Below are 576716 nucleotides of genomic sequence, written 5' to 3'. Positions count from 1 at the left end.
TGATCATCTCTTCTGCCTTACTACTGGTTACAGCACCAAAATAACATGAATGAACATCAGTAGGAATGTTGAATGATACAGTACAGCTTACTGAAATCTGTATCATGTCTCATGTAATTGCTCAATCAGTGTTTCAACTGAAGAAAGACCTAACACAGATGCAATAAACAGCTTAATATCGTAACTCTAGAAAGGAGCATTTTGCTAAATATATGCGCATATTACAAACTCCTTATATTTTTACTTAACCTGTTCTTCAAAATGTCATGTACAAAGCCACAGCTTAAATGTTAATATTTCAGAAAACAAATTAAAGAAACATAATTATATCATTAAAAAGGTAAAGTTAAAGTATAAAGTTATTATGAAAACTACCTGTGCAATTTAAATGTTTTTTTTTTCTTTTAGAAAAATTGACGTACTGTACCTGATACCCTAATTAATCAATATTGAATCGAATTGAATTGAATCAAAATCTAATAGAATCTAATCGACTTAGCCTTACTCTCAGGGTCAGATATAGCATTGACTTTTACTCGACTTTTGACTTTTACTTTGAATCGAATTAGTTGACATTATATTGTTCTGTATCACTGTCATGGCAGTCAGTAGTGGACCAGCCAAGAAAAAATTTATTATTTTAAAAACTGCCATTAAATGTTTGTATACAAATCAGTTTTTAATTTTGAACTTTAATATTATAGTAATGTACCAGTTGTCAGTTCCTTATAGTTTATAGCATTAGTTCAGAGAGATTATATTTCATAAGAAAAAACGAAATGTAATGTAGGTGATACTGATAAAAAATCGACACTGAATGGAATCGAGATCAGAGTTGAATCAAATCATGAGCTTGTGAATTGAAATCGCATAGAATCGTGAAATTTGTGTCTGTACCCAGCCCTAAAGAATTGTGTGGTCAATATTTCTGCAACTGCAGAGACAAACCTCTCCAGTTGCAGAAATATTGACCACACTGATCATACACATCGACTGAAACAATGTATTGAGAAAAGAGCTATATAAATATATTTGACCCAGTTTCTTTGTTTACAGGGAATTCGTGTGTTCAGGCTGGTGCTCAGATCAGCTGCTGTAGTGGTTTGAGTTTCAGTCTCTGATGAAGCTGACAGTGATATGTTAACATTGACGGAGGTGTTGTGCTGTGGACAGTCTCACAGCTCATTCTGTGCTGCATTATGTTTGTGCAATGGTGTGAATGTCTTTAGTGATCTGTGTTGTTAAGTGAATGTGACTCTGTGTGAGAGAATACTGAACACACACACACGCACACACTCAAACGTTTGTTTTTGTGAATTGTGGGGACTTTCCATAGGCCGCAATGCATTTTATACTGTACAAACCGTACTTTCTATCCCCCTACCCTACCCCTAACCCTAAACCTAACCATCACAGGAAACGTCTCGGTTACGTATGTAACCCTCGTTCCCTGAAGGAGGGAACGGAGACGTACGTCAGTAGTGACCGACGAATTGGGATATCGCTTAGAGAGCCCTATCATCTTCGTGTAAACTAAAACAAGCCAATGGAATTGGCGTGCGATATTTGCATAATGCGCACCGCCCCCGACAGGTGTATATAAATAGGAAGCAGATGCAATCGCACTCTGTTTTTCGCTGAGGAGACAACTGGTGTCCGCACTACAGCGAGGGTACAGAAACTGTGGCGACGGGACGTACGTCTCCGTTCCCTCCTTCAGGGAACGAGGGTTACATACGTAACCGAGACGTTCCCTTTCAGTCGGTCACGTTCGACGTACGTCAGTAGTGACCAACGAATTGGGATCCCAACTAAAGCGCCACAGTTACGAAACCCCTTCCAGTGCCCAGCGCAAGCTCAGCCGCCCATAGCACCGGCTGGCGGTGAAGGGGGCGAGCTTACACCGAGAGAGTCTACTGCTGTCTAACCACTACCCACTAAGTAAACTAGACACACTGGGGAAGCGAACCCGTAAGGGACGCTGCGGAGACCACTACCTACCCAATGGGGGAGGAGTTTACGTGGGAATACACACATGGACTGGCCCGGGGGGCAGTACGCATATGGAGTCCCTGGGATGGCTCCACCTGGTAGGGGGAGACTCATCTGACAGGTGACAGCAGAGCTGGCTCTGCTAAGGGAAAGACACGGACTCGGCCCGTAGGGAGTTTTAAACCGTGGAAAATTACGGATGTAGGCCTGGCATCAGACACTCCGCAATGTCCGAGCCGAAGGGGGAGGCGGAGGAACTCGACAGGGTTCGCCAAGCGGGGAACACGACTGGAGTGAAAGTATGCACGTATCCGGCCAGAGGCGGGAATGGCATTGCAAGCTGACACTTAGAGTACCCACTCTACCGACTAGTGGATGCGAGTACACGTGAGGATACCGGCTCTACACGTAGGCTATAAAACCTAGCGAACGTGTTTGGTGTCGCCCAGCCCGCAGCTCTACAGATATCTGTCAGCGAGGCGCCATGAGCCAGCGCCCAGGAAGAGGCCACCCCTCTGGTGGAGTGGGCTCTCAACCCGAGCGGGCAAGGCATGCCCTGGGATTCATACGCCAAGGCGATGGCATCCACTATCCAGTGGGCCATCCTCTGCTTGGAGACAGCCTTTCCCTTCTGCTGGCCTCCGTAACAGATGAAGAGCTGATCTGAGGTCCTGAAGCTTCGCATTCTATCCACGTAAACGCGCAGAGCGCGGACGGGACAGAGCAAAGCTAGGGCTGGGTCTGCCTCCTCCGAGGGCAGCGCTTGCAGGTTCCCTACCTGATCTCTGAAGGGAGTGGTAGGAACCTTGGGCACGTATCCAGGCCGGGGTCTCAGGATGATGTGAGAATCACCGGGCCCGAATTCTAGGCACGTTTCGTCGACCGAAAATGCATGCAGATCCCCTACCCTCTTCAGGGAAGCCAATGCAACCAGAAGAACCGTCTTGAGAGACATTAATTTTAGGTCAACTGATCGCAAAGGCTCAAAGGAGAGCTGTGAGAACCAGGGTCAGATCCCAAGAGGGTACGGAGGAAGGGCGAGGAGGATTTAGTCTCCTCGCCCCCCTCAGGAATCTGACGATCAGATCGTGTTTCCCCAGGGACTTACCCTCAACTGTGTGGTGATGTGCAGCGATAGCAGCGACATACACCTTCAGGGTGGAGGGAGACAGCCTTCGCTCCAACCCTTCTTGCAGAAAGGAAAGCACGGATCCGACCGAACATGATCGGGGGTCCTCTCGGCGAGAGGCGCACCATTCGACGAACAGGTTCCACTTCAACGCATAGAGACTCCTAGTGGAAGGAGCTCTAGCGGAAGTGATGGTGTCTACAACCGCTTGCGGGAGATCACTCAGAACCTCCGCATCCCGTCCAGGGACCACACGTGGAGGTTCCATAGATCGGGACGCGGGTGCCACAGGATGCCCCGTCTCTGAGTCAGGGGGTCCTTCCTCAGAGGAATCGGCCAGGGAGGGGCTGTCGCGAGGAGAATGAGGTCTGAGAACCAGGTCCGAGTAGGCCAGTACGGAGCCACTAACAGAATCTGCTCCCCGTCCTCCCTGACCTTGCACATGAGTTGTGCAAGAAGGCTCACTGGGGGAAACACATATTTGCGCAGACCCGGGGGCCAGCTGTGTGCCAGGGCATCCGTGCCGAGCGTGCCGCCGGTCAGGGAATAAAACCACTGGCAGAGGGCAGTTTCCGGGGAGGCAAACAGGTCTACCTGGGCCTCGCCGAAATGCTGCCAAATCAGCTGGACTGCCTGGGGGTGGAGTCGCCACTCGCCCGCAAGTGGATACTGCCGTGACAGCTCGTCGGCTGCACGGTTGAGCACACCTGAGACACGAGTGGCCCGAAGGGACCTCAGATCCTTCTGACTCCACAACAAGAGATGGCGGGCGAGTTGCGACATGCGACGGAAGCGTAGACCACCTTGACGGTTGATGTACGCAACGGCCGCAGTGCTGTGTGAGCGGACTAGAACGTGCTTGCCTGACAACAGCTCTTTGAAGCGGGCCAGCGCAAGACGAACCGCTAGCAACTCGAGGCAATTGATATGCCAATGCAGCTGAGGCCCCGTCCAAAGACCTGTCACTGCATGCCCGTTGTACGTAGCCCCCCCATCCCGTGGCAGAGGCATCTGTGGAGACCACAGCGTGCCTGGACACTCGTTCGAGGGGTATTCCGGCCCACAGGAACGAAGGGTCCAACCACCGGACAAGGGTGCGACGGCAGCTAGGTGTCACGGGGACACGTAGCGTGTCGCACTGCCACGCCCATCTCGGGACCCGGCCGCGGAGCCAGTGTTGAAGCGGTCTCATATGAAGCAATCCGAGCGGCGTTAACGCGGCTGCAGATGCCATATGCCCCAGGAGCCTCTGAAAATCTTTCAGTGGAGCCGCTGTCCTGCACTTGAGCGAGCTCAGGCAGTTCAACACCGACTGGACGCGCGCCTCGGTGAGACGCGCAGTCCGTGCGACCGAGTCTAGCTCGAGACCGAGACAAGAGATCCTCTGCCCGGGGGCGAGTTTGCTCTTGTCCCAGTTGACCTGAAGACCCAACTGGCTGGTAGCTACAACCATGTCGGGTAGGACTTTGTACTGACATGCCCGACCTCGAACGCAGACCGGAGGAAGGGTCTGTGTCGAGGCAGAATCGAGACATGAAAGTACGCGTCCTTCAGGTCTATTGCTGCAAACCAATCCTGGGGACGGTCCAGGATTGGCCGTAGCCCACCGCCCTTTTTCGGTACAATGAAGTAGGGGCTGTAGAACCCCGACTTCATATCGGCTGGAGGGACCGGCTTGATTGTATCCTTCGCCAGGAGGACAGCAATCTCCACCCGGAGAACAGGTGCACTGTCCAACGACACCGGAGTGAAGTGGACAGCCCTGAAGACCGGGGGACGCCGGGCGAACTGAATCGCATAGCCGAGTCTGATAGTACGAATGAGCCAACTGGACAGGCTGGGGAGCGCTATCCACGCTTCCAGACACTGAGCCAGCGGGACCAAAGGCACCACAGACGCACCGGGGGTGGGGCAGCAAGGCAGAGAGGGACCCGACTCGGACGGCTTGGGAGCGGCCCGGAGTGGGGTCGGACTCTGCGAGGCAGCAGTGTGCATGGGAGACAGCGCACGGGACGTGGTCTGCGCCACCACACTGCCGCCTGCTGGCGAATGGGGAGGGAGCTGTCAGCGGCGAGGCGGAGCCTGGCACACTGGCAGACACCCCTTGTTGTGACCTGGAGTTTGAGGAAACTGCTCTTTTTGTGGCAAAGTGGGTACCGCTGGACTCCGGAGAGCCAGCGGCGGTAGATGGACAGCCGCCACAAAATCCCCCCGGCCCTCCTCCGGGGGTGGGAGAGCAGATGGAATACTCTCCCAAAGGGCAGGAACCTTCCGCTCCAGGTCGCCCGTCTCAGGGCCGAGTTTTCCCCGACCACGTCCGCGACCAGCACCCTGCTGTTTGGCTGGTGTAGGCTGCTGCTTTGCCGACTTAGCAGGGGCGGAGGAAGACGCAGGCGGGCGCCCTCGGCGACGAGCGGGCTGAGGCTGAGCCACGGGCGGCTGGGTGGAGGCAGCAGCGAACCGCCGTGGCATGACATGTCTGATAGCCTCAGCCTGCTTCTGTGCAGCGGAGAACTGTTGGGCACAGCTCTCCACCGCGTCGCCGAAAAGGCCGACCGGAGACACGGGGGAATCCAGGAACCGATGTTTGTCGGTCCCCCTCATGTCTGCCAAGGTCAGCCAGAGGTGGCGTTGCTGGACTACCAGAGTAGACATCGCCTGGCCAACAGAACGCGCTGTCACCTTCGTTGCCCGGAGGGCAAGGTCAGTGGCAGCGCGCAGCTCCCCAAGCAGCTGTTGGTCAGGACCTTCCTGGGGCATCTGCGACAGCGCTTTTGCCTGATAGACCTGCAAAAGGGCCATCGCGTGCAGGGCAGAGGCAGCCTGCCCACAGGCACTGTAAGCTTTCTCAGACCGGCTGAGAATTCACAGGCCTGGGACGGGAGACGTGGCTCACCGCGCCAGCCAGCGGCCGTTGGACACAACTGCATCGCAACAGACCGCTCGACTGGCGGGATCCCCACGTATCCCCTGGCTTCCCCGCCGTCCAAGGAGGTGAAGGCGGACGAGGGACCAGGCCCTGTACGAGCCCCATACGGAGCTTGCCAAGACCTGGTCACCTCATCGTGTACTTCCGGGAAGAAAGACATTGGGGTGGGACGCTGGATTTGACCAGCGCGACCCCCCCCCAAGTACCAATCGTCCAACCGAGATGGGCCGGGACAGGGTGGAGGGTTCCACTCGAGCCCGACGCACAAGGCGGCCCGGGAGAGCACAGCCGTCAACTCAGGATCCGACTCGGGCCACGCTACCGTCCCGGGCGGCAGCGCGTCCGGGTCTTCCCCCGGGGACTCTGGCTCACCTTCCGATGCTGTGATCGACATCCGATCCGCTGCCGGCGCATCAAAGGTAACGGCTGGACAGTCCGTAGAGGGCCCAGCGGAAACCAACGGTGGCACGATGGGTTGCGGTGCTGATGAGGCGGCAGGGGCCCGAGGAGCGTTTCTGCTCGGCGGGGGAGCCCTGACCGTTATCCTCAGGTCGCCCTCCCTATACAGCGCCGTACCGTCATTCCGGTTCCCGGGGCCGGAAAAAACGGTCGTACGCGGCATAGGAGAGGGGACTCGCGCTTCCTGAGACTTCAGGAAGGAGAGCCTCAACCTCAGCATTGTGATGGTCATGTTCCCGCAATGGGAACATGAACCATCCACAAAAGCTGCTTCAGCCCCATACGGAGCTTGCCAAGACCTGGTCACCTCATCGTGTACTTCCGGGAAGAAAGACATTGGGGTGGGACGCTGGATTTGACCAGCGCGACCCCCCCCCAAGTACCAATCGTCCAACCGAGATGGGCCGGGACAGGGTGGAGGGTTCCACTCGAGCCCGACGCACAAGGCGGCCCGGGAGAGCACAGCCGTCAACTCAGGATCCGACTCGGGCCACGCTACCGTCCCGGGCGGCAGCGCGTCCGGGTCTTCCCCCGAGGACTCTGGCTCACCTTCCGATGCTGTGATCGACATCCGATCCGCTGCCGGCGCATCAAAGGTAACGGCTGGACAGTCCGTAGAGGGCCCAGCGGAAACCAACGGTGGCACGATGGGTTGCGGTGCTGATGAGGCGGCAGGGGCCCGAGGAGCGTTTCTGCTCGGCGGGGGAGCCCTGACCGTTATCCTCAGGTCGCCCTCCCTATACAGCGCCGTACCGTCATTCCGGTTCCCGGGGCCGGAAAAAACGGTCGTACGCGGCATAGGAGAGGGGACTCGCGCTTCCTGAGACTTCAGGAAGGAGAGCCTCAACCTCAGCATTGTGATGGTCATGTTCCCGCAATGGGAACATGAACCATCCACAAAAGCTGCTTCAGCCCCATACGGAGCTTGCCAAGACCTGGTCACCTCATCGTGTACTTCCGGGAAGAAAGACATTGGGGTGGGACGCTGGATTTGACCAGCGCGACCCCCCCCCCAAGTACCAATCGTCCAACCGAGATGGGCCGGGACAGGGTGGAGGGTTCCACTCGAGCCCGACGCACAAGGCGGCCCGGGAGAGCACAGCCGTCAACTCAGGATCCGACTCGGGCCACGCTACCGTCCCGGGCGGCAGCGCGTCCGGGTCTTCCCCCGAGGACTCTGGCTCACCTTCCGATGCTGTGATCGACATCCGATCCGCTGCCGGCGCATCAAAGGTAACGGCTGGACAGTCCGTAGAGGGCCCAGCGGAAACCAACGGTGGCACGATGGGTTGCGGTGCTGATGAGGCGGCAGGGGCCCGAGGAGCGTTTCCGCTCGGCGGGGGAGCCCTGACCGTTATCCTCAGGTCGCCCTCCCTATACAGCGCCGTACCGTCATTCCGGTTCCCGGGGCCGGAAAAAACGGTCGTACGCGGCATAGGAGAGGGGACTCGCGCTTCCTGAGACTTCAGGAAGGAGAGCCTCAACCTCAGCATTGTGATGGTCATGTTCCCGCAATGGGAACATGAACCATCCACAAAAGCTGCTTCAGCCCCATACGGAGCTTGCCAAGACCTGGTCACCTCATCGTGTACTTCCGGGAAGAAAGACATTGGGGTGGGACGCTGGATTTGACCAGCGCGACCCCCCCCCCAAGTACCAATCGTCCAACCGAGATGGGCCGGGACAGGGTGGAGGGTTCCACTCGAGCCCGACGCACAAGGCGGCCCGGGAGAGCACAGCCGTCAACTCAGGATCCGACTCGGGCCACGCTACCGTCCCGGGCGGCAGCGCGTCCGGGTCTTCCCCCGAGGACTCTGGCTCACCTTCCGATGCTGTGATCGACATCCGATCCGCTGCCGGCGCATCAAAGGTAACGGCTGGACAGTCCGTAGAGGGCCCAGCGGAAACCAACGGTGGCACGATGGGTTGCGGTGCTGATGAGGCGGCAGGGGCCCGAGGAGCGTTTCCGCTCGGCGGGGGAGCCCTGACCGTTATCCTCAGGTCGCCCTCCCTATACAGCGCCGTACCGTCATTCCGGTTCCCGGGGCCGGAAAAAACGGTCGTACGCGGCATAGGAGAGGGGACTCGCGCTTCCTGAGACTTCAGGAAGGAGAGCCTCAACCTCAGCATTGTGATGGTCATGTTCCCGCAATGGGAACATGAACCATCCACAAAAGCTGCTTCAGTGTGCAGAATGCCCAAACACGAGATGCAGCGATTGTGCCCATCAGCAGGGACCAGGGAACGACCGCACCCAGTAACGCACAGACGAAATGACATACTGTCAGGGTTCATCTGTAAAGCTCTTTTAGAAGGGGAAGTCAACTCACTCGTGCTGAAGCACCCAGGGAGCGACGCGATGTGTCAGGTACACCACTCCCTGACACACCGAGGAACCGGCCCAAATCGCTACACACACACACTCTTTGTGTTGCTGTGAAAACAGCAGTTTTAGAGCTTATAGCTCAGCTCCTCGGACACTCGCGACCTCGCTGAACGTGCCCTCTTCACCAGCACTGAAAGCTCGCTGTAAATCCTCTTCTGAGGCAATGTTTTAGAATAAAACAAACGAAGAAAGGAGTCTTCTGAACAAGACACCAGTGAATGGCTCCGAAGCGAAAGACAGAGTGCGATTGCATCTGCTTCCTATTTATATACACCTGTCGGGGGCGGTGCGCATTATGCAAATATCGCACGCCAATTCCATTGGCTTGTTTTAGTTTACACGAAGATGATAGGGCTCTCTAAGCGATATCCCAATTCGTTGGTCACTACTGACGTACGTCGAACGTGACCGACTGAAAGGGAACTGTGCACACCTTTATTTTCTCACAAAAACATCATTTAGTATTTTTATTAATTAATTTACATTGTGGGGACCGGTGGCTGGTCCCCACGATGTAGGTGAACTCAGGTTTATATTACATCGTGGACACACACACACACACACACACACACACACACACACACACACACACACACACACACACACACACACACACACACACACAGTTTTATGCTTCCAGATATAGATTGCAAAGTTAGTTAAAGCAGTGCTCATCACCTAAACACATGGTTTAAACACTTTGTGAGTGTAGCTTTGTTTGTGATACCGTGACATGTTCAGTTCATGCATTGAAGTTTTTTCATTTGAGCAAATAAAAGGAATGTCTCTCGGACATTGAGTTTGTAATGGATGAGAAGCACAGAGGATGTTGAATAGAGTCAATGTGGACAACCTTCATGTTGAATTGGGTCACGCTTCACTAAAGCACTCTTTAAAATTTTGCCTGAAGAAACATTATGGAGGTTTCAATGAGGTCATGTGGAAGACATCATGAAGCACTGGTCTGACATGTAGAAGATAAAACACTGATATTTTCATGAGAAAGTCTGATTTGAACTTAAGCGGGGTGAATTAAGGTAATGTGGGACAACTAAGCTCGGATCACAATAAATTAAAAAAGTACAAATGTCTCAGACTACCCCCAGAATACTCTATAAATGGCACAGGGTAGCCACGTTCATGGAAATAGTAACAGTGATTTTTCCAGGCCTGTGGATGAATACAGTCTTAAAAGTTATAGTATACCGTAGCTTTCTGCTCTCAGAGCTGTGATGTATGAAGTACACAAGTCCTGTACTTTGTGGATCCCTGATAATACACCATCATATGCCTGACACAATGTGTATAAAAACAAGCTCAAATGTGACTTTTCATCAAGAAAAAGATCTTAGAAAAAGAGACGCCAGTGTTTTATTCTGAGTTTAACTTCTCAAATGACTAGCATCTCTTATTCTAAAATAATATCTTTCTTGTCTTTTTGACACGTTTGCCAAAGCCAATCATGCAACTCAGTCTGATTATGCATTCATATATCCAGAGGTGGACAGCTGTGTGATGCTTAAAATCAGGGAACGCATGAAAATCAGTCTCATCAGTGATAGTTTTCAGGTGTCAGACAGTGAATTTGGTTTTTGAACTGGATTTATAGCAGATTTGACACAAGGAATTTCAAACATGTGTAAACAGTGGAAGCTCACACAACTGGGCCCATCACTTCATCACATGTTCTTGTGTATATGCATTGGTTCAGTTGCAGTAGGTTGTGGGTTTTTTGAACAAAGTCATTTATGTGAGCACTAATACACAGTTGTTGGATTATGAACTTCCTGCTTCATATTTTCCTAATGCTGGAGTGGGAGGGCCGCTGGACTGCAGATGATGGTATAGTTGTCGTGTCTCAGTGTTTAATGATGGAACTGAAACTGTCAGTCAAATCATCATACAGGGTGATGTCTTTGAGCTGTGTGTTAGATTTGATTTAAAGTAGTTTATGATTGGCCACATTCAGGGTGCATTTTGTTGGTGGAGGTTGGGGAGATATCCCCCTGCTGGCCATTCATTTTTCATCCCTGGAAGGAATTTGTTATATTCGTGCTTCTGTTCAGATGGGATACATTACACATTTGTAACAGTGATGGTGATGTAAGTTTTCCTACCGGCATATTAAAACACATTACAGATTCTTCCAAGTGGAACATTAAAATTGGATTAATATTGTGCTATAATTTTAGGTGTAATCAATGTTAATAGTTTTAGTATCTATTGACATGAGGTGATATTATTTATAGCCACTAAAATGCACTGTTGCAATGCACTGACACTATGACTTATCCTGGACTAAGTCACAGTCAATGTGCGAGGACAACACATCCAATTTCAATTATAGGCCTATTACATACCCGATAAAGACTTTATTTCCAAATATCCATTAGGCACTTTATCTCCACTTTTCGAATATTTTCTTCATTTGTACTTAAAATAAATGCCTCTCCAAGCTGATATGCAATGGGAAAAAGGAAGAAGAATGAGTTCATAACTTTGAGAGAACATTGCCAGAATGTTCTGAGAATGTTTCCTGTTAGCTTGGATTAATAAACATTAGTCGGGATAGATGGCTAAAATGTTTGTCAGCTTATGTACCTCATGGGGCTTGAAATTGTATAAATACATTTATTGTGAGTAAATTATTTGTTAAAAATTTATTTAATTTAGTAATTTATTTTAATTTCAATTACAGTACACTTTATTTCTACATCTTCCAAATTGGTAACACTTTACAATAACAGTACATGAATAACCATGAACTAATACCTGAGTTAATAGTTACTTCAACATGAACTCATGATTAGTTAAGATATGAACTAATGAAGAGTGATCCTTAACTACGACAGGAGTCATAGGGATTCATGCATGAAAACAGAAGCCTTAACTATGCGTTAATACATGTTTGATAATTAATGCATTAATTAACATTTAGGGTAAACTAAATCAAACAGTCTCTATAAGAAGGAATAATACATATTTGGACTTTGAAATAAATTTAAAGAATTTATTATTGTCAGAATTTTAACTACTGACATCAGCAGCTTCATTATAAACATTACTGAAAGGCACAGGATTAGTTTGTAATTATTTTCACTGACCCTCCTTATCAAACATATAAAATACTAAATACACTATCAAACTAAACTACTGTGACTTACATCAGCTCCTGAGGAATCGGTTCCCAAAAAAATAACCAAACAGGAAACATGAACTAAGGTCAGGGAGCGTTTGCTGGGATCAGATTCAGAAGTTCACTCTCCATCCAGACGCAGGCCGTGATCATACTGAACCTCCATTCTCTGACTTTTTGAAAAGTCACACATCATCACTTAACTGGGCTGAGTACTTATATAGTTGTGTTAGTGCATGTGTGTTTGATAGTAAGTTAATGATAATCATGAGCTGAATTTGGTAAGTAGTTAACAGTGAATTAATTATGATTGTGCCCCTTCAAGTAAAGTCATGACATAAGTATACATTAACAAACCATTAGTTGATGTTAGTATATGCTCAGTTAATAATGAGTTAATTATGATTGTGCCCCCTCAAGTAAAGTCATGACATGATGCACATATCACACATCATTAACTAATATATGAATAACCACTAAGAGTGCCATCCTTATTCCTTTACACCCCGGTACAAAAAAAACTTAAATAAAAAGTATTTGTATTTTATTTATATAATTAAACATATATGGACTTGAAAGCAAGCCATAAACATACCTGTAAAGACACACATAAGGCACATTTACATGTAAAATAGCGCGCGCCCACAAGCTAATGCTAATCAAAGCATATACATTTAAACGACAAAAATACAAATACAGTTAATAACTGCACATAACCTCCTGAAAACCCCAATAAAACATACATGTAAACATGTCTTTAATTATTAATTTGGCTTACCAAAGCAGTCAACATTTATTAGTTTAAAATGCCAGCAACACAACAAACGCGCCAAGAGAGCACCTAACGTGCGCCACTAATGAGTGTCCCACCAGAAGCAAACCCTTCATACTTTAGTTCCGGGAATCAACTATGACTATTTAGCTATGACTAAATATAAATGAACTATAAAAATCAGAAAACAGTTTAGATCAAATTAAATTTATTAGTGGTAGTTAGTCTATTTTCCACATTTGATTAGTCAGATCTATGTAATTAATGGCTAAATAATCATGTGCCATTGCAATTATTTGTCACAAAGCTGCAGATGGCAGATTATGATATTACAGTGTAAATTATCACAGTATTAAATCACGTTTAATTCCAATTCAGAGTACTTCTTGTTTACTCTTATGGAGGCTGATTTATTTAGTTCACCCCTAAATGTTAATTAATGCATTAATTATCAAACATGTATTAACGCTGCTGTTTTCATGCATGAATCCTTATGACTCCTGTCGTAGTTAAGGATCACTCTTCATTAGTTCATATCTTAACTAATCATGAGTTCATGTTGAAGTAACTATTAATTTAGGTATTAGTTCATGGTTATTCATGTACTGTTATTGTAAAGTGTTACCTCTAAATTTTCAATGAAGACATTCTTGTTCAAATATCCAGAGGATGTGTTATTAGAAATACTTGACGTTTTGCTGTATATTGGTGTCATATATTGCATTAGCTTTAACATTTTATAAAATAGATGACTCCAGATTCTGACAGGATGAGTTGCATCTGATTGTAACAGACAAGCCTGTTACAAACCCTGCGTTCCATTCGGAAGGGCTCACCCCTATGCCCTAATCCCTTCAGAGGGTTTACCCTCCAGAGTGAGAGCTTCGAAGGGATGAAGGGTGTAGGGGTAAAAAAAACTGTTCTTTTGGAACGCACTTCAGCGTCATCTTAACGAGACAATCAAGGATGATAAATTGTGCAAGCTACGCCTTTTGTTTAACGTTATTATTTATTTATTTATTTATTTTAGGTTTACCGCATGTAGGCTATATTGTATCTATGTATTTGAAACATTTGAATGGACTGATAAATGAGCTGTAAAGTATATATTTTTTTTGAAGTACAATGTCATTTTGACCATAATAATGTACCAAATCTAACTCGTATAAATATTACAGTAGTACAGAAAAATATTATACATACCTTTATAGTTAAAATCGAACTCCTAACCTCCTGTACCCATTCTGTGACGTCAAACAACTTCCCTGTGCAAAGGATCATGGGGGCCCGAAGTGTCCATCAGTTGTTCCCTTCGAAATCCTTCATTCCGAAGGGCCCTTTGAAGTAGCCAGTTTTGAGCACTTTGGTTTGGAACGACCCTTCAATATGGCGGCCATGATTATTTTCACTCCGAAGTGCCCTTCGGAGGGCGATATATCCCGTTTGGAACGCACCTTAAGTCTTTTGTCTGCAGTTTTCTTCCTCACTGCTAGGGGTGCTATAGCACCTAATTGAGCTCCTTAAGTAAAGGTGAGGTTTTAGAGGAAGTGAGCAGAACAGCAGCAGTAGGAAGCATGGCTATACTGCATTTGTGCTATGTCTGTTTGAGAAATGTTCTATTTCAAGCTCAACTTAAAAAGGACCCTTTATCGGTGACTTTAACACCGCATGGTGAGAGCTCAATATGGACTTTAAGCCCAGATGGATGTAAGTTTGTGGTTTTTGGCTTACTTATGGCTGTACTTGATGGGGAAACGTCTGGAGCTTGAACTATTATTGGTTGAATCGAATTCATCGTCAATAATTGGATTAATCATCATCTAAGGGACAACTACTACTTTGGACATTGTTTGATGAACTTTATACCCTCAGTTAAGACTCTCTCTCTCACACACACACCACCATTTTCACATTACAAAACTGTGTAACCTATTGCCCAACTTCTGCAATGCACCTATCCATTATATTGTTTTGAATGTGATTTGTCTTTTTCTTGCATTTCCGCTTTGTGTGGTGACTATTTTTTATTTTCATGGTTGTATAAAAGAATGGTTGATTTATTTTGTGAGCATCTTTACCTTCTTAATCTGTGGTTAGGCAAACTGAATCCCCCCTTTATTAAGTGGTGTAACTAGTTTTATGTTAAAAACACATGAGACGGTTATAGTTTGGTGGCCCGTACGGGGACTTTTGCATTTATTGGCTGTTTAAGAAGGTTAGGATATGGCAAGCCAACACTCTGAGACAGGGGATGAGTATGAGCCCATTCAAGACTTCACCGGTGAACCATTTGTGGTTAGAAGAGAACCAATCAAAGAACTCATTAACACATTCCGTGAGTTATACATTGATTTTGAAGAGGAAAATGCAGCAGTTGATGATGCAGAGGATATTGATGATGTTGATCCTTTTCCACCACCACCTCCTGAAGTGGTAGACAGATATGAGCTCAAGTCAAGTCAAATTTATTTATATAGCGCTTTTACAATTGGTAATTGTTCAAAGCAGCTTTACATATTAGAAGCACAGAAAAAGAGAAGTGGTTAAAAATAAGCTGTACAACCAAGCGTGGTGATATGTAACATATACAAGATGGTGCTACATTAAGCCAATGTCGGCTGACTCCCAGGGGTGGAAAAAAACCCCTAGGAGAAAAACCCAGCGTGCTAGCACTGGGAAAAAAGTCCTAGGAGGGAAAAAACCCCTTGGAAGATATATATAATATATGTAAATGGATATGGAGATCAAAATCTGAATTATACATTTTTATTATAGAGATTAAAAATAGATTATATATAAATATATGTAAGCGGATACGGGGATTAAAAATCTGAATTATAGATGCAGCCAGAACTGGGTCTGTAGACCCATTGTCTCCTGGGCTACGTTGTAGTCAGGTCCAGACACAGGTTCTCCATCTGATCTGGATACGGCCTGCATCCAGCACCCGGCAAACCTCAGGATAAGCAGAGAGACAGATATTAGCGGAGATGCCATTCTTATTCTGATGTACAGGTATATCTAGTGTTATAGGAAATGTTCTCGGTTCCGGCCGACCTAAATATTGCAGCGTAACAATCCTTTAACGGATTTGAAAAATGTGTTATGTGTACGCAAGAGCAAAGAGATGTGTTTTTAGTAGATTTAAACTGACAGAGTGTGTCTGCTTCCCGAACAATGCTAGGAAGATTGTTCCAGAGTTTAGGTGCTAAATAGGAAAAGGATCTGCCGCCTTCAGTTGATTTTGATATTCTGGGTATTATCAACTGGCCTGAATTCTGATATCGCAATAAACGTGAAGGACTATAATGCACCAAGAGCTCACTTAGATACTGGGGAGCTAAACCATTTAGAGCTTTATAAGTAAGTAGCAAGATTTTAAAATCTATACGATGTTTAATAGGGAGCCTATGTAATGTTGACAGAACTGGGCTAATATGGTCATACTTTCTGGTTCTAGTAAGAACTCTAGCTGCCGCATTTTGGACCAACTGTAGTTTGTTTAAAAGCCGAGCAGAACAACCACCGAGTAGAGCGTTACAATAATCTAGTCTTGAGGTCATGAATGCATGAACCAACTGTTCCGCATTTGTCATTGAGAGCATATGCCGTAATTTAGATATATTTTTTAGATGGAAGAAGGCGGTTTTACAGATACTAGAAACATGACTTTCAAATGAAAGATTGGTATCAAAGAGCACACCCAGGTTCCTAACTGAGGACGAAGATTTAATGGAGCACCCGTCAAGTGTTAGAGAGTATTCAAGGTTTTTTCGTGAGGAAGTTTTTGGTCCAAAGATTAGGATATCAGTTTTTTCTGAATTTAATAATAAGAAATTTCTTGTCATCCAGTTTTTAATATCAGCTATGCATTCTGTTAGTTTTGTGAATTTGTAGGTTTCGTCAGGGCACGAGGAAATATAGAGCTGGGTATCATCAGCGTAACAATGAAAACTAACGCCATGCTTCCTAATGATATCTCCCAAGGGTAGCATGTACAGAGTGAAAAGCAACGGTCCTAGTACTGAGCCTTGTGGTACTCCATATTTAACCTGTGATCGATACGACATCTCTTCATTAACTACTACAGACTGATAACGGTCAGATAAGTACGATTTGAACCATGCCAAAGCAATTCCACTAATGCCAATATAGTTTTCAAGTCTTTTTAGAAGAATGTTGTGATCGATAGTGTCAAAAATAGCACTGAGATCTAATAACACTAATAGAGAAATACAGCCACGATCGGATGATAAGAGTAGATCGTTTGTAACTCTAACGAGAGCAGTCTCAGTACTATGGTTTGGTCTAAATCCTGACTGGAAATCCTCACAGATTCCATTTCTTTCTAAAAAGGAACACAGTTGTGTTGAAACTGCCTTTTCTAGTATCTTTGACAGAAAAGGTAGATTCGAGATTGGCCTGTAATTTACTAAATCTCTCGGATCTAGTTGAGGTTTTTTAATAAGAGGTTTAATAATAGCCTGCTTAAAGGTTTTTGGCACGTATCCTAGTGTTAAGGATGAATTAATTATATCAAGAAGTGGACCTACGACCTCTGGAAGCATTTCTTTCAGTAGTTTAGTCGGCATTGGGTCTAACATACATGTTGTTGATTTTGATGATTTGATAAGTTTAGATAATTCTTCCTCTCCTATAGCGGCGAATGATTCTAGTTTTACCTCAGGGACACTACAGTGCACTGTCTGAAGCGAAACTGTAGACGGTTGCATGTTTATAATTTTCTCTCTAATATTATCAATCTTGCAAGTAAAGAAGTTCTTAAAGTCATTACTGCTGTGCTCTATGGAAACGTCAGCAGTTGAATCTCTGTTTCTAGTTAATTTAGCCACTGTGTCAAATAAATACCTAGGATTATGTTTGTTTTCTATTAAGAGATTTGAAAAATAAGTAGATCTAGCATTTCTTATAGCCGTTCTGTACTCAATCATTTTTTCTTTCCACGAAAGGCGAAAAACTTCTAGTTTTGTTTTCTTCCAACTACGTTCAGCTTTTCTAACAGCTCGTTTTAGAGCCCGAGTGTGCTCATCATACCACAGCATTGGATTAGTTTCCTTAATCTTCTTTAGACGTAAAGGAGCGACTGCATCTAATGTGCTGGAAAAGAGAGAGCCAATAGTTTCTGTTGCAGCATCGAGTTCTTCTAAGTTGTCAGGTATACTAAGGCGATGAAACTGCACGAGGAGATTATTTATAAAGCAATCTTTAGTGGTAGACGTGATGGTTCTACAATATTTATGGCTGGGTGGTGGTTTTGCAGCCTTGGCTAATTGTATTATACACGAGACTAGATAATGATCTGATATATCATCGCTCTGCTGTAGAATTTCAACAGCATCAATATCAATTAAATGCGACAGTATTAGATCTAGGGTATGATTACGACAATGAGTGGGTGTTGTCTAAGTCCAATAGAGTTTAAAATGTCTGCAAATGCCAATCCAAATGCGTCTTTATTATTATCTACATGGATATTAAAATCACCAACAACAAGGACTTTATCCGCAGCCAGTACTAACTCTGATAGGAAATCAGCAAATTATTTGATAAAGTCAGTATGGTGCCCTGGTGGCCTGTATACAGTAGCCAGCACAAATGTCATCTTACATAATGTTACATAAAGCCCCATAACTTCAATGGAATTATATTTGAAATTCTTTTGAGTGATTCTGAATATATTACTATAAATTACAGCAACACCTCCCCCTTTCTCTTTCTGTCGAGGATTGTGTCGATAATCATAACCTTGAGGACTATATTCATTTAAAGTAATGTAATCGTCTGGTTTTAGCCAGGTTTCTGTCAAACACAGCAAGTCTAGTTTATTGTCTGTGATAATTTCATTTACAATAAGTGCTTTTGAAGAAATAGATCTAATATTCAGTAACCCAAGCTTTATCGTTTGTTTATCTGATTTATCTGTGATTTTCATTTTTTGAACATCAATTAAATTTTTACCCTTAAAAGGTTTCTGAAGTTTTTTGTATTTACTAGTTCGAGGTACAGACACAGTCTCTATGTGATAATATCTAGGTGAAAGAGTTTCTATGTGCTGTGAATTATTTGAGTTCTGTGACGTGAGGCGGCTAGCAGACGGTCGGTTTAGCCAGTTTGTCTGCGTCCTGATCTGGGCCCTGGTTTGTCATGTTTCAGCTCTAAGACTATTTGCCAAATTTCTAGATAGAAGAGCAGCACCATCCCGGGAGGGATGAATACCATCTCTTTTCAACAGATCAGGTCTGCCCCAAAAGCTTTTCCAATTGTCTATGAAACCTATATTATTCTGCGCACACCACTTAGACAGCCAGCCATTGAGTGATGATAACCTGCTAACTATCTCATCACTCCGACGAACAGGAAGATGGCCAGAACAAATTACTTTTGCTGACATTGAATTTGTGAGTTCACACACCTCTTTAATGTTAATTTTAGTGATCTCCGACTGGCGAAGTCAAACATCATTTGTGCCGACGTGGATAATGATTTTAGAATATTTACATTTAGCATTAGCCAGCACTTTTAAATTTGCTTTGATGTCAGGTGCTCTGGCCCCCGGCAAACATGTGACTATGGTGGCTGGTGTCTCTATTTTCACGTTCCGTGTAATAGAATCACCAATTACTAGGGCACTTTCAACAGGATTCTCAGTGGGTGCATCACTGAGTGGGGAGAACCTGTTTGATGTTCTAATCGGAACGGAAGAGTGGTGTTTGTTCTTGCCATTATGCCGCCTCACAGTCACCCAGTTAGCCTGCTGCGTGGCTTCTACAACCGGAACCGAATGTGCAGTGTTTACTAGGCTAGTCGCATCCAAAGCAGTATCTAAGGCCCTTTCATTCTCACTATCCTCAATTAAAGTTTGGATGCGTGTCTCTAATTCTGAGAATATTCATTCAGCCTGACAATATCCCTGCATTTATCACATGTGTAAGTCTCACTGCTGACAGAAAGAGCTAAGCTGTACATGTTGCATTTACTACACATGATAATCGTCAGACATGACTGACCGTGTGTTTGATGAACGCCGTCCGAAAAACTGCAACGCACACGGGACTCGCTGGCTGGATGTCTCGGTCGCTTGCCGGTGCCTGGGGCGAGGGTGATGTGCGGGACGCTGTACCTCGCGGTGGATCGATGAATGCCGGGCAGCAACGTCTCCACAGCTTCCCGATCTGGCGAGGACAGATCAGAATAACATACATCGGATAAATCCGCCATTCAATCGACAAGGAAGGTTGGTTTAAAGTAAAAAAGAAAGTAGACGGTAGCTAGCAGGCTAGCAGGCTATGGCTAACACTAGGTGATTACGCTGGTGGATTGCTAGTAATAAATCGTTCCGTTTAGTAATACTATGCAATAGGTTAAGTAATCTAGTGAAAATAAGAAAGTTATATTATGTGAATAGGAATAAAGAGAAGGATTTAGGATAAACTCCACGAAGCTCCGAGCGTAGGTCAGACAGCAGACAAGCAGCAGCGTTGAGCAGCGTTGAACCGGAAGTCTCGATTCACATTCTCGATGCTCACCCCAAACGCTTCCATTGCAGAACAATTGAGACAATTGATAGGCCAGGTCACAACCCTTGAGACACAAGTGGAAGACTGTGTTAAAAAGGTGAATAATAGTTTTTCTCAGTCTGAAATAGAATGTAAATGCAGGAAAGTGGAAGAAAAGCTGACTTACCGCATTGAAAGAGAGTGTGAAAGGATTCAACAAAAACTTGAATTTAGCATTAGAGATTTGGGGTAGTCAATGGTGGATTGTCTAAAGAGACGAGATATTCAAATTGACAGCAAATTCAAGTCCCTTATTCCTCCCATGTCTACTCCTATACAGCCATCTCCAAGCCCGTATGTTGCCCCACCAATTCATAAAGTCCAAAATCAAACCTATCAGTTGTTAGATGAGTTTGACTTTGTTGCACCTATCAGAAACAGCACGGCTATTAATTCCCAACCTCCATTGAAAATAGAGTTTCAGAGTTTTGGTAGCAGTGATGATCCAGTTGCATTTATAGAACAATGGGAAGAATACCTAGCTATTCGACCACTTTCAGATTATGAAAAGTTAGCTTCTCTCGACTCTGTCTTGAAGGACACTGCAAAGGACTGGTGGCTTGCTGAAAGAAGAAATGTTCACACATGGCAAGAATTTAAAGATGTTTTCCTATGTTCCTTCTTAAGTGAAGATTATGAAGATGAAACAGCAAGACGTCTGATAGAAAGGAAACAAGGGGTGCAAGAAAGTATAAGAGATTTTGCTTTCCATTACAGAGCCCTCTGTCTGAGATGGAAACGGGATATGCCTGAGTGAGAAATCTTGCAAGCTATCCTGAGAAATTGTAACCCTCGGTTGGCTAGCTTGCTACGAGGTTCAATACAGAATGTTGCAGAGTTAGTGAGAATTTGTACCCAAATTGAAAGAGACTTTGGAGAAGCTAGAAGGTATTGGAGTAATGTCAACACAGAGTCTCAAAAGAAGAAAGTCCAGCCTAATATGGATTCAGGTCCTAAGTCATCACTTGCTAACACTCGTGTTGTACAGTGTGTCCAACAACCGGTACAACCACAGTTCAAAATGATCACCTTACCAATATTGCTTCGTAACAGATTTTTCCAAGCCGTAGTAGATACAGGAAGTACGCTATCGTTAATTCAAGAGTCATGCTGGAAGCAGTTGCATCATAGAGAACAGTGGAAGTCCAATAAAGGTCAAACTTTTATGCTGGCAAATGGACAAATGCAGACTGCCATAGGAATGTCTGAGTGTGAATGTAATCTGCAGGGTAAACAACTCAAGCTGACATTGTATGTGATGAAAGATTCGGATTTTACTGTCCCGATTATCCTTGGGATGGATTTCTTGATTTCATCTGGAATTGTACTTGATTTCAAGAACGCACAGTACAGCTTGCCATTTAACGATGATGGGGATTCTGTTGAAGTATTTCCTCTTCTGTTTCCTGAATCATCTCCTTCACCTTCTGTGCAGTTTTATCTTGCCTTACCTAGTCCAAAAATATCTGAAGAACTTTCACAATCTGTTCAACAGCTAATCATGAACACTGATACCACAGTTCAATTTAAATCCCAGTTGGAGAATTTGATGAAGGATTGGCCATCTGTTTGCACCCATGAAGTTGGACATTCCAAGATTGTCAGTCATCGTATAATTACCACGGATGAGGTATCGGTCAGGAAAAGAGCCTACAGAGTGTCATTAGATAAGCAGCAGTTCATTAACAAAGAGATTCAAGAACTACTAGATAAAAACATCATCCGTCCTTCTGTGTCACCATGGGCTTCACCAGTGGTGGTTGTACCTAAAAAAAAGATGGAGGTTCACGACTCTGTGTGGATTACCGTGGGCTTAACACAAAGACACACTTAGATGGCTACCCCATGCCACAAATTCAAGAGATACTGGAATCATTGCATGGAGCCTCAATTTTCAGTACATTGGACTTAAAAAGTGGTTACTGGCAAGTTGAGATGGAACCTGAAAGCATTCCTAAAACTGCATTCGTTACTTCGGCTGGGCAATTTGAATTCTTACGTCTCCCTTTTGGATTTAAAAATGCCGCTGCCTCTTTCCAAAGATTAATGGAATATGTGATAAAAGACATTAAAGGACAATGTTGCTTTGTATGCATCAATGATATTGTTGTATATTCCAAAAATGAGCAGGCGCATTTACAGCATTTGAAGCAAGTCTTCAATTGTTTGCATCAAGCAGGACTGACTTTGAATCTCAAGAAATGCAACCTTGTTAAGACTGATCCTGCCAAAGTAGCAGCCATCTGTGGTTTTCCGGTACCACAAGCACTCAAGGAAGTACAAAGATTTTTGGGATTGGCAGGTTGGTATCACAGATTTATACCAAATTTTTCAGAAAAAGCTGCACCGCTTCATGCTCTAAAGAAGAAGCAATCCACTTGGACATGGACTAAGGCATGTCAAGAGGCTTTTGAAAGGATCAAAAGTGACTTAACTAAAGCTCCAGTTTTAACTCCTCCTGATTTTGACAAGTCTTTTAAGGTCCAAACAGATGCAAGTGATATTAGCCTTGGAGCTGTTTTGACACAGGAGTCAGATGGAGAGGAACATGTAATTGCTTACGGGTCTAGACTTCTTCATGGAGCAGAGTCCTCATATTCCGTGTCAGAAAAGGAATGTTTAGCTGTGGTGTGGGCCATTGAAAAATGGAGACCATATTTGGAGGGCAGACCATTTGAGGTGATTACAGATCACGCTGCATTGACCTGGGTTTTCCAACATCCCAAACCTTCATCAAGACTGACGCGATGGACCATTCGTCTACAAGGATATGAGTTCAGCGTCAGGTATAGAAAGGGACAGTGTAACGTGGTACCAGATACCTTGTCACGCAGCCTAGATACTACTCCACCTCATCTGTTAGCTATGGTCAAATCTACCAGCTCTTCTGTAACTCCATCCAACTTACCGGTAGACTGGTCTGATATTGCTACTGCACAGTCTGCTGATCCAGAAATTCAGGAGTTATGCAACAAGGCTGCTTGCCAGCCCAATCCTGATCCTTCCCGAATGCATTATGTCCTGGAAAATGGCTTCCTTTTTCGTAGTGTCCCAGACGGTCGGAAAGGATCAAAGCTCCAACTAGTAATACCTGCTTGTCTTCGAGGTGAGTTTCTCAAGTATGCCCATGATAATCCCTTAAGTGGGCACCTGGGTCGGCTTAAAACATTACTACGACTGATGGAAGTTGCTTACTGGCCAAGTTTAAGAGCTGACGTATGGAAATACTGTAAGGAATGTGAAACGTGTCAAAAGTATAAACCATCATTTTCCAAGCTGTCAGGTTACTTGCAATCAACACCAGTGGTAGAACCTGGGTACATGCTGGGTGTGGATTTGATGGGCCCCTTCCCTAAGAGCTCTAAACAACATGAGCATCTTTTAGTTTTAGTCAACTACTGTTCAAAGTGGGTGGAGCTTTTTCCATTGAGAGTGGCCAAAGCACCACAAATTGCCCGTATTTTAGTTGAGGAGATTTTTACAAGGTGGGGAACTCCTGTCTATTTGGTATCTGACCGAGGAGCACAGTTCACATCCCATTTGCTAAGTCTTGTCTGCAAACACTGGGGAGTTATCCAGAAATTAACTACAGCATACCACCCTCAAACTAATCTCACCGAACGGATTAACAGGACTTTGAAGACCATGATCGCTTCATATGTGGGAAATAACCATCGTCATTGGGATAAATGGTTACCCGAATTCAGGTATGCCATTAATACCGCCTGGCAGGAGAGCGCTGGCTACACACCTGCCAAAATTGCCCTGGGTCATAAGTTGAAAGGCCCTCTGGAGAGAGCCTTACCCAGACCACCCACTCCTGATAATCCTGTTTATGACATTGTGGAGAGACAAGAAGGCATAATCCGTCTAGTCAAGGAGAATGTGGAGAGGGCTCAGGCAAAGCAGAAACATTTCTATGATTTGCGAAGAAAACGGGCCGTCTTCCAAGAAGGGGAGGTTGTCTGGGCTCGTACTCACCCCTTGTCAAAAGCTGAAGATGCGGTCATGGCAAAACTGTCTCCTAGATGGAAAGGCCCTGCTAAAGTTCATAAACGTCTAGGTCCAGTTAATTATGCCATTTCATTCCTTGATAATCCGGACACTGTTGATTCTTATCATGTTCAAAATTTGAAACCTTTTTATGGATGTATTAAGTCTTCTAATGAGGAGGGGGATATGTAACAGACAAGCCTGTTACTAAGTCTTTTGTCTGCAGTTTTCTTCCTCACTGCTAGAGGTGCTATAGCACCTAATTGAGCTCCTTAAGTAAAGGTGAGGTTTTAGAGGAAGTGAGCAGAACAGCAGCAGTAGGAAGCATGGCTATACTGCATTTGTGCTATGTCCTGGTTGAGAAATGTTCTATTTCAAGCTCAACTTAAAATCAATCAATCAATCAACATTTATTTATACAGCCCTTTACAACACTCAAGGTGAACCAAAGTGCTTTCCAATAAAAACAAAACAATGTAAACAAAAATTAAAAAGCAACAAGAAAATGAATAAAAAATACACAAAATGCCAGCACAACTGCTAGATATTAAAAGCCAGTCTAAATAAATAAGTTTTAAGCTTAGCTTTAAAAAGGCCCAGGTCAGTGATAGTGCGCATATCGGCGGGGAGCTTATTCCAGAGTCTGGGCCCAGCAACAGAAAAAGCCAGGTCACCCCAGTGTTTGCACCGTGACCTTGGGACTTCCAGTAAAAGTTGGTTTGTTGACTTAAGAGCCCTGGTTGGCTGATACAGAGCCAGCATCTCAGTTACATAAAGAGGGGCAAGGCCATTGAGAGCTTTAAAAACAAACAAAAGTATCTTAAAAAACCCTTTATCAGTGACTTTAACACCGCATGGTGAGAGCTCAATATGGACTTTAAGCCCAGATGGATGTAAGCTTGTGGTTTTTGGCTTACTTATGGCTGTACTTGATGGGGAAATGTCTGGAGCTTGAACTATTATTGGTTGAATCGAATTCATTGTCAATAATTGGATTAATCATCATCTAAAGGACAACTACTACTTTGGACATTGTTTGATGAACTTTATACCCTCAGTTAAGACTCTCTCTCACACACACCACCATTTTCACATTACAAAACTGTGTAACCTATTGCCCAACTTCTGCAATGCACCTATCCATTATATTGTTTTAAATGTGATTTGTCTTTTTCTTGCATTTCCGCTTTGTGTGGTGACTATTTTTTGTTTTCATGGTTGTATAAAAGAATGGTTGATTTATTTTGCGAGCATCTTTACCTTCTTAATCTGTGGTTAGGCAAACTGAATCCCCCCTTAATTAAGTGGTGTAACTAGTTTTGTGTTAAAAACACATGAGACGGTTATATGATGAATGCATGTTTGTACACCAATGAGTTGCATTACTTGACAGATGAACAGCTTATTCCATCTATTAAAATGAATGCAATTACTGAACACTGATGTCTTGTTACATTGCTCAACTTGTCCTCCTTGCTTTACGCATTTATAGCTGCTTTACAGTGTAAATAGTGTTGTATCATGTGCTGAACTCACACAGAGACACTAAAGCAGCTCTGATGCAGCATTTCTTTCACACAAAACCAAAGACTAAAAGCTAAACTTAAGACATCAAAACTATGCTGCTGATGTTTCCTTTAGCTACTGCATGTATTACATATTATTGATAAAATCACAGTAAAACTCTGTCTCTCATGGCTGATCGCTTTATTTTTCACACTCTAGTTTTTTTTACTGTGTCAGAAGTGAAAAGCAGCTTTTTGTCTTTGCGCAGCATGTGATCGTGATCACTGGGGTCCGCACTGCAGAAGTCGCTGTCAGTGTAAGAACAAGGCACAGTGTAACCCCATCACCGGAGCATGCATCTGTGCACCTGGCTACCGCGGCTGGCGCTGTGAGGACCTATGTGAGCATTCCACCTATGGCAGCAACTGCCAACAGAAATGTCTGTGCCAGAACAACGCCGCATGCCATCACATCACAGGAGAGTGTGTGTGCAGCCCAGGATACACGGGAGCGTTGTAAGTTTACCTGCATGTTGCACATGCTCAGAAACAGCAATACAGTATGTGACAGTGTCACGGCTAAAGCCTTTGTTTGTATTCCTGTAGCTCAAACTGTTGATTGTGGTACTTGCAACACCAAGGTCATGAGTTAGATTCCCAGGGAATACATGAACTGAAAAATGTTGGATAAAATGTGTTTGGTGTCTGTGTGCAGCTGTGAGGACTTGTGCCCTCCAGGGAAACATGGGCGGCAGTGCGAGGAGCGCTGCCCCTGTCAGAACGGTGGCGTATGTCATCATGTGACTGGAGAATGTTCCTGCCCGGCTGGCTGGATGGTATGTCTGGGTTTTACTGCCCTGCCATGTAGCCCACAATTTGGAATATTAACTGAAAAAGAAAAATGAAATATAAATTTATAAAGATAAATATTCGTGATTCACCATGTTTGGACTTTGACCGTCTAGATGTACCTGAATTTGTTTTAAAACTTCCTGTCTACACTGATTGTTACACATTGTTTGTCTTGGCATCAAAGGGCTCACTGTGTTGACAGTAATGTGTCGATGTTGTTTTCAGGGAGCAGTGTGTGGACAGCCGTGTCCGGCGGGACGCTTTGGTAAGAACTGCTCGCAGGAGTGTCAGTGTCATAATGGAGGAAGCTGTGCTCCATCCACTGGACAGTGTGTGTGTAGCGCAGGCTACACAGGAGAGAGGTCAGTACATGCACCTCAAGACATCAGGCTTTACTGCCGTAAAGGATAACAACACAATGCTGAGCACATCAAGATGTTGAGCTAAATGTGAACATACAAGCACCGTAAAAGTAGCCAACAGACCTTAAATTATGGAATTCCACGAGGATGAAAACGAGGCTGAGAGGGATAAACTTAGAGCCTATACAAAGGCACTACTGCATCACATGCAATTTTCACAAAGTTTTGCTGAACATTTGGCATGTTGTTAAACAACAGTACAATCCACTGAACACACTATAATCCTATCCCTAACAGCCCCGATTTCATTCCTGTCAAAAATTAAATATGGTGTTACCCTGACTTAGGTCTGTATGACTTGTGCGCTATATTCAAGCCTTCTGAAGTCACATGATAGCTTTGAGTGAGGAACAGAGAAACTGAAACATGTATTCAGATGATGCAAAAAGGGCTGTCATTGAAGAACAATAACCAGACTCAGGTTATGAGGAAACTAAAGAGGTGAAACTACTGGAGTCTGATGGCATAGGTCCCAGAGTGTTGAGGCTTCAGTTTTGGAGACAGTCTCAGTGCTCTGGAAAACATCACGTCTGGTTGTTGACCAGTAGAACTGACCTCTCACATTATCAAGATCATGGAGAAGCTGGTTTCTGTAATCTGAGACCCATGATTTGGACTGTTTCTACACTTCGAATACAGCACAAAGTCATGCAGAAGTTCTCAGACAATTCTGCAGTTGTAGGTTGAATTGCTGATGTACAGGAGGTTGGCAGAACAGAAGAACAGAATACTTGAGAACAGAAGAGCGGCCAGTCTTGTTGTGACGCTGGGAATTAAAGGGGACCTATTATGCAAAATTCGCTTTTGCATGGTGTTGGCTATAAATGTGTGTGTACACAACCACCCTATAATGATAAAAATCCAACCACTCCTTTTTTTTAATCCCCATTGTAGCGATACTGCTCAAAGGGGAAATATTAATAATTATTCATAACTCATTATGATTATTATGATTAATTGTTAATATTTGAATCAGTTAATCAGATTAATTTGATGTAGCTACCTTAAAATTACAATGAATCAATCAGTTTCATTCTGTGAACATTCAGTATCGATCATTAATTAATTCTAAGAGAAGGGTATTTTTCATGGCCATAGAAAAATAATAATTATAATAATAATAATAATAATTTCAACACGGCAAAATTTCTCTATGGGGGCTTTTACGAATCTTTGTGTTTCTAGCAGGGAATCTGCATATGAAATTGGTTGAGTTGTTTTGAAGAAACTATTAAAGATTCTTGTCATCCTAATATGTTGCATAGGTATCAACATCTCATATACACAAGCATTTGAATCTCCACGATACGAACCCATAGGCACTAAACTTGGTATAGGTTTGTTTACTTTAACCATTGGTTCTTATCACAAAATACCATACAAAAGACACTGCACAAAACAGTTATAATAATGCACACAATGGCTGGGGTGCATGTCTTTGTAGTCTGACTCACAATGACTGAACTAACCAGAGGCCTGCATAGTTTCAGCTCGTAAAACCATGGCAACTAGTTTTATTAACTTAGGGGGTTCGGGCAGACACCCTGGTTTGCACGTGGTTTTAAGAATATTTGTTAAATATAACAAATATTTGTGTCTGATTTATGTCAGTCATTACACCATAAATCATAATCAGTGTCAGGGTTTTGGTGGGGGAAGGAGCGAGGACTCAAGAATGCAAGGAAGAGAGGGCTTTTATTTAATAATAAAAAAACAAAACAAAACAAAACACAACAAAAACTACCCTGTGGGGGAAAACAGACTTTGACTTTGACTTTGACAAAAACACGAAGGAATATACAACAACGAACCAGCACAGGACTGCAAACACAAGGAGAATAAATAGGAGAGCAAACAAGGCAGGTAATGAGGGAGGACAGGTGGGGCAAATGAACCAATAATGAGGTCACAAGATGGGCGGGGTCAAGACAATAGACATGAGAGCACATGGCACAAAGAAACACATAACAAGCCATGTGCTCACACCAAACATAAAAACACAAGCACATGGCAAATGAAGACAAATCACAAGCCATGTGCTTACACAAGATGAGACATGAACACGCAACTATGAGAACTCATAAGCTGCGTGTTCACACAAAACAAGACAACATGAGAGCACACTAAACAAAACATGAGACAAGAATGCACGGCAAGTGAAAGAACACTCAACAGTGTGCTCACAATAAAAGACAGGACTGGGAGTGCGAGTGTCCAAATCCTGACACGAAACCGAAACCAAACTAGACATGAGTGCCGGGATCCAAACGCTACGCTCCCAACATTAAACAAGACACGCAGACAGGAGAGCGCATGACTCGAGAACACCCGAGACCGTATGCTGACACAAAAACAGGACAAGAATGGGAGTGTCAGAGCTCTGTCACAAAACCAAGAAATAAACTAGACAGAAGTGACAGAACCCTGACAAGCAGTGTCTCAGAACAAGCCGTTTCCAGATCCCTGGCAGTGTGACATCACAATAGCCACAGGCCACGCCCACGAATGTTGACAGAATGTTTACACAGTCCACCATTGCTGCACAGATGAGAATGTCTCCCAAAAGTTTTAGGTGTTCTGTAGCTGGATGGATTAATCCACATAGCTCTCTCAATTTACTCCCTAAATCTGAGCCACTGAAGACGATGTGGATGAATTTTGTTTTCAAAGAAAATGCTTTGTGAACGAATGTCAATTCAAAAGAGACAATACAAAACAGAAGTTGTGCTAAAAATTTGTTACTCAAGGATAGATCAGTAAACAGTTCGTGATCCAGCTTACAGCCTCCAGAGTGATACTGGATATGGCAGTAATAAAGGTAAGAGAACTTTATTACAGTTCATCAGAGTTGATTTACGGATATAAAGTTTACCAGTTCATTAAGCACCGCTCGAAAAGGCATAAGGTCTTTATATATTTGTTTACTGTTAGTTGTAACGAGTGTTTCTGTGTAATTCGCTATGTATGTTGATGATTGTAACGAAACGGGACTCAGGCAGGGATCCATTTGCGAGCTTTATTAAAAGTGAGCGTGGTCGTACAGGCAGGGTCAAACAGGAACAAATGGGAACAGCAAGGGACAGGCAGAATTGTGGTCAGAATACTGGCAGTGGATCAGGACAGGCAGATATCACTCACAGAACAGAATACCAGGCAAGGGTCAAAGGCAGGCAGCAACGAGACGATAACGGGTAACAGGCAGGAACGGGAACAGACAGGCAGACAGGATAATAATGCTCAGAATTGTAACACGGGTTAAACAAGACTTCGCAATGAGGTGGTGTGTGAGTGAGTCTTAGATAATAAGCTACTGCTGTATGTGGCAAATGATGATTGGTGTGGAGGGTGCATGTGACTGGCAGGGAGGATTATGGGAAGTGTAGTCCAGGAACTGACAGGAATCGTGACAATGATAATGCAAGGAAGGGAGAGTTTATGGATAATATTTTAATGCACACTTGCACTGTGTTTTATTAAGTTCTTACAGAGATTTTCTAGAGTGAAAACGGACGCTTCATCTTTTGTGTGAAGTACAATAAACATAAAACTCATCATTCAGACGGGGTCCGGTACAACAGGCTTGTACTAATATAGTGGAAGAAGACAATATAAGTTATAACCATAATTGAACTAAACTATACCTGTTCTATCTCCATGCAGCATGTATTTGCAGTTTCTGACATTTATAGTGCGTCCTGACTGACTCCTGACACCAGAGAATCCGCTCTGCCCTCTTAGGCCGAGTGCAGCAGATAATTTGCATTTAAAGGGCACACACTGAAATGCCGTGTTTTTGCTTAACCCCAATTTTAACATGCTATAAAAAAATATCTGTGGGGTATTTAGAGCTAAAACTTCACATACAAACTCTGGAGACATCTGAGACTTATTTTACATCTTGTAAAATGGGGCATAATAGGTCTCCTTTAAAGCTGGAGAAGCCAACAGGCTGAACAAACTGTCATTGGGATTGGCCTGAACCCTATAGGTTGAGGTGGAAAGAAGAATGATGTCTAAACTACTGCCTGTCATGGACAACTCATTCAAAATTATGAAAATGTTCCTCATGCAAAGCTGCCATCATGTAACTTCAGAAGTTTGATAAGACATTGGGCCCTATTTTAACGATCTAAGAGCATGGACTAAAGCGCACGGCACAAGTGCACTTTTGCTAGTTTAACAACTGGAAAAATGGTCGGCACACCTGGCACATGTTCTTAAAGGGTTGAACCTGTTCTCTTAATGAATAATGGGGTTGTTTTGGGTGTAACATGCAATAAACCAATAACAGTATCATCTCCCATTCCCTTTAAAAGCCAATGGCACAGTCTATTTCAGTTGCCTCAAAATATCAACGCGCCAACAATGCGCCTGAACACACCTCGTTGCACACCTCGTTTTCAGACCAGCACACCCATTGGTGCACAAATGTGCGCAAATGCATTTGCTATTTAAACAATGTGGCACAAGATGTGAAAATGATAACTGCATCAGGCTGAAACTAGAAAAAACACCTGTGTCATGCCTGGTACCGGATTGCGCAGGTGTATGATAGGGCCCTAAGCACAAAGCTCCTTGACTCATGCTTTATTGGACTCAAATGATGCATCATATATACCAGAGGTCTTCAGTCCTAATCCTGGGGACCCATTGTGCTGCAGAGTTTAGCTCAAACCCTAATCAAACACACATGAAGCAGCTAAGATATGTATGAAAACACACATGCAGGTGTGCTGAAGCAGGTTGGAAGTGAGCTTTGCAGGACAGTGGATCCCCAGGAGCAGGGTTGAAGACACCAGGGATTATCAAATTGTTCCTGGATCCTCCCCAGCACTGCAAATTTTTGATGTTTTCATTATTATTATTATTATTATTATTATTATTATTATTATTATTATTATTATTATTATTATGGGGTAAATTGTGGGGAGGTGCTGAGTAGGGCCATATATCCTGGTGACAAGTGTCAATCAATAGAGATAAATGTATCCATGCAGTGCAGGACCGCTTGAAGTTATTGACAAGTTAGAGCAATATTGTGCTTGAATGGTCAAATGCGCACATTTATGTGTCAAAATGACTGTCTTGTTGAGTATTCATGTAAACAGTTGATTGAGAGGAAAATTAAACATTTATGTCAGTGTGTTGGATCTGTGCAGTGTCTTAAAGTAACAACAGCCTAATAAACCTGCTGCTGTCGGTCAATAATAATAAATAAAAAAGTGAATAACATTTGTAGCATATTCATACTATGAAGTCTATGCAGTTTTTTTATTTGTGTTTTTTTGTTCTATCAGTCCTATTGCTTGTAATTTACTTCTTCTTACTTTATTACAGATTGTTTCCTTGTTTACTCCAATAGTTACTTAGGAACATTTTACTTACTTAAAAAAAATTGTTTGCTGTGGTATGAAAATTCGGGGGTTCATCTTACTTCAGTGTTGTGATTATGCATTTTTAGAGATGAAAGCTCATGTGAGGGGTGAAAGATTACATTAGAATGGCATTTTTCACTGGACTATTAGTCACAGTGGACAAACATCATACGATGCATGCTGGAGAGAGTGACACAGGAGAGAGTGTTGATTTCCCTTATACAGTCACTGCAGTCAGTGTCAGAACAGCAGTTAATCATGTAGATGTAGAATAAGTCAGTGCAGCCATTTCTCCTGGAGTTTTGTCCAGTGGCAGCAGCAGAATGTACAGCTGTAATTACAGTCTGAGTGAGCATGCAGGATGTATTTAAACTGCAGAAATAGAAACGCAAGTGCATTTTTATGACTTAATAAGAGCTTTGGCTTCACCAGACGTCACTGTTACCTCCGGTTTACCCTGATTTCAACACACCCTACTGGTTGCAGAATAATTGCTTAACAGCCACAGGGAGGAGCCCACCAGTATGTGTGTGTGTCTGTTTACTAAGTGGTTAAGAGTCAAAGACAGTGCGAGTTTCTGTATGAAGAGGGTTATTTGTGGGATGCTCATGCTCTGCTCCTGGTACAGGCTGTTTTCAAATTCTGTGAACCCATCTGCTCTGTTAATGGTTGAGATAAGCGTGACATGAGATAAGAGATGACATGTTGAGTTTAATAGATTCTGCTCTATAGGGACTGATAGAAGCTTCATTATGAGCACAAGACCATACGATAAAGACAAACAACACATAACAGCTGTTACATTCTTTGCATAGTTTTAATATTACTTATGCAAAGATTAACTTCTCTAATGACATTTTAGTAGTGAAACACATTTGTTGACCACTAAATCTCTTTGGAAGTCCGTCAATTCCGACGAGGATGATGCATTGCTATTGATAGGTCTTAGAATTAACATGTAGATGACTCTGTAGACCAAACTCTGAGGTGCAAACTGGTGGTAGTGTGGCTGAACAAGGCAGCATCATCCGCACTCTGGAGTTCAAACACTGACGATGTAGTGACTTTTGACTCAAGACGGTAATTAAACTGGATACTGTAACTCCTGGAGATGCCGTCAGTAATGCCAGAGATGCCAGAAAAAGATTGAAGATGACGGGGGCCAGTACACACCCTTGTTTGACACAAACAAGGACTTCAAAGGGCTCTGACTCAAGACCATCAGTGATAACTCTGGCCGACATTCCATCATGAAATTCATGCAAAAATGACACAAAAAGAGGAGGGAAACCAAATTTTCCCATCACATCCCAGAGCAGTTCTCTATTGACTGGTCAAAGGACTTTGTTGGGTCAGTGAATGCCAGGTACAGCTCCTTATGCTGCTCTCTACATTTTTCTTGCAATAATTTTGCATCAAAGATCATGTCTAAAGTGCCAGGATTGCGCCTCAAGTCACATTGAGATTCTGGAAGAATGACGTCTGCTACGTTTAAAAGAAGGCGGCTAAGCTTTACACAAACAAGTACTTTACCAGCAGTGGTGAGAAGTGAGATACCTCTGCTATTGCTGCAGTCACCTTTGTAACCCTTGTGTTTTTTATATCATAATGATGTTAGCATCCTTCCACTGCTGTGGTATTGTCCAAGCACTAATAATAAAGTGGTGCAAGCGATGCAGCAGACGAGGGCCTCCATGCTTAAGGATTTCTGTAGGAATGCCGTCGAGGCCGCAAGCAGTGTTATTTTTTATTCCATTCACAGCATCACATATCTTGTGAAAAGATGGACAGGCATCGAGTTTAGTTTAGCTGCGGTAGATTGTCAAGTAGGGAGCAGTCAACAGGGTTGACGCAGCTGATGAAGTAGGGCTGCATTCACCTCATTTTTAGCTTGAAACAGTTTGCAAATGGAGCCATTATTCTCATCGAACTAATCACAATGTCTCCATGTTGTATAGCCTAGAGTCTCAACAGACGCCTCAATGATGACCTTGCTGAATTTCGACCACGTCTTCGCTTACATTTTCAGACAAAGCTCGATCAGGCATAGATTGCAGCTTGGTGGAAATTGACCACTAAATACTGTACACATTAAGTGACCGTATACACTGTGTCAGTCTTCAGGACCACTACGTTGAGCTACTGTGAATGAAGTGTGTGTGTGTTGGCAGGTGTCAGGATCAGTGCCCGGTTGGCACATATGGCATTGGTTGCAGCCAGACGTGTGGCTGTGTGAACGGCGCCCATTGCTATCACGTGAGTGGAGCCTGTCTGTGTGAGCCGGGATACACGGGTGAAAGCTGCGAGGAGCGCATCTGTCCGGATGGTCTGTACGGCCTCAAGTGTGACAGGAAGTGCCCTTGTCATGCCAATAACACACGCAGGTAAGACAAACTCTGCAAATGTATTTTACCTTCTCATTGATTACATGGCACAGGTCTGAATGTTCGCTGACAGGAATCAGAAAGTTTGTTTTCCTACTGAAAAATCCAGCAGAAACCAGCATGAATTTCTTGTTGGTTCAGGCTGGTTTATGCTGCTAGTTGGTGGACCAGCAATGTATGCTGTTCTCAAGCAAAACTTTTAGCAGGATGCGAGTGAGAAAACATGTATTAGCTGCTCCAGAAATAAACTCTGAATACCGCTATAAACCAATCCACCATCTTGAACCCAAAAAAACAAACTAAACTAAACTTACCAGGGTTGCCACTGGGTAGCCAATAAAACAGCCACCGTGGTTGGTGTGTGTTGTTATTTTTTGAAGTGGTTGTGTGTTTAGAGAGAGAGAGAGAGACACACACAGTTGCTCATTGTTTAGATCAGACAGACATGCACAGCTGACAAACCGCATGTGTCACATGTGACGGCAGCTGCTTATGCTAACTGACAAAACGGCTCTTTACAGCTGCTCTGTCCACAGGTAATGGACAATATAGTCTCATTACATCTGACACTTCATAGTCATTAATACCAGCCTCTGTTGATTGATTTTACCAATGGTGGTCAGCTTACAAGAATGACAAATCAACATCATTTCAAATATAAAGAAATCAGTGGCTGTCAATGGAACAATATGATATAATATTAATTTAGACAATGTACTTAAACCACAGTATAAGTGTGCAGTCACTTCACTTCCATTACGTTTTAACTGGCTTAATAGCTAAATGTAAGTAATTAGATGACGTAATAAGTTTATTGATCTTCAGCATGTGCATTGTTTCAATGCATTAAACTAAACACACTACATTTTCTCTAGAGGCAAATCCAGTCATGATTGCGAGTCAAAATAATCCTGAGGATAATTATGATGGACTTTTACTTTACCGACATACTACAGTGTACTCAGAATACTGTGCTGTATTGCTTCACATTCACGCAGATGTCTGGTTAAAGCCTTGAGCCTTCAATTTTACCAGAACCCATGAGAGGAGTTTGCTGTACTGAAATGTAGGCCTACTCCTCATATTCTGTGACCTTGGTGTCATTACCTTTGTACGGTACCCTGCATAGGCCAAAATTAAATTAAAGGATTAGTTCACTTTAAAATTAAAATTACCCCATGATTTACTTACCCTCAAGCCATCCTAGGTGTATTTAAAATTCTTCTTTCAGACGAATACAATTGGAGTTATAAAGCAAAACTTACATGACACCATGACATGTACTATGCAACGTCCTATGTTATACGTTTCACAAGTTACGTTTTAGACGTAAGTAGAATACGTATGGCCATTTGGTCAGAAGCTAGTTAATTTACTTTAATAAGTGTTCAATTTGGATATTTTTCCTACACCAATTCATCGCTTCACTTCAGAAGGCCTTTATTAACCCCCTGGAGCTGTGTGGAGTATGCTTATAATGGATGGATGCACTTTTTTGTGCTTCAAACTTGTGACCTTCGTTTGCTCCCATTATCAAGCTTGGAAGCATCAGGGTGTTTATTAATATAACTCTATTCGTCTGAATGAAGAAAGCAATCAATAGAAAGAAATCAATAATTAAATCATGAAAATGTAAAATTAAAATAAATGAATCGACCTTCACAATTTATCAAAATGAAATTGAAATAAAAGTATAGCTAAGTGCGATTATAAAATCACAAAATGTTGCGATGTAGTTTGACACACTGTGTGTTTCAGAATGAAGTGAAGCACTGTGTTCATTTACCCGTGAGCAGCTCATGTTTTGGAGCAGCTTGGTTCACAGTTAATGCTGTGATATTTTACATATATAATTCTTTACAATAATCTTAATTTTTTAATTATTTTGTTTGTTTGTTTTTACTCTGTTCAATTTGATCTTATAAAGATCTTGTGAAAATATGATTCTAGTAAAGATTGAACCCAAATGTAAACATCCATAAAAAGCAACTATAACTTTAGTGGCAGCAGAGTGTGGCCTCTTTGTTTCAGCAATATGAGATGTTTTTATATGAGATTAAATGCTTATGTCGCAGTTCAAACTGCAATTGCAATCATAGACTATATATTTTTTACTAAATTGTCCAGCCCTATACTGTAAATAAATTATTTTAAAATAAAAATTGTCAATATAAAACACTTACTAGAGGGGTCATGTGACCATTAACCAACATAAGTGAACATGTGAATGTGCCGTTAAATTACTGAAATATTAACTTAAGGTCTCAGGAGGTAATTATTTGATGTCAAAAGGGTTAGGCTGACAAAACAGTTTGGGAATCATTGCACTAGGATAAGACCACAGACCCAAAACTACTATTTGGGGGACACAAATAGATGGTTGTTGATGTGTTGTTACTTGATGTGACATCTCTCTCTCAGCTGCCACCCCATGTCGGGTGAATGTTCATGCCTGTCAGGCTGGTCTGGGTTGTACTGTAACGAGACGTGCACTCCTGGTTTCTATGGGGAGGCGTGTCAGGAGGTCTGTCACTGTCAGAATGGAGCTGACTGCCACAGCGTGAGCGGGGAATGTGTCTGTGCACCAGGATATAAGGTACATCATCATAAACAGAATGTGTCTTCTGTGTGTGTGTATGTGTGTGCTGGAGTCAAACACTGATGTGTTATCATGATTACAGGGCTCAGATTGCTCCACAGCCTGCCCCACGGGCACATACGGCATCAACTGCACCTCTCTGTGCTCATGTAAGAACGGAGCCATTTGCTCACCCATCGATGGATCCTGTTCCTGTCAAGCAGGTAATTCTCTAAAGAGCTCGTCAACTCTGGCCTTGGATATTCACTGTCCTGCAGAGTTTAGCTTGAAAACTGATCAAACTCACCTGCAACTTTCTAGTAATTATGAAGACCTTATTAAGCTTGTTCAGTTGTGAAGTTGCTTATCTACCCTGACAAGGTGTGTTGACACACAGAGTCACAATCTCAGGAATGCAGGTGTATTTTATTTAACACTGCATCTTCACAGCAAAATGGTATGAGTTTCAGAGCTGAGAAAGAATTTCAAATGTAACATTGCTATATTCAGTGCACGCATAAAGCTTGCTGCAACGCACTGGCAAAAGTAATGATAATGAATGTGTTGAAAAAAACACCACAGAGACTGTCTGATCATTTTAATAATTTATTAATAGACTAGTGTTTTCTGAGTCAGTGTCGACTGCAATGATGAAGCCAACGACACTGACTTGTCATCTCTGCAGTATAGTGGACATGCCTGTAGAAAGAAATGCATGTTAAGTTACTAATTTAGATTCCACTCTACATGAAGACTTGGATATGCGCCTAGTAATAACACACATTTATAGAGCGCTCATGTGATTCACTCATTATTGGCCAGCTCCTGCGTCAGCATCACACACATGCGTCCTGGTGTTCAAATATATAGCGTCGGCCAATACTGAGCCAGCATTCGGGCGCAAACACAGAAGCGCTGCACTGCACTCACTACGTCAACAGCGTAGGACTGACAGGGAAGAGAAAAAACTGTTGTTATTTTTGTGCACAAAAATTATTCTCGTTGCTTCATAACATTAAAGGATTAGTTCACTTTAAAATGAAAATTACCCCAAGCTTTACTCACCCTCAAGCCATCCTAAGTGTATATGACTTTCTTCTTTCTGATGAACACAATTGGAGTTATATTAATCCTGATGCATCCAAGCTTTACAATGAATGGGACCAATGAGTATGAAGCTGAAGAAAGTGCATCCATTCATCATAAACATACTCCACACGGCTCCAGGGGTTAATAAAGGCCTTCTGAAGCGAAGCGATGTGTTTGTGTAAGAAAAATATCCATATTTAACAAGTTATGAATTAAAATATCTAGCTTACGCCAGACCGCCTTCCACATTCAACTTACGAAAAAAGCATAACTGACACGACATCAGTTACACTTTTATTGTATGCTGAATACGGAAGGCATAGGACGTAGCATAAGCTTTTTGAACTGCGAGAGGCACTACACTTTCTTCCTAAGTAGAATGCTGACCACTTTTACTCAAGTGGTATTGGAATTGGTGACCTGTAATTTGTCATTTTCATCTTAAGGTGTCTGTGCTTTTAATCAAGTATGGTTTTCAGGTACTGTTTACACCTCTGTCACTGGCATTTGTAGCATATATGACCGCATTTTCAAATGTATTCTTCAAAGAAACACTGTAAAAGTATTCATTACCTGTTTGAAAATGTCTCAAGTATAATGGTGTAAATTAAAAAAAATTACCACATTACTTTACTCATTACTTTCAGGTAATCTGATGGTGACTCTTTACTCCCAACACTGTCATGTTTCAGCTCAGACTGTAAATAGTTTATGTGTGCATTTCATTAATTTGTCTTAGAGTGTTTTTAGTGCTTTTCAATATCTTCGTCATTGTCGCTGTTGTTTTAGGGTGGCATGGGGTGGACTGCTCAATTAACTGCCCCAGTGGCACCTGGGGTCTGGGCTGTAACCTGACGTGTGTGTGCAGTAATGGAGGTGCTTGCGACGCTCTGGATGGGAGGTGCACGTGTACTCCAGGCTGGAGAGGAGACAGATGTGATCAACACTGTCAGGTCAGTTCATCTGTAACATCATAAACATTGCAATTAGAGCTTCATTCACAAATACAGTATCAGATGAAGTAGAGTTCATTTACACATGTTCAAAGCCTGTTAATCCTTTTGTGTTACCTTATATTCTGCAAAGAGTATTATATATTACCTCTAATTATTTGACATACTTTTGGCTTTCACTCACAAATGCATCACTTCTTCAATCTGATGAACAACACAAACCAATAATGATAATGTATAATGATAAATTGCAAATTTTATAGTGCATTCTCAAGTACAATTCATTTAAATGTTCATTGTCAAATTCATGTGCAAAATCAATATTTTTGTTGAAAGAAGTGTACCTTTATGGAATGATGGTGTGTGCAGGACGGGACATATGGTTTGGACTGTCGTGAGCGCTGTGACTGCAGTCATGCGGATGGGTGTCACCCCTCAACCGGACACTGCCGCTGTCTGGCCGGCTGGACAGGTAAACAAAACCTAAAGCTGAATGTCTGCTGCCATTTGAGATGAGAGTTTCAGGATAGCTTGTATTTTTTTTTTTTTTTTACATTTTCTTTTTAAAAGGTTACTGCTTTAAAAAGTCATTCCCACCTCTGGCCCAAAGTCCCAGGGGCCGGATTCACAAGAAAGAAGTTAGGAAAGTTCTTAAGATAAATTCTAAGAAGCTAATAAGAATGTTCCTAAATGCAATTCTTTACAATCACATCTTAATTTTTTAAGTTCATCTTAATTTTTTCTTATGAAGAAAATGACAGGCTTCAATGATTGAAAGGCTGAAGACTGATGAACAAGCAGAGTTGAATGCACATGAAAAATACACTCTCTCCCACACATTCCTCTGGGTTGTGGTCGACACTGGCAGCATACTGATGCTATCAGCAGCGTTTCCTCGGGGTTGCTGTACTAGAATGATCTCCAGCATTCTCCCATCGCCTAGCAACACACACTCATTCTCAAAAGAGCTTTTGTCCATGTTTTGGCATGACACTCTCCCACAGAGCTACTTCACCCACTGTGCACCATACTGACTGAGCTACGGACACACAGGAAGAGATGTGTTTAATAATTTGTCTTTGACAGCAGAGCTTGTTAAACACAGCCTGACGGTCAGTGGGTTAAAGCCCGTTCACACCAAGAAAGATAACTACAACAATAACTATATTACCATCCACCCCAATGCACAATAACGTTATGTTTATTATAAGCACGCCCTGCAGTTATTTTGTCTGCTGTTTTAAATTCTTGAGTTCTTTAATGCAGGATGGATTCTGATTGGCTATTAATGTTTTTATCATTCATTAGGAAAAATTCAATTAAGTCATTCCAACAATATTATTCCTCTGTGTCATTATCATTATAGTTGTGATGTGGACTTCTCTACTTTCATAAATTAGAAATGATTATTAAAACTTTATAGTTGTCATCCTTGGTGTGAACGGGCCTTTAGACTGAAGTCATGTGACACTTCACAAACACTTCACAAACACGCAATGCTAGCTACACTGGTGACCAAAGAAAACCAAAATGGTGCAGTGACACTAAATGTTAAATAAAATATAAGCAGTAGTCATTGAGCCATGCCAGCGACAGCTTTTCTGGCATGCCTCCACCATCTCATCTCTTCCTCTATTCCAAGCTCCCTCTTTCTATCCAATCCCATAGTCTGGGAGCTTAATTTGCTCAGCGCTTGAGACCAGGGGTCTGTACCATGATGGTAGTTGAACAAACTCAGGGTTGTAGGATTAGTTTCGAGTTGACAAAACCAAACCACTCCAGTCCGGCTTTGTTGGTACCATGATGCTTATCATCAACTTTCTCTGTCAACTCAGGCTTTGATCCTGAGTTTGTGGAGCATGTGCACATGAATTTGTGACATCAGTGGTGAACAGCCAATCACATGCCTTGCAACAGAGAGAAACTATGATTAACTTCTCGTGAGAGAGCCAGCGTGATTCAAAACTCTTTTGCTGAATATTAAGAGTTTGAAGAAAATGAATGTAAACTAATTTACACTGACGAAAATAAAAGAAATGATCTTGCTCTATCAGTGCAAGTGAAACTTGTGAAGTTAGTTTATTTAGTTGATAATATATAGCGATAGAGACTCAAACATGTAAAGTCACGTGTAGTCATACTTAAAGTTTATTTACAGCTTATTTATATTACATATGATCTTTATATTATTAATATTCATTGAAACTAAATAATTAATAACTGTTAAACTAAAATCACTTGTGTTATGGATTAATAATAATATATATCATTGAATTATTATATAAATCATATATAAATCATAAAATAATTCTAAGTAATTCTCATTAAAGCCAGAGAATTTCATTGTTAATTTTTTTTTTTTACTATATAGTGACCTTTAATTTGGAGGACGAGAAACTGGGGGACTGACTTTATTGTGTGTCAGTTCACTTATCTTACATCCGATTGGCCCAGATTCGGTTTGAGATCTCTGAACCAGAACATAACCTGCCCCGGAGCAGGTTAGCCATGGAGTGTAAGTTACTATGGTGAACATCGCTAAAAGCCAAGTCACTTTCATGGTACCTAAAACCCAGGATTGGTGCAATCTAATCTGAAACTCCAAACTAATCCAGCTTCATGGTACAGGCCCCATGACAGCAAGCCAAATTTTTTAGTATCTTTTTTTTTTATTAAGACTGGATGGGCAGGTGAACTTGTGAACATCTAATAGTTCTTAGTACAAAATCATATAGGACATAATCCTTGAATGCTGTAAGGAGTGAAGTTTTCTGAATCAGTATATCAAAGAGATGGTCATCTGTGATTCTAACGTCCATGTGTGACATGTGTGTGAATGTCCATATGATTATGAACATATGTCAGTGTTTTGTGGGAATATCTAGTCAGCATGTGTGTGTGTGTTTTTCACAGGCATTCACTGTGACAGCATGTGTGCTGAGGGCCGCTGGGGGCCGAACTGCTCCCTGTCCTGTAACTGTAAGAATGGAGCGTCGTGCTCACCCGACGAGGGCGCGTGCGAGTGTGCGCCTGGATTCAGAGGAACCACCTGTCAGCGCAGTGAGTACTCAAACACACCACGTGTGTCTGTTTCATGTGTCTGTCCCTTGACAACATGTCGGTTTTCTCATCTGCTTTGTTCTCCTGATGTTTCCCCGTCACCCTCCCAGTCTGTTCTCCGGGTTTCTTTGGCCACCGCTGTAGCCAGGCGTGTCCACATTGTGTCCACAGCAGTGGCCCCTGTCACCATGTGACCGGCCAGTGTGACTGTCAGCCTGGTTTTAAAGGGGCGCTCTGCAACGAAGGCAAGAAAAGCCTCTCTCATTCACTACTACAGTACAGCAGTCCTCTAATAATTTGGGAAGTGTGTCTTCTGCAACGGCATTTATTCTTTCAGTTATTTTTGTTTTCCATTCCCATTTTCCAGTATCTGTATGTCTAGTTCTCTCACTAAGCCGTGGTATTGGTGTCCTGGTCTGTCTGTTTATCTGTCTGCAGTGTGTCCCAGTGGCAGGTTTGGCAAGAACTGTGCGTGGAGCTGCACCTGCACTAATAACGGCACATGTAAACCCTTTGACGGTTCATGTCAGTGTTACCCCGGCTGGATCGGCAGTGACTGCTCACAGCGTCAGTATTCTGTATTATCTCACTCAATGCTCTTTCAAATGTGATCAACTTATAAATGCTCTATCAGAAGTTTATGTCAGGCTCAATGTAGAATTTAGAGTCACTTCTTTAAGGTCGTGACACGCCAAAGAACTAGTGGCAACGAAAGCCAACTGTGTTGTCGCCTCGTGTTGAGTGCGTCTGAGCTAAAAATTTGCGCTTAAACACACTGTAAAGACTTAGAGCCAATGGCCAACTAGCACATACGGTCAGCGTCTGCTTGAGAGAAAATAACTCTCAATACCAGCAGGTGGCAATAATTCTATGTTCATCATTCAAAATGGGAAACCGGCACTATGACTGCTGATATACAACCTGGAACAATGCAAAAACTGAGCTGTCAGATGTTCAACGACAGCCCGATGTAGGCCGATGACCGACCGTCAGCTTGGTGTGTCTCACCCTTTATAGTTTTTGCTGTGTTCTCAGGAAATCTTCCAAAATACTGACCGACTAAACGTGGTTCTTCAGAGTTCAGCATAGTGATGCTGGTATGTGATGTGAGTGCTGGGCTATTTGATTCGCATCATTTTCAACAACTTTAGCTCAACTGATCAGGTTACAATACAATTTCTTTAAGTCACCTGATGATCAGAAATCTAATGTCGGCCTTTAATAAAAGGTGGTGTCTGAGGAGATTGTGGTTGTCTAGGCACTTTCTGTCATGTCAATAATAATAATAATAATAATAATACATTGTATTTGTATTGCGCCTTTCTTACTCTCAAGGCGCTAAGCGCACTTAACCACAGTTCTGCAGATGTCAGGCTTGAATCTCGGAGTCAGGTGGGTTTGGTAGGAAAGCCTGATGTCTGGATTGTTTTCCCTCTTCAAACAACTTAATTTGGGATTTGTAGCAGCTGTTGGATCTCCAACACTGATCTGATACATAGCTGATGTAGCTCTTTAATTTGCTTAGCTGATGTAGCTGAACATTTAACTCTCATCTCCTGTAGGTGGATCATCCATATAAAGACTGCTCAGTGACACTAGACACCAAGTTGCCCAATTTATCACTCAGGAGCATCAGAAACAAAAAAGGTTTTAAATGGGACTCTTTATGTCTTCTGTGCTTTGACCTCATTGAGGGTCTGTGGTCTCTTGCGCCCCCTGCTGATCATAAAGAGGAGCATTAATGAAATACACATGATCTGCTGATGTTACTGTATATACACACTACTGGTCAAAGGTTTAGACCAGGGATGGACAACTCTGGTCCTGGAGGGCCAGTGTCCTGCAGAGTTTATCTCCATCCCTGATTAAAAACTCACTTGCCTATAACTTTCTACTAATCCTAAAGACCTTGATTAGCTGGTTCAGGTGTGTTTGATTAGGGTTGGAGCTAAACTCTGCTGGATACTGGCCCTCCAGGACCGGAGTTGTCCATCCCTGGTTTAGACCATTTAAGATTTTTTAAATGTTCACCAAGGATACATTTATTTGATCAAAATACAGTGACTGTTTTCTATTTTAATGTATTTTAAAATGTAATTTGTTCTTGTGAATGAATTTTTAGCATCAAGTCTTCAGCATCACATGATGCTTCAGAGGTCATTCTAATATGCTGATTTACTGCTCATTTATAATCAATTATTAATGGTGCTCTATTATTAATTACTCTGAAAACAGCTGCTTACCATTTTTGTGGAAACCCTGATAAAAAAAATTCAGGATTCGTTGACAAGAAGTCAAGTCAAGTCAATTTATTTATATAGCGCTTTTTACAATTGGTAATTGTTTCAAAGCAGCTTTACATATTAGAAGGAAAAAAAAGAGAAGTGGTTAAAAATAAGCTGTACAAGCAAGCGTGGTAATGTGTAACATATATAAGATGATGCTACATTAAGCCAATGTTGGCTGACTCCCAAGGGTGGAAAAACCCCCCTAGGAGAAAAACCCAGCGTGCTAACACTGGGAAAAAAGTCCTAGGAGGGAAAAAATATAAGAAGATATATATAATATATGTAAATGGATATGGACATCAAAATCTGAATTATACATTTTTTATTATTGAGATTAAAAATAGATTATATATAAATATATGTAAGCGGATACGGGGATTAAAAATCTGAATTATAGATGCAGCCAGAACTGGATCTGTAGGCCCATTGTCTCCTGGGCTACGTTGTAGTCAGGTCCAGACACAGGTTCTCCATCTGATCTGGATACGGCCTGGATCCAGCACCCGGCAAACCTCAGGATAAGCAGAGAGACTGATATTAGCGTAGATGCCATTCTTATTCTGATGTACAGGTATATCTAGAGTTATAGGAAATGTTCTCTGTTCCGGCCGACCTAATTATTGCAGCGTAACAATCCTTTAACGGATTTGAAAAATGTTAATGTATTGATAATGTTATGTGTATGCAAGAGCAAAGAGATGTGTTTTTAGTCTAGATTTAAACTGACAGAGTGTGTCTGCTTCCCGAACAATGCTAGGAAGATTGAGTTTAGGTGCTAAATAGGAAAGGGATCTGCCGCCTTCAGTTGATTTTGATATTCTGGGCATTATCAACTGGCCTGAATTCTGAGATCGCAATAGACGTGAAGGACTATAATGCATTAAGAGCTCACTTAGGTACTGGGGAGCTAAACCATTTAGAGCTTTATAAGTAAGTAGCAAGATTTTAAAATCTATACGATGTTTAATAGGGAGCCAATGTAATGTTGACAGATCTGGGCTAATATGGTCATACTTTCTGGTTCTAGTAAGAACTCTAGCTGCCGCATTTTGGACCAACTGTAGTCTGTTTAAAAGCCGAGCAGAACAACCACCCAGTAGAGCGTTACAGTAATCTAGTCTTGAGGTCATGAATGCATGAACCAACTGTTCCGCATTTGTCATTGAGAGCATGTGTCGTAATTTAGATATGTTTTTTAGATGGAAGAAGGCGGTTTTACAGATACTAGAAACATGACTTTCAAATGAAAGATTGGTATCAAAGAGCACACCCAGGTTCCTAACTGAGGACGAAGATTTAATGGAGCACCCATCAAGTGTTAGAGAGTATTCAAGGTTTTTTCGTGAGGAAGTTTTTGGTCCAAAGATTAGGATATCAGTTTTTTCTGAATTTAATAATAAGAAATTTCTTGTCATCCAGTTTTTAATGTCAGCTATGCATTCTGTTAGTTTTGTGAATTTGTAGGTTTCGTCAGGGTCAAGCGGCAACCTCCCCCTTTCTCTCGTGAAGCCAATACGGAAGTAACTTAAACTGCGATTCATCCAAAAGAGAGCAGAATCTCATAGAGTCCATGTTAAATTGGCCAAGTTTATAGCAGAAAAAAAACGTTTACAAGTTGGTTCAAATTGTGGTTTTGGTCTATACTGCTATTTTTGCCCTTCATGACAACTCTGAGGGGGGTGAATTTTTTTATAACTTATCCGTTTAAATTATATTAAGCCTTAAAGTTCTGCATAATTAAGGGCGTGGTCACTTGAGTGACAGGTAGAGTGCGCTGCTGTCTGTGAGCCGTCATGTTACCTCAGCTGCCGCTGAATTTGGCATCTCAGCCGTTTTTGTGCTTTTTTTCTCGATTATTTTATACAATTATAAAATATGGCTTGCTGCATAATATTCGAGATGTGTGTCGTAGATGTGCATGCATGCGGAAGAGACACAGAACACACGTTGTTGGATCGTGGCATTGGCTGAAAGTTTTGGTTGTGAGATTTACAACAATGACAATACCAGGAGGATATACAACTCTTGACAGCACTGCTTGGATATTATAACTAAAACTGCTGCACTATTTTGAAAAAAATATACTTTGGACCAGTGGCGTAGCCAGAATTTTATTTTTTCTAAAAATGAGGGGGCCGCTATATATATATATATATATATATATATATATAATATGTATATAAATATATGAGACACTAATAATGACTACAATGACACTAATAATTCTTAATTTCTAAAAGAAATGCAAAATCAATCGGTAGTTATTAATAGAATAAGGAGACACAAACCTTACATTAAATCGCGCTTGGTCCCATTTATTTTTGATCACAGTGCATACTATATATACAAACTTTTACTCTCAAAGTGCGCACATTTGTAGAAATACACGTTTACCTCAGATTTCATTAGATATAATTTATAGAACATGTACGCAGAGTTTCATAATACCGAGGTCATAAAATGTTGTTTCCTAGGGGGGTACGGGGCGGGGGCATGCTCCCCCGAGAAAATTTTGATTTGTATATATGTGCATTTTTAAGACATTAAGACCAACAAATTGGTTAACAATAGCTTCAAAACCACGTCAACAAATACATGCATGCATGCACAGTTTTGAGGCAGCTTTAATCGCATGTTTGGCAATTTCATTTTCAAACGACGTTCATTGCTCGTAGTTTCTATTGCGCTTTATTTTAGCAATAATAAAGTAATTATGCAGCGCGCGCCGGCGCATTTGCGCATGCAATTCTTGAGTGCACGCCACGAGCACTGTATAATGACTGATTGGACAGTCGTATTATTTTTTTCTGAGTTTTACCGACATAGCCTGACAACATCTCATACACTGTTGTTCAACTGAAGCTCCCTCGTCATCTTTTCCGCGCTCGTTTGACTTGCGCCTGGCGCTGAGGCGAAGTCGGAATGCGCCTCTGAAAAGTGTCCCGTTTGTTGTGTCGTAACGAGACAGTTCTATATAAACGCAGCGTTTTACTTGGCAATGTTTTAAAAAAAATGATTTTTATTTTTGGTATTTTATATGCACCCGGGAGGGATATATATATTTTTTTATCCCCACCAGGGACAAAAATAATTCAGCAGAGGCAGGGATACATAGACCAGACCATAAACCATTTTGATTACACTCATGCTGATATTGTACTATTTGATGATCAGTAGTGGTTCGCTAAATATAATAATTCAATAAGCATTTAGGCTACAATAAGCACTTAACTTTTAATATATAACCTTAAAAATATATATTAAATAAATAATACAAATATCTAGATAGCTGGCTGACTAAAGTAGGCTAAGTTTGAAAATGATATAATTTGTACATGGAGTTATTATAAAAATATACTTAATTTCTTTACAATTTATAGGTGTTGTTTTAACAGTCAGTTATGTAAGTTTGATGGTTAATAGGTTCTAGCAACATTAAATCCAGGAGAAAAGACAATTCTAAAGAAAAAGCATGTTTGATTTACATATAACAAAGATTGAGCGCGCATAGCCGCGCACGCAATATCTGCGCGAGAGCGAAACGCCTCAAATTAACTATAATGACGAGAAGAAAGCTGTGTGCACTGCAGTAAGAGGTTCTTGATTCTCTAACGATTTTTTTATTGGTTAAAACGAATGTAGAGTTAGAAGCCCAAGCACCCACCGGATTTCACTGCATTGAGATGCGCGTCCTGGAAGCCTCGGGCGCCGCTTCACATTGTCACTCACCGCATAATAACGAACATTCACACGCAAAGATAATAACAGCAAAAGCTACGCGCAACACGTGAAATAATCTAACCAATAAGTCTAAAAACAGATGTTGCATTTTACCGCGCAGCATATGCATCAGTGTAACAAATCAACATAAAAAATAAAAAAAATCGCTCAGAAATCTGGGGGGGGCCTGCATAATAATGAGCTACGCCACTGCTTTGGACACAGGCTCATTTGTATACGATCGCTGCTCAAAAATTTTCTTTTCCTTAAAATTTCCTTTAAAATTTTCTGATGTTAAAACTTATCTTTATTAATAATTTAGATAGTATCTAGATAGATAGCTCCTTTGCTTGCTAACGTGGTCATGTCGAGCTAGGCGGGCGTGGTTTCAGCAACCAATCATATCAGCTCAAACCACCTCCCCGCCTCTGCCCATTTTCAGTTATCCGGGAGTGACGTGCGGTGACGCACAGCTAAGATGGCCGCGGCCTCATTTTCGCTTCAAAACTGCTGTTCAGAACTCTATGGGTGACGTCACGGACGCTACGTCCATATTTTTTTACAGTCTATGGTCAGGGCGCGAGGAAATATAGAGCTGAGTATCGTCAGCGTAGCAGTGAAAACTAACACCATGCTTCCTAATTATCTCTCCTAAGGGCAGCATGTACAGAGTGAAAAGCAACGGTCCTAGTACTGAGCCTTGTGGTACTCCATATTGAACTTGTGATCGATACGACATCTTTTCATTAACTACTACAGACTGATAACGGTCAGATAAGTACGATTTGAATCATGCCATCCTCACAGATTCCATTTCTTTCTAAAAAGGAGCACAGTTGTGTTGAAACTGCCTTTTCTAGTATCTTTGACAGAAAAGGTAGATTCGAGATTGGCCTGTAATTTACTAAATCTCTCGGATCTAGTTGAGGTTTTTTAATAAGAGGTTTAATAATAGCCTGCTTAATAGTTTTTGGCACGTATCCTAGTGTTAAGGATGAATTAATTATATCAAGAAGTGGACCTACGACCTCTGGAAGCATTTCTTTCAGTAGTTTAGTCGGCATTGGGTCTAACATACATGTTGTTGATTTTGATGATTTGATAAGTTTAGATAATTCTTCCTCTCCTATAGCGGTGAATGATTATAGTTTTACCTCAGGGACACTACAGTGCACTGTCTGAAGCGAAACTGTAGACATGCAAGTTTTTAATTTTCTCTCTAATATTGTAAATCTTGCAAGTAAAGAAGTTCATAAAGTCATTACTGCTGTGCTCTTTGGAAACGTCAGCAGTTGAATCTCTGTTTCTAGTTAATTTAGCCACTGTGTCAAATAAATACCTAGGATTATGTTTGTTTTCTATTAAGAGATTTGAAAAATAAGTAGATCTAGCATTTCTTATAGCCATTCTGTACTCAATCATTTTTTCTTTCCACGAAAGGCGTAAAACTTCTAGTTTTGTTTTCTTCCAACTACGTTCGGCTTTTCTCACAGCTCGTTTTAGAGCCCGAGTGTGCTCATCATACCACAGCGTTGGATTAGTTTCCTTAATCTTCTTTAGACGTAAAGGAGCAACTGCATCTAATGTGCTGGAAAAGAGAGAGCCAATAGTTTCTGTTGCAGCATCGAGTTCTTCTAAGTTGTCAGGTATACTAAGGCTGATCGGGGAGATTATTTATAAAGCAATCTTTAGTGGTAGAAGTGATGGTTCTACCATATTTATGGCTGGGTGGTGGTTTTGTAGCCTTGGCTAACTGTAGTATACACGATACTAAATAATGATCTGATATATCATCGATCTGCTGTAGAATTTCAACAGCATCAATATCAATTCCATGCGACAGTATTAGATCTAGGGTATGATTACGACAATGAATGGGTCCTGACACGTGTTGTCTAAGTCCAATAGAGTTTAAAATGTCTGCAAATGCCAATCCAAATGCATCTTTATTATTATCTACATGGATATTAAAATCACCAACAACAAGGACTTTATCTGCAGCCAGTACTAACTCTGATAGAAAATCAGCAAATTCTTTGATAAAGTCAGTATGGTGCCCTGGTGGCCTGTATACAGTAGCCAGCACAAATGTCAACTTACATAATGTTACATAAAGCACCATCACTTCAAAGGAATTATATTTGAAATTCTTTTGAATGATTCTGAATATATTACTATAAATTACAGCAACACCTCCCCCTTTGCCTTTCTGTCGAGGATTGTGTCGATAATCATAACCTTGAGGACTAGACTCATTTAAAGTAATGTAATCGTCCGGTTTTAGCAAGGTTTCTGTCAAACACAGCACATCTAGATTATTGTCTGTGATAATATCGTTTACAATAAGTGCTTTTGAAGAAAGTGATCTAATATTTAACAACCCAAGCTTTATCATTTGTTTATCATTATTATCTCTATTTTTTATTTGTTGAACATCAATTAAATTTTTACTATTAAATGGGTTTGGAAGTTTTTTGTTTTCATTAATTCGGGATAAAGACACAGTCTCTATGTGATAATATCTATGTGCGAGAGTTTCTATGTGTTGGGAATTATCTGACTTCTGTAACGTGAGGCAGCTAGCAGACAGTCGGTTTAGCCAGTCTGTCTGCTTCCTGTCCTGAGCCCCAGTTTGTCATGTTTTAGTTATAAGACTATGTGCCATATTACTAGAGAGAAGAGCAGCACCATCCTGGGACGGATGAATACCATCTCTTTTCAACAGGTCAGGTCTGCCCCAAAAGCTTTTCCAATTGTCTATGAAACCTATATTATTCTGTGGACACCACTTAGACAGCCAGCCATTGGGTGATGATAATCTGCTAACTATCTCATCACTCCGACGAACAGGAAGAGGGCCAGAACAAATTACTTCTCCTGACATTGTACTTGCGAGTTCACACACCTCTTTAATGTTAATTTTAGTGATCTCTGACGGGCGAAGTCGAACATCATTTGTGCCGACGTGAATAATAATTTTAGAGTATTTACGATTAGCATTAGCCAGCACTTTTAAATTTGTTTTGATGTCAGGTGCTCTGGCTCCCGGCAAACATGTCTATGGTGGCTGGTGTCACTATTTTCACGTTCCGTGTAATAGAATCGCCAATGACTAGGGCACTTTCAACAAGATTCTCAGTGGGTGCGTCACTGAGTGGGGAGAACCTGTTTGATGTTCTTACTGGAACGGAAGAGTGGTGTTTTCCACGGCTAGGTCGCCTCACCGTTACCCAAGTGCCCTGCTGCGCGGGCTCAACAGCCGGAACCGAACAATGTACAGAGTTCACTAAGCTAGTAGCATCCAAAACAGTATCTGAGGCCCCTACGTTCCTACTATCCTCGATTAAAGTTTGGATGAGTGTCTCTAATTCTGAGATTCTCTCTGTCAGCCTGACTATTTCCTTACATTTATGACATGTAAATCACTCGTCGCTGACAGAGAGAGCTACACTAAACATGTTACAGACTGTGCAAAAGATGACTGAGGGAGAGGATGACATGACTCACCGTGTTTGTAGACTGATCCGATCCGAGTTACCACAGCTGTTTGATGAACGCGTTAAAAAAGGAGCGCGCGAGACTGATAACAAGTTAACCAGCGAGATCCAACTGCGTTACAGCGATTTAGATTCAAAGATTACAAGCTAGCGACGTCAGATTAATGTGGTAGGCAATAGGCTTGTTTGAGATGAGCAAATTCTGCGCAGAACCGATCACCGGTGATCACCGCGAGATGCATGCCAGTTAGAAATGTGTCCGAGGGTGGTCCGCCTTGCTCTGATGTCATGCTGACGTGTGTCAAAAACCTCTCACGAGGGCGAGGCGGCCTCATCGGATTCTGCAGTCGAGCGCAGTTGCTCTCCACCGACTGCGCTGACCAAAAGCACGATGGGAAACGACTTGCTGACGACACAGCTTAAAGCTTATTGGTTTAAACAACCGTGATGTATAGATCTCTTTTAAAAAATTTTGATTTTAAAACACTAATGCCAGGATTTTACGCGTATAAATTATGTGTGAATATTCCAAAAGTCTCTGACAGTGTGATCTCTCTATGGGTTATGTGATTATCATATTTATAAAAATATATAAAAACATGTCTGTAATTAAAATAAAAATGATTGGTACACCCATCCTTCGAATGGAAATAAATAACAAGTACTTTGGGTGTATTGTTCATTATGTTTATTTTCATATAAAAGTAACAAAACGTAAATTACTTCCAGTTTAACAGCAACACAGCGCACAAGTGTGAATCCCGCGATATCCGCCTTTGATCTCGCAGGTGTGTGATGCACTACGAGAACGGAAAATTGTCCGTCTTGCCTGCACTTTTTTCCACTCCTCCCCTCACTGCAGCCGCCTACTCTCGGCTGAACTTCAGGCGAGGCTAGGCGCATCTCAAACATATGGGAAGCCAAACACACCAAAAGTGGTACGAGGCAGCGGGGTGTTACAAAGCTCGCGCGGCGCTGACATGTCATCTGCGCGGATCAATGGACCGAGCCGACCGACTCGTCAGCGCAGCGCGGACGTGTTTTCTAGCGCCACCCAATGGGCAGCGCGGCGCGAGCTAATCTCATCCAATAGTATCCAGCTGCAGACCCGCAGCACCAGTTTCAGAACCGCAGTTTCATGATGTCTACAGTATTTAACAACAATACTTTTAAATAAAGTCATTTTTTCTGTTCATATAGGCCTAATATGCATAAGATATCATGATGTACAAAGAGGAGTTTTAATTACCAAGTTAATCGATAATGCAAACTATGTTTTGTTGTTTGAAGGCATGAACTAATTTGTATAAACTGTGAACAAATACTTTTAACCATATAATTTTGAAAATATATTAATAAATGTGTAACCATATAGTAAAATGTCTCCCTTGACTGTATGTGATATTATTTCCTTATGTTCATGTTGTGAACTTCTGACAAATAGTTTAAAGACACAGAGGCATTAAAGGGCATTTAATGTCAAGATATAAGCCTAAATGTATTTAATCATTCCAAATCCTTGAACAAGTGAAACATGCATTTAAGCCAATGAGACATCAGAAGGTGTATATGGTGAGTGTATGATATTTCTGTCATGATGTGGTGAACGAATTTATATTTATATATTTATATTACTAAGTATTTGTATTACTAAGTGTCTGCTAGGCTATTGAATCATTTACATTTTATCATTAAAGATTTTTTTGCATTTGTCAAAGATATGTATCGTGTTAATATTAAATAAATATTAATAAAACTTATTCATTTTGTTTTCAGGGATGAAAAGACAGGGTTTTCTGCAGAAATGCCATGATATGGGCTTATAATCTTTAAGTGTTTTAAGATGATTTATTTGTTTTTTGCTTGTTTTTATTTTATTTTATGAGCAGTTTAAATATGTTTTAATCCTATTATTTTAGACATTTTTTATATCCTATTTGTTTTCAACACGTTTTACTTGTTCAAGGCTTTTTTTTAAATGGTTATTTTTTATTTGACATTAAATAGCCTACGTTACATAATGTAAGTATTATGTGTAACAATTTGAACATGAAGGAAATAATGCGATCAAATATACAGTCAAATGTTACACATGTATTAATATGTTTGAATTAATAAAAAAAAAAAATAAATAAATCTTCTCAAACTCTGTGTCATTGTATTAGCCTATTTAAAACGTGGAGAAAATAATTAAAAAATAAAAACGGCGTAGTTGTAGCCTATTCTTGCAGTAGCCTATACACGACTGTGTTTGTATCCATTCATTGACATTAAGCATATAGGCTTATTTAACATTTTGCTCTTTGTACATCATGATATATTATGCATATTAGGCCTATATGAACAGAAAAAAATGACTTTATTTAAAAGTATTGTTGTTAAATACTGTAGACATCATGAAACTGCGGTTCTGAAACTGGTGCTGCGGGTCTGCAGCTGGATACTATTGGATGAGACTAGGCTTGTTTGAGATGAGCAAATTCTGCGCAGAACCGATCACCGGTGATCACCGCGAGATGCATGCCGGTTAGAAATGTGTCCGAGGGTGGTCCGCCTTGCTCTGATGTCATGCTGACGTGTGTCAAAAATCTCTCGCGAGGGCGAGGCGGACGTGTCGGATTCTGCAGTCGAGCGCAGTTGCTCTCCACCGACTGCGCTGACCAAAAGCACGATGGGAAACGACTTGATGACGACACAGCTTAAAGCTTATTGGTTTAAACAACCGTGATGTATTGATCTCTTTTAAAATGTTTGATTTTGAAACACTAATACCATGATTTTATGCGTATACATTATGTGTGAATATTCCAAAAGTCTCTGACAGTGCGATCTCTCTGGGGGTTATGTGATTGTTATATTTATAAAAATATATAAAAACATGTCTGTAATTAAAATAAAAATGATTGATACACACATCCTTCGAATGGAAATAAATATCAAGTACTTTGGGTGTCTTGTTCATTATGTTTATTTTCATATAAAAGCAACAGAATGTAAATTACATCCAGTTTATCAGCAACACAGCGCACAAGTGTGAATCCCGCGATATCCGCCTTAATCTCGCAGGTGTCTGATGCACTACGAGAAAGGAGAATTGTCCGTCTTGCCTGCACTTTTTTCACTCCTCCCCTCACTGCAGCCGCCTACTCTCGGCTGAACTTCAGGCGAGGCCAGGCGCATCTCAAACAAGCCTATTAGCTCGCGCCGCGCTGCCCATTGGGTGGCGCTAGAAAACACGTCCGCGCTGCGCTGACGAGTTGGTCGCGCGGCTCGGTCCATTGATCCGCGCAGATATCAGGCTTGTTCGACTTGATGCAGCGCCGCACAGACCGATCGGCGGCTGACTTAAAGCAGTGCATGCCGGTTAGAAATTTTGTCCGACTTGAGACAGCGCCGACGCCATGTGACTGTGACGTATGGCTTCAAAGTACCGCGAGAGCGATTCGAGATCAGCCGCCTGAGGCAGCCAGCGCAGTTTCTCAAGAGGAGCTGCACGAGCGCTGATGACGACACAGCTGTTTCATGATTGGCCGGATTCACCGCATGACAACGATCACGTGTGTTTCGTGTTTATTGTCACGTCTTCAGCTCCACTAATGCTCAAAAATCTGTTTTTATAACAGTTAAAGCTCTTTTCATGTAGTCGCGATGTTGTATTGTGTCATGTTTATCAAAATAAAACGGATAAAAAACAAAGACCCCACTACATTGTTATTTAAATAACATATGCTTATGTTGAACTTATTCTTGTAAAAACAGACGCTGTAAGCAGTACATAAAGTTTTGAATGAAAAGGTCTCTGAAACATCAGTGAATTAGTCAAATATTGCATTTATTTCACTTCAGCTGTGATAAAGTATGCAAACGCAGCGTGAGCGTCATTACGAGAAGCAGAAAGTGTCCGACTTCACGTCTCCGTTTTCAGCTCCTCCCCGCCTGCACGCGGCTACTCTCGCCGATCGGTTGCATCCAGCCGCAGCCGATGTCGAACACACCTGACATGTCAGCGCGGCGCGAGCTTTGTAACACCCAAGCGGCAACCTCCCCCTTTCTGTCGTGAAGCCAATACGGAAGTAACTTAAACTGCGATTAATCGACTGGCCGCTAGGGACAGGCTCCAAAAGAGAGCAGAATCTCATAGAGTCCCATGTTAAATTGGCCAAGTTTATAGCAGAAAAAAACATGTTTACAAGTAGGTTCAAATTGTGGTTTTGGTCTATACTGCTATTTTTGCCCTTCATGACAACTCTGAGGGGGGTGAATTTTTTTTTATAACTTATCCATTTAAATTATATTAAGCCTTAAAGTTCTGCATAATTAAGGGCATGGTCACTTGAGTGACAGGTAGGCGTCATGTTACCTCAGCTGCCGCTGAATTTGGCATCTCAGCCGTTTTTGTGCATTTTTTCTCGATTATTTTATACAATTATAAAATATGGCTTGCTGCATAATATTCGAAACTGATGTGTGTCTGTGTGCGTGCATGGGGAAGAGACACACAACACACGTTGTTGGATCGTGGCATTGGCTGAAAGTTTTGATTGCGAGATTAACTACAATGACAATACCAGGAGGATATACAACTCTGACAGCACTGCTTGGATATTATAACTAAAACTGCTGCACTATTTTGAAAAAAATATACTATGGACACAGGCTCATTTGTTTGTTAGATACGATCGCTGCTCAGATTGCATCCTTTCTTGAAGAACGATGACAGAGAGCAGATCATTCAGAAGAAATGTGAAATGTTTTTTTTTTTTTTTTTTTTTTTTTTTTTTTGCAATGGACATTTATATAAGTGCCACAGATTGGATTCATCTCGCGATCTCTATTATAAAAGGTATGAAGTCCCATTTGATGTTCCATGTTGTTATTTGCACACCCAACACAAATTACTGGTGTTGGAGCATCTATATCTTAAAAAAACACCGTAAATTGACAGTAAACCTTTAGAACTTTCTGATGTTAAAACTTATCTTTATTAATAATTTAGTATCTAGATAGATAGCTCCTTTGCTTGCTAACGTGGTCACGTCGAGCTAGGCGGGCGTGGTTTCAGCAACCAATCACATCAGCTCAAACCACCTCCCCGCCTCTTTGCCCATTTTCAGTTATCCGGGAGTGACGCTCGATGACGCGCAGCTAAGATGGCCGCGGCCTCATTTTCGCTTCAAAACCAGTGCCCAAGGAAATAGACCGGAAGTTGAAGTCGGCCGCGTGCTGCCATCTTGTAGCAGAACTTCACTTGCGTTAGCATCCCCATTGACTCCCATTCATTTTGAAGTCACTTTGACAGTGAATAACTTTACATCTGAGGCGTTTAAAGACTCCATTTGTCCATTATTTATTTCCAAAGATACATGACAATGTATAAAGGGCTCCATTACCTTCTATGTTACATTATGGCCCCGTAGAAACAGTTTTTGTAAAAATAAGCTAACGATTGCGTCATAACCACTCGACTCTCTGTCGCATAGTAGAGAAATTACCGTACAGATAGGAGGAGAAGCTCGCAGACAGTCGGGGAGATTATCTTAATATGGCGTACTGGCGTTACATTTTAAAATACTATACAAAATAATTAATCAGAATACTTACTCCTGCTCACTCACGCCAAAGAACTCCCCGCTCAAGCTCGCCGTCTCTGCAAGATTAACGATGGCAGTTTGCACGCACAGCTACTAGAAGATTTACATCTATCAGACAGGTTGCGGACGTCATCAAGATTTAGTGTGAGTCTGCGCGTCAGAAACGGAAGTGCTAAAAATCGCTAAAAATGGGCTTCACTTTTACTGTTTATGTTCAAAACTGCTGTTCAGAACTCTATGGGTGACGTCACGGACGCTACGTCCATATTTTTTTTACAGTCTATGGTAACACCCCGCTGCCTCGTACCACTTTTGGTGTGTTTGGCTTCCCATACAAACAAGCCTAATAATAGAGTGCCCCAGGGATGACGCGTTTTTGTAGGCAAAACCCAGAAGCGAGTTAGCATTTTAGGACTTCCGGTTCCAACGCCGTAAAGTCTATGGGTTTTTTGAATGGGTTTTTGCTAAATCGCCTGAAATAAGGTCTGTGGTAAACAAAGCCTCTAAATACTTTCACGTTTTGATCTATGACATAAAACACACCAGTTATAACCCACTTGTGATTTTTTAAACTTTTACTGTGTCTTAAATTCGGCGGTTGCTAACAAATTGCTAAAAGGGACTACTTCCTTTGGCGGGGACTTTAGACGTCATCATGCCAAACAGGACATTTGGACAGCATTTCTCATGAAAAAGTGGATAAGTATTGATATTCGGCGCATATCTAATCAGTGAGCATGTTTTTAAATAGAGTTGTTTTCTAAATAAAGTTTGAGGATGCTTGGTGGTGACGACGTTGATCCGCGAACATGGTGTGCTGTAGTCCGTTTATAGCCTACTGTTAGCCTTTTATATCTGACGACTTTATTTAGGCTTCAAAATCTATAAATGTTGTGTTAACTTGTAAAGATTATCTTGATAGACAAAACATGTAACTGTCATAACCCTTTGTTAAACACAGAGCTTATTTTCTGCGATTTTCCAAAAGTCTATGGGAAAAATGAATAGGCTTTCAGTCGAGGAACCCGTGCGCTGCTAACTTCCGGGTTGGCCTACAAAAACGCGTCATCCCTGGGGCACTCTATAGACCCTTTTACAGCCCACATGATCAAATAGTTGCGCGCGCATTTTGGCAACGGAAGTGGTGTTGTTGCCTATTGGTTTTAACGTGTTAGCAACTCTGAAAGTTTTTCAGGGCTCTCAAGTGTAACGCACTGAGCGTGACAGTCTCTCATTTCGGTCTTTTGTCACGCACTCCCGCCACACATTGTATTTCTCACGCAGAAAAACTATTTTTCATAATTTAATATGCCGCTACGCCGGGCAGGAATCAAGCGCGTCTCCCCTGGAGTAGCCTGCCACTTATCAGCCAATCAAAAAAAGAAAGAGGCTACACAGTAGCCAATCAGAAAATAGCACTATTGTATCTAGGTAAGATTTAACGCAACAACCAATGAAAAAAAAAAAAAAAAACATATCCTGGTTTTTAATGATGACGTCTAATGTCCTCGCCAAAGTAAGTAGTCCCTTTTAACAATTTGTTAGCAACCGCCGATTTTAAGACACAGTAAAAGTTTAAAAAATCACAAGTGGGTTATAACTGGTGTGTTTTATTTCATAGATCAAAACGTGAAAGTATTTAGAGGCTTTGTTAACCACAGACCTTATTTCAGGTGATTTAGCAAAAACCCATTCAAAAAACCCATAGACTTTAAGGCGTTGGAACCGGAAGTCCTAAAATGCTAACTCGCTTCCGGGTTTTGCCTACAAAAACGCGTCATCCCTGGGGCACTCTATTGTTCACCATCATCCTCGTTCACCCACAGAGGAAAACACTGGAGCTCTGAGCATCACTTTGAGCACAGAATAAGTCATGATCTCCTATTTTAATGTTACAACAAATTCACAGCTTGTTTGACACAAACAATGACAACTTGACTGCTGTTAGAGAATGTTTCCCAGATAATCAGCATCAGTTTTTCATGAGTGTCTGAACTTAGTCAACAGTTTTACAGCCTGTTCACTTAAAACACCTGCTCAGTAGTCTAGACCTAGTTATATTTTCCCGGGTACGGCACGGGACCCAGGTTTTTTGGTAGCCCGTGATAGGAACAGTGGCACGCTCCTTCCCTCCGTAGTGCTAGGGTCTTCTCCTTGGGCAAGAGAGAACAACCCTTTAGCCCCCCTTACTAGGGTTACAGTTATTTTTAATTACAATTATATTCTTATATTCTTGTGTGCAACTATTACATCATCACACTGAAAGAATTTGGAAATAAACACATCATAAATATCCCAAATGGGACAACTCGTTTGCCGTGAGTTGCGACCCGTGTCGGGGGAGGAAGAGATCCTGGTCCCTGAGAAATGTGGTTTACTGAGGTTTCCATTATTTCAACACGGTACTTTGGCTCCTACTTCACCTAGACGGGAGGTTGGAATGGCTCGATCCAATCAATCGGCTGGTCAAGACATGCCCTGGGAAATACATTTTTTACAATATATATCCCCAGAAGGCGTTGGCTTAGGGTCAATCAAGCGATTTGAGCAAATGATAGCTTACTTTGCTTGAGTATACCATTTTTATATCCCTGATGCATAATCTGCTGGAGATCCGCGGCAATGTGCATCCCTTTTTTGGGCTCCGAGGTGGGTGGGGAGTAGAGATGATGAAACTTAAACATTTAAATATGGCTACAAAACACAACTCAAAAAAACGTTTTTTGGAACCTGATACGGATACCAGTGCAGCAAACAGAGGTTTTACTCTGTCGAGTAATGATGATTGGCCAAAGTTTATTACTATTGAATCTGTCTCTTCAGATCTCCCAATCACCAAGCTATCCCCTTTTGCCATACAAAAGGGTATTGCAGGAATAGCAGGAACTGTTAAAGAAGTGAAAAAATTACGTTCGGGACAAATTCTTGTTGAATGCTGTAAAAGGCAAATGCTGAAAACCTGTTACATGCTAATATGCTGGCAGGAGTTCGGATAAAGGCATCACCTCACCCAACTTTGAACTATAGTAAAGGGATAATTCGTACTAGAGAACTGGATGATGTAGATGAAGAAGAAATAACAGATGAACTTAAAACTCAAGGAGTAACAAATGTGAAACGAATAATAATCAAAAGAGAAGAAAGAATAATTAAAACTAATACATACATCATCACTTTTATTAAACCACTCCTTCCAGAAAGAATTCAGATTGGGTATCTGAGTGTCCCCGTAGACCTATATATACCTAATCCTCTGAGATGTTTCAATTGTCAAAAGTATGGACATGGATTTAATAGTTGCAAAAACAGACATATCTGTTGTAACTGTGGAGAAGGTCATGACAAGGGGAGTTGTGAGAAACCAACAAAATGTTGTAACTGCTCAGGTGATCATTCGGCTGCATCAAAACAGTGTCCCATTTGGATCAAAGAAAAGGAAATACAAAAAATCAGATGTACAAAGAAGATCAGTTATATCGAAGCAAAAAAACAAGTGACTACGATACCTATTTTTACTCTGAATAAAACCTTTGCTTCTGTTGCAAGTAAATCTGTGAGGTCAGTAGATTGCCAGACAGACATCACTTGGATGTACAAAGATAAACCTCATGACATGAACCTCAGTCAAATTTCAGAAACTGGAAATCAGAGGACAAGTAAAAGCAACAAGAAATCAAACTCTCAATCTAAAGCATCTCAAGAAGAAACATCAAAGACAAGACAAATAAAAGATGTGGAAATGAAAGAGAAGGAACATTATAGTAGAAGCCCATCTCCAAAAGGAAGAGTTAAGACAAATGTTCCTGTTCTTCCTAACAGGTAATGAAAGAATCTGTCATCCAATGGAATTGTCGTGGTATCAGAGCAAATTTCACAGAATTACAGCGTTTAACTACAACTTTTGACCCCCTTGCAATATGCCTTCAGGAAATACAACTCTCAACTGATTGTAAATTTTCTTTTAAAAATTTTACAATATTTGCCACCTTTGGTCCCAGTGACAAACGAGCTTCTAGTGGTACAGCAATATTAGTAAGAAATAATGTAATCCATAGTCCCATCAGTATTAATAGTAGATTACAAGTGACAGCAGTACGACTAACTCTGCAGAAAACCATTACAATATGCTCCATTTATATTCCTCCAGACTTAAATTTGACACACACAGACCTAGATGATCTTGTAAATCAACTTCCATCTCCTTTTATTCTCATGGGAGATTTTAATAGTCATAATATACTGTGGGGCAGTGATCATTGTAATACAAAAGGAAAGAAGATTGAAGACTTTATTAATAATAATACCTTATGTCTTTTAAATAATGGGTCAAATACTTATTTACATCCTGGGCATGGAACTTACTCTGCAATTGATCTAACAATATGCCAACCAGAAGTTTTTTTAGATTTATCATGGAAAGTATTGGATGACCTTTGCGGAAGTGACCATTTTCCAATAATAGTTACTATTAAAGGAAAAGAAGAAGAGGCAAAAACACAAAGATGGAAAATCAAAAAAGCTAACTGGTATCAATTTCAAACTTTATGTTATGGGAGATTTGCAAATTTTGTGGAGAACAGCCCAGACGCCTTGGAAAATTTTACAGAAACGCTAATGTCTATTGCAAATGATACAGTCCCAAAAACATCATTAAACAAAAAATCTAAACAACTCCCATGGTTTAATGATAAATGTAAAGAGGTTATCAAAGAAAGGAAAAAGGTTGAAAGATTTTTCTATAAACATCCATCAACTGAAAATCTTATTAAACTCAAGATTGCTAGAGCAAAAGCAAGAAGAACCATCAATGAAGTTAAGAAGGAAAGCTGGAGAAGTTTTGTTGCCAGTATATCACCTAGTACTCCATCAACCAAAATCTGGAATCTGATACGGAAAATGAAGGGTGAAACCATTGGTTCGCAAATACAGCACATCAAGCAACATGACTTACTCTTGACTTCAAAACAAGATATTGCAAATATTCTAGCAAGAACATTTGAAAAGAATTCATCTTTTGAGAACTGTTCTCCTGCTTTTAGAACATTCCAAATTCAAGAAGAGAAAGAGAAAATAAATTTTAGTTCAAATAATTTAGAGCCATACAATCAGGATTTTTCCATGGAAGAACTACAACGAGCAATTAGGAAATCCCATGATACAGCGGTTGGACCAGATAAAGTTCATTACCAATTTATAAAGAACTTGCCTCACCTCTTTATGAAGAAGCTTCTGGGAACTTTTAACTCTATTTGGATATCAGGAAATATCCCATCTTCTTGGCTTGAAGCTGAAATTATTCCTATCCCTAAACCAGGAAAAGACCATTGTGATCCTATAAATTATAGACCTATAGCTTTAACTAGTTGTTTATGTAAAACTATGGAGAGGATGGTAAATGATCGTTTAGTCTGGTTTCTGGAATCCAAACAACTTATAAGTAAGGCTCAATGTGGTTTTAGGAAAGGTCGAAGCACAACAGATCACCTTGTCATTCTTGAAAGCTATATCCGTGATGCTTTTATTAAAAAAGAACATGCTGTAGCTGTTTTTTTTGACTTGGAAAAAGCCTATGATACCACCTGGAAGCATGGAATCTTAAAGGATTTGTATCGACTAAATTTTAGAGGACGTCTGCCAATCTTTATTGGAAGATTTCTTTCGAATAGAATTTTTAGAGTTAAGGTAGACAATACTGTGTCCGACCCGCATAAACAAGAACTTGGAGTTCCTCAAGGAAGTATTCTATCAGTAACTCTTTTTAGTATTAAAATTGACAGTATTGCTCAAGTTATTGGTTCTGATGTTCTTTGTAGTTTATATGTAGATGATATCTGCATTTGTTATAAGAGCAAGCATATTAACATTATTGAACGAAAAATCCAACTAAAAATAAATAAAATGCTCTCATGGTCAGTACGAAATGGCTTTAAATTTTCACAAACAAAAACTGTCTGTATGCATTTTTGTAAACTTCGTTCATTACACAATGAACCAGAATTATTTTTGGATGGAACTCCCATTAAAGTCGAAAAGGAGACTAAATTCCTTGGCATAATTTTTGACAATAAGCTGTCCTTTATTCCACATATTAAAATGCTTAAAAAGAAGTGTTCTAAAGACATGAACATTTTAAAGGTTTTGTCCACAACTAAATGGGGAGCAGATATGACATCACTTATGAACTTGTATAGAACACTGATCCGATCAAAGTTGGACTATGGAAGTATTGTATATGGATCTGCCAGGAAATCATACATACAATCCTTGGATACTATACATCATCAAGGCATACGACTAGCTTTGGGAGCTTATAGAACATCACCAATTCAAAGTCTATATGTAGAAGCTAATGAACCTTCCTTGGAAAACAGACGATTAAAGTTGGCCTTACAATATGCAATTAAATTAAAAACAAATAAAGGAAACCCAGCACATCCAGCAGTTTTTTCAACCCAGTATTCAATAATGTATGAAAGAAAACCAAATCATATTCGTCCATTTGGTCTACAAATAAAACCTCATCTGGAAAATCTCAAATTAGATTTAAACATCCTGGAACAAACCCACTTTTGCAAAATTCCTCCTTGGGATATCAAAAAACCCTTTATTTTGTGGGATTTATCAAAGAATCAAAAATCTGAAACACACCCAAATGATTATCAGCTACAATTTTTAGAAATAAGAGCTATTTATCCCCAGTATACTCCAATATACACAGATGGATCCAAATCTGGAAACCAGGTAGCGGCAGCTTTTGCTACGAATGAAGTACATCAAGGAATACGTATTCCAGATCAAAGTTCAATCTTCACAGCAGAAGCAAACGCTTTATTGTTGGCATTAAAATTTATCTTCACAGAAGAAATTCTTAATAGTGACTGACTCAAAATCATGCCTGGATTCACTGGAAAATATGAAAACTGATCATCCAACAATAGTCAAGATCTTCATTACATTATCAATGCTGAAATCAAAGGCTTTTAACATCTACTTTTGCTGGGTACCTGGACACTCAGGAATTGCTGGAAATGAGAAAGCGGACAATGCAGCAAAAGAAGCACTATCCACAGAATCAATAAAGTGTTCTATACCTTTTACAGACTTAAAACAAACGATAAAAGAATACATCAAAAATAAATGGCAATCAGAATGGGATCAATGTCTAAATAATAAGTTGCGTGAAATAAATCCTGATGTGAGGAAAAAACATAATTCCTGTTTTGATGAACGATGGAATCAAGTTATATATACAAGATGTAGAATAGGACATTCAAAAATGACACACCAATTTTTACTCTCAGGAGAAAACCATCCAAAATGTTCATCTTGTCAAAATCCATTGTCCATTAAACATATCCTTTTAGACTGTATTACATTTACCCCTGTGAGAAACCGTTTTTACTCTGTTGATAGTTTTGAAAAGGTTTTTAATCAAGTGAGCCCAAGCATGGTTTTAAGATTTTTAGAGGAAATAAATTTGAAACATCTTTTTTAATCTTCCTTTGATTTAATTATACTTTATTCTCGCCATGAATATAGCCTTTGAAGCTGGTATGGCGTTAAAAAAGAAAGAAAGAAAGAAGTTATATTTTCGTTATCACACCATGACTGACATTTTGTCACATTAAACATCTCTCTCTCCAAATAGGCTTAATAAATTTATCAGCACTAAATAAATTATTGTGTATTACATCGTCGATGTTATTGGTCACTTTAAAAATCATGTCATGTTGTTGGATATTTGTTATTCTTGCCTGTCTTTAAAACTTGAGAGCCCTGGTTTATGTATATATATCTGGCTACTGTATTTGGCCATCTGCTAACGTCTTCTATCCACTCGACTACACAGATCTGATAGCCGGATACCATTTGATAAAGTCAACTTTTTAAAATAACTTTATCTGTCTGTGTTGCTTAATCCGCTCGCGAAGCTGTAGGTATATATATCACTTTCGGAGTTGCTAACACCTTACCTATGGGGAAAAACACCACTTCCGTTGCCAAAATGCGCGCGCATACGTTGCTACGTCATCATTGTGTACAAACCAACAGTAAAAGGGTCTATAGAGCTTGGCAAACTACGTCACTGCGCGTTGCATTCTGGGTAGTCGCCGCCATGTTTTATGTCACGCTCAGGAGCGTACAATGACAATAAATACAAATCACCAGATGAAAAAACGTCTTTGGTTACTGGCGTAACCTCGGTTCCCTGAAATGAGGGAACGAGACGTCGCGTCAGATGCTGACGCATTGGGGAAACACCTTTCTCCTAGAAATACTGAAGCCTGATTGAATCGCGCTATTGCACTGCAATAGCCAATGGCGTTCAAGCGTGCGAATGTGAGGGGACACTGCCCCTCTATATGATGCAGCGCTTGGCGCCATTTCGTCAGAATCTTTCAACTGAATAAGCAAGCGATGAAAAATCCTGAGTACAAGTAACACGGCATGATCGCGACGTCTCGTTCCCTCATTTCAGGGAACCGAGGTTACGCCAGTAACCAAAGACATTCCCTTTCAATATCGGTCTCTCGACGTCGCGTCAGATGCTGACGCATTGGGGAACGTGTCAAATCACGCCGTGTTACTATGAAGGACGTCCAGCATGGCAGAGCGGAAGTCATAAACATGTTTGCGAATACTGTATTATATGACTGAGTCATGGTAGTGAAGTCGCATAAGCATTAAGCCAATTGCGTAAAACACATAAGCCTAAGACCACCGGACCTAGTTGAACACCAGCCTCTCTGAGGTCAACCATTATGGATTGGTTAGGCGGCAGCGAAGCGCAATGCGGCGCTTATTGAATAATACTTGACTTGCTAAAAGCAGTGGTTAACCTTAGTGCAACCAAATAAGATGTATTATTATAGAAAACATGCCTGCCTGCAAGCTCTGTATTACAAGGCATCATCTCACTTGGTGTATAGCAGTATACAGCAAACTAAATAGGAACATATTAAACAAACCTAGCTCTCTTGTACAGACAGAATTCGAGAGGCTATCGAAGAAACATCCAGATTGTAGAATCTGGCAAAAGTGTTCGATGATGCCCATCCTGCTGCAGAACAAATGTCCTCAATGGATATACCGTTTGCCAATGCCCATGATGAAGCTATACTCCTTGTAGAATATGCTCGGAGACCTATGGGGCATTCTACATTCTGTGAAATGTAAGCTAGAGCTATTGCATCCACAATCCAATGGGAAAGCCTCTGTTTTGAGACGGGCAGTCCTCTAGTGCGGCCGCCAAAACAGACGAAGAGCTGCTCTGAAAGTCTTAGCTGTCTGGTGCGCTCAACATAGACGCGCAGAGCGCGGACAGGACAGAGTGGTTGCGAAGAGGGGGGTTCCCCCGTTGTAGGCTCACCAGAGACAAAAGCTGAGAGAGTTACAACCTGCGCTCTGAACGGCGTTGAGAGTACTTTAGGAACATAACCCTCTCTCAGTTTGAGAACGACCTTGCAGTCACCCGGGCCAAAATCCATGCAGGACTCGTTGACTGAAAGAGCGTGAATATCGCCTGAAGCAAGCTCTAGTAAAAGCAGCGTCTTATAGGAGAGCATTTTTAATGAAATCGACTGCAGTGGCTCGAATGGTGGGCTCGTCAGAGCTTTCAGCACTAAAGTTAAATCCCAAGTAGGAATAGTGGGTGGGCGAGAAGGATTCATTCGTCTCGTTCCACGTAAAAATTTTGTCACTAGATCGTTTCTGCCAATGGGTCGATTGTCGATTTCCTCATGGAAAGCTGAAATAGCAGCAACATACACTTTGAGCGTAGAAGGCGCGCGGCCACCGTCAAAACGCTCTTGCAAGAAAGATAGAATAACTGAAATTGGGCAGCTTACAGGGTCTTCCGTGTTTGAGGTACACCAGCTCTCAAAAACTTTCCATTTATGAGCGTAGAGACGCCTCGTAGAAGGGGCTCTTGCTTCAGCAATAGTATCTAGCACGCGTTGAGGGAGAGCTACTGGCTGGCTCCGCTGAGCGGCCAGACGTGCAGGTCCCACAGTTCCGGATTTGGGTGCCAGATCGAACCTCTCGCTTGAGATAATAGGTCCTTCCTTAGTGGGACTGTCCAGGGGGGTCCCGTTAACAGCTCTAGCAAGTCCGGGAACCAGGGCTGAGTGGGCCATTTCGGCGCAACTAACAGCTCCGTTAGGGAGTAAAATAGTGGGCAGTGAGAGTTCTCTGCTGACGCGAAGAGGTCCACCTCCGCTCGTCCGAATATGTCCCAAATCATACTCACTGTTTGAGGGTGTAATCTCCATTCTCCTTGGAGAACACCCTGTCTCGACAGCATGTCCGCTCCGCAGTTCAAACGGCCGGGGACATGGACAGCTCGAATTGATAAAAGGTGCTGGTCTGCCCATAACAGAAGATCCGTCGCGAGTTTCAAGAGGGGGCGCGAGCTGATGCCGCCTTGGTGATTTATGTACGCTACCACTGCCATGTTGTTCGAACGAATGAGAACATGATGGTTGTGGACTTGATCGTAAAATTGCTCCAGGGCTAGGTGAACTGCCTTCAGTTCTAGGCAATTTATGTGCCATGCTTTCTCTGTGTCTGTCCAAACACCGAAAGCTGGGCTGCCATCGCAAAGGGCACCCCAGCCCGTGCATGATGCATCCGTCGTGTCAGTTTTGCGTCTGCTTACCTGCCCCATTATCACGCCCCGTTCGTATAGCGTGTCGCTCATCCAAGGGGCTATCGCCTCTAGACAATTGCGAGTCACCAATACGCGCATTGAACCCGAATGCCAAGCGCGCGCCGGAACGCGGGCTTTCAGCCAAACCTGGAGCGGGCGCATGTGTAGCATACCCAAGCGACACACTGCTGAGGCTGCCGCCATCAGCCCAAGTGCTCTCTGAAAGCGTTTTAATGGTAACGATTTCCCTTCCCTGAACACTGCGAGCGAGTTCGTGACCGTTTGCGCGCGCTCCGGAGTCAGGCGGGCTTGCATAGAGAGAGAATCGAGGCTCACTCCTAGGAATGAAATACACTGTGTGGGTTGGAGTTTGCTTTTCTGAAAATTGATCGTAAGCCCCAAACACTGCAGGTGGTTGATGAGCGCATGTTTGTGACTGTCCAGTACATTCTCTGAATGAGCCATGAGCAGCCAATCGTCCAAATAGTTTAGAACGCGCACTCCGTTCAGACGCAGAGGGGAGAGAACAGCATTCATGCACTTTGTGAACGTGCGAGGAGCTAGGGATAGACCGAAGGGAAGGACGGTAAACTGATACGCGATTCCCTCGAACGCAAATCTCAGAAAGCGCCTGTGCTGAGGGACTATCTGGATATGGAAATATGCATCTTTTAGATCCACAGAAGCAAACCAATCCCCTGGTCGGACGAGCGAGAGGATTTGTTTTAATGTAATCATTCTGAATGAGCGCTTTGCCAGGGCTCGATTCAGTTGACGCAGGTCCAAAATAGGGCGCAGGCCGCCGTCTTTTTAGGGGACCAGAAAATAACGACTGTAAAACCCACTCTCACGCTCTTCGGGACGCACTACCTCTATTGCTTCCTTTGTCAACAGATTTTGAATTTCCGTCCTTAGAAACTGGGCGTTTAGATTGTGAATTGTAGACATTATCACGCCGTTGAAACGGGGTGGTCTGCGAGCAAATTGCAGAGTGTATCCCTTTTCTATGATATTTAAAACCCACCTTGACGCGCCTGGTAGTGCCCCCCATTTCTCTGCGTAGAGTGCGAGAGGTGTCATTGTGAAGTGACCTGACAGCTCGTTTGTGGGGGGCAGAGAGCCGTCCGCACAGTGAGCGTGATTGGCAACTGGAAGAGGAAAACAGCTCTTTTTGTGAAGTTGAACTTTTTTTATTGCACAACAAACAACAACAGAACATTTCACAACATTCCTGTCACCCGCAACGGGCGGGGGGACGAGGGAAACCGTCAGAGGATTTAAACGGGCGCATTTAGATTCCGGCTTGTCTCCAACGCTGAGCTGCAGGTTCCTCTTCCTTACCGGGCCGTCAGGAACGCGGCTGGGCTCTCGGGGCTGGGGTTCCTGAAGGGCGAGGACCCTGCCGTTTAGGGAAGGGGTAACGAGTAGCTCGTTGCTCCTTGTGTCTGCTAGGAAGCTCCGGCTCCTTCCGCGGCTTAAAAGCTTGGGCTGGCCACGGTCCATATGAAGAGTGTTGGGCTGAGGATGAGCGCGAGCGCGCAGGAGGAGCTCCGGCGCGCTTGGGCATGAAGTGCTTTATCGCCCTGGATTGCTTTTGAGCTTCGGTGAAGCGCTCTGAGAAGGATTCCACAGAGATGCCGAAGAGGCCAGAGGGGTTGACAGGGGAATTCAGAAGCACCGACTTCTCCGCGTCCTTCATATCCGTTAAAGTCAACCAAAGGTGACGATTCAGCACCACGAGACTCCCCATCGCGCGGCCGATGGATTGGGCCGTTGATTTCGTTGCTCGCAAGGCGAGGTCGGTGGCGCTGCGGAGCTCTCTGAATATTTCCTCTCTGAACGGGTCCTGGCCATGCTCATCCATCCGTTTCAGCATTTTCGCTTGGAAAACTTGCAGCACGGCCATCGTATGTAGGGCTGAGGCTGCTTGTCCAGCTGCAGAGTATGCTTTCCCGGCTATGTTTGCAGTGGCGCGGCACGCTTTTTTAGGGTGCACCACCGTAGACTTTTTTTTCAACGACTCCGGGCAAAGATGAGCAGCAATTGCTTCTTCCACAGGGGGCAGATGTGAATATCCCCGTGTGTCAGCGCCGTCAATCGTGTTCAGAAGTGCCGGCCCGGAGATGTGGGCACGAGCCGAATACGGGGCGTGCCACATCTTAGCTACCTCTGCGCGCACTTCAGGAAAAAAGGGGGCTGGCCTTTGGAAGCCCGCTCTGCGGTGACGGCCGGGTTGAAGGAACCACTCGTCCAACCTGGTATGTTCTGGTTCAGCGGGAGGAGCCCATTCCAACTCCAGCTCCTCCACTGCCACAGAGAGAATACGGAGAAGTTCCTCGTCTGCATAGGCGGTCTCACTTCGGTAAGAAGTGGAATCCTCCGTGGGGCTGGCGGCCCAATCAAATGAGTCGGACGCGGCCGTTGACATGGCGTCCTCACGTTCTTCATCGGGAGCCCCAAACGATACGAGGATGTCGGCGCCAGAAGGGGGACGAAAACCCGCTTCGGTGTACGTCATGGGGGGAGAGGGGGGGGTCAGAAGTGTGAGAAGCACGCGGGCGCACCGGCGTGGGTTCACTACTGGGCCCGCCAGTTTCCATCTCAGGGTAACGCTGCGCCCTCCTCCGAAATCAGAACTGACGCCTTCTATCGGACCACACACAGGACAAAAGAGATTTCTCTATTTCAGTTTTTAATAACTAAGTGGCACCGATATATCTGCCAGATAAAATAATAAACACAATATAGTTTGATCTCAGCCAGCATATCATCATATCGCCCTGATTTCTTCATGTTAAAGCATAAGGGATAACATAACAGCATGACCATCTGTAATGCAGCTCTGAAATTAATTACATTATATTGTGGAATCGCTACACCAAGTAAGTTTTACTGGACCTAAATGGAATAAATACATTATTTCTTACCGAGACAAGCTGAACAATGAATCAGAGGTGTTGCTTTATCAACACGGAGAGTGATCGCATAGGCCTATATCACAAATGACATTTCTAAACGCGTTTTCGTACATTATTCATGGCGTGAGCACGTACATATTCAAATGGATCAGAAGTTATTAATCTGTAATAAATACAAATGACAAAGCCAAATTTTGGTCAAAATTATTTTGAGTTTCACCATTGTGTTTCTAAGCCGGAAGGCAGAAAATGAGGGACATTATAACATGGTGTTTACTACAGAAAAGCAGACGAGCCCAGAATATGAACGCACATTTAACACAGACAGTGACAACGTGTAATAAGACGGGTTCTGTTCATATTCTAGGCTCATATCTGCTTTGCTGTAACTGTTACTTACAGTTTCTATGGGAGGAAAACGTTTAACGTGAAATTAAACGCGTTGCGTTCAAATTCTGGGCTATTAGTATGATGTTTACTTACATTACGCCACATTAAGCTTTTTAGAATGTCCCAAAAATGGGACAAAATGGCGCTCCATTTCACATTCGTTTTCCACGCTGGGTCAGTATGTTTTTAACTGTATAATATACATTTTAACATCTTCCTCCACTATTTCCCAGTCTCTACTGTACTGTCCGTGACCTAATGTCCCAGAATGCAATGCGCTGCTGACGTCACGTTCCCAGACTCTATAATATAATCAAAAATCAATAAAAGTAAGAGAAAACTAAGCTATACGGAGACGCAAACACCAGCTGTTTGATGAACGCGTTTAAAAAGGAGCACGCGGGACTGATAACAAGCGAGATGCAAACTCGCTGTAACAGCGATTTAGATTCAAAGATTACAAGCTAGCAACGTCAGATTAATGTGGTAGGCAATAATAATACAAGCAACAATGAATTTGTCACAGATCCCTTGTTCCCCTGGACTCCATTTCCCATGATCCTCCTGTTCTCCACACCTGCACTCACTTCCCTCGTCAGTTCCTCATCATCACGGATCACCTGCACCTGGACTCTATTATCTGCACTCCCTTTATATTGCACTCACTCCCTTCACTCCTCGTCCGTCTTAATGTTATGTTTACGTTGTATGTTTGGTTCCTCTTGCCTCTTGGATTAAAGTATTATGTATTGTGGAAATCCGTACCTGCCTCATCTCTTCAAACCAGTACAACTGTAACAGAAAGACGGACCAATATAGACTGGATTTTCACAAGAAGATGGAGACTTTGACCAGCTCCCTGGCTCCTGCGCCTCCAACGCCTCTCACCCTGTCACCCGGCGATCGCCTTATCGGGCTCTTCCAGATTGGACGTTCACTGGAGAGGTATGTGGAGGAGTTCGTAGAGCTAGCTTTTCTGACTAACTGGTCTGAGGCACGTTTAATCACCCTGTTTCTGGACGGACTGGACGAGAACACTATCCGTTTTTATGAACCTGAAGATTATTTTTCCCTGAACGAAACCATTAATCTAATTTTATATTTAAACGGATCTAGTTTCTATTGTGATGAGGTTCAGGATATGTGTTCATCTCGTCCAGTCTCTCCTGAAACACGGGTGGCCAGGCCAGTTGGTCAGCCTGCCTCTCCCTCCGCATATCCCTCCAGTGAACTGATTTCCTGGTCAACGCTGGACCCACACTCCTCAATTGGGTCCAGAAAGCAGCGGAGGAGGAAGCAGCCCGCTCCAGTCTCTCCAGAGCCCGCTCCAGTCTCTCCAGAGCCCGCTCCAGTCTCTCCAGAGCCCGCTCCAGTCTCTCCAGAGCCCGCTCCTGTATCTCCAGAGCCCGCTCCTGTATCTCCAGAGCCCGCTCCTGTATCTCCAGAGCCCGCTCCAGTATCTCCAGAGCCCGCTCCTGTATCTCCAGAGCCCGCTCCTGTATCTCCAGAGCCCGCTCCAACCCTGTGCGAGCCGCCAGATCTGGACTGGCTTAATGACTTATTTAACGAGCCCTCAGCTCCAGCCGCCGCCTACGAGCCCTCAGCTCCAGCCGCCGCCTACGAGCCCTCAGCTCCAGCCGCCGCCTACGAGCCCTCAGCTCCAGCCGCCGCCTACGAGCCCTCAGCTCCAGCCGCCGCCTACGAGCCCTCAGCTCCAGCCGCCGCCTACGAGCCCTCAGCTCCAGCCGCCGCCTACGAGCCCTCAGCTCCAGCCGCCGCCTACGAGCCCTCAGCTCCAGCCGCCGCCTACGAGCCCTCAGCTCCAGCCGCCGCCTACGAGCCCTCAGCTCCAGCCGCCGCCTACGAGCCCTCAGCTCCAGCCGCCGCCTACGAGCCCTCAGCTCCAGCCGCCGCCGCCGAGCCCGCAGCTCCAGCCGCCGCCGCCGCGCCCGCCGCTCCAGCCGCCCCCGACGAGCCCGCAGCCCCAGCCGCCGCCGCCGAGCCCGCCGCTCCAGCCGCCGCCGCCGAGCCCGCCGCTCCAGCCGCCGCCGCCGAGCCCGCCGCTCCAGCCGCCGCCGCCGAGCCCGCCGCTCCAGCCTCCGCCGCCGAGCCAAGTTCTCCAGTCTCCGCCGCCGAGCCAAGTTCTCCAGTCTCCGCCGCCGAGCCAAGTTCTCCAGTCTCCGCCGCCGAGCCAAGTTCTCCAGTCTCCGCCGCCGAGCCAAGTTCTCCAGTCTCCGCCGCCGAGCCAAGTTCTCCAGTCTCCGCCGCCGAGCCAAGTTCTCCAGTCTCCGCCGCCAAACCAGCTCCATGCTCCTCCACCCACACATTGACTTTATTCCTTGGACTCCTCTATATGATCCTTAACCTCTCCAAGTATTTTTTGGGGGGGGGGGGCCAAGTACCCGTGGGTGGGGGACATGTGGGCGCCACACATGTGGGTGGGCCTCTGACGTGGCCTGCCAAGGCTCCTGACCCGCCGTGGCCTGCCAAGGCTCCTGACCCGCCGTGGCCTGCCAAGGCTCCTGACCCGCCGTGGCCTGCCAAGGCTCCTGACCCGCCATGGCTCATGGATCCGCCCTGGAGACCTCCACTCCAGTCCACTCATCCCCCGGCACCTGCATGAGGTCTCCAGGGCGCCCGCCCCCCCCTCCCGGTTATTCTATTTACGGCGCGAGGACGCGCCTACCGGGAGGGGGAGGTACTGTCACAGATCCCTTGTTCCCCTGGACTCCATTTCCCATGATCCTCCTGTTCTCCACACCTGCACTCACTTCCCTCGTCAGTTCCTCATCATCACGGATCACCTGCACCTGGACTCTATTATCTGCACTCCCTTTATATTGCACTCACTCCCTTCACTCCTCGTCCGTCTTAATGTTATGTTTACGTTGTATGTTTGGTTCCTCTTGCCTCTTGGATTAAAGTATTATGTATTGTGGAAATCCGTACCTGCCTCATCTCTTCAAACCAGTACAACTGTAACAGAATTGAAGTATGAGATTCAATAAAAGTAAGAGAAAACAAGGCTATACTGAGACGCAAACACCAGCAGCGAGGCAGACAGGAGCAATCGAGCCGATTGTTTATTCAACTTCATTTATTTAAAATGGAAATCTTTTGTAACAATATAAATGTCTACTGTCACTTTTGATTAATGTGAAATTAATTTAGTGCACCACGGTTTCCACAAAAATATGAAGCAGCACAACTGTTTTCAACATTGATAATAATCAGAAATGCTTTCTTAAGCAGCAAATCAACATATTAGAATGATTTCTGAAGGATCATGTGACACTGAAGACTGGATTAATGATGCTGAAAATTCAGCTTTGATCACAGGAAAAAAATCTTAAACATCTCAACATATATTCACATAGAAAACAGTTATTTTACATTATAATAATATTTCACAATACTGCTGTTTTCATGTAATTTTGAATAAATGCAGCCAAACTTTTGACTGATAATGTGGAATCATGCTTATTTCCCCAAAATGGGGAGCGCAAGAAAATATTTATAATGGCAGAACGTTGCTCTTCATTTCATTTACATTCATGTCAATGTTTTCTTGACATCAAATGCAGTACTGATAACTGCTCCTCTCATCTCATGGTTTCATTTGTCAACAGGTAAAAAAAAAATCACTCACAAACACAATTCACAGTCATACTTTATATTAAGTGTCCTTACTATGTACTATTAACATAAAAAATAAGTACAATGTACTTATTCTGTTCATATTGTATTGCAAAACACTGCTGCTATTGAGGTGGGATACAGGTAAGGTTAGGGACAGGTTTACGGGGTAAGGGAAGCCTTAACATTGTAATTACAGATGTAATTGCTGAAATTAATTACAGCTGTAATTACATGCAGATATTTTTAAAAATATGAGTACAATGTAAACACATGTATGTTCACAATGAGTGCATAGTATCAATTGATTAATTAAACGTTAGTACATAGTAGTTAAAGACGCCTACAGTAATATAAAGTGGGACCCAATCCACCCAACCTGTCCTCCATTACTCTCAATTCTATAGATTTGAAGCATTCAGTCTCACTAAGATAATTGCTGTTAATTCTGATCTGATGAAACAGCTTAAGGAGAGTTGGATGTTTGGGCAGCACTGCTGATATTTTCGAAAATAATATAATATTTTAAACATGTTAATGACTTTTTGTTTCTTAATTTCAGAGAAGACATAAAACAATCAAATTCCACTAAAAATACCTTAAACATATATATATATATATATATATATATATATATATATATATATATATATATATATATATATATATATATATATATATATATATATATATATAGCTATGGAAAAAATTAAGAGACCACTCCAAGTTCAGAAATCAATGTTAAGTGGTCTCTTAATTTTTTCCATAGCTGTATATATATATATATATAGTCACGTTCCCAGGCATTCCCGTACTACATTTCCCACAATCCTCCCTGGCAATCACCTGCACTCACTCCACCAATCACCAATTGCCACATACTGCTACAGCACATTATCTGGACTATTTAAGCCACACACCCTCACACACTTTGTGAGGTCTTGTTAACCATTGTTGCAATTCTGAGCATTTCTATCTTGCTACTGCTACTGATCCCGTCTATTCCCCCTGTTACGATTCTTGCTGCCTGCCCTTTGGACCTTTTGGATTGTTTATTGTTTCCTGGTTTTGTGAATGCTTTCCGCCTGCCCTGATTCATTGCCTGTTCCTCAACTACGATTCTGCCTGCTCTCTGCCATACCTGTTTGCCACTGTTTGACCATTGCCTGTCTTACTACGAGCTCTGTTTAGTAAAAGCCTGCAGATGGATCTTACCCTGAGTCCCGCCTCGTTACATATATGTAACGAGGCGGGACTCCGGGTAAGATATTATATTGCTAGCAAATTATATATATATATATATATATATATATATATATATATATATATATATAATATTTGCCAGCAATATAAATAAATTAAAAGTGTATTCAAGACCTTTGTTAACATTGCTTTTATAGTACACAATAATATCCTTTAATGAAAAACAGTATTTAGTAGGGGTGTGACGAGATCTCTTGTCACGAGATCTCGCGAGATTAAAGTGTGACGAGATTTCTCGTCAAGGAGAAGAGTAGTTAGGATGATTAGGTAAGAATATGCCACCGCTACGTTTACATTATGCCTCCAATGTCCTTTTGCTTTGTGTTTAAATAAAAAAAAACATTTAATTAAGTTGGATAACGGACGCTGCCGCTCCATATTTAAAGAGTACGCGCGATCGCTGAAAGTGAAAGTAAACGCGCGCGCATTCAAACGTGATTTCAATACCCTGCATTTTGAAAGCGGCTCCCTGATGAATGCAAATATCTCTCAATATGAAAGCTATTTTAGGCTGGGCAGTGTAGTTGTAACCATCTCTTAGCTCTGTATCAAAGAAAAAGTTGGTCTTATTTGCACTTTGAATATTGAGAGGGTGCGATTATGGTTTCAACTTGCAAAGTGTTACCATAGAAATGAATAACAGTTTCTCTTAATCTCATTAAGCACAAACAGTAAGGTTTCATTTGTTAACATTAGTTAATGCACTATGAACTATCATGAACTAACAATGAATGACTATTTTTATCAACTAACATAAACAAATATGAATAAATACTGTAGCAAATATATTGCTCATTGTTAGTTGATGTTGGTTAATATGTTAATGTTAATAAATGAGACTTTATTGTAAAGTGTTACCATTTTTATTTATACTGTTTTTATTTTTATGATCAGTTTGTGGAAAGGAGTTCAGTTAGGAGGTCAAAAGTTTTATAAGCTCATAAATCATGTACAGTAAGGTCTGAAGAGACTGAAATACAGAAAAGAAGTCAGTCAGTTGAGTTAGTGGCAAAACCTTTTACAGTACTTGAGTATGGTTGTCTTTTACTGCATATGATAATTCATACTCAGAAAGTAGAACTGAATGACATTCATTACAAGATGATTAGTTAAAACATTTAAATACACATGCAGAATATTTTTTCTAGTCATGTATTTCACCCATGATTTCACCATTGAGGATTTCTTAAAAATAGTGTGTAAAAATCTTGTCTCGTCTCGTCACACCCCTAGTATTTAGCCTTTACTTAATTAAAAAATTAATTCTGCCAATTCCCTCCAAAACTTTGGGTAATTTTACAATCAAAAAACAAATGAGTCAACAACTCTTTCTCACTTTTACAAAAGGAGCATAGATCATCAATATCAGAGTATTTTGAAATCATTGATTTAACCGGGTAGATGGTATGCAACATTTTTAAAAGTATTTCTTTAGTTGTATTATTAATATAATATTTAAACGGGATTAACTAAGCAGTCTTCCAATTAATATATAAAGAATTTTCCTCTAGGTGCCATTTTATTTTGTTTTTGTAAAATAGTAGAAATTTTGTTTGTTTGTCATTGCATTTTTAATCAATCAGTTCCACACCGTTTAATATTAGTTTTTATTTTCATTATTGTAGTTATAGTGGATATGACTTTTAACAAGCTGGACAAGAGTAGGAGGCAGGGATGGGCAGTATTTATGATATATGTATTTCAAATACAAAATAGTATTTTGTAATTTGTATTTGATATAGTTTATGAAAATGGCTTTGTATTTTGTATCAAAATACTTTAGTGTTTTGTATTTTTGTAGTTTTAAAATACTGTAAAATACTTTGTAAGAAGTCTACACGATGACATCATAAAAATGCAACCTCCTGATGCTACTCAGTGGTTTGCCCAGACTTGTTGAGTTCAAAACAGAAGTTAAGTTTTGGTGTTTGTTTTAGTAGCCTAGGCTAAATAGTTTACCAATTTACATAATGTTCTTGAAAACTATTATACCAAGCAGCAGCCCCCTATATTTATGATTAACAATCAATTGATTAATTAGTTATAAACTAGTTGCTTTGAATACAGGAGCCATCAGTTGTCTTCTAATGAATGACTTGTTTGTCATTGAGTCAGTGTTACTGATGCAAAGTAGGCCCTTCGTTACCAAACATCAAGTAACTAAATTAGGATACAATTATAAGTAATTTGCAAACTATTAAAAATTAAACTGTTGGTTGGTTGCTTCATCTGTTAAATCCACAATATGTAAATTTTCGCTGCAAAAGTTCACTTATTCAGTCACTTATCCTTAATTTTGTGGAATCATGGGATGTGTTGTTTTCACGTCTGCAGACAGTGGAAAAGAATCAGGATGGGACTCGGGCAGAAATCATGTTCATGGATGAGATTATTAACATTACTGTAGTATGAAGCAGAGCAGGGCAAGTGATGTTGGAGCTGAACAAAACTGCTGGAGAGATTGCTAATGAGAGATGAGCGTGTCACACGTCTCGAGAGCAGCGGAACTTTTAATATGCCACAGTCGCCATTTACGCTTTTTTTGGTCTAGCGTATGTGGGGTAATGCAGCGCTGTTTATCATATTAGATACATTTGTGTGTTGACTACTATTAATCATGTTTATTCTATCAAAAGAGTAATGTAACTATGGCTATTTTGCAAGTTCTTTACCAACCTACACTTCACATTTGGGATAATGTAAGTACACAAGTCAACAAAATATATAACTGTCACGATCACCATCTGTTCCCGTCACGTTCCTGTTCACTCCGTACTCCATTTCCCATAATCCTCCCTTCCCTATCACATGCACTCACTCCACCAATCACCTGTTGCCACATACAGCCTAGCACACACTACACTGATCACCACACCCAGCTGCAGATCATTACCAGGACTATAAAGGATTTTCACACACACCTCACCACAAAGTCTTGTTTCCCCAGTGTACAATTCAGAGCGTTTATATCTTGTCTGCCTTTCTGTTGTTGATCTTGCCTGTTACCCGCTTACGATTCCTCTGCTGCCTACCCCTGACCTGTGCTTTGTTTACCGACCTGTGAGTGATATCTGCCAGTCCTGACCTCTGCCTGTATCTGGATTATGATTCTGTCTACCCTCTGCTGTACCTGTTTGCTCCTGATTTACCCTGCCTGTACGACCACGCTTACTTTTTAATAAAAGCTTGCATATGGGTCTTACCATGAGTCCCGCCTCGTTACAGAAGACTTCGCCGCCACCACGATCCAGCAGCTTGCCCGGAGAGCATTTGAACGGTATGGGCATTGCTCAATTGTTGTTGAGAAGTACGCAGGGTACACGATCTCTGGAGGATTACATCACAGAATATCTGAACCTAGCATATTATTCGGATCTGCCTGACTGCGCACTCATTGACTTTTTCTGTGATGGAGTTAACCAGCCACTCAAAGAACAAAAAGTTCTTGGGGAAATCAACGGAGTTCGGGTGGCTCCGACAGGGCAAGACGCTTGGGCGGCTCCGGCAGGGCAAGACGCTTGGGCGGCGCCGGCAGGGCAAGACGCTTGGGCGGCGCCGGCAGGGCAAGACGCTTGGGCGGCGCCGGCAGGGCAAGACGCTTGGGCGGCGCCGGCAGGGCGAAGAGCTTGGGCGGCGCCGGCAGGGCGAAGAGCTTGGGCGGCGCCGGCAGGGCGAAGAGCTTGGGCGGCGCCGGCAGGGCGAAGAGCTTGGGCGGCGCCGGCAGGGCGAAGAGCTTGGGCGGTGCCGGCAGGGCGAAGCAGCCATCTTGTCCATCGCGTCCAGGGTGCTTGAGTGCGTTGAAACCGATGAATTTGCGTGCGTTGCAACTGGTAAACTTAACTGCGTCGCGTCTGATGAGCTTGAGTGCGAAGCAGCTGGCGGAGGCTTAGGAATGCTAGCCGCTCGTGCTGAAGTCAGCGGTGGATCAGCCACACTGGAAAGCAACCCTCTCCGCTCCCAGACAGATCCAGAGATGTGACGTGATTCTGGACGATCAGCGGCGACGTGATGTGGCTCTGGGAGATCAGCGGTGACGTGACGTGGCTCTGGGAGATCAGCTGAGATGTGACTTGGTTCTGGGAGGACAATGAAGACATGATGTGACGTTGTAGTGGCCGCCATTTTGTGAGTGTTCTTTGATGCGGCAGCCATTACATGATTCACTGTGGTGTCGCCTTTCTCCGCAACACCCACAGTAAACGGAGAGCCAACAGTCAATAAAGCATAATCAATAAAGCTACTGAGTGTTGAACGCGGTCCTTCTAGACGTAGTTTGTTCTGGAGTGGCTGGTTAACGCCATCAAAAGTCTATTAATGCACAGTCAGGCAGATCAGAATAGTAAGCAATGTCCAGATATTCCATATATATTTCTCCAGAGAACGTGTACCCTGCGTACTTCTCAACAACAATTGAGCAATGTCCATACCGTTCAAATGCTCTCCGGGCAAGCTGCTAGATCGTGGTGGCGGCGAAGTCTTCTGTAACGAGGCGGGACTCATGGTAAGATCCATATGCAAGCTTTTATTACAAAAGTAAGCGTGGTCGTACAGGCAGGGTAAATCAGGAGCAAACAGGTACAGCAGAGGGTAGACAGAATCGTAATCCAGATACAGGCAGAGGTCAGGACTGGCAGATATCACTCACAGGTCGGTAAACAAAGCACAGGTCAGGGGTAGGCAGCAGAGGAATCGTAAGCGGGTAACAGGCAAGATCAACAACAGAAAGGCAGACAAGATATAAATGCGCGGAATTGTACACTGGGGAAACAAGACTTCGCGGTGAGGTGGTGTGTGTGAAAATCCTTTATAGTCCTGGTAATGATCTGCAGCTGGGTGTGGTGATCAGTGTAGTGTGCTAGGCTGTATGTGGCAACAGGTGATTGGTGGAGTGAGTGCATGTGATAGGCAAGGGAGGATTATGGGAAATGGAGTCCGGAGTGAACAGGAACGTGACGGGAACAGACGGTGATCGTGACAATAACATTGTTCTCTTAATCAACTGAGTCAGTGTAATGGTGATGTGATAGATCAAATAGGCCAATTGATGGAAGGTTTGCGAAGAAATTTCATGCTCCCTTGTAAAAGTATTTTTTAGTATTTTTAAAATACAAAAATACAGTAGTGTATTTTGATACATGGTGTGGCTGCTGTATTTTGTAGTTTATTTTGATACACTTAAAATTAAGGTATTTGTTTTTTTTATTTTAAAATACATTTTAATGTATTTTTGCCCAACCCTGAGTATCAGTATCGATAAAATGTAAATGATACCCATCTCTAGCTGCAGAGGTGTGATGTGTTTATGTGTGTTAACCCATAGCGTGTCCTCCGGGTCAGTGGGGTCCCGACTGCATCCACACTTGTAACTGCCACAACGGGGCATTCTGCAGCGCTTATGATGGCGAGTGTAAGTGTACGGCCGGCTGGACGGGGCTGTACTGCACACAACGTGAGTACAACTTTCTCTCTCCAAGTCTGATATGAAACTGAACCTACGCTTCTAGCAGTGCTGAGTGCTCACATGTCATGCTCAGTTCAGTAACGATTGGTCGTGACATTTCCTGTCATTGTGCTTTTGTGTCCTGCAGGCTGTCCCTTGGGCTTCTACGGTAAGGATTGTGTGATGTTGTGCCAGTGTGAGAACGGTGCAGACTGCGATCATATCTCCGGTCATTGCACGTGCCGCACTGGCTTCATGGGACGCCACTGTGAACAGAGTGAGTAAAGAGTGTTTCAAAGCAGGAAACAGTGGAGCTATTACTTTGATATTTTCAAGCACATGCATGAGACTACATCTGATCCAGCATTGCTCCATTCGCTTCCAGAATGTCCTGCGGGAACGTACGGATACGGCTGCCGGCAGGTGTGTGATTGTCTCAATAACTCCACCTGTGATCACATGACTGGCACCTGCTACTGTAATCCCGGCTGGAAAGGCACACGCTGTGACCAGGGTAAAGTTACATTAGCACTCACAAACACTGCTTGTTACACTGTGTCTGCACTTTAGAAAGTTAACTAGAAATCAGGAAATTTCATACTTTTTAGAATAGCAAAATAATTCCAGCATCAGTAATAGATAAAGATGCCTACAGAGTAGTTTCACAGCTACAATAAATTCTGGGAGACATCTGGTTCCATCACACATGATCACCCACACAATGAGGTGTCATCTGAACGCGTGAGATTCTCATGTGTTACACTTATGTTTCCTGTCTTTTTCAGCTGGCGTGATCATTGTAGGGAATCTCAACAGTTTGACGAGCGCCGCTGTGCCTGTGGACTCGTATCAGATTAGTGCTATTGCAGGAATCATCGTCCTGGTACTTCTTGTGCTCATCCTCCTCCTCCTCTTCATCATTTACCGCAAGAAACAGAAAGGCAAAGATTCCACAATGCCTGCGGTCACATACACACCCACCATGAGGGCCAACACCGATTACGCCATTGCAGGTCAGTGTCACAATGACTGTAATGATGCTTTTTCTGAATAAGTCTTACAGTTGTTACATCATATTATGAATAACTATCATAATTCTATTGGTAATCATTCTTAAGATTTATTGTATAATTCTTATCATGGTGACTAAACTATGGCAGAATGGCCTGCTTACACTGAACTTTGTGACACACTTCTTTCAAATATAGCTGGCTAGTTTTCAGTTATGTATATTTTTAAAGTGCTGTCGTCACCTAACTGACTAAACGCCACTTAAAATGAGTTTAAAAATCTGGACATATTCTAGGACAGGAAAAGAGATATTCTGATGATCACTGTGTACAGAATTTTCCAAACTCAAAAGACCATAAAGAATTAATCCAAGCCGATCTGAGAAAGCAGTGGCTAGTAATCATATGAAAAGATTTCCACACAGGGTGTCAGTGTGCTAAACTAGTCACCTGACGCAAAGCTGCAGTGTGTGCGAGATCATCAGAACTTACCTTTATTTATTTATATCAAACGTTTTAATCACTATTTTGTGTCGTTGTTCATTGACAATCATTTAACTGTATGCAATTTATATGGTTATGCCAAAATGCATAATTATCATTCAATGTAGTAGCTCTGTCAATGTGGTACTTTTTAAGATTAAATAAATATAGTTAACATTGTTACATTTCTTTAAGGGACCACATTCATTGACATTTTTAGAAGAGCACCAACACACAGAAGCAAATCCTGTTCAGTCAAATTCATTAATAAATGGTAAATATGAAGAGTAAGTGAAAAACACTGTTAATGAGATGAGCATTGGACTGCTGCAGGTTATAAGGCAATATATTTATTTATTATTCAGAAAGCACATTTGGAAAGGAAAATATATTTTTAGGAACGTTTCAGCAGGTTCAATATAATTCATGTTAACGCAGAGAACACCGGAAAAGCCTGAGCCATAGAAGGTAGAATGCAGAAGTAGCTTTGCAAGTAGTCCATTGACAGGGTGGTAACTATGTCTGTTTGTGATGTATTTCCTGTTTCTAGAGGCGCTCCCGCAGACTGATGTCCTTCCCAACAGTAACTATTTCTCCAACCCCAGCTACCACACGCTGACCCAGTGCAGCAGCCCGCCTCACATCAATAACCTCCCCTATGGAAAGGTCTTATTAAGAGTCTCATTGGTTTACTCTACTAACTGACTCTGTAATTGTTGAACAGCTCTTTAAATAAAAGACTAATATTTTGTGCTGCTTATACTGCTTATGCTTGTTTAAAACATAATGTTGCTAAATAGAGCTTTTTAGTTATGATGTCAATTTTTGGGCCATCCCAGAATGCTAATTCACCACAGATTCCCTTGCCTTTGTGTTGTTAGAAGCAGTTTTTGATTTATGAGTAAAATTAGGTGTGTATTTTTTGTACAAAATGTATAGGAAACATAAAAACTCTGTTTAAGGAATGTTGATCACAAGCAGAGATGGGCAGTATTTATGATACATGTATTTCAAAATAGTATTTTGTAATTTGTATTTGATAGGGTTTGTATTGGCTTTGTATTTTGTATCAAAATACTTTAGTGTTTTGTATTTTTGTAGTTTTAAAATACTGTAAAAAAACTTTGTAAGAAGTCTACATGATGACATCATAAAAATGCAGCCTCTGATGGTTTGCCCAGACTTGTTGAGTTCAGAACAGATATTATGTTTTGGTGTTTGTTTTAGTAGCCTAGGCTAAATAGTTTACCAATTTACATAATGTTCTTGAAAACTATTAAACCGAGCAGCAGCCCCCTATATTTATGATTAACAATCAATTGATTAATTAGTTATAAACTAGTTGCTTTGAATACAGGAGCCATCAGTTGTCTTCTAATGAATGACTTGTTTGTCATTGAGTCAGTATTGCTGATCCAAAGTAGGCCCTTCGTTACCAAACATCAAGTAACTAAATTAGGATACAATTATAAGTAATTCACAAACTGTTAAAAATTAAACTGTTGGTTGGTTGCTTCATCTGTTAAATCCACAATATGTAAATTTTCGCTGCAAGAGGTCGCTTATTCAGGTACTTATACTTGATTTTGTGGAATCATGGGATGTGTTGTTTTCACGTCTACAGACAGTGGAAAAGAATTGGGATGGGACTCGGGCAGAAATCATGTTCATGGATGAGATTATTAATGTTACTGTAGTATGAAGCAGAGCAGGGTGTGTGATGTTGGAGCTGAACAAAACAAGAGATTAGCAAGAGATTGCTAATGAGAGATTAGCTTTTTTTGGTCTAGCGTATGTGGGGTAAAGCAGCGCTGTTTATCATATTAGATACATTTGTGTGTTGAAAGTTGTTATGATACTCTGTGTGTTCGCTTGGCGGCTGCTATGAGACACTGCAGTAAGCTAGATCAGTGGTTCTCAAACCTGTCCTGGGGACCCCCCACCACTGCACATTTTACATGTCTCCCTCATCTAACACACAATTCAACTCTTGCAGTCTCTACTAATTAGCTGATGACTTGAATCAGGTGTGTTAGATGAGGGTGACATGCAAAATGTGCAGTGGTGGGGGGTCCCCAGGACAGGTTTAAGAACCACTGAGCTAGATCGATATTAGTCATGGTAAAACATGGTACACGCGGTAAATCAAGAAAACGAAATTTAAACAAGAAGCTATATAACATGAGAAATATAATGCGTCGTTGGTGTTCTATAATGGATTCTACAAAATAAAACGAAATCGAGGGTAACACGGGTATTATGTAATTGATAGGCAACGCACGGACACGCTCCGTGTGCTAGTTAAAATTGCATATTTCTCTGGATTTAAACATTCTTGGAAACATTTGGGATAATGTAAGTACACTAGTCAACAAAACATATAACATTGTTCTAGTGATTTTTGGATATTTTAATCCAGAAATCCTACTGTACATATTGTGCCTTTAACTGGTTGCATATGTTAGATTTATTGATTGACTCGGGCAAAGAAAAGCTGTTGCTATCAAACATTGTTTACTTAATCAACTGAGTCAGTGTAATGGTGAAGGGATAGATCAAATAGGCCAATTGATGGAAGGTTTGCGAAGAAATTTCATACTCCCTTGTAAAAGTATTTTTTAGTATTTTTCAAATACAAAAATACAGTAGTTTATTTTGATACATGGTGTGGCTGCTGTATTTTGTAGTTTATTTTGATACACTTAAAATTAAGGTATTTGGTATTTTATTTTAAAATTCATTTTAATGTATTTTTGCCCAACCCTGATCACAGGCACTTATTTTACTCATAAATCCAAAACCGCCTTTCTAAAAAAAAACATTGCAAATACCTGAGCTAACCTCTGGTTTTAAAGCACAAACTGACAAGCTGTAGATATTTAGGATTGAAGAATTATGTGGAACGTTGTAGAAAAGACACTTGCTATAATTGTTGATTTTCTTCTTTCTGACAGCCAAAGAACAACCAATTGTTTGTGAACCTGAAGAACGCTGAGCCAAGGAAACGGCTTTCCCTGCTTGATCACACAGGAACTCTGCCGGCCGACTGGAAGCAGGGCGGATCCTTCAATGAGCTTGGTGTGTTCTCCTAAAACAATCATCACAACTAACATAACAGCAAAACATCTGACATAATAATGTTTGGTAACCCAGCATATTAACTTACAGGTCTTTTTAATTTTCAAACTGCTTTGCAATGACTCGTCCAACATGAGTTTTCCTGACCACCACTGTGCAAACTCTAGCAGCTTTAATGTGTCATTTCACCGTCTTCTAACACACCACATCAGCTTCTTTAGCTCCATTTGTAGCTGCTGTGAGCTTTGTCAAAAAGAGGACTGCATCATTTTAACTTCTTCTGTCTTAACCTGATTCTCTCATTAGGAGCTTATGGAGTTGACAGGCGTTACATGGGAAAATCACTTCGAGGTAAGAGATCATTTAGCAAGCAAGGGATAAAAATTCTGCCATCATTTACACATCAGCATGTTGTTCCAAACCTGTATGCATTTCTTTCTTCTATAGCGCACAAAAGATGATATTTTAAAAAATGTCTTTTGGCTTTTTTTGGTCCATACAAGTCATACAGGTTTGGAATAACATGAGGGTGAGTAAATGATGACAGTATATTGATCGTACTTAAAGAGTATGATGATGTGAATGGATCTCTCTCTCTCTCTGTCTCTCTGTAGATCTTGTGAAAAGTGTGCCCTATCATGCCAGTTCCTGCTCTCTCAATAGTTCAGAGAACCCGTACGCCACCATCAAAGACCCTCCTCTGCTGCTGACCAAGAGCTCTGAGTGCGGTTATGTGGAGATGAAGTCACCTGCTCACAGAGATTCACCGTATGCTGAGATACACGCCTCCAGCCCTGCCAACAAAAATGTCTACGAAGTTGGTAAGAGAATAATAAATCCAGCAACACCAGAGACCTGCTCATTGTTTGTTATTCAGTGCTGACATAATCACTGTAATAGAAATTAACTTAACTACTATATCTTCTCAACTATGTTTCAATATTTAAAAGTTGTAGTCAACCATTTTTATTTGTTCTTGAAACAATGCTGCTCCATGGAAGAACAGTCTTTCTTCGACGGGACTACACATGGGAAACCGCTCTGTATGAACAATCTCAAGTAATTGTTCACAGGTGTAATGTATGTCCTGAAGGCATCACTTCCCCTGGCTAGCAGGAGTAATCATGACTCCTGTGCTTCTGCTGTGTTGAGTGAAACTTGTTCCACTTGAGAGCAGCTGTTGTGTTCATGTAATGCTGGCTGGAGAACGTGCACATACATTATAATCGGGGCTGTTGCGGCTGTCAACCCGCACCCTGGCCCATTTGTCAAAGGCTTTGCATTAACCTCACTGGAGATGAGGAAACCCATTTTCTAATGACACTTTCCAGCTGAAAGATTTGAGCAGAAGCACTGTTAGCTCATCATGGAAGAATCTGACTGACACAGATCTCTTAGGAAACCTTCTCACCACATTTAACTCAAAACACATCACTGAATGCTATACATCAGTCAGCACCAGTCTGACTACAGTCTCTCTCGGAACTCTCATCTTCCACTGACCGCTCGAGAAGCAGCTGAAGACACAAATCTTCCATCAGCACTTGAACCACAATTCTAAATACAGCACACTTTTGTTCTGCTTTCTTTCTTCTGCTCCAGCATCTGTACTAGCTTACTCTTCAAACATAGCATATTGGTACTACCAATGTTTTTGGCTGTTATATGATAAAATGCTTGTGAAGTCACTCTTTCAGTGTTAGACAAAAACAATGACACTAAAACAAAAACTGTAAAAACAAATTAAACAGTTTTGATTTTAAAAAAAACTATGACAACAATACAAGAAATCACTGTAAGATATTAATAAGATTTAAAAAAAAACTCTGTAAGATATTAACATTTTCAAAAAAGAAAAAATTGTTTAATGAATCTTCTTTTATGCTACTTTTTTAGGTTATTTGACTCAAACCACAGCATGAAGCTATTCACTATAGGATCTTAATGTTACACAAATGGCAAACTAAGTGCTAAAGACTAAAATACTTTTTACTATTTAGTTCTATTGTTACTGAATTTGTAACCTTAACTGTCATACATTTTTGGACCCATCATTGGCCTGGGCATGTTAAAGTCTTTAACTAATAAAACTGAATATATATCTCATCTACATTGTTATTTTCTATTTACATTAGTATTTTGTCTTGATGCAAAAAAAAAAAAAAAAAGAGCAGTGAATCCTGCCATGCACAAATATGTGCTAGCAAATGTGCCAGCAGTCTTAGGGCAATCCGTGGCACTTCTGCATATTCATCTTTTGCAGCAAACCAATAAGAAACATCCTATAATCAAGATATAGTATTCTAGTATTCTTCCATATGCCATCTGCATCTCTGGTGGCTCAGCACCTCTTATATTAAACTATATTAAATGTAACACTATTATATTATTGATTTATCATCTTTTCAACATTTTAATATTTTTTTTCATTACTGGTTTTTCTCATCGCTGTGTTGAAGTTACTGGTTTTCCCACTGTGGGACTAGACTTTCCTGTGGAATGGGAACTGTGGAGTTTTTGTCACAACTGATTCTTGGTATTTATAAATAAATAATTAGTGAGATAAAAATATATAACCTCAAGTACCATGCACACAAGACATGTGACTGCTTATTACTGCAAACAGTTTGAACCTGTATTCTTCCCTTTCCAGAGCCGACCATCAGTGCTGTTCACACGCTCTCTAACAACAGCTGTAATGGGCCGTTTTGTCAAGATCCATATGACCTACCAAAGAACAGCCACATCCCATGTCATTATGACCTACTGCCCACAAGAGACAGCAGCCCCTCGCCCCATGAAGACACAGACAGCAAATAAATGCTCACAGACTTCATTAACAGATCATCCACAGCACTCCATTAACAATTTTATTGCTGTTATTGTTGTCATTTATCATTATAAAAATTCTTAATTACTTCTGGCTTACAAATTTTGAATAGTTCTTGTCAAAACTATTTTTCAAAGTTGTCTTAGATGCACTTGTCCTGTGGAGAACAAGAGGGTGAGAGTTCCCAAACATTCCCAATATTCAGCTTGATTCATGTGAGCATAAATTACTCATTCCATTCATTAATAACCACATATCACACAAATACAAGACAATCCTTAATGTTTCTGAAAAGATATATGTGAGATTATTCACAATTACAGTTTTATGTTTCTTTCATTATGATATTTAGTATATCTAGTACTGTTTATTGAGACTAGACTGTTGGCTCAATGTTTCTGTTGGATTTAAAAAAAAAAAAAAATTTTCCGAAAATATTTCAGGTTTACCAAAGGTTGTCATGCCCTGTTAAAGCACTGACATTGTATTTATATTGACAGTTGCCCATATAGTTAAGTCACAAGTTTCAACGTTAACATCATTTTTTGGCTTGTGCCTTTTGATTTTAGTTCTATAAAACGTGATCACTGAAATGAAGGACAAATACTTTATAGTGTGTAGTACTTTATAGTTTTAAAGCTAAAGCTAAAGCTGGACTTTTGCGAAGAAAGACAAATCTTAAAGTTGATGTGATGGGGACAGTTTGATATAAATACATTTTTGGAGTGTTTAGGACATACATATTAATGTGTTATGAGTCTTAAAGCACTCTGAGCCTGAACTTTAATTGTAAAAAAAAAACTGTACATAGTACCATTTCTTCTTTTAATTGCATTTATTTGCTTTAAAAATGTAACATATTCCTAAATTCCTTTATAACTTGACCAATATTGTTTAGAACAGGACAAGCAGTGAAGACTCATCCTTTACTGACTGGACCTCGGTATACTGTTTTCCATACAATTTATTATTATTATTATTTTTTTCTTTTTCAATTTAGTTCACTAAATATGCCACACACACACACACACACACACACACACACACACACACACACACACACACACACAAAAAAGATTAATAATACTGATTCCAAAAACAACTGAGCGTGTATGAGTGTGTGCTGTATGTATCTTAAAACTGTATCTTTGTTTTGCTTTTCTCATGATTTTTTAAATAAATGCACAAAAGTTACACAATGTGTAATATTTCCCTTCCCAATAGAGCAGCACCAGAATATCTCCTCTCTGCTAACCTTTTCTTTCTACTTTGAATGCAGCCTAATATATTTTTAGCTGAAATATCATGTATATATGCAAATTAAAAATAAAATGACGAATTGCCAAGTTGATATATTTAGGCAAGCTTTAGTTAGAAGTAATTTCTTTGTTATTGATTTTATAATTTCTGTATCTTAGTAAGCATATTCTCAATTAATCACTGAAGAATGATTAAATAGCCTCATTTTACTAAACTAATGTCAATGTCTTTAGAGTAGATTAACAAGTGTTACTGATGCTGCCTCAGAATTATTGTAAATAATAGTTCCCTCTATGTAAAAAATTGCAAATGAACGCCCTCTCATGTCGAAACTTGGTGGATCCAAAATGGTCAATATTTATATTCATGCATTTTATTCATATTTCATGTTAATCAATTATGGCTTATGACTTATCAATATTACTTTTGATTTTATATATTCATGTACTTCTACTCCATATATTAATCCTCATATTTTCAAGTAGATTTACTCTTTAATGTACTCCTTTATGGTTATTCTTCTTTTATCTTTAAGAGTATGTATGCTTGTTATATTCAATTGTTCTTCAAGTGTTCCAAAGTGATGTTGAAGTGTCCCAGGTCATGTTGACACGTTTGTGGTTAGATATTGGATGCCTGCCAAGTACTGCAGAAGCGATGGTGTTTTCAGAATTAGTTGATCATTTGATCTTGTATATCAAAATATGTCTGTTTCCATTTCTTCAGACATGTGATAATGCAAGATCAGCAAAATTCCCTTAAGGGTGTCAAAACAACCCCTTTTGTATTTATTTTCATCTATTTTTGACATTTGACTAGTCTATGACATAATGGATAAGTCCATTTGACCTTTTCTTATTAGACCAAAACATAAGTTTGAGTGGGATGTAAGTTTTCCTATGTTTATGGTATAAAATGGACTGGGTCTTTGATAGTTTAGCTTTCCTTTGCTTTTCTTTGTCTTCTACTTCTGGCTGCTTCTGCTTTTCTTCTATCTCTCATTTCATTCTGCAAGTGTCTTAATTTTGTTCCTTCTTTCTGTATATTCTTCATCTGCATCTATACAATACTCTAGATTTTATTATTAACTATTAATTACTTAATTAATTTGTTTGTCTCTATAATTTTTAATTAATACATTTGTTATTCCTTATTCAAATTTGATCTCTGACATAATCTTTGCTGGATTGCCTGGATCTCATTTTCTCAAGTCATCAAAACTTGAATGCGATAAGGTCGTAATCACGAATTAAGAAGTGGGAATTATTACATTTCCTATAGCATGTGAAGGCAGCATTAGTGTATTTTCTCCCCGTCATCTTCTCAAGTCCGATTCTGATAAATGGTTTTATGTTGTATATTTTTACAGCATGTTTTACTGTATAAAACAGTATTTTAATCACACTAACCTTATCCCATTTGCAATGTGCAGTACAACATGCGTGAAACACAAACAATTAAGCGTACTGTGGCAAAAAGAATCGGTAACGAACCGAAAATATTCTTATGAAACGCCTTTGCTTATGTGCATGGTCGGCAACATCTTGAAACGAATGATTCAAGTGAGCCGATTCGCTAAACGAGTCACTCTTCGCAACGCTTGAACAATAACACATCGGTTCCGCGGTAATCGTTTTGGTTTTGATTTCCTTGTTATTATTTGTCTTGTGTATTTCTACAACTTCTAAATAACTTCAAAATTATTTGATGAAAAGTGACCAGCCTAAACTGTTTTGTTTAATCGCACGTCTCAGCTTCAGACGTGGCACTGTGCGACGTCATCAGCGCGCGGCCGTGTTCCACAGTGTTGTTTTCTCGCACTTCATCGGCTCCCATTTCAAAATTTACACTCCGTTTAATTGTTTAAGGTAAGAATTGTGATTCATGATTCATTCATCAGTGAATATTGTGTAAAAGCACAATTAAATAGCGCTGAAAAAGCTGTTAGCCTAAGGCAAAATTCACAGAGACAAGATATCAGTGCGAATCTCTATCAGATCTTTGATATTTCGTAATGAATGATAAATCAGTGACGTCATGACTGTTATCGAAATAAAACGTGAGGTGATTTGTGTAGTGTAATTTGCTCTCCGGGGGTGTGTGAGTGAATATGTGTGTTCACAGTAATAATCGATGTTGCTGTATGAATCAATCAGTGATCAGCTTTTCGTCACATCACATCCCATCACATAACTCCTGAGGATCAGTGTCATCGTACCGTTTGGTATTGGTACAAATTTTAAACGTGATATTACAAAGATTCACTCACAAAAGAACATTAAGCATACTAACGTACAAAACTACTAAAACGTACTAAAAAACACAATTTTATTAATAATATTATTAATATAATGGATGTTAACATTTCAGCATTGTTCATAATATTAATTAAAGTATGGTGGTCGCATGCCAAGGCATTTTGTTATGAAAGTACAGATCCGGATGTCCTCACAGGACTGCAGGAAACTCGTGTACATTGATAGAAGCAGGAATGAGTTGCAGTGCAGTGTTCGACTACTTCTGACTGACCTGTTACAAATGTGATGTGATATTCCATTGCTCATGTGGCTGTGTTGCTCACTGCAAAAAAAAAGTTTTGCTTAAAAAGCAAAATGAAAAGATATAAAGTATTGTTTTCTTAAAACAAGAAAAAATGTCTGCCAGTGGGGTCAGAAAAATAATCTTGTTTTCTCTTTTATTTTTTCTTATCCAGAACTGGTAGATTTTTTTCTTGTTTAATGCATGGACGCACCTCTTTTTGAAAAACAAGGCTTCTTAAGTAAATGTATCTTAATTTAAGAATGTTTCGATATTTTTACTAGTAAACCAGACAAAAATATTAAGAAAATCATTTTTTTGCAGTGCAGTCAGTCCAAATTATTCATGTTAATCAAATGATGGTTATAGCCTGTCAGCATGTATCTTATGCCATATATTTATTATGATCATTTTCTGCTTTTCATATTTACTAAAATCACATTAAGTCTAAGACTAAATAGCAAAGATTTTACAGCATGTAATTTGTTCTGTACAGGACAGAGTGAAGATGATGGAAGAGAGTGGCATAGAGAGCACACCGCCTGCCACGCCCCCACCCCCCTCTACAGTGGTCGCCAGCCCCCCACCACTCACCAGCGGTAACATCACTTAGATATGCAGACAGATGCGCACAGATCACTGTGTTGTCATTATCTTCCAATGCAGTGATTCATCTGTGGAGTACGGTGTTCATATTAGGACTTCCTCACACCTCAGTCATACACCGAAAAGGCGTCATGCCTCAGACTAAAAGGCTTCAATCATCGGACAAAACGGCATCGCGCCTCAGACTTAAAGGCTTCAGGTCTCAGGAAAAACGACGTCAGGTGTCAGGTCTCGTACAATTAGGCATCGAACTAAACAGCCTCAGACCAAAAGGCTTCAGACTAAAAGGCATCATTTTTTTTTTTTTTTTTTTTTTTTTTGTATAGCCTAACTTTCTGTTGGCTTTTATCCCATCATATGTCGTCCTTCAGTTGTCTTTTTCTTTACTGTTACTATTCCCAAATTAATTTAAGGTGTGTATGTGTGCATGTTAATTATGTAGAATCTATCTGTTGATGGTATTCATGTGAATAAGAAAAGAAAAGAACAGAAAAGAACATGCCGATTTTCACATTGGTCTGCAGAAAAACAGCAACGGGCTGAATGAAAATGTGACTCTTCCAAAGATAGTGGTATTCTGTTTTTATTGTAATCTTTTATGCATTCCATTTTTATTTTTATGTATTTGTTTCCTTTTTATGTAAATAAATATATTTTGTTATACTATAGTTTAAGGTATTTGTAGTAAAATTATTGTTATACAAATAGCCTATCAATCCAAAAAAAAAAAAAAAAAATCATAGTTAACACACTTTTAACCATGGTTAATTGTCATATGTGTTCGCAATGCAAGCTAGTTGCAATGTGTTATTTTGCTAACTTTTTATAGCCTACATGCAAATAAAACTAGTGAATAATACAAATTTACAAAATAATCTCAGTGGGATATGTTTTATACAACTCAGTGTAATATTTAACTGAAAACTGCGTGCACGTGACATCACATTGAGGCGGGGCAATTCGCTTCTTTCTAAGTCCGTTTCGTCTGATGCCTTTGAGTTTGATGCCTTTTAGTCTGAGGCCGTTTCGTCTGAAGCCTTTTGGTCTGAGGCTGTTTAGTTCGATGCCTAATTGTATGAGACCTGACACCTGACGTTGTTTTTCCTGAGACCTGAAGCCTTTCAGTCTGAGGCGCGATGCCGTTTTGTCCGATGACTGAAGCCTTTTAGTCTGAGGCATGACGCCTTTTCGTTGTATGACTGAGGCGTGAGGAAGTCCTAATATGAACACCGTAGTGGAGGCTTTCCTTGAAACAACAGGATATATTTATACCTGAGACAAATCCCAGAACTGTAGTTTGATGCCGTAGTGTGTCCTGGGCCTTTATCAGGGTTAATTTTTTTTGTGTGAATGAAAACAAGTCCAGGTACAATATGGGTTATAAATGTTGTTAACTTTGCTGTGGATCATTGAGCTGATGCAACATTAGTTACGTTTACATGCGACCAAATAATACATTTGTAATCTGATTGATGATTCAGGCTGAAAAGCCTTCATGTAAACGCCTCAATCTCTTCCGTTGTTTTTTTTTTGTTTTGTTTTGTTCAGAATAGTAATTTGCATGTAAACAAATGTGTGAAGCAGATTGCAACATTTAGGGTTCATATAAATAGAAATGTCAGAATCTGAAATCCGATTGGATTTATTGTGATTGACGAAAATTAGTGCATGTAAACATACCTATTGAAAATACGTCTTTCCAAAACAATTCTTGGTTACGCAAAACTAGCTTGACAGAAGACAGTACAACCCAAAAATGGACTGAACGAGTATCTTGGAAATTCGCAAAAAATATGCTGTGTACCCTGACTAAGGTGTATCATTCCACAATATTATGGCAGTTGACTCCAATCAGCATCCATGTTTGATATTCCCATGTACTGATACTGCTTTTAGTCATCTCTCAATGGTTCATGCATGCAATTGACCGTCGCTCTTCTTGTGTTTAGGTGTTTCCGGCCCTCTGACCATCCCAAGCCCCTCCAGCATCTCTGCATTTGCCCCAGGAGGTTTTTCCAGCCCTGTTCCTCCAGTGGCTTTGACCTCCACGCTGCAGCCTATCCAGTCATCTGTTCCATCTCTCTCTCTTGGCTCAGTATCGTCTCCTCTGGGTCTGAGCAGTCCGTATGGTGGCCCTAGCGATCCGTTCACCTCTCCGTCTGCTGGCCCTCCACTCAGCACTGCTGCCCCTCTGGGCCCCGTCCTCTCTGCCCCTCCCATGGGCCCGCCCACCACTGGCTTCTCTGTGAGTGCAGGATATGACATCACTCGTGGCCATGCTGGCCGCACCCCTCAGACGCCGCTGATGCCCAGTTTCTCCAGTGCTTCACCCATGCCAGGTATCACTCAACATCACTCAAACTCTATTTACACCTGCTGTTAGAGTCTCATGTGATCACATGTTCAGTGTGTCTCATTCGGTATCAGTGCGTACACATGAATTTGTATGTGAAGTTAAAAAAAAATCAGTATCAGTAACTTTTGTGGAACCACAAGTACACAAAAATTCACATAAATATAAGGGTGTCCTTATAAATGTGTTTTAAGGACGACACGCTTGGCATTGCTTGAGGATCTTGCTGTGCTTGCTATCATGCGAGAGCGTGTTTTTAGAGAGAGTTATATGTTTGATAAGAATAATGAATGGATGTAGAGGAAAGGTTGTGCAGAAAGCACTTATATTGAGATTTTAGGAGTTTTATGCAATTGACTAATCTCATGTATGTAGTCAGTCATTTAGAATACTTGAAATTTATTAACAATAAGTTACGAACAAATTCATGTGCATACTCATTTTGTTTGTAATTAGGTGGATTTTTTTTTTTTCTTGAGAAGTTGCTGTGCATATATAATCCACACAATTATTAGTTAATGAGACCCCATGATTGGCACAAAGCTGTGGAAAAAACAATTTCACTGACAACCGGTCAGACTGCATTTGAGTGATAAAAGGAAAATCCCCATCTTCTTGTTCACTTTTTACTATTCTAGTGGCTGTTTGTCATGTAGTCATGAGAAAAGAATAAACAAAAATGAGTGAGTGAGCGAATTTAGACCCTGAAATAGCACTCTCCGTTGCACAATATTTCATTTGACAGACCTTAACAGTGCATTATAGGTATTCTCGAGTTGTTGAGTGTACATGGTTTGTGGACTTCTTATTATGGTGCATTTTAGGATTCAATGAGTGCACTAGATAATTTCCACTATGGTTTCTACCATCACTACAAAATAGTGCACTAAATAAGGGGCTCATGGGAAATTTCGGACTCTGCTCTAGTCACTTTAGACATGACTGGGAATAAATATCATAATAAATATCAGATCATATAGTGTGATGTCATTGTATTTCTGTAGGGATTGTTACCAATCCCATGATGCAGCAGCCGGTGTCTGGAGGGTTAGATGTCAGCTCACCCATCACGTTTCCTGAGGATGCTGAAGATCCCAGAGTGACTCCGGATGGCAACTCACCTGGTGGAATATGGGGCTTCATCAAGGTACTAGACACACAATGAGGCCATAATGACTGTTAATGAGGCCATAATGACATAATGCTGTATGACATAATGAGGCCATAATGCTGTTTTATCTCTGTAAGTCCTGATGCAGTTTTATCATAATCTCAGGGTGTAGCTGGAAACCCGATGGTAAAGACTGTCCTGGATAAAACCAAACACTCTGTGGAGTCCATGATAACCACTTTAGACCCTGGGATGGCACCTTACATCAGTGAGTACTGTGTCCAGCAGTACAGAACAATACTTTGTATTTTTGTTTAGTTTTACTTCATTTCAGTTCTTTAAATGGACTATATGTAAGAATTTTCATGTATTAATTGCTTTTTGTATTGCCAATATGTGAACAGTTTGTAATGAAAAAAAGACACCTTCCTGACTTTCATAGGTTGTCTATGAAAACCAATATGACTGAGATTTATGTGAAGGACTCAGGACGTTTTCGCCAGGAAAATCAAAAGGATGTGACATTTTTCGTGTGCTCATGTGTGACTCTTTTTCGGTCTATGACACAAAAATTAATTTGTATACAATGTTCAGGATAATGTTGAAAGACCATTCTGTACTGTAATGTCATGCAAAGAAAAGGGATTAATTCAAACTATAGTCTCATAGCTTGATTATAAAGTAAATTGGAGACTATAGACTGTATAGATCTGTCTATCATAACACTGTAATTTTAATGACCTCATCTTGTCGACATGATGCCGGTGAATCGCAGACCTGGTGCAAACATATCCATGTAGATTTGATCGTATGCTTTCTTAACTGCTGTTTTCTCACCGCTGTCATTTTTGTTGTGTTTATTTTGTTATTGAAAGGAAATCGCGCAGCACATATTTACATATTTATCTAAACGTCACTCTCAGCAGAATGGACGGCATTGTTCGTAAACAGTATATTGCTGCTAAGGTATTTTCAACTTATTTTTACTTCTAAGCGAAGAACGAAAAAGAACTTCACCATTAGTATATGGGAGCCTTGAGTCACGTTCAGTCTCTTGTACGTTACGTGTGCACTAGTGTGAGCACTAGCAATAAGTTGCTGCTGCAGTTCACTTAACAGCCACCGGTGTCGCTAATATCAAGGGTGCCTGAGTTCTTCATGTCTTTAATGTGTAAGTACTTTTTTGTTTCAGAATAATTGACGATTTCAGTTCAGATCAGTGTTTTTATTTTATCCTCTTTACCCAAAATCATAACACAAAACCTAAAGTTTCATATTTCATATGTAATTTTAGATGTCAGTCATGTCACTTAAATTGTTCCATTACCACACTTAGCTAACTGTGCTGTGAAATGTATACCGAACTGCATTCTAATGGAAATCTTATTGTAACCATTACTTGGTGTACTCAGAACTGCTCGGACTGATTGTGGAAAAGCAATTCATGTGATTGTCATTGTTGAATGGTTTGTATGTGTGTTTCAGAGTCTGGAGGAGATGTGGACATCGTTGTGACATCAGATAAGGAAGTGAAGGTGGCAGCGGTGCGTGACGCATTTCAGGAGGTGTTTGGTTTGGCCATGGTGACGGGAGAGGCGGGTCAGTCCAACATCGCCCCGCAGCCAGTGGGATACGCCGCGGGGGTCAAGGTGAACACGCCTCTGCTTCATGTTTCCGCCAGCCTCTGAATGTGTCGAGTGTTAAAATCATGAAAATAGATGGTTTCACAGATCTTTGATTTTACAGGAAACAAAAAATCAGGTGACTTATGACTTCAAAGCATATGAATTCACCTGAAGGTTGTGTGTGTGTCTAGGGAGCTCAGGAGCGCATTGACAGTCTGCGTCGTGCAGCTGTCATTCATGAGAAGCAGCCCGTAGTCTCAGTGGAGAACTTCATAGCTGAACTCTTTCCAGACAAGTAAGAACAGTTCATCCTGTGAAGACAAAATTATGAAAACTCTCTATGTTGTCTTTTATGTCAAGTACTTACATTTAACCAAATACTTCAACCATAATAGTATAGGCTGTTACCAATAACATTTTATCAACATCAACAAAATTGCACGTAATATTCTGGCTATACTGACAAAACAAGCCTTAGAATCCTTTATGAATTGGAAAATCAAGAATTCACATTGGTTGCTTTGCAGCATGAAAAACAATTATTCAAAATGCGATTTAATTATATACAGAAAGCAAGCAAAGAACATTCCCCATCTCTACCGCAAGTTATGCAATATGCACTCTGGCAAAACCCCACATTATAATTGGTGTCTACACTGGAAATTAATCTCTTAGGGTGTGTTCACACTTAGCAGGTTTGGTTCCATTAAAATGAACTCTTTTCAGGGGGTCTCTGTTTGCTCCAAAACAAACTCTGGTGTGGTTCGATTGTTTGACTTTAATATGAACGCAACATGAACCAAAAACAGGATGTGATGTGATTTTGTGCCACGAGATCTCACAATATTAAAACATGACAATATCAGCATGACGGAGTTGAGTTTGTGGCAAAACCCTTTACAGTAGGGGTGGTTAATCTGTCTGATTTCCCGATTCGATTCGATTACGATTATTGAAGTCCCGATTCGATTACAGTCGATTTTCGATTATTAACGATTCTCGATTAGCGATTATTGATTTTCCATTTCACAACAGTAAACGAAAATACACTACAAAGTGATTGCAGTATTAAAAAAAAAAGTCAGCTACTGAATTACTTAACTCTTTCATTGAGTAACAACAACTCAAAGCACTTTCTGTGTCTTGTAGTTATAACTTCAGAATTATTTGTATGTAGCTTATGTTCTGTAGAACACAGAAATGAATACATCACATTGTGTTGTGACTCATCAAGTTGAACTAAACAATAACAAATAAATGAAAGGCTTATTTCCTTTAGGAAGTAGATCAGAACCAACATACTGTAGAAATTGGACAATTTTCTTCTAGAAAGACAATGTGTTCAGGTGGAGGAAGACTGCAGGTTGCAGTCGAAACATGTCAAGGTAAAGAAAAAGTTTCGGTGGTTTAAATCGGCGCTTGTGACTTAAAGTCGAGTGCTTTCCTTTTACTGTAATTTAGGCAGGCGCGCTCATAATAGAAGCGATTGAGAGCGCGGCTCATGGTTGCATAGCAACGACAGACGCCACTGGAGCGAAAGCGCATTGGAAAGGAGAATGCGGCGCGGACGCGATATGTGAATGCCCCTTAGAACGGCGACTTTTTCTTTGCATATCAGACAGGTAGCAACTAGAGAATAAGAATAAGAATAATTTAGCGGGCCGGATTATGTTTTATTTTTGAGATCAGTTGCGGGCCGGCAGTTTGAGATCACTGATCTAACGTCTTTGCTGCTTACTTGGCGGCCACGGCCAGTGCAGCTGGCATCCAACTTAAAGGTGCATTGCTGCCCCCTACAGTACTGGAGTGTGAAACAGATTAGTGGGGGAAAAAAACAGATGATGACTGCGTGCGTGGCGGTGGGTGGTGGGCCGGCCCGCCGGCCGTCCTGGAGTACCGGCTGTTCTGTGATTCTCCAGATCACACAGATGGCCAGTCCGCCCCTGGCTGGGTGGATCGGTTGGTTGCTCGTTCCTGGTTCTTCCATTTTACACACCTGCTCTGGCTGCCGTTACACGCGCTTGCTAACTGGAACTGGGCGCGTTCGTGACGTTCAACTCCCGGTATAACATTTTTTACAAAATAAAATAATGCAAAAAAATAAATAAATAAATAAAAAATCGATTTTTGAAAATTTAATAATCGATTCATACTCGTCCATAACATACTCGCGATTAATCAATAATCGATTTTTTTCACCACCCCTACTTTACAGTGCTTTCATTATGCATTGTTGTTTTTGTTAATTTTTCCTAAAAAGTCTATTTAATTGGCAGTCAATAGGATTTGTCATTCCTCAACAATTATAATGTAATCTGGATTTTTTTTTAAACAAAATTACCAATGATGACAATGGCATCTTTTTGCAAAATAACTTAAAATGCAATTTTCCAAATTATGCAAAACAGTATTTCAAAACACTTAATAGTTTCTAAAGGATTGAAAACAGAAATCTTTTGTCATTTTTTTGCAGTAGGAGGTTATTTTTCTCAAATCAAAGCTATTTCAATCAAAAAACATTTACAGATGAAGTTACATATTAACATAGGAGCCATTCTTTGATATCACCTTAACAACTCTCTCATCCATTGAACTTGTAAGTCTATGTATAGTTTCTGCTTGTATTTCTTTAGAGGATACCAGAATTGCCTCCCAGAGCTGCTGTTTAGAGGTAAACTGCCGTCCACCCTCATAAAGCTTCCTTTTTAAAGATGCTCCACAGGTTCTCAATAGGGTTGAGGTCAGGGGATGATGGTGGCCACACCATGATTTTTTTCTCCCTTTATGCCCATAGCAGCCGTGGCCTCACTGGTATTTTTTTGCAGCATGGGATGGTGCATTGTCTTGCATGAAAATGATTTCACTCCAGAAGGCACGGTTCTTCTTTTTATCCCATTGCAGGAAATGGGCAGTTAGGAACTCCACATATTTTGCTGATGTCATTTTGACACCTTCAGGCACCTTAAAGGGGCCTACCACCTCACTTCCTATGATTCCAGCCCAAAACATCACTCCACCACATGATGTTGCAGCCTTGTTGGGACATGGTGGCCATCCACCAACCATCCAGAACTCCATCCATCTGGACCATCCAATGTAGCACGGCATTCATCAGTGAATAAATCAGTTTAAAAATTAGTCTTCATATATTTCTGTGCCCAATGCAATCGTTTCTCCTTGTGGGTATTGGTTAAGGGTGGCCGAAATACAGCTTTACGCACCACAGCAATACTCTGGAGGATCCTGCATCGAGAAGTTCTTGGGACTCCAGAGGCACCAGCAGCTTCACATACCTGGTTGCTACTCATGAGTTGATTTTTCACAGCTGCTCTCTTAAAACAATGAATTTGCCTCACAGAAACTTTCCTTAATGCGCTTTTATCTGAACGAACCCGTCTGTGTTCTAAATCACACACAAATCTTTTCTCTTAATTTTTTGTGAAATATCCAGTGTTTTCATACCTTTTGCAAGATACTGCACTATTTCACGCTTTTCATCTGTAGAAAGATCTTTCTTTTTCCCCATATTGCATTAAACCTGTGACTTGCTTAAAGGTGCCCTTGAACGTTCTTTCACAAGATGAAATATACTTACAGATGTCCCCTGAATGTGTCTGTGAAGTTTCAGCTCAAAATACCCCATAGATTTTTTTAAATACATTTTTTTTTAACTGCCTATTTTGGGGCATCATTAACTATGCACAGATTCAGGCTGCGGCCCCTTTAAAATACCTGTAAAGTCAATTCTGAGAATTCTTTCTAAACACTTTATAAATTTTACAAATATATTGCTGAAACACATTACAAAGACTGAGAACTGTGTAATGCTTAATTGTGAAGTTAGAGCGTTAAACAGTTTTTAACCATGTCTCTGCTCAGGATATTTTGGGCGGAGCTAAAACAGGGGTCTGATGACGCATTTGTACCCCCAAGCATAGCCCCTCCCCTAACACTAACTGTCGATGACGCACCGAGCGTGGCGCCGCCTCTAACACTACAGTGGTTCACTCGGGTGTGTCTCATACGTCCTGAAAAGTGAAGCCGCGGGCTCTTTGATCGCCCCCTGGAGGCTGGATGCAGTTTCAACTTTCTGAAAGATGGTTTTGGTCATTTAAGGTAGTTGTTATCAGGCTGTTATATATTCAATTGTTCGTTTTTGTGATGATTTAGATTTTAGCTAGCAATTTGATGCTATAAAAACGGGGCGTGTCATCATGATTCGAAGTTGACTGACAGCTTGTCTGAGGACTGTCGGAGCTTCGAGGGGAGATTGAAGATGTATTAACTAACTATTAACTTTCGATTTATTTGTTATTTAACACCAACAAAATGAGTTGTTCAGCAGTAAACTGTACTAACCGACCTACAGGATCACTGAACCTTTTTCTGTAACATTAAATATGGGTGTTATAAGCTAATTAATAAATGTTATTAGTTAAGATAACACACCTAATGTTAACCATGTCGGGAAAAAGCAGGTGATCGTTATCTGGTAGTTACTTGTTATTTTTATGGGTATAAAATAATAATTAGCAGGACAAAACTAATGATAGCCTACTACAGCAATCGATCTCCTGTAACGTTAGTTGAACTTGATTTAAAATGGCAGGACCGTTTCTGACTATTTAGAGTTGTTCCTAGGCATATTATATTGATTTTATCTACTGAATTTGCTGTGTCAAAAATATTATTGCTCTAGAAACAGAATAGCCTATTATTTTATAGGTAGAATTTTAAATTGTATATAATTTTTATAGTCTATTTAAAATACATGAATGATGACGCAGTCGTCTGTGCGGAAGTTTGATACCGCGACTCCGCCTCTGGGCTCCACTGACGATTCCTTCGGCGCATGCCCAGGCTCCATATTGCGTAATGTGTCAGCGCCCATTCAACGGCCAATTTTGGCATAGACATATAATAAACACTATACGCCCTATTGGCCGCTTTGGACTGTTGCTGCGATACGTCAACGAGTCCGCCATATTCTTTTAATACTGTTTTGTCTATGGGCAAGACTGCGCTGTTAACAAACACAAGTAAACGGACGAGCTGCAGTTTTTCTGGATAAAAACAAAAATAACGTTTAGATTTATCAACCAATTTCAGTGGCTTATAATGTACGTGGTGTACAAAAAGTTCTAGTTACTTAAGATCTCTATAGTTAGACATATAAAATATTTATTTTAATTAAGAAATAGTCAAAGCTCAGGCTTGTCATGTATTTGACTCCTTTATTCTTGCATAAGAATTGTGATAACGCCCATACTAAGATATAATTTAATTTTCACATTAAATAAAATAAAGTTTTCTTATTGTAAAAAAGGGATTTTCTGTCTTTAACGCAATTTTAGCTTCTCTTGAGCTTAGAATTGACCACCATTGATAAAATTAAATAAATCATCAAATACAAATCACTCGGGCTGCTTTCTGTATTTTTATAGCACTAAAATGATACAGATATTTACAGAAAGATACTCATTATCGAAAAGTGATTCATCTGCGATAAGAACGCGATATTGCGTGGCTTGTCAGTGATCTACGGCTCTGTCTATTAAATGGCGCTCCATTTGAAAGCAGGTGATGGCGATTTAGCGGTAATCAGGGAACCGGCTTTACTGACAAAATGCGATATATCCCTCAGCCCTAGTGTTTATGCATTATACAGACTGCAAGTGTTTAAAAATGAAAATAGCGATGGCTCTGGTCTCCGTGAATACAGTAATAAACGATGGTAACTTTAACAACATTTAACAGTACATTAGCAACATGTTAACGAAACATTTAGAAAGACAATTTACAAATATAACTAAAAATATCATGTTATCATGGATCATGTCAGTTATTATTGCTCCATCTGCCATTTTTTTGCTGTTGTCCTTGCTTGCTTACCTAGTCTGATGATTCGGCTGTGCTGCTCCAGACGTTAATACTGGCTTGTGTAATGCCTTGAACATGGGCTGGCATATGCAAATATTGGGGGCGTACATATTAATGATCCTGACTGTTACGTAACAGTCGGTGTTATGTTGAGATTCACCTGTTTTTCAGAGGTCTTTTAAACAAAAGAGATTTACATACTAAGGAGGAAGCAATGGAGTTTGAAACTCAATGTATGTCTTTTCCGTGTACTGAACTCTTGTTATTCAACTATGCCAAGGTAAATTCAATTTTTGATTCTAGGGCACCTTCAATAATGTGAAGTAGTTTCACTTTAATTTGGCTCAACTTGCAAACTAATTACCAAACCTGTCTGAGATTGCTGTCACTGATGTAAACTGACAGGGGAAGCAGCACAATTGAAAATTTTAATTGAAAAAATAAAAATCAAATGTTTGTTTAATTAGGGACTGAGCACAGATGGTGTGAGGACCCTATTTTAATTGCTCAGTCAATTATTCTTCTCCGAAATTAATCGCATTTTTGAGGGCCTAAACATGCTCAAACTCATGAAAACTCATCAGAAGTGGTGAAAATTTACATCTGATATGGGTTTCAGAATTAGGTGTGGTAAAATGGCTTGATAGCGCCACCTACAAAATTTCAATTAAGCACCCTTCGCACTATGTTTCACATACAGGTATGAAATTCGGTAGACACATGTTACAGCCCAATACTTACAAAAATTTCCCTGTGTGCGAAATCTGAAAACCCAACAGGAAGTGAAATTTTGCTGAGAAAGTTCAAAATATCTTTGCAGTTTTTGTAATTTCTAGATGTTGTATTTTAACAAACTCCTCCTAGAGATTTATCAGATAAACATCATATTTGGTCAGTCAAATCTAAAGGCCTTTGTGATGTTAAATTGTGAAGATCTAGAGTTTTCGCTGAAGGGCGTGTCCGTGGCGGCCTGGCAAAATTCGATGTTTCGCCATGAAACAGGAAGTTGTTGTAACTCGGGTATACAATGTTGGATCTGCCCCAAACTTCACATGTTTGATAAGAGTCCTGGCCTGAAGACATCTAAATGGCAGTATTCAGTTAGTTATAGCACCATCTGTGGGCAGCAGGAAATGGCAAGCTTTACACTGTAATTCACTCCCAGAAACACATTTCAAGAAGCCACAAAGTACCAAATATACTAGAAACACGTTAAATCATGCAACACTTGGCTAAGTGCTAATGCTTGCGATTAACGCCACAAAATATACAGTTGTTGTAACCCAGGCATACAATGTCTGATCTGCCCCAAACTTTATATGTTTGATAATAGTCCTGGCCTGAAGACATCTACATGGCAATATTCAGTTACAGTCAAAGCACCACCTGTTGGCAGCAGGAAGTGTGGCACTTTGAAATTACTTTACCATAATTCTCCTGAATTTTCTCTGCTTCATGCATGTCACTGTTTTCCAAAGGCCAACGGGTAGCGGTGAGCCCGGGTGCAAGGGCCCTTTCATAGCTGCTTGCAGCCTTAATTGAAATTGTATTTGCATAATAATTTGGAACAAAGTGTATTGTTCTGTCTTTGACTGCATATGATAATTCAAACTCAGAAAGTAAAACTGAATTGACATTGATTACAAGATGATTGACAAGATGATATTGGTCCAGACCAGGGGTGTCAAACTCTAGTACTTCATTAGCTGGATCAAGTGCATTTAATTATGGTTGAAGCTAAACTCTACAGGGGCCCTTGAGGAGTTGAGTTTGACACCCCGGGTCCAGACCAAATAGCCTAGAGAACCAACCTATAAGTGTGAACACACCTTTACTTCGTATCTGCACTTTTTTAATGATAACAAAATTCCTTATGAATTCAGTCAGTGAGCGCCTTGACAGTAACTGCCTCATTGTGATGCCTTGTTTTGCTAATGAAGCATGTTGATTGGACCAGTTTTACTGACAGTTTTCCAAATGATTTCCAAATGTACCTGGAAAAGCTTCATGTTTAGCTCTGAAGACGCTCACATTACAGTTTTTCTTCCTTTTCATCTATCACATGTATCATGTCACTCTCCATTAGGTGGTTTGACATCGGCTGTCTGATCTTGGACGATCCAGGCAATGGGATTCACATTGAGACATTCACCCAGGCTACACCTGTGGCCCTGGAGTACGTACAACAGGTAAAACTATGTAATTTCTGCTGCCACTCCCTCACTTCCTTTGAAACTGTTCAGAGTGATGCATGTCACTGATTTCTGAGGGTGTTTTCACACCGGACTCATTTGGAGCGTTTGTTTTGGAGCTTGGCACGTTTTCTCCCTTAGTTTGGTTTGTTTAGCCATATATGAATAGAGCAATCATGCTTTGATCCGCATCAAAACAATTGGTCCTCACCTGAATGAGGTGGTCTTAGCCTGATTGAAAATGATCTTTGGAGCAGTTCATTTATATTGCAAAAGCAATGTAACCCAACCGACCAACGAACCAAGCTGTATCATAATTCATAAAAGAAAATGCTTTACATAAAAAGCAGCAGTTAAAAAAACCAAAGAGCCCCTGATAAACTTAAAATGTTGTCTGGTTGCTATTCTACGGTGCATTGTAGGAATTTTATGATGACAAAACCTCGATTCCTGCTCTAACTGATAAATTATATACATGGTAATGTATTTGGTCTTGACAGACTAGATCTGCTACGCACACTGCTGCTGCTGCAGAGCAATTATAAACTTGCTGCTGCCAATAGATAATCTGACCCGCTGCTATGAGCATCTAAGATGTGCTGCTGCTGCATGGATAGGCATACATAAATTCTATAGCAGATCTAGACAGGTGGAGCTTGGGGAGGTGGAGGGTTTCAGAGCACTACAGGACCAGTTTACAGCTAACACTGAACCAGACTGTTAAGACCCCTTAAGCCCGAAGTGCACTACCCGATGCAAAAAAAAAAAAATCATAGTAAAATTACTAAGCATCCACTGACAGGAATAACACAAAATAGGTATTTAAAGCTTAGAAACTCAGCTTTTTAATGCATCCAACCATTTTGTTCAACTCTTAATGAGTGCTGAGTCATCCTGCTAATCCGGAGTGTACCGCCGTTTTTGTAGCTACAAAAAAAAATTATCATATTTTTCAAAACTACTGCCTTGATCAACACAAAATACATGTAATTTGAAACCTTAGAGTCTGAACTTTACAATGAATGTAGCCAATTTGATTAACTCCTAAATAAAAAATAAAAAGGTTTTCATAATTTATTAAATTTTTTTGTATTATGTACCACAATGTGTCAAAAGGAACGATTTTAAAAATGCCTAGGCATCAAGGGCTAAACAAAAAGGCTGCCTTGGTTCCAAATGCTGTAACTTTTGATTACTTTATGCTATCACCACAACATTTGAATCAGATGCAGCTCACATATAGCAGAACATCACCAAAAAAGAATTATTCCCCTACATAATTTTCTTCATAAGATATTGCATGTCAAATTAGCAAGATATGTAAAATTTCCCTTGAATACACTTTTTTTTTTTGCCTTTTATTAGCAGTTTCTCAGCATGAAAATGTACAAATTTAATTTTTTTTAATAAAATTATTATTTTTTTTTTTTAAGTTTTCTTTCAAACGATACCAACCTTTTGACTCTCCTCGCTATAGTTTTGGAGTTAAGAGTCTTTTCTTTTTTTGTATGTCCCTCAGAAAAAACAACTCTGAAAATGCCTTCAGGGCTTAAGGGGTTTCAGTTCACCCCAAAATTAAATTTGTCATTTAATACTCACCCTCATGTCTATCCACACCCGTAAGACCTTCTTTCATCTTCGGAACACAAATTAAGATATTTTTGATGAAATCCGAGAGGTTTTTTATCCCCCATAGAAAGCATCAGAAGTACCACATTCAAGGTCCAGAAAAGTAGTAAAGACATCGTTAAAATAGTCAACATCAGGACTTCAGGACCTTGAATGTGGTAATTTTGTTGCTTTCTATGGGGGATAAAAAAAAAAAAATTTCATCAAAAATATCTTTTGTTATTTGTGTTCTGAAGATGAAAGAAGGTCTTGCGGGTGTGGAACGACATTAGGTTGAGTAATGACAGGAATTTCATTTTTGAGTGAACTAACCCTTTAATTGTTGAGCAAGCAATGTCATTGGCTGCAAAATCAGCAGATGCCAATCAGCTTGTGCTGTGTAGTAAATGATGCATTTGCTAACAGATTGAAGAACAAGCAGATTTCTTCAGCTGTGGATGAATATGGTCATCGTACTGCTCATAAAACATTCTCTACAAAGCTTAAAAGATATAACCAGTTTAGATGGAAAGGATCTCAAGCTGACAAGCTGAAGACATTACTGTAGCTATATCCATTAATAGATACAGTACATCCTTGAAAATAAATTTCAGCACAGAGCTACAACAACCATAATGAAATGAGCCTTCACAATAGATAAAGCCTTACAATCAACTCAGTTAGAGAGCTTCATATGGCAATTAATCTGCTCAATAAAATACCTTACTTGCCTGTTGAGTAATAAAAATGCCATCATCTCCACGTTGCTTTTACAATATTTCAAATCCCTCAGTTCTCGCAATCTCCTAAAGCCAAGCTAATGTTGATTCTGATTTTCTTACAAGCTCTGTCATGTTCTCATTTTGCCAGCGCACTCTCCTCTGTTTGGCTTTTGTTTAAAACGGGTGATTCCCTGGAGGTTGGAGACTTAGCTGCTCCATGTCAACCTTTCTCATGCGTTGTGACCACTAACCTATGCCACTCCCACACCAGACAAGCGTCAAAGCAGCCGGATTTTGTAGGTTTGTAAACACTCTTAGAGCTCCGTGTGTTTGTGTGTGTGCTGTTCTACTGCAGGCGCAGTCACTGACTCCTCCAGATTATAACCTGCGCTGGTCCGGTCTGCTAGTGACGGTTGGGGAAGTTCTGGAGAGAAATGTGCCCAACGTCAGCCGAACAGACTGGCACCTGGCCTTCACTGGGACATCCCGCCGACAGATGATATACTCTGCTGTCAAGGCTCTGGCTGGCATGTACAAAATGCGATTGCCTTCCAGGACAGTGTGAACATCATCATATGCCGTCACGTCATACGGACCACTGATTCCTGGAATAGCACAGGAATCCACATTCATCTGTAGGTGTCCTGTGTTTTTCAGTCATGTCCCATCACAAGGCTGAGCCGACTCAAAATACCAAAAGAAATAGAACCTTTTAGATCAGCTGCATTTCTGCCTCAGGTCTGAAATAAACCAGTTACAGGGCAGAATAACTAATATCTCACTTTTAAATTATTGATTGAATTGAATATCGTGCCCTTGATTATATTTGAGTTTGATTGATGTAAATAAATGGAGTCTGTATGATGGAAATAGAAGGAAATTAAAACACGTCATTTGTCATGAATGCATTTGTTGTCCTACAGAGGGACTGTCACTGCACAACTCTTTTAAAATGATTAAATCTCACCAAGGAAAAGATGATTCTGTCGACCAGATTCATAACGCTTGTTTACATTTACATTCAAATATTTTGACTTGGAGGTTTTTAAATTGAACCAATGAAATTCATATCCACATTGTGAATATATAATTTTGATGTTACGGTTTTGGATCTTATTTTATAGTGTTTCTTTTCATCCTAATCATCATCTTCAAACATTGCTATGATATTGTGTTTGTCGGCATGTTCGTTTCTTTCACAGCTTAGTTCATGTCAGTGTTTACTGTGGTTAGATGAAATCCGATCATTAGCTCTGCTGCATATATAAATAAACCAGTTACTATAGATGTTGTTACATAAAACAATCTTAAATCAATGTGCTTGAGTAACTGCAGTTACCTATGATATGCAGCCAGGATTGTTTCTTCAGAGCGACACAGGAAACAAACATACTGACCTGAGAATGACCTCTGAGTGACAGCTGATGTGTAGCACATGAAAACATACTGTGTGTTTGCCGTCAAAGCCAAAGCTGTCATGGACTGAGAGAGTTGATGGAAAATCTAGAACTGCCTTTAAAATTTCTTTATATGTTTGTAATATTTCTCCAGAACAACTGTGGATGATTTTGTTTGATGCCATTTTACAAACGTGCCTTTGACCAGCAGATGAGTAAAATCTTTTTGTAAAGCCTTATGTTCTGTTGTGTTTTTGGTGAATGTTCAGTGCCTATAGGAAATATCAATAGGGACCAAGCCCTAAGGGCCGGTTGTGGGGGGCTCTGTGGTGCACCCTTTTATATGTATGTATTTGAGGGGCTCTGTAGCACACCCCTTTTCACCTACAGTAACCAAACTTCATACAGTTGAAGATCTCATCTGACCAAACAACTTGGCTATTATGGGTTGTTTGAAAAACGCATGCTCTGGAATTTTATATACTTTTCCTAGGGGATTCATCCGTTCGCAACCAAGCTTAGTCAGGATGAAGTTAAGACATTGAAGATGCTAAATTGCGAGCAGATTTTTTTTTATCTCAAACGGTTTGGCCAGGGTGAGGAAACAAATTTTTGGTGATAAAAGGGAAACAGGAAGTGTGATAACTTCTTCATGCATTGACTGATTTTGATGAAACTTCAGCTGTGTGTTCATTGTAGGAGGCCGATCACATGGAAGTGACCTTTGTGAGTCAAAGTCATAGCACCACCAACTGGCAGCAGGAAGTGTGTCACTGTCAAAATGCTTTAAAATCACCCTCTTATTTCTACTTGACTTGCTTTAATCTTTATTAGAATAATGTCAAGTTACGACAGTTGTACACATGTGAAAGGATTCTTGATATCTTAAATACTGTTGTCATGGCAATATTTAATGGTGGTGTCAGGAAATATCGGACTGAGTGAGAGATGTGTTGAGCCCATAAGCAGGTATTTATTAACAATGTTGCAACAGGTAAGGATAAGGATCACATACCACAATTTGGACACAAAGAACAAAATATGAACTTGATAAGGGCCTTCATAAAGCAGACAACAAAGAGGATCACGAAGGAGACAAAAGGTAAACCAGAGGTAAGATTATCAAACAAACATATGAATCCTTGTTGACACCAGATGAAGACTGGTAGGTAGACTGGTGAGGTTATATTGAGTCCTTGACTGTGATGATTGGTGAGAGGTGTAGGTGATCAGTAGACAGGGGAGTGAGAGCGCTGTGTGTGTGTGTGTGTGTGTTCTTGTTTATATTACATCGTGGGGACCAAATGGCCCCACAATGTAATAATAACCTGAGATCACCTACATTGTGGGGTCCAGCCAGCGGTCCCCACGAGGGAAATGGATTAATAAACATACTAAAAGATGTTTTTTTGAAAATGTAAAAATGCAGAATGTTTCCTGTGATGGTTAGGTTTAGGGATAGGGGTAGGGTAGGGGGATAGGAAGTACGGTTTGTACAGTATAAAAACCATTACGCCTATGGAGAGACCCCACTAAGATAGGTGCGCCTGTTTGTTTGTGTTTGTTTGTGTGTGTGTGTGTGTGTGTGTGTGTGAGAGAGAGCAAGAGTCTTCCATATTGTGGATTTTATAGTGTTACCACTTCATTTCTGTGTATTTGTGTTCTGCGTTATTTGACACACTTTTTTTTTTTTTTTTCAAAAAAGTTTTGATTTATCATTTCCTTATTCATTTCAGTGTGGGGTTTGAGGAGACCCCGAACATCCTGAGTGCAACTTTTTTGTCACACTAACATACAACTAGATATGATTCAAATTTTTTATAAATTATTATTATTTTTATTTGTAGAGATCAAGTGTCAATAAAGTCATCAAGTCTGATTCCATTTAGATGAAGGGAACAGTTTTTTTTATTTTATTTTATTTATTTATTTTAGCAAAGGTCAGTTCGGGTCACCCCATAACCAACAGCACATAAGGGATAAAAAGTCATTAACAATCATTAATATGAAGGCTGGGGTTGCTATGAACCAATATACCTAATTTAATTAGAAATAAATATAAATTCTCATTGTTATTTCATGTTAGCTACTGCAGACCTTACTGATATTTTGAATGGCTTTAAAAAAAGGAAGATGCTCTTTGCATCACATGGTGCAGTTGCAAGCTTGTGGCTATGATAACAGCCAAACCTTGTGTTTACACTTTTTGAGGAACCTCTGAATGTGATCCAGACATGATGGAAAATGGTGATGTCAGAGTGGGCGAGATGTTCATGTTATAATTAATCTGTTTATTCTACCACATTGTTTTTTACTTAAAGATTTAAGATTCCGGCATCAATATTTGAACAATGTTTTACAATAAAAAAATGTTACAGTAATAGTAATGTATTAATTTATGTCAGGACAGGAGTGCACATCAATCATGCTAAATCAAACTGATACTTATAGTGACATAAAAAGAAAACACAGACCTATTCAGTTGTGCCTGCTTCCATTTATTTGCGATCACAAGAACGCAAAAAACAACTCCACTTAGGCTTTTAAATCCAAAGGCTTACATATTTAGAAATATATTAATAACATACCCTATGTTTATGTCACTTTTCTGAGCATTTCTATTTATTTTCCTCTAAATTATGCGATGATTGCTATCCGAGGTATGGAGGACCAAACCTGCAGAAATTAAAAATGAATAAATGAATAAATAAATGAATTAATAAATATATAGATGAATAAATAGATAAATAGGTAAATAAATGTGATAATAGGAAAATAAATTAATGAATAAGTGACAATAAAATAAATATAATTCATTTTTAATAAAATTCATTTTTTAAATTTTCCCCCCTTAATTTATTATTTTCTGCGTTTATACATTGTTACATTTTTAAAACTTTTTTTAAATTTATTTTTATATTTATATATTATTTTTACATTTATTTTTACATTTATTTATGTATGTATGCATTCATTTATTTTTAGATTTATTTATTCCCACATGTATTTATTTTTAGATTTATTTATTTAATGATTCATTTATTTTAACATGGAAATGAGGAAGGCGGTCCTTCTGTAGCTTCATTGCATTATTGGTTAAGAGCTCACGAACAGAATCGTCAGGCCAGCTAAACGATAGAGATCGGAGTTTGCAACGAAAATGGCGGCAGCCGTAGAGTTGTAAGTTATTTTCACCTACTGTTATTCGCGTTATTCCGAAATATGTAAACTATTTTCCAGAAATAAAAACACAAAGCTGAAGCTACTTATGTGATCCCCCACAGCATCATCGTCATCGAGTCTGGAACCGTCGACGTCAGACGCTAGGGTGAGTCAGACACTCAGTGGACGATTGGTTAGATTATTAATAGCTATAACTTTAGCAAAATGACAAATAACATTAATGCAGTAAATGTTTTAAATTGGGAGCACGGAGAAAACTTAATACGACGATCAGATGGTCTCATATCGACATTGTTAACGTGGATATAGACGATATGAAGAAGTGGCCAGAGGAAACCATGGGACTGTCAGGAGTTGATGGAGCAGCATGTAAAGGGTGTAGGTGAAGAAGACTGGAATTATTTTAAATCAGCTTTGTAAAACAAGAGATAACTTTGTGATTTGTTTTAGAAAATGTATCATTTAATACAAGTTGTATAAAATCAGTTGTAAGAGTGTTTGTTGTTATCAGGAAGCTAGAGAACTTTTACTGACCTTCATGTAATGTTTCACCATTTAATTTTCATATGCAATAAACCAAGATGGAATTTATTTGCAAACTTGACATGACTTATTCCATTTAAATCAGTAGACTTCATTCCTTCCAGTTTTAAGGGGAATCTACAGAGCTTACATTATATGGTTTTATAAGAAATTACTGACAGCTAACATCTGGCCACATTGTAAAGATTAAAACAAAACTTCACAAAAGCTAACATTATCATATTGTAAAGGTTTATAGAAACAGATAAGTAACATAGTAAAGGTTTATAAAAAAATAACTACATACACTATTTACACTGATTAGTTAAATCAAAACTACAGCACAGACAGAAGTGGAACGCACCTACAAATCAACACTTATTCCTCCTATACATCAGAAATTATGTTGCTTAGGTTACACAGGACAAATTCTCTAAATGATCAATTTTAGGGGTGAGTTTAATTGGAACTGTTTTAAGAAAGGATTTTGAAGTTTTTCAGTCATATGACCACTTGGCGATGGTGATTTCTTCGGAGAGTCTCTCTTGGTGAATGATGCTGGAATGACAAGTTTCACCTTCCTTTCATAGTGGAAATCGGTAATGGTGAAGCCTCTGTCTGCATTTACTTCAGCGCCTGGACAAAGGTATTCCAGGAACTCAAAATTTGCAGTTATGAATTTATCACAACACCAGGATTTGAAACACCAAACCTTTAAGCAAGATCACCCTGCAATAAATTAAGACACAGCTTCATCAGTAATCAGGAGCTGATCCCAAGTGTGTAGCTGGAAGCTGTTGGTGTATGTCTTGGTAAGGTGCTCGGCGACTGAATGAAACGCATCCGATGTCAACCCTGTGTGCTGACAAAGATGGTTGTTTCTCAGCAGGATTGTGTACAATGGCGCTGGCTCAACGCATTGCATTCTCATATCAGATGTAGGTGGCTTCAGGTTGAGATGCGATTTTGATGTGTAGATGTGGTCAGAGACAGATGGATCCTCCTATTGTGTTTCTGCATCACAGTTCAGGGCATGTGGATGTGAGCATCTTCACTGTTGTCTACATCACTGACGCTCATCGATGCATCTGTGGAAATAGTATAACCAAACACATTTTTACATTAGTAATAATACATCATGAGAATGAATATCCAATGCCACTCATACTTGAACAGAACAGTGTGAGAGAGAGATGCATTAAAAACGAGACAGTATATACACAATCTCTAACTCTAGTGTTGATACGTACATCAATATCAATTTGAGAGATGTTGCTAGATTGCCTGCTATCATCTGCAATCTCTGTAATTTACAGGAATAATGTAAGATACTGTAAGACTATTGTACCATAGTACTACAGTAAATGTACTATCGTATATGTGAAATATACAGGTGACAATGGTAATAGTGCAAGATTCATTGTGTTTTGTGAATATTACTGATCTCAAATTCATAGAATGGACTTCACAAATCTATGGTTAGGTTAACAAGCACATGGCTAGCTAAATTAGCTTACCTGAATCTGACAACCTGTTCAGCATCTGGCGTGACTTCTTTACGGGAACATCGTAGCCGAGACATTTCTCGGGTAAGGGTGTTCGTCAGTCAGCTTCCCGTCCATGAAATGTGGGCACTTCAAGTTTAGCGCCTTCAGCCATTGCCTCAGGTGCTCCTCCTCGTCTTAAGGCGGTGGGTGTTGAATTGTAAAGTGCAGCGCAACACTCCGACCGCTTAATATAATCTACCGTTACAGTTATAGGATTACGGCTAGAGACTAGCATTAGGTCCCTATCAACCATAAGTAAGATAACTAAACGAACGCAATGGTGTCACCCTTGTTGTCGTCAAAATAACGCGCGAGAGCTACAACCTGTCACTACACAGCCAGAGTAATCGAGCAAGCGCTTCAATCAATGATGAACCAATGGTAAGCAAGACCAACCCACCTAATTATCATACATGACAAAGAAATGTAAAAATAAATATGAAGATAAATTTAAAAAGTTGAAATAAATAAATGTTACAATAAATAAATCTGGAAATAAATACATATTGGAATAAATAAATATAAAAATAAATGAATGCATAAAATAAGTAAATATAAAATAAATGGAAAAAATAATAGAAATAATTAAAACATAAAAGCAGAAAATAATAAATTAAGGGGGGGAAATGAATTTTATTAAAAATGAATATTTATTTTATCATGTTGTTTATTCACTAATTTATTTTCCTATTATCACATTATTTATCTATTTATTAATTTATATATTCATTCATTTATTTATTCATTTATTCATTTTTAATTTCTGCAGGTTTGGTCCTCCATAACAGGGAAGAGACAGATTGATAAAACATTAAAGGTACAATATGTAAAATTTTTGCAGTAAAATATCCAAAAACCACTAGGCTAGTGTTATATAATTTGTCCAGCTGATTACAAACAATATCTCTAATGTTTTCAACTACTTGTAAATCATGAGAAAATTCCCATTCTAAACAGTGGCTGCGTCCGAAAACCTAGGTAGCTGTCTTGTTGCCTCGCTATCTTATAAGAGAATGACTTGTACGGCAGCATTTGTGCATGAAGGTACCTCACGAAACTGATTTCGGACAGACTTCTGAGGCAGCGTAACAGTTTAATGATCTACAGCAATATAGCGCGAGCTTTGGTGAGAACTAAACAAATATTTAATTATTACAGTAGTAATTTCTCGATAGAAATGATATCAAAATTGAAACATGTTGATCAAAATCGTACATTTATACACAAACTGAGCAGCAAACGCAACTTTCGGACGCCATCTTTATTTTTCTAGCTCAACTGTCACAGAATGGAAAGCACAGGATTGTGGGATATCAAAGGCAGCTAAGGATACATCTATGCTTCCTTCAAAAATCGATCTGAGGAAGGTATCTCATGAGAGAGGAAGTTAAGCTAACATTGGATTCGGACGTGCCTTGATGCCTTACTACCTTGAAATGTGTCCTCGGAAGGCAGCATTTTCCAGTTTTCGGACGCAGCCAGTGACACGGGGCAGTGCAGTCGCCTGTCAATGACGTCAGTTACCTTTGTTACCGCCTTTACTGACGTAGAAACCACATGACAACAGTGCCGTGGACAAATGCGGAAGTAGTGTCTAGCGTCCAGCAAACCACTAGCTTGCTTCAAGCAGTTCCTTATTTACTTCTTGCATGTTTTATGGTGGATTGTGTTACTTATTTATGGAACATAATTACTGTTTACCATCTGCCGCTGGTTCTGTCGACAAGGACAGCACATGTAAACTCATGACCGGAAAAGCGGAAGCGGCGCCGGTGACTGTGTCATTATAAAAGTCCCGCTGCTCGTGAGGCGTGTGTTGATCAATCACTCCAGCTCCTCGTTCAGCTCCCGCAACACTCGGTCCTGCTCTGCTTCATACTACAGTACATTTAATAATCACATCCACGAACATGAGTTCTTCCAGACTCCAATCCCTATTCTTTTGCACCGTCCGTTGAGATGGAGACCACATGTCCCAAGTTTCCGCTCTAAAACTTGGCGTCATCAAACTACGCCTTTGTTTTGAATAGGCTTCTAGCGACCTCTAGCGGAAAAAAAATATCACAAATTGTACCTTTAAACCAAATAAATACACAATTATAATCACATAAGAATTGACTTCGTTCCTCAAGCAGTCTCTGATATTTTCCATAAACGTGTGTATTTATTTTTGCAATGGTTAACATAAGTAGCCTTTAGCATCGCATATATGACAGTGGAAACGCGACTGGCTCTGGCAAGCATGACACATTAGAGGCAATAACATCATAAGGCTTTGGTGCATCAGTGACGGGTGAAGTACAGACAGCGGGTTGTTCATGTATTGCAGGGTCAGGATGCTCTAGTCATGCAGCAGCACTTTTGTGGAAGGTCAGTAAAGTAAAGAGCAATTAAGGGCACGAAAACTGTTTATTGTATTGTGATATTATTAACTAATAATAACTGAGATGTTGTCCCTGAGCACCGTAACGACATCTCTCATAAAGATTTGCAACTTAACAAAGTAAACAATGATCCAAAAAACACTTATGCTGCGTTCCAATTCGCCTACTTATACTATGCCCTAAAAGTATGTACTCTTTCTGTGAACAAAAAGTACTTACTTGTGTGTAGCAAAAGAGTATTTTTTTTTTTTATTCATAACAAATGAATGTACATACAGAATAGGTATTAAACGAACAATGTTAATAATTGACAATTCTCAAGGCAGACATAGTTGCAAATACAATACTTAACAGTGAAGTATTACATAAAATTTACGATCGTAAAGGAGAATGAAGAACAAAAAGTAAATAAATAAGTAAAAAAAAAAATAAAATAAAATAAAAAATAAATAAAGAATCTTACAAGGGGTAGCAAGGAGTTATAAGGCACTTAGTTCATTAAAGAAATTGGCAACTATAGTAGCTTTTTCATTTGAAAGGGCATCAGTAGAAGCAGCAAAAATTTTAAGTTCGTTAAGGAAGTGATGAAAGGATGGGGGGGGTTCAAAAATCTACATTTATGAATGAAGCATTTAGCCACTTCAAAAAGGTTGTTAATCAAGTAATGTTGTGAACAATCTTTCTTAAGCACACCAAACTTAATTTGTTTGTATTCAAGGGGATTTACACATGTAATTATACATGATATTTTTCTACACAATTGGGCCCAAAACAACTTTGAATAATTACAATAAAAAAAAAAAAAAAAATGTGTTCAGTGGTTTCAATATCAACTTCACAAAATTGACATGAGTTTTCTCCAATATCAAATTTTGATTTAAGGAATTGTTTAGATGGGTATTTCATTTATTATTTTAAAATGAAGTTCTTTCATTTTAGGGAGAATTGGAAAGGTAAGATAACTCATTCTCATTTCCTTCACTCTTTAGGGCTAAAATCTTTGAAAACGTAATATCGTTTAATTCTATTTGGATGAAGTTTATCAATAAAAACACTTCTCATGTGTTTGTTGTTATGTAGCAAAAGAGTAGACAAGCTTTGGGACATACTAACACGTCATACAATCGCGTCAATTCGCATCCTTTCACCGTAAACTGGCCTGTCAATCATCTTACATCCTCCACATTTCATTTAGTTAATTTCCTACCGTATCGGAGAGAAATACAGCACGTTGATCTGCAGTCGCAGGTCTTTCATGTGGAGAACTGTCCTCATATTAATGCATAATGATGCATTTAAAAGTTAATGGCCATTCGGATCTTTATAAAAGTCCACATTGGTATTTGCAGATGAAAAATAACACGGGTAACATTAAATATATATTTTCTATCAGGTTAAACTGATTATTAGTCACTCAAATCTCTCAGCGTCGATCGCGCGTATCCGCCATGTTTTGTATTTTTTTAACACTTTTTACTCGTGTTTGTAGTTCTGAACTGAATCCTCGTCCAATGTGCAATGGGTTGTGGGCAATATTAGCCTTTATAGTGTGCACGGATCTTACAGTCTATGGCACGGATCCACACTTCGAAAATCTACCGGAAATAGTAGACCATCCGGGGACTTTTGGCATAGCTACTCTTTTCAACATACTATGCTTTGGGACACACTTATTTTAATCTCACATACTATTTAGGATGGATAGTATGGACATTGGAACGCAGGGTTAGCCTCTTCGCTAATTAGCACACAAAATACCATTGATATGCTGTTAGGGATACCTGTGGTCATTGGATAATCTGTGTTTTTGAAATGGAGGAAAACTTTTTGATTTTAGGAAATATATATGGATTCAGTAGTCATAATCAAAACAGAACTCTAATTTATCAGGTTACAAGGGTAGTAAAACACTTATCTCAGAGGTATCCTACTGCAGACCTTATTTTTGGAGGGGATTTTAATATGGTGATAGACGAATGGCTTGATAGATGTCCTTCAAAATATCTGAGTCATCATTATAATCCCATTTTGCTTGAGTTTTGTAATGTGTTTAAAGTGATAGATGTATGGCGCACTAAAAACCCTAATACTCAAGGTTTTATTTGGTTTAGGCCAGATGGTTCATGCAAATCCAGAATAGATTTCTGGTTAGTCTCCGAGTTTAATTCTTGTCTGGAGTCAAGCTCAACAGTTTCTGCCGCACCTCTAACTGACCATTGCCTGATTAAACTTACTCTTAAACCCGTTGAATCATGTCAGAGGAGAAAAGGATACATAGCTACAATTAACAACATAATTGGTGATTCGACTCTTAAAACGTATAGAGAAAAATGGGAATATATAAAATACAAGGTACGTCAGATCTCCATATTTTATGGTAAATTATTAAGCAGGAATAGGGAAAAAAAAGAATTGGAAATAATTAAAGAAATAAATTATATTTGCATTACAAACCCTTTTAACAGCTGATGACAAACAAAGACTTCTTCTTCTACAGTCATCACTGGATAACATTTATGTTGATAAAGCCAAAGGAGCATATATAAGATCGAGGGCGAAGTGGATAGAGGAGGGCGAAAGGAGTTCAGCATATTTTTGTAGACTACAGAAAAAGAGACAGGAGCGTAATGGTGTTAAGGCTCTTTTAATCAATAATCAAGAATGTACTGATCCTAATAAGATTTCTAGGGAGATTTACTGTTTTTATAGTAAACTTTACTCCTCCTCTTATTCACACACAGATGCTGATGCTTTCTTTGATTATATTAAAGATTGGATCCCCAAAGTAGATGAGAGTTATAAAAATGTGTGTGATGCAGATATCACAGTGGATGAAGTGGAAAAAGCCATGAAATGTTTATCATTAGACAAATCGCCCGGTTCAGATGGATTAACAAGTAACTTTTATAGACATTTTTGGGAGTACATTAAAGACCCTATTTTTCGTATGTTAAAAGAAATATCTGTTTCTCATATTCTTCCACCTTCTATGAAGCAAGGAATTATCACTCTCATCCCCAAACCTGGGAAAAATCATAAATTAATAGACAATCTTAGACCTATAACCCTGCTTAATAATGACTATAAAATCTTAACTCATATTTACGCCAACAGACTTAAAACTGGTATTTCACAGATCGTTTCAGAGACACAATCAGGCTTTTTAAAGGGGCGCTCGATTCACAATAATATACGTCTTGTACTTGATTTACTGGATTATAATTCTTTGATTGAAGATGAAGGTTTTATTTTGTTTTTAGATTTCTTTAAAGCTTTTGACACAGTTGAACACAATTTTATGTTTCGTACATTACAGTTATTTGAATTAGGAGAAAACTTCATTAATATGGTTAAGTTAATTTATAAAGACACTAATAGCACTATTATTTTACCACAGGGTACAACATCAAGATTTTCAATTGATAAAGGAATTAAACAAGGTTGTCCTATCTCTCCTCTGCTTTTTATCGCTGCAGCGGAAATGCTTGCCATTCTTATTAAAATCTCTGATTTTGAAAAATTATCAGTTTTTGGCGAACAATTAGCCATCAGTCAGCTGGCTGATGACACAACCATTTTTATGAAAAACATTAACCAAATTCCTAAAATACTTCAAACTGTAGAGCTTTTCTCTAAGGCATCTGGCTTGAAATTAAATCTTAAAAAATGTGAATTATTACCAATTCATAATTCCCCTCAACTTTTTACAATATTCCTATAAAAGATACTGTTAAATACCTAGGGATACACATTACGAAGGATAACACCTCACTTAATAATCTTAACATTTGGAATAATCTAGAGAAGTGCAAATCCTATTTAAATTTGTGGTCTCAAAGAGATATTTCTATTATTGGCCGAATTTTTCTCACTAAAATGGAATGCATCTCTAGACTTATCTACCCTGCTTACTCAATTTCCTTTTCTAAAAATGTAATAAAAGCTATAAACCAAGCTAATTTTAATTTTATTTGGAAAGGAAAAACACACTACATTAGAAAAGGAACTTTGGTCAAAGATTATGAAGAAGGAGGCCTAAAAGACTCCCTGTTAAATTGTCATTGTTTCATCAACAGGTTTTACTTTATTGGAAATTGAACTACAAGCATAACTTTAGTCCCCATAATATCCCTTTGTGGAATTGTAGATATGTGATTTTTAGAAATAAGTCTTTATTTTACAAAAATTGGTGGCAGAAAGGAATATGGTCTGTGATGCATATATTAGATAATACTGGAATCATTTCTTTTGAGATATTTTGTTCAAGATTTAATTTAACTGACAGGAAACAATATAATACCATCATCAATGCAATTCCACAATCTATAATTCACTTGTCTCTCAATTTATCTCAATGTAATGTAACCCCTTCTCTTCCTAAGCTTTTGGTGAATGGAGTTTCTCTCACTAATATAAATTTACCTAATATCACAATTAGAAAAGCATTTGTTAAGGAATTATATCCCTTTTCTTCAAATAAACTTTCAATTTCTCAAAACTTTTCTAAAGCTGAAGTTAAGGTCTTAAGAACGAAATACCTTAAATACCTTACATCCAAAGCAAAGGAAGTACACTTTAAAATTATTAACGGTATATATCCTTCCAGAGAGTTGTTAAGATGTCGATTTGGTCTTGATGTTAACAACTGCTGTTTTTGTGATGATCAGATCGAAACAACAGAACATCTTTTCTATGACTGTAACTATGCCTGTGCCTTTTGGGAGGATATGCATTACTGGTTATATCCAAAGGTTGAAAATTTACCTGTATTAACAAAAAAAAAAAAAAAAAAATTATATTTGGTATATTTATGGAAGAATAAACATTTGACTTGGCAATTAACACATTTATTATTCTTGGAAAAATGTTCTTGCATAAAAACAGATTTTTGAAAACACTACCAAACTTTTTCATATTTCATAAGGAATTGTGTAATTTCTTCTTATCTTTGAAATTAATGAAGAAAAAGAATGCTGTAACCCTCTATAATTTGATAGAGGATCTTAATCTTGCAGAAAACCCTTAGTGTTTTTTTTTTTGTTTTTTTTATGTATATAATCATTTGTTCTTTGTCGGATGCTTGTCTGTTGTCTTAAGAAATTTCCTATTTTGTACCAGGCCATTTGTGGTTGTTAAATTATTTTTGTTCAATAAAGTTCAAAAAATTGCTTGTGGCAGAAGTTCAACACAGGCGTCAGCCAATCGGATCCTTATGGAAATACCCTAGCGCAGACGCTAGCCAATAGCATTTATGCAACACCAGAAAGTAAAGTGAGACGGTGTTATGAAATATTCGGTGACACTGGGCGGAGCTTATATGAATATTCAGGAGTTTCCTGTTTTGTATTAAAGCGCCACTGAAAATTTTAGTGGACTGTCCTTGTAACGCTGTAACGTGATTGTGTTTTCGCGTCGAATGAGTTTATGATTCTTTTTTATTAATAACTGTTTATGTATGCTCAATAGATTGTAGGTTACATTGTGTCGTGAGATATACTTTAGTAGTGATTACAGCCACTGGTGGTCTGTCGTTAGGAAATGAGTCAACATCGAGTTTGTTTGTTTTAGTAGGCTACAACTGTTTTGATTTTATTTTAGTTTGTTTGAGAAGATAACTTGTATAAATTTATATGTGGTTGCATAATAAAAGTTTCAGTTTTGATTGTGTCATTCCCTATTGCTTTCTCAGATACCCTGCATAACTTTAACCAGACATTATTATTTTTAAAACACATTGAGAGTTATATTCCGTTTATGTTTTTGACATGCATGAATTAATGTAAACCTTCATCCTTTTCTGCAAACACACACAATGTTCGCTATGAATAGAAACATGAGGCAGTGATATTAGCTTACCTGCAACACAGTACTTTCACAAGGTTTTATTTTAATGTGCTTTCCACAACAATTAAAATGTTAAAACTGAATTACAAGTGGTTAAATTGATCAGCTACAAAACTAAAAGTTACTAATGCAGGTTTTATTTAAAAATATTTATATGGAGAAGAAAATTGGCAAAAGTATGAGGAATATTATTGTTATGTGGATAATCAGACATATACTCACTGCTGTGATTGTTCTGTCATTTCTTAATTGCTCAGTTGGTAAATATTTTTTAAAGAGACTTTATTAAATCCTAAAGTTGTTTTATTTTCACAAAATGATGCATTTCATTGACTAAAAATGTTTAATGTGGAAAAAACATGAAGCACTGTTATGCTAAAATGCTAAGATGTTATGTTTTTCATTTGATGGTGATAGAAATATTCTGTTTATAATTGATTTAATTATAATGCCCGTTACTATATTCATAAAGTCAAATGGAATGAAAAAATGCCAAATTTTGAAGATTTTAAAATAAATATTAAAATATATTTAGAGACAATATCCAAAAGCAAAAACTTGAAAGCAATAAAAACTATACAGTTGTTTAATAGATACAATTTCATGTAAAATGCCTTTCTTTTTGTTTATTTTCCTTTCCTTTTTTTTTTTTTTTTTTATCTTTTCTGTTTTTTTGTATTACCCCTGACATGTATGGTTATATGTACTCTTGTTTGTAAACTACAATCTGTTCCTGTTAATGTTCAATAAAAACAAAAAACAAACAAAAAAAAACTTGGATGTACCTCATTGCTTATGTTGCATGAGTGCCCACTTCTGGCGGAAACTTTGCAATGGGTTTAACTGTTGAATTTTACTGTGCCTTTTGGGAGCTGATAGAAAATGCTTTATATGGCATGTATAAAGAGTGCTTAGAAAAAAAAAAAAAAGAAATGAGCACAACAATGAAACAAGGTGTTATTAGCCTAATTCTAAAACCTGATAAAGATCCCTTACTTATTGATAATTGGAGACCAATTACTTTATTAAATGTTGACTATAAAATTTTAGCTTTAGTATATGCAACCAGACTGAAAAGTGGCTTACAAAACATAATTAGTGAATTTCAAACAGGATTTATGGCTAAATGTCACATTAGTTCCAACATTAGGCTTGTATTAGACTTGTTAGATTATAATCACTTTGTTAATCCAGATGCACTCATTTTGTTTCTCGACTTTTATAAGGCGTTTGACACAATAGAGCACTAATTTTTATTGCAGGGTTTAAATGCTTTCGGCTTTGGTAGCAAATTCATTCAAATGGTTAAAATGTTTTATGGAGGCATTAATAGTTAAATTATTTTACAAACTAATACTTCTAGAAGATTTTTTATTAAGAGAGGGGTAAGACAGGGTTGCCCAATTTCCCCTCTTTTGTTTTTGATTGTAGTGGAGCTATTATCAATTATTATAGTTAAAAACTCAGGTTTTTGTGGTATAACATTATTTAATAAAGAAATAAGAATTTCACAATTAGCTGATGATACAACTTTATTTTTAAAAGATAAGAGTCAAATCAGTAAGGCAATTCAATTAGTTCAGACTTTTTCTGATGCCCCAGGTCTCTGTTTAAACCTCTCTAAATGTGAAATTCTTCCTGTACATGACTCATCTGAACAAGCAATGTTTAACATTCCAGTTAAGGATTGTGTAAGAAATTGTAGTCTGCCTCGACCCAGATTCCACTCCAAGGTATATTTTAGAATGAGCTCATCCCCAAAATGGTTTAATTATCATAGAGAAGAAGAAAGTCAACTGGTATTTTGTTTATGTACCATTTGGTTTATCAAATCCTGAGCAAATGTAATCAATTGTAGAATGGTAATGGGTGTGGGACAGAGAACCATCTCAGACAATGAGGTGTCACAACTTCAATAACATGCAGACCACAGCTGGTAAAACATGAGAAACTACATGTACATGAAGAGTGGTGAACTGTAAACAGGATAAAAGGTTTGAGATTTGGATGTTCTGGGTTCATTCCGACTCTGATGAACTCAAGGTGCTACGTGTACTTTGTCACTGCTATGCTGCAATAAACCTCTTCATCGAGATCTTCAACATCCTCATCATTTTTTCTTACATTGGCGAGCCAGCCAGGAAAAGTCTTTTTGTCAAGGAACCCCCTCGTTAAAAAAAATCTAGAAAGGAAATTTTAAGGACAGAAGAGAATTGTTTATTCAGTGTTAGCAGGAGGAGTTAAGCCTTAAGCCTATTCTGTGCAATTTTGTTTAAGATTCTAACGGAACTGAATCAGCCCAATGCAGTGTGTTGGCAGAGTTGTATTGGAATTGTTGTTTCTAAAGTAGTTGAAACAAAATGGTAAGTTTCTAACTTAACTGAAACTGAGTGTAGAGTTGTTATAATTCTGAAAAGATTCTAAAGTAACTGAATAGACCCAATGCAGTGTGGTCACAGAATTATTTATAACCGCTATTTGAAAAAATAACTGAAGTGCAGTGTCGGGAGTCTGACGCAAAGTGATTCTGGGAAATTTAAAACAATAACCCGAAGTAGTGTGGTTTTGCCCAACGTACTGAGGCATTGTTTTAAATTTGATAAACTTAAGCCCGAACTACTGTGGCTACGTATGTGGTTTTGTCCAATATACTGTGACAGTATTACATGTTTAACTATTTAGAGTAGTGAGATTTAAGGCCCTATGGAGTTCATTTTTGTCTGAATTAGACTAACAGTTATCTTAAAGCAACTAGATAATGTATAGTCATTGAAACAAGACATTGTGAATAGTTGTTGAATTATCACAGTTCAATAAGGTTTTGAAAATGGAAGAAATTATCATTAAATACATTGCTAGGCATGGTTCACCTGGAATGCTTGATGAGATAGAGAAGGCAGATGACCCATACAATTGGGCTATGGGTCAATTTAAAAATTCCCCCAAAATGCCTAAGAACAAAGAAGGAAAAATTGCTAATGCACTTCAAGCAGTTTTTGCTTCATACAAAGTAACTAGGAAGAAAGTTGATGAGTTAAAAGCTGAAAATGAACAACTCGCTGTAGGGGTAATTTCTACAAAAAATTACCTAGCTAGTGAAACGATATGGAAAGAAGAAAAGATCAAAATGCAGAATGAGATTGCATTTCTTAAAACTAACAATGACATGCTTAAATCATCTGTGGAAAAATTGGCCAGCAATTTGGTGGAAATGAAGATGAGTTTATGATCAAGAATGGCATAACTGAAAAAAACACCAGTAAGACATTGTTAGGTGTCACGTTGTGTGACCCAGTTCCAGAAATGCCAGATTTGCAGGAACATAGCTCTGAGGGTTGGGAAAGCGATTATCAGTCATTCAGTAGTCAAAACTCTGATTGTACAGTTAGATTTCCCATGGCACCAGTTCATATTACAACAACTATGCGTGCTATTGAAGGGAAGAGCAAATGACCACTACCATGGTCATTGGATTTAATCCAACTGAACTAGAAATTGTCATCAAGAATATTGGGAAATTTGATCCTGCCAGACAAGATCCATTAGATTTTCTGAAAAACTTGGAGGAATATGTAGAGATTTACCAATTTACAGATGGTGATGCATGTGTTTTGTTAAGAATGTGCTTGCCTGACACTTTGTCTGGAGCCTTAACTCAGAAAGTAAAAGACAGAACTGCAAATAAGTCAGAGAGGAAACAGGCACTGCTTGAAGTTTTAGGTGTGACGTCAGTTAATTGGGATAACATATCTGAGATGCACATGAGCAAAGGAGAGCACCCAGCAGTGTTTTCAGAACGATTATTGGAGGTGTTTAAAACTTTCAGTGGCAATTCTGATATTATTAAGAATGATGTCAGTTTCAAGTCTGCCTTGATTAACAAATGTGACCCACTCACTCGTTCTGCTGTGTCAATGTTTGTGACACTTCTCTCTGAGTATAATAACATTATTGATAAAATGACACAGTTTTACAACAATAATGAGAATGCAAATAATAAAATGAAAGATGCCAAATCTAGACATCCAGTTGCTGCCTTTGGCAGAAGAGAATGTTCTAGATTTTCTGACGATTTCCATCATAGAACAAGGAGAGTAAATTCAGAAGGTGTTATTCTTTGCTATGCATGTGGAAAAGCTGGTCAAATTGCTAGACATTGTCAAGACAATGAGAGACCTCATCAAAGCTTTGTCTGTCAAGCATGTGGAAAGCATGGTCACATTGCAAGGCATTGTTTGGAGAAAACGAGGGAAGATCAGGAGGTTGTTTGTTATGCGTGTGGAAAAGCTGGTCACATTGCTAGACATTGTCAAGACAATGAGAGATCTCTTCAAAGCTTTGTCTGTCATGCATGTGGAAGGGATGGTCACATTGCAAGGCACTGTTTGCAGAAAAGGAACGATCAGGAAGTTGTTTGTTTTGCATGTGGAAAGACAGGACACAAGGCAAGAGAGTGTCACTTTTCACATAAAAGAAAGGTGGGCTATCACGATTTGCTTAAGCAAATAGCAATTTAGAAACCCAGTTGGCACTGTTGAAAGGAAATAAAGAAGAAGACAATCACACTTTGCCAGACACATCACTGCATGAACCAAAGGCAAATGATGATGTTAATTAGAATTGTTTTATGATAGCACATTTTCAAAAGAATGTTTACTATAAAAAGGGGGGTGATTCTTTATAAGAAATGTTTTAAATGGCATTCATTTTAAAATTAAAGACATTAGTGATGTTTGATGTTTAGAGATGAAATGTCTGTGTAAATTGTGTAAAAAAAAAAAAAAAAAAAAAAAAGATTCTTGTGGGAGAAAGGGGGGCAACCTTTTCTTTTATTGTTTCAGATATAAGCATTGAGAAGTTTGTCTGAAATGTGTAAACTCCTGGAGAAAGATGATCTGGTCAGTTGAAGGACGAAAAGGCCAGTGGAACCAGTGTATGTCAGGGATCTGTGAGGGAGGACTCAAACGCAGGATGAGTTTTACAGGTTTATTGACAGACTTGGAATATAGAGGGTGAGGAGGTGAACAGTCCTAACGGTAGGAAGGGGGTGAGACACAAAGACGAGCACGCTGAGGGAACAGCCACTGAGAACAGCCCATGTAGTAAGCAGGCCAGTGAACATTGGCAGGTGCGCAGTATGAGGCCCAAAGCAGTAGTGGGAGCCGGACAGGATCAACCAGCATTAGTAGCTTGAACCATCAGATACGATCAGGCACTGAACCAGTCTGGCTGCTTGGCGGAGAGATATAGCATTTACATACATTTACATTTAGTCATTTAGCAGACGCTTTTATCCAAAGCGACTTACAAATGAGAGTAGTAGAATCAATTAAATCAACATGAGAACAACAGTATGTAAGTACTGAGTGAAGTCATATAGCAGCCACAGGGATCCTCAGTGTGTGTTGGACAGGACAGGGGGAGACCAGAGACACTACCAGGGCTAGACAAGACAGTTGGTTAGATGGTCTGAAACAAGAAAGACAACGATGACAAAATGGATACGAGAATCTTCGACACAAAACGCTTTGAGCTTAGGTGAACAAAAGACTAGATTACAGGCACAAAGTTTAACGAACTGGCAAAGACATGAGGGAAAGAGTGCACAATATAAAGGAGGCAAAGAACACGAGGAACAGGTGACAACACTTAGACTAACGAGGACTCAACAAGAAAGGGAGCAGGGAACAGGTGAGAACACTAATAACAAACAAGGACTAAACAAGGACTAGACCAAAGGGCGTGGTAACAAACAAGGAGGAGGGAACAGAGGAGCACATGGCAGACACAAACACAGACAAAGCCATGTGCTCAGACACAACATAAACATGGACACATTAAACAAAGACAAAACAGACAGGGCTGTCAGGGCAGAACCCTGACAGTGGATACAGGGGATTTTCTCAAGAAAACATTTTTTGAATGTGAAAAGATTCTTGTGGGGGAAAGGGGGGGCAACCTCTTCATTTTGATTCTTGTTACAGATATATGCATTGAGATGTTTGTCTGGAATGGGTAAGCTCCTGGAGAATGATGATCTGGTCGTTTGAGGAACGAGAAGGCGAGTTGAACCAGTGGAGCCATGGGATATTCTTAAGAAAAAGAACAGTGAACCATGATCCAGGAACCCAGAGATTTCCAGACCTGCAAGATCCAGAACCCCAGGCCTAATAGTTCTAGAAACCCTGAGAACCACCATGGGATGAATGGAACTGATGGAGTGACACAGGCTTGAACAACAACAGTGACTGCTTCTTCTAGAAGGACTTATGGTCCAGGTGGAAAAGAATGGACAATGAGAAGAGAAACAAGAGAAGATCAAACAGTTTCAGAGACTACGGACAGACGTCCTTCCATTATATTGTCTATTGATTTTTGATTAGAGTTAATCAAAACTAAACAATTTGCTATTATTACTGATGCAATGGAAAGATTGTGAAATCCCAATAAGGTTTCGAAGAAGGAAGAAGAAAAAAAAAAAAAAAGACAAGATTTTGGCAAAACAAATGAATGTCGGAGACTTAGCTATTGCCTATTCTGGTTTCATTTGGGATGTAACCTTTCAAACAGCTGTATGTGTATGTACCTTCCTTGTTATTATGTTTAAACATCAAATTACTTTAGAACACTCCCACTGGCTGTGATGGTCCTTGAATGTGTTTTCACCCAAAGCCAAGATGTTTGTATTTCATTTAGCCAAATTTTAGAAGAGTCTCTTTGATAATTCTGCCCAATTGGATGGAGCTATAACCAGTGTGCATGAGGTGATGACCCAATGACCGGTAAGATTCTCCTTTGGCCAGCGGAGGACAACCTAAGGCAGGGCTTCACCGCCACTGGGCACCTGCCCAATAGAGAATGGGAGGTGTAATCTGTGAAAATGGAGTGGTTGTGAAGCTTCTTTTAGGCCAAGAGCATCAGAGGGGGGACTGTAAGAAATTGTAGTCTGCCTCGACCCAGATTCCACTCCAAAGTATATTTTAGAATAAGCTCATCCCCAAAATGGTTTAATTATCATAGAGAAGAAGAAAGTCAACTGGTATTTTGTTTATGTACCATTTGGTTGATCAAATCCTGAACAAATGGTAATCAATTGTAGAATGGTAATGGGTGTGGGACACAGAGAACCATCTCAGACAATGAGGTGTCAAAACTTCATTAACATACAGACCACAGCTGGTAAAACATGAGAAAGTACATTTACATGAAGAGTGGTAAACTGTAAACAGGATAAAAGGTTGAGAATTGGATGAAAAACAAACTGAGATTTGGATGTTCTGGGTTCATTCCGACTCTGATGAACCCAAGGTGCTACGTTGCACTGTTCACTGCTACGCTGCAATAAACTTCTTCATCGAGATCTTCAACATCCTCATCATTTTTTTGTACAATTGTGTCAAGTATTTAGGTATTTATACATCTAAAAACTTGTCAGTTAGGCAGAGATTTGTCAACTTTAGGAAGAGTTCTGTTATCGAAGGTAGAAGGTTTGTCTAGGATAATTTTTCCTGGCCTTTCTTTATTCACTCAGGATTCTACCTGTAAAGAAATTAATAGGTTGCTGGTTAATTTTTGTTGGAAAAACAAACACCACCCTCTTAAAAAATCGATTTGGTAAAAAATTGTTTTGGTTTTGAAATGTTGGACTATGTGGATATAAATAATACTTTTAAGATCAATTGGATAAAAAAGTGTATTGGTGATCCTGATTCTGTTTCATTCCTCATAATGTTTTTAAGAAAGTGGGTGGTCTTCATTTTCTTGTATCCTGTAATTTTTCGCCTACCAAATTACCCATAAAATTGTCTAAATTTCATGAGCAAGCCCTCTTAGCATGGAAACTGTGTTTTGTACATAATTTTTCTCCTCACAAAATGAAAATTTGGAATAATGAGTTGATTACAATTAAAGGCAAGAGTATATATTTGGAAAAATGGTTGGATCATGGTTTAAATTACTTGAGTGATTTGTTTGATTCAACACAAAACATTTATTCTTATGATTCTTTTATGTGTAAGTACAATTTTCCTATAAAATATAAAGAATTTGTCACAGTAGTTAGAGCTATCCCTTCTGGACTTATTAATTTGATGACCAGCCATCTGTCTTATTATACTGTAGATAATAAAGACTGTAATTTTTTTTTATAAATGGCAAAAATGTATTTGATAAAAAATGCACTAACAAAGATATTAGACAAGTCTTTCATGAAAAAAAAGAAAATTACTCCAAGAGGAAAATTCTCTTTTTAGAGATGTTAATTGGAGAAAAGCATGGCTGTTACCTTACAAATTTTGTATTTCAAATAAAGTAAGAGAAATTCACCTTAAGATACTACATAAAATATATCCAACTAATATCTTACTCTCTAAGTTTACTGATGTTGGGAAAGAATGCTCTTTCTGTAATTGTACTGAGGAGTCTCTCAGCCATTTGTTTTTTGATTGTCACAGTATACAGACATTTTGGAAAGACTGTTTTCTCACTTTCTCTGCCAAAGTTAGATCAACGATAACTTTAAACCTGAGAGATATTATTTGTTATTATGAACATGAAGACAAAAATACTGACAATTTTGTAAACTTCATTATCCTGAATGGTAAATTCTTTATTCACAAATCTCGATTGTCCAAATCTCCTCCTTTATATAAGGTTTTCTGTAATGAACTAATTCTTTTAATGAAGTCTCTTAAACTTGTGAAAAATGTAAAAGGTAATTCTACTGTTACATATTTTGAGTCTGTATTTGGCGTCTTGTGAATGTTCTTTTTTTTTTTCTTTTTCCCTTCTTCCATTTATCTTTGGAGCTTTGTTGTTAGTGCCTGTTTTTTGTACTGTTTACAAGTTCTTAATAAAAAAAAAAAAAAAAAAAAAAACCTTTGCAATGGGCTGAACTGGAATGTCCTAAGCCCTTGATCACTTGGAATCCGCAATGGAGCTGACTTATTATTTATTTTTTCCCCTTACAAAATTGTTTAATACAGCATTCTATATGTATACATCATAATCGTGTTGCATTGTGGGTTATGGAGCTGCCTGAAGTGTACATGAAGTAGACATATGAAGGGTCTGTCCATATAAACTTCCCTCGTCCACTTCACGAAGTGGAACGCACTTAAAAATGGCGGCAGGGATTCCCCCGAGGGGAAGTGTTTAGGGAAGTTCACAAGTGTATGTCTAAAACTGGAGTGGAACGCAGCCTAGGAAAGTTCACCACTGCCTGTTACATGTACTGTGTTCTGTGACCTAGTTTTCCCCTGCCTGTTTCATTAGTTCATTTGATCCACCTGTGTCTTCCTCCATTCCTTGTCCATTCTTGTTTATGTAAGTGGTGTATCTTGTGTTTCTGTTATTAAACTCTACTCCTTACCCTTTTCCGTCATCATTGTGCCTTTGATCTATACACTTGTAACAGAAGAACGGACCGATACAGTTGTCTTCGCCACCAGTCCCACTCCACTGCCAGAAGCCAGTCAGCCACCACCAATGAACGCAACGGAGATGTTTCACGTGCCCACCACATACTGAGGAGGCCAGCCTGCCGCAATGGATGAGCCAGGACCGAGGAAAGGATCGGACGGTACCATCGCCCCAGAGCCAACCTCACAGCAAGGGTCTGACCAGGTGTGCGAGCCGGTTACATTATGTGATGTCGAGGGAGTGCTTGCGGAGCTCGAGGGCTGGGAGGAAAGCTCCGCCCACAACACCACCACGATGGTTAAAATGACTGACACTGGTAAATATTCTGAGGAACTGAAAGACCGGCTCAGCCTCCGCCCTCCGGATGCCCGCCTCCTCCTCAGACGCTCGTCACCATGGCTCCTCCTTGGTCTCCAGGACCATCAAAGGATAAGCACGTGGGCTCATCGGCTCATCAGTTACATCTTGGTCTCCAGCTGAATCTCCGTTGGTCAATGTCAATGTCAATGTCAATTTTATTTATATAGCACCATTTCCACAACACATGGTTGACCAATGTGCTTTACATAAAACACACACCACATTTGCACAGTAAAGATAAAAGTAAAAGTAAAAAAAAAAACTTATAAAAAGTACCACAACCATTTGAAATAATTTAAAAGAAATAAAAAGAAAAACTATAAATAAAATCATGGTAAAACACAGTGCTTCAGCCAGAAATAAAAGCTTTGTCAAACAGATAGGTTTTTAATCTTGACTTAAAAATGAACACAGAGGGAGCTAATCGAATAGAAGAGGGCAACTCATTCCAAAGTCTTGGGGCGATAGATGAAAACGCACGATCGCCCCTGGACTTCAGCCTCGTCTTTGGTGTAAACAATAGTCTCTGGTTTGATGACCGGAGAGATCTTGTTTCGCTGCGTTCAATTAAAAGTTCAGATATATACGAAGGGGCCATACCATGTAGTGACTTAAACACGATTAATACAATTTTAAAATCTACTCTATAGCGTACAGGCAGCCAATGTAAAGACTGTAAAACTGGAGTAATATGATCCCGCTTACGAGACCTGGTCAGAAATCTTGCTGCTGCGTTCTGGACCAGCTGTAAACGAGAAAGAGCTGTTTGATTAATCCCAGCGTACAGTGAGTTACAGTAATCTAATCTGGAAGTAATGAAAGCATGTATCACTTTTTCAAGGTTTTTAAAAGATAGGAAAGGTTTTACTTTAGCAAGAAGCCGCAGTTGGAAAAAGGAAGATTTAACTACAGTATTAATCTGTCTATCAAATTTCATTTGTTCATCAAATACAACACCCAAATTTTTTACATGTTGCTTGACATACGGTGATAACTCACCCAAATTAGGAATTGTAGAAGTCACAGACACAGAGGGTTTAAAAACAAACAATTCTGTTTTGCTCTCATTAAAATTTAAAAAGTTTAGAGACAACCATTTCTTTACATCACTCAAACAAAGCAATAGTGCATTCAGTCCATCCAGTGCATTCCGTTTTAGAGGCAGATAAACTTGTGTATCGTCCGCATAGCAATGGAACGATAGCCCATACTTTCTGAAAATAGAGCCAAGAGGGAGCATATAGAGAGAGAAAAGAAAGGGAGCTAAAATTGATCCTTGAGGAACTCCACTGGTTATCGCAGCTTTACTTGAGGTATGATCTCCTAACTTCACTGAAAATGTCCTATTTGTCAGATAGGATCTAAACCACTGTAGGGCACTGCCAGTAATACCGGCACTATATTCCAGTCGATCGAGAAGTACAGCGTGATCGACAGTATCAAATGCAGTGGTGAGATCTAAAAGGAGTAAAACCGCATAGTTACCTGAGTCACATGTTAACAGTATATCATTTGAAACTTTCAGCAGTGCAGTCTCAGTAGAGTGATGTTTTCTGAACCCAGATTGGAAAACCTCAAAGATCAAATTTTCAGCCATAAAAGATTGTAGTTGATCAAGAACTGCTTTCTCAATAATTTTCCTAAAATTTGTCAGAATAGTAGGATCCATACCCTGTTTTTTAAGCAGAGGGCGAACAGTTGCATGTTTAAGCGACTCTGGAAAAGTACCTGTTTGTAAACAGCGATTTATCAAAGACAGAAGATTTTGAACAACCACATCTATAACTTGCTTAAAGAAGAGAGGGGGCATTACATCAGTTAGGGAACCAGATGCTTTCAGGTGATCCACTATTTCTATTAGATGGTTATCTGTAACAGGAGAAAAACAACTAAAAACAGCAGTACATCTAGAGAGAGTTGAAGGGTCAGATGAAACTGGGTTTAGCCCCATTCTTAAGTCATGTGTCTTCTGTACAAAGAAACAAAGAAAGTCTTCACAGGAAACTAATGACAGTTCTATATCAAGACCAGTGAAGGGGTTGATGGTGGAATTTATAACATTAAACAGAGTTTTCGGTTTATGACAGTTCTTGTTTATAATGTCAGTGAAATAAATTGATCTTGCCGTTTTCACTGCTTTCTGATATTGAGTTAGTGAGTCTCTGAACATTTGCATTGAAACCTGAAGTCTGTCCTTCCTCCATTTTCGTTCAAATCTTCTGCAAATACGCCTAAGAGTGCGAGTTGTGTCATTAAGCCAAGGCTCAGATTTCGGTTTATGGAGATGAGTCTTTAAAGGTGCCACTTGGTCTAGAGCCTGAACACAGGTGGAGTTAAAACTTGAATCGGTGTTTAGAACGTCACTTTGTAGCAAACCTTCACTAAAGGCTGAGCGAAAAGCTTCTCTGGTAGCTGATGTGATAAGCCGAGACTGGCGAGCCGAATACATCGACGTAATAGTTTTGTTAAAAGATGGAAACGTAAACATAATAGTCTTGTGGTCAGAGAAACCATTTTCACACACCTCTAGTTTATTCAGAGAGCAGCCGTAAGTTAGCACTAAATCCAATGTATGGCCATGCTGATGAGTGGGTACATTGATCTGAAGCGTCAGATCAAATGCGTTTAGCAGATTGATAAATTCCTTTGCTAAGGAATCTGCTGCACAACAGACATGAACATTAAAGTCCCCAACAATCATTAGTTTGTCATATTTTGCAATGAAATCTCCCAGAAAGTCAGCAAAATCCTTCAGAAAATTCGAATTAGGTTTTGGGGGACGATAAATCAGTGCAAACAGAACAGGGTCGCATAGCTCCAGAGTAAACAACTGTAGCTCAAAGCTTTGGTATTCCTTTGAAACTATGGGACGGCAGGAAAAAATGTCTTTATAAATAGAGGCCAGACCACCACCTCGTCCCGTTGTACACGGTGAATTTAAAAACAAAGAATTTGACGGAACCATTTCAGAAAAGGCGCTGATATCCCCCGGAGTAATCCATGTTTCAGTCAAAAAGAGAAAGTCTAGGTGACGAGCAGAGAAAAAGTCATTTATAATGAAAGTCTTGTTTATTACCGACCTGGCGTTAATCAAAGCCATTCTGAGCAGCGCTGGAAGTTCAGGAGAGGCCGCAGGTTGTTTCGCCCGAGGCAGCGGCCGAAGATTCCCCGGACACACTCCTCAGGGCGAGGCGCGCGAAAAACCGGGAGCGGCTCCAGCGAGGTGGGAAACACGGGAACAATCCAACCATGCACTGGCTCCAGGGAACGCCAGCGCGGGTAGCATTTCCCGAAGTCCTTCATAAAGCTCCCCGGGGAAGAACGCGACTCCCGATGGAATCGCAGGTAGCATTTTAGCTTAACAGCTAAGCCACCCCGTCGTCCACGTCGTCTCTTTCGCTTTCTGCCCGGCAGGGAGCAAGGCCAACGGCGTATACAGTCCGGAATTGACTTCAGAAAGGGAGGTGGAACACCATGAAAACTGATGAGTTGTTTAAATGAAATTTCTTCCAACTTTAAAAGAGTACATCGGTCATATGTTAAAACTGGTGAAGCACACTGTGTTAAACACTTCATAAATGAGCTTAAAACAAACAAACTCAGGATGCCGAGCGATAGACGGCATGCCAACCACAACGGCGCCATCTTGTTTAGGGCCTGAACACCTAGCCACAACACCACATCCCCAGAGTGTCGTCTGCCCCCAAGTTGACTCCACCATGGCTCCTCCCACCTGCGACTCTACCCTGGGGCCTCGTCCTGGCTGGCTTCTGGGGTAACATCTGGCTCCTCCTGCTTCAGGCTTCCACTTGGCTCCTCCCACCCTCCACTCCCCCTTGGACTATTTGTTTTCTGTGGACTGTTTTTTTTTTATTCCTCTGCCCTTCGCCCTCCTCCAGAGCCCCCACCCTTCCCTCCTCTGTTAGACTCTATACAGCAAAAGAACATAGCCCTGACCTTGAGCTCTTTGAAGAGGTCTGGGCTAAATGCAGCACAGGTCATGGGTAGCTTGGAGGTCCTCGAACCGCCACCTGTGGCTCAACCTGAATGAGATGTAAGATATGGAGAAAGCTGTGTTCCTGGACACTCCAATCTCGCTTACTGGACTCTTCAATGACATCACTGAAGGTTTCGCAGAGCTTTTCATCATGGCACAGAAGCAGTAACAAGTGATGAACCACTTCCTACCCAAACACATAAGTTCTGCCTCTCACCCTGCTCTCACGCTTTCTTGAGCCAGCACCTGGCCAAACTTCCTTTCAACACTGTGTCACCTCAGCGAATCATGCTCTAATAGATGACTCCTCTGTGGGCAGACATGACCTAGTCATAAAATTTCTCAGGGGCGTTTAAACCTCCCTCGCCCATCCACTGTTCCAATTTGGCACTTGACCTTATTGTTTAACACCCTCATAGGACCTCAGTTTGAGACAGTACAGTCATCTGAATCAGGGATGGGCAAAAATACATCAAAATGTATTTTAAAATAAAATACCAAATACCTTAATTCTAAAAGTATCAAAAACTACAAAATACAGCAGTCACACCATGTATCAAAATAAAATACTGTATTTACAAAATACAAAATACAAAATACAAAATATTTTATAAGGGAGCATGAAATTTCTTTGCAAACCTTCCATCAATTGGTCCATTTGATCTGTCCCTCCACCATTACACTGACTTGATTAAGTAAACAATGTTTGATAGTAACAGCTTTTCTTTTCATACAATAAATCTGACTTATGCAACCAGTTAAAGGCACACATATAGGATTTTTATATTAAAATATTCAAAAAACACAATGTTATATTTTTTGTTGACTTGTGTACTTACATTATCCCAAATGTTTCCAAGAAATTCTAAATCCAGAGAATTAAGCAATTTTAACCAGAACACACACCATGTCCGTGTGTCACCTATCAATGACATCATTACTCTTGATTTCCCATTTTATTTTGTCGAAAAACCATGGAAACATCAAAGACACTTTAGTACTGTATATTATGAGTTTTATTACAGGGAATCAACTGTTTGGATACATTCATCGACAGAAAACTCATCATGTTATAAGGGCCAGATTTACTAAAGGGGCAAATTAGTGTGAGAGCGCAATTCCACAAGGGGATGGCAAGTTTTGCACGTGATCTGCTGACATGCAAATTAAAGAACGCAGACACGGTCAGATCATTTACATAATGACTAACACAATTTACTAAGAGCAGTGCAAATTAATTAGAGTTAGGTCGCAAATAAACAGAGCTGAATCCTGATGCTGATGTTCTCATCAGGTGCGGGTCGACACAGGCGCAACTTAAGAAGTAATCTGACAAACACATACACATATACTGTGTAATATTGTTTGCCAAGCTATGTTGGCCTATAGATATAGATATAGGCAAACGATATGTTCAGATAAGTTGGCATTTCAAAGAAATTAATAATCCTTCAATCCGCACTCTCTGTTCTCAGCGGTGTCTCCTCTTAACAGTAACAGTTGCAGCCATGTCACAAAATGGGTTCAGACATGCTTTTTTAGGGTGTTAAATAATTGTGTAAATACCAGTAAATTGGAAACATTTGGAATTTGAAGATCAAGATAAACTGTATTTAATTTGTCTTCCGGGAAACATGAAAGTTTGGACATTCTGGACCATCAGTGAATGTTTGAACCTTTCTTAATAGGTGTGTTTGAGTCCCTCAGTTGTCCTCAGTGTGAAAAGACGGATCTCAAAATCATTCAGTCACTGTTGTAAAGGGTTCAAATATGCAAAAGATGGTGGAAAACGTACTCGGTTACGTACGTAACCTCGGTTCCCAGAGATACGGGAACGAGAACTGCGTATGGGGGAAAAGCTCCTTTTTCCTCCTTGCTGAAGCCTTTTTCAATAGCGCAGTGTAACTGCACGTCTATTGGCTCAAAGGAATGAAACTCTGAACCAATGACGGCGCGGCATAGTCGCGCGAGCCTATGGCGAAACAGCCAGCCAAAGGGCGTGGCTTATGGCTATATAAGCCGCCGTTTCGCCATGGGATTCAGTTAAATTACATAAATGAGTATGTTCCCTTTCGATACTCTCACTCATACTGCGTATGGGGAACGAATACAATCACACCGTGCCACGACAGGGAACGACAGACATATCATAGGCGCGAGAGGGCCCAGAGGCGTGACGACGGGGCTCGAAGGGGCCGTCGTATCACACCGAGAGGACCCGAGCATGTAAGGTCGGGATGTCCAAGTTGTAAAACCTGACAAAAGTGGACGGCGAGGACCAGCCAGCCGCGTCACAGATGTCTTTGAGAGAAACACCACTAGACCATGCCCAAGATGAGGCCATGCCTCTAGTGGAATGGGCTCTTACTCTTATGGGGCAGTCCAGGCCCATAGAGGAGTAGCATAGAGCAATCGCGTCGACTATCCAATGCGAGAGGCGTTGCTTTGAGACCGGAGACCCCTTGGTGCGGCCTCCAAAGCAGACGAATAGCTGGTCCGATTGCCTGAAAGGTTCAGAACGCTCAATATAGACCCTCAATGCCCTAACGGGGCAGAGCAATTGCACCTCTCGCTCATCCAGAGAAGGAAGTAGTGCTGAGAGGGAAATGATCTGTGCTCTGAATAGGGGTCGAGAGCACCTTGGGGACATAGCCATGTCTGGGTTTCAGAATGACTTTAGAGTCGTTGGGCCCGAATTCAAGGCATGCAGGGCTCACAGAGAGGGCCTGCAGGTCGCCAACACGCTTAACCGATGCCAGTGCGAGTAGCAGAGCAGTTTTGAGCATTAAGGGCCGAAGATCAGCTGACCGCAGCGGCTCAAAGGGTGTACCCTTGAGGGCTGCGAGGACAGTGGAGAGGTCCCAAGAGGGAACGGTAAGTGGTCTAGGGGGGTTTACACGCCTAGCACCTCTTAGGAAACGGACAATGAGGCCGTTTCGTCCCGCCGTCTGGTCAGCGATAGGGCCGTGAAACGCTCCAATGGCTGCAATGTAGACCTTGAGCGTGGAAGAGATGAGACCTCTGTCCAGCCGCTTTTGGAGGAAAGACAATATCTGGGATATGTCACTCTCCACAGGGTCGACGCTGCGCGTTGAGCGTCTGGTAGACGGAGCTCTAGCTTGAGAAATGGTGTGCAGAATGTTCCCAGGGAGGTCTAACGGCTCCCATCGAGGGACCACAGGTGCAGAGCCCATAGCTCGGGCTGGGGGTGCCAGATCGTCCTCTTTGCCTGAGAGAGGAGGTCTCGTCTCAGGGGAATTCGTGGAGAGCCTGAACAGCTCCGAGGACCAGATTTGGGTCCTCCAGAGAGGGGCCACCAGGAGGACTCTGTGTTTGTCTTCCCCGATCCGTCTGATGACGCAAGGAATCATTACGATCGGGGGAAAGGCATATAGGAGGAGCCTGGGCCAGTCGTGGGCCAGCGCATCCTTTTCTTTTGAAAAGAAGATTGGGCAGTGAGAAGTGTCTTCCGAGGCAAAGAGGTCTACCTCTGCCTTCCCGAAGATTTCCCATATTTTCTGAACCGTCTGGGGATGGAGCATCTACTCGTCGGAGGGAGCATTGCTCCGTGACAGCATGTCTGTCCCCAAGTTCGATTTTCCAGGTATGTGGGTCACTCTAAGCGACCGTAGCCTGGGCGCTGCCCATTCGAGGAGGCGCTTGTCAGGGCACAAGGCGGCTGGACAATAGGCCCCCTTGGTGATTTATATACGACACGACCGTCATGCTGTCCGATTGGACCAAGACGTGGTGTCCTTTCAGGACCTTCTGGAACGCGACCAGGGCGCGTTCTACTGCAGGCATCTCAAGGCAGTTGATGTGCAGATGGCTCTGCTCGTGGGTCCACGAGCCGAAAGCCGGTCTGCCCTCGAAAACGGCTCCCCAACCCGTGTTGGAGGCGTCCGTCGAGAGCACCTATCTTCTTGACACCGCCTGAAGGGGAACTCCACGCTTGAACCAGCTGGGGTCTGTCCAAGGTCTCAGAGCTGTGACACAGGCCTGATTGACCCTGACTAAGAAGCGGCCAGAAGAACCCTGAGTTTCAGCCAGTATTGCAGAGGCCGAATTCGGAGGAGGCTGAGCTGCAGTACCGGGGAGGCGGAAGCCATCAGTCCCAGCATCCTCTGGAAGAACTTCAGAGGGTAACGGACATTGTTCCTGATCAATGCCGAGAGCTTCTGAATTGTCAGAGCGCGCTCTGGAGAGACTATAGCCCTCATATGGACTGAGTCTAAGACTGCGCCCAGGAACGTGATACATTGGCTGGGGAGCAGTGATCACTTGGCAAAATTGACCCTGAGTCCCAGGCATTGAAGGTGGCTGAGGAGCACGGATCTGTGATGCTCTCACTCGGTACGAGACTGGGCCAGTATGAGCCAGTCGTTGAGGTAATTCAAAACTCGGATCCCCATCTCTCTCAGAGGGAGAAGCGCCGAGTCCATGCACTTGGTAAACGTGCGGGGAGCTAGAGACAGCCCAAAGGGCAGGACCTTGTATTGGTAGGCCACACCCTCGAAGGCGAATCTTAAAAATCGCCTGTGGTGGGGGGCTATCTGAATGTGAAAGTATGCGTCTTTCAGGTCCAGTGAGAAGAACCCGTCCTCGGGGTGGATCTGCGTGAGGATCTGCTTCAATGTCAACAGTCTGAACATCCATTTCATGAGGGAGCGGTTCAGAAGTCTGAGATCTAAGATGGGTCTGAGACCGCCATCTTTCTTGGAGACAATGAAATAGCGGCTGTAGAAGCCCGAATCACTTTCTGCGGGGGGAACGATTTCTATGTCTCTCCCTTCTTTAACAGAGACATCACTTCTGCACGGAGGACATGCGCGTCGTCCGTTTTGATTGAAGTGGTTACCACGCCGCTGAAGCGCGGGGTTCTGCGGGCGAACCGGTAGCCGCGGGATATGGTCCCAATGGCCCACTGTGACACTCCAGGGATGGCTTGCCAGGCCTCGACCCATGTGACAAGGGGCTGGATAGCGTCTAGTGACAGACCGCTGTGTAAGAGTCTTTGCATTGACGTAAAAGGGCTTTGCGAGCGGTGTGCTCTACCTCAATGAACACGACTTGCGGGGCAGAGCCAGCAAGCAACGTGAGCATACGATAGTTTCGAGCGTTAGTGAGCACAGCTCACAGTTGAGCAACTAGAAGCCTGTATTAGACAAGAATGGGTCAACATTCCTATTCCTAAACTTGAGCAACTTGTCTCCTCAGTCCCCAGATGTTTGCAGACTGTTATAAAAAGAAGAGGGAATGCCACACAGTGGTAAACATGGCCTTGTCCAAACTTTTTTGAGATGTGTTGATGCCATGACATTTAAAATCAACTTATTTTTCCCTTAAAATGATACATTTTCTCAGTTTAAACATTTGATATGTCATCTATGTTGTATTCTGAATAAAATATTGAAATTTGAAACTCCCACATCATTGCATTCTGTTTTTATTCACAATTTGTACAGTGTCCCAACTTTTTTGGAATCGGGTTTGTATTTCATGCTGTCACAAAATAGCACAGTTGAGTACACTTAGATGGTCTTAAGATTATCTTAAGAAGTACTAAAGAAGAATTTGTAGTATATTAAGTGCAAAATTAGTGTGTGAAAATATAGCACTTTAAGTACATTATTGAAATGTACTTTTTTTCACCTGGGTGATCTCCATTTTCAAAGTCTGTCCCATTTCTCTCAGGTCTTAGGCAGGGAAACATGCTATCTACTGGGATGTTGTTGCAAATTACTGTATTCAAGCCTTCTTTCTGATCTTTTTTTTTATCTGATTTTGCTACTCTTCAAATTTAGTCTGGGTATTGGCTACTTCATTTCATTTTAGCAAATCAATTCTTTTGATCTGAAAAATAAAAGAGAGAGAGAGAGAATTGTAAACTTCCTTAACGAACACCAAAGGTGTTAAGTAACGAAGTGCAAATACTTTGTTACCTTACTTAAGTAGAAATTTTGGGTATCTATACTTTACTGGAGTAATTATTTTTCAGACGACTTTTTACTTCTACTGCTTACATTTTCACGCAATTATCTGTACTTTCTACTCCTTACATTTTAAAAATAGCCTCGTTACTCCTGTTTCATTTTGGTTTGTTTTCATTCCGGCTTGAAAAAACAAAACAAAAAAACAACTATCCAAATAAATTGCGCCATCTGGATAGAGTGAATTTGATTGTGGTTGGATGAAAATAAACATATACCATTCTGACACACTATAGAGTGCCTCAGGGATGACGCATTTTTGTAGGCAAAACCCGGAAGCGAGTTAGCATTTTAGGACTTCCGGTTCCAACGCCGTAAAGTCTATGGGACCTATTCAGTCCCTCCAGAAAAACGCGATTGCCTGATTTGATGCATAATCAGCCAAAGTCCACATATTTATGCGGGGGTCGCATTTTTTCCAAATACGCCGCACTTTCGCCACATAAATTGCAGATTTCAGCAAGCAAAATATGCGGGGCTAGCATGATTTCATAATCCCCGTATTTTCGTTGCAAAAAAGTCACATATATCTTAACAGAAAGTTGAAAAATGTTGCATTTACTTCACACAAGCGGCATTATTTCCCCCTATTGCCATGGGAACTTTATGAAGTGACGTAATTACGCGACGTGAACATCATCTGCAAACCCCGCGGTGAAGCCATGATGAAGCACGCAAATCATTCTCATTTACCAACAAAAATAAGCGCAAAAGACCGCGCGAGGCAGTTTCCTGGTGTGTTACATGACAGTGGGGGGCTGGGGGCAAATTATTTTGCACTCCGTGCAACTGCGTGTTGGACCACAGACGGAAGTTGAGCCATGTGTTAATTAAGGTCTGAAATAAAACAGATTGAGAACTTAAATATTCTGTGATTTAGTGTGCTTGCTTATCATAGGAAGTAGTAAGAAATTACTCTTTACATTAAGGTAGTAGCCTAGTGAAAACTGGGTGTTGGCGAAATTAACTTTTTTTTCTCTTTTTCATCAAACCACAGTTTTTGCAAGTTTCTGCAAAATTTTTATCGCATAAAATTGCAAAAATATCCCGCATATTCCATCGCATTTTTTAAGAAAACGTGTTGCATAATCAATGATTTTTGCCCGCAACAATCACAAAAAAAAAATGTGTTTTTCTGGAGGGACTGTCAATTACCTGAAATAAGGTCTGTGGTTAACAAAGCCTCATAATACTTTAACGTTTTGATCTATGACATAAAACACACCAGTTATAACCCACTTGTGATTTTTTAAACTTTTATTGTGTCTTAAAATCGGCGGTTGCTAACAAATTGCTAAAAGGGACTACTTCCTTTGGCGGGGACTTTAGACGTCATCATTAAAAACGGGACATCTGGACAGCATTTCTCATGAAAAAGTGGATAAGTTATTCATAACAGCACAGATCATAACCAGCAAGCATGTTTATAAATAAAGTTGTTTTCTAAATAAAGTTTGAGGAAGCTTGGTGGTGGTGACGTTGATCCGCGACCATGGTGTGCTGTAGTCCGTTTATAGCCTGCTGTTAGCCTTTTATATCTGATGACTTTATTAAGGCTTCAAAATCTATAAATGTTGTGTTAACTTGTAAAGATTATCTTGATAGACAAAACGTAGTGTCATAACCCTTTGTTAAACACAGAGCTTATTTTTTGCGATTTTCCAAAAGTCTATGGGAAAAATGCATAGGCTTTCAACTGAGGGAACCCGTGCGCCGCTAACTTCCGGGTTGGCCTACAAAAACGCGTCATCCCTGGGGCACTCTGTTGGTTTGTACCCGATCCAGCGCACATGCACGTCACAAATCACGTCACACTCCAGCAAGGACGACAGTGTTGGGGTCGTTACTCAAAAAAATTTTATTTCTTAAAAGTTATTATTTCTCTACTACTGGCTCATTTAGGCTATCAAACAGGTGCTTTCTCTTCGTCCTCCGCAAATTAAGCTAGGTAGCTCGGTAGAGAGACGTTTGAATAAATTAGCGTATACACCGTTTTTTTAACTTTTTTTAGTGCGACCCTTTTTATTTATGTGACCCATAGTCATATACAACCAGTTAGCTAAACAAGCCAAAACGAATTAATTTAAAACGAAACTGAAGATAAACCTATGTTGCTCTCATGGTGTTATACCTCACTTTCTGTGAAGTGAAGCAGTGCTCTTGCTGAATGGCACGGATTGCACTACGGACTATTGTACCTTTTATATGTTTTTTTTTTTTTTGATTGTTTTCACTCCGAAGTGCTCTTCAGAGGGCGATATATCCCGTTTGGAACGCACCGAGAGTTTGTTGTCGTTTGTTGTCGTTGGTTGGATGCTCAGACGACCAAACAAACGCCGATCAAACATGTTCAGTCTGGTACAAACAGACTCCGACCAACGCCAACAGGGTTATCACACCTATCCAACAAACTCCAACAGACGAGTGCGGTGTGAACTGAAACAGCTGAAAACTACCCGCATTTGGCAAGTTGGCGGGTGTTAATGTCAAGCCCTGATTGTTACTAAGCCTGCCCTGGGTACACCAAAACTACCCGCATTTTTCTTGTCCGTTGCCCTCACAGATTCCTGCATTTAAGTTTGGATGTACATTTACATTCCAATAAAGGTTACAGATGACATTTTGAGGAGGTGGAGTGCTCCCTGTGGCCACCCTGTGGCGTGGCCTAAGCTTTTGTCCTTAATAGCATTTTTTTCCTTACATTACGTTTATACTTTAAGTAGTTTTGAAACGTACTCGGTTACTAACGTAACCTCGGTTCCCTGATATATGGAGCGAGTACTGCGTATGGGGGAAAAGTCTCCCTTTTTCCCCGCTACTGAAGCCTTTTCAATAACGCAGTGTAACTGCACCGTCATTGGTTCACTCATAGACAAGTTGTTGAACCAATGGGAAGAGTGCGCGTGCACATTCCCGCCAAAAGGGGTGGGGTAATATGCTATATAAGCGAGCGAATCGCCATAGGCCATCAGGCCATATCGACTGAAGCGACGACCTAAGCCGCAGCCTCGTGGCACGGCAAGTAACGCAGTACTCATTCCATATCTCAGGGAACCAAGGTTACATTAGTAACCGAGTATGTTCCCTTTTGATATTTCACTCGTACTGCGTATGGAGGAACGAATTCAACCGCGGCGTGCCACGGCTGGGGAACGACAGAACTTGAGCAGGCACCAGAAGGGGCCGAGGACAAGTGAAGGCCGAAGCCGTCGTACCCTGTTACACTACGGAGGAGAGAACTCCTGAGTTTGTGATGTGCAAAAAGCGGAATATTAAGGGGCCGCAAATTTACACTGAAAGGACCCAAGCATGCAAGGTTGGAACGTCCAACTGGTAGAATCTGACGAAAGTGGACGGCGAGGACCAGCCGGCCGCCTCACAAATGTCTTTGATAGAGACTCCACTGGACCAGGCCCATGATGATGCCATGCCTCTAGTGGAATGGGCTCTAACTCCGATGGGGCAAGTAGCGCCTGCAGAGGAGTAAGAAAGGGCTATGGCGTCAACGATCCATCATGATAGACGCTGTTTTGAGACCGGAGACCCTTTGGTGCGGCCACCAAAACAAACAAATAGCTGATCAGATTGCCGGAAGGGCTGTGATTGCTCGATGTAGACGCGCAAAGCCCTAACGGGGCATAGTGATTCTAGCTCTGGCTCGTCCAATGAACGGGGGAGCGCAGAGAGTGAGATCACTTGTGCTCTGAACGGTGTAGAGAGCACCTTGGGAACGTAGCCAACCCTAGGTTTAAGCATGACCGTAGAGTCGTTGGGCCCGAATTCGAGGCATGCAGGGCTCACAGAGAGTGCCTGCAGATCGCCAACGCGTTTAACCGACGCCAGAGCGGTTTTAAACGTTAAGGGCTTGAGGCCTGCTAGACTTAATGGCTCGAAAGGAGGACCTTTAAGAGCCCTGAGGACCAAAGAGAGGTCCCAGGGGGGAACGGTGAGGGGACGAGGAGGATGCAATCGCCTAGAACCCCTCAGAAACTTAATAATCAAGTCGTTCCGCCCTACAGATTGTCCAGCAATGGGCGGGTGAAATGCCGCAATGGCTGCTACGTAAACCTTGAGCGTGGAAGGGGCTCGCCCAGAGATAGTATGGAAGGTTAGTATGGAAGATACTTCGCATTCCTCCGGGTCTATGCTGCGTGTAGAACACCAGCTAGCAAAGACCGACCACTTCTGGGCGTAGAGACGTCTCGTGGACGGAGCTCTTGCCTGTGAAATGGTATCTAGCACATTCCTGGGGAGGTCAGAGGACTCCCGTCGAGGATCCACAGATGTAGAGCCCAAAGCTCTGGCTGTGGGTGCCAGATTGTTCTGTTCACCTGAGAATGGAGATCCCGTCTCAGGGGGATTGGCCATGGGGCTTTCGTGGAAAGCCGAAACAGCTCTGAGGTCCAAATCTGGCTCCTCCAGAGTGGGGCCACCAACAGAACTTTGTGTCCGTCCTCTCTTATCCGTCTGACGACCTGAGGGATCAGGGCGATCGGAGGAAAGGCATAAAGAAGGGTATTGGGCCAGATGTGGGCCAATGCGTCGTCCTTCTTTGAAAAATAAGTTGGGCAATGAGAGTTGTCTCCTGAGGCAAAGAGGTCCACCTCTGCTTTCCCGAATAACTCCCATATGGTTTGAACAGTCTCGGGGTGGAGCATCCACCCGTCCGAGGGGATGTTGTTCCGAGACAGCATGTCTGCTCCCAGATTGCTTTTCCCAGGTATGTGAGTCGCTTTGAGCGAGCGAACTCTTGGGGAAGCCCATTCCAGAAGGCTCTTCGCCAGAGCGCATAAGCGGCTGGATGAAAGACCCCCCTAGCTATTTATATATGAGACCACTGTCATACTGTCCGATTGGACTAGGACGTGGCGATCCGTCAGACGAGAATGGAAGGCTTGGAATGCTCGTATCACTGCCAATAATTCGAGGCAGTTGATGTGAAGGTGGCTTTCCTCGTGTGTCCACGAGCCGAAAGCCAGGCTGCCCTCGCACAGGGCGCCCCAACCTGAGTTGGATGCATCTGTCGAGAGAACCGTCCTTCGTGTTACCGCCTGTAGGGGTACTCCTAGAGTGAACCAAGTAGGGTTCATCCAAGGTTTCAGAGCCATTAAACAGGCCTGATTGACCTTGAGGCGAAGGCGCCCGTGACGCCAAGCGTAAGGAGAGACCCGGGTTTTCAGCCAGTACTGCAGGGGCCGCATGCGAAGCAGGCCGAGCTGGAGCACTGGGGATTCGGAAGCCATGAGCCCTAGCAACCTCTGGAAGAGCTTCAGAGGGAGGTAGGCCTTGTTCTTGACGGAAGCCGCGAGCTGCTGAATGGCCAGAGTGTGCTCTGGTGAGACTACGGCTGTCACGCGGACCGAGGACACTGCACCCAGGAACGAAATTCGTTGACTGGGGAGTAGTGAGCTCTTGGCTAGGTTGACCCTGAGATCCAGGCACTGTAAGTGGCTGAGGAGCACGGATCTGTGGTGTTCTAGTTCCGAACGCGACCTGGCCAGGATGAGCCAGTCGTCAAGGTAATTCAAAACTCGTATTCCCATCTGTCTCAGAGGGGAAAGAGCCGCATTCATGCACTTCGTGAAAGTGCGGGGGGCCAGGGAGAGCCCGAAGGGGAGGACCGTGTACTGATAAGCCACACCCTCGAATGCGAATCTCAAGAATCGGGCTATCTGGATGTGAAAGTAAGCGTCTGGACCGGTGCTCGAAGCGGTGAAAACCGCTGGAAAGATGCTCGAGAGGGGTTACTGTAACCGCGGGAGGACGCTAGGAGGGCGCGCCAGATGGCGGCAGGAGACCCGCTGGGAAGTGGCCGGTAGCAGGAAGCGGGAGGCGGCGGCTCGTTGACGGCGCGAAGGCGGCAGTCAGCGAGGGCGCGGGTGCTGCGGGAATCCGGCGAGTCGGCTGGGTCCGCTGCAGGGCCTTGTCAACGGCGGCGGAGCATCTTCTCTGGCGGCGAGCTTCTTTCCCGGCGAGCAGGCTTCGGCGAGGATCAGCGAACAGAAGTTCAGTCGTCGCTGAAGGAGAAAGGACTGATGGCCTATGGCGATTCGCTCGCTTATATAGCACATTACCCCGCCCCTTTTGGCGGGAATGTGCGCGCACTCTCTTCCCATTGGTTCAACAACTTGTCTATGAGTGAACCAATGACGGTGCAGTAACACTGCGTTATTGAAAAGGCTTCAGTAGCGGGGAAAAAGGGAGACTTTTCCCCCATACGCAGTACGAGTGAAATATCGAAAGGGAACTAGTACTTTTACACTTTTACTAAGAGTAAAAAGCTTGAGTTGATACTTCAACTTCTACAGACGTATTTTTAAACCCTAGTATCTATACTTCTACTTGAGTATTGAATGTGAATACTTTTGACACCATTGACGAACACAATGTCCTGAGTCCGAGACAGATTGGCTTCCTTCCAAATCACAGAACTACTAACCACAGTTACACCCTACACACCCTAATCAATAAACACATAAAACAGACCAAAAACAGATTTGCATGCTTTGTCGATTTCAAAAAAGCATTTGATTCTATTTGGCACGGCGTATTATATTACAAACTTTTACAAAGCGGTATAGGGGGTAAAGTTTATGACATTATAAAATAAATGTATTTGAACAACAAATGTTCAATATGAATTGGCAACAAACATACAGAATTCTTCACCCAGAAGAGAGGTGTGCGGCAGGCCTGTAGCCTGAGTCCACCTCTGTTCAGCATTTACATTAAAGGTGCCCTAGATTCAAAAATTTAATTTATCTTGGCATAGTTAAATAACAAGAGTTCAGTACATGGAAAAGACATACAGTGACATACAGTCTCAAACCCCATTGTTTCCTCCTCCTTATATAAATCTCATTTTTTTAAACGACCTCCGAAGAACAGGCGAATCTCAACGTAACACCGACTGTTACGTAACAGTCGGGGTGTACGCCCCAATATTTGCATATGCCAGCCCATGATGTTCCCAACATTATGAAAGGCATTAGACAAGGGTAGCCAGTTAACGTCTGGAGCTGCACACAGCCGAATCATCAGACTAGGTAAGCAAGAACAACAGTGAAAAATGGCAGATGGAGCAATAATAACTGACATAATCCATGATAGCATGATATTTTTACTGATATTTGTAAATTGTCTTTCTAAATGTTTTGTTAGCATGTTGCTAATGTACTGTTAAATGTGGTTAAAGTTACCATCGGTTATTACTGTATTCACGGAGACAAAAGCCGTCGCTATTTAAATTTTTTAAACACTTGCAGTCTGTATAATGCATAAACACAACACATTCTTTATAAATCTCTCCAACTGTGTAGCATTAGCCACGGAGGACAGCCTCAAATTCACTCAGAATAAAACTTTAACATCCAAATAAATACTTTACTTTACATAATTCGAAGCATGCATGCAGCATGCATGACGAACATCTTGTAAAGATCCATTGGAGGGTGTTATTAGCTGTGTGAACTTTGTAAATGCCCTGTAATATAGTCGAGAGCTCATGTGGCAGGGAGCTGGCAATTAAAGGGGGCGGCGCCGAGTGTAAATCAGTGCATTGTTAATGATGCCCCAAAATAGGCAGTTAAAAAAATGAATTAAAAAAAATCTATGGGGTATTTTGAGCTGAAACTTCACAGACACATTCAGGAGACACCTTAGATTTATATTACATCTTGTGAAAAAGCATTCTTGGGCACATTTAATGAATTAGCAGTGCAGTTGAAAAAGTCTTCAGCCCCCGGACTCTACAAGACAAGAACATCAAGCTCTTGGTGCTGCTGTCACCCACTACACAGGTACTACAGCAGCACCTGGACCTGCTGGAGAACTACTGTCAGAACTGGGCCCTGGCAATAAACCTCAAGAAGACCAACATTATGGTCTTTCAGAAAAAGCCCAGATGTCAGGAACACAGATACCAATTCAGTCTAGGCAGCACTGCCCTATAGAACACATGATGCAGTACCTGCATCTACCTTGGCTTGATCATCACTGCATCGGGGATTTTCAGCATGGCAGTGAATGCTTCCAAAGATAAAGCTCGAAGAGCTCTATATGCCATTAAGAAAGCCCTACACACAGAATTCGGCAAACTCAAACTAAAACTACAAAGAAAGACACCCAATAATGCATGTAGGGCAGAATTAGGCCAATTCCCATTGATTATTAATATGCAAAAAAGATCCCTCAAATTTTGGATGCATCTAAAATCAAGTCCTACAGAATCGCTACATTTTAAATTATTACAAACCCAAAAACTGAACCCCGAAAAAGTCCCCTCAGTCAGCTGGTTCTGATACTTACTAACCTGACTAACTACTAACACTAACCAGTCTCACCAGCACTGCTTCTCATCCAAACATCAAAATAAACCAAAAAATCAAACAATCTAGAAATACATTTCTGGAACAGAAATGGGATCAGGAAATTAAAACAAAAAGTAAATTACAATTCTATCAAACTCTTAAATCAAATTATGAATTAGAAGTATATCTCTAGAGAGTCAGAGACACAAAGCAGAGACAGATCCTGACCAAGTACAGGCTCAGTGAGCACAGTCTAGCCATCGAGACCAGCAGACACTGAAAGAGCTGGTTACCCAGAGAGCAAAGGGTGTGTGTCCACTGTAGGACAGGAGAGATCGAGACAGCGATGCACTTCCTTCTTCACTGTCACAATTCAATCAGAGACCTCTACATAAACAAATTTAAAAACTCAAAAAAGAACTTTACAGCCATGACTGAAACAGAACAAATAAAGATAATCTTAGGAGAGGGACAGAGAACAGCACTGGCTGCAAGATACGTGTGGATGTGCCACAGCCTGAGAGACAGCAGGTGAATGTGTGTGTTGTGTCTGACCTCAGAGTGTTTCCCTATTGACCACCAGTGGCCTAGTATGTGTGTATATGTACAGGTCATCTCAATAAATTAGAATGTCATGAAAAAGTTCATTTATTTCAGCAATTCAAATCAAATTGTGGAACTGTATTAAATAAATTCAGTGCACACAGACTAAAGTACTTTAAGTCTTTGGTTCTTTTAATTGTGATGATTTTGGCTCACATTTAACAAAACCCCACCAATTAACTATCTCAATAAATTAGAATACTTCATAAGATCAATAAAAAAATTATATTTTAAACAGAAATGTCAGGCTTCTGAAAAGTATGTTCATTTCTATGCACTCAATACTTGGTTGGGCCTCCTTTTGCATGAATTACTGCATCAATGCGGCGTGGCATGGAGGCAATCAGCCTGTGACACCACTCAGGTGTAATGGAAGCCCAGGTTTCTTTGACAGTGGTCTTCAGGTCATCTGCATTGTTGGGTCTGGTAACTGCAACCAGCATCCCAAGTGTAGCTAGCACACAGGCACAGCTAGGTGTCCTGTTACAGTTATATGGTACTTTTATGATCCAGAATAATGCTGTAGAGACTAGTGACTCATTCTTCCTGAGAAGGACAAATAAACTCTCTTAATCCTATATATTCTCTATATAACCACTTGGGAAATGTATAAACATGTATCCAATTTTCCCATATCACGACTTTCCTTTTATAGGCTTTATTCTATGTATTAATTCTCTCTTTTGAACTATTTTGGTATTAATGTTCCATAGTTTCAAATGTATAGTTAACTGAGATCACATTGGCAGCATGCTTGGTATCTACGGACTCCAACTTTTATTTCCTATTTGGTAATTTATGTTACATGTTACTAACTCTGTGACATGTTAGTATTATAGGAATCTAGAAGGTTATTCTCTCATTCATCCAATCCAGTGTCTTATGCTAATATCATGCTACAGAACAAAGACTCGTAAAACTTCCCTCTGAAAGGGAAACTCCTTATTGGCTCAGACACCCCAAGAGGGTGTGACATCTTCACCCCTTTTATTCACTGTTCACAAGATCAAACCCTCTCTCTTCCTGCTCTTCCTCCTCTTCTTCTCTTTTACTGACAAATGCTGATGTCAAGATGACGCTGTAAGAAGCTAGAAGCTTCTAAGGAACCCCAAGCTTGTGCCAGGCCTCGGCCTAGACCTTCCATTCACCAAAGATCCTCTGAATACAGCCGGTTCTCTTTCGTCAAGACAATATCAGCAAAGATTCAACGGAAGCCTCCACAAATTGCATCAGGACAGTTTTAATTCAACTTGGAGAGACATGCAAGTATCAAACTTAGTCTCATTTTTTGATACATTGAGTATCCTTACCCCTTTTAAAGAAGGGCCCGTTAAAACTAAACTGATGGTTTGCTCAAGGCTGTTGATCTGCTGAATGTCCAACAATGCTGTAACTTCCTGCTTTACTGTACTCTGCTTTAGCTCTCTCTCTCTTGGTAAACTGTATGCATGTATGTGTGTGAATGTTAGAGTAGTTTAAGTGTTTAGTCTAGTTAATAAAGTTTTGTTCATGTCACGCGTAAAGTTGTCTGTGCTTTGCGCTCATATACGGGAGTCCCTATTCATGTCGGTCCTGACTACAGGCTTTTAGTAGAATAAGATTGTTATTTCCCATAACCTGGAAATGAACATTTCTTAGTTAATAAACAATTAACACTGAACAACAGGTTAATTGATTGTAATATTAATTTTATTACATTAAGTTAATTTTATTAACTGATTAAAATATTAATAATTAATTATAACTAGTTATATTAATTATTCATATTTATTTTGAGCTAATTTGCTACACATGGTGGAGAATCAAATGGGCATGGATAAACAAAGGTTATGAGCTTAAACCACTGTCAACTTAAAAGTGTGCATTTGATAATTCCAGTCAGAATACGTCAGACGAAGGAATCTCAGCTCAGCGGCATGTAAACTGTACCAGAATTGATTATTCTGCTTTGGTTGGAGAAATACCAATTGCAGTATTGCTTAACCTGTTTCTGATGAATGAATCTCAGTACAGTGTTATATACGTAAATGTAGATTTGGGTAATGCTCCCCTTTTATAGTTAAGAGGGTAACACTTTAGATTACAGCCCGGAAAGTACTGTGTAATTACAACAAATTTACAGCGTAACTTTCAATAATTATAGTGTAACTATACAGTAAGTATGTGTAAGTATAGGGGAACAATATGTGAAGTATTGGGAATAAAGGGGTAATAACCAGGAAAAATAACAAATTATTCATACTTTTAATATTTTATAACTAAGGGGTACTTATGACATAACTAAGGGGTAAGTATGACATTACGGGCCGTAAATTAAAGTGGAGCTTGTTACCCTCTTATTTCATGTAGTTACAGGGTAAGTATGACATTACGGGCCGTAAATTAAAGTGGAGCTTGTTACACTCTTGTTTCATGTAGTTACAGGGTAAGTATGACATTACGGGCCGTAAATATAAGTGGAGCTTGTTACACTCTTGTTTCATGTAGTTACAGGGTAAGTAATTAATAAAAATAAAAAAATAAATAAAAACGCAAACAGTCATATCACTTGGAAAACTTTATTTGAAAAACAACTTATTTCAAAACAGATTTAAAGTTGCAACACTTCTTATTCGTTTCTCTTGCTTAGCTTCTTCCTCCTCTTGTTCCTCTTCTTCTTTCTTTCCACTGATGAATCTTAAGAGGGAATCCCATTTGCTATTCTGTATTTAAAAAATACAGAACACCCGGAAATGTGCTCACCGTTTACTCATCTTTTACCCTCATGCCATCTGAGATGTATACGACTTTCCTTCTTAAGATGAACACAAAAAGGATTTTAGGAAAAAAATAAATCATCTGGGAACGCTTTATAATGCAAACTCACGTGTTCCTAAAAGTCGAAGCATCAAACAGCACAAACAGCAATAACTATAGTAATCCATACGACCCTAATGGATGAATCGATGTCTTCTGAAGTGAAACGATACGTATTTGTAAGAAAAATACCAAATATTTGAATATTTTTAAAACTTTCGACCAGCTGTCTTCTGCGCGTGCATGCGAGGGTAGAGAGTTTATGCTTGACGTAACTTGAAGCGTGACGTAAGCGTGCCGAGAGACTCACGCAGATGTTGGATACCGTCAGTTTTTTATTATTATTATTATTATTATTATTATTTTTTTAGTAATGCTCACAACAAAATACACAGAATAGCAGATAATGAGAATGAGAAACAAACAAGACAGAATAACAGAGACGGCAGTTCTCGCGCGAGTTTCACATGAATCTCCCGCGAGAACGTCATGAAAGATTCAAGTTGCTTCGTCGAACGCAAAGTCGACTCTCATGCAGGCGCTGGTGACAGCTGTTCGGAAGCGAAAAGATGAATAGCCTAAACCATGAGAAAATTTCGGGGTGTACTGTATTTTCTTATAATACAGAACAGCAATGAGATTCCTTCTTAAGATTCATCAGCTGAGAAACAACAGCAGGTGGAAGCCAAGCGAGAAACAACAACAACCAAAAAAAGGACAAAACTTGTTACTTTCTGTCAGGACTTTAGAGTTTGAAATGAAAAGTAGATTTAAAAAAAATGAATAATAAGTGTTGTAGACCTGTTTTTAATAAAGTTGTTTTTCAAATAAAGGTTTCGGAGTCAGTGATATCAGATTGTTTGCATTTTATTAATTACTTACCCTGTAACTACATGAAATAAGAGGGTAACAAGCACCACTTTAATGTACGGCCCGTAATGTCATACTTACCCTGTAACTACATGAAATAAGAGGGTAACAAGCTCCACTTTAATTTACGGCCCGTAATGTCATACTTACCCCTTAGTTATATGCCATAAGTACCCCTTAGATATAAAATATTTAAAGTATTAATAATTTGTTATTTTCCTGGTTGTTACCCCTTTATTCCCAATACTTCACATATTGTTCCCCTATACTTACACACATACTTACTGTATAGTTACACTATAATTATTGAAAGTTATGCTGTAAATTCGTTGTAATTACGCAGTACTTTCCGGGCTGTAATCTAAAGTGTTACCGTTAAGATTGATTTCATTCATCTAAACTTTGGCTGCATCTACAAGCATAGCTACCTTTTGACCAAAACTGTATCTCACTCGCTGAAAGGAATATCAGTATACATGCACAAGACGGACTTAACTATATATGCTTAAACAAGCTTTGACTTACAGCAAACTGTGTAATTACCCTTTAAACAAGTGCAAGACGTTGTTTAAAGTAGAGAGAAGAGTTTACATGAGTAAAATTTGCAAATGCAAAAACATATTTGCATTTTACTGAATGTAATATCAAGTTTTTGAAAATCTGAAAGTATAAGCGTCACATTTTAACTCTGTACGTAACTAGTTTGAAATGAGCAGACAGTCTTCATGAACTGTTTGAATTGCTGTGGTGTGCATTGGTTCCCATGACAACGACTTGTCACGGAAGTGCTAACTCATCACCTTGTGATGCCATGGTGTAAACAAACCAGGCTAGGTGGCTAAGCTAACCCCACCTAGCAACCCTTCCGCTCAGGCTAAGCTAACTAATAGCTTCTACAGTTAGCGGTTAGCATCATTTATGTGAAGCCTTTAACTACAGCTTGTGTGTATGCAGTGTGAACTGATCTAAACCCATTCTGCTGTTTTAGTCACTTCTTTAAATATTTTTATTGATTTTAATTATAATAGCAGTCAGCTATTAATTTTTAGTATTACTTCTTTCATCTTTGTGATTTACTTACATCTTCCTTTTTTTCTTGTGTGGTTTAATTTCCCAATATAACCACAAGCAACTAGACATACTCTCCTTCTTGATTTTGTTTATTTACAACAGTTGCTTCAATTTTATGAGCCAGCTACAAAAGTAATCTGAACAATTACTAGGGCATAATTTTGAGCACCACTAATAAGCAGAATCTAATAGGAAAGCTCTACTCTTCCTCTCCCTTTTTCTTTCCTATTTTTTCAGAGGTCAAGCCTGTCGTGAGCCATCAGTAAGAAATACTAAGAAATAATTTGACCACAAGAACCATCTTAAGTAATTTGTTAAACCTAGCTGTATTTTATACACCTGGCTGCTCACTGTGCCTTTAGCCCTAAATTCTGTTTGATCTTGCAGTAGTCTCTTGCCCTTACTCTCACCACAAGCGTGCCTAAATGTTGCAGATGCTCAGCCTAACTGCCCAGATGGCAGACCAAAAGGACTGGCTAGGTGTCATGAGGAACACCCTCCTAACCAGTGCTGCTGATCAATTACAGCACCAGAGCCAAAAGCAACTGGACAAAGATGGAAGAGAAGTAAAGGCAGATGACTCAAACCAGTGGTATGGTCACAATGATCTGACTGAAGTCAACTTCTTCCTGGCCCACATCCTCGCTGTTTTGAAACAGGAGGTGAACAACCTCAAACTCCATATCACAGAGACTCACAAGGAGCTGATGCATGCTAAAAGCCACATAGACCAGCTAGAGATGGAGGCTCGGGACAGACACAAGGACCCTGACAGAATAGAGACACAGAAGAAAAGAGAACTGAGACTCTCTTACCTGCAGCAAACAGAACCATTGCAGGAGAAACATCTCACTTCACCGCATGGAGTCAGCAGAAGAACCTCCTCCAGCCAAGCACAGAGGTACAGAGGGGGAAGCCAAAGCCTTCTGCTTGACACCTTATCAGCCAATTTCCTGAAATCCTCTGCAGCTGCAGAAGGAGAAGGATTAATTCAGACAGACCCAGGTACCAGACCTACCACAGGGAGAAGCCAGGGATGGGAGCATCCTCTTCCTGCAGACACAGCAGGATCTCCAACAGCAGGCAGCACAAGGATGACTGGACACGCCTGCATCGGACCTGCAAGAGCTTCTAACGCTAGTAAGATAGCTCCTTGAACAGTTCTTACCTGAGTAGTACTCAGAAGTACAAGCTTCTGACCACTCACACAACACCAGCTCAGAGACCTGAGCTTGTCTACTGTCTACATCAACCGCAATGGAATGACCACCACTCCAAGAGACACATACAACCAGAGCCCATCACAGCCTTCCAGCCTTGTGTGCCAGTGGTGTGTCTGATTTTTCTACACCTTCAACGTCGCTCGCTGTTGTCCATAGAAAGAACAACAACGATCGAAAGGGGGGATGTAGCGTCTGGACCAATCAGCCACACAATTATTCATTGTATTTAATGAATTACCCATAAACTCACTCTCACTATCAAAGTTCTCTGAACTCATCCCCCTAAAACTGCAACCAGCATCCCAAGTGTAGCTAGCACACAGGCACAGCTAGGTGTCCTGTTACAGTTATATGGTACTTTTATGATCCAGAATAATGCTGTAGAGACTAGTGACTCATTCTTCCTGAGAAGGACAAATAAACTCTCTTAATCCTATGTATTCTCTATATAACCACTTGGGAAATGTATAAACATGTATCCAATTTTCCCATATCACGACTTTCCTTTTATAGGCTTTATTCTATGTATTAATTCTCTCTTCTGAACTATTTTGGTATTAATGTTCCATAGTTGCAAATGTATAGTTAACTGAGATCACATTGGCAGCATGTTTGGTATCTACGGACTCCAACTTTTATTTCCTATTTGGTAATTTATGTTACATGTTACTAACTCTGTGACATGTTAGTATTATAGGAATCTAGAAGGTTATTCTCTCATTCATCCAATCCAGTGTCTTATGCTAATATCATGCTACAGAACAAAGACTCGTAAAACTTCCCTCTGAAAGGGAAACTCCTTATTGGCTCAGACACCCCAAATGGGTGTGACATCTTCACCCCTTTTATTCACTGTTCACAAGATCAAACCCTCTCTCTTCCATCTCTTTCTCCTCTTCTTCTCTTTTACTGACAAATGCTGACGTCAAGATGACGCTGTAAGAAGCTAGAAGCTTCTAAGGAACCCCAAGCTTGTGCCAGGCCTCGGCCTAGACCTTCCATTCACCAAAGATCCTCTGAATACAGCCGGTTCTCTTTCGTCAAGACAATATCAGCAAAGATTCAACGGAAGCCTCCACAAATTGCATCAGGACAGTTTTAATTCAACTTGGAGAGACATGCAAGTATCAAACTTAGTCTCATTATTTGATACATTGAGTATCCTTACCCCTTTTAAAGAAGGGCCCGTTAAAACTAAACTGATGGTTTGCTCAAGGCTGTTGATCTGCTGAATGTCCAACAATGCTGTAACTTCCTGCTTTACTGTACTTTGCTTTAGCTCTCTCTCTCTTGGTAAACTGTATGCATGTATGTGTGTGAATGTTAGAGTAGTTTAAGTGTTTAGTCTAGTTAATAAAGTGTTATTCATGTCCAGAGCATGTGAGCGGAGCGGAGTGGGAGCGGAGCGGGGAGCGGAGTGGTAATATTTCCTTAAGAGCTCAGAGCGCCTTTCTGAAGATTCCGCTCCGCTCGCTCAATACGCTCAGCGCCGCTCGCTCAACCCAGAATGCCCGCAAAATCTTCAGCATCCCCAGTGGTTCTTCCAGCGCTGAGCGAGTGTTTTCTGCCGCTGGATTGCTTTTCCGGGCACACCGAATGAGCCTGAAGCCTGACGCTTTGTCCAAGCTAATGTTTCTTAAAGTGAATTCTAAAATCCAGTAAACATCAAGAGACGTTTTAATAGACCACAGTTCCCCGCAGTTATGGTCTATTTTAACTTGACACTAGAAAGTGTTTCTTTCATCGACGTCAGTTCATAATCTAAGCATTCTTTAAGTGCATTTTATCTTGTTTATGCTTCTCAAAGGCTTTATAATCAAAATGTGTTTTGTAAAGATCTACGCATATTTCATCTCGTGTGTGTGCGTTTGTTTTAATGAACCTGTTTTGAATGTTCTATTGCCCAACAACGGCAGCTAGCCTATTTTCACGGAAATAAAAGTTAACGAAAATCAAATACACTTATTCAGTTTTTGCATTTTAGGTATGTTTGCTAAGGTTAAATTAATATATTTATTTTTTATATATTTCGTTTTGAAACATGATAGGCTACCCAGCTAACCAAAATACGTGACTGTTACGTAACTGCAACGTAATTTGGTGACCAAACTTTCGTCGTGGCGACGTAACTAGTTACGTCGTGGCAACCGGAAAAGTGAAAGGTGCCTATACGTCGCCACAACGTAACTTTGTGACGTTGCCAGTTAGTAACTGCGACGTCGTGGCAACGTTGTGTATCAATAGTTGTGTGTTGGTCATCAGTTGGTAATTCTTATATTTATTTATTTTTCTATGGGCGGACATGCAGTAGTTTAACCTAATTTATGTCCTCATTTGCCCAAACTAATGTAAAGGCTATTCCAACAGCTGTGAACGATGAATGCAGACTCGAAATGAATTCAATTCATTTATTTTGAAAAACACACAGAACATGAACAAAACTCCAAATAAAAATAATGAAATACACTCAAACTATAAATAAAAACATATAGCCTACAGCGAAACATAAAATAAAACCATTCAAGACGTTTTGCTCTCAGTATCATTAAAAACATATGCTATGCTAACGTAACATTTTGCATAACATATATTTCAGACGATCAAGGAAATCACAAAGGTAAAAATATTAACAGAAGTACTTAAAGTAGACTGTGGGTAATGTTACTTAACCAATCTGACGCAGTTGTTGAACTTTATTGCTATAAAACTGACGAGAAACACGGAGAAACGTCGACGCTGTCCTCTCCAGCAGCTTGAATGTTTTCCCGGTTGCCATGGCAACTCTAACGGCCACCTGCACTAACGTAAACATAACAATAAAAAAAGGTTTTGCGTCTTTCCAAAGTTAACTTTATACATTTTTATAAAAGCCATTTATTCGTTGTCATCTCGGAAAATAAATTCTCCTCTCAGAAAAATTAACTTTACACTCTTATCAACATACTGTGGGCACGCGCGCACTACATTTGTGGAGGCGCGCGCTGTATGTCACGTCACTATATATAAAAAGCAGTCATCCATACTCTGATTTGGTGAAAAGAAACATTTTTTTTCTTAAGGGGACATTTCAGTCTTGTGTCTGACATTTAATTACACGTTTTATATTGCAAATTCTGGTAATAATAACATATAAAGAATGTGTAAATGATGGTAATGAAATTACGAGCACATGACGTTGCTGCTACGTTGCCAGTAAGTCATGGAATGACCATTATATTACGAATAGAGGACGTATCTGGAACGTCCTTGGTAATCTTGTAACGTTTGGAGAACGTACTGACGACGTTGTGATATGGTAATTTGATGGTAATATTATTACGGGCATACAACGTTGTAGTTACGTTACTAGTAAGTCATGGAATTACCAATATATTACGAATAGAGGACGTATCTGGAACGTTCTGGGTAATCTTATAACGTTAGGAGAACGTACTGACGACGTTGTGAGATGGTAATCTGAAGGTAATGAAATTACTGGCATGCGACGTCGTAGTTACGTTGTCAGTTAGTAAGTCATGACATTACCAAAAAGTACGAATACATTACGTAACTGTTACGTCGTGTGTTAGCTGGGTAATTGCTATTTATCAGCAACTCAGCATGAATAATTTTATACAATTATCCAAGAATTTCGGTACAAACAGTAAACAATTAGGCCTACTAGAGCAATTTTATGTCGGAGCGGGATCTGAGCGAGAATTGGTTTACGGCGACTCGGCGAGCGTGAGCGGAATATTAACGGAGCGCTTGCTTGGGCGGTTGAGCGACTGAGTGGAGCGCACGTCCATAGAGCGGAAAACTTAGCGGAGCGTCACACCGCTCCGCTTCGCTCACATGCTCTGTTCATGTCACACGTAAAGTTGTCTGTGCTTTGCGCTCATATACGGGAGTCCCTATTCATGTCGGTCCTGACTACAGGCTTTTAGTAGAATAAGATTGTTATTTCCCATAACCTGGAAATGAACATTTCTTAGTTAATAAACAATTAACACTGTGTGTTCATTGAACAACAGGTTAATTGATTGTAATATTAATTTTATTACATTAAGTTAATTTTATTAACTGATTAAAATATTAATAATTAATTATAACTAGTTATGTTTAATTATTCATATTTATTTTGAGCTAATTTGCTACACTGACTGTGGAAACTTAACACTGGACTTCAAGCAACATGGTTTCTGTGCCTCTCCACTCTTCCTCCAGACTCTGGGACCTTGATTTCCAAAGGAAATGCAAAATTTACTGAAAAGAGAACTTTGGACAACTGTCAAGTCAGCAGACTTCCCCATGACTGCTGTTGGGATTACTGACCTAAACCCAGTATTTATACCTTAAGAAAGGTAATTTAATAGAACTTGAAATTAAATATTCTAATAATATGAGATAATGATTTATTTTTTATTTTATTTTGATGAGCAGCAAGCTGTGATCATCAAAATGAAAACAAAAAACCCTGTTAATATTTTACTTTATGTCTAATAAATCTAGAATATATTTAAGTTTTAATTTTTGAATTAAATTACAGAGAAAAAAACTTTTTCATTATATTCTAATTTATTGAGATGCACCTGTATATATGTTAAAACACTGTTATCAAATGTTCAGACATGTTCTAATTTGTTACACTGTTCATTTAAGTTTAAGTTATGTTATAACAGAGAGAGAGAGAGAGAGAGAGAGAGAGAGAGAGAGAGAGAAATACGTATATTAAATAAGTATAAGTATATTATAATTAGTATATTAAAATAAGTAAATAGTGGGTTTGGTGACTTATTTGCTCCCCTAAATAAGAGATTTAAGAGTTCGGTTCAGACCGATTCAATCCAAATGATTCATTCAAATGAATCAATTCGGAATCAACACTACGTCAACTTTGACTCACGCGCACACACACATAGCTAAAGCGCGAGACGCGACCGTGTGCGCAGTAGCGTCGCGTTCACGCTTCTATAATAAAGCGGAAGCAGTATTATTTCTCTCATTATTTTAAACTACCAAAGGTGAATCCTTCGGTGTTGGGTCGCTGTCTGCCGTTTGTGGACTGGTGTGGATCTGACGCTAGAATGGGCGAATTCCGCTGGATTTGACTGTAACTATGGAAATGGATCCCACATTTTCACAGGGAGACAAAGGTGCGAGTCAAACCATCAAATATCATTCACATAGCGGTCATCGGCACGTTTAATCGATATATGATTCTTTTTCCATGTCAGTCGATTGCTGTTTGTGTCGACTCTTTTCATTTCACTTGTTGATCGATCATGACACAAGCAGATACCGCATTGACATTCGGCGCTTATTCAGTGATTCTTGCAGATCAATAACGCTCATATTTCCTTGGAAACCCGTTGTCAGTGGAAAAGAAATCGTGTGAAGTGTAGATAATCACAGTAGTTCATGTTCACACCATCTGACTGCAGTAAAAAGGGTGTCGGCTCACGCACACATTTAAGTTAATGTCTTTCGCATATGGTCTCGCAGGTCTATTCACCTGATATGCCCTTGCAATGAAAATATGGATTTCATGTAAATATAGGTGAAAAATATGAGAAGAATTCCGATTAATGGATGTTTGGTCAGGTCATTTGATTTCCTTTAATTTGTGAGTCTAAACATCATCATCATGAATCTTCATGCAGCAGCTTTCACAGTAACATTGCATGTGTGTGTGTGTGTGTGTGTGTTCAATATGCTTCTGTTGATCACATTATTATGTTGATCGCTTTCAGATTATCCTGTTTTTATGTAAACTGCAGTTAAAGTCAATATGTCTACGCAAACATCATTAATCTGGACAACTGTTTTTTGTTTGTTTGTTTGTTTTTTCTGTTCTCCGCTGAGATGCAGTGAGTGACTTGTGTGTTACTCAGTAGCTAGTGAATTACACTATCTCTCCCTCTCTCACTTTGCTTTCCCTACTGCAGTAAGATCTGCATTCATTCGCCACTTTTTAAAGGACATTTGAATTCATTAATTAAATATCCATTAAGTATCACATATTCCATAGTTCTCGTATTAAATATTTTATTAATATAGTGACTATTAATTTTGTGAACATTTATTGGAAACTGGATTTTTGTTCCAGAGGTCTGAAATGAGGGTTGTGATAGATTTTTTTTGTTTGACTAGATTCAGTGGTTCATACATTTGACCACAGACAACACAAATTCATGTCCTGGACCTGCGTTTTTTAAAGTAAAATAGGATATTTACCATACAATTGACAGGTTCAGCTCCTCTCCCTATCATAGAAATTGGGAGAGAGTAGGTATCAGTATGAAGGTATTAAAAAACCTATTTAGCTTGCTGTACATGGAAAATGGGGAAGAGAACAATGGTCTGACATTGAGCTTAAATTCTCTGTAAAAAGGTGTAGGACGCATTTTAATGGACAACAAGCCTGGATTTGTTGGTGAGGAAGGAGGACCTTTATGCCAATGTTAATGTTGAAGAATGTTAAGTGTGAGTCCCAGATGTCACTAGAGATTCATGGATGGGGGCTAAGCCTCTTTTAGGGGGTCTGGGCAAAGGCCCCAGGACTTTAAAAGCCCCTATTTTCAAACTGCTTTATCCCCATCCATCCAACATCAACAAAAAGCACAAAAATTGCTTTTTGATTTTATTTTGAAAGAGACATGGAGTGAGATATGAGAAAACATGCAGATCATGTTATACCATTAGAAAAAAACTTTTTCACCCTTTTGTTAATTTTTCCAATAATTCAGACACATGGAACTAGGGTGACCAGTCCCAAAAATGGGAGCTTTGTCCTGTTTCCTGCAAGACCAAAAGCAGTGTCCCTCATTTCAATTATGTCTGTATTATTTTTTTGTTCTCTGAAATTACAATACTGTAATAAAAAAAAAAATGCAACTGGGGTTTAAAAATCCATTCGCACAGCCACATCAGTGTGGCCTTCATCAGAAGTCGTTAAATGGATCTACACCAGCCAGGACTTCTTCTAGACACTAACTGGATAAGAATATCCTGAGTCAACCAGCCAGATCCAACAAAAAATACAAGTTCAAGATGCACTGAATCCAGTAAAATGCTTTTATTGTTTGCATATTCTAATAATCAAAAATAAACTAGTCGCTACTTAAAGAAATTTATTTTAGTATATAAAGTGATTTTTAGCTAGAAGCCTGTTACTCTGTTCATTATATTTAGCAGACGGAATAGGTACCATAAAGTAAATTACATTGGACCTAGGCAAATTGAGTGCCAGTCACTGAGCTGGTCACAATTAACAAAGCTTATTGGTGATTTAAAACATGTTATTATCCAACATGATGGCAAATCAATATTTACATATATAATAGTAGTAAAAGGTCCCGCAAGACATTGTCCCGCAAAATCTACTATCCTCCAGCAGATCAATAACCAGGTGGTCACCCTAGATATAACATATTAAAGATGCAATGTGTAAAATTTAGGAGGATCTATTGATAGAAATGCAATATAATATTGTAACAAAGTTCGGAAATAAGGAGGGAAGAGGACAGGGTCGCAGGTGACTACTGGCTGTTTATTTGCACCAAAACAATAATATAACAGAACAGTGTGCAGGCAGGCACAAAAACAATCAACGTAATTTCAGAATTCACTCCAGCAGCAAACAGACATCCAGGAGTGGGGAAACAGCCAGTAGTCCTTCTCTCTTTTGCTGGCTCCTGTTTCTCCTGGCGTTAAATACTCTCTCCACGCCAATTACTTAAACAAGAGACAGGTGTTTATTATTTGCATCTAATCCACTCAGACACCGCGTGTCTCCTCCCTCTCTCTCCCGTTGCAAACTCAGCTGAACCACGCCCCCCTTGCCACATACCCCCATCCGGCCTGCAGCGACATTTCGGGAGAGGAACTCAGCCACAGCCATCTGAACAGCCGGCCTGTGGACCACCTTGAATTTAAAAGGCTGTAAAGCTAGATACCAACGGGTGACCCGCGCGTTGGTATCCTTCATGCGGTGGAGCCACTGCAGAGGGGTGTGGTCCGAACAGAGGGTGAATTCCCGTCCCAGGAGATAATAGCGGAGGGTGAGGACAGCCCACCTGATGGCCAAACACTCCTTCTCCACGGTGCTGTACTTAGTCTCTCTCTTAGAGAGCTTGTGACTAATGTACAGCACCGGCCGTTCCTCCCCCTCTATCTCCTGGGACAGGACCACACCCAGCCCCCGGTCCGACGCGTCAGTCTGCAACAAAAAAGGGAGAGAGAAATCAGGAGAGTGAAGCAACGGCCCGCCACACAGAGCAGCCTTTACTTGGGTAAACGCCTGCTGGCACAGCTCCGTCCACTGGACCGTATCTGGTGCCTCCTTTTTAGTAAGATCAGTCAAGGGGCTGGTGAGGTCCGATTAATTAGGCACAAACCTTCTATAATATCCCGCCAGCCCCAAGAACTGTCTCACCTCCTTTTTGGTCTTAGGGCGCGAACAGGTCGCAACTGCTGCAGTCTTATCAATTTGGGGACGCACCTGTCCATGCGCCCTGTCCACGCGCCCAATTGCACACTTCTTCGGGTTGGCCGTGAGCCCGGCTCCCCTCAGCGACCTTAAGACCGCCCTCAAATGCTGCATATGCCGCTGCCAATCATTACTGAATATGATGATATCATCTAGATAGGCAGCCGCATATGCAGCATGGGGCCGTAAAACCCTGTCCATCAGCCGCTGAAAGGTAGCCGGTGCCCCAAACAGCCCGAACGGAAGTGTAACAAATTGGTGTAATCAAAACGGCGTCGTGAAAGCTGTTTTTTTCTCGGGATAATGGAGACAAGGGTATCTGCCAATAACCCTTTGTTAAGTCCAATGTCGAATAAAAACAAGCTGTACCCAGCCGGTCAAGCAATTCGTCAACCCGTGGCATTGGATATGCGTCGAATTTCGACACAGCATTCACCTTGCGATAATCCACACAGAACCGGACCGAGCCATCCGTCTTAGGAACTGAAACTATCGGGCTCGCCCAGTTACTGTTGGATTCTTCTATTACTCCCATCTCAAGCATCGCACCTAATTCCTCCTGAACTACTTTTTTTTTTGTGTTCAGGCAAGCGATATGGCCGGCTGCGAACTACCACGCCCGACTCTGTCTCAATATGGTGCTGAATGAGGTTTGTACGGCCAGGTAGGGGAGAAAACACGTCAGCAAACTCTGCCTGTAATTTGGTTAAATCAATGAGCTGGGAGGGCGAGAGGTGATCTCCCCCTGAGGCCAGTGCGAGAGATTGTTTTTTTATATTCGCCTCTGGCCCGAGATCATCCTCTCCGCTAATCACCGTCGCCAGCATCACTGATTCTCCCTCATTCCATTTTTTCAGGAGATTGAGGTGATAAATTTGACGTGCTCCTCTCCTATCTGAGTGTATTACCTCATAATCGAGCTCTCTAACTTGCCGTGTGACCTCAAATGGTCCTTGGCACTTTGCAAGTAATTTTGAACTTTGCAGTTGGGAGTAATACAAGCACTTTATTTCCCGGTGCAAATTTACGCAAATTGGTCCCCCTGTTATACAGCCGGCTCTGTTTGTCCTGGGCCTGTAACAAATTCTCCATAGATAGCCACCCCAAAGTGTGGAGTTTTGTTCTCAGGTCCAGCACATACTGAATTTCGTTTTTAGATTGAAAAGGTCCGTCCTCCCAAGCCTCTCTGATGAAGTCTAACACCCCTCTGGGCTGACAACCATAGAGAAGCTCGAAGGGGGAAAACCCCGTGGAGGCTTGCGGGACCTCTCGCACAGCGAATAACAGGGGTTTCAACCACTTGTCCCAATTTTTGGCGTCTTCCTGAACAAATTTACTAATCATTGTTTTAAGCGTGCGATTAAAACGTTCGACCAGCATGTCCGTTTGTGGGTGAAAGACGCTGGTCCGAATCGATTTAATGCCCAATAATTCGTAAAGTTCGCGTAACGTCAGTGACATAAACGCCGTGCCCTGATCAGTGAGGATTTCCTTAGGAATCCCCACTCAGGAGATTAAAGAAAACAGTGCGTCAGCAAGACTCTTAGCGGAAATGTTGCGGAGAGCCACTGCTTCTGGATCTCGTGTTGCATAATCCACAATGACCAATGCAAAACGATGTCCTCTTGCTGATCGCTCTAATGGCCCGATGAGGTCCATGCCAATTCTCTCGAAGGGGACCTGCATTAATGGGAGGGGGCGCAAAGGCGCTTTTGGGGTGGCCGGTGGGTTTACCAACTGACATTCACGACAAGCCGCGCACCACCTGCGCACATTCACGTGAATGCCCGGCCAAAAAAAATCGGGTCATGAGGCGATTTAGTGTCGTTACCTGTCCTAAATGACCAGCCATTGGATTAGAATGAGCCGCTTGAAAAAGTATTTCCCTGCGGCTCCTAGGAAGTAACAACTGGGTTGTATCCTCTTTTGTCTGAGCGTCTTGGGTCACTCGATACAACCTATTTTTTATAATTGCAAAATATGGATAGGTAAGCGGTTGTCCAGGATGGAGAGGCTGACCGTTGATGGTACTGACCTGTTCAAACACATGTTTCAGCGTCTCGTCCTGAGACTGCTCCAGGGAAAAATCATCGCGCTCCAAGAAAATAAGTCTCTCGATTTCACTCTGTTCCCCCGAGGCAGTACTCAGAGGTCCCCATTCAGTCTCTCCCGCCTGCACACTCACGCTCCCCTCCGGTGCATTTTTACCCCAAGAAGCATCCGTACTTAAAGCCCCTAATAATTCTGTAAACGCTGGCCAATTCGTTCCCAAAATTAACGGATGCTGGAGGTGTGGGTTAACTGCCACCTCAACACTATGCTTTTGACCCCTGAATTGAATAATGACTGGCACAATAGGATATTCTACCACATCCCCGTGCACACACCGCACCTTAACCACGCGGCTATTATCCAATGCTCCGGATTGTATCAGATTTTGATGGATCGAGGTTTGGTTACATCCTGAATCCACCAATGCCTGATAGGTACCCCCCTCGATACTCACAGGTATTTGGTACCACCCAGCTTGACCGGGGGCAGCCTGTGGGGCATCCGGGACCCGGACCATTGTTCCCACCCCCCTGGGCGGGACTCTGGGAGTTGAATATGGAATGTGGCCATTCCCGCCCCACCCCCGGGGCGGGACTCGAGGAGGGCCGGGTGGACGAGACCTGGGTAAAGGGACAGGGCGAGAGAGAGAAGGAGATGGGAAAGAGGGAGAGAGAGAAGCTGATGGCAGGGGTTCGCGGACCCTGGGGCAAGCCACCATATGATCCTCCACGATTTGGATAGCTGACTCCAGCGACGTGGGGCGGTGGCACTGGACCCACTCGACCGTTCTCCTCGGAAGCCGAGTGATAAACTGCTCCAGTACCACTTGGTCGATGATCTCCTCCACGTCACTTCCGTCGGCCAGCAACAATTTACGGCAGGAGTCCCGGAGCTGTTGGGCCATCACGAAGGGCCGGCCGGACTCGCCCAGCTCCAGGGAGCGGAAGCACTGGCGATGCTGTTCAGGACTCCGGCCGACCCGCTGGATGATGGCCCTCTTGAGGTCGTTGTAGTCCAGGAGGCTCTGCACCAGAAGCTGCTGTGCCGCGACCTGGGACTCCCCGGAGAGCAAGGGGACCAGGCGCAACGGCCACTGGTCCCGTGGCCATCCACATATCTCGGCCGATGTCTCGAAGAGATAGAGGAATGCCTCTGGGTCGTCCTCAGGCCCCATTTTGTTGAGTGGAACGTGGGCGGGCACAGCATGTTGGTCCGTGGCTTCCGGCCGAACCTCCCGGTCCATCCAGCTCCGGAACCTCTCGCGGTCTTCCTGCTGGGCTTGGAGGACGGCCTGGAACCGCCTCTCCTGATCTTGACATAAGTCCAGCATGACCGCGAGTGATGTGATAAGCTCCGCAAATGGCGCGGCGGAGGACTTTGGCATGGCGGTGGCATCCATCTTCCCTCCCGGGTTTCGGCACCAGTGTAACAAAGTTCAGAAATAAGGAGGGAAGAGGACAGGTGACTACTGGCTGTTTATTTGCACCAAAACAATAATATAACAGAACAGTGTGCAGGCAGGCACAAAAACAATCAACGTAATTTCAGATTTCACTCCAGCAGCAAACAGACATCCAGGAGTGGGGAAACAGCCAGTAGTCCTTCTCTCTCTCGCAGGCTCCTGTTTCTCCTGGCGTTAAATACTCTCTCCACGCCAATTACTGAAACAAGAGACAGGTGTTTATTATTTGCGTCTAATCCACTCAGACACTGCGCGTCTCCTCCCTCTCTCTCCCGTTGCAAACTCCGCTGATCCACGCCCCCCTTGCCACAAATATACATAACTATGTTTTGAGAGGTGTATAAGAACCTTACACAATGAACTGTTATGTATTTACTACCTTAGAATGAGCCATTTCTATCTACATACACCACGGGTCCCCCTTCTATGTCAAGTTGTCAGTTTGTGCCGGCATGTTTTTACAGTAACCCTATCGTATCTCCTCTAAAAGTGCTTCGAAAGCACCTTTAAACAGTATCAAGTAGCAATGGGGCAAAACTAAATTCAAAGCACTGGAGGTTGAGGTATTTGTATATAGGTTAGCAAGTGCTTTTCCTGATTATCACTGTAAAGCCGCATTGAAACAATCCGTAATGTATAAAGTGCTATATAAATAAAGGTGACTTGACTTGACTTCTTACTGTGTCAAAGGCCTTTGACATCTCCTGCACTACCATCCATGACATTATTTGAGTAACTGATGACATCTTGAGAGGTGTCTCCCCATCTTTCCATCATGTAGCTGGCAGCATCGATGGGACTCACATCCGACTTAAAGGATAAGTTCACTTCAAAATGAAAATTACCCCATGATTTACTCTCCCTCAAGCCATCCTAGGTTTATATGATGAAAGTGCATTCATCCATCATAAACATACCCCACACGGCTCCAGGGGGTTAATAAAGGCCTTCTGAAGCGAAGCGATGCGTTTGTTTTAAGAAAAATATCCATATTTAACACATTTAAAGTAAAATATCTGGCATCCACCAGATCGCCTTCCATATTCTACTTAAGAAAAAAAGCTTTTTCCTCGTCCCAAATGTCTTAAGTGGTTTCTTGGTGCTATGCATGATGCCAGAGTGGGACAAAACAGGTTTTAGATGTTAATTTTTATTTTTTAATATTACAATATTAGAAATTGATGTATTTGCTGTCAAAGGTCTCAGCTAATGAACCATGTAAGGGAACAGATTTTTCGGATTTTTTTTTTTCTCTAAAAATGTATGCTCTTCATAACTTAATTTGTGTCAACTCCATCAGACACATTAAAAAGCATGTTATTTTAATTTTATCCATCCAAAAACAGTATAAAATATTCAGTTATGTAATAATAGGGAAAAAAGGAGTTGAGTGATAAAATACATTTTTTTCCCTGTTTTCACACTGAATAATCCAGTCCCAGCTCCTTTTTAATATTAAGCTTATATAACCAATGTTATTAAGTAAATAAGACATAATATAAGTTCAGTTGATGTTTTAATATTTTAACACAACCGAAAAAAGAATAAAATATTTCTTTCAAAATAAACAAAAACCTTCATCAAAAGGTTTTAATAATTACTGTCAGCATTTACAAAGGTCCAACTGAGGTTACGTCAGATTTAAGTAGGCTACTTAAAAATAATTGTTCAAACATCTGATTGCAAGGACCACAAATTAAGAAAACGCAACTAATATTTAACTACTATTTAATTTAATTAAACATTCCAGTGGTTTGCTTCTCACCTTCGTATGTCTCATTCTGGGTCTCCTGTAGCTTATTGGAAAAAAACTAGGAGCTTATGATTGGGTTCAGTGTAATGGTAAGCATTATTATGTGCCGCCCTGTAGCAGCAAGAGAAACGTTCTCTATTCTATGTGAATCCATATGATCTGTAGTCTGACTTTAAACCAATAATGTGAATTTTATTTGTGCCTGAACTACATGACTTAAGCAGTGGGCAACTGTTGTTGGACATGTTCGGCAATAAACTTGTCATCAGAGAAGAGAAGAGAAGAGAAGAGAAGAGAAGAGAAGAGAAGAGAAGAGAAGAGAAGAGAAGAGAAGAGAAGAGGGAGGGGAAGTTATTTTGATTGAAGATTACGAATAACATGAATTAAAAATAATATACGTAAATGGATAAACGATTAATAAACACTGCAATTTTCCATAAAAAACAAGTTAATTCTAATTTTTTGATGACATTAATGGGCTGTTTTCTTTTAGGTTAGGGTAATGCACTTAGTTGTGACTAAACGTAACTAAATTAGTTTGATTTGTACAAAATCGTAAGCCCAACAGAATCAATAAATACTTAGTCTTTTTGGGCTGTGTTGCAGCACCCTGTAAATGGAACTTTGTTATTTGAGCACCATTTTATTCAATTTTGAGTGTCGTCCTCTGTCAAAAATATAATTTAACCCTCTGGGCCTCTTCATGTAGGGGTCACACTTCTTGTAATTTGAAGTTTTGGATAAATCAGAAACAATACGTCATTTTATGATGAAGCATGTTTTCCCAAACCATCGGTCATCATTATGAGACCCACACATTGTGCTAATTTGTCGTTACGATTAAAGGGATAGTTCATCTAAAAATAAAAATGTTGTCATTACTTTACTATTTTATTACACCCTCAAGTTGTTCCAAACCTGTATTAGTTTCTTTCTTCTGTTGAACACTAAATAAGATATTTTAATGAATATTGGTAACAAGACAATTGACAGCACTCATTGACTTCCACACTATTTTTTTTCCTACTATGGAAGTCAATGACTGCTATCAACTGTCTGGTTACTAACATTCATTAAAATATCCTAATGCCACTTTTACAAGATGTCCCCAGAGTGTGTATGTGAAGTTTTAGCTCAAAATACCTCACAAATCATTTTTATATAGCATGTTAAATTTGTCTTTTTGAGGGTGAGCAAAAACGTTCAATTTTTGTGTCCCTTTAAATGCAAATGAGAAGAGAGTGGAGTTTCAAGAGCTTGTGTTAGCAGCGCCGATTACCTCATGCAGACTCTCTTCAAATGTTAGAAACTGTTCAGCCTTTTATGTTCAAAACTGAGTCGGACAATGATGGAGAGACTCAAGAAGAAGAAGTGACAACATGTAGAATGCAACAGGATGTTTCTGAATGGTTGATTAATTTATGTAGCTGATGTGGAATTAACTATCTTAAAGTCATTGATTAGCATATTCTGATAATTTATAAATCGCTCGTGTGGGAACTAGTGTAAGATGCCTAGAGCCAGAGAATATTTGCTGCATGAAGAGGTATAGTTTAGTTTCAGCAACCGTACACACTAACTAAAGTTAAAAAAGTGAAATCATAATAAACCACCCCTTTAAGAATTGCAGCCATCAGTGTTGGGTAAGTTTTTCTAAAAAAAGTAATTAATTACTAGCTACTAATTACACCTTCAACAGTGTAATTGGATTACTGTACTAATTACGCTCTCTAAAAAGTATTGCATTACTTATTACCAATTACTTTCTAAATCCAATATCAACCTTGACCAGTTGAACAAGGATAGACATGAAACTACATAGTCAAAAACATAGTCAAGTAGAGAGTAAAAGTTGCTTATATTTTTGATACTCAGTAAAACCATGAAGTAGCCAAAAAGATACAGTAACTGATAACATTTACTCAAATACTTTACACCACTGCCTGCCTACTGGTGCTTGTTAGTGAAGGGAGATATACTACTATCAAAATAGATTTAGATGCTAAGTTTTCCAGTTCTTAGATGTGGAAAAACATAATTTCTGCTTACCGTTCAGACAAATTCTAATACACACCCAACCACCCCCAAAAAAAATCCAATTGTCTATAAAACCGATACTATTATGCCAAACCATTCATTGATGATAGTTTACTTTGTACTATGTAGAGTGCATCTGAATTAAAATTTTTAGAAAAAAAAAAATAGGCTGTTCATCTAATCTATGTGAAATGTGGAATTTAGAGTTGTTTTTAAACCATTTTGATTTGTCGAATTGTTTGACAGAGCAAACGCATTATTCCAGTGTGGCCCATAATGGCTAATTGACCCATTATTTGTGAGTGCAGTGTCAAATCTTCATAATCTTGTGAAAATGTGGATAACAGGCCTGTCTGAGGATAGATGTCAAATTGAATCAACTAACTTGTTAAAAGTGGCACAGTAACTTTAGAAATTACTCAAGACACTTTTTTTCAATCTGCTTGGACTTGATAGTTACTTGAGGCTATATTGTTTTATGTATGTAAGAAAGTTAAAAAGTAAAGCTAAAGTGGAAAGAAAACATACTTCATAGATTTGTTAATTCAGTCTATGTGTGTGTAGATGAGGTCCATGTGGAGGATGTGGGGCCCCTGCGTATGAGGATGCGTGAGCGTCTGCTATGGGATGAGCCGCTGCAGATCTCCTGGCTGATGGAGACCGAGCCATTCACCTCCTCCCTCCAGATGGGGGGTCCTGTGGCGGGCGCTAGCATGACCCTGGAGCAGAAGACCACCTTTGCCTTCGTCATCTTCCTCTTTGTCTTCCTCTGCATGCTGATCGTGCGCTGCTTCCGCATCCTGCTGGACCCGTACCGCAGCATGCCCACCTCCACATGGGCAGATGGTCTGGACGGCCTCGAGAAGGGCCAGTTTGATTACACACTGGCTTAGAAGACATACACACTCATGTGGTGATGAAGGCAAACAATCTTTTCAATCGAGCACTGAACATCCTAAAGTCATACAGAAACACATGAATATAGTAATTCTGCATATGAGCAGCTCCACCACAAGCTTCTAAAGATGATTAACACACACACACACACACACACACACACACACACACACACACACTGTGCTCACTGCCATCCACATATACAAGATGTTGTTTCAGTAATTTAGTGTGCAGCGCTTTATTACAGACTGAATGGATGTTGAGCTCTTTATTAGTGCTGGGACACAGGGTATCCCTCTTTTATATCCTCCCAAAAATCAAACCCTTGTTTCCTCATATCTGTGCTGTCGTTAACTGCCAAGTACAAATCTCTAGAAGAGAAGCTCTTTCTAAGACCGTTTATAAGCACTTCATAAACACTTATGACGCTTTTGTCGAAATAGCCTTAAAAAACATGCACTGTAATCGGCCACTGTCAGAGTTTACATGTTTCATTACTGGCAATTACTGCAGTGTTTCTGGTCACATCCTGATCCTTTTTAGAAATCTTTAGGAGATATTAATACAAAGATAGGATAGGCTACTAGATGAGCTGTTGATTCATTGTGTGTGCAATATGTAGGTCTCTTCACAGGTTCTGTACATTTGAAATCTTATTCATGGTAGTAATCGCAGGATTTGTCAGCCTTAGCACAACAAATACTCTATGATCTTAGATCATGTCTATATCTGTATATTTATAGGCTGTAGTTTCGCAAGCCTTATCATGCGAAGCTGCCATCAGCAGAACCATCATAATGTGAAGTTGCACGACCCATTTGAGCCTTTGAATCAAACGCTAATTTTAAAAATCCATGATCTAAGAGATGATCATGATTGTGATAGTCACAAACTGATCATGATGATAGTGTTAATCGGGGCTATGATGCAAATGCTCCTCTGCCCTGTCTATCATAGTTCATCTCATTGATGATTGTGATGGTTTTTGTTGCACTAATTCATTGTACCTGCTGTCACTGTGAAAGAGCTGACAAACTTTAGAGCACTTAGTAAAGGTCATTTTATCATATGTGTTGTGATAAAGATTTAACAATTTAAATCTTAAAATTTAATTCAAAACAAAAGCTGCTCATTTGTTTTTGAAAGATTGAAGTATTGGGGTTGGAGTGAACAGACTGTTTTCAATGTTCCCCTGCTGCTCTTTAGATGATATGAAGCACGAAACGGCTCTGTCTGTGACTTTAATGTCTTGAACAGAACAGTGTGTGGAGCCTCAAATCGAATAGAATTTGTATTTAGACCTTCATACTGTTGTAAGATATAAATGTCTGTGCAGTAAGAGGAGTAATAAATGTAAAAGCACCAGTATATTCAAACATAAAATGATTCAGAATTATAATGCTTTGTTTTAATGGTGTTACAACCATTTATGTTTCAGAGATATGAATAATAAAATGTTTCCAAAGCAGTATAAATGTAATTTCCTTCAATATCATCAGTGTGTTTGTACACCATTAACAAGATGATTCAAAATATATATACACTGTGTGCAGAATTATTAGGCAAGTTGATTTTCTGATCATATTTTTTTTCCAAGCACATTTTACCAATTCCAATCCACATCAATCTTAATAACTACTATTAATATTGTTTGTAATCATTTATAAGTGATATATAATTGTTCATGAAGGCTGCAAATTAAAAATGCCTTATATTCAGGTGTGCAGAATTATTAGGCAGGTTTTCATTTACAGGCAAAATGAGCCAAAAAAGATTTAACTTAGCGCCACCATTTTCCAGAACTGCAACCTACCTGGAGTCTCCAGAACTGCAAGGTGTCAGGATCTCAGAGACTTAGGTTAGCTAAAGAATCCTAAAAAATGACCCGCTCTTAATAAGAATCACAAGCTGAAGTGTTATAAAATACACGAAGACTGGGTTTTTATAGGCCTTATAGACAGACAGCTTGAGAGTGACTCCTGAAGGACCAGCACCATATACTCTTGTACCACTGTTTGAAGACTTTATCTTCCAGAATCTGGCAGTAAGTTTTGGAAGATTATTTTTAGTCCATCTCTGCAAGACAAGCATTTCAGGATAAGAGATGGACTAAAAGTGAACTCCCACACCTTACTGCCCGATTTGATCAAATATGATCAGAAAATCAACTTGCCTAATAATTCTGCACACAGTGTATATATTTATTCTTCAGTCATATTATAAGTGGTCACTGCACACGCATTATAATTTTTTTCAAGTGTAAAAAAAAAAGAAAAGAAATAAAGGCCCAGGTTCATGGACAGGGCTTAGCCTAAACCAGGAGTTGATGCTGAGATAGATTGTTGTCTAGACATTCTCCCTAATCAATGGGAGAATTTTACTTGAAATTTTACTTCTTTTCTCAAGATTATGAAGAATGATTTCATTTCTACGGGTAACAGCAGTGAGATTTGACTGATTGTACGTTTATTCCTTACATTATTATTGAAGAGATGGAAAAGTATGCACATATGAGATGTTTCTCATGGAATGGGGATAAAAATACATTTTTTTGTTTGTTTGTAATTAGATGCCAATGGTTTCAAGAAATGGTTGTGTCTATATTGAGCTTGTGTCTGGTTTCTACAGACCACAAGAGGGTGGCAGCAGCCCTTCATGACAACACAAACATCACAGATGAGGGGTGCTTCTCAATACTCAAGTTGATGCTTCCTCGTTTCCTCGCTCCTACATGATCCAGCCTGTGACCCAGAAACCGATCTAACTCGGCCATCTTGAAGGACATCTTATTTCTCTGGCTACGTCCGAAAACTGGAAAATGCTGCCTTCCGAGGACACATTTCAAGGTAGTAAGGCATCAAGGCACATCCGAATCCAATGTTAGCTTCACTTCCTCTCTCATGAGATACCTTCCTCAGATCGATTTTTGAAGGAAGCTGTGCTGCCTTATGACGTTGAGAACTTTTATTTTGAAGTTATTGTTTGAGCAACACTGCCATCTAGTGGCTGTTCAGCCATTTTGTTTAGTTGAAAGTAGGAAGCAACCAGAGCACACGGCCTGAGAGATGATGCATCTAATTTGTTTCTTTCCACTGTTCCTGGGATACTAATTGTCTGTAAGTGATCAAAAAGTATTATTATCATATTAAGGACACTTCCATGCATTATAGCATGTAAATTCATATTCTGAAAGTGTCATTGCTACATTCAAAAGTATGTAAATTACTGCCAGCAGTTTATGTTTGTGTTTAGTTTTTTATTAGCGCGTATGCATATTGAAATATGTATTTTGTGTGTTCTATATTTTCAGTTTTACAATATAAAGAGGAATTCCAATTAAATCAAGAAAAGTTACACCTTGAAGCATTATTGGAGTCATTCTTCATGTTAGCTCACTGTCTAGCCTTGCAGAGCAACGCATCGTGAGGACAGTATAGTAAAAAGACAAGATCACAACAGGTTCAAGCACAAGAAAATACTGCACATCAGTAATGAGTCTACGCTCAGGGAAACAGTACCAGTTAAAAAGCAATCAAACAAATTATTCAGCACAACAAGAAAATGAAACTGAAGAGCAACAATCAGGAAGAGTTATGTCTGCAAGAAGTGCTAATAGCAAGTCAATTCATCCTAAATCATCAGCCAGAAGCAGACAGTCTTCTATTGGTTCTGCAGCCATCAGAGCCCGAGCTAAGGCTGAAGCGGCCCGTGCTCAGCTGTCCTTTGCTGAACAAGAAGCAGATGTAATAAAGAAAAAAGCTGATTTAGAAGCAAGTCTACATCTTCTCAAAAGTCAAAAGGCTGTTGCTGTTGCATTAGCAGAGGCTGCTGCTTATGAAGAAGCAATTGAAAGTGGAGACTTAGTAGAGGAACCCCAAGTCCCTGAACAACCCCTCAGCCCAGTTGAACGGACTAGCGATTATGTGCAGAAGCTTTCACAAGCATGTCTTGAAGACATCCCAGTCAAAGTTGAACCACCAGAACACTTCAGGAAAGTGAGTGAGTATTCAGAAATACCAAAAGTGGATATTCAACACAGTTGGCAACCTACTGGCCAGTTCACATCAGAAATAGATCATACCTTAAGAGACACACCAACGGATCAGGCATACTTCCAAAAATTGTCGCAATATCCTGTAAAGAACGAAAAAGAGCTTCCACAGGACCTTTCAACTGGGTCTGACCTCACAAGGTATCTGATCCGTAAAGAAATGGTGAGTTCCAGTCTGCTAAAGTTTGATGACCATCCTGAAAATTACTGGTCATGGAAAACATCTTTTAAGACTGCTACCAAAGATCTTAGCTTGACAGCCCAAGAGGAACTTGATTTGATGACAAAATGGTTAGGACCTGAATCATCAGAGCAGGCAAAAAGAATTCGCTCTGTACATATTCTGCATCCTAAATCAGGCCTTGACATGTTGTGGCAAAGACTTGAGGAAAGTTATGGAGCACCCGAGATGGTGGAGCATGCATTGTTGAAAAAGTTAGAGGACTTCCCAAGGCTAAGCAACAAAGATAGTCACAAACTCAGAGAGTTGGGAGATATCCTATTGGAATTGGAATGTGCTAAGGTAGAGGGGTACCTCCCTGGACTTGCATATTTGGATACAGCCTGTGGACTTAAACCTATAGTGGAAAAACTGCCATACAGCCTGCAGGAGAGATGGGTAACTGAAGGATTTAGATATAAGGAAGAGTACAAGGTACCATTTCCACCGTTTGTAATTTTCTCTAGATTTGTGAGACAGCAGGCAAAAATCAGAAATGACCCTAGCTTTTTCCTTCCCACACCCACAAGTCAGTTCTTTAAGACATCTGAGGCAGAAAGTCCCTGTACATGTGCACAAGACAGAAATTCCAGTAGAACTTACAGTTCAAAAGACAAGTGGTACAGAGAAGAGAGCTGAAAGCCCTGAACGACAGTGCCCAATACACAGAAAGACCCACCCTCTGAAAAAGTGCAGAAGTTTTAGAATCAAGTCTTTAGATTAAAGAATAGTCTTTCTCAAAGAGAACAGAATCTGCTTTAGGTGTTGTGGAACAACTCAGCATGTGGCCAAAGACTGCAAAGTGAACATTAAGTGCCAGGAATGTAAAAGTGAAAAGCACATTTCAGCCATGCATCCAGGTCCTCCCCCTTCAACGGAAACAGCTGCTGCAGCAGAGGAAAGGGATGGAGAAAAAACAAATGAGGACGCATCCCTCTCGGTCACATCAAAATGTACAGAAATCTGTGGTAAGGCTGACCCACACAGTCCATGCTCATGCTCCAAAATCTGCCTGGTCAGAGTTTATCCAGCTGGTAAGAGGGAAGAAGCAGTAACAATGTATGCAGTGCTTGATGAACAAAGCAACCGCTCTCTTGCAAAGACTGAATTTTACGACATCTTTGGCATAAAGTCTAACTCCAGCCCTTACACATTGAAAACATGCTCAGGGTCGACAGAAACATCAGGTAGAAGGGCTACCAACTTCATAATTGAGCCTAAGAATGGGAAGCTTCAACTTCAGCTCCCTACTCTAATAGAATGCGACTTGATACCTGATGATAGGTCGGAGATTCCCTCTCCTGAGGTAGCGCGGCACCATCCTCACCTGCAGCCAGTGGCAGATAAAATTCCAGCTGTGGATCCCAATGCTCCTATCCTGCTGTTGTTAGGACGGGACATACTGAGAGTACATAAGTTATGTGAGCAAATAAATGGGCCCCACAATGCTCCCTTTGCTCAACGACTCGACTTAGGTTGTGTCATTGTGGGTGAAGTCTGTTTAGGAACAGTTCACAAATCACCAGTCTTGAGTGTCTTCAAGGCAAATGTGCTTCTGAATGGTCGTGCATCCATCCTTACTCCTTGTCCAAACAACATCCAAGTAAAAGAAAATTTCAGTTCCACACCACTGCATCAAAGTCTGCACAATTCATCCTGTATGGAAGATACAAGCCCTTCTGTGAGTACAGACAGTCTTGGTTCTTCAGTGTTTCAAGGATCCAAGGATGATGACAAACCAGCCTTGTCTATGGATGACAAACAGTTCTTAAATATCATGCACCAATCAGTATACCGAGATGAAGGGAACAGCTTTGTGGCACCTCTGCCATTTCGATCTCCGAGACGTAACCTACCAAGTAACAAAGAACAAGCAAAGAAGCGTTTCTACTCCCTCCAGAAAACATTAGAAAAGAGACCAGACATGAAACTACACTTCACAGATTTCATGCAGAAGATGTTGGACAATGATCATGCAGAAATTGCTCCACCCTTGGAGAAGGGCAAAGAACACTGGTATCTTCAAACATTTGGAGTATATCTCCTTCAAAAGCCATATCAGATAAGAGTTGTGTTTGACTCAAGTGCCGAATATGAAGGAGTGTCCTTGAACGATGTGCTGCTTCGTGGCCCAGACTTGAATAACACTCTTTTGGGGGTCCTTCTTCGCTTTAGGAGAGAGCCAATAGCATTCTCAGCAGATGTGCAACAAATGTTCTATTGTTTTGTCGTTCAGGAAGAACATCGCGATTACCTCAGATTCCTGTGGTATGAAGACAATAACATGGAAAAGAATGTGATAGATTACAGGATGAAAGTGCATGTCTTTGGTAACAGCCCATCACCTGCTGTAGCCATCTACTGCATGAGGAAAGCAGCTCAAGAGGGAGAGAGAGAACATGGCACTGATGCCAAAAGGTTAGTGGAGAGACAATTTTATGTAGATAACTGTCTTGCCTCGGTAGCTACTCCTAAAGAGGCAATTGATATTCTGACAAGAACCAGAGAAATGCTCGCTGAATACAATTTGTTACTACATAAAGTCTCCTCTAACAACAAGCAAGTGATGAAAGCTTTCCCAGTAGAAGATTGTGCAAAGAGTATAAAAGATCTTGACCTTAGTGCAGATTCCCTTCCTGTCCAGCGAAGCTTGGGACTGTCATGGAATTTGGAAACCGACAGCTTCACATTTCAGATCTCTTGTGACGAAAAGCCCTACACAAGAAGAGGCGTTCTCTCAACAGTGAACAGCATCTATGACCCTTTGGGATTTGTGGCACCCATAACTATGCATGGTAAAGCTATCATCAGAGAACTCACACTTGAACAGTATGAGTGGGACATGCCACTTCCATCTGAAAAACATTCAGAATGGAACAAGTGGAAAACATCGCTGGAGGCCATTGAACACATCAAGATTCAAAGGTGCTATATTCCAGCTTCACTAACCTCAACAAAGAGAAAGGAACTTTGCATCTTTTCAGATGCCTCCACAATAGCGATTGGAACTGTTGCCTATCTAAGAGCCATCGACCCTGAAGGGCAATGTCATGTTGGATTTATCATGGGAAAATCCAAGCTGGCACCAAGACCTGCGCATACAATTCCACGGCTAGAACTATGTGCAGCTGTGTTAGCTGTTGAACTGTATGATCTGCTCAGAGATGAGATGGACATTGCTTTTGATGCTGTCAAATTCTTTACAGACAGCAAGATAGTGCTGGGGTATATTCACAACACTACCAGGAGGTTCTATGTGTATGTGTCTAACAGGGTGTCTCGGATCAGAAAATCTACACACCCTGACCAATGGTTCTACATTTCCACTGAGAAGAACCCTGCAGATCATGCCACAAGGCCTGCACCAGCAATTCTACTGCGACACACAAACTGGCTATCAGGACCACCTTTTCTATCTCAAGTCCAAGTAGAAGAGCATTCTGAGGGAAACACATTCTCCCTCGTAAATCCTGAAACAGATGATGAGATCCGTCCTGATGTTGTGTCCTTGCTAACCAAAGTCTCAAAGACACAGTTTGGTTGCCATCGCTTCATGCGTTTTTGTAGTTCGAAGGCTCTTATTCACACATTGGCCAAACTTATTCATGTCACTAAATCCTTCCAAGAATCAAATAAATCAGGTCACAAAAGATGGCAACGATACAGAGATCCATGCAGTGTCACAGATCTTGCCAAAGCTAGAAATGTAGTTATTGGTTCTGTTCAACATGAAGTATTCAAAGAGGAATATACATGTCTACAGAAGGGAAAACCAATCTCAAAACAAAGTCCACTCAAAAAGCTCAACCCGGTTGTGGATGAAAATGGATTACTCCGGATTGGAGGACGAATAGCCTATGCAGATGTATCCAGAGAAGAAAAACACCCTCTCATCCTTCCACGAGCACATCACATTTCTACGCTTCTTGTGAGATTTTACAACGCATTGAGGAGATTCTTCTCTATCCGAGGCCCAGCCAAACTTCTTCGTTCCGACAGAGGAACAAATTTTGTGGGTGCATGTAAAGAACTAAAATTGGACACTGATGATCCATCCCTGCAAAATTACCTGAAAGAGAAAGGGTGTACATGGCTGTTCAATCCCCCACATTCGTCACATATGGGGGGCTCATGGGAAAGATTAATTGGGTTGAGCAGGCGTATTTTGGATGCCATGTTGTTAAAGACCAGGCCCGGTCGACTTACTCATGAAGTCTTGAGCACCTTAATGGCAGAGGTAATGGCTATCATGAATGCAAGACCATTACTACCAGTGTCTACAGACCCTGAAAACCCAACAGTTCTTACCCCAGCAATGATTCTAACTCAAAAGATGAGTGCCTTGGCAGCCCCTTGTGGAAACTTTGATACGTCGCACCTGCATGAGAAACAGTGGAAGCAAGTACAATGTTTGGCAGATACCTTTTGGAAGCGATGGCGGGGAGAGTATTTGTCTTCCTTACAAATCCGCAGAAAGTGGACAGAGAACAGGCCTAACATTAAAGTTGGAGATGTAGTATTGCTTAAAGACAGTCAAGTACAAAGAAATGAATGGCCTGTGGGACTCATTGTTAACACAGTCCCAAGTCAAGATGCAAAAATACGCAAAGTGGAAGTGAAAGTTGCAAAACAAGGAACTGTTAAAACTTTCTTAAGGCCAGTTACAGAAATCATAGTTCTTCTGTCGCAAGAAAAGACTACTTAAGACTGTTACTAATATTAAAGATCAATGGTGGCACTGAATTATAGTGCCAGGCGGGGAGTGTGCTGCCTTATGACGTTGAGAACTTTTATTTTGAAGTTATTGTTTGAGCAACACTGCCATCTAGTGGCTGTTCTGCCATTTTGTTTAGTTGAAAGTAGGAAGCAACCAGAGCACACGGCTTGAGAGATGATGCATCTAATTTGTTTCTTTCCACTGTTCCTGGGATACTAATTGTCTGTAAGTGATCAAAAAGTATTATTATCATATTAAGGACACTTCCATGCATTATAGCATGTAAATTCATATTCTGAAAGTGTCATTGCTACATTCAAAAGTATGTAAATTACTGCCAGCAGTTTATGTTTGTGTTTAGTTTTTTATTAGCGCGTATGCATATTGAAATATGTATTTTGTGTGTTCTATATTTTCAGTTTTACAATATAAAGAGGAATTCCAATTAAATCAAGAAAAGTTACACCTTGAAGCATTATTGGAGTCATTCTTCATGTTAGCTCACTGTCTAGCCTTGCAGAGCAACGCATCGTGAGGACAGTATAGAAGAATAGATGTATCCTTAGCTGCCTTTGATATCCCACAATCCTGTGCTTTCCATTCTGTGACAGTTGAGCTAGAAAAATAAAGATGGCGTCCAAAAGTTGCGTTTGCTGCTCAGTTTGTGTATAAATGTACGATTTTGATCAACATATTTCAATTTTGATATGATTTCTATCGAGAAATTACTACTGTAGTAATTAAATATTTGTTTAGTTCTCACCAAAGCTCGCGCTATATTTCTGTAGATCATTAAACTGTTACGCTGCCTCAGAAGTCTGTCCGAAATCAATTTCGTGAGGTACCTTCATGCACAAATGCTGCCGTACAAGTCATTCTCTTATAAGATAGCGAGGCAGCAAGACAGCTACCTAGGTTTTCGGACGCAGCCTATGATTGCACCACAATGAGGTGAGGAACGAGGAGTGAGGAAGCTTCCCGAGGAGCTACGAGCAAGGTCACACAGGTGTGTCCTTTGCGGAAGTCTTTCTCGTCGAAAAACCTGACACGTATAAATTCTCCTCAACCTCCTTCACATCTGCCACAATAATTTAAATGTATGCTTTACTTTTGCAGTTTAAATAAACTTTACATCTCGCACATTTCAAAGGGGCATTTTGCTTTATTAATATTATTTTTTAAATAACCAAACTTTAACAACATTAGGGCAGATCCCTCGAGCGCAGCTGATGATGCTTTGAAGTGACACTTGAGGGATCAAGAACATTCCAATATACAAATAACTTTTCCTTCGATTCCTCCATCCTCATTTTCTTTCCTCACATCCTATGGTGGTGAAGCTGAGGAACGAGGAAAGGAAATGAGGATGCACAAATAAGAAATGAGAAGCACCCAGAGGTAGAGAGTACCAAGGAGACATGGCAGGAATTTCTTCTGAATTGAAGAGGCTATGGGTGCGTCTCAGCCTCGCTGAGGTTGGGGTTGATTGATGTACCCTGAGTACACAGGTCGAATGTCCAACTTTGAGTGCCATTCCAGGCATTATTTCTAAGAACGAGGTGAGAAAAATCCAAATTTCGAGCTGTCTGGACATGACGTCACGCTCCTATAGGAACACCCACCTGGAGGCCAAAGCAAGGCTTTCCTCGATTGTCCACCAGTCATTTTTACCAGGTTTGTGCTAAAAAATAATGTAGTAAGACAGTATTATTAAAAGAGAACGCACAGTTTCTCGTTAAGCGTTTATCCAAAGAAACCCATTGTAAAGAAAATGCATCACTATTTAGCCTGTGTATTCTGGGCTCATTTGCTTGCCTGTATTTAGTATGCAACTTAGATAAGGTTTATACTGAATTTAATCTTTTAATATTACTGTTTTAGTACATTGAGGCACTTTAAGTGTTTTTCACATTAAGCCTTTTAGAACGTCTCACTGTTTTAGTGATTGAAATACTGCAGCAGGTGCTGGATATGGATCACGGGTGCCCAAAACTCATTTTTTTTTCAATGTTTTTGATTTCCTTCTTTTGAGACAGAAAATGTACAGGTCTGTAATTCAGTTTTATGCATGAATTGCCCTCCAGATCTCCGTGGCCATCACGTGAATGCAAACTAATCAATGTGTCGCCTTAACAGAAGTTCTCTTTCAATAAGGTTTACTTGCATTATGGGGAAAACTCCTGTTTTCTCCGAATCCCGAAGCCCAACTGGTTCACATCTGTGCAAATGCACAGACAAATAGCCAAAAGGGGCGTGGTTGACTGCCTATATCAGTCACACTGGGTCACTATCAAATCAGAATCTTTCTCCTTCAGCATGAAGATCATCTCACTACCAAAAGAGAAGACTAAAGCCACTCTCTCTCACGTCTTCTCACTGTCGAACGAGCCTCACAGCAGACTGATGATGCTCAGAAAGCAAGCTGATTCAGCGATGTCCCCTGCGGCCATCCAGCGATATCAATAAAAAGACCAAATAAAGAGAAAATTTAAGAGCAAATTTCACCGCAATGTTGCAAATGTCGCGCCATGAATGCAGCTCATGCAGGGCTTCTTTGCCCATGCCTGATGAGCATACTGAGTGCGTTTCATGCCTGGGTCATGCCCATGCTGAGGTGATACTTAGGGTGTACTCACACTAGGCTCTCTGAACCGTGCCCGAGCGCATTTGACCCTCCAAGTCCAGTTTGTTTGACAATAGTGTGATCACTTCGTACCGTGCCTGGGCGCAGTTCATTTAGCCATCCCTGGCCCGCTTGGAAGAAGTGGGCCAGAGCACAGTTCAGTTGGGCTCGGGTGCGTTACGCATGCAATGTGAACTGTGCTGGAGCACGGAACAGTTACTACTTTTTTTATGTGCGTTACTGTCATCATTACGACGGCAATTGATATTTAGACAGTTTTGGGGTTAATGGAACACCAGTGTGACATCTAAAACATTCTGGGAGGTGAGTTCCAAGGACCAGAGATGAGGAACACTGCCTTAAATTATTGGAAAGACAGCAATGCTGTAATATTTTGTTTGTTCATATTAACATACTTATATTACTACAATATTACTACAATATAATATATTACGATATAACTACAATATTATTTGCACATTTTGCACATCCACATTTATTAAACAACAACTTGGATGCCATTACTGTTTCATTCCAAACAGCATCCCCACGACCCTGTAAAGGACAAGTGGTTTAGAGAATGAATGGATGGATGCATGGTTCATGGACCATGGGAATTTTGAACAACAAACTGGACAGACTGCAGACTGAAACATCTGTAAGCCTGCACAGTTCTGAGAAGAATCCACTTCAACATCATACACAAACCAGGTAAGACTAATTATCTATATTGTGTAAAACTTATTTATAGATTAAATTGTATTTAATATATATTTAATGTCAAAACTATATATACTGTATTTATCCTTCACACAAGACTGGGTCAACTGATCTTCAGAGATTATAAACAGTAACAAGTTCAGAAGGTTGTGTCAGGAAATGAACATGGAGAGAGGATCCAAGTGCAAGTAAAACAATATTTATTGACAGAATATGCTGTACAATAACTTCACTCCAAATGGGCAGTCGTTGCAGTGACAGAGAGGTGCTGAAGCGATGGCGTGCAGAGGCAGATGAACAGGGTGGCGCAGGGCTGCAACGGGTATCAGAAACCAAGGAATAATCCAACCCAGACGACGAAAGTCCAGAACTCCAGGAAATCAGGAAGTGAACACAGAAACACGACACCGGGACAGCCTGCAACGAACTGACAAAGACACCATGTAGACACGCACAAGATATAGCAAACACAGAACAAGACACGGCTGGCAGCACATCACAATCAAACAGGTGGGTGACGCCCACACAATCAGTAACCACAGGCAACACACACCACAACCACACGAGGGCGAGTAAGTGAACCCATGAACCGTGACAGGTTGTGGCAATCTTTTAATATCTATTTTTTAAAAATTGTTTTACATGTTCAATATCTTCTGTTACTAAACGTCTTTTGTCTTTTAGGCAAGATTTATAATGAGGCTATGAGGAAGAAGTATTCGTAGTCCCAGCTGAAACATTCAATCAAGGTTGTGGCAAAAAAAAAAAAAAAAAGCCAAAAGGAAACACTAAGTTTAGAAATTGACATGTTGTAGCCTATAACTCTTCTTAAAAAGGCTAATAGATTGTAATAAGTATTTTCAGTGGTTACATTACTGTTGTTTTGCACTTGCTGGAGACGAGGTCAAATGAAACAAACACAGAAGGACAGAAATAAAGGGATCTCAGTGTAAGATGAGGAAGATGTGGATTCACGCAGGAGCTACAGTGAGGACGAGTCGGCTGGGACAGATAATTTCCTGCCTTTGTTTGAGAGTTATAATTCAAAGTAGATGCTAAATTTTTAAATGTTGCTTTCTGTTGAAAATGTAAATATTGTTTTCCAGCTGTTTTTATGTTTTATATATTATAACATAGTTCAGTTCGTAGTTAGGGGAAGGAAGAGGACAGGGTCGGCGAACAACTGCTGACTGAGACTTTATTAACTTTCAAAAGAGTTCAACAGAAAGACTGTGCAGCGCACAACAACAAAAATAAACAATCCACAAAGGGCTTCACTCCAGGTTCAGTATACACCATCCACAAGGGCTTCTCTCCAAGTATGGTATACACAATCCACAAGGGCTTCACTCCAGAACCTCGACACGACTCAGTCAGCAGTTCCCCTCTCTCTCACACACTCCTGCTTCTCACAGCGTTTTATCCTGTCCCCGCGCCAATCACTGGAATGAGAAACAGGTGTTCATGATTTGTATTCAACCCACTCACTTACCAAGCGTCTCCCACTATTCTCTCCGGTTGCAGACCTCGCTGAACCACGCCCCCCTCGCCACATACCCCCACCGCCCGACTCAGGCCGGGGAGCCGTCCGGCCTGCAGCCCCCCCCCCACATTTCTGGAGAGGAAATCGGCCACAGCCATCCGAACACCCGGTCTGTGGACCACCTTGAACTTAAAAGGCTGTAGAGCCAGATACCAACGAGTGATCTGCGCGTTGGTATCCTTCATGCGGTGGAGCCACTGCAGGGGAGCGTGGTCTGAACAGAGAGTGAATTCCCGTCCCAGGAGTTAATAGCGGAGGGTGAGGACGGCCCACCTGATAGCCAAACACTCTTTTTCTACGGTACTGTACTTAGCTTCTCTCTTAGAGAGCTTACGGCTAATGTACAGTACCGGCCGCTCCTCACCCTCTATCTCCTGGGACAGGACAGGACAGCACCCAGCCCTCTGTCCGACGCGTCAGTCTGCAACAGAAAAGGGAGAGAAAAGTCAGGAGAGTGAAGCAATGGCCCGCCACATAGAGCAGCCTTCACCTGGGTGAAGGCCTGCTGGCACAGCTCCGTCCACTGGACCGTATCTGGAGCATCCTTTTTAGTTAGATCAGTCAACGAGCTGGTGAGGGCCGAATAATTAGGTACAAACCTTCTATAATATCCCGCCAGCCCGAGGAACTGTCTAACCTCCTTTTTGGTCTTGGGGCGCTGACAGGTCGCAATCACTGCTGTCTTGTCAATTTGGGGACGCACCTGCCCATACCCCAAGTGGAAGCCCAGATACCTTACTTCCACGCGCCCAATTGCACACTTCTTCGGGTTGGCCGTGAGCCCAGCCCCTCTCAGCGATCTCAGGACGGCTCTCACATGCTGCATATGCCGCTGCCAATCATTACTATAGATAATAATATCATCTAGATAGGCAGCCGCATATGCAGCATGGGGCCGGAGAATTTTATCCATGAGTCGCTGAAAGGTAGCCGGTGCCCCAAACAGCCCGAACGGAAGCATAACAAATTGGTGTATCCAAACGGCGTTGTGAAAGCTGTCTTTTCTTTGGATAAAGGCGACAAGGGGATCTGCCAGTACCCTTTCGTTAAGTCCAGTGTCGAATAAAATCGAGCCGCACCAAGCCGGTCAAGCAATTCGTCCACCCGCGGCATTGGATACGCGTCGAATTTCGACACTGCATTCACCCTGCGATAGTGCACGCAGAAACGAACCGAGCCGTCGGCCTTGGGAACCAAAATTATCGGGCTCGCCCAGTTACTGCTGGACTCTTCTATTACTCCCATTTTCAGCATTGCCTCTAATTCGTCCTGAACTACCTTTTTTTTGTGTTCAGGTAACCTATACGGCCGGCTGCGAATAACCACGCCCGGCTCCGTCTCGACATGGTGCTGAATGAGGTTGGTATGTCCCGGCAGGGGAGAGAACACGTCTGCAAATTCTGTTTGCAATTTGGACAAATCAGTGAGCTGGGAGGGCGAGAGGTGATCTCCCCCCGGGATCAGAGCGAGGGATTGAGTTTTTATATTCGCCTCTGGCCCGAGATCATCCTCCCCGCTAATCACCGTCGCCAGCCTGATTCTGCCTCATTCCATTTTTTTAGGAGGTTGAGGTGATAGATTTGACGTGCCCCCCTCCTGTTGGACAGTACCACCTCATAATCGAGCTCGCCCACTTGCCGTGTGACCTCAAAGGGTCCTTGCCACGTTGCAAGTAAGTAGGGAGCAATACAAGCACTTTCTCTCCCGGTGCGAATTTGCGTAAATTAGACCGTCTGTTATACAGCTGGCTCTGTCTGTGCTGGGCTTGTAACAAATTCTCCTTTGATAGCCGCCCCAAAGTGTGGTGTTTTGTTCTCAAGTCCAGCACATACTGAATTTCGTTTTTGGCCTGAGATGGTCCGTCCTCCCAAGCCTCCCTGAGGACATCCAGCACCCCGCGGGGCTGGCGTCCAAAGAGAAGCTCGAAGGGGGAAAACCCCGTGGAGGCTTGCGGGACCTCTCGCACTGCGAATAACAGAGGTTCTAACCACTTATCCCAATTTTTGGCGTCCTCTTGAACGAACTTACGAATCATGGATTTAAGCTTGCGATTAAAACGTTCGACCAGCCCGTCCGTTTGTGGGTGAAAGACGCTGGTACGAACCGATTTAATGCCCAATAATTCGTACAGTTCGCGTAACGTGCGTGACATAAACGCCGTGCCTTGATCAGTGAGGATTTCTTTTGGAATCCCCACCTGGGAGATTAAACGAAACAGTGCATCCGCAACACTCTTAGCAGAAATGTTGCGGAGAGCCACTGCTTCAGGATATCGCGTTGTATAATCAACAATGACTAATGCAATGCGATGTCCCCTTGCTGATCGTTTTAATGGCCCAATGAGGTCCATACCAATTCTCTCGAAGGGGACCTGCATTAATGGAAGTGGGCGCAATGGCGCTTTTGGGGTGGCCGGTGGGTTTACCAACTGGCGTTCACGACAAGACGCGCACCACCTGCGTACATTCACGTGAATGCCCGGCCAGAAAAAACGGGTCATGAGACGATTTAGTGTCGCTGCCTATCCCAAATGCCCCGCCATCGGATTAGAATGAGCCGCGTGGAAAAACATTTCCCTGCGGCTCTTTGGCACTGACAACTGGGTTGTATCTTCTTTTGTTTGAGTGTCTTGGGTCACTCAATACAACCTATCTTTTATAATCTCGAAATATGGATAAGCAAGCGGACATCCAGGCTGGAGAGGCTGACCATCAATATTGCAGACCCTTTCAAATGCATGTTTTAGCGTCTCATCACGAGACTGCTCCAGGGGAAAATCATCGCGTTCCGGAAGAATTAGTCTTCTGGCTTCACTCAGATCCCCTGCAGCAGAACTCTCCGGTCTCTGATCAGTCTCTCCCACCTGCACTCGCGCTTGCTTACCCCGCGTTCTTTTCCCCCAAGAGGCATCCGAGCATAAACATCCCAATAATTGCTTGAACGCAGACCAATCCGTTCCCAAATTTATCGGATGCCGGAGGTGCGGGTTAACTGCCACCTCAACACCATGCTTTTGTCCCCTAAATTTAATTATGACGGACATTATAGGATATCTTACCACATCCCCGTGCACGCACCGAACCCCAACCCTGCGGCCTGTATCCAATGCCCCAGATGAAATCAGGCTTTGATGGACAGAGGTTTGGTTACAGCCCGAGTCCACCAAAGCCTGATAGGTACCCCCCTTGATACTCAAAGGTTTCGGGTACCCGCCGGCCGAGCAGGGGCGGCCTGTGGATCGTCAGGGACCCGGATCACTGTCCCGACCTCCATAACTGGACATTTATCCACAAAATGATCCGGATCCCCACACCGCCAACAGGCCGGCCCAGACCTGCCCGCCGCTCCAGTGGCAGAGAGTGGGCTGAATGGATGGCGCGGAGAAAGGGGAGAAGCAGGAGTGGGGTCCGTCCCGGCAGCAGGGAGTCCCGCCCCCCTGGTCGTGGGATCGGAAGTGCTGTCGGTGCTGCTCTGGGGTCCGACCAACCCGCTGAACGATGGCCCGCCGTAGGTCGTCATAGAGCAGGAGGTTCTGGACTGGGAGCTGCTGTGCCGCCACTTGTGCTTCTCCTGAGAGGAGCGGGACCAGCCTCATAGACCACTGGTCCCGCGGCCATTTACACACCTCAGCGGATCTCTCAAAGAGCTCGAGGAAAACTTCTGGATCGTCCAGTGGGCCCATCTTGTTTAGGGGCAGGAGGACAGGCACAGCGGGCTGCTCGGTGGGCTCCCGGGGAACCTCCCGGTCATTCCAGCTCCGGAACGCCTCGCAGTCCTTCTGCTGGGTCTGAAGGATGGCTTGAAAGCACCGCTCCTTGTCACTTCTTAGCTCCAGCAGGGCCTGTTGTTGTTCGCGGTGCAGGACCGCGAGGGATGCGAGGATCTCCGCAAATGGGGTGGAGGACGATGCTTGCATGACAACGTGCTCCCGTCTTCCTTCCCGGGTTTCAGCACCAGTGTAACACAGTTCAGTTCGTAGTTAGGGGTCTCCCGCTATTCTCTCCGGTTGCAGACCTCGCTTAACCACGCCCCCCTCGCCACATATATTATTTACTATTTTTCCCTAATAAAGACAACCAATCTATTATTGGTATATCTTTCTGATCTGCCCACCTGTCCTGCAACCAATCGAATCATTCACTTGCAAGGGTTTTGGGAGGGATAAATTTTAAACAAAGCCAATCAAATAATTCACATTAAAGGTTTTGGGAGGGATATATTTTAAATGTAACCAATAAAATCACTTTCTGTCAGAGTTTTGGGTGGGATAAATTTCAAGTTTACCAAAGAAATTACTTTTGAAGAAAGTATGGCCCAATTGCCGTCTGGTTAGGGGGTGGGTTTAGCCTCAAAGCTACCAATCCAGTTTCACATGTGTGCTGGGCAATGTGGCCAAAAGGTGTGAAGGCTTCTTTAAGGGGATTACTTGCCATGGCAACAAATGGCTGTTGCATGGAAGAATACGGCAGTAACATACTTCCGAACTGGTACATTTTCGTCAGTATATGGACCAGTGGAATTTCACATATCTGGGCAACAATACTCCCGGATTTGTCTGAAAATCTGCAGTGTATACAGGAGTTTAAGGGTACACCTCTTTTCATGCAGTGTTAATGCACACTAAATCCACATTATCTCTTCAGATATCACTTCGGATGTATAATCAGCATCACTGTCATCAAGGGGATGCTTCTCATTCGTTAATTGTCCATCTCATCTACCTTGCCACTATGGTAAAAAATGCATAAATGGAATTTAAGAGGAATAAATGCAAGACATAAATGCAAGACATATAAAGTATAGTAATTATAAGATTTACAGTCTCAGGATCTTTATTGGAAAGGGTTTGAACAATGTTTTTCATGCATGTTCAATGAACCACAAACAATTATTGCACATGTACCTGCGGAGACACTAACTCTTTAAGACCGTAACAGTTTACATGCAATATAATTAAAGTCACAGTTACAGGATACCAGTATTTTACAAGATGTAAAATAAGTCTCTGATGTCCCTACAGTGTATATGTGAAGTTTTAGCTCAAAATACCCCACAGATCATTTTTTATAGCATGTTAAAATTGCCACTTTTTAGGTGTGAGCAAAAACATGCAGTTTTTGTGCGTGTTGTCGTGGAAATTCCCAATACTAATCCAACTTCACCACTGACAATTCAAACAACCTCTAGTTGTCAATATAATATATATATATAATACTCAGTACCAATACAGTACTACAGTACCTTCGAGGTAATTCCCATCCCGAATATAATACAATACAATACTACAGTACAACAATACTACAGTACCATCAAGGTAATTCCCGTCACGAATATAATACAATATAATACTACAGTATCTCGAGGTAATTCCCTTCTCAAATACTTCTAATACATTTCCAATTCTTTGAGGTAATTCTCTTCCCGAAGTAAGGTGACGGCGTCCCGTCAAGAAGCTACTATCACTACCTCAATCACACATGAGCACACAGGCCTTTAGCATCTAAACACTCTCACCGTCCTTCTCAGGTGTACGCTGGTCCGACACAGGATCATTAATACTAACTCTTGAGTATTACAGCCTCACCCCGAGGGCAACTCTATAGTCTTCCAACACTATCACTGTCTCTGCTGTGATCTTTTGAGCGTAGAATCTTTAGTACTTCTATTCCTTAGCTGTGCAGCATATACCTGACACATCTTCCAAGTTGCTCTTTGCAACTTTTTATTGACCGGGAGGTCACTTGTCACACCAACAGAGTGAGTCTCAATGAATAGAAAGATACATGCACACTTAAGTCCTTACAGTTGAGTAAAAATCAATGTCTTCATCACTGTGATTTGTTCTAGTGATTGATTCTTGATCTAAGCTAATCATATGACTGGTCTTTGACCTGAGCATCCTTAGTCTGCATTTTCTGTACATTTCATGTTGACATAAAATATTTCTATCACAGTTTCCCTTTAAATTCAAATGAGCTGCTTCTCCCAGTTCCCTTTCAAGAAGAGGGTGAGGCTTCAAGAGCTCATGCAAAAAAAACAACAAAAAAAACACAAGAAATGTCTGAAACTGTCTGCAGCGGTGTTCAGTTTGAGCCAGAGTTGGACAATGATGCCTGCAGAGCAAGAGAATATATGCTGCATGGAGATAGAAAAGGTATAGTTTAGTTTTATTACGGTTATAAATTATGCAGTTACTATACTTATGTTGCTACTTTTCAAAGTGATGTCACTTTGCCCAGGATCTGAAAACAGCTTGTTCTGAGACACTACTAATTATTTAAGGGGATTAAAAAAAGGGTGGGTGGATTTTTATCATTATAAGGTGGTTGTGTACACACACTGGTGACACACATTTTTGTTCAAACTGTAAAAGTGAATTTTGTATAATAGGTGCCGTTTAAAGCAACTGCTGCCACACCAGATACTAACTGTTACTTTTCATATCAACCCCTTTTTGATCAGGGTCTCATGATTCCATTTCTGTTCATCAAAAGGATGGTTTAGTAGGCTATTATTATATTAATTAATTTAATATAAATGTGCAACTAAACTATTAATGGCCTAAATGAATGACTACTAGAAAAAATCTTTAGTTGGGGGCAGCTCTTGGCACAAGGAACTGCTCAACTTTAAATTAAAATGCTATGACATTACAAAAACTGACAGTAGCTGCAAATCATGTCATGCATGCGTAATGAGTCAAATGTTTTTATTTTATTTCATTTGTTGCTTTTATTATCAACTTATATATTAAATATAACACACAGCTTGTATATAATTGCTGAATAAATTGTGGGGGTGCTATGGGGGTGCCTTGGTCTTTCTTGGGGGTGCTGAAGCACCTGCTAGCCCCTCCCTATTTATAGCGCCGCCCATGCCTTGCAGTTTTGAGCTCTATGTGTGTTTTTTTATTTTTTTATTTTTTTTACAGTGTAGCTGCTTGCTGTTCTGTTTCCTCCTCTTAGTGTGCTAAAGCTTTTCAGGGTTTCACTTCTGCAGCAAACAGAAGTTTAGCAAGGGAAGAGGGATGCACACTTTGACCTTAAGTGCTCAATGGAGCACAACAGCAGTGGGCTGGAATTTACAAGGTCTCGTAGGGTTAATGGCCTGTTGTTAAAGTTAACATTCAAATGCAAATGCTGGCAGGGGTTTAAATATAATCAATAAAACTCTTGGACTGAAGTGATTAGGAAAAGGTTACTCTTGTTATGAACTGTTGCTCTGTACTGCAAGTCCAGACTGTGACACATACAGAGCTGTGGAAAAGTCATACACACATTAGATGCTTCACAAAACATTTTTAAGATGATTATTTGCCTCAGTTTTAGATTTCCAAAAATCCCTTTTATAAATTTTGTAAAAATCCATTGTGAAAGTCAGGAATACCTGTATCAGACTCATAGCACTGCACATTTTGTATGTTTCTCTTATCTGATCTTCTCTTTCTTCTATCAAGCTGTGTTAAATAAGCAAATACACTGAAAAATGTGTATGAAAAAAATCACTTGAAAAATCAGACTGCATCCAAAAGCTGAAAAATGCTGCATCCTCAGGCAGCATACAGATGTAGGAAGGCAATGATCATGTTGCATTTTGTCTCCTGAGATACCTTCATCTGATCGATTTTTTGAAGGCAGCATTAGATCTATCCTTCACTGCCTTTGATATCCCACAATTCTGTGCATTTCATTTCATTCCATGACAAAATAAAATGACATCTGAAATTTGTGGTTGGTGGTCAGTTTGCTTTTCTGAACTTGTTTAACTTTAACTTAATTTCTAGTGAAAAATTAGTATTGTAGCAATGAAATATTTGCTTAGTTATCACCAAAGCTCTCTGTTCGAAATCAGTTTTGTAAGGTACCTTCGTGCACAAATGCTGCCTTTGAAGTCACTGATAGGGCAGCAAAGAAACAAGTCAGTTGCCTAAACTTCCGGACACAGCCATACAGTCTGACTAGGCACTACATTTAGTAAATAACTTACCTAGAATCATCCTCCCTGTAACGACACCCTGCTTCCACAAAAATCATATCCTTAATTATGAAGGCAGATACACACATATGTTGTCTTGTGTGAGTTTGCAACCATTGATGCTACCTCAACTCCTACCTTTATTACAATAGTCTTAGACCGGGTGTAAAACTCAGCTCCTGGAGGACCACAGTCCTGCACCACTTTGTTCAAACCCTGCCCCAATACACCTGCTACATTGTTTAAGTAATTCTGAGCAGCTTGATTAGTGTTACGGATGCTGATAGAGCAAACACACGACGAGGAAGAGTTACGTATAATAAATCTTTACTTGATAATCCACAGGGAGAAACACAGAATCCAGAGCAGAGCATACACCAACACATCCAAGTATAAACGAGACCCAACAAACAACTGAACACAGACAGGAACTTAAATACACTGACACATACAAGCTTAACAGGTTAACAAGGGGGCGTGGTCCAATAAGTGTCCATGGTGACTGAATGTGGCGGGAAACAGAACAAAGGAACACGTGAAAAAAAGCAAACCAAAACAAACAGAACATGCCGGTGACTGTAACACTACCCCCCTGCGTAGGCGCAGGAGTTGGGACGTCAGATCAAGGAGGACTGGAGCGTGCAGAGGCGGAGGGCGGAGCCAAGGGCTTCTCACAGCAGTGACGAGATGACTCCCAGAGGGCCCGAGGTGTAGCCTCACCACTGAGAGGAGGCGCAGAGGGACTGATGAGAGGCAGCGATGACGGGACGACAGGAATAGCTGGGGACTGGGGCAAAAACTGTGGAGCAGAGGAAGGTCCAAAACAAAAAACAGAGTCCAAGGTGTGCTGGAGAGGTAATGGATGAGGGAGGTTTGGAGGGAACACAGGGCTGGACGGAACCAGCGGGGAGACGGACAGTTCAAGGCTGGACGGAACCAGCGGGGAGACGGACAGATAGACAGACTCAGGAGATAACAGAGGTTTCCCCCTCTATTAAAACAACCTCTCCAACATCAAAAACAATTCTCTCCAGTGCGGTGGCCGAACACTTGCTCTCGGTGGTTGGGGGTTGGGCGGGACTCGCTTCCATCCCGTCAAACTCCACTAAGACTCCCTCAGCGATGGCAGTGGCAGCCGGCTCACACACCTGGTCAGGCACGCTTTGCTCAGGCTCCATGGCGATGTTCAGCTTGGTCGCTCTTGTGTGCACTGGCGTGTACGTCGCGGTGCAGTGGCTCTCGTTGCCTGCGGTGGGCTCGGGCTGTCGATCCTCGCAGTTGGGGTGTTGTTGGCTGGGCACTGGGTAACTAGTGGGGCTGCACCCACTCGACGTAATCCATGAAGCTCCCTCGAGGCCCTTCCCCAGACAGCAGTGCTTTGGTGGCAGTGTTGAGGTCGGCATATAGGAAGCTGCAGAGGCAGCTGTCCGGGAAAGTAGTATATGGTACCAGACAGATAAAATCCTCTAAATGTGCCTCGAGGAAGCATTCCTTCTGCTCAAGGCAAAGCAGTTGTACAGAAAAAAAGGGTCCATGGTGCAGGAAAAACAAAAAAAGAACACAAACTCACCAAAAACACGGAACAAACAAAACAAAGACTTACTCTGCAACTGTTTGGGTCGGGTCTTCTGTTACGCTGGTAAAGCAAATACACAACGAGGAAGAGTTACGTATAATAATTCTTTACTTGATAATCCACAGGGAGAAACACAGAATCCAGAGCAGAGCATACACAAACACATCAAAGTATAAACGAGACCAGACAAACAACTGAACACAGACAGGAACTTGAAAAAACTGACACAAACAAGCTTAACAGGTTGACAAGGGGGCATGATCCAATGAGTGTCCATGGTGACTCAATGTGGCGGGAAACAGAACAAAGGAACACATGACAAAAAGCAAACTAAAACAAACAGAACATGACGGTGACCGTAACAATTAGCTAGTTCAGGTGTTAAATTATAGTTAAAACTAAACTCTGCAGGACTGTAGATGCACAAACACAATTGCATTGCAGAACTCAGTTGCTGGGATGTTTGTTGAGGCAGAGCAGAACAGGGGCCTGTACCATGATGGTAGATGAACAAACTCAGGGTTATAGGATTAGTTTCGAGTTGACAAAACCAAACCACTTTGTTGGTACCATGATGCTGATCATCAACTTTCTCTGTCAACTCGCATGCCTTGCAACATAAATAAATGTGATTCACTTCTCTTGAGAGAGCCAGTGTGATTCAAAACTCTTTCGCTGAAAATGAAGAATTGAAATGCATTTACACTAATGGAAAATACTTGTCTGTGAAAGAGGACAAATAAAAGAAATGATCTTTCTCTATCAGTGCAAGTGAAAGTTGTAAAGTTAGTTTATATAGTTGATAATATATAGCGATAGAGACTTAAACATACAGGGTCACATGTAGTAATTTTTAAAGAGTATATTTACTCCTTATTTAGGCCTATATTGCATATGATCTATATATATTAATATTCATTGAAACTAAGTGCTTAATAACTACTGTTACACAAAACTTGTGTGTGTGTAATGGATTAATAAAATATAGATCAAATAATTATACAATTATACATATAAATTATATTATCATTAAAACCAGACAATTTGTTTTTACTATATAATGACCTTTAATTTGGAGGAAGAGAAACTGGGGTAGTGACTTTATTGTGTTGAGTGTGTCAGTGTCACTTAGCTTACATCTGATTGGTCCAATTTCAGTTTGAAATCTCTAACCCAGAACATAACCTGCCCCAGAGCAGGTTACCCGTGGAGCGTAAGTTACTATGGTGATGAACACCACTAAAAGCCAAGTTACTTTCATGGTACCTAAAACCCAGGATTGGTGTGAACTAATCTGAAATTTACCTGGCTGGGCAGCTAATCCAGCTTCATGGTACAGGCCCCAGATGAGTAGTGGATCAAAGGCAGATAATGACAATAACAGTGGTGATAGCAAGGTGATGATAGCAACTGGCGGATGGCACAGAGACAGCAGTGAGTAAATCATAATTGAGGATAAAGAAGAAGTCAGAGGAACAATACCAAACACTTGGAATACTGTAATACATGTATGTAAGGGGATACATTTTTATAATAAACCAATCCAATTACATTTTATCTTCAGTTTGTCCCAGACACTACGCCACTGAATTCACACTGCATATATAGGCTATGCCAGAGTAGAACAGGCCCCCCTAACTGAGCCTTGTTTCTCCCAAGGCCGTTTTTTTTAAAAATTCATTTCTGTCACAGATGAAGTTTGGGTTCTTGCCACTGTCGCCTCTGGCTAGTTGGGGAAACTTAATATTCAACTGAATTATATATAACAGTATTATATGAGAACAAAAGCACTGGTAATTGAGCTAAATAACAACACTATTGTCTTCAGTATAGAACTGCTTATTTCATAATGAATTAAACTTTACACAGTTATTGAACTGAACTGAATCCTTACAAAACACAATTGAGCTGAATAATCACACTATTGTCTTCCTAGAGTCGCTTTACAGCAGAATTTCAACTTGTTTCATATTTGATGAAATTTGTATTATTAATTTTGTTACTTTTCTGTGTACTATTGTGAAGCTGCTTTGTTAAGCTGACTTAATTTGACTCTCTCATCAATTACTATATTTATACCCAGGAGGACATTGTCAATGCACAAGCATAGACTCCCTCAGACTGTTGAGATATTCCAGTGGTTTCTTACACAATTGCTCCATCCTCTGATCCATCGTCTGTTCCAGCATTTTCGGCTCCATCGTCTCTACTCTTCTACTCCATCATCTGCCTGTCAAAACAAAGACTGTATTCATCCAAACTAGGTGTTGTCTCATGTGTTTGTGTACCACAGCTATTTTCATGCAATGTTTACTCCATTTATCTGTCAATAAATCAAGCTGTTGCATTCATTATGACAGTTATCCCTAGTGAAAAAAAAAGTATACTAAAATGTATTTCAAATACATTTATTTTGTACTAAGTATACTGTCACAGTTGAGGCAGGCAGATGAAGACGAACAGATCAATATCAATACACACCAAGTTTAATGAATATAAACCAAACAAGCAGGCAGGAATAACACAACCAAACATAACGGTGATCGGACAAAGACTGAGTGAACGGTAGGAACTAGTGTAGTGCTGTAGTGCTGAGGTCCAACTAAAGATATACTTAAGTATATTTGATTGTGCTGAAGTAGAACTATTGCAAGTATGCTTTAGGTACACTTTAAATATCTTGCATTTAAAGATTGATATTATACAAAAATCATACAATCTTTATTAATAGTGATATTAAAAACGTTTTAGGCATTATATTAAGAAATGTGCATTGTGCAATAAAGAAATACTCTAAATAAACTTTAATTATAATTTTATATCAGTAAGTCTTAAGTGATATATAAATAAATGTTAATGGATTTGAAGTGTACTTAGTATGAAATAAATATATTTTATTTGTTTTTTTTTTTTGTTTTTGTTTTTTTACTAGGGATGCTATACAGTCTTGCACTATTTGTAAGTAAATGTCACAATTAAGGTCCACCACAGATTTCATAGAAAAAATAAAGAAACCTTTGGAATCACAAATATAAATCTATAATGCCTTGAATTGCTTTCTTGCTAACCGATCAGTATTGTTAATCAGACTTCGCTCCTGATATGACAGTAAAGCACTTTGGGAGTACAATAGTAAGCTACATAATAAAGAGCTGTACAAATGCTTCATTCATTCATTCATAGTTGGAGAAATGTGTGAAATGATATGGAAAGAAGAATGAAGATAGGGAGAGGATGCCTTCAAATTATGAATCATACATAGATGTTCTCTACATGATAAAAAAAAAAGAAGATAAAGCTGTTTTGTGAAATTTCCCTGGCTCACACCCCTCCCTCCATCTAAGAACACAGGGAGCACCGTAACGGTCGGTCTTTAACATATGAAATGCCTTAATTCACAGCTGACAGCCATCAATTCTCACACCCAGTAGTGTTTCAGCCATGTATGTCTGTGAAGTTTCATGGATACCTGTACATGTCCATGTACCCCAAGTATCAGGGTATTTCTGGAAATTTACTGTGTACTTTGGCTCAGGATTTTTCCACATACATCCAGCAAACCTGAAATTACATGACAGTTTATCATGACCAGACATTGCCGGAAATGACCCTTTTCACATGCAAAGCTTTGGTGTTTTTTCAGATCTGTGACAGTCTTATGCACACACTTCCTTTTGCATGCACACGCTCTCATGTGAACAAGACCGCAAATATGAGTATTGGGACAGATCCTGAACCATCCGTTTGAAATATTGGGCTGTGTCAGAAATCGCCCCATATACCCTAGGGCACTATTTGAGGGGACAGTCATTTGAAACTATAGTGGACATTGTTGAGTGCACTCATTCAATCCCATAATGCAACGCGATAACAAGTGTACAACAATGTTCGCTCAGTGGTTAGAGAATACCCATAATACACTGTGATGTTTGCAACAAATTAATTCCCACGTCTCGCCAGAAGATGGCACCTGCAGCTGATTCATCCATCCATGCCCTTACCAAACCCCTGGTCCAGTGTGGCTACAGCTTAATATCATACAGGTATACATTTCTTTTTAGTTGATTAAATTGTTTAATTAAAGTTTATTTTTTCTTAAAATTTCAACATTGTTTCAACAGGGTGCAAAAGTGACGATGAAGCAACATCACCTTGTAACATTAATTCAGTGCCATTAACATTGACACATCATTGTTGCCTTGGTCGCTTGCTATCTGGGTTTATATGCTCCTAATCATTTTCACAGTGTGGATATACTGTACATTTGTACCAACCTCAGTGCAGTCAACATGTGATCTGTTTGGATGTTTGCTTCACTGATTTTCTCAGTGACTTGGAATGCTGCCATACCTGATCATTTGAAGACAAATCTATAGTTAGCAGACACAGTTGTTTTCATGAGCAGACAGGAACGTTGTAGAGAGGAAAAATGTTCACAGGAAATATTATCTGTACTTGGCCAACCCTACAGAAACAAAAGCTAAATTCAAACATACTCCATAATTTAAAGGACTCATGAACTGCATTTTTTAAAAATTTTTTATAAAGTTCCTTGAGGAGCCCTCATAATGTTAGCAAGATTTTTACATTTAAAAAAAAAAAAAAATTAGAACTAATAGGCTATTTTCTAACCTGTTTTTGACTCTCTCTTTTGAACACTCAGTTTTGATGGGCGTGTCTCATTCAAGATTTGGAAGTAAACGCCCACTGCTATGATTGGGTAACAGTTTTGCATATTAAAATAATTTTCAACGTCCCCGCCATTATATATGTGGAATTATTTTGAAAACTTGAAAACCACTTGAGAAATGTATAAACATGTATCCAATTTTCCCATCTCATGATTTTCCTTTTATAGGGTTTGGTCTATGTATTAATTCTCTCTTTTGAACTCTTTTGGTATTATTGTTTCAGGGTTGCATACTATGGTTAACTAAAACTACATGGGTAGCATGTTTGGTATCGATGGACTCCAACTTTCATTTCCTATTTGGTAATTTATGTTACATGTTGCTAACTCTGTGACACAATAGTATTATAAGAATCTAGAAGGTTCTTCTCTCATACATCCAATCCAATATCTTATGCTAATATCTAACTAGAGAACAAAGACTTGTAAAAAAGTTCCCTCCGAAGGAACAACTCCTTATTGGCTCAGACATCTTAAGAGGGTGTGACATCTTCACTTTAAATTGTCTGATCACAGGATCACAGCCCCCTTCTCTTATTTTACTGAAAAATGCTGATGTGAAGATGATGCTGTTCTAGAAGCTTCTAAGGAACCCTAAGCTTGTGCCAGACTTCGGCCTTGTCCTTCCATTCACCAAAGATCCTCTGAATCCAACTGGTTCTCTCTCAACAAATTGCATCAGGAAAGTTCAGTTTAAATGGATGAGACATGCAAGCATCAAACTTAGTCTCATTATTTGATACATTAAGTATTCTTACTCCCCTTTTAAAAAAGGGGTTTGTTAGAACTAAACTGATGGTTTGCTCAAGGCTGGTTGATCTGCTGAATTTCAAACAATGCAATAACTTCTTGCTTTCCTGTATTCTGCTTCAGCTCTCTCTTTCCCTTGGTAAATTGTATGCATGTATGTGTGTGAATGTTAGAGTAGTTTAAGTGTTTAGTCTAGTTAATAACGTCTTGTTCATGTCACACGTAAAGTTGTCCATGTTTCATGCTCATATACTGGAGTCCCTAATCATGCAGATCCTGACTACAGGCTCTGAGTAGCACTGTTCAATAAGAATGTTCTTTCCCATAACCTGGAAATTAACATTTCTTAGAATTAATAAACAATTAACATTGTGTTCATTGTTAATAAAACAGGTTAACTGATTGTAATATTAATGTTTATTACATTGAGTTAATTTTATTGACTGATCCAAATATTTATAATTAATTATAACTAATTATGATTAATTGTTCATATTTCTTTTGAGCCAATTTGCTACAACAGCATGGTAATTAATCATCTTTATTTTTATTCCTTACATATTCGTAAGTTATTGTATTTTATTACATTATATTAGTGTTGAAACTAAGATGCTAAAGAATGGTATTTATCTTGTTACATAGTTGAAACATTTGCCAATAATGTCAAACCTTTATATGCTTTATAAGTCTTGGTTGTTGCAAATAAAGTTTAAGTACTTACTACAGATATAACTGACAAATGATAACTTACAGTGTTACATGTAAACGGAATTATGAATGAATGACTATTGTTTGTCGCACTGTCATTCTTATATTCAGCGTATATTCATCTTTTTCAGTAAACTGAAAGTAAAGTGAGTATCAAACAATGTGTAACAAAGCAATAGTGACAAATGGTAAAAATATTCACACTTATGTGTTGTAACTGCTTTCAGATCCAATACAGTCATCACTGCATCATCTTTTATTTTCAGTCTTTCTGAAAAGCCTGCGTCAAATTGTATCTTGTTTAAAAACAAATCTGCAGTATGAAGCAAAAAAATGAACAGTATCTTACTGATGTGACCTGAAACATTGAGATAAAAATAAAGTTCACCAATACTTTCTTAATGTTAGGATCACAAGGAAGGCAATGCAAAGACTGTGTTTTTCCACAACTTATTACTTCAAAACATTTTGTAATCTTTATTGTTTTGTTGCTTTTGCTGAATTCTTTCACATTATGACATTATACTGATACAAAATCCGAAACGAGTCATTTTGGGAGCATGGTTTCAATAAAAGCTGTTTTTGGACTAACAAGGAAGGTTTGAATTCTGAAACTTACAGGATATTTTTTATAGTAGGCCAACAATGACCCCTTTAAAGTATGGATTAGGGTTATTTTCATCCTTTTTATATACAGTTTAAATGCCCCCAAATCTTGGAACTTACTGAAACACTTCAAAATAAATTGTTCTGAATTTTCAAAAATTGTATTTGAACTGAATTGAAAACATATGAATTGTGACTTGAATCAAGTCTTTTTGTAAAACAAAGTGGCCTTCACTCATTTCAGTGAGTACAGGAGAAGCATTTTGTCTGTCAGAGTGAACAGCTTGTGTTTGTTCAACTTGATTAGCAGCTGGAACTGCTCTTCTAAGACTACCAAGGTAATATATCTGAATTGTTACATGGGAAAAAAATAGCTATTTAGTGCAGTTTCTTTAAAGATGTTTATTACTGTGGGCATCTGTTGGATTAAACCTACAGTGTAAAAAATGTGGTGCATTTTAAGATATCCTCTTTGGTAATAAATGAAAACCACTGGTCTGCAGCATTGATGTGTTCTGTAAATGCAAGCATCTGGTTTTCAATTAGTGGTTTTCAATCCTGGCCCTAGCCAGATGATGGAGCTCTCTCCTAAAAAGCTGATGATCTGAATCAGGTGTGCTATGAGAGACAAAATATGCAGTCTTTCACCAGGACCAGGATCGAAAGCCACTGCTGATGTCAAATACAGGACTACGAATGGATATTTTCGGATTATGCTACATAAAGTGCATGGATAACCCACACGAACAAATATGTCAGACAGATTGTAACATGAGCCAGGGGTTGACAGCACATCAAAATGGAAACCAGTGAAGACTACAGGAACAGGCAAGGAGAAGTCATACAGGAAGTGCTGAGGCCTAAGGGCACACCGACTGCTTCGTCAAAAGCAGATACTGTAGATCGTCTGTCATAAAAGGGAAACAAAATCACAGGAGTAAAACACCAGCTCACACAGCTGAAGATCAGCAAGACAAACATAGCACCATAGTACAGAGCATTTCCACATTATCCATATGATAGTTGAAGAAAAAATGTGACATGTCAAAGTTGAATGATCTCTGACATAGGCAATACTAAACAAACTCAGACTGTAGCAGTAATAAAACAATTTTCTTATGAGAGCACATTCATGCTAATGCATTACAGGTTAAACTTTTCTTCGTTATTTGAGCTCACGTGTCATGTGTATTTTATAATACAGTTCTAGTCCAAGAGATGACAAAAATAAAGCCCATGGGGTCATCCTTATGAATTAAATACATTTGCTTCAGGGTTGACGTATTTTTGTAGGCCAAACCCCAGAAACAAGCATTTCCGGTTCTATCATCCTGGAGTCAATCCTGGAGTTGTTTTTTTGTGTGTGTGTGTGTGTGTGTGTGTGTGTGTGTGTGTGTGTGTGTGTGTGTGTGTGTGTGTGTGTGTGTTCTTTTTTTGTTTGTATGTTTTGTTTGTGTGTTGTTTTTTTATATGAGGTTTTGTTTAAATGGGTTAGGACAAGCTCAAGATATTTTCACTTTGTATTGTACAAAAAAATACATCAGTAATACGCTCATGTGATTTTTTTTAAAAGCTTTTACTTGTTAACAAGTGTCTATGTACATATTGTCAGGGACATTAAATCTTATCACTACGAACAAGTAGTAAATTTTTACATCCTTGTGCTTATAATTGTGAACTGTTCTAACTCAAACTTTCAGGCAAAATGTTTTTTGAATAATGAAGGAAAGAGTTTATTGTAAACTTAATGACTGTGACAATGAAGTCTATTGAAGTTAATTTGCGAAGATTGTCATGGTGAACAAAATGTGTAAGAATCATACCCCCAGTTTCACAGACAAGGCTTAAGCTAGTCCTTGACTAAAATGCATATTGTAGCTGTTTTAACTGAAAGCAACTTTAACTGACATATCTTAAAATATGTCAGTGCCATTGTTTTGTCTCAAGATGCAGTAATGTTTTTTTTTTCTATGGCATGTTCATAAAAGATACTTAAATGCACTAATTGAAGTAAGGCCTAATCCTGGCTTAATGTAAGCCCTGTTTGTGAATCTGGGCTATAAAGTTTTGTTTGTCACAGACCTTATTTTCTGCAATTATCCAAAAGCCAATGGAAAAATCCTTTTGGGTTTTGTTGAGGGAACCAGGGTGATGCAAACTTATGGGCTGGACTAAAAATATGTCATCACTGCAGCCCTCTATACACACTCTCACATCATTTCCATATGCTGTGAACATCATGTGAAACCATGTCCACTAGTAATGAGCATTTTTCAAACCTTGCTTCATGAAGCTTTGAAACATTTATGATTCTTTTGTTTTGAATTAGTGGACTGGAGTGTGTATTAATTAAACTTGATTTCAGCAAATGAGGCTTCATTATGACATACTGTTTTGAATCTTGGTTTGAATATGTTCATATAAATGATTTGAATATGTTCATCCGGTGTAACTGTGCACTGTTTTTTTTTTTTTTTTCTCAGTGGGCAAAGATTTCTAAAAGGTTTATATCTGAAAGTACAGTTTGCAAAAATGAGAGTTACTAAATCTGTTGGCAAGAACTGTTGAAGTAAAGAAACAGTTTACAAATCTGTGAGTATCTGCTTACAAAATCATGTGAACAGGACCCATATACAAAAAGCAGCTCAGAGTAAAATTTTAGTCTTAAGTGTGTCAAAATTCTAAGAATGACATAATTTTACTCTTTTTCCTAAAAATATTGAATAAGTGTGATTCATAAAGGTTCTAATTATTTAAGAGTGGTGGAATCGCTCTGAGTGGTGGAGAGGTCTACTAACCTAGTTAGGAGTAACATATGGCAGCAGAGAGGAGAACACACTTTCCAATAAAAATAAAAATGAATCAGTGGATTGAACTGAAATGATGAACAGGTGATGACTCGTTAATCAGAAACCATAGTAACAAACGAGGAGCAGGAAACTGGAACAAAGTAAAACAGGTAGTAGATAGAAACAGATGAAAACAAAACCAAAACAGGCAGTTTGTGACAATGATGACATGGAATTGTTAACCTAGTGAGAAGCTGAATAACTTTAAATATATGTAATAAAATATTAAATTAATAATACATTTAATACATTTTAATAAATGTAATAACATTGAATAAACTTTTTATAACTTTAAATGTAATAATGTATCCCACTCAACCAATCAATTCTCTAACTGCGGAAATGAAAGTAGTAATTAAATTTTTTGGTAACTGGAAAAATGCAGCAGTGCACTGGTGAAGACAGGTTTTAGAAAAACAGGTTTTAGAAAAACAAAAAAGCTCTCACACACACAAAAAAACACGTTGACTACAACATAATCAGTTTTTAATATTTCATTGGTTCTCTCATTCATAATGTGTTCATAATTTCTTTATATTACAGCCTGGTCAAAAATAATGTCTGCACAATGTTCATGTTTCATTTCTTTATCACAAATGAAACAATTGACTCCAAGCACAACTACAATATGCTTACATCTTTAACACATTTAACACACAAATTAACTTGAATAAGTCAGTTTTCCTAGACATTACTTTTAGCCACAATACTATGCACTGTAAAAAATCAAAAGTTGAGAAAACATAAAAGTTTAGGGCAACCAGCTGCAGGAGATGTAGAGATTGTAGAGATTGTTGTAAATTGAACTTGTTATACAACAACAAGTTGACAAAACTCAAAAATCTCCTCCAGCTGTTTTTTTCAACTTAATTTTTTTTTTTTGTGTGTAGCAGTTCATTGACTTTCCTACTGACTTTCAAACCATGTGGCAAATACAAGCCACTTTTATGAGGATTTGTGGGCTTTCCTGCAGTTATTGGAACTGTTGAAGGAACACATGTTCACATCATTGCTCCAACTGTAGATGAGGAGACATATATCAATAGAAAAATATTCCACACAAATACAGTAAATGATTGGTGTCGTGCTTCTGTCGACTTCATGCTTGTAGGCTCACTATTGACTGATTCAGAGGTTGAGGGCAGCCATTTTGAGTTGACATAATTGTAGCCATTAGTTCACAACACTTAAGTCAGCACTTAAGAATAGGTCTTAGACTTTACTAAAAGCTGCTTTTAGCTTCTTTATAAAAGTCTCCTACTCTTAGACAAGTCCTACTTGTAACTAAGAATGTTTTGACACTTAAGTCAAAGCTTAAGTCTATTTCTTAAGAGCATTTCCGAGACGTTTTATACAAATGGACCCAGATCTATAAAGAATTTATTCTTTGTAGTCCTAAGAGTGAATGTGATTTTATAAAGTACAACATGTTCCTGGATCAACATTGTTTATCCTGGAACAACATTTCAATCAACCAATCATTTTGAGGACAAGTTTACAGTTTATGTAAAGTTTAGGCTTACAACCACTTCTACATCAGTGTTATTTCACTCTGATTTTAGGGAGAAGTTATGGGTAGGATTAGGGTTAGAGGTAGGGATAAGGTCAGGATTAAATTTTCAGACAGTAATGTTGTTCCAGGATCTACAAAATATGTTGATCCAGGAACATGTCTTACTTGGCAAAATCAATGACTAGTGACACTCTGTATGTTCCCACAATAGCACCAGTAACTAAATACGTTTGCTTTTGTGTGATGCTACCAGAGCATGTGAGCGGAGCGGAGTGGGAGCGGAGCGGGGAGCGGAGTGGTAATATTTCCTTAAGAGCTCAGAGCGCCTTTCTGAAGATTCCGCTCCGCTCGCTCAATACGCTCAGCGCCGCTCGCTCAACCCAGAATGCCCGCAAAATCTTCAGCATCCCCAGTGGTTCTTCCAGCGCTGAGCGAGTGTTTTCTGCCGCTGGATTGCTTTCCCGGGCACACCGAATGAGCCTGAAGCCTGACGCTTTGTCCAAGCTAATGTTTCTTAAAGTGAATTCTAAAATCCAGTAAACATCAAGAGACGTTTTAATAGACCACAGTTCCCCGCAGTTATGGTCTATTTTAACTTGACACTATAAAGTGTTTCTTTCATCGACGTCAGTTCATAATCTAAGCATTCTTTAAGTGCATTTTATCTTGTTTATGCTTCTCACAGGCTTTATAATCAAAATGTGTTTTGTAAAGATCTACGCATATTTCATCTCGTGTGTGTGCGTTTGTTTTAATGAACCTGTTTTGAATGTTCTATTGCACAACAACGGCAGCTAGCCTATTTTCACGGAAATAAAAGTTAACGAAAATCAAATACACTTATTCAGTTTTTGCATTTTAGGTATGTTTGCTAAGGTTAAATTAATATATTTATTTTTTATATATTTCGTTTTGAAACATGATAGGCTAATTGCTATTTATCAGCAACTCAGCATAAATAATTTTATACAATTATCCAAGAATTTCGGTACAAACAGTAAACAATTAGGCCTACTAGAGCAATTTTATGTCGGAGCGGGATCTGAGCGAGAATTGGTTTACGGCGACTCGGCGAGCGTGAGCGGAATATTAACGGAGCGCTTGCTTGGGCGGTTGAGCGACTGAGTGGAGCGCAAGTCCATAGAGCGGAAAACTTAGCGGAGCGTCACACCGCTCCGCTTCGCTCACATGCTCTGGATGCTACACTGAACCTGCTTTAACCCTTATAGGGTCTTTGGGGTCTGCACAGACCCCAAACGACGTTTGCTCAAATAAAAAAAAATATTCTCTTTGTCCAAATGACATGAAACTTTGTACCGTTGTTAACACTTTCTAGATCTACAAAGAAAAAAAAAATCGGAGTGATATCTTGTTTTTATGTTAGTGTAAAAAAAAGGGTCACACTCAGGGTCTTCGGGGTCTCCACAGACCCCAGGCAATAAAATTTAATTTTGTTATAAAATAACTGCTTTTTAAAAAACAAATGTAATTTTACTCTGTTTATTAATGTTTTTACTTCATATTTGTGCAGTTTTTGGAGGATTTCTCGTATCTTTTAAATTTATATAAATAAATAAATAAATTAATATTTTTACAAAAACAGCTTTTTATGTAAAATTCCCTTTATAAAAGACCCACATTTCTAACTTTCATTCATGGGGATAACATGGATAATTTGACATGGTTTAGTGTAAGATTTTTGCCCATCTTTTGAAAAATGCAGTTTTAAAAGTAAAAAAAAATCACTTTTACCAGTAGATGGCTGCAGAGCTCCACTATTTGTTATGTGCTATTTGACTGACTGAAAGACATCTTTTCATAAGTTTTTTTTTGTTGGATTCATATCTAAATGTTATGAAATCACAATTATAACAATAAAAAATACTTTTTGTCAAAGTTTAGCATTTTTTGTACTGAAAAAAATTAATTTTTCCAAAATGTTGATTTTGAGGATGAATTTTGTCCATTTTCACAGTGGAGTCTCATCATAATGTAACAATATTGAAAAACTATTTTTTTTCATTACAAAAAATGCTAAACTTTGACAAAAAGTACCCTTTATTGTTATAATTGTGATTTCATAATATTTAGATATGAATCCAACTGAAAAAAACTTATGAAAAGATGTCTTTCAGTCAGTCAGATAGCACATAGCATATAGTGGAGCTCTGCAGCCATCTACTGGTAAAAATGATAGTTTTTTTACTTTTAAAACTGCATTTTCCAAAAGATGGGCAAAAATCTTACACTAAACCATGTCAAATTATCCATGTTATCCCCATGAATGAAATTTAGAAATGTGGGTCTTTTATAAAGTGAATTTTACATAAAAAGCTGTTTTTGTATAAAAACCTATTTTAAAAAAATATTTTTTAATTTATTTATATAAATTTAAAAAATATGATAAATCCTCCAAAAACTGTACAAACATGGAGTAAAAACATTAATAAAAAGAGTAAAATTAAATGTTTTTTAAAAAAACAAGTATTTTGTTACAAAATTGCATTTTGTTGCCTGGGGTCTGTGGAGACCCCGAAGACCCTGAGTGTACTTCCCAAACGAAGACCGCATAAGGGTTAAGAAAGCACAAAGCTGCGGTACACAGGAAGGAGACCAGAGGCCAGTTTGAGTGGGTTTGAGACAGTGACTGTCAATGGAAGAGAAGCTTCACTGTATGCAGAAAAAACTGCTTTTGTGGGGAAAACGCTAATCATTTAATGTATTCACAGCCAATCGGCTAATATTTCTCATTAAACATTTATTTTGTACTGATATATTTTTAGACTTTACACTGAAAATTATGTTTTATAAGGGGAGTCACAGACAATTTTGCAAACAGGACTCACTTTACGGCACTTCTCTTTTATTTCTATGGTTTCCACAAACAGTGATTGTCACATAACACAAAAATTCAATAACGTAAAGGTTGTAATGTGATTTATCAAGGCACACATGATCCATATTGACCATTCTGCTTTCTCCAATGGTAGAGCCATGGAGTTTGGTATCACCCCATAATAAGAACATCTCTGGCTGCATTCACATGAAATGTCAGTGTAACGCAGGCCTGCTGCCAAGGGTTGTGCAGTAAACTTCTCTCCCCAGACTTCAAGAGCACTGGTGACTGACATTAAGGGCCGCAGGCTTTAGCACAATGCCGCCTCTCATGCTGGGTTTCAGTCTAAGACAACTGCCACTGGAACCACACAAAGCTATTGAATGACTTCAGAAAATGTAGTTAGATGTAATTCAAAAATTGTATTTAGGGTGGATTTTGGTGTGTTTTTGCTATGAATTGTCAGGGTAGGAAAAAGAGTAACATAATGTATATGTATTTGTAAAATCACCATATTGATAGGGGAGGTGTGGGATTCTGCCATTAAAGTTCACATCTACCTTAGATAGTGACCAGTGTGTCAGTGTCTTTTGTATTTTTGGTACAATATATTTTGATTTTGCATATTTTGACAAGCATTTATTTAAATGGACTTTTGACTCAAAACCTTACATTTGTGACCTGACAATTAGTCTCTGTCTCCTCTCTCTAGATAAACAAACATTATGACCAACATATATTGGTCAAAATTAAGAAAAAATATATAGCTATACACTTATATTTCATCTTAATGTCACAATACAAGGGCAATCTACTTATGACTCAACTTCTCATTTGCCGGTGTTTGATCCTGCTGTAGTCTCCACCCCTGATCAGTACAAGAGATGGAGCGGGCAAATCTCGCGAATCCGCCTTCTCTCGCGATGTCACCAAGCATCGCTGTCCTCCTGCTGCAGTGCGCGTATAAAGCAGCGAGACTCGCGGGCACGAAAGGAGGAGTTGCGGCAAGGTCGCGCAGCATCACGGCGTAAATTAGCCACGGAAATCTCAATTCACAGAGATTATCTGGGTCTTTATAGTCGTTGTGAGCGCACATACCGGGCTGCGCGTCAAACTTGTCAGGAGTTTTTGACTGGACGTGTTGCTGTTCTCCATTTGCATCCGCATGTGCGCGTCGCGCTGCGGGTTCGGAGGGAAGCACGGCGCGTTATTTTAGTCTTCCTGCAGCATCAGTGTCTGCGTTCAGTCAAACCCATCGGTTTCTCTGCACTTTTAACGGACAGTATCAGCTTTTGGAAAGCTTTTTTGACTCGTCATGTCGGCGTCACCTCCGCCCTTCGCCGCCCCGGGCGACTATCTGTCTGCACCCGAATCTGACGCGCTCAAACCCGCCGGTCCGACACCGAGCCAGAGCCGCTTTCAGGTGGATCTGGTGTCAGAATCCGCCGGGGACAGTCAGACTCTTGGCACCTCCGACTCATCCCCACCCGCGTACGTCGCCGAGCCGCCGTCCGACGGACTTCGGGATTCTGTAGCTGGCGGCGAGGAAGCCAAGGGCCGGTTTCGGGTTGTGAACTTTGCGGCCTCGAGTCCGGACGCCGCGCCGGCGGAGAGCGCGCAGAATGGGGACACGGTGATGAGCGAAGGCAGCCTGCACTCCTCCACCGGCGGCCAGCAGCACCATCACTACGACACCCACACCAACACCTACTACCTCCGCACGTTCGGACACAACACCATCGACGCCGTGCCCAACATAGACTTCTACCGACAGACCGCCGCTCCGCTAGGCGAGAAGCTCATTAGACCCACCCTCTCAGAACTGCACGACGAGCTCGACAAGGTACAGCTACACCGTACGCATTCCGGACACTAGTGGGTTAGTACCGAACAAATAGGCAGACACTTGGTAGGTGGGTTGGTACTGAACACACATGTCGGGCACTATTTCAGTGGGTATGCACTGAACACATGCTGGACACTAGTTTAGAACGGAACAAACATAATGGACACTGGTTTAGTGGGTTTGTGCTGAACACACATGCCGGACACTAGATTAGTGGATTGATACTAAACACATACCAAGGCACTAGTTTATTGGATTAATACTGAACACACATGCCAGGCGCTGGTTTAGTGGGTTAGTACTGAACGCACATGTTTGGCACTAGTTTATTGCGTTGGTACTGAAAACGCATGCCGGGCTCTAGTTTAGTGGGTTTGTACTGAACACACATGCCGGGGTGTAGTTTAGTGGGTTAGTACTGAACGCACGTGATTGGCACTAGTTTATTGCATTGGTACTGAACACACATGCCGGGGTTTAGTTTAGTGGGTTGGTACTGAACACACACGCCGGGCACTAGTGGGTTGGTACTGAACACACATGCCGGGGTTTAGTTTAGTGGGTTGGTACTGAACACATGCTGTGCACTGGTTTATTGTTTTGATACTGAACACACATGCTGGGCTCTAGTTTAATGGGCTGGTACTGAACACGCATGCCGGGCACTAGTTTTGTGGTTTAGTACTGAACACGTATGTCGGATTCTAGTCACATTGCTCCCAGTTTTGTATGATGTAACGTATTTATGAAATGATGGCCAGTAAGACACAGTATCAAATTTTAAATGTCTAATTTCTAATGATATTTGATGAGATTGGTAAACACTAGGTTCAACACCGGGTCATATCAAATGTTTGACTTAGTGAGAAACGTTATAACGCTTTACATTGTCAACACGGACCATTGTGACCTTTGACCTGTGCGCGTAGTGACTGCAGTGCATATAAGGACAGTGATGATGGGAAATGTTATCTGAAGATCAGACTCTTCACTGTATCATTGTACATGTAGTTCACTGTTGTGAAAACACAAGGCCAATCTGTTTACATTCTTACACTAGACTCAGAAGTGCTGAGAGTGTGTGTGTGTATGTTGCTGTTAGTCTTCGTTTCTCTCGTGCAATGAGCCTGTTGTTGAGAAAGATTAAACGGCTTTGTTCGTGAAGTGATTCGTTTGCTATAACAGGTGTAAGTCTTTTTAAAAAACCCTTCATTTGACATGAACAGCAGATGTTGTGTCCGTGTTGGTCTCACAGCCCTGAAACCCACTCTCTGTTTCCTCTGAATGGCCTGGCAGTTTTAGCCGTAGGCATGACGATTTAGGTCTCTGACGACACTGGCTATTATGACTTGGCAGCTTATCTAGTTTAGTGCATTTGTAACAAACTTTGATGCCAAGTTTTAGAAAAGCCTCTTTGAGATGAAGTACATGACGCACAAGTGTTTTAACAGTAGTTTCCAGTCATTTGAGCTTTGCACCCATTCCAAATGGAGTAAGAGAGCTCCTCTGAGTTAAGGACGAAGTAGAGCCATTGAATGGTTTTCTTAGTTAAATAAACGGATGTGGAAGGTGTGTGTGTGTGTGTATATATCTATAAAAAATATATTAAAATGTCAAATGCAGCAGTCTGGAAGAAGACATTTTCTGCTATGTTAGATGCGTGTGCTGCTTAGACATGAATACTCTGACTGCACTTGTTTTCAATTGCAGTAGTAATTGTAATCATGAGACAGAACAAAGTTGCCTTCTAAAGTGAATCATGGATGTTTTTGAGAGCTGACTGAAATGGCAATTTAGTGTTGTTTGTGAACTCTGGTATCACTAGTACCAGTTCTCCTAGTGATGTGATGAAACCTCTATTGCTAAATATCAAACTGTGTTCTCCTGCATCATTTGTGCCTCAGACATGAATGATTCCTCAAATCATGTGTCTTAAGAGGTGTGCTATTACTTCACTAAGGGTGTATTTACCCATGGCTACTTCATATGTCTCACGCGATCGCATCACTGTTTAAGCCTTCCAGTCTAGGCAGCACTGGTGGGAGAATGCAGTGCTCACCATCTTTATTCATGAAGGTGATTGGGCGACAAACAATTTTATTTGCAGTGGTTTGCGCATGTGCTTTGTGAAGGGAGGTGCTCTTCTCCAGCAGGCCTTATCTGTGAAGATGTGTGTTGCGATAGTGTTGTGGTATCTGGCTGGCTGGAGCCGTTATAACGCGTTTGCACACTTTATTTTTTTTTTTTTTTTGGTCAAATTTACATGTGTAGCTTAAACAACCAGATCAATTTACACTTAGTCATGTCTGGAAAGCATCTTAAACCACTTCTTGAAGTGCTTTGAGTGATCATATTGTGTTTTGTAGGGCATTTATACCTGGGCCCAGTTGTTCAAAAGTAATCTGATTGGATTTCAATTATCAGATTGGATCAAATCTTGAAAATGAGTTCTGAAATCAGAATAGATCACAAAATCCAATCTTTGTTTTGATCTGGATCAAATCGTCAGTTTGTGTTCAAAATATTTTAGTAAGACTGGGATAGCTTTGATCCAAAAAAATCAGGATTATCCTGATTTCAGCAGAAGGGTGGATTACAGCAACAAAAATGTAATTTTAACACTGGTCAAAATACATTTGTATCATGTAATATATACGCACATTTTTATTTTGCTCTTGATTAGTTCAACTGTTAAAGTAATAAAGTAGAAGTAGACATTAGGCTTCCTATTAAAACTTTCAGTACAATAAATTAAAAAGATCTTGGTGCCATAAAATAATTCCCCAAATGGCTGTCAATATCAAACAAAAATATTTAATTAAGTGTTTTTTGTAATCACTGTATATAAACTACATTGGCACAATTATCAGAGATTAACCAGTCAAAAGTTGTTTCTAACAACTGCATACCTTATTGAGTGTATTTTTGTTTGTTTTTGTTGTGGGTCACATGAGAAGCTACGAAAGCTCTGCAGGCACAATGTGATGGGAGGAAAAATATGAGATGGAGGAAGAAATTAATTTTAATGCTTTTGTGTTCCCCCAAGAGACACTGTGCTCACTCTGAAAATGAGTTCTTTGCGAATGAATGCAAAGTTTCTTGGGAAATGCAAAACTTTTGGGAGAGAATGCAAAAGCATTAGAGTATATAGATTTTCTCTCCTTTCATATTTTTTCCCCCATAACTATGCCCCTTAGAAGGGGTCTGATTGTGTGCTCTGAAAAAGTGTGTATCTGCATCAGGGTGATCCAGTCCTATTTTGCTTAAAAAAAAATAATAATAATAAAAAAAAAGATAAGATGGATAGCAAAACATGGTATTTCAAAATCTAGACAATTCTGATCCAGATGAAACTTTCTAAACCACTGGACCCTAGTCCTTTTTTGTGAATGGATTGCTATCCAATCAGAGAAAAGAGCCAAGTGTAAACTCTAAGCTGCGTTTACACTGTAAGTTTACATTACATTTACTTTAGACAACTATTATCTGATATCTGTGTTTACATTAATTCCCGCCCAAAATGATATAATCATAATCGCTTTACTACGCACATGGTAGACCCTCGTGTTTTGAATGGCTGTGCTATTAAAATTATTTATAAATTCCACGTTAGGTGGCCATGATTATTTGTCAACATGTTCCGACTGAATGAATATAGACTGAAAAAGGGTAATTTTCATTTATTATCTACAACTAGTTGGACAATTCTGAAGTGAAATAAAGTAGCACGGTAAGATTACATCTATTCAAATTCATTCAAATAAGAATGACGAGAGAGAGTATGAAGCTGGAAAGTTATCACCTCATTGCTGAGAAATATGTTTTCAGTAGTGAAGCTTATTTATAAAAGTCACCGAGCAGAGGTTGAAAACCAGCTGCTGAGTGTGTGTGTGTGTGTGTGTGTGTGTGTGTGCAATTTCTTTCCTATAGGAAAAGACCTCTAGATATAGACATAAAGTTCCCACCCACCTCAATAAAAAAGATGTGAGTTTTAGTATGAGCACATACATCACATCTGCTTCATAATACAACATATCTTTTTATAGGCAAACGTGTCACCCTCACCTTGTGGTGGCTTGGAATTCCAAGGGGAATCGGATATGCGTTTTTAGATGTAGGTCCGATGTCCAGATATTGGATATGTATTTGTTTTTAAAACCACATTTGGAAGTGGCTCAGATCTTCTCCAGATTTTTGTTTATATGTGTGCAACAATTTCCGATCTCTGTCAGATGTGAGCAAAAAATCTGATATTTTTTTTGTGCCAGTGTGAATTCAGCCCAAGTGATCAGACATGCAATTTTTTGTGTCCACTTTCTGGAAGAGAAAACCAGTGAAAAGAACGTATTATAAATTGTCATGGCCCTGCAAGCAGATTAAAGCTCTTGTAATTGCATTGAATGTCTGTTGTCTGTTAGTTTGCTCTGTTTTTGTGTGGTTTGTGTAGCAGCTGTTGGTAAATCAACACTCCAGTGTTTTCTGCTGCTATAAATACATCTGTTCAGCTGTTTGTATTGTTGGGAATGGAGTTAAGCTGTGGGGAAATTTACAAAGCTATTTTCTTCTGTTTGTCCAGTAATGGTTGTCAATTAATCATCTGTAATTCTGTCCAGATAATCTTAGCATGTGCTTGTGCATGATTTCAAAAATTAAGATTGTCATGTGAAGTGGCTGATGTTATTCCTCTGTTTGTTTGTCTGCTTTTTATCAAACCAGTGAGATGGATATTTAGATAAGTGTTTTGCCTTGAAATGTTATGTAAAGCGAATACTAGTAAAGCCATGTTAAAGTCGTCATGCTTTCAGATTGAAGCTTTCCTATTGAAGTTACACACTGGACAGCACTGTACAACAAATCCATGACTGAATGGAAAGTGTTTTATTGGCTGCCGGCAGTTAATTTAAACAGATATTGATGTGTGAGCCAGTGAGCTTTTATGGCTGTCAAACGGACGCTGTCACGTTCGACACTCTAGTCCAGTTTTCCAGTGGTTTCTTTAACAGTTTCAATACTTCATTAGAGCAACACCCACATCCACCAAATCATTTGTTTATTTTGGCTTTGTTGAAAAACGCTAAAACTGCTCAGCACTGCACGTTTTCTTAGTGTGACTGAAGTTCGATGGCCACACTGATTAAGGCAGCATGATATTGACCAGCGAGAAAGTCCTGTCAGGACCTATTTATTTACAGAGGTGTGACTGAGTGGAAATAGATGTTGAAATACTGATGCTGTGAGAGACAATCAAACAAAGACAAATTTAGTGTGAGAGGATTGTTGGAAATGCGGGCCCTTGATGATATTTCTGAAAATTGTTACCTTGCGTCTTGCACATATCGAGATATTTTCAAAGTGAAATGTCCAGTGAGAGGCGCTAAAAGCGAGTTCAGTTTTATAATCCACAACAGATTTTATTTGTGTAGGTTGTTGTGCATGGCAGTTCTGAATTGAAATGTCCGGTAAGTAGCGCTAAAAGGTTAATCACGTTTGAAAATGACGTACCACCTACACTAAACCCTAAATATACCCAAAAGTGCCTGTAATAATAATTTTCTGTGAAAAGAATTCAAATTAGTTGCTGTTTTACTTAGTGCTGCCACTAATGAACGCAATATCGCATTCATTATCGCAGCTGAATCGCCTTTGATAATGAACGTGATATTGCGTGGCTTGGCTTGTCAGTGATCTACGGTTCTGTCTATTAAATGCCGCTCCATTTGAAAGCAGGTGATGGCGATTTATCAGCAATCAGGGAACCGGCTTTACTGAAGAAATACGCGTGACAATCGCATACGATATATCGCCCAGCCCTAAATTACATCAAACCTGCACATTAACAAATGCAGGCACAGATCAATCCAACAGTTAGTGGTTCTCAATTCCAGTCCTCACGACCCAAATTCTCTTCCTTAGGGTGCGTTCACACTTGTAGTTCGGTTTGTTTGGTTCATTTGGTCCGGACCAAAGAAGAAGAAAAAAAACATTTAGGGTGCTTTCACACTTGGTTCGATTGCCTGGACCGAACCCGAGTTCGACTGCTCCCCCCTCCCCCTGCGCCCACTGGACTGTGTTCACATTATATTATTTGGGTCCGACCCGCGGATCGTTTGCGTGATCAAACCAGCAGCTGTTTACTACGTTGCTTAGTAACGATGGCACAGGAGAAGGCGGCAAAATGCATAACGTTGCTCTCCTCACTTTTATATTTTTGTTTTTGAACCGTTGGTTTTGTTCATAACGGCTCTTGCGTCTATCTGCCGTGAATGTAGAATGCTGAAGGCGAGCAGAAATGAGAAAAAATCTACGCTACAGTATGGCGTTCGGACGAGGTCAAAAATATGACGTTGCAACTTGCACTCGTCTCACTGAACGTCTCACTGACGTCTTAATTTTTTGCTATTAAATCCATTCATTTTAAGACGCAGACGAGGCGTAGACGTCACGCAGACGTCACGTAAATCACGTGTGGCAGTGAAGTGTCGAGTCAGACGTTCACGCGTGATTCACGTGTAGCAGTGAAGTTATTTATTTATTTTTTCGCTAACACGTATCAGAACACGGTCCTCACACGGCTCAGTGCAGTGTGTGAGCCAATGCAGTATTTACCTGCACTTCATTCACTGCTCTCAATGGACGTGACATCTCAGTCTGAATTGTAACGTGATGTCTGCGTCTGACTTTTTTTTAATTTTTTTTGTCAGTTTTTAGTGCAACTTTTCCCCGGCAAACTCAATATACATTAATTACGTGCATATTAAATATACATATATTAATATATAACAATTTAGACTTTTTTTTTTTTTTTACTTTTTTAAATTGTAAAAGTATAAAGATAACATAAAAAGTATAAAGCCTAAACGCGAAGTTTGTGTTGCTCTTAGGTATACTCATGTCGTTTAGTTTAATGAAATCCGTTTTGAAATTTTTTACATTTGGGGGTTATTGTTTTTTTTATCTTTTTACATTTTTAATATAGCCTACATGCTTGATGGCCAACCTATCGATCGCAATCAGCTGCTAGATCTGAGACTGTTGCTGTAAATAATAATAAAATACATGGAAAAATGCATTATGCCTGATTAATGTTCAGTTTTTCAAGCACCTCTCTTCTTATATTTTACATTTAAAATATAAATTAGGATTCTAATATTATTTTATCATGTTTTCCTTTCTTTTTAAAAAGAAAATGTTAGCTTTTATTCAGCAATAATGTTAAATTGATAAGATTTCTATATTTTGAATAATAATCTGCCAGTATTCATCAATCAATCCTGTAAAAATATCACAGAAAAATATTAAGCAGCACGATTTTTTCCGACGTTGACATTGAAGGATCATGCGTCAAAGACGACTGGAGTATGATGCTGAGAACTCAGCTTTGCATCTCAGAAATAAATATAAAGTATATTAAAATAGAAAACCATTATTTTAAATTGTAACAATATTATAATAACACTATAAACCAGACCCCGCCTCTTCAATATATAAATAAATAAAACCTTATATAAATGATTCACCAATTTTATTTGTTTGTTTATTTATTTATTTGTCGTGTCCTCGATCCTTATCGTTGCATGAAATGAAAATAGAGCTAAACAACGACGCTGGCACTCGCTCACCAATAGATGGCGTCGTTGGCCCATGTTTAATTCATTTTATCCGACAACAGAAATAAATGATTGGGTGCTCATACAAGTATGTAAATAAATAAATAGTTTCAGTAGCCACAAGAAGAAAAGAAAACAGATAAGTTAACAAAGAAGTCATGAATAGAAGTAAAAACTACTGGAAAGAATTCTAGCAGCTGCATTATGGACTAACTTTAACTTGTTTATTGAAGATGCAGGACAACCAGATATCGTTGAGAAAAGATAAGTTTTTTTAAGCTTTATGATCAGTGGATTGTGTACCAAACAAGAAAAGATTAATTGAATAGGCTATATAAAGGTGTGCGATAGAGACAAAAATGATATCTCGATATTTTCTGGGATTTTTAGCCATAACCATAATCAGACTATATTTTAGCTGAGTCTGTCTTTCTCTCTCTCTTTCCCAAACACAGCTGATGTGCAGCCATTACAATATTTCAGTTTTGTTTTTAATGGCAAGGTGGTCAATTTCTTTTCGTTTCTTTAGTTAATTTAGAAATATTTTGGGAACATTCTATGTTTGTTAAAATCAAGTTTTTTTTTTTAAGGAACAACCGAGCGGCCAGCCGCAGGAAGCGCAATGAGCATATGTTTGATCAATTTAGCCTTCTTCACAAATCAACACGACTTGCATAAAATAATATTTATGGATGAGAAAAAAGAAAAAAGAAAAAAAAAACATGTCATGCATTTTACCATACTAATTAAAAAAAAATTACCCTAGATAAATGTGCACTACTGATTAAAATAAATAAATAAATAAATAAAAACAAAAAATAATAATAAAATGTGCTCGCTTTTGTCTTTTGAGGTGTAAATGTTTTATAGTATTCTAACAGATCGCCTGTCAATCACTTTGGCGAAACTATAAATCTAAATATTACAACTCCAAAATAAAAGATTGCAAATATTGTTTATTTTAGTAAAATTAGCCCATAATATAGCAGTGTTTAAACATTCGTTCTTTTGGTGTTGGTCTAGAGACTCCTAGTGGTGAATACATGCTAGAACAACTTTTTTATGATTTCTTCAAAACATCCGTGGATATACTTCGGTAAAGTTGGTTTTATATTCGCACATTCAGACTTCTGATAAATTCAGACTTTCCAATAAATGTGCAATAAATTAATGTTTGCAAATTTTAAGCAGCGACATGATATTGACAACCAACGATTGTCAACTTACAACATTTTTCACAGTCGATCAAAATAGGCAAGCATTGTTTTAATGGCATATTTACTTGTGAATGTCCACTGAATGTCCAATATAGTGTGATTAACAAGGCTATTGAATACGGATGTGCGAATATAAAACCAACTTTACCGAAGTCGTGGATATGTGGAAGAAGCAATTGCATACAGAATTTTTTATATCATTTGTATAAATGTTTACTTTTTGGAATAAAAAGCTATACATAAGAAAGGTAAAAAGCACTTAATTGCTAATTAAACATAATTGAGGATAAGTGTAAACAATAATAGAGAATGAATAGGTATAATAAAGCTCTAATTAGTGTATGGAATGTGCTGGAAACCCTTGCAGCAAAGCAGACGTCACGTAGACGTCACGTCCAGGCAGTCGAACTGTAATGTGGCAGACGCAGACGTCACGTTCGGCAGACGCAGACGTCACGTTCGGCAGACGCAGACGTGACGTTCAGTGAGACGAGTGCATGTTGCAACGTCATATTAATGAGCTCGTCCGAACGCCATACTACAGCTCTCTGTTGGCAGCATGTCAGTCACGCTCGTCGGGAAAGTGAGTGACACACACACACACACACACACACACACACACACACACACACACACACACACACACACACACACACACACACACACACACATTTTTATCAAATTATATGGCATTAATAGCGGTTCACTTCTGCAATTTGGTACATTTGCATTCATGTCCGAAGCAAACCGTACCAGAGTTCACTTGAACCGCACCCCAGACCACCCTTTTTAGTCGACTCGGGTACGGTTCGGGTCTTCCGAGTTCAGAAGACCGTGTTCACATCATCCAAACGTACCGAACTCTGACGTCAATCAAACCTGGGTGCGCACCAAAAGTGCTAATGTGAAAGCACCCTTAGTCCTGGTCCGATCAGCGTTCAGATTGGCAATTTTATCACTTAACTAAAAGATACCGAACCTTCAGGTATAGGGATACATTCACAACGTTTTATGACATATTGCCTATTTTGAGACGGAACTTACCGAACATCCAAAAACAATGCTGTTTTCTGAGGTAAATGCGCTCGTTGTGTGTGTGTGTGTGTGTGTGTGTGTGTGTAGCTGTCCGTAGCCTGCATGTGATGGTATTTTGGCCAGCTGGAAACTCGTGAAGAGTTTATAAAATGTGTAAAGTAGTCAAAACAGTGGCGAGAATCCCTCCGTCACACACACAAACGATCTGCTGCGTGGAGACGCGCGTCTGATGCCTGTCATGGGCAAACTCTCTTCTATGACGAGAAAAACTGACATACGTGAGGATTCTGTTCATTTTAGGGTCTCGTCTTTCTGTTTTTGGTTCGGTTACATGTCTTTGGTCCGTGTTGCGTTCATATATTATTCGAACCGCGCCAGAGTTCGTTTGGAAGCGGACCAAGACCCATCTTTTCAGCGGTCTCGTCCGCTTGTTTGGTGCGCACCAGGGTTCGGATGGCAGCGTTCACATATGTTCAAATGAACCGCACTAACCAAGCAATCGCACCAGGGTTTGTTTTAATCTAACCAAACATGACAAGTGTGAACGCACCCTTAAAGTATTTGGGGCCATTCACAAGTCGCGTCTAAACGCGTGTAAAGCGCGGCCATGCAGCTTTCATCTTTCCAAAGCGTGCTCTCCTGTGGCGTCCGTCATCGCTATGCAACCATGATCTGCGCTCTCTTTGATGAAGCATCAGCAAAGGATAAATTGATTTCTAGTCCTTGCATTAGCTTTACTACTAGATATATTAATGGAGAGAAATAAAACCCCGCTCTGTACAGCTATTATCATCTGTTCGGCTGAGCTTTCGATGTTGTTACGGAACTTGCTCGCGCGAAAGACACGATATGTGAACGTCCCCTTTAGCAACTTAAAGGACAGTGGATTTAAACATTCCGCCTACAGAGGCTGAGGTAATTTAATGGACCGACGCACTTATGGTGGCTTTGCCTTTACCGGCAGCCCATCATCGAGCTTGTGCTGCTGTGGTATGCCAACGAAACCAGAGTGTACAAACCACCTTTTTATTATCAGATAATCTGAAGTACTTCAGAACCCTCGGCCTTTGAAAACTTTTGCTAACAAACTTGTTTGACATCACACTAGACTCCACTTCACCCGCCATCCTTGAAAACTTTGACTTCATGCGTGTAACGTTAACTCAGACTAGTGGTGTGGAGGAAACTTATTTTAGTCAATGCGTGAAAACGAAATTTAAAAGGTATAATAATATAAAATGATCAGTCGATTTAAAAATATTGAAGTCAACTAATTATCTGCGTCGACGCAGTCGATTATATCGACCAATCGCGGCAGGTCTAGTTTTACTGCATCTAATGTTCATTTCAGCTGAAAACAGAATTGGTATGTTGTAACGTGTATTGGTACATTTATTTGATGAGAAATGGCGTTGAATATCTGTTAAACTGACACAGATCCAGCTCAGGGGTGGAAGTAGCTACATGTGGAAAGACTTTCATTATGAAGGCAACTGCGGCCAGATGAGCTGAACATGTCTGATCCTGGTGTGAAGCCTCTCTGTGAATCAGGTGATTTGGTGTTACTTCTGACCACAAGACGCTAAGAGTTTCAGTGATGTGTAACCTGTGGTGTCTTTGCGGGTGGCTTTCACTCGAGTGGGTGAACATCTGTAACTGTTAATTCCACTGCAGCACATTTAGAGCTCCATGATTCAGAATAAATTGAGAAATTTTCAAATCGAGATCATGATTTTTCTCATGATTCTGAACAGACAACTAAATGAAATGACAATTTACTAGTCTATGTAAAAATGTTTAATTAGAATGAATTATTTAAAAAAAATGTTTTGAATTAATGATTCAATTACAGTTTAAGTCACTTGTCGCAAACTAGTGGCCTAACGATGTAATGATACAATCGTTATATGAAGCGCCAAGTTACTTTCAAAAGGGCATCTGCTGTATTTTGTTCACTGCCATAAACATAAGAGTTTATATCTGAAGTCCCGCAAAATAGAAATATCTAAAAATAAGATCAAACAACAAATAAATTGTTCATCTATTGCACAAAAACAACAAGAATAACTATAACAAAATAAAAACTATTCAAAAGCACAAGCCTGGGCAGAGTTTCTATAACGTGTTTCTGCAGCATTGTGCAATGTAGCCAATCAGACATATGTGTTGATTTCTTGAATGCAATGGCCATTCAGATGCATTTAAGATAGTCCTCTGGCTGCTCAGTGTCTGAGGTTTTGTTCAGTGCTGAATTCTGCATGCTGGCAAATCCTCTGATTATAACAAACAAAGTGTAGACATTATGAAAGATTCATTGTGCAGTCAGCTTCATAGATAATAACAGAGCTTTGGGAGATTGCGATGAACTGAGATGACAGCCTTTTAGGAATTATGAAGGGAGTGCACTTTGCGCGCATTTTGCCATGCCAAACCATGCACACAGTAGCCTATGCTTGCTTTTATGTTAAATTAACAGTGGTTTGTGAATTTTAGCGCTTTAATAACAAATAATTTATCTGGAGTGTTTATGCTGGAATGTGTAGGTTGTGGCTAGGAGACTTCTAAATCTTTTTATACTTTTATGTGGGCGGGAGCGGGACAAAACAGGACTGTTGCGGATGGAAGTGGGAGAAGGTAACATACTTTTGCATATTTGTGAGAACGGGACTAAAAAATAGTTAATAGTTAATAGTTGATAAGAGAATCAGTGGGAAGGATTTTTTCATATATTTGTATAATTACAGAATCAACTATTAGTTTCTAATGAGGTTTAGACCAAGTCCAAGTTTGTCGCAAAGCTCTCTCCATCTCAAAAACAAATATTGATCCTTGTTTTAGTTCTTTATCCCAATGCCTGCTAGCATCAGTTGATCTATGACAAGGTTTTTGGCATGTCAGATGCTGTATAACCAACACTTTCGCATTTTGTCCATGTGAGTTGCCATAGTTTCTACAAGCGAAACCCGGGGATAGTGCGGATATTACGTCATTGATGGGCGACAATGACAAGGGATGAGCCATTATTTAAAATTGGAATTTCTCTGGATTTACAAATCCTTGGGAACTTTTGGGATAATGCAAGTACACAGCTGCATGAAATATCACACTGTGCAAGTAGTTTTTGGATTTTATTACAAAAACCTTACAGATTGTGCCTTTAAAGCATTCCTACAGTTTAAAAAACATGAGGAAAAAAAACACTGCTGGATTATTAACATCATCAATGTTTTTGAAAAGGAAACATCTAAAAAAGGAATATGACTTAACCCAATCATAGTCAATAATGTTGTCAATATTTGCTGAAAGTGAAGAGTAAATTAACGGTAAACTGTAGAGCTTTGCTAGAGGGTTAATGGATCAACTAAATGCATCCTATATGACTTTAATCTGGTACAACATAAAAGTAATATTGGGTCATTCCGTGTCAAATCAGACAAATTTCGGAAACTTCCCCAGCTCAAATTTTTTATTTTGTTAATATTATTTCTGTAGAAAGACAAACATAAATGGTAATGAAAGCCCAAATATTAAATGTCACAGATGTATTACTGAGTAATCCACTATTATGTAGAGGGGGGACAAAATGACAATTTTCACCTGAGATTTGGAGCCAACATACAGGGGTGTAAAAATTAATTTATTGTTACAGATCCCTTGTTCCCCTGTACTCCATTTCCCAGTATCCTCCTGTTTCATCACCTGCACTTACTTCCCTCGTCAGCTCCTCATCATCACAGATCACCTGCACCTGGACTCTATCATCTGCACTCCCTTTATAATGCACTCACTCCCTGCACTCCTTGTCCGTTCTCTGTTGTGTTTAATGTATGTTTGGTGTTCCTGCCCTGTGTTAATTAAAGTCTCTTACTATTGTGGAAATCCGTACCTGCCTCGTCTCTCTACACCAGCATCCTTAACAGAAGAACGGACCCATTATTCTGGATTTCCACAGAATAATGGAGACTTCCACCGGCTCCCTGGCTCCTGCTCCTCCTACGCCTCTCTCTCATCTGTCAGCCGGCGATCGCCTCATCGGGCTTCTTCAGGTTGGTCGTTCACTGGAGAGGTATGTGGAGGAGTTCGTTGAGCTGGCTTATCTGTCTGACTGGTCCGAAGCTAATTTAATCGCCCTGTTTTTGGACGGTCTGGATGACAACACTCTCCGTTTCCATGAACCTGATTATCGTCTCTCCTTAAGCGAAACTATCAATTTTATTTTGTTTTTGAATAATTCCCAATTCTATGTGGATGAGTGTTGGTCTTCAGTCCGTCCAGAAACACGGTCAGCCGGGCCAGTTAGTCAGTCTCCGTATTCCTCCGCTTACCCCTCCAGTGAACGTCCTTCCTGTCCCACACGGAACCCACACTCCTCAACTGGGTCCCGAAAGCAGAGGAGGAGGAAACAGCCCGCTCCTGTATCTCCAGAGCCCGCTCCTGTATCTCCAGAGCCCGCTCCTGTATCTCCAGAGCCCGCTCCTGTATCTCCAGAGCCCGCTCCTGTATCTCCAGAGCCCGCTCCTGTATCTCCAGAGCCCGCTCCTGTATCTCCAGAGCCCGCTCCTGTATCTCCAGAGCCCGCTCCTGTATCTCCAGAGCCCGCTCCTGTATCTCCAGAGCCCGCTCCTGTATCTCCAGAGCCCGCTCCTGTATCTCCAGAGCCCGCTCCTGTATCTCCAGAGCCCGCTCCTGTATCTCCAGAGCCCGCTCCTGTATCTCCAGAGCCCGCTCCTGTATCTCCAGAGCCCGCTCCTGTATCTCCAGAGCCCGCTCCTGTATCTCCAGAGCCCGCTCCTGTATCTCCAGAGCCCGCTCCTGTATCTCCAGAGCCCGCTCCTGTATCTCCAGAGCCCGCTCCTGTATCTCCAGAGCCCGCTCCTGTATCTCCAGAGCCCGCTCCTGTATCTCCAGAGCCCGCTCCTGTATCTCCAGAGCCCGCTCCTGTATCTCCAGAGCCCGCTCCTGTATCTCCAGAGCCCGCTCCTGTATCTCCAGAGCCCGCTCCTGTATCTCCAGAGCCCGCTCCTGTATCTCCAGAGCCCGCTCCTGTATCTCCAGAGCCCGCTCCTGTATCTCCAGAGCCCGCTCCTGTATCTCCAGAGCCCGCTCCTGTATCTCCAGAGCCCGCTCCTGTATCTCCAGAGCCCGCTCCTGTATCTCCAGAGCCCGCTCCTGTATCTCCAGAGCCCGCTCCTGTATCTCCAGAGCCCGCTCCGAACCTGTGCGAGCCGCCAGATCTGGACTGGCTTATTGACTTTTTTAACGAGCCCTCAGCTCCAGCCGCCGCCTACGAGCCCTCAGCTCCAGCCGCCGCCTACGAGCCCTCAGCTCCAGCCGCCGCCGCCGAGCCCTCAGCTCCAGCCGCCGCCGCCGAGCCCTCAGCTCCAGCCGCCGCCGCCGAGCCCTCAGCTCCAGCCGCCGCCGCCGAGCCCTCAGCTCCAGCCGCCGCCGCCGAGCCCTCAGCTCCAGCCGCCGCCGCCGAGCCCTCAGCTCCAGCCGCCGCCGCCGAGCCCTCAGCTCCAGCCGCCGCCGCCGAGCCCTCAGCTCCAGCCGCCGCCGCCGAGCCCTCAGCTCCAGCCGCCGCCGCCGAGCCCTCAGCTCCAGCCGCCGCCGCCGAGCCCTCAGCTCCAGCCGCCGCCGCCGAGCCCTCAGCTCCAGCCGCCGCCGCCGAGCCCTCAGCTCCAGCCGACGCCGCCGAGCCCTCAGCTCCAGCCGCCGCCGACGAGCCCTCAGCTCCAGCCGCCGCCGCCGAGTCCTCAGCTCCAGCCGCCGCCGCCGAGCCCTCAGCTCCAGCCGCCGCCGCCGAGCCCTCAGCTCCAGCCGCCGCCGCCGAGCTCGCCGCTCCAGCCGCCGCCGCCGAGCCCGCCGCTCCAGCCGCCGCCGCCGAGCCCGCCGCTCCAGCCGCCGCCGCCGAGCCCGCCGCTCTCCAGTCTCCGCCGCCGAGCAAAGCTCTCCAGTCTCCGCCGCCGAGCAAAGCTCTCCAGTCTCCGCCGCCGAGCAAAGCTCTCCAGTCTCCGCCGCCGAGCAAAGCTCTCCAGTCTCCGCCGCCGAGCCAAATTCTCCGCTCCAGCCGCCGCCTACGAGCCCGCCGCTCCAGCCGCCGCCGCCGAGCCAGCCACTTCAGCCCCAGCCGCTTCAGCCCCAGCCGCTTCAGCCTCAGCCGCCATGCCCTTCCTCAGACTTTTAAAAACTTTCCTTAAATTCCCCATGTATTTTTTGGGGGGGGGCCTAGTACCCGTTCCGGTACCTGGTGGGTGGGGAACTCCTGGGCGGGGGTTCTGAAGCACCAGAGCCCACCAGGGCACCTGACCCTCCATGGCAGCCCGCTGCACCTGACCCTCCATGGCAGCCCGCTGCACCTGACCCTCCATGGCAGCCCGCTGCACCTGACCCGCCATGGCAGCCCGCTGCACCTGACCCGCCATGGCAGCCCGCTGCACCTGACCCTCCATGGCAGCCCGCTGCACCTGACCCGCCATGGCAGCCCGCTGCACCTGACCCGCCATGGCAGCCCGCTGCACCTGACCCGCCATGGCAGCCCGCTGCACCTGACCCGCCATGGCAGCCCGCTGCACCTGACCCGCCATGGCAGCCCGCTGCACCTGACCCGCCATGGCTGCCCACGGCTCCAGACCCGCCATGGTTCATGGATCCGCCCTGGAGACCTCCGTTCCTGTCCGCTCCTCTCCCTGCACCTGCATGAGGTCTCCAGGGCGCCCGCCCCCCCTCCCGGTGTCTCCATCTACGGCGCGAGGTCGCGCCTACCGGGAGGGGGGAGTACTGTTACAGATCCCTTGTTCCCCTGTACTCCATTTCCCAGTATCCTCCTGTTTCATCACCTGCACTCACTTCCCTCGTCAGCTCCTCATCATCACAGATCACCTGCACCTGGACTCTATCATCTGCACTCCCTTTATAATGCACTCACTCCCTGCACTCCTTGTCCGTTCTCTGTTGTGTTTAATGTATGTTTGGTGTTCCTGCCCTGTGTTAATTAAAGTCTCTTACTATTGTGGAAATCCGTATCTGCCTCGTCTCTCTACACCAGCATCCTTAACATTTATAAGGATGGCAGCATTATTATTTTATTTTTACACAGAGATTGGTATGTCTATTAGTAAAATCTGTTGATGCTGTAACTTAAAAAGATATCTTATTATCCTTTTTAGATTCTGGTTCTTAACAAACTTTCATTTTGGTATCTTCATTTTAAAGGCTGGTTCGGTCCCAGAGATATGGAGATCTTAATTCGTATCCATGAATAAATGGGTAAATTGGTAAATGGTAAACATTTTCAGTGGTCAAAAACCAAATGTTGGTCACTTTGCATACAGCTGATACTTTTTTTTTTTTTTTTAAAAGGGGAATATCTGAAGAACAAATAATGTTGAAACTAGAAATGTATATATTTTTTCCCTTTATCAAAAGAGTTCCATAAAACAACTCTCAGAGTACCAAAAATGTACTGAAAATGGCTTAGTTGAGGCACAATACACTTTGTATTTATAAGAATCTATATTTGAATCCGTTTTAGGGATATTTGGAAGAAGGGATTGTTCATTTTAACAGCTTGTGAAATTACTAAGAGTTCAAATACACAACGCATTGACATCCTTATCTATTAGATTGAACCATGTAGTGCCTTAAAAATGAAGATTGAAATGAAGAAATGTTTCATTAGAAAAAGAATGTAAAATGACATTAAGATATTTTTAACACTTCTTGAATTAAAGACATGTAAACTTCGAAAAAATGTTTGTTTTGGCACTCAGAGAGGTGTTGTTGTATTCAATTGTATCTTGTTTCCCTCTATCAAAACATTTCTAGTTTCAGTGTTATTTAATCTTCAGACATTCCTCTTTAAATGCAATTGGGCAGTTTCCCGGACAGGGTTTAAATTAAGACAGGATTGAGAGACAAAAATCCAGTCTTTCACGCGATCTGCCTGTGTCCGTTTGAGTCTTTTCAAATAGCGCGCTATAGTCAGCTCGTTGGCCGGAATGTTTGTCGTTGTTGAGTTCCATGAGTTGTTGGCACAACTTGCATCATATGTTTTTTTGATCATTTTTTACCATTTCAAAGTGCATCCAATTGTACACTTTATCCCAGACATTGTTGAAGATTTAATCCCTGCCGTAAAGATGCTCATCTGCCGGTCACGGATCATGGAAGTGAAACTTAAATCGGTCACAGGTTGGATTTATTCACGCACGTTAAAAAAAAAATATTAAAAGCTTCTTTCTTTTCAAATATTTAATTTATAGTATTAACATTATAGGCTGTATATTAACCTATTGGGAAAGAACCGGTATGTCTATGTAAAATCAGATATTGAGCGCCCCCATATCTGTTCTCATAACACCTCAGCGACGATTCGACTGTGAGATTGCTAGTCGAATCAGGCTCCTCCTATCGAAGATTCGAATCGTCGACTATTCAGGGTCACCCCTAACTATATTATATTATATTATATTATATTATATTATATTATATTATATTATATTATATTATATTATATTATATTATATTATATTATATTATATTATATTATATTATATTATATTATATTATATTATATTATATTATATTATATTAGGGGTGTGACGAGACAGGTAGCTCACGAGACGAGATAAGGTTTTTACACACTATTTAAAAAAAAAAAAAAAAAAAAAACTCAATGGCGAAATACATGACTAGAAAAAATAATCTGCATGTGTATTTGAAATATTTTAACTAATCATCTTGTAATGAATGTCATTTCAGTTTCACTTTCTGAGTATGAATTATCATATGCAGTAAAAGACAACAATACTCAAGTACTGTAAAAGGTTTTGCCACTAACTCAACTGCCTGACTTCTGTCCTGTATGATTTCAGTCTCTTCAGATCTTACTGTACATGATTTATGAGCTTCTACAACTTTTGACCTCCTAACTGAACTCCTTTCCACAAACTTATCATAGAAATAAAAACACTATAAATATAAATATTAACACTTTTACAATAAGGTCTAATTTATTATCATTAATGTATTAACCAACATCAACTAACAATGAGCAATATATTTGCTACAGTATTTATTCTATGTTTATGTTAGTTAATAAAAATAGTCATTCATTGTTAGTTCATGATAGTTCACAGTGCATTAACTAATGTTAACAAATGAAACCTTATTGTTTGTGCTTAATAAGATTAAGAGAAAACTCTTATTCATTTTTATGGTAACACTTTACAATAAGTGCAACCATAATTGCACTCTCTCAATATTCAAAGAGCAAATAAGACCAAATGTTTCTTTGATACAGAGCAAAGAGATGGTTACAACTACACTGCCCAGCCTAAGATAGCTTTCATATTGAGAGATATCTATATTCATCAGAGAGCCGCTTTCAAAATGCGGGGTATTGAAATCGTGTTTGAATGCGCGCTCGCGTTTACTTTCCCTTTCGTGATCGCGCGTACTCTGTAAATATGGAGAGGCGGCAACTGTTATCCAACTGAATTAAATGTTTTTATATTTAAATACAAAGCAAAATGACAGTGGAGGCGTAATGTAAACGTAGCGGTGGCATATTCTTTCCTAATCATCCTAACCACTCTGTCATGGCAATATCACGAGACTACTTTTTGCCTCGACGAGAAATCTCATCACATTTTAGTCTCTTTAGTCTAATATATATTAATATAAATAAAATAAATAAATATAAATATATAATATATAATATATAATATATAATATATATATATATTAAATATTAATAGTAATAGTAATATATATATATATATATATTAATAGTAATATATATATATATATATATATATTAATAGTAATATATATATATATTAATAGTAATATATATATATATTAATAGTAATAGTAATATATATATATTAATAGTAATAGTAATAGTAATAGTAATATATATATATATATATATATATATATATATATATATATATATATATATATATATATATATATATATATATATATATATATATATATATATAGTAATAGTAATAGTAATAGTAATATATATATATATATTAATAGTAATAGTAATATATATATATATTAATAGTAATAGTAATAGTAATATATATATATTAATAGTAATAGTAATATTAAAAAAAAAAAAATATATATATATATATATATATATAATATAAAAATAAGAAATTATAAATAATAAGAAATACATGTGTCTTCTTTGAAACACAACATTAAGCCTCCTGGTAGGTTTAACAAACCTCAATTTAGTCCTGTAGTTGCGCTAGTCTTCCTCCAGGAAATCGGCTTATTAAACTCTGGACTAGACTAAGTCTAGGACTATTTTAAACCATGACAGAGAAAGCAGATTTCTGTTAATCTGGTTTAAAAGGCCATTTTATTCCTGGACTAGGCTTAATCTGGGAAACCGCCCCAATAAGTATCAGCCGTGTGAAAAAAACATTTGGTTTTTGATCACTGAAAAAGGGTAAAATTCAACAGTTTGAACCTGGAGCTACTTTGAGATCCCCTTATCTATTGGACTGAACTAAATAGGGCCCTGAAAATTTAAGCATGAGAATCTAATCTAGAAGGATATTAAGATATCTTGAATATTTTTAGAGTTACAGGCATGCAAACTTTGGAAAATGAATATTTATGGAACTCAGACAGACAGGTATGTTCAGGCAATTAATTTTTTTTTTTTTTTTTTTTTTGGACTACTGAAAATGTGTACAATTTACTCATGGAGCCCATTAACATGTCCATATCTCTGGGACTGAACCATCAAGGGCCTTGATGAAGATACCAAAAGGAAAGTTTATGAACCAGAATTTAAAAGGATGTTAAGATATCCTTAATACTTCTTGAGTTACAGGCATGCAAACTTAATACACAAGTACACCTACCAATATCTGTGTAAAAATAAAATGACAATGCTGCCATCTTTCATTTTACATCCATCTAATTTTGTTCCAAATCTCAGGTGAAAATTGTCATTATATTATATTATATTATATTATATTATATTATATTATATTATATTATATTATATTATATTATATTATATTATATTATATTATATTATATTATATTATATTATATTATATTATATTATATTATATATATTTTTTTTTTTATAGTCACATCAATCATCGTTTTCATGTTGATCATTACTATCACTGTACTCACTGTCATGAGTACTTGTGCACATCCCTACTAAACATGTCCAAATGTTGTATTTCGGAAATGAAACCCAAGTATTGTGACCTGCAACTGGGGTTTTCTCCCCAAGATGGCCACAGATGTTAAATGTGCTCACATCTATTACATCAGTCACAGGTCCCTGTGGATTGTCAGTTTTTTATATATATATATATATATATATAATAATATATTTTTGTGACGTGATCTCATCACAGGTGATGTAGTAGTTTTGGTATCAGTAGATGGGATGAGGCCAAAAACAACATACGAAATGGCACTCATCCCCCGACACCTCCTGCAGCATCTCCATAGTGATGTTTGTCTCCTGAATGCCGCTAATCTACATGCGTAATGAAGGCAGCGTCCCAGTGGACATGTTACCTTTATCACACCTGAGGTCAGTTGTTTTTTTTAGTGAGTGAGCAGGTTTTGCCTGTAGTCATGACCATTAGCTTTATATAAAGGACCCCAATTTCTGAAAAAAAAATAAAAATAATTTTTGCTTTCAACTGAAACTGCTTCAATTATGTCTTTTCCAATGTTCATTTGTGTCCATTTACTTGTCTTTGTGTCCGTCCAAGAATGGTGATGTTGTATTGTGATGATGATTCTCACCCCTAGTATATGACGCCCTGCTAGATAAACGTGCCTGTGAGCGCTGCAGTATGGTTGCAGTCTCTGAGTACTGCAGTATGGTGGCTGTCATGCTGACGCTGGCCGTCTGACGGCTGTCACTGTGTTTCTGCAGGCGACATCATCGGTGAGGTCACATGTCTATCAGATCAATGTCTTCATCTGAAGGCTCCAAACACACAGCAGCCTTCCCATCATACCTACCCTGTGCACACTATCTTGTGTCTCTGCCGCAGCAGCCACGTGAGCTGCACATTACAGTTCCTTCCTTTATTATTCTGAATGCATTCTTGTGCATGAAATATGCTTGTGGTCATGTGCACAGCAGATTAATTTTAACGATAACAATAACAGTACAGCATAAATGAGTACACCCCATCTGAAGATAAAAATATATCTCTTAATGATCACTTACAGTTCATTTTGAAGATCATGAATGATATTTATTAAAAAAAAAAAAAAAAAACAGACACATATGTAATCAATATCTGTAAAATAAATTTGCTGTTTTGCTTAAATGAAGGGTTGAAAAAATTGGTACACCTTTGATTTAAAGGCACATATCCAAAAACCACTAGAACAGTGTTATAATTTGATGACTTGTATACATTATCCCAAATGTTTCCAACTTTGTTTAAATTCAGAGAAATCAGCTATTTTAACCAGTGTAACGGCCCGTATCATTGCGTTGCCTGTCAATGATATCATATCCGCGTTACCCTTGATTTCCGGTTAGAAACCATGGAAATATCAAATATGCTTTAATATGTGTGTTAGTGCTGGACGGTTTGACCCAAAATCTGTATCATGTTTTTTTTATTTTTTAGGATTCTGGTGGTTTCACAGAATATCATGTTTTTTTTTCCACTGGACCTTTATTTTGCCATATTTTACTGTCAGGAGTACCCAGTAGCCTCTCACTGCAGAACACGAGATCCAGGGGGTGGAGACTGGTAAGTTTAGGGATATATAAAGTGGTAGGAGTTGGATCTGGATCCAGGGGGTGGAGATGGGTAGGTTTAGATCCAGGGGGTGGAGATGGGTAGGTTTAAGGATATGTAAAGTGGGAGGAGTTGGATCTGCATCCAGGGGGTGGAGATGGGTAGGTTTAAGGCTTGTTCGACTTGATGCAGTGCCGCAAAGAGCGATCGGCGGCTGACTTGAAGCAGTGCATGCCAGTAAGAAATGTTGTCTGACTTGAGACAGCGCTGAAGTCATGTGACTGTGACGTATGGCTTTAAAGAACCGCGATCCGAGATCCGCTGCCTGTTTATTGTCACGCCTTCAGCTCCACTAATGCTCAAAAATCTGTTTTTATAACCGTTAAAGCTCTTTTCATGTAGTCGCGATGTTGTATTGTCATGTTTATCAAAATAAAACAGATAAAAAACAAAGACCCCATTACATTATTTAAATAACATGCGTATGTTGAACTTTATTCTTGTAAAAACAGATGCTGTAAGCAGTACATAAAGTTTTGAATGAAAAGGTCAGGTCTGAAAACATCAGTGTATTAGTCAAATATTGCATTTATTTCACTTCAGCTTTGATAAAGTATGCAAACCGATGCAAACGCAGCACGAGCGTCACTACGGAAGGCAGAATGTGTCCGACTTCAAGTCTTCGTTTTCAGCTCCCCTCCGCCTGCACGCGGCTAATCTCGCCGATGTCGAACACACCTTTAGATCCAGGGGGTGGAGATGGGTAGGTTTAAGGATATGTAAAGTGGGAGGAGTTGGATCTGGATCCAGGGGGTGGAGATGGGTAGGTTTAAGGATATGTAAAGTGGGAGGAGTTGGATCTGCATCCAACCTCGCCCCCTGGATCTCGTGTTCTACAGTGAGGACCATGGCTGCGTTCCAGTTCGGTTTTAGACACGCACTCGCAAACTTCCCTAAACACTTCCCCTCGGGGGAATGCCGCCATTTTGAAGTGCATTCCACTTCGTGAAGTGGACGAGGGAAGTTTATATGGACAGACCTTCGCTCCCTCGATTTTGACCGAGGGAGCGAGTCTATTTCATATGTACACTTCAGGCAGCTCCATAACCCACAATGCAACACGATTGTGACGTCACCGCATATTGCGTTTAATTTACCCCACCACAAACAACTCTGATATATTATTTTTTAAACATTTAAAACACACATATATATACATATAGAATGCTGTATTAAACAATTTTGTAAGGGGAAAAAATAAATAATAAATCAGCTCCATTGCGGATTCCAAGTGATCAAGGGCTTAGGACGTTCCAGTTCAGCCCATACAAAGGTTCCGCCAGAAGTCGGCACTCGTGCAACGTAAGCAATGACGTACATCCGAGTCAACGAGACCGAGTGAAGTTAGTGAGGGAAGGGCATTTAAAAACCGAACTGGAACGCAGCCCATCTCAGAGTACAGGGTATAATATGTGTTTTTTTAATATATATAATATATATATAACATTGTAAGGACGAATAAAAATTAATTTAAAAAGGTAATCAAATCAGTTTATAAAGCTAACAATTTACAATTTAGTTTAAAATGTAATCCAATGAGTTTAATTATTTAATTAAGTAGGCAATACATTTTTACTGTGCAATTTCTGTAATTTCATTGAAGACCTTGGAGTTTGTGTTTTGATAAATGGTATTATTATTATTATTATTATTATTATTATTATTATTATTATTATTATTGTTATCTCTATTAATCGAAGTACACTCTATTGTACAATAGTAATATTTGTTATTTCATGTTATACCGAACTTTTATTTTGACAGGGTCTTGAAGACCTTCTACTTCCAGTGTAAATGATGCAACAAATTTGTTTTTTTTTATAGATTCAAAAAATAGTTTTGTCAAATTAAACTGTGAAATGTTCATAAAGTGACTCTAAGAGCAGCTCTGCAGATGAAGTTCATGTATAGTGAGTGAGACAGCAGATCATCACAAGCGGGCTTCAGTATGAGTAGCAGTAGACAAAACTGCGGTGCTCATTCATACACACTTCATAGCATTCTTTTTTAGATTTAATATTCACAGACACTAGTCAGTATCGATATGATTCATTTTAAAGTCCTACTTTTGATTTATTCATCCAAAAATTGCCAAATTCTGTGACATTCAGCTTTATACAGTAAGTTCTATTTGTGACTAGATTTCATCCGTGTTTTCTGCATTGTGAAAATCAATCATATGGCTCTACATGGTATTTGCAGTATTAAAGAGTGTTATAAAGTTGTTTCTATTAGTGTAAGAATGGTATGCAGTTAATAGAAGTCTGCTCTCTATAAAATCTAAATAGTGCTTCATTGGCATCGAATAGATACAGCAGCTGTTTCAGCTGTGCACCGGTATGGCGGTTTTTGAAAAATACATATCAGTCTCGAAATTGAAACCGGTTTACCGCCCAGCACTATTATGTGTTTTATTAGACAGGTGAATCCAAGTCAAGTCAACCACCTTGTAATATGATATTCTAAAATCGATCCAGCTTACTGCAATGTGCGACAAGTGCCTTGTACCAGCCACAGAGCGAACGCACAGAGTAACGTTATAGCATAACTTTCAACACACTCAGATGTTTTTCAGTATGATTGTTTTTACCGAGTAAAACTGTGCTGCATTACCCCACGATTTAAATTCGTAAAATAAAGTCACCTGTATGAGTAGTAATTCAGTACTCACAGGTATTTCATTAGAGTGAAGTGAAATTATGTGAATTTAAGTGATCAAACATAACTGTAACAAAGTTCAAGTTTAGGGGAGGAGATGGGCATTAAACTTAACTTTAATCGAAATAAACATAAACAACATAATGAAAGAAGCGGCAGCGGCCGACTGCAGCATATAAGCATAATAAAAACAGCAACATAAAATGTCCCAGGATCTCAGGGACATGCTTCATACCACATTAGAGTTGTCAAAAGTACCGACTTCAGTAGCTAGTCGATACTGAAATTTAAAAAAATGTGATGCTTTGAGCGCTGTTGAGCGGATTCGTAAACACCTCTGATTGGCCATTGTGTTGACATGCTCATCGGATATGTGACCCGTCACGGAAACCAGGGACACAAGTCGGCAGCACAACTATTGAGCAAACTGAGAAAGAAGCGCTTTTTTTTTTTTTTTCAAAATTGGTGATTTTCATTTTTTGCAGAATCTGTTAGTTGAGATCATGAAGAAGCATCTCCGTGTTTTAGATAGCAGTATTGGTTTATTTAAAAGCATACATTTTGAGGTTGCAATCAGCTTGTTTTTCAGAGATTCTATCTCGCAGTAGGGGCATGTCATTGTCTGTTTGTATTTCCATACTGGAATCAGATACGCCGGCTTTCGTTTCTTTTGTTATTGCCACCGCCCTCCAAGGGAAGCGTGGCTACTTATTTATGCAGCGCTCTGGCCGGCTCTAGCTGATATCAAAATTTAATGAAGATGGACGCCGTAAAGAATATCGCAGACGAGCTGAACCGTGGTTGTTGTACCGAAAATGTTTTGAAGTACAACGTACGTTCTTTAGCTGCGGAAAAAGTGGCAGGACATACGAATTATTGGACATTTAGAGGCAAACAGATGCATAGTGCAAACTTCGGAGATGGTTACATCCACAAAGAAGACCCCAACAAAGAGAAAGTGTGCCCGAACAACTTATTTCATTGGAGGCAACAAGATCTTTTCTGTTTCTTATGGGGTGAGTTTCCAAAAACATCAAAGTTTGTCGTTTTGTGTTTATTCTAAGAACACGTAGTTTACACGTTATCTCATGTGTCTATTGTTATTAGCTAGCTCAGGACTGTTGTTTTAATTGTAATCGTTAGCATCGTATCACTTGCCAAAAACCCCCATTACTATAATGGGCTTTTAGATGGTAATGTTAGCATGTTAATTTGAATAACGCTTCAACTGCTTGAATTGACTGGTGTGAATGGCTTAGCTCATGTAAACCTTACTATTCTTGAATTGAATGTGACGCTAAAATTTTAGCCAGTTACTACTTCTTAACAAGTATTTACTAATGTAATAGTAAATGTATCAGATTAAATTCCTACGTAAGTAAAAGTATAAAGTATCCGTAGCTGTAAAATGTGCATTATAAGTCAAAAGTAAAAGTATTGAAGAGTTTAATGTACATTTGATTTTTTTAATCCTTTGACTCAAACCAGGTCTAACCACTAACTGAGGTCTAAACCAGGACTATACGGTTATCACAGAATCCCGTTCAAAAAGTTCTAAGGTCAAAAAAGATAAATTACTGACATTTACAATGCACATTATCCTTTATTATTAATAGTATGCGGTCCGGTTTTCACGTTTCGTCTGTCGTTGCTATGCAATCATGCAGCTTTACAGGGGATATGGCTTATCTAAATGAGATGTAAATGAGCCCTATTGTCACTCCCAGCAGGTGAGAACAGGCGAGAACTGCAAAATCTTTAGGTCATTTTCTGCCCTTTGAGCTTTTTTGAGTGCCTACCTTCAAACGGCCACAACTTCTCCAAATATTATCAGATTTCCATGTGTTACACATCGTTGGAAAGCTTGGAGACTACACTTTCAGAATCCGTGAATAACTCAAAATGCCCCAGAACCGACTTGTGTCCCTACTTTCCGTGACTGGTCACATATGTCTGTGATTGGTTTCAATGATCAGTGCTGTAAAAATGTTGTAAATGGTCATTAATGACGCTCTTCACCAAGCGCTTACACGATGTTCACAATATGTTTTTTGCACAAATGGTCTCAACCCTTTGGCCTTTTTAAGAATACAGCACTATTTTATAATTTACTGTATTTTCCAGAAAATAAGTTGCACCTGAGTGCAGGGCCATAGCCAGGGTTTTATAATTACTGAGGTCCCATGGATGGATTGATGGATGTGGGGTACTGTCAGGATATAGAAAAGCAATAAAAAATTGTAGAGGTTTTTTTTATTTATTTATTTTTACATAAAAATAGTCCCATCCGATTTTAGTCCCGTCCGAATGTGCCATCTCAGTAATCATTATGGACAATGTCAGTAAAGATTACAGTGACTTTTACCTTCTGTAAAAAGGTCTGGGAAAAATTACCTCAGGTAATTCCTAATTCCTTCTAATCCCGTTCGAATAGACCCGCTGTAAATATGAACGTTAAAATTCCGTCATTTCCTGTTTAAAGTAATTTTCTGTGCATTTTTCAAGCATGGAAGCTTGGTGGGACAAGTCTGTAGCAAACCTCAAGAATTTTCTACATACCATTCAGAGCAAAAAGAAGATCGAAGCAATTGTCAGAGGCACAAAACTAATTTTATCTTTTAGCTAAGTGCCTATTACCATCATAATCCAATCAGAATTTAATTAATAAATCGGACCTAACTGTTATTTATAGTTTATATATTTAGATTATATGTGTTTTCGCACATTGTATCAGGATGCAATGTATACCCACATGACGACAGGGAGGTGTCGACAGTGCATAAATCGAGTTACCCCTCCCACTTCTGCTAGTTTTACTGAGATGTCTTGTCCCGTGCGAATTGGCCAATTAATATTACAGACATCGTGAGGTAAAATTGCATTACTCCACCTCCCCATGTAAAACTATTCCCGTCCGAATAGGGATTTACTGTGTGAAATAAAATATTCTTGCTTGGCATTTTCCTGCTCTTTTCTCAGCCAAAATCTCTTCTCATGAAATAAAAGCTCAAGTGAAGTGCTGAATATTTCAGGGACCTTTTTTATTGTTATTATAAAAAATAAATAAATGAATAAATAAAAAAAATGTATTTTGCTGCTATTTCTACTAATAAATAAATCACCTCACAATTCTCTCCCAAGTGGTTTCATTATTGGCAGCATTAAAGAGGACATATAAATCTATTTGAATTGGTCATTATTTTGTTTATTGGGTGTACTAGAATATAAGGGTGTGGTAAAGGTTCTTGTGTAGTGGGAAGGAAGAGGACAGGGATCGGCTTTGGCTGCTGACAGTCTTTATTCTCACCAGACAAAATATCAAACACATAAACAAAAGGACGGTGCAACGCACACTCAATAATTCCACATCCAAGGACAGGCTTCACTCCAACACGAGCACGGCTCACTCAACGTGACTGTCAGCAGTCTCTCTCCTCCGCTCCTGCTTCTCCTGGCGTTTTATCCTGTCTCCACGCCAATTACTGGAACAAGAAACAGGTGTTCGTGATTTACATTCAACCCGTTCAATCACCGCGTCTCCCCGGACACTCCCTCCTGTTGCAGACCCCGTTAAACCACACCCCCCTCACCACATACCCCCACCGCCCAACTCAGGCTGGGGAGCCCTCCGGCCTGCAGCCCCCCCCCCCCCATTTCTGGAGAGGAAGTCGGCCACAGCCATCTGAACACCCGGCCTGTGGATCACCTTGAATTTAAAAGGCTGTAAAGCTAGATACCAACGAGTGATCCGCACGTTGGTATCCTTCATGCGGTGGAGCCACAAAAAGGGGAGAGAGAAATCAGGGGAATGAAGTAACGGCCCGCCACATAAAGCAGCCTTCACCTGGGTAAAGGCCTGCTGGCACAGCTCCGTCCACTGGACCGTATCTGGTGCATCCTTTTTAGTCAGATCAGTCAACGGGCTGGTGAGGTCCGAATAATTAGGAACAAACCTCCTGTAATATCCCGCCAGCCAGAGGAACTGTCTTACCTCCTTTTTGGTCTTGGGACGCGGACAGGTTGCAAGCGCTGCTGTCTTATCAATTTGGGGACGCACCTGTCCATATCCCAAGTGGAAGCCCAGATACTTTACTTCCACGCGCCCAATTGCACACTTCTTCGGGTTGGCCGTGAGCCCAGCCCCTCTCAGCGACCTCAGGACAGCCCTCAAATGCCAATCATTACTAAAAATAATAATGTCGTCCAGATAGGCAGCCGCATACGCAGCATGGGGCCGTAAGATCTTGTCCATGAGTCGCTGAAAGGTAGCCGGTGCCCCGAACAGCCCGAACGGAAGGGTCACGAATTGGTGTAATCCAAACGGCGTCGTGAAAGCGGTCTTTTCTTTGGATAATGGAGACAAGGGGATCTGCCAATACCCTTTCGTTAAGTCCAGTGTTGAATACAAACGAGCTGTACCAAGCCAGTCAAGCAATTCGTCCACACGCGGCATTGGATACGCGTTGAATTTCGACACTGCATTCACCTTGCGATAATCCACACAGAACCGCACTGAGCAGTCTGTTTTGGGAACCAAAACTATCGGGCTCGCCCAGTTACTGCCCGATTCCTCTATTATCCCCATTTCAAGCATTGCCTCTAATTCTGCCTGAACCACTTTTTTTTTGTGTTCAGGTAACCTTTACGGCCAGCTGTGAATCACCACGCCCGGCTCGGTTTCAATGTGGTGCTGAATGAGGTCAGTACGGCCCGGTAGGGGAGAGAACACGTCGGCAAACTCAGCCTGTAATTTGGAAACATCAGTGAGCTGTAAGGGCGAAAGGTGATCTCCCCCCGGGGCCAGAGCGAGGGATTGTTTTTTTACGTTCACCTCTGGCCCGAGATCATCCTCCCCGCTAATCACCGTCGCCAGCATCACTGACTCTGCCTCACTCCACTTTTTAAGGAGGTTGAGGTGATAAATTTGACATGCCCCTCTCCTATCGGACCGTATTACTTCATAATCAAGATCACCAACTTGCTGTGTGACCTCAAAAGGTCCTTGCCACTTCGCCAGTAATTTTGAGCTTGACATGGGGAGTAATACGAGTACTTTCTCTCCCGATGCAAATTTAGATTAGTTCCCCTGTCATACAACCGGCACTGTCTGTCCTGGGCTTGTAACAAATTCTCCATAGATAGCTGCCCCAAAGTGTGGAGTTTTGTTCTCAAGTCCAGCACATACTGAATTTCATTTTTCGATTGAGATGGTCCGTCCTCCCAAGACTCTCTTAGGACATCCAACACCCTGCGGGGGTGGCGCCCAAAGAGAAGCTCAAAGGGGGAAAACCCAGTGGAGGCTTGCGGGTCCTCTCGCACAGCGAACAACAGGGGTTCCAACCATTTATCCCAATTTTTGGCGTCTTCTTGAACGAACTTACGAATCATGGATTTAAGCGTGCGATTTAAAACGTTCGACCAACCTGTCTGTTTGTGGGTGAAAGACGCTGGTTCGAATCGATTTAATGCCCAACAATTTGTATAGTTCGCGTAGCGTACGTGACAAACGCCGTGCCTTGATCAGTGAAGATTTCTTTAGGAATCCCCACTTGGGAGATTAAACTGAAGAGGGCGTCCGCAACACTCTTAGCGGAAATGTTGCGGAGAGCCACTGCTTCTGGATATCGTGTTGCATAATCCACAATGACTAATGCAAAACGATGCCCTCTCACTGATTGCTCTAATTGCCCAATGAGGTCCATGCCAATTCGTTTGAAGGGGACCTGCATTAATGGAAGGGGGCGCAAAGGCGCCTTTGGAGTGGCCGGAGGATTTACCAGCTGACATTCACGACAAGACGCGCACCACCTGGGCACGTTCTCGTGAATGCCCGGCCAAAAGAATCGGGCCATGAGGCGATTTAGTGTTGCTGTTTGTCCTAAGTGTCCAGCCATTGGGTTAGAGTGAGCCGCATGGAAAAGTATTTCCCTGTGTCTTGGGTCACTCGATACAACCTATCTTTAATAATCGCAAAATAGGGATAAGTCAGTGGTCGTCCAGGCTGGAGAGGCTGACCGTCGATCGTGCTGACCCTCTCAAACGCATTTTTCAGCGTCTCATCGTGAGACTGCTCCAGGGGGAAATCATCACGGTCCGAGAGAATCAGTCCCCTGATTCCGCTCTGTTCCCCTGAGGCAGTCACCACTGGTCCCCGATCAGTCTCCCCCGCCTGCACTCGCACTTCCTTTCCCCGCGAGCATTTACTCCAAGAGGCACCCGAACATAAATGTCCCAATAATTTATTAAATGTGGGCCAGTTCGTCCCCAAAATTATCGGGTGCCGGAGGTGCGGATTAACTGCCACCTCCACACTATGCTTTTGTCCCCTAAATAGAATCCTGACTGACACCAACGGATAACTCGCGATATCCCCGTGCACACACCGTACCCTAACCATGCGGCCTGTATCCAATGTCCCGGATGAAATCAGGCTTTGATGCACGGAGGTTTGGTTACAACCTGAGTCCACCAAAGCCTGATATGTACCCCCCTTGATACTCACTGGTATCTAGTACTAACCAGCTTGACCGGGGGCAACCTGCAGGTCGTCCGGGACCCGGATCAATGTCCCCACCTCCATCACTGGACACCGGTCTATGAAGTGATCCGGGTCCCCGCAACGCCAACAGGCCGGCCCAGACCTGCCCGCCGCTCCAGTGGCGGAGAACGGATGATTGTATTTGTATTTGTATTTTTGTATTTGTATTTTATTTATATAGCACCAATTTAATACAACGTTAGTTGTACAAAGTGCTTCACAGTGCCAAGAAAGAACAAAAGTAGAAAAAAAAAATAAAAATAAAACAATACAAAACACACACATAACACACATTAAACATCATTCTCAATCATTAGACCTTGCAATCAGAGTTAAGCAAATGTGATTTCAGCATAGCTTTGAAAACAGGTAAAAATTTGGTGGATCTAATCGCGACTGGGAGATCGTTCCACAATTTAGGACCGGCTCGAGAGAAGGCTCGATCACCTTTGTGTTTGTATTTTGTCTTAGTAACGGCAAGCAGATATTTGTTTTCGGATCTCAAGGATCTTGGCGGAGTATACACTGTCACCATCCTAGATAAGTAAGTAGGCGCTAAATTGTGAATGGCCTTAAAGACAAGTACAAGAATCTTAAAAACAATTCGATAACGTACTGGCAACCACTTCAGTGAGATTAAAAGCGGAGTCACAATCATGTTTTTTTGCAGACTTGATCATTCTCGCTGCTGCGTTCTGAATTTTCTGCAGACGCATTAGTGCTTTACCATCAACTCCAAAGTAAAGGGAGTTACAGTAGTCCATTCGAGAAAAAAACATGGCTGAGATTGCCTTCTCAAAATCAGATGAAGATAAAAATGATTTAGTCTTTGCTAACAGACGTAAGTTAAAAAAGCATGATCTGACAACTGAGTTTATTTGACAATCCATCTTTAACTCACTGTCCAAAACAAACCCCAGGTTTTTTTTTACCTTAGATTTAGTAGATCCTGATAGGGTAGTAGCATTTAAATGCTGGATTACTTCATGCTTCCTAGGTCCAAACACAATAGCCTCGGTTTTGTTTTCATTAAGCATCAAACAATTTGCAGCCATCCAGTCCTTAACCTCTTGGAAACATGTCAACAGAGCATCAAATGAATTTGGCTGTATCTCTCTCACGGGCAAATAGGCGTGGAGAGAGGGGAGAAGCAGGCGCGGGGTCCAGCCCGGCGGTGGTCAGTCCCGCCCCCCTGGGCGGGGCTCTCGGCGCCACGAACTGCCGATAATACGTTCCACCCCGCCCCCGGGGCGGAACACGAGGCGGGCCGGGTGGACGGGACCTAGGTAGAGGGCGAGGTCTGGAGAGAGAGAGGGGTGGAAGAGAGGGAGAGAGACAGACAGATGGCAGGGGTTCGCCGACCCCTGGGCACACCAAGTGGTCCTCCGCCAATTGGATGGCCGAATCCAGCGACGTGGGCCGGTGGCACTGGACCCACTCGGCGGTCTTCTTCGGAAGCCGAGTGGTGAACTGTTCCAGCACCACCCGATCGATCATCTGCTCCACGTCACCTCCGTCGGCCATCAGCCATTTGTGGCCCGGAGCTGTTGGGCCAACACGAAGGGCCGGCCCGCCTCCCCCAGCTCCAGAGACCGGAACCGCTGACGGTGCTGCTCGGGGGAGCGGCCGACCCGCTGCAAGATGGCCCTCTTGAGATCGTTGAAGACCAGGAGGTTCTGGATGGGCAGCTGCTGCGCTGCCACCTGCGACTCGCCCGAGAGCAGCGGGACGAGCCGCATGAGCCACTGGTCCCAGGGCCAACCTGACACCTCAGCAATCTTTTCAAATAGGTCCAAGAAGGCCTCCGGGTCATCTTGCGGGCCCATCTTCTGCAGTGGCAGCTGGAAGGGGCCAGCAGCTGCCGCGCTGGTCTCCGCGGGAACCTCCCGGTCTATCCAGCTCCGGAACCTCTCGCGGTCCTCCTGCTGGCCCTGGATGATCGCCTCGAAGCGGCTCTACTGATCTTTTCGGAGATCCAGCAGGGCCCGATGCTGCTCTTGATGAAGGACCGCGAGGGACGCGATGATGTCCGCAAACGGCGTTCCAGAGGCGGGGGTTGCCTGCATGGCGGCGGCTTCCGTCTTCCCTCCCGGGTTTCGGCACCAGTGTGGTAAAGGTTCTTGTGTAGTGGGAAGGAAGAGGACAGGGTCTGCTGACAGTCTTTAGTCTCACCAGAGAAAATATCAAACACACAAACAAAAGGACGGTGCAACGCACACTCAATAATTCCACATCCAAAGATGGGCTTCACTCCAACACGAGCATGGCTCACTCAACGTGACTGTCAGCAGTCTTTCTCTCTCCTCCGCTCCTGCTTCTCCTGCCGTTTTATCCTGTCTCCATGCCAATTACTGGAACAAGAAACAGGTGTTCGTGATTTACATTCAACCTGTTCAATCACCACGTCTCCCCAGACGCTCCCTCCTGTTGCAGACCCCGCTAAACCATGCCCCCCTCGCCACAAAGGGTTCTTATATAGCTGTGCGATTTTAGTGTATTTCTTTCCTTCATAGCGGTGTGTTTTCTTTCCTCCCTAAAAGCCCAAACTTAACTTCCAAAACATCTAGATCAGTGATTGTCGTAAAATACAGTTTACTGTTTTTAAACTGCAGGACGTGTTCTATAATAAAAAAGTTTAAGTTGCGAAAGAAATGCTGTTCTCCAAGCAGCTTTCTGTGCGCGAGCACCGAGAGGACTGGAACACAGAGAGGCAAAGTGAACTTATTTATGTCATAATGCCCGGCTTGGTGAGTATTCATTTATATGCCGTCTGTTATGTCTTAAATGAACATGAACTGCTTTTACATTTGATTACTTTGTTAATATTTTTATTATTTTTCACAGGAAGACTTGTAAATACAGTAACAAATGTATTGCTCATGGTTAGTTCATGTTAGTTAATACATTAATGTTTAACTAATGAATCTTATTGTAAAGTGTTTATCAAAACATGTGCAAGAAAGACGACAATACAGTATACCTGACTGGCTTCTCTCCTGTATGATTTCACATGAGTCTCTTCAGACCTTACTGTACATGAATTATGAGCTTCCAGAACGTCTGTTTGAGGCTTTGTGACCTAATTGAACTCCATTCCACAATTTGAACAGAAATAAAAACAGTATAAAAAAACAAAAATAAATAAAACAGTTTAAGTCTTATGTGCAAATAAGTGCAAGCATAATCAGATTACTCTCTCAATATTCAAAGTGCAAACACAGATCAAAAGAGACCAGAGCTAAGAGGTGGTTACAACTACACAGCCCAGCCTATAGATAGGTTTGATATTGGGAGACAGGCTATTGTATGTAGCCTAATCTGCATGCATCAGGGAGCTTGCACTTTTTCTTTCGCGTTAGTTTTAGAATTTTACAATGGGTTACAATAGAAAGCCACCATTATCCAAACGAATTAAGGGTGTACTCATGTTTAGCTGTCCCTGGCCTGCTTGGAAGAGGTGGGCCAGAGCACAGTTCGGTTGGGCTTGAGCGCAGTTCGAGCAATGAGAGCGCTAACCGTGCCTGAGCACAGAACAGCTGCTACTTTTGTGTGCGCCACTGTCATCATTACGACGGCAAACATCTTTATTACTACTCTGATAGTACACTTCTCAATTCATGTAATTAATTTGAGTGTATTTGGGTTATTACGGGTCTGCTTCTAACCTTATTGATGAACAGGAATTGTAGTTTGCGAGTAAAGCTACAAATTCCTCCATTAACGTCAGCTGCCTTTGTAATACTCTTGATACGTGCAAAGTGAAAATCGTTGTGCGGCATAAATGATAAATATTTTAGGCAGTATCTTAGCGAAAGTGCATCTTCCTGTTTTCTTGCATTCAAAAAGTTGCATCGTATGTGACACAAGCTTGGTCCGGCCTGGAACGTTAAGTGCAGTGTGAGTGCAGGCCAGTGGGGGAGTGGGGAGGGGGGACAGTCGTGCTCAGGCTCGATTCAAGGCAATCATGCCTAGTGTGAGTACACCCAAATGTTTTTTATATCGATTAAAAAAAAAAAAAAAAAAAGCTTCCAGAACTTTGCAATATCGCGTTCATTATCGAAGGCGATTCATCTGCGATATGAACGCGATATTGCGTGGCTTGTCAGTGATCTACGGCTCTGTCTGTTAAATGCCGCTACATTTGAAAGCAGGTGATGGCGATTTCGCAGTAATCAGGGAACCGGCTTTACTGAGGAAATGCGCGTGACAATCGCATGCGATTAATCGTGCAGCCCTACTCTGAACAATATCTTTACAGTCACAGGTACAGCTTTTTTTTTGTTCAGCCCTACTGAAAATGCTACATTCTCCTCAAACCAATGTTTCCATCAAGCTTTTAAGAGATCTCTTACTGAAATGTAATAGTTTTTTTTTTTTTTCATCTCTTATGAATGAATTCTGGGAGATGAGCCCTGGCGCTTAATGTGGCTTGCTGAATGAGCTGAAATGGGCGCTGTGGGTTTGCTGGGGGCATTTCAATCGTTTTCAGTTACAGTTGTGATCAGGCCCGAGTAGATCCAGCAACAATGAGCTGCTTTGTTGAATGAGATGAGCTTACCTCGCATAGCACTGAACTGTTCCATTTATACATCCAGCCACCAGGAGGAAGGTGGAGAGAACTTTGCCATCTGTAATTTTCAATGGTCATTCAATGAATTTTTTTTTTTTTTTTTTTTTTGTAGATCCAGATAGTGGAATCAAAGCTTAAAGGTGAGCTCAGTATTATTTGAAATACAATGTTTGGAAATTAGTCGGGCCGATACCAACAACAAATGTGTAACCAATCCGCATTAGGGGGCATATGACGGTCGAGGAGAGAGAACGAGCTAGAGGGAGATTTTAAAATAAGAAAAAAAAAACTGCAGAATGAGAGATGGGACATGATACAAAATAGAATATCACTGGAATGAAGATTTATAGTGGGCAAGCACTTTAGGACCCGCGTTTATATTAGAAAAGCTTCCTTGTCGTTCGTTCATTATCTGCACTTTATTTTTCGTGAAACATTTTGTTGCGCATCAGCTGTGATAAACAGACATCCACGTGCATTGCGTGCATAACAGTTAAACTACTGCACATTGATGCCCGCTAGAGAATGAGGTGTTTAGCGTCAATGGTAGTGTATTCGCCCCGCATGCCAGCAGCGATCAGGCCGGGGTTCAAGACCGACATGGAGCAGGGTGGGTAGGAGTGTGATTTTTGGAAGCGGAGCAATGAAGAGAGGGGTGGGTTTGTTTGGGTTGATTTCAAATATCAACAGTGTTCAACAACGAATTTTAGAAACTGAATTTTGAGAAACCCTACAGGTATCTTTACCATGGTTCAAAACGCAATGCATAGCACATTAAAATAATTTAAATTATAATATGACATAAATTGCATTAGTATCAAATCGGGCAGATGCGTTGCTGGTGGTCAAATTATTAACGCGGCGTTAAAAGTTAAATAATCTAGTAGGCAAAATAGGCAAAAATTTCATATGTTTGTGAACATACATAGGCTACCTGAAAAATATGCACTGGATTCATCTAGGGCTTTTTTCTTTTTCGCTTCTCATAGTTTCTTTTTTTCCGTGCATAGTTGTCAAAAGTTGTCAGCCAACAGCAAATACAAGTTGGGGCGGGGCTCGTGTGCGTGCGGGAATGAATGATGTGTCGCGGAGGGAGGGCATCTGAACTCGACAAAGCTGACCTGGACCTGATATTTAGTTGTTTTGTTTTTTTTCTTTCAGTAAATATATATGTTTGACAGGGAAGCTGTGCGCAAACAGGAATATATATTCATTTACTTAAAAAAAAAAAAAAAAAAAAAAAACCAACTCAGACATAAAAGGGACTTATAATTTTCCCCCAAGTGCCCTTTTTTTTTCTATATTTGCACTTGCCTGCCTGTGTGTATATCTGCATCTAACAGCTTATTGATCATATGTTTCTTCTCACTTTTAAATACCAGTTATTGTGCGTCACGCCAGTTTATAGTCCCTGTGTTGTGCGATCTTACAGACACCCTGTAGCCGGTATGATGACATCGTTCAGAAACAGCAATAAACTCCAGCAAGATAAAGTAATTTTATGCAAATCCACAGCTCTTTATCTATATATCAAGTATTATAATGGGAATATAATTCAGTGTTTATTTAAAGGGAACCCTGGGTATTAAGACTTTTATGGCCTAATATTAAGCCTAATAAATTATGTCTTTTACTGAAATATGTAATAGAAAACCTATGAAAGATTTGTTATTTAAAAAAATCCATATTGTTTTATACATATTTTGGACAGTGGATGCACAGGGCATTCTTTTAGGTGCACTCTTTTAGGTGCACAGGCATATTTTAGGTGCACAGGGCATTCTGCGTCGATGACATCATATGGTTGCACTCAGTCAGGGATGGACAGTATTTATGATATATGTATTTCAAATACATATTTCAAATACAAAATAGTATTTTGTAATTTGTATTTGATAGGGTTGATGAAAATGGCTTTGTATTTTGTATCAAAATACTTTAATTTGTACAATTGTATTTTTGTAGTTTTAAAAATACTGTAAAATACTTTGTAAGAAGTCTACATGATGACATCATAAAAATGCAGCCTGATTGGTGCTACTCTGTGGTTTGCCCAGACTTGAGTTCAGAACAGATGTTAAGATTTGGTGTTCGTTTTAGTAGCCTAGGCTAAATAGTTTACCAATTTATATAAAGTTCTTAAACTATTATACCCAGCAGCAGCCCCCTATATTTATGATTAACAACCAATTGATTAATTAGTTATAAACTAGTTGCTTTGAATACAGGAGCCATCAGTTGTCTTCTAATGAATGACTTGTTTGTCATTGAGTCAGTATTGCTGATGCAAACTAGGCCCTTCGTTACCAAACATCAAGTAACTAAATTAGGATACAATTATATAAGTAATTCGCAAACTGTTAAAAATTAAACTGTTGGTTGGTTGCTTCATCTGTTAAATCCACAATATGTACATTTTCGCTACAAGAGGTCGCTTATTCAGTCACTTATCCTTGATTTTGTGGAATCATGGGATGTGTAGTTTTCACGTCTACAGACAGTGGAAAAGAATCGGGATGGGACTCGGGAAGAAATCATCATGTTCATGGATGAGATTATTTACGTTACTCTAGTATGAAGCAGAGCACGGCGAGTGATGATGGAGCTGAACAAAACCGCTGGAGAGATTGCTAATGAGAGATGAGCGCGACCCACGTCTCGAGAGCAGTGGAACTTTTAATATGCCACAGTCGCCATTTCCGCTTTTTTTGGTCTAGCGTATATGAGGTAATGCAGCGCTGTTTATCATATTAGATACATTTGTGTGTTGAAAGTTATGATGATACTCTGTGTGTTCGCTTGGCGGCTGCTATGAGACTTGTTGCACACTGCAGTAAGCTAGATCGATATTAGTCATGGTAAAACATGGTACTCGCTGTAAATCAAGAAAACAAAATTTAAACAAGAAGCTATATAACATGAGGAATATAATGCGTCGTTGGTGTTTTCATGGATTCTACAAAATAAAACGAAATCTAGGGTATTATGTAATTCATAGGCGATGCACGGACACGCTCCCTGTGCTGGTTAAAATTGCATATTTCTCTGGATTTAAACATTTTTGGAAACATTTGGGATAATGTAAGTACACAAGTCAACAAAATATATAACACTGTTCTAGTCGTTTTTGGATATTTTAATCCAAAAATCCTGCTGTACATGTTAACTGGTTGCATATGTTAGATTTATTGATTGACTCGGGCAGAGAAAAGCTGTTGCTATCAAACATTGTTTACTTAATCAACTAATCAAAGTCAGTGTAATGGTGAAGGGATAGATCAAATAGGCCAATTGGTGGAAGGTTTGCGAAGAAATTTCATGCTCCCTTTTTTATTTTTTAGTATTTTTAAAATGCAAAAATACAGTAGTTTATTTTGATACAAGGTGTGGCTGCTGTATTTTGTAGTTTATTTTGATACATTTTAAAATTAAGGTATTTGGTATTTTATTTTAAAATACATTTTAATGTATTTTTGCCCAACCCTTCACTCAGTGAGCTAAAGGTGAGCCTGTTGCTATATTTACAGCACCGCAACGCAATCAGACTAAGGCAAACACAGAACTGACGAGGGCAGCTGATAACACATCTCGATTGAACAGCTACAGCGAGAAATTGCAGCTCCTTACAGCAAACGCTCTCCCTCTCAGTTAGCATCGGCAAGCAATAGCCAGAGACACCATCCATTTAGCCCCACTCTTACTGCTTCACCCCTCTGATTGTCTTCATTTTGATTTAATTGATATTGAACATCTGTTTTCATCCGCACTAATTTTGCGCTTTGGCTCAAATTGAAAAGGCAGAACGGATGACATTTTTGTAACACAATAGGATCATCTGTAAAAATGTACTCCAGATTTCTTGTCAAATCTATTTGTACAGTCAATCACAATGCACTTTCGCATTTTAGATGTTTTTTTTTTTTTGAGGCATTCACGATGAAAACCAATACTGCCACTCAATGGGTGTAACCGCAGTCACTCTGGCCGATGCTGACATCATGTGCATACCCTCTATACTTAACTCAAACAATACTTTTTGTGTGTCCTTATACTTGTCAAATGAGTTTAACAGACTGGTTATGTCAACAAATTCAACATATTATTTATCAGTTTTTTGCAATAATAATGAACAATTGTTTGAAGGAAATCAATTCTGCTTTCTCTGGGAGAATTTGGGACCTCTCCTGGCTTATTATATCTATAGCAGTGGAAAATATCCTCTCAGAAGGGGTAGAAGGTGCTTGAACACAGGTAAGATCCAGACAGGTTAAACAATTATTTTTTTAAATCAGTTTGAATGATTCATAAAGACTTGATTCATTACTGGATGAATCAATCTTTTTGAACAAATCTCTTGAATTAATGATTTAGTGACAAATACAAAGACAAATTAAGTCACTTTTTGCCACCTAGTGGCGTAACAATGTAGTTGATCAATCGTTATTTGAAGTGATTTTCAAAAGGTGATTTACTCTACTGTAGACATCATTATCTCAGTACTTCTGTGATCATTTGAATATTTGTAACAGAAATAATAATACTGTGTGATTTGAAAAGACTGTTTGTGAAGCTGTTTCATACATAACTGCTCTCTCTGAAGTATTGCCCACATGTCGCACCAGAACAATTTTCGGAACCGAAACTTATGATTTTCGCACTCTTCCAGTATTTTTCAAAAAACACTACCAGTTCTGAATAAAAAAATGACAGTTGAAAATTGCTCCATCTGGTATTTGTCAGAATAACAGGTAGTCCTACCCTAACTTGCGTGATTGGTTGAGACAGAAAGTTCATGTGCCAGGCCATACAATTTCCATTTATTCCTTTAGCAGATACTTTTATCCAATACAACTTAGAAAAGAGGAACTTCACAAGTAATTTGTCATACAGAAAGATCAGCAGTTGTCATTAAGCCGGGATAGTAGAATTTCATCTGGAAAAAACCTCTTGAAATGTGTCAATGTGTGTGAAATATTGACTGGTTGTGTAATGTTTTGTGTGGCTTCGTTTCCATTGTGGAGTTGATGGTAAATTGAAGAAAAAAAAAAAAAAAGCCTTAGGGCTTTACAATCTGTGTAAACGTCAACTGGTAAACACAGAGACGTAACATCTAAGTAGCCTGGGTGTTCTGCTGTGAAATACAGTAATAGCACACTGGCATTGAGCTCTCTGGCCACCATTTTTATTTAAAAGGTTGTCCCCCCCCCCCCAGAAAATGTGGTAGTAGCTTGATAGATAAACATCCACAGGAAGTCAGCACATTTCTCAAAGTGCACACATGTGGCAGATCTGAGAGTCGTACTGCTTCTGTTGTGCGTTCATGTGATGTAACGGTATGCTGATCATTTACGCGTATGCGTGTATGATCTTATTGTGCGCTAGCAGACGTCAGTAATAATGTTTCCTGAGCACACGACTCTCACTCTGTGCCTCTGTACAATCTGAACTGGCCTGAGCGGCTGTTTGCCAGGTTCTGGACTGCAGCCGTGCTTTTTAAGGGGGGTAACCAAAGTGCTCGCTTCCTGTTTAGAGTGGTTTTTGGCTTATTCCCATGTCAGGCCGAAAGTAGATGTGCGATTTAAACGGTAATGAAATGGGTAAAACAGTGACCCATTCACCACAAACTAATTGAAACTGTGGTGGGATTGTTTTCCATGATGCATTTGGGGTTGCATGGGTAAAATGTGGCTTCTGTTTACCCTTGTTAATTATGATATTTACTTTAAGATCAGTCCATCAGCATCCCTCCCTGAGAAAACAACACTGATGTTCTCAAATGCTTTTGAGATAAACAGAGCGCAATAACCTGTTCATTTCCATGGTGAGAGTGTTTGGAAGTACAGTATGTAACGGTCCCTTCAGAGCTTATCCCATGGCCACATAAGCAATTCATGCTGAAGACACGATACTGCGGACACTAGTGTGTTCCATGCCAAAGCTTAGTGTGAATAGAAAAACTGGTGAGACTTATCGTGAACTGTGTGTTTGGTGTAAATGTCCCGGAGTGCCTGTCATAGAGAAGTAGTTTAATTTGTTTTAGTTTGCCTAGTGGATCTTGGTGTACTGAAGACTTGGCATGGATTATGTTAACACATGAATTGTGTTGTAATTCACAGACAGCTTTTATAAGCGTAGCATAAAATGGATAAAACCCCAGAAAACTAGACTAAAAACACTTAACATATTACAATCAATTTATGTTAACTTGACTAAAAGCTTAAATACTTGTGTTCATCTAATTAGTAACAGGCAGTCTATTAAATTGAAAAACAAAAGGCAACTAAAGACTGTTGAACATTTTAGCAATTTCAGGTGCTTCCTAATTCTTTCATGGGCATTATTTTGCCTCTTAACTAGAAGCAAACATTATTACCCTTATAGGCATGTATATTAAATCCAAGTAACTAGTGTTGCACGATATACCGGTACTAGAAAGGTATCGCGATACCCTGCTTTTAGAAACGGTACGGTTCTTCATTTTATTAGTACCGGTACTTTGAGTGCCAGCTGTATTTCCTAATGTGCGACAGCAGGGAGCAGTGTGTGTGCAGCGCACTGCTTCTGAGGCACATCGAGTGCGTGTTTATTCCTGTCAACTGCGCAACCGCAGATGCACAAAGCAAAATATGGCATTATTTTGCTTACATTGCCGACAGTCAGTCAGGGCAAGCCCACGGACACCACAAAGCCCGTCTGCAAAATACGTTACAAAATAACGCAAGCGAAGGGAGCATCCAACTTGCCAAACATCCCGATTTGTACAGAGAATTTAAAGAGCGACAGGTTAGTGAATGTGATACCAGCGTTATGTTTATGTTCTCAAAAATTAAATGAGTGTTATTTATATTACTCATGCAAGCAGACATCCGCAAAGAGGTGTATTATTGAGTCTAATAAGTGATATCTGGTTGCTAAAATTAATTTTAAAAAACAAATATGTGAAGGGACTATACAATTATATTAAACCAATTTATGCTTTAATAACATTGCTCTAATTATTTACAGTAATCAATATTCTCACTGTCAAAACACTTACATGCAGGGCTTGATGACAGCCACTCCCACTAGCCACTTTGGCGAGTTGAATATAATTTAAGTTTACAGCCAAATGGTCGTCGAAGATCGTCGTAGCACAAAATTACAATCCAATCACACAATTCGTTATTTACATGCAGTTAGTGAAGGAGGGATAGGCGGAATTGCGCTGAATGACACACAACAGAAGCGCTCTCTCGCGTGCGCTCTCTGTCTCTCTGTCTCTCTCTGTCTCTCTGTCTCTCTGTCTCTCTCTGTCTCTCTCTGTCTCTCTGTCTCTCTGTCGCGCGCGCGATCAGTTTTCCACGCGTCTGAATAGTCAAATACACGTGCACATAGATGTCAAAATGTCCATCATGTGGAGTATCTCGCGTGAATACAGTCGGTTATGGCTTAAGTGGACGTAAACAGGTGGGTAATAACTGGATATTTGTCAGTTACGTCCATGCATTCAGCAGCCCAATTAAATAGGCCTGTCCATCATTAATGTTAATCAAACAACAAAAGCTGCTAAACATGTTAAATAAACCTAGTGTATCTGAAAAAAGATTATTTTTAATTTACTACTGTTTTTGTAATTTGCTTCTTTGTTCTTTCATATAGCATAACACAAATAACTTGTTCTCATACTAGCTCATGCTCATACATTGTCCACCTCTTGCCCACCTGTACATACCAGCTGATATAAAATGTAATCTTGATTTGGGTGGTCAGTCTGCATTTAAAAGTTTGAAAGCGTTTTAAATCTTCTAAATCAAGTAAAATGACTCAAAGTAATTTAAGCATAAAAAAGTCAGCTTTAATCATATTAAATGTAATTTACCAACATCAAAATTGTGGCCAATAAAAATGCTGAGTGGCTAGTTACTTTGGGAAACCACTAGCCACAGTTCTGTCATATGTTATTTATTTACTTTTCCTACTGTTTTAGGTTTTTGCCATAGTATCGTTTAAGTATCGGTATCGTGATACTGAAGTTGGGTATCGTATCGAAGTAAAAATTTTGGTATCGTGACAACACTACAAGTAACAATGAACACGCAACGATCAACTGATGTTAATTCAGCAAAAATATGAACTCTGAATTCTGAGCTTAAATTAAAGCCAGTAAAATTTAAAGCAATGATCACTTCGATAATAATAGTTACCACCATAGACTGCAGTTGAAATGCTTTATATAATGTAAATTTTATGGATGATATTGACCTTTTTTGCCATGTAAATAGCCATGATGCTAACATGGTGTAAAAACTTAATAAACAAACAAACCACCATAGACTGTTTAAAAAAAAAAAAGAAAAAAAAAAAAGAAAAGATGGACAACGCATCTCCGCTTCCTTCCACTGTACAAAAATGAAGCCAAAATCTCCCAGTAATGGTCGTTGCCCATTATGTTGTTCGGAGTCCGAGTCTGTGCAGTAGTGATCCTGAGGTGGAGCCGTGGCATCAAGGTCCAACCCACACTCCTGCTCCCGCAGACTCATTTGCAAGCACAGCTGTCAGTCATGCCTTGCTTTTTTTTTTTTTTTTTTTTTTTTATAACCTCAAATAACTAAAACCAAACTTACTGGGGAAACGAACACTTGAACATAAGTCTGCTTGATAAGAACTACCTAAAATGATAGAAACCATCTTTGGAAAAAAAATTATTTGAAGTGTAGTTGGTTTTTTTTTTTTTTTTTTAGTTTGGCTCGTATCCCATTTGATTACATTGAGAGGGCGGATTTATGACTTGTACTGCAGCCAGCCACCAATCAATGGGGCTACTGAAATGCTTTGGCTTCACTTCTCAGGACATGTGCCGTGTGGCACAATTGGTTACCATGTAATTTTTTAAGCTGCAACGCATGCTGGGAACTTACACAATATTGTGCAAAAAATTGTTCAGATTGCTCAATTTTATAATGTTAGGACAACATTTGGTGTTGATCAAGTAAGATCTAGAAACATGTTTAGTGTATCTTTAGTTCACACAAAATAATATACTGACTCCTAATAAAAAAAAAAAAAAATTTAAGCTAGTTGTTGTTTTGTTTTTTACATTTTAACTTATTGCTATTGGCAACAGCTTTTGCAACTAATCAACTATGTAAGGGTATACGTTAGGGATGCACCGAAATGAAAATTCTTGACACGAGATCTCGTCACACCCCTATTATTTCATGTACACATGAGAAGGGTCAAGAGAAGTTAAACATTTTAGTAAATATTTATTGCAGGATTTCACTGAACATATCAGACAACGAGGGTGCATGCCCCTCATCTGGTGCGGAGAGACAAGTCTTTTTTTTCTGTGCTCTGATCTCCTTCTCCTGCGCTGGGTGCTGTTCCATCTCCGTCTCCACGTGGGTTCTCGGCATCCATCGCGGCCTGGATAATTTCTCGTGCGCTCTGCTTTATTTCAGCATCAAAGTAATGGTCTTTTTAACGTGGATCAAGTACAGTCGCGATGAAGTGCAGAGGATCTGAATAGATCTCAGTGAAACGTGTGCTGACAGACTCTAAGAGTGTACTTTTCATTGTTTTCACTCCGTGGTCCGTCTCAACTACTTTGCTTAGGAGACGCTTTAGTGCTGCGATTAAAGGAATAACGTCCGCTAGAGATGCATCAAAGGAGCTGATCTCATGGTTTCTGTTTGCGTGATCACATCATTTCGGCCGTATTGTTTCGGTGATAAAAGTCTTTCGGCCGAAAACTGAAAATGCACTTTTGGGCCATTTTCGACCGAAAATTTTCAGTGGCCGAATATTCGGTGCATCCCTAGTATACGTACACCTGACCAAAGTTAAATCTTCACTGTAAACGCTCTATTATTGGCATTGGAGTTCATTGAAACTTCTTCACAAAATATTTTTTTTAATAAAAACCGATTCAAAGCCATGCCTTGAATCATTGGAATCTATAAAAACTGATCACCCAACTATTGTTAAGATTTTAATTAAATTTTCATCTCTTGAATCGTAGCATTTTAATATTATTTTCTGCTGGGTACCTGGCCACTCAGGAATCTCTGGTAATGAGCAAGCCAGAGATGGGCACTCGAGTTGTACTCAAGTCGCATTTTAACAGACTTAAGACTCGGACTCGACCTGAAATGACTTCAGACTTGACTCGACTCGGCACAAAAGACTATAGAATATTTTAAAAATGACTCAAGTTTTTTAGCCATAGACTGTAAAAAAAGATGGACGCCGCGACGCCGCTACCTTCTATTGTAATGAACTGAAGGTAAAACGGACGATGATGGGCGTTGACATGTTGGAACCTGGGTATGCGCAGAAAGACTCGTCAGTGAAACCAGGAGGCGGAGTCGCGGTATCAAACTTCCGCCCAGACGTCTGCGTCACCAAGATCAGATCACCTATTTGTTTTATTATCTATTGTTTATTATATTTTTCTTTTCCTCCTCCCTTTTTCATTTGGCTTAAACGATGCTAATTACATCTGGCAATAAGGAATTTACATTTATTTGAATGTTTATTAATGCACATTGTTCAGTTTTAACTAAATTACTCATAACTAGGTCAAAACAACATATCGTAATTGATGTATTTTAAATAAATAAATTATACACAAATTAAAATTATACTTGTAAAAAAATATTCTGTTTCTAGAGCAATAATATTTTTGAAACCTCTGTAAAGTTGAACTAACTCTACAGCAGATCGATTGCTGTAACATTAGACAGTGCTCTTTAATTAACTAGAGTAGGATTAGTTTTGTCCTGATAATTATTATTTTATACCCATAAAGATAATTAGTAACTGCCAGATTATGATCACCTGCTTTTTCCGTCATGGCTAACATTAGCCGTGTTATCTTGGCTAATAACATTTAGCTTATAAAGCCCACATTTAACGTGACCGAAAAAAACTCTGTCAGATCTGTAGGTCGGTTAGGACAGTTTACTGCTGAACAACAAATTTTGGTCAGTGAGAAATAACACAGAAATCAAAAAATAAGTTATTTATTCATCTTCAATCTCCCCTCAAAGCTCCGACAGTCCTCAGAGAAGCTGTCAACTGTAAATCGTGACAACACGCCCCGTTTCTATAGCACCAAATTGCTTGCAAAAATCACACTGATCACAAAAATGAACTATTGAATATATATCAGCATGATAACAACTACCTTAAATTACCAAAACCATCTTTTGGAAAATTTTATTGTATGTGTAATTAATTTTTTGTTATTTTGACAAGTGCCATTCGTTTGCATTGAGAGGGCGGGTTTATGACTTGTACTGCATCCAGCCACCAGGGGGCGATCAAAGAGCCCGCGGCTTCACTTTTCAGGATGTATGAGACACACCCGCTTTTAGCCTTAACTACTGATAAAATAAATAAAGAATTTGTGGTGTTTAAATGGTTTTCTAATATCTGCATCACATATATTTCCTTACATGTCGTGGTAGGTTGGACTCTTGCCATAGAATTTGATTACGTATGTCCATGCGCATATACTCCCAAATGTCATAATAAGAGTCCCATGCAACATAACGGGAGCCAACATGCCATATGTTCTTTCGTTTGGGTTTATTATCACGTCAGATCAGCTTGATGCACAGAATGTGCATCATCAAATTTTATGAGACATTGCATGAATTGCCAGCCTTTTAAAATATGAACAAAAAAAAAATCTACACTTTAAACCTAGCACTACGTTTTATCAATCTTCGTATTATTTGCAGCTTTTCTATTTCTTAATGTGTGTCCATAAGAAAGAGAGATAGAAAGAGATGTTAATCCATTTATTACTTAAAGCTCATATTTTAACATATCATAATCAGCATGTGTAGAGTTTTATATTGACATTCTTAAGCATTCCAAAGTTTGATCTTTTCTGATAATGACTGTCGTCAATAACAACGAAGCTGTATAACAAACTGTGACACCATCTTGTGTCCGTTTAGAGACTGTATTAAAAATGACTACTCGTGTTGCCAGGACGACTGTTTTGTACATTGTAATGGATTATAAAGCAAAAAACTGGATGTACATTATCCCTTACATCACAGGACCTTAATTTCAAATAAAACAGATTATAGAAAGATCATATAATTTTTCTATATAATACAACTAGGATAAACTAGGATTTGATTATGAGAATTCTTTTTAATTTTTTTTTTTTTTTTTTTTTTTTTTTTTAAATAACTCGGGACTCGACTCAGACCCGTGACTCCAGACTTGACTCAGACTCCAGATAAAAGACTTGTGAACATCTCTGGAACAAGCAGACAATGCTGCAAAAGAAGCATTGTCTAAAGAACCAGCAAAATGTTCTATACCCTTTACAGACCTGAAACCAGCTTTATCCCTTGTGCGGTCTTCGTTTTGGAAGTACACTCAGGGTCTTCGGGGTCTCCACAGACCCCAGGCAAGGCAACAAAATGTAATTTTAAAATAATATTTTAATATAAAATGGTATTTATAGGTGTCAGTTTTATGACACTATATATGTCAAATGACAACTAAAGTTCAGTTTCATTTGTTGAATGGAAGGCTTTATTTGGATTTTTCTTTTTTTCCCAGGTACTATGTCATTTGATTAATGGCTGGCGAAATGAATGCATTAAGTTTATTAAAATATTTCTTCTATTGTTATTTTATAAACTGTGGTTTCAGCATTTAGTTAAGCATGCTGTTCTAGTTATCATGTTCTCAAAACAAGACTTTTAGTCTTTGATCTGGTTAATGGAAGAAGAGGGACTTGCTTTGCCTTTTTCATAGTCAGTTTCTTTTCAATTTCTTCTTAATTTCAAGAGAATGTGTTCATATTCTGGAATGTGGTAAAGTGAGGGATGGGTCTGATCTGATACTTGTTCAGACAAGGAGTACATCCACTAAATGGTTCATGTGGGAAATTACTTCATTTGGAAGGTCGATTCATTATTAGAAATGTACAAATAAGCATAGTTTGGAGACTGCAGCTCATATTTACAGTTCGGCAAGATTGCAGTAGTACTGTGAAATGTCGAGGTCTTTTATCAGCAGCAAGAGAGAAATCCAATCAAAACATTGATGCATTGTCATTCTCCAGCCTAACTTTGTTACGTGGGTCTGTTGAATGACCTGCTGGAAGCATTTCCAGTAACTGGGAATGTAGCAAAGCATTGCCTCTCTGGAGGTTGGTGTCAAAGTCTGATATGAGCTTCTAAGATTAAAGCAGGTCTGCGTTTGGTAGATTTCACATCGCACAGAAAGAAGGAAGAGAGATGTTATAAAAATGCACTACCGGTCAAAAGTTTTTGAACGGTAAGTTTTTTTGTTTTGTTGTTTTTTTTTATATAAATGTTTTTAAAAGTCTCTTCTGCTCACCAAGGCTTCATTTATTCAAAAGCTTTTGAAACTTTATAAATGTCTATAATTTTGATCAATTTAATGCATCCTTGCTGAATAAAAATTTCTTTCCAAAAAAAAAAAAAAAAAAAAACTCTTACTGACCCCAAACTTTTGGATGGTATTGATAATGTTACAGAAGCTTTCTATTTCAGTTAAATGCTGTTCTTTTGAACTTTCTATTCATCAACTAATCCTGAAAAAAAAAAAAAAGGTTTTCAACATTGATAATAATAATAATAATAATAATAATAATAAATGTTTCTTGAACAGCAAATTGGCATATTAGAATGATTTCTGAAGGATCATGTGACACTGAAGACTGGAGTAATGATGCTGATAATACAGCTTTGCCAACACAGAAATAAATTGCATTTTAAAATGTATTCAAATAGAAAAGTTATTTTAAATTGTAAAAATATTTCACAACATTACTATTTTTGCTGTATTTTGGATCAAATAAATGAAGCCTTGGTGAGCAGAAGAGGTTTCTTTTAAAAACATTAAAAAATCTTCATGATGATGCCTTTAATACCAAGATAATTGGCTCATTTTCCCATGAATGTATTATTATTATTATTATTATTATTATTGCTGTTATGTTGTTATTTTTATTATTGTTATTACTACAACAACAACAACAACAACATCAAGAGTAACAGTTATTATTAATGTTATTATTGTTGTTATTATTATATTATATTATATTATATTATATTATATTATATTATATTATATTATATTATATTATATTATATTATTAAACACGGTCTACAAAACTAAATCAAAATTGAATGGTGATCTATTCGCTTTGTTTCCATAGCACATTAACAAAACATTTTAATGACAATAATAACAATACAATTAAAATTTACTATTATTAATAATAATGTTATTATTACTAAAATTATGTAGGCCTAATAATAGTCTTTAGGTCCAAATACAGCACACTAATCATTCATAAGTCAAAGAAGCTTCAGACACTAAAAAACAAAACTTGTTTAACAAGAAATATTGATTCTTCTCATTTTTTTCACTATTATTAATGTATAGTCCACAAAAGAAATATTAAGCCAATAAATTAAAATAGTTTATTCTGTTATTAGCATATGTTGAGGTAGATTCAGCTCTTGTTGTGTCTGAGAGAATTAATGTGTTGTGCTGCGTCAGATGCTAAAAGCTCTATTTTTAATGATTAAATTAATAATCGAATAAGTAAACTATTGCACTCCTGCGTGCGATAATATTGTGTATCAGCGATATCACAGGCTGATGATAGAATGACATGACTATGGGGCATATCGGCTAACACTAGTATGGTGGGTCTGTGAGCTGTTAGCTCCGAGCTGTTCCCTGTTGTTTTAGTTTTGTACCGGTGTGCAGACACCACAGCCACAATGAAGCCAATACATAGTGATGTCAGCAAACTCACTGTATCAATCAAATACATGATCATTGAGAATTTGACCCAAATTTTGAGAGTAATGACCACTTTATAAATGTGGGAATTAATAGTCCAACGGGAGTCACTCACACTTTTCCTACCTTGTGATGATTTATTGACTCTAATAAACATAGTAATGTTTTGCTGATTGCTATAAACAAAAAAACAAAACAAAAAACAAAACATGGATGCCTGAAGTTCAACCAATGTTGGCTATTTTTTTCATTGTAAACTACAGTTGACAGGAGAGCTGTTTTATTTTCTTTAAGCCTCTGTGCTCTCTCTGTGAAGCATGACATAGGGGCCACTGCTAGAATGCAGGGCCAGTGATTTGTTAGAACAGCACCTGGAAGTGAGAGATGCATGCTTTAGATGTCATCCGGATTAACAACTTAACTACTCACTACAGTTTGTTCATACAGATTTAATGATGTGGTTGAATCTACTTGAAAAGGTAATAAATCAATTGTATAATAAATTAGACTGAATTTTGTAACTATCACAAGCATGTCCAAAATGACTTATTTAATGTTGTTTTTCATAGAGTAATTCTAATTCTAATCTAATGGTTGTAATCTCTTGATTTTCATTTTAGTAAACACCAGATTAGTTAGGGCAGCACTTGACAAATTACAGCTCGTGAGGTGTTTAGAGTTATTAGAAGACATGGTCTAGGTCTCGGTTAGGTCACCATGATGTAAAAATGTCTCTTTACTTTTTAAATTCACATTCCTGGTCTTATAGCATGAACTGATTAAACATTCACAATATCACACTTCATAAGTTACAACTTTGTTTTTTTTTTCACCTGACATTAGATCACCTTATCTTAAAAGACATTGAATTTTATGCTATGCTTTTTGTGGTTTTCATTGAATATCCTGTTTATCTCATCACATTATGAAAGTGTGTGACAAAATAATAAATCAGAATTCTTACATTGGTTCCATAGCGGTTCAACACACAGATGCAATCTTTGTTGGTATGTATAAGAGCTGCACTGGTAATCGCTAAAAGAATCATGATCTCAATTCAAACACCCGCTTATTTCTAAATGACAATGATTTGGCTATTAAATGTCTACGAAACATTATTAATTCAACTTAATAAAATATATATATTTTTTTTTCATAGAATGTAGCATTTAACATTTTGTTAAAACTTAGTAAATGTTATTTAGTTGTCTGTTCAGAATCATGGGAGAATTGTGATCTCTGTTTTAAACAAAAAAACAAAAAAGATTCTCAATTTATCCAGAATCGTGCAGCTCTAGTATGTATCAAAGTTAGTTGAGCGGGACTGTCTTGGAGGACAGTGCTGGGGTGTGTGTGTGTGTGTGTGTGTGTGTGTGTGTGTGTGTGTGTGTGTGTGTGTGTGTGTGTGTGTGTGTGTGTGTGTGTGTGTGTGTGTGTGTGTGTGTGTGTGTGTGTGTGTGTGTGTGTGTGTGTGTGTGTGTGTGTGTGTGTGTGTGTGTGTGTGTGTGTGTGTGTGTGTGTGTGTGTTGTCTAGTCTTTCATGTGCCCCTCACTGAGCCTCACTGATTCATGACGAGCTGTTGAAAAGCTCTAAAGCTCAAACAAAGCAGCGTTTTCATTTCCTGCCCGTATCCCCCTCTAAAACCCTGTGCCACTGCCGCTGAACTCCTGTTGGACGCTGCACTCATATTGATAGATTGGTCAAGTGACGCCCCGGTGCCCTTGCCACATGCCACAGGTATATCGCAGATGTATAATTGATAGGGGTGTAACAGTTCTCTGTAAAAACAAACAAAAAAAATTTAACCATACCGTTCTCCACCCACGGTTCGGCACGCACTGACGATGCATATATAATATGGTTTGTTGAAAATGAAAATGCGTAAAACAGACAAATGGAGTTTGACTAATGTATGTCTCTGTCGATGGATATGCATTCTGGCTTCCCAATATGTTACAACAGTGATGATCAAAAAAACGTGGGCAGAACAGTCACTCTTTGTATAACTTTGTTCAATAAGAGTGCTGCATGCTCTAATATGACCAGTCATTTATGCCATCATCACCTGGGGTCCACACTGAGACGGTGGTTTTGTCCTGCGAAAATGGAGCTTTTTGAAAACACACTCTAAGTGAACGTAAACAGACGAGAAAGACAATGCATGTGTACAGTATCAGTGTACTGGATCAGTGCATTGTCTTAAAGTGACAGAAGGCTAATATTCCTGCTGTCCGTGTTTTTAATGTTAATCAAACAAAAAAGACAAGGAAATCACTCACTGCTCTTGACTGAATAGCTTTTGTAACTTTTGATAATGATTAAACTTTAATTTATACATTGAAGATTATATGCAATGTTATTTTACATTTTGATTACTTTATTCAATTTCTGTGCCTGAAATTTACTGTTAGATACCTAAATAACCTAAAAATCACTGTTTATATTATTTTTATCCTTGCTCTATTGTATTTATTTGTGCTGTTGCTTGTAGTTTGATTATTTGTTCTTATTTTCTTTTATTTTAATTTGACAGCAGTCCTTTTTCCCCTGAACATAGCACATACTGAACCGTACCAAAACAGTGACCCGAAACCGTGATAAAAACCGAACAGTGGGTAATCTGAACAGTTAAACCCCTAATAATTGACGCAAATGTTTGGTTCAGTCTGACTTAATAACCAACTGATGTGTGCTGTGGCTTTCTCCCAATAGTTTTTCCAACTGTGCTCAAAAAATGGTTACAGCCTTGCTTCTGAGTGTTTTTCTTGCCCTACCTGGACAATTTTGAGCTTCATGTTGTCTATCAGAAATTTTTATTTTCTTCATTTAGCCTTTATTAAAATGTATAATCCGTTTTTTACAGTAAGTAGCTGTAGTAACAGCTAATGCATAGTTGCCAATTAACTTCTCCTAACTTGGTTGAGATGTGGAGAGAGACTGTGGAGTGAAGTCTCTTCAAATGTATCTTGCATAAAACAGCAGACCTTTTTTTCCTTGTCCAGTTCTCATGCCTTGTCGATATATTGATTGACCACTTTTCCTTCCCATATTTAATGCTGAGTGTGTATAACATAGTGGACACATTTACAGGCTGCTCCAGAACAGTTAAAACATTGACTTGCTAAAGTGATCTAGATTAGCATTCTTACTATGCACCCTGTTAAGTGATTCTGCTGTGAATTAGGTCACATTATTTGCTGTTATTATTTGCTGTCATTATTAGTTGTAGAATAGTGTTTTAATTTGAATATGCTTTTTTTTAACCACTGATCATTGTGTGGTAACAAATAATTGCTGACTGTTATTCTCCCCCCCCACTCCCCTCTCCCCTATCTTTCAGTGTTATTCGTAAAGAGTTAAAGGTTGTGGTGATTTTATGTGGACGTGAAAAATATTAGTATAGTGCTGCCAAGTCATTACATGTCTAATACAGTATGTCCTGAAGCCCAAGTCATTACATGTGTAATACAGTATGTCCTGAAGCTGTTGGCCATCAATAATCACCACTCAATGTTACCCATATGAATCCCATCAACACGCACCCATTTGGTCAAGGACAAGTAAGAGGACGTACTGTAAGCTTCACATGCCCTTCCAGCGGGAATGAATATCCTAAAGAAATGTGCTGGTGTGGAGTGAAGAGAGAGACCTGAATCTAATCCCACATCTGATCATTCTGTTGGGAGTTTTATCATCGCTGATGATGAGAGAGATTCTCCCTGTATTTTAGTCCTCAGAACGGAACACTCCCATTGAACCTCATCTAATGGATGTCAATACGGCCCCCGGCTCTTGCATTTGCATCAAATTGACGTTTGCTTTTTCCACATACTAGTCAAAACCAAAGCTTTGTTTGCTAGTGCTGTGTGCTGGGACAGGATGTTGTAAACTTCACACATTGTCATTGTAAAGTCTCCCCCGCCTCTGTGTGGATGTCCACGCAGGGTCATTTATATCCCAGGAGCTGTAATGGGGCAGCTGCCTTCGTCATGGCATTGTTTCTGTGGAGGAGGGACACTTCCTGTGTTTGACCTTTTACAAACACAAGGATAACTGTGTTGCGGTGAATATATGTTATGGTTTATCTAGTCTCGAAGTCATGAGTATTTTTATGTTTACAGTTCATTTTCATTTGGATCAGTGCAACTTATACATAATTATATCTTCTTTAGACAACAGCATTAATATAATTGTTACCTAAATGTTTGATCATGCAGTGCATTTTTGTTTTTCCAATGGGGCAATAGCTTACACACAGCACAAGCTACAGGAATTACAGTAATAATCTTTAAATTAAATTAATAAATTGAATTAATGTAAGGTAGCTCTCCAGGAGCAGGGTTGGAGACCTTTGGTCTAGAACAGTGGTTCTCAAACTTTTTTCCCAGTGGGCCGCACAATGGTCCAAGTGCAAGTCTCATGGTCCGCATATAATTTACATATGACGTCACCAATGCAAACCAATCAGATTTAATGTTATGGTATTAGCAGATAATACTATTTTTATACCAAGATGTTGCACACAATAAATAACAAATAAAAACTAACTTACTGACATTAGCTTTACAATAATAATCAGTAATGCTCAATGAACACACAAACTGTATATACATCACTTTAAGTTGCTATTTAATTCTGTATGACTGTATGACTCTCTTCAACAGCATCGCAATAGTCACCAAACAATCACATAAACACCTTAAAAAGCAAATGTTACTCAGCTCTTTTTACAAACAACACTGAGCGCACTGTAGGCTAATTACAATCTCTGACGATATCAAGCATTCTGTCATGTCGCAATCCCTCGCGCAGCATCGGATCCGTGAGCGCGCGCAGAGTTGGGCTCATTCCAGCCGCGGGTGCGCTGATGCGGTTATTTTTACTGATTTAAAATACATCAAACACATCGAATTCACAGTTCAGTCTTTTGAAATTGTAGGTTTTGCTTGTCAAGTACTTTACTACAGAGCAAACAGGAAGGCTGCCCATCTCGCTCATTAGGCCTAACAGCAAACTGATTCTTCCATTCTTCTTACCTTTGCTGCTGATGCTGCGACTCTTCTTGTTTGCATGTGTTCCTTCATTTTATCTTCCACATTTAGCTTTTCTCCTTTTAATAACAAATTTGACCATTTTGAGGCTTAAATTTACAAAATTAATGGCTACTGTTTGAATTCTTCTATAAGCGCGCACTTGTGTTTGTTTCGTTAACTGAGTGATTGCGTCATTAGCCTACATTGCCTGAAGTCTGAAAATAATAAATGCTCACCAAAATTTTGTATGACAAATAAAGCATTATAGCTCATTTATATGTATTTAATTCACTTTAATTTAAATTTTAAAACAAAAATAAATTGTATGCTAATTTTTTTATTATTATTATTATGGTCGGCATATCGCGGGCCGCATTTACATTTGTGACGGGCCGCAGGTTGAGAACCACTGCTCACGTACCCATTCAAAAGCTTATTGCAGTGAAGTGTCAGGTTGCGTTGCGCGACTCGTGTCCAATTACATCAAAAGTATATGCTCACTGGATGTCATGGCAACTGAATCACGGAGGAAAACTTTAAATATCTCGCCTTCGCTTTAATTTCGGACCATCTCCAAAAAGACATAAAACACTAAACAAATGATTTTGACATGCGTTTATCAAAGTAGGAAATCCAGATTTTTAATCCCTCACACACAATTACTGCTGTTGAAATACGAAATGGAGGCGGGTCCGGATTGAATTCCCTCCGGGTCCAGATTCGGACCGGAGTCCGGACTTTGAGAAGTGCTGGTCTAGAGCAGTGGTTCTAAAACTTGTTTGGTCACATCCCTCTTTAAACCTTTAAAAAAATCTTAAATTTAAAAGCATGCAATGAAAAACACCTGTAATAGTTTCACTTTTTAACATCATCAAATTATTGAAAAATAAGGCACTTTTAGTGAAAGTACATGAGGACAGTTAATGAACATAAAATAAAACAAATCGCAATATATCTCCTTTCTTAGAGTTACGCAATATATTGCAATATATCGCATCATAACCCCTGTATCGTGACTCATATCGTATCACCAGATTCTTGGCAATACACATCCCTAATAATCAATGGCTGCAGTGAGCTCTTTTGACAGCGTTCACTGTAGAGTACCTCAAGTATGACGTGTTTTTAACATTTTAGGACTTCCATCGCCGTAAAGTCTATGGGTTTTTTTTGAATGGGTTTTTGCTAAATTGCCTGAAATAAGGTCTGTGATTAACAAAGCCTCTAAATATTTTCATGTTTTGATCTATGACATAACATTATTATTATTTTTTTTTTTTTAAACCTTTGTGTCTTAAAAACGGCAGTTGCTAACAAAATTTCTAAAAGGGACTACTGCCTTTGGCGGGGACTTTAGACGTCATCATGACAAACAGGACATTTGGACAGCATTTCTCATTAAAAGTGGGATAAGTATTCATACACAGCGCAGATCATAATCAGCGAGCATGTTTTTTTAAAAAAAATTGTTTTTTTTTAAATAAAGTTTGAGGAAGGTTGTTGGTGGTGACATTGATCCGCGACCATGGTGTGCTATAGCCTACAGTTAGCTTTTTATATCTGATGACTTTATTTAGGCTTCAAAATGTATAAATGTTGTGTTAACTTGTAAAGATTATCTTGATAGACAAAACGTGTAAGTGTCATAACCCTTTGTTAAACACAGCTTATTTTTTGCAATTTTCCAAAAGTCTATGGGAAAAATGCATAGGCTTTAGATCGAGGGAACGCGTGCGCCGATAACTTCCGGGTTGGCCTACAAGAACACGTCATCCCTGAGGTACTCTATAGCAGCTTGTGATGCCATCTGCTGAACAGGTGCTTTTCTATGTCTGGCTTGTTCAGACGGTGACAAGTCAACAGACTGAAGAAGAACGATTCAGTGAAATTGCCGTTTAGTGCTGCTTTATAAAGGCAGAGCGCCAACCGCTATTCACGCGCTTGAATGCCATTGCAATTGCTGTTTTCTGTTTTGATTTTGTTTGTTTTCTGCTGATCTCCCGCGCCCCCCCGCAGTACTTGTGCACTAGAGCGATTCATCAGTGTATATTATTCCATAGAAAAAAGTCTTCACAATTAAATGTATTAATGCTTGTATTTATCTTTGATTGCAGGAGCCTTTTGAGGATGGGTTTGCTAACGGTGAAGAGTTGACCCCTGCTGAGGAGGCCGCGGCTAAAGAGGCGTCCGAGTCTAAAGGAGTGGTGAAGTTCGGATGGATCAAAGGAGTGCTGGTAAGGACTTGCCTTAAGATGAGTTATCAAGTCAAACACCAAAGTAGAAGTCAGTCGAGTTGTAGATGTATGAAACTTTGGAAATAGAGCGTCATTTGACTTGTGAATTGTGGCAGCCACTCAAAATCAAAGAAAGGAATGTGGGTGATGAGTGAGATTTTTCTGCTGTGGGTGATAATTGGTCTTTCTATTAGTTTGCTATATCTGCTGCCTGTAGAGACTCATATTAGAGGCTGAATGTTAAATTGTTGTGCTGTTGTAATGTTTACCATGCTAATGCTCTCAACAAGCTGTGGCTTTGCTCAGTACAGACTCTCAGACACGAGTGGGGGGTTATTTGAATCCAGTAAAAGCTTTATGGTTCACAGATCAGCTCTGCTTCTTGTCTCTTGGTCAATATTTTGACAGGTCTTCCTCGTCCTTGAAATTGTCCTCATTTTCACCTTCCCAGTCTTAACGTTTGACACCAAACAGCTTCTCATAGTGTCGACAAGTGAAAATTCATTTTCATCCAAAGTGTCTTTCAAACCACGACAGGAATTCATTCAATGTTTGAAAACATTATGTGTTCAAATGTGTTTAGATGATTGTTTTGGGTTCTCACTCGACAGCCTTTGCTGCGTAATGTCCATAACCTCAGAAAAAAAATGTCAACTCTTCCCTCAATTAAAACTAATAATAATAATAATAATAAAAAAAAAAAATAAAAAAAAATTGTAGGTAGAGTAAGGCACTTACAGTGAAAGTAAATTAGTTTGTTCTGCTTACTATCGCCACAAGACTTAAACATTGTTCACATGAGACTAGTGTGAAAGAATCACATATTGATCTGTGTAAAGTTATATATAATCTCTGAACTTTGCTGTCAAGACAAAGACAAAACCTTGGCATGATACACCAGAAAGGGACATGATGTACGTAGAGCAAACACACCCACAGGTACAAGAAACTTTGCAGTAAGAATCCTTAAATTAGTTTAATAAATTAAATTAAAGCAACACGTAACCAGAAGTTTATTCACCTAGGACAGTAGGCATGCCTAAAGATAGATTAATTTAGATCAGGGGTGGGGAATCTTGATCCTGGAGGGCCATTGTCCTGCAGTTTATTTCCAACCCTAATTAAACACCTGAAGCTAATCAAGGTCTTCAGGATTACTAAAGTTACAGGCCGGTCTGGGAAGGTTTATTTCTCCTGTAAGGGTATTACTGTAACAGTGATAACTCTTTTCTGTTGTAATGGACATGACACCACACATGCTGTCGATAGACCTGCAGCTTTCCTTCAAACATGGATGGGTTCCTGTCCAGAGGTCACTGGTCCCGGTGAATGTCATCGCCGGGCCGTGACGAGATTTGAGAAACGGCTTTGGTGGTTGATGTTTTTGTCAGCATGAGTCTAAACTGCATCCTTCCTCTGTGCAGGTGCGCTGCATGTTAAACATATGGGGTGTGATGCTCTTCATTCGAATGACATGGATCGTGGGCCAGGCTGGAATTGGTAGGTTTGACTTTGGTCGGCCGTGTGAATTAGCACTTCAATTCACAAGCAAACTCTTGTGTTTTCCATCGAGCTGCAGTCATTTCTCATGCACATGCTGAATGTTGCTGTGAGGCGCTATGAGCGGTCTGCTGTCATTTTACTGACACCGTACCAAAGAACACTGGAAATATACTGAATATGAAGCCGGACGCAAACAGCTAGTGTTTAGTGCTATTTTTGATTAAAGATGAGTCGGTAGAGATGTTCACTGTCATTTCACATTTTTATTTCCACAGCGTACTCCTGCATCATTGTTATTATGGCAACTGTTGTGACTACCATCACGGGCTGCTCGACTTCTGCAATCGCAACCAATGGCTTTGTACGAGGAGGTAATTTATAAAAAAAATGAAATGTGCATTTACACTGCGCAAATTTAAATAATAGATAATTCAGTTATACCACAGGGACCCTTTGAATGGATTTTTGTTTGGATTAAGTTATTCACCATGTGCAAAATAATATATTTTTTTTTTGGTGTGTGTATAGCCTATACATTTTAATCTTCATTTTGAGCTCCAGTCCTTCTTTATCAGATACCCCTACGACCAGGAACACCATTTAATCTATCATGACACAATGTGAATTTAATGCTTATATTTCTGTAAACATCCAAATATTGATAATCTATAATTTACTAATTATTTACCCAAATTATAAGAGGGTTGACATGTTAAGCTCATCTTTGGAAAGATGACTCTTCTTCGGACATAACATCACAAAAATGATGGAAAAGAGGAGACTTTTTCTTGTCCTTGCAATGTTCACATTTTGTTGTTTGAAGTCTGGAATAGTATGTTCAATAAAAGATGGTTATGATTTTCAGTAAAGCAGTCTGCAGAGGAAGCATCAGCTTGGCATGCTACGAATATGCCTGGCCTACAGAAAAGTGCAGTTTATGTTTAATCTATCTAATATTGTGTTGTTCATACTATAAAATAGAGATGGTAGAAAATATTCTCTCTCTAATGATTCTGGATTGATTCTGAGCTTAGTTATTAATCACAGATGCACAATGGCACTGCGTGTGCTGCTTTTCCCCCAGTTTCACTGACAAGGCTTAAGATAGTCCCAGACTAAAATAAATATTTGAGCTGTCTTAACTGAAAGCAACTTGCACTGACATGTGCCGTTGTTTTGTCTCAAGATGCACACCATTAATGTTTTTTTTCTAAGACACGTTTATAAAAGCTACTTAGCTGTCCCAATTAAACAAAGACCTAATCCTGGCTTAATCTAAGTTTAATCTAATAATATATTATTCGAGGTGCCTAAAGATTCCCACCCCTACGATGATTTATTGCTTTTCTTTGTTGAATAATATAGAAGATAAAGAGCTTAAAAAATAATTGCATATTAAATCGCAATCGATATTGGTAAAAATAATGGCAATTACATTATTTTCCAAAATCGTTCAGGCCTACTATGTACCCTGCTGAAAAATCCAGCATTGCAAAACATACCTTATTTTTTGTATGCTGGGACCTGCATTGGATGCTGGATGCTGGTTTGCTGGTCCCAGCATAGGAAGCAGGAGTGCTGGTGGACCAGCTACAACCAGCTCAGTTTTGCTTGAGAACAGCTTGACTATGCTGGTTACAGTGTACATTCCTAAACAGTGGGTTAACATCCTTAATTGCATATTTGTGGTGTCACTGATTGGACGAACGCAGAATGCAATATGCTTACGTAAAGGCTCTAGCATTGCTCCGGAGCAGGGTTTCATAACCCCAGGTAAAAAGTGGTGCTAACCCCACTTCTAAATTAGAGGGGTGCAATGTTCCCTTATCTGTGGTTAAAAGCAGGGTTTAGAACGACGATAACCTGGGGTCACGTGCAATGTGAAAAGTCCTTTATTGTTCCTCGGGTCTTCAGAGCTGAGTTTTTATCATTTTGGTGGTCTTTTTGTGAACTCCTGGCTAATTGTCTCTAATGTAATTATTTTCACTAAGACTCCTTCACTAAGTCTGAGTGCATGAGTGTGATGACACATCTAACCGTTCTGGCTTTAAAGTAACGACAGAAGAAAGTGCAGTAAGGTACACGGCAAAATGCTTCCAATTCTCACAGCATGTGGGGAAATTCAATAGTGTTTTGAGATCTCAGTGTTTTTCTGTCAGGTGATCAAGCAGTTCATTGGCAGTCTGGAAGTCAGAAATGGATAGTCGACCCACTCTGTAGGCCTCCATCTGAGAGACAGGGTTGATGGAACTAGATAACATTTTTGTTTCAGTGTGTAAGTGAAATCAATGTTTTTTCAAGAGCACCTCAGGCATTAGTTATTAACTCAGTCATGGGAGGGTGTGTATTTGTAGGATTGGGTTTGTTTGAGATGCTCATGGATATTTAGCTGTTACTGTCACTCATAGATATTTAGCTGTCACATTTTCCCACACTCACAGGACATAATATTTACTTTTTGACATATTTCCTTTTTCAGCATTGTATGCAGGTTTTTCTAATTTTGTGTATGTGCTAATGCTCTCTGCCACTGAGGTGAGTAGCCGTTAATCTGAGATTAGGCCTAATCATCCCTGGTATTCTAGTAATTTATTAAACACCCTCCCCCCCCACACACTTTCATAAATAAGATCTTACAGTTTTTTTCAATTTCTAACAAGCATTTAGCAATACTTAAAGTACTTTTTCTAAACTCTTAACACGGCAACACACATACATCACACAATTAGCCAAATAGTTAATTTTCTGCCCAAAACCATATTTTGTTATATAAACACAAACTCTACATTTAAAAATGCTAAAAACCTTTTTCAACACATACTAACTCTATCAAAACACAACAAACCTGATTCAAAATCGAGTCGTTCTGTCAAAACATAACACTAGTTTTCTATCCTCCATGAACAAATAGTCAATCATAGTGCAATGACTGTCAAAATACTAAGTTGATGGCATTATGGAAACTGAATTACTTGTCATGTTTCAGTTCTACCTGGAGAAAACATGAAATCCATTGTTTTTATAATTCAGTTTCCTTTTACTGCAGTAATAGTATAATGCATGCAAGCCATTCTACATTTTTGGTTGATTGTTGAATGTGTGCATTCTTGGCAAAAGAAGTGAGTCATTATTTTATAGAATGTGCAGTAGAAAAAGAGAAGAAGAAAGTAACAGAATTGCTCAGGGCAGCTACTGGTCAAATGGGTCCCCTATGCAAGACTTCAGTTGGCCCCTTGGTTGAACTCTCTTTCTGGGGCTGGGTGTGTGGTGTTGACGGTGCCCTCATAGAGGGTGGGATGGTGTCCCCTTGGTAGCTAGTGCCCTACGCAGACCACATATTCTGCACCTATGGAACAGTGATAGTGAAATTATTGTAGTAAAAGCTTTACTTGAAGCTTGTACTGAAATGAAAACATGAAATTGCTGCCATTGATCAACAACAAATCCAACATACATGGCCTTTGGTTACTGTTGAAGCTTTTTTTCTGCCACAGAATACAAAAAGTATAAAAGGTAATTGTGACTTTTTATCTCACAATTCAATTCAATTTTTTTTTTTTTTTTTTTTGCAATTATGAATTTACATCTCACAATTCTGTTCAATTTCCTCAGAATTGTGACATATAAACTATAGGAATTGAGTTTAAAAAGTCAGAATTGTGAGATAAAAAGACATAATTACCTTTTTTTATTTTCTATTCATGGCAGAAATAAGCTTTCATAGGTTCCACGTGTAAGTGAAAAAAACAGAGATGCACAATCCAGCACACATTCTTCCTCCTCTCCCATACCTCTTCTTCTCCCTTGTCCTGATCCAACTTCTCCTTTCCTCCTTCATCTATTCCTCTCCCTTACCCAGATATTATTTTCTCTCTGCTGCTCTGTGTTGTTTTTCATCCACACTGAACAAATCTGATTCAAAGAGTCCCTATTTTACTGTGTATGTCCATGTAATGGAAAGAAGCTCAAACCCTGACTATGCTTCCAACTGAGACTGGAATCTGCTATTTCTCAATATTTCAGTGATCTGCTAATTAAAAATGCCTATCAATTGTTTCAGTATTTGTCTTGTATATTTTTTCAATACTTTTGAGCTGCTGTTGTTGCAAACGTATAGGTTTTATACTATATTTAATGATTGGAACATTGGGTCTTCATTTCTGACTTGCTGTGTTTAAGCATTTGCAAATAAGATGAGAAAGATCCATGATTTTGGTATGGGGTAAGCTTATATGAAAAGAAAACTTTTAAGAAATGTGTTAATTGATTGCATTTTGTGTGAAAATGACATTGTGTTAATGGTATGGTCACAACAGACGGATGTTCTGCTAAATGTGTTTAGAGATTTGAAAATGTGACTACAGAATGGACAAAAGTATGTTAGCAATTGAAAAAAAAAACTGTAAACGCTCACTCAAGTCTTTACTCATACTCAATCTGTGCTTTTTCATAGGGGTGGGAATCTTTTGGAATCTCACAATTCGATTACAATTGATTCTTGGGGTTATGATTCAATTTAAAAATTGATTCTCAATTCACTATGTGCATAGATTTGATTTTAGATTTGATTCTAATCTATAAAAATATATGAAAAAAAAAACTGTTGCCCCCAGTTGATTTTATATTAAATACAACTCATCTGTTATGAAACTCACAAGTAATTAAACTTTAATTAAAGTTTTGTTGAATTATTATTTTTCAATCTCATGTTATTGTTTTACTTCAAGCAATTTATAATGCCTACATCTTTTTTTTATATTGAACTATTTTATTCATAATAAATTACATTTCCTGCCTTTTAATTTTTAGGGTATTGGTAATACTAGTTTTATTTTTTATATTTGTTTCCCTGGTACCATATATGTTTATTATATTACGTTTTTAAGGGGCTTGTTTTGCTTTTTTCTGTGATATCTGGCAACCCTTCACCTGGACTTTAATGAAGAGAGGGAAGAGTTCAGAAGTGAATAGAAGGAGAGCAGCAGTATGCAAACTGAACAGAAGCTACTGTTAGTGGAGTTATTTAATAAGGTAGTTTAAATTATACACGGCTTGTAACTGCATTTTTATTTTAGCCAGTGGAGACTGAGATGTCGCCATTGCTCAGCCTTTCATATTCGCCTCTCACGGCGTGAGCACTCGCGTGTCTTTTGCATCATAAAATGACCGAACACTAATTGGAACCAGATGATAATCATATATTTTAGAGTTATACATTATTTAAGGCTGTTTTCTATTTGTTAAAATATTGATATAGAAGCTGTTGCTGTCCAGTAAGTTTCATTCATAATGTGTCCCCGCTCTCTCTCTCTCTCTCTCTCTCTCTCTCTCGCTCTCTCTCGCTCTCTCGCTCTCTCGCTCTCTCTCGCTCTCGCTCTCTCGCTCTCTCTCGCTCTCTCTCGCTCTCTCTCGCTCTCTCTCGCTCTCTCTCGCTCTCGCTCTCTCTCTCTCTCGCTCTCTCTCGCTCTCTCTCGCTCTCGCTCTCGCTCTCTCTCCCGCTCTCTCTCTCTCTCTCTCTCTCTCTCTCATAGCTGAGGGTACTACTATTATTGGTAACTGAACCCATTATGATCCTATCTATAGGGATACCTCAGAGTTTGGTTCTGGGTCTCCTCCCCTTCTCAGTTTATACTACATCACAATGATTTGATCTATCACTGCTACGTTGACAACACGCAAAGCTCTACTTTCCTTTCCTGCTTGCCAGTAGTATAATTAGCCTGAATTACTCAAATGTTTTATTCAGAATATCAGAATACTCTTAGATACAGTTGTCATGAAGAAAAAAACACAAGGGGAGTGCTAGAATTAGACAATTGTGGAAGTCTGTGTAGCATTTGTCTGAGTTTTGGGGGCACAGATTGTAGGCAAAGTTGCCAAATGATTCTGGATAAAATAAAATAAATAATTAAATAAGCAATTTATGTTGGGCCTAGCACTGAACTTGATGACTTTGTGCAAGTGTTTATGTGCACCTATTCATGAAAATTCTCCTAATGTAAAGGATAACCAATTAGTCAGCACTGAATTGTGTCTTCTGAAAGTTGATCTGTTTTAATTTTTTTTTTCAGGTGGAGCATATTACTTAATATCTCGAAGTTTGGGCCCAGAGTTTGGAGGCTCAATTGGTCTGATTTTTGCCTTTGCCAATGCTGTGGCCGTAGCCATGTACGTCGTGGGCTTTGCGGAAACTGTTGTTGAGCTACTCCTAGTAAGAAATACAATTATATTCTGTCTCATATTGCTCATAATTTATTGTTTTAATATGATGGTGTATAGCATGGTAGATAAAATAATCATATGTGTTTGTGTCTTTAGAATTCTGGAGCGCTCATGTTTGATCAAATTAATGATGTCAGAATCATTGGAACCATTACGGTCATCCTGCTTCTCGGCATTTCAGTGGCTGGAATGGAATGGGAGGCCAAGGCAGGAAATTTATTGTGTATTAAGTTTTCTTTGTTCATTAGCTAGTGCTGACCTTTTGAATTCATGATTTGTCAACATGATTTTGTTTCATAGGCTCAGATTTTCCTCTTGGTCATTTTGATCACTGCCATTTTCAATTACTTTATTGGGTCCTTCATCCCTGTTGAGTCCAAGGAGAAATTTGGCTTCTTCAGCTATGACAGTAAGAATACGCTCTTAAATTCATCTAGACCAGTAGTTCTCAACTGGTTTGTCGTGGCTCTGTTCTGATGGCTTAGAGACAGCAGGAAGAAAGTGATGCTGCATGAGATTTGTTTGTTTTTCTCTTTCTCTATTCATCATTCACATTGTTTTTATATAATGTAACCACATAATTATCTAACCTTTTTAGCTGGCATCTTGGCGGATAACTTTGGCCCAGACTTTCGAGGAGAAACATTTTTCTCAGTTTTTTCCATCTTCTTCCCGGCGGCCACAGGCATTTTGGCTGGTGCCAACATCTCAGGAGATCTAGCAGTGAGTGTTGCCATTCATGTCCTCACCACTTATTTATTGTTCGTCAACATACACAGTTCATCACTGACAAGGATCACTGTAAATGTTTAATTTCTCTAAGGACCCTCAAATGGCCATCCCAAAAGGAACACTTTTAGCTATTCTCATAACGGGCCTTGTGTACATTGGTGTGGCCATTTCTGCAGGTAAACACTGTTAGCAATATATATCATATGAAGTACTACTGTATCAGTTTTTTTTTCTGATATATTAATTGATTTGTTGAAAGGTGCTTGCATCGTGCGGGATGCTACAGGTATTGAGAGCAACATTACTCTCAGTGGTATTGTAAACTGCACTGATGCGGCCTGTAAGTTCGGCTATGACTTCACTTCCTGCAGACCTACGGTTGAGGGAGAAAAGTCTTCCTGCAAGTTTGGCCTTCACAATGATTTCCAGGTACATCATCAACAGTAGACATGGCCTTTTTCTACATTATCACTCTGTTCCAAATGCTAGTGATTTCCCAGAGTAGCATTTTGAGGCCTTGTAGCTGTACTGATGTTGCAAAGTCTGTTCCACACGTTAGACATCGGACTTTGGCCAAAATTAGTGCTATATGTGTTAGCGCTAAAAATAACTGATAGGGTTCTATTTCAGTAAGGACATAAACTACATTTGAGACTCAACACAATGGGTCTCATTCATGAAACAAGAGCAGAACGAATTTTTGTGTAAATCGTGTGTAAAGTGGTTCTGGCGTAAATTTTCGGATTCATTAAAATGTTCATATTTTCCAAATGTTAGTTGGTACAAAAGAAAGATACACCTGCTCCCAGTCACGCGTAAATAGTGCGTTTAACATCCGAACGTTTTGCTCATTAATAAGGCTGCATTTTAATTCACCTTAATAAGGTACATATTTACAGCATTTTGAAAAAAATATTATATATAGTAATCAAATACGTTTTTTCTTTTTACTTTTGTTGTGAGAGCCAGTAATAAGCTGCGTTCACGTCACCTTGTATTTACCGCTATCTTGAAATGACGTTATATTCGGAGCTGTTCACGTCTTTTTGGTCCTTGGACTGGAAATTATGTGTTTCCATGGCACCACTATCAATGCCTAATAAATCAATCTACAGCGGTCAGGTGGTATAGTGGCCACATGTTACATGTGGGAGCTTTCAGAAAACTCCCAGCTTACAAACTGTAATTACGAACTCTACGAGGACGTGAACGCTTTTTACAAGCTAGAATCTTGTAACTACAGGAATTACGAGGCCGCGTGAACGCACCTATAGCATCTGCAAACGGAGCACTTTAATCAAATAATGAATTGATTTCAATAGGGCTGGGTAAACTATGGAACTTGTTTCCTATAAAATGGCCAAAATCCTTCATTTGGTGTCATAAAATGATGCCCATATATAGTTGTCAGTCGGATTTAATGGGCGGGATTTATGGTAATTGAGAATGAACGTGCACGCGCGTCCCATTTACGACTGATTGGAATTCATTAACACACACACACATTTCACTATCACTTCTGACGTTTACGAAGTATTTGTGAATCAGGAGGAGAGTTTTCGGGAAAGTCTGTTTACGTGCAAATCACTCACATATTTACTCGTATATTTACGAATGTTTCATGAATGAGACCCATTAAGATTTGGAACAGAAAGACACTGAAAGGATTGTGAATTAAGGATTGGTGACTGAATGTCTTGTGCTGTAGGTCATGAGTGTGGTGTCGGGCTTCAGTCCCCTCATCACAGCAGGGATCTTCTCTGCGACCCTCTCCTCTGCCTTGGCGTCTCTCGTCAGTGCCCCAAAAGTGTTCCAGGTGAGTGTCTTATCTGCTGCTTCATGTTAGAAGTCTATCTTGACTTAACAGTAGTGTGTATGTGTTAGCATAAGTATAAGTACAGTTGAGTGTGGTTTCACTCCAGCGCTTGAATGAGCTCAGTAATGTTGGAACTTGTCTTGCTGATTTGATAGATTTTTCTATTTCCCTCAGGCTTTATGCAAAGACAATATCTATCCTGGAATCACTGTTTTTGGGAAGGGCTACGGCAAGAACAACGAGCCCTTGCGAGGATATTTACTCACCTTTGCCATTGCCTTGGCCTTCATTCTCATTGGTAGGCAGAAATCAACTAATCAAATTGTTTTATTCATCAAAGATGATGTCACCTCACTCTGAAATGTGCATGTTTTTCATTTCTCCAGCGGAGCTGAACGTCATCGCCCCAATCATTTCCAATTTCTTCCTGGCATCATACGCTCTCATCAACTTCTCTGTGTTTCACGCGTCACTGGCTAATTCCCCCGGTAAGACATTCTTCCATTTGTACGAGTTGGAAAACTGAACCGGTTGAGTTATGAATTGATGTTGTAGACATGCTGGATCATGTCTCCACAGACACCAGAGTGTTCAAATATCATTAGTGTCAGTATATTACAGCCTCTAACACATGTGAGGAATTTTGCTTGGGTTTGTTACGTGCAGAGTAGATTTTAATATGTCATTTTCCATGAATGAGTTAAGGAAGGGGACTTGAAACTTGTTATTTCAATAAAGGGTCAGTGAAATTAGGTGCATAAAGGCCCTTACCTTTTCATAATCACTACAGACCAGTGGTAGTTCGAAGGTGTTAAACAGCCGGAGATAATTTTTCTGGTTTCTGCTTTGGCAAGAACTTTGTTTTGGCCTGACTTTTTTAAAATGTCACACCAGTTTCAGTTTGTTCTTTGATTTTGCTATAACTGTATATTGGCTTTAACATTCAAATGTTGATCGACCTCAGAAACTCAATGTTTTTTTTAATATATATTAGCATATATTTGTCATGTCTATAAAACCTTGATTTATGTGATTTATCATTATTTGCAATAAATGTTAAATAACTGCATGAATGAAGTGCTAGGTAAAATGAGTTTTTAGATTTAGCCATAGTTAGATCTAATGTGACCATATCCAAAAGATTAACCGTAATTAACTTTAGCAGAAGGGTAAAACGATTGAGCTGGATAAATGCAGTCACTACCACAATTTGTAACAATGGAGAAAATGCAGTGATACGGTCTTTTCATCAGGGGCTTCTCACAGTGTTTAAAAAACATTGCAAAGTTCCTATGTAAGGAGATGTTTTTGTTGTACTGTAGAGTTTTCATTCTTACAGGTGTTACTCAACTTTTACATCTGAATGAAAATGAAAGTCTTAATTTCTGAATGGCATCATGTAATTAACTGTATTTCTTGTTTTTGAGGATATAATTTTACACATTTCTTTATTCTTTGTGTAAAGAGGTTTGTTTTTCCCTCAATACCAAAGCTCTAGAAGACCAACAGGTAGATATCTTCACTTCTGACACTTTATATAGTCTCTGCACACAATTGCATGAACATAAAGGGTACGTGTAGATTTCCCACGACACATTTCACAGATGCCATTTAAAACTCTTCTGTACCCTTTATTTCATGTAGTTTCTGTAGCATTACAAGGTAATCGTGACTCCACTAAATCCCATTACTCTAGTATGTGTCCTGTGTTCAAGAAACCTTCCTAGTTATGGTAACCGCTCATATACGTATCCTAACTGGTGCTAACTTCATTTAATCAATTCTGTTTTCATGCTTTTATAAAACTGTGACTTTTCAACTGTATAAACTGTTATGTCTTGACATGACTGATTTGTGTTGTAAAGACTCATAGAACATTGAAAAGCTTTGACACTGTTAACAACCTCGTATGAAATGTCTTGAACAGATCCCATGTCCTCGTGGGCATGAGGACAGCCGGCAGATTCTGGACACTGTTCAGAGATACACGCCGTCCCTTCCCCACTTTCACTAGCAGCTCTCAGTTGTCCTATCACACACCCATGTGCCATTGTTTGTGTCCCATACTGTTACCTAATGTAGCAGAATGGCACAGTTAGCACATTCGTACCACAAAGAACTATTGTTGGTTTTAGCCCAACTATTCGTTCCAATATGTTGGCTCCAGTTGATGGTTATAATAAGGGTATTTTGACCTTTTACCATGTTGCCAAATCCTAACCCATACTACTGGAGGTACCCTGTCTTTTGACTGGAGGTCTCTAAGTGTATGTTTGTTGGACAGGATGGAGGCCGAGTTTCAAGTACTACAACATGTGGGTGTCTCTTGCTGGGGCAAGCCTATGTTGTGTCGTCATGTTTATCATCAACTGGTGGGCGGCCCTCTTGACCAACGTCATTGTCTTATCCCTCTACATCTATGTCAGCTACAAGAAACCAGGTAAACATATTCAAGCATCAGTCATATTTTCTCCAGCACAGAAATATTCTAACTAATGCTTCCACTGGTTAATGGGGTTTTTGTTTTGTGAAATTGGCTCTTTATGAAATTACTTCGGTCTTACAGATGTGAACTGGGGTTCGTCCACTCAAGCTCTAACATATCATCAGGCCCTGACACACAGTTTACAGCTGTGCGGAGTAGCTGACCACATCAAAACCTACAGGTAATAGAGCCTCTGTGTGTGTCTGTGTGCTTAATGTTTGTTCAACCTGTAATTACTCAAAATCTTTATAAATCACTTATTTCTATAATGTTTCAGATGATTTTTTTCCCCCTTTGATTTAGTTTCCTACTGGAAGGCTTGTTCAAATGGTCTTGACTTGTTTATGTGCTGGATGCATTCATTATCACACTGAATGTATTTGGGGCTTTTGGTGCTTTAAGGCTGGAATAAACTACATGACTTTTAAAGTCTGAAGAGATTTTAAAACTCTATTCATCGTGCACTTGCTGACTTTGGTTACAAATGAAAAATTGGGCTTCATACACTAAACCAGTGCTTCACAAACCTGTCCTGGGACTCCCACCACTGCACTTTTTTGATGTCTCCCTTATCTAACACACACTTGATTTAACCAGCTCATTAGTAGAAATTGATTTGAAATCAATTTTTGTGTAAATGTAATTTTTTATTTTTTTTTACCAACATTTTCCACTTCTAATACTATTACTATTGTAGTAATTAAATATTTGCTTAGTTTTCAATATCCCAGGACAGGTTTGAGAAGCACTGAACTAAACGAGTCACACCCAACCAGAATTTAGGGTCATGTTCTGAACATAACAAACTCATGCTCAGTATTCCAAGGAGATGCATGATAAGATCCATGTGCTTATGCTCCATGTCTTCTTGAACATCATCTCTAGAGCTTATCATCTGATTTAATGTACTTTGTAATCATTATCATTATGAAGCAGTAATGATAAATATAATAAAGTTTATAGCAAAAAAAAGAACCGTTTCTAAAACTATTTCAAATAAATTTTGCTGTGTACCGCTTAATTCCATCCAGAGGCTGGCTGTGACCTACCAAATGGTTTTACGCATCAATGAACTGAGCTGAATACTAGTTTGATAGCAAGTTTATATATTGAGTTGATTTTAGTGAGCAGTTAATAATGATCTGTCCCCTAAACCAAGTTATCATACATTTTTATTTTTTATATGGACTCAAAAAAAAAAGACGCAAGGTAAATGACAAAATGCAGTTAATTGCTGTACATAACATTTGTAAAAATGCAATGCGCATATAATGAATTATTAACTTTACATTTTTAGATGAAAATTGTCAGCAGTACTGTAGTATCTGGGGTACTCGAGTAATAAGTGGAGGACAAGTGGAGGATAATAATTCCAAAGTAATCCTGCACGATGACGAAGCTTTGAATTAAGGCAATATTAAATATTTAAATGTTTAATTCAAAGTATATCTTATGGATAATTTATTCTAATGGGGCATGTTTGATTTTAGTTTACCCCTAAACATTAACTATTCCATTAACTATCAAAAATGTACTAACATATACAGTAATTAAGGTGTCCGTTATTCATGCATGAATTTATATGACTCCAGTCATAGGTAAGGTTAGCGCTTCACTGTTCTCTTGACATGTTTATGCTTTGACTAACCATTTTTCATCAAAATCATCTTGAAAATTGTAATCATTGATTGTTATACAAAGTGTCATTTTATTCTTTTTCTTTTCTTTCTTTTCTTTTTTTTTCTTTTTTTAAATGTTATCAAAATATGTAAAATGATTGTCTAAGACATGCATGAAAAATCAGAATGGAATTGATTGAGGAAAAAAATAATGTAATAGTGTTTTGTTTCATTAGTTAGTTCATTAGTTCTCTAGATTTACTGTGAGGACTGTGATCTTTAGTGTAATGTCTTCTGATCAGACACCAGATGAAGATGCTTTTGTGTATGTGCTCAGACTGAAATCACATGTTGAGAGTAGAGGACGTGCTACTCGATCCTCCTGGGTCAGAGATTACCGTATTTCTGACAGTACCTTCAAATCAAATGCTTTACCCTCTACATAATCCTGTTTTATTCTTAACATTTTTGCTTTGAAGCTCTCTAATCTGAGCTGGTTTGTTCTGCTCTTGACTGAACTGATGACCTTCGAGGTCATGAGAATGTTATGCACTGCACACTATGTGCTGCTTTTGCTTGAGTTTATGGCGCTTTGTACATAGCTGTTTTTAAAGTCGAGTGTTCTGTGGACCCTGCAGTGTCTGATGTTTAGATGACGTGCAGGTGTTGTGTGTCTCTTCTAGGCCACAGTGTCTGGTGATGACTGGAGCTCCAAACTCACGTCCGGCTATTCTTCATCTGGTCCATGCCTTCACCAAGAATGTGGGTCTGATGGTGTGCGGTCATGTGCGCATTGTGAGTACCTCAACACTCATCCTGTTTTCCTACTGTAACGTCTTATGTTTGTCAATAAATGAAAGACGTTATTGCGTGTTGTTTTTAGGAGCATGTAGAATGTTGTGAAGTCAGTGTTTGAATGTGCTTATTGAAAAATGTAATATTTTTTATATAATACAGTAATATTATTGATTTGACTGCACTGGCACTATTGGATGAGAACTGAACTGAGCTGGACGATGACATCATTGTTTTCTATAGAGCTGCTTTATAGATTAATTAAATTCATTTCATAATTGATCTTTACACAGTATTTGAACTGAATGAATCAACACTGGACTTTTTAGAGCTGCTTTACAGCTGAATTGAACTTGGCTTGCTTGTTTATTATTTTCCTGCTTAACCTTATGAAGCTGCTTTGAAAAATTCTGTATTGTATAAAGCACGGCAGTATATAAATAAAGGTGTCTTGATCTGAGGTTCCTTTGGTGTGAGTTCAACTTGTCTCTTTCTTTTTGTTTCTGTGCTTGTTTAGAGTTCTCGGCGGCCCAACTTCAAAGAGCTGAACAGTGATATGGTACGCTACCAGAGGTGGCTCCTTAATAACAAGTCCAAGGCATTTTACACACCCGTGGTGGCTGAAGACCTTCGTCAAGGAACCCAGTACCTGCTGCAGGTATGTGTAATCTTTCTGTTTTTTTTATTTTTTTTATTGCCCTATTCACAAAATATTTGTTTAATACTTGCTTATAAGATCTTGCTCACTGCTTCTCCTACAAATTTTGTCCGTCTTTACCAAATTTGGCTCGCATCATCTGCATGTCAATCCTCACAAAATTACTGCATTTTTAGCATTTTCGCTGGTCAGAAGCTCATTTGCACCAATTGGCCTAAAATTGGGCTTTTTATATACCTGTCTTTCTCTACATTATTGGACATGCTAACTGTGGCCTTAAATCAAAAAGACTAAATAAACATACCAAATGTTTTATTAAAAAATGCAAAATGTTTGAGAATTGGGGTATAGGAAATGTCATGAGCTCAGTGTAAAAACATTTTTCATTATTAGGACATTCCATAGGCAAAAAGAGTACTAAAGTGTGTGTGTGTGTGTGTTTTACAGGCTGCTGGACTGGGTAGATTGAGGCCCAACACTCTGGTACTTGGTTTCAAAAACGACTGGTGTATTGGAGATATAAAGGATGTTGAGACCTACATAAACATAATACAGTGAGTTTAATCTTCTTTTTTGAAATCAATCCACTAATAAGAATTCTTTTTGAGTTAGTGTCATCAGCTTCTACTATGCTAATACAGTGATACAAGTGGTTTGTTTGCCTGAAATCTGGTTTCTTGAGTTTTTTGTTTGTTTGTTTGTTTGTTTTTTTTGTTTTTTTTTTGTTTGTCTTTTTGCTGCAGTAGAGAAAGAAATAGATGCAAAAAATGCAAAACTGCTTGTCATTGAGGCACCTGTACCATCAAAGATACTTGCTGTCAGAAATGTTTGTACACATAGTAGTTCCTTCAGGTGGACCATACCAGTGATGAGCTGTTGCAACCCTAACAGCACAATTTTTTTACATTTTATATATAAATATATATATATATATATTTTTTTTTTTTTTTTTTTTTCTGACATTCAGTTTGAGTCATGAATGTGTGGGGTTTTTTTTCCAGGTGCACTTATGTATTTCTAGTGTATGTACATCTCATGAATGTCTGGTAGATGTTTGACCAAATGCAGCTTTGAAGTAAATGGTTTGGATCTTCCTCCTGTGAGACATTAACGCTTGTTTATTTATGTGTGTTTATTTGTGTGTGTGTGTGTGTGTGTGTGCGTATAGTGATGCGTTTGATTTTCAGTATGGTGTTGTCATTCTAAGACTACGAGAGGGACTTGATATTTCTCACATTCAAGGCCAAGGTACAGTGCTGTACATTTAGTAACTACATTACATTAACCAGTCACTTTTAAAAATAAGCATATTTTGACAAATGCTTCTGTTTAGTGCAGTTGAGTTATCATGAAGACAGCCTCTGTTAGCTTCAGGAAAATGTGTAATCAGCAGTTCACTAGCTATGAGCTACACGAGTAGGATATTCTGTTCCTGTGAGAGGGAATGTAAAGGAAAGTATATTATATATCTTTAAAACCTTTAAAACATTGAGATGCAGAGCGTGATGTATATAGCTGGACATGCATGATAGGCCTTTAGTGTTTGTGTGGATGAAATTGTCCATGTAATGAGCTCATTTTCAGTTAACTTGCCATTCATGCTTAATTTGAATTTGCCTTGACCTCAAAGCTGAACTTTCCATTGTCTCTAAAGATGATTCTTCAGGTATGAAGGATGTGGTGGTTTCGGTTGACATGAGTAAAGACTCGGATGGAGACTCGTCCAAACCCTCCTCCAAGGCCACCAGTGTTCAGAACAGCCCAGCTGTCCAGAAAGGTTGGCACTTTTACATTTCCATATGTTCATAAAGAAGCTCTTGTTTTGAAGTTTTACATTATTTGCACTTGTTCTTCACAGCATTGTGTATCCTTTAAATAATCTTCTGTTCTAGAAAATGCTGAAAGCGAAAACGCAGATGAGTTTATTTCCCAGGAGTTTTGTAAAATGTTCCTCTTCGGCAGTAGTTGCTGAGAGTGGAAGTCATATGTTGACCTTCTGATCTATCATGTCCCTTTGGGGCCAGTTCTCATCAAAAGCATTTCACATCCCAACTCATCCACACTCCATGCGTTTTCTGAAATGTCTCCCCCACACAACACAACACAACACCAAAAAAAGTGTTCTCAGAAGTGTCTAGGCTTGGAAAAGTGCGAGTGTTTACACGGCTCGTCATGTTTGTAGGTTGTCTATGATAAATTACATGGAGGTCTGAAGTATTGGCCCTCTCAGCACCATCTGACATCGGAGGGCTCTCTGAAGGCTGAGAAAATATGCATAAAAAACAAATATAGCTGCAAGCGGCGATCAACAGGGGTCAAGCAGATGAGAGAACTTGAGAAAATGACCAGAACTGCCAAATATGAAAGTGCTTATTTTAGATGTACAGCTTCATTGATCGCATGCATTGAGAATTTTAGTGATGGAGAATTTGCTGAAATTTGGCCTGTCACCAGTTGTCCATGTGTACCTATTTTCCTAAATGTGCATTCACAAAAATTTTGTGATCTAGACCACACCTAAAGAGTTCATTGGCTTGTATTTGCCAAATTTCTAAGACAACACTGACAACATAAATTGGTTTCTAACTGCACATTCGATTTGAGTCAAATAGGATGAACATGTTGGGGTTGTGGGAGACCCCAATATGTTATTAAAAAATAAATAAATAAATAAATAAAATCCTTTCACCTAAAATGGCATGAAACTTAAAGTAAACCCATACACAAAACAACCTGCCCCCAAAACCCACAAAATCACATGAAAATGTCACATAATTTGTTAAAAAACAAAAAAAAAACAATTCATCTACAATGCAGAACACACACAGTAATAAGTACACAGTAAGTGACACCATAACATATCCTAGATAGAGAACTAATGCAAAAACACATAGACACACATATAATACGCATAACCCCATGTTCAGGTTTGACTGTAATGTGGCAAAAAATGATACTTCAGTAAAAAAAAAAAAAAAAAAAAAAAAATGCTAATCTTTGACAGTAATTTTAATACATATTTTATAATGTCTAAACAAATCTAAATGGAAAAACCTGTGGAAAGATGTATGCCAATGTGTAAATGGTAAATGATCCATTGAGTAGTGCTCTATAGCCGTCTGGTGGCTAACAAGTTTCTTATTTTAAATGTAAAAGTGTTTGTTTTCCAGTAGATGGCAGCAGTCTTTTACTAAACCATGGCACATTTTTCATGCTATCACCATGAATGAAATTGAGAAATTTTGTTGTTCTTTAAATTGAGTTTTACATAAAATGTTACTATTACAAATTGAGGCAAATAAATAATAAAAAACCTAAATCCCCTAAAACTGCACAACTGTACAAAACATTAATGAAGAAAGTCGTATTAAAAAAAAAATGACATTTTGTTACATCATATTTTAACTGTCTGGGGTGACCCTGAACGTTCTGAGTGTACACCCTAATGCCTGGCTCACACTACAGGAGTTTTAGGCCGATTTATGCCCGATTTTCCCCTCCCGAGAATCTGAGAAAAAATCTTGTCCACGACCTCAATCGATTCCGATGTTCAGCGCAGATTATCTGGTAATGTGAGACGTTCACAGATAAAATCTTGCACCTCCCGATCTGATCTCACACAAATCGGGCTCACCCCGATCATATCAAACATGTTTGATATTTATCGGGATGAGCAAGATTGTAATAACATCAGTACTGTCACAATAGCCAATAGGAAACAAGTATACGACGCAACGGAAGTGACAGAAATTTCGAAATGGCGACCGCGAAACCAAGATCAAGGAATCTACAATGTAAAAGGTGACACTAGCGCTTTTGAACTACAGTAGGCAGGCAATATTATAATGGTAAACATTCTAGCACACTACGATAGTAATAAAAGGTCAATTTTACCTCCATTTCTCGCTGAAGAACTGACAATCCACGTTGAGCCCGTCTCCTCAACCATTTTTTCATCCACACTCGTTTATTCTTCCGCTTTTGTGTTTTCTCACAACAAACGATTATTATTGCTACAGCAAGTTTCCGTGTTTCAGTATCCATTTTGTTTACATCCGCTTTCGATCTGCTGCGTAGATCACGTGACGCGCTTCCTCTGGCAGATAATCCTTTTGTAGTGTGTGATGAATTTCAAATCCTGTAGTGTGAGCATGTTTAAGATTTGAGGGAAGAAAGGCTGCAAAGATTCTCCTGAAGTGTGTGCTGCAACCAGATTTTACAATCGGATAAGTTTTTAAAACTCCTGTAGTGTGAGCCAGGCATAAACTAACAGCGCAAAAGGGCTGGATTTCGCTTTTCAGAGTACCGCCTTTAGTGACCCCCCCCCAAAAAAAAAAAATTCTTGCCGCTGTCAGTGTGAAGGCCCAAATCACTCCCAAAGCCCTTATGTTCCTAATGTGGTGTAATGCTGCGTAGACTTTTGGGTAATAGTCCACTGTGCATACCAGCATGGCCTCACGAACACCACCTCAATCATAATTGACTAAATTGAGTCACAGAATCATCATGAAAGCTGCTCAAGATCTGGATGGCAAACAGCATGGCCCTCTTGGTTATCCTGTCAACTCATGCATATGAAAGTGTGACGTCATCACTGGGTTTTAATGGATCTGTTTATGATGATGATAGAACTTTTGAGGTTTCCTCAGCAGGTGACCTGCCTCACGCTCATGTAATAAACTGCAGCAGAACAAATGTCTCTTTGTTTGACTGACGCACATGTTTCCCATTGCAGCAGTAGCAGACTTTAACCCTCTCATGTTTTTTCTACACATTATCCAGATGAGGATGATGATGGCAAAGCTCACACTCAGCCACTGTTGAAGAAAGGCAGGATGTTTCTCATTCTCATTCTTTGCTCGTTCTGTCTCAGACTTGCATGCACATTTTCTTTGCAACATTTTAGGACACGCTGCTTTGAGTGTTTTCTGGTGGTGTGGCCTCTGACCTTCACATCTAGATGTGTTAGTGTTTCAGCTCCAATGATGTCACTTCCTGTCTGTGATCTAATTCTTGGTGTCTTCCTGCAGGGTTGCTTCTCTCTCCCACTGAAGAGTTTGCTTCAGTCTCTTTCCCTTCTTCTGTCTGCTTATGAATTAATCTGATCATTCATTGTTTTTGTCTGTCTTGATCTGGAGTCTGAGCGTGTGTTTGTGCCTTCCAGATAAAAAGAGCCCAACGCTTCCTCTGAATGTAGCTGATCAGCGGCTGTTGGATGCCAGTCAGCAGTTCCAGCAAAAACAGGGGAAAGGCACAGTCGATGTGTGGTGGCTCTTTGATGATGGGGGTGAGTTTAAAAACATTTGCAAACTTACAATTATGATGCATCATGAAATCTGACATTTGGCCACAATTTGGTTTGATTTATATTGGAACGATTCATTGTATTTTTTAAAATATGTTGGAAAATCAAATGGAACAAGGAGACAATATACAACATTGAGAAAATATCATTATGCTGTGTGTAGTCTGTGCTGTCACAGTATACCTGCTATGGCTACTAGCATACCAAAGTTGCCTCTTTTTGGAAGCAAAAGTGAATGTTATTGCTTAGTAAACTTAACCTGGGAAAGTTGCTTATCTTTCTTTCTGGAATATCTCCAGGTCTGACAGTAGGAACAAGCGAGATTAAGAGAGACAAAAATAATATGTCAGATCTTCACTTGTCCTGCCAAACTTTTTACTGGCTTGACCAAAAAAAGAAAAAGAAAAATAGTTATTGTTTTTGATTTGACCCATGCAATTTCTGTTTCCATGAAATTAGGAATAGACTGCAATTACAGACTTAAAAGCTGCCGCCTTGTTAAAATGATAAAATCACCTTGGTAATGAGTAGAGCGAAGAGTAATTTAGTAATTTAAAGCAGTACTATTCACAACAAGGTACGAGAAACCTAAAAACAATGTGACCAAATATGACACACATTCATATGAGAATATGAGACATTCGTAATTTAATTTCATGATAATGATATTACTTTTTTATGTGTTTTACGGTTTATACATGTGAAAAGTCTCAGTACTCAGTTAGCAGTTCTGTGTGCGCACTTTGGATGTGCACAAAAAAAAAAAAAAAAAAAAAGACCTGTCAGACAGCGTATGAGAACCGAATTGAATTCTCCTTTGCTTGAGCAGTTGAGAATCACTTGATCATTCAAACTGACAAGACTTTGTGAAATAACCTTTGTGTGACAGTACCAGACCATTCTGGCAACTCAGCTGAGTGTCTTTGACATTGGCCCTGTGCCAACGAGCAATGCTTAGTATTGAGTCCTGTTTGAATCTTGGTGATGAAAATTGATGTTTATGGATGTACTTTAAAGGCTCTCTAAGCGATCCTGGGTGGAGTAACTTCCTGTTGACGTTCGAAGTGTTATCAAACAAAACAGAGGCTAGCTAGACCCTCCCTCCTCCTCCTCCTCCTCCTCCTCCTCCTCCTCCTCCTCCTCCTCCTCCTCCCCTCCGTGCTTCCTGAAACAGTCATGAATGCGCATTTAAAATGTAAGTAGCTTGCGTATTGACGCTGCTTGTCGGTTATTGGCTGGAGCATGTTTATTATGTTTCGTGGTCCAGGCTGCACCAGTTTGTTTTTGTTGCCGTTTTCGGAGCTTGTGGCGACTACAGAGACCGCATTTTTTTTGTTAGGGGACATCAGTGTGTTCAGGGGACAGGCAGCTAGCGGAGGGTGAGGAGATGTTTGCTGTATGTGACAAAAAATGTTTTGGCCTAAAATCGTGTGACTTCGCTTAGAGCACCTTTAATATGAATAATACAATTTACTAATGTATATTTTTAGCATTAAAGTACGTGAGGTGCCGCTCACTCATGCTTGGAGCCAGTGGCTGTTCTGTACACAAGCATCGATATCTTGAACTTGATGTGAGGAGCCTCTGGCAGCCAGTGAAGCATTAATGGCTGGCATGGCTTGTGATCTTTTGGGCTCATTGAAGACCAAATGTGCATTTGTGGTTTGATGCCACATACAGGAAGTGTTGGCTAAAAGAACTTTGCAACAGTAGTCCAGTCTAGAAATGACAAGAGCCTGGATGAGTTGTTTCGTGCTCAGATGGGAAGGGCCAGACAGGGCTTCCTGTTTTACAAGGCAAATCTGTATGACTCGTACTGTATTGTCGCATCTTGTCTTCCTTTCCCATTTAACCATTTAGAGCCACTTTATTACTGTAAAGGCGATGTCATGTCTTGTTGATTTTCACATGCAGCCATTGAAACAAGCACATACTTGTCATGACAGCAGTAAAGTGGCTTTGCAGCATTTCATTCACACACAAACACTGACAGGTTTGACATGAGCTCAGATTTGTAAGGCAGCAGTACAAGCCTTTCCTCGAGGAACTGCACATCTAAAGCAAAATAGAAACGTCCCTTTTTTAGGTTACTGTGTTTTAAAGATAATTTTGTAAAATCAAAATTTTCAATGAACCACAAACAATTATTGCACATGTACCTGTGGAGACACTAACACCTTAAGACATGAACAGTTTACAGGCGGTAGACAATTAAAGTCACAGCAACATTAACTTTGGACAGAAGAAAAAGATATCCAGTGTCCCTGATCACCTGTGTGAACATGCTACAGTCTTGCTGCAGGAGGCATGAAGACTGCAGTTGGTGAACAGAGCAATAAACTGCAATGTAATTAATGTAAGACAGTGCCACAGGGACACAGTAAAGACAGCTGGTCATCCTTGAAGTGCCAAACCACGTGTAAATGTGTCACCCCCCCATACGCGTTTAAGATCTTGCAAGTGTCTTGGAGTAAGAGTGCAGGAACATCTCGCAACAAAAACTAGCAGATCTGCTGCAGTCCAAGAGGACAAGATTCACTGTAGGACTTAAAGGGTTAGTTCACCCAAAAAAGAAAAAATGTGATTTATTACTCCACCCTTGTCATTCCACACCCGTAAGACCGAGATGAAATCCGAGAGGTATATGACTCTTCCCATAGACAGCAATATAACCACCATTTAAAAAAAAAACAACCTAAAGTCATCGTGACAGCAGTGGTTCAACCTTAATTTTATGAAGCGGCGTGAATACTTATTGTGCACAAAAACAAAACAAAAATAATGACTTTATTCAACAATATGTTCTCTTTTGTGTTATTTTGTACTCTGTTCAGCGGTTCCATGCTATACGTCAGAATGGCAGCTCAGTATTGGCTGACGCGGTTCACTTGAGCAAGCACGATGCTTGCGTGTGATGCTGATACAGGAGCTGGCCAATACTGAGCCAGCATGAGGGTGAATAATAAAGACAATTTTAATTTTTAGGTGAACTAAGCAGCTTCTGCTACACCAGATACTGATCGCTACTTTTCATATTGACCCCTTGATCAAGGTCTCATTGTTCCATTTCTGTTCATCAAATGTCTGTGAAATTTGTTCAGTTTATGTCTGTTGAGTCTTTTTATACACATTGACACATTTGCTGGAAATAAGTGCAATTTATACTAAAGCAACTGCAATACATCCTCTTCTGCTAGAACAAGTTTACTCTAGTGTGTAATCTCATGTAATTCGTCTGTTTCAGGTCTGACTCTGCTGATCCCCTATCTGATCGCCAACAAGAAAAAATGGAAGGACTGTAAGATCCGCGTGTTCATCGGTGGAAAGATCAACAGGATCGACCATGACCGCAGAGCGTGCGTACTTGAAGCTTCAATAATGCATATAAAATAATGCTGTAAAGAATCACAAATGAATAGAATGTGCTTTCCTTTTTTGTATTTTTTTTTCTATAGCAGAACAGTCCACATGCATGACACAAATTAACTATAAGAATATGCTTTTCTAAAAATATTTAGACCCCCCCCCCCCACACACACACAGACTAGTGAAAGCTGGACCATGAATCATATTAGTACACCATGTTTCTTTTTGCATAAAGCACACGATTTGTTTCTTTGAATGCACATGAAGGTATTGTGTGTGTGTGAGAGAGAGAGCAAGAGAGAGACAAATGTTTTCCATTGTCCTCTGCAGCTGCTGCCAGTGCCTTTTGTTAGCTATAATTAGACGTGTTCCAGCGGCAAGGTCTTCATAGAAACCATGAGCGGTCTTTCACTGACATGTTCATCTGCACGTGTAGATTCATTTTCATGGATTTGTTGAATCTGCAAGAACTGTCCTGACACACTGCAGTCTTGATCACAAGTAAAAGTACAGTCAGAAAATGTTATAAAACTTGTTCTGTCTACCTTCGCATGTAACCTTTCATGAGTGTTTGAAGAACTATCTGAGCTGCAAGGAAGCAGTGGCAATATTGTGTGCATTATTTATTTTTGCCTGATAAATATGTGATGAGACTTTGTTGTTCTTTCCTTAGCATGGCCACATTGCTCAGCAAGTTCAGGATCGATTTCTCTGACATCACTGTCTTGGGCGACATCAACACAAAGCCCAAGTCAGAGGGGTATGAACTATATAACACTTATCATAAAACATCTCATTTCATAAGCTCTGCTGTATTATTCCTCAACTGCTTCACCGTTAATTGCTTTTTGTTTTTGGGAAATGTGTAATTGCAACTGCATTTGAGGGCTGGTTTTGTATTTGGTGTGTTGTTGATATTTTAATAGCTAAAAGCAAGGTAAAATCCATTCAGCAATGCATTGATTTTATTTTTATTTTTTTAATGATTCTGAATTGATCCATGAAAAATCTGAATGCACGGTTTAATTTCTAATTAATTTAACTGTAGTTGGTGGAAACAAAATGCCATGTTCTGCCAATTACTACAACAACAACAAACCTTGAGCAAGTATCAAAACTTCCATAAACTTCAGAAAAGGCGTATGAACTATGATGCATGAATGTCTGCTATTACTACGCACTGCATCAGTTTGTTTGTTACTGTTTGTTGAGCCAGGCTCATCTGTCACAGATCATAGTTTTAAAAAAAACTGATTTTGTAATTGATGTCAAACAAAATGCAGTAAGTGATTTCAACAGAGTAATCAGAAAAAATCTGATTCATGGATCCGTTTTAAAGTTGGTTTGTGATTCCCTATACAAATTGGTACATTTCTGAGACTTAAAGTTCCACTTCAGCTTTCACAATGCCAACCTTGTGTGTTTGTCATTTAGTTTGACAGAATTTGCTCAAATGATTGAGCCGTATAAACTGAGAGAAGATGACATGGAGCAGGAAGCTGCTGAGAAGCTAAAGAGCGACGAACCCTGGAGAATCACAGACAATGAGCTGGAGCTCTACAAAGCCAAGGTTTCAACACACCTGCTGTCATAAAGCACATTTAATGACAACAAATTAGATAATTGATCAAAGCAGAGATAGTGAAGAATGTACAGCATGTACACCCAAAGCACAGCCTGTGACAACATGGCATATAAATTTGTTTGTAAGCAGCGGTTACAGTAAGTCACAGTTATTTCTGTAGCTCATTTAAAAACAACAGCAATTTGATGAACAAAAAACAACACTGCTACACTCACATAGGCTGGAAAGGCAGGTTTAAAAAATTAAATTTTGGAAAAGGACCTGAAGTGGAGCGGTAGATTATTCCTAAAGGCCTGTTCACACAAGGACGATATCTATTAAGTTTTAATAATCATCCTAATTCTATAGAACAGGGAATAGGGAAGGGCGTTTTTGCCCACTGATACGGATATAGTTATCATTCTTGGTGTGAATGGGCCTAGATCACCAAAAAATGAAAATTCAGTTATTTTACACACCTTCATGTCAATCTAAACTCTCAGACTTTGGTTAAGTTTCAAAACATTATTAATGAAACCTGAGGTTTCTGTCCCTCTATTGAAAGTCCTGGTAACCAAAACTTAAAAGATCCAAAACGGTTATAAAAGCATCATAAAATGAATCCATATGAATCAAGCTGTACAATGTAAGTCTTGTGAAGTGATATGATCGCTTTATGTGATTGATGCAAAAACTTGAGAAAATGAGATCCAGGCAGTAGATGAAGTTGATGAAAAATGATTTATTCATTACAATTAAATTTAGCCTCACACGCAAACTTTAATCGATAATGAAAGTACTTAATAAAACCAAAAGGTAAAATAACAACCATAAAGAAGCAGTCAATAGTTAATAATAAAATTTGGAGTATTATAAAATTTAGAGTATTGTATCTAATAGATGAAGATCAAAAAGAGCAATAATTAAGACATTTGCAGATAGAGACAAGGAGTAGAAGCCAAGGAGAGCAAAGGAGGGAAGGAAGCTGAATTATCAATGACCCAGTCAGCTTTATACCATGAGAATATAGGGAAATTTACATCCCACTCAAATTGATGTTTTTGTTCTAAAAGAAAAGGTTAATTTCACCCATTACATCATCTACTGGTCCAGTGTCAAAAATAGTTGTTTTATCCCCTATAGGGAATTTTGCAAATGTCAGCAGACATATTTAGATCAGATTCAAATGAGCAATAATTCTGAAAAACACCACTTCTGCAATACTTGGCAGGCGTCCAATACCTAACTACAAACGTGTCAGCGTGACCTGGCTGTCACACTGGAACACTTGAAGAACAATTGAACCTAGCAATCATACTCTTAAATATAAAATAATACCATACCATACAATACCATAGTACCATAAGGGTACAATAACAAGTAAATCCTTGAAAATATGATAATAATTAATATATAAAGTATGAGTACATAAATATATGGAAGCAAAAGTAAAACTCATAAATCATAAGCCATAAATGATTAAAAATAAATATTAATAAAAATGCATGAATATGAATATTGACCATTTTGGATCCATCAGTGATGAACAGATTTAATTTAGTCTTTTATACACATACCTAGAGTGAATCACGTGGTATGGCTGCTGTATCTTTGTCTCAAATATAGTTTTTTCTTGCTAAATTGAGTCATAGGCCTCATTTATAAAGCGTGCGTACGCACAGATTTGATCTTAGAGTGTGTACACGGTTAAATCCATGCCAACGCTCACATTTATAAAAACAGACCCTGACATGGCACTAAGCACTTTTCCATGTGCATTTCCTTGTCAGATGACTAGGTTTTTGCAAATCTAAGCTATTCTTGCAACTCGCCATTCTAAATTGAAGGATTTGGACGATGACTGGTGATATTTTTTCTGTATATGACATTAATTAGGTGTCGTTTACAACGCGGAGAACTGAAACCATTCAGGTGCGCTCAAGTTCAAGATCATTTGCGATTTATAGATTTCACATTTGGAAGAGAGGCATATTCTTGTTTTCTGTTTGTACGTTCATTCTATGAATCACACGTATGCACATCTGAGAAATGATTGTAGATCAAATTTAGGATGGTTTCTGTGCAACATTTTATAAATGAAGCCCAGTGCATCTACACATCATTTATTCTATTTAAGTTTACTTTCAAATTCTTATTTAAAGTGTTTTTCTTAGATACTGTAACTTCAGTCTTCCTGCTAATTGATTTGTTTTTCCTCAGAGTAACCGTCAGATCAGGCTGAACGAGCTGTTGAAGGAGCACTCGAGCACAGCCAACCTCATTGTCATGTAAGTTACAAATGAAAACGTTTCAATGATTTATAAATACGGTCACTTGCCGCCACCTACTGGCATAGTGATTTAACCTGCAATGAGGAAGAAAAAACATAAGACAAACGGAGTGATACATTGAAAAGTCCCAGTGCTGTTGTACTGTTATATCAGCACACAGAGTGGAAACGTAGTTTAGTTACGGCTCTTCAGTCTGATTGGTCGAGTGCATAGTGCTGAGTTTGAAGTTGCAGTGCCATTCACATAAATGTTTCAAAAATGGCTGTAAATACAAAAGGAGAAAATGAATGGTTATTAAAGAGACTCATGCATCAGTGCCAGTTTCACCCATGGTCAGGTCATGTTTTTTGAAAGATTTCCTCTTCGTTATTAGGCAGCACTAATATTGTGTGTGTTTGTCCTGCAATAGGAGCATGCCGCTGGCCAGGAAAGGAGCCGTCTCCAGCGCTCTCTATATGGCTTGGCTGGACACATTATCCAAAGACCTGCCGCCCATCCTGTTAGTGCGTGGGAACCATCAGAGCGTCCTCACGTTCTACTCGTAAAAAGCTCACAGACACCTCTGCCCACAAGAGCACACACGTAATGAGTACAGCACATCTGACTGATGATGATGATGATGATGATGACAGTGATGACGAATGATGCTGATAGACTCTTCTCAACAAAGCTGAAACAAACGATGTTCCAGAGCGGTTCTTCCTTCCACGCCGCAGAGGTCAACAGGAAAGATAAACGTTTGCTGGTTTATACTGTCTTCAGCTCACAGGTTTCTGAGCACACATTGTTACACTGATTGTTGTTATCATTGTTATCATTATTATGACTGTCACAACTTTTTGAGTTGTGGATTTTTTTTTTTTTCTCCTCTTTCTTACTTTTTAATTTGCTCTTTGATGAAGCAATAATCACCTCATTTCTTATTTTCTCACTTTGAAGAAAAACACGATTCTTTGCAACACTTTTATAGCCTTGTGGATGTGCCTTCCTGTGCAATCATATTAAATTCTTAAACTTTTCCCTGACTGCTGATTTATAACAGATTTAGACTGCTTGTTTTTCTTGGGTTTTATATGTAAATCTTCTTTGATTTGATTATGTTATAATGCAAGTGGACTGAGGACTTCACTGCACAGCATTTGAAAATACTTTTTCGCTTTTTTGTAGTCAGGTTTTAGTCTTCTGTTTCTTTTTCTTTAAAGTTTTACGTCTTCCTTTAAGCATTGAATGAGTTGTGGGGTTTTTGCTCAGCGCCCCTCCATGTTCTTGTTACAATGATAGACCTGAACTACGGGGTGATTACAATCATCTTTTAAGTAGTCTAATGTAAAAAGTCAGAACTTTAACAAAACTATATTAGTTTTCCCTTGTGTACAGTTGAACAGTTTTTGGTTTGACAAAGAGAGAGACTAATGGATGAGTGCTGTATGAAGGAAGAAAAAAATAGGCGTCAGATACTTTCAAACTAACAATGAACCAAATAAGAGCAAAGCCCTGGAATCACAGATTCTGCTACAGAGAAGACCTTTGCCTTAACAGATGAAGTGATGATTGTTGTTTTTACTTGTTGTCTTCAAGCCATACGGGCTAGTTATAGATGATAGATAGACAAATGCCTGAATGAGAATGTAATCAGAAAGCTCTCCCATCTTTATACTTTCCTAGTTTTATAAAGCAGTCTGGAATTTTACCCTGATAAAAACCTGCTCATTTGACCGAACGGTTTTCACTTTCAAACACCACCTTCCCTCTCACATGTCAAGGTTGGACTGTTACTGTAACCAACTGAAGCTGGGTCTTCCCTTTCTTTCCTTTCAATCTGCTTTCATTGGTCAGTGTGTTTCTGTGGTTAAAGGCCTTAATCGGAGATCCCAAGATAGAAGTTGTAAGAATGTTTTCTGCGTTGAATGAAACTGATTTGCTCCTCTATGCAGATGGACTGCGTGCGACTCATTGAAATAGTGTAATCTAAACTCAGGATTGAGTGCCGGGTTCATCTTTAATGTTGGAGACGTCTGACGTCGAGAAGACTGATGTGGATTTCAGTCTGTCCTGAATGTTATTTGTTTGTCCGGTTGGGTCTTGTGATTGAATGCTGGGATGTGACCAGATAATTGTTGTATGGCCCATCATGCCTTAGTTTAAAGGAGTAAATAACTAAAGTGGTGGTCAGTTAGTGAAATGGGTAACCGTTTGCATGACCATCACATTAGCTGCAGTCCAGCTGAATATGAAGCGTTCAGGTCTTTGAATTTGGTTCCTAACACTATTCTGGGTTTTCTAATCCTTTGCAGGCGCCGTGTGTTGTGCTATTGCAGGTTCTGTGTGTGTTATATTCATACAATTCACAGCCCTGCCATTTACCTGAGAAATATTCTATGTGACAAAGTTAGAATAAATATATTCGTATTTATAGTTCTCAATATAAACTAGCATTTAAAAGTACTTCAATGTGTGTGCACCGCATGTTTTAATTTGAAGTGGGTGAATTTAGTGAAGCTGACGGTACAATCTTACCTGTTGAAAATCTGTTGGGTGTTTGTTTGGGTGGGTGAAAGAGTGCTGTACAGCCACACCAACGTACAATGAAAAAATCACCAATTCAACTATTACCTGTTATCTTGAATGATTAAGACACTTGTATATTATATTTAGATATAAAAAAGAAAACGGGAAAGTGTGTCACAATCATATAATGTGTGTTTCTCACTGATGTAGAAATGCATCTTGTTGCAGCTGTAGATTTCCATAACATATGAGGTGCTTTAAAAGTGCCTCTCAAAGGTTCCACTGGTGTTTTCTGTAGATGAAGACTTTTTTGTGCCCTTGGCATTTCACGTCCTGCAGAATGTGTTGCCAAAGTCTTTTTTCATTAGCTTATTGTGTGAAAAATGAGTTCACATCAAGGTCAACGAGTTCCAGCTCTAGTTCACACTATACTTCCTTATTAACTTGTAAATATCTTTTAGCCTAACCAGATTAATCAAAGAGTGGAATAATAGCAAATTAATATGGTGAAAAATATTTATTTTGTTTTTTTCTTTATTTTGTTACAGTAGTTTTAAGATTTTTCTTTTTTGGGTTTAGTCTGCAAATTCTCATCTTTGGTCTCTTTTTCAATGTTTGGTCACATTTATATCTTTTATATGCCTTTTAAAGAAATGCTCTGTTGACCAGTGGTTTGAGTTTCCTGCTAAACCATGAGGGTGGATCTGATTGTGTTGGAACAGTAATGTTTTGATATACTGTACTGTTATTTGTCACATGCTTTTTTCTAACATTTTAACGGTTAAGGGTATCGATGCTTTGTACATCTTTATTGCAATATATAAAAATAAAGTGAAATGATAATCAGTTGTTGCATTCTGTGTCCTTGAGCACCAGATCCTGGACCGAAATTAACATTTTCAACCTCAGGTACTCCAGAGAGACTGAACCTATCAAAAAAAAAAACAAAACAAAAAAAAAACTCATGGCACTCTATCTCTGCAGTTAAACTGACTCGGTTTGTCTTTTTTTAAATTATGCATTTAAAAGACAACGTTTAAGATTCAGTCAAAAGGGTTCTGATGCATCTTGACTGGTTTGATGCATGTACCAAACTGGTGCTATGTTAAGAGTTAATGAGGCAAGACATAATTTAACAGGTTTATTTACTGTCTGGACAATCTATGCCCAGTAGAATTTACAGTGTAATCTGCTTTATGCTATTTATAGTAGACCGTTATTTGTAGTTAAACAAAACATGTTACATTGATCTCCAGTCAACCATATTAGACTCAATCACTACAGTTGAGAAGAATGAACTATTTTGCAACAGAGAGAGCGAGATCATCAGGGCTGGAAATGTGGGGTGGTTGGGGAGACCAGTTCAAAATATATAAAATCCACATAACAGCCTCTGACTGCTATGCAAATTCCATACATATAGTGGGATATTCGGCATCTACTGTTTAAAAATAGAAAATATGTCCCCACATAGGCCCCCTGAAGTTGCATAAGACTGTGTGCTTGTATACATGCTTTATGAAGACAACTGTGTACAATATCATGGGCATTATGTAAACATTTTATGTGAACGCCTCAGGTTAGAAATTCAAAGGCTGAAAATGTTTTATTCAGTTCAAAACATGTTTTCTGTGAGGCTTAGCGGACAGAATTTTTATATGAAGCTAATCATATTTTCTGTGTTTCGATCAGCGATCACATATTTAGACAATCACAATACTACTTTAAGCATCTTAGAGAGCAATTAGCTTATGATCAGACATGTTCGGACACTCTACTGGACTGTAATGTGGAGCGTCAGGTGCAGGTCTGAAGTGGGTCGCTCATCTCTGTCTGTGTCAAAGAGAGCAGAGCTTCTGATCTGCAGTATGTAGTGTCTCACTGAGGACGTCCTGTGTGTGCTGTGCAGGTAACTGACACCTGCACGCTGTCTGATTTGGAAGAATCCATCATGGTTGCCAGCTGTGATGGTGTACATGACATTCTGGACGAGGGGTCTGACAGCAGGCAGCAGCTCCAGTATGGCTGCTTTGGGTTTGAGTTGCGAGCGATTGAGAAATAACTTCAGTGGCTGATCCACATCCACACTGGCCAGACTAACTGCATCCTGTATGAACAAAAGAATATTACAGTTAGGTTCAGTGAACGGATATCCACAACATTAATTTAGAAGAGAAATGAAACTACCAGTTCTACACTTTTTTAATGAAATGCTCTTATTTTTTCTCATGTCTTTTACCAGTGTGAAGTTTGAAGTATGTCTTCTGACACTTTTCTTCTGGTGTCCATTTGTTTTGCAGCCGTAGCAGGTTTTATGAGAAAGAGCGTTTTCTTCTGGTCCAAGCCCATCACCCCCAAAACCAGCAGCAGATACACAATGCCTGCAGGAACAGTCACTCATTCAATATCACTAATGGAAATATAAGATTAATAAATCAAAAAATGGTGGCTAAATGTATGTCTACCCATGTCATTTACACATTTACAGTTATGTATTTAGCAGACACTTTTGTCCAAAGCAACTTAAAAAAAAAAAAAGGAATAGCAATTTGTCAAAGAGCCAACAATATTCATAATATACAATGCCTGGTTTGACAACTACAACGAGGAAGTGTTTTCCTACTGTGTGAGTTGGTTGCATGGTGAGAAAGGATCAAGAACTATTTAAATGTTTTTCATAACAATTTTCTTTCTGAAGTTCCATTATTACTTTAAAAACAAAACTTTTCCCTGTAATGCATCAATGATGATCTTTTGTATTATACAAAATAGTATAACAATCAATCAGTAAAAGCGTGAAAATTTTTTTGTTGCAAATATTCAGATATGTTTTGAGCAGGTTTCATTAGAATTGCCCAAAAGTTGCTCAAAAAATACATGGTTTAATAAATTGTAATATACATTGTAATATACACACAATGAAATCCATATTACCTGTCCACTATTCAACTATATAACTTGTCTTTTTTAAATATTACATGACTGTAGTTTGACTGCTGATATGATTCAACTAACACTATTTCGTGCACATCTCACCCCTGTCCTGCTCTGTAATATCCTGCAGGACATCCGCACACAAATCCACCCTGTGTGTTTGAGCAGCCATATCTGCAGGGGCTTGTGGAGGACACGCACTCATCCACATCTTCACAACTCGTAGACACGGGGTCAAAGGTGAAGCCAGATGGACAGCCACACTTAAAACTGCCCAACGTGTTAAAACAGGAAGCTGAACCACAGTTGCCAGGGTTCAAGCACTCATTGTCATCTGCATTACAGAAAAAGCTCATAATGTGTACACTTTAATCATGTGCAATTCAATAACAATCAAACCTGCCTCTCCCATGTGAGGACCATGGGCTCAATGTGTCTGAAGCACATATGCTAACCACATGACTTCATCAATCACAAGCCCATGTGTTTTCAAAACATCCTAATTGTAAAAAATGTAAAAAGAAACACCAATGATGGGGAGGGTGATGTATTCCTTTGTTTTGTATTCAGAAAAGTGTGTTGTGTGAGGCAAATGTCCCTACAAGTAAAACCTGTAATAGTTTTTTTTTGGGTCCTCATGAGCAAAACATCTTATAAATTAAACTTTTTTACATTTTACATTTTCAAAAAAATTGGAGTTAAGAAAGAAAGAAAGAAAAAGAAAGGTGACGTGTAGCCAAGTATGGTGTCCCATACTCAGAATTTGTGATCTGCATTTCACCCATCCAAGTGAACACACACTGGGCAGCATTTTTGCTGTGGTGCCCGGGGAGCAATTGTAATTTAGGGTTTGGTGCCTTGTCCAAAGGGAACCTCAGTTGTGGGTAATGAGAGTGGAAGAGAGCACTGTTCATTCACTCCCCCCACCTACATTTCCTGCTCAAATAGATATGTTTTAACTTCATTTTAAAAATGGGTAATGTGGGGACAGTTCTGATTTGAATTGGCAGGCTGTTCCAAAGTTTAGTAGTGGCTATGGCGAATGCCCATTCTCCCCTTGACTTTAGCCTGGTTTTTGGAACAACTAATAGCCTCAGATTGGCAGACCTAAAAGCTTGCACTGGGTGGTGATCTATCAACCAGGTCAGAAAGGAATGAGGGTGCTAAAACTTTTAGACACTTAAAAACCAATATAATCATATATGCTCATGCTTTTGAGCTCCCTTTAAAACCCTAGCAGACACATTTTGGACAATCTGAAGGCAGTTTAAAGACTGGCTAATCCCCAAGTACAGAGAAAGGAAATAAAATCATTTAATACTTTTGAATGTTTTAAAGAAAGGGAAGACTTCATTTTGACCAAGACTTGCAAATTGATAGAAAAAAGTACACACAGTGTGTACTAACCCACACACTGGTTCCACTCCTGGTGTTGTGTATATCCCTGTGGACAGCTGCAACGGAAACCACCTGCAACATTCTGACAACCAAACTGACACCTGTGATCACGTGCACACTCATCTATATCTGAGAGAGAGAGAAACAGTCAATAACAGAGTCAATAACAGCATTATTGAGCATTATGCATGCATCTCACATAGTATAGTACAGTGCCCCCCAAAAAAAAGTATGCTGGCAAGCATGAGTCTTCCCACAGACCACCTTTTCAAGGTTTGGAAAACAGCGTTCATATCATCCAAACAAACATATCATTCAAAGGAGCTTATGAGTGCACCTTCAGGATTACTAGAAAGCTACAGGTAGGTGAGTTTGATGAGGGTTGGAGCTAAGCTCTGCAGGAAAGTGGATCTAGAGGGCCAGAGTTGCCCAGCCATGGATTAGGAAAGGAGTCATATGACTACAGTAATACAGTAATATACAGAGAACATCACGTACAGAGACTCGTACAGTGACTGACTGGATCCAGTGCTAGTCAAGTTGTCCACAGAAGGAACTCTTGGCTTGGCATTTGTTAACAAGAGAAATCTGTCCATAAAGGCTGAAAAGGATAAATAACATTTTCTTGATCTGCCTGTTTGATCCCAAGAGCCTGTTTAGATAGGCTGTGGATGTGATGCAACAATGATTTGAAGCGAAGAGGAGACAACAGGAAGCTTTTAGGTTATTCGTTCCTCACAGATCCCCCATACCTATAAAGCCACAATCCAGGCAGCACCGACAAGAGGTCAGACATCGAGTCCAAAGAGATCTAACCTATATTTTCAGGATCGGAAAGGATCCTTTGAAAGGATACAGATTCCATTAAGATATGTGGGATGCAGCAGCGAGCATCATATGGCTGCGTTTTGTTCGTATGTTCACATTAGTGAGCGTATTTGCACTGCAAACGCATGACATAGTTTTTCTGTAGTAATCTGGGTGTCTGTGATATAAAATACACACATAAGGTGCTTGAAAAGACCTTTCAAATCCCTGTTTGAATATGATTTACACTTGGGATTGAAATTAACCTGAGAGCTCTTTGGTTACACCAGAAGGTTACCCTGGAGGAAGTAGATACTAGAAGTGAAAGGTGTTGTCTACATCCCATAGTGAGATGGCAAACGCATCAACTGAAAGTAAACCTTGGGTTATGTTTGTAACCTCTCACCAAAGGATGCAATAGTGATCTTCTCGGAAGATCTGTAATTGTATGCCATTTTGGGCCTGTGGATTGCTGTAATAGAGCCATTGTGTGCTGTTATTGAAACAAACACATTTAGAGTCAATTATTGCTAGACTCAATATTAAAGAACCAGGTGATTATCCTTCTGTTTCTACTGTTCCCACATCACTGGTTCTGAACTCTGATTTTTTTCATATTAAATGAATGACACCTAAAGTTTATCTAAAGTTTAATACTGTTGACACCTTAAGCACCACTGATACCACAGGTGCTGAACCTGGCTGTCAATGCCAGTATCCACATCTGAATTTATAAAAATCTATTTAAAATAGCACAAAATTTGGCTAAGACAGCACTTTGATTTTTCAATTTTTGTACCATTGTACAACTTTTGTCCATGCAGGTTACACCAGTAGGGTGTTTTAAGTAGTTATAAGTGATTCACTGAATCATTCACTCAACACAAAGATTAATTTAGAAATGAAATGTCATTATTGTGTGTTGCTTGGAGATGCAACAGTTGATTCTGCTTTGGCTTAATTTGGAATACATTTTTTGTGGTGAAGGGAAAAAAAGCCCATATCTGAAATGTCAGATACTCAATATCATGTTCTTGTTTAAACAACTCTAAATATTAAGTTGTTATAGTAGTAATTAATAAAGCAGTGCACATTTTTAACTGTGAAAGACGACATGAAAATCCATTTGCAACCCATTTTTCTTCTGTAATGTGACATGTCAAGAGTGAAACAGAATATTCAGTGAGGGTAAAAAATGTAGGATGGGACTTCATTCTAAACGTGATGACTTTTACTCAGAGACTACAACATTTCAATCATATACACAAACACAGAGCCATACCGTCACAGTTGAGACCAAGAGAGTCCAGTCTGAAGCCCTTTGGACACTCACAGCTGAAGCTTCCCACTGAATTCTGACAGATGCCCCGCAGACCACACGGACTCAGTTCTGACAAACATTCATTAATATCTAAGCGAAGACAGAAAGAATCATCTTACCATTGAAAATCACAGGAGGTAACACACACCTGACTGACAAACTTATTTTTACTTCATTTACTATGATCATAATCACATACAAGGAAACAAAGTTCAAAAGTGTAATATTTGCAAACACTACTTGTGTTTTTGTTAAGTAATAGAGCATTTCCTTCTTTTGTTGACTTCTAAACGTGCATTTCACCTCTGCAGGCTGTATGATGCTGGCTGAAGCCTGCTGGACACTTGCAGGTAAATCCACCAATGGTGTTGACACATGAGAACTGGCAGTTGTGTTGTCTGCTCTGACATTCATCCACATCTATAAATGAAAAAAAGAAAAAAAAAAATCAAATCAAACTACTGCTTTTACTCTGATATGGTGAGATGTCCTTGAGATGTCTGACTGCCTTTTAAGAGTCTAAAAAGTCTTACTATGATGGTCAGTAAATATTTTGTGACTGACTACTCATCAACTAACAATTTACTCCTCAAATTACACCACATGTTCTCCATTACACTCCGCACATCCTGGATCAGGCTTTTGTCCTTCAAAGTCGTCCCCTATAACACTTTATGCAATACAGATTGTTTCAAAGCAGATTCAAATTAAGCTGTAAAGAAGCTCTAAACAAACCAATATCGTATTATATACAGCTCAAGTTAGTTCAGTGTTGATTCAGTTCAGTTCAATAACTGAAAGTTCATCAATTGTGCATAAATACTGTATATACTGCACAATGAACAAGCAAATGACACAAGATAGTAGTGTTTTATATTTTTCCCATCCACGTAGTTTGGCGTGTAAATGGCTAATCATTTCATGGCTTGAGTGTAGAGTTGCAAAAAATATTGGAACCCCATTTCTAACACACGAGAAAAATATGATTTTGTAAGTCGTCAAGTGACCTGTATAGCACTTTATACAATACATTGTTTTAAAGCAGCTTTACAGTGATAACAGGAAAATAATGATCAATGATGCAAACAGACTGAGCATTCAACTGTAAAGCAGCTTCTAAAAAAGACAGTGTCATTGTTCAGCTGAAGTCCTTTCAGTGTTTATTCAGTTCTGTTCAACATGGTTGTGTAAAGAGATCATTAAATATAAAATGAGTTCATTTCAGCTATATAGCAGCTCTGTAGAAAACAGTGATGTAATCATCCAGCTCAGTTCTCATCTGATAGTGTCAGTGCAGTCAAGTCAATAATATTGCTGAATATTAAGCATCCCCAACTAAGCAAGACAAAACAATGTGTTTGTTGTTCGGATCTATAAAGAAAAAATAAATAATGACACACCAAAGCAGAAATGAACAATTACTTCAAACTGAACAGAACTAAACTCAGGAAAAAAAGTGAAATCATTGGTTAGATCTTTTGTATGACTTGCATGGAATACTTCTGAGATAATTGCCCAAAAGCAAGACTCCTCACCTTTACATGTCCTGCTGTCATCCTGCAGCATGTAACCACGGGGACAGGAACATGCATAGCTGCCCTCTGTGTTCTTACATATGAAGTTACAGGGTTTTGGGGACATACCACATTCATCAACATCTGACAGAAACACAATTACACAACCATGATCTCAAGGAATAGGTGGTGTAGAAGTATTATATTTTGCTGAGTCATCAGGTGGATTTAAAAGACTGACAGTTATAAAGCAGTGCTGAGTGTTTGTGGCCTACCAACACACGCGGTTCCTGCAGTTGAGGCAATGTATCCTGGTTTGCAGTGGCATCTGTAAGAGCCCATGGTGTTGATACACACGCCGTTGACACAAACTCCTGGAATCAGCTTACACTCATCTATATCTGTGGACAGACAAAGAGGTTTACTGACAATTTAAGTCTTAAAAGGATACCCATCATCTGATAATAGGAATTTCTGACATTTGCAGTATATGGATGTTTCTCTGTTTCTGCTGTTGTCCGACACTAAAATCAATAATCAAAGAATAATCTCCTTTCATTTCAGGTCTTAAGAGTTTCATTTAATGAGCTAATGACCTGACCTGCCTCCAAGGTGCTGTGTATTTCTTTGGGTTTTCTCAGTTTTAGATGTTTAAAGTCTTTAAATCTTTAAAGACACCACTGGTAAGGCCTGTGACACACCAACCAATTGGATTTAATCTTTGGGTCAATCTGTTTTTGAAAAGCTGGTGGTCATCAATGTGATTTTCTGCACCTGTTCCGTCAGTGGAATAGCCATGGCCATATGGGCAGAGTTTCTTGTAGCTGGCAGTGGAAGGCAGAGGGCAGAGCTCACACTGCTCCCCCCAGCCACGGCCTCTGTTACAACAGCACTGAGACCTGCTGACAGGAACACGACTGCTGGAGGACATCTGACACATGGTGTGCAGAACTTCAGTGAAACAAAAGCCTTTCCTGTAATCTGAGAGTCAAACAACAGAACACAAATCAATTCACATCATAATAGAGACTTGTACAAAATGTACAATATTACAAAGTAAACATCTATCCAGTGGCGTAGCGCATATTGCTGGGACCAAATGTAGAGAATATTAATATTTAATTTGCATGATAAAGTTTTCATAATACACAACACTTTAAATCTAGGGATGGTCAGGGCTGATGTTTCTACAGATAGGATGCTTTTTGTCATTATTTTCAATCCACCTCAATTCGAGCCCTGCATAACTTTACATAGAGAGTCAAGAAAGAGGTTTTACCGAGACATTGCATGGCTGTAGAGTCAGTTTTGAACCCAGTGCCACATTCGCATGTGTAACTGCCAACAGTGTTCACACATCGCCCGTTCTCACAAACCCCAGGCTGAGTCAAGCATTCATTTTCATCTGAAAGTGGAAAAAGATTGAGGTGAAAGAGAATGAGAAAGAGAAACATTCTTTGGTTACACTAGTGGTGTACACTAATGGAATAAGTTGACATGTAGTTGCAAATTTACTTATAGTGAGCAGAAAGTCTAATGTAGTCCCCTCAGGAGAAATCAATTGTGTGCTTTGTATGGTGGGTAAACACGCTACTGGTTGTGAGCATGATATTGGATTTGTACTTGAATATGAGTAAAGCAGATCGATGAGTACTATGAATACTATGATTTCAGACATACTGTTTTTACTGCCATATTGTTTTTCGCATACTATATAGTAGAGAAATAGGCATATTCAGAAGGAGCGGGTCACTTTCTTTGTTTCTAGAATGAATCAGCCGTTTAAACAAATTGCCTCAATGACTCACTCATTAAGACAGTGACTGGCTGCCTTCTACTGGTGGTTGTAGTTTCATATTCAAAAATTATAGTTATTTAAATGTATTTATTATTTATTATATATTAAAATATTAGGCGTAGGATAGAGAGTGAAATTTCCTGGTGAAATGTTCAGGTATTTTGGATTTTTTGAAAAACCTACTTTTGTGAACTAGTCCTAGGTTTTTGGTCAGGTCGGAACCAAACCAGTGCAGCAAGATTCTCTGGAGTCTGATTATCAATATTTATCAAAAAAAATTTCAAATTTAAATTCATGGTCTCTAAGGGCCGTCAAAACGTTTGAAGTGAGCGGAGCTACTTTTACTAAAATGGCTATAACTTGTGAATGGAATGAGATATTTTCATCAAATTCAGTGCACATTTTAGAGGGTGCGACAACTGGCCGTTTGGTGGTGCTATAAACATGGAAATAACTATGCCTAAATGCCTATAACTACGCAACCATAAATCTCTTTGTCCAAGGTGCCAAGACTACTTTTGAGGATATTCGTGTGTCTCAAACCATGGCTGGCAGCAGCCAATGAAGTTTAAGCAGCTATCAGACAAGGTTAACAGAGGCCGATTAGAATGAAACTCGCTGGGCCTGTTTGACTTGCGGCCCTAGAGGCCTGTGAGAAATTCGAAATAAACTGTCCACTGGGGGGTGCCTTTGTGTTTTTCCAAGAGCGTAAAGGATTTTATATCCCAAGAAGCTTATCTTGACAAAATCCCAGAAAATATAAACATTTTTGTCAATATTCCATACCACCTAGTTTCTCATATATCTTTACATTCAGATTTAACATAATATTTTTTAAGAGTGTTTGTAAAAGTAAATAGCACTGCAGATCAGTTTAATGCCAAACTTCTATGAATAGATGGTCTCAGATTTTACCTTGACACACATCATCATTCATCCTGCGGATCATCCCAGCCGGACAAACACACATGAAGGTGCCGATTAAGTTGTTACACTCCATTCCTCTGGAGTCACAGTTATGAAGATCCTCTGCACACTCATCTACATCTGAACACAGAGAAGCTCCTCATCACAAATACTTGAATAGTTTTAAAACAATAATTCATACACATATCCTGAGCCTGCAGCCGCTAAGGCTTGGAAAGTTTTACGCCAAAGTCATTGATTATTGAAAATATGTCATACCCTGACACATGCGTCCATCCTCCCGTAGAGTATAACCGGACGGACAGCTGCATTCATATGCCCCGAAAGTGTTAATGCAGCGAAACGCACAGAGCAGAGGATTCTGACCACATTCATTCACATCTGGACAATCAGTAATGACACACAATCAGTAAAGTTGGACACAAAAACATCCTATATGAATGCTCCCTCAAATCGATATCAGACAGATAATTTGATGAAAGATTACTGTAGGCCAATGATCATGTGCGATAATAATCATCAATCTTTGAGTGCATTTGAAGCTGGTTTAATAAAGATGCTACATTAGATGTTCTGGTGTTTGTCAGCTAACCTTCACAACTCATCATTGGTCCAGGCTCAAATCCCTCCTCACACAGACACTCAAAAGATCCAATCACATTTGAGCATGTGCCGTTTCCACACAGGTTTTCCACTGAACACTCATCAATATCTGCACACACACACAGATAACAGAAAGTTGTTGGCTGAACATGTTGAAAAGTTGACAATATGATGATTACCTAGATACAGATTTAATGGATCAGAAAAATCTGTTTATCCAATCCATGTCTAATTCATATAACCACACGCTAACAATATCAAAGGGGAAACTGTTGTGGAAAAAGTGTTCTCATCTTTGCAAAAATATCACTCTAGTCACAGAGCTCCATATGCCAAAATTAATGCTGCTTTTCCACCGGCCAAGCAGTTCTAAGAAAGGTTCCAGTTATATTTCCACTTGAGCTTGCCTCGGCATGGCACGATTACAAACCGTTGCCAGCTTCGAGAAAAAAAAAAAAAACGGCTGGTAGGAATGCATGTAGTGACACAGGATTGGACACTTGTTTGTTGCCTGGCTACCAGTTTCTCAGTAGCTGGCTGAGCACACTATTGGAGCGAAGTAGCATAAAATTAATATAATTATAAGAAATATCCGATCATCCTCTAGAACACGGTCGCTATTTACATCTCATATTGTGTGTAAACTCTTGCATTACCGAGGCAATGACTGACAAATTTGTATGACATTCCAAAAAGCCCCACAATGGAAAATGAAACCATATCTGACCCGCTGGGCCAGATCAGCACGGAATGGAACAATTAAGCAATGAGCAAAATGCAATAAAATCAAGAATCTGTTATTTGTTAATTCTCTTTAACCTTTATTTAACTGAGAAAAGTACAAAGAAAATATTTCTAATGTTTCCACAGACCAAAATAATTGTATTTTGTAAATATATACAGTACTGTGCAAAATGCGTTCACATTTCCAAACATTCATTTTGCCATTAATTGTAATAATCCAGTGAGATTTTTGAATACACAATAAGACTGATAACAGCTGGTGCTCCACATAGAGATCAGAGCTCACCATCATCAAAACCATCTGTGATTATTTGAAGAAACATATGAAACTGAGACAAACCAAATCCAGAAGAACTGTGGCCGTGTCTCCAAGAGATTTTAAGAAACCTGCATCCAAAGCTACCTGAAAAATGATGCCCAAGTGTACCTGGACAAGAGCTGTTTTAAACGCAAAGGGTGGTCACATAAAATATTGTTTTGATTTAGTTATTATAAATTAATTGATAAATAAAATCTATTTATAACAGTATTTTTTAAAAACATCCTCACTTTACAGCATTTTTACACAAGTGCCTTAAACTCTTCACAGTACTGTATCTTTGCAGGTAGGTTTCTTCAAGCATCTTAGAGACACGTCCACAGTTCTCCTGGATTTAGTTTGTCTCAGTTTCATGTTTCTTTATGTAATCACAGACGGATTCGATGATGGTGAGATCAGATCACTGTGTGGAGCACCGGCTGTTGTCAGACTCCTTGTGTATTCAAAAATCTCACTGGATTATTACAATTAATGGCAAAATGAATGTTTGGAAATGTGAACGCATATTTCCTATTGACACACTACAGTACAGCAAAAGATATAAATAACTGGCGTAAAACCTGGTACTCTTACCATCACAACGTGTTCCTGTGTAGTCGAGCTTGTATCCTGCGGGACACTCGCAGCGGAAGGAGCCGTCTGTGTTGATGCAGCGGCCGTTCACGCAGACCTCTGGATTCTCCACACACTCATTTAAGTCTGAGACACAGCGATACAGCATGTGACAAATGTGACATGGTCAGTCTGTACAGCTTCATTTTGTACATAATCATTTTTTGTGCATTTTGTGTTTTTAATGATTTTTTGGTATCAGACAATCAATGCATTAAGTAAGATATTGCATTATTTTAATAATATTAATTTAAACCAATTGCTACACCATCTTTTGAGCCTACAAGAATCCAAACACATATTGTCACAGTACCTACACGTGTGTCCCCAACACCAGGAATGATCCCATGGCCAAATGGACACAGATCCTGAAATGCAGCTGTGAATGCACACAACATGAAACCATGAGAATAATTTTGTGTTCCGCTGCTGAGGTGATGTAGCAGATGATGAAGGTGATAAGAGCTCTGGTACCATCCTGTTCTTTAGGGCACAGCTCACAGGGGTCACCCCAGCCCTCTTTGGCCATGACACTACAGCAGCACTTGGCTTTGCTGGTGTTGAACGCCTGCGGGACAGAGCACTTGCCGTTCTCAAAGCGTGTGAAACAGAAGCTTTCTCTAGTGTCTGACACAACAAACAGCAAGTATTATGTAAGGAATGACAATGCTTTATTTCAATACATTTTCATGTTTTTATCCTTAAAATACTCTTGTGTGTACTACTTCTTACACACCTTGTTTAGAAACAATGTCATTTTAGAACTACTAGTAACAGAAGCTACTGTATGCAGTTATTGGAGAGAGAGCATGAGCGAATTGCCAGTCACTCAGCAGAGTCAGGGAAAATGTTAGTTTAACTTCAAAAACTATCACTACTGAAAATAAAATGCAACTTTTTTGAGTACAGAAAATACTGAATTAAGTAGCGAGACAGGGTTAAAATTCTGCACGTGCAAGTGGGTATGGCTCATTGCAAAACAGCAATGGTTAGTCTAACCATCATATTTTAATTTAATTTTCTTACTTTCTTGACAATGCTTTATTTTTTATAATTAAACTGCACATTTCTACTGATTGTAAAGTTTGAGATAGAAAATGGCAAATCAAATGCATGGGATAAATTGTTGGTTGGAGGAGCTGAAAATTATATGGAACTGTAAAGCAGTCAAGACATGGAACTAAATTAATTAATTAATAAACACCTCTTAATCTTTGTCTGTCAGCCAACCAAAATCAAGCATTCCAGAGAATTGCATTTCCTTTCACAAGGCTAACTATAAGTAACTTTGCAAATCTATGTCAACTTATTCTACTAACCCAAACCCTGACACCAAACCCTAACCCAACAGTCTACTAGTGAAGGTCTACTACAGCCTACCAATTCTATAGACAATCGAAAGAAAAGTGTAATCTAAATTTCATAGGCTTTATAAATTCTAAAATGAATTCAAAGGCAAACAACAACAATAGTTTAGTGCAGTCAGTTTCAGTAATGTGTCATATTCTTCATGGCCCTAATCGGCTTTATTTTCTTAATGCAAAAATATGATTTTTTTTTTCTGTTGTTGGTAAAATATGAACCAGACATTTTCACCTGTTCAGTTCAGTCAGACAAAAATGGTTATGATGAATTACCGTAACATCTTCGTCTATCTTCTGACAGCACAAATCCAGGTTTACACAAGCACTCAAAGCTGCCCAGATTGTTGAAACAGGAGCCATACGCACAGATGCCGGGCTCTTCTGAACACTCGTTCACATCTGATATATACACACATACACACACACATAATTTACTGTACTTACATACTATCTACTGGAAAAAAAGTTTAAATGATTTAATGTGTTTAATTTTGTTCCAAACCTGTATGACTATATCTCTTACAATGCACAGAAAAAAAGAAATTGTGAATATGCTTTTAAGCTTTTAGCACCATAAAAGTATCATACATATGACTTCTGTAATCATACAATAGTCATTGAGTTAGTTGAAGAACCAGATCATGGACTCAGATTGTGGATCAAGACCTGAGAATAATTTGTTCATGAATCAGATGTCACTACTTTTTACATGAACTCACATGAACATGCCAAGGAAAGCTAGGGAAGATTTTCAGTGAATTTTGTCCTGTTCTCACAAAGATAAATACTTAGGGACCACAAATACAGGGACCACATTTTTTATATATTTATTTTAGAGTGCTTTTTCCCCCCAACTCCACAAAACAAAGAAAGTTATACAATTCAATACAACACTCACAAAGAGTGAGGTAACTTTTTCCCATTTTTTCATAAACTAATGATATCCAGACTAGTAAAACTGTTAATGTATAGTAGAATAAAACAGAATTGCATAGATTACACAACAAAACCCTGTGCAATGTCACCTAAATATCCCATAGTATGAACTTAATTCAACAAAAAGTAAGTCCACCTTCCATTACTGTGGTTCACATCTTGCACATTTTGTTCAGTACTTCAATATGCATGTTCAGACTCAATCCTCCTCATGGAGGATACCAGTATTTCTGGAGAGATGTCCTGCCATTCCTTATTAGGTTGTGTTGCTCTACCTTTCTCTTTAGAAAAAAAAAAAAAATCAATCTACAGGTGTTCCATTGGATTCATGTTATACATCGTACTCGAGCGATTTAGATGCGCAATTTCTAGGGCAACATCTCCGACTCTGAGTAGTGATAATTTGGCTCATTTTTATTTTCCCTGATTACTGCTGCAATTATGTTTCCACTCGTTTAGTTGGTCACTGATCTTCCTGTCTCTGTCCCAGAATTCAGACACAGCCAATAGGTATAAGACCTGTTTTTCACAGGTGATTTTACTAACATTTTACTGACATGTTTATGCATTGGAGAGGTGATACAATGTTGAATCATTTAAAATTTTTTATATTGCACAGGGGTGAAACCTCTTGTTGGGCATCTGAAGCAGTACTCTTACCTACACAGTGCTCATTGTGAACGATATACCCATTAGGACAGACACATCTGAAAGAACCATCCAGATTCAGACAAGTTCCAGGAGCACATATGCCAGGAATCATTATACACTCATTAACATCTGCATTTATTAAAAGACAAAACAGACAGTTATGATATTGTCATAGGACTCTCGCCTGTCAACAAATCCTAGAACAAAATAATAGTATATTATAAAAAAATGATTTGTCAGCATACTTGTTTATTTCAAATTAACAAAATTGGTAGATAGTCTCAGATGGATACTTCAATCTAAGCACTGCTGGACAGTAACTGATTGTATGTCATCTGGATTATGTAATCACAAAAATTAAGTACTTGTAATTAGATTATAGACTAGGTTTTTTTTTTTTAATTAAATGATTACATATTATTTACACAAGGGCAGTAAACACCTCTGACCTACAATATTTACTTTTAAGTATACTATTAAGTTGATATTTCAATAATTTAACAACACATTCAAATGTTATGGTTCTCTGATGTCAGTTAATGATCACATGACATGCAGGTAAACAAATAAATCATTTAATCTTTTTTTCATTTCTTTTTTTCAAAATCATTTTTTATTTTTATTTTGTTTTTATTTTTCATTAATTTATTTGAATTTTATTTTACATTTTTATGCTATTTATTAAACCCCCTGCAGTTCCTTCACCCCGGTTTGGGAAACCCTTACATAATTACCTATACAGGTCTTGCCGTCAAGACTGAGTTCATAACCCTCTCTACAGAGGCACTGGAAGGACCCTACGTTATTAACACACCGGCCGTTCCTGCAGAGCTGAGAGTGAAAAACTATACACTCGTCAATATCTAGAGAAGCAATGAGAACAGAAGATATTTCATCACCATATTTCAAAAACATGCAATGAGAATAGCTTTAGATAGTGAGATAGCTTTAGATAGTTACTACACAAATGAAATAAATAAATAAATAAAATAAAATGACATAAGGAATGGAGGGTAGGTATATATGGTCAAATGTACAATCCTAATCTACAGTAAACATGTTTAAGGGAACAACATACCTGTACAGTAGTTATTACTGGTGAGATCAAATCCTTGATGACAGATACAGTTAAAAGAGCCAATAGAGTTTTTACATGTGCCATTCCCACACGGCTGATGTGAACACTCATTAACATCTACGTGAGATAAAAACACTTGTTGAAACAGGCAAATTGCTTTGGTAAAATACAGCACCTCTGATGAGGAGAAGGTCTGATTCAGAGTTTTAATGACATGCCTCATAAGGGGACACTGTATGAACACAGCATCCAGGGGCCTTCTGAACACTGGTCCTAATGGAGTAGATATGATGGAGATTAAAGAGGTCTTACCTACACACATCCTGCGGTTTAGTGTGGCAGTAAAGCCAGTGTGACACACACACGCGTATCCTCCTGGAATGTCCACACAGTCACCATGACGACACACGCTGGGCGTCTCCACACACTCATTCCGGTCTTTATGGAAGCACAGGAATGAGAGACTCAAATCACTGGGTTTTATTACTTAGTTAATCCAAACATCCACAATTCTTTTAAAATAAATTGCATAATTAACGGTGATTTGGTAATGACAAGAGGGAGCAGAACAGACATAACACTTCCAGATAATATTTTCTAATTTGTGTTTTAATAAGGTGAAATCATTTCATGCAAACTCATGCACAACCAACATGACAGTGGTAATGTCTATAGTGGTGGTGGTGGCAGCTCACCAGCGCAGGCCCCATCAGGTGTGAGTCTATACCCATCAGCACATTCACACTGATAGCCGCCCGGACGGTTGATGCAGTCTGCATTTCTCTGACACACATGCTCTGCACTGCTGCATTCATCAATGTCTGAACACACACACATATCAAAAAACACAGAGGGTCTCCTTCACTAACCATACGCATGTTAAAAGTGTTACTGTAAATGTTATGCCTTTCACCAAATTTGGAGTACTTCAATTAATATGTGTGACCTCTGTTGGCGACATTAAGTAATTAGTAGCCTAGGTTGTTTGCCTTTTAACTGTGAGAAGGTAGGTAAAATTAGGCTTTCTAGTAGTAACAATCTTTCTGACAACATTTTTTGCCCCATATATACAGGTGGACCTTGTTATTTCTTTAACTTTGTTCTTTTAGATACATGCGTATATGTATGAATGCCCACTGTGTCACCAGAAGAATTCTTTCTTCTTGTGTTACAGAAATAAACGGTGCATGAAAGGCAGCTCCTTGTGTCTGCCCGTTGATTTGAATGCCGTCAGATAAGGAGTGTTACATGTGTGCATGACATCTGCATACAAACATTTTCATAAACAAATCATGACTCTTCAATAACTTTATGAAATGAAGGAACACAGAAATTGCATACTCTGGGTGGCTTTATTAATGTGTTACAGTTTTTCTCAATCGATTTTTGACACATTTCTCCAAAGTAATATAACTGCTCTCAAAACAGTTAACACAGTGATCTAAACACACTCTTACTTTTGCCTAACAGTTCAACTTTACTGCAAAATAAAACACTTTTTTTCTATGAATGCATTTATTAAAAGTAAATACTATCATCAAAACTACAGCCGTATTGTGTGTGTGTGTATATATATATTATATATATATATATATATATATATATATATATATTATATATATATAGTAATGTTGCATTATCAGGCTTAATGTTACTACCTTATCAATTCATATAAAGCAGCCATATTTGCAGTTGAGCCCCCCTGACATTTGAGAATATACAAATTGCTGTGCAAAAATGTTCAATTATCTGAACTGCTTTAAAAATATATATTTATAAAACTTTGTTTAGATTTAAATTCAAACATAAAATTATGCCAATGTATTTTATTTTGAAGTTCTTATAAATAAGAATGCCAATGCCCTCCACCCATTTATTCTCCTCTCCTCCTTTTTTACACCCTCCTCTCTCCTCATATGATCTCCCTCTATCTGTTCCACTCTTCCTTTCCTTCTCATTACACCCCTTCCTCTACCCACACCAACACTTTCACTCTTACACCTCTATATTTTCCCCTTCTCTTGCATATTCTTATTCTTTTCTTGCTCTTTGTATACTTTCCCTTTCATATTTTTCCTGTTACATTATGCAACTGTGATAAATGCATAAACAGACAGGAAAACTGAATTTCGACTGTCTGTATTATTAATAAACAAGCAGTTATCGTTTTGAGGCCAACTGAAAACATACCAAGTGTATTTAATAATATGACAAATTCCAGAGTTTTGTTTATTGTTGGACAAATGATACATAAATGTTTGTGAATTGTGTAAAGCCATTAAAAAAAGCTATGATATTGTTTTCCTGAAATATTAAAGTTTTGGTTGGATGTATTAACTATTATAAAAACATTTGAGAAATTTGTGCATAGTGTTTTGAGAAAATTATTCACATGATTTGCAATTTGTGTGAAATGAATGAAAACATACAATCTGTTTAGGACAATTACAAAGTGTCAAATTTTTGAGAGAGAAATTTTCTTCTTCATGCATTTAAATACAAATAATCCACACAATTATTGGTAAATGAGACCCACTGTGAGTACTGTAATATTTGACAGTCAAAAAAATTACTGTTTTGACAAATCAATTCACGAAGAATACTATATAATAATTAGTCAAGATTTTACATTGACCCTTCACCTTAATTCACCACTGGCTTTCAATTATATTTTTACCTGCCAATGCATTGGAATGGCAAAAAAAAATAAATTAGTGCTATCTGACTAGAGTTTGGTCTTACCAAATAGGTAGGAAAACAACATCCATAATGCACTGGGTATGTTTCTATCCAAGGCCACTCTCACAAGTTTGCTATGGATACACTTAACAGAGTCAAATATACCACCATGCTTTAGTAGGAAATACTAAGATTTATTGATTTCAGGAGGGTAAAGGAAAGAAGAATGTGTAATTTCCTGACTCAGAATAGGCCATACAAGGCTAAATAATACTATGTATATAATAACAAAACACCCAACAGGTTTGTGTGATTGCTGTGGGACTAGAGAAACAGTAGCGCATGTAATTCTTAGTGAACTTTTAAGCCTCATTCAGACTGTCAGTCCAAATCAGATTTTTGTGCATATCTGATTGAAATCCAATCAGATTTAGCCAGTTTGAATGGCAAAAAAAAAAAAAAAAAAAAAATACATGAAAAAGCAATTATTACAAATCTGTTTCAAGCTACACTCATGTGGTTTGAAATCCTATTCAAATCTCATTTCTGTAAATCTGTTTCAGTGGTTTATGTGAAAATGTAAACATCATACGTTGTTAAAGGAAACATGCTGAAAGTCGAAGGTTGTTGCTGCAAAGTGCCGGTCGAGCAGAAAATGACAATATAACAGAGACATGTTTTGAGACTGGCAGAGACGACAGCAAGAAATAAAGCCATGCATACCAGCCTCCTACTTTCTGCTGCTGCCTCAGAAGATGCAGTAGTCCAGCACACTGGTTACACATTGTCATGTTGTAAATAAGACAACATCTGTATAGCAAACCCCTCCATGTTGCAGTTGTTGTTTTTGGCTTATACACTGCCTGGCCAAAAAAAAAAAAAAAAAGGCTCTTTTTGGATTTTAATAGGGAAATACTTGAGTTTATGGATGGATCATTATTACAGTGATTATTATGTTTCTAGCATGTTATATGTTTGGCAACGGTTCTTTTAACCCTAACTTTTCATTTCTTAAACAACCATGTATTAAGATATATCATGGCCATATTCCAGGATGACAATGTCAAGATTCATCAGGCTCAAATTGTGAAAGAATTGTTTGGAGGGAGCATGAAGAATCATTTTCAGACATGAATTGGCACTGACCTTAACCTCAGTGTAAGTTTTTGGGATGTGCTGGAGGAGACTTTACAGAGTGCTCACCTCTTGCATTGTCAATACAAGATCTTGGTGAATCTTGACATTGTCATCCTGGAATATGGCCATGATGTGTCTTCCTACATGGTTGTTTAAGAAATAAAAAGCTACACACTCAATATTTAAGGGTTAAAAGAATTGTTGCCAAACATAAAACATGCTAGAAACATAATAATCACTGTAATAATGATCTATTCATAGATTCTTAAGTATTTGCCTATTAAAATCCAAACAGCAACTTTTTTTTTGAGCGGGCAGTGTACCTACCACTGATATATATAAATGTCAGTGATACCTGACATGATACCTACAATCAGTGATACCTATTGCCATAGAAACCAATGCAGATATTCCAGAAAAAGAAAGAGTGGCATTGACACTGAACAGTTGCGATACACAGTGTGGACCTTCAATCATTTTAGATCAGATTCCAAATGGATACACAACCAGATTTGGACTGTGAGTTTGAACGTAGCCCTAGTCATAATGGTGACGACTTGCATTGTTCAGGGGTGCAAAAGTTTAAAGAGTAAATGTTTAGTGGGAGTGAGTGATTTTCAGTTTCCAGTGAAGGATCCAGCAAATTGTAGAGAGTGGCTAAAGGCGGCAAACAATCGTAAATACGGAGAGAATGCTGTGATGGAAAATCTAAAACAAAACAAAACTGTGTTTTAGTCACATTTAAACCTAGATGACAATGACAAAGTGTTTTAGGCAAAATGAGTGAAAAAACTGAAAGAAACAGCAGTTCTGTCAGCAAACTCCATGTACAGGCAAGAAAGCTGTTGCCATAGTGTTCCATTTTTACCATAATGCTGTTTAAAGTGTGGACATAGTACAATATGACTGGGGGGCATGGCGGGCGCCGCACGAAAGTGACTAAGGTGCCTAGGGCACCAACAGAGCCTGGGCCAACCCTGGCTGCCACACTAAATAAGCCCAGTAGTTATAAAGATTTAAGGGCGCCACTCACACAATGACTTTGACATAATTTTTGCAAAAACTTGTTCTGTGTGAACGACTCCTTACAGAGAAAGTAGCCAACAAACCTTCACAGATGAGCAGCAGGTCATTGTAAATGAAGCCTGAGGGACACTCACAGTGGAAACTGCCCATGTGGTTTATACACACACCATGAGCACAGACACCTGGGATTTCATGACATTCATCAATATCTGAAAAGATCAGAACAAAACATTAAACATTATGCTAAAACTATTTCTGCCATTTCTACTGAAATTTCACTAACTGCAAAATTTTGTCTTTACCTTTTGGTTTTCCAGTTTCAAAATCAATCCTGAATCCGGTCACACTGCCACAAAGACTTCTATAGTCACCTAAAATAACAGAGGGTACAAGTAGTGCATCTTCTTTGTGACACATTTACATACAACTTCTGCATAAGAAGATAGAAGATGGTCACTTTCTTCATGGAAGTTTTCATGGAATTCTTGCCAAACCTGAGTAGACTGTAAAAGATAATGATCATACTGCCTCTGACTTCTTGTTGTGTCGAAAGACTTCTCAAGAGTCAAATCATCTTTGAGCTCATCCACGACAACTTTGCGTTAAATAAACTTTCCCTGTTGTCTTTCAAAAGGGAATTGGTGGATCTCTGGACTATGCTGACATCAACATTTATGCTGTAGTGTATGCTGTAGTTTAGGTGTACAATTTTATTAATGGATGGAATTTGTTTTAGTGGCCCCCTCATTTTAAGAAATGACCCCCCAAAAATACACCACTGGTACAATTATTAGCACACAGAAATGTTTTTGTACGGGCTTAGCTATAGTTTGGGAACACAACTGTCCCCAGAAGTGATTTGAATCTGACAAATATTTCTGCATTATGCATTTAACTCTAATTCCATGAATTAGGGAACATGACTAACGCTGTGAGAGCCTGAAGAGAATCACAGCATTTTATTAGCAGATACCACTTTAATACTAATTTTGGGGCTCTAGTCTTGCAGACTGGTGAGCGCTCTGGAGCAGGTTTTCAATTTATTGGTCTTTTCAAGGTCTACAGAGGTCATCATTCCTGCATAAAGTTCTCATAGCATCTGCTACTGATTGATAAGAGAAACTCTATAGGGACATTCAGAAATGTCCAGAAATGAAAATGATTAATGCAAAGTAGTATTGCTTTTTGAAGATTAGGGTTTGTGTTGTGTGTCTTTAAAACAATATGTGTGTCCTCATGTTGAAATTACAGTTACAGTAAGTGAATGTGTGTGCTCACCTGTGCCAGGGCTCGGACAGGCCTGGCATGGTTTGTTCCAGGCTTTTCCCACATTGTAGGCACAGCAGCACAATCTTTGTGTGGTGTTAAATTTGAGCTGGTGTTCACAGGTACTTCCACTGTAGTTACGGTAACACAGACGTTTCCTCATATCTAAAACAACACACAGTCCTACAAATTTAGTAGTTTGCCTTTTTCAAAAAATATACGGTCACTAAATAAAGTACACTAATCTGCATGTGTAGAGCAAAACGCATTTAAAATGTAAATAAACTCTATTAATTAATATTAAAACGAGTGGTTCCCAATCCTGTTCTTAGAGATATACATTGCATTCGGAAAGTATTCACAGCGCTTTACTTTTTCCACAGTTTATGTTACAGCCTTATTCCAAAAAGGATTCAATTAATTATTTTCCTCAAAATTATACAAACAATACCCCATAATGACAACGTGAAAGAAGTTTTGTAATCTTTGCAAAATTTCAAAAACTAAAAAATAAATAAAAAATAAAAAATTCACATGTACATAAGTCAAGTCAGGTCACCTTTATTTATATAGCGATTGTATCAAATTATTGATTGTATCGGATTGTATCAAAGCAGCTTTACATTAATAACTGGTACATAATTTTTGCTGCACAGCAGCTCTTCAAGAATAGTGTCAATGCAGGCAGATCAAAGCACTGTTGAATAAATGTCAAGTGTCCCCAAATAAGCAAGCATCAGGTGGCAAACAAGTGGCAAATACTGTAGATGTTAAAATGGAGAAAAAAAAAAAAACCTTGGGAGAAACCAGGCTTAGTCGGGGGGCCAGTTCTCCTCTGGTGAACAGTGCTTTGTTACAATCAGGTCACTATCATAAGTCTGATAGGATCGCAACAATCAAAGTATTAATTCAGTTCCATCCAGTTGAGGATCGTATTCATCACGCCAGTATGGACGATTTGTTGAGGAACTGTGCTACTGGCTGTCGTGTCGATGAGGCCTTCACAGTGGATGATCTAGTCGACTCGATCTCTGCTGATACTTCAGGGCTGCGTTGTGGTCGTGTCCAATTGAGGATCGTATTCATCAAGCCGGTATGGTCGGTCTGTTGAGGAACTGTGGCACTGGCTGTCGTGTTGATGATGTCTTCACAATGGATGATCTAGTCGACTCGATCTCTGCTGATACTTCAGGGCTGCGTTGTGGTCGTGTCAAGGCGCAGGTCCTTGGTCTCAGCTGGATATGGCCCGGATCCGGTTGACTACGGTAAACCTCGGGATAAACAGAAAGACTAATATTAGCGTAGATGCCATACTTTTCTGATGTAACGAGTACATCTAGTGTTATAGGAAGTGTTCCCGGTTCTGGCTGACCTAATTTATGCAGCCTAATAATCCTTTAATGGATTTGAAAATATAAATTGATAATGTGTTATGTGTATGCCAGGTTAAAGAGATGTGTTTTTAGGCTAGATTTAAACTGACAGAGTGGGTCTGCATCCCGAACAATGCTAGGAAGATTGTTCCAGAGTTTGGGTACCAAATAGGAGAAGGATCTACCGCCTGCGGTTGATTTTGATATTCTAGGTATTATCAGCTGGCCTGAATTCGGAGATCGCAATAAACGTGAAGGACTATAATGCATTAAGAGCTCACTCAGATACTGGGGAGCTAAACCATTTAGTGCTGTAATTAGCAAGATTTTAAAATCTATACGATGTTTAACAGGAAGCCAATGCAGTGATGACAGAACTGGGCTAATATGGTCATACTTCCTACTTCTAGTAAGAACTCTAGCTTCTGCATTTTGTACGAGCTGTAGTTTATCTATCAAGCGGGAGGAACAACCACCCAGTAAAGCATTACAGTAATCTAGCCTTGAGGTCATGAACGCATGAACTAACTGTTCTGCATTTTTCATTGAGAGCATATGTCGTAGTTTAGATATATTTTTAAGATGGAAGAATGCGGTTTTGGAGATGCTAGTAACATGGCCTTCAAATGAAAGATTGGTATCAAAGAGAACACCCAGGTTCCTAATTGACGACGAGGACTTAACAGAGCAGCCATCAAGTGTTAGACAGTATTCTATGTTACTGCGTGAAGTAGTTTTTGGTCCAAAAATTAGAATCTCTGTTTTTTCTGAATTTAGTAGTAGAAAATAACTGGTCATCCAGTTTTTTATATCAGCTATACATTCTGTTAATTTAGCGAATTGGTAAGTTTAATCAGGGCATGAAGAAATATAGAGCTGGGTATCATCAGCGTAACAATGAAAACTAACGCCATGCTTCCTAATGATATCTCCCAAGGGTAGCATGTACAGAGTGAAAAGCAACGGTCCTAGTACTGAGCCTTGTGGTACTCCATATTTAACTTTTGATTGATATGACATCTCATCGTTTACTACTACAAACTGATAATGGTCAGATAAGTATGATTTGAACCATGCCAATGCAATTCCACTAATGCCAACATAGTTTTCGAGTCTATTTAGAAGAATATTGTGATCAATAGTGTCAAATGCAGCACTAAGATCCAGTAACACTAATAGAGAGATACAACCACGATCTGATGATAAGAGCAAATCATTAGTAACTCTAATGAGAGCAGTCTCAGTACTATGGTACAGTCTAAATCCTGACTGGAAATCCTCACAGATACTATTTCTTTCTAAAACTATCTAGAACTATTTCTTTTCTAGTATTTTTGATAGAAAAGTGAGATTTGAAATCGGCCTGTAATTGACTAATTCTCTAGGATCAAGTTGTGTGTTTTTAATAAGAGGTTTAATAACAGCCAGCTTAAAAGTTTTTGGCTCGTATCCTAGTGATAAAGATGAATTAACAATATTAAGAAGAGGATCTATGACCTCACCTAAGTATTACACAGCCTTTGCTCAATACTTTGTTGAAGCACCTTTGGCACCAATTACAGCCTCAAATCTTTTCAAGTATGATGCTACAAGCTTGGCACACCTATTTGTTCTCCCATTCTTCTTTGCAGGACCTCTCAAGCTCCATCAGGTTGGATGGGGAGCGTTGGTGCACAGCCATTTTCAGATCTCTCCAGAGATGTTCAATCAGGTTCAAGTCTGGGTTCTGGCTTTGCCACTCAAGGACATTCACAGATTTGTCCCTTAGCCACTCCTTTGTTATCGTGGCTGGGTGCTTAGGGTCGTTGTCCTGTTGGAGGATGAACCTTCAACCCAGTCTGAGGTCCAGAGCACTCTAGAGCAGGTTTTTATCAAGGATGTCTCTGTACATTGCTGCATTCATCTTTCCCTCAATCCTGACTAGTCTCCCAGTTCCTGCTGCTGAAAAACATCCCCACAGAATGATGCAGCCACCACCATGCTTCACTGTAGGGATGGTACTGGCCAGGTGATGAGCAGTGCCTGGTTTCCTCCAGACATGCCGTTTGCTATTCAGGCCAAAGAGTTCAAAATTTGGTTCATCAGACCAGAGAATTTCGTTTCTCATGGTCTGAGAGTCCTCCAGGCAGGCTGTCATGTGCCTTTTACTGAGGAGTGGCTTCCATCTGGCCACTCTACCGCACAGGCCTGATTGATGGAGTGCTTCAGAGATGGTTGTTCTTCTAGAAGGTTCTCCTCTCTCCACAGGGAAATGCTGGAGCTCTATCAGAGTGACTATTGGGTTCTTGGTCACCTCCATGACTAAGGCCCTTCTCCCCTGATCGCTCAGTTTGGCTGGGCGGCCCACTCTAGGAAGAGTCCTGGTGGTTCCAAACTTCTTCCATTTACAGATGATGAAGGCCACTGTGCTCACTGGGACCTTCAATGCTACAGAAATTATTCTGTACCCTTCCCCAGATCTGTGCCTTGATACAATCCTGTCTCAGAGGTCTACAGACAATTCCTTGGACTTCATGGCTTGGTTTGTGCTCTGACATGCACTGTTAACTATGGGAACTTATATAGACAGGTGTGTGCCATTCCAAATCATGTCCAATCAACTGAATTTACCACAGGTGAACTCCAATCAAGTTGTAGAAACATCTGATAAGTGGAAACAGGATGCACCTGAGCTCAATTTTGAGTGTTTTTATTTTTAATAAATTTGCAAAGATTTCAAACATACTGCTTTCACGTTGTCATTACGGGGTATTGTTTGTAGAATTTCAAGGAAAATAATGAATTTAATCTCTTTTGGAATAAGAATGTAACATAACAAAATGTAGAAAAAGTGAAGCGCTGTGAATACTTTCCGGATGCACTGTACCTATTTGCAGAGTTTAGATACAATCCTGATCCAAAACACCTGTCTGTAATTATCAAGTTCTCCTAAAGATCTTAATTAGCTGGTTCAGATGTGTTTTATCAGGGAAAGAGCTGAACTTTGTAGGAAGGTGGATCTACAGGAGCAGGATTGGGAACCCCTGTATTAAACTATTAATTAAAGACTGTGCTGTCTACATCAAAAACAGATTCAGTTATTTCTACACCACTAACACACGCACCTATGCAGCTGTGTCCTCCGCTCACTTGCATGTAATCCTGTGGACAGACACACGTGTAGTTTCCCAGTGTGTTGTAGCAGGTGCCCGGACCACAAACCCCTGAACTGAGCACACATTCATCAATATCTGAAAAACACACCTTACAGTCAAACTCACCTTTCTGAGGATCTCTCAGTGGAAAAACTGTGTTTTTAAGCATAGAAACGCTACCTCACCCTCACAGATGCGGTTGTCTGTGTTGAGGTAGTATCCAGACGGGCAATCGCACTGGAAACTTCCAAATGTATTGATGCAGTTTCCACCCTGGCACAGGCCGGGCAGCTCCTGACATTCATCAATATCTGAAACCAGCAGAAAACAAACAGAAACACAACTCAATGAGAAAAGTTCTTAACACCCTTTATTGTTCAGGTTTAGAAATTCTGTTATACACACAAAATGTGGATTATAAGTCTGCATAAATTAATTAGTCTGCTCATATTAGTCTCTCTCCAATAATGTTTTAAAAAACAAATATGCGCCTAATATTTTTATTATATAGTAACCATTTAAAAATACTATACTATGAATAAAATCACTTTACTGTGTGTCATGTCTAAGAACACCCTTTAAAATTGACTGTAATCACAAAATAGTACAGGAACTATTACCTTATTGCTTATGTATTTTCTATAACTTCACAGGAAATAATAAGCTGTCATAGAGAGTATGTTCAGCGGTGTATAGTGATAGTTTTATAAAGGGTTGATTACCTTCCAGGATGATGGTGATGGGGTTGGGTTTGAACCCCTCTCCTCCAGGACACAGTGTGTTATACTCCGCTAGAGACACATGATATGGTCATCAGCCAACTTTAACCTTCATATTCATCAATATTTTTTTAATATGCTAAGACGATATGAAAGAACTTATGAATTTTGTCACAAAAAAAGATACTGAATTACTATACTGAAAGTGTCTAGAATAACTACATAATTACAGAATAAATGATAAAAATGAAGTGAATTTAACTACTGCAGTATTGATATATTGCAGTACTGGAGTATAAAGATTGAATTTAATGAAGTGTTGTAGTATGTACACTAAGTATTGGAGTATCGTTATATTGAGGTAACAATGTACTGTTGTACTGCACTATTGCAGTATTAAACTATGGAAATATATATACTATTGAAGCATTGATGTAAGCATTGATAGTATTATAGTATTGAAATTACTAAGGTAATGTAGAATTGTTAGCTTTAAGCTATTACAATAGCATGGAGGATTGAAATGTCCTGCACACCAGTTGTAACAATTAATTCCTTAAGTGCCTAGATATGTTTTTCAAAACATGTTCATCTTTTAAATGATTTCACCCCTGCAGTAGTAATGTATAGTAGTACTGAATTATTGCAGTATGAAAGTACTGACATATTGTTCCGCTGTATAAAGCGGACAAAGGAAATAAGATTTTAAGAGACACTACTCTGAAAAGCTGAAAAAACAGTTTTCAGCCAATAACCCTGCATCTGTGTGGAAAGCCATCACCAGCAACAAGACACCATTCCCCCAGCACTGTGGCAAATCAACAACTGGCTGAAGACCTGAATGCGTTTTACTGCAGGTTTGAAAATATCAGTCTCACACCCCATACCCGCTCTAACAGTCTTGCCACACAACCATTAACACTCCTCCCCCTTCCCTCCCCCCTAATGTTTGCCTGTGAGGAGGATGTATGCCGGTTCTTCAGAAAACAGAATATAAGGAAAGCCAAAGGCCCAGAGGGTGTCTCACCAGCCTGTCTAAAAGCCTGTGCTGTCCAGCTATCATCCATCTTTACACTGATCTTCAACAGATCACAGGAGCTGTATGAAGCCCCCACCCTGCGTCAAATGCTCCTCTATCATCCCTCTACCCAAGAAACCAAAAATCACAGGACTAATGGTGCTTTTCCACTGCGTGGTACGACTCGGCGTGGCACAGCTTTGCTCACTTTGCTTTTCCACTACAGTTTAGTACCACTTCAAAGTGGGTGGGATTTAGGGCTGCCCTTTAATAGTTGACTAACGTTAGTCGACAAGAGGCTTAGTTGACCAAAATTGTATTAGTCGTTTACAGTGTTGGAAGTAACGCATTACAAAAGTAATTATATTACAGTAATATATTACTTTTTGCTCTAACGCAGTAATGTAATGCATTACTAATACAGTTTGGGTAATATTATACTCGTTACAATCTCAGTAACGCACGTTACAACAACATATTTAACCCGAAATTAAGTGGTTTTAGTTTTATTTTTTACCAACACCGCAAGACATTCCAGCACCAGAGAAAAAAATCTGTGGGTAAAATAGTATCTCTTTCCTGCTGCTGAAATTCAATGGTTGATATGACTGCAAAGATGGATTCTATGTTTGTGAGATGGACGGAGCTACTCCCATTATTTTCAGAGAAAGGGACAAGAACATAATTGTCAAGTGCAATACTGCAATCAATGTGCGGCACTGAGGGAACTTTTTTTTTGTTTGCGCATCAATAATAACGGACTTGCGCATGCCTAATGTACGACTGATGTCACTGTAATAATCTTTACCATCTTTACTACAGATGTAGTTTGCATATACTTTGTTACTGATGCGGTTGGATGTTTTGAGCCGCCATTCAATCTGTATTTCACACAGTGCATGAGCTTTTCTGAAACAATTGCAGAATACACAGAGAGGTGGCGTTTGTTTAATATTTAATTTTATGTATTAATAATACAATTAATGAATTATATTACTATATTTAAATTAATTTTAAGTTATCTCAAAAATTTTAAGTTATCTCCAAGCCCCTCTGGAGGATCACTGACCTACACTGTCATTATGCTATACCACATCGCCCTCCACTGGATGTATAATGAGCAGTAATAAACTACATTTTAGTATTTTATGCCGTCATACTTCTGTGATTACTTTGTTGAAAGTAACTCAAAAGTAATGCAAAAGTAGTGTAACGCATTACAATTCAGAGACAGTAATATTGTAGTGTAACTAATTACTTTCAAATGACAGTAACTAGTAATATATAATGTATTACATTTTGGAAGTAACTTGCCCAACTCTGTTCATCGACCTCATTCATCTACCTCAAATATGGTTTATCTTCTGAAACATGTTAGTAGCAGCTTTACATGGCCGCTCGCTTTAACGTTAACCTAGAATAATGTGGGCTATTCAAGTGTTTGTGCGGAGTGTGAAAGCTGAATAGTAGCGCGCTGTATGATGGCTAACATAGAAGAGCCGGTGTGAGCACTTGCACTTGAAATTCTCTGTCATTTTTGGTCATACAGATAAGAGTAATACATCTTTTTTTATATGTGCGCTTGAATGCTGATTAGGCTATGTAGGCATTAAATGCTCTTTATTATGATTTATATGGTTTATTAATAAACATGAGATTAGTTGATTAATCCCTTAAAAATGAATGACTACTAGTCGACCAGAAAAATCTTGTCGAGGACAGTCCTAGTGTGATTATAAACTGATCGTTATAGTTGCGGCGCCACGTTGTCTACTGACTACCAACCACTTTCCACTGTGTGGTACGACTCGGCTCAGCATGGCACGGCTTAGCTCGCTTTGCTTTTCCACTGCAGTTTAGTACCACTTCAAAGTGGGTGGGATTACTGACCACGATACAGCCATTTCTTATTTCTAGTTCTGTGAGATGGTTGTTTAAAGCAAGTCGTTTAAAAAAGTTGTGTGAACAAATGATACTGTGGTGGCTGTTACTGACTATTTAAATCTAAGCGGGTTTGGTGTCTAATGTCACAAATCCAATGATGCTGGTAGTGACGATTCTGACCATTCAGTGATCTGCAGTGTTTACACATCACATTTTAGTATCGGTACGGCTTGCTTGGAACCTCAACTGAGGTTGTACTATTTAAGCGGGCTATACCGAGCTGTACCATGCAGTGGAAAAGCGCCATAAATAACTACAGGCCAGTTACTTTGACGTCTGCAGTCATGAAGTCATTTGAGAGACTGATGATGGCCCACCTGAAGGACATTACTGGCCCCTTGCTAAACCCTCTTTAGCTTGCTTATTGGGCAAATAAGTCCGTAGATGATGCCGTCAACATGGGACTGCGCTACATCGTGCAACATCTGGACAAACCAGGGACTTATGCAAGGATCCTTTTAGTGGACTTCTGCTCAACATCATCCCAGATATCCTCCTGACTAAACTAATCCAGCTCTCTGTATCTACCTCCATCTGTCAATGAATCATCAACTTTCTGACAGACAAGCAGCAGCTAGTGAGGCTGGGAAAATTCACATCCAACACCTGAACCATCAGGTGCTCCTCAGGGGTCTGTTCTCTCCTCATTTATCTTCTCCCTCTACACGAATAACTATACTACAAAAACTCCTCTGTTAAGCTCCTGAAGTTTGCAGATAATACTAAAGTCATCGGCATCATCAACAACGGTGATGAGTCTGCATGCAAACAATAGTTTGGACAAATGGCTATCTGGTGCAGTCAGGAGCTGAACAACCAGGAGCTGAACATGCTCAAAACAGTCTAGATGATAGTGGACTCCAGGAGAAACACCCCAGGACCCCCCCCCACTCACTATTGTAACGGTGGCAGCCCATCCAAAATTAATCTTTTACATTTTTTGGTTTTAACCAAATAAAGTTCGGGCGCCAGGTATAAAATAAACCAGTTACACGAAGAAAAAAAAACTTTAAATCATGAGACATAAACAGGTATGCAGTTCAAGTGAATATATATAAATTTTTTTCAGTCAATCAGAAACTGCAATGCAATTATACCACAGAGATCACACATTCAACCAAAAACAATAACAGCATGGGAAAAATACAAACAAACAAATCAATATAGTCACGTCCATCCTTGATCGTCATAACGGCAGTTTCACCGTTTCAGGTGTCCATTTTTCTCCACAATATAACTCCAAAAGGAGCCACAAAAAAACAAAAAAAAAAAACTAAGAAGAGAAAAAAAAAACAACAACAACAAAAGGAGCGAAGCAAATAATTGATTAAGAGCTGGTACGGATTTTTTTCACACTCTTCTGCAGAGAAACGACACGATCTTGCTCCGTAGCCAGTATTAGCAATAAACTACTTGGTCTTACTCCCGTTTAGCCATGGCAGATGCTGCGATGCCTGTCACGGAAGAGCTGGAGCTGCTTCACCAGGTAAGTGGTAAGTCCATTCTGTTTCCTCTCTCGAATACTTCACCCCCTCTCTACAAGTTGACGTCTTTTTATAGGTTCTCTCTTAATTGTTTCTCTCCAAATATGGGCACGGATGCTGGAAGGCTTGCGGACTTCTGCACCGTCACACTATCATGAACAATACTGTGGAAGCAGTGGAATCATTCAGGTTCCTGGGCACCACCATCTCTCAGGAACTGAAGTGGGACATTCACATAGACCCCATTAGCCGCGTTTCCACTGTCGGGCCAAAGGTGAGCGTGCTAGTCGAGTTTCCACCGTCACTTCTGGGGCTTGATTAGGCCTCATCGGGGCTTCCTCAGGGCAAATGGCCAGGGTTGTTTGGCCCGCCGAATACCTTGGTCCAAAGCGGGCCAACTGGGGCTTGAGGAATGGTCATGAACAGAGACGGAGTCAAGAGATGGTCAACACCGCTGCCCTGTTCCTAGGCTACCAGCTAACTTCAACATTTAAGACAGTTGAAACAATTTCAGCTCAAAATTCATTTTCAGACACCAGTGAGTGTTTGAAATATTTTTCTTGCGATCCGATGGCGATTCTGATCACCATATGAGGCAGAAATATACTTATATGCGATGCTAAAACCTACTTATGCTAACCATTGTGACAATAAATACACACGCTTATGGAAAATACCAGGGACTGCTTGAGGAATGTAGACAACTTGCTGTAATGTTTTATCTGTCTCTTGCCTGTGCCTTTGTTGATACCGGACTAATGCACTGCATCTGCATATCTGTCATACACTCTGGTTAACTCGCATAACTCATAACTCCTATTTTCTGCTTGTGCGCTCCCTCTGTTGCTCTGGCTGAAAGGATAACTGTATAGAGAGACAGAGAGATCATTCAAACATCCTCAGATTGCAATCTTAACATAATTTAGAGGAAAATTAATAGAAATGCTCAGAAATGTGATGTAAACATATGGTATTTTATCAACATATTTCTAAATGTGTAAGCCTTTGGATTTAAAAGCCTTAATGGAGTTGTCTTCTGCATTCTTATGATCGTAAATAAATGGAAGCAGGTGCAACTGGATAGGTGTGTGTTCTCTTTTTATGTGAATATAAATATCATTTTGATTCAGCATAATTGATGCACTCCTGACACAAATGAATAATTTACCGTTACTGTAACATTTTTTATTGTAAAATATTGGTCAAATATTGATGTTGGAATCTGAAGTCTTTAAGTAAAGATCAAACGTTTGTTTCTGTCATGCTTATTTTGTGATCTAGCTAGTTTTCAGTCAGCTGGTGAAATGGTGAGGAGGAGCATTGTTAGCCCTGGTTCACTCTGGCCCGACAGTGGAAATGCGGCTATTGTGAAAAAAGGCCAGCAGAGTTTGACGATGACACAGTTTTACTCAGCTGTTAGTCGGTTGTTACATACAGAGGAGGTCGGAGACACAGGTACAGTTTACGATGTTTATTGAGACAACCAGAGCAGTGAGCATTTTGCTCGATTGCTCCTGTCTGCGTCTCCGTATAGCTTTGTTTTGTCTTACTTTTATTGAATCTGTGGGAAGAAGGAGGCGGGAACCGGCGAACGTTGAACCAAACTTTAATATAAAATAAACAAAGAACAAAACGAAACTAATGCCGGCAGACCCTCGCGGACATCTGCCGGCCACACAAACATAATAAAACACAACGTAAAGTCCAGGCCTGTTCCTCTCTCGTCCTTCACTGTAGTCGCTCCTCCTTTTATGCTCCCGGAGCTCCTCCGTGAGGGAATCAAGGCCGGTGCGCCTCCCAGGTGATGCTCGTTATCACTTGCGTCACCGGCCTCGCACCGTTCCCTCACGGCTCTCGCCCGCCCTAGTCGCCACATTATTATTATTGCCTACCACATTAATCTGACGTCGCCAGCCTGTAATCTTTGAATATAAATCGCTGTTACAACGCGTTTGCATCTCGCTCTATTACTTTTATTCATTGTTGCTTGTATTATTATTGCCTACCACATTAATCTGACGTCGCCAGCCTGTAATCTTTGAATCTAAATCGCTGTTACAACGCGTTTGCATCTCGCTTGTTAACTTTTTATCAGTCTCCAGCGCTCCTCTTTCAACACGTTCATCAAACAAGCTGTGGTAACTCGGATCAGTCTACAAACACGGTGAGTCATGTCATCCTTTCCCACTGTTATCTCGTGTTCAGTTTGTCACATGTTCAGTGTAGCTCTCTCTGTCAGCGACGAGGGATTTACATGTCATAAATGTAGGGAAATAGTCAGGCTGACAGAGAGAATCTCAGAATTAGAGACACGCATCCAAACTTTAATCGAGGATAGTAAGAATGCAGGGGCTTCAGATACTGTTTTGGATGTGACTAGCTTAGTGAACTCTGTACATTGTTCGGTTCCTGCTGTAGAGCCCGCGCAGCAGGGCACTTGGGTAATGGTGAGGCGGCCTAGCCGCGGAAAACACCACTCTTCCGTTCCATTAAGAACATCAAACAGGTTCTCCCACTGAGAATCCTGTTGAAAGTGCCCTAGTTATTGGCGATTCTATTACACGGAACGTGAAAATAGAGACACCAGCCACCATAGTCACATGTTTGCCAGGAGCCAGAGCACCTGACATCAAAGCAAATTTAAAAGTACTGACTAATGCTAATCGTAAATACTCTAAAATTATTATTCACGTCGGCACAAACGATGTTCGACTTCGCCAATCGGAGATCACTAAAATTAACATTAAAGAGGTGTGTGAACTCGCAAGTACAAAGTCAGGAGAAGTAATTTGTTCTGGCCCTCTTCCTGTTCGTAGGAGTGATGAGATAGTTAGCAGATTATCATCACTCAATGGCTGGCTGTCTAAGTGGTGTTCGCAGAATAATATAGGTTTCATAGACAATTGGAAAAGCTTTTGGGGCAGACCTGACCTGTTGAAAAGAGATGGTATTCATCCGTCCCGGGATGGTGCTGCTCTTCTCTCTAGTAATATGGCACATAGTCTCAGAACTAAAACATGACAAATTGGGGCCCAGGAAAGGAAGCAGACAGACTGGCTAAACCGACCGTCTGCTGGCTGCCTCACATTACAGAAGTCAGATAATTCCCAACACATAGAAACTCTTGCACCTAGATATTATCAAATAGAGACTGTGTCTGTACCCCGAATTAATAAAAACAAAAAACTTCCAAACCCATTTAATGGTAAAAATTTAATTGATGTTCAACAAATAAAAAATAGAGATAATAATGATAACAAATGAAGCTTGGGTTGTTAAATGTTAGATCACTTTCTTCAAAAGCACTTATTGTAAATGATATTATCACAGACAATAATCTAGATGTGCTGTGTTTGACAGAAACCTGGCTAAAAACTAGTCCTCAAGGTTCTGATTATCGACACAATCCTCAACAGAAAGGAAAAGGGGGAGGTGTTGCTGTAATTTATAGTAATATTTACAGTATCAGCCAGAAGTCTTTCAAATATAATTCCTTCGAAGTGATGGTGCTTTACATAACATTATACAGTATACAAGCTACCAGGGCACAATACAGACTTTATCAAAGAGATTGCGATTTTCTATCACAATTAGTACTAGCTGCAGATAAAGTCCTTGTTGTTGGTGATTTTAATATCCATGTAGATAATAAAAAAAGACTCTTTAGGATTGGCATTTACAGACATTCTAAACTCTATTGGTGTTAGACAACACGTGTTAGGACCCACTCACTGTCGTAATCATACTTTAGATCTAATATTGTCACATGGAATCAATATTGATGCCGTTGAAATTCTGCAGCAGAGTGACGACATCTCAGATCATTATCTAGTCTCTTCTACCACTAAAGATTGCTTTATAAATAATCTTCCTGATCAGTTTCATCGCCTTAGCATACCAGACAGCTTAGAAGACCTCGATATTGCAACAGAAACTATTGACTCTCTCTTTTCCAGCACATTAGACTCAGTTGCTCCTTTGCGTTTAAAAAAGATTAAGGAAATTAATCCAACAACATGATACAATGAGCACACTCGGGCCCTAAAAACAGCAGTTAGAAAAATGGAGCGCAGTTGGAAGAAAACAAAACTAGAAGTATTTCGCATTTCGTGGAGAGAGAAAATGATTGAGTACAGAAAGGCCTTAAAAAGTGCTAGATCTGCCTATTTTTCAAAACTTTTAGAAGAAAATAAACACAACCCTAGGTATTTATTTGATACAGTGGCTAAATTAACAAGAAATAAAGCTTCAACTTCTGATGTTTCCAAAGAGCACAGCAGTAATGACTTTATGAACTTCTTTACTGGCAAGATTGATAATATTAGAGAAAAAATTATAACCATGCAACCGTCTACTACAGTCTTGTGTCAGACAGTGCATTGTAGTGTCCCTAAAGAAAAATTCAATTCATTTACTGCTTTAGGAGAGGAAGAATTGTCTAAACTTGTTAAATCATCAAAATCATCCACATGTATGTTAGACCCTATACCGACTAAGCTATTGAAAGAGATGCTTCCAGAGGTCATAGACCCTCTTCTTAATATTGTTAATTCATCTTTATCACTGGGATATGTACCAAAAACTTTTAAGCTGGCTGTTATTAAACCTCTTATTAAAAAACCACAACTTGATCCTAGAAAATTAGTCAATTACAGGCTGATCTCAAATCTCACTTTTCTGTCAAAAATACTAGAAAAGGCAGTTTCATCACAACTATGTTCCTTTTTAGAAAGAAATAGTATCTATGAAGATTTCCAGTCAGGATTTAGACCATACCATAGTACTGAGACTGCTCTCATTAGAGTTACGAATGATTTGCTCTCATCATCAGATTGTGGTTGTATCTCTCTATTAGTGTTACTGGATCTTAGTGCTGCATTTGACACTATTGATCACAATATTTTTCTAAACAGACTCGAAATTTATGTTGGCATTAGTGGAATTGCATTGGCATGGTTCAAATCATACTTATCTGACCGTTATCAGTTTGTAGTAGTAAACGATGATTTGTCATATCAGTCACAAGTTAAATATGGAGTACCGCAAGGCTCAGTACTAGGACCGTTGCTTTTTACTCTGTACATGCTACCCTTGGGAGATATCATTAGGAAGCATGGCATTAGTTTTCATTGTTACGCTGATGATACCCAGCTCTATATTTCTTTGCGCCCTGACGAAATTCACCAATTCGCTAAATTAACAGAATGTATAGCTGATATAAAAAACTGGATGACCAGTAATTTCCTACTACTAAATTCAGGAAAAACAGAGATTCTAATTTTTGGACAGAAAACTTCTCACGCAATAATCTAGAATACTGTCTAACACTTGATGGCTGCTCTGTTAAGTCTTCGTCGTCAGCTAGGAACCTGGGTGTGCTCTTTGATACCAATCTTTCATTTGAAGGCCATGTTACTAGCATCTGTAAAACTGCTTTCTTCCATCTTAAAAATATATCTAAACTACGACATATGCTCTCAATGAAAAATGCAGAACAGTTAGTTCATGCGTTTATGACCTCAAGGCTAGACTACTGTAACGCTCTACTGGGTGTTGTCTCCCCAGTACCTAAGTGAATTCTTAATACATTCTAGTCCTTCACGTTTATTGCGATCTCAGAATTCAGACCAGCTGAGAATACCTAGAATATCAAAATCAACTGCAGGCGGTAGATCCTTCTCCTATTTAGCACCTAAACTCTGGAACAATCTTCCTAGCATTGTTCGGGATGCAGACACACTCTGTCAGTTTAAATCTAGACTAAAAACGCATCTCTTTAACCTAGCATACACATAACACATTATCAATTTATATTTTCCAATCCGTTAAAGGATTATTAGGCTGCATAAATTAGGTCATCCGGAACCGGGAACACTTCCTATAACACCAGATGTACTTGTTACATCAGAAAAAGAGTGGCATCTACGCTAATATTAGTCTTTCTGTTTATCCCGAGGTTTACCGTAGTCAACCGGATCTGGGCCGTATCCAGCTGAGACCAAGGACCGGTGCCATGACACGACCACAACGTAGCCCTGAAGTATCAGCAGAGATCGAGTCAACTAGATCATCCATTGTGAAGACATCATCAACACGACAGCCAGTGCCACAGTTCCTCAACAGACCGTCCATACCGGCTTGATGAATACGATCCTCAACTGGACACGGCCACAACGCAGCCCTGAAGTATCAGCAGAGTTCGAGTCAACTGGATCATCCATTGTGAAGACATCATCGACACGACAGCCAGTAGCACAGTTCCTCAACAGACCGTCCATACCGGCGTGATGAATATGATCCTCAACTGGATGGAACTGAAATAAATACTTTGATTGTTGCGATCCTATCAGACTTATGATAGCGACCTTATTGTAACAAAGCATTGTTCACCAGAGGAGAACTGGCCCCCCGACTAAGCCTGGTTTCTCCCAAGGTTTTTTTTTTCTCCATTTTAACACCTATTTGCCACTTGTTTGCCACCTGATGTCGCCTGATGGAGTTTGGGTTCCTTGCCGCTGTCACCTTTGGCTTGCTTAGTTGGGGACACTTGACATTTGATATTCAATAGTATTCTTGACATTTATTCAACAGTGCTTCTGATCTGCCTACATTGACACTATTATTTAAGAGCTGCTGTGCAGCCAAAATATGTACCAGTTATCAATGTAAAGCTGCTTTGACAAAATCTGCATTGTAAAAAGCGCTATATAAATAAAGGTGACTTAACTTGAGCAGATGAGTGAAAGCAGATGAAGTTTCCAGACAGAATATATATCAAGACAGTGATACTTGACTTGATCTTCACACCAGGTTCGATGAAGGCTGAGAGACGTGGAGCAGATGCTACACAGAGACACTCAAGGAGGACTGGAGAACACAGAGGATCTGGGAGACACACTGGAGACAGGTAAGTAGTCCGTAAGTTAAGCATTCCGGTTAGTATGCATTAACGAGACCGGACAATGACAGTGACTATGAGTGTCTTTTATGGTGCTGCTGATTGGGATGGTCAGTGTCAGGTGCGTGTGAGGGAGTGCGATATGGTGAGGGAGTGCGACGTGATTGGCTGGGTGCAGAGCCTGGCATGTCTGTGACATTATCCCCCCCTCCACAAGTCCTGAGGACAGAGGACCCCGCCGACATGGTGGTCGGCCTCTGCCTCTTGGAGCTGGTTTGTTGGGATGTCTGGTGTGGAGGTCTTCCAGAAGGCTCGGATCAACAATGTCAACTCTGGGAACCCATGATCTCTCTTCGGGACCGTATCCTTCCCAGTCGACAAGATACTTTAAGTGACCAACACGACGAAGGGAGTCCAAGATTTCCTTGACTTGGTAGGCTGCACCGTCCTCCACGATGATAAGAAGGGGGGGTTCTTCTGCATCACCAGGCTCGGTGGAGGGAAGAACAGACGGATGGTAAGTTTTTAGCAGGGACACATGGATTGTGTGGTGAATTCTGATTTCAGGAGGAAGTTGCAACTGGTAAGTGACTGTGTTGATTTGCCTGAGGATGGTGTAGGGGCCAATGAATCTGGGACTCAGCTTTTTGCAGGGAAGTTGCATCCGGATGTCTCTAGTGGATAACCAGACCTTATATCCAGGCTGATATACAGGTGCTTGGGAACGGCGAAGATCCACTGTTAACCTGCGTCTCCTGAGGGCCCGCTGGAGTTGGAGGTGTGCTGAGTCCCAGACCCTCTCGCTCTCCCGGAACCAGTAATCCACTGCCGGGACATCTGATGGTTCCCCATCCCAGGGGAACAGTGGGGGCTGATAGCCGAGCATGCACTGGAAAGGGGTGAGACCAGTGGTGGGTTGACGGAGGGAGTTCTGGGTGTACTCGGCCCAGCCCAGGAACTGGTTCCAGGAGTTCTGGTGGCCATGACAGAAGGTACACAGGAAATGGCCAATCTCCTGTATCTTATGCTCCGTCTGCCCGTTCGTCTGAGGATGGTATCTGGACGAGAGGCTGATGGTCACATCAAGAAGAATCACATGAAGAATGCTTTCCAGAAGTGAGATGTGAATTGTGGACCTCGGTCAGACACAATATCCTCAGGTAATCCGAAGTATCTGAACACATGGTTGAAGAGGAGTTCAGCTGTGGCCAGAGCTGTAGGAAGTCCTGGGAGTGGAATCAATCGACATGACTTGGAAAATCTGTCAACTACTACAACCATTATGCAGGTATGTCCATCTGAAGATGGGAGATCTGTGATGAAATCCACTCCTAGATGTGACCACGGGCGAGTTGAAACAGGCAGAGGTTGTAGCTTTCCGGAGGGAAGATGACGGGGGCTCTTGGACATGGCACATTCCCTTCACCCCTTAACGTACCTCCTGATATCCGCTGCCATGTTGGGCCACCAGAAGCGCTGTTTTAGCAGCGAGAGGGTTTAATTGACCCCTGGGTGGCCAGTGCCCAGCGACGCGTGAGAGGAGTGGATTAGTAGAATGCGTTGTGTCCGTGGAATGTATTGCAAACCTTGGGGGCAACCCGGCGGAGAGTTGGTGGAGGCATTGGACTCGGGTAGTGTTTCTTTGGACCAGGTTATGGGGCTTTCTGTAAGAATGGACTCAGGATCTTCAGGACCTTCCTCTGGGCTGTGGATAAGTGATAGAGCATCGGCTTTGACATTCTTGGAACCAGGACGATAGGAAATGGTGAAGTTGAATCACGTAAAGAACAATGACCATCTTGCTTGACGTGGATTCAATCTCTTAGCCTCACGCAGGTACTCCAGATTCTTATGATCAGTTAACACCAGAAAGGGATGTCGGGCTCCTTCGAGCCAATGCCTCCACTTCTCCAGGGCGAGCTTGATGGCAAGTAGCTCCCGGTTGCTGATGTCATAATTCAGCTCCGCAGGGTTGAGTTTGTGGGAGAAGAATGCACATGGATGGAGTCTACTTGGTTTCCCCTGCTGCTGGGACAGGACCGCTCCCACTCCTGTGGTGGACGCATCGACCTCGACCACGAAGGGAAGTTCCGGATCAGGATGAACAAGGAGGGGAGCAGTCGTAAAGGCGGTCTTGAGGTCCTCGAAGGCTTTCTTCACTACTGGATGCCAGGACAGAGACTTGGGCTTACCACGGAGTAGGTTGGTGATTGGAGAAGTGATAGTACTGTAACTCTTGATGAATCTTCAATAGAAGTTGGCGAATCCAAGGAATCTCTGCAGTTCTTTGACAGTAGTGGGAAGGGGCCAATCCTTTATTGCTGATACCTTCCTCTCATCCACTTGTCTACTGGACGCCACTGTGGTCGATGTTATACCCCAAGAACTGCACTGAGGGCTGATGGAAACTGCATTTTTCTGCTTTCAGGAACAGGTTGAAGTCCCTCAGGCGTTGCAGGACCTCCACAACATGATGGCGATGTTCAGCCAGGCTCCGGGAGTAGATGAGGATATCATCGATGTAAACGATCATAAAAACTTGTGCAGGAACTCCCAGAGCACCTCATGCATGAAATCCTGAAATACGGAAGGCGTTGACGAGTCCATACGGCATGACGCAGTATTCGTAGTGTCCAGTAGGGGTCACAAAGGCCGTCTTCCATTCGTCCCCCTCACATATTCGGATTAGGTTGTATGCGCTGTGGAGGTCCAGCTTGGTGAACACAGTGGCACCGCGGAGATGTTCCAGCGCAGACGGGACGAGAGGAAGTGGATATCTGAACTTGACTGTTATTTTGTTAAGTGCTCTATAATCAATGCAAGGCCACAAGCCTCCGTCCTTCTTGGCAACGAAGAAAAAAACTGGACGCAGCAGGGGAAGTAGACGGGCGGATGTAGCCTTGTGATAGCGCCTCAGTGATGTATTCCTCCATGGCCTTGTCCTCCGGGATGAACAAGGAATAGATTTTCCCTCTGGGCACTGGTTCACCGGGGATAAGATCGATGGCACAGTCCCATGGCAGATGGGGAGGCAGCTTGGAGGCCTTCTTTGGACAGAAAACGTCACTGAAGTGGGAATAACAGTCAGGTATGTCGATGGATCTCTTTTCCAATGGACTCTCAATGGATGTAACACAGACATAGATCTTCTTAGAGGTTGGAATCCTTTGGACAGGACTGGGAACATGACTTGGAGCTTGACCTGGAACTCGACTTGGAACTGGTAGTACCGGGAAACATCCAAGAAAACATTGATTACCCCACTTCAGGACATCTACTGTCCGCCAGGAGATGATGGGATCATGCTGCTCCAACCATGGGTGCCCCAGAATCACGGCAGATGTAGAATCCTCCAGAACCAGCAGATGAATTTCCTCCTGATGAAGAACGCCAATCTGCAGACGCAGAGGGCCCACCATGTGACGACCTTGACGGAGAGGATGACCAGTTACTGCATGGATCTGGTAAACTTTCGGCGAACTGACGGTCTTGAGGTTGAGCTGGCGACAGAGGGCTCCGGAGATGAAATTTCCAGCTGACCCAGAGTCGATAAAGGCATTGACTGGAATACAAATATCAGCAGCAGTAAGGTTGGCGATAATAGTGAGTGGATTTTGATGATTTAACGTAGGAAGGATGGCACTCACCATAGATCGCACTGGACGAGTGGGGCATTCAGCTCTGAAATGCCCAGGATGATAATACAAACAGAGACCCTGGGTCAGCCTCCTCTGTCGCTCAGCTGGAGAAAGATGTGATCTGTCAATCTGCATCTCGTGGCTGGCTGGTTCTGGGGAGCTGACGGACTCGGGCTGGCGGAGGAAGGATGAAAATAGTCGCTGGCTTTGGTGCTCTTCTATGCACAGCTGCATACAAGTGGCGAATCTTATTGAGAGTTGGATGAACTTCTCGAGCCCGATGGTATCCTCGTATGCAGCGAGATGCAACCGCACACGTGGATCCAAACCTTGACGATATCTGGAGATGAGGGCTTGCTCGTTCCAACCACTCGCTGCCACTAGGGTTCTGAACTGTAAAGCATAATCAGAGACAGATAAAGCACCTTGCTTCAGATTGCACAGTCTCTCACCCATGGAGGAGTCCCATGAAGGTTTCCCAAAAACTTCCTTGAAGTGATTAATAAAGCTTGAGAGTGATTGCACGACGAGACTGTTCTGAGTCCAAAGGAGTTCCGCCCAGTGGAGTGCTTTACCGTCCAGTTGCTGAATCATAATCATTCAGGTTAGTATGCGTTAACAAGACTGGACAATGATTGAGTGACTGTGAGTGTCTTTTATGGTGCTGCTGATTGGGATGGTGATGAGTGTCAGGTGCATGTGATCAGTACTCTGGTGAGGGAGTGTGACGTGATTGGCTGGGTGCAGAGCCTGGTGTGTCTGTGACATCGGTTCTGTGCACTTCTATAATAGTCTGGTTTGGGTGAGCCAGCAAATCAGACATAAGACTACAACAGACTGTTAGGACAGCAGAGAATAACTGGTGTGCACCTCCCCAACCTCCAGCACTTTTACATCTTCAGAGTGAATAAACGAGCAGGTAACATCACCACTGGCCACAGCCTGTTTGCACTTCTGCCCTCAGGCATACACTACAGATCTCTGTGCACTAGAACAGTATTCTTCAACCCTGCTCCTGGAGACCCAATGTCCTGCAAAGTTTATTTCCAACCTGCTTTAGCACAGCTGCATGTGATTTTCAAGTGATCCTGAAAAGCTTGATAAGCTTGTTCGGGTATGTTTTGATTAGGGTTGGAGCTAAATTAATAAACAGTGGGTTCCCAGGAGCAGGGTTGAAGACCTCTACACTAGAACATCTAGGCATAAAATCAGTTTCTTTCCCCAGGCTATTTCCACCTTAAATAGCTAGCACACCACTTACTACCTTTTTAAAAAAATAATTCATAATTCAGTACTCTTATGGTGTTTATGTCACCTGAGAGATAGACAATAAATAGATCCTTAACATGTAAATACATATTTTTATTGATACAATTGTATATACAGTGCATAATGCACACATCTGTACATACGTCTTCTGATCTAGAGGTATATTACTTTAATTTCTATTATTATTATTATTTTTTTCTCAATCTTACTTATTTACTTAGTACTTACTTACTTAGTAACTTTCGGTCCTCTTGTATTATATATGTATATATGTATGTATGTATGGATGGATGGATGTACCCAGAACTACTGGAAAACAACAACAACTTCCATGTGTGTTTGCACACACTTTGCGAATAAAGCACATTCTGATTCTAGTATAACTGAATTTGTCATTTTGAAGTACTGTAGTGTTAAACAATTGAGTATTATTGTAGAGTTTCTTACAGGTGTTGAGCGGAGGGCAAAGGTCACATGGGTTACCCCATGCCCATCCTTTAGAACAGCAGCATGACGAACGACTGACTCCAAACCCCACCTCACCACTACAGGCCAGCCCACCACGTCTAGGGTATGCCACCTCCAGAAAACAGTTCCCTATTCGCGTGTCTGCCACATGGAAAGAAACCATGTGTATTTTTATGGATGATGACAGAACACTTCAATAAAGGGAAGGATGCAAGATATACAGTGAATACATTACATCGTTCTACATGATGCAGAGTTGCTAATGATAGCAGCAGCACTATTATTTTTGTGATGGCATTAGTGTTTAGGTTAAATTTAATAATCAATCTTACCAATGCAGCCAATTCCAGTGGGGTTGAGTTCAAAGTCAATGGGACAGTTGCACTGGTACGAGCCGACTGTGTTCTCACAGTGACCATTAACACAGCTGATGGGATCAAGACACTCGTCCATGTCTGATATCACAACAGCACAGAAATGGTCACTGTGTGAGGTGAAGAACAGCTGTTGATGTGTTACTGTAGTGTAATAGCATGTTTACCTGTGCAGTTTCCACCTGTCCTGTCCAGCTCATACCCTTTATCACAAATACAGCGAAACATTCCTGGAATATTCTGACATGTGCCAAACACACAGATGTTCTGGAAGGAACACTCGTCTATATCTGCAACATACACACTTGATTCACAATAATTATAACATTCATTTACAAGGACTGATTACATAAAAGAATCATAAAGGTAGTCCATTTGATTCTTAATTAAAGTCACCATGAAATGTAAAACAATGACAATTCTTTTTTTCTACTGAATGTTGCAGTCTTTATTATAAATGATTTATCCCTGCACATCATTATTTTTTAAAAATTCAAATGCCATCATAATGTTTAATCAAAAATGTTAATCTACCCTCCCCCTTGGATCGGCATCTGTTCTCTTCATGATGTGTGTCTCAGCGGAAGGCAAGACTAAATATCCTCCTCAACTGACTGCAAAATAACATTCAGATCTGCCTCCATTTAGTTAGCAGCACCCAACTTCCTACGACTGATTGATTGCCAATTCCCAAGGATGAAATTAAGTACGCCCTACATTATTTTCTCATTCCAGAAGCTGTTTCACTTGGATATACGTCACAATAGAAGAAAAGATTATTGCTTCCGTTTCATACTGACTTTAAGTCAGCTTGACTTATATAGCACTTAATGTGGATTGTTTCAAAGCAGCTTTACAATCATAAACAGGAAAATAATGATCAATGATGCAAACAGAATTCAATTCTGCTTGTAAAGCAGCTCAAATGATTGTTCAGATGCAGTCAGTTCAGTTTTGATTCAGTTTAGTTCAATAACTGTATAAAGATAATAATTAATGTATTTATTAAGGTGTAATGTATTTCTTCAATGATGCCAAATATTTCTGAATGAAACCAGTTAATTTATATTTAGAATTTTACAGTTTTGAAGCTCAACTGCATCCATGCCCATTCAACCTGCAATCAGCAAAATCTTTCCTTTTGTGTTCCATGAAAGAAAGAAAGTCAACTACATTTCAGTTCTGTGATATACAGCTAAATTACAGTCAATCAGTAGATTATATTATTGCAGTCTGTGTGTGTAGATAAGCGCACCTCGACAGGTCTTGCTGTTCGGAGTGTGTGTGAAGCCCATCTCACATTCACAGCGATAGCTGCCGGGAACATTGAGACACTGACCATTTTCACACAGATCCACATCTTCAGCACACTCGTCCATATCTGCAGGACATCAAGACAGCAGTGAATGATGTATGATGGAAGTATGTTGGTGTGGATGAAACAGAAGATTGAACAGATAGACGAATGATGAATGATGGACCTGAGCAGGTAAATCCGTCACCAGTAAAGCCGTCTGAACATTCACAGCGATACGAGCCTGCTGTGTTCACACACTCGGCATCAGCACTGCAGATGTGAGTCCTGTTCACGCACTCATCCACATCTACACATTAAATACATATTAAACGCATATTAAATTCATAATTTAACAGTGCATCAATAACAGTGTGATGAACACTGAGAACCACTGATATGATTGGCACTTTATACATTGTATAAAAGGTTTGTTTTTGTGCCCAAACTGTGCCCTGTCTTTTCTCTCTCTCTCTGTCCCTCTCTGTAGTAGTCACCTGACTTCAATAATCAGTGCCTTGTTGTGATTGGATGATGGGAGGGGAAGGAGAGTATTTAAACTGCAACCATCATCAGAGCTATGTTAGTGGTGGCTTAACCCTGTTATGGCTTAGAGGTCTCAACTTCAACCCCAGACTTGATGTTGTTTTAATGCAAGAAGTTGGTGGCTCTATGTATCTTTACCTTATCTGTGTTGAACTTCTTGAAGTAGAGTTTCTTTCCTTTGTCTCTCTGATTACATTCTATGACTGAGACTTAAAAGGGAGAAGTGAGTGTTTACTTCCATGATTATTTATGTTATGTTTTGATTAATCTGTTTTGTTTTTGTTTTAATGATTTATTTTTTTTCATTGTGTGGTTAGTAGGGTGGTGGTTGCCATTTTATTTTGAATTTGACTTTTTCCTCCTGTTTATGTTAGCTAAGGAGTTTTATTTTCTTTTGGTTTAGGTTGTTTAATTATTGAGGAGTTTGAATTTTATGTTTGTTGTTTTGGGAATACAACACCCTCATGTCTTTCCAAAATTATATGCATTTCTTTCTTCTGTGGAAAATAAAAGAATATATTTTGAGAAATGTCAAACTGTTTTTTGTTCAATGGAAGACAATGATCACTCTTAAAATATCCTTTAGAAAGAAAGATGTCACACAGGTTTGGAATGACAAGAGGGTGAGTAAATGATGACAATGTTGACAAAGTGAAAATAGCAATCGTACACTGAACATTGAAAGTATTTTCTTTGCACTGTGTGTGTAAATAGCAGTTAGATGTTATTTGCACAAAGTGTAAATAGTTGTTAGGTGCTATTTATATTTTGTGGCAGATACTATTTGCACCTCAGTGTACTTAGTACATTATATGATTATATTTATTAAAATCATAAATAGATGCTGCTTTATTGGAACATTACTTGTCCCTGTCCCCAAAGCCCTCCCTCCATAACCCTGCCCATTAAACTCTTTATTCCCACTATTAAATACCCGTTAGGCACTTTATTTCCACTTTTCTAATATTTCTTCATTTTTATGTAAAATAAACACCTCTCTGAGCTGAAATGCTATGGGGGAAAAAAAAAGAAGAATGAGTTTGAAAAAAGGAGGATTCGAACTCGAGTCAGTAACGTCAAAAGCAAACGTCACCACCTTACTCTCCATGACACTGATACTGTTATCAGCGGGTTTTCTTTTGTAATTTTATCTAGCTCAATCAGACATTTGTGGGCGGAGTTAGTGTAAATAACCTCTGCCAACAGGGCGGGTTGTTTGCACCTGGTGTAAATAGACACTCCAGAGATTTTTCAAAGCTTTTGCGTTTTCCCTTGCGTTCCTCACTACACTTTTGCTTTCTTGTGAAGTTTCTTGGGGAATGCAGACCTTTTGTGAATGAATGTAAACACATTGTAATATAATTCTTCCTCGCATCTCATTTTACCTTCATCGTATCCCCTTTACGTGCTTTGTATTTCTTCAGACCTCTTCATTTTACTGCTTTATAAGCTTTGTAATACTTCTACTTATTGGAAGTATTTTTTGTTTTAGTCATGATGATTGGGTACTTTATACAACAGAGATTTTCTTAAAACACTGTTTTTAGCCTACAATAATTGTGTACAACCATAAAGAGGCTAAAATTAAACTGTGTATTTCTGATTTAGAAAATTAATAGAGAAAAGGTAGTAAGGGTTAAATTACATTCATCATAAAAGATCATAAAATGATCATAAAACTCTTTGTATCTGTGCTTTGCAGTGATTACCACAGTTAAGAGGGTTTTAAGCATTTTGCTAGCATTATAATCAACAACATGGAGTTATGAAGTTACACAGCCACATTCAGTTTACACACCTTTCTAACCCAGTAACTGGGTAAATCATGAATAACACGCACCAGCACATTTGACTCCATCACCAGACCACCCGTCCCGGCAGGAGCAGCGGTAAAGTCCTGCTGTGTTGACACAGGTGGCGTGTGTGTCACAGTTATGAGTGTTCATCTCGCACTCATTAACATCTGCATCAGAGCATAAGAGATTGCATGCCAATACATATACAATTAACAAACTATTACAAATCTCTGTGCATTGTGGAGTATTTACTTACGTTGACAGTATAATTTTAAGTTTGGAAGTATTTATAATACTGAGTATGAAGTACACGTCACACGTGTTACATGTTTCTGATGTGTTTTTTGGATCATACAGCTCTCACCCGTGCAGCCAGTGGTTCCTTTCTTCACAGCGTAACCCATCTCACAATGACAGATGTAAAAACCCTTGGTGTTCTCACACTCCCCAAACATACAGATGTTGCTGTTGAGTTCACACTCATTCACATCTGCAAGCATCAAACAAAAAAACAAAAATCCCACACCAACATACTTGATTCACCAACAGATTCAAGACAGACTTGATACATCTGGTTAGATATGCATCACATTCTTGTAACTTTTAAAACATGGGTAATTAACACAGATGTTGACTTATTTTTGCTCTTATTTGTTTTATATACAATCTTGAGAAATGTACTGTAAGTAAAATTAATGTCCCATGAAGAACACATACTCTCTCTCACACACAGCAAATGATCTCTGCAGAACAGTTATTCAAGATGTGTGAGTTGAATGAGCAAACAAAGTTAAAAACTCCTTTCAAAAATACATCTCTGTTTAAGAATTATACTGATGCATACCGATGCATGTTCTTGTGTCCGCAGAACTCACGAATCCTTCAAAACACAGACAATGATATGCTCCAGGGACATTAATGCACTGACCACCTTCACAGATGCCAACATCCTCTTCACATTCATTCACATCTAGAGAGACACAGAGACACAGACAGAGAATTGAGAATTGAGAAGATGAGTCTATGTACAGTGGGTACAGAAAGTATTCAGACCCCCTTAAATTTTTCACTTTGTTATATTGCAGCCATTTGCTAAAATCATTTAAGTTCCTTTTTTTTTTTCCTCAATGTACACACAGCACCCCATATTGACAGAAAAGCACATTTATTAAAAAAGAAAAACTGAAATATCACATGGTCCTAACTCTTCAGACCCTTTGCTCAGTATTTAGTAGAAGCACCCTTTTGATCTGATACAGCCATGAGTCTTTTTTTCACACCTGGATTTGGGGATCATCTGCCATTCCTCCTTGCAGATCCTCTCCAGTTCTGTCAGGGTGGATGGTAAATGTTGGTGGACAGCCATTTTTAGGTCTCTCCAGAGATGCTCAATTGGGTTTAAGTCAGGGCTCTGGCTGGGCCATTCAAGAACAGTCACAGAGTTGTTGTGTAGCCACTCCGTCATTTTAGCTGTGTGCTTAGGGTCACTGTCTTGTTGGAAAGTAAACCTTCGGCCCAGTCTGAGGTCCTGAGCACTCTGGAGAAGGTTTTCATCCAGGATATCCCTGTACTTGGCCGCATTCATCTTTCCCTCAATTGCAACCAGTTGTCCTGTCCCTGCAGCTGAAAAACACCCCCACAGCATGATGCTGCCGCCATCTTATTTCTCACCATCTTGGAGTCCTTCAGGTGTTTTTTTAGCAAACTCCATGCAGGCTTTCATGTGTCTTGCACTGAGGAGAGGCTTCCGTCGGGCCACTCTGTGATGGTTGACTTTCTACAACTTTCTCCCATCTCCCGACTGCATCTCTGGAGCTCAGCCACAGTGTTCTTTGGGTTTTTCTTTACCTCTCTCACCAAGGCTCTTCTCCCCCGATAGCTCAGTTTGGCCGGGTGGCCAGCTCTAGGAAGGGTTCTGGTCATCCCTAACATCTTCCATTTAAGGATTATGGAGGCCACTGTGCTCTTAGGAACTTTAAGTGCAGCAGATCTGTGCCTTGCCACAATTCTGTGTCTGAGCTCTCTTTAAGGCAGTTGACCTTTGACCTCATGATTCTCATTTGCTCTGACATGCACTGTGAGCTGTAAGGTCTTATATAGACAGGTGTGTGGCTTTCCTAATCAAGTCCAATCAGTATAATCAAACACAGCTGGACTGAATACTTTGGACCATGTGATATTTCTGTTTTTCTTTTTTAATAAATTTGCAAAAATGTCAACAATTCTGTGTTTTTTTGTCAATATGGGGTGCTGTGTGTACATTAATGAGGAAAAAAAATGAACTTAAATGATTTTAGCAAATGGCTGCAATATAACAAAGAGTGAAAAATTTAAGGGGGTCTGAATATTTTCCGTACCTACTGTACAGTGTACAGCGTATGTGTGCAACTGGACGCACAGTATGTTCCACAATATTCATCAGTCAGATGTGTTTGGAAATTACAGACTGCTGTGTTAAATGAGGCTTCTGTAGATACAGAAAAGGTCAACAGTGTTTTGTCAGGTTTGGTAGTAGAGCAGTAGATGTTTAGAATGCACCTGCACATGTCCTTTGGTCCGGCATCAGAGCATAACCCTGACCACAGCTGCAGAAGTAGCTTCCCTCCGAATTACCACAGTACAGCTCACATCCTCCATTCTCTATCGTACACTCATCTATGTCTGAAGAACACAAATGTCATCAAAACAGACATTTGTGTTAGAGATGTAGGATAACTGACAAGATAACTGACATGTAGTAATAACTGACAAGCAATTACATACACAACTGTTCAAAAGACAGGGATCAGTAAGGTTCTTTTTGCAAGAAATTAATACTTGTATTCAACAAGGGGTGCATTAAATTGATCACAACTGACAATAAAGACATTTATAATATTACAAAAGACTTCTATTTCATTTCAAAGAATACTGTAAAATGTATCACGTTTCCACAAAAATATGAAGCAGCACAACTGTTTTCAACACTGAAAATAGTCAGAAATATTTCTTGAGTATCAAATCATCATATTATAATGATTTCCGAAGGATCATGTGACACTGAAGACTGGAGTAATGTTGCTGAAAATTCAGCTTTGATCACAGGAATAAATTACATTTTACAATATATTCACATAAAAAACAATATTGTTTATATACTAATATATAAATATACAATACTAATATTTCCACAATATTCCTGTACAGTATTTTCGATAAAATAAATGCAGCCTTGGTGAGCAGAAGAGATTTCTTACAAAAGAATAATAGCCACTTTGGTTTCATATACTCCTCTTTTCATTAATCTACTGTATCTACAGCATCCATAGACACAAAATAGTTGTTGGACAGAGGAATAGAAAATTACTAAATGAACAGATAAAATGGAGAGTTTGAAGCTTTGAAGATCATTAAAAGCTACTCTAATCTAAAGATCTGACCTGTGCACTCTTTCCGATCAGGTGTTGTCTGGTAACCAGAGTTGCAGGAGCACTGGTAGGTCCCCACCACATTCACACACCTGCCGTTATGACACAACGTGCTACTCAGATCACACTCGTTCACATCTGCAGACAAACAGATCCATCAGAAGAATCAGGTCAAAACAAAATATATATTTAGTTAAAAGGTCTCCGTTGATTTCTAGAAGTGGTCTGTGTACAATAATCAGTGTAATCGAGCTAAGAAATGGTAAAGAGTTCTGTGCATTATTCTACTGATAAAAAAGGAGTGCGATACAGCACATAGAAATTATATGATTTAGTTCTCACCTTCACAGGCACTGCCGTCCACAGACAGCTGATGACCCAGTGGACACACACACTTGTAGCTGCCATCAGTGTTATTACAAGTGCCTCCATTGCACAGTGAGAGGTTTCTTTCACACTCATCAATATCTACAGCATTACAAACACACACATACTGTACACATCATAATTATTGTTATTCACATAATCATGGCTCAATGAACTCATGGGAATGAAAAGGCTTGAAGGATTAGTTCACCCAAAAATGAAAACTCTTTCATTAATTACTCAGCCTCATGTCGTTCCAAACCTGTAAGACTTCTGTTCATTTTCAGAACACAAATGAAGATCTTTTTAATGACATCTGACAGCATTCTGTCCCTCCATAGACTGCCTTTGCAACTTGATCTTTGACGCTTAAAAAAAGTTCATAAAGAGACTGGAAAACTAATCCATATGAATTGAGCGGTTAAGTCCAAATTTTCTGAAGAAACTCAATTGCTTTTTATGATGAAGAGATTTAATTTAGGCTTTTATTCACATATAAACCTTTATCAGCAAACATAAACAGATGCTCAACCGCACATGAATGACGCATAAGTACAAACCTCTTCCGGAAGCTCAAACATGCTATGCAACACATGAGAATAATGATAAACCTCAATGGTTACGCAGCATGTTTGAGCTTCTGAAAGTGGTTTATTCTCATGCATCATTCAGAATGCTGTCAGATTTTATCAAAAAGATCTTCATTTGTGTTCTGAAGTTAAGTAATTAATGACAGAATTTTTATTTTGGGATGAACTAACTAACTAAAGGGAATCCACCCAGAGTCAAAAGTATTAGCATCCTACTGGAAAACTTTCAAGGACACATCCCCAGACCTCCTGTTATGCCCAATTAAATCTTGATTTGCTTTTTGGGCTACTATAATAGGTTTCCATGCCTGAATGTTCAATAAACACAAATTTTTTTCCGATATTTGACATTGCTGCAGCTCCTCGCTCCCCTAGTCTGTCAGTAACGCTCTGTTTAGTTCCTGTTACTATGAAGCTCAAGCACTTCGAGCATGTTTGGGAAATGTCAAAAAAAAAAATTAAATTAAATAATATAGTAAAGAGTAAACTGATTTTAATGAAGTGTCACTCACCCATGCAGTTCTTCATCATCATAAATCCACTCTCATAGCCAGGGAAACAGTTGCACTGAAAACTGCCCAGTGAATTCATACACATGCCATGACCACAAACATCAGGTGAGATCTTACACTCGTCAATATCTGTGAAAATTCATATACACTCAGATCTTGTAAAGAAACACATTAAATGCTTTATCAATTTCAGCTGAATGTATTTACAGAAACTCAAAATTATGTAACATATTCATATACAGTTTATATCCTTGGGTCATACAGGGCAGCACATTTTTTTTAAATTTTTTTGAAGAATGCAACTGAGGAGACTGTGGTAGCAAAAAACCCAATCTCTATTGTCAACCATTACTGTCCTCATAAAAACGTCAAATCATTTACTGATGGAAATGATTTGGTTTTTGTCTTCACAGACACTCAGTATCACCTGTGCAGTTTTGCTCATTGGTATCCAGTGCAAACCCACTGTCGCAACGACATCTGAAGCTTCCAATGGTGTTCCGACATTTTCCATGAATACAGATGCTTTGGAAAACTTTACACTCATTTATATCTGACAAAGAGGGAATTGCATAAACGTCATTATGTAAACATATGAACTTTAAACAGCATATATGAGCATTATAAGAATAGACATAACAGTGAAAGCTAAATACTCAAGAGCAAATATATTTATTTGACCTTTATAAACAGCTCTGCCAGTGAGCATGTCGCCTTTGTTGGCAAAGCCTGGTCCTCTTGGGCACAGAGCGTCAAACTGCAGTGTGCCAGGCTTAGGGCATAAGTCACAATCTTTGCCCCAGGCTAAACCTACTGTACAGCAACACACATCCATACGGAACCGTCCTGGTACCGGTTGCGTACACACGTCTTCATCATAGGTTAGGAAACAGGGTTCTGAACGAACATCTGGAGAAGAAAAATAGAAGAAACATTTCTTTCCAACACTTCCCATCACTTGGTGATTCATTTTTTAAATGACGGCACAGATAAAGCATGGACTAAATAGTACAGCACAATCACTAATGGCTGATGTATTTCTACTGCCACACAGTACACCATCATACTGACCAGCCACAGTCCATATCAACATGATTCGAAGACATGTTAGAGATTAAAGGGATCCTTCACTCAGAATTAAAAACTTATCATTTACTTACCCTCACTATCATCATTCCAAAACCCATAAGACTTTGGTTTATTTTCGGATGACACAAATTAAGATTTTTTTTTTTAACATTCTCCTCAATCGAAAGTACATGCAACCAAAATTTTCAAGCTTCAAAAACTTTATCAAGACAATGTAAAAGTAAAACATATGAATCAAATGGTTAAATAATTAAAGTCTTCTGAAGTGACAGGGATGTTTTACATGATGAACAGATTTCATTAAGGCATTCATTCACATAAACAGAAGCTTACCTGGTGTAACCTCGGTTACCTTTAGAGGGAACTCAACACTGCGTCATGGTGTTGATGCTATGGGAACACGTCTGAAGCACAGGTAAAACACAGCAATCTTCTTTGGCTGAAGGCAATACTACGCCATCACATGAAGCAGGGGGGTGCTTGCATTAGACGTCATCAGATTTTTTGTCTTCAGGAGGCAAATTGATCATATGTGCATGTAAGACTAGAATCTGTTGGAGAACGTTCGACTCTTGAGGGAGTTGGAGCTACACTCATTGTGATGCATTCGCGGTAAGAGCTTTTGTTCTTGATTGATTCTCTCTCAAGGGTCTGAATCCAGTGTTTGCACAGAGTGAGTTCTGCTCTTGAGGGTATTCATGCATTCGTGGTAAGAAGCTCTGTTCTTGCTTGAGAATCTAGCATTTGCACAGAGCGTGTTCGGCTCTCGGGGGAGTTGGATGCGTTCATAGCGATACATTTACAGTAAGAGCTTTTGATCTTACTTGATTCTCTTGAGGGATAGAATCCAGCATTTGCACGGTGTGTGTTCGGCTCTTAAAGGGAGTCTGTTGCGCTGATAGCGGTGCCTTCGCGGTAAGAAGCTCTTGTTCTTGCTTGAGAATCAAGCATTTGGATAGAGAGTGTTCGGCTCTCAAAGGAGTTGGATCTGCTCATAGCGATGCATTTGTGGTAAGTTTTCTCTGGAGGAATACACAGAGCACAACTCGAGGGAGTTGGATGCACTCATATACTGATGTATTTGCAGTAGGAAGCTCTGTTCTTGCTTGATTCTCATGAAGAGATGAGAAAAAAGCATTGGCATGGAGTGCATTTGGCTCTCCGAGGAGCTGAAGGCTTTCACTGTGATGCGTTTGCTGTGGAAAGCTCCATCAATGTTTAACACTTTCTTGGGAGATGAGTCAAGTGTCTGCACCTCGCAGTTCAGGTCCCATGGCTACAGAGGTGCCAGGGCGGGACTGATAGTGAGTATTTTAGACGGAGCTTGGGGAGGAGTCTGACGGGTGTTTTTCCCTTTTGGGCTTCTCCTGATAGCTTCACTGCTCTCAAATCCCATTTTTGGGATCACTGTTATAAGCCACAGTGAGGGAGCTCCCCTCTCACTTGACTTCTTTCCTTAAAAAAAAAAAAAAAAAAAAAGAAAAGAAAAAGGGCGTAAGTCAAGTATTTACAGCTTGTGGTTCGGGCTCCGTGTCTGCTGAAACAGCACGGCAGCTTCGATCGTGGGGTTGCAGGTGGGTAGAGCCGAGACAGATGAGTCTGCTTTATCATCTTGCAGCTTATGGCAAAGCATATGCGTCGGTGAGACAGGCCTGTGGGGCCCTGCATAAAAAAGCTGCGTAAACCAAAGGGTATCACTAAAATCTGGCAACCACTCTCAGCCTTTATAGTGCATCTGTCACCTGTGCTTGACAGTCTGAAATATATATCTGCGTCAGCAAGCTCTTTATAATGTAGTGGTGCTGAGTGCTTAATATAATTATTGCTCTCCTCCAGTATTGGAGTAGGAAGCATGCTGGTGCGCTTATATCCCAGTAATAAAGACATTGAGTATCTTTATTCTTTTCCCAGCAGAGCAGAGATGGTGAATGTGAATTATTTTGGGCAGCTCACATACCATCCCAATTTCTCATTCTGTCTCCCTCCCCAATTATTAGGGTATAAGTAGTGTGTTATGCTCCCCTGTGGATGGGTTGCCATTTTTAGATCTCTCCAGAGATGTTCAATCAGGTTCAAGTCTGGGTTCTGGCTGGGCCACTCAAGGACATTCACAGAGTTGTCCCATAGCCACTCCTTTGCTATCTTGGCTGTGTGCTTAAGGTCGTTGCCCTGTTGGAGGATGAACCTTCGCCCCAGTCTGAAGTCCAGAGCGCTCTGGAGCGGGTTTTCATCAAAGATGTCTCTGTAAATTGCTGCATTCATCTTTCCCTTGATCCTGACTAGTCTCCCAGTTCCTGCCATTGAAAAACATCCCCACAGCATAATGCTGCCACCACCATGCTTCACTGTAGGGATGGTATTGGCCAGGTGATAAGCGGTGCCTGGTGTCTTCCCAACATGACGTTTGCTATTCAGGCCAAGGGGTTCAATCTTTGTTTCATCAGACCAGAGAATTTTGTTTCTCATGGTCTGAGAGACCTCCAGATGGGCTGCCATGTGCCTTTTACTGAGGAGTGGCTTCCGTCTGGCCACTCTACCATACAGGCCTGATTGGTGGAGTGCTGCAGAGATGGATGTTCTTCTGGAAGGTTCTCCTCTCTCCACAGAGAAATGCTGGAGTTCTGTCAGAGTGACCATCGGGTTCTTGGTCACCTCCCTGACTAAGGCCCTTCTCCCCCGATGGCTCAGTTTGGCCGAGCGGCCTGCTCTAGGAAGAGTCCTGGTGGTTCCAAACTTCATCCATTTATGGATAATGGAGGGTACTGTGCTCATTGGGATCTTCAATGCTGCAGAATTTTTTCTGTACCCTTCCCCAGATCTGTGCCTCGATACAATCCTGTCTTGTCTACAGACAATTCCTTGGACTTCATGACTTGGTTTGTGCTCTGACATGCACTGTTAACTGTGGGACCTTATATATACAAGTGTGTGCCTTTCCAAATCATGTCTAATCAACTGAATTTACCACAGGTGAACTCCAATCAAGTTGTAGAAACATCTCAAGGATGATCAGTGGAAACAGGATGCACCTGAAGATTTTGAGTGTCATGGCAAAGGCTGTGAATACTTATGTACAAGTGATTTTTTCATTTTTTATTTTTAATAATTTTCCAAAAATGTCAACTTCTTTCACGTTGTCATTATGGGGTATTGCTTGTAGAATTTTGAGGAAAATAATGAATTTAATCCCTTTTGGAACAAGGCTGTAACATAACAAAATGTGGAAAAACTGAAGTGCTGTAAATACTTTCCGAATGCACTGTATGCTGTAAAGTAGAAAGTCGCTTCCTAAGTGAAAACAAATGTAAGAGCTGGATGAATGAGAGTTATCTTAGTATTCTCTCATTTTGTCCCCCTCCCCAATTGTTATTGGGGATTTAAGCAGGGTTATGCTCCCCTATGTTAAGGTTGCTTTCTGTAACAAGTGGTGCTTCTAGTAACAGAGTAAGCGTTGCAGAATTTTTACTTCCTCTGCTGTTTAATTTATGACTAAGCATATTATTGGCACAGTGGTGACTATGTTAGTGGATTTCCCTAGACAGCTCTGCTCCTGAGCTCTAGGCAGGTGCCTGTCCTGCTCTTGGGACTTTGGCTACCTGTGGTGGAATTTCCCCTGCTAAAATACGGGTAAATTAAGTATTGACGCATGTAGCTCTGGGGTTTTCCTGTTGTCACTGATTTTTAGGGAATGAGGCCATTGTATAACCGCATAAGATGCACCTGGTGGTGTTGGATGCACAACTCCAGATTTGGAACGGAAGAGTTATTTCAAGCTCACTATGATTGTGCACAGTTTGCAGCTTAGTTGTAGCAGGCATTCCCTCAGCATGGTGTAGTTGGTATTAATGTTCCCATGGCACAGTGCTGAGTTGCATCACATTGTCATGCCTCGGGCATGCCTGTGTGTCTTCTTCAGGCAATTAAGCTGATGACGTCTAATGCAGAATCCCTTTTATATTATCTGGTGCTCCATGTCATGTCATAGTATTGTCGTTGGCCAATCAAGATTGTCATTTTTACACATGCTTCAGACACCGGTCACGCCTGGATACATTCACATAGTGTCAAAACCATGATGCAGTGTCTCGGTTACTCGGTAACCCTCATTCCCTGAAGGAGGGGAACAGAGACGTTACGTCAGAACTAAACTGATGAAATTGGGATCTCGCCTGAGCCAATGGATCCAATCACGCACTCCACCCGGCGTAGCGCATATGTAAGGAAGAGTGCATGCAATTGCACATTCAGGTTTGACCTGGCCGATTTTATTTTGATTTAAATTCAGATTCTGAAGAGACTAGTCTGAGGGAAATTGGAAGACTAATGCACAGTTTAAGCCCCGCAATTGAAAAGGCACGGTCACCCCTCAACATCAATCTGGATCTCGGGACCATCAACACTCTTTGCTCAGAAGACCTCAGAGATCGAACAGATGTATTTGTGTTTAAAAGATCACAGAGATAGCTGATAGACAGAGGAGCTGTTCCACTCAGAGCTTTAAAAACAAACAGTAAAATTTTAAGTCAGAAGTCTGGCAGCTGCATTTTGAACCATCTGAAGTTGATTTACATTTGATTGACTTATTCCAATACAAAGGGAATTGCAATAATCAAGCCGTGATGACACAAATGCATGGATCACTCTCTCAAACTCTTGAAATGATAAAAAAACTCTTGGCTTTTGATAGCAATTTTAATTGGAAGAAACTGGATTTGACTACAGAATTTATCTGTTTATCGAATTTGAGTGCAGAATCGAAAGTAGCACCCAAATTTTTCACAGACAGTTTTCTGTAGGAGTCCAGTGGCCGTATTCACAAAACATTTTATCTTACCACTAAGAGACTAAGGAGTAGAGAGAGGTCTTAAGCTAAGAGTAAGGGCGGGGTTGACCTTGTTGCTATGGACTAATCACAGAGTGATTGGCTAATGGGGGAGGAGTCTCTGTCATCTATTTAATCATAGAAATATAGTAGAATGAGGTATCATGTTGCCATATTCAAATAAAGGTTTTAAAAAAACAAAATGTTGCCTATTCAAATAAAGGTTTTAAAATGTAGGCTAAGTGTCACTAATAAAACTATGTTCAGCTAATTGTCCGCCTCTTAGCCTACATGTCTGCATCTCAAGAGAATACAGAATTCAAGTAACAAATTATAAACAAGGTTTGGGAGGAGCACATTCAAACGGTCTATCCAATCAGCTTGAGAGGAGGTATAAATACACAGACAAGAACTCAATCACCTATAGTTACCTCGACAGTTTTCTGCATTCCTCCGCCACCTCGTTCCTCATTCGCATCTGGGGTCCTGGGGATCCTACGGGGAGAACTCTGGATTTGGGCTAAATTCCAGGCTCAGAGCCCTCGATCCCCTTGGACAGCACACTAAATACGCTTTTTTTTATTTTTTTTTATTCGATCATTTGTAAGTGCGATATAGTGAAAACAACTGCCACAGGTAATCAGAAATTATTTATTTATTTTTTATTAAAGATTTATTTTTGCCATTTTATCGTAGATTCAAATCTATAAATCAAAATATGTATTGAATTTATGAAGAAAAGGTTCAGCACCCAAGGTTCTATCACTATTGCCACAATTGTGTACAGTGTCTTTGGTCGGATTGCTGAGGCGGATTGGCAGCAACGGCCATTAGGTGTTTAATTTGGTCTTAGTGACTCTTGACTACTCCTAATGTTTCACAGATTTAGGAGCTAGTTTTAGTGCTAAAATGCTTTGTGAAATACTCTCAGAGCAAAAATTTAGGACTCCTAAAATTAGGACTGACATGCCCATTATTTTAAAGAGTTTCTCCTAAATCTGCAAGTTAAGAGCAACTTTTAGCCTTAAGATGTTTTGTGAATAGGGCAACATTTGTATTTTAAAACCTTTATTTTAATATGGAAACATGACATCTCATTCTACAATATTTCTATGATTAAATCACTGACTCCTCCCCATCAGCCAATCACTGTGTGTATACTCCATAGCAACGAGGTCAACCCCGCCCTTACTCTTAGCTTAAGACTTCAGTCTATTCCTTAGTAAAAGTTGGTCTCAGCAGCTTTGTGAATAGGTTTTAAGAGAAAACTCTTAGCTAAGAACTTTTACTGCTATTTAGGAGAACTCTTAGTGCCCCTCCCTGGCACATTCCTCACAGCCCCTCCTGGCACATTCCTCTGATAATCAGAGGAACTAGATTGGGGTGAGGTTACTCCACCTTGTCTGAGGTAATCTGAGTAGTGGTTAAGTGATTATAAAAAAAAATATTTATGGTTAAGCCACACAAGATCAGAAAGATTTAGAAAGAACCAAATCAGAAAATATATTTCGGGGCATTAAAGCCAATAAAAAAACTGATGGAGTGATAGTGGCTATGGTGAAGGTGAATGACTATGACAAAGAGCTGGGGCCAGCTGATACTCCAGTGTGACTTACCCACACAGAGACGTCCAGTGACATCCAGTTTAAGACTCTCTGGACACTGACATTTAAAGGAACCTCTAGTGTTCACACACTGTCCATTATGACACACACCAGGAAACACCTCACACTCATTCACATCTACACAGAGAAAGAGCAACAGAGAAGTACATTGTGATTAACTAGGTAAGCTTAAGACAAAAATCAGAGATTTTACAGTTTGTCAGTTACTTCAATATGACACAGTAACCTTCACATGAAGCCCCTCTTGGCCGAGCAAATCCTTGTTCACATACAGGATCTGTGAATATAAATAATAGTATTCATGAAATAAAAAAACATCACAATTTATAGCTTTAAAACGACACACACATTTTTAAATGGATAAAATACTAGTAAAAACATTTAAAACATTTTCAAGTATTTACATTTTTGTTTTTGCCAATAAAAGTATACTTTAAGTATACTAAAGTAAAAAAAAAAAAAAAAAAAAAGTGAATTTTTTTAATCATATAGTATAATAGGCTAATAACGAATCAGGTTGAAATTCAAATATACTTAACATATACAGTATGATTAAAAAAAAAATCATCCTATAAATATTGGCAGCCGATAAATCTCTAGTAAAAAGATTTATTAAAATCAAATTATTAAACATTTCTATTTAACTTTTGATTAAAGGTGCAATATGTAAGATTTATGTCCGCTAGAGGTCGCTAGAGGCCTATTCAAAACAAAACGTAGCTTTATGGTCTTCACATCACAGCCGGTGGAAACAATCGGGATGGACTCAGGAAGAAATCATGTTCATGGATGAGATTATTAACGTTACTGTAGTATGAAGCAGAGCAGGACCGAGTTTTGTGGGAGCTCAACGAGGCCACTGGAGCGACTGCGCAACACACACTGCTAGCAACAGAACTTTTATTATGCCACAGTCACCGGCGCTGCTTCCGCTTTTCCGGTCATGAGTATGAGTTAGCACAGCTCTGTTTAACATATTAAAGGTGCCCTAGAATCAGAATTTGAATTTACCTCGGCATAGTTGAATAACAAGAGTTCAGTACATGGAAAAGACATACAGTGAGTTTAAAACTCCATTGTTTCCTCCTTCTTATGTAAATCTCATTTGTTTAAAAGACTTCCGGAAAACACTTGGATCTAAACATAAAACCCAATTGTTACGTAACAGTCGGGATCATTAATATGTATGACCCCAATATTTGCATAATGCCAGCCCATTCGACGCATTAGACAAGGAAAGGCAGTATTAACGTCTGGATCTGTGCACAGACAAGGTAAGCAAGCAAGAACAACAGCGAAAAATGGCAGATGGAGCAATAATAACTGACATGATCCATGATATCATGATATTTTTAGTGATATTTGTAAATTATCTTTCTAAATGTTTCATTAGCATGTTGCTAATACTGTTAAATGTGGTTAAAGTTACCATCGTTTCTTACTGTATTCACGGAGACGAGAGTCGTTGCAATTTTTATTTTTAAACACGTGCAGTCTGTGTAATGCATAAACACGACTTCATTCTTTATAAATCTCTCCAACAGTGTAGAATTAGCCACAGAGCATAGCCTCAAACTCACACAGAATCAAACGTAACCATCTAAATAAATACTTTACTCACATAATTCGAAGCATGCATGCAGCATGCATGACGAACATCTTGTAAAGATCCATTTGAGGGTTATATTAGCTGTGTAAACTTTGTTTATGCACTGTATTATAGTCGATAGCTCGTGGGGCAGAGGGAACGCATCTCTTAAAGGGGCCGTGCTGAAAAAATCAGTGCATAGTTAATCATGCCCCAAAATAGGCAGTTAAAAAAATTAATTAAAAAAAATCTATGGGGTATTTTGAGCTGAAACTTCACAGACACATTCAGGGGACACCTAGGACTTATATTACATCTTGTAAAAAAACAATCTAGGGCACCTTTAAATATATTTGAGTGTATTGAAAATTATGTTATAACGTTACTCTGTGCATTTGCTCGGCGGCTGCTGTGAGACACTTGTTTGAGACAAACTGCAGTAAGCTAGATCAAATTTAGGATATCATATTAAATGCTGGATGTCTTGCATTGATAAATGGCATGCAATTAATTTTGTAAAAAAATTCTGTATTACTGTTACTAAAAATAAATCTGCATCTTATTATGCTATGTTAGCTACTTGACAAAATAGTGTTTTTCTCTGAGGCATTGTAAAGCATGGTACTCGCAAAAAAAACAACAAGAAAATTAGATTTAAACAATAAGACTAAACATGTTGAGCTATATAACAACAATTAGTTGTCTGTCTATAAACGTAACCAAACAGTTGTTCCCTTGTCTATTAAGACATGTAATATATTAAAGCGTCTTTGGTGTTTTACAAAATAAAACCGAGAACCGGAAACCAAGGGTAACGCGGGTATGACGCAACTGACAGGAGACTCCTCACATGTCCCAGAGCAAAATAGCAATTTTCTCACGATTTACAAATAGTTTGAAATGTTTGGGATATTGTAAGTACTCAAGTGAACAAAATATAAAACACTGGCCTAGTGGTTTTTGGATATTTTACTGCAAAAATCTTACATATTGACCTTTAATCAAAGAATCCCCAAAAAAGTATCACAGCTTTCACAAAAATATTAATCATTAACTATTTTCAACATTGATAATAATAAGAAATATAGCTGCAAGCAGCAATTATGGGGCCAAGCACAAAAACGGCCAACAGTGAGCAATTAAAGACCTATTAAGATTATTTTAGGCAAAAGAACTGAAAAATTATATATACTGTCAAAAGTAAGAATTTACTGGTTCATCACTTTTGGTGGCACTGTGTCCAAATTGTTGTGGTATGGTCAGAGTGAAGTGACAATGACACTTTCAAAGTTTGGTGTCAATATGTCAAAGCACTGCAGAGATACAGCTTCAAGAGTGGGTTTTGCATCATGCTTCAAATTCGTTGCTCACATGAAAACAGTTTGATGACTTGAAATCCATATCTTTTTGTCGGCATGGTCTGAAGATGATACGGTTAGATTTTGGTGAAAATCGGAGCAGCAGTCTAGGAGGAGTTCGAAAAAGTAGGTTTTTAAAGAAAAACTATTTGGCGGACAGTAAGTTCAGCCGACTATGGCAAATTTGATATCTATGTTCTCAGCATGACCCAAGGAATCTATTAAAGGTCCCGTTTTTCGTGTTGTTTTGAAGCTTTGATAGTGTTTATAGTGTGCAATATAACATGTGTTCATGTTTCACGTGAAAAAAAAACACAGTATTTTTCACATAATTTACTTATCTGTATACCGCTGTTTCCACTGTCATAAAAACGGGCTGATGACTTCCTTGTTCTATGAAGTCCCTCCTTCAGAAATACGTAACGAGTTCTGATTGTGCCAGCGGTTCCTGTGTTGTGATTCGACAGCAGCTTAGCGCTCCTTGCCCGGAAAGGTCACGCCTCTTACCATAACGTGTGCTGCACATAGTTTTACATGTGGATTATTGTGGTGTTGTGCCGAATGAACACAAAAGTCAATAATTCCAGAGAGACTGAACTCTTTAATCTCCACAAGCAGCGACAGAAAATGTACAACGTTAGCACTCACTCAGAAGAGTACCTCATACGGAAAACATCCATATACATAAACATAGTCCCCTCTTGTGGCCATTATGTGCACTGCAGTCCAACATTAACTATTGCAGTAAGGATACCACAATTATAATTTTCGGGAACCGAGTTAAACATAAATTGTAACCATTGATCTCTAAGTACAGCGTCCCTGGGAAGGCCAAACAAAGGTGATTGGACTGTGGGATGAAAATAACACCGTTTCGACAACATGGCGACAAACACACTCTACAAATCCAACTCTTGCTCTTCTCCGTGGGAGCGCAACAAGACCACGCCCCCTTTTTTATGTATTCCTGTGGGCGGAGGTTAGTCAAAAAAACTGTTTTAGTGACGTCATTAAAGAAGGAAGTAGAGGGATGTAGTCCAAACTGGCCGTTCGATGTAGGCGACTTCTGTTAAATAAAATATCTCGCTTGGCATTGAACTTTGAGCTTTAAAATTTTACAAATTTTATTTATACTCTAACAACAACATTACACACTAACTAAAGTTTGAAATATGGGATCACGAAGAACGGGACCTTTAAGATCAGTTTCATTACAATCGGTTAATATAGTCAAAAAGTTATTAACATTTTTTTTTTTTTTTGTAAATTTTGACCACAAGGTTGCGCTGCACCGAAACTTTTTGAGTATTGTCAGGGCATGGTGCCAAAGACCCATATTGAGTTTCGTAATGATACGCTAATGCATTTTTAAAATACAGCATTTTAGCAAAATTAAAAATGGCCGACGGTCAAAATGTCCGATATGGGAAAATTGGATATCATTCGGCATGGCATAATGCCCTGAATCTAACGAGACCAAACTTATGATTTTTGGACAAACCCATCAGAAGTTATAAGCAAAAATATCTCCGCAACAGTAGGTGGCACTGCGCCTAAACGCTGCATGTTGCTTCAGGTCATGCTTGTGATCATAGACATCCTATAGGTAGACGCCCTATAGAGTGCCCCAAGGATGATGCGTTTTTGTAGGCCAACCCGGAAGTTAGCGGCGCACGGGTTCCCTCGATCGAAAGCCTATGCATTTTTCCCATAGACTTTTGGAAAATCGCATAAAATAAGCTCTGTGTTTAACAAAGGGTTATGACACTTACACGTTTTGTCTATCAAGATAATCTTTACAAGTTAACACATCATTTATAGATTTTGAAGCCTAAATAAAGTTGTCAGATATAAAAGGCTAACAGTAGGCTATAAACGGACTACAGCTCACCATGGTCGCGGATCAACGTCGTCACCACCAAACTTCCTCAAACTGTATTTAAAAAACAACTTTATTTATAAACATGCTCGCTGATTATGATCTGTGCTGTTATGAATACTTTTCCACTTTTTCATGAGAAATGCTGTCCAAATGTCCCATTTTTAATGATGACGTCTAAAGTCCCCGCCAAAGGAAGTAGTCCCTTTTAGCAATTTGTTAGCAACCGCCAATTTTAAGACACAGTAAAAGTTAAAAAAAATCACAAGTGGGTTATAACTGGTGTGATTTATGTCATAGATCAAAACGCGAAAGTATTTAGAAGCTTTGTTAACCACAGACCTTATTTCAGGCGATTTAGCAAAAACCCATTCAAAAAACCCATAGACTTGACGTCGTTGGAACCGGAACTCCTAAAATGCTAACTCGCTTCCGGGTTTTGCCTACAAAAACGCGTCATCCCTGGGGCACTCTATTGGCCGCTGGGCGCTGAGATTTGCGGCCGCCATCTTAGACCGGTCATACTCCTAAGCTGCGTCCCAATTCGCCTACTTATACTACGAGCATTTACTGTTTTTGTAAAAAAAAAAAAAAAAAAAAAAAAAAAAGTACATACTTTTGAGTGTGTAGCAGAAGAGTAGACAAGCTTTGGGACATACTACCTCGTAATAACTGCGTTTTTAACAGACATTCTGTCGCTTATTAACGCAAACTGTAACTGTTTAAACTACCCTGTCAATCATCTTGTCACAGTTAAAATCCTTCACATTGAATTAAATTTATTTTCCTGCCGTTTCGGAGAGAAATGTAGTCGCACGTTGATCTGCCAGTCATGGGTCTTTCATGAAGAGAACTCTCCTCATCTTTGCATAATGATGCATTTGAAAGTTAATGACCAAACGCATCGTTAAATTCACAATGCTGTTTCAGATGAAATATAATGTGAATAACATTTAATAAATACGTTTTTGTCAGGTTATATTGATTATTAATTATTCAAGCCCCTTTATCTTAACCGCTCTGCTTAACCGTTGGACCTCGCAAGTGTTTTCCACATAACTTGTTAGCATTCAGATTAGAAAGAAGTTCGAAAGCACTTGTTAGAATGCACTCAATGCACGAAACTTACTTTTAGCATTAGGTAACGTTAAGTGCCTATCACCAACACAATCCAATCTGAATTTAATACATAGCCTACAATGTTCGACCGGACATAATAACTGTTATTTGTGTTTGTGCACGTGATATCAGGAAGCAATGTATACACACATGACGGCAAAGCACAAATCGAGTTACTCCTCCCACTTCTGCTAGTATTACTGATATCTTATTTTACTGCAACTATCTGTTTCTGGTTCTTTATCATATTTATAGTGTGTGATTTATAAATTACCTTATATCCTACATCACATATTTTGTTTTTGGACGTCTGGTCACTTTATATCTCATTGTAACGTGGTCAGTAGATATCGGAAGAAGGAGGCGGGAACCGGCGAACGTTCAAACAAACTTTAATGTAAAATAAACAAACAACAAAACGAAAGTAATGCCGGCAGACCCTCGCGGACATCTGCTGGCCACACAAACATAATAAAACATAAAATAAAGTCCAGGCCTGGTCCTCTCTCGTCCTTCACTGTAGCTGCTCCTACTTTTATGCCTTCGGAGCTCCTCTGTGAGAGACTCGAGGCCGGCACGCCTCTCAGGTGATGCTCATTATCACTCGCGTCACCGGCCTCGCGCCGTTCCCTCACGGCTCTCACCCACCCTGCTCGTCACATACCCCCAACGCCCCTCACAGGCCGGGGGGTACTCCCGCGCTGCCCGAACTCCGCAGCACCGGTCCAAGATGGTGGCTCCACGGCTCGTCCGTGCCAATAGGCAGTAGCGTTAGATAGGGCGTCTACCTATATTATGTCTATGCTTGTGATGACATGTACCAAGTTTGGCCTGAATACGCTAAAGCGTCGCGGAGATACAGCCTTGCGATTATTTTCGCAAGAACTACATACAATTTGTTCACGTGTTTTTCGAAAACGGTTTGAGGAATCGACTTACATAACTTTTTGTCGGCATGGTCTGAAGATTATCTGGTTAAATTTCCATGAAAATTTTCATGGGGGAAAATGACGTCATAGGGTGCAATCGATTCATCTTGACCCAAGGAACCAGAGGAAAAAAATTTGTTTCTAAACCTTATGGTTCAAAAGTTATTAACATAAACATAAGTGCAACTTTGGACAGCTGGTGGCGCTAGAGGGATTGAGTTAGAGACGCCAAATTTGCTATGGACACAGATCAAACTGTCCTCTAACTGTGTGCCAAATTTCATAACTTTCCTGCAAGCGGTTCTATGGGTTGCCATAGACTTCCTGAGCGGAAGAAGAAGAATAATAATAAAGAAAAAGAAAAAGAATGCCAACAGATACAATAGGTGCCTACGCACCTTCGGTACTTGGCCCCTAAATATTTATTGAGCAGCAAATCAGTATATTAGAATGATTTATTTTTGGTTATTTTCTTTTTTTTTATAAAATTTTCAAAACAGAAATAAAAATAGACGAAACAAACAACATAAAATCAAGGAACAGATACTTTCAGCACTGCTTATAAAATATTACAAGTATGCATATGACATACCAATACCAATAAGAAATTGAGTACAAAGCACTTTGAAATGTGCCTTATTGCCCTGTGAACTGGTCACAAACAGATTTTGCAAGCATATTAGAATGATTTCAGAAGGATCATGTGACACTGAAGATTGGAGTATAAGATTGGAGTTTAAATAAAGATATTGACTTACTGCACAATTTACTTTAAATTATAATAGTATTTCACTGTACATTACTGTATTTTTGATCAAATAAATTCAGCCTTGGTGAACATGAGACATTTTTCAAAAACATAAAAAAAAAAATCATACTGACCTCAAACTTTTTAACAGTAAAGTCTAGTACACTACAGTAGTACTAAGTAGCTTGTGCTTCCAGAACTCTGTACAGTAAGCAGCAGTGTTTTCATACCAGTTTGACATGGTTCACATGGGCTGCCCCAGGCTTTTCCCAGCGTGGCACAGCACTGTGACCTCAGTGTAGCTCCATTAATGTTCACTTCACAGCGGCCGTCCCGGAGGGTCAACCAGCACGAGCCCTTCAGGCTGTCTGTGGAAATAAACCTCCATGAGCACAATCAAAGTACACACACAATAACAGAAAAGGAAAAGAACACAGTATGGAGTCTTTTTGAATATTGAGAAACATGTAAATAAATTAAAATACATTTCTTTTAAATTTGTGTTTTTCCCAAACATATGTTAATGATGAAATTAAAATCTTCTTGAGGTGTGTGTGCATGATTTAACATGTACATTTACCAACACATAAAAGTCCGGTGGAGTCCAGTTTATTTCCTAGTGAGCACTCACAGGAGAAGGAACCCACACTGTTCTTACAGACTCCATTAACACAGGGGCCGCTCGCACACTCATTCACGTCTGGAAATAGATTACTAAAAGGTTGGACAATCTGAAAGGTTATATGATCTGACTAATGAGAGAAAAGTGCTAGAATATTAAAGATAAAAAATATGTACACTAGTAACTTGATGAAGTCTCCTCTCTTCATATAATATTATTACAATTTAAAAGAACTGTTTTCTATGTGAATATATTGTAAAATGTAATTTATTCTATATATAACATTTCTGATTATAATCAATGTTGAAAGCAGTTGTGCTGCTTCATATTTTTGTGGAAGCCATGATACATTACCATTCAAAAGTTTGGGGTAAATTTCTTTTAAAGAAATTAATACTTATAATCCTAATTTCAGCAAGGGCACATTAAATTGATCAAAAGTGACAGTAAACATTTATAATGTTGCAAAAGATTTCTGTTTCAAATAAATGTTCATTTCACAGTTTCCACAGAAATATGAAGCAGCACAACTATTTTTAACATTGATAATAATCAGAAATGTTTCTTGAGTATCAAATCATAATAGAATTATTTCTGAAGGATCATGTGACACTGAACACTGGAATAATGATGCTGAAAATTCAGCTTTGATCACAGGAATAAATTACATTTTACAATACATATTTAAATAGAAGTTATTAGAACAATTATTTTAATTGTAATAATATTTCAAAATATTAATGTTTTACTGTATTTTTTAATGAAATAAATGCAGCCTTAGTGAGCAGAAGAGACTTCTTTCAAACACATTAAAATATCATAAAAAAAAAAAAAAAAAAAACTACCACTGATCTACTTCACCAAACATGTTAGGGCATGTAAGGCCTGTCTCATTTCAGGTGGAATACTGTAAACAACTGTCTCTGGAATTTACACCATGTTTCTACAAACATAGGGTAACTGCAACGAAAAAACTGAAGCGACAAGAACCTGAGTCATCTGGTCATTTAAGAGGTTGCTAAATCTGTTGTAACTGACCCTCACACGTCTCTGTGTCGTGTCTGAAGGTGTATCCGTCTGGGCAGGTGCAGCTGTAGCTGCCGGGAACATTCCGGCACAGGCCGTTATCACAGAGGAGACTGTTCATTACACATTCATCAATATCTGCAAACACAGATGGCTGGGTCATGAGACACATCAGATAACATTTGACTCCTGTAATTCCACATCATTTTTTTGTTTACACTGTACAGCAATATCCTTTAGGGAACTACAAACTACAGTGTAGACAATTTACATCAATTTGCATTAAATATAAATGTATCCAGTCAAATGATAAGCAAAAAACTGTATGAACTCAAGTTGTGTAGTGCACTGGTCTCATTGGAGGCAAAGGTCTCATTGGAGTAACTCATCTGTGCATATTACAGGTCAACTGACCCAGACAGTTTCTGCCAGTCTGGTCATTTTCATAGCCGCTGTTACAGACGCAGTGGAAAGTTCCTCTGAGATTCTCACACACTCCATTTGAGCAGATATCAGGATCCAGAGCACACTCATTAATGTCTGCCTCACAAAGAAATACAACATAGCATGAAGTTCATTTAAATCATTTAAAAGGTAAAATGACACTTTCATATTTCACAATGTGAGAAATGGACAAGTCTGTCTTGTAGTGAAAACAAAGTTTTACATGAGGTTATGACAACATACTGAATACAGAACTGCAATGTGAATTAACAACATGTCAATTCTGGTGTAATACAGGTTGGAAGACTTAAAATCTGAACAAGTATTAAAACACTGAGCATCGTACACTTGCTGAATTTTTTAATGGTTTCAGAGAAAAATTGGGCTTTATTACACAAAATGACTGAGGATCACACACTCCCAGACATCAAGTCATTCCAAACACAAAAACTGCTAGGAGATGCATGACAAATAACAAGAATATGCATTCTAAAATCAGCTCAAAACATCACACATGCTTGATTTCTTCCAAATGGATGGCAGTGTTATTTTTAATGTATCATTGAGATACTATTATAGTTTTTGTTAATATATTGAATTAGATTTTATTTTTACATTTTGCATTTTTGTTAGTTAAAGTTTTAGTGTCATTTTAATAGTTTTAGGGTTTTTTAAATATGCATGCATTATTTATTCATTTTTATTCCAATTTTAGTTTGTTAATTTAGTACATCAAATTAAGGTAAATAAAAATGAGAAATGCTGCCTTGGCAACTAGCTGAAATAAGTTAAAGGTTTATTTTTATTATTATTATATTTTATTTTATTTCAGTTAACATTTAATAGTGTTTTTATGGTTTTAGTTTGAGTTACTCGCTACACGATTTCTCCCAAAGTCTTCGGACATTTGGCAACTTGTCCAGACTGTAAATCGGCTCAAAAAGTTACGTAATTAATTCCAACCTTTAGCCTATCACTGTTTGTAGGATAAAGCATGAAGCATGACATCAGAATTACCTTTGCCATCAGCAGAAAATCCAACACCGCTCACACACAGGGCCTGAAACTCAACTAGAACAGCGAGAGAACAACACATGACAGCAGTGTGCAATACCTTATTATCTGTGTGAAATTATAACATGCTTTACAGATTTTGTTTAATCAGACTAACACTTATGAATGCATTAGCTCGAATAAACTGCATCTGAAAAGTTTTGCGAAAAAAGTCCCCCCCTCCCCTCCTCAGAAAAACTCACATATTTATTATAGGAAAATATAGCAGCTACAAGATAAATGACAGGAACAGTACATCATATTCTTCATTAAATATTCAAGTAAAAAAGACATGATTGGAATACATTTGGGAGACATTTATGGAATACATGCTAGACAGAAAACAAAACCATTTATTAATTATGATTCATTTGTTTATAGATCCTTTGCTTAAGCAGAGCTGGTCTTGGCAGCGGTTAATTTCCAAATGTTCTTAATTTTGGTTTGGTTCTCCTCCTAAAATTCTCTCATTAACAGTAACAGTGCATGAAAATCAACTTCCAGAAAGGAAGAAATAAGATCCATGATTAGAAAACTTGTAAACTGTTGTGTTGAGTGTGTGCTTTACTTCTATATGCCACAACACACATCTTTGAAGACTCTATACTTCTTCAAAACTGGAAAAAAGTTCTACACTGGACATTCATATCTATCCCAGTCTCACACCATGTTTAACCAATGTCTTCACATCAGAAATGTAAAGAAACAAGCTGCAAGTCTGAAACATACTCAACACATCTATACTGTACAACTATACTGTACCAAACAGTACAATTTCCAAAAATAAAAAAAAAATAACAAACAACATGTTAATTAGAACAGTAATCAGTATAATCAGTGTAACAGGGTAACAAATACCTGAGTTTTTGCCAGGACAGGGATGGCACGGCTCACCAAAGGCATAGTCAGGGTTGGCACAGCAGCACTGTGACTTGGTGACAGCTCGCTGGAAGGGCCGTAAACATAAGCCTCTTTTTACAGCTCCATAACAGGTGCTGCGCATGTGTGTGTCTGCAACAGAAATATGTGAGGAATACAGTCAAAACTATACATCAATGCTACAGGAAACACAACAGGAACAAAAAAAAAAAAAATGCAGCTACAGAAAACAAAACTACAGAGTTCAACATATACTCAACATATAACTACCTGTGCAGAAATCCTTGCGAGGTATTTTATGCAATTTTTAGGTAAATGCTGCAGTTCATCATATAGCGTTTTTCTAGTTTTATTAGTTCAATATAGTGTAATTTTACCTGTTGTCCTAATCAAATCCAAGTTTGGGTGTCCGATAAATACAAGATAAACGCAAACTGGCAACAAATTGAGATATAGTTAAATTTCTATTTATTTATTTCTATTTAAAATTCCTCATGAATATGTATCTTCATATTTACTTGTAAAGATTAATTTCTATAGCTCTGATTGATTTTAAAGAGTGATTTTGGCTACCTCTGAACAGTTGAATTAAATATGCAAGAACATAATATAAATATTTAAAATTCATGTGCATGGTTCAATTGAAATTGCCCTCTTTGACTTGGTATTAATACTGATAAGCTGAATGTACAAGGCAAACTGTTTGCTTAACCACAATGTTAACAACAACATTGAAGTAAGAGTTTATCTATCAATCAGATGTGCATTAAAGTTGCATTTGCCATAGCAACAGTAACCACCTGTCACATTTATTTTCAGAATTGTCATTAGATGGCAAAAAATTAAAAAAAAACTAGCATTTTATTTAAAGTAAAAATAAGATATCTGCAAACATAGCACCAAAGTTTAAAAATATCTTATATCTGAATAGAAAGTCTGATCCAATGCTTGCATTTTTTGAGATTACTGGGTGATTTCTGCAACGGAACAAAATAAACTTCATTAAAAAATAGCCACTTTTCTAGTAGGCAAATGTCATAACAACCCATTTTACCATTATTAAAGGAATTTGACAAAACAGGAGGTTTGTATGTGTCCGACAGTTCATTAAGCTTGACAAACTTCAAAACTTGACGGCAAAATATCATATGGCAAAAAGGCTTCTTATCGCATCGATTTGTTTGGCTATTTGGGCTGTCACTCATTTATCTGTCATAAGATCAGTTACCATATTGTCCCACAAAGAGCACATGAATTCTTACACATGAAAATAGACTGCACAAATAAATTAATACCCTTTATTTGAGATTTTAATGAGCCAGACTATCCGGACAATATATTATTGTGCATGCAAGTGTGCAAGTTTAACTAGCTCTTACCTACACATATGCGGCCACTTACTCCTACAGTAAGACCAGCAAAACACTCACACCTGAAAGAGCCCTGTGTGTTTACACACCTCCCATTCATACACACACCTGGAGTCTGGCACTCATCGATATCTGTGAGAGACACACATACATTAACACAAAACCCAACTCTATTCACAAATATTCAAATGTAAGCACACGTTACAAACTAGATCTGAAAAACAAATGAGTAATTGTCATTTTTTTTTTTTTAATTTTTACATGTTATTTTTAGAAATGGGAAAGGGAGTTGACCTGTACAGTATCGGCCACTGGAGTTGAGGATGAATCCAGGATTACATACACATTTAAAGCTGCCATCTTCATTTATGCACATTCCGTTAAGGCACATGTTTGTGGCGGCACATTCATCATTATCTGATTGAGAATAAAGGAAACTCCTTACTGTAGGGACTAATGCAGATAATCCACATTCTAACCCTATATAACTGCCCATCCTGTTATGTTATTCATGTTATGTTCATTTGGCCTTGTGCTAATCTAACGTAATTGCTATATTATAGCAAAAACATTTGTGTGTGTGTGTGTGTAAAATGATTACATTTAAATGCTATGAACTAAAAAGGCTGACTTTGTGGTGGTCAGTATCTTACCTATGCAGTTTCTCCCATCAGGTGTGAGCTTGAATCCTGCGTTACAGATGCACTGAAAACTGCCCTCTGTATTCAGACAGCGGGCGTTCTTACACAGCACCCCATTCTGAAGACATTCGTCAATGTCTACAAACAATATCATCACAGAAGTGAATACAGCTTCACCATATAGCCAAACATATAATACCTAGAGTAGACTATTCATTTTGTTCCTGTGGGACCAAAACCAGCAGCAGCCAATAAGGTAGAAAAATATCCAGGCTTAAATTGGGCGGTGTTAGGAATTGCAAAATTCTCGAGGACAGAAATGTTCTTAGACAATAGAGGTGACATGAGATGGACCAAAGACAGTGGCGTAAATAAAACTGTTAAGTCTTATCACATTTGAATCTACAAAAGTCCAGTAGAGGCATGAGTTCATCTGAGAGATCTGAATTAAGCAAGAGTGCCCTTGGTTGAAATATAATTGGCTAAGTACTATGAATGAAGGCCAGTATCACTGACACCATTACTGCAACTGATGTCTCTATTAAATTGACCTTTTTTCTCATTTTCTGTGGAAAAAAGGGTAATTATATAATTATATAGTGAAATTGAAAGCCATAAGCTTAAAACAGTCTTTACATATACCCATTTAACTGTGCCTTTTATAGTGTGTTGTATATATATGTCATGATCATTACTCTGAGTGCCTTTGTCTGCCACTAGAGGGCACTCCAACCCGGACTGTTCCTCATCACCCCTTGGACTACATTGCCCATAACCCACTTCCCAGACTCATTAGCACTTCATTGCACCCAGCTGTTTTGTATTATGTTATTAGTGTCTGTCTATTTATACTGAGTTTGTGTCTGCTTTTGTTATCGAGGTTTCATGTTTATGGTCACTGGTTTTTGTTTCTGTTTTCTTTGTTTATTGTGGACTGTTCTGTGGACTCTGACCCTTGCCTGTTACTGGATTATGTTCTTGGATTGCCCAATTAAAGCTGCACATGGATCTTACTTTCTTGTCTCTGTGATAGTGTGACAATATAGTGTATAAAGTAATATAGTGATGTTTCTCTGTCAGTATCAGCTATCTCTGTTTATATGAGTTGTCCGTTCATTTTTTTCCAGTTTAAGTTTATTTTGTGCATTAATTTTTACAATTATTAAGAAAATTATTACATTTATTTAAAACATTTGGTATCAATATTTGTGTTTGGGGATCGGTCCTCTCAATACAACGTCAGTATTGCAAGTATTTACACTTATTTCTGCACTTACACTTAATGCATGTCTTAATCGTTGAGACAAGCATGTTACTGACAGTAAAACAGGCATCTAGACGGAGCTTGGAACTAAGCTTGACAAGCATTCGGAAGGTGAGCGTGGCTGATCATAGGGCTCTACAGTGTGACCATTTCAGTCACATTTACGACAGAAAATTACTGTGCAACTGACCTGATCAGGCCTGGTTCTACGGGGGTGCTAGAGGGTGCAAAACAGGCCAAACAGATTTTGAAAATGCACCAGTGCGTATGTGTGTTTCCAGTCTGGAGAGTGCTGAGAGATTGCATGTTTCAGTTGAGCAATGTAGGCAATCACAGACATATCTGATGATTTTTCTACACCATGGCCAAAGAGAGGCATTTAAGTTACAGCGCTCAAAACGCTGGAGTTTGTTCAGTGCTGAGTTATGAATCCTCTCATTATAACAAACACAGTACAGACACGATGTAAATAAAAGATTCATTGTGCAGTGTAGACAACTTCATTAATTATAACGGAAGTTTGTGAGATCTAAGACGAATGACAGCTTTGTTAACGATTATAAAGGTTTTCCTATGTAATATTGCTTTTATACAGCAATTCAATAAACATGAAGGTAATATTAAGTGAGTGACTTACATTGTAGGAACAGTATTGTCAGATTTTGCTCTATTCAACAAAAATAGTTCCAAACAAATTGAACCGCTGCGCATCTCCGAGCAAACATAGTTGTTTCGTTTATGAATGAATTTAAGTTTTTAAACAAAACTAGTGAGTCAATGATTCAATGACCCAGTCATATACGTATAACGAATCCACTGAATGAATGATTCAGTGACAAAGACGGTGGCTGCGTCCGAAAACCTAGGTAGCTGTCTTGCTGCCTCGCTATCTTATAAGAGAATGACTTGTGTTGCTGTAATTTATAGTAATATTTACAGTATCAGTCAAAAGTCTTTCAAATATAATTCCTTCGAACTGATGGTGCTTTACGTAACATTATGGAAGTTGACATTTGTGTTGGCTACTGTATATAGGCCACCAGGACACCATTCAGACTTTGCTGATTTTCTATCAGAGTTAGTACTAGCTGCAGATAAAGTCCTTGTTGTTGGTGATTTCAATATCCATGTAGATAATAAAAAAAGACTCATTGGGATTGGCATTTACGGACATTCTAAACTCTATTGGTGTTAAACAACACGTGTCAGGACTCACTCATTGTCGTAATCATACTTTAGATCTAATATTGTCACATGGAATCGATATTGACGCCGTTGAAATTCTGCAGCAGAGTGACGACATCTCAGATCATTATCTAGTCTCGTGTATACTACATTTAGTTAAAGAGGCAAAACTGCCTCCCTGCCATAAATATGGTAGAACCATCACTTCTACCACTAAAGATCGGTTTATAAATAACCTTCCTGATCAGTTTCATCGCCTTAGCATACCAGACAGCTTAGAAAACCTCAATGTTGCAACAGAAACTATTGCCTCTGTCTTTTCCAGCACATTAGATTCAGTCGCTCCTTTGCGTTTAAAAAAGATTAAGGAATTTAATCCAATGCCATGGTACAGTGAGCACACTCGGGCCCTAAAAACTGCAGCCAGAAAAATGGAGCGTAGCTGGAAGAAAACAAAACTAGAAGTATTTCGCATTTCGTGGAGAGAGAAAATGATTGAGTACAGAAAGGCTTTAAAAACTGCTAGATCTGCCTATTTTTAAAAACTCTTAGAAGAAAATAAACACAACCCTAGGTATTTATTTGATACAGTGGCTAAATTAACAAGAAATAAAGCTTCAAATTCTGATGTTTCCAAAGAGCACAGCAGTAACGACTTTATGAACTTGCAAGATTGATAATATTAGAGAGAAAATTACAACCATGCAACCGTCTACTACAGTACCGTGTCAGACATTGCATTGTAGTGTCCCTGAGGAAAAATTCATTTCATTTACTGCTTTAGGAGAGGAAGAATTGTCTAAACTTGTTAAATCATCAAACTCAACAACATGTATGTTAGACCCTATACCAACTAAGTTAATGAAAGAGATGCTTCCAGAAGTCATAGATCCCCTTCTTAATATTGTTAATTCATCATTGTCATTAGGATACTTACCAAAAACTTTTAAGCTGACTATTATTAAACCTCTTATTAAAAAAACACAACTAGATCCTAAAGAATTAGTCAATTACAGGCCGATCTCAAATCTTACTTTTCTAAGTAAGGCAGTTTCATCGCAACTATGTTCCTTTTTAGAAAGAAATAATATCTGTGAGGATTTCCAGTCAGGATTTAGACGCATGGATTTACCATAGTACTGAGACTGCTCTCATTAGAGTTACTAATGATTTGCTCTTATCATCAGATTGTGGTTGTATCTCTCTATTAGTGTTACTGGATCTTAGTGCTGCACTTGACACTATCGATCACAATATTCTCTTAAATAGACTTGAAAACTATGTTGGCATTAGTGGAATTGCATTGGCATGGTTCAAATCATACTTATCTGACCGTTATCAGTTTGTAGTAGTAAACGATGAGATGTCATATCAGTCACAAGTTAAATATGGAGTACCGCAAGGCTCAGTACTAGGACCGTTGCTTTTCACTCTGTACATGCTACCCTTGGGAGATATCATTAGGAAGCATGGCGTTAGTTTTCATTGTTACGCTGATGATACTCAGCTCTATATTTCTTCACGCCCTGACGAAACTTACCAATTCACAAAATTAACAGAATGCATAGCTGATATAAAAAACTGGATGACCAGTAATTTCCTACTACTAAATTCAGAAAAAACAGAGATTCTAATTTTTGGACCAAAAACTTCTTCACGTAATAACCTAGAATATTGTCTAACACTTGAAATTATATAATAATATATAAATAATCAAAATTATAATCACGATTATTAATCATGTTTACTCTATAGGGCTGTAACGATATGCGATATGAAACCGAAATCGCGATATGCAGGTCCACGAATCTGTATCGATGTGAGAAGGCAGAATCACGACACACCCCTTCCAACTCCCAGAGTTATCCTTCCTGTCCAGATCCAATGCTACCACATTTTTAAATTACTATAAGTATTAGGGGGTGTAACGATTTATCGTAGATGGTGTGTCTCAATCAGCTCTCTAGTTCAGTAAGTGTTTCGGGCACACATTGAATCTTGCAAGCAGGTTTAAACGTTTCTCATGTCAGTCTCTTGCATGGTCGCGTGAGAAAAGTCGTGGCTTTCTTTCACCGCAGTGCACAGCAACAGCTGTGCTCACAGAAAAGCAAAAGACGCTTGCGATGCTTTGCTTTAAGAAGTTCTGTGGGGCCATTCACATATTGCGTCTTTTCCGCGTGCAAGTCAGTTATTATTTTCAAATATAGCCACGCGCAGGCGCGCTCATAATGGGATCGACGCGCCTGCAATTCTCAACTTCTCAGAATGCCGCAAGCGCACCGCAGGTCGTGTGACAAGAATCAACCGATCAGCTATGGCCTTTCCGTAACAAAACATCAAAAGCTCAGCCGAACAGCTGGTCATAGCTGTACATGGTGGTTTTTATATCTTATCTCCATCAATATATCTCGTAGTAAACTAATGCAAGGGCTAGAAATCATTTATCCTTTGCAGAAACATCCTGATCCTCTTGGAGAACTCAGTTCATGGTTGCATAGCAACGACCGACGCCACGGGAGCGCAAGCGCTTTGGAAAGAAGGAGAAGCGGTGCGGCCACGCCTTCCACGCGTTTTTAGACGCAATATGTGAACGGCCCCTATTCATAATTCTAAGTTCATGTTAAATTTAACATTCTTTTTCAGTGACAGACAGCCCTATTCAACTGTTAATTTGAATACAGAAGGTTTTTATTAAAATTTTATATTTATTTATTTCATTGAAATGTGATCTTGTATGTACAACAAGGAAAATTATTGAAATTTGTTAATGTTTTTTTAATAAATCTTGTTTGAATTTCAGTTTCATTTTGTTCAAAATAACGTTATACGTATCGTATCGTGAACTCTGTATCGAGATACGTACCGTATCGTGACCTGAGTGTATCGTTACACCCCTATTATTCTATCAAAAGAGTAATGAAACTATGGCTATTTTGCAAATTCTTTACCAACCTACACTTCACCCAAAAGGCCTGTAGGTGGCACAAAGACTTAAATTTAACCAACTATGATAACTTTGTTAGATGGTAAATCAATACAAAACATGGTTTTGGTGAGCGCTTTGTAATATGTATTCACATTAGATTTTAAAGCAACACAATTCGTTTGTAATAAGACAAACCAGATTCAAATTGCCCGGCAAATTCGTAAAGCAAAGAAAAATCAATTCTAGCTGATCAACATTATGAAAACTGGTAAAACCTTTAGGAACTTAAAAAGATAAACCAGCGAAATTCCTGATATTACTTCCAATATTTCCAAATTATGTTCATTTTCATAGAGCGGGCCAATATCGTGACGATTATTTAAAATCAATCGAGAGAAGCAGATATCGTTATCGTGATAAAATATGATTAATCGCGCAGCCCTAATTTAATTTAATTTGACTTGACATTTGATATTCAACAGCATCCTTGACATTTATTCAACAGTGCTTTTGATCTGCCTGCAATGACACTATTCTTTAAAAGGAAAAATTTTATACCAATTATCAATGTAAAGCTGCTTTGACACAATCTGCATTGTAAAAAGCGCTATATAAATAAGGGTGACTTGACTTGACTTGACTTGTACGGCAGCATTTGTGCATGAAGGTACCTCACGAAATTGATTTCGGATAGACTTCTGAGGCAGTGTAACAGTTTCATGATCTACAGCAATACAGCGCGAGCTTTGGTGAGAACTAAACAAATATTTAATTACTACAGTAGTAATTTCTCGATAGAAATTATATCAAAATTGAAATATGTTGATCAAAATCATACATTTATACACAAAATGAGCAGCAAACGCAACCTTCGGATGCCATCTTTATTTTTCTAGCTCAACTGTCACAGAATGGAAAGCACAGGATTGTGGGATATCAAAGGCAGCTAAGGATACATCTATGCTTCCTTCAAAAATCGATCTGAGGAAGGGATCTCATGAGAGAGGAAGTGAAGCTAACATTGGATTCGGACGTGCCTTGATGCCTTACTACCTTGAAATGTGTCCTCGGAAGGCAGCATTTTTCAGTTTTCGGACGCAGCCAGTGACTTGCCGCCCCCTACTGGCAGTTGGCATACTGAAGTATTCTTCAAAATATGTATTCAAAAGTTTCTATTTAAAACATCAATTTATGAATTTAAATGCATTCATGCACTTCTGAGCCTCATTAAACAGTCTGTAAATATAGCTAAATTGCACCTCTGCAGTGCAAAGATGAATTTTGTTGATACATTATTTGATTGGTAATTTATTGTATTTTATTTTACTTATTGTTACTTTGTTGATGTAAATAAAATATGAACTTCTACATGATGTTTGTGATATAACTGACCAATAATGTTTGTGATATAATGCATATTAGAGAAATATTGGATCACAGTGAACTCACACTAAACTAACAGAATGAGAGTTTAACACAATTATATCACTGTGGTCTCACATGGTGAACTCACAGTATGAGCACATGAATGCGCTGTGACCTCACATTTTGACCAAAGTATGAGCACACAGTGAGTGCGCTGTGTGGCTTACACTTTTAGCTTTCTGTAACCCCACATTGTGACCACATCATGAGTATCCCGGGAGCTCATGGTGAAATCACTGTGAGATCAAATTGTTAACTGGGTGATCATATATTGAAATGCTAACCAAAGTATGGCAAGAAAGGGGGAAAAAACAGATGATGTGTTAATTGGGTTAAATATTTTTAACACGTTAAAGAAAAAAAATACTCATCACAGAAATGAACATTCTTTTTGACAGCCCTGGTTATAACGGATGTTGTTGTAAAAAAGTGCGGCTGTGAGAACACGATGACCTGAAGTAAGTGATTATAAAGGCACACTTTGCATGCTTGATATAATCCATTGAGATTTGAATAAACTTTTGTTTTATCATGCTGCTAGGGATCCAATGGCTACGCACATGCTGTAAAGTTTCAGGAGTGACATCCGCATTTATAAATGTGGTTTTTGCTTTCTAAATGTATATTATGTATCAATATATGTATATATCTAACTATATCTCTAAATTATTAAACGGGTTTATTCTCACCAATGCAGGTCTGTTTTCCTGGACCTCTGAGAAAGCCTGTGTGGCATCTGCAGTAGTAGGAACCAGGAGTGTTGATACAGTGTCCATTACTGCAGGGTTCAAACACACACTCATCTACATCTGAGCAAAAAACACACAACACTCACATAAGTCAGTGAAAGTCATTGCTTTAGTTAGTTGATTGTTGCCCATATTTTCTTTTGTGGCTCTTTGAGATGTCAGTTCAGATTCTGGACCATTTATAATTCTTTTGGTACTGACTGAGCAACTGAACACAATTCATTAAATGTTTGATTTTGAGTTAAAGACAATGATAGAATTTGATTTGTAGACAAATAGCCCATAGTGTTGAGGTGAAATTACCTGAGCACTCTCCTCTGTTGTCCTCTCTGTATCCAGTGTTACAGTCACAACGGTAGTCAGACCCCATGGATACACAGCGTCCATTTAGACACAGATTTGGAAACAGGCGACACCTGTTCATGGTCTCATTTACACTAACTGCAAAAAAAATAAAATAATAAATAATAAAAAAAAATACAAAGCCTCATAAAAAAACAGAGCCTCATAAGCAGCTTGAAAACAGATTGTTTGGTAAATTATTTATTTTATTTGCATGGAATCAAATAAAAGTTTGCAATAATTAAGATATTTCTATTAATTTAGTAAGAATTTTGATATTATGCTCGCCAAGGCTGTGTTTATTTGAAAATACAGTAAAAGCAGTAATATTGTGGAATATTGTAGATTATAGATATATATCACAGATTTCTAGTTAGCAGCAAATCAGCATATTAGAATGATTTCTGAAGGATCATGTGACTCTGAAGACTGGAGTAATAATGCTGAAAGTTCAGCTTTGATCACAGGAATAAATTACATTTTACAATATATTCACATAGAAAACATTATTACTTTAAATTGTAAAAATATTTCACAATATTACTGCTTTTACTGTATTTTGATCAAATAAATGCATCCTTAGTGAGCATAAGGTCTTCTAAAACATTAAAAAAAAATAATTATTTCAAACTTATATTATAAATTATTTATTTAATTTATTTATTATTTTTTAATTTTTCTTTTTTTTGCTCAGTAATTTTTTTTTTAAGCCAGAAAGACTTATTCTTGGTCATAAGATTTTGCTTACCAAAAACAGGTTGTTGTGTTTTAAATCTATTATCATTCCCTGGGATCTGAGGTATTTGGGAAATTTGAAGAGTCTGGTGAATCTGAGGTATCATGTGCCCATTGTCATTAAGTGGGTGAAGTATCTGGTCATTAGTGGTAGGATTGAAGCTGCTGCGGTGTTGAGGGTTCATATCAGGATCCTCTTTCCTATAACCAGTCAGATCAGAGCCCACCAGACAGATGTTGACGTATTCATCTGTAGGGAACAGAAAAGAGAGAGACCCTCAGCAGTAATTGAGGTATCATATGTCATGTCGTGCTCCCGGTCACAGAGGTCGGTCTTATGCCTATCACGGCCCACAAACCAGCGCTCCCAAGTCCAGTGGTCTCAGTGCTCCCAAGTGCAGTGGTCCCAAATCTGATGGTTATTCCTTTGGCCTCAGCACTTCATGTGATGGCTACCATCATTTTGTGCGTCTGGGCTGCTTACACTTCCCCGAGGTGACGGCACTCACAGCAGCTCCCCTTGAGGCAGCAGTGTCCTCTGCAGCTTCCCCCAAGGTGGCGTAGTCCACAGCAGCCAGAGCAGACATGAACTCAATGTTGCTCCAAGCCACACAATAGAAGCTAATCACAGGTGCTCTGTCACAGTCAAGTCAAGTCAAATCAACTTTATTTATATAGCGCTTTTTACAATGCAGATTGTCAAAGCAGCTTTACAGTGATAACTGGTATATAATTTTGACTGCACAGCAGCTCTTAAAGAAAAGGGCGTCAATGCAGGCAGATCAAAGCACTGTTGAATATCAAATGTCAAGTGTCCCCAACTAAGCAAGCTAAAGGCGACAGCGGCAAGGAACCCAAACTCCAACAGGTGACATTAGGTGGCAAACAGGTGGCAAAATGGAGAAAAAAACCTTGGGAGAAACCAGGCTTAAACGGGGGGCCAGTTCTCCTTTGGCAAACAGTGCTTTGTTACGATTCAGGTAGCTATCATAAGTCTGATAGGATCGCAACATTCAAAGTATTTATTCTAGTTCCATCCAGTTGAGGATCATATTCATCACGCCGGTATGGACGGTTTGTTGAGGAACTGTGCCACTGGCTGTCGTGTCGATGAGGCCTTCACAGTGGATGATATTGTTGACTCAATCTCTGCTGATACTTCAGTGCTGCGTTGTGGTCGTGTCAAGGCGCAGGTCCTCGATCTCACCTGGATACGGCCCAGATCCGATTGACTACGGTAAACCTCGGGATAAACAGAGAGACTTATATTAGCGTAGATGCCATTCTTCTTCTGATGTAATGATTACATCTAGTGTTATAGGAAGTGTTCCCGGTTCCGGCTGACATAAATTATGCAGCCTAACAATCCTTTAATGGATTTGAAAATATTATTTGATAATGTGTTATGTGTATGACAGGTTAAAGAGATGTATTTTTAGTCTAGATTTAAACTGATAGAGTGTGTATGCTTCCCAAACAATGCTAGGAAGATTGTTCCAGAGTTTAGGTGCCAAATAGGAGAAGGATCTGCCTGCGGTTGACTTTGATATTCTAGGTATTATCGGCTGGCCTGAATTCTGAGATCGCAATAGACGTGAAGGACTATAATGCATTAAAAGCTCGCTCAGGTACTGGGGAGCTAAACCATTTAGTGCTTTGTAAGTAATTAGCAAGATTTTAAAATCTATATGAAGTTTAACAGGAAGCCAATGCAGTGTTGACAGAACTGGGCTAATATGGTCATACTTTCTAGTTCCAGTAAGAACTCTAGCTGCTGCATTTTGTATGAGCTGTAGTTTATTTTGTCAAGCGAGCGGTCATGCTCCAGGGCTTACTACCATTACATGGGCTTTGCCCCATCCCCCCATCAAGAGAGTCTCCAGAATACGTCTAGCTATCCTGTTCATTCTTTTCCACACTCCTCCCATAGGGGGCATTAAATGTCCAAGTGCAGACTTGATCCTTCAAGAAGCCTTTCAACTCTGACTGTCGATTTGAAATTCTTTGATTGCTCCGATGAAATTCGTGGAAGTTTCAAATTTCAATATTTTATTCAAAATACAACATAGATGACATATCAAATGTTTCAACTGAGAACATTTATCATTTTAAGGGAAAAATCACATCATCACATCTCATTTTCAACACATCTCAAAAAAGTTGGAACAAGGCCATGTTTACCACTGTTTGGCATGCCCTCTTCTTTTTATAACAGTCAGCAAATGTCTGGACTGAGAAGAGAAGTTGCTTAAGTTTAGGAATAGGAATGTTGTCCCATTCTTGTCTAATACAGGCTTCAAGTTGCTCAACCGTCTTAGGTCTTCTTTGTCGCATCTTCCTCTTTATGATGTGCCAAATGTTTTCTATGGGTGAAAGATCTGGACTGCAGGCTGGCCATTTCAGTACCCGGATCCTTCTTCTACGCAGCCATGATGTTGTAATTGATGCAGTATGTGGTCTGGCATTGTCATGTTGGAAAAAGCAAGGTCTTCCCTGAAAGAGATGACGTCTGGATGGAAGCATATGTTGTTCTAGAACTTGGATATACCTTTCAGCATTGATGGCCTTTCCAGATGTGTAAGCTGCCCATGCCACACGAACTCATGCTTCTGAACTGACCGCTGATAACAACTTGGGTTGTCCTTGTCCTCTTTAGTCCGGATGACATGGCGTCCCAGTTTTCCAAAAAGAACTTCAAATTTTGATTCTTCTGACCACAGAACAGTTCCCTTTTGTGGGAACTGTTGACGCTGCTTATAACGCATTGGGAACCTTCTGCGTGATAACGTCATTGAAGCACTCATGTATCTAACCAATTGTGTAGCGAGACGTCAGAGGCGGGTGACGTCACGGACCAGGAACTATAAAGCATACCCGGATGCAGAGATCGCTAGCTTCTGTTGTCTTCAGCAAGCACTCTATGTTATCTTGTGTGTCTTATTTGGTGTTGTTTGTCTACCTTCAATTTCATTAGAAAGACAAGATCTCTTCATCTGAGGACAAGAGTATCAGTTCAACACACACACACACACACACACACACACATACATATATATATATATATATATGTGACGAGCAGGGCGGGCGAGAGCCGTGAGGGAACGGCGCGAGGCCGGTGACGCGAGTGATAATGAGCGTCACCTGCGAGGCGTGCCGGCCTCGAGTCTCTCACGGAGGAGCTCCGGAGGCATAAAAGGAGGAGCGACATCAGTGAAGGACGAGAGAGGACCAGGCCTGGACTTTATTTTATGTTTTATTATGTTTGTGTGGCCGGCAGACGTCCGCGAGGGTCTGCCGGCATTACTTTCGTTTTGTTCTTTGTTTATTTTGAATTAAAGTTTTGTTGAATGTTCGCCGGTTCCCGCCTCCTTCTTCCCATATCTACTAAGCGTGTTACATTGGTGCCGAAACCCGGGAGGAAGGAGGGACATGCTGTCGGAGAGCCCTCGCTGCTGAGGGGGATCGCGGTGCTGCGGAGTTCGGGCAGCGCGGAAGTGAAGACCGCGAAAGGCTGCCCGAGGCGGTGGTGCTGGAGCCTTGTGAAAGGTGGGACGGAGACCCGGATGCCGTGCTCCTGGGACGAGGTGGGGTGGCTGCCGTCCTGGACCTGGAGGGAGCGGAGGAGTCGCCGCCGTCTGCCGTGGGCCGGAGCCTGCTGCCGTCCGCCATGAAGGGGAGGAGCAGGGGACGGGGGACTCGCTGCCGGCTGCCCTCAGTCGGAGGAGCCATCGCCGGCCGCCAGGAGGCGGTCGAGGATCGGGCCGTCCACCGAGCGTCCAGTGCCACCGCATGGCACCGCGAAGAAGAGCCTCTTGGCAGGCTGAGGACCGAGCGGCAGTGTGTCTGGGAGCCGGACCCAGCATTTTTTTTTTTTCTTTCTTTTTCCTCTCTCCCCTCTCTCGTCCTGTCGCTCCCCTTGCTTCCGTCTCCTTTCTCTCGTCTTGTCTGTCCTTACCCCCAGGTGCTGCGGCCACCAAGACAGGCCCCGGGGGGGAGTAAAGCGCAGTCTCGGAGGTACCCCCCGGCCTGCGAGGGGCGTTGGGGGTATGTGACGAGCAGGGCGGGCGAGAGCCGTGAGGGAACGGCGCGAGGCCGGTGACGCGAGTGATAATGAGCGTCACCTGCGAGGCGTGCCGGCCTCGAGTCTCTCACGGAGGAGCTCCGGAGGCATAAAAGGAGGAGCGACATCAGTGAAGGACGAGAGAGGACCAGGCCTGGACTTTATTTTATGTTTTATTATGTTTGTGTGGCCGGCAGACGTCCGCGAGGGTCTGCCGGCATTACTTTCGTTTTGTTCTTTGTTTATTTTGAATTAAAGTTTTGTTGAATGTTCGCCGGTTCCCGCCTCCTTCTTCCCATATCTACTAACCGTGTTACAATATATATATATATATATATATATATATATTATAAATAAGACACAAAATGGCGGAAAGCAAGCAATTCACTCGATGTCTTCATCCCTGCACAAGATATATTCCAGATGGGGATACACATGAGATGTGTGTTGTTTGCCTGGGGGTTGAGCACGCACAGGCAGCTCTCGAGGGGGCTGTCTGTGTGCACTGTAAGAAGCTCACCCTCAGAGTATTACGATCACGCCGGGCACTCTTTGAAAATAAAGAGGGTGCCTCGGGTGGTGTTCCCGGCAGATCGGGTCCCGCTGTCGCCGGGGCACAGCACAGACTTCATTCGTAGGGTTCACAAATGGAGCTGGCAGAGAGGTTTGAGATGGGCCCAGCCTTATCTCAGCCCTCACCTGCCAGATCCAGTGTCTCTCCTCTGGTGGTGAAAGTAACAGAGTTCGTAAGGAAGGAAGGAAGACGACAGGGTCGGCTGTGACTACTGGCTTCTTTTATTATGTGACACAAACAAAAAGGCGTGCAGACAGGCACCAAAACAGTCATAAATCAAGATGTAGATTCACTCCACAACAATCAGCAGGTATCCAGGAGTGTGGCAGCCAGTAGTCCTTCTCTCTCTCCCTCGCTCCTGTTTCTCCTGGCGTTAAATAATCTCCCCACGCCAATTACTGAAACAAGAGACAGGTGTTTGTTATTTGCGCTTAACCCACTCACTTCACAGCGCGTCTCCTGACGCTCTGTCCCGCTGCAGACTTCGCTGAACCACGCCCCCCTTGCCACATACCCCCACCACCCGACTCAGGCCGGGGAGCCGTAATATCGTGGGGATGAAACAACATGGATACGGGGCGATGCCCCGGGTAAGAGAGACGCTCGTGAGCTATCTCTCGCCCGAGTCAGCATCGTCCCTCAAAACCCCGACGTTGCCCACCAAGCCTCTCAAAACAACATCGAGCTTGGTGGGCAAAGCTTATGCGGCAGCAGGTGAGGCAGCGGCATGCTTACACACCATGGTGCTGCTCCAAGCATATCAAGCTGACCTGCTGGGGGAAATTGATGACAGCGGGGAGGCCACATTTGAGTGCATCCAGGAGTTGATAATGGCAACAGACCTGGCTCTCCGTGCCACCAAAGAGACGGCTAAAGAAGTGGGCCGTTCTATGGCTGCCTTGGTGGCTACGGAGAGGCAACGGAGAGTGCAACAGAAAGCTAGTGTGGCCACCCGTACTCCCCCACAGAAAGCCTGGGGATCGAGCGGTCCACACAGCAGAAACTTCAAAAGAAGGCTTCGCCAAGAAGGCTTCAAAGCGATCCTGACATCTGTGGGTCAGGACCTCCGGAGGGAGCCTGGTGTTAGGATATCTGGCACCCGCTCCCCTTCGGCGCCCTCAGGGGACCGTTATGCTAACCCTGCCACCCAGTGTGCGTCAGGGTGCAGCGGTCTCCACCGAGGAGGGCCGGTCACCACTTGATTCGGCTGTCTTCTGCCGGTGCGCCACTTCAGAGCGTCGAATCATGTGCTCAAAAAACACCAGAGGCCAGTCTCAAGAGACTGGTTCCCTTAGTAGATTTTATGTCAGAATGGAAACTTCTACCAAATATATCGAAATGGGTGCTGCTCATCATAGAGGGTTACAGAATTCAGTTCGGGTCTCGCCTGCCCAGGTTCAACGGGGTTCTTGCAGGCACATCTGTCCCCTGCTCGTGTGAGTTCCATTCTCGCAGCCATGAAAGGGGTGAAATTAGGCCAGTCACTCACTGTAAAACAGTTCCAGAAACTGTTGGGTCTGATGGCAGCTGTATCCAACGTCATACCTTTTGGCCTTTTGTATATGAGACCCTTACAGTGATGGCTCAGGACCAGGGGGTTTTCTCAGAGGGGAAATCCTTTTCGCATGATCAAAGTCACGCGGCGATGCCTTCGTGCTCTGGCCATGTGGAAAAATCCCTGGTTCCTGTCCCAGGGACCCGTGTTGGGGGCTTCTGGTCGTCGTGTAATGCTTACGACAGATGCTTCCCTCACGGGCTGGGGGGCGATCATGAGTGGTCGCTCAGCTCAGGGTCTATGGGAGGACCATCAGCTCTCCTGTCACATAAATCGGCTGGAGATGATGGCAGTGTTTCTAGCATTGAGACACTTCCTTCCAGACCTAAGAGACCACCATGTGTTGGTCGGCACGGACAACATGTCAGTGGTCTCATACATAAACCATCAGGGGGGTCTGCGGTCTCGCCAACTATATTACTTGGCCCGTCGGATCCTCCTATGGTCCCAGGGGAAGCTGCTCTCACTCAGGGCAGCTTACATCCCAGGGTATCAAAATGTGGGAGCAGGCCCGGGGAATGGAGACTCCACCCAGAAGTGGTGGATCTCATATGGAAAAATTTCGGTCAAGCGGAAGTTGACCTATTCGGGAGAGTCAACCCAATGTCCACTTTGGTACTCCTTAACACATCCAGCACCTCTGGGTCTGGATGCCACGGTGCAGATGTGGCCGAGGCTACGTCTGTACGCATTTCCCCTGTTCGCTCTGCTCCCGGGAGTTCTGGAGAAAGTATGCCAGGAAGGGCCCAGCCTAATACTGGTAGCCCCGTACTGGCCAACCAGGATATGGTTCTCTGACTTAGTGTCCCTCTTAGACGGCTCCCCAATGGAGCTTCCCCTCAGACAGGACCTCCTGTCGCAAGCGGGCGGCACGAATATACATCCTCGCTTGGAACTGTGGAAGCTATGGGCCTAGCCTCTGAGGGGGCCAGGTTCATAGATGCTGGTCTCCCAACTGAGGTTGTGGAGACCATCCTTAACTCCAGAGCTCCCTCCACGAGGAATCTGTATTCTTATAAATGGAATATATTTGCTACTTGGTGTTGACAACATAATACCCTGTCCACTCTTCTATTAGCTTCGTGCTACGATTCCTCCAAGAAAAATTCTCGGAAGGTTTATCTCCTTCAACCTTGAAGGTTTATGTTGTGGCTATCTCAGCCTATCATGCTCTTCTAGAGGGGGATTCCTCGGTAGGTCAAGACCCCCTCGTTACACGCTTCCTCCGTGGTACACTGAGGTTGAGGCCTCCAGTGCGTACAAGAACTCCGGCCTGGGACTTGGCCGTGGTATTGCAAGGGTTAGCCGAGGCTCCCTTCGAACCACTAGAGGAGGTTCCAGAAAAGTTTCTCACTCTAAAGACTGTTTTCCTACTTGCTATCACTTCTCTGAAGAGGATAGGAGATCTACAAGCACTTTCAGTTGCTCCATCTTATCTCGAATGGTGAAAGCATTCCTTCATGCTAGACCTGGCTATGTACCAAAGGTATAGAATAGCTTGAATACAGCGTGCGTCTCCCTCAGACTGTAAACGAAGCTCGGGCACACTAGATAACATGTCAGCAGCGTCTTACATCAGCAGCGTCACTGCGGAGTCGTGAACCACACTCCAGAGCAGAAGGGGGCGGTAATGCACCAATAAGCTGGATGCCAACTGCCGTAAAACAGGAAAGAAGAAGAAGAAGCAGAGTCGTGAACGCGGATTGACAACAGAACCGGTAGAGAATACAATGCTGAATAAAGTCGTAGTTTTTGTTATTTTTGGACCAAAATGTATTTTCGATGCTTCAAAATGTCACGGATGTTCTAATCGCCAAAAACAACCACGGCGACGGAAAAAAGTGCATTACCAACGCCGACAGATGAAAGGATTCAATGGAATCAATTCAATGTAAAGGATTCCGGATGATAATACAATGCTGAATAAAGTCACAGTTTTTGTTATTTTTGGACCAAAATGTATTTGATGCTTCAACAAATTCTAACTGACCCTCTGATGTCACATGGACTACTCTGATGATGTTTTTATTACCTTTCTGGACATGGACAGTATACCGTACATACATTTTCAATGGAGGGACAGAAAGCTCTCTGACTAAATCTAAAATATCTTAAACTGTGTTCCGAAGATGAACGGAGGTCTTATGGGTTTGGAACAACATGAGAGTCATTAATGACATAATTTTCATTTTTGGGTGAACTAACCCTTTAATGTTAGTTGCCAGTGTGTTCACTTGAGGGCAAATTTCAACATCCTCTTCTGCTTTGACAAGTCCATACAACTCCTCTAAACTACATTCTATAAGGTTACATTCCCTAAGGAACTCTGGAACTGAGAACCAGTTGATAAGGAGCAAGCGGGCTGCTGCCACAAACCTGGTGGCATGATCTGCTGTTCTGTTCAGAACAGAATATTCTGAACATAGAACCTGTTCAGAATAGGTTCTATGGCTTTTCTGATATGCTCAACTCTATTAGCCACGTACATGTAGAATCTGCGTGTTACATTGTGAATTATAACCGAGCACTATGCAACTGTCAGTATAAAAGTGGATTTCTGTGTTGATTTCTTCAACTAGACAGCAAGCACTGCTGCACATAACTCCAGGCGCAGAACAGTATGTGCTGGAAAAGGCCCCCTTCACACTGTGCACTCGAATCAAAGACCGCCCTAATTTTGTCAGGTTTGTGGGGGTGTTCAACTCAGAAAAATGGCAAATATCAACATTCTTTCCCCGATTGCAAGGGTGGAGAGGGTTCTGCTTGCTCATTTTCTATCACCTTCTGCATAAAACCAAAGAAATGTGTTTTCATATTTGGTTTCTTTGAAAGAGTGCACTGTAATGACTTCAGTCTTTGCATAGCTTGCTCTCTATTGTTTGGGAGTTGCATTCTTGAAGAGCAGAATGGAAGCAGCAGCTCCCAGTGTTTATACACCTCTTGTCCATAATGTCTAGAAAGACATTATCCTCAACAGATAAAGCAGTTTTATCATCCTGTACAGATCTGAAGAACACATTCTCCTTTAAATCCTTTGTGTAGCTCGCGCCAGTTTTTGAACACTTGAGAGAACATGGTGAGAAGGGTAAATACAACAAAAGAGGTAACTCACCCCATTCTATGACGTTGATGCCATTTGTGCATGGAGAAAAGAATGAAGTTAGTCCATTTGGAAGTATGTTGGTCTTATAAGCATTCACGCTGGACTGACGATGAGTCCCATTCAGGCAAACGTCTCCCACTATCACTCAGCCCAGGTCTAAGTGCTGTGCATATGGTGTGTTGATCTTTTCCTTCAGATGTTCGTTCATCCAGGTGTTAGCTCCTGAATGTGCGACACTTGTAAAGTAGAAGAGGTTTATTGTGTATGGTGTACAGCTTGTCTGGGTCTACAATCTTGTCTGAGTTTGGTTGTGCAGCCATTATTTCAGTTTTCTTGACAAAGACAGAAGTTCTGTTACTCAACCTGGCAGCTCCATCAGATTTTGTGTTGTTCGAGCAGCCAGTTGAAGCAAGGGCAAAACTAGGGTCGAATTTGCTTGCCTACGAACAAATTTGATATAGAAGCTTAGAGGAGGAAAATATAAATAATTGTCTTCTTTGAACCTGAAACCTTGCGTAATCCATTTGCCTTGAAAACTGAATGGGAGTTTTTCTATGATGGCTATGATGATGTCAAGGTAAGCAAGTCCAGGCAAAAAGACCACTCTATTTTGCAGACTGCAGCTCAAGCAGCAAGTGGCCAAGATCTCTAAGACAGTGGGTTTCTTTGTTTTTGATGCAAGGAAAAGCGTCAAGTCTCTTTAACATCGCCTGCTCGATGACCCCTGGACATCCGTAGCACTCTTCCGGACAACGCCATATCATTTGAACTCCTAAGGCAGGATTACTGACATGACCTTTGATTCTTATGTGATGCACACTTTACTTTACTATAAAACTGAAAGAAACACAAAAGATACAAATTACAAAGTGATTTACACAATATAATGTGATTTACACATTCACAAACATCCACTTACAGAATCAAACAACTAAATAAACAATCGATATATGTTAAGGATGTGCTTGAAAAAAAAGGGATTGCACAGCTTTATTAGCATATTAGCCGTTAGATTGTGCTAGATTTCAGGATCAAGCATCTAATCTCTAAACATCTAAATAATGACCAGCTTTTAATTAACCCTTTCGATCGTGAGTTTAAAATATTCTAACTGTCCCCCTGTTACAACAGAGACACGGAGACTGAAGTAGAAGCAATCCAGTTAAGTATTTATTTGCAAACAGTAGAGCACAGAATGATAACAGGCAGATATGGCGTGATGAGAGATGAATAGGGTATAATACTGTCCTTTTCAACTTGCAGATGATGGATGAGAGATGCAGTTGAGGGAGACGATGGAGACACTCACACACACAGGTTGGTTTGCACACGGGGAGACCAGGAGACGAAGGAGATGAAGGAGATCGCTGGAGCAGGTAGGTAAGTAGTTTGGGAGTCCTTAAGGTAAGCATACATATCATGTAGTGCGAACGAGACCGGACAGTGAGTGTGTGTGAGTGTGGTGGCTTTATGGTGCTGGTGATTGCCGAGTAATGACGTGCAGGTGGCGGTGATTAGAAGGCTGGTGATTGAGTGCGTGGGTACTGCAGTGAGGTGGAACCTGACGTGTCTGTGACAGTACCCCCCCTCCCACGGCCCGCTCCTGAGGGCCGCGGACCTCGACGCCGTGGTGGTCGTCCTCTAGGTCGTGGGGCAGGTCTGTCCGGGTGATTGGCGTGGAAGTTCTGTAATAGGATAGGATCAAGGATATCATTCTTGGGTACCCATGAGCGTTCCTCGGGGCCATAACCTTCCCAGTCAACGAGGTACTCGAGCTGACCACCACGGCGCCGGGAATCCAGGATCTCATGAACCACGTAAGCTGTGCCGTCCTCCAGGATGAGTGGAAGGGGGGGCTCGGCGGCTGCCACGTCAGGTTCTGTGGAGGGAACAACAGAAGGGTGGTGAGGTTTTAGTAGTGAAACGTGGAAAGTAGGATGAATTCTACTATACTGTGCAGGGAGTTGGAGACGGTAAGTGACGGGGTTGATCTGCCGAAGGATGGTGAACGGGCCAATGAATCGGGGACTCAGCTTCTTGCAGGGCAGACGCATCCTGATGTCCCTGGTGGACAGCCAGACCTTCTGCCCCGGTTGATAGACTGGAGCGTCGGAGCGTCGAAGGTCGGCTGTCCTCTTGCGTCTGCGCAGGGCTCTCTGCAGTTGGTGGTGAGCTGAGTCCCATACCCTCTCGCTCTCCCGGAACCAGTAGTCGACTGCAGGGACGTTGGAGGGTTCCCCATCCCAGGGGAACAGCGGGGGTTGGTAGCCGAGTACGCACTGGAAGGGTGTTAGTCCAGTTGTGGCTTGACGGAGGGAGTTCTGTGCGTACTCGGCCCAACCCAGGTACTGGTTCCAGGAGTTCTGGTGGCCGTGACAGAAGGTACGCAGGAAGCGGCCAATCTCCTGGATCTTCCTTTCCGTCTGCCCGTTCGACTGAGGATGGTATCCAGATGACAGGCTGACGGTCACACCCAGGAGGGAGAAGAAGGCCTTCCAGACGTGGGAAATGAATTGAGGTCCTCGGTCGGAGACTATATCTTCAGGTATTCCATAATAGCGAAAAACATGGTTGAATAGCATCTCTGCCGTGGCCATAGCGGTAGGTAGACCCTCCAGGGGTATCAAACGGCAGGACTTAGAGAAGCGGTCTACCACCACCAGGATGCACGTGTGACCGTCAGACTCAGGGAGGTCGGTGACGAAGTCCACTCCCAGGTGTGACCAGGGTCGCTCAGGAACGGGCAGAGGAAGTAGCTTGCCGGTGGGAAGATGGCGTGGACTTTTGGAGATGGCGCACTCCCTGCAGCCCTGCACGTACCTTCTGACGTCGTTGGCCATGTTGGGCCACCAGAAGCGTTGTTTGAGCAACGAGAGGGTCTCATTGACCCCCGGGTGACCAGTGCCAAGTGATGAGTGGGTATTGTGCAGAAGTGGAGTGCGACGTGCCCGTGTGACGTATTGCAAGCCTTGGGGGCAACCCGGTGGAGTGCGTGTGGAGGCATTGGAGGAGGGAATGGTTTCTTCGGACCACTGGATAGGGTTCACGAAGATAGACTCCGGCAGGATCTTTTCAGGCTCTTCGGGCTTGTCCTCAGGGGAATGGATGCGAGACAGAGCGTCAGCTTTAGTGTTCTTAGAACCAGGGCGGTAAGAGATGGAGAAATTGAATCGAGAGAAAAACATGGCCCAGCGAGCTTGGCGAGGGTTGAGTCTTTTGGCAGCCTTCAGATATTCGAGATTTTTATGGTCAGTGAGAACTTGAAACGGATGAGTAGCCCCCTCCAACCAATGCCTCCACTCCTCGAGGGCAAGCTTGACGGCCAGGAGTTCGCGGTCACCGATGTTATAGTTGACCTCCGCCGGGTTGAGCTTGCGGGAGAAGAAGGCGCATGGATGGAGTCTACTTGGCGTCCCCTGCTGCTGTGAAAGGACCGCTCCCACTCCGGTGGTGGAGGCGTCCACTTCCACGATGAATGGTAGGTCCGGGTTAGGGTGGACGAGGAGGGGAGCGGTGGTGAAGGCTCTTTTCAGGGTCTCGAAGGCGTTGGTGGCAAGTTGGGACCAGGACAGAGACTTGGGCTGGTTACGGAGTAAGTTAGTGAGGGGACTGACGATGGTACTGTAATTCTTGATAAATCTGCGGTAGAAGTTGGAGAATCCTAGGAATCGTTGGAGCTCTTTGATAGTTGATGGAGTGGGCCAGGACTGGATAGCGGTGACCTTCCCCTCGTCCATCCGGATGCCACTGTGGTCAATGATGTATCCTAGAAACTGTACGGAGGGTTGGTGGAAAGAGCACTTCTCAGCTTTTAGGAAGAGGTGAAACTGTCGTAAGCGTTGAAGGACCTCCGCAACGTGGTGGCGATGTTCGGCCAAGCTCCGGGAGTAGATGAGGATGTCATCAATATATACCAGAACGAACTTGTGGAGATACTCCCGGAGCACCTCGTGAATGAAATCCTGGAATACGGAGGGGGCGTTGACTAGGCCATACGGCATGACGAGATATTCATAGTGTCCGGTGGGCGTGACAAAGGCGGTCTTCCACTCGTCCCCCTCACGTATCCGGATGAGGTTGTACGCGCTGCGGAGGTCCAACTTGGTGAACACAGTGGCACCGCGGAGATGTTCCAGGGCCGCTGGGACGAGGGGAAGTGGGTAGCGGAATTTGACAGTGATTTTGTGGAGGGCACGGTAGTCGATGCAGGGCCTCAAGCCTCCGTCCTTCTTTGCCACAAAAAAGAAGCTTGAAGCAGCAGGGGAAGTAGACGGGCGGATGTATCCCTGTTCGAGTGCCTCTTTGATGTATTCCTCCATGGCCTTCTCCTCCGGTAGTGATAGGGGGTAAATGCGTCCCCTAGGCACTGGTTCACCCGGTAGCAGATCGATGGCACAGTCCCATGGCCGGTGTGGAGGAAGTTTGGAGGCGCGCTGCGGGCAGAAAACGTCACTGAAGGGGGCGTAGTCCGGGGGAACATCCACGGAGCGTTTCTCGACAGGGCTTTCGATAGAGGTGGCGTTCATGGAGAGAGACTTGGAGAGTGGAGACGTTGGAACAGGAAGCGCTGGGAAACAGTCGGGAAAGCAGTGATCGCCCCACTTCAGGATTTCGCCCGTGCGCCAAGAGATGGTGGGATTGTGTTGTTCCAGCCACGGGCGCCCTAGAACCACGTCAGCAGTGGATTCCTCCAGAACCAGCAGATGTACCTTCTCCGAGTGCAGGATGCCGACACAGAGTTGAAGAGGTCCCACATAATGACGGATGTTCTTACGGCTCAGGGGTTTGCCCGTGATGGAGTGGATTTGATAGCTAGTCGGAGACGGGGAGACTTTGAGGTTGAGTTGTCGGCATAGGGCACCAGAGATGAAATTTCCTGCTGACCCTGAGTCGAGGAGCGCCACCACTGGAACAGAGGCGTTTGCAGCAGTAAGGATTACAACAGTAGTGAGTGGTTTCATTTTTTGGATAGAGGGAAAAATTGCACTCACCACGGGCCGAGGAGGACGGGTTGGGCATGTGGAGATAACATGCCCCGGTAATCCACAATATAAACATAAGTTCAGGGTCAGCCTTCTTTGTCTCTCATTAGAGGTGAGACGAGAATGATCAATCTGCATGGGTTCGGTGGCTGGTTCTGGAGAGCTGACGGGTTCGGACCGACGGAGGAGGTTGGTGATGGTTGACTGGCCCTGGTGCTCTAGGAGACACGACTGCATACGGGACCCCACGCGAATGGCGAGTTGGATGAAGCGTTCCAGTCCAATGGAGTCCTCGTATGCAGCGAGATGCAGCCGCATATTGGGTTCCAACCCCTGACGGAATGATGTGATGAGAGCTTGTTCATTCCATCCGCTGGTGGCGGCTAGCGTTCGGAACTGCAAGGCATATTCGTTAACAGAGAGATTACGTTGTTTTAGATTATAGAGTTTCTCACCAGTCGATGAATCCGTCAGAGGTCTCCCGAAGACCTCTCGGAAGTGAGAGACGAACGCCGAGTAAGATCTGACCACAGGGCCCTTTTGAGTCCACAGAGAGTCTGCCCATTGCAGGGCCTTACCTTGCAATTGCGAGATGATGAACGCTATTTTAGCCGTGTCGGTGGTGTAGAATTGCGGCTGCATCTCCAGGACCAGTTCGCATTGGAGAAGGAATCCGCTGCATTCCTCCGCCGATCCAGAGTAGGGCGCCGGTTTGGCCATGGGACTGGCTGTGAATGCAGGTGAGGAAGCGGTGCTGGCTGGTGCTGGAGTGGAAGCGTTGCTAGAGGAAGATGACGATAGCTGTGGTGTGAGTGCTCGGCGCAGCGTGTCCACGAACTCTTGAAACGGGTCGTTGGTGCTCATACTGTGAAGTTGTTATGGTCCGGTCTTCTGTTACAACAGAGACACGGAGACTGAAGTAGAAGCAATCCAGTTAAGTATTTATTTGCAAACAGTAGAGCACAGAATGATAACAGGCAGATATGGCGTGATGAGAGATGAATAGGGTATAATACTGTCCTTTTCAACTTGCAGATGATGGATGAGAGATGCAGTTGAGGGAGACGATGGAGACACTCACACACACAGGTTGGTTTGCACACGGGGAGACCAGGAGACGAAGGAGATGAAGGAGATCGCTGGAGCAGGTAGGTAAGTAGTTTGGGAGTCCTTAAGGTAAGCATACATATCATGTAGTGCGAACGAGACCGGACAGTGAGTGTGTGTGAGTGTGGTGGCTTTATGGTGCTGGTGATTGCCGAGTAATGACGTGCAGGTGGCGGTGATTAGAAGGCTGGTGATTGAGTGCGTGGGTACTGCAGTGAGGTGGAACCTGACGTGTCTGTGACACCCCCCAGAGTGAGTTTTTTTAAGGTGACCGTTATTTTAGAACGCCTTTAATGTTTCCATAGTGACTATGCAACATCCTATTCACCAAATATTGCGTGTCACGAGCGCTGAATGCAGCAACAATAACACTGTATGACAGATGGATCGCTATTATTTAGTTTTTCCTTTTTTATTTAAAATATTCGCAAAATTGCTTACCATGTCATCAACTATCTGATATTCCGATTCTCAAATATGTGTAAGTGAGTGTGCTTTGTCGTTTTAAAACCTTTATAAATGATCTTTATCTTGATCTATAATGCGAGATGGGCGCCGCCATCTTAGTTTGCGCTGCAGTTCACAAGAGTCCTGTCAGTCGGATTTACAGCAGGTTAATTCATCATTTTCTTCCGAAATATATGCAAGTAAGTGGCTGGTGAACTGGAAGAATAATAGAGTAAACTTTATAGTTACTTAGGCCCATTATGTGTGTGTGATATGAATAAATGTCGCCAAATTATATTTGTTATTGCTGCTTCCACTGATGTCGGACATCAATGTGTAAATTATAAACGCTTAATGTATTGTTTTAATGGTGCTTATGCATATTTAAATGTCTGAAACCTTAAAATAAACATTATGTGCCTGAAAACACTGCATAGCTGTGATATATGACAAGATCTGTGCGCGTCTGTCTTGTAACCAGAGCGCGAAACAGTTTGAATCTGGCAGTTATGTGACGTCGCTGAACGTTCAAAATCCCATATGTGGTACCATACGCCCAGGGGCACTGAAATAAAAATCCCATATATGGGACCGTACCGCTCAAAGGGTTAAAGTAACACAACATTATTACAGTTGTTTTCAATATGAAATTTAACTTAGTTGTATCTACTCCAAGGATTAGACAGCAAACAATGATGTGCATCCAATGCGCAGATCACAGAAAACGAGCCTCTTTATGTGCTTCCTGTTGCACTCTATTGAGCAGTGTAATAACACTTTTCACCACAAGGTGTAACACAAACTACTTACACAAATCAAAGTAAAGCAAAGTACATCATACGTAATGTGGGTTACCCTTGATTATTTTGTAGAAATCATGGAAACCCTAAAGACACTTTTTTATTAGACAAGGTGAGCAACTGTTTGGATGCATTCATCAACAGAAAACTAATCATTGTTATATAGCTCAACATGGTTAGCCTTGTTTTCACGAGTTCACCTGCCCATTCAGTCTGAATGGTTAATGGTAAAACAAACTTGGCTTGCTGTCCTTGAAGGAGGCTCGAACCCAAGGCTCAGCTTGAGCTCTGAGTTAAACCACCCCCCATAACAGTACTGCTTAGAAGGAGAATAAGAGAAATAAAGGAGGAGACGGGGAGGAGGAGGGATGCTGGAAGAACTGTCGCTGGGATGACACAGTGACTGCTGCTTATATAAGCTCGTAATGATGATTGACAGGACTGAATGTTTAGACTCCTCCCAAACCTACGTTTGGAACTACATTTCAATCTGAATGGTTAATGGTAAAATAAACTTGGCTTGCTGTCCTCAAAGGAGGCTCGAAACCGAGGCTCGGCTTGAGCTCTGAGTTAAACCCCCAAAACGATACTTACGCCTGTTTCACACATAATCCGTCTGCAGTGCGTATGTGTTGCGTATTTTTTTACGCACCCATGTTAATGGATTAGAGCGTTCACACTGCACGCGGTTGCGGTCCGTCATTGCGTTCCAGGAGCGGTGCGTCTGCAGCAGTGCAGCGATCGTTTACGTACCGAGTCTATTTTTGCTTTGTGTGCTGGCAAAATGAACATGGATTGACCTGAAATTATAAAAAAAAAAAAAAAGAAATTATGCACATTTCAACTACTTTGTACATTTAGTACATTACATAAAGAATTGTTATTATTTTTTTAAATGATTTAACGCCATGCCATCAACAAGCTATATTCATGCCAAAAGGAAACATTTCAATTTCACAGTTCAGTTGTATCATTTCAAAACAATTATTTTGTTTTAAAAAAAAATGAACAGTGTTTACTTGCATAATGCGATTAGATATGTTTTTCCCTATAGTTGGAGGGAAACTCGCATCCCAGCAGGCAATGATGTGACAGGCGGACATAAACCAACCTATTCAAAAACAAGGTGACATGGATGACACTCGTCTCATTGTTGAGGTGGAAAAACATAAATTCTGTATGACCCGCAGAATGTATTGTACAAAGATTTGAATGCGAAGGAAAAGGCATGGGAAGCAGTTTCGTCGGCTGTTGGTGTCGACAGTAAGTTTTCAAATCTTTGTGTCATGTTTACGTGTACTAAACTACTCCAGCAACTGTCAAGCGTAATGAATATAACATTACGTTATTTATTTTTATGGTTTTTCAAAATGATTACAAACATATTATTGCTGTAAAGCCTATATGTTGTACGTGAATACAGTAGTGTTGCTATCTTTTTTTTGGGGGGGGGGGGGGGGGGGTAGTCACTTTGCAGCTAAATGTCAATAGCATGCAGGTGTATACATTTAAGTTTACGCATTAAATAGCTCGTTGTACATACATTTGTATGTCTTATTAGTATGCTACATGTCATTTATATAGGGCAGACGTGAAGTAGTTATAAAACGTCTTAATGTATCAATGTACATCTAAATAAGTATAAATATAAATCAGTACACGTTACAATTTTGATGAATTTTCGCCGAAACTCGAACAGTCTCGTAGCGCACTGCAAACGTGTGCTGTGTGAAAGCACGATGGCCGCTTCCTACGTTTCACAACCAAACACAGATATGACAAGGAAACAACGCGATATCACGCAAGACCGGAGTTGTTATTATTTTTAAAAAAACGGTAGCCGGCAAGAAGCTTGCAATATGAATTGCCGGTGCGCTGATTTGCAGCGAAAACTTTTCAATGTGCTGCTGTTGCGGATGGTCAAGCAAAGGTTTGTGCTTTGTTTCTGTTTGATAAAATTGTAATGTTTATCTGAAACGAAGCCATGCTTGCTGATATTATGGTCTATAACTCCTCCCCGAACTCCCTGCTGCTCTGTATCTTGCTCTCTCATTGGCTGTCGGATTTTGAATCGCCGACAGGTCCAGATATTTAGCATGCCAAATATCTCGTCGGCGATTCTCTCAGATCGCGTCTTTGCTTATTCACACTGCGTGATTGTCACTCGCGTGAACGAGCACCGATTTGCCTGTGATTTCGGGCATTTGTCGGCGATTTCCCAAAACCTGTCGGCGAGCCAAAATCGGGGCTAAAATCATGCAGTCTGAACTCGGCTTAAGAGTAGTTCAACAATATATGTACAGAAGACTTAAAGGATTTAATCCCTCTCCCCCCCAGAGATGAGCAGAATATTTTTTGCTGTTGCCGTATTTGGGGAAAAAATAAGGCAGCTTGTGTGGTGAATTTCCTGCGGGAGCTAAAAGAGAAAACAAAAGGCTCCTGCAGGAACAGAGAGAGAAATCACTGCTGGGGTAGTGAAAGGATACTTTTCTGTCCCTACAGATGATCAGTTGGAGAACTGCTTCAAGAGTGGAGGCTGAAATCACTGCTGCAGCAGTGAGAAATAAGTTTAGAGAGCAGTGGGGGAGATCATTGCTGTGGTAGATAGAAATAAAGTTTTGGTATGAAAGCTGATGTGAGAGCGCTGACCTAGATCACTACTGGGGCAGTGGGGAATACATTTTTGATCTGAAGACTGTTGTCAAAGTGGTGGCCGAAATCACTGCTGCGGCAATGGGGAATAAAGTTTTAGTCTGAAGACTGTTGAGAGAGCGGTGGCCGAAATCACTGCTGGGGCAGTGGGGAATAAAGTTTTAGTCTAAAGACTGTTGAGAGAGAAGTGGCCGAAATCACTGCTGCGGCAGTGGGGAATAAGGTTTTAGTCTGAAGGCTGTTGAGAGAGCTGTGGCTAGAATCACTGCTGCGGCAGTGGGGAATAGAGAGCGCAGGCCAAAATACATGCTCTGGTAGTAAAATTCAATTCAATTTAATTGCATTTATTTGTATAGCGCTTTTCACAATACATATTGTTTCAAAGCAGCTTTACAGAAATTCATGTATCTGCATTACAATTTAACCCTCTGGAGTCTGAGGCTGATTTGGGGCTTGGAGAAGTTTTGACATGCCCTGACATTTGTGCTTTTTTCAGTTGTTCATAAACATATAAATGACAAAAGTGTCATTACACTGTATTCAGCACAAACTAGGCTACAATAATATGTGAGGAACATGTATGTACATGTTTGTTTTTTTGAAGGAATAATGTTTATGCGTGGTTACTGAAAAAACAAAAAACTTAAGTCACTGAAATAAGGCCAAAAAAAAGTATATTAAATTTGTATTCACAAGACGTCTGGGTATTGGAGGTTGCAGACTAGAGTTTTTCCTTCAGAATTATGTAAAAATTATGCTGTTATGATATAGACACGGAGGCAGAGATAAAAGCAATCCAGGTGAGTTTATTGGAACAATATGTGGAACACAGAGTGATAATGGCTGTTATCAGGTTCTTGAGAGATGAATATAAAGTAATACTGTCCTTGTGTGGTTTGTGGATCCAGGAGTTGAGCTGAGATGGAGGGAGACGTTGGAGACACTCACACACACAGAAGGGTAAGCACACGAAGGGACCAGGAGACGAAGGAGATGAAGGAGATCGCTGGAGCAGGTAAGTATGTTGAAGGGGAGTCCTTAAGGTAAGCATATACATGGCGTAGTGCAAACGAGACCGGACAGTGAGTGTGTGTGAGAGTGGTGGCTTTGTAGTGCTGGTGATTGCAGAGTGAATGAGGTGCAGGTGGCGGTGATTAATAAGCTGGTGATTGAGTGCGTGGGTACTGTGGTGAGGTGGAGCCTGGCGTGTCTGTGACAGTACCCCCCCTCCCACGGCCCGCTCCTGAGGGCCGCGGACCCCGACGTCGTGGTGGTCTTCCCCTGGGTCGCGGGGCAGGTCTGTCTGGATGGTTGGTATGGAAGTTCTGTAACAGAAGAGGATCAAGGATATCATTCCTGGGAACCCATGAGCGTTCTTCGGGACCATAGTCCTCCCAGTCCACGAGGTACTCGAGTTTACCACCACGGCGCCGGGAATCCAAGATCTCGTGGACCACGTAGGCTGTGCCGTCCTCTAGGAGAAGTGGAAGGGGGGCTCGGCGGCTGCCACGTCAGGCTCTGTGGAGGGAACAACAGAAGGGTGGTGAGGTTTAAGTAGAGACACGTGAAATGTAGGATGGATTCTACTATACTGTGCCGGGAGTTGGAGACGATAGGTGACGGGGTTGATCTGCCGAAGGATGGTGAACGGGCCAATGAAGCGGGGACTCAGCTTTTTGCAGGGCAGACGCATCCTGATGTCCCGGGTGGACAGCCAGACCTTCTGCCCCGGCTGGTAGACAGGAGCCTCGGAGCGTCGAAGGTCGGCTGCCATCTTGCGTCTGCGCAGGGCCCTCTGCAGCTGGTGGTGAGCTGAGTCCCACACCCTCTCGCTCTCCCGGAACCAGTAGTCGACTGCCGGAACGTTGGAGGGTTCCCCGTCCCAGGGGAACATCGGGGGTTGGTAGCCGAGTACGCACTGGAAGGGTGTTAGTCCCGTTGAGGCTTGGCGGAGAGAGTTTTGTGCGTACTCGGCCCAACCCAGGTACTGGTTCCAGGAGTTCTGGTGGCCGTGACAGAAGGTACGCAGGAAGCGGCCGATCTCCTGGATCTTCCGTTCCGTCTGCCCGTTCGACTGAGGATGGTATCCAGACGATAGGCTGACGGTCACACCCAGGAGGGAGAAGAAGGCTTTCCAGACGTGTGAGACAAACTGGGGTCCTCTGTCGGAGACGATGTCTTCAGGTAATCCATAATAGCGAAAAACATGATTAAACATTAGTTCTGCGGTGGCCATGGCGGTAGGTAGACCCTCCAGGGGTATCAGACGGCAGGACTTTGAGAAGCGGTCCACCACCACCAGGATGCATGTGTGACCGTCAGACTCGGGGAGATCGGTGACGAAGTCCACTCCCAGGTGTGACCAGGGTCTCTCAGGAACGGGCAGAGGAAAGAGCTTGCCGGTGGGAAGATGGCGTGGGCTCTTGGAGATGGCACACTCCCTGCAGCCCTGCACGTACCTCCTGACGTCGTTGGCCATGTTGGGCCACCAGAAGCGTTGTTTGAGCAACGAGAGGGTCTCCTTGACCCCCGGGTGACCAGTGCCAAGTGAAGAGTGAACGTTGTGCAGGAGTGGAGTGCGACGTGCCCGTGTGATGTACTGCAAGCCCGGTGGGCAACCCGGCGGAGTGCGTGTGGAGGCATTGGCGGAGGGAATGGTTTCTTCGGACCACTGGATGGGGCTCACGAAGATGGACTCCGGCAGAATAGTATCAGGTTTTTCGGGCTTTTCCTCAGGAGCATAGAGGCGAGATAAGGCGTCAGCCTTCGTATTCTTAGAACCAGGACGGTAGGAGATGGAGAAGTTGAATCTAGAGAAGAACATAGCCCAGCGAGCTTGGCGAGGGTTGAGTCTCTTTGCGGCCTTCAGATATTCGAGGTTCTTGTGATCAGTGAGGACTTGAAATGGGTGAGTAGCTCCCTCCAACCAATGCCTCCACTCCTCAAGGGCAAGCTTGACGGCCAGGAGTTCGCGGTCACCGATGTCGTAGTTGACCTCCGCCGGGTTGAGCTTGCGGGAGAAGAAGGCGCATGGATGGAGTCTACTTGGTGTCCCCTGCTGCTGTGAAAGGACCGCTCCCACTCCGGTGGTAGATGCGTCCACCTCTACTATGAACGGGAGGTCCGGGTTAGGGTGGACGAGGAGGGGAGCGGTGGTGAAGGCCTTCTTCAGGGTCTCAAAGGCGTCGGTGGCTAATGGAGACCAGGACAGAGACTTGGGCTGGTGACGGAGGAGGTTGGTGAGTGGACTGACGATTGTGCTGTAGTTTTTGATGAACCGGCGATAGAAATTGGAGAAACCTAGGAATCTTTGGAGTTCTTTGATGGTGGTAGGAGTGGGCCAGGACTGTATGGCGGAGACCTTCCCCTCGTCCATCCGGATGCCACTGTGATCAATCACGTACCCCAGGAACTGGACGGAGGGTTGGTGGAATGAGCATTTTTCAGCCTTGAGGAAGAGATGGAACTGCCGTAAGCGCTGGAGGACCTCCGCAACGTGGTGGCGATGTTCGGCCAAGCTCCGGGAGTAGATGAGGATGTCATCTATATAAACCAGAACGGACTTATGGAGAAACTCCCGGAGCACCTCGTGGATGAAATCCTGGAATACGGAGGGGGCGTTGACCAGGCCATACGGCATCACGAGGTACTCGTAGTGTCCAGTGGGCGTGACGAAGGCGGTCTTCCACTCGTCCCCCTCACGTATCCGGATGAGGTTATACGCGCTGCGGAGGTCCAACTTGGTGAACACAGTGGCACCGCGGAGATGTTCCAGGGCCGCTGGGACGAGGGGAAGTGGATATCGGAACTTGATGGTGATCTTGTTGAGTGCACGGTAATCGATGCATGGCCTCAAGCCTCCGTCCTTCTTTGCCACGAAGAAGAAGCTTGAAGCAGCAGGGGAAGTAGACGGGCGGATGTAACCTTGTTCGAGTGCCTCCTTGATGTATTCCTCCATGGCCTTCTCCTCCGGTATGGACAGGGGGTATATGCGTCCCCTGGGCACTGGTTCACCCGGCAGCAGATCGATGGCGCAGTCCCATGGCCGGTGTGGAGGAAGCTTGGAGGCGCGTTGCGGGCAGAAGACGTCGCTGAAGGGGGCGTAGTCAGGGGGAACATCCACGGAGCGCTTCTCAACAGGGCTCTCGATGGACGTGGCATTCACGAGAAGAGACTTGGAGAGTGGAGGTTTTGGAACAGGAAGCGCTGGGAAGCAGTCTGGGAAGCAGTGATCGCCCCACTTCAGGACTTCGCCCGTGCGCCAGGAGATGTTGGGGTTGTGTTGTTCCAGCCACGGGCGCCCTAGAACCACGTCAGCGGTGGATTCCTCCAGAACCAGCAAATGGATGTGTTCAGTGTGCAGGATACCGATGCTGAGTTGTAGTGGACCCACGCAGTGACGGATGTGTCTGCGGCTTAGGGGTTTGCCCGTGATGGAGTGGATTTGATAGCTCGTCGGTGAAGGAGAGATCTTAAGGTTGAGTTGTCTACAGAGGGTGCCTGAGATGAAGTTTCCGGCTGACCCTGAATCAAGGAGCGCCACCACTGGAACAGAGATGTTAGCAGCAGTAAGGGTTACAGTTGTAGTGAGTGGTTTCATTTTCTGAATGGAGGGAAATATTGCACTCACCACGGGTCGAGGAGGACGGATTGGGCATGTGGAGAGATTATGCCCCATTGTTCCGCAATAGAGACAGAGATTCAGGGCCAGCCTTCTTTGTCTTTCATTAGGGGTGAGACGAGAGTGATCAATTTGCATGGGTTCGTTGGCTGGTTCTGGGGAGCTGACGGGTTCGGACCGACGGAGGAGGTTAGTGGTGGATGACTGGCCCTGGTGTTCTTGAATGCACGACTGCATACGGGACCCCACGCGGATGGCGAGTTGGATGAAGCGTTCTAATCCCATGGAGTCCTCGTATGCAGCGAGATGCAGCCGCACGGAGGGTTCCAGCCCCTGACGGAACGTGGTGATGAGGGCTTGCTCGTTCCATCCGCTGGTGGCGGCTAGCGTTCGAAACTGCAAGGCATATTCGTTAACAGATAGGTTTCTTTGCTTTAGATTATAAAGTTTCTCACCAGTCGAGGAATCAGTCAGAGGTTTCCCGAATACTTCCCGGAAGTGGGAGACGAACGCCGAATAGGATTGGACGACTGGGCCTTTCTGGGTCCACAACGAATCTGCCCATTGCAGAGCCTTCCCTTGCAGTTGTGAAATAATGAACGCTATTTTAGCCGTGTCTGTGGTGTAGAGGTGCGGCTGCATCTCCAGGACCAGCTCACATTGGAGAAGAAATCCGCTGCATTCCTCCGCCGATCCAGAGTAGGGCGCCGGTTTGGCCATGGGACTGGCGGTGAATGCAGGTGAAGGAGTGGTGCTGGTGGGTGCGGAGACAGCCGTGTTGTGGGATGACGATGTTGAGGGCTGTGGTGTGAGTGCTCGACGCAGCACGTCCACGAGTTCCTGGAATGGATCGTTTGTACTCATGCCGTTAGTTGTTATGGTCCGGTCTTCTGTTATGATATAGACACGGAGGCAGAGATAAAAGCAATCCAGGTGAGTTTATTGGAACAATATGTGGAACACAGAGTGATAATGGCTGTTATCAGGTTCTTGAGAGATGAATATAAAGTAATACTGTCCTTGTGTGGTTTGTGGATCCAGGAGTTGAGCTGAGATGGAGGGAGACGTTGGAGACACTCACACACACAGAAGGGTAAGCACACGAAGGGACCAGGAGACGAAGGAGATGAAGGAGATCGCTGGAGCAGGTAAGTATGTTGAAGGGGAGTCCTTAAGGTAAGCATATACATGGCGTAGTGCAAACGAGACCGGACAGTGAGTGTGTGTGAGAGTGGTGGCTTTGTAGTGCTGGTGATTGCAGAGTGAATGAGGTGCAGGTGGCGGTGATTAATAAGCTGGTGATTGAGTGCGTGGGTACTGTGGTGAGGTGGAGCCTGGCGTGTCTGTGACATATGCTGCCTACTCCTTCATATAAAACAATATATTGATTTAGTTTTTGTAAGACACTTTTTGTCAAGAAACACAGTATGCATGGAGGCGTGAATCATAATGAATAATGGGCCATTTACACCTGAGAAGACAAAAGAATCACATAATAATGACCTGAAATGACTTGCATATTAATGAGGCCTTTCAGTCAGGTAGGCTGTGAAAAAAACCCTCTGTAATAATGTCTCAGCTCATCATAAACAGCAATACTGTGAAATATTATTACAATTTAAAATAATGGTATTCTATTATATTCTTTAAAATATAATGTATTTCTGTGATGCAAAGTGTCTGAACAATTATGTTACCTCTATGGCATTTCATATAGGATTTTAGCTTAAAAGCATGCACATTTGGAGAAATATTGATGGATTCTTATATATGTATGTCAATTTTCTATACTGAGAAGTAATATTTATTGCCATCACTATGAGTGCTGGATACTGTGTTTTCAATTCATACTTGCAGCCGGAGGGCGCTCTGTACACCTTTAGGCCATTTATATAAAGAAGTATTGATTGATTGAAATACATGATTGAGATGATGTATAGATGTATTGCCTCTAAATTTGCGTCTGAATAGCGCTGGCTCCGTGGGCGTGGCCACATTAGCGGGTAATGAGCTGAATATCGGACATCTGACATGGCTCTCTTTTCATACAGATTACATAAACACAGAATGTTTGTTTTCGATTTGACTTGCACGATTTAAAACCTGACATTTCACAATTCTTTAGACATAAGTGTCTTTTTTTTGTCATTAGTATTCATAAGTTACAGTTCATTTTCTGAGAACTATCAGATTGGACTTCATTCAGAAGGAGAGGAGAGATCACGCATCATGTTAGTTTTCTTTATTTTACAAAAAGCACAACATTGTGTTTTTACTCTGAGTGCACACAAATAAAAAGAAGACATTCTATAGTTTCAATTGATATATTACTTATGTTTCTATGACAAGAAATGACAGAGTATTTTAAGTCTGTTTTGATGCAATGTGAAAAAAATCCTGCAAAACGCGCAGGCGCGTTTTCTGATCTCAGGGGGTCATGTGATCTGATTTAGGTCACTGTGTCCAAGTAATATATTTCAGAAATGTACATATACAAATCACACAGTTATCTAAAAATGTATTAATTTACACCAGAAACAATGGGCTTGTTAAAATAATTATAATCTGTGAAAATAATCACAATATATGGAAAATGTAGCATTGGTGTTTGCTAAAAGATTATTTTTAATGAGGGGAGAAATCACTGCTGTGGCAGTGAGAAATAAAAGTCTTACTGGAGAGCCTAAAGGGAAACCCATGCTAGGTAGTCTTGCACCACTTGAATGGAGAACTTTTAAGGTGGATGTGGAAATCCTGCAATTGCAGAGGAAAGGAGGAGAGCATGTGGAGTTATTGATTCATGCGTTACAGGTACTCAGCAACTACTTTGTTGAATGGGTAATTGATGAGCTTGAGTATGTGTGACGGGTTTGAACTGAAGTCTGTTTGGAAAATGTTTTGGAACAATGTTTCAAAAGAGTTGGGAGTATTATTGTTGTTGAAGAAGAGGGCATCAGCGGGAAATTAAAATTTTTGGAACTTCTGTGGCCTAAAAATAAGGAAACTGACTGGTTAAGTTGAAGGGATTTGAATGGTTGAAAAATTGAATGGCTGCTCATTAACTGATCTGTTTTTGCTATGCTTGATATTGTGGATGGTGTCGCTGTATAATACTTGGAGATTGGAGAAAGACAAATGGACTAAGCCTGGTGTCTCCCAAGGTTTTTTTCTCCATTTTAACACCTATTTGCCACTTGTTTGCCATCTGATGTCACCTGTTGGAGTTTGGGTTCCTTGCCGCTGTCGCCTTTGGCTTGCTTAGTTGGGGACACTTGACATTTGACTTGACACTTGATATTCAACAGTATTCTTTACATAATTCAACAGTGCTTTGATCTGCCTGCATTGACACTATTCTTGAAGAGCTGCTGTGCAGCAAAAATTATGTGACAGTTATCAATGTAAAGCTGCTTTGACACAAAAAAACTGCATTGTAAAAAGCGCTATATAAATAAAGGTAAAAAAAATAAAAATAAAAATTGCGAGTTGGATCGAATTTAGAATTGCAAGTAGATTCAGAGCATCTGAAACATCTGAAGAACGTGAGGATGAATAGAGTGTTGATGTAGCGAAGCGGGACTCAGGATCCAATTGCAGGCTTTTATTATAAAAGAGCGTGGTCGTACAGGCAGGGTCAAACAGAAGCAGACAGGTATAACAAGGGACAGGCAGAATCGTGGTCAGGATAACGGCAGTAGATCGGGGCAGGCAGAAATCACTCACAAGGTCAGGAAACAATACACAGTCCAAAGGCAGGTTGCAGAGAATCGTAAACGGGTAACAGACAGGATCGGTAACAGACAGGCAGACAGGATAATAACGCTCGGAATTGTACACTGGGTGAAACAAGACTTCGCAATGAGGTGGTGTGTGAGTGAGTCTTAAATAGGCTAATAATAAGCTACAGCTGTATGTGGCAAATGATGTTTGGTGTGGAGAGTGCATGTGACTGGCAGAGAGGATTATGGGAAGTGTAGTCCAGGAATTGACAGGAATTGTGACAGTTGATTGTTCTGGTGACGTTTTCTTAGTGATTTCCTGCACAGGAGGAATAAGCATTTGCTTAATACTTTACAATGGACAAACGAGAATCTAAGAGGCTGGGTTCAGATATTTGAATTTGCGGGCTATTAATAGCTGGAGTTCTGCTGGCAAAAATTATATTGTAGAAAAAATGAAGATGACTAAGAAGATTATTTATTAGAATGTTAGATCCACGTAGAGTGGCACTGGGGTGCATGACGAGCTTGCATATGGAGCCAATGTCCTAAATTTCTGAAAGGCAGAATTTGGGCAATTGATTTTTAAATTCTGCTATACGTTCTGCTTTATTTACAAACTAATCGCTAGTGGAAGACCAGATTAGCCGTCTGAGGAATGGCATTGGTTCGGAGGAACTTGACCTGTTGATGCAATAGACTGCATTGGAGTTGTTGCAAATAGAAGACAATGCTTTGGGGGCCCATTGTAGTGGCTGTGAAAAGTGAAGGGAGAAATCTCTGCTGCAGCAGTTAAGTAGCACAGTTTAATCAAAAATCTGTGTATGTAACGGTAATGTAACAGCTGAGATATCAGGTAATGATGATACAGGCTGCTTTAAGTATATTTCTTCATAGCATTAGATGTTGTACTGTTGTTGTCTGTCTTGTCAAACGTGTTTGCTAAAAATGAAGACGCTGGTGGTGTAGATATGGCATTAAGAAGATAGCTTTTTAGATTTCAATCACAAGCCGAACTTTTGTAGCATCGCAGGATGCGGCCAGCTTGCAGTGCAGATGTGGTTTACTTAGCCCGGACTGAGCAGTCCATCTTTAGAAATAGAACGATGTGGTAGCACTGATTTACTCATGCTGTTTTTGTATATACTGTCTAAAAGGGGAGATCACAAATTATTATTATAATTAGTTACATTTATTTTGGATTGTTTTCCTCGAATCATGTTTATTTATTGCACAAAGCAATGGTGACATCAGCATGGAAATATTCACACAGTTGGTTTAAGAACATTAATAAATATTGTCTTGTGGAATACGAAATTAACATGAGAGGCTCTCTCTTGCAATTTGGATGTAGCTGGCACATGTAAGACATAAACAAACAATTTGTCGGAATCTGTCAGAAGCAGCAGCCATGACGATTAAGATTTGTACAGAAGCATCTGATGACCAAACCAGCAGAGGTTCCATAGCGGTGTTGTGGGTCGGGGTTGGTGCTAGAGCAGCTGTAAAGAGGGTGTAAGATGGCATTTGAGTTGATGTAGGTAGTGGATAGCTAGTGAAGAGTAGAGCAGAGACAGGCACTGTTTGTGGAGGCAGCCTCACGCTAGGTTTAGTGCTACTGAAAGGAAAGTTATAGGAAGAAAGGAGGAGCCAGAGCAGTTCCTTGTTGTGGAGGCAGCCTCACACTAAGGGCCACTCCAGAGATGGCTGGGAAGAAGGCAGGAGGAAAATGGAGCGGAGATGGATGTGTTTGGGCGAGGTCAAGTAAATCAGCAGTGGGAAGGAGAGTGAAGACTCAGTCAAGGAAATTCTGTTCACATTTGGCAGCCATATTTACGACATCGCCAGGCAGCTATTTTGTACATTCAAGAAGAAATCCTATATATTTGAATGAGGAAGATCTTGAAATTGCAAAAATTGCAAGCATATTTAAATAACATGTTTAAATTCTGCAACAAATCTGATATGAACTATCCCAAAAATATTGTTTCTTATGCTCAAATAGTGTTAAAAAGCTTATTATGGGCTGGAAAAGCCAATGAGCAAATGCAGTTCACGTGTCTCAGAACACTGTATAGCACTGTATTTTTGTATAGCAACCAGAGCTTGGAAGCTGCAGTGACACAATGACTTTACCAATTGTTTTTTTAGTCCTATGCCTTCGCAATTTCTACCATTCATAAGTAATATGAGTGCACCATCTTTGTATATCTAAAGAATCATTGCCACGTGTTTGAACAGGCAAAAGAAGGGGTGTCATTTTAAAACTTAGAATCTTAGATTTACAGTGAGAGAATAAGAGAATATGACCAACTTTTTGAAAACAGCTTTAAATTTGCTGATGTATAAAAAAAATGCTCATATTTTCATGGCATGAAAAGAAAAACAATGACCATTTTAGTTGAAAATGTGATCTGTAAAAACGCTCAACAGATGGTCTTGTTGTGTTATGTCTAGTTTGAGAAGATCTTAACTAGCAGAATAGAAGAAGCATACTTGTTTTAATAAGAGAAATCTACCGAGTTTTTGTAGATAAATGCCACATACGCAAATGCAAACAGTGTACATGTTAGGCTTTGGACCACGTTTTAGTTCGTAAATTCACGAAACATTAGTAAAGCATAGTAATTTGCATAAATATTTTAGATTTTAGGGCAGATGATCTTGATTCAAATGAGCCTATCCACAATATTATGCGATGCATACACTTACTGGATCCGATCCCGTTGCAAAGACAGTGCAGTGTAGTTGTCTAGTCCACTGATGAAGAGTGATTAGAAGGTGAAGTGAAATTACTTAGAGTTAACGAAAGCTATCATGAGCTTTGTAATGATTGGAGCGGATATCATAACAGTTCATTCATAAATAAACGTAGATCTTTTTCCTTCGTGCTGTGTGTGGAAATAAAACCCGAAAGACAGAAGGCAACGAGCAGCCCATGAGGTCTATCATAGCTTCACCATTTAGGCATGAAATCATTAAAATCATTGGGTTAAAATACTTGGAAGAGACAGGAAGCGCAAGGAGCGACGGATCAATAGCCCAGTTTGCGAATTGAGGAAAAAGAGAACTGGGATTTTGTCTTTTGTGGAAATTGGAAGTTCACTGCGGCAAATCACTTGACAGAATGAAAGCAGCTGAGCTGGGGTGCACGAATGCCTAGGAGTGGGAGGAGCGGGTTTTAATGGCTGCGCCTGAACAAATTTGCAGGAGGATGCCGAGGATGACATGCTCAAATTCCCTTGTTATGTGCAGAAGGGGAACCAGAACGGAAGAGTATTCTGCAGAACACTCTTTGTTGAAGATAAATTGCAGCTGGAGCTCGTCGGGTTGGGACATGCATTCAACTGACGGGGTGGGGCCAAATGCTGGAAGAATTGTCGCTGTGATGACGCAGTGACTGCTGCTTATATACGCTCGTAATGATGATTGACAAGACTGAATTTTTAGGCTCCTCCCAAACCTAAGTTTGGAACTACATTAAACATTTTTTCTTGATTTACAACAAGTACCATGTTTTACCATGCCTAATATTGATCTAGCTTACTTCAGCGTGCAACAAGTGTATCATAGCAGCTGCTGAGCAAACGCACAGAGTACCATTTGTAGAGTTGAAAATATCTAAAGATATTTTATAAAATATATAAAATGAACAAAGACATTTGCTTTACTGTTTCAACCCCCTCTGTCATGCTATAAGGGCCATTTGGAAGGCTCAAAGGTGTTGATAGTGATCAAACCCTGTAGGCCAAGATGTGTGTACATGGGGGTCTACAAATGGTCACACCTTTAGTACAGTGGGCGAAGTTTTAATCTTATGATTGGTCAGTTTGAATGTCTCACATTTGGGTTTTAGTCACATGGTCAAGGAAGGGATAATAGAAGATTGTAACTATTGCTCTGGCTCTTTTTGATTCTTGGCTTTTCTTGGGCACTCTCTGGCCCTCTCTCTCGCTCTCTCTCTCTTTTTCTCTTTCACTCTATCTCTCAGGTAACTTTTTTCATACATGCTGTGTACTTCATCAGTTTGTTTTCTACGCACACACCTGAGAGCATGACAGAAGACTAGACCGACAAAAGATGGACAATAGGGCAAGAATTATTATCCTGGCTCAGGAGAGCCATGATTTTTTTTGTTTGTAAAGGACTTTTGTCACCTAGCCATCACCAGCTCCCTTGATGATGAGATTACCTTCAACCACCCCATTGATCTCCCAGACACCACAGGACTGGACTGGAGGGAAACTGTCATTAGGTGTCTAGAGAGCATTATGTCCATGGAGGAATCGTGTATGCCAACCCGCCATGACGAGTGAGCCAGAGCCCAAGGAAGAGAGGACAGGTATCACCATCACACCCGGAGGTGGAACCCCAACATGAATGTGACCAGGGGAGTGAGCCTCCGACACCAACGGCCAAGGAAACGAAGACGGAGGACTGGTTGATTCACTTCAATGAGGACTTGTCGACTCCAACCCTATCCCACCCAGTATCTGAACCTTTATTGCTTATGGAGAACATTAAGGACTCTGATTCATGGACAGGGATTTATACTTTGCATTAATCTGTGTGGACTGTGTTATGATGACTGTCATTCTGTCAAGTCTCTTTTCATCGCCACCACCACTGAGCTCAGCCAGTCCTCCAGCCCCATCGCTGCCGGATGTTTCAGCCCTGTGCCATCTCCGGGGAGTCCCTGCTATGAACGTTGAGCCGCAGGTCACACAACCACCAACAGCACCCATGCGAAAGGATCCTATGGCTCCGCCTCCGGACTCTGATCACTTTACTCCATTTCGGCCCGTCAACCTGCCGTCTCCGCCTTGGTTCCTTCCACCATCGGCTCCACCGGAGACCCTCGACCTAGTGGCTCCACCAGGTTCTCTCATCCCACGTGCTCCCCCTTGGTCAGTCATCACACCACTTCCGCCACGGACCTGCGGGTTGTCCGCTGTGCTCTGTCCCTCCACCCCTTTAGCTGCAGCAGGTTCCTCCTCCTCTTCAGTCTCGCTGCCGTCCTCAGTCACACTGGCAACACCCCAGTCCTCGGGTACTCTGGCTCTGCCTCCAGCGCTCGTCACCGTGGCTGTGCCCAGGTCTCTGGAACCTGCGATGATGCTCAGCTCCATCGACCCTCCGTCTGTGCCTATGGATTCATCGGCCTCGTCTCCATTGGTCGGCCCCCAGATGTCGATAGCCACACCATCTATAGCTTGGCTCCTCCCTCCCTCGACTCCGCCATCGGATGTCGGCACTGGGAAGCTCTGGGTCTGTGCCATTGGACATTATATATCTTTGCCGCTGTGGATTCGTCGCTGTTCATCGGTCACCCCTCTTCCGTCAGGACTGACCACTATCCCTTTGCCGTCCCGTTACCATGCCTGCGCTACCTCTTCATCCACCTCCTAGGCCACCTCCATCTCTCCTTCTGTTATTCGTCAATTACGGTGCAAGGTCATGCCTTGCCAGAGAGGGTGTTCTGTCACCATTATGTTCAGTTTAGTTTTGTTTGTATTTCTTCAGTTCATGTGATCCTTTGTTGGATTTTCCCACCACTCATCTGTTACCATGGACAATAACTATCATCACAGCTGGTTGTCATTTAGCTCAACGCCATTGTGTATTTAAGTGATTATTTCACTTTCAATTGAAAATTACCCCAAGCTTTACTCAACCTCAATCCATCCTATCTGTATATGACTTTCTTCTTTCTGATGAACACAATTAATTGTTGTGCTTTTTGCAAAATAAAGAAACTTACATGACGCGTGACCTGTCATCTCTCTCTGAATGAAGTATCTGATACTCCCTCAGAAAATGAACTGTAACTTAGTAAATACTTATCACACAAAAATGAGACATATGTCTAAAGAAACGTTGAAATGTCAGGTTTTAAATCATGTAAGTCAAATTGAAAACAAATATTCTGTTTATGTAATCTGTTTGAAAAGAGAGTGATGTCAGTCGTTCACGACTCAGCTATATACTCAAACGAGCACGCTATTCAGACGCAAATTCTGAGGCAATACATGCAACAGAGAGTGAACACCCGCATCAGCTCGGAAAACACATCAAGCTTAGTCATTTTCATGTACTTTTCATCGTTTTGAGATGCGCAGAGGAATAATTCTAAAAGGATTTACCTCAGAGAAAGAGCATGACTAGATTAAATTCCATTTCGAGGACCAACTTGATCAAGCCGAGGATTGTATGTCGTGCCATGGTAAGTTTTTTTATCCCTAAATTCTTTATGCCAGGTCCAGTGGTATGTGCATTAAAGGTGAATATAACAGAGATGAATCGTCAGACAGGTACAACTGTGACAGGTTGTTGTTAGGATGGTGAATTTAACAATAAATGATTGCCAGGTGGACGTATATACTGGTGACAGGTTGAGTTGAAGGCACATATACAGTATAATGGTGTCCTGCCACAGAAAGATTTTACCCCAGCTCGGAAATTGCCAGCTGTGATGGTTATCTTCCCCTGTATGAGTTTGAGCATCAGTAGCCATGAGTTGCATTGAAGTGATGTCATCTCCCTCTCTTCAATTGATTGGCTAGAGGCGGAGCTGTCAAACTAGTGGACCAATGGTGACGCTTAAGCCCGGCCTAATTTACATGAAATTCGAACTGCAACATTTGGAAATGCAAAAGCGGAACATGGAAAGAAGAGCAAAGAGAAAAACAGCAAAAGCGTACAAAAGAGTAAAATATGAGCAGAAAATGTAAGAGAGCACAAAGTAAAGAGTAATAAAAGCAAGGAAAACAACATGCTTGTTATTTTTTTAAATGCACTTTTAATTTTTCGATTCACGCTTATTGTTTTTCGATCTGTGACCACATTCTTTGCCATTCTGATCATTTTACATTATTTTCTAAGTTTTTGTTATATATTTTTACATGTGTTTTTAAATTTTTGATTCACACATATTATTTTTTGATCCATGACCGCAATACTTTAGGCAGGAATCTCCATACAGGAATCGTAATGCCGACAATGCCGACAGATGAAAGGATTCAATGGAACCAATTCAATGGAATCAATTCAATGGAAAGGATTCCGGAAGAGAATACAATGCTGAATAAAGTCGTAGTTTTTGTTATTTTTGGACCAAAATGTATTTCCGATGCTTCAAAAACTTCTAACTAACCCACTGATGTCACATAGAGTACTTTGATGATGTTTTTATTACCTTTCTGGACATTCTACCGTACATACATTTACAATGGAGGGACAGAAAGCTCTTGGACTAAATCTAAAATATCTTAAAACTGTGTTCCGAAGATGAACGGAGGTCTCACGGGTTTGGAACGACATGAGGGTGAGTCATGAGGGCAACTCTTTAATATGTTTATAAACAACTGAAAAAAGCACAAATGTCAGGGAATGTCAAAACTACACCAGGACCCTAAATCAGCCTCAGACTCCAAAGGGTTAATAAAGGTCTTCTCAAGCGAATCGATACATTTGTGTAAAAAAAAATATCCATAAGTTATGAAGTAAAATATCTAGCTTCTGCCAGACCGCTCTTTGTATTCAAGTTAAAAAAGAAACGGAACTGGCATTGAGTCAGTTAAGCTTTTTCCGTATATTGAATAGCCATGTGGAATAAGTTTATGATGGACGGATGTGGATGTGGATGGATGCAGTTTCTTCAGCTTCATACTCGTTGGTATCGCTCACTGCCATTAAAAAGCTTGGATGCGTCAGGATATTTATTAATATATCTACGATTGTGTTCATCAGAAAGAAGAAAGTCATATACGGCTAGGATGGCTTGAGGGTGAGTAAAGCTTGGGGTAATTTTCAGTTGAAAGTGAACTAATCCTTTATGTTCCTGCTGTTCACTTATGCTGTGTTCAAAATTGCCTCTATACCCTCATTCACTATTCCCTACATTGCTCCACTAATATAGTCCTCTTGAAGGAGTGAATGAAAACGAGTAAGTGAATTCAGACACTAAGTGATCCAGAAGGGCTGCTGCTTTTGCATAGTTTGTGCTTGCTGTTTAATAATCATTTGAAACTTTACAAACTGGCAGCACCAATAGTAATGAAAAAAATGTATCTTTAATTCTGCCATGAAAACTAGCATGTATAAACCTTAATTAAACAACTTAATAATCAAGTAAAAATGAATATATACCTGTATGATATTTTGCTGTAGCCACACTGGGAAGTGGATGGATGGATGATTCAGCTGTGGTTGGCATCCTCTGGTCAGACGCTGCAATTCATTCAGCACATGGCACGACTCTCACATTGCATTATGGGTATTCTCTAGCCATTGAGTGTACACTCATTATTGAAAGAGTGCACTGGGGATTGAATGAGTGCACTTAATAACATCCACTATGGCTTTGGACATCACTACAAATGGCTGCCCCCTCAAATAGTGACCTATTTAAGGGTATAGGGAGCGATTTCGGACACAGCCTTAGTCTTTGTCTGGTCACGTTTATATTATGGTGTGTTCATCAGCCTTTATTGGATTTTTATCTTTCTGACTCTTTGTCTGTTTGTTTGCTACGCACATGCCTAAGAGTGTGACAGCTATTCTATAGCATACATTATGTGCAAATATCATTAAAATATAAACATGTCAAATCATTAAATTGAAAATTAAAAGTTTAAACTTAATGTTAACTGGTACAAGAAAAAAAGTACACTAAAATATAGCAAATAATAAAATAATAAATAAAAATAAATAGCAAAATCAGTATGATATGAGCCTATATGAGGGTGTGTATTAATCACCTGATCCTGGTACAGGACACATTTGAAGAGCTGTCCTTTGACTCCAGCAGCGGCCACGGTCACAACAGCACTGGATTTTACTGAAGCGTCCTCTGATTTCCTGAGCACAGCGTCCATTCACAACTGACGCAAAACAGACGCCCGTGTGCTGGTCTGAAAAACATACAAACACACACTTATGCACAATGAGAGAAAGACATTTAGTCCAAAATACTGAAGATGCATAAATGAAAAACAGATAGTAAAGGTGCTTCATGAAACGTCCATATTCGTTTGAACATTTGAGCCCCTGGTTATGAACAAACTGAAAACTGGTAAAACCATATTTTCCACTTCAAGGTAATATGCTAGATTAAAGTCTCTATTACATATGTGTGTCTGCCCTTCATTTACGCATATAGTGAAGTACATAGAAGGCTGTTAAGATACTTTGTAGTAGCATGAGTACCTCTGGATAATCCTGCAATTATTGATGGATTGTAACTGTATTAACCAATACTACACACAGGTATAAGTATAAACTGTATCTATGGAACGGGAAATTCCTTTGAACTGTAGCATTCCATAACATCTGCGCTTATGGATGCGGTTTGTACATGTGCTTTCATTAAAATCAAAGGATACTTTCAGAATTCCTCAGACATGATAGAGAGACAGACGGATCCACACATGCTCTGGCACTGATCTGCTGCATAAAGGAGGTCGCAGAGTTCCCCTCTCTTTACTTCCTCTGTCCATATACCCTCTATAACAGAAGCAGGTCTGATGTGGCGTTTGTTCTCTTTCATTTGCAACTCTTTTTTTTCTTTTCAATTTCTTCTAGATATCTCACTATTGTCAGAAACAAAAATAACACCACATCAGTGTCATTCTTGTTCACTGTGTCCCTGTGAAGATATCGACAGCAGTCCTCAGCAAAACATGGTTGGATTGTTGTTGTTCAACAGTTTACAGACTACTCTGCCCAAAGTATACTTCCCTTTTCATCTTTCTGCTCTTTCTGCACCATCTTGGGTGACATTATTTTTGTCATCAGCACAGTCCACTGATACACTATTTGCGTGCAGCCTGATGAACAACTGCACATATGCAAGTGACTGAATGCTCAAATAGAGGCATCTATCCACGCTCTCTGTCAATACTTTATATTTCAAAAGGTTTGCACGTTTAACTGTTTTCATGCCTGCCAAATGTCTAATGAGAAGGAAACCTTTTCTTGCCTAAGGCTATTGCCTTTCAGTAGGAGTGTGATGGTGCAGAGTGGGAGAACACAACATTTCAGTAAAGCCCTATTGCATCTGATAAATGAATGACAGAATGCATATGTGTATTTGGTGTATTTTCTCTCTGTCTGGAAAGCTGCATGGCTAATTACAGGCTGAGGTGTTAAAAACGCTGTGATGTCTGGCTAAACACAGAATTCACCACATGCCTCAACAAGCAGCTTTCACTCTGCAGCTCTTGCCTGGTTGCCCACTGAAGCTAAGCAGGGTTGAGCCTGGTCAGTACCTGGATGGCAGACTAGTCTGATGCTGGAAGAGGTGCTAGTGAGGCCAAGTGCTCACCCTGTGGTCTATGTGGGTCCTAACACCCCAGTCCTGACTCCCTGTGGTCATAAAAAAAAACAAAAAAAAAACAGAATGTCTTTTTCTGTCTTTTCCGCCCATTGGCCTCCTAATCATTCCCATACTGATTGGCTTCATCACTCGGTCTCCTCTGCATTCTGGCTCACTATGATGTCGCATCATCCAGGTGGATGCTGCCTATTGGTGGTGGTTGAGAAGATTCCCTCTTCCATGGGCGATATTAGGGTGGGGCAAGGGGGGGGGCAGATGCCCCCTAATATTTTTCCCAGTGTGAGTTGTCAGCTCCACTATAATTTGGAGGCCCGGTTACACTTAATTTTCCATGTCCCACTCCGTCTCATGCACAGTTGAGCACGCAAGCCTTTAAAAGATACTCATTTGCTCATGAGCGCGGAAAGACGCGTTCAGCGCCTGCGCACTATCTAGTGGATTTTTCAAGCTCTCAATTCACTCGCATGTGCGCTGTTGTACTCGCACAGTCCGTGGTCACAAAAATTTGTCTGCAGACTGCCACTGTTCAGAGAGTCAAAGCTAGTCAACAGTCTAGTAAAAATTGGCAACCTCTTTTAAGTCTTGACTATGCCGATGAACACGGCATTATGTGAAAGATTTTTTTTCTTGGTTGTGCCGACTGAAAACAAATGAGAATGACCATGAGACAGGAGAGAGTCGGACATTGCAGTACTGAACACTGAATGGTCCATGCATGTGGATTTGGATTAAACAGTAAATCGCTTTGATGCAGTGCCTGGTGAATGCAGTTTATTCCTTCACAGTGGCGTATAGCGGACGGGCACACAGGGCTATTAAATTATTCTTCTTATTATGCTACTTTTATTATTAAATTAATATTGCAATTAATTTGTCGCAAAATATCATAGCGCATAACCAATGCACTGCGAGGACAATAAAAGATTAGTTAGATGGCTTATTCCTTACTCCTTAAAAAACAACTTGTTTAACACAAAATTCTTCCACAAGAGAAATATTAAGAATTTTATATTAAATTTGATTCATCTGTTATTGTCTCTAAGAGAATAATGCAGCATACCAAAAGCTCAGCCAGTTTTTACTTTCATTTTCTGTAGTAAATAATTGACTGGCATTTGAGACTTCTTCACCCACATAACTCTCACACAAAGTTTGCAGGTTGTTTGTGATATATCCACTGGCTCGCCTTCATGGTTTAAAATGGAAATATTTTCAATATTGCAACGTGGCATTTTTCTTTATCACCAGTTGCTTGCAAAATGATAGATAATGATTCACAAATCGTGCTCGTCATATCCTGTGATAATAAAATTACATAAATTATTAAATAAATGAGCAAATAAACAAGTAACAAGCAAACTTGATGCAGGTAATCCCCCCATCCCCACCCCGCTAAATCGTGAGTCAAATGTCGCCCATGCCCTCCCCTTCCACATGTAAAGCTTTTTGAGTGTTGAGAAAAGCGCTTTATATAAATGTAATGAATTATTATTAATTAACAAGTGCTGCATAAAGCTGTACAAAGCACACACACCATATACAATAGTCATTTTGAAAAGGGGTTTCAAAGTCTTTAGTATAAAGTTGGTAACAGTCAAATCAGCACTTACATTTATACAGCACAGAAGAGTCATTCGCTGTCTAACTCACCAAGGCAGCGTGTCCGGTCTACAGATGGCACGTATCCAGGAGGACACACACAGGAGAAACTGCCCGCTGAATTAATGCAGCGTCCGCCATCACACACATGCTGGATGATGGAGCATTCATCCACATCTGAGGGATTTTATTGCAGTATAAACTGAAATAGACTTTACTTAGAATTATCAAGTCAAGCTGGTTTATTGTTGTTTTGGTCCTGCATGGCAGGGAAAGAGAAAAATACAGTGAACAGCTGTACATGAGAAGAGTGTCTTTAATGAAAGGGATCAGCTAGAATGTGTGTGTTGATAAAGAGACATTTCTCCTGGAGTTCAATTATAACCTCCTGGTCACAAAATACCTGTCTTTTTCTGTGTTATCATCAGTGGGTCATGATCAGACAATACATTTTGGTTTTAAGAATTCTATATAGTCGAGATTGTATGCTGCAGTCTCTTCTTTAGTTAAGCATGCTATTATTCTCCTTTCGTCATGGTTTCTGATTTAAAATAAACATACTAACAGTATGTTACTCACCCTCACACTTCAGCGAGCTCATGTGCTGCTGGTAACCCGCCGGACACTGGCACTGATATGAACCCACTCTGTTGATGCACCTTCCTCCTTTACACAGGTCAGGCACAACCTTACATTCATCAACATCTGGCCAAAGAGAAAACATTGTACACTTAATGTACCAGCAATTACCTTAAAATAATTTTCTCATGAAGTGTAGAAAATGAGTTTGCAAAAGGCAGGCTGCAGTCTAGAGTAGACTGATAATCAAGACACTGTTGTTTTTAAAAGAGTTACATTTATCATATCACACAGTGAGATGGGTAAATCCAAAATCAAATAAATGATACTTAGAGCTGCACGATTCTGGATAAATTGAGAATTATGATTTTTTTGTTTCAAATAGAGATCACAATTTTCCCATGATTCTGAACGGACAACTAAACAAAATACCATGTAATTTACTAGATGTTCTGACAAAATTCAAATTTCTGCAATTACTTTAAAAAAAATGGTTTGAATGAATGATTCAATGAGTCACTCGTAATCGATACAATCATTTTTTTGAAACACCAAGTTACTTTCAAAAGGTGATTTGCTCTATTTTGATTGCTTCCAAAGACATCAGTGTTTATATATGAGCTATAAACTTTTATCCCAGTACTTCTGTGATCATTTGAATATTTGTAACACAGACTGTGTGGTTGAAAAGACTGTTAGCTCTTTAATACATAGAGGGTAACATGGGGTAAAATGGGGTAAAATGGGGCAAAACAGTTTTGATGTTAATTGATCTAATTTCATGTCTCTGGAAAATAGTGATCTATGACATTGTATTATGTTGAATATCAAAGTTCCCTTTCGAAAGGGAACTCGTGCTGCATCCCCTAGGGGTCACTATGGGGAATGCCTCTGGCATGACTGGTGTCTGATGTATTTGGATATCTAAGGAATTCTTGCTGCTCACCATTCTCAGGTATCATTTTCAAAAACTTGCACTTTGAAACCCATCATGTCATGTAAATGAATGGCCAAAACAGATAAAACGTTTTCCATTTTTAGTTAACAAGTTAACAAAACAGAACAAAAGTGTTGTTTTTAGTCCATATCCATGACAAAGGCATGGACATGGTTATTTTTGCGGCTGATCTTATTGCATATACATTTGTATGAACTTAACTTTCAAATGCAAAAATTATAGGAGTAGAGTATTTAAAGGTTTGCGGAAGTCAGTTTACTTGTAATTGTGCCATTATTTAACGCCCCAAAAAAACATGTCTTAACCTATTTAGTGCTTGACATGCTGTGATAGTTGCTGTAGGAGGAGGAACCGCAGAGAACAGAGAGCATGTGATAGAAGGGAGAGAATTTTCTCCACTTATGTTAATTTATTTGGAATGCTAGAGGAAGACGTTATCTGAAAATATCATTGGCCAAGCCACTTTTTTTTTATTATTTGCTGCGCCTGTGTTGTTAGAAGTTCTTATCAGCGGCACTGCTTGTTTGTGACCCTATGCTAATTTGTGCTGCTATTGGTAGACTGCGTTGGTCATTATGTAAATGAGCTGCTATGTCTGTCTTCTTTAATTTGCTCATCGTCAGGAGATCAGCCACAGAACTTCACACTCCCATCAACACTTTTATGGAATTGTAGTCTCATGCTCATCTTTAAGCTAAAGTATGTGATTTCTGTGCTACCAGCACCACAAAACAGAATTCCAAAAATATATATGCGTTTTCAACCTGCCATTCTCATATTTCTCGGTAGGATCATTTACTTGTGTTGTAGAATTTCTTATTTTCAAGTCACTTTTGATAAAAAGTGTCAGCTAAATGAAAGATCACTAAAATTCCATGCTGAAAGTATAAATGCATAAATAACTTTCACAAAGCAATTGACATTGATACAGTACTGTACTTTACATACTTTAATAATGTAATAAAATCAGTCCTGACCTTGGCAGGCTCCTGTGCGGGTGTTTGGGATGAACCCTCTGCTGCAGGACAAGCTGAGAGGTAGGCACAGCTCACATGTGTGACCCCATGCTTGACCCACCGTGGCACAGCACAGTGCCTTACTGCATACAAATCCACTGCCCTGACCTGCACACTTCCTGTTGCGGACCTGGATGAAGCACGGGCCTGTTCGGTAATCTGATATATCAATAAAATCAGAATCACAATAACATGTTATTCACCAGGCAAGTATGATTAGTGGACAAAAATGATTAGTTTTCTCTTAATGACAGAATCTAGAAATGGTGTAATGCTGTTGTACATGTGTCTGCGATGATGATGAAACATACAGCTGATAGACAAAGAGACAGACAGCATTAAGAAAATGTATGCCTATGTAGTATAAATAAAGAAAGCACATCAACACAAAGAAAATTTATAAATATTTAACTAATACAGTTATTTCTTCACTTAGTAATTCTCAGCGGACAGGAGGAGACAACACAGGTAATACAGTTCACAAAGGTTTATTTTGGCAGGTGGCAGAGAGCGGGAGAATAAACAGGTCAGTAAATTGAATAATGACAGGTTGAAAGAACTTAGCTTGAAGATAACAGTCTATTTGTATTTGTAGATGCTGGTAACCGTCAGTCTGAAGAATAGCAGATGATCTGGAGTGAAGATGAGGGATGACGAAGGACGATGAAGTGAAGGTGAGGAATCTCAATTGTGAGACAAAGAGGTAAGAAGTCAGGAAAGTTGAGCTGTAGTGATCAACAAGACCAGATGAATGTGAAGGGATGTGTGACTGCTTCTGAACTGTGTGCTGATGAGCCGGTGCAAGTGTGCAGGTATTCAGGTGAGGCTTATCGAGTGGGTGGAGCTAACGGGTCTGGTGTTGAAGATGGACTTGCCTCCGTGACAGTAATAAGAATTAGATTTTTTTTTTTTTTTTTTACATTTCAGTGATGAGAATAGTCCTTATAGTACTTGTCATGAAAATATGGTGACAATGCAAACAAATCTTAATGATCCTAAAATCTCTTAGGCAAGTAATAATTACTTACCCATGGCAACTAATGAAACGATTATTCCATCTGATATACTGTCAGTCCCAATAAAGTGGACGAGATAGGAGATTGCAATTTTCTGAAGTTGATTTTGGGGGAACAATATATAGAACAAAGAAAACAAAGTCCAGCCAGATATTAATGGGAAGCATAAGTATAGCATGAACACAAAACATTTGTGCATTTAGAATTAGCCGACTGATTGTTTACCATCTCCAGAAGAATTTTAATGACCTATACTGATCCTCTACAAAACGAACAAATAAACATGTTTAATATAATGATGTTTAAAAGAGCACCAGCAAAGCAGCAGCACATGGAAGCCGTCTGGAGAGAGAATGACTCAGGTAGTCTGAGCTGTCCTGCGCAGCTTGACATGTGTTCTGCATTACACAACCATGAGCTTTCATTTATCATGAGCCCTTGTGCCAACTCCTACACATCCTGAAAAAAAGGGGAAAAAAACGTTGTCCTCATTGTCTCTTTCCTTAGCATGTTGCAGGGTTACGATTCCATTTGAATCTTATTTTAATTTTTCATATGATGCTTTACAATCACAACACAAGGACACATCCAGCATTACATTTTATTTCAAAACCCCTGTAAATTGTCACAGATGGGTGAAATAAAGTTAAGCGAAGGATAAAAGCAGTTAAAAGGTTTATTTACAATGAACTCAAGAACTAAGAACACAAAGAGAACATCCAATGTAAATGTGACGAGAACTGTCAATGAACAGAAGGAAACACAGATCTTAAATATACTGAACAAACCAATCAACTAAATGAACATCGGGTGCAAACGATAATCAAACAATGAGTAACCTAGGAGACTAAATAGAAACTAGAAACTGAAACAAAGGAAACAGATAAAACAGGACATAACCCTGACATAAATGCAATCTCAGTTCATTTATTTTATAGTCAAGTCACCTTTATTTATATAGCGCTTTTTACAATGCAGATTGTGTCAAAGCAGCTTTACAGAGATAACTGGTATATAATTTTGGCTGCACAGCAGCTCTTAAAGAAAATGGTGTCAATGCAGGCAAATCAAAACACTGTTGAATATCAAATCTCAAGTGTCCCCAACTAAGCAAGCCAAAGGCGACAGTGGCAAGGAACCCAAACTCCAACAGGTGGCAAATAGGTGTTAAAATGGAGAAAAAAACCTTGGGAAAAACCCAATACCTTTATACGTAAGGCTTAGTTGGGGGACAGTTCTCCTCTGGCGAACAGTGATTCGTTACGATTCAGGTAGCTATCATAAGCCACTCCTTCGTTATTTTAGCTGTGTGCTTAGGGTCATTGTCATGTTGGAAGGTAAACCTTCGGCCCAGTCTGAGGTCCTGAGCACTCTGGAGAAGGTTTTCGTCCAGGATATCCCTGTACTTGGCCGCATTCATCTTTCCCTCGATTGCAACCAGTCGTCCTGTCCCTGCAGCTGAAAAACACCCCCACAGCATGATGCTGCCACCACCATGCTTCACTGTTGGGACTGTGTTGGACAGGTGATGAGCAGAGCCTGGTTTTCTCCACACATACAGCTTAGAATTAAGGCCAAAAAGTTCTATCTTGGTCTCATCAGACCAGAGAATCTTATTTTTCACCATCTTGGAGTCCTTCAGGTGTTTTTTTTTTTAAAAAAAACTCCATGCAGGCTTTTATGTGTCTTGCACTGAGGAGAGGCTTCCGTCGGGCCACTCTGCCATAAAGCCCCGACTGGTGGAGGGCTGCAGTGATGGTTGACTTTCTACAACTTTCTCCCATCTCCCGACTGCATCTCTGGAGCTCAGCCACAGTGATCTTTGGGTTCTTCTTTACCTCTCTCACCAAGGCTCTTCTCCCCAAATAGCTCAGTTTGGCCGGACGGCCAGCTCTAGGAAGGGTTCTGGTCGTCCCAATTGTCTTCCATTTAAGGATTATGGAGGCCACTGTGCTCTTAGGAACCTTAAGTGCAGCTGAATTTTTTTTGTAACCTTGGCCAGATCTGTGCCTTGCCACAATTCTGTCTCTGAGCTCTTAAGGCAGTTCCTTTGACCTCATGATTCTTATTTACTCTGACATGCATGCACTGTGAGCTGTAAGGTCTTATATAGACAGGTGTGTGGCTTTCCTAATCAAGTCCAATCAGTATAATCAAACACAGCTGGACTCAAATGAAGGTGTAGAACCATCTCAAGGATGATCAGAAGAAATGGACAGCACCTGAGTTAAATATATGAGTGTCACAGTAAAGGGTCTGAATACTTCTTAGGACCATGTGATATTTCAGTTTTTCTTTTTTAATAAATCTGCAAAAATGTCAACTAGACTTGTGCCGATATTCGGTAATGCGATAAATCGTGATAATGAATATGCACAATATTGTTATCGTGGGCATTTCAATATACCGTAAATAATAATTTATTACCAATTATTAATTTTTTTATAATGCAATTAAGAATACTTTACCCATCAACCGTATAAAATGCAAAACATTGCTGTATTCTGCCTCAAAAGAACACGCGCTCAGATGTAAACAATCCCAATGTGCACGAGAAGCACATGGCGGAAAGAGTGAAGGAGACGTGCTGAATAAAAGTGTGCGTTCACTCTCTGACAGCAGAGGGCGCTGATGGAACAGCAGAATGCAGCAGTTACCACGGAAACCGCGTAAACAAAGCAACTGCGCTAGTTAAGTTTTTTAAAATGCTTCAAACAGCCATTAATGTTTTTGTAATCTCAATGTTGTTCATCACCAAATACTTAAAAAGACCAAAAGACTTAAAAGTCTATTTTCAAACCTTATATTTTAATCTGGACTACCTCATGCCCTAATTATTAGAAATGTTCTGATTATTTGGTATTGTTCAGAAAAAGTTTGAAACATATGTCTTCATTAGTTAACATTTTAACTAATGTGTTCCTGCTATTAGACTGAGAGTGACTTCTCAAGCCTTTGAAGAGCCGTTTCTACATGTGTTGGTGTGAAGGCACATTACAGCAAAGCCGCAAGCTTTCCAGTGTGAGCCCTCAAGCTATTTATACAGCTCTCAACTGCTGTTTTCACAGCATCATTTGCCCTGTTGGTTTGCGATTTGGGCCAGTTCCTCTGTGCGTGTGACTCAGGGAGCACAATAGAACACAGCTGAATTTCCCCCTTCTAAAAGAGCTTCACAGCAAACCCTGAGTCTTTTTCAAGATGTCATTTCGTCTGTGCATTACTGGATGAGGTCGTTCCCTGGTCCCCGCTGATGGTCACAATCGCTGTGTCGCATGCCTGGGCATTCAGCATGCTTAGGCAGCTTTTATGGATAGTTTATGTTCTCACTGCGGGAACATGACTATCTCAGTGTTGAGGTCTAGACTCTTGTTCTTTGGTTCTCAAGGGGCAAGGGTCCCTCCCCTATGCCCCGTACGGCCATTTTTTCTGGCTCCAGCCAGGGGAGTGGCATGGCAGCATGTAGGGAGGGTGACTTGAGGATTATGGTCAGGGCTTCATGGAGCTCGGCAGGCCCCTGTCCCCTCTGCAACACTGCAGCCTGTGGTGTTACCGGAGGATCATGCTGGTCCCTCTGTTGAGCGACCAGTCGTTTCCTTTGGTGCACCGATGGATGACCAGATGTTGATTGCAGCATCGGAAGCACGACCTGATCGTCAGGTTCCTGAGGTGGGGCGAGGAGACTGAATCCGCCTCACCCTTCCTCTATACCAGGGGTCTCAAACTCAAATTGGCGGGGGGCCGTTTCTGTGATTGACACCTCATAGGAGGGCCATATTAACATTCAAGCGCAAGAAAGCGCAACATTTCAGAAAATTTACTTTCCTTTGCATTACTCATTTACATTAAATTTGCCTACTTAAATATCTTTATACCTATACTATAAATATTTTATTTACCATACTAAATGTAAACAGCAGTATCTCTCTCATTGAGTTTAATTATATGACTAATATAATACTACTAATATACTAATATAATACTACTAATATACTATTAATTGCAATAGTCTGGTGCAACTTCTCACATCCAACAAGGTGCATGGAATAAAAAAATTTGTAATTTAGGAACAAAACCATCAACACTTGTGGCGTGGAGGGGTCAGAAATAAACAAAATACTATCAACTTTATTTTGCCAAAAAATAAAAATCTCTTATTGCTACATATATTATTAGTTTTTAATATTTAGTGGAAGTATTTTACCTTACTTTATGTTAGCTTAAATAACATTAAATTTTTGCACTGACCAACACTGTACTGAACAAATACAATCCCTGAATACATTTGTACACTCTTCTGTTTCTTGACAGACACCTGGCAGCGCATTTGTCCAAGATGCCGTTTGAGCATCGGTAACGTTTAATGGCTGCATCAGACGCATTTCGGTGGTTTAAATCGACGCTCGTGACTTAAAGTCGAGTGCTTTTACTGTAATTTAGGCAAGCGCGCTCATAATAGAAGCGACACGGTTGAGAGCGTGGCTGGTGGCTCATGGTTGCATAGCAACGACAGGAGCGAAAGCGCATTGGAAAGAAGGAGAATGCGGCGCAGCCGCTTATGTGAAGTGATATGTGAATGCCCCCATAGAACGGCGACTTTTTCTTTGCATATCAGACCGGTAGCAACTAGAGAATAATAATAATTATAATTTAGCGGGCCGGATTGTGTTTTATTTTTGAGATCAGTTGCGGGCCGGGTAGAGGGGGAGGGCGGGCCGTAAATGGCCCGTGGGCCGGCAGTTTGAGACCACTGTTCTATACCCTCTTGGGATATCTCCCTGGTACTTACATCTCTCCGGGGTCATCCCTTCGAGCCTTTGCAGTCAGTGGAGTTAAAAGTACTGTCACTTAAGACCATCATCCTGGTTGCATTGGCCTCTGTGAAGAGGGTAGGGGACCCACATGCATTTTCGGTCGACGAATCGTGCCTGGATTTCAGGCCCGGTGACTCTCACGTTATCCTGAGACCCCAGCCTGGATATGTGCCCAAGGTTCCTACCACTCCCTTCAGAGATAAGGTAGTGAACCTGCAAGCGCTGCCTTCAGAAGAGGCAGACCCAGCCCTGGCTTTGCTCTGACCCATCCGTGCTCTGCGCCTGTACATGGATAGAACGCAAAGCTTTAGGATCTGAGATCAGCTCTTTGTCTGTTACGGAGGCCAGCAGAAGGGAAAGGCTGTCTCCAAGCAGAGGATGGCCCACTGGATAGTGGATGCCATCGCCTTGGCTTATCAGTCCCAATGCGTGCCTTGCCCGCTCGGGTTAAGAGCTCACTACACTAGAGGAGTTGCCTCTTCCTGGGCACTTCGCTGACAGATATCTGTAGAGCTGCGGGCTGGGCAACACACAACACATTCGCTAGATTCTATAGCCTTAGTGTGAAACCGGTATATTCCCGTGTACTCGCTTCCAGTAGCCGGTAAACACGAAGAACCCGTTCTAGCATCGGCTTGCAAGGCCATTCCCGCCCCCTGGGCCAGATAAGTGCATCCATTACTCCAGCAGAGTTCCCCGCTTGGCAAACCCTGTCGAGTTCCTCCGCCTCCCCTTGCGGCTCGGCCGTTGCGGAGTGTCTGATGCCAGGCCAAATCTCCGTATCTACGTTGAGGTTTGGCTGGGTGCCATATGTCGTGACCCCTCCACGTGAGTGGTCCCATATGTGTATTGTCCATGGTCAAACTCCCCCTGGTGAGCCTGTGTCTTTCCCTAAGCAGAGCCAGCTCTGCTGTCACCTGCCAGATGAGTCTCCCCCTATCTCTAGGCTGGAGCCTTCCCAGGGACTCCATATGCGTACTGCCCATGGCCAGTCCATATGTGTAACTGTGTGACTGGAAGGGAACATCTCGGTTACGTATATAATGGAGACGTATGTCCCGTCACCACAGTTCCTGTGCCTTCGCTGTAGTGCAGACTCTAGGTTGTCCCCTTAGCGAAAAACAGAGTGCGATTGCATCCGCTTCCCTATTTATACCCTCCTGGCGGAGGTGATGCGCATTATGCAAATATCGCACGCCAATTCCATTTGCTTGTTTCAGTTCACTCGAAGCTGATAGGGCTCTCTGGCGATATCCCAATTCGTCAGTCACTACTGACGTATGTCTCCGTTCCCTCCTTCAGGGACGTTTCTTATAATAAAGTATTTCATCAACCAAAAAACCTGTTTTCATTAATTTAATGGGCATTTTATTATTATCATTCTGATGATAATAATAATAAATGATTGTTTAATACCGGTTATCATCATAAGATGTTTATCTTACCGTGAAAATCTCATACTGTTACAGCCCTACATTGAAGTTTGGATCTAGGTGCAAACGGTATATTTATAAACACAAAAAAACTATGGAACACAGAAGCACAGGAAAAACCACAGGAGCACCAAACCAAAAAAGGATTGAACCAAACAGGTATAAATATACAGGATAAATGAAGGATCAAACAAGATACAGGTGGGACTAATCAATGAACCAATGTGTAACTATAGGAATAAATGACACTGGGACTAAACACAGCCAAGGTAACTAAAGTCAAAGAACCAAAACTACACAAAAGATATGTGAAAGTATCTGTCAAAGAAACCTCACAAGGGATCATAAAGCCACACCGGACGAGAAGTGCCACACTGCGTCACACTAATGCAAAATGCAATGTATCTACCAGCCTAGGGTGAAGTCAGTATACAATAATCTGAGAAAAATATAATGTAATTTAATGGAAAACTGCTGTATGTGAGTGGCAAGGCAGGATTATGAACAGCCTCTGAAGTTGTAGCTGGGAGCCGCTGATAGAAAATAATGACATTTTGTGACTTCGGTACCAAGTTGGTACTGAAATTTTGAAAATGTGATGATACTAGCATTTCTGTAGTTCCAGGAGTACCGAGTATCCAGGTATATTCGGTACCCACTGATAGGGCTGTGCCAGTATTTTACGTGAATAAGACATGAGTGAAGCACAAAGCTTTGTTTACAGAAGAAATAGGCTAATAGGTTAGCAATTAAATGTGACATCGCAGCCATGGAATCATTTTGGTTCATGCCGAATGAGAGAGGTACGTAAGCTGTGTTGGCTTTATTGTATTATGTTTTGCGACTCGAGATCTGGTCACCTGTTTAGCACAAAATTTAACAATATTCCATTAGTTATTCCACTGAACATGGAATCTCTGTTTCTTTTCCCAAATCTTCACTCATGCAGGGGATTATAAACATTTCTTCCTTTCGTTCTTTTAATTAGGCCTATCATATTCGCATTCTTTACTGTGGTAAAGTAGAAAAACACCATAGGACAGAAACCTTTTGGCTTGCATGTCAATTTCTATTTAACACAGTTTGTGCTTGTTATTAGACCTAGACTTTATAAGGCATGTCAAATTTATTTGTATACCGCGTTTCACACACGCTGGTGATTTTTAGTTTCACTTTCTCTGGCAGTGCAAAATCAAACATAGCCTGAATGTCTGAAGATAAAACTAACTCTTCAGACCTTTTACAACAAGTGTCAGCTGCTTGTAACATCAGGAGACAACATGAAGATATTATTGAAGAGAAATGATCTCTTTCCTGCTCGTGTCCCACATCCCTCTCAAAGAGCAGAGCGGCTATATGAAGCATCTTTGTGTGGAAATAAAAAACAAATGTTTTTTTTAGAATAATACTTAACTTTCTTATTATTTAGGTTACCATTATTTACTGATATTTATTTCATAGTTTTTATTTCATAGTGTGTTTTACTGAAGGAATAGCTAAAATAAACACGCATGTCTGTGTCAAAATGGATGTTTGAGCATTTATTTATTTTTTTATATTTCAAAATTTATTTCACTGAGGTATATATATACACACACAAACATACACACACGCTCCAAATATTTATCTGTATGATAACCATCATATTTAATGTGTTTTTAAAAATAGGCTAATTAAATATAATAGTAAAATAGTTCAAACAGATTTTCCTGTGGTACCGAAATTGGTACCAAGAATCATAAAATTTTACTGGTATTGGTACCAACTTCTGGAATTTTGGTACCGTGACAACACTATATGAAACAATGAAAAAGAAACTTTGAAGAAAACACTGACCAATAAATTTGTCACTAAAAAGAATAATAAATGAACAGAGCGGATTAAGGGTTATTTCAGTGAAAACTTCGGAGTGAAAAGAAAAAAAAAAAATGTATAGCTTTACCATACACATTGAAATGTTTGGCACTGAAATGTACTAGTATGTAGAAATTAACATTAAGTAAGATTAATAAATGCTGCAAGATTAATGTTAATGACGCATCCAACAAACCTAACCTTATTGTACAATATTACCAAATATTACCTAATGCATAATTTATGTTTATGTCAGGAGTTATGATTAATTGTGCCAGTAGATTATTGTATGCATTGCCTTTAATGAACATGTTAACAACACTAGTTTTTGAATGTGTGCACAAATATGCTGCTGCCAATAAGTCACAGTTTTGTGATTGGTTGTTCTTACCTCTCTCACACTGCGGCCCAGTGAAGCCATATACACACGCACAGCGGTTTGGTCCAATGCAGCGTCCACCATTCTGACAGGTCTTCTCACAGACAGCTGAAACAAAACCACCTGCATTAAAACTGTTTCAATAGTGGGACTAATTTGATCCTCTTAAAGGGTTATTTCACCCAAAAATGAAAATTCTCTCATTAATTACTCACCCTCATATCTTTCCAAACCCATAAGCCCTTCATTCATCTTCAGAACACAGATTAAGATATTTTTTTATGAAATCCGAGAGCTCTCTGACTCCTCCATAGACAGCAATTTAATTACCACTGTCAAGGCCCAGAAAGGTACTAAAGACATCGTTAAAATAGTCTACATGACTACAGTGGTACAACCTTAATTTTATGAAGTGACAAGAATATTTTTTGCGAGCAAAAACAATAATAATAAAATAATGACTTTATTCAACCATCTCTTCTCTTATATGTCAGTCTTCTACGCAACTGACGTAGTACACGTAGTGCAGCTCTTCTGTGTTTACATCCGAACACCGGCTCAGTATTTGTGATGCTGATACAGGAGCAGGCCAATAATGAGTTGCCGTTCTGACGTTGAATATGGAAGCGCTGCACTGTGCTTAATACTTAGCTGCATATGAGACTGACATGGAAGAGAAGAGATTGTTGAATAAAGCCGTTATTTTTGTTTTTGCACACAAAAAGCATTCTCATTGCTTCATAAAATTAAGGTTAAACCACTGTAGTCACATGGACTATTTTAACAATGTCTTTAGTCAGGGTTTATGCAGGTTTCAGTAAGTCAAATTTAAGACCTTTTTAAGACATTTTAAGACCATAAAGACTGAAATTTAAGACCTACACGACGCATTACCAAAAAATATTCAAATCAAAGAAATTCTGAAAAAATCATTTTATTTCAATGAATTCAGTCATTGAAAAAGCATTTATTTAATTTACAGATAAAGCAATCACATTAGTAACCTTCCACACACATCAATGTGCCAAATGCCCAAAACCTTAGGCCCAAAATGAAAATAGGCTAAAACAAACTTGCCCTCAAATAGAATAGATTTCATTTCATTATTTATTTACATTACAAAACAGCATATTAATAGCCTAATAAAGATTGAACAGGCTACTCCAACCCATGTAACAACCAATGTAGCACACACACACACACACACACCAGATAATCTATTTTAGATAGATAGATACTCTAATTATCCCGAGGTAAGTATCTATCTAACATGGATTATCTGATATATGTATGTATGTGTGTGTGTGTGTGTGTGTGTGTGTGTGTCCCGCACTGTCCCATGAACTGTGAGCCCAGGTACCTCGACTAAACTATTTCATTGTTCCAGAACAATGGTCCTGTTGGTCTGATTTTGGCTTTCATTGAACGTTACGACCTATGGTTACGACATACGGCCCGGTAAGAGTACGAATCAATTCCCTCTTTATAAACTCCCCCAATCCAAATCTCGCCATAAGCGATCTTGTTGGGCCCGCAAGAGAACGGCTTCGCGATTACTGAATCAGGGAACATCACTTGGAAGAGATCGCTAATCTCACTGTTGCTATTAAATGAGTGGTGTTTGTTTAGTCACCGTGTGTAGTATCCAAAGCACCTCGGCTTTCGATGTGTCAGTCGCTCCAAAAGTACCCCGAAGGTTGTTCGACGGAGCTGTGATGATATTGCGCTGGAGACCGGAGGGACCAAGCATTGAGGAGGACGACGGCAGTGGTGAGGCTAATTGGCTGAGTCCGCTGAAGGGATTTTGCGGCTAGCTTGTGTTTCTCCGCTCTGGCGTGTGACTCCAGCGCCTTTACACCGCTTCACACCCAGACTCTCTAACTGATTTTTTTTTTTTTTTTTTGCAAAGTTTGCAGTGAGCCTCGTACCTGGAGCTGGGTACCGCTTGTAACCAACAGCAGAAATCGCTGTGATCTAGCCATGTCTCGTTGAAAGTACACTTTCCCATTTTCCACACGTAGCCGAACTTTAACAAACTCTGAGGAGACGCAGACGTATTTCGCGGGCAGGTATTACATTTATCACGGGATCGGTAGTTTTATCACCGCGTATACCAACACCAATATACCCCAGAAAGAACTACGACTCGCTACTTTTTTGCTACTTTGTAATAACTTTCAGCAGGTAGCGTTTCTGGAAATGGGTAAAAAAATGTAAGACCTGACTAAATGAAATTTAAGACCTCTGATGAAAATCTGGCCGTTTTTAAGACTTTTTAAGGCCTTAAATTTAAAGTTCAGAATTTTAGACTTTTTAAGACTTTTTAAGACCCCGCGGAAACCCTGTTAGTACCTTTCTGGGCCTTGACAGTGGTAAATAAATTGCTGTCTATGGACGAGTCAGAGAGCTCTCAGATTTCATCAAAATTATCTTAAAGTCTTCCTGTAGTCAATTATTTTATCCCTTAAAACTCATCTTTAATCACCAAAATGACATATTTAAAAAAAAAAAATTAAAGTGAAAAAAAATTCTTCATGCCTTAAAATAGCTTGAATGCAACTCTACACCCTTGCCTCATTTAATATATACGAATCAATGAATATGCAAATTAGCCCCGCCTCCACTCGCTCACGCCAGCTCGGAGAGTCTACTGTTGCTGTAGTGATGAGCAATTTGTTGTTTGTGTTGTAGATATTTAAGAAAAAACTTGCTTCGCTTCATATATTCAGTTTAACAGCTGTGCAACTGGACTGCTCACATATTTTCTGAAGCTTAAATTGTTTTAAATTATGAATTGGTAAAACACCTTTGCAAAACGGACTGAATCCACTTGCATTTGTTTGGACTGCTCTCTCACTGAATCACCTGAAGCGATTTCTCAGTAAATCAGACAGTGTCAAGAGAACAAGCAGCCATTTTCCTCTGTGAACATGCACCAAATGGATGTTTGACAATTCCGTTGCTTTTTGGAGTTTTTTTAGATTTAAAAAAACATTCAGATGAAATCCTGCAGGCGCCCGTGCCTTATCCGTAGGTTACATGAAATAGCGCAGATTTCCAGCGTATTTACTTCAACTTATCAGGTAGGCTAATATCTATGGTTTGATCCATTCCAGAGGCGGCCAAAATTCCACACTGACTGACATAAGCACATGAATCACGGTCACACGCACACAGAGCAATATTGTTTTAGCTTTTATAGTTTTATAGTATTAAAATATTTCGGAGAACAAAAACATGAACTTTATTGGCTTTACTTCAAGTCAACTGTCACTTTACTTTGGCGCGAGCCCCTAAGCGCTTGCACCGTGGCTCGCACACTTGGCACAGCCCTTGCGACTGTCATTGATTAATATGAATTAATTTAGGCTAATTAGCCTTTTGCTTGACTACGTTATCAAACAGCTGATAATGTGTTGCTACTGCACACCGTTCCTGTTCTTCATCTCAGAGTCAGACAGCTGCCTTCTAACAATCAGTATCCCTACAAACGCATTGAACAACTCAGAACATCAGTGGAGAAAGGCATATAGTTCATCATATCATTGTAATAGACTCGCTATATTGCTAAATCTACACAATTTTTCATAGAAAAATTACCGGGATAACCTGGCTTCTCTCGAGACTTTCCTGCTTCAGAGCAGTCATAGTTAATGATATGCTAAAGCCTGCCAGCAGGTTGTTGTGATTGGTTACAAGGTAGTCTGTGACGTCACAAACACCCATGATTTCAAACCGTGGGTTTTAGACTGTCTTTGTTTACTGCAGTTTCAAACATAAAATACTCAGCAATGGTGCTGACTTATGAATTTGCACATGGTTTGTCTTAAAGACTATTAAAAACACCACACAGACATATAAACAACATTAAAAACTTGATTTTCACCACTGGGGGTCTTTAAATTGTGTTCCAAAGATGATTGTGGGTTTAGAACAACATGAGGTTGAGTAATTGATGACAGAATTTTCTTTTTTGGGTGAACTAACCCTTTAAGATCTACAGGTCACACACATTCTTCACATAAAAGACAAAATATATGACCTGCCCTACATGATTTGATGATGAAAGTGGGCTAAATGCCATTAGGTCAGGTATTATTGCCTGATGTCCTATGCGAAAAACATTTAAATCATCTTAATCTTAAGGGTCCCGTTCTTCGTGATCCCATGTTTCAAACTTTAGTTAGTGTGTAATGTTGTTGTTAGAGTATAAATAAAATCTGTAAAATTTTAAAGCTCAAAGTTCAATGCCTAGCGAGATATTTTATTTAACAGAAGTCGCCTACATTGAACGGCCAGTTTGGACTACATCCCTCTACTTCCTTCTTTAATGACATCACTAAAACAGTTTTTTGACTAACCTCCGCCCACAGGAATACACAAAAAAGGGGGCGTGGTCTTGTTTCGCTCCCACGGAGAAGAGCAAGAGTTGCGTTTGTAGAGTGTGTTTGTCGCCATGTCCTCGTTACGTATTTTTGAAGGAGGGACTTCATAGAACAAGGAAGTCATCAGCCCGTTTTTATGACAGTGGAAACAGCGGTATAAAGATGAGTAAATTATGTGAAAAATACTGTGTTTTTTTACACGTGAAACATGAACACATGTTATATTGGACACTATAAACACAATCAAAGCTTCAAAAAAACACGAAAAACGGAACCTTTAAAGTCTACAGCACTGACTTATAACTGAACAGTGATTATGACTAGCTTACTACAGGCCGGCTGTTAACACCGGTACTGTCCAGACAGGTTATTGTTGCTCATCTTGCATTTCAAAACCTTGGCAAAAGGCCATGGCTTTAGAACCAGAATCAAAGAAACTTTCAGTGCTAGCTGAGTGCCAAACAGACAAGAGCCAAGAGCTTTGAACTGCCCTTTATAGTCTATGAGCAAAGCCTTGAATTCCTACAGAAAAGACTGCTTCTCTGGATGATTTATATTTGCTGCAACCATGGAAAACCTGTAGAGGTCTATGTTGATTATAGAAGTTTATGACAGAGCAGGACACCTGCAGATCCTTTAAAACATAATTGTTAGTTTGTATGCATTCCATTGAGAAAAATACAGGTAGGCTTTGAGCACTGTGAACATTAGCTGAACCTCAGTCTATGGAGTAAGGAGTGACTATGTTCCTGTACAACAAGTCCTCAATTCAGTTGCTAACTAATTCCTAGCCAGCATGTTATGGTACAAACACCTAGATGGGCTTCTTGCTCATGTATATAATCAAAACAAGTAGTGTGTTAGTAGTTCAGATAAATGTGCTGTCTTTATTTCAAATAAAACTTGATTTGAAATGTGTCAGACTTGATCTTTGAAGCATTGTTGTAATATGACTGATGATCGTTTCAAGGACTGAGAGGTTGGTTGATTTGGGCAAGTGGGGATATCACTGAACTGAACTCTAGCAGGACCTGGAAGACCTTAGCAAATATGTGACAGAGAATTTATGTGGAATAAAAACAAGCCAATCATTAGCATTCAGAGGATATAAGAAGGGACCAGGTTGTCCAGAGAGGACAAACTCAAACCTGTCCTGGAAGCCCCCACACACCTGATATAACTCACCAGCTCAATAGTAGAGGCTGCAAGACGAGAACTGGGTGTATCTTACAAAGGAAACAATCAAAAATGTGCAGTAGTGGGGGTCCCCAGGACAGGTTTGATAAGCACTGATGTGCTTGATTAGGGAGACGAGCAGAGGGAAATGTGCAGTGCTGGGTTACTACAGGACCAGAGCTGGGATGCACTGTTCTAGTAGGAGCCTGAGAAGAAACTCTAGATCATTCAGGAAAGTGCCATGAGCACCAATTGACACAGATGATAAAATCCAATATATGGAGGTGGATGTATTCAATATGAATGGGGAGATTTGTAAGAGGCAAGATACCGACTGTCAAAGACTCCAATAGACTGTGACACTATCCACCGTATTCCTGACGAGCATATTGTGGGTGGCACTTCTGGTTTGGGGAACTTCCATTCGAAAAGACTGAAAGGAATCATTTCAAATCATAAGGTTTCCCTACAAATAAAGCTTATCCATCAGTTTGACTGAATGAGCTGTCAAATTTCCTTCATGTTTTATTTTCAGACATAATGAGTATAACGTGGCCTACCACTTTGTGGCTGAGTTGCTGTTGTTCCCAGTTGCTTCCACTTTGTTATGATACCACTAACTGTTGACCGTGGAATATTTAGTAGTGAGGGAAATTTCATGGATTTATTGCACAGGTGGCAACCTATCATGGTACCCATAGGCGTAATTTGCAGGTGGGACATGTCCCCACCACTTTTTGAATGGGTCGCGGATATCTAATACAAAAGAAACACCTCTAATTGATTATCAATTTGTGTTAATAGGCGATCTGGTGCTGGGGTGTGTTGTTTTTGAAATCATGTTGAGTGCTCGTTGTCACTGTTATCAGAGGCGCAACAGTGTTCTCTTGGCGCTCGTGCACACTGCGCAGTCCTTCAATCTATCGCTGTTGCGGAGACTTTCTATTCGTTACGCTGAAATCACAAAACAAAATACACATAAACGTGTCCCTGCTCTTGATATACAATCACTGACGAACATCTTTGGTTTTAATGAGAAAAAAATAAAAATAAATCACACATGGTTGGATTCGAACCCAGAATCTCTTGCATGCTAAACGAAAATAATGCCTGCAGTCCATCAGGACAATCTATTTTCATCAGCGGATCCACGTATTTATTAACTAATATACATACTCTCGAGACATATTGTATTATAGCAGATGTAAGGAAGAAACTATCATATTCATTTTAAAGGGGTGGTTATGTGGTTTTTTTCTAGGCTTGATTGTGTTTTGGGTGCACAGTTTAACATGTCTTAATGCTTCGGGGGTTTTTTTAAATGCTGTATTTTTCATATATTTTATCTTAATTCTACACCTCAGTTTCCACTGTCATATGAACGGCTCGTTTGACTTCCTGCTTCTATGAAGCCACTCCCTCCGACATACGCAATGTGCTCAGATTGGTCAGCAGGTTGGTAACTGGCCCAGTCTGTCGTGATTCGCTGAAGCATCCGGAAACGCCACGCCCCTTACCATTCGTAGTTACGCGCTTAGGTGGAAAGTAAATAATAGCGCCTATATTGCTGTATCGAATTGAGCCGAATCAGACCCAGATGAAAAGGGTCAGGCAGAACCTCTCCAATCGCAGCTTTTAAAGGACGTTTATGGATGGTATTTCATTTAGTATTTGTGTCAAAGTGTTTAGATGCTGTCACTGCTGTTTGTTAGCTTTCAATATACAGTTTTATCCTGATTAAAGCTTTACTGTTGCCGAATACATGACTGAGTAGTCGCATTTTTGTGAAGGTATCTTAATTTATAGCATGAACAACTGTTTGTCTATGAACATAGAAGTTTGTTGGTGTTTGTTGCACTAGAACTTAGCTAACTGGCTAGCAGAAACAAGTTGCTCTTTGTATATGTCCTTGATGCATTAAAAACAGCAACAGAACTATAACATTACGTTTAAAAGACAATAAAACGTTCTTACAGTTTGGGAGCGATAAACAACTGCTTCTGCTTTTAAAGTGGGAACTGCTTCATCTTTCAGTAAAAGTCTTTGTGTAAATCCAGCATTAAACTCGTGTAGATTCTGGAAACTGTCTTCAGCACCACATCCAGTGTAGAAAATATCACAGAATATAATGGGTTCTATATCTTTTGACGCGTTGCACAGCTCGCGTTCGGTGTAAACAACTCTTCCGCTTCCATTATGCTGTGCCACATGGCCTCGCCCACTTTGTTGCGTGTTCCTGGGGGCAGTGTTTATGTTAATAGCAAGGGTTTATGATGTCACCAACCTGGGAAGAAGCTTGTTGTAGTCCAAACTGCCTGTTTTTGTAGGCTTTAAACTGCCATAACTTTAAAAGACAATATCTCCGTGTGCATTGAACTTTCAGCGCTGTAACTTTGCAGATACTGTTTATGCTCAAGTAGCAACATTACACACTAACTAAAGTTAAAAAAGTGAAATCGCATGCAACCACCCCTTTAATATTATTATATTATTATTGTAATAATACAATTACAATACCCCCCCCACATACACATTCCTGTCCTACCCACTTTTTAAAACAAAGTTATGCCACTGATGGTACCACACTTGAATTCACTGAGCTCCTGAGAGTGACCCATTCTTTCACAAATGTTTGTAGAAGCAGTCTGCATGCCTAGGTGCTTTATTTTATACACCTGTGGCCATGGAAGTGATTGGAACACCTGAATACTAAGATTTGGAGGGGTGTATCAATACTTTTGGCAATATAGTATATGTTACATAATACAGATATATATTACTACTGTGATATTTAACCCGTCCGTTATTGCTGTGGAAAGAATCACGCTTTTGGGGTTATTCATGGTCTGTTGAAAGTACTTTGTTGATGCTTTTACACTTTTTAATATCATTTTAATGTTCAATGGTTGAAGGGTGTGTAGAATAATGTTATCTCATTGTACCCAGTTAAAAAAAAAGTATCATTGTGTTTATAGAGCAAGCCACTTTCACTGATTGTTTACAGCTTAATGAAAGTTACACTCATAATTCGCACAATTATGGATTGAAAAAAAAAAGGATCCAAAGTAAGATCCAAGTGCAAATATTGAAAGGGCAAACCACACAGCATAAATTCAAAAGACAGAAGAGGATGAAAAGAGAACAAGAATACTTAAAATTGCAGTGGATGCACAAGACTATGGATATTAAAACTCATAAATACTAAAACAACGGGAAGTGTGAAGAATACCAAAGATTCATCATAGTTCAGTATTCTGGTGAGGGCACCACTGGGCTCAGATGCTACACATAAACCTGAAATAGAAGCAGCAGAGGTGGCAGTGTCTTTAGGTGTATCAGTTGGAGTCATCAAGTGAAGAAATGCCATTTGTGACAAGTAGAAAAAGTTCTGTGTTTTTCTTTACAAACCGGTAGGTATAGAGAGCCCCTGGTTTTGAGATCTGCAGAGGTTAGTATAGGACAGATGACACTGAATGGTTTTTAGTAGACTCTATTGAAATGATGGACAAGGATAAGTGACAACATGTTGAGTCTTGAATGTGTGCAGTTTGGAAAGCATCAAGTATTATGCAGGCTCAGGCCACAAACACAAAGTATACTCACGCTGACCACAAAAGCTTCCTGTATATCCCTTTAGACACTGGCAATGGTCATCTTCACACACCCCTCCATTCATACATCTGATATTGCATTGCTGGGCTTTAACAAGAAAAGAGAGAGGGAGACAGAAATACTTCATAGTCACAAGTTATGACTGGTTATGACTGTTTTACATGCCATGTGTACTTCACTGCTTTTTCTATAGTCTTATTGTATTTCTTTTTCTTTCGAAATCTACTTTGAATAGAAATGTGTTAAATATACAGTACAATGTAAAAAAATTCTGTATAATATAACAAATAATGTATAAAACATACATGATTTGGTGGCACAGGTTGGGGCTATCTGGCCACCAGGACACGTGCACATGTTGGGTCTGGAGCAGAAACCATCACCACAGCTGTTCCGGCAAATAGCTGCAATACAGAGCATGTGGTAATATTAACAGAAAATGTCACTGGAATGAAGTAACTTGAGTGTTTAAAGGCTTTCTGATTTAATTTAACCCTCTGGAGTCTGAGGCTGATTGGGGGCCTGGAGAAGTTGACATGCCCTGACATTTGTGCTTTTTTCAGTTGTTCATAAACATTAATGACAAAAGTGTCATTACACTGTATTCAGCACAAACTAGGCTACCATAATATGTGAGGAACATGTATGTACATGTTTGTGTTTTTGAAGGAATAACGTTTATGCGTGGTTATTGAAAAAATAAAAAAAATTAAGTCACTGAAATAAGGCCAAAAATATATATTAAATCTGTGTTTACAAGACTTCTGGGTATTGGGGGTTGTAGGCTAGAGTTTTTGCTTCAAAATTATGTAAAAATTATAATGTCTACTTTTTCATATAAAACAATATATTGATTTAGTTTTTGTAAGACACTTTTTGTCAAGAAACACAGTATGCGTGGAGGCGTGAATCATCATGAATAATGGGTGATTTACACCTGAGAAGACAAAAGAATCGCATAAAGAACCCCTAATGGTGCTGCATATTAATGAGGCCTTTCAGTCAGGTAGGCTGTGAAAAAAAACTCTGTAATCATGTCTGAGCTCAATTTAAAATAATGTAAAAAATATAATGTATTTCTATGATGCAAACAGTCTGAATATAGGTTTTTAGCTTAAGCATTCACATTGAGAAATATTGATGGATTCTCATATGTTTATGTCAATTTTCTATACAGAGGAGTTATATTTATTCTATATTCATTGTTATCACTATGAGCGCTGGTGTTTTCAATTCATACTTGCAGCCGGAGGGTGCTCTGTACACCTTTAGTCCACAAATTATTCTAAAGAAGAAGAGGACATTTCAGGAATGGTGTTTTCAATTCATACTTGCAGGGATCACGGATTTCTGACATGTGTCTCTTTTCATACAGATTACATAAACACAGACTTACACGATTTAAAACCTGACATTTCAACGTTTTTTTAGACATAAGTCTAATTTTTTTGTGATTAGTATTCACTAAGTTACAGTTCATTTTCTGAGAACTATCAGATTAAACTTTGTTCAGAGGGAGAGGACAGATCATACATCATTTTAGTTTTCTTTATTTTGCAAAAAGCACAACATTTTGTTTTTAGTCTGAGTGTATACAAATATTCTATAGTTTCAATTGATATATTACTTATGTCTCTATGACAAAAAATGACGGAATGTTTTAAGTCTGTTTTGCTGCAATGTGAAAAAAACCCTGAAAACACACTGGAGCGTTTTCAGACCTCAGGGAGTTAAACTGTAAGAACTTTTGTAGAATTATGACAGAAACAAAGTCAATCTGGTCAGTAAAAAATTGAAGCTGTTAATGTTGTTTGTGGAGTTGTTTAAAGTGTTCCTTATAGATTTTTGAAAATTACCTTTCATGTTGTGTGTAACATAGCTCTAAGTGCATGAAAACATCCTGCAAAGTTTTAAATCTGAAAGTGCATCATATATAAAGTTATTGTCTCTCAAAAGTAAGAATCGACTCTGAGTCAATTAAACGAGTCGTTTGTAAAATGAATCCTTAGCCGTTTCGTTGTGACGTCACAATGAAACATTAACATATTGCCCATTTATTGCGTGTACAGACGCCAGGGATATTCAATTTTTCAATAGCAGTACAATCTTTTGTTGTGTCCCTGTCATTTTACTGACGACTGCTTCTCAAACCTCGGGGAGTTTAACGCAGGATTCACAAAATGCTTGGTCTTAAAATATGCATCAATGCCCAGTTTAATTTGGACCAGCTTGCTCCTCTGAATCTCAACCTGTATGTACGATTAATAATTGAGGTTTATATTTTCTAGCGATCGAAATTCGTAGTTTTGCATGTTATGTTGTGTAATGCACACCCTTAGTCTGCATGTCTCCTGCTAACCGGCTAACTCACAATGTGGGTCCAATATTGTCTAAAAATGTGTCAATTAATGCAGCTTTTCTGTCTTATTACTTGGAGTAATGATCAAGGATGGAGCACAACGTTTGTTTACAGAATGTAATGCATTATCAGCTATTCGCGTTTGTGCTCGGCTAACGTTGGAGTTTACAACATACCCGTGGTCCGGTTCGCTTACATAAATGTGAAACAAACATTTTTTTAGCATGAGAGCGCAATTCCACAAATGCGCCGATGGGAGTGGCAAGTTTTGCGCGTGATCTAGCCTACTGTTGATGAGCAAATTAAAGATCACAGACACAGTCAAATCATTTACATAACGACCAACGTAATCTACCAACAGCAGTGCAAATTAGCGTTGAAGTAGTTATAAAATGCAAGTATATAACAATTAGTTCAAACTTTGACCTGTGGAGGGCAGTAATACTTTTAGTAGCGTCTACACTGCTGGAATTCTAATACAGAAGAAGAATAAAAAAGCTAGTTCAAGATGAGCATCTATGGTTAAACGTATATAATTTTTAATTTTTTTTTAGAAAATGACCAAACGTTTCACTAGATAAGACCCACTAGATAAATTCCTCGTCTGGTATCGTTTAAAGCCCATTGAAGCTGCACTGAAATTTTGACCTTCAACCATTTAGGGCCAATTGAAGTCACCTATTAGGAGAATAATCCCGGAATGGGGGTGAGTAAATTATCAGGAAATTTTTATTTGAAAGTGGACTAATCCTTTAAGACATGCTTTTTCAGCACTAATTCTGCACTTCAGTAAATCCCGACAGTAGTTTTTTAACCCCAAAAGAGGGGCTGCGCTGGCGCAAGCTGTTAGTAAATCTGGCCCTTAATGTCTTCTTTTAATCTTCAGTTGATTTCATCTAAGGCTGTGGCTGAAGTTACTCTCTGCTTGTCTCTTCTCTTTTTTCTGCTCTTGTTGTTCCTCTTTCCTTCAGTGAATCTGCTTGTAAACAGCAGGTGTTCATCATTATGCTCAATTATTAATTAATCACTTAATTATCTCATAAACTGCAACACTGATGCCGGGTTCACACCGCAAGCGGCAGCAGAGCGGAAGCAGCGCGTGAGTGGGAACTGCAGCTGCAGAGACGCGCGAGTATTCACACTGGAAGCGTTTGTACAGCGTCACAGCAGCGGCTCGAAGCTGCATATAAAGTGAGCATTTCTTTACAAAGACAGCTATAAATTTGTTTTTATAATTGGTCATTGTTAAACTTGATAGTCTTGAAAGTTTGTTAACATGCAAGGTGTACAACACTCACATATAAACATAAAGCCTAAATAAAAATAAATAAATAAAAGCCTCCTGTCATCCATTGCTGCACACGAATAAGGTAAGCTTTGTGTTTTACATCATCTGACGCATGAACATGTTTACAAGACTGCAAACTCTGCGAAAAAGACAGCAAACTCGGGTTTGATTTGGGTATGCAAGAGCCTATATGGCTGTCTGTGTAATAACTAAAATAATGTTTATATATCATATTTTCTGGCTAGTTTAGTTTTCTATAATAAACCATACTTTAACCCAAACTGAATAATTAAAAACACGTTTAAATGAGTAAATCTTCTATAAATATTTTTTAATATTAATTTTCTCTCCTGACATACTTCAATTCTTGTTAAAACACACTAGATATGCTTATTCTGTGCATTTTGAGCACTTTTTGTGTGAAATCACTTTTATTTTGTCCATCAAAGGTGTACTTTCACTTTAATTGAGCGTTAGCAGAGCAGCAAAAATAGACCCAGCGCCGAAACGATCGCGGCACTGCTGCTTCTGCTCTGCTCCTGCTCCGCGCTGCCGCGCAGCCTCTGCGTGCGGTGTGAACGCTCTCATCTGTTAACATGGACGCCGAAAAAATACGCGCTGCTTCTGCTCTGCTGCCGCTTGCGGTGTGAACCCGGCCTGAGTCTGTTAATTTCACTCTTTGTGGTGTGGACACATGAACACTGAACAGTATTCATTTAACATTGATGGTATTGTTGTGGGATTAAAGGTGTACAATAAAAGACACCACAAAACATATTTAACCGTAATAAAATTGGGTAGGGTACATTTAAGCCGCGTTTCCACCGAAATTACCCGGAACAATTGTACCAGTACTATTTCTCCCAGGAACTTTTTGTCCCCCCCAGACCTGTTGCCTTCTGCGTTTCCACGCGGTCTAAAGTTCCGTGGAGATTAGGCTACTTTGTCCGGTGACGTAGTACTGCGCGCAACTGTTTCTTCCTGTCAGTGACGGACCGTAATCATTCTTGTGTACCACCTCGCCATCAGGGACTTTTCTGAGGGGGAAATTTTACCCGGAACTTTTTTTAGTTCCTGGTTCCTGCGGTGGAAACACACCGAGTACCAGCCCAAAGTCCCTAGTTCCTGGGTTAAGTTCCTGCGGTGGAAACAGGGCTTTACACAACAACAATGTCCTAAAAACAGAAAAGTTTTTCCTTTCAATTTTTCATGTACGGACAATGTTGTCACAACAATCCCTGTATTATGTAAAAAACGCTGTATTATGCTGGTGGGTCAGTAGTTTGTGATGTCACTTTGTAAAGAAACACTACACGCCTATGGACTAACATGCATGCGTGTGACGTCACCATGTTCACGGAGACAATAATGGTACAGTTTTTAAAAAACTTGCATTTTGAAACCTTGCATTTTCAAAAGTTTTCCATTTTTAGTTGAAAACTGTGCCATATAAACAGCTCCTATGTTTAAAAAAATTGAAGAAAAACATTAATACTCTGCTGCCAGCAATTAAAAAGTAAACTTACTGTGAAATAAAAAAAACAGCTGAAAATAGTTTAATTTACTAAATGAAACAATTTAACTTACTCAAATGTTAGTAAAAGTTCATTGCACTAAATAGAAAAAAAGTTATGTGAACTCAATAAATGATAGAGTAAATCTTGAAATTAAATGTTTATTTTATGTGTTTTTAAACATAAATGGAACTGTAAATTAACAGTAAACTAGTGGCAACCCCTACTGCCAGATTTGTGTCTAAGCAGGTGATAAAAAATGTTTTCTTAATTTCTACAAGGCATAAAATAAGCTTTAATTCATTATATACTTCCTAGAATTTTTTTATTAGAATAAATCTATAGCATAAGGCAATGAAATTCAAAAGCACACTCATTGAACCTAGAGACAGTGTGAGGAACATCTGGACTCTGACTTACGCACAACACACTGGTTCCCCCCGGGCAGAGTCTTCCAGCCTGGACAGCAGTAGGACTGCAGACGAGATCCACACACATTAGGTCTGCAAAAAACAATGATGAGCTTCAAGATCAAATTGACCTTCATAATAAATGTACAAGGAAACCTATGAGACAAAGCAATCGAAGAAATCTGCACACACAAACAATAATAGCTTGTCTAAAAGTTCACAGATAAACTGTTCATATATGATACATGTTTCTGTAATAAAACTGCATGTTTCTCACTCAAAACAGCCCACATATCACAGCCTTATACTAATAAAATAACAGCATTAGTTTGATATGTGTGTGTGTGTGTGTGTGTGTGTGTGTGTGTGTGTGTGTGTGTGTGTGTGTGTGTGTGTGTGTGTGTGTGTGAGAGAGAGAGAGAGAGAGAGAGACTCACCCTCTCAAGGACTCTTGTTTTTCTCGTCTCTGGGATCCATCCATATGAACAGTCGCTTTTCCATAAATTCCTGAGATTTTCCCCATTAAAATTCCCAGTACAGCAACAAATCCAACTAAACACCTCAGATCCCTTTGAGATGACATGATAGATCCAGTGAACCTTTACAATCAGTTAGTCCAAGAGATGAATGGAAAATCATAACAGATGTAAAGTTGTACGATAAAGAGCTGAACTGAAGTGCAGGAGGAGAGCATGGATGAAGGAGGATCCCACACATTTCGTCAGGGTAACTTATAAAATCGTGACGCCAACACCGGTCTATCAAATCTAACTATCCTGCAATTCACACGCGAAACGTGAGAAAATGTGTGGATGAAAATTATTTTTTATAAAACAGGGTGCGATTGCCGAGGGATTTCCCGGCTTCTGAACTTGACACCCCCCCCCCTTAGTAGTTAATTTAGTTATCTCTCTCTCTCTCTCTCTCTCTCTCTCTCTCTCCTATCGTTTAGAAATAGCAGAAATCAACGGTTTTACTCTCTATTGCCGTCCTGGACATGAGGCGATACTATCTATATCAGCACAACGCACTGTCACTACGTCATGAGATCAAAAACTGATTTCCGTTTTAACTATTATGTTAAGCTTTAGCAGTAGCCTACTAATGACTTATCTTGTTCACAATAAAAGGACGGTAACTACCGTATAACGATAACGATGTAGTTCTAAAAATCGTTCTAAAGAGTATCTATAAAAATCGTTCTATAAAAGAGTAGCAGATACATACTAATTGTCGTGTAGCGCGCAGCATCCAGTATTTACAATATCGGCGATTACAATGGGTTCTTGTCTTGTCGTGCCGCTCGCGTCCAGTGTAGACACGGTGATAGCTGCGTTACTGCAGCACCCCAACTTCGTACTGACTATAACGACAACGTCATGGTGGAACTAGTTTGAATCATAGCAAAAATGGTTGGAATCACTTTCAGCACAAACACCGGTGATCACCGCGAGATGCATGCCTGTTAGAAATGTGTCAGAGTGTGGACCTTGCTCTGATGTCATGCCGACGTGTGTCAAAAACTCTCGCGACAGAGAAGCGGCCTCATCAGATTAGAAATGGAGAAATGAAGTATAGCGTTATTTTACTGTCAAATGTCGAGAGCACATTATTGTGACGCGAGAGCATATCAATGTAATGCGCGAGCACAAATCTGTCCGCTCGCGCGCAGATTTCCTCTGCTCTCGCGCAAATCTGGACGCGCGCGCTCAAATATACAGTGCTCTCTTATGAACTGCCTCTCCTCTCGCTTAGATATTGTGTGTGCACACTCAAACTGTTTCCTGCGTGCTCAAACGTGTCCTGTGCGCTCACGAATCTCTCCGTGCTCTTGCAGAAATTAATTTGCTTTTGGATTAAACGCTGTCAAAAGTTATAAACCAATCAGAAGAGAGGACTGATCCATGAAAATGCTACGTGGAATCTTATTGGCTGCGAGTGAACTTCGCCTGGAATTCTTTCGACAAATATATGTATTTTATTTATTCACAATTTAATAATATTTATCAAATGTAACCTAGTCTAACTGCATCACATTACAGGTCAAACCCCTATTTATCTAAACAAACAAACAAAAAATGTTTCTTAAAGTTATTGTGGTCATACGTTTTATGTTGAAATTTAAAAAAAAAAAAAAAAAAAAAAGGTAACATTTTACAATAAGGTTTTTATTTGTTAACATTAGTTAATGTATTATCTAACATGAACTAACAATGTGCAATTCATTACTGTAATTATTAATCTTTGTTAACGTTAAAAGCTGTTTGTTGGTTGTTTACTTCACAGTGCATTTACTAATGTTAACAAATACAACATTTGATTTTAATAACGTATGAGTAAATGTTGAAATTAACATTAACAGATATTAATACATGCTGACGAAGAGCAATTCATTATTAGTTAATGTTAACTAATGCAGTTAAATAATGTTAACGCAACCTTATTGTAAAGTATTACCAACAAATATCTTCTGATTTAAGACCGAACAAGATCTGGGTCAAATCGTCATTCCCTTAATACTTAATGTGGAGATCACATATACCACCATAGTCAATTTCTTTTGAGGTCTGGTATTAATGATTCTGATACATCAAATACATTTTAACAGTCACTGGTCACCACCTATTATTTAATGTTTGCAACACAGATGTAGCAATAGTATGTTGTTGAAAACACTTTGTGAAGCTGTTTAAAACATAGCTTACATGACCACTGCTTTCAGCAGCAATGCAAAAGCAGGTTTAAATATTCTGGTATGATTGTAATTTCAAAAGGTTTAATAGACATAACCGAATCGTTGTCATTTAGGAATAAGATCGCGTTCTTTTGCTTCATCGTGCATACACAAGAGCTTAGGTATTTTTGTATGTCATGTTTTATACCAGACCTCAAAAGAAATTGACTATGGTGGTATATGTGATCTCCACATTAAGTATTAAGGGAATGACGATTTGACCCTGATCTTGTTCGGTCTTAAATCAGAAGATGTTTGTTGGTAATACTTTACAATAAGGTTGCGTTAACATTATTTAACTGCATTAGTTAACATTAACTAATAATGAATTGCTCTTCTTCAGCATTTATTAATATTTGTTAATGTTAATTTCAACATTTACTCGTACGTTATCAAAATCAAATGTTGTATTTGTTAACATTATTAAATGCACTGTGAAGTAAACAACCAACAAACAGCTTTTAACGTTAACAAAGATTAATAATTACAGTAATGTATTGCACATTGTTAGTTCATGTTAGATAATACATTAACTAATGTTAACAAATAAAAACCTTATTGTAAAATGTTACCTATTTTTTAAATAAATTCAACACAAAACGTATGAACAATAACTTTAAGAAACATTTTTTGTTTGTTTGTTTAGATAAATAGGGGTTTGACCTGTAATGTGATGCAGTTAGACTAGGTTACATTTGATAAATATTATTAAATTGTGAATAAATAAAATACATATATTTGTCGAAAGAATTCCAAGCGCAGTTCACTCTCAGCCAATAAGATTCCATGTAGCATTTTCATGGCTCAGTCCTCTCTTCTGATTGGTTTATAACTTTTGACAGTGTTTAATCCAAAAGCAAATTAATTTCTGCAAGAGCACAGAGAGATTCGTGAGCGCACATGTGCAGTTTGAGCGCGCAGGACACGTTTGAGCACGCAGGAAACAGTTTGAGTGTGCACACACAATATCTGAGCGAGAGGAGAGGCAGTTCATAAGAGAGCACTGTATATTTGAGCGCGCGCGTGCAGATTTGCGCGAGAGCAGAGGAAATCCGCGCGTGAGCGGACATTTATATGCTCTCGCGTCACACTAAGGTGCTCTCGATATTTGACAGTAAAATAACGCCTTAATGAAGCCTCTTGAATCTTTGAAGTTTTTCTCTAAATGTTTCGGGGAAAGATCGAAGCATGTGGAGTGTAGAAAACAGCGCCATCTTGTGGCAGGTAAAATTTACAGCAGCCATAAACCCGAGAGTGCAGCTCTGTTGTTTCATCCATAAGCACAAATAAAAGCCTGACAACGATAAATGTCCAGTTTTCTGATAATATAATTCACATATTAAAGTGTGGCAATCAATTAAATGTAACAATTATAATAATATTAATTATAATAATACCAACAGAGTTGTCTGATGCAAGTAAATGGTGCTCTATTTTATTTTTTTTTATACTGTTTATATGGCAGAATATATGATCATGTAATATATGCTATAGGCTTATATATAAAAATCTTAGTGTAAATGGACTTTATATTCCATAAACCCATAGAGAACTGGTCTGGTTTCAAATATTCCAACACGCAAAGTGAAGCATTCACGTGACTGGAAAGAAAGTGAGGCCAGAGACTGTAAATTATAGGGAGATGAGAGGTCTGTATCAGTGTTAATTTTGACAGCAAAGTTTGATTTAATTTTAGTCATAGTCTTTTGACTAAAATGCCATTTAGTTTTAGTAATATTTTAGTCATCGGAAATTGTTTTAGTTTTAGTCTAGTTTTAGTCGACAAAATATCATAAGATTTTAATTGACTAAATCTACAGTAGATTTAATCAACTAAAATCTAATTTAGTTAAATTGTAATGTATTAAGTAAGCATTTCTCTAACAATACACAGATCCAATACACTGATATACATCTGATATTCTCCAAACTGTTTATGTTCACTAAAGACAACCAACTGTACTTTACTCGCCAAAGCGGACAGTTTTTGACCGTTCAAGTGCAAAAAGACACGAAAGAGAGCTCAATTCAATACTTGTCAGTGACTGACACACTTATCATTGAGGTACTATTATAGTTTTTGTTTAAAATTTTCATTTGATTTTTTATGTCTTTTAGTTTTGCTTTTAAATGTCTATTTTTTGTATTTCTGTTTTAGTTTCTTATTTATATATCTTATAGTTTTTTGTTTCTTATTTTAGTACATCAGGTTAAGCTAAAGCTTAGAAACTAGATGAAATAAAATAAGTTTACATTTTTTTATTTATTTTTTTTTATTTCAGTTAAAGTTTATTTCAAGTGAAGATTTTGAAGATTTTTTTATGGTTTTAGGCTTAGTTAACTATAATAACCCATATACCCATATAAAATAGCCTCTAGTGGATATCTAACAGAACTGTACATGTCTTGCGGAAGAACATTGTAGCCGGAGCTACTTTTTTCTGTGTATGTCTATGGTGAGTCACGCAGTTACTGTGATACTCTGCGGCGGGTCCTACCAGTCCAGTCTGAAATAGTCTGAATATAGACACTTATTATAAGTGTACCATAATGAACACGGTTTGGAAAATGGATTCATGTTGTACATTTTCATTATATACTTTTTGTAAATTTTGAACACAAAAAAAAGTTATGGACAGCAGCTTTAAGTTGAGATGAGGGAGATAAAATATGCATTCTTACAACAGTCTAAAACATATTACCATATAAACATTGTCAAAATTCATCAACATTAGCTTATAAGCAATCTCTTGGCATAAATGTACACTATTCATTAATTGCAGAGCAGTCTGTAATGCTGCTGGGTGAGCCTGTAAAGCGTGCAACAGCGCCGGGTTTCCTGCGGTTAGATCAGCACTTCAAATGTGCGCATCTTCCACACAGGACAGCAGTCCTGACAGGATATCTTCCCAAATCGTCCCTCTATATCATTTTTGTCTCGTTTTTATTTGTTGACGAAAATTAGAGTAGATTTTTGGCATAGTTTTAGTCATTCAAAACGTATTTTCATTTAGTCATCGTCTCATTTTCGTCCATGAAAAAATGTAGTTGACAAAAATTATGATGAAAATTATTTGTCAACGAAATTAACACTGGTCTGTATACCATTGGAGTAAGCGTAACGGCTAACTTAATCAAGTGCGGCACCTCTCAGCCTATTGTGTAATGGCAGTGATATCAGTGCCCGCCGTTCAAAACTCCATCCCTGCATACTGCGTATGCGTACCACCAGAACCGGAGCATTAGCATTAGCCGTTACGCTTTTTTGGCTAAAGATTGCAGGCTTGCCTTCCAGTGGCTTTGGTGAGGCTTCGTTTTTTGTTAATCACGTGTTTCTCTGAAAACAATACACGCTCCAGCATGGAGCTTCTTTGAGAAATTGCGCCGCGTACTCAATACATGCTTTGAAGCTCCAGTGTCATATGTGACATCACTACATCGGATGGTGCAGTTGCTCTCCACCGACTTGTGTACACACTAATGCCTGGCTCACACTACAGGAGTTTTAAAATCCTATCCAATTGTAAAATCTGGTTGCAGCACACACTTCAGGAGAATCTTTGCAGATTTTCTTCCTTCAAATCTTAAACATGCTCACACTACAAGATTTGAAATTCGCGGAGCATCACACACTACAAAATATTATTAAGATTATCTGCCAGAGGAAGCGCGTCACGTGATCTACGCAGCAGATCGAAAGCGGATGTAAACAAAATGGATAGGCTACTGAAACACGGAAACTTGCTGTAGCAATAATAATCGTTTGTTGTGAGAAAACACAAAAGCGGAAGAATAAACGAGTGTGGATGAAAAAATGGTTGAGGAGACGGTGTTGCAGTCGATTCTGATCCCTTTGGAATGTGTGTTCCCCCTGCTGACTGCGCATGCGCCATGAAACACCGCTGGATGGACGGAAAGCGAAGGAGGACAAAAATATTGGCGCTACGTTTAAATGTCTTGCACTGTAGCATAATAAAATGATTCAGTCCAGTTTTATTTCTGTGAATTAAATTAATCTTGGACTTGTTCATAGTTTATGTATTATGCCTGAATTTATAAATTTGAATTGTGCCAACACAAATTAGCTTATGTCCAAACTTTATGCCTCATATTACCATTTAGCATTATTGCAAATTTGATTGTTCCCTTCAGAATCTGTGTTCCCCTTTTCACAAGCATGGGAACCCAAAAGGTTCAAAAAACTATTTTTCCCCTCGAAGGTGGTTTTTTTTTTTTTAAGCATTTTTTATTTATTTATTTTATTTTTTTAAATCTTTATTCCTTTTCCAATTTAAAATGCACTACAGATTTTAATGCCATGTTTATTAAGGCTTTGGTTAGTACAGAAGCCTCCATTGCAGGCCTATTTGAACCACAAGGAGTTCACAGGTGATTTTAAATGGCAAATTTTATAAAAGAAAAGAGTTTACCCAAAGTGAAAATTGAGAAAAAAACCCTCCAAAAACAAAGGCTTCATAACTGAGTCATTTATTGCAAGAAACACATTTGTATTCTTTCTCTGTAGATGGATTGCCCACACATTTTAAATGGAACCACCGCCCGCAGTAGTCACAAGCAATCTGTCAACATAAAAGAACTTCAGAGTCTTCAAATGTTTCAGTCTCTCCTCCAGTGTCTTCAACTGTTTCTGCCTCTCCACAAAAGTGGCACAGTTCACTTAGGTCATCTATGGAGGTACAACACTAGTGAAGGTGCACACCAAAAAGCACATCAATGGTATTCATAAGTAGCCATACCAGATTGGTGTAGCAGTGTTAAAGCAATCTCCATTCTGAACCGTGTTATGTCTTGTGGCTCACTGGAGAAGTTTATTGTAGAATTTTGCACAATGTGTTCTGCAAACTGAAGTAATAAGACGAATTAACTTTAAAGTATTGTACCATTTCAATGGACATTTAATATTTTTATATAATGCTATCACACCTTCAAAGCAAACACGCCACATGAAATAGTGTCCCTCTGAAGTGGGTGAGGCAGGCTTTCACAAACCCAGTGTGAAACTGAGACACCTTTTGCCATCATCAGGGCTCTACAAACAAGAGTTTTCTTTCAAGCATACATGTTTCACAATAACACTACATCTGATTGTGTTGCATGAAAAATACCTTGTTGCCTCCAAACACTTTTTCTTCTTGATTGATTGATTTCATTAGTGCCCTTTGAAATTAAACATTAATTTTGTTAAGAATGTTATATTGCACCCTTGCATCTTGCATGTGAAAAATATTAAAGAAGGCAATAATGACAACATATAATTGTATCCATATATATTTATTCATTTTTATTTTATATAAGGAACAAAATATAACATAGTATCTGTTTCCCTTGTGACAATAATTTGAGGAACTCAAATTTTAGCATGTGTAGGCTACTTTGGAAACAGTGAACATTGTTAATACATTTTGTATACTGTTGTTGTATATCATAAACATGTCATCTCTGTATTTTTGCTATAATAATAATGCTAAAAAATAAAAATGCAGTAATATGAGGCATCAAGTTTGGACATAAGCTAATTTGTGTTGGCACAATTCAACTGAATAAATTCAGGCATAATAAAGTAAATACAGGCATAATACATAAACTATGAACAAGTCCAAGATTAATTCAATTCACAGAAATAAAACTGGACAGTGAGAATCATTTTATTATGCTACAGTGCAAGACATTTAAACGTAGCGCCAATATTTTTGTCCTCCTTCGCTTTCCGTTCATCCAGCGGTGTTTCATGGCGCATGCGCAGTCAGCAGGGGGAACACACATTCCAAAGGGAACAGAATCGACTGCAACAACGGGCTCAACGTGGATTGTCCTTCAGCGAGAAAGGTATGGGGTCAGATTCCCGCCAATTGTATTGCAGTCACGGATCAAAAAATAATAAACGTGAATCACAAATTTAAAAATACATGTAAAAATATATAGCACAAACTTAAAGAAATAATGCAAAATGATCGGAATGGCAAAGAACATGGTCACGGATCAAAATATAATAAGCGTAAATCGAAAAATCAAAAGCACATTTAAAAAAATAACAAGCATGAATCAAAACTTTAAACACATTAAAAATGATATTGCACAAATCTTAAACTTGTGTTTATGCGTTCTTAAAAGTTGTTTTCCTTGCTTTTATTACTCTTTTCTTTCTGCTTATATTTTACTCTTTTGTGCGCTTGTGCAGTTTTTCTCATTGCTCTTCTTTCTACGTTCTGCTCTTGCTTTTCCAAATGTTGCAGTTCGAGTTTCATGTAAATTAGGCTGGGCTTAAGCGCCACCGTTGGTCCACTAGTTCTAGATGGACAGCTCCTCCTCTAGCCAATCAATCGAAGGGAGGGAGATGACATCACTTCAATGCGACTCATGGCTACTGATGCTCACACTCATACAGGATAACCATCACAGCTGGCAATTTCCGAGCTGTGGTAAACTCTTTCTGTTGCAGGACACTGTTATAATGTATATATATACATTATAACATATGTACATATGTACCTTCATACATATGTACCTGCAACTCGACCTGTCACTGGTATATAGGCTACTTCTACCTGGACAATCTTTTATTGTTAAATTTACCATCCTAACGACAACCTGTCACAGTTGTGCCTGTCTGACGATCTATCATTGTTAATCTTTAATGCACCTATCACTGGACTTGGCACCGTGAAACGCAGCGTCCACCATGCAGCAGCCTCACAACATCACTCTTATGTGTGCCTGGCTCGTCTATACCTGTTATGTTACTGTTAGATATTTTTAGTATTCATACAATAATATTAATAATAATATGCTTGCTTGTTGTCTCTTTTATTCCTGTCTTTTGCACAAGAGAATATAACATATGAAACCTACCTTACTAGGCTAATATATTTGCTCGTGAATTACATTTAAAGTAAGATATGCCATGGCAATTGTTTAGATCAGTAGTTCCCAAACTGGGGTACGTGAGGTGACAGAGGGGGTAACGTTACGCGAACAAAATGCAGAATTTTGCCATTCATTTAATTCTTCTGTACATTAAAATAACATTAAAACTGATCATGTATTTTCTAACAGGTACAATATGCCATATGGCATCCAATCAAAATACCACATCTTTTGCGGTCAAATCTGACAGAGTCCATTTCCACATGCAGCGCACATATGGGTGCATAGCCAGTATAGGTTGCGTGGGGAGTCTGCAGCCTGAGCAAAGCGCGCAACATACTGCCATTCTGTACCTGCAGATTTAGCACTTACTAGCACGAAGAACAATAGCCTGGCACAAAACGGGCTTAAATATCAATTTAAGATTCAAACTCTTGATACAAAACATAGCCTACCTTTTGTGAGTTCTTGTTTTTAATGTTGATAATATTATATGAGCAAGAATGCAAATCCAAATATCCACACAACAGTTCAACAAACAAAGGGGTAATATTAAGTGTTATTCTTCACAGTATTGTCAGTATTTGCTCTATTTTGCAACGAAAACAACAGCAGGATTACAACACAGCAGTGCTTCGAGAACGAATCTGCAACTTTGAATGAATTGTTCGTGAAAGTCATGATTCATTCATAAATACAGCCACTTGCTTCTTTGAATAAATGACTCGATGACTCAGGCATTAAGACAGTGACTTACCGCCATCTACTGGCGGTTTTAGTATTTAAAATAATCACTTTTCACGTTTTTAGCATTGCATATTTCTCTATTGAACATTTTTTAATTTAAAACATTATTATTGTTGTAAAGGTATTCATAAAGATCAAAAACTGCACTAGAAAGTCAATTTAGGGGGCAAATATTGTCCCTTAATGGAAAATTTACAATCTAAGTGGAAGAGAGGGGGTACGCAGAAGGATGGTAAGTGTCTCAGGGGGTACTCCACTCTGAAAAGTTTGGGAACCACTGGTTTAGATCATCGTATGTTGCTCGTAATAGTAAACTGTGCATATTTTGTCATGTATTGTTTTCCTGTAAAAAAATTTATAGATTTTGTCTTCCATGTACAGTATGTCATTGACACGGGTGTTGGTTTATGAATTTGATCACATTTTAACACTGAGATTATAAAATTATAAAGTTAAGCAATAGCCTTCACATCAGTGTTTTCCCCAATATTAGAGCAATTGCAAATGTTTATTGAGCTGTTGTATAAATCAATATAGCTATAAGTTAATTTTGAATGTGTTTTTGCACTATTTTAATGAAAGGAGTATCAAACAAAGTCACAGCAGAACAGCTTCGCTCGTCTCTGAGCAACACAGCAGTGTTTCATTAATGAATTCCTGATTTGAACGAGAAGTTTGAATGAACTTTTCGCCACCTACATATCTGTAATTTTGTTTTTATTTAAAACATTAATCTTATAGTATTGTGCAATTATGTAGTTATGTAATTAAACACAATAAATGTGTGAATAAATCACTGCATATCAAATCCACGTGGTTTCTGTAACTATCTTCTCTGTAACACTATCGTAGTCAATGCAGAGATGATACATTCAGTCTTAGAATTAATTTACCTATGATCGTTTAACAACAATTAAGAAATATATTAGCTACAGTAGCCTTAGCATATTAGCACCATGAGCCAAGTAATATTTTAACACCAAATACCATATATTATGAACATAAAGATTAACAATCATAAGTAGACTGCACAATAAAAAGATTATCTCAAAAAGAGGAATTATTTGTCCATAGTTCAGATAACTTTACAGATTGAAAGTCCTTGTAAAGTTTCAGATTAAACTGTTATCTTCTCCTGTATGAGTGTGAGCATCAGTATGGGTCGCATTGAAGTGATGTCATCTCCCTCCCTTCGATTGATTGGCTAGAGGAGGAGCTGTCAATCTAGAACTAGTGGACCAATGGTGGCGCTTAAGCCCAGCCTAATTTACATGAAACTCGAACTGCAACATTTGGAAAAGCAAGAGCAGAACGTAGAAAGAAGAGCAAAGAGAAAAACTGCACAAGCGCACAAAAGAGTAAAATATAAGCAGAAAATGTAAAGAGAGCAGAAAGAAAAGAGTAATAAAAGCAAGGAAAACAACTTTTAAGAACGCATAAACACAAGTTTAAGATTTGTGCAATATCATTTTTAATGTGTTTAAAGTTTTGATTCATGCTTGTTATGTTTTTTAAATGTGCTTTTCATTTTTCGATTTACGTTTATTATATTTTGATCCGTGACCATGTTCTTTGCCATTCCGATCATTTTGCATTATTGTTTTTTAAGTTTGTGCTATATATTTTTACATGTGTTATACATGTGGTATTATTTTTTGATCCGTGACCGCAATACTATTGGCGGGAATCTGATCCCATAGAAAGGGAGGTAAAATTGACCTTTTATTACTATCGTAGTGTGCTAGAATGTTTACCGTTATAATATTGCCTGCCTACTGTAGTTCAAAAGCGCTAGTGTCACCTTTTACATTGTAGATTCCTTGATCTTGGTTTCGCGGTCGCCATTTCGAAATGTCTGTCACTTCCGTCGCGTCGTATACTTGTTTCCTATTGGCTATTGTGACAGTACTGATGTTATTACAATCTTGGTCATCCCGATAAATATCAAACATGTTTGATATGATCGGGGTGAGCCTGATTTGTGTGAGATCAGATCAGGAGGTGCAAGATTTTATCTGTGAACGTCTCACATTACCAGATAATCTGCACCAAACATCGGAACCGATCGAGGTGGACAAGATTTTTTTCAGATTCTCGGGAGGGGAAAATCGGGCATAAATCGGCCTAAAACTCCTGTAGTGTGAGCCAGGCATAAAAATTTAAAATGTGAGAGACCACAAACATGAGGACAAATAAAAAATCCTACATTTAACCATTTTGCTCCTGTAGTGTGTGGTGTGCTGTGATGTGACAAAGACAACACACACACATGAACAGATTTTCAACCACAGTCAGTCCTGACTGTGAACACGGGAAATCTCGCAAAATCTCTCGAGACTTCAGTATAAACATTTTCGGATGATAGGCAGGAAGAAATTTTGATGATAGTGGTTGGAATGATTTTGGTATGTTTTACAGGATACTTTGTATAAACACTCGTGCTGTTGCCACAAGTCGACAAGCTGATCCTTCATCTCTGCTGTCTAAATCCATTTAACTTTGTGCTGACTTGCATGATGGGAAATGACTTACTGACGACACAGCTTAATGCTCATTGGTTTAAACAGCCATGATGCAGGATGGCCAAGGTGGTGTTGTGGAGGACGGATGTGTAAATTTTAGTTATGGTGGTTGTAGTAGTGATGTGATTAATCAGTTTATTTTAATTCTTCATATATACTTTACTGTCTTCTATGTGAAAATTTTGAATTGATGTGAATCATCATATATTATATTATATTATATTATTATATATAGAGAGAGAAAGTATGATTGAACAAGGCAGACGGTGTGTTCCTCTGTGTTCGCATCCGATCACCGAAATGGACACACATCCATACTGTTTTGTTTGTTTGGGGCAAGAGCACGCTGTCCTTGCTTTGGAAGGCGGCGACAGTGTTAATTTTGACAGCAAATTTTGATTTAGTTTTAGTCATAGTCTTTTGACTAAAATGCCATTTAGTTTTAGTCATATTTTAGTCATCGGAAATTGTTTTAGTTGTAGTCTAGTTTTAGTCGACTAAATATCATACGATTTTAGTCGACTAGTAGAATTAGTCGACTAAATCTAATTTAGTTTAAATTGTAATGCATAAAGCATTTCTCTAACAATACACAGATCCTATACACTGATATACATCTGATATTCCCCAAACGGTTTATGTTCACCCAACTGTACTTTGCTCACCAAAGCGGACGGTTTTTGACCATTCAAGTGCAAAAACATGTGAAAGAGCAAAATTCAGTACTTTTCAGGGATTGACAAACTTATCATTGAGGTAGGCTACTATTATAGATTTCATTTAAAATTTTGTATTAGATTTGATTTTTAGTATTTCCTGCTTTCATTGTAATTTTGGTTAAAAGTTTTAGTAATGTTTTGTGTTTATGTCTTTTAGTTTTTGCTTTTAAATGTCTATAACTTTTTATTTTTTGTTTATTTTAATACCTCAGGTTAAGCTAAAGCTTAGAAACTATTGAGTTTACATTTTTATAAGTTTACATTTTTATATATTTATCTTTTATTTCAGTTAATGTTTATTTCAAGTAATGAAGATTTCTTTGGTTTTAGGTTTAGTTAACAATAATAACCCTTATACTTGTAAAATATATTGAATAATGTGTCAAATAATGTTCTTAGTCTTTCATTCCTATGCCAGAAGATACAGTAGTTTACTATGAATTAAACAGAAATTAAATTAAATACAGTTTATTGTTTAAACAAAATAACAATAATGACCAGGAAAAAAATAATAATTATAAACCATTCCGAAATGACTCTTATTCAGAAATGTCTGCAGTCTGCACTGTAGCAGGCTGCTCCTGAGGGAGATAAATATGCATTCTTACAACCGTCTAAAACATGCTACCATATAAACATCGTGTAGTAAACATTGTCATAATTCATCAACATTAGCTTATAAGCAATCGCTTGGCATAAATGTGCGCTATTCATTAATTGCGCAGCAGTCAGATGTGTTGCTGCACGAGCCTGTAGAGCGCGCAATAGCGCCGCGTTTCACGCGGTTAGATCAGCACATTACAATTCAAATGTGCGCATCTTCCACACAGCCGTTCTGACTGGATATCTTCCCAAATCGTCCCTCTCTTTCATTTTCGTCTCTTTTTTATTCGTTGACGAAAATTAGAGTAGATTTTAGTCATAGTTTTAGTCATTCAAAACGCATTTTTATTTAGTCATCGTCTCGTTTTCGTCCGTGAAAAAATGTCGTTGACGAAAATTATGACAAATTATTCGTCAACGAAATTAACACTGGGCGGCGAGTGCGAGCATTGTGAAATGTTCACAGTTAAGATGCTTCGTGCTTTTCTCTCTTTCTTCCAGGGATCAGCACCCACATTAAGATCGCGGGGCTCACAAATGGATCTCGTTGACCAACAGGAGAAGGGCCCTGCCCTTTCGCCCGATTTGTCACCTAATCCACGCGTCTCCTCGCACGATCCTGAACCGCACTCCGGTGCTTCTTCAGCTCACGCAGGGGACAATGATTCTCTTCTCGAGTTTGCTGCCTCTGAGCGTTCCTCACGTGATGATAAAGCCGTTGAGGAATTATTCGAGGTAGGAACTCGAGCTGTGGCTAGACTACAGCTAGACTGGCCACAGGAAAAAGAGACCCCCAAACCATCTAAGCTTGAGGATAGGTTTTTGTCCGGTGGCAGAGGGGAGGGGCCACAATGCCAGTCTCTCCCCTTCTTTGAGGACCTCCATTTTGTGCTCTCGACGTCGATTTATTCGACTCTCGTGGGTGCTGAAGCACGGGGGTACACGATGATGCCACAGGTTGAAGAGACGCTGGCGAGCTATCTCTCACCTGTGTCAGCATCATCGTTAAAGAAACCTACCCTCCCCACAAAGCCCTGTAGAACCACCTCAACGCTTGTGGGAAAAGCTTTCCAAGTTGCAGGTTAGGCTGGTGCTGCGCTGCACACTATGGCAGTGTTACAGGCGTACCAAGCTGACCTGTTGAAGGATCTGAGTGCTGGCACTTTCATCACAGAGGAAGCATTCACAGAGCTTCGTCGAGCCACAGATCTGTCTCTCTGTGCCACCAAGCAGACGGCATGCGCCATCGGCCATTCTATGGCTGCTATGGTTAACACGGAGAGGCAGCTGTGGCTAAACCTTATGGGCATCAAAGATAAAGATCGTGTATACTGTGTGATGCCCCAGTATCACCTTCTGGCCTGTTCCGGGACTTGGTCAACACAGTCGTGAGCAGGTTTCAGGAGGTGAAAAAATCAGAAGAAGCGTTTGTGAAGTTCCTTCCTCGCTGCACACCCGGTCCTCCTAAAAGAGAGGTTCAGAAGCAGAGTGTGGCGAGCCAAGGTCCCCCCGTAAAGACTGGGGACCGTCTCACCGCCCTGCACAACCTCCCAGGCAGGACCTCAGGACTATGTTTAACAATGATTTGCATTTGCTGTATAATTTTGGCAAAAGATCCTGATGTGTGCCTTTCCAACATCCCACCAGTGCACAGCATCATCAAAATCAGCCTTTCGCCCTCTCCATTTTGCCCAAAATAAATAAAATTTTTCAAAAAAAGCAGCATCTTGCAGCAATTTTACATTAAAATGCCAAAATAACTATGAAATTTTATCTTTTGTAAATTAAAAACAATCATTCATAAATGATGATCTTACCAGTGGGGTAAATACAGGCCTTTAAAATTCTATTTTATTAATATAAAAACAATCTAAACTAGCAAAGCTGATGTAGTCACTTGAAGATGTACACCAATTGTTTTTCTACCGAATGTTGTGATCTCCAAACATCACACACATCAAAACTGCTTATTACATCATTTAAACCAGTAGCAGAAAGAGGACACGGTTCTTCTAATGTGCATTTCCAGTCACCACCCAAAACAAGACAAGTATTTTTATCATATTTCCCCAACATATTTCGACAATTTTTAAAAACCTTTATCCTTTCTGCACCATCATTGGGTGCATATACATTAACAAACACAAATGGAAAACCCAACAAATTAACCTGAACTGCCAAAATTCGACCTTTCTCTATTTCACCACTAGATAAAAAAGTCATAGTAATTTTCTTTGAGAATAAAACGGCGACACATCCTTTTGTATTAGAGCCATGACTGAAAAAATATGCCCTCCCCACCACTTTTTCCATTCTAATTCATTAGCTAAGTCACTATGTGTCTCTTGTAAGAAAATGATATCCATATCTTTATTTTCAATATATTCTCTAAACACTGCTCTTCTTTTACCATCCCTTCCTCCATTAATGTTAATTGTTCCCATCTTATTACTCCCCATTAAAAGAAAGGAAAGATCAAGGAAGAAAAAAGAAGGGTTAGCAAAGAAAATGACAGAGCAAACACCCCAAGTGACTTCATCATTAAGAAGTTATTAAACCTTTTTTTCAAGGGCCATTTTTCTTCTCAATTTCGTTACAATTTTTTTTTTCAGTCTAAATCTTTTTCTTCTACTTAATTCATCATAACTTGCTGTCTGTTGAAGTTTCACAGCTGATTGCAAAAAAAAATTTTGCATCAGGGAAAAATTCACTAATTTCTATAGTTTTTCCAAATGTCACATCCAAGAAGTCATTAACCTTGTTCACTGTATATAACTGATCTTCACCAATTTGAGAAAGAATATCTGATGCTTCTGAAAAATTATCATCATCCTTATTATCATCTTGCTCATCAGTAGTATCAGTTAATTGGGCAAAAAAATCTGTCCAGTATCTTGTACATCCTTTGTCACAACCTTTGGTAACTTAGCACGAAGACCCTCTTCATCTCCATTATCACTATCACCAGCACCTACAGCACCTAGTCTGTACACTAGGAATGACTTCAATATCCTTTACATTGTTTTCCAGGTCTGTTTTATTATGTGGGCAAGCAATCTTTTTATGCCCAACGTCACCACATTCGAAACATTTCAAATTTCCTGTACTCGCATAAATCATATATGATTTACCCTCATGTTTTATTCGAAAAGAAATATCAAGCGATGGTTGATCAAGAAACATATACACATGACGCCTAACGCGTGTTTCAATGCTTCATTCCTACACCTCAACGGAATCATTTTCATTTCGCTGGCCATTTTTCCAAACCTCAAGAATTCTTTTTCAATATCACTATTTAGTATGAAGGGGGGGTGCGTTAGAGATTGTAACTTTTACAGATTGCGATACAAGCGGTGAAACAACAGTAAACGCTCCATTTATCCAAACGCCAATTTCAATTAATTTACTCACCATACTTTCATCTTTAAGGAAAATCACCAACGCTTTGTTCATCCTTGATGCTGAAATAATATTTCCGTATCCAATTTGCTCACCAACCGCGACAAGCACATCTTCCACATTTGAATCAGCATCAGGTACACACCTGACTCCATGACTTGGAGCACTTGGGTGAGCCTCCATCTCAGGCCTCCTCCACAAAGTCTAAAACTTCCTGAAAACGAAACGTATACTACTCTAAATTAAATTAATATATAAACTAAACAAAATAAAACATAAAAGGAAAAATAGAAGAAAAAAAAACTTAAAGTAGTAGAAAAACCCAACACTCCTCTCACCCGTTTGTTGCTCCCATAACCCAAACTCCCAACATGCAAAGCGTGCGCACAAGAGAGAGGGAGAAGGTCCTTATGCCAACTAACCGTGATGTTTCTGAGAAAATCAAAATATGCACCACACCTCCAGTTATTCAACGGTGTGGTCCCAACCTTCAGGGCAAGTGAGGATGTGCATGTCCTACGCTCCGTAGTGAACACTATGCTGGCAAAAAGGGCCATAGAAGTGGTTCCTCCAGCACAGAGCAAGTCAGGCTTCTACAGCCGGTACTTCCTCGTCCCCAAAAAGGATGGTGGTCTCAGACCCATCCTCAATCTCAGACATCTGAACCAGGCCCTAATAAAGCGCTCATTCAGAATGATCGCTTTCAAACAGATCCTCTCGCAGATATGAACAGGGGACTGGTTCTTTTCTTTGGATCTGAAGGATGCTTACTTTCATATCCAGATAGCCCCCCATCACAGGCGCTTCTTGAGATTCGCCTTCGAAGGGGTGGCATATCAATACACGGTCCTGCCGTTCGGGCTGTCCCTGGCTCCCCGCACTTTTACGAAGGATGCATGGATGCGGCTCTCTCCCCTCTAAGAAAATAGGAATACACATTCTGAACTACCTTGATGACTGGCTTGTTCTGGCCCAGTCAGAGGTGGAGCTAGTGTCACACAGATCCCTCCTCCTCAAACATCTAGAGTGTTTGGGGCTCAGGGTCAATTTTTCCAAGAGCTTGTTGTCTCCCAGCCAATGTATTACATTCCTGGGAACAATTATCGACTCGACCCAAATGATGGCCTTAGTCTTGCCGGAACGGTCTCTGGCCATTCAGCAGCTCATGGGAACTTTTACGCTCAGAACTTCTCTGCCACTCAAGGGGATTCAGAGGATGCTAGGTCTTATGAGCTCAGCGTCACTAGCTCTACAGCTGGGCCTGCTCCATATGCGCCCACTGCAGTTTTGGCTAAAACCTTGAGTCCTGCCCCACACCTGGCATCACAGTCACTGCCTAGTGAAGGTGAACCAGGCATGCATCGCACCCCTGGCCCCTTGGATGAATCCCTGCTGGTACGAGTAGGGCGTGACTGTGGGGAAGGTAGGCAGGAGGAAAGTCAAGGGCTGGGGAGCCCTGTGTGACAGCCATCCGGCCTTCGGCACTTGGAGGAGTCCGGAAAGCGAGCTTCATATCAACCGCCTGGAAATGCTGGCAGTATGTTGAGCTCTCCATGCTTTCCTACCACTCCTCTTGGGACACCATGTCTTACGCAGGGTTCACACAGTAAGCATCAGCAGTGTGTGAGCATCGCGTTAGCAGCACATGAGTGTGAACTGCAGCTGCAGAGACGCGCCAGTATTCACACTGGAAGCGTTTGTACAGCGTTACAGCAGCGGCTCCAAGCTGCATAAAGTGAGCAAGAGCCTATATTTCTGTCTGTGTAATAACTAAAGTAAAGTTTATATATCATATTTTCTGGCTAGTTTAGTTTATTTTTTTATAATGCACCATACTTTAACCCAAACTGAATAATTAAAAACTAGTTTAAATGAGTAAATCTATAAATATTTTTTTATATTAATTTTCATTCCTGACATACTTCAATTCTTGTTAAAACACACTATATATGCTTACTAGAATATGCACACTAGATATGCTTATTCATATGCATTTTGAGCACTTTTTGTGTGAAATCGTATTTATTTTTTCCATCAAAGGTGTACTTTCACTTTAATTGAGCGTTAGTAGCGCAGCAAAAATAGACCCAGCGGCAAAACGATTGCGGCACTGCTGCTTCTGCTCTGCACCTGCAGCGTGCTGCCACTATGAATGCTCTCATCTGTTAATATGGGTGGCGAAAAAATATGCGCTGCTTACGCTCTGCTGACGCGTGCGGTGTGAACCCGGCCTTAGTCTGATCAGACAACATGACAGTAGTGTCCTTCATAAATTGCCAGGACATCCTGGACTGGGCCCATCGCAACCTGCTCTCGCTAAGTGCAGTGCATGTACAGGGTGTTTTGAACAACGGGACGGACATGTTGTCCCGGAGCAACCTCCTTTCAGAGGAATGGACGCTCCACCCCCATACAGTTCAGAAAATTCTACCTCTTTGCCTCCGAAGACAACTATCATTGCCCAACCTATTTCTCAAAGAACAGAGATGCTCTGGCCCATGATTGGCCCAGTCTTCTCTACGCTTTTCCCCCTATCACTCTGATCCCCCAGGTCATCAGACAAGTCAGGGAGTGTGCTCACATGGTCCTAGTGGCCCCTCTGTGAAAGAACCAGTCATGGGTCTCCAACCTGTCTCAGCTGTCGTCAGTGGAGCCGTGGCCGATTCCCTTGAGACAGGATCTCCTCTCTCAAGCAAACGGAACAATATGGCATCCCAGACCTGAGCTGTGGGCTCTACATGTCTACATGATCCCTACATACAATGCTGAACTGACTTCAGCTGAACAGTCTTTTTTAGAGCTGCTTTACACCAGAAATTAATTCTGTTTGCTTCATTGAATTATTATTTTCTAGTTTATCACCGCAAAGCTGCTTTGAAACAATCTGTATTGTATAAAGTGCTATAGAAATAAAGGCCTGTCTCAGCTGTCGTCAGTGGAGCCGTTGCCGATTCCCTTGAGACAGGATCTCCTCTCTCAAGCAAACGGAACAATATGGCATTCCAGACCTGAGCTGTGGGCTCTACATGTGTGGCCTCTCAATGGGAGCCTAAACGCCTCCCTGAGTGTCCTAAATACCATCTCACAGGTTAGAGCTCCATCCACAAGATGTCTCTACATCCTTAAGTGGTCAGTCTTCATTGCCTGGCGCACAGCCCGGGGTGAAGACCCTTTCACTTGTGACATATCTTAGATATTGTCCTTCCTCCAAGACTTAAGGGTAGAGGGAGTATGGCCTCTATCCATTAAGATCTATGTCGCATCTATAGCAGCTTCTCATACTCCTATTACAGGGCAGTGTGTAGGTAAGAACAATCTCGTTGTTCGTTTCCTGAAGGAGTCCAGGAGGCCGAACCCTCCTCACCCCTTTACGATCCCTACCTTGAACCTTTCCATGGTGCTTAGAGATCTCAAAGTCCCCCCTTTTAAGCTGCTTCAGACTTCTAACTTACGCCCCGTTGCTAAAAACCGCCCTGCTATTGGCCTTAGCATCGATTAAGCGAGAGGGAGACTTACAGGCACTTTCTGTGAGCCCCTCTTGTCTTGAGTTCGGTCCTAACGACTCCAAAGTCGTTCCTGAAACCAAGACACAGATACGTCTCTAAGGTTCTCTCTAGTGTTAATTTCGTCACCTATTTTTAATTTAGTCATAGTCTTAGTCTTGTGCCAAATGTCCTTGTTAGTTTTAGTCATATTTAGTCATTCACATAAATTTTTTTGTTAGTCAAGTTTTAGTCGACTAAATGTCTCGTCATTTTAGTCTAGTTTTAGTCAAAAGAAAACTCAAGGTATCTTAGTCAAGTTTTAGTCGACTAAAAGTCTTTTAATTTTAGTCTAGTTTTAGTCAAAAAATTGTAGTCTTTTTTTAAAAATAACACATTATTACTGAGATTATTACTGATAAACATTTCAGTAAAAAAAGTGTTTCACATATCTCAAACATTGGTTAAATGTCATAATTACCTGACAAAATACACTTGTTGAAAGATTTGTTGAATGCAAATGTTAAGCGTGTCTTTTTTTCAATTTCTAATTTAGGAGACACATTCACAAATGAATAACCTATTCTGAAGAGTATTTTATTTTAACCAACACAATTCAAAAAAGCTAGTATGTCGTCGTCGCTCGTCACTCGTGTTCGCTTTGGGTGTTGTGTGTTCAGCAGTTTCGTGTTGCAGCCACAGGCGTATAAAACCTGTAAAGCCTCGTTTACACTGCACGCGTGTGCGGCTCGTTACGGCTGCGATGCGGCTACCGGAGCCAAAGTCAAAATAATCACCCTGTGTAAACTCCCGCTCATATTTTACATCACTAAAAACTGACGACAAGAGATTCGAAGTTGAAAAACTTGAAATTTCTTTGAGTTGACATCGCGCACAGGACGGAACAACACCTTGCCGGAGCCGAAACGAGCCGCACACGCATGCTGTGTAAACTGCTTCAACGAGGCTTAACTTGAGCAACAGCGCGAAGCCGCGAACTCGTTCTGAATAGTTTAAAGGCGTAACAGCTGATGAAAAAGCAGAGACGATTGTAGACGAAAATGAAGAGAGATTTTATCTTAGTTTTTATTTTATACAAAACATTTTCGTCTCGTCTTTTTTCGTCAACAATAATGCATGTTAATTTAGTCTTAGTCAGCGTTTTTGGACAGTGGTGCAGTCTTGTCATCGTCTCGTCTTAGTCATGAAAAAAAAAAGGTCGTTGACGAACATATTTCGTCTCGTCTCGTCTCGTCTGACGAAATTAACACTAGTTCTCTCTACTTCGTTCAGGGTGCAGGTTGTCATTCTCTCCGCACTTCCTTCTTCTCAGGATGATCAGGAGTTGAACTTACTCTGCCCTGTTAGGGCCCTAAGGACCTACATTGACCATTCCGCCTCATTTCGTCAGTCAGAACAGCTCTTTGTGTGCTTCGGAGGCCGCACCAAAGGTCACCAGGTCATGAAGGCTGTCGATATGGATAGTTGATGCGATAGCACTTGCCTACTCCTCTTTAGGGCTGCAGTGTCCTATAGGTATTAGAGCACATTCCATGAGAGGCATGGCCTCCTTGCTTAGAGTATCTCATTGCCGGGCGAGTGTCCTGGTTTTCGGTAATCAAAATATGGTCACCCTATTCAACACCATACAATGCTGAACTGACTTCAGCTGAACACTGTCTTTTTTAGAGCTGCTTTACACCAGAAATTAACTCTGTTTGCTTCATTGAATTATTATTTTGTAGTTTATCACCGCAAAGCTGCTTTGAAACAATCTGTATTGTATAAAGTGCTATAGAAATAAAGGTGACTTTACTTACACTACATTTATACATCATGTTGATGATATTCTCTTTCAAACCTTTAATGCCACCACTATTGCCTCTAAAGCACAGACCGTGCGTCTAGAACAAACAGACAGATACAAACAGTGATACAAAGATGAACTGATGAAGATTAATATGATCGCTCTTTGTTGAAACTGTTGAATGTGAACTCAAATTTTGCTCCGAGTTCTAATCTACTCAAACCTCTGAAGAATATTACACTGTCTACAGTTAATCTCAAAGAAACAATGTGTTGAACCCTCACTTTTTTCAATAGAATAAAATATTATGTAGAATATTATGTAGGCTAGGTCTTAACTAAGGAGCCACACACACACACACACACACACACAATATCATGTTTTTATTTTATTATTAAATTTCACATTCCTGTCTAAGAATCATTTAAACACAATATGCAAGGTTATCACTGCCCCCTTGAGGTTAATAACAGTCTTTAAAGCAGTGGTCTCAAACTCAATTCCTGGAGGGCCACAACTCTGCAGTTTTGCTCCAACCCTAATCAAACACACCTGATCCAGTTAATCAAGGTCTTCAGGATTACTAGGCTGCGTTCCACGCACTCACAAACTTCCCTAAACACTTCCCCTCGGGGAATCCCTGTCGCCATTTTGAAGTGCGTTCCACTTCATGAAGTGGACGAGGGAAGTTTTGCTGAAACGCAGCCCTAGTAACGTCCAAGCAGGTGTGAGTTGGAGCTAAACTGTGCAGAGCTGTGTCCCTCCAGGAATTGAGTTTGAGACCACTGCTTTAAAGGATTAGTTCACTTTCTAATTAAAATTTCATGATAATTTACTTACCCCCGTGTCATCCAAGATGTTCATGTCTTTCTTTCTTCAGTCGAAAAGAAATTAAGGTTTTTGAGGAAACATCCCAGGATTTTTGTCCACATAGTGGACTTCGACAGTTACCAATAGGTTGAAGGTCCAAATTGCAGTTTCAATGCAGTTTCAAAGGACTCTACATGATCCCAGACAAGGAATAAGGGTTTTAACTAACGAAACAATGTCATTTTCTTAAAAAAATAATATATATATATATATATATATATATATATATATATATATATATATATATATTTTTATTCACAGCTTAGATATACAACCATGTTGAATTTCAGCCCATAAAGCATAAAGCAAGGACAGTTAATGTAATGCATATTTTTTTCAATTAGTGCAATTCATCAAGCTTTTTTGTTCAAAAACATTTGGCATTAATGTACTTCCATAACTTAGCAGTGTTGACACTGTCAGAATTACAGAATTCTAAAAGAAGAAGAGAGCTAGTGCAAGACAAGCATTTGTGGTTAAAAAGTATATATTTTTTTAATTTTTTATTTAGAAAAAGATTTTAATAGGTCGGTAATTCAGTTTTATGCATGTTTTGCCCTCTAGGTCTCTGTGTCCGTTATGTGGATGAAACCTGGACAATCACATGCAATCATCATCTTTTAATCATCATCAACAGGTTTCTAAACATTGCAGCATGAAACACATAAAGCATGCAAACTTTATTAAATCTAAGCAAGTTAAAAATAAAAGAGTTAACTTTATTATCATGTAAGTGAGATGCTAACAAAATAACAATTACACGTTGTCATACATTATCAAACATGCCAGAACAATCCATAAGGATTTCCAGTGACCAGCACTACATTGGACCCTTTTCACATGGGTTTCTCAGAAGCAGAAGTCGTTATAGTTGGGTAAACGTCTATAGCAGTGAATGAGAGACTACATTAAATATATATTTTTTGAGTTCCTATTTGCTCAAACAGCAAAAAAAAAAAAAAAAAAAAAAAAACACCACAACTTACTCTACCACAACTTTCAAAAAAAGGGAAAAACAGATTAAAGTCCCTGTAAAGTCATTTTAAAGTATGTGTTCTGAGTTTGTCACACCACAGAAAAATGTGTTATTAACCACCCAGCCAAATTTGAAATGATTAAAAAAAAATCTGCAAGTAAATGAAAGAAGTTATCAAAATCTCGAAAAAAATAGGCAGCGCTCCCTGCTCTCAAACGCTGAAACCACGCCCACTCGCGAGAGCTGCCATCTCAACTTACTTGTCTAATGAGTCAAACATACTGATGCATATAAACAAAAGAATCACGTTAGAGGGTTGCACTTTTTGGTAGAGTTACTGTGGACTACCTACTAATTATTAGGGCTGCAACGATTAATCACGATTAATCGTTTGCAAAATAAAAGTCTGTGTTTACGTAATATATATGTGTGTGTTCTGTGTATAATAATTATGTATATATAAATACACACACATTCATGTATATATTTCAGAAAAATGTTATTTATATATAAAATATTTATGTTTATATGTAATATAAAATATATAAAAATATATATTTATAATACATGCATATATTTCTAAACTTTATACCTGTATGTGTGTGTATTTATATATACATAATTATTATACACAGAACACACACATATATATTACGTAAACACAGACTTTTATTTTGCAAACGATTAAACGCGATTAATCGTTGCAGCCCTACTAATTATAACATAAGCACACGCGACAACTTACACTCATTGGGCACGTAGTGCCAGACTGTTGTCGAGTCGACAAATGACGGTGCCGCGAGACGGGAGGATGAAGGCTGGGACGGGAGAGACTCTGTCCGGCCCCATATATCATCGGTTATCGTCGGGACGGTAAGAAGGCCGAGGCGGGAGGGGGGGCCGAGATCTGTTCAGTCACATTCACCAAAAACAGCGGATTATCTGTGAATTCCAAGCTGTCTGATGAAAGTGTGTAAAATTATCCGATGTACAACGATCACTTTAGAATCCTTCATATCATCCTTTTAGGAAATTTAAATAAGGAGACAGAGCATATTGTACATTATAACAAACATGTAAAATGCATTTGCGTGACGAAGGCATTACTAGCTAAATGTGCAAAGGGCTGTATAACTGTAATGACACTCGAGATTGAGCGAGTGAACAGCTGTAGAGTTAGAGGCGGCGCCACGCTCGGTGCGTCATCGACAGTTATATAGTGTTAGGGGAGGGGCTATGATCGGGGGACGATGTGCGTCATCAGACCCCCATTATAGCTCCACCCAAAAAATCCTGAGCAGAGACTTGGTTAAAAACTGTTTAACGCTCTAACTTCACAATTAAGCATTACACAATTCACAGACTTTGTAATGTGTTTCAGCAATACATTTGTAACATTTATAAAGTGTTTAGAAAGAATTCTCAGAATTGACTTTACAGGGACTTTAATAACGGCAGTCAAAAGAGAGAAAGGCGTCATTTGTACCATCACTCCCACAGCCGCTGTATTAGAAAACCCCTCACAGCAGTGTTAACTAGTTCCCTTTCAAAAGGGAACTCACACTGCGTTCTGAGACATGTTTGGGGAACGCCTTCACGTGACCTGTCAACTGTCAAATCATGGCAATCCTATTGGCCGGTGACAGCCAATGACATCATACTAGTGTGACCAGGAAGTATATAAGGGGTGCCTAAAGAACGTCATTCTCTTTTCGTCTTCAGGGACTGTTTATCTGAAGCATTGTTTAAGGTAAGAATGGCTTGTTAAAGCAAACATTTCAAGCGGTGTGCACATCCGTATCATAAATATTTTATGTTAGAAAACACGGTTTTTGAGGGAGCTGTTGATGTGCGTTGTGAGCATTTCCCACTGAGGAAGAGGCACACTCATTTGTCTCTCTTCTCGAGAGGAAGTATTTTAGAGATGTGTTTTTCCTTTCTTTTTGGGCCTCACAGATATCCAGCCTAGGCTAGTACTTTAGGAATATGTCTTTCTAGACAAAGGCGGTTCTGCTTGGGCTAAAAATGCAAGTAGCAGGCCCTGCGGTCTCCTCAATCTGCCTAGGTTGAGCTGAGAAGTTCCCTAGTGGTGTTAGGCACAGATAAATAGCCAGGTGATGTAGGCTTTCGTAGAAAGCATCCCCTGTGGTTGTCCTTTGAGCGTTGTTAGGCTTCCTCTCATTTAGAGAGTGAAAAGCACTATGCTAAAACCTCCACTCTCTAGAGCTTTGGTAGTAGCTTGTCTAGTTGAGGCTTTAGAGCAATCTCTCCACCAAAAGCTCCTTGAATACTTTCAAGTTGCAGGGTCAAGTTTTGCAGGCCTCTCCTGTGGAATTTCTTACTGTTGAAGTCTCCATTTCTCCAGAGCTGAGCTCAGACAGTTAATACTCATCTTGGAGCAAGGGTTTTTGCTCAGGCCTTCTCCCTTGAGCCTTGTCTCAGATCTAGCTCACTTCGCTCCCAGAACTCTGTGCCCCATGTGTGCCCAACACCAGTGTCATCAAGTACTCCCTCCTTTCATGGCGGATTGAGTTTGCGCCCTTAGAACCCGAGCACTGCCACAGGCTGACGACCAAGATATTTTGGAGTAATAGGCCCCTGGTTGGGTCTCCTCGAGGGCACAGTGGCGTAAGACTGTACTCCCCTTGCTTAAAGGGTAAAAAGTGTTTTTACTGAGTACATTGCTTGTTGGCGATATGATTAGGTATTCCAGGCCTGTAGGCACTGTGTTAAACAGTCTGTTTCTGCTAGTAAAGACTTGCTATCAGGTAGCTGGCCTTAGCACGCCTCCCTGAGGCAGAGTCCCCAACAATCTGGGTACCTGGCAGCCAGTAAAGATTTACTATAAGGTAGCTGGCCTTAGCAGGCCTCCCTGAGGGTGAGTCCTCATCACAATGTGTATCTGGCATGACTAAAAACAGATTACTATCATGTTGCAGGCTCCCCTGGGAGCCTCCCTGATTCTAGCCCACAGCCTGGTCTGCTTATCAGGTTGAGCCTAGTACTCCCCTATTCTCAGAGGGTTATCTTTAGTGCTTAGCTCCCCAAGTCTGGTCAGACAGTTGAAGGCCTCCCTGTTAGCTCAGCCCTTAGGCTGGAGTTACTCCCCTCATAAGGGTCCCTATTAGAGTGCAAAGCTTCCTCAGTGCTTTGAAAAACAACTGGTTGCAAGGGTTATAAAGCACTATGCTGAGTCCTGCTCTCCAGGATGCCCATCTCCATGATCTGTTCTGAGTTGGTTACTGCAAGTTGTGGTTACAGCAGGATGCACGTTAAAACTCTCTCCAATATGATATATTCACATTATAATGCTTGATCTGTGGATAAAAGGCTGTGGATTTGCATAAAATTACTTTATTTTAAATTTTTGGAGTTTGTTGCTGTTTTTAAACGACTCGCTACCGTGTGCTTGTTAGATCACACACATCACAAGAAATCGGCATCAAACGCGCACAATAACTGGAATTTAAAACTTTGAAGAAACAAATGATCAATAAACCGTTGGACAGATAACACTAGGATTTGGAGAGAGAGCAAGCGCATATCCTGGCAGTGGCAGGTCGCAGCGCCACTTCCGGTGGCATCGGCAGCTGCCACGGATTTCTTCTGGCAGCTGCCAGAAAAAATCCGTGGCAGCTGCCACCAACTCTGCGGATTTCTTCAGGCAGCTGCCACGGTCTTTCTAGGAGTTTCACGATGTTGCTGCTGTTTGCTGTTTGTAGACAAAACAGCGTACGAGTATTGGAGGGCTTTAGTTTTGGAATTCAGCAGCACACAATGTCAGGCTTTGAGGTGTACTATCATTTTCAGGTGAAATTAAGCTGTGAAATATTTTTTTTAGTTATTTTTATTCATTCATACAGATTGACTGACTGAATAAATGAATGAATGTGAAATCACCTTCAGTTCGTTCACAGACAGTCTTACCGTAATAGCAAGTGTATGCGCGGACCGCGAAATATAGGGGCGGCTAGATTGACCGCTCATTTCTGGATGGCGGCTGGCTTGACCGCAGTCTGTTCTCAGTGGCGTGCGGTGGTATTTTAAACTAATAATATCCCACAGGTGTATAATTTTTTATTATTATTATACATATTTATGTATCAGTTGCCAGAGTTTGTATATATATTATATATATACACACACACATGTGTATATATGTATACAACATATATGTAGGGTAGACCAGGTACAGTTGGTACACTTTTTGCTTTCACCGTTACCACACCAAAATTATGGGACTGAAAAGAAGTGAAACAAAGTGATTTTTCATATGACATTTCGTTTACTTGTCTACTAAAATATTATTAATTATTAACATCCATAAGTAGGTCATATTTTTCACAATTAGCACATAAACACAAGAAGCTTTTTTGTTCCAACTGTACCCATGTCGAAAACAGTCAGGTACAGTTGAAACAGTACCCTAGTACAGTTGAGACACCCATCCGGAATGCTGTAAAGCTGCCTAACCAATTCATTGCAAATGTAAAACACCTTTAAAAATGAGAATTTAACTGTCTTTCTTTCCATTTAGTATTTTATTTTATTATTTTGTTTAGTTAAAAGTAGTCCATTTGTAAAACATTGTGAAGTAATGGCAAACAGTGATACAATATTTAATTTTAGGCCATAAATTTAATATTAACAGTTGAAAAGATGAGTAACAGTAAAAAACATTGAACAATTGCAAACAGCAATAATAAAACAAATGAAATCTATTAAATTTAATAGATTAATGGATCTTAATAGAACTTATATCGTGCAACTAAACTGCATGGGCCGCAACAGGATTCTATGGTGTGGGTATGTGTCTCAACTGTACCCCGCTGACCACCTTGAACATTTCTCTACTATTTCTTTTACGATGACCTTTCATGACACAAAGTCATGCAATATGTCAGTGTTTAGAGCACAAAATAAGGTTTACGAAAATGTAAGTTAACTTTAACAGTCATGTAAGGATGAGAAGCTATTCAATGTGGAAGCGACGTGGTGAAGTGAAAAAATTACCTTTAAAAAACTTTCGCCGATATCTTCAGACTGGAGAAGCGCATGTACTTCAAATTTCACACGATTGAAGAGGGTGCTAATATACATGTGCTAAGAAAATTTCACAGATCAGACTTGTTGCAAACGCAAGTTATTTAAGGTGTTTCAACTGTACCCTATAACCAACTGTACCTGGTCTACCCTATATTTTATATTTTATATATATATATATATATATATATATATATATATATATATATATATATATATATATATATATATATATATATATATATATATATATATATATATATATATAATATAGGGTAGACCAGGTACAGTTGAAAAGGAACACTTTGAAAACACATCAGATCTCAATGGGGAAAAATATCATGCTGGATCTCTAGACATGGAATGGGTAATGTGTTAGGAACTAAAGAATGCCACATCGTTTGAATTCAGTGCTCTGTAGGTTGATAATTTTCATTTCCATCAAAGACACCCGAGAAATCAAATTTGTATTTGAAAAAATTATGTGGCAGGCTTGTCCATTTTGCTGAAATTTCATTGCAGCAACTCAAAGTGGTACTCGGTAGTTTGTATGGCCCCCCCGTGCTTGTATGCATGCCTGACAACATCGGAGCATGCTTGTAATGAGATGACGGATGGTGTCCAGGGGTATTTCCTCACAGATCTGGACCAGGGTATCACTGAGATCCTGGACAGTTTGAGGTGGAACCTGGTGGTGTCGGACGGACCCAAACATAATGTCCCAGAGGTGTTCTACTGGATTTAGGTCAGGTGAGCGTGGGGGTATCAATGGTATCAATTCCTTCATCCTCTAGGAACTGCCTGCATACTCTCGCCACATGAGGCCGGGCAATGTCGTGCACCAGGAGGAACCCAGGACCCACTGCACCAGCGTATGGTCTGACAGTGGGTCCAAGGATTTCATCCTGGTACCTAATGGCAGTCAGGGTGCCATTAGCCTGTAGAGGTCTTTGCGTCTTTCCATGGATATGCCTCCCCAGACCATCAACCCACCACCATACCGGTCATGCTGAACTATATTACAGGCAGCATAACGTTCTCCACAACTTCTCCAGACCCTTTCACGTCTGTCACATGTGCTCAGGGTGAACCTGCTCTCATCTGTGAAAAGCACAGGGCGCCAGTTGTGGACCTGACAATTCTGAGCACAGGGCCCACTAGAGGACGTCAGACATCTCAAGCCACCCTCATGAAGTCTGTTTCTGATTGTTTGGTCAGAAACAGACTTCAGACATTCACACCATTGGCCTGCTGGGGGTCGTTTTGTAGGGCTCTGGCAGTGCTCATCCTGTTCCTCCTTGCACAAAGGAGCAGATACTGGTCCTGCTGATGGGTTAAGGACCTTCCACGCCCCTGTCCAGCTCTCCTAACTGCCTTAGTTGTGGAATCTCCTCCATGCTCTTGAGACTGTGCTGGGAGACACAGCAAACCTTCTGGCTATAGCACATATTGATGTGCCATCCTGGAGGAGCTGGATTGCCTGTTAAACCTCTGTAGGGTCCAGGTATCACCTCATGCTACCAGTAGAGACACTGACCCTGACAAAAACTAGTGAAAAACAGTCAGAAAAGATGAATAGGGAAAAAAAAAATGTCAGTGGCCTCCACCTGTAAAACCATTCCTGTTTTGGGGGTCATCTCATTGTTGCCCATCTAAGTGCACCTGTTGTTAATTTCATTAACACCAAAGCAGCTGAAACTGATTAACCACCCCCTCTGCTAAATGACCAGATCAATACTCCAGGAGTTTAACTGACTTGATGCTATTCTCTGATTAAAAACTGTTCATATTTTATATATTATATATATATATATAATTTTTTTTTTTTTTTTTTTTTTATTATTATTATTATTATTATTTTAATTCACGTTCCTGTTACCCTTACTGTTGTCACTTTTTCCTGGTTAAATAAACATTACATATAAAAGGCCAAATACAGTTATATTTTGTATTTTTACTCTATGTAATATTCTGTTTATCAAAACCAATAAGTGTTTGTTAAGTGTTAGTGTTATGTATTTTTACATTTATTCCAGATTAATAACAAAAGGCCGAAAAAATACAAATATGCACTGTTCTTTTTAACTTTACCAGCGGGTGTCGCTGTTGGACAAAGTTACTTTATTAAAACTATAGTGACTTAAATTTTTAATGTCACATTTTTTAATACTTGAGTTTTTTTAAATCGATTATTTTCTCAGCCTGTTTTGTTTCTAAGGAGACTCTGCCTCCCTTGCCTTGACTGATGGCGGGCAAGGCAGAAGCCGTACAACACACAAACATCAGAAATGTAATCTTAAATTATGATCCTTGCGGTTTTGAGGTTATGTAAATATACAAGCAACTAGTTATTAACTAAAGCGTTACGTTAAATAAAAATTTGTGTGTTGCGCGCGAGCGTAGTACTATTGGCAGCTGAGCACTCCTTATGTGTGTTCTTTTATGGGAAAATGATTATGCAATTTAGTTTATTGGGATCATATTCTGGTCCCATTTACTTGCTGGTATGTAATATGCATCATCATATCTTTTATTAAAAAAAAAGAAGAAGAAAAAAAAAAAAAAGTGTAGAAACGGCGACAAACGATCGTGACTGCTGGCACAAACTCTGGCATGCTGATACATAAAAATGTATAATAATAATAATAATAATAATAATAATACAATTGTGAGAAACTTTGCATCATAATTTTAAAATACCACCGCACGCCACTGAGAACATCTCAAACAGCGACAAACTCCGAGAAAGACCGTGGCACCTGCCAGAAGAATCCGCGGCAGCTGCCACGAATCCAGGCAGCTGCCTGAAGAATCCGCGGCAGCTGCCACCAACACTGGCAGCTGCCAGAAAAAATCCGTGGCAGCTGCCACCAACACTGGCAGCTGCCAGAAGAAATCCGTGGCAGCTGCCGATGCCACCGGAAGTGGCGCTGCGACCTGCTGCTGCCAGAGGGAGCGCCAGGCCCTGCTGAGGATTTGTGCGCTCGACATTTCTTGGCTTTGTGCCGTGAACTTTTAAATGCGCACTTGTATGTTATTTCTGTGTAGTGTAGTGTAGGCTATATAAATATAAACACTTCTGAATTCTTGACATTCATATATAAATATATAATTGTGAAATGTATGATTGCCTGATTCAATTTTATAAGAGTACTAATACTAATTTGTTTTTATTAACATGTTTAGATTTTATAAAATTACTGTGCAGATTTTTTCAAGAATTACTTTTTGCTGCTGATTTATACACTCACTAAGTTTAATAAAAATACATAATAAATTTATGCAATATTTAAAGTTGTTAACTGTAATTTATCTTACACTGCAAAATAATAATTTACAAAGGATTAAATTTATCACAATTATGTAAGTATCTGGATATTTGACGTGGGGCGAGGGCTTTGAAAACCTCTCTCTTTTTTGACCATACATGTGTTTGCATCCCATAATAAGATAGCTAAGTTAGCTACTACTAGCCACCCTTAAAACTTTGCTGTATGAATCGTTGTATGATGTATGTGGTTACTACCCACAGAGTGGTGTTTTAGTTTAATCGCGCAGCACTTCTGTGCCTGTCTGTTCACATGAGGAGCCCAGTGACCCGTGGATCCAATATGTTTAATGGCAGAGCAGACATGGAAAGTATTAACTTTCTAAGCTAATCGCAAGTGTTATTCCATTCTGCGCTCGCGCACCTCTGCTCTAGTTTTCAGCATTTCTGAAGAGCGTACAGTACATAGTCAAACATGTAAAAATTAATATATTTTCTGATATGGATTCTTACATTCTAATGAGAATTTTCCATTATTCTTGATTTCCAGCATACACAGACTCATGGCCAAGCTAGCACTGAACAGCCCTGAATTAAAGTCTATCGAACAGGGGGTCAAGAATCGGTTCAAATGGAGCTGGTTGCTGGAGACTGTCCAAGTTGAGGGAAACACTTTCTCACTCAATTGCTTTAGCAAAATTAGAGAACCAGGCAAAGCTATTTGCAACATTTGCAACCACCCTATTAACTATGGCACAAGTGGGAAGATTGCACTACGGAAACATATGATGCATCCAAAAACATGTGAAACTGTGGAAGATCCAACAGCAGAACATGCACATTGAGATCGCACGAGCTGATAACATCATTGTTGCGGCTCCGCACAACAACTCGGCGCAACCCAGATCAATTCCTCCTCTATGCAACCGTATTGCTCAGGATCAAGTGAGTGTTTTCTGATTTTGTAGTAACTCTTTTCAGTCAACTCTTCTTTTCTTTTTTACTATGTTTGAAACAGGTGTTTAATAACTTAGCAAATTGGTAGATTTGTTTAAATTCAGTCCACCTCTAGTTATGTCTATCAAAAGCAGCAAATAAGAATGCTTCCAATGGAGAGAATACTCAAAAACAAATACTCCTACTACTCCTTTAAAATAATTGTTTTGACTACATTATTATCAGTGAAGATGATATTATAAACCTGTTCATTTAATTATTAAAAATGATTTTATTTAGGATGTATGGTGTTTAATCAAATTCTGTTTTGCAGGCACTCATTCTTGGATTCATTGCTGAAAATTCTCTTCCCCTGTCAGTCACGTCTGGGATTATTAAATTGGCTCAAGAGTTGGCCAAAGATCCAAAAGCACTTGCTGAACTGTCAATGGACAGGATATCTGCCTCATACAAGCTCACCCATGGTGTGAAGAAGACTATCCTGGATGAAGTACTTGAGGAAATCAGACATGTCCCCTTCCCCCTCAACATAGATGAGGCCACAAGCAAGACAAACAAAAGAGTATAAGGTGTGCTTGTCAGCTACTGGTCCGAGAAAAATGAGAGGATGGTTGTCCAACACCTTGCAGCTTTGGATCTCATATCTGTAACGGCAGAATCTCTCCTCAGTGCACTGGATGGGCTTTTTGAAAGGATGAATCTCCCATGGGATAATCTGGTGTCAATTCTCATGGACTCCTGTGCTGTTATGAGGGGCTCTAAAAATGGCTTGGAAAAGAAGATCAGAGACCGCCGTGCCCCTCATCTCCTTGACATCGATGGTGACTCATGTCACCACCTTCATAATGCCAGCAAGAAATTGTGCTGTCCTTTTGAGCGTTGGGTTGAGTCTTTGCTGTCAGACCTGCACACAGACCACAAATGGTCAGCTGACATGAAAGATGGCCTCAGAGAAATTTGCAGCATATTTGGAACCCATTTCTCGCGGCCAGAGTGCTATATTCCACACCGGTGGCTCTCAGTCTTGGATGTCAGTCTGGAAACACTGCGAATGTGGGATGCACTGGTCATGTTTTACTATGCCTTCCTGAGCAATGAAGATAAGTGTACATACAAGGACATTGTCAGTGCTATTCTACAGAAGCGTGAAGTAAAGGGAACAGGCAGGGCCCGGATCAAGGAGTTGTGGAAGGAGTTGGGGAACAGGTCCAAGAACTTCACAAACGAGGGGAAGATGAGGAAGGTCAGGATTTGCAAGAAGGTGAGAAAAACGCCCTAGACATCAGCTGAAGCTATATTGGTGGGGGGAGTGGGCAAAATTTAAAAATTCAAACATCACATTTACTTATTGGTTATCATTATTATTAATAAGATTATTATTATTATTATTATTATTATTATTATTATTATAGAGAATTGTAGCGTTAGAGCAGTGGATATGACACTTGCCTTTGATTCCCACTGTGACACGTTCACCAATATGTCCCTGAGCAAGACACTTAACCCCTAGTTGCTCCAGAGGTGTGCAACCTCTAACTTATAAGTAAGTTTTGATAAAAGTGTCAGATTAATGTTTACATTACATTCAGCTGACTCTTTAATCCAAAGCGACTTACAATTGCAATAGATGTCAGCAAGCAACTAGGGGTTAAGTGTCTTGCTCAGGAACACAATAGTGTCTCACAGTGGATTCGAACCTCGAATCGCTCACACCAAAGGCATGTGTCCTATTCACTGTGTCATCGCCACATTTAAAAAGTAAATATTTATTTATTTATTCAAGGTGCTTGTTAGATGTACATTGCTGTGATTGGTGCAGAGAGAAAATATGTTTCTATGTTTTAACAGGTGCTATTTGAGGACAAGAAAACCCTCCTTGAGCTCCACTTCTATTCAGCAGTCCTTCCCATGCTGAAACATTACGTCCTGCTTTTTCAGTCCAAGGACCCAAAGGTTCATAAACTCCATGATGAGCAGGAGAAACTTGTCAGGGAGTTTTTATCTTGCTTCATCAAGCCAGAAAAATTAATTAACAGCAAAGGAAGGAATCTGTCTGGGCCAAAGATGAAGTTGCTTGACCTGACATCGACAGAGGCCCATCTCGCAGCACTTTTGTTGGCTCTGAGGCCTCATCCCTCCTTGACCAACTAGGGAGGGAACACCCTGTGGTGAAGGCTTTCAAAACTAAGGTATGGTATGGCTTTATTTAGGTAAAACATTGAAACATGTCATCGTAAGATGAGAATAGCCTGTGAAAGCGAATTAAACACTTATTTCCAACATGGTCCTCAATATTAGACACGACATAATGACATCACACCATAACTATACACATTTAATTCATTTAAAAGAAAAACACTTCCTAAGCAATTAATCTTGGAGCAGGCTCCACATATACAGTATTTCTTTACTTGTTTCTTAAACTATACTCTATTTATAAAAGGTAATCCAAGCCTACACCAGCTGTGCAGGTGACCTTCAAACAAAGCTACCTCTTGACAGTCCAACCCTAAGGACTCTGTCATGCTTGGACCCAGATGCACGGGGAAGCCATCACATTCTTCCTCATCTCCAGAAGTTGCCGAACATGTTTCCATATGTGAAGCTTAATGAACTGGAGAGAGCTGGATTTCAACATGAAATACACAGGTGTATATAATTGTTGGAATGCCATTTACACAGATTCTTAATAAGTCAAATGTTTGATTATTTTGCTAGTAATTGTTTAATGTAGCCTGTTGTTTGTAAGGAATTATTTTATTGTCAAATAATGAGCTTAAACTGTTGTTTCCCATCCTAGATATGCAAGTGACATGACACTACCTCAGATGACAGAGGAGGCAAGAGTTGATTTATGGTGGAATGTTGTGAGAAAGACTCAGAGGTACCCAGCGTTCTGCAAGCTTGCACTGTCTGCACTATGCCCATTTCAAGGTCCACAGGTGGAATCAGCATTCAGTGTAATGTCCAACATCCTGCAAGCCAAAGCTGCAAACCTAAGTGTTGAGACATATGAGTCCTATCAAGTGGTCAAATACAACCTGAAGGCCATGCAGGTGTCGGCCATTCAGCACTACTCCCGGAAGACAAAGGAGAGTCCTGTTAATGTACAGCTGTGCAGAAATGTAAAACGATCGAGCCAAAGGTACAGAGCTCTGCTCAGAGATCAAGAAGAACTGAACAAAAGGCCTTATCACTCTGAGAAGCCCACGGCCGGCAAGAAAATGGCAAAAGATGCCATCGTGGCAGCAGCTGTGAGTGCCAGGCGCAAATTCCAAAAGAAACGTGTAGAGGCTCTAAAAAAGCTTGCTACAAAGGCTAAAGAGTCGTACAAAAATTGAGGCCTTCTTTTGACATGAAAATGTGCATGTTGCACATTTAGCAGTTAAAGTTGGGTAAAAATGCATCCACCAAATAATTTGTTATTTTTCATACTGTACAAAAAAAGTTGCACATTGCACATCTAGCTATAAAATAAAATGTTTTTTTTTTTGTTCAAATAAGTTGTTATGGTTCCTGCTTTACTGTCCATATTGATCCGCCACCAGTGGTATTTGGTCTCAGTATATTTTCCTGCTTTTTTGTCCTTAGCCAATCACATGCCTGAAACAGACAAGAGCAAGAGCAGACACAGAGGGCCCTATTTTAACGATCTAAACGCAAAGTGTAAAGCGCACGGCGCAGGTGCACTCAGGGTGTGTCCAAATCCATTTTTGCTATTTTAACGACGGAAAACCGTCCGTGCGCCGGGGCGCATTTTTTAAATTGGTTATCCCTACGCTCTTAATTAGTAATGGGCGTAACGTTCAATAAACCAATTAGAGGGTCATCTCCCATTCCCTTTAAGAGCGAGATGCGCTCGCGCCATGGCGGACTGCTATTTACATGCCGGAATTTGTTGGCTGAAAAGCTGAACGCTTTTCAAGCGAAGAAACCGATCTGCTCATGCGCGAAGTTAAAGCGGGTTTGCAAATGCAGGCTTTCAAATAGCTCCGCGCGATGAGCCAGTTAATATATATGTGTGTGTATTGGCACGATTGTTCAATTAATTAGCCAATTTCGTTCATCATTATAAGTAGTAATAGGCTGAATTGAAAATAGGTAGCCTAATAAATAGGTAGCCTAATACACGCAATGACTATTCATCATTACATTTTTATATTTATGTAGCCTACACAATAATATTCTTTTACACTGTAATCCTTTTGTTTTTAATATTTGGCATGTTTGTGTCATGCGCATCCCTGTGTGTAATAAGCAAAGTCAACGCACACTGTGGACGCGCCCAGAGGCGCAGTTTCTACCGACGCGCTCTAACAAAAAAATATTGCGCCATTGACTTTAGACTTTAGACCAGGTTTGAGTTGGTCTATGGCGCAGTCTATTTTCAGCTCCTTAAAATAGCAATGCGCCGGCAATGCTCCTGAACACACCTCTGTTTTAGACCAGCACGCCCATGGGCGCACTAACTGGCACAAAAGCATTTACTAATTTAAGTACGTGGCGCTGAACGGGAAAACGCGAACGGCGCCGGATGCAAACTAGCAAACACACTTGCGCTGCGCCTTGCGTCGCATTGCGCCGGGTGTATTATAGGGCCCAGACAGTCTAGGGTGTGACCTGAAGGGGTAGCGTGGTCTTTAGCATTTCTGTTAAAACTGCCATTATTTGTGCTTAGTTACAAGCAATTTCTTGGCATGCACTCCCCTCAGCAGGGCGGCATGGGTATTTCGTTCCCCAAACGTGTCTCAGGACGCAGTGTGAGTTCCCTTTCGAAAGGGATTGGGTTAGGACTGTAACCCTGGTTCCCTGAGAACAGGGAAAGAGACACTGCGTCTCCCTAACATGCCTCCAGGCTGTCTGCGAACAGTTGCTTCAGACGATAAATGGATGACATGTTCTCTAGGCACCTCTTATATACTTCCTGGTCGCACTAGTATGATGTCATAGGCTGCTGCCAGCCAATAGGATTGCCGTGATTTGACAGTTGCTTCAGATACCAGTCATGTGAAGGCGTTCCCCAAATGTGTCTCAGGACGCGATGTCTTGTAACAGGTTGTTTCTTGTAATTTGATTCACAGGTAATATATAATACAAAAGTATAGTGTTATAAATGTACATACATAAAAAAAAAAGAAAAAAAAAAAAACTTTGCGAGATTTACAATGTTGATGACCGTTAAAATGTGTCATCACAGTCTACAAAGACAAATATTATATATGATATTATATACATATCATGTAAATTATATTTAATTTGATCATATACACTGTTGCATATAAATGAAATGGCACAATGTTTGCTTGTTGATTGCAAATATAAAACCAATTCAGAACATCTCTGAAATAAAAGCATAAACATCTGTAGTTCCTGTGAAGAAGTGTCACTCAACAGACTCCTGCAGAGGATTTATAGTCCTGCTGTAATTCACGCATATACTGCAGTGGATATTTGAATCAGTCTCAATTTTTAGATCAAGAAATTAGAAAAAGAAATCCCTATTTGTTAATTTACATGATTAACAAGAGCAGAGAACGTTCATAAAGCTGCTGCTATATTATTATAAATTAATACAAAACCCTTTCTGTGCTTTGCTTTTGCATCTTAATAAGATGAGTGAACAGTTATGAGTTAAGTGAAGTGGTTAAAACATTTTGATTATAGTATTAATTAATTTCTTTATTGATGATAAAGGGTTAGATCACCCAAAAATGAAAATTCTGTCATTTATTACTTACCCTCATGCCGTTCCACACCCGTAAGACCGTTAATCTTCGGAACACAAATTAAGATATTTTAGTTGAAATCCGATGGCTCCGTGAGGCCTCCGAATCTTCCTGAAGCAGTGTTTTGAAATCAGCCATCACTAAATAAGTCGTTATTTTGTTTCTTTGGCACACCAAAAATATTCTTGTCGCTGTATAATATTAATATTGAACCACTGTACTTGAACTGATTTAAATATGTTTTTAGTACCTTTATGGATCTTGAGAGAGGAAATGTCATTGCTCCCTATGGAGGCCTCACGGAGCCATTGGATTTCAACTAAAATATATTAATTTGTGCTGAAGATTAACAAAGGTCTTACATGTGTGGAACGGCATGAGGGTAAGTAATAAATGACAGAATTTTCATTTTTGGGTGAACTAACCCTTTAAGAAATCCTAACAAAATCCTTACAGTATATTTGGGCTCAGTACCAAATAGACACACTAGTAAATCCACTTCCAGTAACTGCAGAAAGTGGACATGTCATCTAGTGATGTGGATGAATTCCAAAACGCATAATTTCATGGGTCACTGCATTGCCCACAATGCATCTAAAGTCTCTTCTTGCCTGATACGATGTCATCATATACTTGTGCAGTGAGGGGAGTGTAGGTTTCCTGTGAAGCGTCCAGGAAGTAAAGCGGCTGCTGGACTGCATGTGGACTGAAGCCCTGTTGTACCAGTCTTCCCTTCTGCTGCTTGAACGTATCCGTCATGTCTAAGGAAGTCTGCCGAGGACAAAAGCAGGAAAAGCACATAAAGACAAGGCAATGGCGCTGTGGGCAGAATGAATGTGCAATAGCACACATGCAGGGTGCGGTTTCATCCAGGAACATTAGCAGTACATAATAGACCAGACCATCCAGTGCTGAACTATTCTGTTCTTACAACATGGATTTGGATCAATGGCTACTGTGAAGAGCACTATATGAATGAACTCCAATTAAATTGTGACATCTCAATATTTGATTTGCTGATGTATGTTGTTGTTAAAAATGCTCTTATGCTGTATAGTGCACATTAGTGCCAGTCCATTTTTTCAGTGCTGCTGGTTCCAGAAGTATTTCTTCCTTATTTTTTTTCCTATAGGGATTTTTACACAGAATGTAAACGTAAAATGACAAACAAATTACTCTCACATGGTTTAAGTGTCCATTGCTAGTTGATTCTTTGGAAATCATAAGAGAGGCTTTACATTTTTTCAACTTTTTATAAGCAAGATGCTGAATCAGTGGCACTGCTAAGTGGGTGAATTACCACCTTGAGCTGTGTATTAATTTTTTTTTTTTTTTTTATTAAAACGCTAAATACATTTTCTGTCCACAAGTGATCACAGACGACTTTGAGATTCATGATTTTACCAGGTAGAAACAGGGCCATGTAAACTTTGTATACTCGCATACGATGATGTATAGCAGATCTCAACTGCTTGATTGCCTGTAAATCGCAAAATGTAAACTAATATCACCTACTACTATCACAATACTATTTTCACCCAGCTCTAATCTGCTATATGCAAAGAATGCTTTAAGATATTATAAACATTAACATCATGATTTTCATTAAGGCTGCTTAGAAACAATGTGTAGGCCTATTGTGAAAAGCGCTTTATAAATAAATTTGACTTGATTCAGTGGCCTGACATGTCAACTTCTGCTTCAAACATTGATGAGAAAATATAATGATCATGAAGGTTTCAAACATATAGTGCAGGTCAGCAAAAAAAGCAGCAAAGAGAGAAAGAGAGAAAGATACCTGAACTCTTAGAAACCACGGCCATGCGTACGGAGGAAGAGTGTGGAGCAGATGACCATAGAGTTTCTCACCATCCAATCCATGCCCATCCTTCAGCACAACAGCAGCCATTCCTGCTCGACCCTCATATCCTGCCAAAAACATCAGCATTCATTCACACAAGAAGCGCTCACACATGTTCCAGTGACAAAACACAGAAGAAACCACTATACTTCTCACCTGAAACACTGAAATCTTTTCAAATGTAATAAGGGATTAAGTCTAAGTTTATTATTCAATTTTTTTTTTCGATAAATACAAATCAAATCATAATTTATATACACTATAGAACTACAAGAACAGCCCTGTAAATCGGTCTAACAACTACTTTACTCCAGCAATAATTAGACAAACCTGACACTGAGAATATAGTCAACTCAAATCACCTGGTACAGTGACACCATACACACTGACATCCAGCAGGAAGTCCAGACAGCCCAAAACTTCAGACACCTCAGTGGTAGATACATTTTCTCCTTTCCACCTGCAAACCAACAAACAACATGATTGATAATGTGGTCTCGCTGTCCTCCCGGCCTTAAGGAGGTCAGTGTGTAAAAAACACACAGACAACCATTTTGGCCTTTCTTATCATGTGAAAATTAAAGACCCGTTCACACCAAGGATGATAACTATGAAAATAACGATAAAGTTACAATTCTAAAAATCAGTTTAAATATAAAAGAATAGCAGAGTCCACACCACAACTATAACGAAAATGGCCGAGAGAAACTACATTGTTGGAATCACTTTCAGAACTATTTTTTTCCAGCTGACGAATGACAAAAACATCAGCCAATCAGAATCCACCGGCAGGCAACAAAATTGGAGAGCATGCTTAGAATAAACAACATCATCCACTGGTATGGACACTAATATAGGGTGTTTCTCAAATGGAAGGCTGCATCCTACAAAGGCTGCATCTCTTGGCTGCCACGTCATCAAACGTCACTGAAAGCCATCTCTATCGGAAGGATCCTTGAAAGGCAGCCTTTGTTTCTAGTCCGTCGTTCAGCTGAATTTGAAAGATGCATGGGAGCTTTTGATGCTGAGGAAGACACACAAGCCTCTGAAGGACTGAACTAGGAAGGACGCATCCTCGGTAGGATGCACCCTTCTGTTTGAGAAGCACCGTTATTGTTATTGTTATTGGTGTGAACGGGCTTTAAGAACAGAGCAAATGGAAAATGATCCTAGCAGTCATTTGAGTTCACATTTCACATGGACAGGTTTCAAACTGAAAGAGAAAGACAAATAAAAAATCCTCTTCTGTAAAAGCTATAGATGGAGACTAATAGATGAAACCACATTTGAAACCACAAATCGTTCATATTGTGAGAAGTCATTTTGGCTTATCGTGTCCCTTACTGTACTGGAGTAATTTTGCCTATACACAATGTGGAAAAACTTTATTACTTTTTCCTCTATGTGTTCTGTTCGAAGAAAAGGGCTCCTTGTAATCCCAGCTAAACTGTCAGTCAAGCTCAACATCACTTTTCATGTTTCAAGAGGGCCATTTTGCTGAAATCATTTGGTGAAAATCTTTAATAAAACATAAATAATCAAAAGCCTATTTGTTAATAAAAAAATAAAAGTAAAATATTTTTAACTTTTGTTTAGCATATTAAATTACTTAAATGTATTTTATTATTATCAAGCTAGGAATCGCTCTTGCTGTACTAGTCAAATCAATTGGTCTGCAGTGCCGCTTCAAGTTGAACACACCTTAAATCTGCAGTGGTCAGGGGGTACAATCGGCCACATACTGTAATGCTCTTTGAGTGTCCAGAAAAGCGCTATATAAATGTAAGGAATTATTAATTAGGGAATTATGATACAAGTCGTAGCTCTAAGAAAATTACGAGTTTACACGTTGTAATTACAAGTTCTACAAAGACGTGAAGGCTTTTTACAGTTCAGAATCATTACAGTAATTACGACATGGTGTGAACACACCTATATCAACCACTCACCCTTCAACATTACTGTCACAGACAGTCACATGCCCAAAATGAATAGAGGAAGTAAACATTCTGGGGCACTGAGCAGAAAAAGACAGAGAAAATGAAAAACAATGCAATAAAATCAGGACAGCAATGTCCAAATGAACAAACAGAAATTGCTAAGCCCTTTTTTTTTTTATTGTAAATCATGAAGTCAATCAACATTTAACGTTGTGTGTGTGATTCATATTGATCCGATGAGTTTTTGGAAACTCTTGCTACTTCATACTTCAGTATTAGGCTGCATGGTTAATCGCAATTAAACCGCACACGATTTGGCAAGGCTGCGATTATTTATGTGCAGCTTGTCTGAGCTGTACAGCTCTGTGATCAGCAGTAAATGCTTCTCCATCTGAAAGTTAGAGGGTGCTCTTGCGCAGAAACTCCAAATATGGCCTGCCGCAGAAGTAGATAACACACATCATTCCAGGAAATCCCTATGTGCATCATACCATTACTGTAGCTGAATAAACAGAAGAATGAAATGCTTTGATTGATTAAACATGACTAATAAACACAAGACTGCCTTATTCTGTGTATTCATCTCACAGAAGGATGCTCAACTGTCATTATGAAGTGAGTTTGGAGTAAAAACATGTTATTAAAATGTTGTCTTTTGTTGGACAAGATGTTAATAAATGCTTCTCATGTCTGGAAAGATGTCGTTTGTTTGACGTGTGTTGCTTTTTCAAATGTACATAAGCGACTCAAACTCGCAGTGCTTTCAGATGGATTAGCATTTGGAGCCATAAATCATTGAGCTGCACATAAAAAAAAAAAAAAAAAAAAACGTTAAGAAACACGTTTAAGTGCGATTTCAATGTTATTTTTCTAATCATGTGATAAATCGTGCAGCCCTACTTCAGTACAGAACAGTGCTGAATTTTGACAAAAAGTGATTTTTAAATGTTATAATAGTGATTTTATATAATGACTAAATATAAATCCAAAAGCAAAACATGAATTATATTAGAGAGTGGAAATGACAAGCCAATGAGTGATCTTCCGCAGCCATCTACTGGTTATAGGGCAATATGTCATTTTAATTTTTAAATGTTTGTTTTCCACCAGGTGGCAGAACTCTCCCACTTAAGCATGGCACATTTCCCATGAATTATCTTCATTTAAAAAAAAAAAAAAAAAAAAAAAAAAAAAAAAATCCACATTTTCTTTAAAGTGAATTTTACATATAACGTTCCCATTTTATATAAAAATATACAAAAAAATTAGTAATTTTGAAGCAAAAAATACCATAAATCCCTCCAAAACTACTTAAAAAAGTGAGAAATATTACATGAGTTGTTTGAAAACTACTGTCTGAGGGTCGAACGGCTGTCAGGGTGTTAATGGGGGTGTTTTACAACACTTTAAAAAAAATATGGTATCAAAAATAGGGGGAGGAGGTAGCATTTTGTCACTTTATTCGGCTTTGATGAGTTTGCATCCCTCCAAGCACATTGCAGTCAAACATGATATCCAAAACAACAAGGGGTGTAACGATACCCTCATATCACGATTCGATACATATCACGATACTGAACTCACTATACAATTTTATTGCGATACTCCAAGACATCTGGTAAAAGGTAACAAAAAATAAATAAATAAATAAATACTGTTGATTAAAATGCTACATTTCGTATTACATTGGGGTGGAAATTAATTGGCTTGGACTTGGTGCTGGTAACACAATGCACAGGACAATGGTGACACCAGAATAAAAATATTCATGATTCTGAAGCTGAAAATACAGAATTATGCACTATGTCACTGGCTATATATATTTAAAATAATGTAGGCCACTTTTTACTGGTTACATAAGACATTTGTCATTATCAGGACCCACAAATATCCCCCCCATTGTATTATTATACATTATATTCAACATTATATATAGTAGTTTAACAGTACTCTGTAATTTTCATTTTGGGTGAACTACACACAATACATATCACTTTCCACAATAAATATTGTTGCATTTTTGTATTTAGCATCAGAGGACTAATTCTCATTTTCCTCAGTTATTTTGCTTTCTTTCCAAATTCAATCAAATGCTTGTTCTTACGTACCAGAGCATGTACGCATATGTGCACTCTTCAAAAACGGTACTTTAAATCTCTCGACAAACTAAAATATGTAAAAGACATAAAAAGTATACACAATGTATATACATTGTACTTAATGTCAGCTTTCTTATTTTGCTCAAGATAAGTCCACATGTCATAAAAACAAGAAACTATGCTTCTAACCACAGCTTGTTTCTTTTCGGGAAACACCAAATCGTTGAACTATGCAAGTAACGACGGAACTTGCAATGTTAGTTGGCTAACAATGCTTTTGGGAAATGCACCCCTGGTTGGCTCTTATGACAAATGGATTGTGATGTTTCTCATTAGGGCGAAAGCATTTGTTAAAAGAATAGATGTACATGTAAAGTCTACATCAGTTGTGTATATGCGTGTGTCAAAAGTTTCTCTGTGAGGGTTCAGTTAATGCAAGACAGGAAATTCCAAGATGTGCCGGACAGGAAATGCCCTGTTTGTAATTTTATTGCATGAAGGTTGTGCTTTTGGGCAGATTCTTCAGAAGTCCCACCAAGTTAGTCTTGGCCAGACCATCTGCCAGATCCCTGAAACGTTTAAAAACCACCATGAAACTGCTCCTGTTCATACTTAGTCCTATCAAAGATGTCATTATGACTAGTGGTGACCTCTTGGAGCTAAAAGCCAAAATTAAATGCAACACAAAGATTCCCCACAATAAAGTCAAATTTGCAAGCATGAGGGAAAACAGTGAATTAAAGACCTGAATGTGTCTCCAATCCTGTCTTTGAAGTAGACGAAGTCTCTGTGGTCCTGAAGCATCAAATCGCCGGTGTTGAAATACACATCTCCCATCTTAAAGACATCCCTCAGCAGCTTCCTTTCCGACATGGCTTTATCACCCGCGTAGCCCAGGAAAGGGTTGGTGAACATCACTGGAGCCACCAGTAACCCAGCTTCCCCTGAAACCACATGAGTCTGGCCTGAGGATAACATGCTCCTTTATCCAGACAAAACAGAGATCTGACTTGATCCAGTTTCTAAGTATCTGTTTCCAAGTCACGTAGCAATATTCTAATAAATATTGTCCAGCGGTCTGCTCTTAAAATGTGATATATTAAAAATTAAAAAAAATAAAAAATTATAAAGATCTCACCTTTACTCACTTTAATGCAGTGTCTTGTGTCTGTCCGTATGGGTTCATATGTTTGTGGATCACATTTTAAAAATTCAAAAGGCAGACTGAGCTGAAATAAATCAGAAAAGATCTACATTACATCAAAAAGTACATTCAAATTTCTGAGTGAACTGCAATTCATCTTTGAACCTCATTCATTACACATTTAAACTCAGTGTTATTGGAAAGTTGCATTAATAAACATCAAATCTAAAAAAAAAAAAAAAAACAGACCTTATTAAAATAACTTGCTCGTCCAATTGGTCCAATTTCATCGGTGTAATTAACAAAGCCAATACTGGCCTCCGTTAAACCATAAGCTTCACGAATTTGGATTTTTCCAAAACGTCTGACAAACTCCTTCCAAACATCAGCTCTAAGACCACTTCCTGCGGCGAGGCGAACATTATGAGCCACATCCTCTGCAGTCTGTAAACAATCAAATACAGCAAAATCTTAAACAATGTCATCTACATCAACACAATACTAACACAATGAAATCTAATCTTTGACAAAACAATGTCAACTAGAAACAACACCCCTAAAAATACAGTACATATTTTAGCATGTAGTACAAACCTTTGGTTGATTGACCAAATATCGACAGAGCTCTCCAATATACTGAAACACAGTAATATCATACTTCAGACAATCCTTCCAAAACTGGCTGGCAGAGAACTTCCTCTTCAAAACACATGTAGCCCCTAAAATTCAATGCTCCATATTAGGATTATGATTACACTTTTCCTAGATTAAAAGGCACAATATGTACAATTTTTAGAATAAAATATCCAAAAACAACTAGAACAATGTTATATATTTTGTTAACTTGTGAACTTACATTATCTCAAATGTTTCCAAGAATGTTTAAATCCAGAGGAATAAGCATTTTTAACCAGAACATGGACCAGAACATGTCTATGCGTCACCTATCAATGACATCATGCCATTGATTTTTCGTTTTATTTTGTAGAAACCATGGAAACACCAAAGACGCTTTAATATTATGTTTCATTAGACAGGAGAGCAACTGTTTGGACACATTCATCAACAGAAAACCAATCATTGCTATATAGCTCAACATGGTTAGTCTTATTGTTTAAATCTTGTTTTCTTGATTTATCAGCTATACCATGTTTTACCATGCCTAATATCGATCTAGCTAACTGCAGTGTGCAACAAGTGTCTCATAGTAGCTGCCGAGTGAACGCACAGAGTTGCGTTATAAAAAATTTCAATGCACAAATGTATCCAATATGATAAAACAGTGCTGCATTACTCCACATATGCTTGAGTGGAAGAAGTGGAAGCGCTCGTCTGCAGCATAATAAAAGTTTCACTGCTCTCAAGCCGTGTGCCGCGCTTATCTTTCATTACTAATCGCTCCAGTGGCCTCGTTCCACTCCAATGGCTTTCAGCTATACCCTGCTTCATACTACAGTAATGAATTAAAAAAAAAAATTCATTTTTAATACTTGAGCTCATCATTAATATGATTTCTTCCTAAGTCTTGTCTGATTCTTTTTCATCAGCGTGAAGACAACACCTCCCATGATTCCGCGAAATCAAGGCATCATCAAGCTACTCCTTTGTTTTGAATAAGTGGCATCTAGAAGTTTTCAAGTTTGTAAACGCCTTTCTTACAGGTCACTTACAATATTTACATGTAAGCCTTTAAGACATCACATATAAAGTGTAGAAAAATAGCAAAGTATTCTTTGGCAGTTGTGATTTGTCATATCATTGTGTTGCGATGATCATACCGAGATCAATGCAGCCGCCAATGCCGAGCAGCGATGCAGACATGTGGTAGAGCGGCAGCGTCAGATAGACTTTATCACTGGCATGAGCACCACACAAACGGAGGAAGGCCATACACATCACAGCTTTGATGTGACTAATTCGAGCAGCTTTCGGCAGTCCTAAAAATGAAAGATAAAGACGGAGACTGTCAGTACAACAGAACAGCCTGCGGCACAATAAAGATTGTAACCGTTAGAGATTCCCGTACTTCAACAGATGTGTAGTGTACATTATGACCAACTCCTTATGTGCTCAAAATTAAGCATTTTACGCCTCAGAATAGAATAGAATAGAATAGAATAGAATAGAATAGAATAGAATAGAATAGAATAGAACATTCATTCCCACATGATTGGTCCGGTAGAAATGGCTGTTCATTTATTTACAGTGGTGGGTCTCTGAAGTATTTTTCTTGATTTCTAATTGAATTCCTTTGGTTCTTTTGATAATCACCATCCTCAAATGTTAAGAGTTAAGAAATGATAAACCTGTATGTACTGTACCTGTAGTGCCAGATGTGAAGATATACAAGAAGTTGGACATGAGGTTTGGCTGAGGGGCATCAACCACAGGCTTCTCTGGAGAAGCTGATTCCAGCTTGTCCAGCAACGTCCTGACATTCTTCTGTGTGGAGCTCTCTGCTGCCACCCAAACATCCATCCCAGTGTCTGTCAGCATCAGCAGCACCTCGTCCAGAGACTTCATCAAGTCTACAAGCATGGAAGAAGTTCATGTCATTATATGGCTGCAAGAGTAAAGAGGCTTATATTTCAAATAATCAAAAAGCATGACTACAGACGTTATATGTACATAAGTATATATAATTCTATTAATATTGTAATATTAAAAAAACTTTTAAAAAAGTTCACAATTAAATTGCCAACAATTCTGAGTACAGAACATTTTTGGTCTGCTACGTAAAAAAATTAATGAAGCTCTTGTAAAAGTGTCTTGGTTGCTGCAGCATCTTCTGTGATCAGACTATCCAAATAATTTATTTTTTTATTTTTTTATTGTGTGCTCATAATCTCACTAATTACCAACGCAAACCAAATAATATATCCATTAACAACAACAACAACAACAACAACAACTAGACTGTACATTTCCTGAATAAAATGTGAGTGGTGCTCGCAGTGGCATTACACTTGTTGGAATAATAGAATGTACCAAGTCTCAGAATGTTAATCAATTCATGAATTTTGTCTACCCTTCTAATAACTGCCAAACAATACCCTAGCAGCCACCCAGAATAATTTAGCCTCATTTTCATATGTCAAATCTCTCTTGAAACTGACAAAATATGTATTTAAATATTACCAATACCAGTCTAAATAGCCTTCATTTTGGTTGTTTGTTTGGGTTTGATTTGTTTTGTAACAATGTTCAGCCAGACCAGGCTTTGTCCAAAAAAAAAAAAAAAACCTTTTCTTGTTTGTAAATTGTTTTCAAAATCATACAATACAAAATAAGCAACCAAAACAACTACTAGCCTACTGTTTTTTTTTTGTTTTTTTTTTTACGCATGACATAAGAGGTGTAGTAAAGACATTTTGTGCTTCTACACCAAACATTCTCACAAGATGAAACATGTTCACTTTGACTTGATGGGAAGTTGGCCAGTGAATTAGGGCAGCGACTTGGGGAAGTCTCTCGATCTTTTTTATGCGCTAACATAGTATATACTGTATATTGCAGATATATATTGTGATAATAATATATTTCGTGATTATACCTGAGCGTCGCGTTGTTGTCGGGTTTAATTGTGACGCTTACCTGAGCCAATGACGAGCGCTTTAGCACCACAGCTGTGCAAACAGTGCTGCAAAGACTGAGATTTGATGTTAAAGTTGAGAAACGCGACCTCACATCCCAGCTTACAGAGTCCGAACCAAACGCAGATGAAATCCGCCTCATTATTCATCAGAAGAGCCACAATATCACCATGTTTTAGACCACAGTGAGATTTCAACACGTTAGCGAATCTGTTGCTCCGCACATCCACGTCTCTATAGGTGAGAATCTGCTCTTCGAACACAATAAAAGTTTTCTCCGGGATATTTCTGGCTTGAAGCTCAAAACACTGGAGATATGTGACAACTCCGCGCTTCATCCTCGCCATCATCGCCCTCCCCACGCGCCGAACTTTCACATAATACATCAAGTCATCCCAAAAGTAAGGGTAAAACTTCCTCTGAAAAACCAAAAGAGTGACAATCCCGACAGCCAGAGTGCTGATGGCCCAGCTCATCATGATGTGTTGGTATGTAACAGTGATGAAAACCGTTTGTGTTGAGCTGCTGGAATCTTCACCCCATACTTAAATACCCTCAGACGGTACTGCGCATGCGCAAGACTGGGCTTTCAACCTCCGTCTCATTAAACCATTCATTATATTCGTTATCATGAAACAAAAACATACACTACGCCCAGCGAGCACGGGGAGCAAGAAATTCGGTTCTCTCCCACTTCACACCATCATACTGAAACAAATATTTACATATATCCCCTGGAAGCTTAGAAAGTTTGGTTTAAGTCCAAACCTCTCATAATCTAATAACCTGTCTATGAAAGTCCAAAAGTGCTTTCCAGGTAGGCATCTCACTAGGTTGTGAGACGGCAATTCTACCGACACACATAATTTACTGTCTTTTAAAGATGGATGCAAATATTTATTAATATATACAAAAATAACTTTAGGTTAATGTTAAAATGTCATGATAATGTCATGATAAAAGTAAAAACAGTAACTCTGCAGTGCTTTCTCACATCATAACCGCAATACACTCATTAATATAAAACATGCCAAGTTCTTTGTCTTATATGATTAGAAAAGTACGGCAATATGTACAAACAATAATTTTTGTATATAAACCATGAGTGCATTGTCAATGTATTACTGAACAGATACAACTCATATTTATTAAATAAGAATTCTTTGTGCTCGTTTTATTATAGGATGACAAATTTGTACAACTACACCACCGATCAAAACAAGTTTGGAATATTTATGAATTTAAATGTTTTTGAAATAGGCCCAAGTCTCTTATTTAATTCGAAATACAGTAAAACAGTTTGTAAAATATTATTTTATATTATAAATATTATGATTTTTTTTTTTCTCTGCGGTCATTATTCCAGTCTTCAGAGTCTCATGATTATTGTTGGTGCTGGTGGTTCTTATTATTATCAGTGTTGAAAACAATTTTTGCTGCTTAATATTTTTGATAAGACGTGATTCAGGATTCTTCAAAGAAAATTCATGGACAGCATTTCTGAAGGATCATATGACTGAAGGCTGCAGTAATGATGCTGAAAATCAGCTTTGATCACAGGAATAAATTACAGTTTACTATATATTCACATAGAAAACAGTTCTTTTAGTTTGTAATAATATTTCATAATATTACTGTTTTCACTATATTTTTGATCAAATAAAGGCAGCCTTTTTTTTCTTTTCTTTTTTTTTTTTTTAAATGTGCCTTAGAAGGGGAAAAAATAAAGAAGAAAAAAACATTAGAGACAAAAACAATGGCAGTGACATATTTTAAGATATGTCAGTGCAAGTTGCTTTCAGTTAAAACAGTTCAAACTTGCTTTTTAGTCTTGGACTATGCTTAAGCCTCATCTGTGAAACAGAGGGTAGAAAATCTTAATTATTCCAAACTTTTTGACAGGTAGTGTGTTAACAATTGGCTTTCGTTTTGGGTTTAATAACGCATGTATTTTTGTTAGAACAACAACGAAAACAATGCAGAAATAATGAAGAAACCCACATGATGGCGCTAAACTTCAAGTGGAACTCCATTTGAACAATTTCAAATACACGTTTTCCAGATGCATTCTTATCAGTGTGTGACTTAAAATAAATCTTAAAATGAACTATGCATAGTTTTGTTATGATGTTTGAAGCAGGCAGTACAAGAAGGACTGTTTTCCTGTTTTAGATCTCTTACAGTTTTGTAAACCTAAATTTACAACTGATAGCCTATAGCTCTGCGAAGACTTCCACAGAGAAGACTGTTTCCTCTCCTTTTGAGTGAATCAAAGAACAGGGTCACTGTTGCATGCACAGCATCACACTGTCATTTGCATAATAACAATCTGCAGTTTTTTGGGCCAATGTAACACTAAACCTATTTGGATGTGAACAAAATGCCTTTCATAAAGGACTGGTCCAAAGTAACACAGAGGCTGTCTGAAACAAAGAATAAACGAGGTCAGAAAACTCGTTTTCATTTTGACTGTTTACACGGAAGGGCTGATTAAGTAGGCCTACTGAGCAGGAGATTAATATTTTAATCAATTTTTTTACTGCAGCTAATCAGTACAGAGGGGTAAAAGTAGGCTATAGGAAGTACATATGCTAGAATCTTACTTAAGTCAAACATTAAATGCAAATGTAAACAGCCCCATCAACTATATTAAAAAAAAGAAACATGAATAAAATGTGATCTAAAAACTACTATGCTCAAAAAATGCTATTTTTTTTTTTTTTTTTTTTAACTGAACTTTGCATGCTGTGTATGAGATGTTACAAATGTGACTTCACACACTTAGCAGTCTACATTAACTAACAAAAGGCATGTGTTTAAGGTTGGCTCTATGTCATGCTCTGCCTCTGTACTGAGCGCACATTTCACAATACTGAATGAAGTACAGTCAGCGGGTAAACAAACATCCAAGCACTCGCTCTCGCTCTTATGGGCGTGGCACTACTAAATTATGCGCCACGCCCTGTTAGTATGGTAGCTCCTATGACAGTAAACTTGATAATCAGGGCCGAGCGCGTGGCCCCAACGACACGCCCACCAACGACGGCGGTTGTACAACAACAGTCACGTGACACACCGAACATTGCATAAATTAGAATGACAGTGATCTGCGGCGTTTTATAACATCCATTAAACAACCCAACCTGAACTAGTTTAACAATGTTAACGGTTAGACAGCTTTAACCAAGTCTGTGCGTTTTCGGTTTATTTGTCAGAGATGTTGTCATGGATCGCGGCTCTGCTGACAGGAATCCTCTCCGCGCATCTCGCTCAGCGCTTGTGTTTTCCTTACTTCTGGAAAGACGCCCTGTATTTAATGAAAGTCATACGATACGGAGCGCGTCTGGAAATCTACAAAAGAACCTCAAAGATCGTGACGGTCATAGACAGGTTCGTTCAACAATCTCAGAGGATTCCTGAAAAACCCTTTGTGATTTATGAAGGAGTGACGTACACCTATGGAGAGCTCGAGGAGCGAAGCAACAGAGTCGCGCGCGTGTTTCAAGACACGGTAAATAAAGGAGACACTGTCGCGCTCCTCATGAGCAACGAGCCCGATTTCATCGCGGTCTGGTTCGGGTTCTGTAAACTGGGTTGTGCCGTGGCGTTTCTCAACACGAACATCAAACCAAGATCGCTGCTGCACTGTTTTAACTGCTGTGGGGCCAAACTACTGGTAGTTGGAGCAGGTAACTTAACGTTAAACTGATTTGACAGGGAGAACGTTTACAACCTCACAAAAATGTTCTAAAATCTGTTAATTCTGTAAGCGAACGAAATAGCTCATTTAATCTAAGTTAAAACAGACGAAATACCATCTTATTACAAGGCATAAAACAGGTTGTTTTTACTTCTTTGTTTTTATCTTATGTATACATGTAAATTGGTAAATAAAGACATAAGCGGATTATCCAAAAAAAAAAAAAAAAAAAAAAAAAAAAAATACTCACAAACAATAACTATCAAGCGAATTGCGAAAAGAATGAATGTCACCCACCCCAGATGACTGACAGATTGACAACCCCATGTTGACCTTTGACCCTTTAATATTTGACTTATTACTCTGACAGGCTACTTGTCTACAGGTGCTGGGCTGTTTTGTTTGAGAAGGCTTTGCTCAAGCTGTCCACTATAAACATTCTCAGTAAAATATTCACATTTTAATGTATATATCTCTCATAAGTAATTGTAACCACTATAATAAGATATTGTGCAAATTTATCCATGGTTTATGTTTTATAGCACATGGAATTGGGTGTTAATTATTTTTTATAATACTATTTAAAGGTATATATAATACAATGTATAAAGTGAAACAATAAAGGTAAAACATTATCTATAAATAGGTAATGTGTTTAAATCATTTGTAATAGTAGCTTTGTCTCATTTCGAAGGCTGTGTCCTCTGGAGGGCACATTTGAAGGCTGCATACATCATCGAGGCTGTCTCATTTAAGAAAAGTAACCGTTATATTGCAAAGAAAGAAATTACAGTATTTTACACCTAACGAGGAATAACAGTCAATTTTATTACGGTTACTTTTCTTACATCCTTGATGACGTATGCAGCCTTTAAATGCCATCTCCAGAGGATGCAGCCTCCGAAATGAGACTTGTATCATATAATTTATAATACTGATTATGATTGTTCTTGTAGATCTTCTAGATACTTTAGAGGACATTCTTCCTAGTCTCCTGGAGGACAGTATCACAGTTTGGTGTATGAATCGAGTGAGCTCTCGTCCTGACGTCCACAGCCTGCTGGATAAGATTGAGAAAGCTTCACATGAGCCGATCCCAGCTGAGCGTCGCTCTGTCGCCTGTCTCAAAACCCCCACGCTCTACATCTTCACTTCAGGCACAACTGGTATGTGATAAGTTTCTGTTCATCTCAGTGGATTCCAGTGTGTCAGGACATTTCCTTCCTACAACCCTGTTTTTCAGGAGAACCCAAAGACCCTGATTAACAGGTTCAGTATTTGAATACTGGTGGAGGGTTGAGAGTGGCCCCGGGGTTATAGCAATCTAAGGCCAAGCCTCTCCAGTTATATAGTGTTATTATAAATATTATTACAATGGTACCTTAAACAGCTTTAAAAGAAAGTTTCCTTTGTGTTTGTAGAGCTTATACATTTTATCAGACAAAAGCAGTCCTGCTTGAACAAAAAACTGATGTATTTTTGTACTGTGTATTCTCTCAAATCTCTAATAATTAATAGCTTGCTTGATATTACAATTCTGTCCAAAACTGATGAGCTGTTAAATATTTTCATGTTATGACCAATAAATAGCCAATAGTAGAACCCTATACTATGTCTAAATAAATTAAAAATAAATCAATTGAAAATCAGTAATTTTAATTGCTAAGTGAATTTAGCCATAACAACATTATACATGTACAAAATGAAAAATTTATATTTATGTTGATATTTGTGACAGATTAACAGTGTTTTTGTTATAATTATTATTGTTTTTATTAAATTATTAATAGTGTTTTTAAAGGTGCCCTAGATTCAAAAATTGAATTTATCTCGGCATAGTTAAATAACAAAAGTTCAGTACATGGAAAAGTCATACAGTGAGTCTCAAACCCCATTGCTTCCTCCTTCTTATATAAATCTCATTTGTTTAAAAGACCTCCGAAGAACAGGCAAATCTCAACATAACACCGACTGTTACGTAACAGTCGGGGTGTACGCCCCCAATATTTGCATATGCCAGCCCATGATGTTCCCGACATTATAAAAGGCATTAGACAAGGGTAGCCAGTAACGTCTGGAGTTGCACAGGGGAATCAACAGACTAGGTAAGCAAGAACAACAGTGAAAAATGGCAGATGGAGCAATAGTAACTGACATGATCCATGATAGCATGATATTTTTACTGATATTTGTAAATTGTCTTTCTAAAAGTTTCGTTAGCATGTTGCTAATGTACTATTAAATGAGGTTAAAGTTACCATTGTTTCTTACTGTATTCACGGAGACAAGAGCCCTCGCTATTTTCATTTTTTAAACCTTTGCAGTCTGTATAATTCATAAACACAACTTCATTCTTTATAAATCTCTCCAACAGTGTAGCATTAGCCGTTAGCCACGGAGGACAGCCTCAAATTCACTCAGAATAAAACTTTAACATCCAAATAAATACTTTACTCACATAATTCGAAGCATGCATGCAGCATGCATGACGAACATCTTGTAAAGATCCATTTGAGGGTTATATTAGCTGTGTGAACTTTGTAAATGCACTGTATTATAGTCGAGAGCTGGTGTGGCAGGGAGCACGCAATTTAAGGGGGCGGCGCCGAGTGTAAATCAGTGCATTGTTAATGATGCCCCAAAATAGGCAGTTAAAAAAATTAATTAAAAAAACTCTATGGGGTATTTTGAGCTGAAACTTCACAGACACATTCAGGAGACACCTTAGACTTATATTACATCTTGTGAAAGAACGTTCTTGGGCACCTTTAAAGATTGACTTTAAGTGAGCATTAGATGACAACAAAAGCAATGTAAATGTAAATATAATGCAACCGAGTGTACACAATTAAATATCCAATACCCCTAATTACTAGAGATACACCAATTGCAATATTCTTGGCCAATTCCGATTCCCGATTGCAATTTCCTTGGCCAATTCAGATTTCCGATTTTTTTGTAAGCGTGACTTGCCGATACTGATATTTGCTGATTCCGATTTTCTTTCAAACTATAATTTACAGCATTTGCAAAGAAAAATCTACTTTTCTGCAATGCAAAATTTTATTTTCATAAAAAAACAAGTAAAAAGAAACAATCAAAAAAAAAAAAAAAAAAAACTTAATTTATTAATTTGTTTACAAATATAGGGCTCTTTTGATTTTTTTTTTTTTTTTTTTTTTTTCATAAATTCGGTGTTATATATTTTAGTTTTTCTGGTAATTAAATGAAAGCATTAAACATTAATTTATTTTTAATCAAATTAAATTTAAATAAACACTTTTATTTTTTTTGGCAAACAAGGTGCTGCACAACAGAGGTTTACTGTTAAAATTAAAAAATGGAAGAAAAATTGTATGATTATTCCTATAAAAATTAGGGGTGCAACGGTTCACATTACTCACAGTTCGGTTTGTATCATGGTTTTAGGCTCACCGTTTCGGTACGGTTTGGTATGTGCTATGTTCAGGTAAAAAATTACTACTGTCAAATAAAAATAAAGAAAATAAGAATGAGTAATCAAACAGCACAAATAAATACAGTAAAGCAAAGATATAAATAAATAAAGCTGTTCAGGTTTTTCATGTATCCAGTTTTCAGGTACATAAATTGAATAAAGTAGCTAATAAAATATAAAACAACATTGCATGTAATATTTACTAAATATAATAAAGATCAATCATTATTAATTATTAAGTTACAATTCAGTCATAAGCAATGAGTTATTTCCTTGTCTTTTGTTGTTTGATTAACATTAAAAACACATTCAGACAGCAGGAATGCAAGGGCTGCTGTCTCTTTGAGACACAATACACGGATCAGTACACTGATACTGAACACATGCGTACTTTCTCAAGTGTATTCATGTAAGACATAACCGACTATGCTTGTTAGGATACTCGCCAAGACGGGCATGTTGACATAAATTGTGTGAATTTCTCTGTTTAAGCATACGACTCGAAAGAGAATATTTGAGCGCTGTACACGCGCATCCGCGTGCGCGCTTCGGATGAGTGCACAAATCTTCTCACAGCGTGTGCATAAGTTCTCTTTTGCGTCTTGCACTCTAATGTTTAAATTGGCAAGGCTTAAATGAATATAGTTTAAAGGCAGATAGCAGATGCTGTTCAGGTCTCACCTGCGCTTGCATACTATCAACACCCGGGTGATGACGGCGTAAATGATTGGTCATATAGAGCATACGGCACTTTAGGGGAAGCCAGAATGCGTATCCATTGACAGAAACATACATTAGCCTTACTCTGTCTGTCTGTTTTATTTATTTTCTATGAACCATATTATAGATGCGTATACGTCGTCAGATATGAGATGAACCACGGTGCTTGCTGAACCGAGTCTGCAGAATGGTATGGTTCATTTTTTTTTACCGAGAACCATTTCACTCCTATTAAAAATAAAGTTTTAATAATTATTGTATTATTATTATTATTATTATTATTATTATTATTAATAGTATTACATTGAGACAAATATTCTATACTGTACAATAGTAATACAATAGTATTAGACCTATACAATTCACACAGCAGGAGACTCCTAGGCGGATCCGCATTCAAGTCACCAAACCCGCGCAAATACGTTTATTACACACACACTGAAGCACGTGATGTTCTCAATGTTACTATATGACAACATGAACAACTTCATCTCCAGAGCTGCTCAGAGAGTCACTTCATGAGCACATTAGCATTTAATTTGAGAAAAACTGTTGTCATATCACATACACACAGAAACACACAACAACCCATCAAAATAAAAGTTTGATAACTTGTGACAGAAATGTATTACAAATGAAACGCACTGCACTGGAAACCTGGGTGTTCTGTTTGATCACAACCTAAAATTTGATTAACAGATCAGTACTGTTGTAAAGTCGTGCTTCTATCACCTTCGCCTTCTCTCCAAAGTAAAACACTTTTTATCCCAGAATAACTTTCAAACTGTGATTCATGCTTTTATAACATTTCGTTTAGATTATTGCGACTCTCTTTTCTATGATTCTCTCAGTCTTCCGTCTCCCGATTACAGCTGGTCCAAAATGCAGCTGCCAGACTCCTTATGGGGACTCGCAAGTATGAGCCTGTTACTAATATTTTGCTGCCCTGTTTGTTGTTTGGATGACAAAAAGCAAAAAAATAATTTTTTTGAGCCTGCTCTGCCTCAATCAATTCAAAGGAGATGGGCCTTACTGTTCACAGAAGACAATTAGAAACAAACAAATAAAGGCTTATAATGGAAAACAAAGAAAATAAAAGTCTTGACACACCCCTCAAATAATTCTAGGTTGAATCTCCTTTTGCTTTTAATACAGCAGCCAGTATTTTTGAGTCAACTCTTAGAGTCAACTCTTAGATGCTAAGAAAAGCAACTGAATTTAATTCAGGTTTAATCGGCATTAACTTAATGATGACCTGATGATTATAATTACTTTTCAGTAAGAGTTTGTGATTGGCTATTTCCAAACAGGAAGATATACCACCCTTACTCAGCTTTAATGAGACCTAATGTAAAATTTAATCTGTTCTTCTCAAAGCGTTTATGCACTCATAAGAAAAATGGTTCTAAACAGTACCAGATTGGGGTTCGTCAGCTTGTAGCAATAGCAGAACCCTGTACAGAGACTAAGACTGAGACCACTGACTTGTAAAGAACCATCTTTTTAGAGTGTGAATTATGTTGTTATTACTGTATGTTCTGCCTGTAGGAACCAGATTCTTCTGGATTGTCATAGTGTTTTGACTGTTGCAGGGCTGCCCAAAGCTGCAGTCATCACACATTTGCAGTCCCTGAAGGCAGCAGGTGGGTTTTGGGCATACGGCGGCACAGGAACTGATGTCATCTACACGCCGCTTCCCCTGTATCATAGTGCTGCCTCACTTGTAGGCATTGGAGGCACCATTGAATTGGGTAATTTTCTTGATTAAACCTTTTAATGAACAGCCTATAGGTGATAGTTTGATGCTTTCTTGTGGTAATTAATGACATCCTTTTAATCTAATCCAAACACTCAGATTGGGTGAAAGAATGTTTATGACTTGCTCTTCAAGGGTCATCCAAAAATTAAAATTCTGTCATCTTTTACACACCCTTACAAACCTGAATGCATATCTTTGTAATGTGGAAAACGAAAGAAGATATTTAGAAAAATGTCTCAGTAGAATAATCTTTAAAAGATTGTGATATTGATTCAAACACCCACACAATCCCCACACAATATTCCTAAATGACAATGATTTGGCTATGGCTATTGAACCTTTGTCAAGTACAATCACACTGAATGTTCAGATCTGCGTTGGCGGTGCCGCTGACCCAGAGAGAGCAGTTGTCATATATAGGTATGGAACAGATTCACAAACAGCTTTTTCAACCACACAGTATCATTATTTCTGTTACATACATTTTAATTATAACAGAAATACTGGGATAAAAGTTTATATTTCAAATATAAAAACTCATATCTAAGAAAGCCAAATAGAATAAATAATCTTTTCAAAGTAACTTGCCGCTTATAATAAAGTTTTTATGATTCATTCATTCATTCATTCATTCATTCACCATTCAGAATAATTAACTGAAATTAATTAGACATTTTTTAAATAGATTGCAGCAATTAACATTTTGTTAGAACCTCTAGTAAATAACGTTATTTTGTTGCGTTATCTGTTCAGAATCTTGGGAGAATGGTGATCTCTGAAACGAAACTAAACAAAAACAAATCTTGATTCTCAATTTTTCCTGAATTGTGCAGCTCTTTTTGTCAATACAATGAAAGTCCAATGTTGTTTGGACACCAACGTTCATCGCATGTTCCTGTATCTTCTTTTTGCTGTATAAATGATGACAGAATGTTGATTGAATTTATGTTTTTAATAGACTTCTCACCAAAATAATTACAATTTAGTAACTTATACTGTGCAATAAAATATAATTACAATAATCAAAGCAACTAATACAGCTTCTTTTTGAGCCTTAAGGCCCATTCACACCAAGAATGATGACTATAAAATTAATAAATTACAGAGCTCAAGCATGGCAGACGACAACTGCAGCACGCTTATAATAAACAGAATGATATTGTGCATTAGTTTGGACACTAATATAGTTATCGTTATATTTATCTTTATAGTTATCGTTTTTGGTGTGAACAGGCATTTTAAGTGCGTTTCTGTTGCAAGCAAATGTTGTAACAGTGTGTACTGGATTTAAAGAGTTGTGCCATATAGACCACTTTCCTATCTTATGTTTGAGCGATTGCAAAGTGTTTGCAAAACCAACCGCCCAATCACAGACCCCAGTGCTAGAGACCATCGATCAGTCTGATTCAAGTGTACATGCGTTATTGCTTAATGCAGATACTTTTAAAGTCAGTGTACTCTGTTTGGTTACATTTTACCTTAGATGATCATGGAAATGCTTTCTTTTGACCTGGGATAAATGACAAAGGTTATGTGACTTTGTTTGGCCATTCCTTAATTTATAAATTCAGCCTTTAAATACAGATGATGCTTTGAGTACAAGAGCTGTCTAATGCTGCTAAAACTTTCCATTCAACAAACCTGATTTTCTGCCCTTTCACCAAAACCAAACAGAATGAGCATGTCAATGAGCTGTATGGAACATGCTTGTGTAATGTTTATTGCAAAAAACAGCCTTATTCATTACATCAGACTGATTAGTTGAACTTAATTGCAAAGCATGTTTGGTTTCATATCTGTCTCTGCGCTTTTGTCATTTAGGTGCCACCTGTGTCCTAAAGAAGAAGTTTTCAGCCTCTCAGTTTTGGAATGACTGCAGGAAACACAACGTCACCATATTTCAGTACATAGGAGAGCTCTGCCGATATCTGTGCAATCAGCCTGTGGTACAATACTGCCTGCTCTCCTCATTTCAGTGGTTTCATCATATAATTATGTGTTGGTTGTCTATGTACAGTATGTGGGTCATTCTCAGAAAATACTGCCATTTTTGCTAAATAATTTCAGCAAAAGTTTTATTTTTTTATTTAATGCATCACTAACAGGTTAAGTAAAAATATAATGAATATGTAATTTTGAATTTGAATTTAAGAATCATTATCAGTTCATCAAAATGATAATTGACAAAAATGGATTAATTAATATTGTCAACCCAGCCCTACCCCACACATACTTATCAATAGAATGTTCAATAATTTAAATAAAATATAAATTTGGTACAGATCAGTAATAATTTACCGGTACAAAAGTACTGCATTTTTTCAACCCAGTAAGTGTGGAATTGTAATGGAAATTCTTCTTTTGTGTTCCACTGAAGATAGAAAGTTTTGGAACAACATGCCAGTGAGTAAATAATAACAGAATGTTCACTTTTGGGTGAACTATCCCTTTCCTGATGTGTTTTCTGAGCATGACTCCAATGCATGTATGACCCTTTGTGATGTTTTTGATGATGTCTGGTTTCAGGTCATTCAGTTGGAAATCATAAATGCTTGGTGGTAGTTGTGTAATTGAAAGAGCATATTACATAATCTTATAACAATAAGACCAGCCACGGTCCTGTTAACTCCACATTAATGTCTTCATTATGCGTCATGCCTCATTACTTTAACAATCAACCCAGGTCTCCAGAAAGATCCATACTCAGAAGCTCACTGCACTGCTTGTCTGTCTTTGGTCACGCAGACAAACTCTGCATAGAAAGAATCCATGTGCTCTGTGAATCTATGAAAATGAACTTTTTGGTTTGTGTGGGGTTGTGTCACGTTTTCATGGCTAACTGACAGACGGCTCTTTTGTTAATGATTTTCATTCACGGTTCATGTGCGTCAGGACATCAGCATGTCCCACAGTCTGTCAAAGATCTCTTTGTGTCCGTCCTCTAACACCGCCCGGACGGTCGCACCGTATTCATCAGTGTGCTCACTACGGACACACCATGTGCAAGCTCAGCAAACACAAAAAAAAAACTTCCCCATAACCTGATATGGCTGAGTTCAACATGTTCCTGGGTCAACATTTTTGTTGATCCTGGAACAACATTCAGATCAACCAATCAGATTTCATGAACAACTTTACAGATTATGTCAAGTTTAGGCTTAAAATCATGAATTGATGCTTCTACATAAGTGTTATTCATCTATCATTTCCCTCTGATTTTTGGGATAACTTTTGGGTAGGGTTATGTTTGAGGTAGGAATAGGGTTAAGATTAAATTTTCAGACTAGAATGTTGTTCCAGGAACTCATCTAACTCAGCAATATCAGGACGTGCAAAACATTACAGTGACAGACACATGAGCACAGAAACACACATTCTGCAGCAGGAACATCCACATATGAATCTCTGCACACACAGTTTTCAAAATGGGACATGTATCGTGTAAAAGGCAGGAAATGTTGCTTGTCAGTCCATTGATGAGCTTTAACTGACAGCACACACAACCTGGCTGGTTGTTGTGTATATGGAGAGGTTCTGCTGGTCTGACTGGCTTGTATTGTTCACCCTCACACGTTCTTACTGAGAAATCACTCTGACTTACATTGAAGGAAAAACATGAGCCAGAGGGTGAGCTATTTTGACATAAGAAACCATGTAACAGCCACCCAGAACACCCTAGCATTGTGGTAACAAGTTCTGCATGGACAAACTCTACTCACATTTTCTTTTCATAATTACACACTGGACTTAAACTTAAAAGTTATATATGAAAAATGGGACCCAGATCGAACATGCCACTTTGCCGATTTCTCTCAGGGCATCCAAGGCATCTCTGTTGTCTCTAGCATTAATCTTTCACTATGTCTGTGTGTTATTGTGAAAAGCTTCATCTTGATGTGTTGTGTGTCTGTTAGGCAGAGAATGAGAAGGATCACATGGTGCACATGGGTGTTGGGAATGGACTCCGGCAGGACGTCTGGAGAGAGTTCCTCCGGCGTTTCGGGGAGATCCGCATGTGTGAGATATACGGCTCCACCGAAGGAAACCTGTGCTTCATGAACCACGTCGGCAGGATCGGAGCCGTCGGCCGCTCCAATTTCTTTTACAAGGTTAGTTCAGAAACTCAATGCAGCCTGGGCTCAGGGCTGGTTGTCAAGTTTAAAGGGCAACAAAAAGATAAGCAAGTCTTAGTAAATATTTGAAATAGATCTAATATAGGTGTGCGTCCCAACGTCAGATATCGGACAAACATGTGATTGTCCCAGAATTCATTACTTGCATCTCTTTGCTTTGATGTCAAAGGCCCAGGGTCAATGACCATGAGTACCAGAGCATGATTAGCATCCCTGTTGTGTGTTTAAGATGTTCTTGATTAGTTTGTTTATTTGTTTTGATGCTGTGTTTTTACACAGACACTAGTGTATGGTAAAGTGCACCTGTCCACAGTCCAATTTTTTTTAAACAAAAGTACTTGGTATGCTCAGCTTAATTTTATTGCCTGTTGTTGTACCATCAAAAAAACATATGAGACTAATCAACAACTACTGGAGACGCAACAAAAATACCCATGAGGGAATGACAGAGGAAGACGTTATCCAAACATATTGTGTGCCAAACCATGTTATTTTTAATTTGCTGCACCTGTGTTGTCATAGATTACTCTCACCTGTGTCCTGTTGCATGAAGCTACACTGTAAAACCCAATTAGTTCAGAATACTCAAAACATTTGAGGAAAATTATTACCTCAAAACATTTAAGTAAACTAACTCATTTTTTTAAAGTTGGTAGAACTTAAAATTTTTGTGACAAGTGGGGCGGGGCTGAGAGCCATGGAAGCAGATCAAGGCCAGTGTGGTGCACAGGTGTCTCTGGTGCATATATGTAATCAAACAACATATGTGGTCTTAAATGTTTTGCAGCTCATCCTCAACCTAACCACAGACTCTACTCTTCAACACAGCGTTAACCCTACAAAACTAACATAACAGATCCCCTCTGAATCCCAACATAACACAACATTAAACATTAACTTATATCTCCATATGTTAATCTTGTGCAAAAACACACAAAATAACACTTAATTTCAACAGTTATTTATATGGTCTGATGCAAAGCATGCTGGGAATTAGAAATCTGCTGCAGCTCAACTCAATCATATTAAGTTCAGCTTACTACAATGAAATTTTGAGTTCATGCAACTTTTTTCTTTTAAGTACAATGAACTTTCATTATTATTTGAGTGAAACAAACTCATTTAATTTAATTAATTTCACTGTTCGGTTTTACAGTGGAACAAGCTCTGAGTTTCAGAGTAGGTTTAGAGTTGACAAAACTATACAAATCCAACCTGGTTTAGATCAGTGGCCCATATCATGATGGTAGTTGAACAAACTCAGGGTTACAGGATTAGTTTCGAGTTGACAAAACCAAACCAATCCAACTAGGCTTTCTTGGTACCATAACACTGTTCATCAACTCTGTCAACTCAAGCTCTGATCCTGAGTTTAGGTGTGACATCAGTAGCGAACAGCCAATCACATGATGTGGAACTGTGAAACTGCAATTCACTTCTCTCTTCTGCAAAATATTACGAGATTGAAAAATTTTAAGAATATAAGCAAATTTACACAGCAAGAAGAAAAGAGCTTTCTATGAAAGTGGACAACTAAAAGCTATATCAGTGCAAGTAAAAGTTATGAAGTTAGTTTATATAGTTGATATTCTGTGCGATATGACGACATATACAGCTATGGAAAAAATTAAGAGACCACTTCAAGTTCAGAAATCAATGTTAAGTGGTCTCTTAATTTTTTCCATAGCTGTATATTGTTACCACGAAATAAAATGTCTATCGTTAGAGATTTTGCTATATCGTATATATCGTAGTATGTAAATATATTGCAGTATAAAGAGAATATAAAGAGAGGGTTGTGCTTGATGTTAAAAGAGTTATAAGCAGAAAATATCCAGAAAAGGAACTGCATGCGTGAATGAAACCTTCCTCTCTCAGAAGGCGATCGCGAATTAGAGACGTGCTCCATGTTAAAGTGTTTTAAGCACAATAAGTAGGGGTGGCCGATATACTGATTGACACGATTGCGTCGTGTGAGGTTGCTATGTTGCGCGGTCACGAAAGCTTATAATTTTCATGAGTTTTTAAGCATTGCGGTTTAAAAACAAGTGGTTTTAAACCATTTAATGGTTAATGGATTGGTGCAGTCAGTCTTAAAGGGACAGCATCCAAATTTACCTGCTGTCATTATTAATGCTAATCAAACAACAGAAAATCTCTAACTGCTTGCTTTTTTAACTTTAATAAGAATAAACGTATATTTAATTTACACAGAAAAGACTACGCATTGTATTTTATACCTTTGATTACTTTATACATTTTTTAGTTTTTTCATGTGTCTATTTCATCTGTCTTTGTTCTATTGTAGTTTTTCTTCTTTGCTCTTTCTTTATCACAGTTTATTTGTCTTCAGTAAGCTTGAGAGTTTTTAGGCTAGTATAAATTTCTTAAATTATATTGAAATTGATAAAATTTCAATGATGTGGAAAATTTTGATTTCATAAAAATCGTATTTAAAGCAAAAATAACTATATTGTGATGTATATTGTTATCGTGATATAAAATTACTCACATTGTGATATAAGATTTTCTACTAAAGCTTATTTATATTACCTTGCTGAGTACATAAAAATAATATAAAATTGAGTACAGCAATAAAGCAATATACCTGCTCTCAAACCAAGCCACATGCACCACGTCACCATGATAGTAACTCTCCAAAAACCCATATTAACAGAAACTCTTCTGAATTAGCATAACAAAACATTAATCACTACTAAATCTCCCACTTACCATTAATCTTGCACTTTAGCATTTACTCTCCCTTTCGAGTGCCATGGCCAAAGCATGCTGGGAAATAGAAATCCCAGACCAGTTTCAGTTAAACGTAAAGCTACAATATGTAAGTTTTTCGTCGCTAGAGGTCGCCTATTCAAAACAAAGGCATAGCTTGATGACGCCGATTTTGAGTGCGGGATCTTGGGAGATGTCTTCACCTCACAGTCAGTGGAAAAGAATCGGGACGGGACAGAAATCATATTCATGGATGAGATTGCGCAAGCCAGTGATGACGAGAGCTTGCACGAGAGCGGCGGACTGAGCAACAAGATGCAAAGCGGAAAGTTTATCAGAGCTGCAGGCTGCTTAGAGAGCAGCGAGCTGAATTGAGAGCGGCGAGCAGAAGAGAGGTGAGCTGATCTGACTGCTGCAGAGCGGCGAATTGATCGGTGAATTCCAGCTGCTTGCAGATGAAGGCAGCTTCAAGTTTGGATCAAGCGAAGAGATGTGATCTGCATCGCTGAAGGAGAATGAATCAGTCTGCCAAGGTGAGACTTATATAGTGATACTCCGCCCCTTTTGGTGGGCTCGAGCGGGCTCGCTCACCATTGGCCTGTGCGGCTCCGCTGTGCCATCATTGGTTCGTTTACTTACAACTCCATGAACCAATGGCCAAAGTTTCACTGCATGATTGGAAAAGGCTTAAGAAATCAGAGAAAAAAAAACATGCAACATATTAAAGCGTCTTTGGTGTTTCCATGGTTTCTACAAAATAAAGCTGGAAACCGAGGGTAATGCAGATATGACGCCATTCCAGCCACGTCCCGTATCCTTGGTTAAAATTGCGATTTTCTCATGATTTACAAATAGTTGGAAACATTTGTGATATTGTAAGTACTCAACTGAACACTGGCCTAGTGGTTTGGATATTTTACTGCAAAAAATTTACATATTGTGCCTTTAAGTTCTAAATTAAAAGAATTAAGTTCATAAAACTCAAAACAACGAAACAGTTCCGTTTACTTAAAATATATCAGTTCTGTGAACTTGAAAGAAAAAGAAAGTTCTAAATACACATAAAAGTTAATTTGACTGAAATAATTTGTGACCCGTCACGGAAACCAGGGACACAAGTCGGCAGCACAACTTTCGAGCAAAATGAGAAAGAAACTCTAGCTGATATCAAAATTCAATGAAGAACTGTGGCCGTTACACCGAAAATGTTTTGAAGTACTTCTTCGACAAGCCGGATGCTTATGAACAAGCGCTCACTGATTCTGAAGACGATCTGAGCGACGATGAAAGCGGCATAATAAGACATTACCTCTCTGGAGTCGGGTAACACGCCGGCGCATTTTGCAGGATTTTTTCACATTGCAGCAAAACAGACTTAAAATACTCCGTCATTTTTTGTCATAGAGACATAAGTAATATATCAATTGAAACTATAGAATATCTTCTTTTAGTTGTGTACACTCAGAGTAAAAACAAAATGTTGTGCTTTTTGTAAAATAAAGAAAAATAACATGATGCGTGATCTCTCATCTCCCTCTGAACGAAGTCCAATCTGATAGTTCTCCGAAAATGAACTGTAACTTAGTGAATACTAATCATAAAAAAATTATACTTGTGTCTGAAAAAACGTTGAAAAACAAACATTCTGTGTTTATGTAATCTGTATGAAAAAAGAGCCATGTCAGAAGTCTGTGATTCAGCTCATTATCCACTAATGCGGCCACGCCCACGGAGGGAGCGCTATTCAGACACAAATTCAGTCAATACATGCATTCATCGTCTCAATCGTGTATTTATTGTCTTGAAAAGTGTTTTGAATAGCCATAGTTAGCGATCTCTGGCCTCTGTTAGTCCAGTTAGTTGCCTATTCTTCTTTAACAGGCTTCTCAGCTGAGAAAATTTCATTTCATGATTATAGTGACCAAAATGATCACGGTTATCACAGAATCCTGTTCAAAAAGTAAATTCACCAAGTTTCATGTGGAAAACCAGCAAATAACAAATAAAATTAGCATCAATATGTACTTTTTCTTTACATAAACATTAAAATCTGCCCATCAGTTTTAATGTTATTATTTTAAAGGAGTGTCTTACAACAATCTACAATGCACAAGTTCAAATAGAGTTTTGACAAAAAAAGTCACATATTTCAGCCTCTAAATCATTTTTATAAATGTCAAAAAAGATAAATTACTGACATTTATAATGCACATTAACCTTTATTATTAATAGTATGCGGTCCATGCAGCTTTACAGGGGGTATGGTTTATCTAAATGAGATGTAAATGAGCCCTATTGTCACTCCCAGCAGGTGAGAACAGGTGAGAACTGCAACTTTAGAGGCGTTTTTCTCCCTATAGAGCTTTCTTGAATGCCTACCTTCAAATGGCCACAACTTCTCCAAACATTATCAGATTTCCATGTGTCACACATCATTGGAAAGCTTGGAGACTACACTTTCAGAACCGACTTGTGTCCCTACTTTCCGTGACTGGTCACATTTGTTTAATTTAAGTTTGTCCTACTCAAACCAATTAATTATTTTGAGCTTTAGGGTTTACAGCGCAGAAGGAGAGCGTCAGTTTGATTCACTTCTCGCGAGAGAGCCGTGCAATTCACTTCTCTGCTGAAGATTAACAGATAGTTCTGAACAAATATCATGATTTTAAATGCATTTACAAGGCAAGAATAAACGCCGCTGTTGCTGTGAAAGTTTGAGAAGGCAGCTGAATGAAAATATGACTATATCAATGCAAGTAAATATGAATTTAAATAATTTATATAGGTTCACAAAGAGCTCAGAAGAAAAGACAAGTTCAGTCAATTTAAAAGCACTCTGTATTAATGCTTGTATCTCTATATATATATATAATATATATATATATATATATATATATATATATATATATATATATTTATATTAATTTAAAAGCCAAGTTTAATATTAATTCTCAGTTTATACAATAATTATTTGACTATATGAATGATAAATAATTACAATTCATATAATATAAATTATTAAAGGTGAAATATGGGTAATTTTGTCACTAAACTGCTTTAATTTGGAGCAAGAGAGGGGAGTGACTTTATTACATCAGATATATGTCACTTTGCTCACAGTTGATTGGTCCAGTTTTGGTTTGCAATCTCTAACCCAGAATATATATATATATATATATATATATATGAAGAGTTTCGTTGCAAATATACTCTTCATATATATATATATATATATTGACTCAGCTAGTCAACATTCTTAAAACATTCTGTGTACCATGAACGAGTCCATTACAAACATTAAAACCATGTTCAAAGCATGGATTGTCTATTTACACTAAATGCAAATAGTGTCCCTTGTCCCTTGGCAAACACTATTTACACCAATGTCTGGTTGGGCTACTCAAGTTTTAAAAAAAAGACACACTAAATTCAACATCTTCAGTGGCACAGCAGTAGCGAGTAAGGCTCGCAGCCCTGAATCCGCCTTTTGCCGAGCTCACATTTATTTTCAATAAAAATTAAAATAATTTTCTAAAAGTGTAAATAAACTGCGAACGAGTGTTTAATAATATTAAATTTTTTTATTGGGTGGTATTCTGTCCCAGATGTGTGTTTCATCTACGCAAAACTGAAAGATAGCTAACAGGAGTCAGAAAAGGTCAGACGCAGGAGTTGAAGGTTGAAAGTTGAAAGTTGAGGGTTTTTACTGTTATCTTCTTTCCTCTTCTTTCTCTTTTTTGTAAATCTGAAACATACAAGATTACAAATGTCTTGTTACAGAATGTTCACAAATAAACATGAATGAATTTACATTGTTTACAATGTTCTTTGAACACACAACAAAAGGCTGCATTCAACTCTGCTTAGTATTATTGTTGTTCACAAATTGCCATCGTTGGAGAATAGTTCGATTTAAACTCAAACTTATGAATTACAAATATATACATTAGGGGTGTAACGATACACGTATTCGTATCGAACCGTTCGGTACGAGGCTTTCGGTTCGGTACGTGGTACGCATTATGTACCGAACGGTTCGTTGGACTAATTAATTACATTTGGAAAATAAAAAAGTGTGTGAAATATAATGTTATGCGTTACATTTTTTTATTGGGTGGTATTCTGTCCCAGATGTGTGTTTCATCTACGCAAAACTGACAGATAGCTAGCAGGAGTCAGAAAAGGTCAGACACAGGAGTTGAAGGTTGAAAGTTGAGGGTTTTTACTGTTGTCTTCTTTCCTCTTCTTTCTCTTTTTTGTAAAACTGAAACATACAAGATTACAAATGTCTTGTTACAGAATGTTCACAAATAAACATGAATGAATTTACATTGTTTACAATGTTCTTTGAACGCACAACAAAAGGCTGCATTCTGCTCTGCCTAGTATTATTGTTGTTCACAAATTACCATCGTTGGAGAATAGTTCGATTTAAACTCAAACTTATGAATTACAAATATATACATTAGCTAGGGGTGTAACGATACGCCTATTCGTATCAAACTGTTCGGTATGAGGCGGTTTGTTGGACTAATTAATTACATTTGGAAAATAAAAAAGTGTGTGAAATATAATGTTATGCGTTCAACAAGGTAGCCCAATAACCCAAACGACGTAACAGGCAACGCCCCTGACACCCCCGAAGAAAAAAAACACCAACGTATATGTTTATGTTAGGCTACTCAGTCAGGCGCTCGCTCACTCAGTACGCACTGATGGCTCGTTGCAAAATGGCTAATGCGTTTAACAGACCAGAAATAGAATATCCTCCAATAACCAACAGGTCTGGTGTTTGGGTGCACTTTGGATTCCCTGTAAGCTATGATGGTGATGGCAAGAGAGTGGTGGATAAAAAAACAACGGTATGTCGCATCTGCTAGCCTACGTGACAATAGGGTACACCAGCGGGAATACTTAAAACATGTCAACTCATTTACGCCGACATCACCCCAGCGTGTCAGTATCTGGAACAAGATGAAAAAAATTCCTGCTTTGTACCAAAAAACAAAAGCCCCAGTTATTTTCTTTGTATTTGTTCATAACTACTACAATATAACATTTTCATTTTTTTATAAGGAGCTGTTTTTGTTTTATACAGTATGCTGCTAAGAAAACACTATAGAAGATGGGTAAAGTATAGCTCCATCATTGTTCAATGTAAAAAAAAAATCATACTTTGTTAGTTTTAATAAATAAAACATTTAAAAAAAAATCAAGGAAATTTATCTGACAATTTTTTCTTTTTGCTGTATCTAAAACGTACCGAACCGAACCGTGAATTTTGTGAACCGTTACACCCCTAATATACATACATTAAAAAAAAGGTAACAACTTACAGGCAAAGCCTTTCCAAGGCACAAAACCTTAAAGGTGCCCTAGAATTAAAAATTTAATTTATCTTGGCATAGTTAAATAAGAAGAGTTCAGTACATGGAAATGACATAAAGTCTCAAACACCGTTGTTTCCTCCTCCTTATATAAATCTCATTTGTTTAAAAGACCTCCGACGAACAGGCGAATCTCAACATAACACTGACTGTTACGTAACAGTCGGGATCATTAATATGTTCGCCTCCAATATTTGCATATGCCAGCTCATGTTCAAGCATTAGACCAGGGGTACTCAAGTTCAGAGGCCAAGAGGGCCGCATTTTAACCAAATGAAACGCGAAGGGCCACAAATTATAACTTGGATCGAAAGACTTTTATTTAGGCCTACTTAAGACAATATTTGTAGTTTTACTGTTTATTTACTAAAAGTGCAGTTTTTAAGGTCTGGCTGTTGTTCATTGGCTGATAAGAGTTTGTCCATAAGACGAAAACATTGCACTTTTTTATAGTCTTTTTATACTCCATTGCACCTTTTTAACACTTTTTATAGCACCTATTTATACTCAGAGAATACATGTTTTATTATTTGTATTATTATTACCTACCTTTTAATTTGGTCAGAATCCAAAAATATTTTTTCTTTTTTTTAATGTTCAATCACAATTTTATGAATTATCTAACTATAACCAACGTTGTAAACATGATAAATCAGATATTCTCCGTGAGCTCAATGATGTGATGACAGATCTGTAATGGGAGCGCTGCTTCCTTTCTGTTTATAACACATTGACATTAAGAAAAAAAAGGTTTGTTTTTCATGCTGCTCGGCAACTTACACACTGCAAAGTTTGAGGAATGTCAACTGCATTTCATCATGGAAAAATAAGGTTACTTTGTTTTTTACTTGCGCGCACAGTCTCGAGCCTTTAATGGCGTTCACGAACACAAGTGCTCGACACATGCGCACTAGAGAGATTCATGCTTGTCTAGTCTTTTTCGCTCAAATAGTTACAATAAAATCTCTTTGTACTTGTTTAAAATTAGAGTTGCTGGTATCTTTTAATCCCCTCAAACGAGCGCTCTTCAACACGGTAGGTGTTTGTTGTTATTCTTGTTCTGTCTTCTCCGATCTCCGTTTCTTTTCAGACTGAAACAACAGCCCGTTTTAGTGCTGACACCTTGTGGACAAACTAAATTAGTGCAAAAACTATTCAATGTGCGCGTGCAAAGTGCCTTCAGTTTATATTGTTCTTTGCGGTTAGAAAAACTGCTGCGCGCGTACACTATACGCGTTCTCTGCTGATGATTACAGCGTCACGTGCACTGTACGCCTACCCTTGTGTACGTGTAAAAAAAACTAAGTAATATTCACGCTAATTTTGAACGCAAATTATAATAAAAATACATTTATATGTAGCATGATGCGGGCCACAAATGTAATGCTGACGGGCCGGATGCGGGCCGCCTGTTGAGTACCCCTGCATTAGACAAAGGCAGGACATCTGGATGTGCACAGCTGAATCATCAGACTAGGTAAGCAAGCAAGGACAACAGCGAAAAATGGCAGATGGGGCAATAATATCTGACATGATCCATGATATCATGATATTTTTAGTGATATTTGTAAATTGTCTTTCTAAATGTTTCGTTAGCATGTTGCTAATGTACTGTTAAATGTGGTTAAAGTTACCATCATTTCTTACTGTATTCACGGAGACAAGACTGTCGTTATTTTCATTTTTTAAACACTTGCAGTCTGTATAATTAATAAACACATCTTCATTCTTTATAAATCTCTCCAACAGTGTAGCATTAGCTGTTAGCCACGGAGCATAGCCTCAATCTCATACAGAATCAAATGTAAACATCCAAATAAATACAATACTCACATAATCCGATATGCATGCAGCATGCATGACGAACACTTTGTAAAGATCCATTTTGAGGGTTATATTAGCTGTGTGAACTTTGTTTATGCTGTTAAAGGCAAGCGCAAGCTCCTTGGGCAGGGAGCATGAGCATTTAAAGGGACCGTAGCCTAAATCAGCTCATATTTAATGATGCCCCAAAATAGGCAGTTAAAAAAATTTATTTAAAAAAATATTTTGAGCTGAAACTTCAGAGACACATTCAGGGGACACCTTAGACTTATATTACAACTTTTAAAAAGACGTTCTACGGCACCTTTAAGGAAACAGAGAGCCAACCACATGGAAAGAATCTGGAACACTGCAGTTATTTCCCGGTTAACCTCTAACCCTAGAATCACATGACCTAAACCAACCACTAAGGAAACAGCTCACAGTCATCAATGTTCTTTGTTGCTACACCAAACTGCCACAAGATGGTGCTAAGAAATAACAAATAAATGTGTGCCATGACACTCCCCGCCTGGTATTATTTTGATACCACTATATAACCAAATGAGATAAAGGGAATGTTCATATTAAACCTCACAAAATATCAGTCATCTGCTGGCATGAGAAGAACAGTTTCTGATATTGGTCTGAGGAATGTCTTGTTTGTTTAACAAGAGGAAGAAGCTCCACATCCAATTATGGCCCGATGAGGTCGAATTCCTCCTCTAGTGGCAGATTCTGATGCACTTGCAACAGGAAGGTGGGTCCTGTAAGCCAGGTAGTTGTGCTCAACAGTGCTGCTGAATCAGAGTGGGTGACATGGTCTGCAGGGTTATGCTTCATGGAGACAGTGCCATTGTGTTGGGCTTGACACTTTGCGGATACGCTGCACTCTGTTGGCTACATATACGTAGAAGCTATGTCTGGTTATAGATGTATCCCAGGACAACTCTGCTATCCGTGTAAAACTCCACAGCATCTAAAGATCTAGCTAGAACCACAGCTCCTAATTCCAGTCTGGGAATTGTATAAGCAACTTGTGGAGCCAACTTCGCCTTCCCTAGGACGAACTCAGTTTGACACGCTCCTTCTTCATTAATTACATGAAGATATGCCACTGCTGCAATCGCTCTGACAGAAGCATCTGAGAAAATATGAAGTTCCTTTCTCAGAGCTGTAGAGAGGGTAGTATGGACATACGGTCTGGGAATCTCCAGCTGTTTGAGATATTATATTGATTTCCTCTATGCATTCCACGCTTCTTCCTTATCTTCAGGGAGAGGAGAGTCCCAGTCAAGAGGCTCACCTGAGAGTTCTCGTAATAGAAATTTCCCTTCAATGATGATAGGGGCAACGAACCCGAGTGGGTCAAAGAGACTGTTGACAGTAGCAAGTATCCCTCTGCGAGTAAAGGGCTTATTGATGTCTGTTACATGAAAGGTGAATATGTCTCTCTTCACATCCCAGCTAAGTCTGAGACTACATTGGTTAGGAGTAGGATCAGCTTCCAAGTTGAGTTGTCCCAGCATCTCCTTTGTTCTTGTCAGCAGGTCGATTGTTTCCACAGCTATGGGTGTTGACAAAAGTCCATCATTGACATAGAATTGTCTCTCTACAAAGTGTTTGGCATCTGAACCGTACTCCTCATCATTAGCTGCTGCTCGTCGAAGACCATAAATGGCTACAGCAGGAGATGGACTATTTCCGAACACGTGCACTCTCATGCGATATTCAATGATCTCTTTGCTGGTGTCATTTTCCTTGAACCAAAGGAAACGAAGGAAGTCTCTATCTTCCTCTTTCACAATGAAGCTTTGAAACATCTGCTCGATGTCCGCAGTTACAGCCACCAGCTCCCTTCTGAAACGCAGTAAGACTCAAAGAGAATAGAGTCGAAGACAACTCTGATCTGACCGGGCTTCTGTAGGTGGTACACCCCAAAGATTGGAAAAATACCAACATTCCTGGCCTTCTCGAAGAGGAGGGGCTACCTTGGCATAGTCACGATCAAAGATGTTCTGCATGAAGGTAACAAAATGAGACTTCATCTCAGGCTTTTTTTCCAGGAGTGTTAATACCTGGTCTCTATTATTAGGGAGTCCCTGACGAGGTGTTAGGGGTAGAGTTAGGGAAAGGTGTAGGGAGGGTTTTTATTCTCCCAATAAGGCAGCATCCATTTAATAATTTTAAAGTCCCTGTAAAGTCATTTTAAAGTATGTGTTCTGAGTTTGTCACACCGCAGAAAAATGTTATTAACCACCCAGCCAAATTTGAATGATTAAAAAAATCTGCAAGTAAATGAAATAAGTTATCAAAATCTCGAAAAAATAGGCAGTGCTCTCTGCTCTCAAACGCTGGGGGCATGTCCGCTGTTGGCGCTGAAACCACACCCACTCGCGAGAGCTGCCGTCTCAACTGATTTGAGTCTAATAATGAGTCAATCATACTGATTCATACAAAAAGGATCATTTAGAGGATTGCAAATTTTAGTAGAGTTACTGTGGACTACCTACTTATTATAACATAAGCAAACTCGGCAACTTACACTCATGGGTGGGCACGTGCTGCCGACTGTTGTTGAATCAACAAATGACGGTGCCGCGAGACGGAAGGATGAAGGCCGGGGCGGGAGAGACTCTGTCCGGCCCCATATATCATCGGTTATCGGTGGGACGTTAGGAAGGCCGAGGTCTGTTCAGTCACATTCACCAAAAACAGTGGATTATCTGTAAATCCCAGCTGTCTGATGAAAGTTTGTAAAATTATCTGGTGTAGAACGATCACTTTAGAATCCTTCATATCGTTTTAGGAAATTTAAATAAGGAGACCGAGCATATTGTGTATTATAACAAACATGTAAAATGCATTTGCGTGACGAAGGCATTACTAGCTAAATGTGCAAAGGGCTGTATAACTGTAATGACACTCGAGACTGAGCGAGTGAACCGCTGTAGAGTTAGAGGCGGCGCTACGCTCGGTGCGTCATCGACAGTTATATGGTGTTAGGGGCGGGGCTATGCTCGGGGGTCCAAGTGCATCATCAGACCCCAGTTTTAGCTCCGCCCAAAAAATCCTGAGCAGAGATTTGGTGAAATACTGTTTAACGCTCTAATTTCACAATTAAGCATTACACAATTCACAGTCTTTGTAATGTGTTTCAGCAATACATTTGTAACATTTATAAAGTGTTTAGAAAGAATTCTCAGAATTGACTTTACAGGGACTTTAATAAATCTAATCATTTACACTCTATGATATTATTGCATCCTGTTAATGTACAAAAATACTGAGGTGCAAATAGTATCTGCCAATACAAAGTATAGATGACATTTTTACTGAAAAAACTGATACTTTTACATGGTGTAAATAGAATCTATCTCTATTTTCACCTAGTGTTAATAGCATATCGCTAAGAAAATGCTGCTTTTGTCACTTAGTGTAAATAGAATATATTGCTATTTGCACTTAGTGTAAATAGCATCTATCGCTCAGAAAATATGCTATTTAGTGCAAGCTGCTGCCAAAAATTAATGGTGAACATTTTTAAGACAAGTAAGACAATTTTTATACATAGTTTAGTAGCCTACAGTGCTTGACATTAATACCCGCCAAATGTAGGTAGATTTCAGCTGTGGCGGGTAAGACAGCCACTCCCACTAGCCACTTTGGCAGGTTATAATTTCAGCCTACAGCCTAATCAAAGGTAGCCAAGCTCGTCATAGCACAAAATTACAATCCGATCACAATTCGTTTTCGATTAACTTGCAGTTAGTGAAGGCGGAATCGGGCTGTATGACACACAACAGAAGTGCTCTCTTGCGTGCACACTCTCTCTCTCTCTCTCTCTCTCTCAAAATGTCCATTGTGTGGAGTATCTCATGTGAATACAGTCAGTTATAGCTTAAGTGGATGTAAACATGTGGGCACCTATGACAACTATTCTTTTTGGCAGAATTTATCATTATAATCAACTTAGTTCATTATTATCAACTTCAATTTCCTGGATTTTGTATCACCATAGTCCCTAAATGTATGTAAATGCAGAAACACAAATAAACATTTTCCCCCATTTTGTGCATTTCTCCCTGTGAGGGAGAATAAAGAGTCATGCTTTCTTGGATTACTGCTAATCTATTGCTTAATCATGGAGTCTGAGTGTTTCCCATAATACATGATCAGTGTGAGCGGACAGGTGCTAGTAAGAGCATTGACATGTAATCTTCATTGTGCTATTCTTAGATTCTTCAGATTACAAAAGCTCCCAGAATATGGCTTACAGCAGTGATGTGAGCACATGCAAAATCCAAAATATTATTCTCAAAATAATGTCACTGTAGAGCATTAATGTGATTCATGTCACACACATGCAGTACTTGACAATACTTGTATAATTGGTGTACAGGTGTACAATTCAGGATCAGCCAACAATAAAGGTGACTGGACATGTATGTAAGGGAAACAGGTCAATTTAGCTCAAAGAGAATTATTAATTAATTTATACATAATTTTGAAAGAGTCACTTATTTTACGAATCATCCAATGTTCATTTGAACGGGCCGTAATTATCAGTTCTGTTGCAGAAAATCCAAACTATAGTGAAAACACTATTTATTAGCAAGGTATCATAGATCAGCAGTTTAAGACATTAAATTCGTAAGCACATAACACAAGACACTGCTCTTTAGAAATATAAACAAGACTTTATTGATTATTCTAACACATATATAACACAAACACACGCACACACACATTCACACAAGTTGTAGAAAGAAAGAAAGAAAGAAAGAAAGAAAAAGAAAGAGTGAAAGTTTCTAGCAATGTACTTTGTAAAACCTGGCCTGAACGAATCTTTAATCATTGATTTAACCCTTCTATCGTTTCTTAGACAGGGTTATTAAATTTATATCAATGCACCAGTTTGGCTAGAATCATACTTGCGATCATACTAGAGTCTCCCTCGTGGCTGAAGTTTGAAGTTTTGAGATGGGCAAAGACTGTAATATCGTTGATTAAACTTTGCGGCAAAACTTAAGTTGGAATACGAGACTCTCAACAGAAAAGAAAGGGAACAAAGTAAGAGAAAGACATTTTACACAGATTTTATTCAAGTCATCTTTTGAATTATGAGCAGACAAACATACTGATAGGAAATAAGAAACACTTTCAGTCAACCATTCAATAGTTATAAATATTGCATGAATTATGTGTGATCTAAGCATAATAGTCACATATTTAGGTTGTGGGCATGATATAGAATTATGCAGTTTAAAGATGTTTGATTATAAGTCCGTCTACCATCCTTTTTGAATTATTTGATGCAGTTTATGTGTAAAAACAGTCTCTGGGTTTTCCTGTGGATTTCAACTCTGTGTCACTCAGATGTCACTCAGAAGAAGAAGGTCTTTTTTGTATCCTTGTTTTGGGGATCAAACAACCTTTGGCGTTATCTTGGTGGGGCTCAAGCTGTGCCCTCTTCAAACCAGTCTGTTTTTTGCCAGTAGTGCCAATCACCATTTGTTGAATGCATATGTGTAACATTTACAGATTATATAACAATTATTGAACAGAATCAAGATATTTAAATCAGTTTTTAATATAATCAGTTTCAAATGATTGTGGTTCATAATATGTAAAATAAATAATAATTTTATTGCAGCAATATTGTGCATGTGTTAGTTACCGTCTTTGAAATTAAATTGTGTGTTATCATAAATATCGGCATCAGCCACTACAAAAGCTCATATCAGTTGACCACTAATTATAATCAATGAAGCTAACTACGTCGTAAACTCATGAGAGATTTAATTGGGATGAAATAATTGATAAATATTTTCTATTTAAAAAAATGTTTTTAAAGATATAAGATCTGCACGAGAGTCATTAAATTTGAAATATTTTTTCAGTGTTCATTCTGAAAGTTGTGTTTGTTCATATCAGTCTCATCTGTTTGAATGATGATCTAGCTCAGTGGATCCCAACCTTTTGTCCATGAAGCCTCCCCTCCATACAAGAAACACTAAGCCCCCACCCCCCCACCCCCAAAAAAAAAAAAAAACAACAACAAAAAACATGCAAATTCACTCTCTACCAGAAGGTGGTGCTTATGGGACAGCAGCAATACACATGTTCGCACTCCACTCCAATCATCATCAGCCACATACACCTGAAGCACATTATCTGACTATAAAGGACTCTCACACACACCACCTCACCGCGAAGTCTTGATTCCTAGTGACAATTCTGAGCGTTTCTTTGTATCCTGTCTGCCTGTGTTTGATCTTGCATGTTCCTGTTTATTGACCCGTTGCTGCCTATCCTGACCCTTGCCTTGTATACTGTTCTGTGAATGATATCCGCCTGTCCTTGATCTACTGCCTGTACTGTGACCACGACTCTGCCTGTCCCTTGCTGTTCCTGTTTGCCCCTGATCGACCCAGCCTGTACAACTACGATATTCTTAATAAAGCTTGCAAATGGATCTCTGCCTCAGTCCCGCTTCGTTACAAACAAGAAACAAGATTTCAAACAGAAACAAGATTATTTTTCTTACCCCATTGGCAGATAATTTTGCTTGTTTTAAGCAAAAACTTGCTTCATTTTGATTTTATTTTCCAGAAAACAAGAAAAAATATCTTATGTCATTTTACTTATCTAGTAAAAGCATCTTGATTTAAGAATTCTTAGATATTTAGACTGGAAACGAGACAAAATACTAAATAAGAAAAGCATTTTTGCAGTGTAGAGTTTGCTTGGTTACCTCTGTAAACAAAGCAGCACCAGCACTGCACTTACATAAACACTACTTTAAAGTCCCACTGTAGTCAATTATTTTATACCTTAAAACTCATTTTTGATCACCAAAATTACATATTTAAAAAAAAAATTCAAGTGAAAAAAATTTCTTCATGCCTTAAAATAGCTTGAATGTAACTCAATGAATATGCAAATTAGCCCCGCCTCCACTCGCTCGCGCCAACTCTGAGTCTACTGTTGCTATAGTGATGAGCAGTTTGTTGTTTGTGTTGTGGTATTTAAGAAAAAAGCTTGCTTCGCTTAGTATATTCTGTTTAATTTCTGACGCTTAAATTGTGTTTTAAATTATGAATTGGTAAAACACCTTTGCAAGACAGTCTGAATCCACTGGCATTTGTTTGGACTGCTCTCTCAATGAATCACCTGAAGCGATTTCTCATTAAAACAGACAGTATCGAGAGAACAAGCAGCCGTTTTGTAATGGGGAGAACACACTCCCATGTTATGGAAAGAAGAGAAGAGAGTGGAAAAATTCTGGATTTTATTTTTAATAAAGTAGTCTGAACCATACACACGTTTTCACTGCGTTATTGTATACACACCAGCCACTGCTGACTTTTAATTTTTGCGCAGATCTCACAGCTGGTGTGAATAAGATTGTGTCTTTTGCTTCATAAAAATGTGATCGGCTTATGTGATTGGCAAGTTGAGAGACCACTTATACCAAAGGAAGTAATTGACAACATTTTCGGATAAGTGGCCGATCATTTGGAGCATTCCTAGAAAAAACACTAAAAGGTTTTTCGTATCCATGTTTGACCACAAAGCATATAAACTCTCACGCTCCCCTTGCGATCTCTGGACCACAGGTTGGGAACCACTTTATTATTTCTCCATAGGATCATACTCTCCTCTTGGAAAATGCTGAGTGTTTTTTTTTTTTTTGCAGTTGATTTTTAAGTATGATCTGGTGAAGTATGACCTGATTAGAGATGAGCCTGCAAGAGACCAAAATGGATTCTGCCAGCATGTTCAGAAAGGTGAGAACTTCTGAAACATTCTACTGCCTACTGCTGTAAAATTTTAAAGGATTAGTTCACCAAAATATTAGATTTCTCTTATTAATTACTCACCCTCATGTCGTTCCACACACCTTTGTTCATCTTCAGAACACAAATTAAGATATTTATGATGAAATCCGAGAGGTTTCTAATCCCCATAGAAAGCAACATAAATACCACATTCAAAGTCCAGAAAGGTAGTAAAGACATTGTTAAAATAGTCCATGTGACTACAGTGGTTCAATCTTGTATGAAAAAAAATATTGTTATGAAGCGACAAGAATACTTACTGTCTGCAAAAACAAAACAAAAATAATTACTTTATTCAACTATTTCTTCTCTTCCCTGTCATTCTCCTATGATGTTTACTTTGTATAGACAGTGCAGGCTTCCAGGTTCTACAGCAGATCATCAACTCAGTATTGGCCGATGCTGTTCACACGCATGCGTGTGATGCTGATGCAGGAGCTGGCCAATAATGAGTCGGCATTCTGACATGTTAATTATGTTGCTTTCTATGGGGGATCAGAAAAGTCTCAGATTTCATCAAAAATATATTTTTGTGTTCCGAAGATGAACAATGGTCTTGTGGGTGTGGAACGACATGTAATTAATTGAGTAATTAATGACAGAAATTTCATATTTGGGTGAACTAACCCTTTAAGACCAAATCTGACCTGAACCCAAAATTGCTTTCTCACAACAAATAACTTTTCACATTCTGTCACATTTCATGATTGCATGCTACATTCAGTATAGAAAAAAAATAAAAAACACATGTAAGTTAACAGTCACATAAATCTTTCTTGGAACTTGAACTTCTCAAAAACAGAGTTTGCAGAAATCGTTACCTAACTGTTTACATAAACATCTCTTTATCAATATGAAGGAATGAAAAGTTGTGAAGGAAGAGAACTGCATCAACAGCTTCAGACACTTTGGATAAAATCTGTAAAAAAAATTTGCTAAATTAATAAAATGCACATGATTTCAGCACTCCAAATAATGCAGTGAGAGAGGACCAGTTCAAACCATTTTGCAGGCTTGTTTAGCAAATTCACACATCATATTTGCTGAAATTTTCTGAGTGAAAATGATTCTTAGGTCACTTTGCAAATTTATATAAGAATTAAAGCTGCAAGCAGCCTCATGGGGCCAAGCCCTTTCAGTGGTTCCATGGGTTCAAGAAGTAGCTTAAAAATACCTTGGTTTCAAAACTTTAAAAGTAACTTTAAAAACCAAAGTATTCTTACTTTGTATTCTTACAAAGTAGTCTTACTTCGTAAGATGTTGAATGTGATCAGTGTGATTAGATCAATGGGTTCAAAAAGTAGCTAAAAATACTTTGGTGAACATTTTAAATGACAGAAAACAACAGTTTCAATAGAGAGCCAAATAAATAAAAAAAAATTATTGCAATAAAACACTGCATGTTATATTATATTTAATAATATTTAATAATTTTAGTTTAGATCATTCTCATATCATATTTACAAAATAACCAATTAGCGTGCTAAGCTAACCAGCATAAAGACACAAATGCCGACAGGGTCAACTTTGGAGAAATATATCTCAGGAACGATAGTGAAAATCACAAATCTGTTCAGTAATTTCTGTGCCACTTAGTCCAAAGATCATCTGAGCTGATTTTGGACAAAACTGGGCAAAATTTGTAGGAATGAGAAGTGTAAAAACGTCTCGGTTACATATGTAACCCTCGTTCCCTGAAGGAGGGAACGGAGACGTATGTCAGTAGTGACCGACGAATTGGGATATCGCTAGAGAGCCCCTATCAGCTTCGAGAGAACTAAAACAAGCCAATGAACATTGGCGTGCGATATTTGCATAATGCGCACCGCCCACATCCGGGGGATATAAATAGGAAGCGGATCCAATCGTACTCTGTTTTTCGCTGAGGAGACAACTGGTGTCCGCACTGCAGCGAGGGCACAGAAACTGTGGCGACGGGACATACGTCTCCGTTCCCTCCTTTAGGGAACGAGGGTTACATACGTAACCGAGACGTTCCCTTTCAGTCGGTCACGTTCGACGTACGTCAGTAGTGACCGACGAATTGAGATCCCAAATAGAACACCACAGTTACGAAACCCCTTCCAGTGCCCAGCAAAAGCCCGGCCACCCGTCGCACCAATAGGGACAGTGAAGGGGGCGAGCTAACGCCAAGAGAGTCTACTGCTGTTCCTCTACCCACTAAGTAAACTAGACTACACTGGGGAAGCGAACCCGAAGGGATGCTGCGGAAGCCACCACCTACCCATGGGTAGGAATTTACATGGAGAATACGTATGGATTGACACTAGCGCAGTACGCATACGAAGTCCCTGGAATGGCCCCACCTAAGTAGGGCGAGACTCATTTAACAGGTGACAGCAGAGTTAACTCTGCTCAGGGAAAGACACAGGCTCACCGTAGGGAGTTTTAACCGTGGACAATACACATATGGGACCACTCACGTGGAGGGGTCACAACACATGGAACCCAGCCAACAAACAACGTCAGAGACGAATGTCGGCCTGGCATCAGACACTCTGCAATGCCCGAGCCACAGGGAAGGCGGAGGAACTCGACAGGAGTTAAAAATGCACGTATCCGGCCCCGGGGGCGGGAATGGCATCGCAAGCCGACACAAGATACCGGCTCTACACGTAAGCTGTAAATCCTAGCAGAAGTGTTAGGTGTCGCCCAGCCCGCAGCTCTACAGATATCTGTCAGCGAGGCGCCTTGAGCCAGCGCCCAGGAAGACGCCACTGCTCTAGTGGAGTGAGCTCTCAACCTGAACGGACACGGCATACCCTTGGAATTGTAAGCCAGGGCAATGGCTTCCACTTTCCAGTGGGCCATCCTCTGCTTGGAGACAGCCTTTCCCTTCTGCTGGCCTCTGTAACAGACAAAGAGCTGATCTGAGGTTCTAAAGCTTCGAGTTCTATCCACGTAGATGGGACATGAATGGCACGAAGCGACCTCAGATGCTTCTGACTCCATAACAAGAGATGGCGGGCGAGTTGCGACATGCGACGGGAGTGTAGACCACCCTGATGGTTGATGTACGCCACGGTCGCAATGCTGTCTGAGCGGACTAGAACGTGCTTGCCTGACAGCAGCTTCCTGAAGCGGCTCAGAGCAAGACGAACTGCCAGCAACTCGAGGCAATTGACATGCCAATACAGCTGTGGTCCCGTCCACAGACCCGAAGCTGCATGCCCATTGTACGTGGCACCCCCACGGCAGAGGCATCTGTGTGAACAACAGCATGCCTGGACACCTATTCGAGGGGGACACCCTGACCATTGGTTGAGAGAGCGGCGGCAGTCCGGTGTCACAGAGAACGTACCGCGCTGCCACGGCCATCACGGGACCCGGCCGTGAAGCCAGTGTTGAAGCGGCCTCATATGAAGCAATCCGAGCGGCGTGACTGCGGCTGCGGATGCCATATGCCCCAGGAGCCTCTGAAAAAGTTTCAGTGGGGCCGCTGTCCTGCGCTTGAGCGAACTCAGGCAGTTCAACACTGACTGGACGACTGGGCGACCGAGTCCAGTTCCATACCGAGATAAGAGATCCTCTGCCCGGGGGCGAGTTTGCTCTTGTCCCAGTTGACCCGGAGACCCAGCCGGCTGAGGTGAGCTAACACCAGATCCCTGTGTTTGCACAACTGTTCGCGCGAGCTGGCTAGAATAAGCCAGTCGTCAAGGTAGTTGAGAATGCAAACGCCTTGTTCCTTGAGGGGAACAATGGCCGCCTCCGCAACCTTCGTAAAGACGCGGGGTGACAGGGCCAGCCCGAAGGGCAGGACTTTGTACTGATATGCTCGACCCTTGAACGCAAACCGTAGAAAGGGTCTGTGGTGAGGCAGTATCGAGACATGAAAGTACGCGTCCTTCAGGTCTATCGCTGCAAACCAATCCCGGGGACGGATGCATTCGAAAATGCGTTTCTGCGTGAGCATCTTGAACGGCAGCCTGTGAAGGGACTGATTCAAGACTCGCAGGTCCAGTATTGGCCGTAACCCACCTCCTTTCTTCGGTACAATGAAGTACGGGCTGTAGAACTCTGACCTCATATCGGCTGGAGGGACCGGCTCGATTGCATCCTTCGCCAGGAGGACAGCAATCTCAGCTCGGAGAACAGGGGCGCTGTGCAGGCTCACCTGAGTGAAATGGACACTTCTGAAAACCGGGGGACGCCGGGTGAACTGAATCGCATAGCCGAGTCTGATTGTGCGAATGAGCCAGCGGGACGGGCTGGGGAGCGCTAACCAGGCTTCCAGACACCGAGCCAGCGGGACCAAAGGCACCACAGACGTACCGGGAGTAGGGCAGCGAGGCAGAGTACTGAGACTTGACTCGGACGGCATAGCGGCCCGAAGTGGAGTCAGACTCCGCTGAGTGGTAGTATGAACGGGAAACCGCACACGTGGTGTTTACACAGGGTGATTATTTTGACTTTGTTTTGTATTTGAGCTGCGCGTCTTGGAGGCGAGGCGCCTATCTTTAGCGAAGCGGCACGTCGAGCTGCTTCTGGGACGCTTCACAAACGCACCGCGGCGCAGCTGGTGTAAATACAAGCATTGACTAGAGTGGCCGTGTATCAGCTCCGGTAGCCTCGTCGCAGCTGTAACGAGCCGCACACGTGTGCAGTGTAAACGAGGCTTTACAGGTCTCATACGCCTGTGGCTGCAACACAAAACTGTTGAACACACAACACCCAAAGCGAACACGAGTGACGAGCGAAGACGACATGCTAGCTTTTGAATTGTGTTGGTTAAAATAAAATACTCTTCAGAACAGGTTAATCATTTGTGAATGTGTCTTCTAAATCAGAAATTGAAAAACAGACACGCTTAACATTTGCATTCAACAAAAATCTTTCAACAAGTGTATTTTGTCAGGTAATTATGACATTTAACCTTGAGATAAGTGAAACACTTTTTTTACTGAAATGTTTATCAGTAATAATCTCAGTAATAATGCGTTATTTTTAAAAAAAGGCTACAATTTTTTGACTAAAACTAGACTAAAATTAAAAGACTTTTAGTTGACTAAAACTTGACTAAGATACCTTGAGTTTTCTTTTGACTAAAACTAGACTAAAATGACGAGACATTTAATCAACTAAAACTTGACTAACAAAAAAAAGATATGTGAATGACTAAATATGACTAAAACTAACAAGGACATTTGGCACAAGACTAAGACTATGACTAAATTAAAAATAGGTGACGAAATTAACACTACAGAGCACGCTGTCACCTTAGTCGCCCGGAGAGCGAGGTCGGTGGCAGCGCGCAGCTCCCCCAGCATCTGTTGATCAAGACCACCCTGGGGCATCTCCGATAATGCTTTTGCCTGATAGACTTGCAAAAGGGCCATGGCATGCAGGGCGGAGGCGGCCTGCCCACAGGCTCTGTAAGCTTTCTCCGTGAGGTTCGCTGAGAATTTACAGACCCGGGACGGAAGGCGTGGTTCAGTGGGGACACAGCTGCATCGCTACAGACCTCTCGACTGGGGGGATCCCTGTATAACCTTTAGCCTCTCCACCATCCAGGGTGGTGAAGGCGGATGAGGGACCGGGTCTAGAGCGAACGCTATACGGCGTCCGCCAAGATTTAGTCACCTCGTCTTGCACCTCCGGAAAGAAAGGCATCGGGGCGGGACACTGAGAACCAGCGCGACCCGCCCCGAGGTACCAATCATCAAGCCGAGAAGGCCAGGGAAAGCAAAGCCATCAACTCAGGATCCGACTCGACAAAGGCTGCTGCCCCGTGGGGCGGCAGCGCAGCCAAGTCTTCCTCTCCCAAGGACTCTTGCTCACCTTCCGATGCCGTACTCTCAATCTGATCTTCTGCAGGTACACCAAAGGACAGCACCGGACGCTCCGAAGAGGGCCCAGCACGGCACGGTGGTAACACCACGGGCTGCGGTGCTGAAGAGGCGGCCGGGGCCCGCGGAGCAGCGCTCGGCAGGGAAGCCCAAACCGTGATCCTCAAGTCACCCTGCCTATACGCCGGCGAACCGTCATTCCGACCGGAGCCAAGAAAACGGCCGCACGGGGCATAGGGGAGGGGACCCCCACTCCCTGAGAACCAAGGAATGAGAGTCTCGACCTCAGCACCGCGATAGTCTTGTTCCCACAATGGGAACATGAACCATCTACAAACGCTGCTTCGGCGTGCTGAACGCCCAAACATGTGATGCAGCGATTGTGGCCATCAGCAGGGACCAGGGAATGACCACATCCAGTAGCGCACAGACGAAATGACATCTTTGAAAGATGCAGGGTTTGTCTGTGAAGTCTCTATTAGAAGGGGAAATTTCAGCTCTTTTATGTCGAGACACACAGGGAGTGTCACGAGTGTGTGAACACACACAGGAGTACCGGCCCAAATCACACACCCACACAAAAGGGATTTACGGCGGAACTCTGTATGAACAGCAGAAGTTTCTGCCCGGCTCCAGCTCGCGAACTCGCTGCAGTGTCGTAGCTCCAACACGAAGGCTGAATCTTCTCAGAGGCTTGTGTTCTCAGTCAGCTCTAGGACACCAACAGTGTGGCTCCGAAGCGAAAGACAGAGTGTGATTGCATCCGCTTCCTATTTATATCCCCCGGATGTGGGCGGTGCGCATTATGCAAATATCGCAAGCCAATGTTCATTGGCTTGTTTTAGTTCTCTCGAAGCTGATAGGGGCTCTCTAGTGATATCCCAATTTGTCGGTCACTACTGACGTACGTCGAACGTGACCGACTAAAAGGGAACTGTTTTTAATTTGCTTCAATATGGCGGACCCTCACACTGTTAGAAAATGACAAATGAGATATTGTAGGTATATTGAAATAAATCAAGGAACATAATGACATAAAGAAATCAAATTTTGAACTATGTTTTCAAAAGTTATCAGCATTTTTGCAAAAATCCTTATATCTCTGGAACACTAGGTGGCACTTTGTTCAAACTTCTCAGGTACCTTCTAGACATGCTGTAAATAAGGGGTTCCCAAACACATTCCTGGAGCCTCCCCAACACTGCATGTTTTCCATGTCTCCTTAAGCAAACACACCTGTTTCAGATCATCAGCTCATTAGTCGAGACTCCAAATGCGTTTCTCAATACCAAGTTTGCAAAGTTCGGACTTACGGCCTTGGTAGTTAGGACTTGTTAAGTCTGACTCAGGAGAATGGACTGCGGTGGATGGGAGGACGCAAGCCCGGTGATTATGCAAATGGCACAGCAGCGTACTTGATAACGTCACTCAGCTCGCTCTAGCATACCAATACCACCCAACAAGTGAATTTTTGAATTGATGGTGGTGCTATAGAGTTCAAAAACTCTAGAGAAAAACTCTATAGAGACACCAAAATTACAGCACGGCCAGTGCAAATAGGCTTTGACTATTTCATTATACTTAACATTTTATTTATTTGTTATTTTGAAGAGACCTTTATGAAGGTTATTTATATTATATTTACTTATTCCCTTTTTGAGCACTTGAGCTTAACTGAGACTTGAGTGTTTGTAGACATTTAAGAGTGTCCACCTTGATTTATTGCAATATTGAGGTGTTCAATTTTATTTCAACTTTAGAAAATAAATGTGATCGCTCTCCTCACAAATCACTCATTTCTTGTTTTTCACTGGCATTTCTCTAAGGACTAATGCATCTTTGAGCCTACATTCAGTATGAGTAAAATACTTGAGCAATGTTGTAATAGATTAGTAATAGAGTGATTCTATTCTATTTTAGCTATAATTTTATTAAATATATATTATAGATAAAAATCGTCCGGTATGACTGGACGATTAATCGAAAAGTAATCGAAACCAAAATTCAGAACCTCAGTTCAATCTCAGTGACTCCATATGATTCATGGGTTCACAGAAATCGCCCCAGCGGTGAACCACTGAAATTTCGAAACATTTTGAAACAGTTGTGATGTAACAAAGCCTTGTTTACTGAAATCACGTGACTTTGGCAGTTTTAATACATGCTCTGAACCACTGCTTTGAAATAAGAGATTCTTAAACATTTCAAAGCTTCATGAAGCAGTGTTTCGAAAGCGCCCATCACTAATATAGTCACGTGACTCCTCTCTCATTAATGCATTCAAATAAATGTACTGGTACTGTGCTAATTTATCTGGATCTGATTTACAACAAGCAGAAATCTGTAAGAAATGTTAGTTAGCATAGATTAAAAAAAAAAAAAAAAAAAAAAATTATACTAAAATAATCGTTCATTAATGTAATTGTGGCGACCAGGGCGGGCGAGAGCCGTGAGGGAACGGCGTGAGGCCGGTGACGCAAGTGATAACGAGTATCACCTGGGAGGCGCACCGGCCTTGATTCCCTCACGGAGGAGCTCCGGGAGCATAAAAGGCGGAGCGACTGCAGTGAAGGACGAGAGACGACCAGGCCTGGACTTTGTTTTATGTTTTATTATGTTTGTGTGGCCGGCAGACGTCCGCGAGGGTCTGCCGGCATTACTTTCGTTTGGTTCTTTGTTTATTTTATATTAAAGTTTGGTTCAACGTTCGCTGAGTGTCTTCCATGATTCCTGTTCATTCCGACAACAAAGCACTTGAATGCAACAAGCTCATAATCACAACTTCTGAAGTGGAAATTATGAAATTTCTGATAGCATGTGGAGGCAGCATAAGTGTAGAAACATCTGAGAGATGATCCAGAGAAATGAGTTGCACCAGCGCTAAATTACAGATGTTAGAAACAAAGGGTCAGAATATCTATGTCAATGATATTTCAGGGGTTTTTTTTAGTCTTTGTATTTCAAATAAAAGCCCTGCTGCATTCTACATCTAAATCCTCGCCATCCCCTCTGTTTCATGCCTGATCATCCTGTCGGATTATTTTGCGATGTTGACTGGCTTACTAGTCACTACACATGATCACATAATCACTGAAATGTGGTTCTGTAAATAAACACATGGTGACTTTCTCGATGTTTACTGTTTTCTGTTAATATTGATGATCAGGTGAGACGGGGCTGCTGCTGTCTAAGATTTGCAGTCAGAGTCCGTTCTTTGGATATGCTGGAAACAAACAGCTCACGGAGAAGAAGATTCTGCGAGACGTGTTTGTCAAAGGAGATGCTTACTTCAACACTGGAGACCTGATGGCTGAGGATGAGGACAACTTCATCTGCTTTAAAGATAGAGTGGGAGATACTTTCAGGTAGAGAGGAACACACGACCTTACAGGCCTGTTATCACCAAGATGAAATATTTGTGATCAAGCATGTGTTGATTTGAGCATGGTCTTATTGATTAAATTAAACTATAAATAATGTATGCTGCTGTTGTTTGCAGATGGAAGGGTGAGAATGTGGCGACCACTGAGGTGACAGAGGTACTGGGACTGGTAGATTTTATTCAGGAAGCCAATGTTTATGGAGTCCAGGTGCCAGGTACAGTAAACATCACAATGAAAATCTAAGAGAAAATGCCCTATTTTTAGCTATTTTATGTCTTGTTTTGTTTTTTGTTATTGTTTTTTTATACTTGACTAAAATAGCTTTTTGTTGAAATAATGCTTTGTATGACTGGAAAAAAATACTCTTTTGATTCATTTTGGAATCAATATAAATATATAAAATATTGAGATATATAGCAAATATAAAAATGTTTAACTGTATCACCCAGCCATACTGAGAGATTAGGAAGTTAATGTCCGTTAGATTGTTTGTATGTTATTTTTACAAGCTTCGACTCTGTTTAATCTTGCCTTGAACTTATAGCAGAGTCTGCTTGTGATTGGCTGATGAGAGAGTAAACAGGAAGATAAAATGCATCTGCGTTTCTGTGCACAGGAAATGAGGGCCGTGCTGGAATGGCTGCAGTGATCGTGAGGCCCGAGTGCACATTTGATGGGAAAAAACTGTTCAGTCTCATCCTCACAGAACTGCCATCATATGCTAGACCTCTCTTCATTAGACTGCAGGTAAAAAACAAACACTAACCACAGTGTGTGTGTGTGTCTGTGTGTGCTTGTTTATATGACTTATGAAGACACAAATCTGTTTAAAGGCATGGGTATTACACTGGTATTACAACGTAAACATGGTTTATGAGGACATTTCCTGAGAATTAAAATGGCTTAAAAACATACTAAACAATATTTAATAAAAAATGTAAAAATGCAGAAAGTTTTCTGTGATGGGTAGGTTTAGGGGTAGTATAAAATAGTATTAGGGTATCAGTATAAAAACCATTGTGTCTAAGGAATGTCCTCCTAATGACAGGTGCACCAACATAAGTGTGTGTGTGGCCTAAAATATATTTTTTTCCCTACTGGGGCTAGTTGTCACAAAGTCTGTATCTCAGAAATGATAAGGTTTCAGGTACAGTCAAAATTCTAATTACACAAATGCTTGTTTTCTCTTTTAAATTAGGATCATTTTGTCCTCCGAAACTAATTTTCAGTATCATCATATTTTTGTAAAGTATGTTTATTAAAATAACATTATAAAATTTATAATAAAACACACTGACTTACATCAAAAGAAAGGTGTGAAGATAGATTTAAAGTTCAACTGTTTTTAGGACGAGTATTTTTCAATGCCATTTCAGGGAAGTTGTCGTTATATAGTCTGTTGCAAATTTATACAGTTTATTAATTACAATATTTTTTGTACAAATTGTTGTTTCTCACTTTCTGTATGTGATCTCGCACAGCACCTGTCATAGGAAATCAACACGTGCTGTCATGAAAAAGCAAAGGCGCCTTCTCACAGGATAAGGACAAACACACTCATGAATAATTATGAGAAGCAGATGAGTCATCAATGTACTATAGGTGTAAGAAAACATCACATCCTGTGACGTTGGCACAATAAAGATTTTAAACCTGGAAGATGAAAATAGCACAAAGAAGCTCAACAGAATGTGATGTTTTCTTACACCTATAGTACATGAATATGATTTCACCATGTACAACATGTTCCTGCATGAAGATCTTTGTTGGTTAGGACTAGATTTTCGAACAAGAATGTTGTTTCAGGATCAACAGAATATGTTGATCCAGGAACATGTCTTACTTGGCAAAATCACAGTGACCCCTGTGGTACATTGTTGACCCCTCAGTGTCTCTTAATTATTCAAGAGACTGCGTGCGATTATAAAATGAGAAGACACCTTGCTTATTCACAAAAGTGTTTGTTAATTTCTTATGACAGATGCGTGAGATCATGTACAGAAGTAGTTTTCTACTACAATTAAAATAAACAGATGCTAACAATGGGTCTCATTCATGAAACATTCGTAAATATACGAGTAAATATGTGAGTGATTTGCGCGTAAACAGACTTTCCCGAACACTCTCCTCCTGATTCACAAATACTTCGTAAACGTCAGAAGTGATAGTGAAATGTGTGTGTGTGTGTGTTAATGAATTCCAATCAGTCGTAAATGGGACGCGCGTGCACGTTCATTCTCAATTACCATAAATCCCGCCCATTAAATCCGACTGACAACTATATATGGGCATCATTTTATGACACCAAATGAAGGATTTTGGCCATTTTATAGGAAAAAAGTTCCATAGTTTGCCCAGCCCTATTGAAATCAATTCATTATTTGATTAAAGTACTCCGTTTGCAGATGCTATAGGTGCGTTCACGCGGCCTCGTAATTCCTGTTGTTACAAGATTCTAGCTTGTAAAAAGCGTTCACGTCCTCGTAGAGTTCGTAATTACAGTTTGTAAGCTGGGAGTTTTCTGAAAGCTCCCACATGTAACATGTGGCCACTATACCACCTGACCGCTGTAGATTGATTTATTAGGCGTTGATAATTTCCAGTCCAAGGACCAAAAGGACGTGAACAGCTCCGAATATAACGTCATTTCAAGATAGCGGTAAATACAAGGTGACGTGAACGCAGCTTATTACTGGCTCTCACAACAAAAGTAAAAAAGGAAAAAACGTATGTGATTACTATATATAATATTTTTTCAAAATGCTGTAAATATGTACCTTATTAAGGTGAATTAAAATGCAGCCTTATTAATGAGCAAAACGTTCGGATGTTAAACGCACTATTTACGCATGACTGGGAGCAGGTGTATCTTTCTTTCGTACCAACTAACATTTGGAAAATACGAACATTTGAATGAATCCGAAAATTTACACCAGAACCACTTTACACACGATTTACACAAAAATTCGTTCTGCTCTTGTTTGATGAATGAGACCCATTGTGTATTATGAAGTGCAATACACATTAACGGTGTTAAAATCTTAGAAAATGTAGTTTCATGACCCCTTAATACCAGGTGGAAAAGGCATTTTAGATGTCTAAATTGAGACTTCTGGACCCCCTTATGTGCCAATCATGATTTGCACTTCATCACAATCATGTCCACCATCTGCCTTCAGGTCTGAGGCATTTTCATGCTTAGTATGTCATGTAATTTGCATCTGTAGGAGTCTATGGAGATGACGAGCACGTTCAAGCAGCAGAAGTTTGGTCTGGTGGAGAGTGGTTTCAATCCCTCCAGCATCAGCGACCCGCTCTACTTCCTGGACTACACAGAGAAGAGCTACATTCCCCTGACAAGCTTTGTCTATGATAGTATATTAAACGGTCAGAAAAAAGTCTAGCCCGAGCCCTTTAAAGCACCATGATTCCTTAGAGAACTGATTTAGCCGTGCTGGTGCTGTGAGACATGCTGGCTTGTTTGTAGCGCTGTATATTTGATCAGCTTCTGTATTGAATTATTGATCATGTACGTCTTTCAGAGCTGCAGACCGTGTCATTTAGTGAATACAGAATTGGTAGATATAAAAGAGGGTAATGATGATATACTTTGAGTGGAGATGAGCGAACAGTCTGCTGTCAAATGTGCAATCGTGTGTTCTGAGATCGACACAGGAAGAGCACCTAGACCTTAGAAGTGTAACAGGCCATCTGGTAAATATAGTATAGTGAATGTTTGTGCGCTATGAAGGAAAAGCTTTTAGATTTGGTGACTGCAAAGATTATGTTACAACAGACACCTGCTGTTCTGTTTTAAAGTGTACTTGCACACATCGCTTTAGTGTGTGTCATATTAGCACATCGAGCTTTAACGTTCCGCAATGCAACTAAACCCCAGTGAAATTTTAATTGTTACAGTTCACATAATTCACAGTAAATTGCGTAAAAAGGAATTCCAAACTAAATTCTGCACTCGTAATCATGTAAGGTCTTCCTGCTGATTTATGAAGCCAGTCATACACTGTTCTGACATCAGACTTGAGTGGCTGTGTGTATTTGAATTATTTTAATAAAACTGGTCATCTTTTGTATATGTTGATGTGTAATGTTATAATTATGTGTAATACATACACATGCACTTTAAATATTTCAAATACACAGATTAAGTCTGACTGTGACTCGAACTGTATTTTTTTGCTTTAGTTCTGAGCATCATAGAAAGTGATGATTTTCTTATTTAACCTTTGGTTGATTATAATTTTTGATTATAACTTTATTAATCAGGACACTTGAAATATTTGAGATTCACTGTGAATTATGTTTAAAACTATTTCTTCACTGAAGTGAAAAAATATATGCAAAGGTGTCAATCAGTTTTATTAACCTAATTATGTAATTATAAATGACAATTTTGTTTACATGCATTCACGTTTTCACAATTAGTTTTCTGTATGGTGAAAAGCATGTCAAAAACCAATGCAAGAAAAAAGCTAAGCATCACTCATTTCAAACTTTAAACTTGGTTTTGCTTCCATTTCTATAGACCGAATTTGAAGTCAGAGTCATTCAACACATGCTACCTCTTCAACAGACTTGGTGACTGGTAACCATTTCCTGTTCTTCATCTTCATGTTACAAACATTCAGATCTGCTTGGTTACAAACATTCTTCCAAATATTTTCATTTGTGTACACCAGAAAAAAAAAAATGTATACAGGTATAGAACAACTTGAGGGGGAGTAAATGATGACAGAATTTTCATTTTTTGGTGAACTATCCCTTTAACGGCAGTGTATATTGTCATCTGTAGTACATTGTATCTATGAGCTGTTTTATAATGACGTCATAATACTGAGGAAGAAAGCCATATCAGGACTATATTGTCTGTGTCTGTAACTGTAACGTTGACTGTATGTTTGCAAGCATTTCACTTCATAATAAAATTGATAATGAATTATACATTTTTTTTTTTTTTTTCTCGGTTCAATCCCATTTAGCCACACAATCATTCAGAGAGGACAGAGACCATTGCCAGATATTCATGTTCATCAAGTGCCTCAGTCAAACAAATTTAATAGTTTCACTTCAAAGTTGCCATTAAGAAGAGTGGAAATATCACAAGCACCAATGCTGTCGTTTTGAATATCAGCACAACTGTAACGTTGCAGTTTATTATACAAGAGTTTAAAAAAGTAATTGATGTGTCTGGTAAAGAAAATACTTATATACTAATATTTATTCCTAAGTTCCAAATATTACCAAAGTAATTTTTCGGTTTCACGCACTCTGAAGAGAAACACAATCACCAGTGGACTTTCAAAAAAAATATTCAAAACCCCCATTTTTGGGGATGAAGACAAGTCTGATGAATGCAAAATTGCAAGCAGGAAGTAGATGATTCTTTAAGCAAGGATGATTTTGAAGAGATGTCGCTTTCATTTCATGGCAGTGGAATTTCGAGTCATTTGAGCGAATCGCTTCTTTCGAACTGTTCGTTTCAATGATTCATTAAAAAGATTCGATTGGTTTGGCCATCACTGAATGTGTGCACTTTGTGTGGACTTCTGCTACCACATACAGGTTTACACAAAAGTGCACTACAAATAGTGAGTTCCTGTGCCGAGGTCCTGGGTTCAGTCGGGGTCAATTCACAAAGGAATGCACGAACTGAACTGGACTGATAAAAATACAGACGAATTGAGCATACACAAGCAAATAGTGTCTTTGTGTCTTTAGTAACTTTACATGTTTTTATTTTTATCAAATTATGCTAAACGAACACATTTAAACCTGCATAAGATCAGTCCACAACTTTATGAGTTCGATTCTTATAAATCGATTCTTAAGAACAATTCATTTGTGAGTCGGACATCAAGATGATTTCATAGGAGAGTTGAGAAGCATCATGGCGGACACAAACAGCAACAATAACCATGTTCCGGTTTTATTCTCATTCTCTGTGTTCTCACGGCCCTCGTCTGTGCCCGTGGGTTCTGGATATGAAGTGCTCATCCAGAAGTTTCTGTCCATTTACGGATATCAGATTGACGTTCATCGTAAATTAGTGCTTCAGTATTTCTCGGAGGAATGGGGTCAGTACATTGATTTACCGAAGGGATTCGTGATCTCAGAGAAATGTCGGCTGAGATTAGTACCTCTGCAGATGGATGTAAGCTCATATTTCACACATGATCTGTATTAATCATATACTTTTATAATGTGCCGATCGTGTTGTTCTGTAAAACAAATATCATATCGATATGTAAAAGTGTCGCGCTTATGGGTGGAAACTTTGTCGGATGAGCTTGACGTTTTAACAAAACACTTTCATTTCTCTGACGACATTGTTTGACTGTTGCATCATGTATTTGTTTATGTTTATTATATTTTTGTGCCGTATTAATATTCATGTCTAATGTGCTTCTTGTTGGTCAGTAAATTGAAAGTAAGATGTTTCATAGAACACGAGCTATGTAAAATTGCAGGCGAAATAATCATTGTATGCATGAATATTATATAAGTGGGCTTATCGCTTATAGAATGGTAGCTGTCGTTTGTTTATTTGTGTGAAAGAAGGCCTGTGTTTCAATGATAAACACTGACCGTGTCTACATTTTCAAATTCTCAAAACACACATCGAACTGAAGCTATTTTAATTTCATTTACAGCTTTACATATATATTTACATTTACATACATATATACATACACACACATTTTACTCTAGAGGATTTGATTCTTATTCTCAGTGGTGATTGACATTGTATATGTGAGTCGGGGTATTTACATAAATATTCAGAAACTAGTCCTGGTTAGATAAATCTGAATGACCTTGTGATGAACTGCCCATGATCCCAGTGTCCTGTCGTTCACAATGATCATCTTAGACGTATTACTGAAAAAAATGACTTTTTTCATTATGCTAGAGATTTCATTGCTGTCCTTGTTTTTAAGCCACAGCAGAAATGATTATGAAGCTTTTCAGTGCTGATTGGTCACGGATGGATCATGAGATGTCAGAGTTTACCGCAGTGTTTTATTACACTGTTGCCTGAAAGCTGAAGTGTGTCTTTATCACAGATCGCGACTTTGGGAAACCTCTCCCCGGCCACCACAGTTTTCTTCTGCTGTGACATGCAGGAGAGATTCAGACCTGCCATCAAATACTTCGGTGACATCATCAGTGTGGGCCAGAGGCTGGTAATATTGCTGATTTTTCAGATTAGCTCATGTGCTATGTAAGTCAGTTTGGAAATTAGTCCTCATATGCCACCCATAGCTTAACTCTAGAAGACTGCAGTTCACAGAGACCCATACGACAGTCTGATGTTCCATTCAGTTCAATGTAAGCTTCATGTCCCTAGCATAAGTTGGATTTGTCTAAACATTTCTGTTGATACAGCTGCAGGGGGCTCGTATTCTGGGTATTCCTGTCGTGGTGTCGGAGCAGTACCCTAAAGGTCTGGGCAGCACGGTGCAGGAAATGGATCTGACTGGAGTAAAATTAGTTTTTCCTAAAACAAAGTTTTCCATGGTACTTCCGGAGGTGGAGGCAGCCCTGGCTGAGATTCCAGGAGTCCGCAGTGTTGTGCTTTTCGGAGTTGAGGTCAGTACCTATCGTCTGAAATGACACCTAGCGGTGCAACTTTTAGAATGATAATGACCATGAAATGATAATGGACATGGACTTTCTGCTATGAAGTTGTTTGGTAATTAAATTTAGCTGACCTTCATCTGAAAAAATCCAAACTGGCTAACAGGAAACTCTAAATGAGTGTTGCGTCTCTTGCAGACACATGTGTGCATTCAGCAGACTGCTCTGGACCTCATTGGAAGAGGTTTTGAAGTTCACATTGTTGCTGATGCCACATCCTCAAGAAGCATGATGGACAGGATGTTTGCACTCGAGGTAAGACAGATACTCCTATTTTGGAATGAAGAGACAGTGGAGCCTTGTACTGAGCAATTCTGGAAATTATCAATTGGAAAGTGTGGACGACATAAGTGAGCAACTTAATATATGAGTGAACTCTGTATTATTCATTATGACATGGTTTTGGAATTTAATGCATATGATGGTTGCTTCTGTGAAATCTTTAGATGCTATTAAAAATGGTGCATATTAGAGAGGAAAGGTCATTTAATAATCCCTGTATACCTGCAGGTCGAGATCTATTGAATATCATTTCACCACTTCTTTCATGTTTTGTAAATATCTGTTGGAGTAGAAATCATAAACATCTATTCCAGTAATGCACTGAAATTTCAGCAAACAAAAATATTCTGCTGAAAATGATTTTGCGGTTTCAGTTGAAACCGTTTTAGAAGGCTGAAATGGTGACGTGTAGTTTATTCTGTAGCTTTAGTTTGTGTGGATTTTTAGATATTTGAGCCTGTGAATGACCTAGCATTGTCCTTGACTCTGTAGGGCTATATAACCAGTTGAAAGCATTCGTTTAGAATGCTTGTCTCATCCCTTCCTGTTTATTAAGAGTTACTATATTTTAAATTACCTGCATAAATTACATGCATTTTTCATAAGTATGGTGTATGAACGTCAAACTACCTCTCATCTAAATGTGCTGTTTCCTTGTACAGCTCAGACAAGTTACTCAAATCAGTTGATTTTCTCTTTAAACTGTCAAATATTCATATAGATCAACACCCTTTACCAAAAAGCTGAAGCTTCTTTAGTGGAAGTAGAATATTATTTTATGTCAGTGATGCACTGACATTTCAGCAAATAAAAATATTCTGCTGAAAATGAATTTGCGGTTTCAGCTGAAATAGTTTTAGAGGGCTAAAATGGTGACGTGGCATGTTTTAACTGTCAGTCTCACGAGCACAATGTGGATAAACTACAACAGGTAAACATGTCGGCTGGATTGACAATATTGATTTCTAATGTATTTACTCAACCATTGTTTCAACCATGGAAAGCCATCAATAAAACAGTTTGTGAACTGTTTGTGACATAACCTTACATTTACCTCTGAAAAGCCATTCAATGTCCATAAATCGATAATCAGTGAGAAAAAATTAACTCTAGAGAGGAGCCATTTAGATTAATATATGCATTATATTACATATGCATTATATTTTTACTTAACCCTTTTACTTAATCCTTTGTTTGTATTTAATGTATATGTGAATAAATCTATCATGAAAACAAGTTGTTACAGCAACCGTTTAATCACCATAAATCAAAATGGACAATAATATATATGTATATATATATATTTTTTTTATAGAATGTTGCAGTGTTTATTATAAATGGTTTATCTGTGCACATAATTCATGAAGTTCAAAAAGTTAACCTCCCCTCCCCCCGAATCATAGTCTGTTCTCTTCATGACGTGTGTCTCAGCAGAGGGTGAGACTAAATAACCTCCACAACTGGCATGTACATCTGCCTCCATTAGTTAACAGCACCCAAATTCTTAAAGGGTTAGTTCACCCAAAAATGAAAATGATGTCATTTATTGCTCACCCTCATGTCATTCCACTCCCCGTAAGGCCTTAATTCAACTTCGGAACACAAATTAAGATATTTTTGATTAAATCCGATGGCTCAGTGAGGCCTGCATTCAAAGCAATGACATTTCCTCTCTCAAGATCCATAAAGGTACTAAAAACATATTTAAAACAGGTCATGCGAGTTCAGTAGTTCTACCTTAATGTTATAAAGTGACAACAATATTTTTGTGCACCAAATAAACAAAATAACAACTTTTCAACAATATAGTGATGGGCCGATTTCAAAACCCTGCTTCGGAGCTTTGCGAATCGAATCAGTGACTCGGAGTGCCAAAGTCACGTGATTTCAGCAGTTTAGCCGTTTGATAGGAAATCCGAGTCACTGATTTGATTCGTAAAGCTCCGAAGCGGTGTTTTGAAGGGGTCAAGCACGGCAGCTGCAGATACATTGCTGCTTGGCCACTCAAACAATATACACTGGTTGGGCAATAAAGACTGGGAAAAGGTAACATTTTTGTCTGGTCTTCCTCAGCGGCTGGCGCGCACTGGAATCATCATCACCACCAGTGAGTCTGTTCTGCTGCAGCTCGTGGCGGATAAAGAACATCCAAAGTTCAAAGAGATCCAGAACCTCATTAAAGCCAGCGCTCCAGAGTCAGGCTTGCTGTCCAAGGTCTAAACACTGTCAAATGAAAGCTTCCCCTAAACTTCAATGATGAGTTTGACATATTGTTAACATTGATGAATTTCTCTCAGAACACACACATCGGAACATTTCACTGAAATCTGCTGAAATACTCACCAGCACACATGCAAGTATTAAAAACGGTACAGCTTTACATTCTCACAGGCATTTGGTTATATTTGACATGCGTAATTTAGGCTAAAGTCATACAATCCAAAATGTATTTTTAGATGTCTGTTGTATCAGAGCAAAAGATCTGACCTGAAAGCATCCATCTGTATTAGTGAATTGGTGTCTATATCTAGATGAGCAGAAGGGTCGAAATAAATGCAGCACGGTTGGCAAATAGGTGTTTTATGTTACTGCAAACACATGCTCTGAATGTATAGAGTATAATCAGTGCAATGATGTAATTAGAGGCTATTGACAAAGTTTATTCTGTAGCTTTAGTTTGTGTGGATCTTAGATATTTGAGCCCATGAATGACCTAGCATTGTCCTTGACTCCTTAGGGCTATGTAACCAGTGGAAAGAATTTGTTTAGAATGCTTGTGTCTCTTCCCTTTCTGTTTATTAAGAGTTACTGTATTTTAAACCTGCATTTTTCACAAGTATGTGAATGAACATCAAACTACCTCTCATCTAAATGTGCTCGTTCCTGGTACAGCTCAGACAAGTTTACTCAAATCAGTTGATTTTCTCTTCAAACTGTCAAATATTCATATAGATCAACACCTTTACCAAAAAGCTGAAGCTTCTTTAGTGGAAGTAGAATATTATTTTTTTAAAACTTGCTGTTACAGAGTTATTTTCAAGAACGAGAGCATCAAGTTTGCATACAGTTCTATGTATTTCTTGAAAGTGACATGTTTGTGTAGACCTGTGGGCAGTTTTACCCTATTGTTTGATTTGATTTGATTTGATTTAATTTATTGCCCAAACCCGATAGACTGCATTAGCCCTAAAGATGGTTGTTTTTTAATTATTAACAGTTTGATTTATTGGGGTTTGTGTGTGTGTGTGTGTGTGTGTGTGTGTGTTTGAGTGTGTGTAATTGTGCTGAAATCAGCCTCCATTTTTGTTCTGTACATGTATATTGGGAGAAAAATGTATTTTGTGCCTATTGATTATTAACAGTCGCAACAGATTGTACTTAGCGCAGATACATTTTTTTTGTGCACTTTGTAGCATTACAGTTCCAAACACGTTTTTGTATCTGCTCTATATTTATCTGATATAAATAAATGTTTATATGCACAAAGTCTTGTAAACTTGAGGTGTTTCTATAAAAGTGTTGTAGACTCTGCTATTCTTTTATATTTTGAAAGATTTTTAGAGCTATATTGAGGGGGAGGGGGTACTGCCATGACTGGGTGCTCTGGGACTGTAGGGCAGTGGGAACTTCTGGACAGCTATGGCAGAATCCTCAGCTCACTCTGTGGTGAACATTCAAATGGCCATTGTCATGGTCTCTGTCATCCAGATCTGATGCCACAGTCTCTCATGTAGTGGCCATGGCAAATGTTGGACAATGCAGAACTTGTGTAAACGGGTAGTTAAAAAAAGAAAACAAAGCTCATTGGTTCTCACATATCAAGCAATTGCGGTTGAGCTTGTTTGCAAGATTTTGATTTGCTTTATGTATGTGTTGATCAATATTTATATGTCAAAAAAGCCTGAATTAAATGTTCATCATAAAACTTAAAAATTTCAAAGTTTTGGCTGAATAGACTTTCAAAGGAAGGACAGAAAATCTATTAGGCAAGACTGGGGTGGCTCAGAGTATTTTTTAAGCGAAGTTCAAAGTTTACGTATAGTCTTTCTCCACATCTTTTTCAGTGGGGCCTGTTTCAGAAAGGAGGTTAAGTGAAAACTCTGAGTATGTTAACCCTGAAATGAGGGAAACTCTGGGTTTTCTGTCTTAGAATGGGAGGTATGTCAAACCCGCGAAAGCAGGGTAAGTCAAGCCCGTTTCTGAAAGAGAGGTAACTTCTTCTCAGAGTCAGTTACCATGGTAACTTACTCTGTGAACCTAACCTGGTCAGGAGCAGGTTTTCTTTGGGAAACCCAGAGTTTCCTTCAGTCTCCTACCCCTTTTTAAAGTGCAAGTGATGTTTAAAAAGTTAACTCACTCATTCACACTGCAAAAATTCTTTTCATACAAAGTATTTTTTTTATCCTATTTCAAGTAAATTTTTTCTTTTTTTTAATTCTTAAATCAAGATGGATTTTCTATATAAGAAAATGATATAAGATATTTAGTCTTGTTTTCTGGGGGATCTAAATTAAGTGAATTTTACTTAAGTAAAATTATCAATATCTGCCAGTGTGGTAATAAAAATAATCTTAATGCAAACGGAAAGTGTCGGAGTGTCTACCTAGGTTAAAAAAAAAAAAGTTCAGTAAAATACACTTTATTTAAGTACACTTATACACTTCCATAATGTACAGTGCTCTATTTCCGTGCACTTATTTTGTATTTAAGAAGTACTAAAGAAGAGCTTTTAGTATATTAAGATCATCTTAAGAACATCTAAGTGTACTCAATTGTGCTATTTTGAGACACCATGAATTTGAACTAAAATGTGCTTTTAACATACTATCTCTGTATAGAAAAATGTATTTAGTTACCACTTGTAGTACACTTGAACCCATCTTTCAAACACTTAAAAATGGACTTATGATGTATTTCAAATATAAGATTAATATATAATGAATATATACAAAATGTATTTATAATACATTGCCTTCAATATTTATCATATATTATTCTTACATTTGAAATAATTCATAAGTGTATTTCCAAAGTCTGATGAGTACATTTAAAGTTGTATGAAAGATGGGTTCAAGTGTACTACAAGTAGTAACTAAATAATTTTTTTTAAATACAGATAGTATGTTAAAAGCACAGTTTAGTGTATTTAGTGTATTCTACTGCACTTTTTTTTTCACCTGGGGAAAAATTTACTTATACATTAGTAATATATTTGTAAGAAAATCAATGTCATTTAAACTACTGTATAAAGGTATGCTAAGATTGAACTAATTTTAAAGCATTGGAAGCACACTTTTAACAAATACACTAATAAAAAAAATGTATATTTTTTTAATTTCATTGCACTAAAAATCAATTTTAGTAGTAGTGGTATTTAGTATACTTTTCCAAGTGCAGTTAAGTACTACTGAAGTACAAATATACATTGAAATAGTGTATTTACAGTGTATAACTTTGACATTTTTATTTAGCACAAAAATAAAAGAATGTACTAGCTTGTATTTAAGTATTTTTAATGCACTCAAGTAGACCTATACTCTTTTTCACCTGGGTATTACTAATTGCAAATTTACAGTAGCTCTACCCACCAGTGTCACACCAGGTTACAGTTTTTTACAGACGCTAGGACACATTTCTCAATACTTAGGTCACTTTTGCAAAACTCTTCACACAGTGAGCACAACAGAAGTCTATATGGGCTAAACTGAGGATCAATTATCATTGCTTTGGCACAAAATGCATTCAATGACTACATCTCTCAAATTTCATGAATTCTTTTCTCAGACTCAGACACAACAACTGCCAAAACTCTTTGTACGTACAGGCCAATTTGCACACGCTTACATACTGTTTTCAAAACTGTTAAACTTATGTTCAAAACAATAACATAATACAAAACTGAATAAGACAGAAATTTGTTACATTCCTACAGTAATATTTTAATGAAATATATTTTAAATCTGAAAATTAAATGCTATAAAAACAATTGAATTGTATCTGTATCAGTGGATGGTGTGTATACAAATTCTTGTATTTTGGAATTATACAAAATTATAAAAATAAATAAATGACATAAAATATTGACGAATTCTGCATCATGTCTGATTCATTCCAGTAACATATATTGCAGTGAATTATAAACAGAGATGTGTCCTTGATTTACACAAGAAAACATTGTATAATGCTACATGTTGTTAGTGTTTTTTAGGTCATTGTTTTGTGGGTGACAAAGTGTGTTTGTCGGCTGTCAACCTTTGCTAGTGTTCTGGAAGAATGAGTTGATTTGAGACCTGAATAAAGTGTTTTGGTAGTTGTAGTGCATTTTGAGTGTGAAATGAAATGCTTTGCCAAGATGAAAGTTGGTTAGGAGAACTGTGTGAAGAGTTTTGCAAAAGTGACCTAAGTATTGAGAAATGTGTCCTAGCGTCTGTAAAAAACTGTAAAATTGATACCCGTTCTCGTGGCTGCAGTGCTGTAGGCAGTAGTGTGTTCTGTGTTGGGTGCGGAGAATTAACTTGTGATATGATTGACTTGTTCGAATCCGCCTTTTGCCGAGCTCGCTATTCTCCCTTTTCCCATCACATATCACATCAGAAAGGCATTTATTTTAAATAAAAATGAAGAAAAAATTCTTAAAGTGGAAGTAAATTGCCTAACGAGTGTTTAATAACGATAAAATCATTTACACTCTTATTATTGCATCCTGCATTGTTTTTTTCTTCTTCTTTTTTGCATGTTGGATGCCATGAAAAATAAATATTAGTTCAATAACTTACCATTTTACCAGTTTTCACCTTTGATATTATAACAGTGATAAGAATTAAACTTGCATTGACTCAGAAGTATGCGGACGTCATTTTGTCACGTGCTGTTGCCATGGTGAATCGTAATGTCGGAGCTTCATTGATGATGGCTTTTCATAGTCGTGGTGCACGCGCTTAACTCTGAGTCAACCTACTTAGAGTCGACTGAACTAACTCAATTAAACTGTTCTGAAACAGAAAACTCAGAGTTTCCCATTTCAGGGTAAGTCAACTTAGAGTTCATGTTTTAACTTAGAGTTGGTTGAACCTCCTTATTGAAACAGGCCCCAGAGACGAACAGAAATCAAGTTTGTCCAAAGGCAATGTTATTTGGTAATTTCTTCAAACCATCTGTGCAGTGTATGAGGATGGACTGCACACTTACAGAAGGTATTGAATTGAACACCCCCCCCCCCCATTGATTTATTGAATTGGTTACAAATTTTATAGTCGAACCAATCCAATAAAGATTTTCTAAATGTTAAAAAGATAAATCTTAAATCATCTACAAATTAATTTAAAACAGTCATTTAGATGGATCGTTCCCAGAGCAAAAATGCATCATGATATGAAGCTAATCAAAACATTTTTATTTAACATTTTGTGTAATAGAGTGCATTGCATTTTACATCAAATGAAACAGCGTTGCACATACAGAGATGAGTATTTTGTCAAATGTTTACAACTGCTTATCTCCTAATTAGAAGCATCACAATCAAATTAATTGTCATTTTACACATGGACAGACATTTAGAAGTTTACTTTAAAGTGCAAAGTGTGTGAATAAAGCTCTGTAAAACTTGATTTACATTTTTACAACACTGTTGTAAAGTGGTGTCTCTGTAAATCAGCACCGCTATTTTACTATATAGCAAGTCAGAAATAGTCTGCCTTGGTACTTAAATTGGTACCAAATCAGTACAAATATTTTATAAATGATGCAATTCTTTCTGCAGGACAGTATATACATTAACAAAATATATATCACAAAAGCTGTTATAAGAGCAGTTGGCCATATCCAAAAAAATGAATGGATCTCTATGGGCCTCTGCTGGATATATGTGGTCATTACACTGTAGGAATTGTAATTCTACCCCAGCACCTAGATCAATTTCCAGAAACAACTCATCAAAATATTTAATTTTGATAAACTTTAAACAATTTTCTTTTCATAAAATGTAATATTTCATAAGCAACTAATAGTGTAGGTGAGTAATTTTGTGGTAGGTAAAAAAGTACCATAATAGCCCCAAAAACAGCATAAACCTGTAATTGAGAAGTCAATAAAAAATATATAATTTCTGTTTTTAATTTTTTAATTTTTTTATTTATTTTTTTTTTTATACAATTGCTCTGAAAACGTTTGGAGTCAAAATGACCCCAAAGACCCACCTTCATTGATTTGATTGGCCATCTCAGTCATTTTGAAATTGACGAGTGAGTTTGACAGCTGAACAACAGCTCATCCAGGTTACTTAAGTCAGCAGCGCTATACGCTTGCTAGGAAAGGATTTTCTTTGTCGAAGTTTTGGTGAGATAACAAAATATTAAACCTCAGTCAAATCAATATTTTGTGTCTAATTATTCACTTATGTGGCAAGTAGCCGTGTAATAAGCGGGATAATGTACATCCAGCCAGTTGTTATCTCACAATAAACCCCTTCAGGCTGATGCAAGACCCCTCCGCTTCGTGTCGGGGTCCTAATCACGCTGTCGGTGTTTATTCTGAGATAACAACAGGCTGGATGTATATAATCCCTTACTTAATCAAGATCACATATATATAATTCTTGATATCTAAAAATTCATTAATCAATGAACTACATGAACATTTATATGTTGATACCTATGCAACATATTAGTATTATAAGAATCTTGGAGGTTCTTCTCTTAAACACCCAAACAAATTACATATGCAAGTATCCTTTTCAAAGGATTGTAAAGTTTCCTTCAAAAAACAAACTGTAGTAAACTTAAGTTCGTAGTGGGGAAGGAAGTGGTCAGGGACGACGAACAACTGCTGACTGAGTCTTTATTGAATGTCAAACAGAAGGACTGTGCAACGCACAACAACGAAAATAAACAATCCACAAAGGGCTTCACTCCAGGTTCGGTATACACTATCCACAAGGGCTTCACTCCACGTTGGGCTTACACTATCCACAAGGGCTTCACTCCACGAACCTCGACTCGACTCAGTCAACAGTTCCCCTCTCTCTCCCACACTCCTGCTTCTCACGGCGTTTTGTCCTGTCTCCGCGCCAATCACTGGAATGAGAAACAGGTGTTCGTGATTTGTATTCAAGCCACTCACTTACCACGCGTCTCCCGCTATTCTCTCCGGTTGCAGACCTCGCTGAACCACGCCCCCCTCGCCACATACCCCCACCGCCCGACTCAGGCCGGGGAGCCGTCCGGCCTGCAGCCCCCCCCCCCCATTTCTGGAGAGGAAATCGGCCACAGCCATCCGAACACCCGGCGAATGTGAATTCCCGTCCCAGGAGATAATAGCGGAGGGTGAGGACGGCCCACCTGATAGCCAGACACTCTTTTTCTACGGTACTGTACTTAGCTTCTCTCTTAGAGAGCTTACGGCTAATGTACAGTACCGGCCGCTCCTCACCCTCTATCTCCTGGGACAGGACAGCACCCAGCCCTCTGTCCGACGCGTCAGTCTGCAATAGAAAGGGGAGAGAAAAGTCAGGAGAGTGAAGTAGTGGCCCGCCACACAGAGCAGCCTTTACTTGGGTGAAGGCCTGCTGGCACAGCTCCGTCCACTGGACCGTATCTGGAGCATCCTTTTTAGTTAGATCAGTCAACGAGCTGGTGAGGGCCGAATAGTTAGGTACAAACCTTCTGTAGTATCCCGCCAGCCCGAGGAACTGTCTAACCTCCTTTTTGGTCTTGGGGCGCGGACAGGTCGCAATCGCTGCCGTCTTGTCAATTTGGGGACGCACCTGCCCATGCCCCAAGTGGAAGCCCAGATACTTTACCTCCACGCGCCCAATTGCACACTTCTTCGGGTTGGCCGTGAGCCCAGCCCCTCTCAGCGATCTCAGGACGGCTCTCACATGCTGCATATGCCGCTGCCAATCGTTACTATAGATAATAATATCATCTAGATAGGCAGCCGCATACACAGCATGGGGCCGGAGAATCTTATCCATGAGTCGCTGAAAGGTAGCCGGTGCCCCGAACAGCCCGAACGGAAGCGTAACGAATTGGTGTAATCCGAACGGCGTCGTGAAAGCTGTCTTTTCTTTGGATAAAGGCGACAAGGGGATCTGCCAGTACCCTTTCGTTAAGTCCAGTGTCGAATAAAATCGAGCCGCACCTAGCCGGTCAAGCAATTCGTCCACCCGCGGCATTGGATACGCGTCGAATTTCGACACTGCATTCACCCTGCGATAATCCACACAGAAACGAACCGAGCCGTCGGTCTTAGGAACCAAAACTATCGGGCTCGCCCAGTTACTGCTGGACTCTTCTATTACTCCCATTTTCAGCATTGCCTCTAATTCGTCCTGAACTACCTTTTTTGTGTTCAGGTAACCTATACGGCCGGCTGCGAACCACCACGCCCGGCTCCGTCTCGACATGGTGCTGAATAAGGTTCGTACGCCCCGGCATGGGAGAGAACACGTCTGCATTTTCCTTTTGCAATGTTGATATCTCAGTGAGCTGGGAGGGCGAGAGGTTATCTCCACCCTGGACCAGAGCGAGAGATTGAGTTTTTACATTCGCCTCTGGTCCGAGATCATCCTCCCCACTAATCACCGTCGCCAGCATCACTGATTCTGCCTCATTCCATTTTTTTAGTAGGTTGAGGTGATAGATTTGACGTGCCCCCTCCTGTCGGACCGTACCACCTCGTAATCGAGCTCGCAGACTTGCCGTGTGACCTCAAAGGGTCCTTGCCACTTTGCAAGTAATTTCGAACTGGAAGTAGGGAGCAATACAAGCACTTTTTCCCCCGGTGCGAATTTACGTAGGTTAGACCGTCTGTTATACAGTTGGCTCTGTCTGTGCTGGGCCTGTAACAAATTCTCCATTGATAGCCGCCCCAAAGTGTGGAGTTTTGATCGCAAGTCCAGCACATACTGAATTTCATTTTTGGCCTGAGATGGTCCATCCTCCCAAGTTTCCCTGAGGACATCCAGCACCCCACGGGGCTGGCGCCCAAAGAGAAGCTCGAAGGGGGAAAACCCCGTGGAGGCTTGCGGGACTTCTCGCACTGCGAATAACAGAGGTTCCAACCACTTATCCCAATTTTTGGCGTCCTCTTGCACGAACTTACGAATCATGGATTTAAGCGTGCGATTAAAACGTTCGACCAGCCCGTCCGTTTGTGGGTGAAAGACGCTGGTACGAACCGATTTAATGCCCAATAATTCGTACAGTTCGCGTAACGTGCGTGACATAAACGCCGTGCCTTGATCAGTGAGGATTTCTTTTGGAATCCCCACCCGGGAGATTAAGCGAAACAGTGCATCCGCAACACTTTTAGCAGAAATGTTGCGGAGAGCCACTGCTTCTGGATATCGTGTTGCATAATCAACAATAACTAATGCAAAGCGATGTCCCCTTGCTGATCGTTCTAATGGCCCGATGAGGTCCATACCAATTCTCTCGAAGGGGACCTGCATTAAGGGAAGTGGGCACAATGGCGCTTTTAGGGTGGCCGGTGGGTTCACCAACTGGCATTCACGACAAGACGCGCACCACCTGCGTACATTCTCGTGAATGCCCGGCCAGAAAAACCGGGTCATGAGACGATTTAGTGTCGCTGCCTGTCCCAAATGCCCCGCCATTGGATTAGAATGAGCCGCGTGGAAAAGCATTTCCCTGCGGCTCTTTGGCACTAATAACTGGGTTGTATCTTCTTTTGTCTGAGTGTCTTGGGTCACTCGATACAACCTATCTTTTATAATCGCGAAATATGGGTAAGCAAGCGGACGTCCAGGCTGGAGAGGCTGACCATCAATCATCGAGACCCTATCAAAAGCATTCTTTAATGTCTCATCCTGAGACTGCTCCAGGGGAAAATCATCGCGTTCCGGAAGAATTAGTCTTCCGGCTTCACTCAGATCCCCTGCAGCAGAACTCTCCGGTCTCAGATCAGTCTCTCCGACCTGCACTCGCGCTTGCTCACCCCGCGTTCAATAATTGTTTAAACGCGGGCCAATCCGTCCCCAAAATTATCGGATGCCGGAGGTGCGGGTTAACTGCCACCTCAACACTATGCTTTTGTCCCCTAAATTTAATTATGACGGACATTACGGGATATCTTACCACATCCCCGTGCACGCACCGAACCCCAACCATGCGGCCTGTATCCAATGCCCCAGACGAAATCAGGCTTTGATGGAGAGAGGTTTGGTTACAGCCCGAGTCCACCAAAGCCTGATAGGTACCCCCCTTGATACTCACAGGTATTTGGTACCCGCCAGCCTGACCAGGGGCGGCCTGAGGATCGTCGGGGACCCGGATCACCGTCCCGACCTCCATAACCGGACATTTATCCACAAAATGATCCGGATCCCCGCACCGCCAACAGGCCGGCCCAGACCTGCCCGCCGCTCCAGTGGCAGAGAGTGGGCTGAATACATGGCGCGGAGAGAGGGGGGAAGCAGGAGCGGGGTCCGCCCCGGCAGCAGGGAGTCCCGCCCCCCTGGAGAGAGAGGGGGACAAAAGAGAGGGAGAGAGAGAGGCAGCTGGAAGGGGTTCGCCGCCCCCTTGGCACGCCACCAGATGATCCTCCGCCAGTTGGATGGCTGAGTCCAGCGACGTGGGGCGGTGGCACTGGACCCACTCGGCCGTCTTTTTCGGGAGCCGAGTGATGAATTGCTCCAGCACCACGCGATCGACGACCAGGTCCACGTCGCTTCCCTCAGCCAGCAACCATTTGCGGCACGAGTCCCGGAGCTGCTGGGCCAACGTGAAGGGCCGGCCGGACTCACCCAGGTCGAGGGAGCGAAAGCGCTGTCGGTGCTGCTCCGGGGTCCGACCGACCCGCTGGATGATGGCCCGTCGTAGGTCTTCATAGACCAGGAGGTTCGGGACGGGGAGCTGCTGTGCCGCCACCTGTGCTTCTCCTGAGAGGAGCGGGACCAGCCTCATCGACCACTGGTCCCGCGGCCATTTACACGCCTCCGCGGATCTCTGGAAGAGGTCTAAGAACACCTCTGGATCATCCAGTGGGCCCATCTTATTTAAGGGCAGGTGGACAGGCACAGCGGGCGGTTCGATGGGCTCCCGGGGAACCTCCCGGTCAATCCAGCTCCGGAACGCCTCGCGGTCCTCCTGCTGGGTCTGTAGGATGGCTTGAAAACACCGCTCCTGGTCGCCTCTTAACTCCAGCAGGGCCTGTTGTTGTTCGCGGTGCAGGACCGCGAGGGACGCGATGATGTCCGCAAATGTGGCGGAGGACGACGATTGCATGGCGACGTGCACACCGACTTCCTTCCCGGGTTTCGGCACCAGTGTAGTAAACTTAAGTTCGTAGTGGGGAAGGAAGTGGTCAGGGACGACGAACAACTGCTGACTGAGTCTTTATTGAATGTCAAACAGAAGGACTGTGCAACGCACAACAACGAAAATAAACAATCCACAAAGGGCTTCACTCCAGGTTCGGTATACACTATCCACAAGGGCTTCACTCCACGTTGGGCTTACACTATCCACAAGGGCTTCACTCCACGAACCTCGACTCGACTCAGTCAACAGTTCCCCTCTCTCTCCCACACTCCTGCTTCTCACGGCGTTTTGTCCTGTCTCCGCGCCAATCACTGGAATGAGAAACAGGTGTTCGTGATTTGTATTCAAGCCACTCACTTACCACGCGTCTCCCGCTATTCTCTCCGGTTGCAGACCTCGCTGAACCACGCCCCCCTCGCCACACAAACAAACAAAAAACAGCTTCTTATTGGCTCACACATCTCCAGAGGGTGACATCTTCACACTTTCAAAGATCACTGTTCACAAGATCATGCAAGTTTTCCACTTTCTGGGAAATTCTGATTTGAAGATGATGCTGAACTAAAAGACTTCTAAAGATCCTTAAGTTTGTGCCAGGCTTCGGCCTAGGGCTGCACGATTTATCGCACGATACGAAAAATAACATTGAACTTAAACGCGATTATCGATTAAACAAGATTCTTAGTGCGATTATGAAATTGCAAAGGCTGCGATTACTTTTTTATGTGAAGCTTGTCAATGAAGTATGGCTCCAAATGCTAATCCATCTGAAAGCACTGCGAGTTTGAATCACTTATAATGTAACTGTTACATTTGAAAAAACAATATACGTCAAACATCTTTACAGACATGAGAAGCATTTATTAGCATTTATATCCAACAAAAGACAACATTTAATAACATGTTTTTACTCCAAACTCACTTAATGGAACACTCCACTTTTTTTGAAAATAGGCTCATTTTCCAACTCCCCTAGAGTTAAACAGTTGAGTTTTACCGTTTTCGAATCCATTCAGCCGATCTCCGGTTCTGGCGGTACCACTTTTAGCATAGCTTAGCATAGTTCATTGAATCTGATTAGACCGTTAGCATCGCGCTTAAAAATGACCAAAGAGTTTTGATATTTTTCCTATTTAAAACTTGACTCTTCTGTAGTTAAATCGTGTACTAAGACCGACAGAAAATGAAAAGTTGCGATTTTCTAGGCTGATATGGCTAGGAACTATACTCTCATTCCGGCGTAATAATCAAGGAACTTTTCTGCCGTACCATGGCTGCAGCAGGCGCAATGATATTACACAGCGTCTCTCACAAACGTCTCCATGGTTGCAAGGCACGTTCCCTGTGCAAGCAGGGGCTCACGGGCGCTGCGTAATATCATCACCATGGTACGGCAGCAAAGTTCCTTGATTATTACGCCTGAATGAGAGTATAGTTCCTAGCCATATCAGCCTAGAAAATCACAACTTTTTATTTTCCGTCGGTCTTAGTACACGATTTAACTACAGAAGAGTCAAGTTTTAAATAGGAAAAATATCAAAAGAGCGCGATTTTTAAGCGCGATGCTAACGGTCTAATCAGATTCAATGAACTATGCTAAGCTATGATAAAAGTGGTACCGCCAGAACCGTAAATCGTCTGAATGGATTCGAAAACGGTAAAACTCAACTGTTTAACTCTAGGGGAGTTGGAAAATGAGCCTATTTTCAAAAAAAGTGGAGTGTTCCTTTAATAACAACAGTTGAGCATCCTTTGGTGAGATGATGTGGCTTCTTACATAGAATAACCGTGTGTTCACACCGCCGCTGGCGAGACCATCAAAATTCGCCTTGGCTGCCCTGCCAACAATGCGGGAGGGTCAAAGTTGCTCATTATCATAAAGTTGACCAGACTTCAACTCTCCTCGACGCTCTCACCATCCAAGACATACCGGAGCTCACGGCCGGCTCACATTGAAAATGAATGACTTCCTGTCACTTTGATGCTCTCGTCGGCGGCAGTGTGAACGCACGGTAAGGCAGTTGTGAGTTTATTAGTCATGTTTAATCAATCAAATTGTTTCAATCAAAGCGTTTCAATCTTCTATTTATTCAGCTACAGCGATATTACGCGTGTTATCTTTTCTGCGGCAGGACATATTTAGAGTTTCTGCGCAAGAGCACCCTCTGGCTTTCAGATGGAGAAGCATTTACTACTGATAACAGAGCAGTACAGCTCTGTGAAGCTGCGCATAAAATAATCACAGCCTTTGCCAGATCGCGTGCAGTTTAATCGCAATAAATTGTGCAGCCCTACTTCGACCTTTTCTTTCCATTCACCAAAGATCCTCTGACTCCAAGTTCTCTCTCATCAAGACAACATCAGCAGATCAACTGGAGCCTCAACAAATTGCATCAGGACAGTTTAATTCAAATAGTGCCAGGTAAACTTTGTGAATGGCAGGACAGACAGCACTTTCCATCAAGTTCTCCGCATCTCCAATAGTGTAAAGGAAAGAGCCACTCGCATAATCTCAGGGCAATGCACACAGTTTGTGCTGTTGTTAAAGACAGACTCCGACGAGTCGAACATTTAATATGTGCTTCCAACATAGTTGTTGGTGCCAGATGGCCTGGTCAGAGCAGAGTCCTGCACGCAGGCGGGTGACCCGCCAAATTTTATGTAACAGGTGGAATAATATTTACATATCGGGTGCGGTGCGGACGCGCGGTAGGTACGAGTAGACTGCGGGTCCAATAGCCAAGACTATTCAAACTCAATTCGGTGCATTTGATAGCTGCTTTCAAATGGTCCCATGCTTATTTGTGTTGACGTACTGTCTGAAGACCATTAAATGCTTCTAATTCCAGCAGGATTTGCAGCGCTGAGCATTATAGCTAGCCAATCGCGCTGCATCTGATTGAAAAAGCTATAGTGACTACTAAAGGGAGCGCACTTTGCTCGCTTTATATGTATTTAATATAGGCTATTTACATTTTGAATAAAAGTTTTAGAATATTTTTCACGCTTTTACAAAGAGGACCAGCGGCCAGGTAAACACTGCTTAGTTTTAGAAGAGACAACCGCGTTTAAATGCCGAGTGAATCTGATAACATATTTACTAGCTTTAAGCTTACAGTTAAATAGCCCTACTAAAACATTCTTTGTTCTATTATTTTACTTGTGTTGTTTAATGTCAAACGGGTCGGGTGCGGGATAAAATTAGTGTTTCTGTCAGATATCAGGTCGGGTGTGCTGTTAATAACTGCGGGTGCGGGGCAGGTGTGGGTAGGGGTTTATCAAACAGGACCTGTGCAGGACTATGGGTCAGGTTATTTTAGAAACTGCTTTTCTCCTGGGATTTTCACCCACAATCATCACTAGGGTTTACAGAAAAATGGTGTTTTAGTGTTTTAGATACTGTTTTGGATGTGACTAGCTTAGTGAACTCTGTACATTGTTCGGCTCCGGCTATAGAGCCCGTGTAGCAGGGTGAGACAATTGGGTGAGACAGACTGGTCACGAAAAACACAATTGTTCTGTTCTGATTAGAACATCAAACAGGTTCTCCCCACTCAGTGATACACCCACTGAGAATCCTGTTGAAAGTGCCCTAGTTATTGGTGATTCTATTACACGTGAAAATAGCCACCAAACAGACACCAGCCACCAAATTCACATGTTTGCCGGGAACCACAGCGCCTGACATCAAAGCAAATTTAAAAATGCTGGCTAATGTTAATCGTAAATACTCTAAGATTATTATTCACATTGGCACTAATGATGTTTGACTTCACCAGTCGGAGATCACTAAAATTAACATTAATTATGTCAGACACTGTAATTTGCTCTGGCCCTCTTTCTGTTCATCGGAGTGATGAGATACTTAGCAGACAATCATCACTCAAAGGCTGGCTGTCTAAGTGTAATAATATAGGGTACATAGACAATTGGAAAAGTTTTTGGGGCAGACCTGACCTGTTGAAAAGAGATGGTATTCATCCCTCCTGGGATGGTGCTGCTCTTCTCTCTAGTAATATGGCACATAGTCTTAGAGCTGAAACATGAAAAACTGGGGCCCAGGACAGGAAGCTGACAGACTGGCTAAACCGACCATCTGCTAGCTGTCTCCCGTCACAGAAGTCAGATAAATCCCAACACATAGAGACTCTTTCACCTAGATATTATCACATAGAGACTATGTCTGTACCCCGAATTATTAAATACAAAAAACTTCCAAACCATTTAAGGTTAAAAAGTTAATTGATGTTCAACAAATAAAATACTGATAAACATACTGATAATAATGATAAACAAATGATAAAGCTTGAGTTGCTGAATATTAGATCCCTTTCTTCAAAAGCACTTATTGTAAATTATATTATCACAGACAATAATCTAGATTTGCTGTGTTTGACAGAAACCTGGCTAAAACCAGACGATTATATTACTTTTAATGAGTTTAGCCCTCAAGGTTACTATTATCAACACAAACCGCGTCGGAAAGGCAAAGGGGGAGGTGTTGCTGTAATTTATAGCAATATCTTCAGTATTACTCAAAAGTCTTTCAAATATAATTCCTTTGAAGTGATGGTGCTTTGTGTAACGTTATGTAATGTAAGTGACATATCCCATTCGACATTTGTGTTGGCTACTGTATACAGGCCACCATGGCACCATACAGACTTTATCAAAGATTTTGCTGATTTTTCTATCGGAGTTAGTACTGGCTGTGGATAAAGTCCTTATTGTTGGTGATTTTAATATCCATGTAGATAATGAAAAAGACACATTGGGATAGGCATTTACAGACATTCTAAACTCTACTGGAGTTAGACAAGACGTGTCAGGACCCATTCATTGTCGTAATCATACTTTAGATCTAATATTGTCACATGGAATCGATATTGATGCCGTTGAAATTCTGCAGCAGAGCGATGACATCTCAGATCATTATCTAGTCTCTAGTGTATCTAGTGTATGCTACATTTAGCCAAAGCTGCAAAACCGCCTCTCTGCCACAAATATAGTACAACTATCACTTCTACCACTAAGGATTGCTTTATAAATAATATTCCTGATCAGTTTCATCGCCTTAATATACCAGATAGTTTAGAAGAACTCAATGTTGCAACAGAAACTATTAACTCTCTCTTTTCTAGCACACTAGACTCAGTTGCTCCTTTGTGCTTAAAGAAGATTAAGCAAATTAGTCCAATGCCGTGGTACAACGAGCACACTCTAGACCTTAAGAGAGCAGCCAGAAAAATGGAGTGCAGCTGGAAGAAAACAAAACTAGAAGAGAATGATTGAGTACAGAAAGGCCTTAAAAACTGCTAGATCTGCTTATTTTTCAAATCTTTTAGAAGAAAATAAACACAATCCTAAGTATTTTTTTGATACAGTGGCAATTTATTTGATTAACGGGAAATAAAGCTTCAACTTCTGCTGCTTCCAAACAGCACAGCAGTAATGACTTTATGAACTTCTTTACTTGCAAGATTGACAATATTAGAGAGAAAATTATAAACATGCAACCGTCTACAACAGTATTGCGTCAGACTGTGCATTGTAGTATCCCTGAGGAAAAATTCCATTCATTAGCTGCTATAGGAGAGGAAGAATTGTCTAAAATTGTTGAATCATTGAAATCAACAACATGTATGTTAGACCCTATACTGACTTAGCTATTGAAAGAGATGCTACCAGAGGTCATACATGAGACTGCTCTCATTAGAGTTACAAATGATTTGCTCTTATCAGATCATGGTTGTATCTCTCATTAGTGTTACTAGATCTCAGTGTTGCTTTTGACACTATCGACCACAATATTCTTTTAAATAGACTCGAAAATTATGTTAGCATTAATGGAATTGCATTGGCATGGTTCAAATTATACTTATCTGACGTTATCGGTTCGTAGTAGTAAACGAAGAGATGTCATATCGATCGTATTAGTTTTCACTGTTACGCTAATGAATCTCAGCTTTATATTTCTTCACGCCCTGACGAAACTTACCAATTGAAAAAATGAATGGAATGCATAGCTGATATAAAAAATTGGATGACTAGTACTTTCCTACTACTAAATTCAGAAAAAAAAAGAGATTTTAATTACTGGACCAAAAACTTCTGCACATAATAACCTAGAATACTGTCTAACATTTGATAGCTGCTCTGTTGAATCTTCGTCGTCAGTTAGGAACCTGGGTGTGCTCTTTGATACCAATCTTTCATTTGAAAGCCACATTTCTAGCATCTGTAAAATCGCATTCTTCCATCTTAAAAATACATCTAAGCTACGACATATGCTCTCAATGACAAATATGTAGACAAATATGAAGTATGAACATATTAGCCCGGTTCTGTCAACACTGCATTGGCTCCCTATACAGCAAGAATACTTAAGCTCAATAATAATATTTTCTTAGAACTGCTGTAAAGCCAAAACAATCTCTGTCAATTCATTTTCCTACTATCACTGTGAAGCTGCTTTGAAACAATCTGTATTGTATTGCTATATAAATGAAGATGACTTGACTTGACTCAAATATTCAGTTCACCCACAATGCGACAGTTCTGTGGGTGAAAATGCCTTGTTGATGCCAGAGGTCATAGAATGGCCAGATAGGTTTGAGCTGATAGAAAGGCAAAAGTAATTCAAATATGCACTCGTTACAACCAATGTCTGCAGAAGAGCATCTCTGAACACACAACATGTCCAACCTTTAATCAGATGGGCTACAGCAGCACAAGACACACCTGTGCCACTCCTGTCAGCTGAGAACAGGAAACTGAGAATATAATTCATACGGGCTCACAATTGGACAATAGAAGATTGGAAAAATGTTGCCTGGTCAGATGAGTCTCAATTTTTGCTGCAACATTTGTATGGTAGGGTCAGAATTTGGCATAAACAACATGAAAGCATGGATCCATCCTGCCTTCTATCAATGGTTTAGGCTTCTGCTTGTGGTGTAATGGTGTGGACGATATTTTCTTGGCACACTTTGGGCACTTTAGTATCAATTGACCATTGTATAAATGTACAAAGTATTGTTGCTGACCATGTATACTTCTTGGTTTTGATTCATCAAGAATCTTAATTTTGTCAATTGTCTTCAATATTCAAAATTACACAGTCCTTTTACAGTCCTTTTAGCTATGAGAAAATAAACCTTTTGGTTTTAGCTTGAACAATTGTCTTATTTATCTATACTGTGAAATTGGCTATCTGATATTCCGATTCTCAAATATGTGTTAGTGATTTTTAGTGACAGTGATTCTGTCTTTTAAACACATTTATAATGATTATGTTAGATGATAACGGGAGATTGGCGCTGCCATCGTAATAGTTTGCTCTTCAGAGCAGGGACACAGAGTTGTCAGACTTACAACATGCGAATTCATCCACAAATCCCGAAAGACATGCAAGTAAGTGGGCGTTGAATTGGGAGAACAATAGAGTAAACTATTTAGTTACATACACCATGTATTTCTGACATGAATAAAACATGGTGTCAAAAGAGTTTTAATTGACGCTTCCATATGTCACGTTTTTGAGTTTGTTTCTGTGTCCTGTTCATGTATGAGTTTTTTTGTTCATCCTCTAGTCTGTTAATTACCTCTGTTCCCTACCTGTTTGTCTCCTAGATTACTGGTTTGAATTGAGTCCTTAGTTCAGGTGTGTCTTATTAATTAGCCTTGTTAGCTCCTCTGTTTCCTTCATATATAAGCCCTCAGTTTCTGTCTGTTCTTTGTCTAGCTTTGTTTAAAGTCATATGGGATTGTGGTATGTTCATCTGCTTTGATTCTCGTGTTTATTGTTTTGATTATTATTTTAAAAGTCTCCTGTATAGATCTCCTTTGTAATGCGCTTTAATACAGCCACCTATCTTGAAAGAAAGCTAAACCATTACTGAAGGTTGGATCTCTCAGCACTGCCAATGAAAGTGGTTACAGTGCCTCCAGATCTACTGACAGCCACTTTTAAAGACAGAACATAAGACCAATACAAGGACTCTATATTAATGATGGCTGAAAATGTTCTATTCTCCTTCCGCCAGAATGGACATCCTTTTGGAGTGGTATGTGGAGTTTGAGCAACACCACCCTCAATGCCAGCTTTCTGAGGAGACTGGATGATGAGGTAACTTAGTTCCAGTTTCCTGGTCATTGTGATACCCCATTAGTCGATTCCATTCATTTCATCCTTTGGCTAAATGGTTCTGATTTCTTGGTAGAAGATGTTAAAGAGAAAAATTCCAACCCTAATCCAGTCCCTTCCAGAATGTTTAATCACTCCAACTCACAGACTGCAACAAAACCCCCCACATCCCTTAACATCGGGACCATCGCAGCTGCTCCAGAGTCCACTCCTGCCCCTGAGTTCATTCCAGAGTCTGCTCAAATCCACACTCGGTTTAACGCCAGCTCAAAGTAAAAGGATGAGGATGAAGAGAGCCATCGCATCGCCAGTCCATGAGTCAGCCCCTGAGTCGGCTCCAGTGTCTGCTCCGGCCCGAGTCTGCTCCAGAAAGTATTCCAGAGTCTGCTCCAGAAAGCTTTTCAGAACCTGCTCCAGAAAGTTCTTCAGAGTCCACTCTAAAATGCTCTCCAGAGGCCACCTCAGCCCTAGAGATCAGCCCAGAGAGCATAGCAGTGCCCATAATGGTAATAGCATTTGTGTGTGTCTGGGCCACCCACACATCGGCTCCAGCCCCGGACCAGAGTCCAGTGATGGCTCCAGCCCCGGACCAGAGTCCAGTGATGGCTCCAGCCCCGGACCAGAGTCCAGTGATGGCTCCAGCCCCGGACCAGAGTCCAGTGATGGCTCCAGCCCCGGACCAGAGTCCAGTGATGGCTCCAGCCCCGGACCAGAGTCCAGTGATGGCTCCAGCCAGGTAGCCACTCTTGTCTTAGAATCCCTCCTGGCCTACAAACACCTAGCTTTTTTGGGGGGGAAGGACTACAAAATAAATTAATAATAACAAAAAAAAGTTAAAAAATCAGGTTTACAAAGATGTTAAAAAAGTTGAGACAGTATGAAAAGCAGCATGCCATAAATTCACAGTTCAATTCAATTCACATTTATTTGTATAGCGCTTTTCATGATACATATCATTTCAAAGCAGCTTTACAGAGAATGCATGTCAACATTACAATTTAAAGAATGCAGTTAGCAAATAATGTAATAATTTAGGCAATTAATTTACAATCACTGTTAGCAGTTTAACTGAACGTAGAGGCAATGAGCTCCTGTAAAAAGAATTACATTAACAATAATTAGGATATAGAAATTGTGCAATGTGCATGTTGATCCAGATGATTGCATCTTCTGAAGTCCTCGCAGGAGTAACATTGGATCCATGCATACGATAAGTTGAGAGTTCCATTGAAATAATGTCCAACAAAGACACTGTCCACATTCGTCTGTCCATTGTGTGAGGAGGATTCCAACGGTTGGTTAACATTTTTTTTTTCCGCTGTGAGAGCAGCTAACAGTAAACATCTTTGTTGAGTGGATAATGGAAGGTCACCAAAATCATTAAAAAAATAAATAAATAAATAAATAAATCTGTGTCCAGCAGATATAAGTCCTGTGAGAGCTGGGACCAAAAAGGTGAGAGAGAGGGACAATCCCAAAAGAAGTGCAAGTATGTGCCTAGAGATCCTCGAAGACAGAGATTACACTTAGCAGAGTCCTAAGAGTCCCTAAGAGAATCTAATACGTAAATACATAAAAAAAAAAGTACCTTGTAAATTATATTGGGCTTTAATGTTCTGAAATGATTTTAAACCCATATCATCATAGATATCTCCCAAACTGTTTACTTTGTTGTGAGTCCATTGCGGACAGTGAAATGGGGCATTGCCTGACAAAAGATTATTATTATGGAAAATTGGCAAATGCCTTGCCCGATTGTAACTTCTTGTGTTTCCTTTTCGACTTCCCTCCATATAGAGAGGAGATCAGTTATGATAGGACCAAACCAAGATTTACACTCAATGGAACCCCTGAAAAAATAAGATGCTTCAGTTCATAGGGATGTTGCTCTCCATGACACCGAAGCATCAGGATTAACCCAGACTGATAAAGGGAGGAGGGTAAAGGTTTGAGCGTACAGTCTAAAATTTGGGAAAGACAGACCACCATTTAATCTGCAACGCTTGTAAGGTAGTCAGCTTGATTCAAGGACCTTTCCCATCCCATATATCATAAGAGACACATGCGTCAAGTTTGTTCC

The 576716-nt window shown here is 40.0% G+C and overlaps 9 protein-coding genes and 1 long non-coding RNA gene across 20 annotated transcripts in view; 7 read left to right on the top strand and 3 right to left on the bottom strand.

Annotated features, from left to right (window-relative positions):
- The window catches only part of megf10 (multiple EGF-like-domains 10), a 143730-nt gene extending 53170 nt beyond the window's left edge, over nucleotides 1–90560 (top strand). For both annotated transcript variants that reach the window (XM_067398455.1, XM_067398456.1), the window contains exons 6-25: nucleotides 26148–26394; nucleotides 26594–26714; nucleotides 26956–27092; nucleotides 34699–34911; nucleotides 37333–37507; nucleotides 37593–37713; nucleotides 39368–39531; nucleotides 39901–40003; nucleotides 42445–42591; nucleotides 42702–42836; nucleotides 43030–43158; nucleotides 81863–81991; nucleotides 82131–82259; nucleotides 82368–82496; nucleotides 82768–82995; nucleotides 84026–84141; nucleotides 86430–86553; nucleotides 86860–86904; nucleotides 87168–87374; nucleotides 89207–90560. In XM_067398455.1, the coding sequence (XP_067254556.1) occupies nucleotides 26148–26394; nucleotides 26594–26714; nucleotides 26956–27092; nucleotides 34699–34911; nucleotides 37333–37507; nucleotides 37593–37713; nucleotides 39368–39531; nucleotides 39901–40003; nucleotides 42445–42591; nucleotides 42702–42836; nucleotides 43030–43158; nucleotides 81863–81991; nucleotides 82131–82259; nucleotides 82368–82496; nucleotides 82768–82995; nucleotides 84026–84141; nucleotides 86430–86553; nucleotides 86860–86904; nucleotides 87168–87374; nucleotides 89207–89373 (2966 nt within the window). In that variant the 3' untranslated portion in view covers nucleotides 89374–90560. The remainder of the gene's footprint in view (nucleotides 1–26147; nucleotides 26395–26593; nucleotides 26715–26955; nucleotides 27093–34698; nucleotides 34912–37332; nucleotides 37508–37592; nucleotides 37714–39367; nucleotides 39532–39900; nucleotides 40004–42444; nucleotides 42592–42701; nucleotides 42837–43029; nucleotides 43159–81862; nucleotides 81992–82130; nucleotides 82260–82367; nucleotides 82497–82767; nucleotides 82996–84025; nucleotides 84142–86429; nucleotides 86554–86859; nucleotides 86905–87167; nucleotides 87375–89206) is intronic.
- A 1657-nt stretch (nucleotides 90561–92217) lies between these two features.
- Nucleotides 92218–113501, top strand: prrc1 (proline-rich coiled-coil 1). 5 transcript variants are annotated; one of them, XM_067398453.1, is made up of 11 exons: nucleotides 92222–92269; nucleotides 92398–92511; nucleotides 92800–92867; nucleotides 93678–93780; nucleotides 95737–96126; nucleotides 97145–97287; nucleotides 97417–97519; nucleotides 98737–98900; nucleotides 99068–99171; nucleotides 106843–106945; nucleotides 109634–113501. In XM_067398453.1, the coding sequence occupies exons 4-11, from the start codon at nucleotides 93690–93692 to the stop codon at nucleotides 109841–109843; spliced, it is 1308 nt and encodes a 435-aa protein (XP_067254554.1). In that variant the 5' UTR covers nucleotides 92222–92269; nucleotides 92398–92511; nucleotides 92800–92867; nucleotides 93678–93689; the 3' UTR covers nucleotides 109844–113501. The 5 variants fall into 5 exon arrangements, with proteins under 5 accessions (XP_067254553.1, XP_067254551.1, XP_067254554.1 ...); XM_067398452.1 differs by having other exon boundaries at nucleotides 92218–92511; XM_067398451.1 differs by lacking the exon at nucleotides 92800–92867 and having other exon boundaries at nucleotides 109634–113500.
- LOC137028973 (uncharacterized) lies at nucleotides 98819–109627 on the bottom strand. Its single transcript, XR_010896238.1, has 3 exons — nucleotides 109288–109627; nucleotides 99045–99187; nucleotides 98819–98935 (listed from the first exon to the last, which is right to left on the bottom strand). It is a non-coding gene; the product is annotated as an uncharacterized lncRNA (long non-coding RNA).
- Nucleotides 113502–163773: 50272 nt separating the features above from the next.
- On the top strand, nucleotides 163774–175461 carry LOC137027552 (cortexin-3). Its single transcript, XM_067395740.1, has 2 exons — nucleotides 163774–163929; nucleotides 175133–175461. Exons 1-2 carry the CDS (start codon nucleotides 163893–163895, stop codon nucleotides 175459–175461), a joined length of 366 nt encoding a protein of 121 aa, XP_067251841.1. The 5' UTR covers nucleotides 163774–163892.
- Nucleotides 175462–213771: 38310 nt separating this feature from the next.
- On the top strand, nucleotides 213772–304910 carry slc12a2 (solute carrier family 12 member 2). Of its 2 annotated transcripts, none has more exons than XM_067398448.1 (27): nucleotides 213772–214684; nucleotides 273081–273200; nucleotides 274625–274700; nucleotides 274979–275074; nucleotides 280775–280914; nucleotides 281022–281132; nucleotides 281226–281334; nucleotides 281524–281648; nucleotides 281749–281833; nucleotides 281917–282086; nucleotides 283366–283473; nucleotides 283648–283771; nucleotides 283860–283961; nucleotides 285758–285913; nucleotides 286040–286139; nucleotides 288261–288372; nucleotides 288890–289030; nucleotides 289478–289584; nucleotides 290199–290278; nucleotides 290685–290807; nucleotides 293813–293860; nucleotides 294195–294317; nucleotides 297580–297691; nucleotides 298375–298461; nucleotides 299136–299271; nucleotides 301486–301553; nucleotides 301966–304910. In XM_067398448.1, exons 1-27 carry the CDS (start codon nucleotides 214157–214159, stop codon nucleotides 302099–302101), a joined length of 3423 nt encoding a protein of 1140 aa, XP_067254549.1. In that variant the 5' UTR covers nucleotides 213772–214156; the 3' UTR covers nucleotides 302102–304910. The 2 variants fall into 2 exon arrangements, with proteins under 2 accessions (XP_067254549.1, XP_067254550.1); XM_067398449.1 differs by lacking the exon at nucleotides 213772–214684 and adding an exon at nucleotides 248370–249316.
- Nucleotides 304911–305838: 928 nt separating this feature from the next.
- LOC137028415 (fibrillin-2) lies at nucleotides 305839–454694 on the bottom strand. The gene is made up of 65 exons (XM_067397170.1): nucleotides 454609–454694; nucleotides 454182–454264; nucleotides 448906–449004; nucleotides 448592–448687; nucleotides 439440–439535; nucleotides 429896–430093; nucleotides 427961–428086; nucleotides 427433–427558; nucleotides 424206–424358; nucleotides 387840–388076; nucleotides 387053–387190; nucleotides 386690–386809; nucleotides 379213–379338; nucleotides 378854–378976; nucleotides 378569–378691; nucleotides 377169–377321; nucleotides 376275–376328; nucleotides 375228–375353; nucleotides 374826–374951; nucleotides 373746–373865; nucleotides 373396–373533; nucleotides 365771–365821; nucleotides 365536–365661; nucleotides 358690–358917; nucleotides 358436–358561; nucleotides 358009–358137; nucleotides 356883–357008; nucleotides 356553–356678; nucleotides 355672–355794; nucleotides 353978–354103; nucleotides 353498–353623; nucleotides 353178–353300; nucleotides 350979–351101; nucleotides 350753–350878; nucleotides 349665–349787; nucleotides 349456–349578; nucleotides 349103–349264; nucleotides 332408–332476; nucleotides 331871–331996; nucleotides 331656–331781; nucleotides 327191–327343; nucleotides 326215–326283; nucleotides 325996–326121; nucleotides 321766–321891; nucleotides 321383–321508; nucleotides 321071–321187; nucleotides 320727–320855; nucleotides 320002–320121; nucleotides 318679–318804; nucleotides 317516–317668; nucleotides 317355–317420; nucleotides 317003–317128; nucleotides 315356–315475; nucleotides 315022–315144; nucleotides 314752–314883; nucleotides 313318–313443; nucleotides 312813–313019; nucleotides 312314–312439; nucleotides 312060–312182; nucleotides 310828–310944; nucleotides 310486–310614; nucleotides 308406–308525; nucleotides 307101–307332; nucleotides 306304–306445; nucleotides 305839–306171 (listed from the first exon to the last, which is right to left on the bottom strand). Exons 1-65 carry the CDS (start codon nucleotides 454692–454694, stop codon nucleotides 305839–305841), a joined length of 8502 nt encoding a protein of 2833 aa, XP_067253271.1.
- Nucleotides 454695–488730: 34036 nt separating this feature from the next.
- On the top strand, nucleotides 488731–492350 carry LOC137028970 (uncharacterized). Of its 2 annotated transcripts, XR_010896237.1 has the most exons (4): nucleotides 488731–489447; nucleotides 490035–490375; nucleotides 490630–490835; nucleotides 490987–492350. XR_010896237.1 is itself a non-coding variant. In XM_067398447.1 (3 exons), the coding sequence occupies exons 1-2, from the start codon at nucleotides 488794–488796 to the stop codon at nucleotides 490335–490337; spliced, it is 957 nt and encodes a 318-aa protein (XP_067254548.1). In that variant the 5' UTR covers nucleotides 488731–488793; the 3' UTR covers nucleotides 490338–490375; nucleotides 490630–492350. The 2 variants fall into 2 exon arrangements, 1 of the variants encoding a protein (XP_067254548.1); XM_067398447.1 differs by having other exon boundaries at nucleotides 490630–492350.
- Nucleotides 492351–493293: 943 nt separating this feature from the next.
- On the bottom strand, nucleotides 493294–505040 carry LOC137028968 (long-chain fatty acid transport protein 6). Of its 2 annotated transcripts, XM_067398442.1 has the most exons (10): nucleotides 504551–505040; nucleotides 503278–503484; nucleotides 502735–502893; nucleotides 501551–501675; nucleotides 501206–501400; nucleotides 500951–501041; nucleotides 500558–500756; nucleotides 496136–496233; nucleotides 495711–495841; nucleotides 493294–494683 (listed from the first exon to the last, which is right to left on the bottom strand). In XM_067398442.1, exons 1-10 carry the CDS (start codon nucleotides 505026–505028, stop codon nucleotides 494507–494509), a joined length of 1860 nt encoding a protein of 619 aa, XP_067254543.1. In that variant the 5' UTR covers nucleotides 505029–505040; the 3' UTR covers nucleotides 493294–494506. The 2 variants fall into 2 exon arrangements, with proteins under 2 accessions (XP_067254543.1, XP_067254544.1); XM_067398443.1 differs by lacking the exons at nucleotides 493294–494683; nucleotides 495711–495841; nucleotides 496136–496233 and adding an exon at nucleotides 500288–500381.
- A 2570-nt stretch (nucleotides 505041–507610) lies between these two features.
- On the top strand, nucleotides 507611–550222 carry slc27a6 (solute carrier family 27 member 6). 3 transcript variants are annotated; one of them, XM_067398445.1, is made up of 11 exons: nucleotides 507613–508238; nucleotides 509206–509415; nucleotides 514019–514177; nucleotides 516007–516131; nucleotides 518100–518294; nucleotides 535944–536034; nucleotides 545059–545257; nucleotides 545392–545489; nucleotides 545892–546022; nucleotides 548503–548662; nucleotides 549819–550222. In XM_067398445.1, exons 1-11 carry the CDS (start codon nucleotides 507767–507769, stop codon nucleotides 549827–549829), a joined length of 1851 nt encoding a protein of 616 aa, XP_067254546.1. In that variant the 5' UTR covers nucleotides 507613–507766; the 3' UTR covers nucleotides 549830–550222. The 3 variants fall into 3 exon arrangements, with proteins under 3 accessions (XP_067254547.1, XP_067254546.1, XP_067254545.1); XM_067398446.1 differs by lacking the exon at nucleotides 548503–548662 and having other exon boundaries at nucleotides 507611–508238; XM_067398444.1 differs by having other exon boundaries at nucleotides 548503–550222.
- Nucleotides 550223–550863: 641 nt separating this feature from the next.
- On the top strand, nucleotides 550864–557035 carry isoc1 (isochorismatase domain containing 1). Its single transcript, XM_067398441.1, has 5 exons — nucleotides 550864–551444; nucleotides 552355–552474; nucleotides 552677–552880; nucleotides 553067–553183; nucleotides 555284–557035. Exons 1-5 carry the CDS (start codon nucleotides 551181–551183, stop codon nucleotides 555428–555430), a joined length of 852 nt encoding a protein of 283 aa, XP_067254542.1. The 5' UTR covers nucleotides 550864–551180; the 3' UTR covers nucleotides 555431–557035.
- Nucleotides 557036–576716: the final 19681 nt, after the last annotated feature.

Source organism: Chanodichthys erythropterus, chromosome 10 (assembly GCF_024489055.1).
Source record: "Chanodichthys erythropterus isolate Z2021 chromosome 10, ASM2448905v1, whole genome shotgun sequence".
In the NCBI taxonomy this organism is placed as follows: Eukaryota; Metazoa; Chordata; class Actinopteri; order Cypriniformes; family Xenocyprididae; genus Chanodichthys; species Chanodichthys erythropterus.
This window is presented reverse-complemented; position numbering and strand designations above follow the sequence as displayed.

Excerpts from the sequence above, each read along its gene's own strand:
- prrc1 (XM_067398452.1), top strand. The coding sequence starts at position 93,690 with ATGATGGAAGAGAGTGGCATAGAGAGCACACCGCCTGCCACGCCCCCA. Across the intron at positions 98,901-99,067 it reads GATACGCCGCGGGGGTCAAG|GGAGCTCAGGAGCGCATTGA; the intron begins GTGAACACGCCT and ends GTGTGTGTCTAG. Across the intron at positions 106,946-109,633 it reads CCCTGGAGTACGTACAACAG|GCGCAGTCACTGACTCCTCC; the intron begins GTAAAACTATGT and ends GTTCTACTGCAG.
- LOC137027552 (XM_067395740.1), top strand. The coding sequence starts at position 163,893 with ATGGAAATGGATCCCACATTTTCACAGGGAGACAAAG. Across the intron at positions 163,930-175,132 it reads ATTTTCACAGGGAGACAAAG|ATGAGGTCCATGTGGAGGAT; the intron begins GTGCGAGTCAAA and ends ATGTGTGTGTAG.
- slc12a2 (XM_067398448.1), top strand. The coding sequence starts at position 214,157 with ATGTCGGCGTCACCTCCGCCCTTCGCCGCCCCGGGCGACTATCTGTCT. Across the intron at positions 281,133-281,225 it reads GAATGGAATGGGAGGCCAAG|GCTCAGATTTTCCTCTTGGT; the intron begins GCAGGAAATTTA and ends TTTGTTTCATAG. Across the intron at positions 290,808-293,812 it reads CAGCCCAGCTGTCCAGAAAG|ATGAGGATGATGATGGCAAA; the intron begins GTTGGCACTTTT and ends CACATTATCCAG.
- LOC137028415 (XM_067397170.1), bottom strand. The coding sequence starts at position 454,694 with ATGGGGAAAATCTCAGGAATTTATGGAAAAGCGACTGTTCATATGGAT. Across the intron at positions 357,009-358,008 it reads GATGATGAAGAACTGCATGG|ATATTGATGAGTGTGAAAGA; the intron begins GTGAGTGACACT and ends GTAATGCTGTAG. Across the intron at positions 310,615-310,827 it reads GCATCATACAGCCTGCAGAG|ATATTAATGAATGTTTGTCA; the intron begins GTGAAATGCACG and ends GTCTTCGCTTAG.
- LOC137028970 (XM_067398447.1), top strand. The coding sequence starts at position 488,794 with ATGGTTGTCCAACACCTTGCAGCTTTGGATCTCATATCTGTAACGGCA. Across the intron at positions 489,448-490,034 it reads AGGTCAGGATTTGCAAGAAG|GTGCTATTTGAGGACAAGAA; the intron begins GTGAGAAAAACG and ends ATGTTTTAACAG.
- LOC137028968 (XM_067398442.1), bottom strand. The coding sequence starts at position 505,028 with ATGATGAGCTGGGCCATCAGCACTCTGGCTGTCGGGATTGTCACTCTT. Across the intron at positions 502,894-503,277 it reads CTTCACATCTGGCACTACAG|GACTGCCGAAAGCTGCTCGA; the intron begins GTACAGTACATA and ends TTTCATTTTTAG. Across the intron at positions 501,676-502,734 it reads TGGCGGCTGCATTGATCTCG|GGGCTACATGTGTTTTGAAG; the intron begins GTATGATCATCG and ends ATTGAATTTTAG.
- slc27a6 (XM_067398444.1), top strand. The coding sequence starts at position 507,767 with ATGTTGTCATGGATCGCGGCTCTGCTGACAGGAATCCTCTCCGCGCAT. Across the intron at positions 518,295-535,943 it reads GCTCCAATTTCTTTTACAAG|TTGATTTTTAAGTATGATCT; the intron begins GTTAGTTCAGAA and ends TTTTTTTTGCAG. Across the intron at positions 536,035-545,058 it reads CTGCCAGCATGTTCAGAAAG|GTGAGACGGGGCTGCTGCTG; the intron begins GTGAGAACTTCT and ends ATTGATGATCAG.
- isoc1 (XM_067398441.1), top strand. The coding sequence starts at position 551,181 with ATGGCGGACACAAACAGCAACAATAACCATGTTCCGGTTTTATTCTCA. Across the intron at positions 551,445-552,354 it reads TAGTACCTCTGCAGATGGAT|ATCGCGACTTTGGGAAACCT; the intron begins GTAAGCTCATAT and ends TCTTTATCACAG. Across the intron at positions 552,475-552,676 it reads TCAGTGTGGGCCAGAGGCTG|CTGCAGGGGGCTCGTATTCT; the intron begins GTAATATTGCTG and ends CTGTTGATACAG.